Source organism: Streptopelia decaocto, assembly GCF_964273445.1.
Source record: "Streptopelia decaocto genome assembly, chromosome: 2".
NCBI classification, from domain to species: domain Eukaryota; kingdom Metazoa; phylum Chordata; class Aves; order Columbiformes; family Columbidae; genus Streptopelia; species Streptopelia decaocto.
In genome coordinates this window covers 5,984,615-6,539,780 of record NC_138655.1, presented here as the reverse complement: position 1 = coordinate 6,539,780, position 555,166 = coordinate 5,984,615, and the positions used below count along the sequence as shown (strand labels likewise).

The following is a 555,166-nucleotide window of genomic DNA, read 5'->3' as shown; positions in this document are numbered from 1 at the left end:
TTTGAAACATTACAGCCATTTGCGGATGATATCTCCTATGTTCATTAAGTAACAGAATAATTTAAGTTGGAAGGGATCTCAGGATACTTTACTCAAGGAAGCTTTGGGAAAGTAAGTTTAATACAACAGTGTAAAGCCTTAATATTTACCTAATAGCAGCACAGGCAATCCAAGGGCTTTTACAAATTTTGGATGAATTTTGAATTTTCTATTTACCCTTTCCTCCTTTTCTCCCTGCAAGTCTACTTCTGGCAATCTGCAAGCTGTCTAGAAATTGTCTATAGAATTGAGAAGATAGAGATCAGATTTGTTCAATTAACACATTCATAAGCATCATTTTGGTAGCTGTTTGACAGCAGCCAAATACAATCTAATCTCTGAGGAAGATTCATGTCAGGGCTATTAATAATTCCCTTGTCTGAGGCATAAGGGGCTTTAAGGGGACATCCAATTCATACTGCAAAGTGGAGAATTTCTCCATATGTACTAACAAGTAGTTTCCACGTCACTCAGAGATTTGACCATTGCCTACAATGAAGTGAGAATAAAGAGGAGTTTGATACATTAAGTTCTCAGAGAAGCAGAAGGTTGTAGTTTTCTGATAAGTCTCAATGCTCACTATTTATTAATAATTTTCCAATGGACTGGCTTATTATATTGGTTAATTTAAACTATGCTTTATTTCTGGTTATGCTCTCAAGAACTACCATTTCTCAAAAAGAGCTCCTTCCAAAGTTAAGAGGTTATTGGGTTTTCATTCACTCTCCTCAAAAACAAACATTGCAGATGTTGAGTCTGGAATGAAAAGAATGGAACATAAAATGTATGCAATATATGTAATAGATGTCAGTAACTGAGAAGGACAATTGCTAAACTACTCATCCGATATGGATCTCTACATTAACTGGTCTCAGGACATAATTTAGGAGCAGTGAAGGTAAACTCAAACATTATCACTTGACAAAGTACTGGTTTTTATTTTTAATGTTTTTTTTTTTCCTTCAATTTGAACAGGAATCAGACTAATGTTTTCTTATTTCGCCTTTTCACACAAAGGATTTGTATACTGTTTATGAGGCATGTATATCACATATCCACCTGGTTATGTGTGTGATAGTCTTGTCTGAGCACACAGCATCAAAACAAAGCAGACAATGTGTGGGAAGCCAAGAGAAAACCACACAATATAACAAAGTGATACTTTGACAAGGTATTTAGCCTTGAGGAGAGTGCTAATTGGAAGAATTGCCTCTGGATAAACCTGCATGTTGTGCTGATTCATATTTCCCTAGACCGAAAGCTCAGGATCAAAGGAAACTCCATGCTTTTGAAGACACCAGTTTAAAGAGGAGAGGTGTGAATGGATGGCCATCCAGTTCAGACCAGTACCAATATTGTCCAAGATACAAAGAATGACATGAAGCTAAGGTAAGCTAGAGTGAATCAAAAATTAAATACATGGAAATACAAACACACATCTTCATTCTATTTACATTTTATTTTGCATGCTTTGTACCTTTTCAAAACAAATGCAGAAGAATCATCCTAAAAAAACAACCAACCAACCAAAACCAACAAAACACCTGATAAGTTTTGAAAGTGACCTCTGGCACACCTTAGCACCATGGGACTTAGCAAGTTCAAAGCAAAGTTGCTCAGAGACAGAAGCATCATGCTTCAATGAAAGAAGCTATGAAATTCAACAAAACAGATGCAAGAACCCCTAGATCAAGAAAATATAAGTGCTTAAAATGATGCACTAAATATTTGATGCTGTACCAGCTTCCTCCTTAAAGGAATCTGATCACAGTCCTTCAAAATCCAGGGCTGGTGAATGACTTCTGGCTACCCCTTACTCACTACTAATGACTGTGGAGGACAACCTTGGGCTATAAATAGAGGAATAGTCAGTAAAAATAACAATGAAGTGAAAGATGCCATTACATCAGCATTGTAAACACAACAAGGAATGTTGCCAGTACTAAAGTATCATCAATTTCTCTAATAAGCAGTTTAAAGAAAAATGTAGAAATGTTTTTTGAGAAGGCTTTAGTACATGTTGTTTTTCTAAGATATCTGGTTTTAAGTCAAAGCCCTTGTATTTTCCAGAAGAGGACTGAAGATAACACTAGTAAATATCCATGGCAAGCTACTAAAGCAACGTGGGAAGTGTTGTGGTGAAATACTTTTGTAAAAGCAGTGTCCACGCTCATTTTCATCACTTCCAAAGCACTGGATTGCTTCATAAGGTACTGCCACTCTCCCTGTTCATGCTGTGCTGTCCTGCACTCACTGATGTTATGAGTCAGATCACCATTTTGACAGTTTGTCCTTCCAGCTAGACTTGGTGTCCTAGGAAGAGACAGCCTATTTCCATTGTCATTTTACTTTTAGCAAGGAGACACTAACTGAAAATCATAATATTTTATACAAAGAAAGCCCCATAAAAATCTATAAGTTTAAAGACTGGAGACTGTCTGGCTTGTATTTTTAAAGGAAGGCTTGTTTTTACTCCCCACATCTCCATTGTTGTCAGTGGAGATAATTTCTTCGCTGGAGATTGTTCAACATATGATACTGGCCAAACTTCTGTAGCTTTGCTCGTCTTTACCTCCATTTGTCTCTTCAATCTCTTTGACTCACAGTATTTGTGCTGATGACATTTTAGAGATACAGTCAACCGACCAAGCCCTGACAGCAAGTGATTAGTTGATTATGTACCATACACACACACCTTGAGGCTAAAAACCAAGTCTGACTATTCCCTGCTCAGAAAGCATCAGCATCAGCCCAAGCTAAGGGAGTAGAGGAAGGTGAGATGGGGACAGAGCAGGGTGGCTATTCAGTGCTTTCACCATTCTTGTCCATCTCTATCACAGAAGCCAGAGGAAAAACAAACAAACAAGGACAAAAGAACAAAACACCGTGTGATAAAGGGCAATGATTCATAAACCTAGAAACATTCATTTAGGAAAATAAAGCTGCCTCTTGGGAAACACAGCACATACTGTCTCTACGATAGCACCACTGTCCTTACTGCTTTTAAAGCAGTTTTTATTTTATTGTGAATTTCTTCAGAAGCTGGTGTTTGTTGCTACCTGGGCATTTTAATCTCTTTATTTATTTGATAATAATTCCTTGGTTAAGCTGGTTAAGCATGTAGAATAAAGTTACAGTGACAGAACGTTATTCTTCTCTTCACAAATGCCTTCACCTACTGTAAAATTCTAAGGAACAGAAGAACAAAGTAGAAGAAGGAGTATAAACATACACAAATATGCTCTGAGATTAAAGCATTAAGAGAAGAAGCACACTATTACACCAAGTCTCTTTTATGTTGTTGTTTTTGTTTGTTTTTCTTTATCAATTAAATTGTTCCAGTGTTCACTTCCATGTGTCTGAATTGGATCCCAGTTCTTATGGCAGTGATTGCATTTCAATAGCTTATTCTGAGCACACATTAGTTGCTTGAGTCAAAGCAGTCACAAATGTCAGTAAATCCTTTCACTGCAACATTGTCATTAACCATTCTCCAGCTTACAGAATCTCTCATTTTTTTCTGCCAGCACATCAGAAAAATAGGAGAGATGAGGTCTTAAACAAAACAAAAACAAAACAATGATTTCAAAACTCATTTTGTTAAAATAAATCAAGCCAGTAATTCTCTTCTAAGATTTTGGGTCATAACAAGATATCTACTTTACACTTTCAAAAGGAGACAATCTAAATGCAATAAAGGGCTTGTTTAGGATAATAATAATAATAATAATAATAATAGTTACAATATTTTATATTTTACCCTTTCTCATTATAAATTACAAATATAACAGGGCCTAGATCTCTTATGAGTAATAAATTTTTAGACTATTCTAGGGTAGAATTTTATTCAGAATACCTCTTCTTTTCCTTAGACGGTTTTATTTGTTTCCCCAACACTGCTGAGACTAAAGAATTACCGGAATATATTTTTATTCCTTGAATTCTTATAAAACTTTCTTTTTCCTGAGATGTGTGTCAACCCTGGGGAAAAAAACAAACCCAAAAACCATGGGTTTGGTTCAGTGAAGTGATTCAATCATGGGTTTATGTCTCTTTGACTTGTTGAATTAAATCTTTCATCTTATTATAGCACAGTCAACAAGCTAGAGCATTTATCTTGAATCATGGAAAGCCATTGAAGTATGTAATCCCTCAAGACTTGCCTTTTGCCACAGCTTTAACAGTAACAAAAAAAAACACTGCCTGGTATTTGGTTTCTCACTTTCAAGTCACAAAAACTTCAACAGATTGATAAATCAAAATATCTACACCCAGTGGAAAACAGGTATCATCTAACTCAAGTGTTTGACCTCACACAACAGTATGTAAAGAAGTTGAAAGCAAGGAATACATGCAATTAAATTTGCAAAGGTGGTGCACATACACAGTTTTGATCAGAAGGCTTGTTAGTTTGAGTCCTAAATGCACTTACAAACTCTACACCTTTTGGATCTATGCTTGTTTGTTATTTTTTTCTGTTTATTTTAATATGTATTACCATTTAAGACTTAAGTCTCAAATCTTCTTTAGAAATCATGTCATTCTTAGACATGAGAAATCTTCTAACACTCTGTTTAGTCATGGAAGTATCAGGGATTACTTTGTAAAATCTCAGTGTTTACAATTACCTAATGTTACCTAGTATAGTTTACAGAATGTGATAGTATCACGGTACAAGATAGCAATAATCACTTGCAGTTATTTTGGTGAGGTTTTTAGGTTTCCACTCTGTTGTAATCCCTTGATTTTTTTGTTGAATATGTAAGCCAAAATAAGGACTTGTGATACAGGTAAAAACAAATGCAAGGAACATAGTTTTATTTAATCACATGTATCAAACATGTTGGGTTTGGGGTTCTTGTCTGGTTGGTTTTGTTTTTCATTGTATAAGCATTTGCCCATGTTCAAAATGTTAAAACTAATTTGGGGTTGTTTTGTACTCTGAAGAGCTAACTCAATTTGGATGGATGCCCTGAAAATAATCTTCTAATATTAAGAGAAAAAAATGCTGTTTAATATTATTGGTAAAAAGGATGACCACAATTTTGTGGGATGCATTAGGCGTATGTTCATAGAGAGTGCAGCACCATGAATCACTTTTCTCAAGGTTTGCTGTTTGCTGCTGCCAAAATGTTATGTGTTAGAGACACAGAAGACAAATAATAAATGATTCTTAAAAAAATTACTCACAACCAAAAGAATATTCAGAGTGGAGCAAATAAGAAAGGAGATCGTTTATTTTATGTTCATTTTTTTGTACTTTCAAACTCCACTGTGATTTGTCTTCTGCCAACACAATTGGAATTCACAAAGTGCCAGTGGTACCTAGTTCTCTAGGGGCAGATACCCATTCAGCCTTCAACAAAATTAGTGTTGTGAGTAAAGACACTTACATATCACAGTTGAGAACCTTAACTCTAGATCAATAGCTTCAAATGTATGGTCCAAATAGTCATGAGTGGAAACAGTGTACCTAAAGTATCCAAAGAAAGTCACTTAGGAAAACAAGTCAACTTCAGTTCCTCTTGCGTTCTGTTTGTGGGACCAAACTATACTGGTGAATTTGTACAGGTCACCCAATCCAAGAAGGCTGAAAACAAGCAGTCTAGATTATACCCTTCACAGACTGGTCATTTCAAGGGTATTTAAATGGAGGAATAAATCTGCTAGGGAAAAAAACACAAATACTAGGTTGTGCCAAAGGATTTGTAGGGCAGAACTGACGGAGGGCCAGAATAAATGTCAGGTGCCAGTAGGCTGTTCTTATGAGATATAAAGCTTTTGAGCTATTAGGCAGGATTAAATGTGAACACAGCTGTGCAAATTTAGGTCAGATCACTTGAAAAAAAAAAAAAAAAAGAGTGAAGAGCAACCTCGATTTGTCCTCTGTTAGCACATGCCTACCAGGAAACCGGTTCTGAGTTCAGCTCAGCGCAAATCACTGTCTGCTTACACCAGTTAATAATAACCTGCTGATGGTATTGTGCATGAAATGAAACATCAGGGAAAATTTAAACAGGAGGGAGAGCAAAACAGAAGGAAAAAGGAGATAACTTCCACCTGGACTAGCTTCCCACTGCTACCTAATCCTCTCTTCTTCACAACTTCCCTACCTCTTATTTCCCCAACTTGTATTTCTTCTTTATAACCTTCAAAAGAAAAAGAGGTTTTAAAGTTTAATGAACAACTGAGAGCTAAAACTCCAGACTCCCAAGAACATAATCATCTTCAATGTTCAGCAGTTTTGTGTCTTATCCCCACTGTTCACCTGAATCTTTTTTTCTGATATTCCCATTGTCAGTCATGGAAACACAAAATGCATCAAAAAGCAGCAACTTATTTGAAGTTTATTTAGGACAGTCAAATAGAATTATGCATCATTCTTACATTTGACTGTGCTCACCTCACCAATAAAAGGAGCTATATTTTTCCCAGTCTGAACTTTCTTGTTGTTATTGGTTTTACACATAAAATCAGAGCTCTTTAGACCATGGACTATATATTATTTTCCTGTACTTATAAAAAATCCCTACTATTTATTTATTTATTTATTTATTTATTTATTTATTTATTTATTTAGAGTTCTACTCAAGTTCATACATGACTGATCTCCAAACCGCATGGACGTAGGTCCATACTAAGTCCTTGGGAGTATATTAGGATGTTCGACCTCATTCAAATCTTTAGCAACACCTAAAGGTCAATTCTGTCTGTTTTCTGCATGGGCCACATACGGACATGACAGCAAGTTGACTGAGGTCCTTCTTGGAAAGACATCAGCATCAGACTCTATAGGGCTGGAAAGGCGATGTAAGAAGATGGATGAGATGCATCCTCTTGTAGGAGCCATGTGTAAGAGCCATGAGTAAAGGAGCTATCTGCTTTACAGCACAAACTGTCGTGTCAATAGAGACATCACTAAAGAATCCAAGTAGATAACAGAGGGATTTCAACATTACCATGATGCTACTAACTAGCGACAGCTAATGAAGCGGTGACAGCTAAAACAGTGAGAAGATGAGAGATGATTATATATATTTTTTGGCACTGTTCTGACTTCATTTCCATTTCTGTTCACAAAAAGCTTCATTGTATTTTCTAAATGCACTGTAAACTCAGATGTCCTTGTCAAATTTAAAATGCTTATATTGCATTTTGCCTGATCAAATTCACTACAGTTTCACTTGAACAAGTTATAGTCTCCTTCAGATGTTGTGAGGACATTCTAAGTAGGCACATTCTTTATATTAATCTCACTGATTATCCTTGCTTGTGAAAAATATAAAACACAGCACTTGCTCATGAGATTCATCTCACTAACTAGAAATGCCTTCATATGTATGAGGTGTTCAGTTACACTATAGTCAACAGAGATCTAGCATATACACTCAACAAGATTCATGTGACCATTGATGCAAACTTCTGTGCTGACCACCAAGGAAGCTCTTGTTTGGGTGTAGACATATGAGCCAAGTCCACATCTAATTAGATGACCGCCATTCGCAGCAAAATTGCACATATAAACAGGAATTTTAATGTGTCTGCAGAATCACACATGAAAAGAGCGAGAGAGGGAGAATATGTGTGTCTGTATAGACACCATTGCCTTATATGTATTTAAAACAAAGGAGGAAAAATAAAAAAAAAAAAAGAAAACAAAAACAAAAACAACAAACCAACCAACCAAAAAAAAACCCACCAACAAGCAAATCCTCAAAACTTAATGATACAACAGTTTGCCTTTTTTTTTCTCCTGAAACATGTTGCTTTTTATGATACAGATGTAGATGTCTAGCTGTAACAGAGCATCAATTGACTGAAAAGTGTTCAACACCTAGAAGATGGAAAATGCGAAAGGTAAGTTTTGAGTCTCCGTTCTCTCCTTAATGTGCACACATCTTGTTATGATCAGAGACCAATCCACAAAACCTTTTCTGCTTCTTGCTGTGCTCAGAACAGATAAGTTCCTGGAACTGGAATCTGGACTTCTTAGAAGAGTCTCTTCCATTTCTCAGATTTCAGAAGATGTGTTACAAGGGAGATAAGAGATCGCAGGAAAAAAGAGATAACTCTGCTAGTTCAAGAAAATATGCATATATTTAGCAAGTCAGGTTTTCTGATGTCTTGATTGCTTGATCCAAGTTTTGAGCAAGTTAAAGGCTCTTAACATAGCCCTTTTTATTTAATAAGATTCTCTGAAATTGCTAACAAAGTAAACATTTTCAGCATCTGCCTTAAGGTTTCATGTGGCATCAGTGAAGCTACTGATGCTTGTAAGGAGCTGATGAATTGTGTGTTTCTAGTGTCAAACCAAAAGAGAACAGCGCAGCAAGCAGTGTCATACTCACACACTGAGCAAGACAAGAGCTCAGAGCACTGAAAGCCTGACAAGCAGTTGTGAGTTCGATTATTATCACCAAAATACTCACAGTCTGGGACGGTATGGGAAGAAGATAACAATGTTGGCAAGAGAACTTGACAGAGAGAGATGGTCAGAGCAGCATCAGCGGAACTAGGGTCTGGGTACTACTGGAAGAGGGAATATTTGCAATACTGAAATCAATACAGCTTGATGTTTTACTTTAAGGTTCACAATTTTTTTTTTTTAATAGCCATCCTCAGCTGTAAAATATTTAACAAATTGCAAACAAACTTCGAAACAAATGTTTATTCCAAGGGACATTGAATGTAAACAGTCTGTGGACTATTTTCTATCATGATGGCTCTTTGGACAGGCAGGAACTGTTAAACTCAAATGCAGCAACAGAGGAACAGGTGCCAGTTTAGAGCAGCATGATTTAAATATAGTCAATAAAATATGCAGAGCCATAATCAGAATGTTGACTTGTTTTCAGTGCTTGGGCCCATGTTGATATAAATAACTGCACCAGGTTTTGCTGTAGAGCAAGATCTAAATTAAGTGGTTTACAAACAGAGGAAAAGGCTGACTTATTTGTCATGGCATTGCTTGATCTGTGACGAAATAAAATAGGGCCAAGTGAGCCACTGCTAGACATGGAACTAACACAACAGGGCCTGAGGTACAGCTTCTGAATAAAACAAGGCTAGCAGAGTCTATCAAAACAACAGGGTAAACATTTTCCTCTCAAATTCAGGCCAGCATCCTTCACCAGAAGGATGTCTTTGCACGGCTAGAAAGTTTGACTCACAGAAGGGCTGTAATTTTTCCTGAAGGCCTTGGCACTTACTCCAGCCTCAGAACAGATATCCTTCAAGCTCTGCTTGAAAACCTGTCATCATGTCACAAGCATGCTGCTCAGTTATCTCATGGAGCTAATGACCCTTCTCAAACCAGCAAGGACTTGCAGGATGCATGTTGAGCTCTTGAGGTTCAGCTGGACAGGGAACTGGAGTTTCTTTTGGAGAGCTTGGGGCACTGGCAACTGATCACATGACACAAATTACTGATTCTCCAAAGCATCTAAGTGTTGGCTTTGGTGTTGTCCTTAACACACTTAGTTGAGTTGCAAAGCAAACAGTTTCTGAAGAGGAAGGAGATATGCTAACAAGATAAAGATATCCAGCTGGAGGTTATTTCCTTAAAATCCTCTTTGCTTGTGCCCAAACAATCCCAGCCAAGCAAACTTGGGCAATACAACCAGGGAGCTTTCAAGAAAGGCAGTTTCTGAGGCACTAATACTACCATCCTGGATGCCACCTCCATGTCCCTTGAAGTTCTGCTTTCCTAGCACTGATTAAGTGTGAGCAGACTTGATGTCCGTGGCATGCTGCAGATGTACATAAACCAGCAATAAACTGCACATTTCTGATGCAGATAATGGTCTAGTGGTAGCAGCACGGTATGCACAGCAGGAAAACTCACTCTTGTGCAGGCATTTTGTAGTCTGTAATGAATTACATATTGCCACAACTTAGACTGGTACCAGAGTCCAAACAGGCTGGTTTAATGCAAGGAGGGTATGCATACCCTGAAATTATAGACACCACTACTTAGACATAGCCATCAGTTTGTAAGGTCTAAGAAGATGGTAGCAAGAGGTGTTTTGTGCCAAAATAAGACAGAACTGCATTGCTAACATAGGGTGTTAGCTCAAGAGTTGTAGAACAATGACCCAGGTTGCCCAGAGAGGTGGGAGATGCTCCATCCCTGGTAACATTCAAGACCAGGCTGGACGGGGCTCTGAATGAACTGATGTAGTTGAAGATGTCCCTGCTCATGGCACGGGGGTTGGACTAGATGAGCTTTGAAAGTTCCTTCCAACCCAAACTGTTCTATGATTCTACATCCAGGAGAGATTCACCTGCTGAGATGTGGGCAGTGAGTAAACTTTCCCCATTCAAAAGGGGCTTTCGAGGCCACACCACTTTCTAACAGAGTTTGGCTGCACTCGCGGCTGACTCCTCATGGAGACCAGAGTTGTTATTCTGCTATTGTAAGCACAGATCATGTTTTGAAGTCTTATAAGCCCTGTCCTCCTTCATGGTTTCTAGTAGAGTTAATAAAGAAGGAATGGGAGGAATTTGATTTTGGATCAAATGGTTACTGGGCCCTTTGTGGGAGCTGGTCATCTTTACAACTAATGGAAAGGACTGTTACGTACAAACTTTCTCCTTCCAACGATAACTGAGTACTTTATGAACAAAGTGTTAAAGGCTCCTTCAGTATTTCCTTGTTCTAGGTAGGTGTCTAAGCTCTCTCCTACCTCTTCTGTTTCACAGACGGGACCATGCACAGAACAATCCTGTCAGAAAATGTCAAGAGCAAAAATGGAAGCTGTAAGCAGAAGGCTTTTATACTCATGATCACCCCAAAAGCTGAGACAGAGAAGAATTACATCAAAAGCTTTATAGTCTTTCAATTATAACATCAATATAAATGTAAATGTTTGGGGCAGCAATTCCTATGAGTCATCAGAGAATTAAGGTAATACAGAAACATACATAGCAAAACCATACTTGTTTGTCCTTGCTTAGTATCCTATCTCTAGCAACTCACAAAAGAAAGGGAAAGAATATAGTCGGTGGAAGAAATTTTATATGGTCGTTCACATGAGAAACCCCATCAGGTACAGAAATCTGGAGGCTTTGTGAGGATGAGGCTGTAAGGAGATCACATATTCAAGACACTGCAGTGAATTTCTCCCTCCACTCAGCGATCTTCCTTAATTTTATTGTCAGACAAGGGAGGTGTACATTTTATACCTCTTTTTTTGTTTATATGTTTTTTAAAAATCCTTTGTCAAAGCTCTGTCTCCACATGGACACCGTATGGCATATTGCAGAAATACTGAGAAAAAACAGGGAACATTTCATTGCTGTTCTTGATTGCTGACATATAGCAGAACTAAGTGTGTTTTGGGTACAGGGTATTTTAAGATGCATCAGTGACGACTACATTTACAAGTTTGCCATGGTTTACAGATAGTTGCCTGAGAGGTCTATTTAATTCTTGTTGGTTTAGGTAATGCAGACACACAATTTCAATTGGAAGCCAGAACCAGATTGTGAACACACTAAATATTGTAGTTTTGTGGAAATTCTAACACTTCACATATAAATACTGATACTCAAATAACTATAACATGGGAAAAGATTCCAGGAAACCACATAGGAACTCTTTCCAATAAAAATGTTGCAAATTTGGAAATTATGGGAGAATTCTCCCAGCTACATGGCTTTCCCACTCTGAAGTCCTGCATTGTTGTTTCAGTTAGGACAGAAAGTTTACTACCACTCTTTCTCATGTCTCTAGTACATTAGATTTGCATCCAGTAAAAATACACCTTAGGAAGATACTATCTGGTAACTTTGGTCCAGCTGCATATTTTCATAAATTTTCAAAATAAATAGATGAAAAGGTGTAACTGTCTCTGAAAAAAAAACATGAAAGTGAAATCATAGAATCATAAAATCATTTAGGCTGGAAAAGACCTTTAAGATGTTCAAGTCCAACTGTTAACCTAACATAGACAAGTCCACAATTAAATCATGTCCCCAACAGCCATTTCTTCCCGTTTTTTAAACACCTCCACGGATGGTGACTCAACCACTGCCCTGGGCAGCCTGTTTCAAAGCATTAGAACCATTTTGGTGAAGATTTTTTTTCCTAATATCCAATCTAAACTTCCTCTGGCATAACTTGAGGCCATTTCCTCTCATCCTATCACTTGTTACCTGGGAAAAGAGACCAACACCCAGCGTACTATAATTTCCTCTCAGGAGGTTGTAGAGAACTAAAAGGTCTCCCCTCAGTCTGCTTTTCTCCAGCCTAAACAATCCCTGTTCCCTCAGTCAATCCTCATAAGGCTTGTGCAGTGTTTCCTTCTAGGCCTTTTCATATTATGTCAGATCGTTTTAGCAAAATGAAGCAATGCACCCAACACTATATACTCACTGTGACCAGATTGCAGCCATAGTGTCATTTCCATTATTTTAATTCCGTTTCACTTATAGAATGCAATCCCAGGAACAAGAATATCTTGATGAAAATATATATAAACACAAATATCTTGAACAACTACTGCAATTGCACAATCCCACATCAAGTTTCTGAGCTAACAACCAAAACAAAACAACTTAATGTACTCCACTCCAGGAATTCAGCAGAAATAAAACCGGAGAAGTTATGAATGAGCAGAAGAAATTTCATTGCCCAAGCAGAAACTAGGACAGCATTTTGGATTAATCAGTTCTTATTATGAGCAGGAATCTTCATCAAACAAGGATGAGACACAACCCGATTTTTGAGTGTAATGCCAACCAGAAAGGAAACACTATTCTGATTTCCACTGACACAGTGGGTCATTTGCTTCTTACTAGTTTGAAATAAAGTGTCATCCCCAAAATTATTAACATTATTTCCTAAGCCTAGAGAACTAGCCTCCAAATCCTGACCCTGCAGAACTTTTGAGTTCCTTGTGTTTACATACTTCACAGGGAACATTCAAGGTCTTTTAAGAATGAAGAGTAGGCTTAGAAGAATCACTAACAGCTTCTGGAGAAAGAAGTGACATGACTGTCGGGCTCAGATCAGTCATCTATATTAAAACAAGCAGAAGGTTTTTCCTCAGTCTCCAAACAAGAAAGTGAGGTGTGCATGAAACTGAAGTCAAGAGAAGGTGATTAACCATAAATTTACAAGCAAAAATAGGTACATGAATACCTAAATAAAAGTCCCCATCATGTGAACATCCCTGTTCAAAGCAGGCATATTTAGCACAAATGTTCCTGTGGGGTTTTCATAGCCTGATTGTTGGTAGCAGATGAATCATTCCTGGTGTCCCACAATAAAATGCTTATCCCCTATTATTTTTTCACTTTTTTGTAGAAATAAAGTAATCAGGAGAAGTTACAATGTACTCAGAGCTCTATGCAGCTGAACAGCACATGAGCAAAGCGTAGCAAATTTATTGGATTTCTTACGACCTCATTTTACCTTGTTGCATAGAGTCTAGCTGATTTAAAAATTCTGCATAGCTTTTGTCAGAAGTATAATTTTGTTCCCAGACCTTATAATAGAAGTGATGATGGACCTGCAGGGCTGAAAGCAGCTTCATGTTTGTATCTCACTCTGAATTTTAGACACAAGCAAATACCTAAAATTTCATCTGCAATCAACAAGATACAATGAACAGAGAGCCTCTAAGATCAGTTTATTACCTTCCTAGAAGCAATGGCATTTTTGCCACTTATTTTGACCCCTGAAAATATTTATATCTATGTAAGGTACTTTGGGAAAAGGGTAATTTTGGACATCTCGCAGACTCAAATGTGCTGTCAGAATGCCAAACAACTACTATTTTCACCCATGACACTAGATACAAACATATTAAAGCTCTACGTTCAACAGCAATTAGACACCTAGGGAAAAATTCCAATGCCTAAACATAGAGATCTAGTGCCATTTTATACCTCCTAAGGTACAAAATAAGACTTCTGTTCACAAATAGCAGTTTACCCACGACATAGGGGAATCCTGTTTCCTTTGAAACAGCAGCTGAATACCAGATGAGACATCCTAAAGCATCTCAAATGGCATCACTCACTTATGGTAAGGCAACTGAATATTGCCTCTAAAGTCTACAAACAAATCAAGCCTAGAAAGTGATTTAACTTAGTCTGAAACAATCACCCAACTAAAATAATTCAGCCTCTGGTGGTTGCATCTCTGTTGTCTGTAATAGAAGCTTAAACACTTGGGTTTTTACACAAAGTGTGCACTAACAACTAAATGTATGTGCCTCAATGCGGGAATGCATCCCATTCTAAAACTGAAATTAATCTCACTTCTTTTAGGTATATACATTGTCTGTCTCCACATATGGGCTGCTTGTCTAGCAAAGAAAAAAAATAATAGACACCTTTAGAAAGATATTCCTCTGACCCATTTTTCTACATCTATTTTACACTGAAATGAGTCACACCCTTTCTCATCACAGATTAGCAGGGAAACCTTGGTGCTTATCTCTGGCATACTCTTCTTACAGACAGATTAAAAATCGCACTTCTGAAAAAGTGGGTATTGATCAAGAACTAGATGCCTGCCTCTCAGAAATATTACTAGACATCCACAAGTATCTTTGGACATCTAAGGTGCATTTGAAACTCTAAATTTTAAATGGCTAGATTTCACTGCCCTCCAAAATACAACTCAAAAGAAATCCCTTAAAGGAAACAGATTTTTCAGTTATATACATGTCTGACAAAAAACTATTACTAGGGATCTAAATGAAACTTTAACAGAATGCATACCTCAAAAAGAAAAATAAATCACAAGATTTAAAAATTCATCTAAAACTTTGATATGTGGACTCTGTATATGAACATCAGAATAATCACTCTCAGTAATTTTAAATAGAATTTTGATTAACTCACCATATAGGCTATTACATTTTCTGGCTAATAAATTTTCCACTAGCATATTGTCTATATCACACCTGTTTCCAGTTTTGATGCTATAAGACAGCTGCTTTCTTCAGCTTATGGAAAGAAATGAAATATATGTATGCTGGGGAGCACTTTGGTGCTCCTCTGTGTTGAAGAAATGTGAATTATTGTTAGAATAAAGTAACAAAGCAGCAAGCCACTTCTTCCCCAGGAGTGATAGCCTGTCATTTTGGGCAAGAAGATATAAAGGCTTATTTTCTCCAACTCATCATCATCAGTTTTTAATGCCTCAGAAGGTCCCTCCATAAAAATAAAATAAAATCAAATAAAATAATCAAATCAAATCAAATCAAATCAAATCAAATCAAATAAAATAAAATAAAATAAAATAAAATAAAGTTTAAAATCTGAAAAACGCGGGATATCAAGGGGCAAAGTCTTGCAGTTTTAATCATAATCTTGAACTTGCTGTATTGAATAAACATTCACTGTGGATTTCTGATTTCATCCTCCTATTAGCAGCCAGACACCCATGAAATGTAATTCTCACGCAGTACTGAAAATCAGGAAAAAAATACAGAACACACAACTATGGCAGGCACATGATTTCATCAGGCCATAAATAGCAAGCTGTGAAATGTTCTGTTCTTCTGAATTTGAATAAATGTCACTATGAAGCAGATGAAGACAGGCGACCCAAGCTATTTACAACTTCTGTCATAAGGAAAAAAAGCAGTTGTGTTTCCTTTATATCCTGATAGCAGAGACTTAAGATGGAAAAGCATTTCCCTGGTGTGCATTTCATGCTTTATGGCAGCTAAGCAACATATGGGCTTCCAGTAATAAAATCAGTTCTGGTCCAGATTATACATTTCACCTGGTTTAGAATCTCACTCTGATCCTGCAAAGGAGAGTCAGTGTTGGCTTAGTCACTGAGTCCTGTTTGCAGGACCCAACTCTTGCAGGTTGAGCACATTTTAGGCTGCTCCAGCACTTTTTACTTTGTATTTATATGCAGAAATACACCATCTGTGTGTCTTCTGAGAGAAAATCTTGGCAGCAAAGACAACATCATACACTGAGTAATAGCCCAGTGATTCCTGGAATATACTGATTGCAATAAGAGTAGTGATGTTGGGTGTAACTCTGGTCACACTAGTGTCAACAGAATAGCTCTGCACTCTATCTGTAAGTGTTAAACACCTCTTTGGGGATATCAGAAAAATAAAAAAATAGGAAACACTGTATTCATCTTCTTACTCCAAAGTTGCATCTGAGGTCACTATTAAGACTTCATCAATGGCAACACTGTTTACATTAGAGAACGTAAAAGGCTATTATTTTAGTGATGCTAATTCTCACACAAATGTGACGTTGAGCATCTGAAACTACAAGTCAACTTTGATACTAAGTATGTTAAATTCAAAGGCAACTTCAGTATTGTAGAAGTAAAATCTCTGCAGGCTAAATAACACATTTAACACTGTGCAACCTTCTGGCACAGTGTAGACTTTGACATTTGCCCCTTTTTCCAGATATCTCTCCTTTAGATAGAACAACTTAAAATAACTTGTTTGGCAATTGGTTTTTTGTTTGTTTGTTTTTCAGGACAGTGAAAGAACCTTATTTCTGCTTGCATGGTCAAAGGATACACTAAGCCATAAGATGTAATTCTACTGAGATCCACTCATTACACATAATCTTATTTCATGCACATGTTAAGCCAGAAAAAAAGAAGTCTGTGTCTGTAGAAGTAAAAAAATACCTTAAACTCTGCAGCTTATTTATGAAACATTCAAAATGTGATCATCGAGAAAACTTTCTCCAGAAAAGGTCCTGCTCCCATCCAAAGCAGTAAAATGGCTATTTTCAAATTTTTTTCCATATGACTAAATGCCACTTTTAAGATCAGGAGACAGAAACGATTCTGAAAATTACAAAAAAGCATTCTCACTAATCTGTCAAGCTGAATGGGATTGTGGGTTGATAATGTACAAAGAACATTAAATATCAAACAACATGGAATCTGAACAACATGATATCTGGACAATTTCTCATCATAGTCAGGTGCTCAGCCAGTGAATATCAGTATAGTTTGACTGAGTTCAAGAGGGTTTTTTGGTCTACTTATATTGTGGGAGGATATATCCCACTATATGTTTAAAATATCTTGCCCTCTTCTGTTCTTGTATAATAAGCCATTATTTCTGCAGCCAAGGCTTCTGAAAAAGATGATTTCTGTGTCAGAGGGATAAAAATATCCCTGACATAATGTTGCATTTCATTTAGAAAAGCATCATAAGATTCACAGTTTGAGCTGGAATTTATTATTGAACCTTTCAGCTCCAGGAAAATTTGGAATTGTGCTCTGAAACAGAGCATACACTCTCCTTAGTCAAATCTTTAGAGCAGCATTAAGAAGAAAAAAGATGAAAACAGTTATAAAATTAACTACTAGATTTTAAACTATTTTATGGATTCATTATTAGACATCTAAATAAAGAAAACGGCAGAAATCACTTTTGGATAAGAATTTTTAAACTTCCACTTTCTTCTTTTTGTTTTGTATTTCTGTGATAAGATTGTAATTTGCATTCCAAGAGCACCAGGCTGAGATGAGACACTCATTGTAATAAGCCCCACAGACAGAGTAACAATATGTAAATAACCCTTGGAACTTAGTAAAACATTGATTTAAATTTGAAACAACCTCTTTTGAAGAAAAATCAACCTCATTCAACTTCTTTTCCATTCAGATTGCTGCGCCCATAGAATCTTCTGCATAAAAACTTAAGTCCAATTTGATTTTTATGTTTGGTTTGTTTTTTTTAGGCATAACAAAATGCCTGAATTTTTCAAACATTTAAAATCCACAAGCACAAAAGGGCTTGGGTATTTATAGTCCTATTACACCAAAACTGAGGTCAGGAACCCGTCTTCTAGCTGTTCTTCTTCCACCCTATCCAGAGCTTTATCTGAGTTTTTGCCAGCAATTGGTATCCGCAATTCTGTATAAGGCCCAACTGACATAATTTTGGCTGGGTTGAGCAGCTTCATTCTCATTTCCCAACTGGACAGGACAGGGTAGCTTCATGTACATCTTTTTGATGAGGTTCCTTGAGCAGCTCAGTAGAGAAGGCATCTTCAGGACATGCTTAAAGCACATGGTAAAGAGTAAACTGCACCCCAAATGCAGTGTTTAGGAGTGTGTTGACCCCAAACTCAAAATGCTGGTTTCAAAGGCTGTGAAAGGAGAAGTTTTGGGGACTGAAGGAAGCACTCTAAGGATCAGAAAGAAGATATATGGCTTAAACATAGTCAGCACTCATTTACTATTCTATGTCCCCATCTTATGCCTTGCCTGGGAACTCCTACGTTTAAATCCCTAGCTTGGGTTTGACAATTTTAGTCTTGATGCTCAAATCACTCCTTGTCTATCACTCCCAGCCTTCCACCAGAAGTTTGCCTGCTGTAGCACAAGCTGCAGAAAGTACGTGTGCTGTGAGTTTCCAACACAGTTATTTAGCAAGAGATCACTTTCATCAATATTTCATCAATAAACTGAACTCTGAAGTGAACCTCAGCTACCTCCCACCTCTACTCTCCTTGGCTGGTGTGGCAAAAAATTCCCAGGGAGGGACAGAGGAAACAGGAGTTTGACCATCCCTAACCTTCAGAGATCTAACTACAGTCATTCATCTGTCAGGGACCTCATCATCTGAAACTCCATCACTTTAGAAGCTAAAGAAAATCCTAGCTGGTGCCCTTTATTTTCAAGCTTTATAAAATTTGAGTATTTTAAAAGAAAAACCATAAATGTGGAGAGAGTAGGACTTTCATGGGGAGTATCATTTTTAGCAGCGGGTACAGCTAGCAAGCTGCAGCTGGAACTTTCAATCTTTGAACAACTCATTTACGACACGGTCTTTCTCTGCAATAAGCTTTTAGTGATGTTACAGCTGTTAAGGTTGCAATTCTACAGAACCAGCACATCAAAGACTCCCTCTGAAATCACCAGCTATTTCAGAGTTATAAAAGAACACATTGGATTTCAGTGGGAATTCAGTACACTGAAAAGTTTGTGAGGAAGCCTGCTTTTTAACAAGCAGGATTTCAAAGAGTCAGTTTTTACAAGGCTAGCTTGTGAACTGCTGGCTAAGCAGCCAGGTGGTTGAGCTGATTCCAGATATAGCAGGTCTTCAAAATTACAACAGTGCTGTATAAAAATAAGATAGGGAAAGTATAAACTCTGAAGAGGATAAAAATTTGTTTCCATGCTTCAGAAAATTTTGGGATTCAGCTAAAAGGATTCAGGGATGTGTCAGTAGCAACTGACCATGTGTGACCTCTTCTGAGCAAACCTATGAACATTCAAGCATAAAGACTCTGGTATGAAACACTGTATTTCATTACTATTCTTAATAGTAAGGAAAAAAACTCAGTGGTAAAATTTAGTAGTTCTACAAAACCCATCATATGGGAACTTCAGCAGTGCTTCATCTCTACATTCCCTTGGGAAGTAAACTTACATTATCATCCTTATTCATTAACTATGTGTAGGCAGTGAAATGTTTGCTAAGAGCAGATCAGGACAAAGTGCTGAACAGAGAATGCCATAAACACATTCATAAACGATGAAACTAAAGATCTCTCTAGGCCTGTAACGTATTTTTAGAGCCCAAGAAAGGCAGAAGAAGCAAGGAGCCATCCTCTTTACAGATCTTTCCAGCCCAGTCTCTTTGCCTCTTTCATTATAGAAACTCTTCTGTGTTTGTGATTGCTTGTGCTGTACTGTGTGTTTTCACAAAGACAAAAATATAAATGATTTAAGTACGTACTCAGTCTTGATGGCATACAATACAATGACATAGCAAATTTCTGAGCTTGTTTACTACTAGTTTCCTACTGCTTCTTACCTCTGCTTTGCCCTTCTGATTGCTCAGTATTTAACTGCTTGCCAGAATTTTTCCCAATTCTTTCCAATATCTCTTTGTGTTCCAAGGAACTACTTTAGAGCCTTAGTTTCATTTAACTACTGAAGATTTGAGGATTTTCTTCCCTGGGTATTTTTCCTCACCAACTGACATGGAAATACTGCTTCTATAGAAAAGTTCATCAGGGCTTGACTTGACATAAACTGAAATCAAGAACAGGTTAAACTTTAAACACAGCTTGTGTTCTGATGGTTAACACGTCAAAACAGGTGCCAGAAGAAGGGAAAATCCTTCTCTTATACCACAAGGAAGATGACAGAGAAGCTGGGATGTTCCTATCAGGCAGAGGGGGATACTACATCGATATCAACATCAATAACAAAGTGTAGTCATCTTTTTGAGTCTGAAGGTAAGTACCTTTTTAAGAGCTATTTAGTGGATTGTCCTAAAATATACAATATCAACATGTAGGTCAGTTAATCCAGGGTAGGGGAAAGTTCCCAGGCAAAAAAAAAAAAAAAAAAAAAAAAAAAAAAAAAAAAGAATAAGAACAACCAATAAAAGGGGAAAAAAGGAGACTAACAGAGAACTGTAGAGGAAAGTGTGAGTACATAAACACACACAGGAACATGCATTTCCTCTCTGCTCACAGAGCAAAATTACTTCACCTCTCACCTTATTTGAACCAATAAAAGCAAATCTGATCTGAGAAGCATTCTGCAGTAGAAGTATAAAAATGGTAATTGAAAGTTTATTACTTAATGCTTGGCAAAGCTATTTCCCATGGCAATTTGATAAATACCTTGACTTTTCTGCCCGTCATAACCTCAGACATTTATTGCCTCATTTGCTATAACAAATGTTCAGTTATCTCCCAACTACCCAGCCAGTATTTAACAGACTGTGCAGCAGGAACGGTACCACAGTAGAAAAAAGCCAAGAGGTGAGACTGGAAGTTCAGTAGTGGGAGAAACAACAGCTCTCCAGAGAACTGCACCCAGCTTAGACAAGAAAAACTGCTTAATTTAAGCAGAAATCCTGTTTCAATGGGTTTGGAGAAGCCAAGTGTCCTTTCTGCTCTCCTCGCTCTTTCCAGCTACAGGGAGAGCAGAGACCCACATCTCCACAAAATACCATAGGACAGGCAGAAGAAATCATCATGGGGCACGTCACTTGGATTGCTGAGATGAAGTTTTTATTGTTTTATTTACTGCAAGCCAGTTCTTCCTTAGACAAAATGATCTTAGCAGAGCTTTGCCATCCAAACAGAATGGGGGAGGTGAGAATCCAGTATCGGAGTGGATTGTAAACCTCCACAGCAGTGGGATTTTTATAGTCAAAAGGATAAACAGAGCTCTTGTAGCAACTCACTGCACATTCTCCCTTTGCTTAATGCAGGTTGACACTGCTGCCAGTTTGAGCTTTCTCTGCTGCAACTAATTGCTTGGAAGAGCAAGTCTATGGGGAGTGATGCCATGGTGGAGCAGGATAGGGTTCTCCTCTTCCTTGTGGGGCACTGAGCCAAGGGTATCCTCAGCCAGCAATGCAAAATGTGTACTGCAACACTGAGGACATTTTGGAAAAAGAGATGGAAAGATATCACAGAATCATTTTGTCTGGAAAAGACCCTCGAGATCAGAGTCCAACTGTTAATCTAACACCGGCACTCAACCATGTCCCTAGGAGCCTCATCTACTTGTCTTTTAAATACCTCCAAGGATGGTGACTCCACCACTGCCCTGGGCAGCCTGTTCCAATATCTGACAACCCTTTCAGTGAAGAAATGTTTCCTAATATCCAATCTAAACGTCCCCTGGCACAACTTGATGCCATTTCCTCTTATCATATCACGTGCTACTTATGAGAAGAGACCTACCTCCAACCTCCCTTCAGGCAGTTCAGAGATCAGAAGGTCTCCCATCAGCTCCTGTTCTCCAGGCTGAACCCCCCAGGTCCCTCAGCCACTCCCATCACACTTGTGCTCAAGACACTTCACCAGCTGCGTCTGTGTGTGCAAATCTGTCCCAAGTCATCTCCCAGTGACACTAAGTGACACCCGTGGCACTCATCTGGGTGCATCTTCCACATCTGGAGAGGTTTGAGCTTTTGTATAAGGAAGCAAAATGGAACAAATTTCCAAACTAATAAAAAAAGAATATGAAACTTCCAATGGAAAGTACATAATATTCATGAAGGCAGGGGGAGTGGGGGGTGGATACACAGAAGATGAGTGCAATGTAAAACTTCAGTCCTGTTGTTTTCAGTGCCTCCTTTGGTGTTTGGATACCAGCAGCTGAGGAAAGATCAAAGCACCCCAAATAGACCAATGGATTATAATGCCCTATGGAGCCAGTATTAGAAGTTTATTCTTTGGTCTGCATTTCTCTGATATTATTCTAATTAGTTGTATTATGATGGTGGTGCCTAGAGGCTCAATTATTTAATTTCACTAGGGATAGATGCTGCATTAATTTTTAAACAGTACACTTTAAATATTTACCAAAGTTGTTAAGAAGCTGCAATGAGATGCCAAGAGATGCCAAGGCCCTTCCTTCCAATAGTAGGGATTCAACTGTTTTTAGCAAAGTTCTGCTTTTTTTATCATTCAGACAAACTCCAAAACTTAAACAGAAATATTAACCTGTCTTGCTTTTCAGTAACTCTCCAACCTGAAAGAATTAGTGATGTGTTTTCTTTGCATTTATTTTATTTACACACTTAACCTGGACATATTTTCTGCAGAAGACTTAATTATTTCAGTGATAAATTACACACCCTGGATTAAGAGAAGAGAGAAGACAAAGGAAAAAAAAAAAATGGTGAAAATGTTTCCAAATATTTTGCTCTTTTCTTGAAATTCCAGAGACAATTGGATACAGAAATATATATCTTCTGTTACACAAAGGCAAAATAGGAAAAAAACAGTAGTCAAATAATTATAAGAAAATTATGAAAAGTACAGCTTTAATTCTGAAGCTCATAAACAAGTAAACAAATAACAGAAATATTTATATAATTCTGAAGCTCATAAACAAGTAAAGAAATAACAAAAATATTGATATACGTATATGTATTTAATTTGATCAAACATTTGAACAGGTGCCAAGAGAGGCTGTGAGATCTCCATCTGTGGAGATACTCGAAGTTCATCTGGACAAGGAACAACCCGACCTAACTTTAAAGGTGGCTCTGCTTTAAGCAGGGCTTTTGTCTAGGTGATACATAGAAGTCATCTTAAATCCATCTATTATTCTTTGTATAAACAATAAATTATTTTGGAGGACCTTCAATGACATCGCAAAGCATGGAGTAAATCCCCAGGAAGGAGACACATTTGGTCAGTCCTTCCTGCAGACACAATTTTCTCTGTAAATTTAGAGCTGCAAGCAGAGAAAGTAACAGATGAAACACATGGTTGAATGAGGACCCTAAGCGGTTGCTCTGACCACCCTTTTCATAGACCAGATCCCAAACAAAGCAATTTAGCTACTTCTTCAGAGTTAAAGGTTGGATTTTGAATCAGAACCAACACTGAATTTTGAAGTTTCCCATGGCAGCCTCTCAGTGGAACAATCTTGGGAGAGAGATTCTTTCCTTCTTCTTTTTTGTGTTGTTGCTCTCTCTCTTCTTCTTTCATCTTCTTCCGCTTCTTTTTATTCCTCTTTTTTTTGAGACTTACAGAATATTTGTTGTTGCTGATGTTTTGGACTGAAAATAAACTTCTAACACCCAACTTTTTTTTTGAAACAGATGATTTTGGCATTGCTGATGTTTTTCAGTATGTTTCAGTTTTGTTGTTTATTTTTCGCCCCTCAAAATAAAATTTCATCACAATAAACACATCCATGTAAAATTACTACCCTTTTTGATAAAAGCAACATTATCTGATAAGAAAATGTTCCATCATTTTTTTTTTTTTTCTCTAGCTTGATCTGTGATATTTGTTTAGCACATTCTATTCCCTGCACAGTAACTGTGATATCACTGTGTCACGGACACAAAATAAAAATGAAAATAAACTAAGGACAAAATGCTCATCTAGACTGAAGAAGTGGAGATGGAGGGAAGTCAATATAGTTATCTTCAGTTACACATTTGAAGGGCCAAACCTGCAACATAATGTTCAAGATTTGTAGAAACACCTCAAAACCAGTCTTTTTTATCTGTTAAAGGACTCCCACCTTGACTGCGGGGAAGTCTTCTCATCTTCTCACTCAGCTCTGCAGTCATTCCTCGCTTATTTCTGTCTCTGCTTATCTGAGTAGGTGGGTCTGGTAGGACTGAACATGCAGCAGTTGAAGTGATTCTTCATGGTGCTAACCTCTGTGTTGTCCTGATTGACACGGGCAAAGCCAAGGACCTGCACCTGCTGCTGGAAGCTATGGATGCAGTGCAATTTTAGCCTAACAAAGGTGTCACTCAGAGCACTCAGGACTTACACAGAAGGCAGGTCAAATCCCTGGCATCAAAGTTCTGTTCTCTTTTTTTGCAATAAGGAACGTCAATATCCACTGAGAAATGTGCATAAATAAACAAGGGTACATGACAGAGTTGATTACATCAGCCAAAATATTTAACTTAGATGATGATGGGCATAAGTAGCAGCAAATGAAATTACGATCACAGGTAAGGGAAATATTTTTTCACTCTGTAGGTTGTTGCACACCAGGAACTTGCCCGGAGAGGTGATGGAATCTTCATCCCTGCAGATATTAAAAACTGAACCAGATATGACCCTCTGCAACCTAGTAAACCTTCAGAGGTGCCCCTGCTTTAGGCAGGGGATGGACCAGATCATCTCCAGACATCCTTTCCAACCCAAATTAGTCTTTAATTATATGACCAAGTTTTGCAGTCCTTTGCAGCTCTGCCATGTTGACAGGCAGCTTAATCTGACTGACTGTAAATCTACAGCATAAGGATGATCCCTTCTAAAGAGGAAGAGCTAAATCAAGACATTTGAGACTACATATCTTTGCTGTTACAACAGGAAGGATAAAAGGGGAAAGGGTACCATGAAGTGCCATATTTGCTGGCATGTGTAAAGAAATGTCATCAACTGTAGAAAAACTCATCAGCTGTAGAGAAAGTCATCAACAGAGCTATTGTGGCACATTCTTGAGAGCAAAAATTAAATACCTAACTCAGCAGTCGTAACTGTAAGAAAAAAAAACTTCAAGTGTTACACAAAGGCTATCATGTCCACCTCCTTGTTGTCCTTATACCCCAGGACTCTGCAATGTTGAGGTTACAACCTGAGAACAATCAGACGAACATGAGAGTCTGGAGGTACTGTCTCAAGAGGGAAGTAGGTGGAAGCTCTGCAGTTCTCTGAGCTTTCATAGCAGGCCCCTGGCAAACACCTACACAGAGCTGCTCATGACTGTGCGACTCACAGCTTGTACCAACCTACCCAAATCTCTCTGTAGTTAGCAGTTCTACAGACCTGGGCGCAGAAGGGTAACTGAAGCAGTAAACATGCAGAGAGAAGAGGAAAGAGGGGACGGGAGCCCAGGATGGACATGAACACTGTAGGTTGGTGGTACAAGAAGCACAGGGGTCTTTGGGGGTCCAAGGGTCAAGACACAAAAGTGATGGATTGGAGGATACCCAAGCCAAGGTACCATTCTCATTCCTTGCCTCATATTGCCCATGTTAACCATGTTATGAAGTTGGGTGTATAAGTAGTAGTGGAAGAAGTGAAACTGAAAGATCTGATGACATTGGTATGAGGCAGACTAGAGAAAAAGTCTGTCAGGGTTGTAAACTTAAATACATACCTGTTCTCATACACTGTACCCATATGTGGAACAACTAATAGTCAGACAGGGTCATCCCTGTCTGAAAAGCTTATCCAGAGTCTTAAATAATTTTCTGATTTTACATTTTGTGTCTAATTTAAAGAACATTGAGAAAAGGTGAAACCTGAAAATACTGACTAGTAGCTGTCATCTCCTTACTTAGCAGACCATTGTACTGTAATAGAGCGTTAGCTCTGAAACAAAAACAAAGAGTAAATGTGTTAATTGTAAATTTACTGTTTTCTCAACTGCTCACATCCATAGGCTGGCCTTTGCATCAGAAAGTTCAAAACTTTTTCCTGGGTTCTCCCTAATGTTTGTGTTGTGAAAGAGATGAACAAGGAGAAAGAATCTAAAGAAGGGTGAATGAGATGACTGGAAAAGGATGTAAGTTTGCTGGCTGGGTAATATAAAGATCAACCCAAACAAAAATGTTGGTTTTTTTTATCACTCTATCCTTTTCCACTCTAAATGCATATAAGAATATATATAAAACATATCAATATTTTAAAAATACTAGGGGATTATTTTTTTTTCCTCTTCTCAAGGGCAGTTTTATTGAAAGCAAGAGCCTTATTGCATAAAAAAGGAAAAGAAAATTAGATCAATGTCAGTCTTCATCCCGGGGTCTAGGTCACTCCCAAGATGCAGAGTGCTGACCTTTATATACTCCATCTTCCCAAACCAGAATGGCAAGCCTGGTACTCACCAGACTCACAGTCCTGTAATCAGGGAGAAATTCTAGGGTGCTTCATCTTGATTTTTGCCCAGTGGATGTGTTCCAATACGTACAAATAATTAAGAACAAGATTGGTCAGAGAAAATTTGTCTTTAAGTGGAGGTTAAAGAATTTGGAGAGGGTGCAAGGGACACCAATTCCAGCCACATTGTTATTAATGTTTAATTTTTGAAATACAAAATAGGACAACTTAAATCAAGAAAGACCCATTCTAAAACTGAAAAACCCTCAACAACACTAGCAAAGCTCTTTCCTGGGAAACAGGAGATTCATTTCTGATAGTCTTCTCCAGTCTTCAGATAGTCTTCTCCAGTGATCAAACCACACAAATAGAGGAATTAAACGTTCAAAATCTCATGAGTGGCACTTGAGCTTCGATGTTACTTAACTCTAAAGGTGAGGGGAGGTGTGGGGGCTGCAGCTGCAGCGTCTCTGCAGGCAAATCAGAGTTTTTCCGAAGTCTCTTTGCTCACCTCTCCTTTAAAGAGCTTTGAACACCTGCAGCTCACAGTAACTGCAATTTGTGAAAGCCCAGCTAGTCTGGAAATCAGCCCCTATGCCCACACCAGAGAATACATTAAAATGAAGCACACTGGTACTTAAGCACCAGCAAGTCACTAACAATCTAAGTAACTAATAATTACTGAAATCCACCTGTATAGAGTCTGCCTGAAAGTCTTCTTTTACTGAAGTATGCATGTGCCAAGCAAGCAAATGCCTAATCCTTCCAGCATCTCATTTAGCTCAATACACTATCTGCACATCTGCTTTTTCAAATAGCTATTAAACAAATTATACTGTGGTACATCCTTTTTTTCTTTTTTGAAACAACCCACCAATTCAGAACTCACTCCCATCCCGCTGTATAATTTTTGTGCCAGGAAAATATTGTAATACCAATATAGCCATTTTAGGAGCCATTCACTGTTGCTAAGAGGACATCAACACAACTGTTAGCCAGCAGCAGCCATGGTAGAAATTAACGTTTCAATGGATTTTCGTCTAGCTTCATAGTCTAAATGAGGGAACAATAGAAGCTATTTTCTTTTATTGTAAAAATCTCCCACTAGTAATTCAAAGTCATTTAGTCAGTTGAATTGGCGTTTGCTATAAACACGTCCATGAATTAGCTGTTTTAGTGCAGTCAATGTATCACCATTAATCTCATTTAGGAAATAAAATATGATTTTCAAAACAGAACACAGCAAATTATGTTCATTATAACAGGAATGTATCTACCTGCCTAACGTATGTGTGGTCACATAAACTCTAACATATACAAGATGACTATGTGTGCAGAGTAACATAATGGGGCATAAATTTCCATTCCAACTAGTATGTACATGCACATGACAAATTTTCAGAATTTCATCATATGCATTTACTAGTATGTTTCCGCAGTTGTTAAGGTCATTCAGCAATGTGTTTTGTTACTACTTTAAGGAGAATACTCTGCAACTTCAGATTTCTACAATAAAGCATTTATTCATTTACCTGAGTTGAAAGTACCTGTGATTTGGTCAGGAGGTAATAATATTCCACCAGGATTTTTAAGTGTACTGATGTTGTCCTATCAACAGTAATCACTGGACATTAGAGTGCTAAGAACTGTAAACGGCAGAGCAAAATGTTGAACTTGCCTTTTCTTGTACAAAGTTAACATCATTTGGCTTGCCAATAGGTGAAATCTTTTCTTTCAATATAGTCATGACCTGTGATATAAAAATTTTCTGCTTAGTAAATAACTTACATTGTACCCTAGTTGGGCAGCATTTATTTAAACACAATTATTTTATTTTATTTTTTAGAAAAGAAAAAGGACAAAGAAAAATGTCTTTATTTTATTAGAAGTGGAGAAAGACAAGGATAAAATTGAAAATGCACAAGGTGTCATCTGACATTTGCATGATTCTCCTATGAATGAACTTGGATCTATAATCTACAGCCACCCATTCAATAATATCACCACTGAGCTCAAATCGGAGCAATGCAAGTCAGAGCAAGCTATGAGGCTGGGAATGTACGAAGACTCAAAGTCTTCTATTATAAGAAAATGACTACAAGCAGGATTGCAGGACACCTTTTTGTTTCCTTGTTCTGAGGTGTTGGATTGGTTGTTATTATTGTTTGTTTATTTTTTAATTGTCATCTGCAGATTTAACAAACAAACATTAGGCTTAATGGGAAACAAAAAAGAAGTAAAAATTTTAAAAAGGAAAAGGAAATCTCTTCATGGTGAATTCCATATCTGGCAAAATTCTTCTAATTTTGAATGCTTTCCAATAGAAGCCTTTAAATTTTTAAGTCCTATTTAATTTTATCCTGTTGCTGCATGAAAGATTGCAATAGGCAACAACTTCACTGAATATAAACACAAAATACTAAAAAGGTATGTTCAAAAGTACATTACCTGATCAAACTTCAAGAAAATGATTTTTCTTCCCCTCTTGACTTTCAGCTCAGAACTCCTCTCTACTTTTCTCACCACCATGACAGAAATACATAACTTCAGAGGGCAAGGACAGTGCCAGGACAAGAGAAACAGAAGGCCACACATCCAGCCAAGACAAACTGGTGTCACACAATAAAGCTACTGTTCCAAAATTAAAGAATTTAGAGGGACTGGCTCAAGTCCTTTCAACCTTTCCCTTACATATGAACACAATTTTTTAAATGACAGAAAAATTGTTAGTAAATCATTCCAAAATCCCAAGACAAACCAGCCATGATAGCCAGGTACTGGATATGTGAACATTATCCCAGTCTGAGCTGCAGGAAAAAGAAATGAAAGAAATCATCCTCCTCCAACTCTGGTGCACCTGAAAATTGACCTTTTTTGTTGGCCTGCATACATATGGCACAACCTGCATGAACAGGATTCTTCACAGGATGAGAAACCAGTTGTTTTTTTCCCTTCTTTCCCCATGTCTTAATCCTCTCTCCACCCTGGTGAAATCACAGAATGGTTGGGGTTGGAAGGGATCTCTGGAGATCATCTAGAACAACACACCTGCTAAAGCAGGTTCACCAGAGCAGATCACACAGGAATGTGTCCAGGTGGGTTTTGAATGTCTCCAGAGGAGACTCCACAAGATATCTGGGCAGCCTGTTCCAGAGCTATGTCACCCTCCAAAGAAAAGAATTTTCTTCTCATGCTGCCTCTTGGTTTGATCAGTCAGAAAAAAAAATAAAATAAAATAAAATAAAAAAATAATGTGTATTCTTCACTTCCAGTTTATTATTTTGGTTGCAAGAACTCCATATTCAGTCATGGACTGCATCTGATCTATCAGCCTCAAACCCATTAATCCACTATTGATGCTTCAATCAAGACTTCCGTAAAGAAAGCTCAGGTTTAGCTCAGATGTTAGATACCGTGTCAACCTAGCATACAAATATGGTAATATAGATCTACACATTTCACCAGCAAAGATGAGAGCTGAAATACCAGGGAACTGCCTTGAATTTGAAGTACCAAATATAATTCAATTTTAGGTAAACTCATAATTAAATTCTTAATCTTGCTATACCCAGTCAACAGCTGAAAACAATGAAGTAATTCCCATTCCTTCTTCCCAGGGATTTTCACTCTAAAATATACGAAGTTCTTAAATTTTGAAACACATAAAATTCCAGCTGAGTGGAGTGGATTGTTACACTTTACTGCAGCAAGAATTGCGCACAGGAGGTTTTACATGCTATACGTTGGGAAGCCTGTCTTCATTCCTCTCTGCCTGTCGACAGCCCAGAACATTTTGTCACCACAAAAAGGTGGCTAAACGATTTAATAAGAAACAGTATTTTCTTTTTCAGTCCTCAGGAGGGAGAGGGAATAGCTGGGTATTTAAAGACTGAAAGTAAGATATGAAGATATATTACTATTGAAGGAATTCCTTAGTCAACAGAGCATAGATACTGGAAGATAAGAAACCCCATGGCTGAGGCTGGCACTTATTCAAAATATGTTCATTACAGACTGAAGGAAGACATATAATTCCTAACATGTGCATGCATACTCAAAGACACAAGTACAAAATTATACATACACATTGTGTTATACAATGTGAATGCAGGACAATTCTTTGTATCATTTCCATGCTTGTTGCTTGGATTATGATATGTAATGAGGAAAAAACTAAGCATCTAGAACACCATATTTCTCTTGTTTGCAAGTGTGGAAAGCAATCCCTGCACCGGGTCTGATAATAGTAGGGTGTTGTTCCACATCTGAGCACACCCTTTGCTACAGTGTCTGAAAATATCCTGACCACCAACTCGAAGCATAAGGAAATGGTAAATGAAGACTTGTACAAATATGCCAAGTGTTTGTCAACACTGAAAAGCAGACCCTGTGGTTTTAAGAGTGTGGAGGGTTTTTTTTGTCATTTGTGTTGAAAATGCTTCAAACTGCAACCAGTCACTATCCTGTTGTCTCATCTCTCTCTTTGTCAAGCTTCAGTACTTGCTGCAAAGGGAGCACCCTTTTCAGTTGCTGGCTGAAACCCAACACCAAAAAGGGCACCCTCAAATTTTATGATCCTGGCAAAAATGAACAATGTTGAAATAAGTTACAGAAGTGAAACCAGTGAGAAAACAATGTACATAGAATCACAGAATAGTTGGGGTTGAAAGAGATCTTCAAAGGTCATCTAGTCCAACCCCTCTGCAATGAGCAGGGACACCTTCCACTAGATCAGGTTGCTACATCTCTACTAAAGTCTGGCCTTTTGCAGCAAGCCTAGCCCTGTTCTGATTCACTACCTTTCTCTTACAAGAATTGCTCAAAACCAGCAGAAAACTCATAACAATTGTGATTACTGTCCAGAATCATAAAGTAATTTTCTGGCTTTCGACTTCTTTTATTTTTTTTCTTTAGTTTAGTTGCTGTTAATTGACATTCATGTCACTATCTAAATTAGAGAAAGAACATTAAAAGAAAATATTTATTACAGACAGAACAGTGAGACATGCCAGCCCTTTGCTGCTTCTGGAAGGTCACTTAGTGATTTTCCACTGAAAAAATTCCTCTCTTACACACATAAGAGCTTTTATTCCATAGAGTTCAAACAGATCAGAAGAATAGCCTAACAGTGTTTTTCATCATCATTAGATGATCTCCAAGGTGTTGTGTAGTTGTCTGATGCTATTGAAGAATAAAATGTTTCAGCAATTCTTGAACACAAGATAAAATATATGTGTGTGACATTAGTTGCCTGATGTCTCTGAACTTGTATGTTTCACATTATGCATTACTTGGACTTTCTAAGGTTTATGTACAAAAAATATCACACTTACATAACTCAGCTGAGAAGAAATTAAATCAATATCTGTCCATCACCTGCCAGTATAGAGTGGATTTTCAGATCCAGGGCATTCCTGGATGTTGCTAAGAACTCAGGAGGCATCAAGTAGTCAAATTCCCAACCAAATAAAATTACATAAAGTCTTAAAACTCTTATAAACTCTAAAAGAATTTTCCTTGTCTTTGAATTTTGCCTCTGATTTCCTCATAGTCACTTCAGTCAGTGTAACAAGTCAAGAGACAGAGAGTCACTATAAGCATAATTTTTATTCAGTAAACATTAGTGAGTGTTTATTGATGAAACATTTTGATGAAATTACCCAATCTAGTTAACTCTTGGAACTCTCCACCATTTGTTTCTTGGCTGGATCCACAACAAACATGACCAGCTCTTCAAATCTGTGCTTGCTGTGGTTCCTGTATCCTTTCCAAAACTTCATTTCACAGTCCCACTCTTGAATAGATATTTGTTCACTGCAAAATAACCTGGCACCCTGCTCTCATCTCAAGGTGGAAGAATAATTCAATGAGCACTGTGCAACACTGTGATACAAGAAAACTGAATTTGTTCCTGTGTTGTGACACATTTTATACCTGACTTTGGATGAGTCATTTAATTTCCTTATGTTTCTACTCTGTTTATGAAAACAAAACAAAACAAAGCCACACACATACATACACACAAAAGACCCCCAAACCTATAGAATATATAGCACTCAGTTCAAAAAATGAAATTTTCAGGCATAAGAGCTATACATCCCAGGAAAGTACTTCAGATAATGTTTTTCTCATGCTATTCCAAATACTTTCTTCTTCCTCCAGCACACCAGGCACACCAGGCAATTTGTGCTCCAGCAGTTACTAGTATTGAACTGCTTTCCACAAATACTCATCAACCATTCCTACTTCATGCCATAAGTGTTTTCTTTAGCTCATATTTACTAAGACAGGTTTGGAATTGGCAAAGTAGAAACTTGGCTGAAGAGCTTGGGCAACCCACATTTATGCCTACTGCAGTCTCATGTGTTTTGTGTTTTTTTTTTCTAGATCTTGAATATCTCCTTGAATACTTTTAAAACTCATTTTCATAACACTGATATGAGTCTTTCAAAATCTTTAATGCATCAATCAAGTATCATCTCTTTTTTAATCCTTGATGAAAACATACAAAACATGGCACACAGCTTGACTGTTTATGACAGCAACTAGGACCTGGTCTATCACCTCAGAAACAGATCTACACTTGGACCTTCATGCTATCTTCTGCTAAAATTGTAACTTTTAAATAGTTTATGTCTGACAGAACATCCAAACAACAAAGTGTTTTACCAAAAAAAAAAAAAAGGTTCAAAATGTTCTAAATAAAACAGTGGAAGGTCATTTTAAAGGTTAATTGTGGTAAACTTTAATCAAGAATGATCAGCACAGAATGGATTAATTCTGTGCTGGATTATATGCATACAACCTGACCAACTCTAGAAGGAAGGGCCAAAGAGCAGAATTTGATTTTTTTTAAAGATAGAGAACTGAGAGTTTCCTATGAAGAAGGCAGGTTCCACCAAGGTCAGCGTCTCTGGTAACAATACACAATGAATTTGAGCAGTAGTAGCTTTGAATGGTCACAATCTGCACTCCTATTAAGTGATTTCAGCTATAAAAAAGCATTAGCCTCTTAAAAAATAAGTACTCCCTTGATGTACATCCAGTTCATCTGAGGACTTCAAGAACTTGCTTTATTTATAACATGAGTGTCACAGATCAAGGAGGTTTTGATAGACAGAGAGTCATAGGAATGTTCCTGGGCTTCGGATCAAGTTATGCAAGACATAGGTACTACAGATTGGCAACACTGCTGAAAAACAGCAACAAAATGGTTCATGGAGATGGAGGACGAAGTAGTCATGATGTGACTGTTGATCACACCATAGTACTAACATTACATGGAATACCCACCAAATGGTGTTGAAAGGGAACGTGGAAGATGCACTCAATAACAACATTGAGACAATGAGCAAGAGCTGACTATCAAGCACATACTACCATGCAATGATGGAGAATATATAAAAAACCTCTTCATAAAGAATCTGACTCCATATTCAGTCATACAAATTTTGGTGTCTACATGTGCACCCAGGTACTCTCTCTCTCCATTGCACTCAATAGAAATGGTGGACCCTAGAGAATTTCCAATGCACTTTAACATAAGAAACTCAGAGTTGCAGCTGGTCACCTGACTAGACTGTTTCTAAGTCTCTCACTATTACCAAGAACCTTAATAATTTTGAAACTCTTTTTAAACCCCTTAATTCTTCCAGTAACCTATTTGAAATCAGAATAAAGTATTCCAGTGGTAGTCACTGAGCCTCAGTAAAGACTTAATACTTCCTTTTCATTGGTCCCCTTCACACAAACTCCAACAGAATACAAAGCCAGTTATTAAGACCTGGATCTTTAAATTCATGTGTGAAAATATTTGGCTTTTTAAAAAATTATTATTATTAACTTCTTTCCTGAATGCATTCAAATATCACATCAAAAGAGTTAGCAGGTGAAGTGCTTTTAAAGTTATATAAATTACAAATCATATTTGTTAACTTAGCTGACCCTAATATGGTAATTAACATCGAATTAATCTCTCTTGAGGAGATATAAAACATATAAAATCAAGACAGTCTGGAATCCAGCCCAGTAAAAGGGTTATATAAAGAGGATGTACTGAACCATCTAGTCAACAACTTTGCACTAATCTTTTAAAAGAAGGTTCTAAATGCTAAATTTTAAAGTGCTAGAATAAACTAAAAACCTGAGGACATAATTTCTAACTCCATGAAACAGAATTGTAATTACATATTCAGAATGAAATCATTTCATATGCATAAACATTAGTCCTGGGTTAACCATCCTTTTTAACAGAGGGTTTCATCAGCTAGGAGAGTTCATTCCTCTACATAAATAAAGAAATAAACAAAGAAAGTAAAACAACAACAACAACAAAACACCAGACACAAGGTGTCAGTCTTATTGTAATGACAAGGAAAACATGTGGCAAGAGCATCCAGTGGTGAAATCATTGACTCAGTCTCTAGCAAAAAACTCCAGCTAAAAGTTGGAGAACAGAGACCTGGCATTGGAAAAAGAGGTGCAGAATGTGGTTTTAAAACTCAAAACAACAAAAATGTTCCAAGGAGGGGGAATAAATTAATTAAGGAGTGAGAACAATGGAGAAAAGAAGAGGGGCTGAGGAGGGACTTTTACAGGAAAACTCATAATCTCACACAGAGAGTGATCCTAAAAGTGGTGAAAACCAAGCAGATATTTGTAAGTCTCCACCTTCCATAACTTTCACGTACGTTTCTGTCAGGGAAGAGGGCTCACTCTTAGTTCCTTTGCAAAATTGTGATCTTCAGTTTCCTTCAAGCTTCAAAGATATTGAAATGTGATCCTGAGATGAACACAAATAAACTATAAAGGAAACTCAAGTGAAGCTGAAGTCTGGTGGTACCGTGCTGCAGGCCTGTACACCCAGGAAGAATGCAACTGTCAAACTGGCAGGGCACCATCCAAACCTACTTATCTTAGGTCCCTTTGTAATTCAAAGCTATGAATCACACAGCACACTGGCAATGGTTCAAAAACATGTGAGGGCAATTTTCAAACAGGAATGTATTGATTTCTCCTAGTGCCTATGAGGTCAAATGGACATAAAGGAAGTGTATTTCTTACAAGAGATGTATGGTTGTATCCTTCACAAGGCAATCCATGATTTCTAATCCCCTCATTTTATTAAGCTAAATCAGCATGGACCCATGAGACAATGCAGGAAGGAAGCATAAGAAAACTATGAGACAGAGAACCTGCCTTTTCATGCCAACAGTCTAAATATCCTCCCATCGTCACTAACAAAGGTTAAACACATGCCTCAGTCTCAAAAAAATCTAAACAAATTTATCAGGGGAAGCCCTAAAGATGCCTAAATACAATAAATAAATTTAAATAGGCACATCTGCATTTTAAAACTTGCAGCACTTTAAGGGAGGCACAGGAATTGGAGATTTATTAAGCACTGAACAATTCCCATGTCATTTAGATCTCTTCTTTGCCCACAGCAAGCAACTCTTCCCCTTGTCTGTTTGTACAGCCTTGCACTAGGGGTCCATCATTCCCAGCATTTAGCTCTTGAGGCTCTGACAGCTGAACATATTTAGTCTTATAAATAGAAAAACATTTGCGTCAGCCACTACACTATGTTAATTCCCTAAATTGCCATATTTTCATTACTCGTTATAAAACATCCTCTTTTTTCCCCTCATCGGGGAATGATCTCTTGTGTAAAGGAGATAAATGTGGTTAGCAGTCTAATTAATCCTCACATTAGATCATATTTTCTTAGAAGGAAATACTTAAATTTGTAGAAGGTAAAGAAAAAACATCAAAGAAATGGAAGATCCCTTTTCCCAAAAAGACAGTTTACATTTTCTGTACACTTATAGTTCCTCTAATTGCAATACTTCAGACATTATTCATTTCATCCATCTCATTTCCATCCCCATTTCTCAGGAGGAGCTTGCAAAGATGATAGTCCTCTGCCTGTGAAGCCACATTCCCATCACAGTGGGTTGCCATATCAACAGAATAAGCTTCTTTGATCCCACAACTTGACAAACTTCCCTTTGCTCTTCCTGTTCTCCTCAGGTCATCTGCCACAATACTGGAATTATACTGTAGCACTGAATAATCTTTGTAATAAAAGTATGCATAATGGGTGGTCTCAGTGTCCCCACTTAGCAAAAATGTCTTTAAATTTTCTACTATACTTGACATAGTCTTACAACCAGGATGGTTATTCTCATCTACTGGAGGACCAGATAATCAGATAACTCTCAGGATATTTCACAGGGCAATGAAGCAGCAATTGATTTGTTAATAATTATGTAGTGCTTTGAAGAGTTAAATAGCTGGAAGCACTGGGTAGTATAATTAAGAAATTGCTAGATGCAGAGAGATTGAAAAACAAAATTTTATATCTGAACTTGCTACAGATCTATTCACTCTCCATCTCTAGATACTGTTCTTGCAGTGGTTATTGATTGCACAGCAGTAAGCTTAAGAAGTCTTAATTCTGAAAAACTAACAGGTAAATTCTGGTCTTATTCAAGTTAATAAAAACCTTGCCCTGATTTCAGAGGGTCCCTATCTTGAGAAACTAACTTTCATGGTGATATTTTTTCTAGTTTGAGCACCAGCAAGTCATTCTAAGTATGCAGATTTATTTCTCAAGAAGCCACCTTAACGTGCATGCAATGATTGACTGGATCATTGGCTGTGTCCCTCTCAGGTGCTTTAACAATACTTCAGGGGGAAGGCAGGTTTAAAGATAAAGCTTCTCTGCTTCCATGCCTGGAGATCAATTTCAATAGCTTAAAATAGTGGAATTAGTGGATACTCTTTAAATATATTCATTTCACAAACCATACTTCATGTTTGTTTCAAAGCATGCCCTGAACTCTTTGCTTTGTCTCATATTCACCATTATCATTAGAGTCACTTAGACAATTAATTGGCCACAAAGTGCTGCCACCTTGTTCTGCATCCATCAAAAGAGGACAGTGACCTGCAGCAAGGAGTGACTGGCTCACCAGAGTCTTTAATGATTTGAATCATTGATGGAGGAAGAACAGTGTGTTACTTTAGCTCAGAAACTGTAAAAAAGGTGTAAGGGAATTATCTATTGTGGTCTACTGGGTTGAGAAAGGCCAAATAATTTTGCTTTTTCTTTGCACCAAATCAGAAAGCTCAGCTGAAATTCTATCTGTATAGATAAGAAATCAAGTAAAAACATCCTTTGACTAATGAAAAAAATACTGAATTAAAGGCAATATGACTTGCCTTATATGTGTTTTTCCAGTACAATGTGCAAAAACTGACTCATTGGTTGCGTATGGATGATTTGTGCATGGTACTTGTTTGCAACATCTAAGAAAAGAAAATCTACTTTTCCAGACAAAACTGGATACTGAGGTCAACCTGGATGCATAGCACCTCGATTCCACTTGCAGTTTAGCCTGATTTTGAAGGCACAACACCGAGGGTAGAAAGAGTGAAAATTAATAAGTGCAAACCAGTGCCTAAAACCAGGCAAGCAAATCCTCAGGGAATTAGACTTTCCTACCCACAATTTACTCCAAATCATTCTGCTTTGTTTCTTGATATTTTTTTCATGTTGTCAGTCAAATACTGAGTTGGCACCACTGAATTGATTGTTCCCAAAACACGTTTCCTCACATTTCTAGTACAATTAAACAAATTTAAGCAACAGCTCAGTTTGCTTTCAAAAATGTACACAGATCTATGAGTTTATTTAATTTTTGGCAGGCAAAAAAGACCTGCAGCCTCTCCTCAACCCCCAAAATAAATCATTGAGTTTAAAAAAGCATTTGAAGCATTGTGGGTAAATAGCCACTTCTGTTAATGCAAGTATGTGGAGGACAACCACAGAGCTTTGGTACCGGGAAACCCAAAACTCTCAATAGCTCATTGCAAGTGTAGGGAGTTCATAGAAGTAAGAAACAGCTTCCAGCTTGCATGCAGTTAGGTAGGAAAATATAGAACTGGTTTGCTTAGCACAAGCTTTCTTTGTGGTGGGAGAAAACCACTAACATCTAGGATAATGAAATAAAAAAACCCAATCCTCTGCATGCAGATGTTCAGCTACATGACACTGAAGAAACACTCAGAAATACAAAAGAAAATTAACCGTTTCTCATTTTTTGGTCAGCTATCATGTGATTAAATCGACTATCCTGAACAGAGTCAGATGAGTCAGTGTCCCAAGAAAACAGAAGTCAAACCTACATCACAATGTTTTCAGAAACACAGAGTGCCAAGGTCTTGATTCTGCAGGAAAACAACAGCATGAAGAAGCCATTTTTTACATCACAGATGTCCAAATAAAATACAAGAAACCAGACTATACAGGTTCCCCACAGCTTTACGAAGACATCTGAAGTATACCTATCAGCAGGATTTTTTTAATCAGTCTCATCCTGCTAAATATGTCCTATGTTTCTTTTTCAGTTCTATACTGGAAGTTTCTTGCCTCAGTGCACTACAAAGTCAGTAGACTGTTTTAAGTCTACATATGTTCGTGTTCATGTTGTCGTTCCAAGACAGAATTATCATCATCTTCACTTGTTAAAGGTTGCTACCATTTCTTAACCAGTATAATTAAGGCTGCTTTTTCCTGAATGGAAAGATCACAGTAAAAGAATAAACTTTTAGCACCTCACCTCCCAAATTTTTCAAAGTTTTGAGGAACACAAAATGCTGTGTAACAGTTAATGTATTTGGACAACTTGAGGGGATTGCAGGTGAAATATTGGCTGAAGAACAATCAAAGATGAGAAGTCTGAGAATTTATTTATGTTTACAAATATCTCAAGAGTGGGTGTCAAGAGGATGAGACCAGTTTCCTTTCAGTGGTGCCCAACGAGAGGATGAGGGGCAACAGGCACAGACTGAAACACAGGAGGTTCCATCTGAATATGAGGAGAAACTTCTTTCCTTTGAGAGTGCCAGAACCCTGGAACAGACTGCCCAGAGAGGTTGTGGAGTCTCCTTCTCTGGAGACATTCAGACCCACCTTGGACACATTCCTGTGTGATCTGCTCTGGTGATGTTGCTTTAGCAGATGGGTTGGACTGGATGATCTCCAGAGGTTCCTTCCAATCCAAACCTATCTGTGATTCTGTGATAAACTATCTACCTGCAGCCCTAGGTATTGCCACCACAATATATAAATATAGAAATAAAACTGAACATGGGTTCAGGTTGACTCTTCACCAGAGATTCACTGCTACAAAACATAGCAAAGTATTGTGTCCATCTTTCCTCCTCTGAAACTCTTACCACCATATTTCCAAGTATTCAAAGACAAACCTGCAAATCTAAGAATAAACAGATCCAAGACAGTGAATAACTGATTCCTCTTCTCCATTCGACACAATGGTAGTAATGACACCTGCCTTGAAAAATAAAAAAGCTACATAATTAGTCTGCTATCCATAGTCTCTTATATTCCTCATTTCAAGGAACACCCATCACCCGCATCCCACATTATTTCCATTCCACTCAGGCACAGCTTCCTTCCTAGTGCTATCACAGAGCATTAATTCTGTTAGAAATGCAAAGTGATACAGAATATTGTTTACAATAGTGTAAGGAATCCCATAATGTTTTATATTTCCTGGCTAAATTATAGATATGTTTCAGATTCACAATTGAGTCTTGGCAGGCTCAGAATTATGCTTAGCACTTCAGTTCAGAAATCAGCTCACACTCTCATGAGATACTCATATAACTCCAAATGAACCCGTCAGGTGTTGGAAGATACCTTTCGGATCACTAAAGTACAAGTAAAGGAACATAGCACACTTTGTAAAAGCTGACTATTAAAGGATATCGAAGAGGAAAGAAAAGATCTAATCTCAAAGCTTAAGGGAATGCACACCATTTAGATATCACCATCTCCTGGCTGGCTTGCTGATTGATGACAAGAGCTACAGATGGAAAAGGTGGAAGGGAAATGGAAAGCTGTCCAGCACTTACACTTTCCAGACTGTCAACAGCTCTTCACTGTTACTTTTTTATGAAGTTGTCTTTTGTTGTGTTTGTTTGTTTGTTTTTTGTTTCATTTTGTTTGTTTTGGTGGTGGTTGTTGTTGTTGTTTTTCAGTTTTCCTAGGAAGATTTGTTCATAGCTTTAATTTCTAAGAAACAACATTGAAACAGAAAACAAAGACAAAGGAGTTCTTCTCTGCTCCTGAATTCAGTAAGGACGGTGTCATTGACTCCCATCAGCTTCACAGGGACCCTCAGAGAACAATTGCAGCAGGTCAGTACAATTAAGAGACAGCTTCTTTCCAGGCTCTGCTGTCCAAAGTTCAATTATGAACCAGAAGGGCCCGTCTTTTTACAAGATCCACACACTTCCAGATTGATGCCTTTTTCTCTTAGCTCCTCCAGTGACGTTTGGTCCCATGCTGAAACTCAGTAATTCCCTCAGATCAGCTTGTACAACTGGGCAAATCACACTAGAGCTAGGTTTTTAAATACAATATTGTTTTTCTTCCTTACCCGTTCCCCTCCTATCTTCAACAGCCAGTTATGTGCAAACCGAACTTCAAAGAGAGTAAAAAGGTTTGACAGAGATCTGAAGCCTAACATAATATCTCACCAAGGCATTAAGTCTCTCGAGCCTTTTGTAATAAATAAATGGCATACTGTAAAACACAAATGAGCATCACTGCAGCAGTGATTTCATTGTCCCGATGGGGGACCTATGCCTGGCACAAGGCCAGCTAGGTAATTCAATACTGAGAGAGAGCACACAAATGGACCTCGGGAAGAGGATCAATTTTAATGTAATCCCATCTACTAATCAAAAGAGACTCAGGGATTAACATTCAGTAGGAAATGTCTGCTCAGAGTTGTCATAGTTTATTGATAAAGATAGCTTTGTTTTAATTAAGAAACAAAATGCCAGTTCCAGGTCTAATTTTAGCTGCAAATAATCAGCTATTGATGATGTGTCTGGCTGAATTGTTTCAATCTGCCCTAAAATGTTGTTTTTTTAACTAGATCAGTCAGTGTGGGTTGTTCTTTTCGTACTGCAAGGAGAGCCCATTCTCATATTGTCTTCATCCTCTAGGCATGAGTTGCCCATAGTTTCCCATTTTCCCAATTTGGAACACATTGCTGGCCCAATGTTAAACCTGACTCATGACTCTCCATCCACCACTACCTAACCACCTGCAAGACAGTATCCCGCTTTGTCTATCCTCTGTCATGCTGAAAGCAGCAAGCTGATATGCACACCTCAAAAGGCCAGATAACATCTCAAAAGCCCAAGCAATATGTGCCCATTAACGTTATCTCCTCAGAGAGAGCAGAAAACACCATACCTGGTCTAGGCTGGGTCACTTTTCCAAGAGAAGCAGAACTGGCTTGCTTATTCACTGTCTTGTCTGCGCTTATCTTTCAAAAAATACAGATCATGCAAACAGCCATTTTCAGTGGATCACAGCAACCTGACACACACTTTCATGACCCACAAGAAGCTTCATCCATCAGTGGGACAGTGCTTGGAGAATATGTGGCCCACACAGGTTGTACTTGCCCCTGAGTCTTCAAAAGCAACTACAGGCCAATGCTTGGTTTTCTAGGGTGGACAAACCTCTTCTGATCTAGTGTTGTAACACACAAACAACAGTTAGGCTGAGAAGCAATATGTGGAAAGGCAGGGTGTTTTGCTGCAGTGGGGTCTACAAAATTATTTTGCCAGTTTCCTTTGTTCTGGGTTTTCCTATCTCAAAAAAAAAAAGCTGCAGAGTTTTGCTGCACACCAAACACAATGAATCCTAGCCTCTGCAAGATCTTGGGGACAGATGAAGACTTTCTGAGATAATTTCACCAAATCTTGGGCTCAGACCCAGGTTCAGAACTGATTTTTGCATCTGGAGTGTCTGTCTGTAACAGGCCACAGATGCAGATAGTTTTCTCACATTAATCTTAAACACTGAAACTTGAATGTTTGACTCAGATCACAGTGTGTTCCTATTCCAAATGTTGCTGTTCAACAAGCTACATACGAGTAGTCAGACCAAGGTGCAGGGACTAAATCCTACACTGTACTCAGCCAAAACACATAGCATCACAGCCAGACCGATCCTCAGCTGGTCTCCCAGTTCCACTGTTCGGACAGGTTGCTTTCAAGGTGTGATTTAATTTAAAGGCTCAGGCTTTATTTTTTTGACAAACATTTGTTTGCCTCCATCTCCCTGCTGCAGAACTGTCATTCCAAACTTACCCCTGCTCATTTCCCAGGCCTGCTGATAGCTCTTTATTCATAATTTGCCAGTAGAAAGTACAGGGCCTATTCCCCTCCCACCCACTTATTTGCAATCAGCGGGTGCAACTATGACTCATCCATTGCTAATATAGACTTCAGAGACCCATTCAAGGAGTTTATTAGCTGATCTCACAGTAGCTGTAGCCTTCATGTTTAGTTGCAACTATTTAGAGAGAAACAATTTTAAAGGTTGCCATTTTCTTTCTGTTCTTTCCCTGGGTTAGAAGAGGTTGGAGTCCTTCCAGAAGACAGATGGCAGGGAGATAAGAATATGGTCCTACCTGGCAAAACTGGTCCCCTCCTCATTAAAGGAGGTCTGGATGGCTAGAACCCTATAAGAGAAGAAAGAAAGAGATTGGAAAGAAAGTCCTATTTCTATGTAAAGATGCTGAGATATTGGAGAAACAGAGATTGGTTACAGGTTGGAATGAAAGAGAATGAAAATATGAAGAGGAAAGACAGTGAGTGAAAGGAAGACCATGAATGATCCAGCTTCTTTTACCAGAAAATACAGCAAATTCAAGTTCACCTAAGATGAAGGGGGTATGGATATCAGTACAAATATGATATCTATTTCTGCATCACTCCAATTTCTTTCAGGTCCCTGTTCAATACTCAGATCTGAACAAGCTTCCAGGATGCTCCCATACTGCTTCCCAGAGACAGAGTCATGAAGCCAAAGGAGGGAAGGAGTTGAGCATCTTTTATGAGACAAGCATAAGGATAGACCCACCTCAATATCATCCCTCCCAAAATGGATGAAAGGGGAGAACTAAGAGATTTAATTCTGAGGGTAAAGGAAGGAGGACAGACAGGAGTTACCCTCCAAAACCAGAGGAGGCAGGTCAGCACAGCTTTTTATCTTGGTTAATGAGGAGAAGAAGTAAAAGGAAAGCAAATACCTGGGAGCCATAGCAGTCAGAATGATGGTTTGTTGGGCTTAAGACTGAGATGAAACAGAAATGTGGCAGGTTCCCATGCAGGGACAACAGAGACAAGGAGAGAGGAGCCTCCTCAGCAGGGAGTGATAGAGCATGTCCATGGAACTGAAGATGAGGTCAACTCTATGATGTGCTGAAGCACCACTGAAGTCAGGACCTGTTCCATTCAGGGATTTGTGCCTGGGCAGATTAGCACAAAGTGGTAATGGCACAATTCAATTGCATGGAGGTGGCTATGGAACTACTTCTCTTGTTTCTGTGGCAATTTGTGGTATGGGGGCATGGAGATGAAAATTGGCCCAAAGATTTCAAGAAGTCCATTATGTTGAGTCATTTTACATAACTCTAATTCTATCCTACATGTGAACTAGGAGGAGTCAAAGAAGATGCTGGCAAAGAAGAAAAATGAGGGGGGACAAGCTGTGAAGGGACATTTCTAAGCTGGGAGGGGGAAAAAAAAAAAAAAAAGAAAAAAGAAAAAAGAAAAAAAAATGCCTATTGGAGTTTGCTACCTTTAGCCTTCCTGTTTTAAACTTGCCATTTTAGCAGTGGGCTTTTACAGTCACAGCTACATGGTAACAGCAAATATTAAATCCTACTATGGCACAATAGAGATTTTTTCTTGAGAAACCACTGAATGTTTTAATCTACTGTGGTAAAGCAGATGGGTCTCCTTCAAGCGCTGAAGAAGAGACTGCTAATAATCAGTTTATGACAGGACAACTTCACTATGCAGGTGGAAGAGAAAAATATGTTTTCAGCTTTGTTTTCTGTTGTCACAAACATCTTATTTCTCTATGTATGTACTGAGCCCCAGCATTCTGCAGTGCCTTTACGTTTCCTCCCCTCCATTTTCAATATGGAATTCACTGTTCTTATTTCCTACACATTGTACAAAAGGAATTATCACTTGTACAAAAAAAAAAAAAAAAAAAAAGTCTGAGGAAGTTAATTAACAGGTTGTTTCTCTAAAAAAAAAATCTTGCATAACACAGTATGCAACACCAAAATCAGGCTTTCTGGATGCTTTTAGTAAGGAAAGCACTGTGACATTTAAAAAGCGAATCAAAATACAGATAACATTCTATCTACTAAAGTCAAATGTTGTCTGTACTATGACCTAACAATTTCAGCATTGAAAAAAAAACAAAAACCCACAAATATCTCTACATAAAAATAGGAGTCTATGAACCAAGAAATAAATGTCAGAGTTCATCTTTTGACTTCAGAGTACTGGAGACAAATACGGCACTCAGATATGCGATAGCAAGACCAATGACAGAGGTTTCAATGAAAAGTAAAATTAATCCTAAAATGACTAACTAGACAAACTGTATTTCTGAGACAAACCGAGAAGGTATAGACTGGATGGGTGGTCTGCAAAATGGGTGGGAAACTGGCTCACAGGCCACACTCAGAAGGTGGCGGTCAATGGTTTTTACTCAGGCTGGCAGCCTGTAACAAGTGCAGTCCCCCCAGGATTACTAGTGGGCCCAACACTGTTTAGCATCTCCATAAATAATCTAGATGACCAGACTGACATTACCCACACCAAGTTTGCTGATGACAGTAAACTGGGTGGTGAGGTGGACACATCAGAAGGGGAGGCATCCAACAGAAAGATCTGGAGAGGCTGAAAGAGTGGGCAGGCAACAACCGTGTGAAGGTTAACAGACAAGTGACAAGTCTTGCAGCTGGGTTGACATAACCAAAGATCCCAGTACAGGCTGGGACCTGTGTGGCTGGGCAGCGGCTTTACTGAAAGGAACCTGGAGGTTCTAGTGGACAAGAAGCTAAACATACATCTACAGGGGCATTACTAGCAGATCATCCCACTACTCAGCATTTCTCAGGCCACATTTGGAGTACTGTGTCCAGTTCAGGTCCCCACAACTAAAGCAAGGCATGGACATATTGGAGAGAGTCATCCAAAGAAGAGCCACAGAGATGATCAAAGCAGATCTGGAGAACCTGCCCAATGAGGTAAGACTGAAGGAGACTTTCTGACTGAAAGTCTCTTCTCCCTCAAGAAGAGCAGGGTCAGGGGGAACCTCATCACAATATTCCAGTACTTAAAGGATAGCTACAAATACGACAGAGGCTCACAGGGAGCCCACATGGAGTAGACAAGGGACAACTTTTGTGATTTGCACTGGGAGAGGTTTCATCTCTGTATAAGAAAGATATTTTTTACTGTAAGAACCATCAATCACTGCAACAACCTCCACAGGCAAGTGGTAGAGTCCCCACCACTGGAGGTTTTCAAGATACAACTGAGCAGTCTGCTACATGATCTCATTTCAGCTCCATTTCCCACAAAAGGTTGGACTGGATGATCTTGTGAGGTCACTTCCAATTTGGGCTATTCTCTGATTCTGTGGTAATGAAAAGTTATAGAATGGCTGGTTCTGTCATAATTTCCCTCAGATATCATGTGATGCAAAACTCAATCTGATGGGAATCTCATTTTTTTTCAACCTTTGTGTCAGCACCCGTGAGATTTTAAGATCATCCTATAGCTGCAGATATTTTCATTGGCTCTTTCTCTCTTTTTCTTTCTTTAAATTCACCTAAGCCTTGGTCTCTGCTTTTTGTTAGCTTTGCTGGTTGTTTGGTTTTTTCTTGCTTTTTTTTTTCATTGTTTTTTGGTTTGTTTGTGGTTTTTTTTTTTCCAAGCTTCATGATTTAAGAGTATGTTTTTAATCTACATTCAATGTATTGCCTTTCACAGAATGCTATCTTCCTTTCACATTTTGGAAAGAAATAAAAAGAGACAAATGTGAATCCCCTTATTATCCCAGCTACTCAACAGTTAGCTCTGCAGAGCACTACTGCTCCCAGCCTGGCATATCAACTACCTTGCTAATACCAAAACCAGTGATGAAAACCCTTCCCCATGCAAGGGGACACTTTTCAATTAATTTTGTAAGAGCTGAGAACACTATTACCTGGCCCATTCACAGCTGAAATAACATATTCCTTCTACTCAAATTCAAGGCATAGAAAAGTGTTCCTATCGCTAATCATTTTGGTCATTTGTTTGTGAAGCCCGCTATTTATGATGTGGAGTCCATAAAAGACAAAGACCAGATTAAAGTGCACAGTTTGGGAGATGCCATGCTTCTGGTAAGACACAATAATGTTTTAGAGAGCACGCCCATGGGATCTATAGAGAGCAATTCTCCAACTGTGAGTGGGTGGGTATTTGTGTTTAGACTCAAAATGAAAACCCTATATTTCCCAGAAAATAACATTTTTTGACAGAAATAAAAATATTGTTATGGATCTGAAACACTGTTTTTCAGTGAATCAGCACATTTCATTTTGAGGTTTTGGGTTTTTTTAAATTTAGGGTTTTTCCTAAAATAATTGCAATTTGAAATTAAAAAAAAAAAAAATGTTTCAAAACAAAACAAACCCTGAGCTTTCCAACAGGATTACAGGACACTTAATTTCCAGCTTTTTCCCAGTTTTAGAATACAAATACTTCCCACAGGTTGATGTTAATTTAATGAAAACATTTTTAATTGAAAAATACTTCACTGTGAGGAAAACAAAACAAAAACCAACCAATCAAACAAAATTAAACAAATAGAAAACCAAAAAAAAGCCACCAAATATGATTAATTCTTGTATTCAGAAATAATCCTCATTCCAGTTCTTATGCAGCAAATATCCTATTTACTTCAGAGGAATTTGTTTCCTGAGATAACCATACATGTATAAAGGTTTTCTGAAGGATCTCCCCTCAAGTGGTGAGAATTTCTTTAGAACCCAGCTAGGGCTATGAATCATCCAAGGTACTTCTCTCCATTGTACATTATTTTGTATTTATCAACAGATAATTTCATTTTCTTTCATACAGCTTTGTTATGTTTCCACAAGCCTTGCCTAACTGTAATACTTCTGCATTTCCTATCATTTTTATTACTTTGTTGATCATTAAATCAATGATCTGGAAAAAAAGGATGCATTCAACACTGATTTGGAGCTTACAGTAGATTTGCTGTGACTTGACAAAGATTCATAAACACAAGAAGATAAATAGTGTACTTAAAAGAAAGGAGTTTGGACTCTGTCTCAGCAGTTCCATTGCTCCAGACTGGAAGAGAAATAATTTTTAAATGAATAGTTTTGGTTCCTCGTGACAACCCATCCACCTAACCTGCAAATCCTACTGAAACAATCACAGAAGTCAAGTGAACAGGAGTCATGCAAGATCTTGTACTACGTTGCACAACAGTGGAGGAAGAAGAAAATAAGCGTCTTCTCAACATATTGTCAGCAATGTCTGGGACACAAATTTCACCAGCAGCTACAACCACTTATATCAGCAGCTGCAGCAGCAAAGCATCTCAGCCTCACGCTTGCATTTTGAGCCACAGTGGGTGAGGACACCACAGGTTGGGCCATCACAGCAGGTCCCCCAGCCAGAGAGTGGCTGCCATGAGAGACACTGGTGTACAAAGTGTGGTCCTTGGAAACAGAGGCACATTGGCTGTATCCAGATTGAGAGGTCTGTGAATGGGGTGGAGGAAGATAGGCATGGATCTGGAAACTAGTTTATCATCGTCTGGATTTTTCAATTTTTTTTTCTCAATTCTACACGCCTCAGATTTAAGGTACTCATCCGGCATCATACTGCTACTCTCCTTGACTTCAACCAGAGTCAGAAAGACTTGTAGTGAACAAGTCAGGAAAAGGTTACAACAACATTAGAAGTTTAGGCTCCAGAGTGACTGAAGGAAAAGTCCAGGTTGAAGTCCTGGAAAAGCCAACAAGGGCCAAGCATCAGCATGGCTCATTGTCACTCTAGTGGCAGTTGGAGGAAAAAGGCCTTAAGATGCACTTCATTTTATATGGTTGTTGTTTTCCTTACTAGCAGACATACTTCATCCCTCTGGGAATCAAGTTCCAAATCCTTCTCTCTCCCCACACAGAAAAAGCCATTACGGTACAAATATGATATTCATAAATAAAAGTGTTTCTGCAAGAAACTGCTGGTGAATAGTGGAAATTTCCTCCACCAAAATGTCTTATTTTTATTTTTTTTCCTCCTAATGTGTAGCCATAACATCTGCAAACATCAGAAACATGTATATTTTTTTTAAGAGAAGCTGTGTGTTCCCGTAAGTGCACCCACACAAAGCACTAAATTACTCCTCCAAACCAAGGGTACCGCATATCTGAACCACTGCAGAGGTGCACTTAATCTATTCCTGAACAAGCTCTCTCACAGGCAAGGGAAGGATGACTTTCTGCTTGGGCTAAAGGGCCCTACCCAACAGGACTGAATGTCAGGGATGTCCTGGTGCAGTTGGGCACATATCTAAGGCGGCGATAGTTCCTCTGTTGTCCAAGGTGGCTCATTGGGTTTGCATCCTCAAAGTCCAAAGGCATTTCCCAAACATGCCACATTTTTGTCAAATATGCTGATTATTCCATGACTACATCTTACCACTAAAATCCTTCACTACACATACTCTGAAGTAACGCTAGTGGCTGCTTCACCATTCTGCCACTGTGGTAGTGCAGCAAGCAGTCAGGAGTCCTAAGTAGGACATCATACAGAGGAACACGATAGCAGATCAGAGGAAAGGTGGTCTTGCCTTGTGAAACACCAGGATGGACTGGAAACCTAAATGACAAAGACAAGTCACCATCCCTGGAGGTATTTAAGGCATGTAGATGAGGTGCTTGGGGACACGGTTTAGAGGTGGACTTGGCAGTGCTAGGTTAACGGTTGGACTTTATGAACTAAAAGGTCTTTTCCAACCAAAATGATTCTATGATTCTATATGTGCCCTGCTACAAAGAAGATTGCTCTGCCACACATCTTGGGAAACCTACAAACAAGTGACAACAGTGCCTGGAGAAGAGGGATAAGGTTCAGGATGTCCATGGACTGTTCCATATTTTAGCAGGAAATAAGATTGGATACACTTGGTAAAATGACAGACATCTACAGTGTAAATGGCTGTTCCTCAATTACTTGTCCAGTTTCTTGTTTATACATCAGAAATGAAGTTTGAGAATGATCTTTCTATCCTAAAGTAGGCATTTTTAAAAAGTTGTCTGTGTAGTGCCTTAGAAATACCTGTTTCTCTGCCCTGTCCACAAAAAAAGAAAGCTGTTAGCTACTATGGATGAAGTTGATTCACTGCAGATCACTAAATTAAATTCCACCCATAACCAGGGTTTCATATAAAATGCAAAGACTCATGGGTCTGCATCTTCTCATACATGAACTAGCAATAGCATTTCTGCCTGGAATCCTTGCATAAAAAGGTGGGTGTATGGGGGCGTGGGGGCAATAAGGCTTTATTGCAGTTCCTAGATTGCGTGACTTGTCCCCAAAATCAAAGGGAGAGACATGGCATTAATCCTTACTCCAGTGATCTGGCTGCATAAACTAATGTCTTACAGAATTAACTAGACCCATATCCCTCCAATTTTGTACTTGTGCAACTGTAAGAGGAAATATTCTCACCCAATGCAAGTCTGTACTCCACAGTGGAAGTAAATGGAGCTGCATTACCTCCAGAGAGTTTAATGCCAAAGGTTGGATTAAGACAGAAGAAGATTTCTGATAATAAGACCATCATCCTCAACACAAAGCACCTGCATTTATAAAATGTATCAGAATAGAAACTATTCATAACGAAGATTCACTCCACCACTCACACTGCAGAGCTAGTGTTATATACCAATTTTAGATCTTAAGACTAAGAAATACTGTTCTTTCTAGCCAGAATAGGCTGTAGAGATTCTGTTGCCAACCATAACATATAAAAGAACCTATAAAATTACAGTCACACACTAAGGCTTATGTTTCACATTTAACTTAATGTTTATCTTGTCAGGAAATCCAGCTAGACCATGCCAACTTTTTGTTTCATTCATGCTGTCTTCAAAATCATCTGCTGTTGAGGGAGGAAAAGGAAGGGGAGAGAAAAGAAAATGCAAGAGAATTATCCAAATATATATTAAAAAAAAAAAAAGATAAAATTCAAATTAATCTCACAAATCAGTCTCAAAAATGAAAGCTTTGTACAAAAGACTCCATCAGGAACAGCATCCACCTTTGCTCCTCTCCCATGGATTGAAGTCATCATCTCCAGCTTCATCTGGAATATAAACAATTATTCTAAAATCTGCCCTTTGCACATCTACAATAGGAAGCGGACACTGTGACTTCTGATAAGCCTTGTTCTGCTGAAAGGCTTTGTGATTTTTGCTGCTGATGAAGTCACCTTGACATGCTACAGACCTGGTATCAGCCACACTCATGACAAAAACCAGCTGCAACTTGGGCAAAAGTGAAACAGTGAAATGTCAGCTGCTTCTTTCAAAATTACCTAAAATATCTTCATTTCCTTCACATTAAGAAAAGCATTTCCTTACGTAAAACACAGCCTACATGTCTAAATAATTCATTGTGATGAATTATTTACAGAGAAGTGGACCCAGTATGTTTACTGCTCCCAAGTTGTTTTACAAAAGAGGAAACATTTATATAATTGGTCCTCAAACTCTTTTTTAAATGTTCTTATGATGAGAGGTTTCTGAATATCAGTGGCACTGGTCCTGAAAGCAAAGCTTTTATAAACTGAGCTTTTGGTTGGAAGATGGGATGAGGAAATGACTAAGGTGATCTTTTCTTGGTAATTGGTGATTATTGCTGCCGAACAGATGATTCTTCCAAAAGTCATCCTGTAAGCCTTGGATTATCTCAGGTATGGTAAAAGACATAATTAAATCAGTGACCTGAGGCATTATCTCCCAGAACAGTCATCTTCCATGTACAGAAGCAGGACAAGCCAGACCCATTTCACTATAAACGTCAGTGCCTTCCCCCAGCAAAGCGTATTCCAGAAGTCCCCAGAGGAAGCCATGCGTGCCTGGGAATAAACCTGCCCTTGACAGCTTTTGACAAGTTCATCTTCACCTCTGTCATGCTTTGCATTCTGTTCTTCTTTCAGAGACTCTGCCAGCTTCCTCTGGGTGTCTCCACAGCCAGAAGTCCTCATGGAAATTCTCTTTGCATGTGCTGTCAGATCACCTCTGTTTCTCAAAAACAATCTCTCTCTGAAAGCTCCTCCTGACCCTAGTCCTGACCATTCAAAATCTTTTATGGACCACCCATAGATGGGTAGAAACCTGGACTGGATAAAAACCTGAGAAAGCTGGTCTGATCCCACAGGTGATCCTGATTTGAACAGGTGATTGGAAGAGAGGTCCCTTTCAACCTGGCTTATGCCATGAACCTATCCCTTGAACAAAAATGGCTTTTTGACATTCACTTCTCAAAAGAGTTAATCAAATAGCAGTCTCAGAAAGAAGCTCCCTTTATCTAGAGTCTACACAAAAGGCACCTATCACAGGAGAAACAACCTCTGCATTTTTCCTGACCTCTCTGCAGCTTATCCCCATGACTCCAAAAAGCCTCAGAAGAGACACAAGGGAGAGTGATGACCTCAGAATATAATACAGAAGGAAAACAGGCAGAAGAAAAGTTCTGGTGCACTGAGGAAAAGGATTTGCTCTAGGTTGAATCTTTTAAAAACAGTTCTGTTAGCTACACTTCTTCATACAATATGGTGCCATCTTCTGCTCTGAGGGAAACACTTGTGCTGGTATGGTGAGCAGACACCTGACTTTGGGAGGGGAAACAAGGCAGAAGTGCTGATGCAGCCACCTGTATTCTTCCTGCTTGCAGGTGACCAAAGTAGCTCCAGGCATGTCCTTGCCCACTTCTATCCCAGCCACAGTTGTCTCTGTATTCAAACTAGCCAAGGATTTCCACCACAGACAGGGTTTCATTACACGTGATGCAGAAATTCCCAGTTAGTGCATTCACCCCTTGCTTCTTGTCTTCACTCGTCCAGCACTATGTTGTGTTTGTGTCCTTTATCCAGGGACAATGTTTCATCACTTGTGCCCAATACAGGGAGTTAACTCCCTCTTTTCATTGAGCACCTTTCTTTTTCTGCAGTGTGTTCCTCATCTTTGATCTGCCACCTGACAGTGCAGCAGGTATTCTATGTTGCAGTGCTGATTCTGGCATTAGATGTGTCCTACTTTGATTTAACTAACCTATTTCAGGGTCCCACATCACCACTATATCTGGGCAACTCTTAGTGTATCATCATGGAGACTTAAAGATCATAGCAACAAAAATATGTACATGATAAATCAAATTTCACCTTCATCAAGCCCAAGTTGAGAGGTTGGTCATGACCTGAGGGGTTGTAGAGAAAAATGGATAAATCTCTTTGGACACAAACAACCCTTACACAGCAATAGAACCAAGGCTTATAATTTAGCAGTGATCTTGACATCTGCTGTTTATGCCCAAGTAGGAGCATAGAGCAGGGGAACAGAGTAGCCATGGTTACATCCCTGTCCCTGCTGCAGGTCAGTCCCGCTTCGTTGGTTGCTACCATGATCACATAGTCCCACCCTAGGACAAACTGGCTTCCCAAGTCATTCTACATAGCCTGTTTCACCCTGTGCAGTCTGTTTATGGCTCTGGAGAATTATTAACTTGGCGAGGATACTAATTAACTTGCTACAAGAGGCCTTGAACATCTGAGGTAGAGTTTGGCGCTCACACACGTGGGTCACCACAAAGCATTGCTGTTCTAGCAGCTGCCAAAAACAAAGGAAAGCCATTCCCCCACCGCCAGAGCCCAATGTGTGTTCAGCATGTGCTGCTGTAGGCAAGAGGGTTATGCCATTGTGTATTTTTAGTTCAACTAGCAGTGACTATTTCTGCATTCCAATTTCTGATGCTGAGTTATCCCACCTTCTGTTTCTCGATTAAGGTATTATTATCAGCTACACTAAATCCATGAGCTTCTCAGCACGGCAAGTTTAATAAAGCATTAATGTCATCCACTACCAACGCAAGTCACCTAAGAAAACAAGGCCTAATTTACAGTGCTACTAAAAATTAGCAAGAATCTGCTGATCATTCCATCATTCCTCACTATGTTTTTTTTTTTCCTTTTTTTTTTTTTCTGAACAATCTTTCTTCCCTCTGCAGACAAAGGACTGATGCAATCTAAAATCTATTCCTCTCATTCGCACCATAAAAGACAGAACACATCTAAGGGTTTTTCACATTACATTTTTAAATTATTATTCCTCTTCATTTTGGGCCAACCTGCAGATGTTGACTGCTTGCAAAAAAGTGTAACCTTGTTGGAATAATGTCTCTCTACCTTGTCCCTCTTTTGCCTCTGAATGTACCTGACTTTGCTGCTTGGTTTCTCACACAAAGACAAATAATGTTCTGGTGGTAGTGATGTCCCAGGCTGAAACAGCAGCATTACTTTGATCCATCTATGACAGCAAACAAAAGCTTTTTGGCTGACCGGGTTCAGACTTCCACGCTTTTGTCAAACAACCATCTCTTCACAGCCTTGTGCATTGTCTTTCCTTCTGAAAAGACTTTTGAGCATTGGGATGAATCCTGCTGTTTCTGAGGTCAGTGGCAAGCATCCTATAGCCTCCAGCAGTGAAAGGGCTGAGCGGCTCCAGAGCAAAGCACTCTAGAACATAACACAATGCAACTTTATTTTTTCTAACATCTAACCTGGCAAACTGTACCCTCACACAGTTCAGCTCAAACACAAATGCAAAGAGAGAAGGAAACAGAGATAAAACAGTGAGGAGACACAAACAGAAAAGAGAATTTTTCAGCTGAGATTTTAAACCCATGCAGGCAGGCAAAGAAAATAAATAGGGATGTGCCGTTGCACTGTGTAGAATAGATTTATGCAGTGTAGTGTACTGTAAGAAGAATCACTTGCAGCAGCAGACACTGCTCAGGTCTGGTGAAATCCATCTGCCTTGTCCCAAAGAGATCCTCATTTCTTAAGATAGGGGATAGTTGGGTCTTAATAGCACAGAAGAGCTGTGCAGGTGTAAGCCAGTACCTGCTGAATGCAGTTACTCCATCACACAGAGGGTGAGCAGTCGCTACAGGTACTGGCAGCTAACAAGCCTGCATCACAGGCTCAGAACCTGTGGCTCAGAGTCTCAGTCCTCTGCAAAAGCCAAAATAACTGTAAGAACTCAGATTTTGTTAGATTGCACAAATCCAAATAAGTGGCATAAAATAGTGTGTTTCCCCATCGCCACTAAAACACATGGGAAGCTTTCTTATGCAAAGAAAATAATGTCATCAGTTGTTTCATCCAGACATCCTCAAAGCTGACACCCACAAGCCAAGGGCATGTTTAACTAGATCACAAGCTTACACCATCTACAAGCATTCTCTGCCCACAATAAGGTCAAGCCAGAGCCACTGAGAAGAATGAGAGATTATCAGTGGAAAGGAGAAGAGAATACAACAAGGATGGAAATTTTCATACTGAAATACTCCATTAGTAGAGGACTCAGGGGAGGGAAATACTGGTTCTTTTGCTCTGTTCTCTACAAAATCATCCTCAGAAAATAGGATTGCTTTCCCTACTGCCACAGTGATTTTGGCAGCATGGGCTGACAAGTTGACACAGATACAAACAATGTTTCACTCAAGCCACAAACTCCAAGTAATACTCATGGGGTTTTTTGGGCCATAAAATAATGGAACACTGCTTTCTAGCCTCAGAAATAAATACAATGTTAGCAACATGTTAGGAGCTGAAATTACACGTTAGAAGATGCTGGCAGAGCCAGACTCATTTCCAGTTGCCCAGATCTGGATAGTAATAAACCGGGAGAGATTTGTTTACTTAACTAGCTGGACAAAGAAAACACCTGCTGTTTTCCAGGCTGCTAAATGGTGGCATCAGGGTCCTAATAGCACGAATAGTCCCTACCAAGCAGTTATATTAAAAAAGTCCCACTTGTCATTGTGGTGCATTCTGTGAATCATTAAAAGCCACACTGTTACCAGGAGGTCAGAATTTTAAATTTCCATGCAAAAGTGACAGCTAGCAACTTCTATGATAGCACTGCTATGCATTATCAATACAGGTTTGTGGTATAGAGTCATATCTGCAATTCCTTCTTTAAAGTCCAATAGGATGTGTAAGGTTTGATCTATCTATATAAGAATAAATAAGAATAAATAAGAACAACTGTAGATAAACATATCTACCAGACACAGATCAGAAAGTACAAAAGCAAACATTTTGTAAATATGTATGCCAGCAGTAGGTCATACTGCTGCTTCGCATGTCTTACATCTCTGGTCCTAAGGATAAGAAAACACAACAGATATCAAGGATGTGTTGGGATATTGCATCTACCTACAGTGCTTCATGTGAAGTAAGAGAAGTAAACTCTGTGGATTCTTCTGTGTCCATGGAAGACGAACTTAGATTTCTCTGTAGATGCCAGTAAAACCAGAATCACTCTTTATCGGACAGAGCCATAAAAATGGATTGGTTTGTTACTGAAACATAGTCACATCTGAGGTGTGGGGGCTCCAGACAGAAAGAAACCACATCTGCACCTGAGACAAAAGCAGAAATGCTATCAGATTTCTTGCAGATTTGTAGGAGGACCAGAGAGAGCATCCACCTCCCTCCAGGGGATTATCTTGTGATCTGCAACAACACATAGGTGGTGGCAACATTTGAATGTAGAAAATTAATAAATTCTCACTTTTACACTTTGTTTGGACTCTCCATCTGCTGAAGTGAAACAGGAAAGTGGTAAAACTGCTGAATAACAGAGTTCTTGACATTACAGGCACTAATAATAGCATTAGAGTGAGAATAAAAGAATGTCTTCTTGGATTTGGAAGATTTGGAAGAAATCAGCTTCTGGCTCACTAGCACAACAAGTTGATATCAGGCATGTCATGCTGTTGGCCTTCTGAAGAGGGCTCAGATCAGCCAAGCAGCCACAACTGCTCCTGGTTGTTTCAGCTCATTACCTCCTGGAGCAATGTTAGCAAAGGTCATGCTACATCACAGGCCTGGGGCGTTTTGCAGCATGTCAGACATTGCCAGTGTGCAAGGAAGGGAACTGGGTACAGAGAAGATCAGAAGAAATACACACGAAGAGAGATACCTGCACTCTTCATGCTGTTAGACACAATTCCTCAATGCCTTGTAGCTGTGCTGCTGGGAAGCACAGACTCATAGTCTGTTCACCAAGCTGGAGCGGAGGGTTTAACCCATGAATGTGGAAGCTGATGGCTTCAGAAGATGCTGAACAAAGAGATGAAGAGCTGCCACTACCAAAACAAATAGATTAGAAAGGAGTCGCAGTCTTCCAAGTGCTAGTGAGGGTGTCTGCTAGGTGGACAAAGGTCCATGTTACATGAGCACAGGTATGATTCAGACTTGAGGAGAACCTGACAAGGCCAGACTGACCCATCAAGTAGGTGAGTGTTGGCAAGAAAAAAGGTTATTTCCTTATCAGGTAATGATGGACCACAACTCCTGCTAATTTCAAGGGGACCAGATAGGGAGTGTCCAGTTCCGTAAGTAAAGATCTCACCCTTCCCCTGTTCACTGAGAAAACTTTTATTTTCCATGATTACATGTCTGTCTCATTAAGGATCTTATCTAGCCAATCACCATGCAGTGTAAAGGGAAAAAATTACACCATTGCAACAGAGGAAATCACAGACTGTGGTTATTGAAAGGAGTAATAAACAGCAGTTTAAGCGTAGCCTCAAAATAAAATTAATAGCATTGTTAAACAAAACATAAGGTACAACATTCGTCATTAAATCATCTCTTTCCTCAGGTTACTACAAAGTAGGATCTGGAAAACCGCAGCTTCCTTATTAAAACAAACAAACAAAAAAAAAGCCTTGGGTTCAGCATTTCAGAAATCCCTGTCTCAACCTGTTGGCGAATGCTGACTTTTGAACAGCAACTATTGTATAAGTCTTCTTTTGTTCTGAGCTCCAAGACACACAGTGACTGGCTAATGAAAATAAGGATCGGGATTTTAAAAGATACTTAGTAATATCATTAGATACAAAAATAGCATTTTTTTCCTTAGAACAGTGCTAGTGAACAGCACTAAGTCAGCATCAGGAGAGCAGCTGTTAACAGCCGTGCACAGAGCAAAAAGAAAGACTGTGTTTCCTTCCATTACTAAACAAATAAAATACAACAAGCCATAAGGTAAAATGAAAAAAATCTCTCCGAAGTTTTCCAGTTTAAGCAAGGGAGAGAGCTGTGGGGGTGGGGGGCACTGAGCACTATAAATTGGTTATCTGGGGTGGGGAACATCTTTGCTGTTGGCACTGAGACCAGATTCTGTGCCCCGACTTTCCATAAACAACCAGCCCTCCACTGAGGGTTTTTATGGCAAAGTAGTGCTCACAGAAACATCGGCCTTTCTCAGAGCCATTTCTAAGAGAAGTTTTGCTGTCCCATAATAATCAAAAGTCTATGTATGAGTTCTGGATTCCTCACAATCATCTGCCCACAGCTAGCAGCAAAGTAAGACTTGCAGAGTGGTAATATGTAACCCCCTTTGACCTTCAGTCATTTGCTTGTGCTGAAGACAGGATCACTGCCTGATGCTTTACTGAGGTTCCCCTTGATTATACATTTTACATCTCAGCATCACATATAAATAGGATTTTGATTTTGCCTCTGACGTCTTGGTGCCAGCAGTATGATCAGATTTGTGCTCTATTTACAGGTATTTTTATTCCCTCTCTGTTGTTAAGAAAGTTGTAAGATTTAAATATTCTCTAGATTTCAAGTAAACACCAAATCTCAAGCAGAAATACACTCTGTAAATGTGTCCAGGCTTATCTAGTGTCCTCACGACTACAGCCCTACAGTGCCTTAGTTTAATTAACAGAAGTATCCAAAATCATCATCATCAGCTGAACTTAGTGTCTGTAAGCACTGTTATTAATACAGATCAAACAGCCCCTTGTATAGAAGACCTGTTGTGATGTTAAGGTCAGGTTCCTAAGGAAATTATTTTGCAAATCAAAGCACCAGTTCCAAATACTTCTTTATGTTTTCTTTTTCCCTTTCTCATCCTATCAAGTTCCCTTGGGATAGGCTGTAATTACCAGGTAATTTTTACAGTACCTCTGCATAAGAACTGAGCATGAGGTTCTGCCTACCCAAATTCCTTGTTTTCTCATAGCTTGCAGGAGGAGGATATTTATAATCAGAGAGAAATATGGGCCCAATTCTGCCTTCTGTTCTATACCTATAATCTCAATTATCTTACAGCTCCTGATGATTTTAGGAGGATATGCAGTCAAATAGCCAAACACAGGATTGGGACCAAAAAGCCCTGCAATTTTCAAATCAGGTTTAATCTGAAAGACAGGTGCCTTTTAGCTTTGACTGTATTACTTAGTATTGGGTCATAACAAGATTGTCCCCACAGTATAAATAAGAAGCAGAATTATAACTATATTGTATTATGGGACAGGTTCAAAAGCCTTATTTTAAAATACTCATCAACATTAAAACCAGCAACATTTCCAGCCGCAGAGACAAGGAAGATTTGGGGAGGAGAAGGGAAGATTGGGTCACCAGACAGGCAGAACAGGGGCTGAGAGAGGAGATAGAGGCAGCAGCAGCAGCCCTCTGTCTCCTTACTGCTGACTAAATAAATAAAGAAATGCACAGAAATAGTTACGTGGAAGTGGAAAGAGCTCTCTGCAGTCATTACATAGCAAACACTTACCGCTTGGCTCAAACTTACTTCTTATTCTCTCCCCCTTCATGCTCCTCAGGCATGTACGCACTCATCCACATATATTTGCCTGCACAAGGACGCTCCGTGGCTTTGGATTTCTTCTGTTTTTAAAATGACAAGGACTGTCCTCATATGCCTTTGGATTAGAGCTTTTCTTTCTACCTTTTTAAATCTACCCAGTACATGCTTTCTCACATACATATTAAACAAGCGTCTCTTACTGCCTGACCACATCCACATCTTTATGAAGATTTCATATTTTTTTTTCTTCTTAAAAAGTGCAAAGGTTTAAGACCAGTATTTTCACAAATATATGTATATGTATACACATATATTTACAGGTATGATTGTATTAGGACTGTAATTACTTAATCTGGCTTTAAAGCACTTAAGGTAAAGGTGCCAGTTGTGGACTACAGTGAGGTTTCTAGTCTTGGCTTTTCATACTCCTTTCTGGTTTATAGCTCTGCTGAATATGAGAGAGATTTATTTGTAGAATGATCAGAGACAGAAGTGTGTGACCTTTTTTTTTTTTTTAAGGGTTATTAATGACCATGTCGACCTTTGCACTGCTGCTGCTGCCCACTTTTATTTCAAAAGCACAGCCGTTCAACACGGTTCCCCAGGCACCCCATTTTCTACCGACCTTTTGAATATTATTTATTATTCCTTATGTATCTGGGTAGAGGAGAGGGAGAGGGACAGTATGGCAGAGACGTGAAACACGAGCCAGAAAACATGCTTGCCTTGAATTGTCATCACACCACCGTTGGAAGGAGCGAGCCAGAAAAACTAGCAACAAACACTCGCACGCAAACACACGCCAGGCACACACCACATCGGTCACGGGGAGTTTGCGAGCAGCCCCGCAGCTCTTACCTGGGTTGTCTGGGATCCCTCTGCAGTCAGTGCACCACCCTCAGCTCCCTCTCCCCTATTTTTCCCCCCCGTGGGGAGCAGCGGGGCCGGTGCAGGTGCTGTGGCAGGGTGACAGTGCAGGTAGGGGACAGCAGGCAGCTGGCTGCAGCCTCGGCTGCCGGGCTCTGGCTCTTGCCAGGGCTGCTGCTGATGATGATGATGCCGAGGAGGAGGAGAGCCGAGTGAGGAGGAGGAGGATGCTGGCGGTGATGCTGTTGCCATGGTTACTCAACTCAGCGGCAGCAGCGGCGCCGCTCAGCGCAACAGCTGCCCCAGCGCCCAGATCTCCCCAGCACCCATCACAGCCAAACAGCTCTCGATATACAGACACAGGTATCAATATTTCACCCCAGAGCCCTTGCTGGAGCACAGCAATGGTGAGGAGGACAGAGGTCACTCCCTGGTGCGGTGCCGGGTCTCAGGGAAAACATATGGAGCGACGCATCCGAAATGTTTGCATTCTGTACTTGTGGCTGAAGAGCTCGCTGCCCTACAAAGGTCAAACAGCAGCTTCCAGGAAGGAGGCCTGGGTTTTGTTTTTTGGGGGTGCTTTGCATTTTTATAAGGAATCAAAGAAAATAGGAAAACCAAGGAGGGGAATAATTTTCAAAGTTCCTGTTTTGACGCAATTTAGAACTTTTTCTCTTTTAAACTGAAGGTCAACCCTTTTTCTTTAAAACATGACTTAAAAGTGGGATTTTACTGCCTTTTTGTGTAAAGGTGTTTTTTGCATAGAGAAATCCCCTTATAAGCCAGTTCTTTGTGAGAAAGAGAATTGCCGCTTACCACAAAACAGTGAGAAAAACCTTCCTGAAAGGAACCCTTTTACAAAGCCCAGAACACTAATACTTTCACGCCTAATTGCATTAAGTAAACAAGCTGAACTTTGCCTTTCTCTAGGGATCTGAAAAACAAGAAAGGAAAAAGACCTCAGGTGGACAGGCTGCCACATCATCAAAACGGAGTCCTAACTGAGAGAGACATGTGAAATCAAGGCATTTGGTTGCCATTTATCTATCAAATACGCAGGTCAGGAGGCTTGCATTTTGCTCTGGAACATCACAAGACACAGCAAGGTCACAACGCTCAAATGTCACTTCCATCCAAAAATGTCAGTGCAAAGCTGCATAACGCTCATGAGCCATGACAGTTCTTTCAAGTGCTGGTACCGTTTGCAGGACATTGCAAAACACTGTATAAAACCTACTGAAAAACTGAAAAATCACTTGTGGAATCTTTCTAAAGGGATTTGCTTCCTACTGACAGAGCTCTGCTTGCAGCCTGGATGCTGCAGAGGATATCACTCTATGAGCCTGAGGCACCAAGAAGGCACACTGGGTGGTGTTCCCTATGAAAGTATCAGACCTGGAGAAATAGTTATAGGAGATGTGGTGGCAGCACTGCTTCTCAAGGTATTCTAGAAGACAATGTCTCCACACTATGTTCATTTGAAGTGTCATAATATGGTTCATATCAAGGCATTTTTCTGTGTGTCTCATTACTATAGGAGAACCTGAAGCCACCTACCCAAGTTGCATTTTGCTCCAGCCAGCTTACACTGTTAGACTTCCTTGGAGTAGCCTCCAATTTCCCAGTCTCTATGTATCTTATAAAACTAGTCATCATATAAATCATTTTCCCCATAAGTTTTTTAATTAGTATCCTTTTAGGCAACAATTCTGATGTTCACTCAGAGACTACATGGAATAGTTGATTCAAAGGGCCTTTGTACCACTCAAAAAAGATATAAGAAACATGCTATCTATTTTAGTCTTTAAAAATGTCATGCATGTAAAATTAGACAGTCCTCCAAACCCTTTCTTAAGAGCTAAGAAATAATATTTGGTGCATGCATGGACCAGGGTATTCCCTGCTGTAATTTTGGGTGCGGGGGGAGAAGATTGCATTCCATTAATGATTATAAGGAAATCCACATCACCCACTCCATAACTAACTAGCTGACAGCAAACCCCGTGGTTATTCTGAATAGATCACTGAAACCACAGACAGATCTTATTTCTGCTAAATCAGGGAGCCTAATGCTAAATGTATCTGCTGAGGTATGTGTTATCAGTCTGGAAGTTTATATTTTCCATCTTTGCTTATTAGGGCTATTTTTTGAGAGCTGCATCTCTGATTTCAAGAACACACATAAGAATAGCAGGAGATAGTTGGCCCCCTTGGCTTCAGGTGCTTCAGTTCAGAAGGGCTGCATTACATCACTGAGGATCTACCCACCTTAATATTGTTGTTGGTGTAGCCTGCAACACTGAGGAAAAATTCAACCCTTAAGGGCATGCAGAGCCCACTAAAACCAATGACTCTTATAGCTCACTGTCCGGACCCTGCAGAACTCACATATTCAACTGTGCCAAGGGAGTACAAAGTGGATATAAAGCTCTGACAAAACAAAACCTAAACAAAACAAAACAAACAAAAAAAAAAAGCTGAAAAAAATTCATTTGACCTCAGTCAAGCAAGGAGGTCCTGCGTGGTGGGATCAATGACTTGCACCAGTTCACTAGGGAGATAAGTCATAGAATAACAGAAGTGTTTAAGTTGGAAAAGACATTTAAGATCATCGAGTCCAGTTGTTACCCTAACAATGCCAAGTTCACCACTAAACCCTGAGCACCACACCTACACATCTTTTAAATACCTCCAGGGATGGTGACTCAACGACTTCCCTGGACAGCCTGTTCCAATGCCTGACAACCCTTGTGGTGAAGTAACAAACCTTTTGGCTACAATCCTATGACAATGTGTAAAGCAAGTTGATTTCATAAGTAGATATGTTTCTATGAAGAAAGGACACCTCACACTCGCATTTGACAGAGCCTAGAGGAAAGGCTGCATTTTCAGTAATAGCTTTCATTTCTAAGAGTAGAACCTATGTCATATCTTTCAGCCCCACTTAGGAATTACAGACCCCTTAGGGCACCTCAGATGGTACTAGACCTATGTTTAGTCATGTCTAGATTATTTTCTTCCTTAAATACTGAAGAGAGGTAAATCAACTTAGCTTGACACAGACTTCTAAAACAAATCAGTTAAATTTTCTCTTGTGTCCTTTTCTCTGCCCTGTTGTTAGGAAGACACCAAGGCTGTCTAACTTATACTTATCTACAACACCCTGAAGTAAAGGCAAATCCCATCCCTAACTCTTGTTTGGAAGAGCTATCCCAGCAAATCAAACATTTGAGCTCTGATGCCCATCAATGAAGATTAAAACTGAAATGTACCTTCTGGGAACACCTTCATAGCTGCCACCTTAGCCCCCCAGGAACTTGATGTTTCATCAGTGAAGATGTTTGTGTGCCTGTTTAGTTGCTGAATGCTCCCTCAACAGCATAGATGTCCTTGGACATATTTGGTGTCCCAGTGTCCACCATAGGCAGCAAATGTCATATTCGGAAACAGAATCATAGAATGGTTTGAGTTGGGAGCAACCTACAAAATCATCTAGTTGCAAGCCTCCTGCCATGGGCACATTCCACTTAGGCCAGGTTGCTCAAGGTCCCATCCAACCTGGACTTGAACACTTCCAGGGATGGGACATCCACAACTTCTCTGTGCAGCCTGTTCCAGTGCCTCACCTCATACATGGTGAATAATTTCTTCCTTGCATCTAATATCTTCTATATTCCTAGGGTCATTTAATAATCTGGAGCAGATATTCCCATTAGGTAGCAGAATACCTAACAAATATTCAGTGGAGCAGTCCATCCTACAGGGCCCACATTGGGTTGTGAATCATTTCTAGAGGCTGTAGACTCCTTTTCACTCTGCTACTCTACAATACTTGAGCTGTAGTATAATAGTCAGTCTACCAATTCCACTAGGAGCAGGATAAAAAAAAAAAAAAAAAAAAAAAAAAGAAGAAGCAGCAGTCTAAAATTAATTGAAATAAGCTCAGAACTGCAAACTTCCCTAGGTACCTGAAGGTCAGCACATAAAACCTTAAAAAATGAGACACAGATATGTGAATTAAAGATGTGTAGAGGACAAGGAAGAGAGTGTGTCTCAAGCAAGCTGTCTCATGGCAGGGGAGGACGACACCACTAAACTTCTACCTGGAGCAACCAATGAGTGGTCATAGGTGGAGACCACCCTGACTCAAACAGTTTTCTTCAAGCTCTGGGACACATGAAAACCCTGTGACACTGCAGTCTGGATGTCACAATGTCACATTACAACGTGTCAACAACAGGGCTATGGAGCAGAAGGTAGGGCTAAATGTGTGCTTCAGGCTAGCAGCAGGAGATTCAACAGCTCTTTAGTTAATGGACACAGAAATTTAACCTTCTCTTTTGATTAACTGAAAATCTGAATTTACCTCTTGGTTGCAATGCAGAGTTTCCAGGGAGTGTTTCTTTCTAATCAGTCTTTATATTTCAGGGAAAGGTAAGATCCAAATGGAAAAAGTCTGCCCCACAAGAACAGTCAGCACTTTCAGTCTTGGGGCTTTGATTTCTTCTGGATACCCTATACCTTCTAGGAGCATTCAGATGACCAAGATCCTTTCAGGAAGCATTGCACCATATTGCTATAGCAGGGTTTGAAACATCCTTTGATGCAACAGGCAACACAGTCTCACATAATCCAGTTTCATGCTATGCAACAAAGGAGCAGCAAAGAAAAGGAAGAAGAAGAACAGTAAAGGGGATGAGAGGATGTCTTTCATGAGGCTATTTGGTAAAGAACAGCTAACTAAAATATATCTGTTTTGATGTAGCTGCTGAGAGTCAGAGCTCCATCATTCCTGCATCACCATTGAAAGTGATCAAGGTCAGGCTGATGGGGCTTTGAGCAACTTGATCCAGAGGAAGATGTCCAAGCCCATGGCAGGGGTGTTGATCTGTAAAAGGTCCCTTCTAACACAAACAATTATTTAATTCCATGATTCTAATAAGTATAACAGATTCTTGGGGAGTACAACAGTACAAACAAGTCTATAAAATCATGTAGCACTTTTAAAAACATGCAGCATTTAAAATCATTCATAATTTTTTATGTATCATACAGGAGAATTAAAGGTAAAGACTGCAGCACTAGAAAAAGAATAATCCCATGTGATATAAAGTATAATGCATCATTTTACTAAGTATATATTTCACAGTAAAACCACATAGCATAATATATACAAGGATCAAAAAGACTTGATTTGCTCGTAATAATTGTGTCCAAGAAAAGCTTCAAGGACATGAGCTTAGACTTTTCCTTACAAGTTCTTACACTTATCCCATCCTCCAGGGACAGAGTCCTCATTCAGCTGCTATCCTTTCAATATTTTGTTTCATTCTGCCATTCAATTTGTAGTCTAGCATCTCACTTGTTACAGCCAACCTGCCAAGTAAACAGTCTTATTTTAAACAAGAAAAAGCTACTTTTACCCATTTACCTACCAGTTCTTCCCTTACCTGGAAGGCAGCTGGAAATCTCAAGATACAGTCTTCTCATTCACAACTCTGGAAGATTTCATGCAAGGCAGAAAACCCAGAGTAAATAAACTAAGCACATTTCAAATGCTTAAAATAATACAAGCATCTGATAGGACTTGAAATAACTACAGCAGTATTAGGAGTTTAGAAACAGTTTTTGAAGTGTCTTTATGTGCCATAGAACAAAGTTCTGGAAAATAACAGATCTACTGGCAGTGAGCTATAGGAATGAGGGATAAACACATTCTGGACATCTTTAAAGAGTGACCAGTATCAGATATCTAATTAAGTAAATCTTTCTAGGGTCATCTGCAAAATGCAGTAGTTTGATTTGGAGGTATGTTTTTTATCTTACCAATGGCTGAAATAATAAGTGAACCCCAGCATGCAAGATTATTATCCTCCATCTTCAGCTTTGTGCCCACATGGAGAGGGAAAGGAAGGGAAGGAGGATTTTGTGAATAACCCAGCCCAGGCTGAAAGATTATGTTACAGCCAGCCTCAGGATCTGCAGAGCACTTTCTTCACTATTGCAGTAGCCCATAGAATCACAAACAATCTATTTTTTTTTTTTTTTCTCAACATACCTGTGGAAAAAGGCCTGTCATTGCCATTTATTTTGTGCTTGAAAAACAAGGCATGGACTTTCCTAGAGACACTCATGCAAGTAGCTGAGATTTTCTGAAGGTCAGTAATGAACTCTCTGAACACTGGAACAGATTACCCAGGCAGGTTGTGGAGTGTCTATAATTCGAAATATTCAAAACTTGATTGAACATTGTTCTGGGTGACCTGCTTTAGCTGACCCTGCTTTGAGCAGGGCAGTGGACAACATGATCTTAAGAGGTGCCTTCCCACACCAACCATTCTTTGAAATCATGAAAGAGTCCCATACCCTGTTGCTCCCAGCTCACATTGCACAGATTCCCAATCTCTGCCACCTTAGTTCACTCACTGCTGACTTCTCCCTTAGTTTTACACATAGCCTCATTATTCCTCCACACGCACATATTGCCAGACACATATAGTCACACCTTACACACACATCCATCCCAGTTAACCTACAATATCCTAAACCCAAATCACTTGCTCTCTTCCTTGCTCTGTTGTTACCTCCTAGACCTCTCTCTGCCAATTTTGTGCTGTAAATCAAAAGGGAAACTTGCTCCTCTGTTTAGCTTAGGTACAGTGCAGGGAGCATTCCTCTCACCTTGGGTGTCCCACCTCCCACCTGTTGTCCCACTTTGATCCAGTCAAACCTATAGCATCCCAGAAAAGAGAAGACAAGTTGCAGAGAAATTCTCATCTGACGCAGGCTGGAAAACATCCAGTGCAGTCAGCATGTCGAGGGAACTCAGCTGTCTGCATCTATCGTTGCTGCTGAACACCAGAAAATTGCGTTTATTCAAAGGTTTATAGGCTGCCTTAAGATAGATGTTCTGAGTGATGGATGCAACAGAAAGACCATTGCTGCTTCTGTTCTCTCTTTGAAGTATCTGGTCCCAAGCCTATGAGTGTGAGTCTTCCAAAGAAAAGCATACAATCCATTTCTAATATAGACAAAGCTGATTATTTCTCCTAGATACTTTTATGGAAAGAACTAAACTATTTTGGCTGCAGTTTTCAAAAATTAATTGAGTGCAAGGCAGATGCCCCTGCATAAAGACTTTCAGCCCAAGCAATTAAGATGCAGCAAAATTACAAGCTATAAAAGCTAGAATATTACTATAAGAAATGGTGGACAACCTTAACAACACTCATTGGTATCATGCCCACCTAAAATACATATAATTCACTATACAGCCAGATGTCTTGTTTGTTTAAGACTCTTCCATATATATATTATAATGCAAAATACCAATTAGCAGGCAGTAGTAGTTGTACTTTGCTATCAACTGGAGTTTGCATGTAAAGAATAAAAAAACAAACCAAACCAAACCAAAACCCAAAAACTAAATACTTGTCTAACATTACTTCCAATAAGCTTCATATTGCAGCCTTGTAAGAAGAGGAGAAACCTCATCCTCATTTGTGTCTAGGTAAACCATGGTACATATAAGCTAAATGTGCTTGAGAAAACTTATATTTCATTTAGAAAATGGACAGGGTAGCAAAGAGCTTACTCAGATATGCTTACACGCAATGTGTTATTCAGCCACTGGATGGCAATCTGTTGTACAAAACCCAAGGAAGTGGTGAACCAGCACTTTCAGCAGTGGTGGAGGTTAACATTTGAGATCTGAACACCTGGTTTAAGTTGTTTTAAGTGCTGATCTATTAACTTCCAACAACCATATTGTCTTCAAGGTCAATAACACTCCAAAGTCCATTTAAACAGTGGTAAGATGGAAACCGCTAAAGACATTATTGTATTCCTTGGCTCAAGTTGGAAATGCAATGGTACGAAGGAGCAAGATTAAGGAAAAGTCTCGGGAAAACCATTTAAGATGTCATTATCCAGACTGATGAGTCCCACCTTTCTACCACAGCTCTACAGACTCCATTGCAAAAAAAAACCAGAACAGGATATTTTTCAGTGTCCGAACCACCCTTGTTAATGACAGAAGTTGGTAGTTGGTAGTGGACACTTCCTTAACTCCCATTCAAAATGGCTTTCAGCAAATGGGTCATTCATAACATCAGAAGAAGCAGCTCAATGTAGCAACGTTTGAGACACACCTACATTGCAGACTGCTTCGGAAAGATTTGCAGAGCTATTGGATGGAGTATAAATGCAACGGTACATTGCTTAAGTGAATCTATTATAAGTGGAGATAGATACACACTGATTCCCTCTCTCACCTTGTGTCCGTTTTCATCTCTTGAATTATGAGTCAGATCCTCCTCATCACAGTAAGCCAAGTTAGCAAGTTCGTAATGGCTACAATAAAGTAATACAGGAGATGGTGGAAAGGAGCAATGAACCTATAATCAAAAGGCCATGAACATGAGACCACAAAGCTGAGATCTTGTGTCCTGGCAAGTCAGCAGACCAGGCTAGAAGCACAGATCAGAGTAAACCCATCCACAGACTTTAGTGATTAAGAGACTATGATTTCTTTCATTCTGTAAATGGATAAAATTTCATGAGGTTTCACTTTAAAAAATAAAAATAACAGAGGATTTCTGGTGTTAAAGTAAGTCCTATTTCTGCTCTTCCTGTTCATGGATGAACTCAGAGAAGTGTCCATCCCATGGTTACCCTGCCACAGCCTTAGCAATACAACTATTGTGCAATTGTTGTGCATTATATCAAGCACATGCCTAAGGGATAATCATATGTTGGGGACAAGATTACAGGAACCTTCTCTGATTATTTTGTAGACCAGCCACTGGCTCATTTCAGGGGAGCTTTTCCTCTGATGCCTGCTTTCATTTTATTTATTTTCAAGGAAAGAATGAACTGGAAAATCAAGAAAAATACTGGGATGTTTAGGGTGCAGAGAAAAAATACAGTTCATGTAGAAAGCTGGGTGTTCAGTGTGCCTGGACTTCTTTAAGCGCCTTAAAATTTTTGAGTTTGCCTATATAATTTGAAGATTGGAGGCAGAAAATTGCTTGCCTTTCAGAGAATTGTGTCTGAGTCCCAATCTTACGAACCTCTGAAATCCCATAGACTATGGCTACATAGTGCTAAAGGACCACTTCTCACCTCTCTTCTAGGTGGCTGGAAAAATTAATTGAAAGAAACTAAACCTACCTACTTTGTAGAGCTAATGTTGAAAAAAAAACTTGTCTCTCTGCATGCATGGCCAAACGGTGCTTATGAAACACATATGTGTGGTAACTTTAAGAGAAGCTGAATATTAACGGTTTGCTTAAAGGAGACTATGTAAGCTCTATCACACTCTTGAGTTCGTGGTAGTTCAAATAAAGGCAAAAGATATCTTGCCATAGAAGTCACAGAACCATGCTGTAATATCTGTGTAGATATCTGCTGCTCTTCTTATAGCTTATTATTTATTTAAGAGGGAATGAGAACTATTGCAAGTCTAAAGCAAGAGGTAAAGCACAGGTGCAGAGAGTAACTGGAGGTCTTCAGGGATTTGCTGTAGCATAAGATCACTCTTGAAATCGACAGGTACACAATTCAAGCATATTTCCTCCTCTTAGTTTGTCAGTATGCTTCTACTGAGCATACGAAAACAAGAGCAGTGATAATACATGTCACCAAATGGTTTATCTCAATGGGAAGGACAAGGACTGAGTAGATGTGGAGAAAGAGCTAATCTGGTATGATGACAACATAGTACCCTCTGACTGCATGTCCCAGCCATGTAATTATATCTTTATCACCGAGACCATAGAACCTGGATATTGATACCTGAAGATATTTGAATGACTACAGACAGAAGGACTTAGGCATTTGTGTTTGCTAACTTCTCAGCTTGGGGCTTGACGTTAACTGGGAGTGATATGGTATTCCAGTAAACTGAATCCCCCAGTAGAACTCACATTCAACATTCAATCAAAGCAGAATATCCTGCTTCATGCTGTTACAGAAAATACTGATTAAGAAAAGACATTATTGATCTCCAAATGAAGAAAAAATAAAATTGTTGAGGATTTTCCCTGCAGATTGCCGTGGTTACTCTCAAGGAACAGCTGCAGTACACCTTCTACAGTTTAGTGTGGTCAGAGGCCAGAGGGTGACTGCAAAGGCTGGACACACATGTGACAGAAGGAAATTCACTTTTTCTTCTTTGCATCTCAGATCTGAGGGAAGAAAAACATGTTTTTGTTCCCCCTGTCCCATTCTACCCCTGCAGGAAAAATCCCCACCTGCACTAACAGCAACACAGCCTTAATCAGAGCCAAAGCCCCGGGCAAAGCTCCGTCATCAGAGTGTATTTTATGGTCTTCCCTGCCACGTAAGTGCAAGTAGGAAATTCTGTGTGCACACACCACAGCAGATGGTGTAGGTGGGAGGGTGAGGCACCTGGCACTACTCTGCCCACAGCAACACCATGGCATAACATCAAGAATATTGTTATATATAGATCCAGCAACCAATAAGGAGAACTGCAAAACACAGCTCTTACAAACACTGTTGTATCCTTGGAATCACTGATTCCAAGTGAATCACAGTGTAGGGGATTGGGAAGGAACAAACACTGGAAACAACTGAGGCTGTGTCTGATGGACTGCAGAAAAGGCTCAGAGGGTCCTGGTGGACAATGAGCTGAATGTGAGCCTTGACAGCAAAGATCAACAGCCTCCTGGGCTGTAACAACAGAGTCACAGCCTGTAGATCAAGGGAAGGGATTATCCCTCCCCAGCACTCTTCAGACCACCTAAATACTATGCCCAGTTGTGGTCCCCCTACTGCAAGAACATAGATAAACCAGAGCAAGTTCAGCAAAGGGCCACTAGGATGGTAGGATCTGAAGCACTTGTCCAGTAAATAGAGGGTGAGGGATCAGGGATTCTTCTGCCTAGATAAGAGATTGTCTTGGAGGTACTATTGAAAGGTCTGCAGCATGCCACTACCTGTGAGGAAAGGTCATCAAGAAGACAGAAAAAAGGTTCTTCACAGCGGTGCATGGCAGGAGGACAAGAGAAAACAGGCATAAACTTAAAAGATATTCAAACCTTTTCCCCGTTAGGACAGTCAAGCAGTGAAACACAGTGTGGTCATTATCTGTGGAATTTTTCAAGACCAAACTGGATAAAGCCCTCAGAAATCTTAACTGGCCCCACAGCTGACTCTTTGAGCTGCCTTGAGCAGAGAGCTGAGCTAAAGACCTCCTGAATTTTGCTATACCTATGACCTGGCTCATTGCAGAAGTCACTTTCCCAGTTTTGCAAATCTTCCCTTAGTAGCCTGACTTGCACTCAGTCTGTGAAAGGAAAAGCAGATTGTATGCATGCGTACTTCTCTGTGACGACATTCTGGCTAACAGATTGGCACAGCAGGTATATGTCAAACCAATAAATAGGAAAACTAAAGAAGGCTGAAGATAATAACTGAATTTATCAGAGCATTACGTCACATTCCTTTTATTTTCCTTTCTTCTCTAGTCACAAACACAGCAACAGCATTGGCTTCATTACCCAGCTCTGAAATTAAATGGGGCAAGAGAGAGAGACTCAATCTTTTCAACACAAAGTGAAAAGTAAACATTTCCTTCTGCCTTGAAAGCTTGCCTGACCCAGTTCCCTGCCAACACCCAGATACGAAAAAGATACGAAAGAGAAAAGGTGGGATAGATCAAGGTGAAAAGCAATAGAGGCTGTTCTCATAGCCTGCCTGTTGAGGAGTGATGAACCCTTATCTATTCTTTTGTCCAGTTCCCATGCCCTTGTTTGACCTGATGCATGGGACAAGGGATGGTAACAGCCTTTCTATGCTTAAATTAGGTGTTAGCATCATCTCCTGCAACCTACATAAACAGCTCAAAATGTTTGAATTTTAACAGGGCAAAACAGGGTCCTTATGCTTGAGCAGTGACAGCACAAACCCATGACAAGCACTATCTCCTAACAGAAATCACAATATATTGCACTTTGTATGTCCTTGGTCATAAGGTGGCAGGAACCCTGAGAGAGCTTATTTCAACCCTGACTGTCTAGCTATGAACTCCACAGTCTCCTCCAGGATCCAAGTGCTCAGAATCCAGCTCTACCTTTCCCTTCTAGGTAAAAGCAGTCTCGTTTATGTGGCCAGATATTTCACACCTATACTTTTGTTCAAAATGGAGACAAAAAGTGGTACAGTTTTTGTTCTGCTCTGTTCTGTTAACTACATAGCGTCATTATTCACTTCAGGGTAAACTTTCATAAATCCTCTGCTGAGCTACAGCTGTGACATAAGGAACAAACAGGGTCAGAGTGGGTGCAGAATAATGATATTGTCACCCAACAAGCAGTTGGAAGTGATTCTGCACAGGGCATAGAGAAATTGAAATGACACAGTTGTCAAACCTGCCCTGGGAAAGAGGACTATGTGCTTTGGCTAACCCTGCTATGGGAACTTCACTGCAGCCCTGGGGAAGGAAAATCTGAATGGGATAATTCAGTCTGATTGGGTAGGAGATCTCTTTCTTCTGCAGAGACCTGGATCTCCAGAAAGACATTCAAAGGACACCCATTTGAGCTTATCTCCAGCTTACCCTCAGCAGTAGCTAGGAAATGTATTCAGAATCAAGCTATCAATCATTCTGATATTGTGTTATTTGGAACACTTTGATATTTGGAACAGGCTCTCCAGGGCAGTGGTTGAGTCACCATCCCTGGAGGGATTTAAAAGGCGTTTAGATTAGGTTCTTAGGGACATGGTTTAGTGCTAGTGTTAGGATAACGGCTGGATCTGATGATCTTGAGAGTCTTTTCCAACCAAAATGATTCTATGAGCATATCTTTAGGGAGCCAGAAGACTGAATTCTCCCTGAGCAGGCTTGAAATTTCCAGGAGATTTGCCTGGACACCAGAACCAGTCTTTACCCAATCTGGTGATTACTCTGCCCATTCAGTGAAGGTGGACCAGCCTGAAGGCAAGAAGCCTCCAAAATGTCTCCACTGGGACAGCATGAAGACTGTTGCTCATCTCTGCCTCCAGGGCCTCTAAGAGTCAAAGTTCTTAAGTATTGTTTAAGTACCATAGTAGGAAACTCAGCCAGTGTTCTAAAGTATGAGGCTAAGAACCTTGTTCCAGATCCTTCAGAATACATAAAAACAATTCTGAAGTCCCAGTTTTCTATTTTTTCATCTTTTAATGATCTAGAATCATGCATGCATATATATAAATAAATGAATGTATACAAATATATTCATACATATATCCACACATACACTCTGTAAATATATATATGAATTTATATAAATACACACAGACATTACACACAAAAGTATACACACACGATGTGATCTATTCCATAATCACATCTTGACAAGAAATTACGTGTGTATGTGTGCTTTTGTACACACACATGCAAACACAAATTTGAATCTTGAAGAACTAAGCTCATTATGCATCATTTTAGCGCATATTTGGCATAAATACAGTTTCAATCAGTGCTTCTAGAATGAGCTAATACTTTTTAATGCAAAACCTCATCAATCTAATTTAAAATTTTAAAAATATTTGGAGAAGATGACTAATACAATGCTGATTCTAAAGGATAAACTAAGTTTCAAAACTTTTTTTTCTAAAATATTATAATATTTGTATTTCTCAAGTTCCAAATTACCATAAATTTACATTTTTAAAGTACCTAAAATGTATTTCTGGGAAAGTTCAATAAATTTACTTCAATCCCAAGGAAAATAATGTTTGAACATATCAGTCTTTCCATAATTTTACAGATATGCAAAGACTTTGTCAGCTTAATCGTTTAAAAGACTAGGAAATTTGAGACTGGAGTTGTTGATCAGTTTTGCAATACAATTTTTGTCCTGTTCCTCTGATATGACAAATCAATGAAATACACTGTATCCTTTGATCTCTGTGAACAACATTAGAAAGCTGGTTTTTGTTTTTGTTTTTTTTTTCATTATTTCACTCATTATTCCATTTCCTTTTTTTCTGCACTTCCCCTGTTCATTTCCTGCACTCACGTCCTTGGACATGAGCACACACCAGAGGATAAGGTGTCCTGAACACTAGATGGCAGATGAGAAACAAACCATCATGTTTATCGCTCATCCTTCAGCCACTGAATTAAAAATAAATATTCCAGTAATTTTTACTCTTTCTTTCTGCATTTCACAAAAACATGGGTTTATTTTAACTTCAGAAATCTATGCATAGCATTTTATTTTAAGTGTTCCTTGTGAACCAAAGCAAGAGACTTCATGAGAAAAGAATCTCGTTCAGATTTCCAGGTTGAAGGATAGTTGCTTACATGTTTCCTGCAGCTGCTGGGCGATAACTCATGGCAATAAGACTATACATTGACCAAGCTGTAGTGCAAAGCAAGTTAGAAAGATCCTTCATACATTTGTGTACATACTGGTACTGAAACACATCTGAGTAATAGTGACTAACTAATTGTTTACACATTATAAATGAGATTCACTTGCTTGGCACTTATTTTACTGCATGCTTCCCCGCTTCAGTCTGGCTCTTCATTTCTTACACCCCTGTAAACGCTGATATGCAATTATGTGTCCCACCTCGTGTAACCTCATACACTGAGTTCCTGCATTTGGGTGACAAAGGTGACATTTCTATCACTCCCAGCCATTGGTGGTCTCTGGTAGAGAGGCAGTGACATGCACAGTAGAAGTGACATGCACATTTATGCATATTAGAGGGTTTATTTCCCTCATGCTGCCAGAAGCAACTAGCCCATAAACATTTGAGATAACTCACATTGTATCTCAGGACAGCTTGAGCAAATATATATATATATTTTTTAAGTCAGTCACGGCCTCACAGAAGCACACCTGGGGTGAAGCAATCATGCTTAACTCTTTTGCACATCCTCAGCCTGTCTCTTCTCACCACCAGGAACCTAGCAGGCTGCTGTAATTCAGAGGGATATCAATACTATTTACAAACACATTTCCTTGTGCAGCTTTGCTCTCTCAGCATAAATGCAAATACAGACTGCAGTACCTCATGCACATAACATTTAGTGCTATGCAGATCATGCCTAGATGCTTTGGGAAGCTGCTTTCTTCTTAATGCTGAAATAAATTTAAAAATCTGCTGTTCTTCAAGCCATGATTTTTCCTGACGAACCTCAGTGCAGGGTCACTCAGAATATATCTTGTGGATTTATGCAGGCAAAGGAAACAAAAATAGCCAGATTCTGCTGGCTGAGTGTATAGGCAGAGACACGCAGCTTTATTAGTGTGGCTCAAAGCCTGAACTAATATTTCTCAAGGTCTCTCAGAAAGACTTACTAACTTGAGTACATACACATGTGTCCACCTTACATGACCTCTGGCTTAGAACGGGCTCTCACAAGCATGGAAACATGCAGCCCAGAGCCTTCATGTTTCCATGGGCCAGCAAGAAGACCCAAGACCCTTCTCTCAGCCGTTCAAAAATGGAGAATAACTGAAACATGAGCATGATAAACCCTCAGGCAGGATGAAACGGGCACATCAACAGATACAACAACAGATGCCATTTTCCCCCTTGGTAAAACACAAGGGACATGGAGATTCTTTAAAAATCACTCAGAGAATCCTTATAGGAACCAGATAATATGGTCATTCCTGCATTTTTCTCTTGAGAGTTTGCCTTAGCTAAGGGCCAAACTCCCACCCCGTTGCTTAATCACTCCCACTCCTCAGCAGGTCAGGGTGAGGAAATAGCATGAAAAATCTCATGGGTTGACACAAAGACAGGGAGATCACTTACCAGTTACTGTCATGGGCAAATGGGACTTGACTTGGTGAAATTAAGTTTGTTTATTGACAATTAAAATAGATTCTGTTAGAAACAAACATTAAATACCTGTCATTCTTCTATTCTCTTTTCCCCAGGCCCAGCTTCACCCCTTCCCTCCCGATTCCTCTCCCCAAGGGGCACAGGAGTGTGACTGGGCTTGTGGTCAGTCCTCCTCTGGCCTTGGGCTCCATCCACTGCTGCTCCCTCCTTGGCTTCCTCCTCCCCTGCATTGGCCCTTTTGGAAACCTGTTTCCCCCCAGTGCCCCCAGTTTGGCTGAGGGGCTCAACTGTGTCCTGCGGTGGGGCCATTGAGTTTCCAAAGTAGGTTCATTTCCTTTGTGATGTACTACAGCCCTTACTGCCACACATCCAACAAATTACATCTTTGTTAGTCTCCAAGTAACTTCCCTTCTGTGCATGTAAGAGCTCATACCCAGGAGCAGGTTCGTCACAACAAGGACAAAGCCAACACAGTACTGGTACCAATGGCAAAGTATTCTGAATTTGGTTTAGTACAGCTAGGTAATTACCCATACAGTGATAAAAAAGCCTAGTGTGGCCCAAGTTGGAAGTGTATTTACATTTTTAAGCACCTGTTTTCAAGAGAAAAAATGTAAACAGAAAGAGGAACAAAAAAGGTCAACTAAGATCATTGTTGAAGGACAAGGATACATAAAAAACTCGACTTGGCACAGGAATACAAACACTAAGGGAGAATATGGTGACTCACACTTGGATGAATGTCAGGATAGTGGAATAGTTAGCTAACTTTGATACTGGCACAAGATCAATTTCATATACAATATTTAGAGATATAAACTTAGGTTGGAAAGTTACAAGATGATTTCTAACAGTCCAAGAACAGTGGTCTTGCCCAGGCAAGATTGATAGGTTTTGTCATGGACTGAAGAGAGAAAAAAAAATTGCTTCTCTTGATAACCACTAGACATTGTCATCTTCCTCAGATCTCAGAGAGGATTTGTTAGATTGAATTTCTACTGCTGCATGAAGGTAGGAAAAGTGCTAACAGCCATGTCTCCTACTTCTTGAGGAATCATATCATAGCAGCTCTAGGTTTTGCACTTCATGTGGGGAGCTTAGTATTATTTATCAAGTATCAAATGATTCCAGTGGTTGTGCTAAAAAAAAAATGATTTATTTTGGAATGGGTATCAGCAAACTTGAGGGTATGATTATTTTTAGGTGTCGCTGTCAGCCAGTTTTTTGTCTGTCAATTTGGCACGTTCATTTTCAGTTTCATTTAAATGGAAGTGAGGCAACCAAACACCCTGGTAAAACTGGCCCTAGATTTTTTTCATACTTAAATCCCTGGTCAATAAATAAAACATAGAAAATCTGTGCTGCTCTTCTTCAGCCTTTCTCTAGACTCAGTTGTGAGCTCTACGGTTCACTAAAGATACCTTAGTTTTAGTATGCGCTTGCACAAGTCAGTCTGGTGGAGCACCTTGTTGTTATTGTGAGATAAATAACAACAGGAGCTGGGAATGCATAGGTAATTTATATGTGCCAGTAAGTATGAACCCTCAGCCTTTTAACTAAAGAATACTCTGCAAACATACCTTTAAACCTCTGTAAGAAACTAAATGGAGAAGAAAAAAAAAAAAAAACAACATTCCAGTACATTCGTTTTTCCTGGTTTTGTAAAATTCAGGCAGATTTTGTCCATCTATTAATTTTGCATGCATTACACACTCAGGCTACGTACTAACTGCACATTTGTACTTATCTAGAAGAAAGAAGGTCAATGCTGGAAGTGTCCTGGATGGCAAACTGCTTCACTTTCAACTTAACAGAATAATGAAAGAATTAAAAGTAATAATGAACCTAGAATACAGCAATGAAATGTAATGTAATCAGCCCCATTCATTTAAATGGATCTTAAATTCCTGCTTATTTAACATCCTAAGCCTCCCCTGTTGAATAATATATAGTCTATTGAACGATTTAACTCAGAACACAGACCTGAATGGTACATATTAATTATTAAGTTTATAGCAAGGAAAACAGTTGTGTTCCTTAAGGGCATAGAACTCTGGGCTGCTGGCTTAGAGGTTCAGAGGGAAGCAGGAGGGCATAGTCCCCATGTGGGCAGTTCTGGTGGAAAATAAGTATGGGAGGAAGCAAAGGGAAGATTTCTGTGACTGACAGACTTTTCCCACAAATTTAATGAATCTACGTTGATGTGTGTCGCAAAAAATAAAACTTACTTAAAAAATCGTCTTTCCCACTCTACAGAATATTTTTTACGGAACAGTTCCTTTGGCAGCAAAAGGAGTTGTAAATAACTGATAAATCACATCAGCCACACTGATTGCATAATGTTAGAGTGTAGTGCAGTATTTCTTATTTATTTCATTATTTATTTAACCTTTTCAATGGAAAAAAAAGGGTATTTTTATAGACTGTTATCCCTTGAAATGCAAGTTGAAAGGAGTCTGATGAGACAGACTAAATAGAATTGATCCAATTATTTTGGTACAAAAAGTTATTTGACTATGTTCACCTCCTCTGACCCTCTAAGCAAGCAACTGCAGCAGCAAAAGGTGTCCAAGAACACAGCACACTTTGAAAATTTGTGAACTACTCAAAACAATCAAATAAACCGGGCAGTATAACAGGTATTATAAACAAAGGAAGTCTCACTGAAGTAAAAAGCTAAAAATGGTACATGTTTGAATATCAAACTCATATCAGGGTCTTTCAGTGAGAAGTTTGAAAACTTGTTATATAGTTTGTTCTTTTAAATGTTTTTGATCAGTGTTTAAATGCTTAACAGGGTGCACAGAGTACCTGGTGTGGTCTAGGTGGACAATTTCGATTAGTTGTTCCAAACACGCTGGTCATCTATACTGGAAAAAGTTGGCTAATACCTGGAGACAGGGCAGAAATACATCTTTCTAAAAGCCAGACAACTGTAAATCTCATATCTCAGTGTAAATGCAGTTGAAATTTCAGTTAGCTTTAAGACTAAGCACAGGTTGAAACTTAACAGTTGTACTAAAAAGTACAAGGATATATTCTGGCTTTAACTTCCTCAAACTGGAATTGCACTGCTTGCTTTCTATTAAATAAATGTGACCTGCAGTTACATTAACAGGGAAATACAATGGATGTTTGCCTGGAAAATGCAAGAAACAAAGGCCCTTGTTCTTTTACCTGAAGAAACTGCTTTTTCTTACATAAACCTAACTATTATTCTCTGTAGCTATTATTTTTATTGAGTTATTCAGCAAGATTTACATCCTGGAAAAAGCTGAAACAACACTACTACCATTCCCTTTATGAATCCATTAAAAGGGAGCATACACCTCACTCACAAAACACATCAAGGAATTCTTCTTGTCCACAATATTCACTTGAACTTTAAATGAAACAATAAAATATCAAAGAAAGGCATTGTCCATCTAGAAATATACTTTCAACAGCACAACACCTCTTATATCTTACCTCCTCTTTATATTTACCTAAAGAAAGGATATAGGTGTACTTGTACGCTGTTTGGCCTGTGACTGTGTTTCATTAAATGCTGTATGAACAGGAAAATAAACCCTATGTCTCAATCATATTAACCAAGTGCAGAGTTTAAACTATTCTTTACTGTTCCATAGAATCCACAAAATACAAACCACAAGGAGCCCATTAGGTTAATTGGACAAGGAGCCCACTAGGTTCATTGGCAACCTGAGCTCTCTCATTGATCATTGATGTTTTCATAAAGACAATGCACACAGAAATAGAGGTGGGTCAGGATTAATGAAAGTAAATTAGACAAACATACACACACACAAAAATTAGATTGGGTTACCGAGATATGAGGTTTTTAATTCCAACTTGAAAGAGCAACAAGTATTCACAGGTCACTTGAAATTTTTGCTTTGGTACAGATATATGCTTATGTTGCTCAGCAACTTGTGCAGCATTGTAACAAACAAACCAACAACAACAAAAAAAGCATACTGACAGCAAACAGAGATGTTAAGATTGAGAGGCCATTACAGCAGTGAAAATGTTTTGCTAAACAGAAGAAATTTGAGGCCTGCCAGCGATATTCTGTAAAGTATTAGGGCTGAAAACAGACTGGATAAAAAACAAACAAACAAACAAACAAAACTTTAAATATTCAGTGGAAAACTTCAATTCATTTGTACAGTGTTCTTCTGTAGCTTTTTATGAAGATGAAGATTTTCTTGTCAGTAAACATATTCTTATACAACAACACATTTAGAAAATTGTTTAATTTCAAGTACATATTTAATTCCCATGGTTTGCTGAAGCACATTCAAGCTCTCAGCTAAAAGCCTGAGGCACTTTTGCCTGGTATCCCAGATTACCACTCCGGATCAGAGAAATCATCCATTTATTACAATATGTTGTATCTCCCTGGTACTAGAGGCTTCAAGGGCTGACACACTTAAAACCCACAAGGGGGGAATTTGATCCATCTCACCTGATCTTTATCAGTCTTCTGGATGTCACAGCACAAGATTTATGATCCACTCCAAAACATTTACAACCAACATCACTGAGTCTCTTGTTATCCATGTACAAACAGCTAATCCCTTTCTAATTCACTTTCACTGCTGTTCTCAGGAGTTTGCACATCTTAACACAAACTGTGCAGAAAGGAACATTTTTGTTGGTTGAATTTAAACTTTTTTGCTATTTAGTTTCATTGACGGCTTTGGTCCAAACCTTCAGATATATGGAAAGCACAGAAGCTATTTATCTACTTCCTCTAGAGTATTAAATTTGTTGTTGTTGTTGTTGTTTTATAGTGTTAAGCTTCATAACTTTATTTCAGAGGAGACCACTGCTGGGAGTCCTTTAGAGTTATCACCCTTCTTTGCATTCATTTCATGTCTGAAATATCTTTTTTGAGATAAAGTATCACTTCTGCACATCATACCTCAAGTAAAGATGCACTTTTTTCTCAGTAGCCTTCAGCACAGTCCTTATATGACACAATGTATTTTTTGTTTTTCTGTAGATGACAAAACCAGAATTAGTTGAGCTTTTTGGTTCAATGGACTCTGTCTGAAAAAGTTTAAATTATAAAAGTAATCACATTTTTCTCTCCAAACAGTGATGGTTTCATGGTGAACTTGGCAGTGTTAGGTTAGTGATGATCTTAAAGGTCCAACCAAAACAATTCTATCATTCTATGATTCTGTTCTGTAATTTGGAACTGAAATCAAAGGACAGAAACAAATGCAAGTGGGGGAGTTATACAAAATCAGTCACCACTCCAAGAACATTTAAAAAACTGCAGGTTCGATATACCAGTTGGGGATATTATTGCCATAAGACCACACAAGAGTAATGATCCACAGCATGCAGACACTCACTCAAAGAGAACAGTCTCTCACTCAAGGGTACCCAAAAGAAATAATCACTTGCCTGGGGTGGAAACAAGGGCTCAGTCAAGGATGTATCTGGAAGAAATAATCACTCACCAAGGAGAAGGTGAGGGCACTCAATGTCAGGTCTAGATGTCTCTGTAGAGCCTTCCTATCCTCAAGCAGATCAATGCTCCCACCCAATTTGGTGACATGTGCAAACTTATTGAGGGTTCACTCAATCCCCTCATCCAGATCATTGATGAAGATATTAAACAGAAGTGGCCCCAATACTGAGCCCTGGGGAACACCACTCGTGACCAGTCACCTCGTGGATGTGACTCCATTCACCACAACACTCTGGGCCCAGCCTTCCACCCAGTTTTTTTACCCAGCGATGAATATGCCCATCAAAGCCATGAGTTGCCAGGTTCTTCAGGAGAATACCATGGGAAACAGGGTCAGAGGCTTTACTGAAGTCTGAGTACACAACATCCACAGCCTTTCCCCCATCCACTAAGCAGGTCATCTTGTCATTAATTGAGCTTTGGCCCAAAAGAGGGAAAGTGTTCCTGATCATTGCTTAACTGATGGTAGACCTGAGAGCATGAAGAATGGTTCTTGTCATTTCGGACTCTACTGTAATATAGACAAAGAAGCAACTACATGAGATGCTGGTGAAAAGGAACAAAGTTAGACTTCTCTTTATCTTTCCATGGCTGGAAAGCGGCTTTGAGCTTGTTTCTTGCTTACTTCAGAATATCCTGGTCCCTCTTCTACATCTTCTCCTAAGTGCTTTTGTTCTACCTGTCTGTATATGGCAGATTACTTATTGCTTTTTTTTCTGTGGTATGTGGTTGCTGTCTTTTGCTTCAGACAGTATCATGTGGCTTTTGCTAGCTTCCACTTCGGGTACCTCCTTGAGTTCATTGTGGCATCTTTATTTTCATATCTGTTAATGAAATATGTTGCCTCGAAAGCTCCTTAGGGAGTTTTCTGTGATCTCCCCCTCATCTCATTTTTTATTGATGTTTTATATTCCCAATTATCTTTGATGATACCTAAGGATTTCTCATTGTCTGTGTTAATTTATTGTCTGCCAGCCCTGAGCATCCTAATAGAATCGCATGCCATATTAGCAACTTTCAGAGACCTTGGATTTAAACTAGAATTCTGTGAATTTGCACGAGTGTTTTGTTGTATTATTATCTAACAAGAGGGTGAACAAATATTTTAATTTTTAGCAAGACCATAATGATGATCAGTTTTGTTCTGCAGTTCCTGAAGGGTTAGGATAACAGTGGTACTGTGTAGCTTTCCAAAGACAGTCTGGCTTGCAGGCCATATTTGCAATAGGAATGTAGCTGCCATTTGACCAGGATGATTAAAAAAAAGTAATAAATATATAAAAAGAGAGAGAGACAGAAGCAGAGATTAAATTTTCATTTTCTTTTGTATGAAAATTAATTTCTCTTGGTTCTTTTTTGGTGATTAGAAGTGTAAGATTCTGTGCAGTTATATAGCGGGACTTCCATAGTTACAATTTAGCTCTTCTGTCTTACATTAAAAACTATCCAACCCTCTCCTGTCCCTTAATATTGCCTTCTGGTAGGCTCACAACCCTGTTGGAAGGTTTATCATCTCTCATGTGGAAAAATTCAGCTGACCATAAGTTGAAACTTTTTGCTTGTGCCCTGCTGCAGAGATTTTTGGCATTTCCCAGAGATCTAGTTGTTCAAGGAGTCTTCCATCAGATTTCAGTTGAAATTAGCAAAAGAGCAAAAAAATTTAATAAAATAAAATAAAAAAAGAAACAAGAAAATCCACTTTTTTTTTTTTTTTTTAATTTTGTAGTTGATGGAGATCTTTTGCCTTACTCTGAAGGAGATATGCCTGGATTCACAACTAAGCCAATTGCTCTTATCTCAAGTAGGAAGTGATAGGATAAGAGGAAATGGCCTCAAGTTGCACCAGGGGAGGTTTGGATTAGATCTTAGGAAAAATTTCTTCATAGAAAGGGTTGTCAGGCACTGGAACAGGCTGCCCAGGGAAGTGGTGGAGTCACCATTCCTGGAGCTGTTTAAAAGGCATTTAGATGAGTTTCTTAGGGACATGGGTTAGTGCCAGAGTTAGGTTAGGTTATGATTGGACTCGATCACAGTATCACAGTATCACAGTATGTTTGGGATTGGAAGAGACCTCAAAGATCATCTAGTCCAATCCCCCATGATCATGAAAGTCTTTTCCAACTGGAATGATTCTATGAAATAGAAACATGTAAATGTTTTCCTGAAAATGTTTGAAACCTGGAGGACTGACTTTCCACATACCAAGTGTGACGTGTTCGTCCTGAAGAGCCAGGACTAGGATCTTTGCTAACTTACACTACACAGGCAACTGGCTGCCTTTGTCCCATAAAATCTCTCTGCTTCTTCACAAGTCAATAGAGGTTTTCATCACATCACTGTCAATAAAACACTCATCACAGATAAGAAAAACAAAGTGGTTGTAAACATTCCCCAATACAAAAACCTGATTGTCCTGATCATCTGAGAGAGAAAAGCTGCTCTTTCAGGGGAATGACAGAGCATTTAACACTGCCAACTGCAGAGGAAACCGCTCAGTACAGATCAGGCCACAGCTAAATTGCAAAATGCGCCTTGTTCTAGCTGGGCTATGCCTGTTAGTTGCCTGAATACAATCCATTTGAGAGTTTGTGCCAGCCAGTGCACATGGGCTGTGATAAAAAAAGCTATTAAACACTTCTTGAGTTGCAGTTTCAACCCTTGGCTCCATCTTAAGGGACTCAACACAGCAATAATGTCTTGCCTGAAAATACATTCAAAATATCATTATGGGTATTTCACGTAGATATTTCAGCTAGCAGAGAAATGATATTTGGGAAGATCACCTTGGTTTTCTGTGAGTAGATGAGATCAGTACACGGAATTCTTTACAGTCCCACCACCATCACTTTAAATTTAATTTTTAGTTCTGTAACATGAAGTCTGGTTCCAATCGTTCTGATAGAAATGGAGGTATAAAGGTATCTTTACTTTCCTGAGATATTAAATGCTTCCATTGATTAGAAGATCCTGCATTCTCTGTAACATCTAGCTTTATGAAAGCTAACATTTTTTTCCTAATGCATGCTCCACACATATCTACTAACTTGATGCGAACTGTTAGGAAAAACAGCTATTGTAAAAGGCTGTGTTTGGTTATATAGGGATTTGGGGGTTTGTTTGGTTTTTACTGTTTTTATTCAGAAACATGTTTGATGGCATGAACATTTTTGTTTTCAACCTCCCTTCCAAAGATACTTTTTTGGAAAACAAGCAATCAAAAAAGTTTTCTGTATGCATTATTCAATATTAAATTAATAGTAGTGACAACACACACCATGAACAGCTCTAGAGCTTCTGCTGAGTTGTGGACACGTTCCCCCTAAAACATTGACCTCCAGTCACTTAGTGTCTTGATCACTATGGTTTTAATCATTATTTTGCCAGCAAAACAAGGTTTAATCTAGCAAGATCTTAAACTTAAATGAAAACATCCAGGTCCTTACTTTTGGGGTGTATGTTGGCAGTTTCATTCCACAGAAACTTTGTTATCTCTGCACATACCTAAATCCCACCCCTGGCTCTCCTTATCTCACTTTCTGACCAGTAACAGCCTTTTCCCTGGCCTTGATGGATGCAATCTTGCCTTGTTCATTGTCTACTTAACATGATGTTTCAAGGCTATTTTCTAGCCTGCTGGGGGTTTATTTTCTGTTCCAATAACCCTTTACCTGTCCTCCATCACCAAAGCAGTTTGAATACTAACCTTTCACCTCATTTTTTCTACTTTCCTCTCTTTATCCATAATTTGGCACTAGTGACAACCACAGCTCACTAAAGTTTTCATATGTTTTCTCTTATTGCACTGGTGCTAGTGGCTTCAGGCAACCTTTGAGAAACAAGCAGTGGGCTTCCTTATTATTCTCCTTCAAATATGTCCTTTGCCATGATGCACTTCACAAACATGGTTTAAAAGAAAAAAATGTAGAAACTACTGACACTCAGATCCTAGATGTAAGACTTGATATCTTAAAGAAAGATATTCTCTAAAACAAATAAAGTACAAAATTATTCTATCTGCCTTTTGGGAGGGCTTGGTTTGAACTTTTTCAGCCTTAGTGTTCATAAATCAGAGCCTGTACATCTCCCCACCTCTCTTCCTTCCTAGGCCAAAGAAAACACAAGAGCAATCCACTTTGTCCTCATGACAGTCTTTACCCTTACAAGTCTATCTTACATAGACTACGGACAAACTTCATACTTTGCCAATTACCTGTGAAGTTTTTCCCTCCAGATAAAATTCCTGTTTTTCATGACTTTTCAAAACATCTGAATTTCTTGGTAAATAGCAGTCCTGGAATAAGTGAGGATGGCTCTATAGAGAATTCCCTTTTAGCCATTTGGAAAACAAAAGAGAGGAACTAAAGAGAACAGCTGTATCCACAAATATCATGAATTATGTTCAAAACAAAGGAATGTGTGGTAGTATAATACATCATCTTGTTTTAGTTCCAAGTACGACCAAGCCCCCTATTTTCAGGCATGCTGGTTCAGCCTAAACATTTGTAGGCATTCTTCAGGAGGTCAGGTTTTCATCTCACTGGGAAAAGCTAACCACATCTATTGTTCCAGGTAAGACAAACCATGGATGCAGAATCCTAATTCCACACTTTCTGCTCTGAAATAATTTTGACCATTGATCACTGGAGAAATAAAATAAGCAGAGGGTTTATATATAGTCCTTTTATGTCCAAGGGGGCAGACAAATTAACTGGATATTCGTCCCACGACATTTTCCAGGATAGCAAAGCTTGTGTTGATCTGTAGTCAACACTTCCTAACATTTTACTTAAACATTGAATCAAACAAGGATGGAATTAAGTCATGCATTTTCACTTCTTCACCCACTAAATATACTTTCATATACAGAATCCTTCCAAGTATATCACTGAGAGCCAGTCATCATCTACCCCACACTGAATCTGTGTAATCAAGTCTCCATTGAAAATACAAATATAGAGCTGGCTGAGTGACTGATAGGCAAATGAGTTCCCGAGCTAAGCCCTGCAGGATAGGCTTGGCAAAGTGAGAGAGTATTTGCTGTCTTCTAGGAAGCCAAAGAAAAAAAACACGGAAAGCTCTCAGTTCAGGAATTACAGCTTCATACTAGTCTTTAGTAAATACAGATGCTAGAAATAGAAGCTTGCTTTTGGTGTCTCTGCCAGAGAAGGCAAGAAGCCATATTCATTATTTTGAAAGAGAAAGACTACAGCTTTTTTTTTGCACAGAGGGTCTTCATTGTGCTTTCATAGAGCTAGGACAAATTCCAGACTATTTCACTTACTGAAAGTGTATTACTCTCAAAATTTTTGAAGAACCAGATGTCCAACAACCCTATAGATATCTGCAGGTCTCATCAGCTCTTATTGAATTCATCCTCAGTACCTTTGTCTCACTGTCAAGGCTGACAAGTTATTTCAGGACCTGCTTCTGAAAGTATGCTGAATATAGAACTATAGTTCACATACCTCTAGTTAGAAAATTATAATTAAGCAACACCTCCATCAAATACTTTTTATGAACAGGTATGTCATTGCTATCAATTCTGTCCTCAATTAAGTAAAGCAGGTAGGAGAGGAATTAAAATTCACTATGCGATTGGACACCTAGATGGATGGGCACAAGAGATGTATTGGTTCGTTCAATATGGTAGACACCTCCGAGGTCAGAAGAGAACAAAACATAATGTTCAGTAGCTTCCTGTAGACAGCAACTATCACTAATAATAACCACTAACTATCAATATACTTTCTTCCCCTAAATGTAACTGAGGAGAGAGAAGGAAGTTCAGGAGTAGGAAAGGAAATACCCGTTTCCCTCTAAGGTGGTATGAGCTCTATTGCTCTTTCCAGGTGTGTGTATCATTACTCAAAAAGGTTCCCATGAATCCTGAATGCATCAGATAAATAAGGAACAGTGGCAAAATGGTACACTAAGATTTCATTATTGCCTTTGTTGGTCTCTTCTCTGTATTACCTTTCACAGTTATCCTAAACAAAACTCACTCAGGAAGTCTCATCAATACTCAAATGTGCAAATAAAACACAAACAAACAAACAACAAAACAACAACAACAAGAGAGAAACAAATGCTAACACCACAGTATAAAAGAGATGGTAAGGCTGGAAAAGGTGCAAAGCAGGCAGAAAACATCTAAACACAAGATGGAGTGAAACCAGCTTATATAGCTGTTTTTGTTTTGGGACAGTACCACAGGATTCCAAGTGCCAGAGACTTAACTTTAGAAATCTGGCAAGAGGCAAGAGCAAAGCACTCAAGAGAGCAGAAGTGAAGCAGCTGTTGAAATCTGAGTGAAATTATTTTTAAACTCCTAAGCTTTTGAAACAAAATAGAGACGCATTTTAGAGGCATTTTATGTTGTTTCAGCCCATTTAATTACTTGATGTTTTAGTTAAGGACTCACCAATATAATAATCTCTTCCACTGTAATCAAGTTTTTCAGCCAAAAATTGGCATGGAACTGATCAGAACTTAGCAATGCCTCTTTCTCATTCATAGTATTTGTGGGGTTTTTTATTTCATTGCTGTTGTGTTTGGGTTATTTTTTGTTTGGTTGTGGGTTTTATATAATGCTCAATAAGTATCAGAATTGTTGGTACATTCCTAGTTAGTATATGTGGGAGGTTAGTACAGATCTACAGCTTTCTTCAGGAACCATCAAAATAGTAAAACTTGAAAGAAAAGGCACAATTTCTTCTCTGTTTCTAGAAAAAGAAATCTGCTACTGTCACAGTTCTTCACCAGTGGAGAATTTTTATCCTGTCTTCCTGGGTATCTTCAGCCATACAAGACACTAAATACAAAGGGGAAGGTCAAAGCTTCACCAGCCATTGCTCTCTTGGCATGTGTCTGAGTGGAGCCTTTTCTGTGCTCTCTCTGAAAGAAATGAGGGGATTTTTTTCTTCGTACTCCTTGCTATTTTCAAAAGCAACCCAATCGGGAGAGGTAAATTAACTGCTCTCTTTTTTGACCCCATCAGCCTGGCCACCATCTGGCCTTTGTTTCCAAGGGACAAGTGTGAGAAAAAAAAAAAAAAAAGGCATACAGCATCAATAGACATTCTATATTTTGTAATATATTACTTCCTACCCCTTAAATATACAGCTCCTGAAAGGTGTCAAGGTGTCGATTTTAAATACCTACAGCTCTAAATATTTCTCTTTCCATGAAATAACCTTCCTGGGTTGCAACAATCTAGGGTTTTCTAGACTTGAGTTAGGAAATGTTGTTTTGTTTTACATGTGTAAAGAACTGTGGGTTTGGGGTTCATATTTTTGGTCTGTTGTTTTTTGGGGAATTGGTTTGGGGTTTTGGCTTGTGGTGGGGTTTTTTTGGTGAGAGGGTGTTGAATCAGGTCTAAACAGGGCCATCAGCCACTGCAGAGACATGATGAGTAATTTCGAGCGCACAACTCTACATGGTATCAAGGTGAGATGAGACAAGTTCAGTGAAAATAAATCCACTGGGGAGCCATAGCAACCAGTTTTGGCTCAGGAATTCTCCAAAGGTGATACCTGAGGGAAAAACATCATGAGGATAGTCACTAATTTTTACTCCCCTTTGGATATCCACTTCAAACCCAGGGCCAAGAAGACTTTTGGTCTTGCAGTTTGGCTATGAATGTCTAGTTAATGGTCCATAGTTCAACACATGGAATGAAAAAACAAGGTTGTTGAATGCCATATGACATCTACTGGAAAATCTTCCCTGAAATTTCTCCTGAGCCAACTGATAGTGCAAGGATGTCTTTTGGAATAAAAGGATTTTTCCCTTTTTGGTCTGTGGTAGTATTCACTGATCTGATCTTCTAGGGCTTACAGTACTTTTCTCAATGAGGTGTTAAACAAACATAAGCAGATTGTACGGTGCATGGCTGGGTCAACGCCAGAGTACATACTCTGGCAAGCCAAAGTTGCCCCTGTGAAACAATCTTTGCAATAGCTCCAAAACAAAACTTCCAGTGTCCAGGAAAACACAAGACCTAATATCTTCCACCAGCTGCTGTCAATATCTCTCTCCATTTCACAAACAATCAAGAAAAGCTCTCTTAATGGATGAGCTTCCTACAGGCACAGAATTAAAGCCAAGATCTGGATAGTTATGATTATAAATTAAAGAAAGTCAGGCTATATATACACTATGTTTTATGTATTAGAAAAAAAAGTAATTAAGTATTGAAACAATTAACTTGGGTATATTTGTCATCAAATGCAGAAATTAAACGAATTATCAGATGCTTTTCCCTAACATAGCAGAAATAATTGGACAAGCTTGGAAGTCCTTTGGTTTACTTCATAAGAACATTTCAGTTCCTTCTTATTTTCAGACTCTGTGTCTCTGGGGAAATTATTTGTCTGTATATCAGTCCCTTTATTATGAAGAGATTATAAATTCTTTAATAATGTGTTTTCCTGGCTGGCATAGCATTTACCTTCTTCTTAGCAGCTTGTATGGTGCTGTGTTTTAGATTTGTAACCAAAACAATACTGGTAACACATTAATGTTTTAGCTGTTGCTTAACAGTATTTACATAGCATCAAGGCTTTCTCTGTTTCTCTCTCTGCCCACCTCCTCTGCAGGAACAGATTGGAGGGTGTGCAAGAGGAGGTGACACAAGCAGGTATATGACCTTAACTAACCAATGAGATATTCCATACCATAAAAAAAACATGGTCAGCAAAAAAAGGGGGAAAGAGTGGGTTTTATGTTAGTTAGCCATCTTTTGCTTGGGAGGTGAATACACACTGTTTGACCCAAAGTGGTGAGTAATTACCTTTGAATAGATTGTTTAGTCAATTTCTTTCTGTCTTATCCTACTTATTCTTCACTAATAAAACTTCTTTTTTTTTTTCAAAATGGGTTTGTGGCAACACGTGAGATCAGTATTAGATTCATATCAAGAAGAGTTAATTGTAAAAAACCGTGCACGAAAGTCTTAGACTTGTAACTTGCGCAAAATGGGCAGTAACCCTTGGTTTTCCACTACAGGCCTGTGAAAAGGTAAGAAACTTGAGAGCAGGAAGGTCCTTCAGAGATATGGACTGGCTGGAATTATGTGCTGAGGCTAATTGTAGGAGGTTCAACGAGACCAAGTGCTGCATGCTGCACTTGGGTCATAACAACCCCATGCAATGCTACAGGCTTGGGGAAGAGTGGCTACTCTGAATAAAAACAGAAAGGTAAATGACTTTCAGGAGACAGGACAGACCCTGATAGAGAAGGGACATAAGATGGTGGGAAGGAGGGTTTCTTCTTCATGGAATATTTAGTAATCATGGGAAGGGTAGGATACTACAAGTTCCTGTCTGGACAGCCTGGTCCTAAACAAGTCCAGTCTAAAGGTGAGTAAAGATGACTGATAGACTGAGCTCCTTCAGTGTTACTAGCAAAGCCTTAACACAACACTTGTATGGGAGAGGCAACTGAATTTTTCATAAGAAGCACAGCTCCCTGCATCCCTCATTTTCCTCTCAAACAGTTCACTGGTAGGCATTTCATGGTCAGATTCAGAGGCTGAAAACCAGGCAGCCATGAGATAAAGTGGGAACAGTGAAAGCAGGAAGAGCAAGTGCAGGAAGACAGGACTTCATAGTTCTCCACTATCATCACTATACCAGGAGCTGAAAGTTGAATACAAAATGAGACAAGTGTTGTAGATGTTATTACAATTGTTAGGAAATCATGAACCCCTTTTCCAAGGGGTGGGCGATGACCTAAAGACATACCTAATAGTCCTAGCTTAGCTGTAGATAGCCTCAACTTCATGTTAAAATGAGTCCATTGTCCCATTCAGCTCTATCTGCCCACTCGTATTCTCACAGCTAGGCAGGAAGCTCTTTGGGAAATCTATATGTTTAGTCACTTTTTAAAAGGATTTCTGTGTCTGGAAGGTTGTCTGTCTTGGTAAGTCTATTAAGAGACACCACCTCTCCTTACAGACCTTGCTTTACATATAGCCTTAGGTCCTCAAAATACAATACTAATACTGATTCATACCTCTCCCTTTTTATATAAAACATTCTTCAACCCTGGAGAGGAGTTTACTTAGCAGAAGCCATAATACAAATGAATAACCTCAATGTAATGATCACTCTTCACAAATGAACATAGTTCATTCCTAGCTACGAAACAAAAGAACTGTCATTCTCTGTTGTGACACTAGAATTTTTGTGTTTCATTTATGTTGCTTAATGTTTGGTTTCTGGATGGGTAACAAGCACATTTGCCATTAGAAATCAAACCTCTGAAGTTGTGTTTGAACAATCCCTTGTCAATGGTTTTAGCTCTGAATACTTTCTTTTAACATGAACACTTTAATATAATCTCTTTCTGTTGTTGTCTTCTGGCTGAGCTTCAAGAAGAGTGGGGCAGCCACTTAGCAAATGAGACATTTCTAAATAGAATGAGAGAGGGAACAAGAAATCTGTTATCCGAGACAGCCCTGCATTGCCTTGGCGATTAAAAAACTAATGACCCCATAGCTGGAGCCAAAAGACTTTCTTGTTCTCTCTTACTATAAATCAGACAAGCTGAATTCATTCCACCTAATTATTATGCCCACAACCTACAGCAGAGAGTGGCTTATGAAATTACTGGCCATAAAAGAGATCTGTCACTCTTTGGAGCCTCACATGGGAGATTGAAGATGGACTTTGCAAAGCTTCCTTTCAACCGTGGTAGATTATGAACCTATAGATCTGGGCTAGTAGGCAGGACCTGGATAAAGTTTGGTGTCATCATGGAAGGGTTAGAAAGCAAGAACAGGTTCAACAGTGGACATAAACTGCAAAATCATGTTAGGAGTGCAGACAGCAACAGGCAGAGAAATCAGAGGAATATTTGCTGAGACTGTCTACAGAGTTATTTAAGCCTTCATCCTGAATTGTCCACTCTTTACCAACCATACCAACTCTTGGTATTACTCAACCAATTTACTCTCAGCCACCTATTTAGCCATTCTGCAGTGCTGCTATCTTATTCTATTCAGTGACACATGCCAACTGAAACCACGCTCAACCAATCTTACATCAGTTAAAAACACATTTGTAAGGTTCACCCCTTCTGAGAAAGCCCAGCCAGCTCTGCTTCAGCCTTTCTGATGTGGCATTGCCCACAGAGCTTCCTTGTCGTGGATATCATACTTTGACCCTGTGTGAATGGCATTCAAATGGACAGTCTCACTGTACACTGCAACTCTTCCTAAGGAGTGAATTTTTCCGTTAAAATCCTTTGCAATCCCATTCAACAGACATACATCTATTAATCAAAATAAGAATCTTCACATCTTTGTAAAAATCTGTCTCTCCCACAAATAAATAATTGCCGAAGCCAAATATCAGTATTTTCCCCTAGGGTCTTTTCAGTTTTTTATTTTTTAAATCAAGTTTATGAAAGTCAGTTGTGGCAGCTTTATCAAGAGGGAAGGGTGAGACGTGCAGAAAAAAAGGAGACATTTGCTGCCAACATCCCTTCAGTCCATTCCTGTAAGATCTCTGCTATCACAGAGCACTCTCTAGGGGAACACCTCCTGAGAAAGTGGACTTCCATGGGTTCAGGAAAGTGCATCTGAGTGGAAAACACATTTTGTAGTGACCTACACAGCCATGCCAAATGCACCAGTCTTGAGCTTAATGAGCTGCTGTAAAAGTCCCCTAAAGACTGCCCTGGACACAATGTTCAGAGTTCCAATTTCAGAAAAAAACAACCGTGTCTCACTCATAGCCTTAATCTCAACTTCAGCTAAAAGATGAGGGTGAGAGACGACAATCTCTGCTTCCTTCACACCACAACCTCCAGGAGTGACCCTATGGTCACCTCTAACCCTCCTTGAATTTGCAAGCAACTCATCCTCTATATTCCCATCCTCCATTTGATGTTTCAGAGTGACCCAGAGAAAGAAATAAGCTGCACATTAATTAAATCCACATCTGAAACACTAAATATTGCTGCTGCCAGCACTGCAGAGAAATGGACCCCAAGCCATTAGAGAGAAATTAATTTGATTTCCTTCCAGGACTGCTGACTCAGAGCTGTCTCCCTTGCTCTTGATCTCTATCTCTTTGACTTGCCCTTTTGACCCCCCATCACTCCAGGGTTTCTGATTGGCTTATTTTCAGCCTAATTCCCACCTCCTTATTCAATGTCTGTCATATTCATGCCTGTCTCCCAAGTAGAGAAGGAACATACCTTTCACCCCCCAACTTTGAACTCATGGGTCCCTGTCCTTTCAATCAAACTTTGATGGCAAATTCTGTTTCTCATTTTTAATGGCTTCGGCACCTTGTTTCCTTGGTTGAGAGATGTGTTAATACATAAAAACAGGGCCATGGCACAGACTTAAACTTTATCTGCAATCATTCATGGCTTTTAATTGTTAGCACACTCTTGCTCTGGTGTAATTAGAATGTCAATTAGCAGCCTTTCAGGCAGGTTTAAGAAGAGCACTTGTCAGGGACCATTCCCTGAAGGCAACGTGGGCTGAGGGAAGGCAAGGAGAGGCAGTTCCCTTGTGTGGATATAAATAATGCCTTGCCATTTGACCTCTGGGCTGGACACCAACATCTAGCCTGTTTTATTTAGCAAGGTGGCAGAACACTTGCAAGTCTAGTTTCTTGTATTCCCATTGAAAACCATCTTGGTGTCTTTACCATGGATCCATTTGCTACAGGATGTGGTCTTAATCGACTGTTGTGACAAAGTATCCCCTCTTCTTTCTGCTATTGCATTAAGCCCACATTCAGTTGTTTTGTGTAGTAGCTCTTAGATCTTCTTGAATGCTTCATCACTAGTCATGTCTCTCCAGGACTCATTCCCAGTTCACCCCTTTGACATGTGTGGGCTTTACTCAGTACTTGTTTCTGTCTTCCAAACCTGGCAATTCCCAAAAGCTCATTGTCTATGTCTAATTTTGTATTCACATGTCCATGCAGGTTGTCCACCAGCCAACTCTAACAAGATGTTCACATCCTTTGTGTCTGGCAGATTCATTTCCAACCTTGTGTGGCAAGGTCAGGCAACTCAAATACAATTTTCAGTAGGATTTTCTAACAAGATTTTAACAGAACAAAACAAATAATCAGGTCTCAATTGTTTTCTCCATCTTCTTTTCGCCATCAGTTGACATCTCCATATAAGATGTGTACTGCAGCTCAGAAAGGAACTGGAGACAGCAGTGGTTGATCAGAATCAAGAGCAGCTCTATGCATGAAGTTAACATTGGCACCTTAATGAACTTTTCCTCCCTTAAAAATATCTATTAATTTATTATCCTTTTTCTTCCACAGCCACAGTGGAACACCCTTTCTATTGCTTTATAAGTATCTGAGGCATACCTAAACTCTTTCATTTCTTCTTTTGCATCATCTAGTAACATGGATCACCCATCTCAAACATTTGGCCAGCTTTCTCTGTCATTGTAACCACTGCAGCCTTTGCTTCTTTCTGAAGTCTTCATTTTCTTCTCATTATATTTGGAATAATTATTTAAGAAAGAAACATCTCTCTTGCCCAAAGCTTAATATTGGTCACCCAAAATCTTTAGTGACTTTTATTGTCTTTCTTTTGCTTGCATCACACATTTATCCCTTTTGCTCCCACAGACCTGACCCTGCCTTTCTTCTCTGCTCTTTTCTGAATCGTTCTCAGCATATCACACTCCTTGCTTTCCCACAGGAACTTTCTGGCAGCATATACCTATCTATCTTCATCAAAAACATTTAAAAAATCATGGAAACACACATTTCATAAACATTATTATGTTATAATCTGAACCTGAGTCAGTTGAAAATCAAATCCAGACACACTGCAGACTTTACGACTTTGTGTCAAATGAGGCTTATGTTTCATTTTTAAATAACTGTGTTTATATTTCTAAGTAAACACCCTAAAATTCCCGGTATTTTGACCTTCAGAGAGGTGTCTCATCTGTATTAGCAACAAACTCATATTTAAACATTTTCTAGGCTCTTTTTAAAATGAGAACACAGGCTTTTATTTTTCCTGTATTGCTACTTATATCTCATAAGCTGCACACCCTGACTTTTCATGTTATGTGCCTGTTTGTTTTCATTTCATATCATACTGGTAATTTATGTGACACTGCAAGGATTCTTTCTGAAAACACAGAGTTACTAAGATAAAGTTATTTTCTGTATTAACTACATCAAAGTATTTAATGATGCTCCGTGTATTAAATGACAAAGGTAAGCCATCTGTTGGTGTTTTGTTTCAGAAACAGAGGTATAGTAGGCAATATGAAGACTAATACACTCACAACAACTCAGAAGTCTTACATAATTTTTATTCTTCCTAGCATTGTTCTTGTCCTTCGTGGAAGTGAAAGATTTTTCTATCATAAATTCACCATTAAGTTTACATTCTGCTGCTGCTTAATTATATTCAAACATTAATTAAAGAAGAGGTTAGTTATACTGGCAGTGGTAACTACAGAAGGTATGTTTGTCTTGGTATTGATGTCATTTCAGTTTCCTGAGCTTATCTGTCTATAAAAAAGGGACATAAAATAACACATGGGATATTTCAATTCTAATACGTATGTATAAGTCTGATTATCAGAAAAGGTAAGCAATTATTCTATCAAAAATCAACTGCTAAACCATTGCAAAGCCTCTGCTCTTCTGTCCAGCATTTACTTTACCTTAGACATCCTACCTTTGAAGCAATATCTGCAACAATACATGCCCCCTTTACCTGTTTAAGCAGTAGTCAGCATCATTATCATCATTATACATGATATGTATTTAAAAAAAAAGAAAAAAAGAATAATCTATGGCCTCATGCAGCAAAGCTGTTTTAGAGAGTTCAGCTAAAAAGAAGATGGGTCAATGCATCAAGGTTATTTTCATTTTCGGGACCTGTAGGAAGTGTTTGTACCCAAACTAAATGTTAAAATACCTTGCAGAACCCTGGAGGATACAGCATGGATTACAGCACACAATAGACTGCAACTGGAGACACATCTACATGTACATCTGCAAAACAGCACCAAAGGAATCACCCTTTAAAAGTGTCTGCAAATCTGCATGCCTGCAGCACGTAACACCATCTGACCAGAGCCATCTTCTCTTAGCCTTTAAGATGTTCTAGCCATCTCTTGAAAACACAGTTATTCTCCAGGTTTTCTACCTATTTTCAATCTTTGTGGGTGACAGTGGTGCAGTAACATCTTCAGCAGGGACAACCTGTCAGGCACACACCCACAACCATTCTAATTTGAGTGTCATGAAGAGCTGCATCAAATTCTGTGCCTATTTTAAGGATGTACAGACCCCTCCACCCCTCCTAGACACATCCATTCTTCATGCCCAAACTCCTGCTGCGATCAAGTTCTTTAATAGATATACAGCACAACCCAGTGAGGTCTGTCTGACGCTGTGATGCTTCTCTCCTCCAAATCAGTGTTATTCAATAAGTACATCATGCTGATTTAAACGTTGCTTAAAACTGAACAATAAATAAATAGATAAGTAAATAAAAATCCTCAGATGCCCCTGCTCTCCAATAAGTAAGCCTGCTCCACAAACATAGCGTAGAAACAACTCGGGGACAGGCACATCTAGCCTGTAATGCTGCAAAGAGACCGACAGTAATGAAGTTGGACGTTCCCTTTGAACAAAACTTGGCTCCTGGCATGAAATCTGTTTTGAGACAGTACCAAGAGGACAGCTCTGAAAAATGCCTTGAAATTCAGTGCCTGTGGCCCTGGCCTTGCTGTGCTGCAGTGTGTAGTAGAGAACAGTGACAGTTCAAAAGGCTGGCTGGCAGATACATTCGCAATACATTAACGTTTTGCTAGAATCCTGCCAAGTGTCTCTCTGGTCTCAGTGGGAACCAACCAACTGCTTCAGCTACATTTGGATGGTACAGCTGCTTCATCAAAATATCCCATCTGTGGATGGTTTTGCAGGGCACACAACATTAGTAATAGCCTCCTTTACCCCTTTCCAAATGTATCTTTCATGTTACAAAAGTCTCATTTAGCCTGCTTTTGTCCAGTCCACAAGCATTTTGTTAATATAAACCAAAGATTCTCATTTTCCCAAGGTGCAACACAGAAATCATCTGTTCATCGGTCTTAAGGCAGTACTATCAGGAGCTGGATCACGCATTTGTTCTGCCTTCAGAAATATGTAAGGATTTTGCTAATGGAAGGTCAAATTCACTTGACACATCTGAGGGTATCAATCCAGCCACCACTGTGCATCCTAGCAGAACCTGTGACGCATCCCCTGAATTACTCGAAGGTGAATTATCTCAACTTGATTAGGTTCACAGAAGGTTTCTAGTTGTGGAAAGGCTCCCCCTTGCCTACAGGGAGCTCCTGACATGTTCTCAGAAGTGTGTGAAGTCAAACAAGGAGAGAAAGCAGGAAAGTCAGGAAGAGCTTCAGTGAGAAAGTACTTCTTCCTGACTCCTTGGAAAAATAACATGACCTGGATGTATATTGATTTATCTACTCCCTACTCTGCTATAGAGAAACTCTACTTCCCATTCCACTTCCACTCCTGTTAAATCCTTTTTGACCCAGGGCATTGATGAAAAAGAGTTGAATTTTAGCCCAGCCTGGTAGCGTTAAGCATCTTGTCAACTAACCAGGCTGGTGCAAAGCCACAAAACTTGATGCTCAACTCGGACAAGCAGAAAAAGAATTACAGGTAATGAAACATCTGTTTCCTACTCTGCAAAAGGTATGTCATTGTCTGCTTTGGAGCTGATACAAGCTGCTCTGTGGAAGCCAAGCATTTCACTGTTAGAGCACTGTAGCAATCCTGTTCTCTATCTCACACTACGCTGGGCATAGTTTTCTAGACTGAAATAGTCATAGGAAGAGACAAGAATCAAGAGGTACCTTGCTGTTAACTTTGGGGTCTGGGGACCAGAGATGAAGTTAAAAGAAGGTTAAGATTATGAAGAAAAAAACAAAAAACAAAAAACAACAAAATTAAGAAACAAACAAACAAAACAGGTTGCAGTTTGACTGCTCTTTTACCAGACAGTGTATCGACATTGTTGCTTAATGCCTTGCAGTGTGAACCCCTTCCTACCTAATGCACATTAAACTGAAAATGCTGAGAGGAAGAGGAGGGAAGCACACAATCAGAGATCAGCTTTCAGATGGACACAAGCTCTGTTTGGGTTTTGTACAGTATAATTTCAGAGAACAAACCAGCTGTCATCTTAAACAATCATTACAATAACTCCAAGCGTAAATGTCTCTGACTCAATGTGCAAGTGGAGACCAGTGACAAGTGGTGTTCCTCTGGGTTCGTTATTGGGACTAGCGCTGTTTAACATATTTGTTTGTTATGTGGACAGTGAGACTGAGTGCACCCTCAGCAAGTTTGCTGACAACACCAAGCTGAGTGCTGCAGTCAACACATTAGAGGTTAGGGATGTCATCCAGAGGATCATTGACGTTCTTGAGAGGTGGGCCTGTGCAAACCTCATGGAGTTCAACAAGACCAAGTACAAGGTCCTGCACATGCATCAGAGCGATCCCAAGTACCATATAGCCTGGGCAGAGAATGAATTGAGAACAGCCCTGAGGAGAAGGACTTGGGGGTGTTGGTTGATGAGAAGTTCAACTTGACCCAGCAATGAGGTCTTGCAGGCCAGAAAGCCATCCATACCCTGTGCTGCATCAAAAGAAATGTGACCAGCAGGTCAAGGGAGGCGATTTTCCTGCTCTACTCTGCACTAGCGAAACCCCACCTGTAGTACTGTGTTCAGGTCTGGGGCCTCCCACATAAGAGGGATGTGGACCTGTTGGAGTGAGTCCAGAAGATGGTCACGAAGATGTTCAGAGACGAGACCACCTCTCCTATGAGGACAGGCTGAGTGAGTTGGGGTTGTTAAGCCTAGAAAAGAGAAGTCTGTTGAGAGACCTTATAGCAGCCTTCCAGTACCTAAAGGGGATTAAAAGAAAGCTAGAGAGAGAGTTTTCACAAGGACATCTAATGTTAGGACAAGGGGTAATGGCTTTAAATTGAAAAAGAGGAGATCTAGATTAGATATAAGGAATAAATTTTTCACCATGAGAGTGGTGAGGCACTGGAACAGGCTGTCCAGAGAAGCTGTGAGTTCCTCATCCCTGGAAGTGTTCAAGGCCAGGTTGGATGGGTCTTTGAACAATGTGGTCTAGTGGAAGGTGTCCCTGCCCATGGCAAGGGTTTGAAACTAGATGATATTTAAGGTGTCTTCCAACCCAAATCATTCAATGATTCTATGAAATCCAAGTCAGCAAAGTAGCAATTTATGTACACAGCTATCAGCCATAGTGTTTACTCCAAGTGTGATGCAAAGAGCATTTTAACTTGCAGTCAAGAAGAGGGACAGTATAGGAGAAAGGAGCAAGTTGAACATTACCTTTTCAGTGGGAAACTAATTCTGAACCCCTTCGAGTCTGATTCCAAAGAGTACTGAATTGAACAGAAGAAGCTCAAATGGATCACAGAGTATTACAGGTACAGCCCTAAATCAGCCTCCTACCAAACTGGCAAATTGATCATGGTAGGAATGGTCCATGAGGCAGGCTATATATACAAAACGATAAAATCAATTAGACTTCACTGACCAGACATTGTCTTCCCCACCTCCAGGAACTGCAGCCTATAAATCTGTTCATAACCTATTCTTAAATGCTTCAATGTAAAACCTGCTACAGCCTAGAGATAGATCCAGCAGAGGCTTATCCATTATGTATTGTAAGTGCCCAGTATTTTTGTTATTTCCTGATGGCTCTGATTGCTGTTGGCTGAAGGACTCAGCTGTTTGTGAACCAAAACCCAGCTTGGTGAAGAACAGCTGCCTAACCCTGATGCTGTTTTTTTAATAAGATTGTTGTTGAGAGGTGGTGTTGAACATGTATATCTTCATGGTGAGGACAACCAGGAGTTAAAGCTGTGCAAGACCAGAAAACACAGGCAGAAAAGTAAGAGCAGAGATGTATTAGCTGGCAGTTCCAGCATTCAAGAGGCAAAAAATACTGACAGGAAAAAGGTATAAGGCCTTAATTAAAAAAAAAAAAAAAAACAGGCAATCAGAAGATGGCAGCTCAGCAGCATCAGGGATCAGCCTGTTCCAAGGAGCAATGAAGATGAGCCCTTCCTCGTCTGATTGATGAGTGCCTTGCCAACAGAAACACTGTGGTGAGCATATATAATTCTTGATCTGCTAGCTCATTAAACCTAGCTATCTACTGTGTGTACTAGCCAGTAAAGAACTGCTGTGTACAAGTTGTCTACATCCTACTTGGAGACTCTCTGTGTGCCAGTGAAGTTTCCTGAGTCAAGTATGCTGGGAGAGTTACAGTTCACCCAGAAAACTGTCCACACAACTATGTTTTGTAGCAGGACAAGAAGCTTTCTCCTTTCTGATTCTTCTCCTACTTGCAATCACCTTTTTCTATGCTCTGATCAAGCGGCAGGCTGACCAAAATCCTGGCTCTGAAGTAAACTAAAAGGAGGAGTGGGTTAAGGCAGCAATGATCACTCCTGCTATATTTCTTCCTTCCATCACAGCTCTCATGCTACTATTCAGGTATAGTTTAAAAGGGGCAGATGTTCCCTGAGTCCAAAAGATCACTGAGCAGTAAATCATATTCCTTGGTTGTGACACAACTAGACACCCTCAAGCAGCTTGCAGGAGAATTTCATTTTTTCTATTGGGGTCAAATCTAATAAAATTCATTGCTGTGTGTCTCAAAAATCTGAGGAAAAAGAAAAAATGCACAAATCAGGCAGTTTCAGAAAACCATTCACTATTATGAAAACTGAGGCAAGGTTTATACAATGTGTCACTGAGTATTCAGTATCTGCTTTCAAATGTTTGAATGAAAGAAATATACAGTAACAGCAAGAAAACCCAAAGTGAGAAAAAATCTAAAAAGCACATACCTAAATAAAAGGTGCTGAGGTGTTAAATGGCTTGAACACTACTGTAAAATTAATAGTATTGAAACATGGCTAGCACAAATTATGAAAAATACCGCCCATATTTCTTTTTATTTTTGTACTGAAATGAAAGTGCTAAAGCTGGAAACAAAGAAAAAGAATCTTTAAAATCGTGATTTATAGATTATCATGGGGCTTCTAATTTATCTCCATTCTGTAATTAACAGGCTGTGTCACTGGAAGAGAAGAAAATTAATGGCACAAGACAACAGTGTCATCTCCTACTACAGAGTAAATCTTGAAGGAAAAAAAAAATATCAAAGCAGTTGTTTAAAATAAATCAACAGCTTTGGCCGAGTTGGCTGTCTGCATGGCAAATATTTATTGCCTCACACAATCTTTACAGAAGGACAATATCTGGTACAAACTGGTTAAAAATAAATTAAGAAAATTACTTCTAGCAAAAGAAATAAATACTACCGTTGGATATTTTCTTTCTGGTTAAAGTAGAAACAGTCTCTTGAGCAGAGGGAACAAAAAATGAAGACGGGTTTAAATCACAGTGCTCAGTCACAAATTCTACCCTCAGCTAATTCTAGTGCCAATTTAAAAATATATATTTCTATTTCATTTTTATTTCATTACATATTGTGTTTTATTCAGGAAACACACTATAATTTTTAAGGGCCAGCCATCTTGGAAGCCGCCTTCTTCAGGCACAGAGTGCTCAGCTCTTTCGGGGCTCCAGTTTTAGCCACTTAAGGTGTGAATCCACAGTCACAATGACCACTACAAAGCAAAAGGCAGTGGCAATATTTCTGCACATATGCCAAAGTTTTTCTGATGGGGCAAAGCAGCATTTTGGGATACCTCTCAGCTCCTGTTCTTTCCCAAAGAAAGCACTGCACTCTCAGCAAGCTCAGACATTTTCCACCTTAGGGAAAAGTGGCTCATGCTGCAGGTATCATCCCCTAATCCAGACCTGCTGGCACACATGCATTTTTAGTGCTTGGCACACAAGCTCTGTAGAGAGTCCAAAGTCAACTGTCATCCAAATATTCACATATACTTTTAAAGTTCAGTGTGCTTGGACAAACACTAACTGCATTTTTAACCTTTACATCAGTAAATAAAAGAAACCTGCAATCTGTTCTGCTGAAAATGTAATTTCCATTGACACAGACTCTTTTGTTTTTGTGGGCAATTAAGTGCAATATTAATAAATATTGCAGAGTAGCTGCTCTCAGACTAAAGCTAAGAGAGAGTTGCAAAGTTTAGCAAATGTCACAGACCTCCCACTGCAGACATTTGTGGTTTCCAAGGTAAGACAGGAGGAACAATGCAATCATCTATTCTGAGCTCCTCTGTGACGTTAGACCTTTTTAGTCAGTACAGCAGGGACAACCCTTCTTCCTGAGTGTGTTCCTACCTTTGAGTTCTTTAAACTGTGGTTAAAGCAGCTCAAATATTTTCTATGACATATGACACTGACCCTATTTAAGATCGCGTTTGAGCCAGCTGAGACACATATTTGTTGTGGGGAAGTGAGGCAGGAAGAGGTAGGGATGGCTTCTGGGAGAAGACACAAGAAGTTGCCCCTGTGTCAGTCAGAGCCAGTTCCAGCTGGCTCCAGGACAAAGGCGGTGCTGGCCAAAGCTGAGCCCATCAGTGACACTGGTGACACCCCTGTGATGACATATGTAAGAAAGGGTAAAAACTGTTGTGGAGAAGCTGGGAAGGAAGAGTGAGGATACAGCCCTACGGACACCAAGGTCAACGAAAGGGGACAGGAGGAGGTGCTCCAGGTGCTGGAGCAGAGATTCCCCTGCAGACCATGGTGAAGCCGAATGACCCCTGCACCCATGGACATCCATGGCAGAGCAGATGGACGTGTCCTGAAAGAAGCTGCAGCCTGTGAAAAGCCCATGTTGAAGCAGGCTCCTGAAAGACCTGTGACCTCATGGAAAAGTGCCCACACTGGAACAGGTTTTCTTGGCAAGGCCTGTGACGCATGGAGAGAAGTCAACACTGAAGCAGTCGTTCTTGAAGGACCCCTACTGGAGCAGTTCTTGAAGAACTGCATGCCACGGAAACTACTTGTGTTGAAGAAATTTGCAGAGGACTGTCTCCTGTGGGAGGGTCCATATGCTGGAGCAGGGGAAGAGTGTGAGGAGGAAGGAGCGACAGAGACAAAGTGTAACGAACTGATCAGAACCCCATTACCCATCCCCTTGCACTGTGTTGTGAGGAGGAGGTAAAAGAGTTGAAGCTGAGCCTCAGAAGAAGGGAGGGGAAGGGAAAGGTGCTTAGAGTTTTGCTTTGATTTTTTCACTATCCCCCCTATTATTAATTGGCAATAACTAAATATAAGCTTCCTGGTTTTGCCTGTGATGGTAATTGTTGAGTGATCTCCCTGTCCTTACTTTAACTCATGAGCTTTCATTTTATTTTCTCTCCCTGTCCTGCTGAGGGGAGGCTCACTAGTTATCTGGTGGCCAGCCAAAATTAACCTACCAAAGTAGGTTTATACAATATGTCACTGAGTATTCAGTACCTGCTTTCGAATGCTTGAATGAAGGGATGCACACAGGCAAAAAACCCTGAAGAACGAGGGGCTCACCCAACACAACTGGGCCACAGAATGGAGGATATAGGAGAGGTACTAGGTTGAGCAACATGACAGCATGGTGCCATCTACCACGTCTCACACCAGATCTACCCCAAGACACTTGCATAGAATGAAATATAAATCAAACCCATAGCATAACTGATATATGGAATTTAAGTAAATGTTTAGCAGACAGATTAAATAGTTCAAATAAATGTGTAGCGAACAAAAGCAACCAATCAGAAAATACGTAATATAATGTACAGGGACGTTTTCAAATGCACGTGACAGGAACCTGCACTATATTACTCCTCTGGCAGCTGCTGGGAAGTTATATCTCACAGTGTCCCAGTTAACCATGGATACCAAGGCTTGCTATTGACTGAATAACCAAACCTGTGTTACAAATCTGCTGCTGAAATCTATTCTGTGGTTAATGGTAACTAAGTCAGGATGCCTAGAGAGAGGCCCCAGGTGACAAGCCAGAGGTCATAAAGGAAGCTCCTAGTGCAGAAAGGAGTCCAATACCTGTTTCCTGAGTGCATAAGATTTTCCACACAGCACTTCCTCTGAAACTCTATAGAAGGTATAAAAATCAGCAGTGGACATGAGAACAAACAGAATTTAATTTGATTGTGAAGCTGGCAAGCAGTATTACAACTGAAATCCCTACATTTTCTTTTTCTTTCTAGCTTTGTATTTCTTTTGTTCACTCTCTTTTTATGTGCATTATTGCAGAGGAACTGCTGACAGTCGCTACTTCAGATGTGGGACTTTATCACAGCAGGATTAACTAAATCACAAAGGCAGAGTCCATACAGCATCAACCCATTTCCTTTTAACAACCCGGAGGCAGATGGCAATAAGAAATGAATTTTCTCATACTGTCAAAGCTCATGCTTTTTCACCCACAAGAAGGATTTTTGCTTTGATTGAAGGAGGAAACTAATTTTACAGTTAGAATGGAAAAGATGAAGAGGTTCTACATCAAGGTTACTAATTAGTCCTGTAAGTTTGTGAAGACGAGGTTTGTTTTTCTTTTTTAATTCTTGTTTTTTTTTTTTTTTTTTTTTAATTAAAGTTGTCAAGAACTGGTTTGGCTTTGCATATACCCTTGTGCCAAGGCACATGAAGATTACTAGCATAAATTCTTGCAACACAAACGTGATGATACAATCCCTCGTTGGAGATTTTTTTTATCCCACACACAGACTAGGACCTCCCATGATCTTGGGATATGTTTGACTGGTGTGTGACACAATTCTGAATTTCAGGCTATAACAGGATTATTGCCTGTGGCAAAGCACTGAACATGGTGCAGCCAGAACTAACTTTCTCAAGATCATTGAGATACAGATGAAATGGGAATCCTGCCAGAACAACACAACAGAAGAATTGTGCAAGCACAAATTTGAGATATGAATCCTTTTACAAGTTTTTCCTCTGCAAAGATACTTCTTTAGGGTGACATGCAAGCTATTAGTCTGAGGATGAGGGTAAGAACCCAGTTATTTCACTACAGATACATTCTACAGCTGAATGATATCAAACCACACACACACACAAAAAAAAAAAAAAAAAAAAAAAGAAGAAAAAACAATTTTAGTTCAATGGAAATAGAAACAAATAAGGTTCTTCCTGCTTTCAGATGCAGTGGAATAAATAGCCATGGAAAACTGTGTCCTGCCTGTGGTTGCTATAGCAAAAACAAATTTCTCCCAGAAAAACTACTTTCATCCTGGGCAGCTCCTGGGCTGTATAGGAAAGCTGTTGCAAGTTGAACCCCCGTATGGACAGCCAATACATCACTTCCAGACCCCTCTTGTGATGCTCATCCTGCTACACGTGACATTTTGAGGCTCCTCCAAGTTTGGTCCCAAACAGACATATGTTAACTAATACAAAAACACTGTTCTGAAGAAGCTACACAAGGAAAACCATTCCAGGCAACTTCCTAAGACAGGTAAGCTCTTAAAAAGCCATTTAGTCAGCATTTTCCTTAGTCTTTGAGCTTTGCATGATACTATTATTGTGACTGCAACAGTAACTTCCAAAAAACTATTCAGAAAAACAAGAGGATGAAATTTTGAGGGCTTTTTCTGATACTTTCTGGAACTGAACTATGAACCACACCTTTCCTCCTCACAGACATAAGACAATAAAATCTTTTCCTCACTCATAAATGAGACTGGATTTGAGTTGTGAATGACTGACAACGGCTATTAAGTCTCCCAAGCCATTCTGTTTTTTCTCCCCTCCCCTGTTCATTTTTCTCTAGAGAAACTCTGAAAGATACCCCACATGATTCATTAGAGTTTAAACACACAAAATAAATGGCCAAAAAAAATCTCCATCTTTCTAGCTATTTTTTTTTCATTAACATATTGGTTAATAATTGGTTTTCTTTTACCGTACATCGTATTGATTATGCATTAGATCTTCATAGCATTAATGGGAATGAGAACATCAGCTTTCATTATTGAGACGTTTAGTATAAAAGGATGTCTGGAACAGATTAGGTGGCTACATCAAACTACTATGAAGCTGAAAGTATTAAAAAAGCACTATTGTTTAAGTCAGGCATGGGTGGTTTGTTTTGGTTTTGTTTGCTTGTTTGTGTTTTTTTGTGTGTGTGGATTTGTTTGTTTGTTTGTTTTTATTTTAATTTTTATTAAAGTCTGTACTGGTGCCTTTATCACAATGACAAATTTTGTGTAGAAGACTGTCTACCTCATGGTAACTTTTTCACATAGCCATATGTATAACCAAGGCTTAAGCTTTTGACCTGCTTTCCTACTATGATAAATTTATAGTAACTTATTGCTCTTTAAATGAGGGTTGAGCTTCCTTCCACTCACCACAGCCCCAACATATGTGTTGGTCTTTATTATGAAGTAATTTTGAACTTCCGTCCAGCTGATCTCCGGGTCATGTGGCTGCATATGCCATTACTTTGAGAACCATTCCTCTACTCTCTGCTCTCTGATGCATCCTGTGTTTACCTAACTGTTAGAGCTGTGATTGTGCAGATCCAGAGCCCACTGATCAGTAATGATTGAGCCTAGATGTTCACTCCAAAGCTCACAGATTAAAATTGCCAAGGTACAGAAGATGGAGAGCTTAGAACTTAAATTGCTAGACACCTGATGCACTTTTACACAATATGCAAGTCAGCCTTAAGCTTCACAATAAAGTAATCCTTTTATGACACTGTCTCATTGCCTTTTTTCTTTTTTTAAGCTCTATTTAGCAATTGTTTTCTTAAAATCTAAAAGAACTTTGCAGCATTACCATTACTCACTTGCTATTTTCTTTTGAGGCCTGACAACCTTTGTTGTTTTTCTTAAATTACCTCACTGCAGAAACAGAAGTCTGAAGTGAAAAATTCAGTTTTCAAGTAGCATATTTAATCCTTATTGTTAGAGAAGAATCCTTCAAATGTAATCCCTAAAAAGTCAAATTTGAGATAGAAAAAGAACCCATTATAATTTAGCTTTATTAATTTTTAGCACTTCAAATTGACAGATCTGAAATGAGAGCATTTTATTGAAGTTGCTTCTAAAAAAATTTCCCACAGACAAACATAGGTATCTCTGCTTTCACCAATTTCTATTATTTTTCAATATGCCTGTGTTCATCTTTCACTGGTTGATCTCTGTTACTAATGAACTCTCAAGATTCAGTGAACTCCCAGGAACAACTCTCAGGTTGTTCTTAAAATGGTTTAAGGAGTTCAGTCCCAAATTCAGGATGCACAGCAGACCACGAAAAGCATTTTTACAGGATCCATCTCTTTACAAAACTTTCTGCAGTTAGTGTATTAGCAGGCTGATTTGAACACAGAGACAAGAAGGAGATTTAGAAAAAAAACAAACAAACAAACAAACAAAACAATAAAGTGAAGGAGTCAAAAAGCTTTAAAATTTGGTTTTCTTCATCTGTCACAGAACACTGCAAACACTTGGACCAGGAGAAAAAGAAGTCTACCTATGCATTTCCATGTCCTATAACCAAACATGGTGCACACCACTAAAATATTTCTACATCCCAGATGGAAAAAAAAAAATAACAGTTGAGTGATTCCCAGTTTTTTTAAGAGCAAACCTTCAGAATACTACACTATTGCCATCAGTCTGAGGTCTGTCCATCTCAACTCCACCCACCATCTCTGCTTCAGCAGGTCCATCTCTTGACCTGTTTCTAAGTGCTCTCCCCAGAACGTCAACTGTCCTCACAGTTTGCTGTCTTCTTACTTCCAAAACACGTAGGAGACACTGGAAATCAATAGAGAACAGGGTAGAGGAACAGAAAGCACTGAGCTACAACTACCAGTAATTCACCTAATTAACTAGAGTATGAGTAACTTCAGATCAATTTGTGCTGATGAACTGTGGAGTGGGTAACTGGCCAAGCAGAGGTGAGAGGCTGTGTGAGGGCACACGGCACAGATGCCAATTCCAGCTCATTCCCAGTCCCAGCTCCTTCTTGGAGAACAGAAGGCAATAGTAGTGGTAGAACGGAAACAGAAAACAGGAAGGAATAAGTAGAACTATTGACCCACACCAGCCTATGTTTTACCTGCAAGATTTCTTGCCTTAATGATTGGGTACACTGGATTAGCCACACACACTAGTGAAGAAAGAGGAAAATTAAGTCCAAGGTAGAAGCATAAATCACCATGACTCCAAATGCTTCCAAAAGCACAAATGCTTTTAACACCTGTTGAAATGAATCATAATCTTTTTATCTGAGTAACAGCTAAGAGCGCTGCTGTAAGTGCTTATTAAGATACTTTGACCGTACTGAAAATATTTACAGCTTCTGCATTAGTGTGTATATATTAATTGCCCTTGTAATTTTACTGTCCTATAAAAGTGTTGAGGAGTGACAGAGATGGCAGGTTGTTTCAAAATTCTAATTAAACTAAATCAGAATTAATTCAGTAAACTCAGTCTTCAGTAAACATCAGGAAGCTTCCCCATTTAAATCAAGTCTCCTTCAGGAAGGTTATGCTGGACAAACAGGAGCTGCAACATCATTGATCACTGCTTACATGTCAGATCTTAAAAGTTTTTCTGCCTCTACCAACTGGTCCAAGTCCAATTGCCTCTAACAGACCCCAACATTTAGCCATTACTTCTTCCCACTGTTGCTCTAACTACTTCTGTCTTCCAGCATCACTTTCATCTTCTACACTGCTGCCTGCCAGCTCTGCAATAACTTGCTGAAAATGTGCACCGTATAGTTTCTCCTGGAGAGGAAAATGGGAGTATTTTCCTAGGAAAATATTTTATACACTTGATGTTGCTGTTAATTCCTTCTGAGCAATATGAACCTGTTGTCTTCCATACCAAGGTGTTGAAGACCAAAACAAGCTCTACTGTCCCAGTGAGAGAACATGAGATATGTCTGAAATCTTCCTCAATTTTTCTGCCCTGATGTTCTATCATGATGTTTGTAATCTATTCTCAGATAGCACTGTGACTAATAGTGCCACATATGGTACTAATTCCAGATTGGTGCTAATAAAAACAAGAGTGGTAAGAATATCTAGAGTTTTCCCACTAGCTGTGATTGTGCTGGAGTACAAATGAAGCCTGGAGACTGTGCAGATATTATTTTCTTCTTGCAGATGATTCACATCATCATCTTTTGCCTTCAGGATTGCTCCCCTCTAGTGACAGCAAAGACAAATGTAGCTGATTTCCTTTATGGCTGCCACTTAGTGACACATAAGTGCTAGTTGCTTTTCCCAGGGAAGGATATTAAAAAAACACAAAACAACAACAACAACAAAAAAACACAAAACAAAACCCCAAACAAATAAAAAACCACACCACAACACAACCAAAACACCACACAAGAACCAAACACCACTATCCAAACAGCATACTCATGTTCTGGGGGACAGTTTCTGTGAAAATCATTTTCAGAGTCTTTGGTTGGAATAAGATTAGTTTCATGGTCTCAGTGAGACCAAAGTTTAATCTTAATCAGAGATATTTTTGACTTATCGCAGCACTTCAGATACACTACAGAGTGATAGACCCATCATGACTATATGCAGGATTTCCTTATGACAATGTTCATTTCCAAAAGAATTCTAGAGCCTGTTGGCTGACAGGATTCACATTTTGAGACACAGACTATTTAGATGTATACAGTGTAGATATACCAATTTAACAAAAAGCCTAAACCTTTCTAGGGAAAATTCTAGGGCACAGCTCGGGGGTTGGACTAGCTATGATTCTATAATAGTGTTCCAAAGAAAGAGACAAAACGAGGTTCAGGTACTATGTCAAAAAATCTCCTTTACCTCCCCTGGCTACAGAGAGAGGTTAAATGAATAGATCAGATCTTGACTACAACAAGGTAAGCATTCAAAACAAACAAACAAACAAACAAACAAACAAAATCAGGCAGAGTTAATCTCACTTTCTGGCTCTCTATCTATACACTCTCAATTTGCTTGTTTTACATGAGACATCATCTTACGTCAGCCAAGGATCTGTCTTTGAGGAATATCTCTTAAAGTTCATTAGTTACTCAGTGCTTGCAGAGTGCACTAGAAAGTGACTATAATAGACACTCCTACTTTTTTTCCCAATGTAGACACCTGGTTTCCCAGATTACATAGACTTTTTATTTGTAATGTTTTTTCTTCTGTAGCACCTAGTGTCTCAGCATGGCAGAATACTTTGCAAACATTTAGTTAAGCCTCATGATGATCCACTGAGATTGGCAGGCAAGTGTTTCATAATGGCATCAGATATTTAAAATGACATACGTACAGAGACACACAAAAACTGATCATTAGGTTATGGGCAGAACTGTGACCACAATAAGAAAATTTCCATCCTGACTACACGAGAACTCTCTGACTTTGTAGGGCCTTGGGTGTACAGTGCTATGTCAGGCAGCAGTAAAGCTGGCGGACAGAAAGGAAGGTGAAACAGAGTGTTTCATGGCAATCTTCCCAGGATTTCAAGTGACAGAAGTCAGAGTGTCTAGCCGTTGGCTTCATTCACAGATGGACAGAAGGGTATAAGATTATTCTCCACCTCTGAAAAAGCTATGGACAACAGCAGTGCCTGAGTGCAATGTGTTCTGTTCTGGCAGCCAAAATTGCATCCCAAAACAGAGGAGCAAGGTCAAACCCTTGCCCACACGAGCTGGCTGTGTAGCTGCAAGCTGGCATATTATAATACATGCAATTCTCAGACTGCCCCGGGCTCTGGTAATCTATGGTCACAACACCTGTCTTACTAAATTACAGAGATATGTGCATCCTTGGGCAAGAGAAAGGAGGCAATAAAAGCAAAGAAGTTGACACTGAGATCATATGATGCTGTATAGAGAGGTCCCAGCCTACTAGCTAAGGAAATCAAAACTCATGTGGTGATTCAACTACAAGTCCCATTCATCATAATCTTCATGTTTAAAGCTAACTCTTAACATGCTACTTGAATCTATCCTTTTTCTTCTGCTTCAGAAGATTTCTGGTAACCCACTAATTTGCAGGGGTGGCTTAAGAGAGACAGGACTTGTGTCTGCTCACAGTGGGTTTCTAAACATCTTTACCTTTGTTTGTCATATTCCAATAACACAAAGACAGAGCGGGCAGTTTCATGGATGGCAGAGAGTCTTCTGTTTGCTGCTGAAGTCCTAGCTCTGAATCTCAGCCCAGGCCAGACCAGACTTCAATCATATGAGCCAAGTCACTTCACCATTGCATGCTATGGCTCCCAAACTTTAAAAATGTGGCAACAGAACTTCCCTGCCTGTTAGACATGCTCTAAAGTGGGACATGCATCAAATTAATAACATTTTGCACAGGTATTGATGAGCTAAGTGTTATCTAAAGCCGTATCAAGACAAATAAAAACCCAAGTGTGAGGCAATTCTTTAATTTCCATGGTCTTACTTCCTCCATCTCAGTTTTCCTATCTAACAAGGCATGCGGCAGTATCTGAAAGAAAGGTCAGATGTTCAGGGGTCCTTGGGCATCATCCACACTGCTGTGCTGGTACAGACTACTTAAGCATCTTACCAATTTCTTCTATTTTTCTCCATAAGCCTTGATTGAGTAACAGCACAGGGAACAACAAGTCCAAAGGACAAAGAGGAAAGGAACACCAACCAGATAAATATAACTGGTACATACACATCTATCTGAGGTAAGGAACACAAGCAATTAAATAAATCATTCAATCCATCCCTTCCAAGCTCTCTGTATGCAAATGCAATTGGGACGTTGTAGTCAATCATTACATACAATAGATTTGAAGGTCTCTTGAAGAAAGAGATTACTGCAGGATTTTATACATCTTAAGGGGTTTTAATCTCTGCTTGTAGAATAAGGGGATATGAAATATCTCTACCTATTCCATAAGCATTCTGCATTACTAGGATGCACTGCAAGTAATTTTGCTAATGTGCTGCATTTTGAGACACCAATAAGAGCCAGGTAAAGAGCCACAAGAATTAGTTCTGTCACTTCTTAAAAGCTCCAGTCTTCTTCATCAAGTCCATATTTTACAAATGTGTATGTTGTCATTTCTAAATAAGATTTATGGTGGCTTGCTAAATGCAGAAGATTGCTTAAAACAATTGTCAAGCACTTAGCCCAGTCTAGCTTTCCTGAGACCTAGAGGCTTTTTAGTGGGACTAAGGACCTACAACACATTTAAAATTCAAAGCATTTAAAATTGGGATATGTTTTTCAACAGTATCATGTTAAAAGGCTTTAAATAACCTGCCTAGGATCTTGCACTGAGACCATAAACAGGCCTCTTCTGTTACTGCATATCTGATTCTAATTCTTTCAATGGCTATGGGAAAATCATGACCTTAATAGACATGTCACTGATCAACAAAGCAGTAACTGAAACTCTTTCTGCTGGAAAAGCATCAAAAATTAAAGGCATAAAATGTCCACTTTTAGAAAGGTTTTACATCCTACTGAGAGAACATATAGCACCTCTCTGTTGGGTTACCCTTGAGAAGCAATGCAGGGACCCATACCCTGTAGGGAGTCTCAGTACTGCAGACTACAGCACACTCACAGGTGAGGACGGACATCAGATAGTTCCCTTCCTGCCTCATTTTATTTCTTGAAACTAAACACTGATATAAAGATTAATTGGATGGGGCTGTTCAGCAGAACACATCATTCTCTGGAAACTATTTACAGGAAATGTAGATTGACAGGTATCCACTGACTTAAGCTGGAACTAGAAGAGAAGCCAAGATGCTCTACAAAAGCAATCAGTTTGACAATTTAGACATGACTCTCCTTTCCATGGATGTGAGCTTCTCTAGGAATTTGGGGCTGTGTCAAACCTTTGGGAAACTATGTGTGAGAATACCAGTAGCAGGTCCCGGAAGACTTAAGAGCAATTTGTCAGTTCTTGTGAGATTCTCAGTTTACTTTTCCAGATCTAAAAGACTCAAGAATGGGAGGTTCTTCCTAGATGCATATGTTAAGGAAGATGTTTTCCTCAGCATTTCTGATACATTCAGATGAAACTCAGAAGGAGCTACATGGAGACTGACAAAATGTGTCATATCTCTAGCAGGCAAATTTGCCCTTATGTCCAACAGAAGCTCTGGCTAGTGAAGCTTTGGGTGTTACTCCAACCACAGCAGTCACTAGCTACTAACCAACCGTCCCCTGTGCGTCTGGGACACCATGCATAGCCACTATGTTTTGAGCATGAACAGTAGATACTGCAAAGCTGCTATGCCTCATCACTCCCAAGTTTGGGCATTCTATATGGAGGTAACAGAGATCAGTTTGTCCTGCAACAGTTCTGAACCCCACCACATAATTCACCCTGGGGCAAGCAGTGGCCTTGCTGCCATCCTGCCTTGCTGCTCTGCTACTGGGGCACCCACCATCTGTACATTGGGTGGGAGATGGTGCATCTGGGGTGCTGGGCCATCAAAAGGCAGATTGGATCATTTGGACACATGTTTGAAAAAGGAGTTTAGAAAGCAAAAAAAGGAAGAGAAGACCCTTTGGGCACTGGAGAATCTTTATCTACCATCAGTCACAATTTTTCTGTTTTTTCACCACCTCCAAATCTTTTAACATGGAAGAAAACATCATTCAGAAAGGTAAACCACATATTTTTCACCAAGCAGCTAAACCCTGAAGCGTAACCTCCTTGCTCCCTGAAACAGGAGGGTGTCATATCCCAGAGTCCTGAGATCAGTTTATATGGAAAGATATTATCAGAATGTACACTGACAATTTGCAGTCACACAAAGACATTTTTATTTGCCTCTAGTTGAGGACAAGCAGGGGAAAAAAAAAAAAAAAAAGAGTCATAGGGACAAACAGTCCTTTCAGGACATGAGCCTGAAATAGGTTTCACGTAATCTTTATATCCTGCAAAGGTGAAATAAATCTGAAGGACAGAGAGGACACAGCAACCCAGCCTGCCATAGGTTCATTTTCTTTATACATTGCCTGAAATAGCCTTGCGAGTACTTTGTGTCATATGTCAGCTCCATCTACACACACCTCCTGGGGATGGGCCCAAACAGAGATTTGCATCCCTGTAAATTCTTTAGAAATGCCTGATGCTGGCAGCATCAGGTAACCTCCTTGGTGCCACACAGAAGGGACACTGACAGGCAGAGCAGATAAGGAGCAGCAGGAGCATCATGAAGGTCTGAGGGCACACAAAGCTGGGGCAGGAAAAGCAGAGGATGAGGTGAAGGAGGATTTATGAATTCCCTAAGAAGAAGGTAGGGGTTGATGTCAGGGTAAAAGTTGAGAGATAAGTCAGAGCAAAAAATAATGTTTGGAAACTACTTGCAATAGTTGTGTTGATTTTCTCTTAAACCCTTTTAGATGGGCAGCTGCCTGAGAACAACCCTGCAGACAGCAGGAGTAAGATCCGTTTTGCTGCACAAATGTGGGGCAAATCCCATCTGAAGGACACATAGGCACCTGTGTGCATTTACAACCATTGGCCCTGGAGGTCTAAACTTTCCTAATGTTAGGCAATGTGCTAAGCAATTTCATCTCTGTATTGCAAGTCTTTGAGAGCAGAGAAAACCTAACACACACGAACCATTTTACAACTAAATGCATTCAAACCCAGCATTTCTCATGTCAGCTGGGACTCCAGATCTGAATCTGGATTCACGACAGAGAAGAATAATGGTGTTATTCAGGTTTTATCTTAGACATCTCATACACAAGGACTAGAAGGTTTTTCTCCAGGCAGTCAGCGCCACATGACAGAGCAAACAGTAAATGAGGTTTCTGGTGACGGCGGCACAGATTTCTTCCCTTCATGAAACTGAAGCCGTTCTGCACGTATTTCTCAGCCTGGTCATAAATCCCTCTTCACACTATTTTTTTTTTTTTTTTTTACACTGTGCCCTGTGAATTCACATGAAGACAGCTTCATAAAAGAACATGCAACCACCCCTATGCTCCGCAACAGTATAAAAAAGACTTAGTGTAAACAAGAATGAGGACTGAAGAGATAATTCCAGTGGGAAGTCAGGTCTTGTGACTAAATTAATACGACAGCCACTCTGAAATTTGTCTTTTCTAGCAAAATGATGAGGCACCCTGAAAGTCTCCATGACAACACAGTCCAGCCTTGTGTTACAAGGTGCTTATGCAAGAAAACATCAAAAAGTACAGTGCCTAGGGAAGTCTTTCAAACAACAACAAAGAAACACACCGTATTTCAGCTGCTGCTCTTGCTTTATTCAGTTTATTTTCCATGGGTTTTTCTCTTTTATTTTCTGAAACTTCAGATATTCAGTAAAAAAGAAATTTTTACATAGCGTTCCCTGATTATATTTCTACCTGTTATTTTCAATTAAGATGAGATGCACAGATATATCAAATAACATGGACATCTGACAGATTTCTCTTTAGTCAGAGTACTAAAACCTTGTGGCATAATAGAGTTTTGTGTTTCCAGAAGAGTTGTGTTCGTTGTTAATCACTGTAACAGTGAAAAGCAGTGCCAGACATCAAAACCACTTTTCTCCACAGTGTATGCTACATAAAATATAAGCTATCAAATTCAGATAGAATATGCTATAATACAAGATTCTTCTACGGCAAAAGAGGATATGCTTTTACATCAGACAGGTTCTGACCCATGTGGGATTCAGCTAAATAATATCTCAGATACCATCTGAGGTGCCCCAGGCTTCCCTGCTAGCTTCCAGCTGCTACTGCAGAAGACACCAGGTCTCCTACAGGTATTGTGTCACATTGTGTGAATAACTCAGACACCAGAGCATTTAACACCCAAGCTAGGAACTTGAGAGGAACTGGTATCTGGTGCTATCAGAGTCAATAAATAATCTTCAGACACCATTTTTTCATCCTGTAAGTCTTATCTAGTGCGTATTCAGAGTAAAAAATACCATTTGAAAAAGTAATCAAATGCATAGTTTGGACCCCATCTGTAGAAAGAGCCTGGATCTTTCTAATTTGGGGGTCCATTCCACTGATTTCAGTGCTGCTGTGAAGTTGCAGAAAGTCTGAAACAAGTGTAAAAATTGTGGCCTCAAAGGCATCCCCTTGCCTACCAGCTGGCCAAGATTCCCAGCAAAGCTTTCCATTAGAATCACAGTAACACAGATAGAGCAGAATACTAAAAGACATCTTATTAAGTTAACATGGTTGGAGAATTAACCTGCAAACAAATAAGCAAGACAGGGATTATATAAGCTTTAAGACAATCTTTTATCAGAGCTGAGGAGTCCTTAATTAAGCTAACTATCAAAAATAGTACTTAATGACTCTGTAAGTAAACACCAGCAGGAGGGCAAGCAGATCTAAAAAATACCTACCAGGGAAAATCTGGTCTCCAGAGGAGAGGTAAAAAGAACAAAGCAATATCAGAACTGCTAGAACACCCCAGTCCACCTCAGTAATGGGCATCTGAGAGGAGAAATGCACAAACACCCAGGAAAACACGCAGAACCTGCTGCCTTCCTGCACTACCACACACCTTCATCTCTGGTAATTTCAGTGGAGTGTAACATCACTAAACATTCAAAACACCCATCAGTTTAAATGTCCTTTGAAGTCTTTCCTTTCACACATTATATTACACTGTGTTTAAACCACTGCTGACACTCTAGCAAGTTCTACCTGGCATTGCCTTTGATTAGAAGGGCGTGTGCAATATCTTGCCAAGTCCAGAAAACAACAAAGTTCCACATTTAAGGGTCTATGGAAAAAGTTACCTCAGTTCACAACAGAAAGAAGGTCACCCAGAATGAGTGAACCACTAAATTCCAGTCAGGCTGGATAAATGACATGCAAAAGCTTCATGGAGGCCAAGACTTCAGGTGAGTCAAGCAGGATGCAAAGTTTAATCATTCTGCTCCAGGGGAAGGTAGGCAGCTGTTTTCCGTGGGACCAATGCTGCTCAATGTACTCTTGTGGAACACCCTTCCACAATGAAAACACAGTATTTTAATGGTCTGTTGTGGGTGCCATTCATCCCTCTGCCCACATCCTGTTGCTTTGTGAGCTCTGCTGAGACAACCAGCCTGTACAACAATCAAAGTGGGTGTCCACAAGTGCTATTCCCTCTGAAAATGATCCTGCCTTTCTTCCAGGACAATATGCCACATGGTTCTCCCAGCATCCCTCCAGGAAATTCAAATAAGATACAAAAAAAGCCCAACTGCCAAAACAAACAACCCACTTTTCCACAGACACCCATGTATGTTTAGTCTTCCCTTGGGTCTTCAGTAGTTCTCAGCATGTTGACAACTAGTACTCTGCTTGGAGGATTTCCTTCAGCCCTCCTTGGTGGTTTTCAAAAAGCTGGTGTACAACTAATTTAATTCAATTTTAGCTGGTCTGCAATGCTGTTGCACAAAACTTTCTGCAGCAGGACTGTGCACTGTAGTTGCACCGTTCAGGAACCACTTGCGAGCACAGTGTCCCCTATCACTTAAACCTTTCCAAATAGACTCTATAGACTCTTTCTCCTCCAACGATGGCCCTCCTTTCCCAAAGAATTCGAGCTCAACAATAATTATTTCCAGCTTGCTCTTCTTTCTTTTTTTTTTTTTTATTTTTTTATTTTTTTTCCTTAAAAGAAAATCACATTTCTAGATTTTCTCATCCTTACAAGTCAAACTCAACTGAGCAGCTGAACCTATTAGGTGATCCAAAACAGTCAATCCCAAATGGAGAAGACTGTCTCATGTCTCGAAGTCACTATCACCACAACAATATACCACTACAGCATTCCTCCTTTCCCAGCTACTCCTGGTGACAGCTTCTGCTGCTCTCAGCTGTCTAGCTGACATATAGATGGTTTACCCCAAGAAGGTTAAAAAAAAAGTCAGAAATCCTAATTTCATTTCTATGATTAGCCTAATACAACTGTGTACATTTCCATAACTTACAGGAGAACTTTACACAAGCCACTGAGCTGGAAAGTCAAACTGGGGATCAGCAAATAAACAAACAGATTACGCTTTCTATTTTGTTTGAATAATTTGCTTCAACAAGGTTTTTATTACATTACGCTTCATTACAGATACTAGTTTACCAAGATCCTCAAGGAAAGCTCATAGACTAGCATCCAAATTTCCACATGCAACACAGAAGAAATAACTTTTGGAAGCTCCATACAACATAATTTCCCTCATTTTTATCAGTAAATATCTTAAACTGTTACCTTTGCCTCAACTGAATAACTAAAACAATATGATAGCAAGAACAGAATGCCATCAGCAAGGGGAATGCAACACTATTAATGAAGTTACAGATTAAACAGTATTTCACCTCCTTTACTGCTGTTTTTTGACAGCTGATCTTGACACCTCATTCAAACACAAGACTTCAATGAATTTCGATTAAAGGAAGAAAATAACCAAAAATTTCGCACAATAATGAACCAACATCAAGACTGACAGGCAATTAGGAGATTTGAAACATCTCCTTGCACAGAGAACAATATTGATCTGCAACATCTATTTCCAACCCTAACTTTACCCCTTTATCCTATTCCAATGAAAAATAACTCATTCTTTCTTTCTAAATCTGTTTTTCTCTCTCTTTATCCTTAGTTGAAATAACTTACCAGCTTCAGTGAGCTTGCTCTTCTGTGTGATGTCTTTTAAAAATAAAGATACGTGCCCTAGAAGGCAGAGTGTTTTCAGAAGCAGCTCCACCACAGCTTAGATTATGTTAAGTGGTGGGAAGGACTAAGATCCCAAACATGTGCACACTTATTTATCTACACCCACAGCATCACTGACAACATCAGCTGAGCTTGTCTTGCTGCAAGTCGTGGCTCATGTCAAAGCATATAGTTTATATGTATGATATTGAAGCTTGGTTTTGTTTTGCTTCTTCTGGAAGCAAGTGTGTTGGTATAAGGAGGAGCAACCCCTTTAGAGACATATGCATTTAACCCAGTGGTGTTTGCAACAAGAGGACAATGGAGACAGCAGCTGAATAAAATTTTACTTGAGTGACGCAGGTAACTACATTCTGCAATAATGAGATTCTGATATAACATATAGCTGACCATTGTCAGCCTGAGTTAGACCTGGAAAAATGACATTCAAGAGATTTTTTTCCCCACTTTCTTTGTCTGAAACAGAACTATTTCATTTTAAGTTTGTATTTCAGGACTGATGTTTGAGAAACTGAGAGTCTAACAACTGAAGCTGGAATTATAAGTGATTCATTCCTCTGGAAATAAAAGAAGCCAAACAACACTACAAGTTTTTTGCATGTTTCACAATGTTGTGTGCATTTTAACATGCCCCGTGCAGCTGTACTGGTGAATAAAACAAGCATAAGGTTTGCTTGTTGCATCTGAATATAGTCCAGAGAGCTGCTGTGAGTCTTTCTTAAAAGCAAAGGAATGTGCTATTTTTTGCCAGATTAAGTACTTTCCAACTCAAAAATCTCCTGTTTATGGATAAAAATAACTCTGTGGTGACAGGGCTGCATTCAGCCCTGAAACAAGACAGCACCTGGCAAAACCTGCTGATGTTAATGAGGTGATGTGCAAACACCGATGGTATCAGCTGCTCTATTCCCGTGCAGTGTGACTATTCCCGATGCACCCTCTTGCCCTCTATGTGTATAACTATGCAAGTTCCACAAGTAAGGACTTGCTGTTTGTTGTATTTCTCCTGCATTTTTTTGTTTTCAGGTGCTGAGCTTTTCCTTTCTGCTCTCTGCTGTGAGGCAGGTCAGGTTTCCAAAGAATCACATTTCAAGCTTTTTTTTAAACCTGTAGCTCTCTCTTTTTTTTTTTTTTTTTTTTTCTATTTTTGCTCCTGAAACGATTTCCAGGTGTTCCAGTCCCCTCCCCTTTATCCCTGTCCTAACTTTTCAATTTTAAGTCACACAGAAGATTGGTTTGGGGTTTTTTTTTTTTCCTTCAGGAGCAGAAGGATGAGCATCCAAGATTAACCCATTCGTTTTATCTCCCTGCTGGATTAAATTTAATTTTTTATCCTCTTCTAGGTCATTTCAAAGGTGTTTATCAATATGGACTTTCGCTGGTTAAAAAAAAAAAAAAAATACATCCTTCTAACGTTCAACATTTATTTACTAAAGTCTATTATTATTCAGCTTAAATGCTTTGGTTCCCTCCGTGGTCCTACTTTTCTTTTCTTCCAAGTATATTTATAGGCAGTGATCTCTACCTTAATTTCATTAAGCAAGGTCCCAGACTCCCAATTACCTTAGCATATCTGCACATCCTGTCCTTCATATCTACATAATTGAGGGCTGAAGCATGAAGTCTTTATCTTACATGAGACACAGAAAGAGGATGGAAGAGCTCTCCATGTTTTTTGCGAGCAACCATGCATGACTCTCAAGTTTTAGATCCCTCAGCAGGCACAGCCCAGACCCATGTCTGCTTTCAGAGGAAAGAGTATCACATATCACTAATTCTCTGTATCCCATAGTTGCAGGAGTACAGTAATTCCACTATCCAATGGTCCCAAATCAGCTGGTAGCAGCTCACCACTCCAGCTAAGAGGAGCACCTTTTTATTGGGGATACACCAACATAGTTTCAAACCTTCGCCTACATAAAAGAAGAGCTTTAATGAGGTAATGGATCTTACACTTCCTCTGAATTAATTCCTGGGTCATGGGCTTTAGTTAAGTGTTTCCCAGTCATATGAGAGCAGAGTCAGCAAGAAAGGAAACAGTTAAATAATTTGACCTAAGATTATTTTTTTTTTTCTGGTTGGTTGGTTTTGGTGGGGCACTGGTACGGAATGGAGGTTTGTGTCAGGGGAGAAGGCCACCACACACATAAACAGATAATCAGGACCCTCAAATTTCTGTGCTTGAGAAATCTGAGGTATGAAAAATTGTAGTGGACAGATTAGGCAAGATTAATCAGGCAATAAGAACCAACATCTATATTGAGGGAGAATCTCAGCTTCGGTGTTGCTGTAAGTCACCATACCTATATCCCTTTCAATTAAATGACACAGATGAGTGGAAAACATTAAGATAATAAAGTAAGGTAGCATTCAAATATGACTAGTAGCTCACTGCTGAATGTAGCGTATCAGGAGTTGCTGTTCATGGAAAAAAGAGTTTCCAAGTGAGAGTGACCCATTTTTCAAAGGGCATTGTAGACTACTCTAAATTCTGAGGTTAGAAAAACTGCAATTACGTATTTTAGAAAGCAGATGGCTAGGACTGTATGTGGTAAAAGAATGCAAGATAATGAGTGCTCTGGAGAAGAATCTTTCTTTCTCATGAGCCCAGATAGATGTTCAAGGAAATTAGGAGGTGAGGAATGAAAGGCAGATCAAAGGAATGTCATTTCTAACTCACCATGTGATTAAACTGTAATTAATTGCTGTAGGATGGGGATGAGGCCAAAAAAATGGTAGGATTCTAAATGGGATAGAACATCTACTTAGCTATCTGGAGTACCCACAGTTATTTTTATTGATGATTAAATTTTTTAATTAAAATAATTCACCCTATCAAAATATTAAGAAGGGATGTTAAATCTCATGCTGTAGGGCTTAAGTGAATCTCTAAATATTAAGGGCTCCGGATGAGTCCCAGCTTGCAGAACCGATTATTCACATCTTCGAATTGTTAATTCTGACACTTCAATCCTACCCTATGGTTTAAGATGAATGGGGTTGGGGCTCTGCTTCTCTTGGGCTAACTGGAATTTCTCAGCCCTAAACTATTCTCTCCTTGCCCGGAGTATCTGAGAACTGCAGGTCCTGAAGGACAAATTGCTCCCCTTTACTTCAAAACATATTTCCATGAGCAATTGTGTATGACTACTTATCATCCCAAAGTACAGAGTAGATCAATTATATCCAATTATCTCCTCTTGTCCTTTTTAATATTTTTAACTTCTTTCAAAACTTATAACCTTTGTTGTTTGCCATTAGCTTGCTACTGTCTTGTTAAAAATAAATAAATAAATAAATAAATAAATAAATAAATAAATAAAACAATCAATCAATCAGAGTGGCTTACCATGGAGACATAACTTCTTTTAAATAAAGTGTGGTATGTGGAAACCAATGACTGAAAGCAGAGCTTTTATCTTGTATTGGATCAATTCATAGGAACTCCAGAAATGGTTTCCATCACACAGTGTCTTTGACCTGGTGATGCTAACTTAAATGCACTTCATGCCCTCTGTTAAGTGTTGAGGCTAATGGCTTTAACATTCAGATCAATAATCCCTTGAAACAGATTGAAGTGAATTTAGGACAGAAGAAACTGTAATACACTGAATTCCTGGGGACACACCTTGTATCTCTTCGAAAAAGTTAAGGCATAGGCACGGTAAAATCTTTCTTGACCGTACTGCTCCACCAGCATGGTCCAGTATTATTCTGGAGAAACTGCTTCCAGGGATGATGGAATAAGTTTTCTCCCTCTTTAATTTTACTGCTTAAGGGTGCCAATTAACACAGGTTGATAGGAACTCCAATATGATGAGAAATCAATCATATGCCCAAAGGCAGAGCAAAATCTCATTTCCCCTTGGAGAAAAAAATTGTGCAACTAGGTTATTGCAAAACTCAGAAACTCAAGTGAAATGTACAGACTTTAACACAGTTAACTAGTTCTTAAACTTTAAGAAGATTCCTTTTCCAGCTGCTATCATATCAAACTTTATAAAGATCAAATTTTATTTTAAAGTTGCATGTTTTGCTGGTAGGTCTGGTTGGTTAATTTTATCAGATTTCAGTCAAGTCTCCTGTGTATTTAGTGGGTTTGAACCTAGAGCAAAAGCAAGTAAGAGAGAGCTAAAAGCATGTATGTATCAGTAACACTGCAGCGTAGGGGAGTGCAGCATGTTACACTACAGAAGTCAAAGTGTGATGTTTTCCCTCCACTCCAGAATGACTTTCAGACCACACATGGCTTTCTTTTGTTTGTCATTTTTTTATTTTTAAAAATGTTCCCTGCAGTTGATTCACTCACCATAAGGTAGATAGAATTCATCTTGGCATTTGCTTTGTAGAATGGGACTCAGATTTCTTTTGACTTTCTTTTCAGAGGGAAAAAATGTTTCAAATCTGAGGTAGGCCAGCATGCTTCCATGTATCCTGCAGTTGTGATCTATGACCCTCAGAGAAGAGTAGATCCTTTACATTCATTGACCTCTTTGTGTATCTGGGATAGAGACCTCCTTGGCTGTAGATCAGAGATGCTGATCTGTGTTCATCTTTTGATGGCTAAAATATGTCTAACCAGACTCATAATTAACAAGAAGCTGTTAGGCTCATCCAGTTGTATTGTCCAAAAACTAATTCCCGCCTACTTCAGGAACTCAAGGTACCAAAAATATCCCTTACCACTTTTTTTTTTTTTCACACAAATTCTTCAGGCATTAATACCTTTATGGTTGTGCCAGGGGAGGCTTAGATTGGATATTAGGAAAAAAATTCTTCATGGAAAAGGTTGTCAAATGTTGGAACAAGGTGCCCAGGGCAGTGGTAGAGTCACCATCCCTGCAATTGTTTAAAAGGCATTTAGACGAGCTTCTTAGGGACATGGTTTAGTGCTAGAGTTAGGTTAATGGTTGGACTTGATGATCCTGAGGGTCTCTTCCAACTGAAATGATTCTATGATCTATTTTGCAGATGCAATCACATGTATTTACACATGCATGTATCAGAGCAACTACATATATAGAATCATAGAATCATGAGAATTACATATATGCAACAAACCTTCTATAGACTCAGTTAAAGGCAGCATTGATTTGATCTTTCCTGGCATTCACAGAGTGTTGGCTTGCACTGAATGGCCGAGATGTTTTCTTCCAACTAACTGCACACTCTTGTATTTTGTTGGACAAAAAAATACATTTAATTACCATCTGTATGCACAGTGTTTACATATGCACTGCTGTGAGTCAACAAGATTTTAGGATGAGAACCCTCAAGATTGGGAGCTGCAAAATCCTTCTTTACCTCCTGTTTTACCCGTGATGCACCAGAAATACCAGCAGTTGTTGCAGAGAGTTGCTGCATACAGCTTATCCAGTGTACATAGTTTTGCTCTGAGAGGTCAGAGCAGCTGAAGGTCTAGATCATATCTAACCCAGGGAGGACCCATAAAATCGCAATTTGCATGGGAAAAGCACAAGGGAAATATAAACACTCCATAACTGTATTTTCTGTACCCAGGCTCATCACAAAACACAGAGCAGGCACAGCTGTGTCTTTCATCCAAAAATTCAATGAATAAACTACATACATTCACATGGTAGACTCTCAAGACCAGCTCCCTTGCTCTGCTTGTGTTGATCTTAATCCATATCTCCTCCTCTCAATCTGCCCAAAGGGTTTGATTCTGTGAAATTCCAAGAGTTGTTTTGAAACTAGTGTGCATCTCATGTTGAAGCTGGACTATTTGGGCATTGAGAGTGAAAAAAAGATTATGTGAACCCATTGACTACACAGAGCTTCTCCTTGTCTGTCCCCAACATTTCATTAGTTTGTATTTCCTTCATCAAGAGGCTTGGTGAAGCAAAGACTGAAAAAGTTTTCCCCTTTATTGATTCTAAAGGGAGACATATCATCAAGCAAAACAATCACATATACACTCTCTCTTCCCACTAGCTTATAGAATATATCACTATTTAAATCAAAGTGAAACCACTTCAATAAACTAGAGGGAAGTACTGCCTAGTGCTTTTGTCAGCATCCTAAAACCAAGCATTTAAAGTCTTTGCCTTAGATTCGGACTTGTGGTTCTATGTTTCCTTAAGTAGAAAAAGGAGTCAAATGTCCCAAAGCTCCCTGAGTGCTCTAACTACTGATCTGTTGGATTAAAGGGTGCCATAGTATCTTTCTATGCCCTGCTCAAGGCCAGATCTGTAAGGGATACTCCAAGCCTGGTAAATGATCATCACAAGAGATTCTTGATCTGGATACACATATGAGCAACAGAGAACTTCCAAAACAGAAGAACTTCTAAACACATCCAAGAACAGAGTGATAAGCATCTGAGGAATTTACTTCAGTGTCTGCAACCTTGGTACTTCCAGAGTAAGGCAGTTGAGCAGAGATTTACTGAGCACCCATACCAAAATAAGCACTTCACAAGATTTACTTACCAAAATCCTTCTTTCCTCTTTTCTCTGTTCATCAATGACTTTTCCAGAGCTGGTCCCTCTACCTACAAGGTTTATTCCAAGTAGCCATATGCTATTAACAGAAATATGTCTCTTTACTAGTTGACTTATATCTGAGGAGAGTGAAATTCTGGTTCTGTCATTCCTAATGGCTCTTATTAAGAGCAGCTTGTCCTACTCCCCATTTGACATGGTGTTTACTGGCTTGTTAATTATTTCATGTGACCATCCTGTGAAAGTGGGAATGAAAGCAACTTGTCAGCTGGGCACCAGAAAAGCTGGAGATGGTGCTAGGAAGCATGCTTTATCAAGGTTTTATCCCATGAGGCTGATTAACATTCCTTTCACGGAGTTCTCCCAGCTAGACTCATGATCTTGTGTTGATCAGATCATCCTTTCCATCCTGCCTCAGCTGCTGAACTACACGCAGTTGGTTGTTACTTAGGGCTGTTGCCTTTTAGTTTTAGCCAGGATAGAAATTTCTCCCTTCTATATATTTTGAGTATCTTCTTTAACAAAACCTCCTCAAATGGTATTTTCTCTCCTTCAGCTGTACACTCTGATAAAACCTTCTCCTTTGTTCATGTCCTTTCTGCTCTTTGGCTACCACAGCTTTCCCTTTGCTCATTCATCCGGCTCTATTTAAGCTGGGTATGTTACTCCCAGTAAGCTCCCTTTGATCATTTCATTTCTTCTGCACATCAGAAACATTCTCCTTTAAGATGTTTCATAATTTAACCCCCATCTCATTTAGCTGACTCATTAGTACCTCAAAACAAAATCGATTTCTGCTGTCCTACCACCAGCCTTAACATTAATGAAACACAGTATTGCTCTCAGCTTTTCTTCAAGTGATGACATCCACCTCTTGCTCCTACATGAAGTCAAAATTCTGCCAGAGTAAGGACCCAGCTCTACAAAGTGCCTACTGGGAACACACTGGGACTCTGCTGGTGCTAACCGGTGCTGTGTCCAGCTGCCCTCACTCTGGGTCAGGAATTCCTCTGCAAATTTCCATTCAAAATCTCACCAAGTGCTGCTGGTTCTTAACCCCTACAGACACCTGCAGAGTCATAATTACATGGCAGTTCATAATGCCTACTTGTCTAATTCACCCATACATCAAGCCCAGCAGACAAACCAAAATGTTTTATTTGAGAGACAGTCAATCTCATTGTCAAAATTAATTGTTTTATTTTCTTTATACGTTGCATTAGGAAACATGTAATTCTAAGAATCTGACAATATATATACTTGTTGCTTGAGCTGCCTGTATATCAAGACTTAAAATAAAGAAACATCACTTACTTTATCAGATGCATATTTTTAGTTCAAAGCAGTTATACTTATATATGGGATCACTATGTGAACTCTGAAAAAACAGTATCCAGAGTAACATTAAGGACCAGACTCAGTCCATCAAGTAGAAAAACATTCATCCATCCTCTCTCTAAGAAGCCTGTGTAGCCACTGAGGAGAGCCAGAATCCTCCAGACAGGGACTCAGACCTCAGGATCAGATAAATTCCTTTGAAGAAGTCTTTCCCTTTCTATAGAAGAAATATTTGTCAAATAGACACGTGCAGTGGTTTCTGTTAAATCTCTGAAACCTAGGGGTATGAATCTGGACTTTTAATAAAGTAATTATTTTTTACAGTTGGCAATGAGATTTAAGCATACAAACCTCTGAAAATTCATGAATACGCAACAAAACTCTATTTTTGTGGATAAAACCATTTCTGATTGTTTCCTTTCCTCTGCAGTAAGCTTTTATAATGAAATGTCTGCATAACCGTTTTTTTCCTCTCTTTTTACATTTATGCATTTCTGCTTCAAGTATCATGAGCAAGCTTTGAATTAATTCATTTTTCCATACTTTTGCTTTAAAATCCATTTTCTATGCAGTGCACGTTCTTTGAAATGTACTTCAGGGATAACTACTTGCTTTTTTGTTATGCCTTTACAATGTTGTAAAAATCAATAAGAATTTTATTTGTTGTTTTTAATGTTACATTTCCTGCATGATTACACCTAAAATGGAAATAAATTCTTCCAGAGCAAAAATATGCTATGGCCCCGCAAGGCCTGGATTTACAGCTGAGATTTCTTTCTAGGTCTAGTACTTTCTGTTTGTAGGCCAATAATTTACATGGAAAAAGCAGATATAAACAATCAATGTGAAGAAAAAGCACATGGATCATTTTCCTCGCTCCAGTGCATCCTACTGAGATAGAATTTAATGAATGAGTGCGGTCATGGTTTAAATATGGTTCAGGTTAGCCATGTGCTAAATCTGTTCCTAATAAAAACTTCCCAGTGGCCTGTGTAAAAGATACATGATGCTCACCCAGACCTCCCAAATAGGCCTAATTATCACCTTTCCTGCTCTTCAGCATAAATTCCCTTTGTCGTGACAGCTGACATGCTGTAACTGCCCTATGACCAAGCAGCATTGCATCTTGTCATCACTTCTCAGGAACACAAACTCCTTACAAAAACTTAATGCAAAAGACCACAAAATATAGTGGTTAGCTTTGACTGAAACTCAAATAACAGCATCTTTTTCCATCATAGACAATCTTGAAATATTTTATTCAGAGTTGCCTTCCTGGCCAAAGCAAAAATCATTACTTTCTAGGGTTTTTATTCTCTCTTCTCCGATTCTTCTTCCTTACTATCCTCCTTGATACGTGTGCAACTTTTGGCAGGGGGCTGGAACTGGGGAAAGAGTAACTGGATACTCATTTTCTCAGGTCCACTCTCTCCGATACCACCTTATTCACTGGGCTAGGTAATATCTTCCACTGAGTGCTACATACTTGAGCAATCTGGCCTTCTATGTTACAAAAAAATTCAAAGCAGAAGAAGTGAAGGCGGTGCAACTACTCTAATTAAGAGAACAGTGAGAAAAACTGTCCTACAATGGCCAAACACAGGGGAGGATGAGCAGAGAGATGGACAGATTGCGAAAGCGCTCCTTCAACCAAACAGTCTCAGCTCACAACCTAGAAGAAGCAAGCTCTATACAGGGAAAAAGAAGTTGAAAATTAGAAGAGGTCTTCCTATTGACAACGTGGTGAAGTATTAAATCATCCTTTTGAGCAAGCAATATGGGAAATATTTCCATATGGATGCCAACAGCACAGGTTGGTTTCTATCACTTAGAAGGTTCTTTACAGTCTCAGATCCCAGCTTCTTTCTCCAGGAGGTATTTAAATGCCACTGCATCCTTGACAGCTCTTGCTGCCCAAGCAGTCCAGGTGGGCTAAGGTAGGCTAGGCCCCACCACAATATCTTAAATTGTAGATAGTATTAAAAATAAAACAAACAAACAAACAAACAACTGAACCTAATTCAGAAGTTGGCTCTAAAATCCAAACTCAGCCAGAAGAAACATGTGCCCTAGGGAATCAGTCTTTCAACCTGTATTAGACTCTTGTCCTACCATGGGATATTTTATCCTCTGGAGCTATCACTTTCTCTCTGCAAACTACTGATAGATTCTAGAAACTTAGATTAGATTCATGAATTTTAGATGGCTAAAGATAAGGGAGATGGATCTGAGAGTGACACGCACGTCAGTTTTGAATATGTGCTGCATTGGCTAATTCTTCCTCCTGTGGTAGGCTAGAGTGACCTTTTTTGTGATACTGTTTCACAAAATCTTCAGCAAAAGTCATAGAAGTAAAAAGACTATAAAAAGAAAGATAAGTGACACTACACAGGTGGTCATCTCATCAGATCTCATCTAACAGGTATGTGTGGTCAGCTCTGGAGTGAGTGGCCTCTACACAATAGTGAAGTATCACAAACTAATTCCAGGAGAACTGTGCTGCTTGAGGACAGTGGGGCAGCACATGTTAGAGGTTTCTGGATAGTGAATGATCGATTATATTTTAATTTGGTACTATTACTCTGTGCCTTTTGAGGTTTATAACATCTCTAGTGGCAACACCATGTTCATACTTCAGTAAGTCATCTGAATACAAGTGGCTGTATTACGCATGTATTGACTCTATCTCAGATATTTTTCTTTCAGTCTTGAGATGTCCTGTTTTCAGCTAGGATAGAGTTAATTTTCTTCCTGGATTTAGCATGAGAATAACGTTGATTATACACTGATATTATAGTTGTTGCTAAGCAGTGTTTACACCAAGTCAAGGATTTTTCAGCTTCTCATGCTGCCCCACCAGCAAGGAGGCTGACGAGGCACAAGAAGCTTAAAGGGCACACAGCCAGAACAGCTGACCTAAACTGGCCAAAGGGATATTCCGTATCACAGGATATCATGCTGAATATAAAACCAGGGGAAAAGTTTTCCAGGGGTCAACTGTTCAGGAGCTGGCTGGGCATCAGTCAACAGTTGGTGAGGAATTGCATTGTGCACCACTTGTTTTGTATATTAATTATTGTTATTATTATTTTGTCCCCTTCATTTCCTATGCTATTAAACTCTTTATCCCAACCCACAAATTTTACTTGTTTTTTTATTTTTTCTGAATCTCTCCCCCACGCCACTGGGAGGGGGTGAGTGAGCAAATGGCTATGTGGTGTTTAGCTGCCTGCTGTGTTGAACCACATCAGATGTACATTAAATTCAGTGGAGCAACTCCAGATAGACACAGATGTTTTAATCAGGCTGCCACACTGTGTCCTATTCAGTACAGGTTCCCATTTCTAGCCAGGTAGGAACACCTAAGCTGTTCCACTCAGCTGAAAGCTGATGTTTGAGTATTGTCCATCTTCATCTTAATTCTGCTCACAGCTGTCATTAGCATCTCCAGGCTTACGGACAGCATGCCCATAGTCTCTACTTGTGAAACTAGTAATAAGATACTCATTACTGTTCTGTGCAGCTTCGTTGTTTAGCATGCCTGGCAGGCTGTGTGTTTGAAAAAGCAACATGTTAGAGAAAGAAATCCATCTTCCATACCTTCCTCTTATGACCTTCAAGTGGTACCTATTTTGAAGAATGTAGGGAGCTGAATATTTCTGTCTAACATCTCCTTATGAAAGGATAGTTTTGATCTAATCCTGCTAATGATGTCTGTCATGCCAGTATTTTGCTCAGTGTCATAGAAATTGAAATTGTGAAGTTTTAAAATAGCCTGAAACAAAGCAGCATAGTACAGGTAGTAAAAGGCCTGCAAGGGCTGAAATGGAAAAGATGTATAAAGAGGCTTAGCTCACCCAGTTTAAATGAAGGGAAGGTGAGGTGAAGGGAAAATTAAAACCTGTTACTATTTTTCAAGTGAAAATTAGATAAGGGCAAGAAAAAACTATTCTAGGCTGCCCTGAAATATATTCCAAAATACGTTTGACTTATATTTGAGATGAGACAAAGCTTCGATAGAAAGGATGATTTTCCACTGACAGCGTTAAGTCATTTAATCCTCAAAAAGGTTTCCAAAGACATTCCTGAGTTGCTCTTCGTACTGAGTGAGCTGCTCTTATTGCTGAGTATTCGAAGAGATTTTAGTAAATGTCATAAACAGAATTATATAGGTTCAAAAATACCCTCAAGGAAGTAGGTGCTTATAATGTGAATGAAAACTCAGGGTGATTCTCACCCTCTTAGTCAATTCCAAGGGTTTCTCTGGCCTTCCACAGCTGGAAGCATGGAAACCTCCTCAATTCGAAGGTGAAGGCTTTGGACCAGTGATAAACACATGTCCTTCAATATCGAGACCAAAGGCATATATAAACCATAAAAGGAGTCATCTTCAGACATGATGATCCATGTGAGAAGGAGAGCAGGGTGAAAAAACACCTTCAGAGCCAGAAAACAAAGTAGTTTTAGGAGGCTGTACTTGGTGAAATGGAAGAAGTCCTCCAGTTTTAGCTACTAACACTGTTAATGAAGATTTCCCTTGGAAACACTTATTTACTTATATTTACAGAAAACAGGGATCTCAGATGGTTTAAGAAGGCCTAAAGCCGTCACAGGCAGAAAACTTGCTGCATCCTGCCCATTGAGGCAGATCAAAGTATCAGTATCTGACAACAGGAGTGCCTGAGAGATGCCACTCTCCTTTTCTCAGGTTTCCTAGATTTTTGCTCCACAAAATGTGATTGCCTGTGTAGTAGAGGCCTAAGTCTCCCCTAAATAATTAGTCAGAAATAGGAAATAAATAACAATGTGATGCCCGGCCCCTGCATTAATGGATGCAGCTGAGCTGTAGCACAGGACATAGAGAACTTGGTGTTCTCAGGGAGGGAACAATAAATGCTTCCTCTGTAAATTTTTCTAATTATGCCCTGATTACTGTACCTGGAGGAAATCCTTCAGATGCTCTGTGCTGAGATCTCACCTTTAAATTTTGACAAACAGCTGCAAATTGCTGTCAAAGTCATTAACCTACTGGTGAGAAGGTCCCCAGCTTGCTTGGTATCATAACTTTAACACACCCTCAGTTTCCTTATCCACTTTTTTTTGTTCCGTATCTTACATGCAACCCAGGCATAGGATTATATTACCATCTCCCTCTGAAAGAAAAGGTGGTGTCAGACCAAGGTGCTTCATACAGTGATCTTCAAATCAGGCCCAAAACCCCAAGTCACAGTCTTATAACAGCTTAATATGTTACCATCTATAAATATCATGAATTCGAGCCCTCAGCTGTCACCGTTTGTATATTGGAAAATAAACTTAAATAGATGACAGCTTAATTTAATGGGCTCAGTGAGGACATTGCATACTCTGTCATCTTGTATTAAGATGCAGAGCAGACAAGTAGAAACTATAAAGTTAGTGTCCAGCATGAATCTTGAGTCCTCTGCCATTAAAGTTTTGTTGTTCCATTTTTACTCACATTAACATGACTACAAGATACTGAATATGTGAAGCGTATTTCAGTTCTAGGTAGGACATCCTCTTGAGAAATCTTAATGATTGATTGCAAAGCCTGAACCAGGCAGTTCCTCACCCATTTTGCTGCCATGTGTTCAGAAGACTGAAAGCCACAGTGGAGCTTATTGCATCATTGCAGTACATGATATTCTACTTTTGTCTAAGAAAAGGAGGAGCTAGAATGAAGATGCATCCTTGAGGTCATACTGTAGTGTTGATGGTACCTAGAGCCAGTTCTAAAACAAGCCTCCAATCCTTGATCTAACCACTGGATATTATTTGATAAAATCATTTAGCTGTGAAAAAAAATAATAATGAGTTTTCAGAAGTGTCAAATGCTGGTTCTCATGCTGCTGTGAGGTCTGTGTCTGATAAGCCGCCAATTTGCTATTTGCATGGCAAAGAGACATAGCACATATGTGGGTGGAATATTCATGCATGTTCTGGCTTTTCAGGAAAATGTTTGTGATCTCGTTTTTGGAAGACCTGGTATCGCTCATGTTAAATCACAAGGATTCCAGTGCTCCAGGACAGTCTGTACGATACTAACAGCCATATGTAGAAGGCCTGCACCATGCTGAGCATGGTCTACACCTCTCTTTTACACAGAGACAGCATAACTCTGTCACATTTATATAAAAGCACATATGAAATCAGAAAGACCTGGGAAGTGAGGACAGAGCACAAAGCAGAAAGAGAGAGAACAGTAATAATTGGTTTAATCCACCCAAGCAACAGGCTGCCAGTTGGCACTGCTGGCATTTATTGTATTAACTGTCAGCATCTGATGGATTAAATGGCAGAGCTCAGTGATATGTTTCTGCTGTAGGAGGCATTTCTGTGCTGGTGAAGGACATTCAGTTTGAAGGAAAAAAACTTACTCTGTACTGTACTCTTGCTTTACCTTGAAATAACAACAAAGTGGCCTTAGATATACACCACAGTAGCTGACAACAAGATTTGACCTTACATCAATAAGACTACATTCTATTAAAGGGGAAGAGATGCTATCCGCAAGGATGGAGAGTTCATTGTGTTTGTGTTTGTACAGCTGCTAATGCAAGAGGGTTCTTGATCCATGACCAGGGCTCCTGGGCATTACAAAATACTAATTATAAAATCCATCTATGTGACAACACAAGTCTATAAACAGAAGCTGAAACACTTCCCAGTGACTGTCTTACATTTAGGATGAAACACAGACAGTCTGAAACACTGAAATACAAGGACCCTGCAAAGCAATCCAAAGTTAAACTTCAGGTAAGCACTACAGGGCTTCCAGAAATGATAGATGAGATTTTCTGTAATTCAGCAAAATACTTATACCGTACTATGTTGGAAGAGTTAGATAGTAATTTGATTACTAGCTAATCAAATTAATTGGTTTCTTTTTGAAAGAATTAGAAAGAAATATAGGTGCACCAAAGATTTACTCTGGGTGTAAACACGATAGAGAGATAAGTGGATGAGGTGCTCAGTTCTGTGTCTTTTCCCAGCCTGTGACCCAGCCTGTGACCCAAACTTCAGCTGTATATGTGAGCTAGCACAGATTCATTCAAATGATCCCTGTACAAGGTCATTGCCAGTTGACAGCACCAGCCAACATGCATATTGTGTGGCAATGGAGAGTGAGCAAGATGTTTTGTTAAGATCGTTTTTTAATGTTGTTGTTGATTATGTTTTTTTGTTTCTAACCACCACAATTCTGAAAGTTATTTTCTCCCCCATCTGTCCCTTATTTTCTAAAGAAATGAGGTTATGACATAGATATTCTCAAGCCAAGGAATTTGATTCTGCTGTGTGTTATACAAGAGCACACTTTGAATCTTATTTTGTTTTTCTTGTGGAAAAAAGTTGTTCACATCCTCCTATCCAGGAAATAGTTGCCTGAAATCAAGAAAAATCCTCCACTACTGGATATATTTTAATCTGCTTTGTCCCTTGCCCACTCCAGATGGCTTTTCTTTCCACCCCTCTTTGCCCAGGTTTTTCTTCATAGTTCAGTTTCCTGTCTCCTTGTACCTGTGTTCCTTGGACTTTGCTCTCAGGTATGCTGGCCTGCAAGTCCACACTGTCAGCTTTAGCCAGAATCTCTTCTGTTTAATCATGGTCCCTGCACAAGAGACAAGTGTGAAAACAAATGATAGGCTTTCTGCTGTCAACACTCATTCTCTGTCAACACCCTCTACTGTCAACACCTTTTATCTCCAGTTTACTAGAGGTGGGAGGGATTGGATTCAACTCTAAATTCAAGTACCTACATATAGATGTCTACATGTAGGTGTCCAAGCTCCCATTAAGTCAACAAAGATTTGGTTAATCAGCCGATAAAGCCTAAAGTTCATCTCTCCTCACCATTGGATAGCTCTGCTCTCCTCTAAGTTTCTCTGGAGCCTATTATATATATTAACACTTGTGTGAACGTTCACATAACTAATGTGCATGTTGACACTCAGAATGACCATAGGTCTTGTGATAATATAAAATCAATGAAGAGAAGGTCCTACACAAATAGTGGAAGGTGTGGGTGACACCACTGCATATGGGCATGATGTAAAGTGCAGGAGCATTCTCTAGAGCACCCATGTCTTGAGAGCTTTTTGCTTCTACTATATTTTTCAGAAGATTTACAAACTTCTATACCTGTGAGCTAGCAGCAAAAGACACACCTCTAACATAAGATATCAACAGCTGGACTTTCAGCTGCTCTGTGCATTAAAGACTCTTGAGAAGACAAATTAAAAAAGGCTAGTGTTTTTTCCTTCACATCCAAAAAAATATGTATTTCTTCAGTTCTCAGTCTTCAGAATCACTGGAACAGTGCAACACAGAGAGACACATACACACCCTTCAGTCTTAAGCACACACCCAGCAAGAAAAATTACAGCCAGGATAATTAAAGATTGGCAAAGTTACAAGTAACAGAAATGAGGGCAGGTCTTGCATAATCTTAACCTAGTTTGGCTCCACTAGTTCAGTTTACGATAATAAAACCTTTCCTTCAACCAACACCACATAAATCTTTGCCCTCCCCTCCGTTTTCACTGACTTCTCGAAGAGACGCCTATTCTCTGTTCTTATTTTTTATTGGTAAAAGCACAAAATTGCTTTTCTTCCCTAAACAAGTAAAAAGTCAGTTCTTACAGTGTACTGACACTTATTTCATCTGATGCCCTCTCTGGTTACCCCTGTGTCACCTAAATGGACTGCTTCTCAAACCCTTGTGTCTTTCAAAGATTTCCTTGTGATCTACCTTGTCATTTTTTCCCCTTATACTTCTCCATCACCTGTACATACCTAGATTTTTTTCTTGTTCTACACTGATAGTTTCTTTTCAGGTCAGAGATCACTGTTCTGTTTCCACAGCTTTCCAATGCAATCCTGGCACAACGCTCATCTTCTTAATACCAATGCACAGATGCAGATGAAAGACATGAAAGAAATGTACAACTAATGGCTACAAGCAGATCTTAGTAAATGTTTCAGCTAACACCTTCCGCTCAACAAAAATGTGTTATTTTTCTTATCGCTATGTCAAAGCATAGTTTTCTAACCTTTTCAATTAAAATGCAGCAAGCCCTGATAATGAATCATTGAATCTCTCTACAGAAACTAATCACTTCTCACAGAGCATCTCTTCTTATTGACATTCCCCTTGGCTCCAGAGTGACTCACCAGCTGCTGAGCTATGAACTCTGAAATGTTTACTTTCACACTACACGGTTTGGCCTCCGTTGCTAATGAAGAGTGAGGACAAGGCAGGGACACCAACCACTCCATGCCAGAAATGTCTCACCCTCAATCATCACAATGATCTGACATTTAAAAAAATTCCAAAGTTTGTACACGGTACATTGAAAGCCATTATTAATTAATCATTTTCAAGACTCCCATAGGTGGAAATAAAGAGATGCTATGCTGCCCTGCCTACAGAAGCTTATAGTCAAAGTCAAAATCAGCAGATATTTCTGGTTTTGCCTCAGTCTCTGCCCTCCAAGTGGGTATGTGGCAGGACCTCCTCTGGGCTCAATGTCACAACGACGAGTGTACTATGGTCAGAGACCTCAGTTCTGTACCTGAAAACACAGCTTGTTGGGAAAAATAGTAGCTGTCATAATTTGTCTCTCTAATAACTAAAATGAGAAAAAGGGAAAAAAAGATACTGGAGGTAAGAAGAGTAAGGACTGTTTGCTCTTGAGTGATCTCTGATGGGCTTATGAAAGTACAACATTTAAGCAGGTTTTGAGATCACAGTATCACAGTATCACAGTATCACAGTATGTTTGGGACTGGAAGGGACCTCAAAAGATCATCTAGTCCAATCCCCCTGCTGGAGCAGGAACACCTAGGTGAGGTTGTACAGGAACATGTCCAGGGGGGTTTTGAATATCTCCAGTGAAGGAGACTCCACAACCCCCCTGGGCAGCATGTTCCAGTGCTCTGTCACCCTCACTGAGAAGTTTCTTCTCAAATTTCAGTAGAACCTCTTGTGTTCCAGCTTGATCCCATTACCCCTTGTCCTATCATTGTTTGCCACCGAGAAGAGCCTGGCTCCATCCTCATGGCACTCACCCTTTATATATTTATAAACATTATTAAGGTCACCCCTCAGTCTCCTCTTCTCCAAACTAAAGAGACCCAGCTCCCTCAGCCTTTCTTCATAAGGGAGATGCTCCACTCCCTTAATCATCTTCGTTGCCCTATGCTGGACCCTCTCGATGAAAGGGTAGAAGTGGAGGCACTTCATTATTAAGACATAGGCAGAAATTTCAAAAACAGTATCACCTGAATCCAGTGATGCCATCTGGAGACAGCAATTTAAGACTGCTTAAATAAGCTGAATGAAAACACTTCTCATCTAGTGATCTATATATTTCTTTTTTTTATTATTATAATCCTGTTGTAGGCAAAAAAACAGCTAAAATTGAGAAAGCCAACAGATGCAGATAATTGGGTGCATGTTTGTTTGAGGGAAATATCTGAAAATGGACTTCTCAACTCTAGAAGCCTGCTGCTTGCTAGCTGCAACTGGTAGAGGCTGATTGTAAAGTTTAATAATTTCTGGTCTAAACACAAATGGCACATCCTGATTCCTCCTGTCAGTAAACAGACATGAAAAAAGGACCACCAGATAGGAGCTGATCACTTACTGTGCTTCTGTATGTAGACCTTTCAGACTGGGAAAACTATGGGATATTGGTCTGGAAAGAAGAGAAGACACATGCGTCCTTGAAAAGAAGAAGTGATATTGAGAAGAAACATGGAGCCTGGAAAGAAGAAGGAGAAAGTCCTGGCTGGAGAAAAGATCCTGAAAGTGTGGGGAGTTCCAGGAGATGAGGCAGATGAACAGAATCAAGTCCATGGGGACACCCAGGGACCTTACCAGTAACATTCAAGAGTTGTAACTACGAGCATCAGCAGAGCACAGACCAACACAACTTTATTTTGCAAGCAAAAACCTGCCTGCAGGGAATGGAAGACGCATCCTGATGAATACAAACAGTGTATGACAGAGTGTATGCATGAGTCTCAAATAATCAAGTAGGGTAAAAACTCCTATCTCCTTGGTTCTTAAATAAAATGCAGTATCCAGATACTCTACAGGTTGGTGTACACTTTATTTTGCCCCTGGCAAACTGTCACAAGCTTTATGTATCTGCCCATAAAACAGTTTCCTCCAATTATGCCTCTATATTTGTTTAATTTCAACATGAATAAACAGCCCTATGTTTCCCAAACAAGTGGGCATATTAGAGTGCAAGGTATGTGCAAGATATACATTTCAAATACTGTCATGGTTCTCCTTATTTTCCCTTATCATCTCTACTCTGAAAGGATCTTGTAATCCACATCAGACACGTACAGACTCCCGTTGGATGTCAGTGACACTCTCTGTGGTAGATCGTTCAAATTCCCTCCTGCATTTACTTTACACTCCCAACGTGTGCTTTCCTGGGGTACAAAGGATCAATCTGCAGTAACACATCCAAGATCTAATGCGACAGTTCCCATATAGTAAATGATGGGCTGATCTAAATGACAGAAGATGCTAAGGCAGCTTAACCTCTTTGGGAAAAGCTGATATTCACTGAACTATTAAGGACAGGATGAAAATCCCTACAATTTCCAAATGAGAACCATTAAAATCTCACATTCTTGTTCTCATCCCAGTTTTAAAAATGATATCATCCATATTGTTCCACATTATTCCACATTGCTTAAGTTTTAAGGTTCACTTTTTGTATTTTGTTTTTCTAACAGTTTGGCTGGCACACAAGCGCAGCATCGCTTGGCATCCAAGGAGTCACACAATGTTGCAATGTCATTGTTCTCCAGATCTGTTCAATAATATCTTGGTACTCAAGGTATCCCACAGGGCAAAGCACAAAGGTAGCTGCATCTTCAGCAGTGATTACAGTCAGGAAGTGCCCACAGTTCGAGGTGCAGACTGTTGATTTTCTGCTTGGCCTCTCTTTCCTCATCATTATCATTGAATACATTAAATGAATTTGCACCTTTTGGGTATCTTACCTCTCTATTTTTTTTTTTTTTAATTATTATTATTCATTGGCAAACCAAGTTATTAAGCTTTACTTTTTAAGGCATTATGCAATTTTTCCTTCATTATTGGACCTTGTGGCTGCCAGGTCTGTTCTTGAGATGAATGTAACTGCTGCATCCTCTATTGCTCCTTCCAGCAAAGAAACTTCACATACAAACTACTTCAGTGTTATAACTGGCTTAAGCTTGAGTCATGATACCAAAGCCTACAGAGCACTCATAAACCTGCACCGTGGAAATATTTGCCAACTATAAATAGAAGACTGCCAACCGAATAAAAGCAATCTTTTTCTGAAAACACTTTTTGGTGCTCCCGAACAACTTCCACAGCTGTTACATAAAAAATGGATAGAAACTACTGCTGCTAACTCTAAGGATTTAAGGTTCTTCAATAACTTGCACACAATCTTATTGACTTTACTCCTTTTTTTTTTTTTTTTTTCCTGAGATCTTGATAAAAACAGTCAGCAGCCAGAAAAATCTATATACAACGAGATGTTACTGGGCCAGCATACTGAATCTAGTCCAGCCTAAGATACCTTTGATAGGTGAGTGAGCAGCAGCTAAATCAAGCAGTCTGTGTAACATCAGCTTTGTCTTTCTCTGTCTCTGATTCAGCACGTCACTCCTCTCCCTCAGTAAAGACAAATGTCGTGTGACACTTGCTGTGCTGGACTGTTTCTTCACCACACTACCTGATGGCTTTTCAAGCCTCGGGCCAGTAAGCAGAGACTGAACAGCAATCCCACCTGTACAATTCGATGTCTTTTCTCCACTTAATGTTTTCTCAAATCCATTACCATTAGCCCAGGCAGACAAGTATGAATGTGAACGGTCATCAACCACAGTCTTGTAGCAAGCTGATTTTAATTTCTGGAGGCAAGAGGTGTGCTTATCTCTTCAGCTATTGAACCAGATACATAATGGCCTAGGATACTTACTGTTGTGATAATTCCAGCCTGGTTTTTAATAACTTCACAATAAAGGCAGAAAAAAGTACTTTAGTAGGCATTTTGTTTTCCACATGTGAATGAATGAATGAAGTCTGGGCCAAATAAGTTTATCAGTGACTATAATTTTATCTTCCTTCTGTTCTGTTAACATGGCATGGAGAAAGCTTGTGACAGGTCTGAAAGCTAAGGAGGCCATAATGTATCCATGCCCTGCATTTTCATGGCACTTTGCATTTATAAAACTTCTCCCCAAACAAAATACTGTAGCTCTTGATCCCTGCTGCTATCTCTACCACCATTATCTGCAGCAAGCTTACACATCAACGTATATTTTATTCCAAAAACTACACAAAATTCAGTTGCATCAAGGGAAAAAAATACAGATGCATAAACATGCCTGGTCTTGTGAAATCTCAGTTTTCAATTTGGACACTATTTTTGACAAGCTATTCATGTATAAAAGTTATCATGCTTCAACAGATGCTACAAAGTCCAGTTTAAAACTCTGCTGCCTAGGTTAGTAATGGTTTCATTTGGCTTCATGGACTACTTTAGCAGTCAAATAGGCAAGAAAATAGGAATGAAAGACAAGACCAAAAGCAATAATGAAAAGAAAGTATATGCACTTGTGATTAATCAGTAAATATAATTCAACAGCGAGTGGGAGGATTAAAGAGAAAGCCTGAGTTCTTAATTAATAATGAGAGATGTTATTTGGTAGGAAAGATCAGTATTGGTGATACAAAATGGCCAGTATCTTAGACTGACTTCTGGAATTGCCTACTTAACTACATGAATGCAACTCAGCCTCTTAAAAACCTGGATGCTACTTTTGAGAAGGTTCTTCAACAAAATTTATCCTTTTCCCCCCATTTCCACCATCATCCTCTAGTTCTGAAACATCGCTTGAAATAATGCACATGCATCTTTGCAGGACTGTCTTAGTGAAATTTCCAGTATTTGAGATTCCTATGATGGTTTATGGAAAACTGTAAGACCTGTCTTTTGTAGACATTTTATTGTACTCTAATACAATGATGAACATGCAAAGCTCATGTCTTGAAGCTCTAGAAATGCAGTTCCCATTCTGTCTAAAAAATAGTAGAAATAGAGCTGGAAGGTTGTATGCAGATATCTGGTTATGTATATACAAGTTCTAGAATAAAACAAAGATGACAAGAATTGAATCAATGTTCTTCTCATCCATTACCGAAAGAATTTTGAGTTCCAGAACAGCCATTAGAAAATACTATTTGATGGCTTCACATATAGCCAGCAGCACTCCCCAGTGAACACTGCAGAAAATATCAGTTTATTTGCTGCAGAACATATGGTGAGTTTATGATGGGACTCCTGTAGAGGTAATTTCATGTAAAATTTAGAACTGGTTCCTAAGTTATACCAAAGACAAAACACTAACCTCCAGGATAGAAAGACTTCCATGTACCTTAACAAGCTTCATAAAGTTTCCCCTAAAGAATAGATTTGTGCTGATTATCAGTATCATTCTTGAAGGACTTCAAGGAAGAATTTGAAGACAGGAGTATGTGGGCTTGTGATGTCAAGATGTAGCGTGTTCAATGGCAGGCTCTCTCTTCCTAAGAGATCATTGAGCAAAGAATCGAGTTTCTGAATTCTGACTGTGTATGAAATAAATTATTCCGGAAACAATCTGGAAAAGTAGTCAGTATTACTTATCTGCCTCATAGATTTCTTGCAAACAGAGCAGAATAGCAAACATTTCCTTTCTAAATCTCATGCTAAAGGTCAACTGCGGTAAATTGCTGCAGTTGTACAGAAGTGAGTGAAACTAAAGCAGCCTTTACTATAGATCTGGCTTGTACTTTCATACTAGGTGACTCTGCACCTTTTCTTTTTAGTATTAGTGGAATGTTCTTTATTCCACAGAGACATTACAATTCAGCCCCAAACCTGTTTAGTTTTAATTAAAATATTTGCTCAAAAAAGGTCCTTGTTCTATTTTAATTGAAAAAGAAGTGCCATTTTTTGAGGAAAAAAAAACTACTGGAGTGGAGGGGGCTGGGAAAGAAAAATAAAAAATCCTTAAACCACAATAAAAAACACAGTGAGACCAGTCATATGTGTTTCATATGTTGTTCATGTGTTTTCCTTTCAAATGCTCTGGCTTAGTAGCCAGAATGAAGGCTGTTTTCCTTTTGCTGGGGATGCAACAACCTGGCCAGGCAAAACCATCAAGAAGCAACAAGTATGTGCCTTCCTTAGAATAACTAAACACACCTGGAAGAGAAAAGCTTTCAAGATTACTTCTGAAATGGGTAGAGAAGAAACATGGACAGGAGGGAGGCTGCATGGGCAGGAGTTAAGAGGTCCCCATGTCTTATAAGCAGCAAAAAGAAAGTGGACGGACTGTCCAGAGTACCATGAAGTGAGGCCAGTGGAGGTCTCAAAATAAGGTGATTCTTTATGAAATGTGCTGTAGAGATGGGAGACTCCTTGCCAAAGATGATGTGGATCCAAGAAGCTTGAGTGGGTTCAAAGCAGACTGGACTAGCACTTGAAAGAGATATTGCAGGATTATCTCCTAAACAGTGAAGCTTCATCGGGTTAAGGTCTCTCCTGAACCTTGCACACTCAGAAACTGGCAAAGCATTAGAGAGTAGTATTAAATGTTTTTTCCTTGTTCTCATTTTTCCTCAGGCTACTTTTAATGGCCCTAATTAGAGAGAGAATACTGCACAGATGGTCCAGGATAACCCTTGATCTGAACCAGCACGGCTCTTCCAGAGACAGGCAGCCAGGACTAATAAGGGATGAATAAGAAACTACTGCAAAGGGTACCATGTGCAGCACTTTGCAATCCCAGAAGCTACTGAAAGATTACTGGAGAGGCACAAATCTCAAATAAAGGACCCCATTGCCAGCACAGAGACGTGTTTATAAAACAGTTTTCATTTGTTCTCTCCCCCTCTGAGATTTCTCAGGCTTGAAATTATTAGTGCCCTAGTTCCTGTCGTAAAACAATCCGGCTTTTGAGGCTTTAAGTTCTGTTGGGTATTTTGAGGGTGGGGAAGTCTCACTTTCACAAAAAGATATAGGCAAATCCATCTGTAAACTCCAACCTGCATGCTCAGGGTGCATACCACAAACTGGTGCTACAAGAATGGTGCTTCCAGGCACCATTTCCAGGAAGTTAAATCATCCAGGTTTTTTTGTTTGTTTGTTTTTGGGTTTTTTTGTTTTTTTTTTTTTTATTTTATTTTTTTTGTTGTTGTTTTTGTTTTTTTTTTTTTCCCAAGTGTGTAGCCAGGAGAGAACAACTAGTTCAGCCACATTCACCCACCAGAGTATCAAAGCCATGAACTGTCATATACAGAAATGGCCACTGAGCACCGCAGTGTGCAATTGACACTACCCTATCACCTCCAAAACTTTATTTGACCTTGATGTTTGAAGGCTTGGTTTAGACCTCTCTCACTGTAGATTCAAGTGAACAGCAGGGATCATAGATTCATAGAATCCTTTCAGTTGGAAGAGACCCTCAGGATCATCAAGTCCAACCATGACCTAACTACTACTAAACCATGTCCTTAAGAATCTCATCTAAACAGCTTGGATGATCCATAGCTGAGATGGTAGATTCCTCTGTGGCAGGTATTAAATTTGTCACTGCAACAGTTCTGTGGGGTCAAGCCAGGACTCATTTGTTAGGAGATGCCTACAGAAGACTGCTGGCAAGTGTGTTCAGAAATACATAAGCAACTCTACCCAGGGAGAAGTTTGTATCTTAGAGCATCATATTCAGGAAAACACCTGTCAGATTTAGCAAGCTGGGCCTGCAGGGAATCCCTCTGGAGCAGAGTAAATGGCTTTGCTCTGGGTCCCTCTGCTCCTCCTGCCTACTCCAAGAAGCATCAACAAGACTGGAAATACGCAGCACTACTGTCACATGAGAAAGTCCTCAGTGGCAATCAGTTTGAGACCCTTTACCTAAGAAGCTCTTTGCAATCAGTGCCAGAGACTAATGAGTGCAATCCATCCTGGAGATAAGAGGCAGTCAGTCTTCACCAGCTTCTGCAGCTCTGCAGCTCCAGCTCTGAAAATGTCAACTTTTTGCCTGTAGCCACCCTCATTTTATCCAAGAGATAAGATTAAAAAAAGAAAAAATCTTCAGGTTTTTCTCCAACATCATCTGTATTTGCCAATTTATGATACATGCAGTGTTCACAGAAAGAAAAAACAAATAAGAGGCAGATGTGTTGCTATTGTCTGCAGTAAGAAAAGTGAAAGGCAAACTTTTGATACTTCTGAAATAAAACACTGTTCTTATTTATTTTTTTGGGGAGGAGGCATGAAGGGCTTGTGGAACTGAAGCACATTTCATTTTGAAAAATAAGATGTTTCTAGTGACAATCTACCTAGGGCGAATGAAGCAAATGCTAGATTTTTCTGTACATTGTTAGTCCATTGTTATCCTTCCTTTCTGAAGAAACATCTGAAGGTCTGGCATGAACACAATGACATCCAGAAGAGTCTGTGAAGTGCTTTGAATATTAAAACAGGGCAAGGAACTGGGATCCGTTCAGAGTATCTGCCTAATGACTGCTAAACGAACATGCAACATCCACATGCACCCATACCCATGGCATCATGTAACTTATTTCATTTTCTTTTTTACTTTTATTCAGTCATATAATCAAAAGTGTTCTAGGAAGCAAAAAAAAAATCCCAATGTATTTGACTGTGCAGAATGTATCAGAACTCTGCTGAACTGGTGTCAGCTTGTACAATACGAACAAAAGTGCAAAAAGCCAAAGGAAAATAACCTTAACATTTCAAATAGAAACAATCTAAATATGCAGAACATCAGTTTAGTGTGTTCTCAACAAGAAATGCCATCTAACAAGCAAAGAGACAACTAAGAGCACAGAACTAGAAAGAACAAGCAGGGCTATCAAATGTTCTAGGAATGGCAGGTAGCTTTTTGATAGACATTAGGCCAAAAAGGGTCTACAGAGGAGCTCTGCCTCTTAGTCCCATATACCATAGACTGTGCGACTCTTCCCTCTTGTGCCAACCTTGATACCACCAAACACTAGAAGAGGGAATCAAGGGCATGACCAAAGTGTTTGAACCTCACACTAAAAAAAAAATTTAATTAATTAATTTATTAATTAAAAAAGGAATACTGAATAATTTAGGTTTATTAGTGCTCCAGGAACAAATCACAGTTATTCAGTCAGGATAAGGCCTGCTTTACAACTGAAAAGCAAACTTTGCAAATAGTAACCAAACACAGAACTACACTGTTATCACTGTGTGGATGTTTGGAAACAGCTGAAGTGCCACACTACCTACAGTATCTTATGTGTGAAAACTATGCAGAACCGATCAGTCTGGCAGGTATTCAGCCTGTGTGAGCTAACTTCTTTTTCCTATTCTTTCTGTGAATGTACAGACCCAATTCAAAGGGTGAACCTCCTAACTGACAGTGGCAGTCTTAAGAACAAAAAGGAATCATCCTTTCATCTAGATCAAAAGAAGATGTCTGGGCTGATCTGAAACACCCTTTTTACAAGTTGAAGGGTGTAGATATCCTCTAGTTGAAATAGCTGCCCAGGGAACACACACCAACGCACACTCTGAGGTACTGAACCTGGTTCTTGCAGGATCAAAACTCTTAGTTTCCTGCTGTCTTCTTAGAAATTGCATATGACTCATGTCTATTCTGAGCCTGAGAAATAGGATTAAGAACATTTGTTTGATTATAGGACACAGCCAGGGAGAGCTCCCAGGTGATAAGACAGTGCCAAAATGGTTGGGTACCTCAAGACCTGTGTCTTCTCCCCCTCCCTGTGGCTGCCTCTTCCCTGAACCATGACCAGGCTGAAGTCCTCTGCACAGTAACCAAGAAGGGAAATAGAAGTTAATGTTTTCCCACAGGTTTCTGAGCTGTATTTCACAAACTGCAAGAGGAGTGTAGCCCTCCACTACCACCATGGGGTCATCCATAGCACATCAGGACTGTCCATGACATGGTACAGAATCCATCAAATCCTTCCAGCCTGGATGTGCTTGTGCTCTAACGAGCTCTACTGGAGTCCTGGTCCCTGACCAGCCCTGTATCTTCCTCCTGAGACTGAAGCACCAAGTCACTGTCTCATTAAAGCCAGCTTCTTCACACAGCACTAGGCTTGCACAAGGCTGAAAAGTCATGCTAGCTTTAAGCAATATATATAGTCTAAGCTAAAAGACTTTATTTTTCTTCTTTTTTTTTTTTTTGTTTGTTTGTTTGTTTCTTGTTTTTGTTGGGGAAGAGGCATGAGAAACAATCCTCACCTGTCTTCAAGACTTGCAAAAATTCTGGAACAAACACAAATTTCATAAACACCTGCAAGACAAAAAGTCACAGCAGCAGGTGCTTCATGCAGCAGCAAGGACAAGAAGCCCGTGCGGATTTGCCAAGAATAAATTGTGTTGAACTGATCTAATCTCCACTTTTAGCAATGTAACAGGCTTTAAGAATAAAGGAAAAGTAACTGTCACAAATCTTACCGTTACTAAGGTTTTCAAAATGGTTGCGTGTGACATTCTCATAAGTAAGCTGCAGCAGCATGGTCTGGATGAGACAATGATTGATTGGGTGCAAAGCTGGTTTGATAACATATCAGAAAGATTATTGGCAGTGCTTTGTCAGAGTGGAAGGATGCAGAAAGTGGAGTTCAGCCAGGTCTGTTCTGTATCCAGTCCTGGCATGTGTTTTCATTAATGAATTAGACAGTAGAAAAGAGAATATGGTTATTAAATTTTCAGAAGGCATAAATCTTGGAGGCATTGTAAGCATGGAAGAACAGGATTTGAATTCAGAATGATTTTGAAGAATTGCATAACCTGTCTGGGGTGGGAGAGGGGAAGCTGAAACTCAGCAGGGACCAGTGCAAGGTTACAAACTTCAGCTTATACAAATACACCAATAACAAAATTTGCCAATAGCAACCCTGTAGCAAAGTGTGGCATCACAGTAGATGGCAAGCTGAATTGCTTGTAAAAAAAGAGAAATCATGACCATACAGGAGTGAACAAACAGGGTTATAACTTTCAATATGTGCAGTAGTCCTTCCTGTGGCATTAGAAAGATTTCAGATGCCATGTTGTATTCAGTTTTTAATGTGACTGCTCAGTAAAGTTGTGTAGCCATAGTCTGGAGGACATGAGCACTATCAGAAATGTGGAAAACATGGCATGAGCAAAAAGACTGACAGGCTCAGTGCTTGCTTAACTTTCATAATTTTCATAATATGCTCTTCAACAAGCTTTATTTACATAAAAATCTTGTTGCTAACAGGAATATAATAATCCATTTTCTAAGTCTCCAGGGAATGAAAAGAAGTTTCAGTTTGAACTTTTCAATAGAGACGCTCACAAGTACTGGAAATATTGCTCTTTAGATATAACTTTGTGACCCTGGCCGAGCCAATACCTTTGATGTGTCACTGGATCCTACTGAATGCAAGTTCCTCGTAAAGTTCATGCACCAAATGACTGGACATGGGATCATTTTGTGAGTCTTGGCAGCAGTGAGCTCTAGGCTGGCTCTGTCAGATGCTTAAGTCTGGCAAAACCCAACAAGCTTCAGTACAAAGACTCCATGTGGGCTATTCCATCTGGGCTTTGCTCGTGGCATCAGTGTCTCCCCCTCTTGCTGTTTTCTTGCTGGCTGAACTGTTCAAGGAAAGTGTGTTTGCATAGCAGTGAGAATGGCAACACATTTTATAATTTCCCTAGGACAGAAAAATAAAAAGCTTCTTGATGGCTCCTGAGATCTTTAACAAACATAAGAAATCCACGGCTTGGATGTAGCATTTATTTAAATACAATTTACTACCTCTCTCTTGGTTCATGGGCAGAATACTCCGGGGACTTAAAACTTTTATTTGTATGGCTTAGAGTGATCTTCATTAGACATATTACTTAGGCTTTCATTGCAATTTGGTGGGCTGAACAAGACGGCACTTGCTTATGATGGATTGTTTTGTTTCTGCTGTGGTACCAATGCCCATGTGTAGGGAAGTATGTTCCATTGAATCTGGCGTCTGTGACAGTGCCTGATTGTATGCAATCAATTATACTTAAACCTATTGATCCCATGGATTCATGTCAGACCTGAACATCTTGAGCTTGTTCAGTGTTGCGTCACCAGAAAATTGGTATTTCTGAGGTTGGACTGTCAAGTTCTGAGATGAGGCAACAGAGCACAGAGGAAGACAGAAAGGCAGGACACATTGGGGTCCATCCAACCAGCAGGAATAGTGGTGTCTCTCAGTGATGATGGTCTTTTGGATATTTACCCTCCTGGACTAGGGAACCCATAGAAAACCTCTGGGAACAGATCCTCAATAACTGCATGTTCAGAAGCTAGCACTCAGATATCAAATACATTTGCATTGTATGTAGGACACTACCTGCAGTGTCTTTTGTTTTCTGGGAGTCTGCAAAGTTGTGCTTCCTTTGATGTCTGCTAATAGGCAATATATTTGATTGATCAATTGCAAGACTTTTCAAAGACCTTGAAAATTGGTGTGTGCTAAATTCTATTTAAAGTGAATTCAGGACTAGTATTCCATTATTGAGTGTAGAAATCTGCTACTATCTCCAAAAGGCATGAGGAGAACAACAACTGCCCCTTGATTTTTGTTTTGCTAACTGAGATACTCCACCACTGAACACAAGAGCCCTCTGATCAGTGTCCCTGGCTGGGTGACTTTCAGTTCTTTAAGCACTGCTCATAGCTATTGAAAATTAAAAAGCTGAGGTTCATGCAGAGGTAAATTGAGGGAGAAGTAAGTAAATACTGGGATCTAATCTTTTAGATTTATGGTAGCCATGGATTTTAGCCATATACTTTAAAGACAGAAGGAGCCTTTGTAACTTACACTGCATAAAACAGGGTGGACTGTTACAATCATACTTTTGGGTGCACTAGACTTTGCATTTCACAGACTTCAGGTAGTGGAGAAACTGCCATATCCTCATGTGAACTCTCCAGCATTAAAAATATGCAGCTTATCTGTAGTCAGAACTTGTCCAGCTTGAGCTACCGGCTTGTGAAGTGTTATGCATTTGTATGTTAAATTAAAGAGCCCTCTGCCCTTATATATATTATTATTCTGAATTTCTATTTAGAACTTTTTTCACTCTCTGCTTTTACATTTCATTACTGTTCTGCTGCAAGAGCTTAAAGTTTTCAAATTAAAGTCCTATGCGATTCCCCTATGCCAGTCTCTTTGCAGTACAGTATGGGGTGAAGGGAAACACATGAACAAATCCCATGAATGCCGAATGTCAGCTTTGACAATTCTCCCCTCTCCCTTCTCTCCCTCATCACCTGAGTGTGGATTATATCTAAGTCTTTTCACCAGAGGCCTATATCCTAGCAGTTTGCCATTCCCTGATATTAACACTAGAAGTTTTAATGAACACAGGCAAAGGAGGGTGCTTAGCAGCAATACAGATAGTATAACAAATACAGGATAAGCAGTTTGAGATTAGATTTTAATGCCATCTTAATGACAACACCAAGATCTAGTTATTGCTCTGCATAACTATGCCACTAACACAGATGCCAGAATACTGCAGCGCATATGTACTGTGGGGGTTTCTACTTTGGGAAGTGGGATTTTGGAATCAGCCAGGACAAAGGGAGAAGAAGAAGTGACAGACAGCATGATGTCAGGACAGAATGTCCCTAGCAGCTTGATAGTATGGTCAAAGTGCCCCCACTTGCATTAATTTCTCAGAATTTCTCTCGATCCCAAGAGACTGAAGAATTGCAGCAAAGGTATTGTCACTATTTATTAAATATTACAGGCTTTAACCCCTTGTTAGCTCCATTCAGTCCCAGGAATGACAGATATATTATTAACAGGCTTCAGAAATCATGCCTGTGGGTTTTTCAGATAGGCTAAATTAAACTAAGTGTGTGAAACCTGATCAGCCAAAACCAAAAGTGAAAGCTGTGAGATGCAATAAACTCCCCAAATAAGCTAAAGTTGGCAAGAAGCAGAAGGGAAAGGTAGTCAAAACTGGAAATGGATCCTCCAGCTCAAACCCTTTGCAACGTAGACATAAAACAGTGAGACAAGATCTGACGAGTTTGACATGGGACATTGTCCCTTTTACCACTTTTCTAAGATGATGTCCTGGAAGGCTTTGGTGCACTAGGCACAAACCTCTAAAAAAGACCACAGTTACTAGATTTTTGTTCTTGCACATGTCCCAGAACAGAGGAATAACCTCGTATTTATTTGCATTTACTAGACAAGTTTTAGAAAGGCTGGATGACTGCACATATTGAATAAGATGGAAGAAATGGCAGTAAAAGACAATAGATCTGTTTGAGTCCAGAGAGTGGATCAGTGGCAGAAACAGGAACAAAACCCTAGTTCTTCAACATCTTTAACTTTGCCACCTTGATACACCCTCTGTCTGATCCAGCATCAGCTTCAGGACCTACTTCACACACAGTTCCTTATGTTGCAAATCTCCTCTGAAAAACAACCAAGTGTCCTGCTTCTTCATTTTTCATTCTCCATGCTGCCACAGAAAGAGCCAAGTCACCATGATCTCTTTACTCCTTTAATTCCTATATCACACATCTTAAAAATAATCAGCTGCAGGAAAACCAAACAAACTAGTGTGACGTTGTTTCATGCCCATTGTTGCCATGCATTGAATTATCATTGTGTGATATATTGCTTCTATTCTGAACCGGGTTACTGTACCACCAAAAAGTGACAGCTGGTTTGGAAGCCTGATGGAGGTCAGGGGCAAGCTCAGGGGCAAATCCATTTAAAAATCGGTTTGTGCTAAGAGGATCGAGAGTTGTGCTTTTGTCACCCAGTAAAATTTCATCACTGATTCAGGTCTCTTATTCTCCTTGTGCTGATCTCTGCTACAAGGAGAAGAAAATGACTGAACAAGAGACTTAATGGTCTGTGTGTTGATGTCTCAAGCCCTTTTTCTCTCCCTTACTCTGCCAACCCTGGAAGAACATGTTCAGCTCCCAGCAGGCCTGAGTCAGCCCTTCTTCTTTCCAGGAAAAACACAAAGCTGCAGTTTTCTGTATGTTGGCCAAAGGAGAAATAGGAAACAAAGGAGACAAAGGGCAAAGAAAAGTCTTTATAAGGGAATGAGAGGCTTTTGATGAGAATATAATGAAACACAAAGGTAATGTCAGAGGGAGTAGCCACAGAGAAAACACCCACAAACAGCAAAGTTAAGGAGAGGTGGGAACAAAATGCTGATGACAGGCTAAGGGGAAGAGAGAGCAAAATGAAACAGAAAGGAGTGTCAGCAAATTTCCATAATGTAGCTCTGATGAAGCCTTTTATGATTACAGACAGGGATTCTCAGAAATGTTCCTTTGCAGGAGGTTCTCATACTCATATTTTAATACCCATGAGCACTTTCCCAGCCTTGATAGAAGTGTAAACTTTTTTTTGCTAGTGCCGCATGTTCTAAATCTGGGCTACCCCTGTGCATCACCAAGATCCATGGAGGGATATCACTGAGCTCTGCTCTGGATGGACTGGAACATTAGCTCCAGGTCCATGCCACCTCCAGAGAGTGTGACAGCCCTGCACTGAAACTGCTCTTCAGGAGAAGCACAGTAAGAAATACGCCAGAAATACACCAGAAATACTGCCAAAGCAATGGAGACATTGTTTGTGTGATACATTGTGGGACCCGGACACAGGTTGGTTCTTATCCAGGGCCAAACACAAGCCTGAGCTGATTTAACCTGTGTGTCAGATATAAAATACCATGGAAAGTAATGAGATTCCGGGTTGCATGAGACAAAACCAAATCCAGAAGTCAGTATGACCCTAAACACTTCCAGAAATCTCAGCCTGCATTTACTTCAAGTCCAGACTCAAGTGTTGACCCAGTGTGCAAACAAACAGTACGGATTATTACTATTTACATACCAGTAATTGTTTACCTGAATCTATCCTATCAGACTCTGTTGTTCATTTTCTCAGTCTGGTTGTTTGGCTGCAGCATTTCCTGACATAGGTCTACACAACTGTAAATGACAAAAAGATTTTGGTTGTCCCTGAATAAATTTTTGAAAGGTATACACCACTATTAAATACTAGTGTTGAAAGAAAAGACTGCCAGAGAAATCACCTTACAGTAGAGATGAAGCTTTTGAGCTCCACAGAGTAATTTCACCAGACTTTTCCATCTGAAACACATTTCCTTGTACAGCTGATTTGCACAGAATAAATCCATCTCAGTTACTTCAAGAGCACCGACATCAGTTGTCTAGTCTCTTTGAGTCCTATGGAATGACAAGAAATAGTTTTTGATCTCTTTAGGGCCTCTGCTGCAGACTTCAGGAGGAGGAATTTCCAGAGGATTCCCCTCAAAATTGCATGAACAATAGTTGTATCCCCAGTCCAGGTTCACCAGCTCCCCAAAGGTTGCTGGAAGGGACCGTAGATGGTTGTTTCCCAACCAAAGTGTGCGCAGATTCCTTAAAAGACAGACATCCTTGGGCAGGCTCTCTAGTGAGTTGAAGAGCAATAGCAACGTTTCCAGTTTCTCCAGATGCCGAATGCTGGAGGGGATTGTGCCAATTTTGTTGTCACTCACATCCAGAAAGGTGAGGCTCCTCAGCTGGCAGAGGGGTGCAGGCAGCTCAGTGAGGTTGTTGTTGGCCAGGTGGAGGCTGTGCAGCCTCTGAAGTGCCCCCATTTCTGGGGGCAGTGATCTCAGGCTGTTGTTGCTCAGAGTGAGCCTCTCCAAATGACTCAAAGTGCCAATTTCGGCAGGGATTTTCTTCAAGTTGTTGGAGTCCACGTAGAGGCAGGTTAGGTTCCTCAGGTGGCTGATCTCTTGGGGGAGCAGCTCCATCTGGTACCTCAGGCAGCTCTCTCGTTCTGGGCTCATCTCCAGGACCTGCAGCTGGTCCAAGCTGAAGACCTGCACGGGAACAGATGCCAGGTCTCTGCCTGAGATCTTGAGTTTCTTCTTCCCTTCATACTTTGGATCGTGCTCTGTAAGGTATCTCCAGAGTGGATCAGGGCCTCTATAGGCACATCCAAAAGAGGGGGCTGCATCCATTGCCCCAGGAGAACTGTGCCTGGTCGAACTAAGACAGTCACTGATGATATGTTTCACACTCCACAGGCAAGGTCTGAGGTTTTTGGTAGATCAAGGCCCTCAGTCAGCTTTCCTCTCTGCCAGGCTCGTTACCAACACATATACAGAGTGTTTGAGTTGCTCAGATACATCCTACTGAGTAAACACTTGGTGTTCTCACTTGATCAGGTGTTTCACTTCCAGCTCTGTACTGTACACAAAACCCAGCTCCTGGGCTATGACGTTGCCTCTCGTGGTTGCAGCCAGTGAGCTGGTGGTAAATACCTGTCAGTGTTCAGAAAGTGAAACAGCAGCGCTGTGCCTCTGCTTTTCAGCAGATTGCTTCAAATCTTAGTTTCAGGGTAGCTTTCCTCTTCTGGGAGCACCCAAGGGTGCCATTGTCTGAGGAATTCACTTCAGTCAGTCCTAAGGGATTGCAGCAGAAGCATCAAGCCTGGGTAGATAAAGCACACTGTAAATGGGACAAGATAAAACACATGGTAAACAGGACAAGAAGAAGACAGACTCATATCTGGTGGGTTGAAAGTGGAGAATCATGAACACATCCTGTTCTCAGATCAGTTTGTGCCTGTAATATTCAGCAAACACAATAAACAATCAGTTTTGAAATCTGGAAGTCCTTCTCCCTCCTGCTGAGTGTATGAACCCCTGCACCACAGAGATACCATCTTTATTGTGCTGCACTTGCCCTGGCATATTTAAAAACAAATTTTTATTCCTCACTGATGTAGCTTTTGTAGGAGACATGTAAAATGCCTTGTTTATCCCAAGCCACTTGGCATAGTATGAAATGTGGAGAGCAGGGAATTTTCCTAGAAGGAGAAAATTGTGAGTTTGAAGCCTCAGGCTTAGAAAGTGCACATCTTTTACTTCATCCTCTATACTTAAAGCTTTTAGCTAAAAAATGCTTAGGACAACCATTTCAAATGCTTTTCAAGGAAAGAGGTCTCCATGGCACCCCACAGGCTATTAAAGGTAGAAGACAAGGTGTTAAAGGTATGGTCTAAGCAGGTCTACCAAGTCAGGTCTTGTGAAGGGGGACCATAACAGCTTTACTTTCCCACCCTGCTAAGTTCTGATCTCCTCAGCACAGGATGGTCCTGAGCTTGCTGGACCCTGAGTCCAAGCACCAGGGGAGTGTGTGGCCACACAGATGGGTGGCAAGTACTGGGATATCTCTAGTCAGACAATGTTGACAAGAGGATTTCAGGATCATTATTCAACCCTCTGAAATTATACTCCTGGTTCTGCCAGTTTTTAATTAGGTTTCATCCTGAAATACAGATTTTCAGGGCCGTTGTATACCAGCTGTTACCCTTGACATGGATTCAGAGTGCAAATACCATACCCTATTGAAACCAAGCCCTGAATTTCCTCCAGATTAATTTTCAGCATCTATAAGAGAAAAATGTATCATTTGCTTAGTATCCAGCAGTGTTGTCAGGCTGCTTTGGCATTATAAGCTCCTGGGATGCTGGTGGCTGGTGACAGAAGTGCTGGGTTTCCCGATAGGGACTGTGCAAGCTATTGAGCTGGGTCTGTCACAGCTGAGTATGCAATGGCTTGAGCAGATCCTGGGGACACTGAAAGTGGTTACTCTTGTTCTTTAGGGCCATTGTCAATGTCAATGGGTTCTGAAGGCTGCGCTAACTTCATCAAGAAAAGATGGACATCTCATAGCAAAAAGATTCAGCACAACTTGGGAAGGATTAATAGTTGTTCATAAGTAAAAATGAGTACAATAAATTGGAAATATACTTAGATCAGAGATGAATACAGCAGCCAAGGAGAAGCGAGATTTTCACTTGCAGGGCAAAGTTGCTTACCAGAAATTACAGACCTCACAGTTAACCATAAAAACAAGACTGATAGTTAAATTCAACTCACATCAAGAAAGGGCTGAAGAAGTTATTGCAATGACAGTCATTTCAGTCTTGTATGAAAACCATCTCCTACATTAATAAGGGGGGAAAATTTTTTCTAAGAACACGTTGTCAAATATCTGTTCTGTGAAATAAGCCAAACTGCCATGTGTGCTGTCTTGTGCTTAAAAATGCTTCTCTGTTTAAATCAAGCCTGAGTCTTTCAGACAGCACATCGTGCAGACCCAAAGCTGTGGTCAGAGAGAGGATTTTGTGATGTTGGGTGCTGTTCTCCTGTTGCACTTTTTCACACCTGGAGTTTGATCCTGGGTCTTCTTTTACCAAGGAGGCAGGTTCTTTTCTGCTTCATCCTGCAGGGCATCCTTCTTCCTGATGCTGATGGCTGGCTCATTGGGAACATCAGTGTATGATGAATGTTCCTCTGTCAAATTGTTCCCTTGTGCTTTCTACATAAGGTTCATGAACCAAAATATGAAATAACAATAAAGAGCCCATATTTTCAACACATGATCCTGCTAGTGACCCAGCATGATGTTCTCATCCTCAGTTCAGACATCTCCAACAAGAATATTGCCAGCATCAATATTCTTGAGTAAAGGTATGTAAGCTATTCAGAAGTTAGCTTGTACAGCAAAAATCTGCTTTTTAAAGCAGCTCTGAAAAACAGTCTCCTGTTCATTATGTCTTTATGTTTTTCTAATCATTTGTTCCTGTTTGTCACGGAGGCACCCCGAAGGTGGTCCAAACCAAACTTTTATTCTGGTCAAAAAGGTGCAGCAGATTAATGGGTAAAGAACGGGGTTTTAGCACTCCAATAACATAAATACAGGTTCGAATATCAGTTGAGGAAATTATTGAGGTGCAGCAAATAATAACAATGGAGATCCACAGTGTGCATACAGGTGGCTCACAAAAACAATGTCAGAGCCGTCCCTGACTCCATGAAACAAATACACATGCTCATATTTAGGCACGGAATATCCTCACTTTACCCAAGTGAGGAAAAACAACGCCCGCAATCTTGCGAGGAAATGCTAAGAAGTTTATCAGTCACCCACATGGTTCGGTGAGGCAATCTCAGTCCCGGGAGTTTACCTTAGGCAGCCATCTGCCTAAGGGGAAGGCTCTCAGCAGCATTTGGCCAGAGCTCCAAGAGGACAGGCCAAGCACATGCCTCGGTGGAGGGGTCCTGTTTATATACCTGAGCCAGATCTGACTGTGGGCATTCCAGAAGCTTCTCTTCACCCCCACTCTGGCTGTGGGTGCCCAGCAGCTCCTTGGCGCCTCTGCACCCCCCCCTCCTCTCTCTTAACAGCCCTGGCCAACGGGCTCTGGGGTTAAACAAAAGAAGCTGTTACCCCCATTGCAGGAGGTGGGGGGGGAGAGAGGATGTGTTGAGGGAGAGGAGGATGTGCCTGCACCTTCCATATCCAAGGAAGGAGCGGGGGGAGGTGTGCATCTGCCACACTGTTTCATGAGCCAGAAGACAAATATCTGTGTTTGTGACTTCCAGGTTTAAACCAAATCAATGAATCTAAGAAGGATTTCTTAATTCAGCTTTACCATTTACAAAGGTATTGAAAGAAAAATCCACACTCCTATGGACTCTTATTACACTAAGGTGGTCAGGTGCTGAAATTGGGACATAGGAGGCAATTGGATGGCTGATGCAGAGAATCTTCCTCCAGCAGCCCTGGTTTTGAAGAGACAGCAGCAAGGACATCTCCTCATGGTCTCTGTTGGATGTCCACCCCTGTACAGTGCTGCAGATTGGGGCAGGGGTCTGCCTTCTCCCCCAGACTGGCTCTGTTCCTGTGCTCCCCTTCCTTCCCATGCCATGGAGCAGCAACCTTAACCCTCAGCAGCTCTGGACTCCAGCTCGCAGAGGCTGAAATAGGTAGTAGTGGAATTTTTTTGCAGTCCGTGTTGTTACTGTTGAGTTAGTTCAGCCATTTTAAGAAGATTTTCCAGTTATTCCCTGACACAAGGACAGTACAGGTTAATGAAGGTTAATGATATAAGCCTGTCCCTCTCTCTCTGAGCTGCCTGGCTGCTACTCACATTGCACTCAACATCTTATCACCTGTTACATATATCCCCACACCAACTCAGTGGGAACATGAGTCAGTAATGGTGGAAGATAAAGACAGCTACCAGAAGGTCTTTTTTCCACTAAGACCTAGTTAATGGAGGCGACACAGCCCAGAGTGCTACAGCTGGGTACTTTAGGATGAGCTGAATCTCCAGGCCTCACAGATCACATCGGAGCCACCAAAGTGCAGGTGCCACAGCTCGACTCTGAATCCCTCTGTGAGAGACCTGAGCATGGCATTCAGGTACCCAGACATTAGCATCTTACATCATTTGATGTGGTACACAATCTCCACCAGGGTGACCCACTGTAGGTCTGGAAAGGTTCCCCTAGGTCCTGCATCATATCTGCCAGTCCCCTGGAGGTGCCAAGACATTGCTGGATGGTGATACCCAACGATGCCTAGGCAGCAAATCCTGCTCCAGAAGCTGACAAAATGCAATCTGTAGCAGGGCAGAACTTGATCAGTTTGCACATTTAAAGACTGAGCCTTCAGTAAACTCCATTTAAAAAAAAAAAAAATTTTAATTATATATACTTTTTTGATTGCCCAGAATGTAAAAGCCATGCTTATGTCCCAGCCAGTTCTGTGGTTTGAGCACAGAGCTTGAGCTTAGCTGCTACAGCATTTTTATTGACTCTCTGGGGAAAAAAGCACACACATTTGGTTTAGTCCACAACAGAGTAGTCTTGCTTTGATAACTCATTTTGAAATAAATATGTAAAATAGATTCAAGCCTTACACAGTTTACTTATCCCATATTAATAATAAAAGGTGGTAAAAACAATATTCAGGAAAACTGCAAAACAAAGCTGTACCGAGAAGATCAAGTGGCAAGAAGGAAAATAATCCATTCCCTGCTGCAGATTCCAAGAAGCAGCTAATTCAAAACTGTATAGATGACAAGTATAAATTGATAAATAATTTAACAGAAAAAAAAATGTTTTCCCCAATTTATTCTATTGTTTTGTTTGGGATTTTAATTTATTTATTTGACAGGCAAAAATTTAAATTGAATAATGGTCTGTTTGTTATAATTGCTATAATTTACACATACAGACTTGGTTTAAAAAGAAAGAAATAACAACTCACAGCGATGCCATAAAACCTATGTATAGTAGCACCTTTTAATATATGTAAGCACCTTTTAAATATGTAAGCACCTTTAAAATATGTAAGTAATATATATTGTCTGGCTCTCTAATGCAATTTTAGCAGTATAACCCTTCCTAGCACAGGACCAGCCAAAACAAAATCCAACAAAAACATTATAGTATTGCTGTGATTAAACCTCAGACTCAGAGAACTGAGATGCAAAAGCTACCACGCTCCCTTATTCGAGAGTGGCTAGAGAGGCCATCGGAAATGTCCCTGTCCTACCTGCCACCTCCTGTCTCCATGGTCACCTTGCAAGATGCTGGACAGACAATACACGTCTGTTTGTCACCTTTCAGCACACACCGTCACCTGCTCAAGCACAGAAGTATCTGTATTTTCTGGAAAGCAGCTTCTGACCATGCCCAGGGCTGTAATTCTAGGTTTACTGCCTGCCCAGATAGCAGACCTTGTTTAGAAAGTAACCTCAGGCCACCTTTCCAGAGACTGCAAAACTGCATAAACAGACTGAGGCAAAGGCTGTTGCAGTTTTTGAAACCCTGCAAGTACACCCTCCTTTCTTACCTTTTATTGTGGGTGACTTTTAGGCACAGTCACATAAGGCTTTCTTCTGTAAGAGGTGGCAGCTACAGGAACCTCCCTTTGATGACGCTACTCATAGAAACTGGGTGGCTATAAACACAGGTCTTAATCTAGGTCTGCAGTATGTCTCGTACTCCTCTCACTAGTGACAGATTATGCTTGCTAAATGTCATTTAACTGGCTGGAGAGAAAACGAGATTTAAGAAAAAGCAGGGAAATGGCACCCACTGAATTCAGGGCACAGAGGCAGTCTGGATGTCTCCAGGAACAGAACCATATGCTTGGGAATACGCGGTAGCAAAGGGAACGAAGCTGTGTCCCCTCTTCTGGGTGGAGAAGTTGCAGAAACATAGTCTGTGGCTAACCCACGCAGATCTTTTAATTTCTATTAAAGATAGAGGCATGTTCTTCATGTTTCTAACACACACTTTTGGTGGTGGCTCCAACATACATTCAAATGAAAATGGTTATCCAAAAAAACACCCTAGATCTCCTTCAACTAGATACCACTGCACCATCTCACCCGCTAGGGGTTGGACTAGATGACCTTTAAAGGTCACTTCCAACACAAACTATGCTATGATACAATGATCTCATAGGGGTGAAAGACCCCGAAATTTGTTGAACAGAACATCAATCTGTATCTACCCATCCCATGGTGTACCAGAATGTACTGAAGTCTATGCCATGCATGGTACATGTAGACATGCATGATGACAGACAATCTGCTGAGGCTGAGGAGTCACCATCATGACAGGAATTCAATGTCACATTAACATAGCCCAGGTGTCATGTTTGACCTCCAAAAAGCCTGTCACATATATCCAAAATGATGTCTCGTACCCTGGTGGGAGGTATCTCTTCAGTAGGAACCCTGCTCTGCCTCACCACCGGAGGGATGAAATCTCACTCAGCCTCAGAGAAATGGTGCTGTAAAACATAATGTGATCAACATGCTTAATACTGAAATATAGTATGCTGTCGGAAGCTGCAGTACAGTAACAGGTGTACCACTGAGAGTTACTTAAAAGCAGTAAGCTTTTCACTTTGTGATATTTTTCACCTTGATTGGTCTTTCCATAGCAAGAAACACAGTAAAATCAAATCAAAGAGTTTATTTGCAAAATAGCACCACTGAAAGCAAAACAGTAAAGACTTTGTTTAACCCTGGCATGTGAACATGTTTTTTAATTTCATGTTTCAGTAAAACAGAGGCAAATTTTATTTGCTACCAGTTGAGAAAAAGTCTCCAAGGCTGGCAAACAGTTATCTCCAGGCTTTAGCATCACGATCTGACTCTGGGGTGGTTATAGACAGCTGTGGCTTCTGCTTGGCTTGGCCAGCTTGGAAGCACCATGCCATATGGTGAACATGCCAGCAGGGCAGGGTGTCTCTTTTCCATCTCCAAAAGACCTGATGTGATTTCCAAACACATTGAGCACTTAGTGCCTGTGTCAGGTTGATTACTCTGATCTCTCACTACAAAATGCTTTGTGCAGAAGAGTTTCGCAAATGCAGCTGCTTTGCTGGCTGGAACATATATCTGAGGCCTGACCACCTTTCACATCACCACCTTTGTGGGTGGACATGTCTTGTTCAGAGGGTTAAACTCACAAATGACCTGTTGTGGAGATCTTTTCAGACTCCATTCCCTCGTATTTTTTGCATTCTCAGGTTGTTTTCAGCAGTTAGCTGATAGGGAAAAAGGACCAGTGTCTGACTTTTTGTTTTCTCCCTCAAACACAATTTCCTCCAGGTTTCTGAACACTTTTTTGCTCTGACTCTTTCATCAGAGATCAACCTCCTCAGAGACCAGCTTACAACCTCTCACCTACCCTCTAAAATGCAACCTTGCCAAGTTGTTGTCATAGTGGATCCTCCAAAATTATGACGTTAGGTCACACTTGACTTCCTGAGATTTTTAATACCAAGGGATTTTCTATGCTGCTCTGGTTTGTTTTTGGGTGAAGCACTGGCAGGGATCTGTGAGTCTGTTGACAATGAGCAGGGGATTTGACATTTCTGAGGTGACAGAGGACAGAATCAAAGGTTTTTGCAGAGGTATCTCCCTGACAGAAGGAAGAAAAGCTCCATCTGGTAGAATGAAACCCCCTGAGTACTGAAGTTCTTGCACAGGGTGAAGTGAGGAGGTTTAGATCATCTCGGTGGTTCCTCCAAGCCTTACTGTGAAAATACCAAATGGTCCCATAAAAAGTAGGTCCAATAGGATACAGACTCACTTATAGGCAGAAGAATGTTAAATTTAACAGGGGTCTTCTGGAAAACACACACCGGCTGTTCATAACTGTCTGTCCATTGTGAGTTGAATGTATTGGAGACCTTTCCATCTTTGGCATGGCTTTGCCTTCCTCCCCTCCGTGTGGATGGCAGATAGCACCAACAATCCTGTGATCAGCCTTTGTCTCACAGTTAATGCCCTGGGCTGCAGGATTTGATTTCAGCTTCAAGGGTGAGGGGTAAAGCTTTGGAAAGAATTAACCGGATAACAGACAAAAATTTTGGCATTGGAACGGTTATGCATAAGAAGCTACACAATTAATTGATATTATATGCTCTTCAAAAGAGAAAAAAACCCACTTATTTTTAATGTTTTAATATGCCCTGATGTTAGAGAAAACAAAAACAAATTCACATATCACATCAAAGATAATAATAATAATAATAATTATATTTCATAAAAATAATCTGACCGACCGGCAGCATTTATTCGCTTTAGAAGGCCTCCCATGAAAGAAACACAGTTGAAGACATCTGAGAGCTCTTGGCAGGCGTGATGAATTCAAGTTTTAAAAACGAGTCTGGGGATACTCCCTGCGTGCTAGGGCCCTTTGACGTTGGTGGGTCTGGCAGCCAGGCTTGCATAGTAAGCGCACTGAGTCAGGTCACACTGTCCATTGGCTCCTGGAGGCCCCTGCGGGCCGGCGAGACCAGGTAGCCCAGCTTCACCTTGAGGGCCAGGTGGTCCTGGCAGCCCATCTTTGGCATAGCCAGGCTCCCCTGGGAGGCCTAAAATAAGAACCAAAACATCCTTGGTGAGTGGCATTGCCAGGGTTCGGCACTTGGCATTGCAACATCATGGGAGATGGCTTTGCTGCCAACCTGGGTGCAAACATCAGCTTCCACAGATTGTGGTCTGTCTGGCACGTGTCTACAGGGATGTGGCAAGTGTATCTCATTGGAATGCAAGATTTTCAGCCCCTAGAGCATCATTGGGTTGCACAACCGTGCTCTTGCTGTTCTTCTGTCACCAGGCTGTTGAAGCTGTGCAGCTGCACAAGCCAACTAATGACATATGGTCATCATAGGCAGGAGGTGAGGATGGGAAAGCTTGTGGCATGATCTGACTTTGGGAGATAACTCATTTGTACAAAGCATATCGGGTTAGCACTGTTATTTTAAGGCAACACAGGGTCAGTATGCCAAATTCAACCCACAGACTTCTGAAAGCTTCCCACAGTTTCCTCCCCCAACAAAGCAGATTAAAGGCAAAACTGGTCAATGGCTCCTAATTGCGAATTAGAAACAAAATAAATTTGCTGCTTCTTTGTCAGCAAAGGTAAAGCAGAAGCTGTATGCCTGAGGCACAGGTGATGGATATGACCTTTTATAACATCTGAAACTACTCAGAACTCTGGGTTCAGCTTGGTCACAACAACATTCTGGCAAGTGCAGATAAGACACTTCATTATATACCTAGTGATTAAAGCTTCATTTTAAATTTGTCCCAAAGGTCAGCTAACCTAGCTGTTACTGAGATAGATCATTATACTTGTCAGTCAAGCTGAGGAAACAAAGGTAGCCAGATATGATGCCAGAGATATATTTCTTGCCTTTGGGCCACTTTCTACAGAAATTGTGTATGCCATATTTGTGTTATCCTGATCATCTATCTAACATGGCAGAGACCTGTGTCCTTGTAGTGGTTCTAAGTGATGTGTTTTGTGGGGTGTTCTGAATAAACACACCTGGAATTCCTGGAGGACCTATTTCCCCTCGTTGGCCAACACCAGTGTCTCCTTTCTCACCCTTTGCTCCCCTTTCTCCTGTAGAGATGGAAAGAAAAATAATGAACTGATTAGCATGATGTACAGAACTAAAGAATACTGCCATACATCTTCCATCCACACTGAAGCTAATATATTTGTTAAAAATAGTTCCTAATTGTGGCTAGTCCTCTGAGATAAGGTGTTCGGTGGGAATGGAAATTCACTCCAGTTCTGGATAGAGGTGAAAAACACCAGCTGATCACATTCACCACTTTTGGTTCCACAGGCTGAGGCTGCTTCTAACACGTGTATTTTGAGAACCACTTAAATGCTACTAAAAGGAGAAGTGGACATCAAAGTGCAGAGGACACATCCCTTTATTGAACTTCCCAAACACACCAAGTTTCACTCACCTTTGGGACCAATCGGTCCAGGTGGCCCTTCAGACCCAGTCTGTCCAGGCCGGCCAGGCTCTCCCGGAGGGCCAGTTCTTCCTGGAAGTCCTTCCTTCCCAGGAGGACCAGGAGGTCCTGGTCTGCCATGGGATGCTTTTACCTGTGCAGGTTGTATTTGAGCCAGGAGATAGGCTAACTTTGCTGTGAAGAGAAGGAAACGTGTTTGTTAGACTAGAAGATCAGTGCTTTAAAACATGGAGAGCCAGAAACAGTGGCCTAGTAAAGCCTAAGTATTGTCACAGATCAATTTTTCAGGGTCACCCATTTGCATCACAAAAGCATTCTACAGAATGGAGAGAGAAGGGTTGTCTATTTTCTCTTCATTGATCCAAAGTCTTGAATGCTTTTAGATTGGCATGGAATTTGAAGTCTGAGAGAGTGCAAATAAAATTCTTCAATTAAATCACTCCACTGAACCATGATATTTAGCTTCAGGAAAATGTCCATGGCTTTGTTTCTACTGTTCCAAAAGCTGTGTGATGAGAAGCACTACAGCTCAACTTTTCACTGTAGATGGGGTCAGTAGTGGTCTGCAATTCACGTACTTTGAGAGAAGCAGCAGTCAACAGCCACTCCACCCCATCTTCTCATACTGATGAGTGTCAAAATGTCACAGACAGAAATCAGGAATATTTCTCTTTCAGCTGTGACCTCAAAAGCAAATTTACATCCTACGCTGACTACTTTATTTTCCAGGAACCCCAATTTGTATCTGTTTTAATTTAAATCTTCTCTTGTCCTACCATCTCAGCCCAGGCATCTGCAGGAATGAATCTGCAGCAAAGCTGTTTTGGTATCAAAAAGCCATGAGGTGATTAACAAAGGCAATGGCCTTGGGTTGAAGAAGGGAGAAAGCCCCTGCACTATTGATGAGAACATCAGTCCTCGGGAACAGTAAAGCTCATTAAGCACATTTCATTTTACACACTCCTCTTTCCAGGCAGGTTTGTCACATCATTACTTTCTGTAAACAGGAGAGGTCAGGTGCCAGTTACACCACCACAACTACGGAAAGTATCTTTCATACTCTCAGATGTATCTACTGGCTTCCCAGAGCTGATTACTTACCATCTAGCTGCTTGTCTAACTCCTCTTGGATGAGCCTTCTCAAAGTCTCTAGAGATGGGGGTTCTCCCTAGAGAATAATAATCACAGTAATAACAAGACATAATAATCACAGCCAGGGGATCTGCAAATGAAACCCTCCACGAAGGATTTGTTAGATTGAATTTCATCACCCACACAGGGCTGCAGGGACTGTCTGAAAGGAGAATGAAAAGGGAGACAAAACATCCCAACCTGTTGGCAAGCCATGGGCTCAACAGTGTAAGCAGGGAGCCTGGTCAGAAGGCATAGTTGGTACATTGTCCCTGTCTCTTTTCCAGAGGAAATCTCCCTCCAGTACACTCATAGGAGAAGCAATAAAATAAAATCAGAAGAGACCCTCTGCTCTATGAGATCACAGCGGAAAGTCAACCTCCCTCTTCAGCGCCACACATCTCCTTGCAGAGAGAAGCACTCGTGCCCCTTGAGTGCTTAAGGTGGGTATCTAATGAGGCAACGGGGTCACTGGCAGCCAAGAGGGACCCATGTCCTGGGTGCACCCAGCACAGCATGGCCAGCTGAGCAGGGAGGGGATTGTCCCGTTCTGCTCTGCACTGGTGCGGCCTCACCTGGAGGTGCAGTCTCACCTGGAGGTGCAGGTCTGGGCACCACAGAATAAAAAAAGATATAAAGCTACTAGAGAGTGTCCAGAAGAAGACTATGAAGTTGGTTAAGGGTTTGGAGAGGAAGCCATATGAAGAGCGGCTGAAGTCACTTGATTTGTTCAGCCTGGAGAGGAGGAGACTGAGGGGAGAGCTCATGGTGGTTACAGCTTCCCCACAAGGGGAGGAGGAGGAGCAGATGCTGAACTCCTCTCTTTAGTGACCAACAACAGAGCCCAAGGGAATGGCAGGAAGATGTGCCAGGGGAGGTTCAGGTTGGACATTAGGAAAAGGTTCTTCACCCAGAGGGTGCTGGACACTGAACAGGCTCCCCAGGGAGGTGTCACGGCCCCAAGCCTGACAGTGTTCAAGAATAGCCTGGACAACGTCCTCAGACACACGGTGTGAACTGTGGGGTTGTCCTGTGCAGGGACAGGAGTTGGATTCGATGATCCTTGTGGGTCCGTTCCAACTCGGGATATTCTATGATTCTCTGAATCTAAGCATGCTGTAAACACTCATACTGGACACATCGCCTGCCAACAGGCCTTATCTCAGGGAACAGAAGCCATTTTATGCATATGATACCCATTCTTCCAAGCGAGTACAAAATTCTGCCTGATTTCACACAGTTGAAGGGAGACACTGATGTGGCTGCCTGGCCTTTGTCCCCTACCCAGCCTCCAAGGGACAACATCTTTTATCTCCTCTCACAGCTCTTTTGTGTGACGTTGCTGTTGAACAACTGTAATAGCTGTCAAAACTCAAAGAGATGTGAACAACAAGTTTGGATGATGCAAATGAAGAAATTATTAAAGCATTTTTAGTAGGTGGAAGGAGGATTTTTTTAGGTTGTGGCTTTCCAAAAAAATTTTAAGAAGACAGTGGTTTTAGGGTAACCAGACTCTGGTGTTTGCATACACCCAGAAGAAAAAATGTAAGTATATTTAAAAAATAAATCATTTTGAACCAGAAAGATGAAAAGTTTTACTTTGTAAATCATTTAAATCTTTCACTTGAAAAGCCATTTTAGTTTTTTGTTTAATATTATTCTTTGAATATCTTCCAGTTTTGAAAATACTTCTGGGCAACCTAAGGACTGCATTATTTTGTGTATCAGCTATATTCATGAAAGCGTTGCTTTTCTCTCACACTTATCCTTTTAACTTATAAGGGTGGAATCTGTGTCCTCTATTTTTATAGAAACCTTGTGAGGTCTTCTGAATCAGAAGTTACTCTTCATTAAGAAAATATAGATTTTGTTAAATAGCTAAGAGACATTTCAATTTTAAGCAATAACATTGCTGCTAATTACAGAGTTGGTCTATTTATTGCCTTCTTCCCAACACAATTTTTGCATGAGAAAAAGATGTGGTTTTTTGAGACAAAAGAAGCAATTTTGTCATTAAGTACTAACTATTTGTGATGGCTCTCAGTGAATATCGCAGTAAGTAAACATGATTGTGGAACATACTATGAAGGCTTACTAAGTAACTTTCCAAGTTTTAACCCTATTAGTTGCATTAAGTCTCCATAATCATCACTGGATTTCATCAAATCTCTGTGTTGCTGAGACACAGAAAGAAATGCTTTGTCTAAAATTTACCCAGCTTTTACATCAGAGATTATTTCACTATTTATTCCCCTCTGAATTAATCTCAAATTCATCCTCAGGATGTGTATAGTGGCTTCACTAGTGTTGGTAGTTTTTCTCATTCTTCTACATACATTACCCTTAGTTGCTCTCAATATAGAGATTGTTTCCCATTTGGGAGAAAAAAAAAAAAAAAAGAAAGGACAATATTAACCAAAATAGGATTTCATTAAATCTAATGAGCTGACTCCAAGATTTCCAGGATTAGAGCAGTGACCTTTCCACAGCTCAGCATTTTGTCATAACAACCAGCAGCAGTGGAAGGCATAAGACGTCCACATGAAATGCTGCACGTTAACATCCTTATAGAAAGAAGCTTTTTCAGACCCAAGACCCATGGCCATAGTCGCATGACCCTGATTTAGGCTTTTAGCAGTGCGAAGGGTCAGGGACTGACTGCTCTGGCTGTAGGTCTCGATTGTTCAGATCTCCTGAAGTTCAATCCACACCCCCACAACACATCCCTGAGATGTGCTCTCCTCCTCTCCTTTTTATGTATCAAGAGATAGAAACACTCATCCACGTTATAACACACACCTGCTCTGGTTTCTACCAGCCTCACTTAGGTACTTTGCTGATCATACACACTGTGGCACTAAAATTACTGTACAAAACCCTTCTCTGGCAGTCTTACCCTTGGTCCTGGAAATCCTGGTTGTCCTGGAGGACCAGGAGGTCCAACTTGCCCAGTGTCTCCTGGGGGTCCATGGGGACCCATCAGTCCTGGATGGCCTTTATGACCAGGTATCCCGGGATCACCTGGAGGCCCTTTTTCTCCTTGAGGGCCTTTTTCACCTTTGATGCCAGGCTCTCCCTAAGTGGAAAAAAACCCCATAAGTTACCATCACAAAATGAGAGGCAAATTTCTCATTTCCAAGCACAGCAAAACACAAACAGCTGAGCTGGCAAAGTTACTGAATACAACATCTGGTGAATTACAAATGATCCTCAAATTATTACTGACAGAGAATGATTAAAGAGAAGGCTGGGGGGGTAAGAAGCACGGCAGATCTCTACAGCCCGTGCTTCACTCTTGAATGACCCCTTCCCCCAGCGCCTAACTCAAAATAGCTCTTTATTTCAATGGAATGAAATAACTAATAATTTCCAACCTACCCTTTCTCCTTTGGAGCCAATTTCACCTGGTTTCCCTGGGGTACCCTGCAACAAAATAAGGGTAAACGTAAAAGAGCTATCCATAATAACAGTCGATAATAAAGCACATGCCTTTGCAATGATTCTTGTGAACTGGGGAAAATTTATTTCCCTATCGGTCCCACAGATTCCTGAGAGCTCCTTGTTTGCTCTCAAATATCAACAATTCAAGAAAAAAAAAAAATCAATTTGTTGCAACCCAGGTAGCATCTTTTATGTTTTGTTTTTGTTTGTTTGGTCTTTTTGTTGATGTTTTCTTTGTTTGTTTGTTTTCCCCAAGACACCAGTCGTACTTTGAAACAACTGGGAATTTAACTTACCTGCTTTCCAGGAGGACCCTTCTCTCCTGGTTCTCCCTGAGAGATAAAAGAGTGAATTTAGCACCACACTGCAAGGAGCTGGAAAAAAGACCTTATCGAATAACCACAAGTCTTGCTTTCTGTTTAAAGCCTGAGATTTCTTGAGTTATAGAAGTAGGATGAGGACAAATCACCCAAACCCACTGTTGGGTTTGGGTGATTTGTCCTCATCCTACTTCTATAACTCATTCCTGGAAAGACACATTCTACAATTTAGAAAGCATTTTTTAGTAAAGATACATATTGTGTAAGTGTTTGCAAATAAAACTCATTAGCTGGTTTGCAAATAAAACTCATTACCTGGTTCATTTCTACTGAACCAGCTAAGATCAGGACAGATGTTTAATTGAAAGTGTGTTCCTGCTTTCAATACATTTTATTCCTTTTTCTTACAGACACTTCACAAATCTTCATACACTTTACTTGGGCTGGTTTAACTTAAATAGTGCCAATGTTATAGCCATAACAGTCTAAAGATGTAATGGAAATAAACCTTGTAAGTAGAGGTACCTTTTTGTATTATGCCAGCTGAGCTAATGAATACAGAGCCAGTGATAAATCAAGTTTGAGTCTGAAAGCTTGCCTGTGTTTCAGAACTATATCATAGAATCATGGGATCATAGAATGATAGAATGGTTTGGGTGGGAAGGGACCTTTATAGGTCATCTTGTCCAATCTCCAATATCAAATAACCTCGATTTATACAAGCACTTTATCAGGCTTTTCTTTTTTTTTTTATGCTCTGCATTTATAATGTGATAATTAGGCAATACAATCTTTGCATTTTAGCATTTCAGTGAAAAAAAGTCACTTCAGTCCTGAAGTAGAAGGGTAAAGCAAAGCAAACTTTACACTAGTTATTGCTAAAATTCTACCCAATTTCCCACATCATGAATGGAAAGATTATTCTTTATAGGCCATTTAAAATCCACACACATGACCATATGTACAATGAGTGCATGCAGGTAGTGTTTTTCTCTACAAACTGGAAACACATATAACAACTAAGACAGTACTAGGGTACCTCTATGTGTGCATGAGCAATGTAACTAATCATAGATGTGTGATCACATCAGCTTCAAATTAGGCAGCATCAAATTCACTCAAGTATTCCTTAAGGCCACTTCAGTTTTAAATGACCATCACATTTGCTACTTTAAATGAATTTTCTAAAGAAATATTTCTTTCTCCTCTTTTCATCATGAAACTCCCTTTCCAATAATGTAAAATAGATAAATAAATAAATCAAAGAATCATCCTGTGGAAGATTCAGCTCTTCCAGACTCCCATGAAAACATTTACATTCCATTTTAAGTCACAATAGACCTAGAAACAAAAATATTTACCTAATATTCACCATTCCATCCTCCTAGGAAAATGTAACATATTTGACTGTCCTTGGAATGGCTAAAGATATTGGATTTCAAGGCTGTGATATTTTCATGTGTATAGGTATTATTTTAGATCACTTTGGGAGATATATGAATGCTTTAATTGCAATGTACCTCTGTTGCTGTTAGCAAATGAATTTTCCTTGGAACAGCATATATCAGAAATACCTATACTATTATTAGCATTTAAAATTTCCCTGTTTAGCCCTTCTGGGGTTCATGCTGAGATATAGTCTGAGTAACTTAAATACCCTATACCTGTATTAAAAAAACTATTGAACAAGCATAATTAATGCACACATTATCAGGGCTGACTGACAGGTACCAGCTCAGTAAATGAGATTATGGATGTTCATCCACAACAAAAAATGCTATTTTTGCAGTACAGTTTCCTTTGGAAGTGTATGGCTTCTGGATCTGTCAGATCTCCTGCTTATGTTTTCTTTTTCTACCAGATTAAAGATGATCGTGTCCCATCTGCATCTGTCCAATATTTAAAAGCAGCTAATTAGTGGGTCTAATCCATCCCCAGACATACTTACAGGTGGTCCTCGGGGTCCTATGAAGCCAGGGAGTCCTGGGCTGCCATTTTCTCCTTTATTTCCTTTAGGACCCTTAGGACAGAAATGAGATAGACACTAGCAGCTCTTTTCCAACATCTTTTTTCCAGATCATGCATTTACAGACACATTGGAACTGGGAAATTTCCCTGTAGCAGCAGGACTTGCAAAACTGACAACGAAAGACAGAAAAAAGTCACTTAGAAAACCAGATTGCAAACACCATGTTTGCATTATTAATAAGCTATGTGGGGTCCTTTCATCAAAAAGAGGTGACAGTTATGGAAGTGACAGGAGGTGTCACGTTCAGCGGCTATTCTGGCGCTGCATCGTTTATAAGGCGGTGCTGGAGAGTGGAAGCGCTGTGATGTGCGATGACAGGGAAATGGCGCAGATGGTCACACTGCTCAAATCTGAGAATACAATGAACAGACAGCTACTCAGATCCTCTTTTGCCTTTATTTCCAGATTCAATTTTAAAAATCTCTGTCTTTTACTTATCTCTCATTAAATTCTGCCAAACTATTCCTTTTTTACAGATCAGGGCAGCTTAGATGGCAGGTCATGATACAAAGCCATTTCACGTACACGTCTCCTTCTTTTTTTTACTCTTATTTTTAACCTTTTATTTCAGAAATTTATCCCCTACCTTCTAATTAAGAACATATCCCTTTTTCTTCTTAAAGTGAAACTTGTCTTCATTTTAAGCCCATCTTGTGCAACGGGAGAACCAACAAACCTGACAGACACAAAGCTCATGGCTTTTGGGTATGAAATCAACACTGGAGATTTCAGGGGCTGGGCTGAATTGCTGCGTGCAAGCTTAAGCAATAAGCACGGTGAAGTGGGATGGGCACTGTCAAACAGATGCAAAAGGAAAAGGCTCCTTGCGCATTTTACCTTGAGATTACGGGTCAGCAATGGCGAAGGTAGAAAAGAAACCCTTATTGACATGATAACCTTCCTCGCTTCTCCTCTTTTTCAAAATAGAAATATAGTATATTGGCTTGCCACACCACATTGTGAAGGAAATTAGTGCATTTCCAGACAAGGCTGGAAATAAATGGATTTGTGTACAGCACAAGGAAATACTTCCTCTAATAACCTTTGTGAAAGGGAGAGGATTCATTTTAATGACAGAGAAGCAAACTGATGAGATGACTGTCTGTTCTGCTGACCAATACTGTCTCATTGCTTCCTCTTTCTCATCCATCTGACTTTTCAATCTCCTGTGTTATTTTTGGACTGTAAATCCTCTGCAGCAGAGATTACTGTAGTTCTGTGTTTGTGCATGAAGCTGCCTGGTGAGTCCCTGGGTCACTAGATGACTGTCTAGGTAATAAGATAACAGAATAATTAAAAAATTAACGTCATTTGGCACTCAGGGCATCCCAAAGCCACAGTGGCCTGGTGAAGGCACAGAAAGCCAAAAAGAAGCAGTAACAGGAATTGGGAACAGGAGTCAGCATGATGAGAAGCAAAAATGAAGGTTGAAAAGGCAACAGCAGGGATCCATGGGGTAAGAAGCAACGGCAGTGGTTCCAGGATGGTAAGAAGTAGTTGTGTCAAGGAGAAAAAAGCAGTGGCACTAATTCTTGGCTTCAGAAAGGCTGTGAAATTGCACCACTCCTACCCCACCTGTAACCTGTGAGTTATCTCCTCCTCATGCAGAAAGGTCTTACTTACTTCACTGAGACCACCTAGGATGAGACATCTCTGCAGCAAAGCAAAACCTGCTTGGGGCACAAGTCTGTGGCGAGGCTGGAGTTGCTTTATGGCATTGCGAGGGCCACAAAAAGTGCAGTCCTGCTGCAATTTTTCAAATTCTCCTGCTGTGCCTTTATTTCTATCTGAATCTAACAGCCCAGCAAGCTGTAACGTCTAGGTGGACAAACAGAGGGGAGAGCCCTGAATTGGAATAGATGCTACTGGACACAAAGGCACTATTGCATGGATTTGATGAATCCTGAACATTTTTCAGCTGCAGAATAGAGGAAAAACAAACCAAACCAACCAAACAAAACAAACCAACAACAGAAAAACCCAAACAAAACAAACAAAAAACCCCAAACAAAACCACAAAAAACAAACCAACAAACGAATTTAAAAAAACCCAACAACAACAACAAAATAAAACCCACCAAAAAATACTACAAAAAAACCCAAAACAACAAACTCCTCACTGTCCTCCTTGCAGATCTTCATTACCATGCTATTCTGCTACATAGGATGTCTCCAGGGGGGCTTCATTCTGCTTCGTGGTCTTGGTTTATTGCCCACTGTCTGCTCTTTCCTCAAGTGCCTGGGGAGGATTTTTCTGCGGCTGCTGTTTCTCAGTGGCAGTCTGCCAGCTCCCCGAGGCCCTTTCCTTCCCTGTGACAGCTCTCTGATGGCCGCACAGTCTCTGCTTGGCAAAATTAAGTCTACTGGTGAAGATAAGGCATGCCAATCTTTTTTTCCATAGCGAGTAATCAATCATTTCCTTTTTCTGTTAACACTTAACTTTTGCTGGGAAAAATGATGACCCAGCTAGCAGCTCAATTCCAGGAATGCAGCCAAATTCCCTCCAATGCCGTGGCCAGCCAGTGATTTTCAGATCACTGATCTTCAGACGTGGTATCATAAAGGATGGCAAACAGCTATACATAATCCACTTGATCTATACTTCATCCGTCACCTGTCCTTTGCATAACTTCTTGCTGCATGAGTTTCCCTTGGTGGTACTTACTGGGTTACCTGCTGGGCCAGGTTCTCCTGCAGATCCAGGTGATCCATTCTTGCCCTATGTCAAAAAGAAAAACTTTAATGAAGTATCGTACACTACAATTAAATATATCCACCTACTGCTGCACCAGCAGGGATTTCTTTAGCATTGGCCAACCTCCTCTCCTGGCAGACTACAGAGTAAGGATTTCTTATTTTCAATTGACCCCCAAACTTCTGCATTCCAGATTGCATGGCTGACACCACCACAGGACAAAAAGTGAGAGATGTGGACCCAAATCCTCTAATCTGAAGAGAACCTGACCAGTCCTTCTCCTCCTTCATTTCTTCACCCTTATCCCTACCATATGCAACATCCTCCTGTGAGGATGGAGCCACCTGCTATGGTAGCTCCAAGTTACCAGTGTTCAGACAAGCCCCTTTAGTCCTTGTTTGAAGCACCTCTTGGCAACTCACTGAACAACATTAAAATGCTCTGCACTAGCTCACAGATATCCCCAGATCCTCACATCTTCCTGTTTTAGAAAACTACTTCTCTCCAGCAGCTGAGGTAGGTCCTGCAAATTACTGCCCTGCCATCCTCTTTGCAGGGTTGCCATCTGAATCAGGGGCCAGAGGCCAGATATGTATTTTTTAATCATCTCTGGATTCCTGTTTTTTGGTGACTAAAGTTTAGTAATACGAAATTCTACAGCCTGCTTCTCTCTCCTTCCAAATTCGTCATGCAGAGATGTTTTTTCCCTGCATCAAAGTTGACCATAAAGACAACCCCTTTATAAAGCAAATATTCAAAATCATACCTCATGTTCCTTATTAACAAGTAAACAAAGCAGAGGAAGAACAAGAGAAACTGATACTTCGTCCTTCAACATACAAAGCCTCAAGTTTCTCTCCTCCAAGAAGAATATGGCCTGGAGTTATGATAATTTCTGTCTCCTCAAATATTTTCATTCATTGCTAGTGCTGTGCAGGGGCATGACATGTTGGTGATTGATGCCAGCAGTACAGGAATAATGAGGTAAATTACAAGGTAGACACAGGAGCTCTCCGTATGTTCCTACAGTCTAATTTAAACCCCTAACCTCCCACCCCAGAGGGACCTGCTGCTCCAGCTCCTGGCATTGCTGGCTGAATAAGTATTTTGCCCTGATTATGGGACAGGTTGTAGAAACTATTTCACTAACAAGTCTTCCGAGAAGGGAAAGAAATCACTCATGGCAACATATTAAAGACATGCCTAGGCTCAGCAACAGAGACCTGCATTCAAATTTGAAAGGGTTGATTTTCAAGAAAGAATTGAAAAACTCATTGAAAAGTAATTTCTCAGCCATCCCAGATGACAATTTATAAGATGTCTAACTAAATCACCATTTCTCTACTGAAGGTGTAATAAAGCTCTATAAGTGTTCAATTAAACAACTTTTTTCCTAAAACTATGTGGGTTTTTTTTTTTCAGAAAACAATAAAGACAGCATGACAAAAATGAAAAGTATCACAACTGGACCCCACATATCTTAAACTGGGCAGCCACAATTACTGTCTGTCTTTGAAAACTGAGGCTGTGTGAGAAGCGAGTGCGCTGCCAGAGGCAGGACTGGAATATGAGCCCTCTGACACTGCAGTCCTGATAGAATCCATTAAACTATCCCTCCCAGCAAGTCAGCAACCATCACTCTATTGCACTATTATAAGTTTTCATCAGTTTCTAGCAATATCATTCTGATTTGTTGTTCTCAAGGTAGGCAAAGTGTTTTAATCAACATCATCTGAATCTTAAGACTCTTCTTCCAAACCAGAATTCTGGACTGCAGGACATTCCCACTATATACAATGTACCTCCAGAAATGGTTTATCATGAGAGAAAACTCACCGGCAGCCCTCTGAGTCCTCGAGGGCCTTGTGGTCCTATGGGGCCAGTATCACCCTGAAATGAAGAAAAGTATCCTGGTGAGAAAGAAAGATCTGACATGAAGGCAAGTAAACAGGCATTTAAAAGCATTCCTACTAAATTACGCTGTTCACGTATTAGAGAGAAACAGCATTAAAGTGTCGCTACCCCCTTTCAGTTATGTATGAGGAAGGCCAGCCTTTTGAATTTTAAACATCTATCACTAAATGCAGCCTGATTACAAGCAGAAATCATTATTATCAGGTTATCCGAGAGCTGGATTTATCAGGGACAGAAATTTTCCAGTGTTTCTCAAGAACTGACAACTTTGTACTCTCTTGAGGGGGGCTTAAGACATGCTTCTCTCTTCTCTGAGTGGTTCCCCTAGGTCTGTCTTCCATTTTACTTTGCAGAGTACCACTTACAGCACAACTGTTTTCCAGTGATACAAGGGGTTGCAAATGAGAAGCCACTTCCCCAGGTCCCATGACAACAACACATCAGCCCCTCGGTATCTTGCTCAGTAGCTGCTGCAGGATCTCACGTCAGCTGCTGTCTCCCAGGATTTTGTTCTGTGACTGCGTTTGACACTAATAATGTCAGAGGATCTGTTTGTACCATTTCACTTTCCTTTGAGCAGCGTCTTCTTATTCCATAGGTATTTCACAGATTTTGGTGGAGCTATGCACGCAGTAAGGTACAGCTTTCGCAGGAGAAGCGTGACAGAACCTGCCCCAGTGGGACCAGTGGAAAGAAGCACTGCTCAGAAAGGGGTGGCAGAAAGCAGCAGGTCCATGGGTACGCAGCACAGCCTGGGATTCAAACAATGCAGCTTCTTCTGTTCTTCCAAAGATAAATCTGATGTTTAAGTGTCAGTAGCTGAGCAGTGACAAAGGCTCTCAAATTCTTTCCTACCCTAATGATCTTTGCACAAATCATTCCCTGCAGTAATTCACCTTTCATTGCAGTTTCTGCAGCTGTTTTGGGTCAGGGTCACTGTATATTAAAATCTTCATTTGTCAGGGAGAAGGACATTAGTTTTTGCACAAAATGTTGCACTTACATCTTTCCCTGGTGGCCCCTCACGACCAGCAGGACCTGTCACACCTGGTTCCCCCTGCAATTCAGCAAAAAAAAGGAAAGAGATATAAGACTAAGGTCAAAGACCTACCAGTAACACCACTATAAGTGACATGAGCATTCTACAGTATTGCACTGGGCTGAGTGAAAGCTTTTTTAAATCCCACAAGAGCCTCGTTCATCACATGTGACATGCAGGCTATGAAAACCATTCAGAAGCATCTTCTGTAAGTGATGCACAAGGCAATGCACTGCTTTCCAGCAGTATTTGCTACTGATAGTGCAGTCACTGAAAACCACCAACCTATTCATGGTACAGAAACTAATGTAATGGGGAAGAGATGAGGAACCCCAGCATTGCATTTTTTCAACTAAGCTCCTGCAAGCAGAGTGTTTTATTTTCCTGTAAAAAATGAGAACCAGGCAGAAGGACATTGAGTTTTGTATTGTACTTCCTACACTGTGGATGTTTTTGACGGTATTGCTCAGAACAGAGAAGAGACCAGCTTTTCAGGCAGGACTTGAGTTTTGGGTTTTATGATCCACAGGCAACTAAGTCAAAGGGTTAGAGACATTTCTATTCTCATTTCTGTAAGTTTTTTTCCTGAACTTATTTTGCGCTTCTTAAGCATATTTGGAGGAGAGCTGACACTTGTCCAACAAATGCAGTCATCTTGTATGTCAGCATTTGTACCAGAGGAATGTGTTATGGAGACATCCTTGAAAGTTCCTCACAAAGGGCTGTCTCAGAGGGAGCATCAGGGGACTCATCTCTACCAGCTGCCTCACCTTACCTGGAATCAAAACTTCAGCAGAGGGAAGGAAGACAGCTGCTGTGATTTCATGCCACAGGTATGGCCCATGGAATTGTAGTGGAAAACAGCCATGTTGAACACATACCTGCCATCAGTTTTACCTATTGGCTCAGAAATTTCAATTCACACAATATTTCTCCAAAGGAACATGTATGAGGTACATGTTACTTACCCGGGGGCCTGGGGGACCTATATCTCCTCTCTGTCCTTTGAAACCCTACAAAAGAGGATGAAATCAGTAACTATCCATCACCCTGATGCATGAAACACTAAGAAAACTCTAGTGTGAATGTTTACTTAATAACCTTCCCAATTTTCCTTTAGAATACTGGGGACGGGTCAGCATGGAGCTGCCACGCTCCAGGAACTGATTAGGAAGGGCTACCTCACAGAAAGAATTTTCCATGGCTCCTTTGTCTGCAAGACCAAGACTGTAGTGTGTGTATTCTTGGTGTGACCAGCCATTAGACTGTTTAAATTTCATTGTCCCTGTCCTTTCACAGGACACCTAAGAGAACACAAGGTCTACAGCTGTGACTATGCCTTCTGGTAAAAGTGGTGCCATGAGGTTTCGTGTCTTATCTTCTAGGTAGGGGACCTACACTTGTCCAAGTGTGAGGGATTTGGAAATACCTGTGTTTGATTTTTGACGATTATTTATTTATTTATTTAGGCACAATTCCATGACTGTTCTCATCCATGCCAGCCCTTTGGTTATATGTTTGCATCAATAAAAAACCTCATCTGCCCAAAAAAGCTTCCCAGCTACAGTACAGAAGAGTGACTTGATTGAACCCTTCACAGCAGTACCTACCGGTAAGCCTCTGGCACCCTCCTGGCCTGGGAGCCCTGGTTCTCCAGGCTTTCCCTGTGGGAAACAATCATCTTAATTTTAAAGCTTCAGGTCCACCTCTCTGGTGTTGAAAACTTACCACTCTTCTCCCTTAGATGTAACAACACTAAGAACTGTGGTTGCCCAGAGTTTCTCTAGTCTGAGCATACAAGGAGGACAGTAGCGACACCCATTCCCATACATACCCCTGCCTGTTCCATCATGAATGCAGCCTTTGAGTTTCAAAGGCAGATTACACCTTTGGATTAGTGCACCTTTACAGTGTTTTAACCTCTAATTCTGGACAAGAGAACTGTCACAGAGCAATCCAGAAAAGGCTTCTTTAAAGACACCTCCTCTAAACTTTTTGTGCCTGATAATCTTCCACCTACAAAATGGTTGACTGGGTTTAATGTTACAAGACAACCTTCTTTCTCTGCAATATTTACTGTTGCTGTAAAAGTGGAAACACTAAGTTTTAGTGAATTTATGGTAGCTGTGAAAGTTAAAGAACCAAGTTTATTTTCAAGATTGCTAGTGTGTGACTTAATTGCTCAAGATGATATAGTTCTTCTGGTGTTAAAAAAAAGATGTATAAACATGCTCTCTGCCCCCACTAAGTAGTCCATAGATAGGCAGCTCCAAAACCAAAATGTGGGTGCAGGCTCTGATTGCCTGAGCAAAACAATTTTAAATTACGTTACCGGTTCCCCAAGAGATCCTGGCTTGCCATCTTTGCCGTCATTCCCAGCAATTCCCTGTAAATGAAATGCAAAATAGAGTATAAGAATGGAGTCCATCATATCATACCTAAGTTGGTATAACCCTCCAAAAACTACCTTATTTCTACAGCTCAGCCATAAACCTCTCCTTGCTACACCGCTATAACAGCATAAACTGTCTCCCTGTCCACTATGTCAAGTCTAAGTTTCAGCAAGGTGAGCGCTCCAACTAATCTTAAAATAAGATTCTAAAAACAGCTGTTTTAAATCATTACAATACTATTATCTTCATTTAGCTAGGCTATTTTATATTAGAAATAGCTCTGGTCCTGTCTCTATGACAGATTTAAAAAACCTAAAATGTTGTACTAATACATTTTCCAGAAGAGAAGAGCCTATGCCCAAGATGCACCTCAACTTGGGTCAATGCAAAGGAATTATTTTGGCTGTGGATTCAGATAAAAACAGTATTCTAGTCTATGAACTTTTGTGCCCTTACACTGGAGCTACTTGATTTTTGTGCTTTGCACAATGAGAGTCAGATAAACAACAGATCTGATCCACCTTGATAATTAACACTTAGCTTTCAAGTGATCAAATACAGCATTCACACTGTCCTGTACCGCGGACACGGCATCAACATGGCAGATACAATTACAGATTATGTGTAGCTTTCAAAGCACCTCGAAAATGTCACCTCTTTTACACACCTATGTGTTTATGAACAGTTTAATGTATTAAATTACAAGGAGCTGAATTGCACTCACTGGAAGACCAGGCAACCCTGGTGGGCCCTGTGGACCTGGAGGGCCATCTTTACCCTGGAAAGAAAGCAGAAACACTGTGGTGATGAAAATTTATCAAATGTAGAGTTTGACAAGAGACAGCTGTGAGAAGCTGGTGTCATAGCCTGTGTCACACCGGGTACAAGGTTTCCTTCAATTAGAGTTTAAACTGGAGGGTTTTCTTTTCACAAGAAATATCCAGTATCAGTTATAAGTTGTTACAGATGGAAAAACCACGGAAATCACTAGTAATTTTTTTTCTGAAGCTTAATTATATTTAATATTTAGTCCTCCTTAACTTCCTGAATTAGGTGTCTCACAAAGAAGATTATTTGTATTTTACACCTATAAAATTAGTAGTTATGGGAAGAGCCTTGCTGACAAGGCACTTCTTTCAGGGAAGACCTCGCTGTCTACAGCTACCTGAAAGGAGGCTGGAACACGGAGTGGGTTGGTCTCTTCTCTCAAGTAGCAAGTGATAAGACAAGAGGAAATGGCTTCAGGTTGTGCCAGGGGAGGTTCAGATTGGACGTTAGGAAAAAATTCTTCATGGAAAGGGTTGTCAGGCATTGGAACAGGCTGCCCAGGGAAGTGGTGGAGTCAGTATCCCTGGAGGTGTTTAAAAGGTGTTTAGATGAGGTTCTTAGGGACATGGTTTAGTGCTAGAGCTAGGTTAGGTTTGGTTGGACTCGATGATCCTGAGGGTCTCTTCCAACTGAAATGATTCTATGATTCTTTGGCTCTATGACAGTCCCAAGGAATCCCCTTACTCTTCAGGATGGGACATTATCATCCCAGGTCTTTCACAGTGCCTCAACCTTGATCATCCATCTGAAAGGGAATTTCAGCCAGTCTATCCTTGTAGTCTCTGGCCTCTCTGCTGAGAGTCCTCACTGATTTTTTAACAGTCATCAGAAAGACCAACACTGTTCATTTATGGTGAAGCTCAGGTTGAAATGGATCTGCAAGAGGCACCTTGCTCATTAGGAAACACTGCTCTAGAAATTAAGCATAGAATTATACAGTCTTAAACTGTTTCAGCTCAACAACATGCATTACCCAGGAAGGTTCATTTTTTAACTTTTCAACCTGAAGTTAGCATCAATCAGATTACCTGTCTCTCCAGGGTTTTCTGATGCGTTACCATAAATTAGCATCTGAACACCCTTCAAATGAAACAGCAGTAGCAAAGTTCTTCATGGACTTCTCGAAGGTTACATCTGTACTATTAATAGTATTTTCAGTGGTGCGAGGGAACGGTCTCAGGCCCTGGCATCTGAGCAGTCTGTGCTGTGACAGCCTTCAAAAGGTTGCTGGTTTCATTTTGACAAACCACACACACAGTTCAAGTGTTAGCCTGGGTCATGAAGCATCCTAATAGATTCAGTTAGCCTGTTCTGGAGGCTAAGAGATGTTAACAGCAAGGACAGACAGGTAAGAGGTACAAAAACCTCCTTAGAGGTCCCATGAACCGGCTTATGCTCTGGCTAATTCAGAGTTTCATTTGGTGAGTAAAAAAACCTGCAAGAACAGTTTAATCTGTGGTTATTTGTGGAGGTCCTTCTTGCAGGTGTAGAGCTGATTCAGGCTGAATATTTTGGAGAGGTTTCAAAGGGCACTACATGGGTTCCAGCTCAGTTTTATTTCACAGATCTAAATATAGTTGAAGCTGGTGGTGAAACACACAGCTTAGAGCTTACTATCTCTCCTGGGTTTCCTGCTGGTCCCATTGGTCCTGGTGGCCCATCTGGTCCCTAAACAAAATAAAGCAGAAACAATGTGAGTGATTAACACATTTTGTACACTTGTCAACATACTCCCTACCAAAGCTGGCAACACTGAAGTTTTCTTCAGTCACTCAGTTCAGCATTCATTCCATCATCACTTCATTCATCACAGAAAAGCAGTGCCAACCTCTTCATTCAATCAGCCTCCAAAGCCAGAAATAGTCAGATATTTGTGTTTTGTCCTGGTCCTTCCTTCTGAAAATAGGGGGCAAATAGGAAAGAAAGCCAATCTTGTGACAAAAATAACTCTGAAGAACAGAAATTATGGGAGCAGTTTGAAGCACACTCTTTGGCAGGCAAACTCCTGGAGCCACAAGTCAATGCAGACAGAGGAAAAAGTCAGCAATATTTGAAAAAAAAAAAAAAAAATATATATATATATGAGAATATTCTATTTTACTTTCCTTTGACAGGCTCAGTTTCACTTTGCACATTTCCTTTGACTGGGAGTCTATTCAGAGGGTCTCACAGGACAATTTTAGGAGTTTTAATCCTACTGGAATAACCCTGTGGCTGTGGCAGTATGAGGTTAATACTGACACAATAAATGTGTCTGTGTTATTAGCTTCTCCTAAAATAATGCTCACAGGAGCAACAAATGACCCACAAAGCAGGCCCACGTGTTGTCCCAGTGGCAAAGCATTCAGCATGCTTTAGGCACTGCTACCATCTGAAAACAGAATATTAATCTAATCCTCTTTTCTGGTACTTCCTGTCATTTAGTCAGTACAATTCAGTAAATTCAGCTTTGAAGAGACTGTGCTGATCCCCAGAAGAGACAAAAACTGTGCACCCTCAGCATGGCAGAATCGAATTGCACCATAAGCAGCACTATGAGTAGTGATGACTGTGGGCAAAGAAAGGTGATTTGGAAAGAAAAGTCCTTCAGTCAGGAAAAGTCCTAATTCTTGGAGGGTGTAAGCAGTGATATCACAAGCAGAAGAGCCAAGTTATTTCATCCCTGCTTCTGCACTGTCACCCCCTTTTAAAAACAAAGAAGCATTATTGCATCCATGGAAAGAGGAAAGCTAGGAATGAGAAGGACTGTGATGGATAGGGACACATGTAAAAGGCCTCTTAATTCAAAAGTAACCCACAAGATCTGAAAACTGGAGAAAATCCAAGCTCATACCACTGTGTAAAGTTGAGAACTAAAATATTCTTAGATCTGCTGGTTCTAAACTGACCATTTATTCCATGTGATAAGAAAACACTTATGTATGTTACTAAGTAGTGTCTGTGGAAGAGTTTCATCATCATTGTCTTGTATAAAGTGAGCGGCTGAAGCTTAGCGTCAATACACAGAGTGAGTTGAAACAACCAGTGAAAAGTGACGGCTGTATTAAATAGCAATTATTGTGACTGGGAACTCTATGACACTCAGGGGGCCATTAGGAACTCACTGGAAAATGCAAATGCAATGCACAGACAGATTGGAACAGTCCTTTCTTCCACAGGTAGCTTGCAACAGCCTTTATTAGTAAGGAAAATATGGGACTATCTTTGCAAAAGAGGAACTTACAGGTGGGCCAGGGTTTCCAGGAGCGCCAGAGAAGCCGGGCATTCCAGGGTGGCCCTGCAGAATGAAAAGAGGGACTTTATGCATTATTCATATGCCTAGTTGTATAAAAGTTAACTGGTGACAGAAAATTACAAAGTAACATCAAAATGAGACAATACACGAAGAGTTGCTTATAAGGAAAGAAAGAAACATGGCTTTTTAAAGTGAAACCTTGGTTTCAAAGCATGCACTTCAGGAATAAATATAGTTAAACATAAGGTGTTCTTTTTCTAATGTGTACTTCAGTCTATCACAATGGAAGAGGAAAACGGATACTGTGGAATTGCACAAGGCAGGAGATCAGGCCAGAAACCAAACCTGTTTAAAATACCCTACAAATCTCATTGAAGAGGTGCTGATTTGCACCTTAAGCTATTGACTCAGCCCTTGGCAAAATTAACTATGAAACTTTGCTCTAATTTAGATCACTGTCCTCTTTCTTGTGGCATCTCAGTCCTTGCTAAAAGAGACCGTTTTCATTCATCTTCCTGGACAAATTGAAACACTGGCTCTTTCAACCCAGAGACACCTGACCTCCCAGAACAACCCTTGGCATTATCTGGGGAAATAACTAAAGGTTAGGTGATGTAGAGAACTGAATGCATCCAATCTAGAGGTGAGGAAACAGATCATACAGGAACGTTTTTATTGGAGATGGAAGCCTGTGGAGGACGGCTACAGTTTCACTCTTCAGCATAGCCCAGTTGAGGTTTATCAGTGATAAAGAGCTCCCATGTTTCTCCTCTGCCTCTGAGAAGGGTATTGCTCTACAGACATCATAGGAGTTGTTGATGAAGGAACAATCACAGCTATGGCACTGTTGGAAAGCACACTCTGTTTTTACCTGTTCACCTTTTTCTCCTGCATCCCCAGTCATACCACGATCTCCTTTAGCACCCTGATAATAAAAAATAAAAGCCATTGAAAGTCACTTAGATTCAGTATCCTATAAGCTTTTTGACCTTTTTCATATAGCACTTGGACATTTGAGCACAAACCTTAAATTAGGACTGAGTCCTGCTTGCCCTCCTCTTAAATTCTTCCCTAAACTTTCATAACCAATGTTGGAGTCAAGAATATATGTGAAGAATGGCTTTTGAGCAGACCCAGCATAGTGCTTTTTTATGTTGTAGTCTCATGGAGACGAAGAAGATTTACACATCCTTAGAAAGCAGACAGGTTGTTAGGAACTCCACTAAATCAGATCTTGGTAAGGAATCATCTGACCCAACAAAGGCACCCACAGTATGAGCTAGTAATCTTCTCTTCCTTCAGGGACAGGAGCAATAAAAATGGCGTTTCTAAGGTGCAGTCAGAAAATTCATATCCAGAAAATGCCCTCCCTTTTCTCTCTCTCTCTTTCTGTCCTAGTGAGAACAGAACAGAGGCATCTAACTCAAATGTAAATATCTATGTTATCAAGACCTAAAGTAAGGTGAGCCTCACACAGTGAAAAACACTGGGGTGATGGAGAACAAATTATGAACAATGCATAGAACTCTAATTAATTGCTGGCTGTGGAAATAATATCACAGTATCACAGTATCACAGTATGTTTGGGATTGGAAGGGACCTCAAAAGATCATCTAGTCCGATCCCCCTGCTGGAGCAGGAACGCCTGGGTGAGGTCGCACAGGAACATGTCCAGGCGGGTTTTGAATGTCTCCAGAGAAGGAGACTCCACAACTCCCCTGGGCAGCCTGTTCCAGTGCTCTGTCACCCTTATTGAGAAGAAATTTTTCCTCAAATTTAAGTGGAACCTCTTGCGTTCCAGCTTGATCCCATTACCCCTTGTCCTATCATTGCTTGCCACCGAGAAGAGCCTGGCTCCATCCTCGTGGTACTCACCCTTTATATATTTATAAACATTAATAAGGTCACCCCTCAGTCTCCTCTTCTCCAAACTAAAGAGACCCAGCTCCCTCAGCCTTTCTTTATAAGGGAGGTGCTCCACTCCCTTCATCATCTTCGTTGCCCTACGCTGGACCCTCTCCAGCAGTTCCCTGTCCTTCTGGAACTGAGGGGCCCAGAACTGGACACAGTATTCGAGATGTGGTCTCACCAGGGCGGAGTAGAGGGGAAGGAGGACCTCTCTCGATCTACTAACCACCCCCCTTCTAATACACCCCAGGATGCCATTGGCCTTCCTGGCCACAAGGGCACAGTGCTGGCTCATGGTCATCCTGTTGTCCACCAGGACCCCCAGGTCCCTTTCCCCTACACTGCTCTCTAATATGGAATTTCCCAACCTATACTGGAACCTGGGGTTGTTCCTGCCCAGATGCAGGACTCTACACTTTCCCTTGTTAAATTTCATTAGGTTATTCCCCTCCCAACTCTCCAGCTTGTCCAGGTCCCGCTGGATGGCAGCACAGCCTTCTGGCGTGTCAGCCACTCCTCCCAGCTTGGTGTCATCAGCAAACTTGCTGATAGTACACTCAATTCCCTCGTCCAAATCATTAATGAATATATTGAATAATACTGGCCCCAGTACTGACCCCTGAGGCACTCCACTATATACTGGCCTCCAACTAGACTCCGCACCATTGACTACCACTCTCTGGCTTCTCTCCCTAAGCCAGTTTGCAACCCACCTCACTACTCTATTGTCTAGACCACACCTCCTCAACTTAGCTGTGAGGATGCTGTGGGAGACTGTGTCAAAGGCTTTACTGAAGTCAAGGTAGACCACATCCACCGCTCTGCCATCATCCATCCACCTTGTTACATTCTCATAAAAGGCTATGAGGTTGGTCAAGCATGACTTACCCTTGGTAAAGCCATGCTGACTGCCCCTAATAACCCTCTTATCCTTGATATGCGTTGAGATGGCACCAAGGACAAGCTGTTCCATTACTTTCCCAGGGACAGAGGTGAGGCTGACCGGTCTATAATTACCCGGGTCCTCCTTCTTGCCCTTTTTGAAGACTGGAGTGACATTTGTTTTCCTCCAATCCTCGGGCACCTCTCCCGTTTCCCAAGACTTGGCAAAGATGATGGAGAGTGGTCCAGCAATAACTTCAGCCAGCTCCCTCAGCACCCACGGATGCATCCCATCTGGACCCATGGATTTATGGATGTCCAGACTATTTAATTGCTCCCTAACCCAGTCCTCATCAACCAAAGCAAGCTCCTCCATTGGCCTGGCTTCATCCGGGGTCTCAGGGGTACAGGACTCCCCAGGACAGCCTCCAGCAGAGTAGACAGAGACAAAGAAGGCATTCAGTAATTCTGCCTTCTCTGTATCTTCTGCCACCAGGGTACCCACCCAGTGGGCCTACATTGCCTCTGGTATTAGTTTTATCTGCTCTAGTTTACTCCTTGAGAGCTCAGAAATAAGTGGGGAAGGGAGGGCTGCTATCAATTAATTTAAAGATGCCTAATTCTTATAGCCAGAAGGCATGAAGCTGCTCATATGCAAAGATCTGCAGTTGTACTGCTCCATTTCAGAAAGAGACCTAATACTAGTCCGGATAGTGTTGGTAAGGACAACGTACCACATCTTCAAAAGTGCAGAACTCTTTGGGTCTTTCATTGCAAGGACCTTCTAACGTATTTAGAAAGAAGTCAAAAAGACTGTGTTTGCACCTTCCTAGGGGGTCTTACAATTTTTTCTTTTAACATTTGCGAATTCTGTGAATCTGCTTTTTTACTGAATGCAAGTTAGACTATTTATCAAACTCTTGATTTTATTTTATCCACATATACAGTTTAAAATTGGTCCTGTTATTTCACCTAAACATTCAGTTTTTCATCCCAAATCTCTGCTTTCTCCTGGCATACAAAAAAGCAGCAGACATGATATGTCTCAGACTTCTTGGCTTTTCTGCCAGTTATTGTCTTTATGGGTTACTAATTCTTTTGCAAATTTTACGCTGGAACAGACTTTCATTTTGATCAACCCTGTATTTACTTTTGAGACTCTGCTGCTCTCCCTACCACACTTTTAATTGCACGATATAAAATTAATTCATGAATCTCTATTAGCTTGTCCTGCAGCCTAATAAGTGCAAATACGAAGATGTTAAAATAGCAGTGGCTGTTTTAGACAGTAGATCAGTAATGCAAGGAAGTCTGGAGGAAACTGTGGTCCACCATGGAATCACTTTTTGTGTCCCTCCATTGATTTGTTTTGGTTTATTTCACATTAGGCAGTTGAAAAGGTTTTGATTGTGACCATTGTGAGCAGAAGGGTAACAGACCTCTTCATGGGAAATGCCTGAAATGCGACATTACTGGAATTCTTCAGACATTGGAAGTTTTATATTTGCATCTGTCCATTAGACAAAAGCATACAGCTGAAACAAGCAGTTCTTCCTATAGCATGTTTCAGGAAACACTCAGAGTCTGTGGATAAAACCACCATGGTAGATCATATATATGAAGTCCAGCAGCCCACTGTGTCACCCTTAATTTATGTGATGCAAGCATACAGGATCTAAAGAAAAGAGAAACATGCAGGGTGTCTACCACTGAGGCTTTAATTTCTTCCTTACCCGATTTGAACTGAAACTTACTGTCAAGTCCTCGTCTGTCTCAAAACACCAATGTAATGAAATTCAGTATCAAGAATCAGGCCCTCCACTTGTGTATGTGTGTCTGGGTGTGAACAAAGGGACAGTAGAAGACACTATTTAAGTGAAGGGTGTTCATGGGGGAGCTATGCAGTCCTGTGCCCATGTGGCATGCCGGTGCATTGCCAGTACAGAGCCCACCCAACTACCCCTTTACACAGAGACGGATGACACCAAGTTCCTGCTTTAGACTCCGTACTAAGTAGTCACAAACAATTTTTCATTAGACAACTGAAGAAAACCAACCAACCTTGGGGCCATCCAGCCCGGGTGGGCCTGCAGGACCCCTGGGTCCAGCATCTCCCTGAAATGCAGAAGAGGTAGAGGTAAACAGAAGTTTAGTCTGTGGACTCCACAGACATCTAAAGCAGATTCACTAGGTTGTTGATTGAAAAACAAAACAAAAGAACAACAACAAAATCAACCGTCTAAAAATAATCTAAGAAAAACAAGTTTATACAACATCCGAGGTGTTTTCACTTCCCCAGCTCTCTTACCATTTTCCCATCCTGGCCATCTCTACCTGGTGGTCCTCGGAGACCTTTATCACCTTTGAAACCTGGGATGCCTGGCAATCCTGGTGGGCCAGGAGGACACTCAGTGCACACGTCCTAGGAGAGAACATGGAGAAAAATTGGCAATAGACTGAAGGTGCCTAGCAGACCTTGCAGAGACCGACTACAAAAGCCACAGTGTGGTGCCAGTATAATGCATAGGCCTTTGCAGTTTGACCACGTTGGGGAGTATCTGGGTTAGTTTGCCTTACAGAACTGAAGTGACAGCAGTGTGGAGCAGAGTGAGGGTCAGCAGCTGAGCTCACACATGCCCCTATGGGGTATTTTCTATCAATTCTGGTTGGACAGGTCCCAACTGATCATCCATGATCAAGAAACAAAGGGAAAGCTCTTCCTACTGTGGAGCTCAGAGAGATGCAAAGCAAGACCACAAAGAACAACCTTGTTTTGAAGCTACAATAATACTGGTTTATACACTGGTCTGAAAGAGCTGGGTAACTGCTCAAAGAGCAGATTGCTAGAGAAAACTTAGGTGCAGCACAATGTCAGAAAGGGTGTTCTCCAAGGGAAACTGTGTTCATCAGCTAGCATGGCCAAGGAGAACATCCAATGGAGTTCGTGAAGACCAAGTGAATGTCACAGTGTCCTGGACAAATTCTGTCTTGGAGAATTACCATCACCCTCTTTCAAAAACTCTTTGAAGAATCATCTCAGTAGTCTTTACTTTTCTGCTATCCTCAGGAAATGAAATACCATGGGCATGACATTTCCATTTCAAAAGTAAAGTCCCTTCAGCAAAAAGGGAGTTAATCCTGCCTATAAGAGTCAGTCTAGCACAACAGACAAATCTTTAGGCTGAGAGTTAGAAGACCTTGTTCCAATAGCCAACTCTGCCAATGATCCATTGCAAAATTGTGGGGTAAATTGTCTTTCTAAGTCTCAGTTCCTACATGCTTATCTATCTATCTATCTATCTATCTATCTATCTATCTATCTATCTATCTATCTATCTACCTACCTACCTACCTATCTTATCTATCTATATGCTTATATATGTATCTAGTGCTTGAAAAACACCAAGAACAACAAAGCCTTAATTTCACCTGGGATTTCAAGGTCCTGCTTTATATAGATGTGTACCAAGTGTGGAGTGAAAAAATGCCAAACATAAAGAAAATGTAAGGTATATGTGTGTGTTTAACCATAACATAATCAAAGGAAGGAAACAAAGGAACATCAAAATGACATCCTGTACTCAAGAATCAGTCTCTTGCTGTTGCTCTGATCAGAAATCACAAGCAATTCCATGCAGTGAAATATCCAGAAAAATACTTGGCTCCGTAAGAAAGAAAGCACTTCAATGAAGGCATTTCACAGTAGCAATCTTGAAAGGGTATTTTTGTTAATGAGGTTCGTAATAAAAGCTAATTTTTTAGTTTCTTTTAATCAATAAGAAAGGATTTCTTGCCATGTCCCAAGACTTCTGAAAAAATCTCCCAACTCAGCCCATGTAAATCTGTAAAGATTTTGCAGTCAACACCTATTATATGCTGACTTATTTCCCAGACAACTTACTACATGGAAAGTAAAAGCAGACAGACAGATCATCACTTTTGAAACAGGTGTACATCTGGGGTTAATCACCTGCATCCTTTTAGAAACACTATGGAAATTGACTTTGCAGCCACAGTTCAAACCTACTCCAGTCACTGTTGAAGGTACATGTAAAATATCAGATATTTTATTTAAATGCTTTCCATTTTCTGGTTTAGGTGTTACAGCTGGACAATGTTTATTTCTCCTTGGGAATGCATGCCTCAGAAAGAGCTGAAAAAGTCTCAGAGCTTTCATAACATACACCATAGTACAAAGATCTTTGCAGGTCATTTCACTGCTGTGGATGATCAAAAGGCATTGGATTTTGATCTCCAGCATGTGGTCTAGTGTCCCAGTATCAGTGCAATTAGGAAACCTGCAAATTTCAAGTTCTGACAGAGTGTTTAAAGGCACCTGTTGCACTTGTAGCTCAGATACTTTCCCATCTCAGAAAGTTAGTCAGGTCTGAATCAAATATACAGATAAACTCCCTCCATGATCAAAGGTTGATTACCTTTACTAAGAGATTGATGTCCTCTGGAGACAGCAGGGGTGGGGAACCCTGTGGAATGAGAAAATTCATTGTCTCAGGTAATTTTAAAAGGCATCAATGTATATTAAATTCTCCTGAACAGACTTAGGAATTCTCATTGATTTTCCTTGCCCTGCCTAGGGCTCATTACACCAAACACATATATGTCCTGTCCTACATTATCAATGCAATTCAGCACACCTGAGGTGAGGTCTTGCTGAGGGCAGTGCCTTCAAAATTTTGGCTTTTATTTACATGCAGGATATCCATTTATTTTCATATTGTTATATTCATATTTCTATCATAACTCCTTAGTGGGGGCTAGGAAGAGCAGCAGTGGAAATTCACTTAAGTTCTGAGGTGAATTGTACAGGTGGAAACTGAGTTAAAATGAAGATGTAACAAAGAAGTGAAGTTACATACTGGTTTTCCAGGAGGTCCTCTTTCCCCTGGATTTCCAGGCAGACCCTACAGAACAAGAGAAAGAAAAAACTGTGAAATTATCATACAATAACCCCCTTGTTTCTTCCATGCTCTGCTGACTGCTCTGGACTAGCACAAATTTTACTTTCTGTCACCAAGCACCACTGTTCCTTGCATGTAACAAACAGTAAACTCTTTTAAATACCCGCAACTTTAAAAGTTACCCCTGTCATTTTTTGGTCTTCTCTTAATGACTCCCTCTCAACCCCTCCTAAATCTCACTTATCTACTGTATGACCTTTTTAAATTCATTTGAGTCGTGCAAAGATGGAAATTGCTTTAGCTTGTCTCCTGGTCACAGGAAACACAATGAACTCCAATAGTGTGAAGGATGGAGATTCAAATCCCTGAAGACATAACACAAAATATTAAAACCTTGCTTTGTGTAAGCCTTACAAACAGGTCCCTTGCACCTGAAACAGCAATGAGCCTTTTTGTTTGTTTGTAAGGGTGTATTGGTATCAGTTTTCATGAGATGAAGGCATAGAAATTACCAGCATCCTTAGAATTTAAGGCCCATGAAGTCATGGTTTGGAAAACACACCTCCCTGGAATGGGCATCTCTTACATGTCATTAGTAAGTTATTAGTTTGTTAAAAAAACAGTCGGTCACTGTCCACATAATGACAGAAACCTCTGCATTGCAACCATCCTTGGAGTAGTGTATTAAGATGGACTGGGTGAGATTCCCCCAAATAATCATTCAAGCATAAATGTTGTACCCCTGTTGAGTATCTTAAAGTACATACAAAATATTTATCTATCTTAACCACATACAAAAGACTGTCTTACTGATGATTTTTGCATTGGCAGGAATAGTTTCCACTGACTATTTAAAAGCACCTGTGTTCAGTTTGGTTGATTCTGCAGCAGGACCCATCCAGGGAGTTCCCTGGGATGGTGTCAGCTTCCCCATCCAGGATGTTAATCAACACACTGAAGATACAAGTAGTGGATTTCAATCAGCCTAGACTCAGGAGGGGCTCTCTAGGGCACTCTCTGAGATTACCCAAAATTTACACCTGGAAAGCTAATTTAAAAATTTGTCAAATGCTTTGTCAAGAAGGGGACTAGGCATTCTGTCAGCCGCCTTGTCTCAGGTTAGTCCGTTGTCTCCAGTCAACCAGTTCATCATATTATTTATGCAGATAACCAGATGGGGAGTTACTTTGCTACCTGGGGACTAATGATTTAAGTTCACTGTGTGTGCACACAAGCAAAGTCATGGTACCCTGCTACGCCATAATTATAGCTATAGAGCAAACTTGAATTTCATCTGTGTGTCTCACTTCTAACTTAAATTCTGTACCTATTGCTAGAGAAGAGAGAAAATGGAAAAATACATTGATTGTTCTTTTTTTTATATCCATAGTAAACACTTCTGGGTGAACAACAATCCTTCAATTACCTTGCCTTTCTAAGACACAAACTGAAGTGGAGCTAGTGGAACCAAAGCACACGGAAGTACGTGGATAAAACCTTGTTTCCTGAGACACTAAACCTTCTTCAGGTGAGAACCAAGAGAAGATAAGGTGTGAAGGAGATTCTTAGCTCATAATTCCCCTCAGATGTCATTCTGGGGAACTGAGTAAACATAAGGAAATATTATAACCATTAATAGTTTTGCTTCTTCCAAACAGCAGCAATGTGGTTGTTAGGAGATTGTGGGATGTTCCCAAAGTCTCTTCTCTTTTGCTGATGTTAATCAGCAGGTCATGCTTTTGGCATCATCTCCACTGTAGTTCTCAACCACTTCTGCAAGTGGGAAGAGGGTTGTCTAAATAAGGATTATATTGATCTTGTATCCCTGGACCTGCTTTGTTCAGGAAGACTCACACAGCACTTGCTTGAAGGAGTGTGATGCAAACAAGGACTTGAGCCATGAGAAACATCATGGATCAGAAAGCAACACAGAAAAGACATTGCAGAAATATCTTTAATGCTAACTATTAACATAGCTATAAATAAGCTATTCTACCACAAGGCTTGTTGACAGTCTCTTGTATGGGGATCTGAAACACAATGTGGTACCAGAGGTGGAATTTGAGCAGTTAAAGAAGAATATAGGAAAATACTTCTTGGTTATGAGAAAAGACAGGCAAGAAGGGAGTGTCTAAAATTGAAATCCTGGCAAAGATTTAATCATGGCTGTGATATCCACACGCCTTGTCACAAAAAGGGATTGACCTGTTTTGTATGATGTCTTTTAACAGGATGCAAATAAGCGAGGATAAGAGATTAAGCTATGTGTCTTGGCTGACAAATGTGAAAACCAGTACATACCCAGGAAAACTTAATAATTTGAATGGTGCAAGACTGAAAAAAGAGAGTGGCCTTTGAAGAATGCTTGTCTGAGCTGAAAGGAACAAACCAAATGTAGGATGATGGCACTTCAACATGTTGCATTATCAGAGAACAGGCAACTGTAGCAGGGTCCAAAAAAAGACTGCTGGACTATAGAAGCTTGGAGTTAGAAAAGACTGACAATAAGGGTCAAGCTGCAAACATTGGTCAGAAACCTTAAATATAAGCTTAAACATAAGTCCTAGGGAAAAAAAAAGAAAAGCCAATGGGAGGTTTAATAAGTGTACTCTGGTTTGGGGTGTATGCACCCTAAAACAAACACAAAAGCTCATTGGAACTGTCCTTCTAACTGAATGGGAAAATCAATCCCAGAACAGAAAACTCTGCTTTTCAGATCCTAAGCAGTAATATATGCATCTACAAAGTTTTTGTAATTATAAAAATAAATGCAGGGGAAGATTAACTTCCATGTAATATTGGAACTTGCTTATCATAAATAATTAATAGAATTAAAAAGTGATCAATGTTTATGTTAATTAAAATTATCATAATCAAAATAGAGAAAGAGCTTATTAAATAGGTGTCCTCAGTGCTAAGAGTAGGAAAAGATAATGTCTCGTTCAGATTGTTTTCTAATCTAAGGGAACTAAGTAGGTATGTTGAACAGAAACATTTTATCTCCCAGCAGACAGAAGAGAATGGATGCTTCCCAAAGAATGTGTGGTGTAAGGGCATTTGGCCAGAGAGTTTCTGCTCCTTTAGGGGTATCCGGTCAATGATGTTTTAAATGCAACAAGAGAAAATAACGAAAAGCCATAAATAAGAACATACAGGAGGCAGTAATGGGAACCAAACCTGGACAGTCACACTAATTGATGAAGGCATGTGGAAGTGCAAGAAGGTTTATTCCACAAAGGTTATCTGATCTGGAACCTTTTCAATTTGGAAACTAAGGGAAAAGGAGGAAATCCAGAAACAAAATACATCAAGACACAGACTTATCAATAAACAAACCTCACCACTCACACTACTTGATGGTCTATCAAAAAACCACAGGCAGCACTTCCAGGATGATCAACCTGAATGCTGTGAGTGATAAGACTGTAAACCAGGGGGAGCCTGAACTGGGAGGGGTGTGGGAATTTATAGAGATTTGGAGATGCACAAGGGGCCATGCAGGGGAAGGGGGAGCAGAGAGGAACAGGGGTATAAAAGGGCCTGGTTGTGTAAAACAGGGCTGGTCACTGCACTGTCTGGCTGAGCCCTGAACTTGATCACCATGGTTTGTGCTATCATTTTGTATCTTCTTACTAAACCTTTTCTTAACTATCTCTCTGCATAATGTGTATGTGCACTGCAAGGACCAGGTGCCAGCTACTGGTGAGACCTGGATGTGCATGTGAGTGAAAACTGCTGGAGTCAGAGAGGGGGTGTAGGCTCCCCAGCCTCTGCTGTCAACTAATGGAGTGAGTGTTGGGGTCTTTAACCTCCAGCCACTGGAGTGGGAATGGTGTGCGTTTCCCAAAACACCTATTTTGGGGTCCAGCATGAGTAAGGGGAGTGAGGGGCTCCATGACAGTGGCTGGTGTAGGAACATAGATCACAACCCATGTGCCTGGTTCCAGCTGGGATGGGAGCAAGTGTCTGTATCTTCTGCAGTCCTGGGATGTGTGTGTAGGAGTGTGTTTTGGTCAGAAAACTGCAACCTGGACCAGCTGGCAAGTAGGGGAACTTGGGTCCAGGCCAGGGTATCAGGTGGGTGAGGAGGTCCATGCTGGTACGCCCATGGAAAGCATGGAGCATGCAAGAGACAAGCAATGTCTCTTGCAATGAACATCAGGCTGGACTAGAAGGCAAGTAGGGGACCCATGAGCCATGTAAGGGGGTCTGGGATATGAGAAGAGGTGCCAGTACAGAGGAGTTGTGTTAACACTCAAAGAATCTGCAAATATGCATGTGCTTGTGAAGCTAGAGAATGATGTGTGTGTGTGTGCTAATACCAGTGACCTCCTGTCTCTGCCAGCTGAAGAGAAGGGACGTAGTTCTCTGTGCTTATGTTATATGTGAGTCCTGTATGCAGGTGCTGTTGAAGGCAGCACCTTGTCTGTGACAATCTGTGTGATCAGCCATGTCAGCATCCTCTGTGTCTTTGTTGTCCATGTCTGTACCTCTGGGATTCATGTGCAGCTTTGTTACTGGCTGAACATTTGTTACTGGTTGGGTATAAACTGGAACATAGGAGTTTCCATTTAAGTTTGAGAAGAAACTTCTCGGTGAGGGTGATGGAGCCTGGAACAGGCTGCCCAGGGGGGTTGTGGAGTCTCCTTCTCTGGAGACATTCAAATCTACCCGGACACCTTCCTGTGTAACCTCATCTGGGTGTTCCTGCTCCGGTGGGGGGATTGGACTGAATGATCTTTCAAGGTCCCTTCCAATCCCTGACACTCTGTGATTCTGTGAACCCGCAAATGGGAAAGCAGCAGCCGCATCGTTCCAGCTGAGCAGAGACCCCGAGTCCTGGGCAGCAGGGGCCAGGCAGGAGGGACCTGATCTGGAGCAGCTCAAGGAGGCAGCCATGTACATGACATCACTTAATGCGTAGAAATATTTTTTGTAACTCTCAGAATATGAGACTAGCCAATTTCTCTGAAAGAAGGTACTTAAGGCCATGCTCAATGCACAGTACAGGAATACTGCCAGTTAAAATGTGATCTGCATTATTTTTTTTCCAAAAGTAAGTGTAAGGAATACTTGAAATGATTGAGGGCATGGAAGCAGGCACAATATGTAATAGTCCTGTTATGGAACAAATCAGTCCTCCTATAGGGAAAAACAAAGACCACAAAAAAAAAGGCTTGAGAAAGCACTTTTCAGGCTGTAAGAATTGGAGCTTTAGTTAACCAGATAAAAAAATGCAAGTTTAAAGAGAAGAAAATAATGTATATGGGACAAGACAATATGCCCAGTTTTCTCCCAGCAGAAGGGAAACTGTAGTTATGGACATAGTGAACTCAAGAGGAAAAATAAACACCAAGCCTTTTGCTAAGAGGAACTGAAAAAAGTCAAACAAGCATGACTGTATTGTAAACCTGGGCAAGAATTTTCAAAACCTGAATTTTAATAAAACAAGATATTGTCCTGAGAAATCTTGATATTTGATCAAGTTGCCAACAGATGTGACCTTGGGCAGAGCTATTGCAAAAAATATGGCACGTGTTTTTAGGGCACTAGAAAGAAGCTAGAATGTATTCATGTAAACCTGTTCACCTGTGGGAGATAATTCTGGCCAAAGCTATTCCAAAAGAACTATTGACTATTCCACCTCCCCAAATACAACTGTAAATCTGACTTGCAGTATCAGGGATACAGCAACTTATAGCAGACACTTCCAAGAGCATCTGATGAGTCCACGACTGGAAAAATAATGCAGAGAGTAACCTAATGTGTGTAAATGTGATTTAAAAGAATTATTCAGTCTTAGGAAAAAAAAAAAAGAAAAAAAAAAACAAAAGAAAACAAAACACAACATGGAATATATTTGCAATAGCCACAGCAAAAAAGAAGATATTGAGGCAAGTCATTAAGGCTATTGCCACTGAATGGCTTGGGAGTTGCATGGTAAATTCATATTTGCAATTCAAATTAGAGCTTTCCTAACTGATGACATACTATTTAAACCTGACAGAGTACAAAAATGGGCATGCTTCAGAGAATACAGCAATGCTACACTGATATATGAGAGTGAAAGAGCAGAACAAAAAAATTCTTTGTACTAGTCATAAGTGAAAGTGGAGATCAAGAAACAGCAAATGCATGATCTTGCCAAAATAGGTATCCCTGCTGTTATACCAAGAAATGTTGGAATGTGTCCTGTAGTTACATTTACACTTCCTGAAACACAGGTAGAATTGCTTAACAGGTGATCAACCAGAATACAGAGAGCTCCTAAAAGACATATTGAGTGCAATTAAAACAGTGTAATAGAGGGTATGTTTTACAAGTACTATACCATAAGAAATGTTTGGGTAATTTTCCACAGAGAAAAGGAAAGATGTAAAGACTGAAGTACTGCCTCTCTAAGGGCTGAGCTTTCAACGCTGATCTGAGTAGAGCCAGGAACAAACTCAGAAAAGCTTCCTCTGGCACTCTCATCACACAATACAGTTGTAATAAACCATCTGTTGAATCTCCTGTTAAAAATCTCATACATCTCTAAACAAGGTGAGGAGATCTAAAGGCAGTCAGCAGGACACAATTCTGAATCTGTGGCAGCTTAGGGACACAGGGTGATGGAGGAAAGGACCATTTCTACTATCATGGGCTGACCATAATAATTTGTCTTGTGACAAAGTAGATGGGAAGAAGACTAGGCCTTCTTCTCCAAACACTGCAAGAGGACAGGAGATCAAACCCATAGAAAATTACACCCTTTAGGCCAATTGATGTATGTCAATAAAGCCACATCAGGGTTGAAAATCACTTGCCATGGACTTAGTGAAAACTGGTAGCCTTTTCGGACATGACAGCATCACAAAGCAGTGCTGAGAAGGAGAGATATAGAAGGGCACCACCCTCTCCCTACAGCATTCCCTCAACAAGCACAAATCCAAAGCTCAAGCCTTTCAAAATCTTCAGAGCCTCCTTGCTGGTTTTCCTCCACATCACAGAGCTGGCTGACCAGCAGAGAAAAAATAAACAAATGCTCCTTTTTCTGATTCAACACTGCGACAAAGCCGGGCAGCAAGAGGGGTCAGTTTTCCAGCTGGGATTCTGCCACGTTTTCCTTTGTACCTCAGCTCCATGACTCACCCTTTGAGATGGCAGGAGTGAAAAAAAGTGCACCAAGAGGTTAAAATGTCATCTCTCATGCACAGCAGCAGCAAAATGTACTCACAAAGAGATTTTTAACACCTGTGGCCTTGTTTTCATAGAAATATTACGGTTTACTTACCTCGGTGGTTTCTAAGAAGTTCCTAGACAACTTAATAATCATCCTTTTCCAGTGTGGGATCATTCCCCAGTCTATGCTGTCAATGTACTTCTCCAGTATAGTTTTTAAATGGTTCAGTGGTGGAGTCCACCACTTTCCCTGAGACAACCCTCCTCAGCCTGTTTTCTCTCTGACATTTTAACTTGTAAGTGTTCCACTTCTGCAAATCATCTCGCTTGGACCATCCTAGTAATGCTCAATGACTGTGGTTGAGTATGAGCACAATGTTTGGGGAAATTAGATTTGATCACTGAGACATTTCTTGAGCACTTTTATTTTACTCACATCATGGCCAGGAGGGCCCTGTGGTCCAGGGATACCAGGTACACCACGGGGACCCTGGAAAAGAGAGAACAAACTCAATAACATGAACAGTACTTACGAGGTGCTTCTTAGCTGAAGAGAATAAATCTTCAACCCAGTACCCAGTAGTTATTGTGGGGAAAAAGGGTAACTAGCAGTTAAACAACTATGAGAGAGTATAAAAATATATATTATCACAGTATCAGTAATTTCTGTGCCTCAAGGGACTTTACGTGCATCAGTAAAGTCAAGCCTCACATACCTTGACTAGAAAGCTAATAATGACTCTTTACAGGAAGCAAGTTTATGAACAGGGAGAAAATATAACTGAGCACAGGATGGAAGAGGAGAAAAAATGGTCCAGCTCCTCAGTATGAGCTAGTACACTGGATAGGACTGGCTTTCGTGCTTGAAATTCATGGCAGCGTGTACTAAACCATGGTACACAGCTATTTGTTTCACACCAACGGATTGCATGTTTGTAAAACTGCATGTTGAGGAACTAGGCATGTTTGGTGACTACTAAAATGCAAAGGTTTCTGTAAGATTTAAGTAAGAAAAACGCTTAAAAATGCCTTGGCTATAGGGCATAGCAGTGCGCATTGAATCACATGCCTTGAAATACTTTTTTTGAATGAAGGGTTAAACAAGTGATTCATTCTTTCTTTTGTAGGACTATTGACAGGTAAGGAAAAGTTGTCATCATGCCAAGTCTCAATCAGCTTAGTATAGCAGACAATATCAATGCACAAGAGAAGTCCCCTTTGGAGGGTCAGCCACCCTGTGACCCTAACAACCCTGGGAAAAAACAAATTAAACACGTCTTCATGAAATCATTGGTAGAAACACAATTAATGTGATTTCCCCCTCCCCGTAAAATCCAGGTGTAGTTAGAAAGACATACTGTACCAATGACCCTTTGTCTCCTGGGGGTCCAACAGGGCCCTGAAAACAGAAAAGATACAGCAATAAAAACACTTAAAATTAACATCCCCCCTTGGCTGATCAGACTGTCCTGGAGCATCACAGTAACAAACATTGGAGAAGGAAGGTTAAGAAAAGGAGTAAGTCTGACCGTCTGCTCACAAACATTGTTGGAGTGTGCAATACTCACAACAGGAGGTTTAAGGGAAGGATCAAAGGCAAAATAAGGAAGAAATTGAGGTAGATCATGGAGGAAAAATTGTGAGAAAAAATTGAGAGAAAAAGATACCAGAGGGGTCAGCTGTATGCTAACACAATGTTTGTCTGACTGAGCCCTGCACATGTATACATTCCAACAGTGCTCTTCAAATCTTATCAGCCAGAGAGGAGGAGTGGGATCAAGACATTCTTGCCAATGTTTCTGGGAGTGCTGTTTAGGATAGAGAGCAGCCCTACAGAGAAGGACTTGGGGCTATTGGTGGGTGAAAGGTTGGACATGAGCCAGCAATGTGTGCTTGCAGCCCAGAAGCCAATTGTATCCTGAGCTGCATCACCAGGAGTGTGGGCAGCAGGTCAGAGAGGTGATTCTGCCCCTCTGCTCTGCTCTGGTGAGACCCCCCTGCAGTGCTGGTCCAGCTTTGGGGTCCTCAGCACAGGACACACATGGACCTGCTGGAGAGGCGCCAGAGGAGCCACAGAAATCACCTGAGGCTGGAACAGCTCTACTGGGAGGACAGATTGGGAGTTGGAGGTGTTCAGCCTGGAGAAGAGAAGGCTCCAGGGAGACTTTATTGAGGTCTTTCTCTACTTAAAAGGGGCCTATAAGAAAGATGGGGACAGACTTTTTAGAAAGGCCTGTTACAACAGGATGAAGGGTTTTAATGGTTTACAGGACAAAATGGTTTTAAACTAAAAGAAGGGACATTCAGGCTAGACACGAAGAATAAATTTTTTACAATGAGGGTGGTAAAATACTGGAGCATGTTGCCAAGAGAGGTGGTAAATTCCCTGTCCCTGGAGACATTCAAGGCCAGGCTGAATGGGGCTCTGAGCAACCTGAGGTAGTTGAAGATGTCCCTGCTCATTGCAGGGGAGTCAGACAAGATGACCTTTAAAGGTCCCTTCCAACCCAAACTGTTCTATGATTCTATGAGTTTATGAATGTTGATAGAGGCATTATTCCCTGCATTGGTATACATGGCACAGGCATTTGTGTGTGTGCAATATGTATGCATATGATCATTGGCAATATGTGCTCAGCCTCATTACCGGTTGGAACTGGGGACAGAACTACAGCACTCTTATATCTGTTGGGCTGAGACAGGACAATTCCCCCATATCCTGAAGATCACTGTATTCAGCTACCTCTAACACAAGGAAAAGCATCCCATGGGACCTGTGTGCTTTTTAAATGAGGTCAAAGCAGGAAATCCAGTGGGCTTGCATATTCTGTTCATTTTGGAATACAACTTTAAAAGGTGCAACTGAGTAGAACGAGCCACTAGAAGGTATCCACATCTATAGGAACCCCACAGAAGGCATGCAGTACGCATACCATGCATGGATGAGTCAATCTGGCATTGCAAACACACCCGAAACAAGGCTCAAACTCACATCTCTGGGGCTGTGTTTGAATAAATTGGCTCACACTATGACTCCTCTCCCTTTGATTTCTATTTCAGGCACATTAATTCACTAATCCTCATACAGTCCTCCATGCAAGACGCCTTAATGCTCTGCTCAAGCAAAAGCTAAATACATAATTCTGAACCCATAGTAATATGAAAAGGACAAGGCAGAGCAAGAGCAAAACAATTCTACTTATGCAGAACATACGTCCATTAGGCAACTTCAGCATAAGCATGTGAATTCACCCCATTTCTCCAAGCATCCCCCCTTCTGCTTATGGTTCAGTTGGGAAAGAACACACTCAAATAATATTCAGTTTATGTCTCAGTATTATGTAAATAGTAAATCAACATTTTACCAGACAAAGTAAAAAAAAAAAAAAAATAAAAAATCCTTATTTATATATATCTTTTATATCAGGAGCAAAGCCCAAGAGAGGTTAAGGGCATAGGAGAAAACAGGGTGAGGACTCCAATTAAAAAAAGGTGCTTTTAGCTCTGAAGCTGAAAGTATTTTGTACACACTTTTGTTACATCACCAAAAAGTCTATAGGCTGACACCTTTAATTCAGTGTGTAATATGCACTGAAGTAGCCCCCTGACTTCTATTATTTTTTTTTTTCTGTGGGACTCAGCCTTTGTGAAAGCCTGATGGGTTCAACATTATACAGTGTTGTTCAAATTCCAGAATTTTTGCACCGGAACTGAGGTTGCAATGAATCTCCGGTGGAGAAAACCATCATAACAGTAAAAAACAAACAAACAAAGTTATTTAGCGGAGCAGATTAAATAAATAAAAACAAATCAATCAGGTATTGTGTGGTGTGTAGGTGGCTACTCAACCCAACATTGATCAAGCAATGACACAGGAAAAAAGTAATCCCCTGGTGTAAAGCAAGTGACATTTGGAGTCAAGTTCTTAGTAATTTGCATTCATGGCTATACTAAAGCCTCAATGAAGAACTTTGTTGCCTGGTGTATATCAGGATGCAGAAGTGAACTCACCTACTGCTGTACTGAATCTAAAAATCAGCAATTAAAAACTTGCCATAGACCAATGACTTTCAAACAAGCCAGATGCTCATTTGCAAATTTAATTTTAATATTAATGACTGAACATTAAGAAACGGAAGAACATCACTGATCCTTAGATAAATCAAAACAAATAATAGCCAGCACATATTCAAGCATCAATAACCCTTTAAGGACCATGAAGGCCATGACACAGTCACAGTGCGAAACATGACTGACTCAGTCTGCATTGACATATATAGTATTCAGCAAGGTAAAAGCAAATATTAAGTGGAGATACACCTCAGAAAGCTAGATTTGTCAACTAGTATTACACAGCAATATCACTTATCATATCAAGGTAATTTCCTGTACTAATTGGGAAACATATCCAGATAACCAGAGCATTAAAAAAATGACTGTGATTTGTATAGTATCATGGCATGTACAAGGGTTGAAAAATAATGCAAGGTCTCAGATGTCCTCCAGCAATTACATCTAGGAACACTGTTTGCATCCTCCTAAAGATATTTCTCTTGCATATTCAGTGCATATCTGGAGAACTCTGAGCAGGACTACAGTCAGAGCACCCCCAAATCCCCTGATCTCAAGAGCAATTGTACACGCCAAATACTGGAATGATCAAACCACAGCGATATGAAAATCCAAACATTCCAGAGCAGACTCTCAAATATACCTTGTGGCCTACTTATAAGGGTAAAACTTTAATACCGATGGCAGGAGGTGAGGGCAGAGCTGGATGAGGTGCAACTAAACCTTTGTAGGAAATTATGCACATTATGGCTCTCTTGGAATACAGCAATTTAAGTAATCTGATTTTCTGTTTCCCTATCAGACTGCTGACTGTGTCACAGATCTGGACATGTGTGTCACACTTGTCCCTTCTAATGGGGTGACAACAGGGTTACATCTCCCCAGCAGACCAGTCCTGCTGGCTGAGCCCAGACCTTAAGTCACATTCATAGCTGACGTGTCAAGATGATGCAGAAGAGTCAGAAGTAATAGCCAGTGATATCGATCACTCCTATAGCACTTCTCTGCCTTTCACTTTCAACTAAAACCAAATTCATCCCTCACAACAAGATCCTTCACAACAGATGTGTAGACATATGAGTCACAAATGGCAGCCTCTAGACTAGTCTGCAGTTTGCATCTTCAGAAGGTAAATCATCCCACAGGCTCTTAGAATCTTAGAATGTCCCGAGTTGGAAGGGACCCACAAGAGTCATCGAGTCCAACTCCTGTCCCTGCACAGGACACCCCACAGTTCACACCGTGTGTCTGAGGAAGTTGTCCAGTCTCTTATTGAACATTGTCAGGCTGGGGGCTGTGACACCTCCCTGGGGAGCCTGTTCAGTGTCCAGCACACTCTGGGTGAAGAACCTTTTTCTAATGTCCAACCTGAACCTCCCCTGGCACATCTTCCTGCCATTGCCTTGTGTCCCTCATGGCACAGTTGAGCGCAGACAACACATTACCCAGATGGTGCTGGGCAAGTTTTCACTTCATTCCAGGTTGCAGCAGGACCTGTTACTTACAGGGGGTCCAGCAAGCCCGATTCCTGGCACGCCTCTGTCTCCTGGCTGCCCAGGGAGACCAGGAGGTCCCCTCTCCCCCTGAAACAAAGGAAGAAGTTAAAGGATTTGTGCAGTATTGAGAAAATATGCTGAAATGCAACCAGGTTTTACAACAGAACATCACACTGATGCATCCTGACCTGATCCTGCCCAGAGAGGAACAGTGTCAGGATGAGGCAGGGTGGGGAAATGGCACAGGTACTGCCACATCATGCCAAGAAAACTGTCCCTCTCCTTCACACGAGTCCCAGGCCACCTCTGTGGGCACTGACACAATGTCAACGTGTGCCACACCACATAAATGAGAAGGAACACAGCCTCTACAAGTACTTTAATTTATTCTAGCGCACAGCATAGAATTTCCAGCAGTTGCAATTGTCTGTAGGGTATTAGGCACTCTTCTTGGCTCGGGGAAACACTAAGCACCATAATGCACTTTTCTTTGTGCTTCTGTGGTAGATGGCTAGCCTGCAAACATTGTTAAATACAGATTATTTATCTGGGGAAGAAAGAATTAGAGGTGTTTGGTTACATCTTAATGTTCTCCTTTCCTTTACCAACATAAGACTACATGCAGAAGTGCATGAATAAAAAACCCAATTCAACAGTTCTATCGCTCTCTCTAGAGGACTGTGCTAAAAAAGGAGATACGTCCCTTCTAGAAAACAGGATTTTCTATAGTAAAACCTGCAGACCACAGAAAACTACTTGAAACTGTTTAATGGATACTGTAGAGACAGGGCTGAGAAATAATTCAGCTGAAAGACTGAAATTTAATGTCTGTTGTCTTGTTACGGGGAGAAATCAAACAAGATTTTTATGGATTGTATTGCAGCTGTGAGATTTGGTCTCACACTGGAAGTAGACTTATAACAATGAATCTTATTGATGCTATTTCTTATTACACTATGTCCAGCTATATAGAAGCATGATAGAAAAATTGTTACCCATGGATTCTGTCCACCCCAAATTTGGTCTGCAATATCTCCTATTTTTTTTCCCTTCCTTCTTTTCTTCCTTTCTTTCTCTTTTGTTCTTTCTTTTTCTTTCTTCCTTTCTTTCTTTCTCTCACTCTCTTTTTTTTCTTTCTCTCTCTCTATCTTTCTCTCCATTTGTCTCTTCAGCTAATGTTATATCACAAAGAAAATATCCTGCAAGGACAGTGAGAGAAAGTGTATTCTGATTAGTTCAAACACTCCTGCAGATCTCTTATCTGTTATTTTATTCAAGAACATAATTTCAATATGAAAAGTTCAATAGTATTTTCCCATGCACAATTAAGATCCCTACCATCTTGTGTTGACATTGAATAGAATATTTCGTGAGATTTATTTTAGGTTTGTTGGGTTTTTTTATATCAATTATTTTATTATTGAGTGTGTGTTCTGAACTGTCAAATATATATACAAGGGAGTACAATGCATTTATACAGAATGCAGCAAAGCCAAAAGAAAACACTTCATGACAATTTGGTTATTTCAAAACTATGGGATCTAGATGTATCTAGTCTCATACGCCTATATTCCTACCTTTATCATTTAAAGAATGTGTTTAAACATCCTAGTCTTCTTCTAATCCAGTTCAGGACACAGTCATTTCAAAGAGGAGAAATTCTGGTATACCTGATTGCAGACTCAAGCAAAATCCAGGTGCTCTCAAAAGCAAATGTTTTTGCTGTTTTATTGCTTTCTCTATTAATTGTGTATTTATAAGAGAATAAATATTAATTTCAGCTGACATTAATGTCATTAACTTAACCAACTAGCTATTCTTAGCCTGAACTACAAAATAGGAGGACAAACCAGGACTATCTGGTCCCATTAGAAAATAATTTATATCCACCTTGAGAAGTGAAGGAAATTAGTGCTATGACTGCTCTTTCAGGGGCTGACAGGTGGTCTCCAGAGCAGGTTGTCTTTTAGCTATGCAATGTCTCTCTTGCTGTATGGGTTAAAAGTCCCAGTCACAGTTTCCTTGAAAAAGTGGGCATATAGTCCTTAGTCTGTGCTGAATTCACAGAATGCTGGAAGAAATTTTCAACGTGGAAAGTGAACACATCTAATTCATATCTTAATATTTACATCTACAGAGATATTGGAATAGTAAAAAAGGAACATCCTAGAAGTGCATTTTTGAGTAAAACCTTCACAAACTCTATTTTCCAGTGAAAAACAGACCGTGCTTTCACCACATCTTTTTCTCCAGTTCCAGTGATGGAGAGAAGCAGTCCATAATGAAGCTCATGCTCACCTTATGTCCAAAGGGTCCTGGCAAGCCTGGTGGGCCCCTTTGCCCCTAAAGTAACAGAAACAAAACCAGAAAACCGTTACCATGCAGCCCAACAGCAGTTTGGACTTTAAGACAGTCAAGGTAGCAAACGTCCCCACCACCTTAGAATTATAGAATAGTTTGGGTTAGAAGAGGCCTTTACAACTCATCTTTTAGTGATAACATGTAAGCAAATTAAATAATTTGCTAATTTGGTTAGAATTAAATGCTTATAGGGAACTACCATCAATATAAGCATTTTTGTGCTGGTCACAAGGACAACGGTCACTCCTTGTGGATGTCTCCATTTTTGATGGCCAGCAGGCAGAAAGGACTGAAGGGAGTTAAGTGTTCAGAAATACACCTTCAGTTCTCTCTGCCTTTTTGGATGCAGCACTGTGATCTGGAGAATTTTGCACAATCAGGCCTTCTGGGTCTTCAGTAGACAGCCTGTGAGCACTTGTGACAATGCAGCCTACCTACCAAAAATCCACCGTTCTTCTGCAGAAGTCATGCTTGTCTATTTCATGTTGAACTACTCAAGTGCAGAGTTTGCCAGCAGGACTTACCGGTTCTCCGTCTTTACCCTTACCAGGCAAACCCGGCTCTCCAGCAGGACCTGGCTCACCAGTTGGCCCAGGCAAACCCACTTTTCCTTCTTTTCCAGGATCACCCTGTAAGAGACAATCCAGCAAAACTCTTAGCAGCATACTGAAGACCATTCCTGGATCAGGTGTTTCATTGTGACTGAAAGACGTGTTTTTTCTAGCCTTCTCATCTGAATTTGTCTTGGTATCACAGGAAAGTCTCTTTAAAGAGGAGACTTTTTCCTTCAGTCATCTCAAGGCATTTGTAATTTTCCTTAAAGAAAGTAAAATGAGACTTTGAAATGATTTGATGGAAGGATCTACTCCTGGAAGCAAAGATCAGCATTCCAGCATGCTGGGCACTGTGCAATGCATGAACAAATTATTATACAAACCCTTGACCTCAGAGAGCCCACAGACATAACAGTCAGGCAAGGCAGGCAAAAGGTAAGCAAGAATGCACTGGAAAGCTGAACTAATGGTCCAATTACAACAGATTATCATAAAAGCAGAAATCTCAGTTTCCTAGCCATGAAAGCCAGTTTTTCTTCCAGTTCTGGATTTACAGTAGTCAACAGGGGGTACTTAAAACAGGCAGTGAGGACAGTAGAAAATCATCATTGCAGTGACTTCATTGTATCCAGTTGTATCTCAGTGATTGTATTAGGTAAATTATAACGCCGCAACAGGGTGAAAATCTTACAGCAGGTGTAATGGAGAAGGTCAGACAAGATGATCTAATGAGCCCATGTGTCTTAATCACCCATGATCCTATGAAATAATTTTCCAGTTCAGACTCCTTCTGTCTCCGGTTACTCAAAATGCCAGAAAGAAGAGGAAGAGAGGGAAGGGGAAGGGGAAGGGGAAGGGGAAGGGGAAGGGGAAGGGGAAGGGGAAGGGGAAGGGGAAGGGGAAGGGGAAGGGGAAGGGGAAGGGGAAGGGGAAGGGGAAGGGGAAGGGGAAGGGGAAGGGGAAGGGGAAGGGGAAGGGGATAATTGATAAAAGAATATACTCACCTTTTCCCCTTTTTCTCCCTCTTTTCCTGGTAGTCCGGGGCCTCCAGGTACACCCTGGAGAGAGAAGAACTTTAAAGCTTAGAAGTTTTTTTTTAGGCAGTATTTGATCCTGAAGAAAATGGATAGACCAGTGGCTTCAGTACAATCTATCTCAAGGATTAGTATCAGATTTAAATTTCCCAGTACAGACAACCTGTAATCCAGAGAACACCACAGAAGAGTTGTGTACCAAGTGCTTAAAGGAGTTGTTTTGGTTTTATTATTTTTTTTTTCAATATAAAAAAAAGTTGAACAACAAAAGCGAAAATTGAGCTAATCCCAGATTTGCGCATTCTCTCTCTACCATTAACTATTCTATTTGTTCTGTGAAATCATCAACATTTCCTAATCCATTACCAACCGAGCCTCAAATCATCACCTCTGTATCAGAGAATCCAAAAGTCTCACAATCTTATTTTTTCATGGCTACTGCTCTCCAAAACTATACATTGAAAAACATAGCTATGTGCATTTTACCCTCTATCTCAGTTTTCAATCATTTTCATGTCCTGGCATATCTCAAAGGGTTCCTTGTCAAAATATAGATGATTTAGAGCTCCAAATTAAATACCGTAATTTTCTAATTCACCAAAACACATTATGAAGTGGCACTCCACTTTAAGATGTGAAATGATGTCTTGGCACCAGTAAGACTGGATTGACCTCTTCACAGGGTGGTTGTAATAATTATTTTCCTTTTTACACCAATAAAAATTATTTCCAACAGTATTAATTTTTATAGGTAATATATTGGTATTACTGGCACAGAAGTTTGCTTAAAGGAATATGAAATTGGAAAAGGTCTTAATTTTCAATATCACTTTCAGTTTGAAATTAAATTGCTACATTAATACAATTAAAATAAATGTGTCTTAACAATTAGTAGAAAGACAATTTAAGGTTGCCCAGGTAATAAACTCTGCCTTAATGAGCCCTCTGTGCTAAACCACCATGTCTGAACACATTATAACATGGGATTTATCTGCTGTTTTCCACTTAATTCAGAGTAAACCCAGCTAAAACCCAGGCACTAGAAAGAAAATTACAGTGGTTGGGCAGGAAGCAGAGTTGGAGCTTTTTATGCTTGCAAAAAAGTCTTTGGGCTATCATGCACAACATATTAATGGTGATGAACATCTACCAAGGCAAGGAGGACACTGCATTGCTTTCAAAGCCCTGATTGTAGGATCAAATACTTAGATGTTTCCATAATAAAAATAGGAGAATACCATGGAATTTTTATGTCAAGAAGTCATGTTTTCAAAAGGAAATGACAAATAAGAATGAGGCAATAGAAATAAAACCAAAGAGACAATAAACATTGCAATTTTCCTCTAGAAGAGCTGGCAGTAAAAATTGCTTTTGACAATTTGGTGAGGAATGAAAAAACTCCATGCCTCTCTCTTGCTACAAATGAATGTGAGAATATGCTTCATGGATACACCATTTCCAGGTGCTTCCAGATATTTAAATTCAACCATTAAAAAAGTGTAATGAAACACAACCTCTTGAACCTGATAGCAAACATTGTGGAAGGGAAAACTAAACATATCAAAGAAATCAGGACACAGATAGGAAAACAAATCCACTGGTGCACACATACCACATTTCCTGGCAAGCCTCTTGGACCTGGAGGCCCTGCTGGTCCAGTCACACCCTGTTTCAAGAAAATGAAGAGTGTGTGCATGTGCATTTCACAGCTTGTACCACCATAGGAACACGATGTTCCAAGTGAGGCTGGAGTTTGTATCAGACAGTGTTATTCAACAAAGCAAAAAATAGCATTTTTGTGAAACACTTGTTGTGAAAAGAAGCATGAAACAATACAAAACGAATGAAGACTCTCTTTGGGAGCTTAAAATTACTTCCATCAATATAAATCCTAAATCTAGTTGAGATATAGGAAGAAAAGTCTAGGCCTGAAACATCAAAAGAACAGAGGAAAGTATGTTGATTTATCATAAAATAAATATCAAGGTCAACAAAATATGTTTTGTTGACAATTCTACCTTTCTCTACTCTGGGGAACAAAACCTGAAAACACTCATTTACATTAAATAGACGAACAGCACAAACCATTCAGAGTGTTATAGTTCTGAATTGCGGGTCTTTGCTGTCTGCAAGTAAAAGCTTTTTAGGGCGGAAAATCCCATATGTGTACCCAGAAAATGTATGGGGGATGAGAGGACATATATTTGGGGATTTACATCCCCATAGAGATGTATGGTTTGGGTTACCAGGCAGTATTTAGACATATTTCTTTATACTTAAACATATCCGGGGGATTCTGTGAAGCTGCTACCTCTGGAGTTTCTCGTCACTGGCCATGGTTCACTTGTCATCAGAATTTTGCAACAAAAAGGATTTCTTTTAGCATGCTTAATCCATTTAGGGCTAAATGAGCCAGACTGTCTAAAAACATCTGCATCAGCAGACTGAAATAATCTATCTAACTTGGAGCAGAGTATAGATAAATCCCTTCTACTGGAAGCGCTGGGCAGTAATATCTTGCAGAAGGACAATGCAAACAGTTGGGAGATGATGAAAATCTTCCAAAGCACAGCTCTTCACAAAGTGAGTGTCTATCTGTTGCCTTTGGCTCACTAAAATGGAATTAAAGGTTTCCTCATTTCTGTGTTATTTACAGTCACTGGTCTACGAGCCAATCGAAACATTTGGAGCAGTGGCAGCCTGTGAAAAGATGGGAAAAAAAAAAAAAAAAAGGTGCCAGCATATGGCTGCATTTCCATATCATTAACAACCTCTAAGGCACCAGGCTATACAAAGAAATAAAACCAATGGCGAGTTTGGTGGGAGGGGGACATTTCCTAACTTTTCTTTTTCTTCCCAAAAAGATTGAGGAATCCTTCAGCCAGGAGTGAAAGAGAGCAGGGGACAGGCAGCTCAGAGTCTAGGTCAAAGCACTGCTGGGAACAACATCTAAGCACAAGCCCAAGAAGGAAAACCATGAACACAAAGGTGGAAGAAGAAATTTTAGTTACTAGGATGCTTAATTTGGATTTCCTATTCCCTCCTTCTCCCAGATATAAACATCCTCTCTCTCAGTCATTATTTTGAATAGTTTTTCAGTCTTCCTTCTCTTCTTGCAGAGAAAGTATGTGGCCTTTGATTCAGCCATGAAGGGCTTATATGCTCTAACAATAATAAATTTGGACTTGAATCCTTTGCTGTTCTTTAGCACACAGTCAGAAAATAGCAGCCCTCCCTACAACACATGCCTCAAAAAAGTGTTATGTGACAATTCCTCTGGTGATGAGCCTGTATTAAAGAAAACAGAATTGACTAAGAAGCCTAAAACCAACGATGATCAAAAACTAATTGAGGCTGCTGATGAGAAGCGAGCTCCCTGCACCAGCTGGCTGCCCGGGCTTGGCTGATATCGCAGTGCAGTAACAAGCTCTGCCTGCATCTCACCCAGAAAAGAGGGAATTTTGTTAGAGAAGAAGAGACTTGGCCAGCAAAAGATGCACAATTTAGAGCTGGGCTGACTGGGGCATTGATCTGTTTGGTGCAGCTGCGCCTGTTTGCCCACAAGCAGCGACTCTTCCAGCTGCAGTTTAGGATGTGCCACAAGCCCCAGCAGCCTGGGATTGTGAATCTGCAAGGCATTGAATTCAGAGTCCCTTCAGGGAAAAATGCTGCAAGGGAAGCAGTTACTCACAGGCTCTCCAGGGGCTCCAGCTTCGCCTTGAGCTCCTTTCTGTCCCTTTGTGCCCTGTGCGGAAAGAAGAGAGATACCAGCCGATTAGAGATGGGACAAGACTGCCTGCCAGACAAAAAAACTTCAAGATGCTTGAACGTGCACACTGGGAAAGGGCTTTCGTTAGTCAAGTCACAGAGCAGTTTAATGGCTGAGGAAATGGCTCCCGGTTCTCTGTGCAGTGAGAAAATGAAATATAAAAATAAACCCTGGAGACATAAGAAGAATTACTAATGACTGATCAGCTCAGAGGCTGTTTCTCAGCACAAGATGCTGAAGGTTGCAGGCATTAATCGGGGTGAAAATTCCTTCCTATCCTTAGGCCTACCAGTTACTTCATTTTCAGCTCAACTCTGATGGTCTCCCTGCACAGAGGAAATTTTGCCTGCAGTTTTCAAATACAAACAGCAGTCATATAGAAATGGTCAAAACAAATCATAGTGCAGAGGGTTCATCCCAGTCCTACTTACCATGTAGCCCTTTCTGAAGGATTTTGGCAGGACAGGGTCCACTCACTGGACAGTCCCTCATTTAGCAGATGTCAGTTAAAAGTTGCATGTTACTACTATTTATTTCATAATGCTAAAACTGTGGTTAAGCTGTTTAAACTGTTGATGCCCAAGTAATAGCTTGGGCACAGCACAGATGATGGCAGGGTGAACATCCTCCCATGTTGACATGAAAACGTACCTTGGTCATGACTGTAAATAATATGCATGAGCCAAGAAATTTTCAGAAGATAATTGAGACTATAAAACCATTTTATGTGAGCCATAGTGCATTCAAGGTCAAAAGGACTGGGGCTGAATCTGAATGCTCTGCTATGTTTTGCCAAAGTGCTGCCATAACTTATCCGTGCAACTTGTGGTTTAGTAACATCAATACAAGATGCCCTCCTGAAGGATCCTGAAGTTGGAAGGAGTCTCTCAGACAACACTGATCATCCTGCAGAGATACCATGTTTCTGCTGTAATTTTTCTCATGTTTTTCTGATGTCTAATATAAATAAATACATCTGCAGAAGTCCCTGGACTTAAAACAATGAAGACAGGGAAATGGGCTGTTGGTGTATAGGGGAAGAATTATTTACAGTGATATGGACCTTGAAAACACCACTCTCCGGTCATGTCAAACATATTCTTCAAGGCTGAGCCCTCTTACCTGTACTCCTGCAGGTCCTGGGACACCTTGTTCCCCTGGGACCCCAGGCAATCCCTGAAAAAACAAAGGGAAATGTGAAGGACCTGAAGGAAACTCTTCCTTTCTTCTCCTGAGCAGAAGGAGATGTTTCTCCTTCCTCCCACTGAGATACAAAAGGGTGTTTTTCACAGGGCCTGTGACTGCACAGGATTCTGCCTCTCCTAGGGGCTCCACCCAGAACAAGAGCGGTCCAGAATACAAATGAAGTAGCCAAATTCACAATTTATCTGGGCCACATCACTTCAAAAGTCCTTAATAAAACAGGTACAACCTCATTGTCAGCCATGTTCTGTATAGTAAACTCCGTAGCCCTCTGTTCAGCCACTAAGGCCCAAAGCTATAAATTAAGTGCTTAAATTCATGTAGTCATGTAGCTTCCCCCTACAGTCACTATAAAGCCAAGCACCACTATGGCCATTTCTGACGAGAGAACCATCTCAGCTGCAGAAGGATCTTGTCCCAACTTCTCCCTCCAAAACAGGCAGCTCTCATGTCCTGTCCCCGCTAAAGTTCAAAACAACTGAACCAATGCTTGGCTGTGCTTACAGGTTCCCCACTTGTTCCTTGATCTCCTTTCTCCCCTTTCGGTCCAGGTTCACCCTGAAAAACAACAACAAAGAGAGAAATAAAAGCTATTTATGTGGCTGCATGTCACACCAGTCCTGTTTCCTAAAAGGGTTCTTTCAATCAGATATCCATTTCTAAGGTAGAGTAGCTTCCTCAAAGGATTTTAAGGTCAATGAATCAAAATTATAATATCACACAGTAAAATTTGGAGATCTTTGTGTAGACTTCTTGGACTGTTATGATAATAATTGCAAAAATGTTCAGTTTTTAAAACAAACAGATTTTTTTTCATAGAGAACAGCAGTTAAAGGATTTATCATTCAAAAAATTAACTAATTCAGCTCTAATGTATTGAAAGGTCAGATGATATGACCAAGAGCAAAAACACCAGCACCACTACACTGCCTCTTTGTAGGACCACAGACCTAATGTCACCCTACAGTTGGGGAAATTATCGCACATGCAGACAATTCCAATTATGTTTATAAGAGGAGCGTTCAGGGTCTCATCTCAACACCTTCAGTGATGTGTACTGAGCAGCTTTTCCTGATCTCTAGCTCTGTTAACATCTCCATACATCCATGCAACTTCCCCTCCCTCCTGCAATGTCAGTACATTATTTCATGCACCACCACCACTGACTAATAGGATTAATTTATTCCTGTTCTTCCTCCTTACAGTAAATTGAAGACGCTTTCAGAAAGAAATTCATCAGCTTTGTTCTGAGCTCTAGAACAATAATCAATATGTCCATATTTCTGATTTTTATATAGCAAAAAGGAACAGCACACAATTATGGAAATAGCTGGAATAAACCAGGCAGTACATGAATACTCATATTGGAATACTTATATGAACATACGTATTCAGGCAACAGCAATCATTACTTATTCATTGTTTATCATACGAGGTGTTTCAATTATGCAATCAAGGAAAAGTAAGAACATCAGTGATTTAAGCTACAGACACAAGGAATACTGATCAGTCAAAATGCAAAGCCCCAGACAAATCAGCTTGAATTTATTTGCATCAGCTATTTGCCAATCATTTCTGCAACACCTGGGAATTCAAAGTCCATTTGCAAATGATTCTTTAACAGACAAAATAAATGTAACTGCATAAATATTACTTAATATCTGTATTTATTATGCATTATGGATACATATAATCATCTGCGATAAATAATAGGAGGAATTTTATTCTACAGGTAGCACCTCGTTAGATCAGCTTTTAATCAGGTAGTCCCTTATGCCATCTAGTGGCCTTTAGTAAGATAACGGGACCTCCTAAGCAAATGGTCCTATGCAACAAACCTGGAAGAGGTTTTCACAGAATCTCAGATGGTCAGGGATTGGAAGGGACCTCGAAAACTCATCCAGTGCAATCCCCCCGCCGGAACAGGAACACCCAGATGAGGTTACACAGGAAGGTGTCCAGGCAGGTTGGAATGTCTGCAGAGAAGGAGACTCCACAACCTCCCTGGGCAGCCTGGGCCAGGCTCTGCCACCCTCACCACGAAGAAGTTTCTTCTCAAATTTAAGTGGAACCTCTTGTGTTCCAATTTGAACCCATTACCCCTTGTCCTATCATTGGTTGTCACCGAGAAGAGCCTGGCTTCATCCTCCTGACACTCACCCTTTATATATCTGTAAACACTAATAAGGTCACCCCTCAGTCTCCTCTTCTCCAGCTTCAGAGCCCCAGCTCCCTCAGCCTTTCCTCACACGGGAGATGCTCCACTCCCTTCAGCATCTTTGTTGCCCTGCGCTGGACTCTCTCCAGCAGTTCCCTGTCCTGCTGGAACTGAGGGGCCACAACTGGACACAATATTCCAGGTGTGGTCTCCCCAGGGCAGAGTAGAGGGGCAGGAGAACCTCTCTGACCTACTGACCACCCCCTTCTAACCCACCCCAGGTACCATTGGCCTTCCTGGCCACAAGGGCCCAGTGCTGGCTCATGGTCATCCTGCTGTCCCCAGGACCCCCAGGTCCCTTTCCCCTACACTGCTCTCTAATAGGTCATTCCCCAATTTATAATGGAAGCTGGGGTTGTTCCTGCCCAGATGCAAGACTCTACACTTTCCGTTGTTATATTTCATTAAATTTTTCCCCGTTTAATGCTTAATGACATCTAAAGCTCTGAAACCTTTTGAGAGAGTGGAGCAACAAAACACAGACATACAGCAATAAATCTGCAGTCAGGGATGGTGTTACTAAGTGGAAACAAAGGCACATATTACCAGGTAAAACAAGATTGAAAAGGGAAGAACTTACTCAACAGGCAAAGGGATGAAGTTTTTCTAATATTCTCCATTCTCCCAGGTTTTACTTGACACATAACTTGCATGTTGACGCAAAATAGGCAAAATTACAGTCTAATGTCCTTGCACTGGCACAAACATGGGTAGAGGCAGCATTTCTTAACTCAACCCACCAGCAAATCTGCTTGCAAGTCCTTCCAAATTTTCCAGACCCACAACTGTCTGCTGAAACTGTTAACAGCCTGCCAGCGCTGCCTCTTGTGGAGACCTCTGCCCCCAGCAGATGGACTTAATCCACTGCCACCCACTCCTTTCCTACAGCTCAAGGGACAGAAATGATGTGGTGACAGCCAACAGCTGCCACCAACCTGAGCCAGATCAGTGCTTACAGCTGCTTTGACCTGCTCTCAGCAGCATCCTCCTGTAGCCTCAATTAACATGTTAGTCTTTCCTGTGCTACTTAAAGAAGAGAAAACGCAGTGGGGCCTCAGCTGTCCCCAGGTAAAAGGCCAAGTGAGGAGCCATCTCCTGCTTTGTTGCTTTTGCCTCCTTTCAGCCATCACATTTAACAAGTACTTTGGTTCTCACACACCCCATCTCCAAGAAAATGTAACTGAAAAAGTTCCCTGCACCCCATGGAAGGAACTGACCCCTCTTCTGCTACTGCCCTGGTGCATCAGGGAGTTTCTGCAGAGCTCACAGCACAGGCTGCACCCAAAACACACAGTGAAGCTGCAGTGGTGGGTAAACGGGAGCTCAGACTCATTTGGTCAGAAATTTCCCATTTCTGACGATTACCAAAGTGTGTTTTAAATGAGACTGATTTTAACTGATAGTAAGTGAACAGAGTAATGGTACTGCTGCCTTCTACCCAGGCTTTGTTTTGTGTCTCTGCTTGTGTAAGTTGCTCTCTGTTACTGTACACCATATAGTCATAGAAAGCAATGGTAAATACTGTCTTTTGAAAAGTACATGACAAATTTCAGCACCCTGCTGGTCCTGCATCCTTTATAACATGACACATGACACTCTCCTAAGGCTTATCGCTACCCTCTGACACCTTCATTTGTAGACCTGTAAACCAAGGGTAACTCTTTACCTCCCCTTCCCCTCTCAAAGCTTGTAACACTATGTGCAGACCTGTGCTACAGTAAGTAACATCACATTCATCTTGCACATGGAGAAATCCCAGAGACCTGACCTGCCAACACACTTCAAGCCTTTTATTTTTTACTGACTTGCAGCTCATTTACAAAAGTAACATGTTCAAAGACAAAGAGAGAACTCCTTCTGTGTCTGTGGAGTACGAAGACAACACAAGATGTCATTGTTCTGCATATTTCCTTAGTATATATTATATACTAGCAAACTAAAAGCCAGGGGAAAAGTGAACCAAATAAATCTTGTCTCTATTCCCAGTATTACCCTCATATTCCTACTTCTTTCCTCAGCCTCTGAAGAACCTGGCACATGTACTTATTTTTTTCTAATGGCACTTTTACAGCCTACCTCTGCCATTTATACTTACCGTAAAGCCTCCTGATCCTTAACAAGGTTACTCACACAATAATGGTGTGATCCTATATAATGCCACATATTAATATTTTCCACTATGTGCTGCAAGTGGGAAATTAAATTTCATTTTAAGCTTCATTTAAGAGTTTGGGAGAGCATACAGCTGTGTCCCAACCACAGTTGTTTTGGGTGCTGCTGATACCAGGACAGCTGTGGACTTTTCATCATGGCTGGTTACAGTGATGAAGTTGCCCAGAACCAGACTTAAGTTATTTACTGAAGGCATTTAAATAACATAGAAAATACTAAGGTGCCGTGTGTCTATCAGATACAAAAGGCAATAAGCCAGAGGCCGTGTTTATTAAAGGTGTTACTTACAGGAATCCTGGGGTGTGGGGTGAAGAAGGCTGTCTGGAAGAAAAACCAGAATGTTAAAAGAAATGCTTTTTATCTTCCTTGAAGTGCACTAACTAATGTATTCTCTTTGTCATTACAGATTACACATTCCATATATTCATCAGTAGGTTTATAAATGAGCAGCTTATTGTAACATCTGGCTATTTGGAAACAAGCTCATAAGTATCAGACATTTTCTACAGTATTTCAAATAAACTCAAAAACATCCTGTACATCCCATTGCTATGAAAAATCCATCTTTAACCTTGCAAGAAAGTTTACTGTTAGCTCACTCAAGTTTACTCAGCTCTCTTTTCCACTTGGAACCATCTTTAGTATTATTAAATTTCCTGATTTCATGGCTGAACTTGGTGTATTCTCTCTTTGCTTTGCACCATGTACAAGACATTTACATCTCAACATGGTTGTCTTAGGGATCACATAGTCATCTTGAAGGACTAGCTACAAAAAAAAATGATAGAGTTTTGCAGAGAGAAGCAGCATCTTTTATCAAAACTGATAAAATTAGAAAGAAAAATTTAGTCCTTGATGAAACGAGGATATGACAAAATCATCACTTTTATTTCTCCCTACAGAAGAAAAAGAAATTATTTCTCCCTACAAACACATGAAGCTTGAGCAGTCATGTTTATTTTCTCTCTGTCTAGCTGTGTTGTACTGTGTTTGTAAGCTGCCTTCTCCGCCGTTACTAAGACAGATTTATACTTGGTGTTGTGACTGGGTCATTCTTGTCTGATACACATGGAGCCTTCCCTACTCAATACCATGAAGCACCCTTTGGCACAGATTAAAGATGCACAAATAATGGCATGGAATAAATTATAAGACCTCTTCCATTGCTGCATGAAGGTCTTTAGGCACTTGATTTTCACCAACAGATCTTGAATCAAATTTTCTCCATAACTTGACTGTGGCAGCTGTAACCAGGGGTGGTGAGCAAAGACGAAAAGTGGGTATCTGCCATTTTTTGGAGGATCTGTGACTGGGATCAGCCCTTCTGTTGCAGTGACAGACCTGTTCCTAGTGCTTACTCCAAGCTGCTTACTAAGATTCTGTGTGGTTTATTTGTTTACATTCAATAGATGCTGGTTTAATCCCCTGTAGTGAACTTCATTGTAATTATGTTCATGCTCCCAAATGTAATTTGGAGGGTCATTTTTAAAAGAATAAATTGTTTTATATGTCATTTTTTTTTTTTAATTAGCAGAAGGGATATATGCAAATATGTATGACTGTTTTGTGTGTTGGATCCAGTGCTGAACCCAGAATGAACTCTGGGATGAGAGGATCTTTCTGGGCTTAAAACACAGCATGGAACTGTATGCAATGGAGGCTCTAGGGGGCTACAGCATTGCTGGAGCTGAATCTTCCACCCCGTAAGTTCATGTCAATGAGAAGTGGAACCCTTTGCTCTTCCTGGAAGAAGGTGAATTGTTTCCCAAGAAGATCAGCTGTTGTTCACTGGTATCAGTTTAGAGCCAGTCTTATCCTGAGATCTCAGCTGGAAAAATCAAGTTAACCCTGGAAATTCTGTATGAACAGACTCCCCGTTTTCAGCTGTGACCCTCTTCAGAGAGCTCTCAGAGTTGCTAAACAAATCACAAATTCAATTTAAGTGCTACCACAAGGCAAGGACATATAAAAATGTTTACAAAGAAGCAGAGGAGGGCACAACCTCCCCCCAAAATAAAAAGATCAAATATACCTTGATATTGCTTCTCTGAAGGAAAGAGATGTAATCTCAGAGTAAATGGGTCCTAAAGTTTCTGCAGAGAGGTAGGGATCTCGAAAAGCTTTGTTTCTGAGGAATTAGTGTATATTAAGTGTGATGATGGCTTACATATTGTTACAGCATGGAACACAAATTACTTACTGTTCCAGGTAAACCTGGTGGTCCGGGGGAACCTGTGTCACCCTAGAGAGAGGAGAAAAATATGACTAAGGATATAAAAAGATGCACAAATAAAACTCAACATTATCAGCAAGAAGATGCAACATTACCAGTCAAGCTGTAACCCAATGACAACCTGTCAGCTCAGTGACGCTGAAAATCCTATAGCACTTCTCTGATGGGTGGGATTTACCCCATTGCTCCGGCCTAAAATCCTGCTGTCCTCCCTTTGTTGCATACAGATCCCTCACTTTTTCATCTTTATCACTTTATGACTTTAACATTGATCTGACTTCACAGATTAACAAAATTCTACTGTCACCCCAACCAGTGTAGGAGTGATATGGAGTTTAATTTACATTTTAAGTTAAAATTGACCAAAATTCTTCATCGAAAAATATATTATACCCGAGCTTCTCTTGTAGATGAAAAAAAAAAAAAAAATCAGTTTTTCATAAAAAATATAAGTTTCTAAATCCGTTTCTTGCCTTCCATAGATGGTGAAAGTCATTGCTAAACTGAGGGCCAATGTATCCTAGGAAAAAGAACAAAGTGGTACCCACTCCAAGATGTCTATTGCCACTATAATGAGGGCAAATTTTTGATTATACAACCATAGGCATCTGCAAGGTCAGTGCTTTTTCTTCATCTTCACAGTCACAGTGGTGGAACGTAAATTTTGGTGGACATCACCCTTGTCTAGTTCTCTCATTTTCACTAAAATTGATAGTATTATGGTGGCAGAAGCCCAGTCCATTCTTTAAATTATTGTTCCAGAACATCACAGGCAGGCACAGAAAAAGTATTTTGAATTTAATTCCAGGCTCATTTTGATTAGACAATTTTAACACAAATAAAAGTTTATTTAAATTTAAAAAGCTGTCCTTAGATTTCAGCAACTGCTTACTATTTCTTGCATTGCTCAAGTAATGGTTATCTCTGTCTCACATGCAGCTTTCTCTGCTGCTCCTTAATAAGCTTCAGCTAACAGATTTCTAATGTTTCTAATCTTCTCAGATATTCTCATCTATTTCTTGTCTCTGTGCCTTTGTTTCTTTTCTTCTTTTATCTAAGGAAAAGAATGTTCATTTAATACTGACCTTTTCTCCTCTTTCACCTTTGAATCCTGGGAGACCGTCTTTTCCTTTTTCTCCCTAAAAGCGGGAAAAAGAAAGCAGGAAATATGCATGTTTTGATTTGTTTTCAGTCTCACTAGACTATTCTATACTTTCAGCTGATCTTACCTGTGCTCCAAGATGTAATGCAAGCAATTAAAAATGTAACATTTTGGAGATGGCTTCATAAAATCCACACTATTTTCAAAAGCCAAAAAACAGCAATTAAGTTCATGGAATGGAAAGCACCAATCCTAAATCAACTTGCATATAGAAGGTCCTATAGCCTGATGCAGTTGTAAAAAACAGATTTTTACTAGTTGGACAAGAGAGACACCAGAACAGGAGTTGAGACCCAAAGTGGACATTCATACTACCATTTTTGTTTATGTTAAAGATTTCTGAATCATCTGGTGCCTGCCTCTCTATTTTGCCCAGGTATCCTGGTCATCTGAATGGGAGATGCTTAACAAGGATGCCATGAATACCCCTCAAAGTGCATATGCAAAATGTATTGAACTTTCATTCAAACAGGACCTATCTTACCTACATTTCTATGATTTTACATAGAGAATATATTCTATATCCTATGCTCTACTGTACATAAAATACAGCAAACTGTAAGACCTCGGTTGATTTTAGATACTTCTTGCCCACATTCAAACATGAAGTCCGTTATCAGGAGTACAAACCTCATTTACATGACTAAATTTGCTCTCAGGCTCCTGATCGAACAATTTCCTGGTACGTCAATGGATCTGGAGGTCTGAAGCTAGCAGGGGAAGCAGTAGACACCAGGCCTTGGATGGAAGTTGGTCCATTGGAAAATGATCCATCTATCTGGAGCCTTCTTCAGGGCTCAATGACAAGGGGGATACGTAATTTTATTCTTGTAATTAATTTTTTTAGTGTTCTTAAGTCAGGTATTTCTGAAAGTAAGGTCTAAAGACTACTTTACCTCTTCTACTTCATGAGTCATAACTTGCTGCATTTAGGATAGACACCGTTCATTAGCATCTCTGTTGCAACTAGGCATGGAATGGATACTTGGTGACCTTGCTGGATGCCAAACAGCCACTCACCACAGCAATTGCACCAAGAGAGAACATCGTCTAGGGACACTCGAGATAAGACCTCCTGGCATCAAATGGCCAAAAAAAAAAAAAATCAAGCTATGGCTCAAAGTCACTCACCTGGTCCCCTTTTTCTCCTCTCAATCCAGGTAAACCCTGAGGACCAGGAAGACCTGCTTCACCCTGAAAGACAAAGAAGTGTGTGAAATCCAGGAAGAGGCATCAAGCATGGATTGTATTAATAAAACCCATTATTCTCAAATATAATGAAAAATGAAAAGGCAGAATGGTGGTCCAAAGTCGTCTTTCACTCATGTTATTTAAAAATGCATCAAGTCTGCTCCTAAGGGTAGGCTAATCTAGCCAGCTGGGAAGGATGAAACCTTGATTTAGCTGTCTATCTCTTCATGTGTCTGATATTAAGACTGTGAGTTGTACGGAACTCATAATGACTGCAGATGGTTTCTTCTTGATACCCAATGACACTATGATACATGTGGTCTATGATGTAGGCCAGAGCCTGCCCCAGTTTTTTCATAGGATAGAATATAATAGTAGTTTGCTGAGAAAGAATGGCCTTAGTTGGATTATCAAATAATTCATCGGTTTTGTAAAACTGGAAAATTTTTATTTATAACACAAGCTGTGGCAGTTGCACACCCCCTCTCCTTCAATGGGGCAGTTAATGACTCTTTTGTGGGACCCAGAGTTGGTTGACAGGGTCGTTAGCAGAGGAGGGGGGAGCAGAGAAACCAAGAAGCTTCTGGAATGTCCACAGCCAGATCTGATGAGACTATAAAACAGGGTTCCCACTGAAGATTCTCTTTGTGTGGCCTTCTCGGAGCAACGGGTCTGTGCCGGAGGCCTCCCCTTAGGTGGGAACACCATCTAAGGAAACTTTCTGGGATTGGAAGCACCTCATCTCCTCATTTTGGTGAGTGATAATTTAAGTCCTTGCCGACCCAGCAAGTGTAGTCCTTGCCTAGCCAGGCCAGTGTAGTCCTTGCTGAACCAGGCGAGTGTAGTATCCAGGGTAGAGGGCTCTGGCTTTGTTCCCTGTGAGTGCATGCATGCACACTGTGGATCCTCATTATTCTCATTTGCTGCACCCCAATAATGTCCTCGATTGATATCTGAACCTTTATCTTATGTTATTGGAGTGCTAACTAATTGTATAAACCCTGTTTTGGTCAGTTCATTGGCTGTACTTTTCTGGCCAGAATAAAGTCTGGTTTGGAACTTGTTTTGCCTCCTAAAACTGACTTTGGGATCTCTCTGTGACAGTGTGACAGCAGCTAAGACCTGTTGTGTTTTTTTGTTTTGGTTGGTTTGGTTGTGTTTTTTTGTTTGTTTCTTGTTTTTTGGGGTTTGTTTTGTTTTTGCTATTATGCTGGTAACTGGCACGATGGAAATCAGGAGCAAATAAAAGTGGCTAAAAAAAATTAAATCTAACTTTTCATTTTTAATGATCTGGTGTAGTCTGGAAATGCAAAAACTGCACTGTATTATCTGATTGGAATGGATGTTACCTGATAAGTGTATCTAGAATTTTCTGGATCCACCAGTGGATGTTTGTATTTCTTTCTGTTTGAATCTTACCTTTGAGTTTCTGCTTTATAATAGTTGATACTGGAGTAATTATGTTCTCTGTGTCATGTGCCTTGTTCTAAATATATCAAGTAATCTCAAATTTAGCTCCAGGTCGACCCAATTTGTCATCCTATGCTATCTGCATTTGTAGTGCAATATCACAAAGGATCTCAGCCATGGACATGCACTATTTGTTGTACAAATATAAAACTAAGAAAACATACTCTCTGCTTTAAGGAGATTACCTCTGAAGTACAGGAAGAGTCAAAACACTATCATGATATAGATGTAACAAGTCTGCAGAAGAAAGTAGGTGTGGAACAAGATGCTTTGGTGACTAAGTATTATTAGGAACATCAGGGTGATCTTTGGAGAATTCTGAAGAAAGTGACATTTGGTGAAGAGAGAGTGGTGCTTTATGAGAGCCACTGCAGGATCCTGGCTGACTATGACATCCCAGAGATCACGAGAGCAAAAAGAAGACTTAACATTAAACAAGAATAGAGGACAATTTGGAGAAAAAATAAAAACATATGGTGTGATTTTGGCCTCTGGAAGGTACTGAAGCAAAATGTCAATGAGTTTGTATGAGCTCAAGGGCAGAAAGATAATACAAAAGAGTTAATGTGTATTTGTTGAAAACTAATCATGTCAAACACATCCAGTTCCCTCCCTTGACACCATAACTAAGCAGAGAAGAAGGAAGCATTTGTGTGATGTCTCTTGACATTAGTAAAACATTTGATGCAGGCCAACATGATGCTTTCATTAGCAAACTACAGAAATATGGTGTAGAAGGAGAGTCTCTGGAGAATGGTGCACAACTGACGGAAGAAACTACATTCACATACTTATTATTAGCTATTTCTTGTCAAAAACAAAGGATATATGAAGTCCTCTAAGGGTCAGCACTATTCGACATTTTAATTTATGCCTGGGGTGACAGAAAAGGGAGCATATATGAAATAGGTGGAGAACACCCTGCTGTGGAGAGAGAAGCAAATGTTTTGGAAGATGGTATTAGAGTTCAAAACAGCCTTGTGTGGGGAGATGATCCAGACCAAGCGGCAGTGTTTTGGTTGGGAATCTGATCCTTCCTTGTGCTGAGCCCCAGTTTGCCCAGCAATTGCAAGCCCAGGAGTTCATTTGCCTGGCAATTGATAGCCCGGGAATTTGTTTACCCAGCAAGAGCAAAATGACACTGCTGGGTGACAGGAACCACTGAGGAAGGGTAGAGAAACCATCCCAAGAGCCTGATGCAAACGCTCCTGAGGAACAGCTGTCATGAACCTTGGTAATGTCCCTTTACTTGGGACACCAGGTAAGAACATTTTGCTGAGAACTGAGTGATACCTCCTAGGCAGATTATAATGAATTTTGGAATAGAAGCAGAATAGTCCCCACTTGTGGGCTCATGGAATTGTTAGCCACTTAGTAAGTGCTTTATCCCAATAAATCTCACTTTGTGCCTTGGACTCATAACCTTCTCCCTTCAAGGCGTAGATAGTGGAAGCAGTCTAATAAATAGGAAAAATGGTCAGCAATTCCTAAAAGTTAATGCTTATGGAGACACTGCCACAGGTTATGGAAAGCTGCTATATGAGGCTCCTAATGGACAACTTCTTCCCTTACTGTTTCTAAGTCCAATTTGTGGAATAGTTGATGCATGTTCTTCTTTATTGCATAAGACAACATGGGATCAGAGGTCATGACCACTCTCCCATTTCATTGTTACAGAAGAAGATTGGACTGAGACTGGTGGGAATTAGAGAAGACTGAGGCTGGAAGATTATTCCATTGCTGGTGTATGCCCTGTGTCCCAAAATCTGAAGATGTATGCCAAAAATACTCTGTTTTATGCAAACTTCTGTTTCTACAGATTTTCGTACTACAGTTGAAAGTTGGTGTGTGAATGACAATGTTAACAACTACGGTTAGTGGTCCTGACTGGGCTTTAGACAGCTGTGTGATTTAGGAAATCACAGAACACTTCACTGAGTTCAGCATTTGCCTTCTGAAACCCAAATCCCAGTGCAAAAAGACTAAGATAACTGTGTAACTTCTAACAGTCATCTGGGGTTATTTCCTAGCAAGCTTTTACAACCTAGAAATGACAGTATCACCCCTTGCATCAAATAGTCATAAGTTCCTCATCTTCTAGAACCAGCACCCTGGGTTAATATGAGGTGTGAGGGAAAACTAGCACACTTAAGCCACGCTGCCTGCCTTTTGTTCCCTATACATAGTAACATGATTGAATTTTCCAGGATGAAAAGTTGGCTTTAACATATTTTTATTCCGGAATTTTTGCATGACTCTGTCTAACCATGAGTCTCATCCACTCATCTGTTGTATCTTCAGTTGCAGATGCAAATAACATGCACAGACCTTGTTACTGGCAAATGGCTTCCATTATTGCAAGTGGTCACTTTTTATCACACTGACAGGTAGGCCTTTCCTGCTCACCTGCTCACCACGTTGGCCACGGCTCCCTGGTTCACCCTGGAAAAATAAAAGCAGGACTTTAACATTGCAAGCACCTGACCCTTTTGTAAGAACACTTTCTCATTAGTAAAGAGTGTCCCCTATGGTCCTGGCACATGCTCTTCTACCTGCTTCCCATATGGCACTGAAATTGCCTTCCTGACGGCTTGGGAACCCAGCCCACAAGAAGCCAACATAAGAGCCAGGTCAAATCTCCCTAACCATGTAGACTTGAAAGAGGAGTATCAAACAGGCCTTGCTATTATTTTGGAGTACCATGAACTCTGAAAGGCACTGAGCCACATCTGCTCATCTTACGCCTCTAACTTCAGAGGAATCTTAATCTCCTGACTTCAGTGTAATTCCAAAATCAGACCTTGACTGTCTCAATGGCTATCACAATTATGAAATAAAACTCCTTACCTTAGGGCCAGCTTTTCCAGGAAAGCCTTCCTCACCTTTTTCTCCTTGTTCACCCTGCAGGGAACACAAGTTAATATACAAACTTCTCTGGTAATAAAACATGTTTGTAGGTAACTGTGAGGAACATTTTTGACTCAGACCCCCAGTATCAGCCTGAGGACATAAATGGAGCTGTGTGAGGATATGTTTCCTGGAATATTTTTCCATTCTAGTGTGTTTGTAAACACATCTCCAGCACTAATCACCCTACCGGAATATTTCTGGAATAACACAAAGTCAAACACTGTTGCATTTAAAATGTCCATAGTGAATTTCCTGAACAACATAACCTCCATTCAGTTTTCTTAAATTGTCTGTGGTTAGAAATTCTACTTTATTTCTATCAAGAAGAATAAATAATGGTGGGATTCGGACCTTTGTCACCGAGCTTCTTAGATAAATTCTTTGAAACTGATTTTCAGGGTGGGCAGTGTCATCACAGAGAGCAGAGACTGCATTGGATTAGGAGCTGAAACATGCTACATAGCTGGGAAGTGCAGTAGATACTACGAGGGGCTGTGGATAAGGTCCAATGATTTATTTAGCCTCAGAACTTTCTTATAGGCTCCAAATTCCTCACCTTTATTCATCAATAAATGGAAGCTGGGGACTCTGCTAGACCTAGGCTCAAGCACTCAGTGCACTCAGGTGAGAGGCAAGTATAAATGGAGTGAGTTGCTGGAACAAGTAAGTGTCACAGTGCTCAAGTATCAGAGGCAGGAAGACCATTGCCAATAAAATCCATGGCAGTAGATGGTTAAGAGCTGTTGTCCTTATTCTAATGTCACCATGCATTGATCCTGTGATTTTTTAAGGAAAAAGTCTCATAAGACTGATTTGGGGATGTGGAACACAAGAAAAAGAACATTTAATAAATCCCTCTGGAAAGCAACAGATCTTTGTGGTTTTGGTGGACTACCATGGAAATTGTTTCAAATTGAATAGTAGTAGTACCTAATAGTGAATATATTGGTTCTGGTTCTAACACATATCCATCACTGGATTAAGATATGGAGATAGTTGTAGCTGTTACGGTGAGTTCTAACGATTCTGTGATCCCCAAAGCCTAGCTTGGCTTTCATAGCCAAAATATGGCACTTTGTTTCTTATTTACATAGTGATGACAACTCAACCAGAGTGTCTCCTACCTCTAAATCTTCTATCATCTCCCTTCTCCCATTGTGGACACAGCAGAGGTGACAACTCTTCCCAATCTGCCATTTGCAGAAGCTTTCAAATGGGGCATACGGAGTAGGAAATAATGAAGAACCATTTTTCTGCCACACAGACCTACAGAAGCCTTAGGGGGGTGGTGTTTCTTCTTTGCAGCCCTTTAGTAAGGAAAGAAAGGATTGTCTCTGGAGCCTGCCACACTTCATTTTTCTTCTTCTTCGTGCCTTGGATATATGCCTTGACTTGCCAATGTCAATGGCTTTCCTGAGTGACAGCAAATGCTTCTCTGTTTGCAAAGCTCAACTGTGTTTGCTGAATAGGATACCATGGTTGAGGAAAAGACAACTTCCTCTCATCCTTGCCATATTTATAACCAGTTCCATCTTCATAAGGACTCAGTACAGTGCAATCCCACCAGCTGACTTAGACCTGGAGCTTCAGTGGTGGATGAGTGATGTGGGATTGGTGAAGTTTGGCTCTGGACATCTGCTCCCCTTCCTGCCTGCACCTGCTAGATCACCTGAATAAGCTACCCAGGTACGTAGCATCACTTGCCTTTTGACCCGGAAGACCAGGAAGCCCATTTAATCCATCTTTGCCAGGCAACCCCTAAACAAGAGAAAATAATCAGTTGTGTCTGTTCTTTAAGTCATTAACAGCAAGCTCAGCATAATCATGCTCAGATCATCTCTCTTGCCACTGACCTAAGTTTAAGAAGAGAATAACCATCACATGCATTTTGTTCTGAATTTTTTCCTACCATGACTCCAATAAAACTAGATATATTTCTTCTCTGCCCTTTTTCCAGTATCCCGATTTTGGTGAATGACCACTGGATGTCAGTGTTGTTACAGAGAACCAGTAATATAGGGCTTCTATGCACTGTGGATTCTTAGATAACTTTAAAAATTACATTTTGCTCTATGAGTCTCTTTTATATATAGCTATAAAGGGGTTTTAATGTCTATTTCTCCCTATAAAGGGGTTTTAATGTCTATTTCTCCTTTTAAATATCAGTAATTTCTCACACAATACATAGACTCCTAAAATTAAATTATGCAATACATAAAGACAGAATCGTTCAGCGGAATAAGAATTCAAATTACTTCCTGCAATGTATTTTAAATGGTGAGAAAAAGTTTTGTCAGTCTCCAAATACTGCAGTCTGTAGGTGGCACTTCTTAATACAAAGTATTTCATAATTCACCTTTCTTGGGTTAACAGCCAACAGAAATTGCTATACTCTGTGAAATCTGAGATTTTGAGTTCTTTGGTCCCATTCAGAAAACTCCAGGATTGGAAGAACAAGATCTTGCCTAATACAAAATGACTATTGAAAGGTATCATATAAAGAAAACATCACGGTCCCAGTGTGTAGGAATAATGGAGCTGCATCTGGTAAAATCCTTGTTCACAAAAGGCATCAGATATTAACATTTGCATTAAAGGTGACAATGTTGGAGCACATGTTAAAACCTTGCATGCAGACAAGCAGTGGGAAAGGAGTCAAAGACTTGAGAATCAAAGTATCTGAAGACATGGAGCAAAGGGAAGCAGTTCCTCAACACTTACAGCTGGTCCCAGTGGTCCAGTTTTACCAGAAACTCCAATTTCCCCTGGCAGTCCCTGAAAAATGAAACCAGCACAAAAAAAAATATATAAATCAGAATTTCTGTCCTTTGCAGCTACTTCACTGGAGGTTGCTGCTTTTAATTTAAATGAGATTTTCCCTTCCACAGCAGTCAGGTGTCTGCTGTGGGGTGTCTTGCAGACATTGACTTATCCTCAGGTAGTATCAATGTGTTTCCAAAATTCAGCACAGAGAAGCTGTCCTCTAGGAGCAGCTGTAGCTTTTCAGCGATAAAATATAAGTTAAAACACATTGCCAGAGGCCATGACTCAATTCCCACTGAAACCCATGACCTAAACTTCTTCCTGCTGTTTTTTCCTCTCCTTTATATAAAACAAAAAAACCCCCAAGCATGTTTTCTTACTGGTGCTCCAGGTGGTCCTGGGGGTCCAGCAATGCCTGGGGGCCCTGGAGGTCCCTGTAAAAGAGGAAGCAAAACCAGTTTATCATCAAACTCCCTGTTAGTGGCTGAAAGCCCCAAGTCCTTCCCTACACAGTCAAAACAGCAAAAGCACTCGATTTTATTTCATTAACTTCTACCAAAAAAATGTGAGATGCCAAACTGAGCTCCAAGGGAACCAGACTCAGCAGCAGAACAAGATCACCCACTTAGTCGCTAATTACTGTTGCTACCAGGTGAGCTCCATCCTCCAATCCAGTACAAGAGATGGAGGAGCTGAAGACCATCAACAATAATACACAACCCTTGTAGCATCCAGCTTAATTTGGTCTTGATTAATGTTGTTTCAAAGTGAACAATTTACCTCTGCAAAAAGATCTCTGAGGTAACTAACTGATGGAACAGGCTCATGGTTTGGGCTTTTTTTGGGGGGGTGGACGTAAAAATATGAAACCAAGAGGATGGAGAAAGAATGCAGTGGATCAGGTGTTTTAAACCAAAAGCACCACCACTTCAGTGCTCTGCATTAACCTTGTTGATATCAAAGGTCCTCACAAATGCTTTAATGACCACATTCAGCTGGAAATGTCCTAATAGTCTTTCTTACTCATCTCCCCACAATAGCTGTTTCTCTTAGAGAAAATATTCTCTCAATAGCCATCCAATTTTCAGAGGAATTTATTTCTGTGTATTGAGCGAATTGTTAAATTTGGCTTCCTAGCTGCGAGATTTGTTTCCATACTTGACAGATTCTAACAGGTGTTTGTAACTTCCAGCTTCCACTGTAGACAAGACAGGATTGCTCCTGTGCTCAGAACGAAGCATGTGTTTGTGTATTTTTTGGATCAAGTCCTAAGCAAAAAATGGTAGGATGGGTGTGAAAAATGGATATACGACTAAGTTGAAATTTTACCCTGGCTGTCTCTCTCTGTCTTTCTAACATGAAGATTTCATTCATTTTCAGTTTTCAGCGTTGAGGGAGTTCTGCTGTGTTTGTACTTAAATAAATAAAATAAAATTAAAAATAAAATAAAATAAAATAAAATAAAATAAAATAAAATAAAATAAAATAAAATAAAATAAAATAAATAACAACAACCAGGCCCCTCTCCCCCCACACAAACCCTGTGTAAAGAATTGAAACTGAACATCTGATGCATGATAGTAAATGGTCAGCCAGCATTTTCCCTGCTAGACCTGTGTCACCATTCAATATCACAAAGCAAGCTTTTGTGATTAAGGTATTATGAGTCATGAATCAATATCAGCATCTCACATTTAAAGAAAAATGTAACTGAAGAAAGTGGTGTAGAAAAGTGAGGACATAGAGAGACAGTAAGATAAGCAGTCTTTTTACAATATACTTGTAAAATTCAGCCAGATGAGAAGATAGCCTCTCACCAATAGATGGTGCAAAGCAACAAGAAAAGGGACCTGTAGATGCACTTGGTTCCCACAATCTGTTTTCCTTGCAACTCCAGACATGGAGTCATCCCATCACCAACATTAGCATTTGTGAAGTGCTTCAAATGTGAGCACAACTAAAAAATTCCCAGAAATATATGCCTTGGGATGCACTGATGCTGCTGACATAATTCCTGGGGAGCCCCACATCAGCTTCTGGGGATGCTGGTCCAGCTGCTACTGCAGGAAGGTCCTGCAGACAAGGAGCTCTTATCAGGAGACACCTGGCTGAGACCATCTGTCACTTACTAAAGTTTCCATCATTCAAAGAACAGTCCAAATTAGCCCAACGCAAGAGAAAATACTACACTGTGGACACAATTAGATGGAGTGACCTCAGACATCAGGTACCTTGAAGTTCTGCTTGGCCCTACTCCACCTCTACAAGGATGACATTGCTGAGAGGCCCTGCAGAAGGTATGGGCTCCAAGAAGGGGCTTCCATGAAGAGTGGATGAGGTACCAGGAAAGAAGGCAAGGATACTTTTAGAAAAACAACAGCAAACTGATTCAGCAGCATAGTGGACTATGCATAAGTGCAGGAAAGAAACTGCAAAATTTACCTTTGCAGACTTGTTGCAAATTCCTTTTGTTCCTCCCTAATAGCCTAATTTTGCTCACTCTCTGCCAATAACTGAACCACTTCCCACCATCAAACACATATGCTCCATGGCCCTACCTCAGGAAGTGTCTACCAAGAGGTGAAAAATGCCAGCCAGGATTGTGCCTCAGCCAAAGAATCCCCAAGTATGATGAAAGTTACCCCACACAGCACACACAGCAGTTAATCTGACCTTCTGACCTAAAAGCAAAGTCTTGCTCAAACATCTGTCAGCAACTGGTGTAATCCCTGAAACATAAGGTCCTACATCCTCCTTATCCCAACCATTTCTCCTAGTAACTCTTGATACTCTCACTAGCCAAGACAATTTCTAATTATTCTCTCAAACTTTCTATATTCTGGACCACAATAACCGTATGCAACAATAAATCTTGAAATAGAAGCACACTGATCCTTACCCTAACTTGCCACGAATAACTCAGTTTCATTGCTCTCCATCATCTGGGACATCATGCCCAAGACTGCCTTACTCAGGTAGTGTCACCACATGTTGCTTCAATGAATGTTACAGCCACTAATGGAAAGCTCTTGTGATAAAACCCTCTCTGAGAGGGATGTAGAAAGTTTTACATAATGACCACCCAGGAGATGCTTCAGCTGACTGTGTGCACCAGTATATCTACTGTCATATTGAATTTCTTGCTTTCTGCAACTTGGGCTATAGAAAGTGACTGGCACACAGAGAAATAAAATGGCACAATCACAAGGAAGCTGCAGAAATATATCATTTTCCTGTATAGAGCCCTCCCTTTTGCTACTGTCCAGAGCAAATCAGCTTCACTTGTGTATAAATTTCTGTTATTGTAGCCATTCTCCTGATTTCTGAGTGTACTTCAGAGCAAGGACTATTATTCATAAGCATTTGGAAAAGACCAAATTGACAACATTTATTTGTGATTTAAAAAACAAAAAAAATCCATAAAACAGCTACAGCAGGACAGCCTCTAATGTTTAACCCCAAAATCTCAACATCATTGTTTATTTGCTTCCCTTTTGTAACTGAATCCAGATTCAAGTACTCAATTTTACTCATCACCTTTTTTAGTGATCATTTGATGAATTATACAGATGAGAGACCCTGTCACAAATCCAGTCCCCAGTGTTGTCCCTTTAAAGCTCTGATCTATACAAAAAATTAATCATGGAGTGTTTCTTTTTCTGGCTGGTGAAGACTGATGTGTGCTTCCTACATGCTGAAGAAAAAAACTGATATATGAAAACTTTATTCTAAAGCAGAACTCCACCAACTCAGTTTGAAAAACAAATGCAAAACGTGGCTCTTTTATCAAAATGTTTAAACCAAAGTATTTTCAAACTGTTGTTTTGAAACGGAAGTATTCCAAATGTTCATTAAAGTCCAAATACTGTGTAGAGGTGTGTGTGTGTCGTGGAGTGGGACATCTTCATAAACATTGGGGGAGTGTGTGGATTTTTCTGGCTTGTGTTTCAGCCATCTCCATTCCTTAGACAATGTAATGCAGGGACACTTCTCAAGACAGAAATCTGACACTTTACATATTGGAGGACCAGCTGTGTCTGTCCTCCAGCATCGACTAAAGGGTGTTCTCTTCTAGTGTATACCTTGCTGAAAGACAAGCTGGGAAAGGAAAGGTAGAGTTATTAAGATTTGGGTTCTGCACTCCCTAAGGAAGCTCTGAAAAGGAACAAAAACCTTTGGCTGTGATTACATCAGTAGGCTGCTCGGCCTAAATCTCTTTTCCATGAAAGAACGGATGGATGTGTTTTAGAGGGAGGTGAACAAATTCCATTCCAAGATGGAAACTGAAGTCTGATGGCATTTCCAGATATCTGTCTCTGGAGGCAAGGCTTGCACAGACATATTTTCTGTGTATCATTCCGTGTCAATGACTGGATTCTCTTGCATAATGAGAAAGGCTTAGATAAGCCCTTAACCCATGTCAAAACAGACTGTGGTCTGGGCAGCATGCCAGCTTTATGAATGAGAAGAACCTCTGGAACATGCAGGAGCATCCTGTCTGCTGCCACAATGACAGCGAATTGCACGACAGCCTTTTCTCCACCAGTGTCTGTGCTCGTTTCTCCTTCAAACCCAATTACTCCCTGCAATTTCACCTCTCAGAAAGCTCCCACAAACTCCTACTGTTGACTTTGTGCTGTCTTCCCTTTATTTCCACTTCTCTCCCATCAAAAATGTTGCCGTTACAGGTAGGTTTGTGGAGCCGTCCATGTGTCTCACCATGTCACTTTCTACTCCAACTCTCCATTTTTCCTCTGCTGGATCTGAGCGGTCACTGGTACCAGGTGCTCAAATCTGCTCTTAATTTCTCACCCCAGGCACTACAGTATCCACCAGCACAACTCCTGTGAATTATTTTCAGTAATTCTGTATTAGAGCACCATATTGTTCTCTTTGCTTAAATCCTGCCTTACAAACCAGGACAAAGATTAGAGGATATAGGAAAACGTTGGTGCTGATGACACCAAAAAACAAAAGCCTGAAGAGCCATCGGATGTGAGCATTTACTTATGATGCATACTCTTTAATCATGGTTCAGTGATGGTGTCATAATTCATGAGCAGATGAGGTCTCAAGTTATTTCACCAGGTGGCATTGTAATGGTCATACCAACATTATTTTTTAAAATAAAGTTTTTTTCAAAAAAAATTCTCTGAACTGTCTTTCCAGCTCTGTAAAAGTACTGAATAAAGTTGACTTTGTACAAAGCAGTCTCTCCACGAGAATTTACTGCTTCCAGTGAAAGGTAGTATTTTTTTAATTTCATTACTTTAAGTGTAAGATATAGACATGATCTCTTCTGTCTATAGAGGAAGATTTATTTCCTTATGTGGTTGCTTTAAGTTGGTTTACTGAGTCAGTGCAGCAAATGAGAAAAACAACAAAAAAACTTCCCTTATGGTCTTTCATTTCAGTGTTATTAGTGATCTGCACCGGTGTAGACTTTTTTTTCTTTATTTTTGTTAAAGGTATAGATCTTGTTAAAGATAACTCTGAGCAATATCTTCCAATTTCAAGCAGCACTGACATAGTTTGAATTCAATTTGAGCTTTGCAGCTGGGGCCTGTGTCCTTTTTTTACATTTCGCTGTATTTAACTTGCATTATAAAAAGGACGTTAAGGACACCGTGCATTTCAGAGGATATAATTTGTTTCCTGAATTACTTAAGAAAAGCTGGGCTTGAGCTCACGCCCTATAGACAAGTCTATACTAATTAAATCACTGCCAGCAAAGACCACAAAAGGTACAGCTTGTACTGGTCTTAGTTACACCACCAGGTTATCTAGCGTAAGGCAAACCTCAGTAACAGCCCAAATGTATTGCAAGGGTGAGATATGGCATTTTAGCTTAAAACTCAAAGAGTTTTGACTTGTTTTGCTGTCTCACACATGGAAAGTATGTACCTGCTCAGCTTGGAGAATCCAGAGAGTGGGTCAGTGGACCATTGGTAGGTACCTGATTTAGCAGAGCTTCAGGCTCCACTGATGATATTAAGTGGACCTTCACAAACAGGAGCCCAGACACATGCAACACCATCCTTAGTCCAACAAGTCCTTGTATTTGGGGCTGAATCCCAGCTCTGGTAATTCAGGGATACAGCTCAGGGTGTCTGAACCCTCAGTTAGCATTGGGGCGTCAATTCCTCTCTCTGCTGAGTCTCATGGCTCACTTGGCATAAACTACCTAACTGCATATCTGCTTTCTTCTAATGCCTAGAAAAACATTTTCAAAGGTGTTTCATCAATACCCTTCATCCCCTTCTCTGAACTGTTCCTATCAACGGGTGATGGGATAGATCAGGCACAACAAGATCTCAGGTGAACATGTAGAAATGCACAGCCTTGTTGTTTCCCATGCTTGGTATTCATCCAACTATTTCAACTGAAATCACTTTACACAAATGCTCATTTTTCAGTCTGCATTTGAACAGCCTGCTGCAATAGAAGTTTGGCTGATGATTACGGTTCCTGGAAACCAAAATAGTACAAATAAATAATAACAATATAAACACATTATGAGTTCAGATGTCTGTGTCCTTGCTGCAGGAAAATCATTCATATCCAGAGGGGAAGTAAAACCCAGAGTGTCTACTCCATGGCTTAATGATGTTGCAAGATGCACCGTTTTTAAAGGTCACTGGAAAATAAATGTTTGTTTTTGGGGGTGCTGACTGGACAACACAGAGCAAATAAGCACATGGACTGGTTCACCACCACAGCTAATTTAGAAGGAAAAAAAACCAAAACAAAACAAAAAAAAAATCTAAAAATCTTTTCTGGACAAAAATCTAGTTTGAGTTGGTGTGTACAAGAAGAGAGGCAAAACTGGAGCTATCCTACTGCCACAAAACATCCCCAGGCCAGTTGAGAAGTTGCCTCCTAGCTGCTGCTTCGGGATTTGACACTTAAATTATTGATAACTCAAAAGTGACCACAGCCAGTCATTGGTCCTTGAGAATCAGACTGATATCATCTCGACTGCAGTTCATCACTGCATCTGTTGACTCTGCTCCAGAGCAGCCCTCAGGATGGTTCCCTCACACAGCTTCTTCATCCTTCTGTGGCTTCTCAATCAGACTGAGGATGGCAGCAATTATTTTTCTTGACAAAGCCCAACCATAACTTCAGGTGGTCCTTTCTATGTCTTTCAGCAACAATGTGCCTTCTACAGCTCCTATAACTACTCCTACCTTTCTCCCACACAGCTATCGATGGGAGGAACCAGCTCAGAAAACAAAACAACACTTAAATTTAAAATAGCAGAGGAAAGGCAGCTTATTTTAGAGTCCAAATCTAGCTTATATATGGCCAACATAACTCAGTTGGCCCTCAGCACTATGGATATAGCACAGGAACAGGTGACACAGACTTCCATATGTGACTTGGAAGAATATCCATGCAACTACAGCATAAGGAAGGCACTTTTCTTCTTGGATATTCTTAGGGAAATAGGCTGATTAAGATAAAAAAATGCTGATAGAGTGCTTAAGAAACCAAATGTCACAAAAAGTGCTGTTAAGCTGGAAAGTAGTTTTGTCACAAACTGAATGTAAGCACTTTCCCCAAACAGAAATATGGAAATCTGCAGTAATATGTCCAGAACAGAGTTCTATTGCAGAAATAGGAGCAATATTTTTTTCCATTCTTACAGTTAGCGGGAGGAACAGTCAATTTAAGCATCCCTCAATGAGGCTCGCACTGTACATGATTTTAATTAACATGAATTTTGCTAACTTTATTTAGCCTGTGTGGAAAGGAAAATTACTTAATGCCTTGTCAGCAATTTTCTCAGACACATTTATAAAATCGCTAACACATGCATATATATTTTTTAAATTTATAGAGAACTTGAGCTGAGCAAGTTTGGATGGATAGTCAGGGTATCTCAGAAATACTGAACGGAGAAAAACCTTCCTCCAAAAGCAAGGAAAAACCTCTCCCAATGGTTAAGAAGGCTTGAGGGGGGACCTTTTAATGTTATCCAATGGAAAACAAACAAAAGAACAAAACAAAACAACAACAACAAACGCACTAAAAAAATCATAACACACACACACACACACCCCAAAATCTTTTAAATCCATTAGAAATACTGTCTTCATTCCTTTTGAAGGCTGCTGATGAAATACATGCAAACTAGATACTCTACCAAAAGAAAAAGTCTTAAAAATACATTAACTCATATCAAGTGTTGTTTCGTGGGGTAAGGTTCCCAGCTGGACACAAGGGCCCTCACCTGCACAGCATCACAAGCTCCTGGATTGTCTCTCTTTACAGCCTCCACAGACATGTGAACGGCCTGTTACAAAACTTCTGCCAGAAAACCCATTTCTGGATCATGTTTCGTGGTTACAAGGGCATAGCTTGCCAGAGGAAACAAATGAAAAATCCGTATCTGCTGTCTAGCAGTGTGGCGTTTATTGCAATACATCACCAACAGCTGTGGTAACAGGAGCTCTTCATTACAGTCCAAAACTTAACTGGTTCTTGAAATAAAATCCCAAAGCCAAAGACCCAGTTTCTTAATTTATTATTGTAAAGTGAAGGAAGGAAAGGCTTGGTTTCATCCTGCGTGGTCAGCTTAAAGTGAGGTTGCATCTTTCCCGTTCAAGGACATTCCCACAGATATATTTCTTATTGAAGGGGTGACCCTACAAAGTGAATCGAGTCAGCTGAATTTGGCTACGAAGTTAGCAAGAAACCAAGCCAGAGGCAAGTGCCAGTGCTATTACAATACAGGGCAGAACGGGCTGATCCAAGGTCATGCCAAATCCTCTCTGACAATTTTTGACATACACAGCACTATTTTGCCCTGACAATGTTACCAATGGTGCAATTTGGAGCACTATCTTGCCAAAAGCTTTAAAAAAAAAAGGAGCTAAGGGGTCATTAACTTAAGACATTCTTCCTCACAGGGAGAATAAACATTTCGTTTTAAGCTCCTGTCTCTACCTTCCTCAATAAGCCAACAACTATTCCTCTATAACAAGTAGAAATGTGAGTATCAAAGCCACAGAAAGAGTCTTGTGCTCTAAGAAGTGTGTTTTCTGAATAGCAAATACCTTTTAAACTGCTTCTTCCCTCAATACAGTAGCACAGGAGGTATATCTGCAATTGCCAATTCACACAGCCAACAATTAGCTGAGACACTGGCCTAAATATTACAAAACACAAATCACTGCTTTCCCTCCGGAATGATAGTGCTCTGTGCACAAACAGTGGGGAGATCATATACAAAACATCTCTTTATGCCCCTATTTAAAGATACTGAAAAACTGTGAAAGGTGAAAGTGATTGCTGCCAGACAGGCAGACTTCTCTCAGTCACAACAGGACAATTTAATTTGGCTATTAAAGGAGAAATACCTATTTCAAAGATGGTGCAGATGAGAAGAGAACTAGCTCACGGCATGCTGCATTGTTGTTCCGAGCAACCTGTTGCCACAAAATATGGTTTTCCACATATTACATAAAAATGGAGAAATTATCACTTACCTGAGGGCCGATCAGACCATTGATTCCTGGGAATCCTGGTTCTCCCTTTTTGCCCTGTATGTTCAACAGAGGAGCAAATATTAGAAACGGGGGCAAAGACTGCTACTGACTTTCCAAAGCCTTTCACCTCAAAACTCATAAATCACTCTAATATGAGTACACAAAACACACCAGCTAGAAATGAAGGCAGCAGACACTATTTGGATAAGAAAATCCAGTTGTCTTTGACAGGTCTGTATCTCCCAGATGGTGACAATAGCCCCTACAGATGAGGGTTGGTCTCATGCACGTCTTGGCTTCTCTCACACTCTGCAGTCCCACCTGGGTGCTGCCCACGGAGGGTCAGAGAAGTCACAGTGCTGAGATGCAGCCAAAGGAGGTACCACGTGTAGACACATGCTGAGAGGCACTTTCCTTGCTGCAGTCTAGCCCTTCACCCCTCCTCAGCAAAGCCAAGCAGTGTTCCTTGTGTTTCTGGCAATGTCTCATATATTAAGAAATAATTAAGAACCCTGGCTGATAATGAATATAAAAGATTCACTATCTCTAAGCCAGAAAACAGGAATCCATGATGCATTTCTAACTGGGGTTGGCATTACCATCAAGGAATCGTGGAATCACAAAATCATAGTATAATTTGGATTGGAAGGGACCTTCAAAGCTCATATAGTCCAACCCCTGCCATAAGCAGGGACATCTTCAACTAGATCATGTTGCTCAGAGCCCCATCCAGCCTGGCCTGGGATGTCTCCAGGGATAGGGCACATCTACCACCTCTCTAAGAAAACTCTTCCTGTGCTTTACCACCATTACTGTAGAAAAATTCAGAGTTCACTGACTCCTCTGCAAGCAAAAAAAAAGATTTCTCCAGAGAAACCAGAGAGCTTTGCTGCTGCAAGGGAAGGACAAGCCAGGACCTGGAGTCTAGCCTTGAGACAAATGCACCTATATGGATGCTGCAGCACCTCTGTTGCCCATGGATTTGACATCAAATACTTCACAATAAGAAGACCTACATGAGGAAAAAGAGGAAGAAAGGATGGAGTAAGGATGCATGGACACTGGAGTTCAGGCAGAGCCTGAATTTGTTTGTCAACCCAACAGCTGACTTGCTGTGCCACTTTGGGCAAGTCAGCTTTCTTGTGAAACTAATCTGTTGTTCCCTGACATGTAGCAGACACTGAATCATTAATACTTCTGAGGTCATTAGTAATATACGACAAGGGTAAAAGAGGAGTCACGTAAATATCTGAGAGACATGGAAAAGTGATTTCACTCCCCTCATTCCTACTTCTCACCAAAACTGATTTTCTTTTTAGATGGACACTACAAAAATCTAAGCAAGGTTCATGTCACTGTTGATGTGATTGGTCATACAGAAATGTTATAAGATATATATATAATTTTCCCATGGTTTTTTCTTCACTGAAATGTGTCCAGACACAATTTGTATAATTCCTGCTGAGTTAAATGAGTGAAAAAACTAAAATATTACAAACAACCCAAGGTTTCATCATAGTTTTGTCTGAGTTTCACTAACTGATGTGTCAGAATCTGTTATTTTCCTTATTTTTCACATTAATATATATATAAATATATATAAAAAAATATATATATACATATATTTTAAAGGAGTATAGTAATTTCCAGGACCTCAATACTGATAAAAATATGCATTATATACTCAAGTACATGAGTGATCTTTCTGCTTTTTCAACATCCATCACTTCTTCACTTGTCAAAGTCAGAAAGAGCCCATTTTTAAGGGCACATGTCCCCACATGATTCAACATATATTCTCTAGTTAAAGATGCCCCTTTTGCCAACTGCCAGGGTGACCATGCAAAGGACACTGTTAAAGTACTAATTTAAATAAATAGATAAGCTTATGAATAGAGCACACAGAATGAGGTGTGTGGGTCCAGACATGGGAGATGACTTCATGCCATCTCCAGCTTCCTATCAACATGGCAGCCATGCATGAAGGTGTCTGGTTCCACAGTTACAACTCTGAGGCCAGCATAACAACATGGTGTAACTTATTCCTTCATGTCCCACCAATCTCATTGGTCACCGAGAATATTTATGAGCCAACTTGTACCTCCCCTCACGTTTGTACATCTCCTTAGACTCTAATTCAGAGACTACCTTAGAGGCAGGAACCTGATATAAACACCACTGATAACCCTTTGAAGGAGCAAAATGGAATAAGCTCCCTAAGTAGTCACCCAGATATCACAAGCTGGAGAGTGTGAATACACCCTGTTTTTTACTCTATACAGAACCACAATGGGTGATATGTACACTAGTGTTCAGGCCAATAAAATCCCAATGAGCATTATAACCTTGCAAGTGAAGAGATGCAAGTATTACATGTAGACCTTATTTTGGAGGCCCATAGAATGGGGCTTTAGCAGCTCTGTAGCTTATGGGCTTTACTTGGTTCCAGTTTGCTAAACCTGCTGCATTTTGGAAACTTGTATCACCTGAAAAATATTATTTGGGTAACCTGAGGATGGATGTAGCAGCATCGCCTTCTACCCAAACCCATCTCAAAAGCTGAGAAGAGAGAGGAAGGACATAACTCCTGTGACAAGTACACAGGTTATTCTGTTTCCACACTGATGGCCAGGCACATTAATCTGTAGCAGCAATGAGAGATGTGAAAGGAGCCTACACTTTCCTTGGGTATAACACTGAGAAACTTTGGTGCTTTTCAAAACCCTGAGAAACCCCTTAAAGCAGTATATAATTATACCAACAGAGAGTCTGGGAGCGTAATTTCCTATTGTGAAGGGGACATTTTGGCCACTCAGAAGTTAGCCAAAATAAAACTACAACAGATTTGCTCCGTAACATTACAGCCAGTCTACAAAGTATAGAAATACTTGCTGGGATAAATTATACCTATGAGAGCAAAGTTCAGTAAAATGTCGCATCACCAAATAATATGACAGAGAAAACCAGCAATTATGCTCTGTTACTTACAGTAAGAATCAGCTAAGTGTGTAAGAATGTGTACTCTTCGACTATATGAAATATATGTTATTTGCCTTCATCAGCTATTTGAACAATAGCACAATTAAAAATGTGTGGTTTAGTTGAAATGGATATATTCACCTCACTGAAAATTACAGTTTCACTTTGGATTTAATCAACACCATAAACCCCTTTTTCCTTCTTTTTGTTAACTGCTTACATTTCTATATTTGCACTGCTGAACTTTGCAAGGGCAGGCAACGTTGTCTGAACATTTCAAACACCCATGACTACTGATAATATGAACACAACCATCCATTGGGAAGACCTTTGCCATACAGAAGATGAGAAACCAAGGGAAAATGTTGACTCCACTCTGCCAGAGGGGAAATTTTGAAAGGTATCATAGCTCAGGACTCTTTCTTACCTTGCTGTCCAACAGCCAGAATTGCCATATATTTTCATGGCATGGTTTTCCAGGGGGTTTGGCACAGGAACAGAGGTGAGTTTGGTACCAAGTGCATAGGAAGCATTCTTAATTGTGAAAGACTGCTAGCATCAATGCCAACTATTTCCTTTGTAAGCTAGATGGGGTGCTAGGACTACCCCTTTCAGCTCTGTCCTTCTAACTCTACATTACTAGAGGACCCAGAAGAAATCTAACACTTTTAATCAATGTTTGGACTCCCTGAAGGCATTAGAGCCTTTTACAATCTCCGTATGTATTAGACAATGACAATAAATTAAGAAGAAAATTAATTTGGAACAGGCTGCCCAGAGAGATTATGCAATCTCCTTCTCTATAGACATTCAAAACCCCCTGGACACATTCCTGTGCAATGTGCTCTGGTGAACCTGCTTTGGCAGGTAGATTGGACTAGATGATCTCAAGAGGTCCCTTCCAATCCCAACCATTCTGTGATCCTGTGATTCTGTGAAGTGAGAACCTCTCTCTAGCTTGAGGATGCAAACACCATCAGTGCTGGACAGCTAATCAGTGATCATGTGGGCTGTAATGACAAATAAAAATATGGGCTATGGGGACTTCTGGACATTGAGAGAAATTGTATGTTGGGACTGGCTCTTTCCAAAAAGTCTACAGAGTGTGCTGGGCAAACTCATTCTCCTCTGTTTCCTGGGTTATTTGCACATCTCTCCCTGAGCACACTAATCAACTTTCTCCTTCCCTTGGTGGTTCAAATCAAAGGGAGTTCACACACCAAGAAATAAGCATTCAAATAGTGTTGATTGCCCATTTCAAGTTGTGACTGGCCAGGACTGGAATATCATATGCAACAACCCACTTAGGAGAGAGTTTAGTCAAGAAGAGGAAAGTCAAATATATGTATTTCTGTCCCACCGTCAAACACACAAAGAAAAGCTCAGCAGACCTCCAGGTAGCTGACAAATTTATCTCCCCTGTGACAGCTAAAAGGGGAAAATCTTTCATGTATTAGCAAGTTCTTTTCTGGGTGGAGGGTGTGCCTTAAACCCAGTAGCCCTCAGTTTTAACAAGACCCTTTAGGCTCTATTGTAAAACGAAAGTGTAGCTTTTACTAAGAGTCACAGCCTTGTAATCTAGTTGTAAAGAGTCAAGAATGGTCTGTTAAGCTTTTTGTGCTGCTCTGACTTCAGGGATAAACGTTCAGGGGACCTGGACACATGAGCATGAAAACCTGCTGAAACATGACAGCTGAGTTCAAGATGCAGAAGACACCTCTTTGTAACTGCTGGAGCTGCATCTCGTCCTTGCACCTCCAACCTGACAGACCGCAACACCAAACTTCGCAATTAGATCTCAATAAAAAGGGTCTTGCAGTAAATTTTTTCTATGCTATCTGTTTCTACATCCAACTCACTCTCATTCACATAAATTATTTTGTGCATGAACTAACTTGAAAAAAGGGGAATTATTACTACTTATCTGTCTGACTAATGTACATTGGAGTTTCAATCATAGAGAATGACATTCATTAAAGGCTACTATTTAAAAAAAAATATTTTTCTTTTTTTTTTTTCCATATGAGAAAATTCTTACTATCCTATGAGACTCCTGATTTTTTTTTTTATTTGCACTGATTGTTCTTTGAGCATGGGAATATTTTGACAATGCCAATTTAGAAAGCCAAGCTGCAGTACAGTATATCAAATACAAAATGGATCTAGTTAGTTGATACCTCATGCCTATGTGGAAAATACTACTATAGGATAAATAGATGTTTTCTTTCAGTTTCCTTCTGAAATTTCGATCACTTAAATGAACTTGTATCATTTCAATAAGAGGTAAGTTCTTGAAGTACAGGTTATTTGGAGCATACTTCAGAAGAACTCTGTGTTTAGGCTGGATTACTCAAAGATCTGCATGCTTTCCAGAAGCAAGTCAGACATCCACACATTTTGTGTTTATCAAGTAAAAAATGTTGTGTTTATTTCCGAAAAATATTTCAGTAGATCAGGTGTCAAAAATCTTAAGAGGAGAATCAAGGCACTTCAATTCCTTTCAATTTCACAGAATAAAAAAGACAGAAAGAGGAAAAAAAAAAAAAAAAAGACAAAAAAAAAATCAGCAAAACCAAAACTAAGATGGAAAGAGACTCTCAGAGTTCTGTTTCTTTTTCAGGTAGTTTGAGTAAAATCAAAGACACAGTATTGTCTATCACTGAAAGGTCTTATAAGACAGATGGGAACAGCAAAGCTTCTTTCTTCCCACTGTGTGCTCTTGATATGAGGGTATCATTGTCAAAAAATAGATGTCAGGTTCCAGGAACTGAGAAGCAGCTGACTAATAAAATGAACAAAACCCATTTTCCTGTTTCAGGTTGGAATTGTTATCTCCTGCCCCAAGACAGGATCAAAGGGCGGATGTGAATTGTCAGAGGTGAGGCCTCACCAGTGCCAAGTACAGTGGAACAACCCCCTCTCTAGTCCTGCTGGCCACACTATTTCTGACACAAGCCAGGATGCTGGTGGCTTTTTTGGCCACCTGGGCACAGACTGGCTCATGTTCGGCCGCTGTCACCAACACCCCCAGGTCCTTTTCCCCCAGGCACTTTCCAGCCGCTCTTCCCCGAGCCTGTAGTGCTGCCTGGGGTTGTTGTGACCCAAGTGAGGACCCAGCACTTGGCCTTGTTCAACCTCAGACAATTGGCCTCAGCCCATCGATCCAGCTGGTCCAGATCCCTCTGTATGGCCTTCCTGCCCTCCAGCAGATCAACACTCCCACCCACCTTGGTGTCATCTGCAAACTTACTGAGGGCACACTCAATCACCTCATCCAGATCGTTGATAAGGACATTAAACAGAACTGGCCCCAATACTGAGCCCTGGTTCTTGATCTTAAGCAATCTGTAAGATGGTCTTAATACAAAGGCCAGAAGAAGCCTTAGGTCATCGGAAGCCCTGATGACAGGGCTTCTTAATGACACTTGATTACTCAGCCATACTTATACCGCACATTAGGAGAAGACTCTGCAACTGCTCCAAGAACAGTTGATATATACAGGCTTTCAGTAGCCATCTTAAGAAATGAAACTGACACTTTCTTTACTATAACACAAATTGTGATTCTATAAAGAATACGCCTTTTTATTGGCAACTGTAGCCCGTGTATTCTTTTATTTCTTCAGCAACAGCAGAAAAAGTGATTTGAGGCTAAAAGAATATAATGTTTCCTCTTTTCCTAGAAATCTTCCAAAAATAAATGACCCTTTACCTGTCAGACAAACTGTCACAAGGGTGTTTGGCACAATATGTCATCTTCTATGAAATCTACACACTGTGTAGGTGGCTGTTGTATCGTATTTCTAACACCAGCCTACATTGCCTCTGTCCTTGCACAGCTCAGGATCCTTCACTTCCAGCAGACTGTTATGAGACATTAATTCCTATATGAAATTGTTCCAAACACATCTTTACTCCATTAGTAGTTTGTGCCAGTTGCATTATGGCTAACTAAAGTACTGGAGGATTCTAAGAACTCCAACAAATGGTCATATCTGCAGTCCTGTGTTAGGACAGGGGCTCTGTGCATGTGCCAACTTCATTTACATCTTGGTTGAGGACTATAAAGCAAAACTGAGGTTGAATCACATTGCAAAACAGTAATCACTTTACATCAACCCCTTTGCAGTGCACTACTTGAGAAGGTCCTGAAATCAATCTTGCATTGAAATCTGTCCCTTACATTACAAGATATCAGTATAGTATAGTTATAAAGTACTTCAAGAACCAAATTTTCAGGAGATATAAGTTGTTGTAGCATCACGTCTAGAAACACCCTCTGCATAAAACAGCAGAGGAATTAGCCAAACAGATGGTTAGTGATATTCAGCTGTTCTGCACAGGTTTGCTAACAATACTGAAAAGTAGTCCCGAATTTGTCTCCAGCTATGCCTGGTTTTTCTGTTCTCACCACAGGGAAGAAGGCTACGTCTGTGCTAAATACAATGGGCCAGGGTTTCATGTGCAAAGAGCACAGAAGCTTGGGTTCATACAGCTAAAATCTCCTTTTCACAAAGGAAGAGAACCTTTGTAATCCAGCCTGCCGGGTACAGTCACCCTGCAGAGCAGGGTCATTTGTGACTGATGACTACTTGGCATGACCCAAAGGTGTGCTCAGTGATAGACAAACCCATGCTCACAACTGCTCTGGCTGTTTGGTTTGCTTGTACAACTTTACACACCTACCCCTATTTACAGGGAGAGCAGAAGGAAGAGATGTGCAGTTCTTCGAATAGAATCATAGAATAATTTAGGTTGGAAAAAGACCCTTAAGATCGAGTTCAACCATAAACCCAGCACTGTCAAGTCCACCACTAAACCATGTCCTTTGGTGCCATTTCTATATGTCTTTTAAATACCTCCAAGGATGGTCACTCAGCCCCTTCCCTAGGCAGCCTGTTCCAATGCCTGACAATCCTTTTAGTGAATATTTTTTTCCTAATACCCAATCAACAAGCCCAGTCTTACAAGAAGACAGGACTGGACCCACAATGACACTGAGGTATCATGACCACACTGATGTCCTGATCGCTGTTGGAGAGCCTTCTTCTTGTTCAGGGGTGTGCAAGAGGGCTCACCATATCTCTGAGTTGTGGCTTTAGAGCCTCCCCTCACTTCACATCCAGTCATTTAAACCCAGACTCAAACAAATATTTGAGGAGATTTCTGCTCTTGGCATTTTAACTTCTAAGTCTGTCTAGATAAATGCTTTCTGCCAACAAATTTACATAGAATGGTAATCAATGACTGGATTTATATTTGTGCTCTGTCAAGAATTGTACTAATGGTGAATCAGTAGTATCTGCTAATCTGTTGTCTCTCCCACATATGGGTTTTCCATGTAGATCCAGGACTTTGATTCATCTCTAGTATTCACTAATTGAATAATGGTCTTTAATTAAAAAAATATATCTATCCACCTAAGATGTCTGATGACTAATAAAGACCCTTAGGAGAAGAAATCTAACTAGCTAGACACAACAGAGTCTAGGGAAACTTTCAAAGACACTATGGATCAAATGACATATTTAATCAAATGATCATTAGCAGGAGCATTTTCTGTCGTGTTGCAGATCCTGACAGATCACTGTCCTTTCCCCAGTTAACACGCTCTATTAATCTTATACAAGAAACAATTTTTCACAGCAGGCTTTGGAAACAGGACAATTCAGAACTTGTTAACTCATAACTGAAGCACAGCACAGTTATTTGCTAAAGTGTTTAGGTGATATTTTCTGAGGACTGGAAAAGTACATGAAAGCAAGTAAATGCCCTTTTCAACTGTGGCATTAACACCAGACTGAATGTCGCATCCTCCGAAGGAGAAGATTCTTAAAAGTCATACTTACAGCTCAATTTAACAGCATGCAATTCAATGGAAAGTCTGTAGAAAACCACCAACCAAAGAATGCATTTCTTCCCTGTATTGTTCTCTGCCCACAACCTTCCCATGCCCACAAGTAGCTCTTGCACGCCCACTCTTTGACAGCACTGGTGTTGACTCAAGTGCAAAGCTTCCCATGCAACACCCACAATCTTATCTATGGATGAAGCTTGATTTATGGGTCAAGTCTCTGTGTCTACCTGAAAAAATAACCCATTAAACAGCAGTACTGAGACCAAAGTGGCTGCCTCCACAAAGGTTAAAGGGATCTCTCAGTCCCACCCTTATCTATTGCCTAGAGAAATGTTCTTCATACAAATGGGCTGAAGCAAGGAAAGGCAGATTCAGAGCATTCACATGGTGTGATGAGACCCACTGTGAAATTTACTTTTTATCGGTACTTGAATATTTCAAAACATAACTCTGAGTTGGAGAAAAAACAATATATATGTATTTTTTTTTTAACTAAAGTATCTAAGTTCCTGGTAGAGAATGGTATACCAGCTCCCATTTGTGCGAACTTCTGTTTGAGTACATTTCAAACAGATTAGAAAGTAATAAGCATTGCTAGTGTCTTCACATTTATCTGACTTCCAAGACAACAGCATTTCTCTGAACTTTCAACACCTCCATCTTACCAGTGGCTCTACACACTCAGAATCATAACAAGTGTCCTCTTGACAACAAGGAGGAGACACAAAGACAGGAGCACAAGTGACAAAAAGAAAACTTTCCTAGGGTCCCACAGGGCACTGCATAAAATAAAAGAGGTACTGAAAGTCCCTGGACCATAAAGAAGGACTAGAGAAAAGGACTGGGGCCTCCAGGATCCTTAAATAAGTAGAAAAGTATATGTAAAGTTGGTCAAGTCTTATTGAGCAAAGCTGTTCTCAGATTCTTGAGATTTACACTAAATAAAAACAGAAACTCACCCTTTGACCTGGTAAACCAGGGACTCCAGGTTTTCCTTCCAGACCAGGCTCTCCCTTTAAAAGTGAAAAGTTTTAGAAAGTTAACTGAGTAAGAAAAACAAATGAATTACATAACCACTCCCTAGCTGTATTGTGCTATCGTTACTGCACGGCTACCTAGACAACTCTTACCTGATAATTATGTTGTCCTGTGAGCAGAAAAGAATAAGAAAACAGGATAGAGAAAAGTGACAATGCCCTGATTAAACACAGAGCACATAACTATATTTAAATTATACAATTAAAACCAGATTTACCTAAGTGATGCACCTTCACAATGCCATCAGTTTTACAAAACCCAATCAACAATGAAACACAACAAACAATTCAGAAGTGAGAAAATGCAAAGTATTTGCAAATGAGGCAGCAATGACAGTCTGAACTGAGCTACCCTGCAGACCTGTGTTATAAAATATTACTGGAAGCAGCTAAATTAAGTCAGAAGTAAGAGTGCTGGCATGTCTAAATTGTTGCAAAAATTGTGTTGAAGCACAAACACACATACCTAACTCTTGCTTTTCATATACAAAATATTTTAGGCAGGACCCTGTGGCATGAAGCCAACTCCTTCTACAGAAAGGGTTTTCTGACCTTCATTATGTGATAGCTTTCAAGTTACTAGTGAGTGCCTCTCTGAGATGTGCTGAATGCCCATACAGCTCTTTAGGACATTAGAAATAGGAAAACAATCAGGTTCTTCATGACAACAGCCTTGAGGCAAAGTCTGTCTCTGTGTGATGACTGCCCATGTCCTGGATACTGCCTCCAGATGTTCAGAGCGGCCATCCACAGCAGGACACTTTCAGCAGTGAAGAAAACAGGAGCCTGGGGCCACTGTTTAAGATCTTAGTTCCTGAATAATGTACAAGATTTACATGTATTCCTCACACCAATCTGAGTTTCAGTTTCTGGCGTTTTCAAGCAGTTAGAGAAACAACTTACTGGAGGTCCAGGAAGTCCAGGTTGGCCTTGTGGTCCTCGTGGCCCAGGTTCTCCCTACAGAAATGGTTTTATTTTTTAAATGTTAAAGTATCTGTATGAAAAATTATATGAGCACATTACTCATATTGGCAATGTGCACAGGATCTATACTACCCCTTTCCTCATAGATCCCAAAGAACCAGTGTAGAGACCAGCTGGTTTTCTCCTTAATCCTTCAGCTACTTGAATTATTTGCACGCATCAGACTGCACACAGACTGATCCACCCACACTCAGTAGGCATTTATCCATTACTGGCTTTTTGTTTCTCAAAGGCACTAACTCTACCAAAGACAATGGGTTATCCTGGATATTCTAATAAAACATTAGGGATTGTGGTTTGGTGGTAGAGAAAAGCAATTCTTGCAAGAACAGCCTCCACTGGCATTTCCCCTGAGCCAGCACAGCTGTAAAGGGTTTTAAAGTATCAATTAGATGATGCATATAATTATATTAAATAACAGTTAAAAACAAATCATGCATCCACCAACACAAAATCAACATTTAAATACATTTTATCCATAGGTAGGATTAACAGATGGAAGCAACGGGTATCTTTCCCTTATTTAAGTGTCCAAGTTCAGAGACAAACTCAAATACAGTTTGACTTTCATATTAACACTTTCCTGGACCTAAAGAATTGCATAGCTGACACTGCAATTCATACTTTTCGTTCTTTCTGCGAATTCATATTAAATTCACTGCACCTGAAAAGGACATTGCCATTTTTCCGTTCTTATTTGCTTTAAAAAATGCGTCAAAATTAAGGTGGATAGAAGCATTGTCATGCCATCAAGAAACACGTTTTCCTATTTAGAGTATAGAAAACAAAGTCTAATCTAACAAGAAATTGAAATACATAAAAGTATCCTTGTAACGGAAGAATAGATATCGAATCTCTCTTACTTGCTCTCCTTTCAGGCCTTCAGTATGCACCTGCAATAGAAATGCAGAGTTATAAAGGAGAAAAAGAGGAAAGACAACAGAGGAGGTGCCAGGGGTGTGTTGGTCTCCCACACTATGTTTCTGTCCCCTCGCCATTCCCTGGAGCCAAGTGCTGCAGCTCCTCAAATCCTGCTGCAGCCTGGGGGATGCTTTCTACTTAAACAGCTCAGACTGACACAAGGTTTGCTCTCTCAGTTACCTAAGAAGTGATTTGTGTGGCTGTATGAACAGCGAGAACTTAATCAATTATCTCATGGGTATAAAAAAGTTAGTAAATCCCCTGGATCTTGTCTTATTTTAAATTACAAAGTCATACGGAATGAAGAAGACACCATATAAATAGCAGGCTGACTTTCAATATGTGCATGATTCAGACCTTTCTTCAGCTCCTCTATGCAAGACACCGTGGCTGTGAGTGACAACTGTCAGTCTTCTCAGCCTCTTCTCCACCCACCTTCTGGAACTTTAGGCTCATTTTCAGGTTTTATACATATTTTTCGAAATCTCTTGGCAACTACTGCCATGTCACTAATTTCACATTTAAGCAGGACAGTAAAAGGCTCTTTTCTCAGCCCTTTCTCTCCTTCCTTTGCTTTCTACCACATTCTGGGTAAGGAAATTGCCTGCTACCTTCCTCATGATGACCAGGGAGCTTCTCATACTTGTCTTTAGCACCGTGTCCTTCTTTGGCACAGTGCTACAGTTAAACGTTACTGCTGTCAGTGGTCTTTTGATGCTTTCCATTTCCAAGAGTGCTGTTTTCTAATTTTTATCCTATTTTTTGGAAAGTAAAAGGGATACTCCCAAAGTGCTTTGTTACCAGCCCCTGCAAAACTCAGTTCTAATCCTCTCCTCTGCATAACATTGAGGTAAATCTTCTTTTTCCATCCACTTGGAGAAGACTTCTTCATACAGAAAATACTAACCTCTGGATGGCCTTATGTCTCTGCTAGTGACACCTCTAGGGTCACTGAAGGAATTGCCGAAGGCAGAGGGATGCACAAAGGCATGTAAATCTAGTGCCACAGGAATTATGACCTCCCCTCTTCTGTCTTCTAGGTTTGCTTTTTTTATCATTGCTTTCCTGATTTCAGCCCATGAGCTCTTTGTTGTCTCATATTTCACCAGGACTTTTTCAGATATGATACAAGGAAAGATCATTTCCCCTCCTCAGAAACTGCCTTTCTCTTCCTCCCCTCCCAGCTCTCACATCCAGTCCATGACAAAGGCACCCAGCAACTCAATTCAATTCTGAACTTTCATGTGCTTTGATAACTTTCATCGGCTTTATTTTCAAAAGACCACTGGGCACTGACTCAACAACAGTCCTGTCATAGTATTGCTTTCTCTGATGCTCCTGAGGCAATGCTTTCATTGCCCCTTCACCTAATCTTCACATTCCAAAAGCTCCCACAATTGTGGCAGAGTATCTCTTTGCTGGAACCCATCACTCATCTTCTTCAAAAATCTTCACTGTCTTAAACTTCACTTTTAAAAAAACAAAAACAAAAACTAAAACACATTTAAGAACATTTCTCATTTAGCAAATTCCTCCCACCTACAGCTTTCACTTTCTCTTCTCATGCAATAATGCCTACAATGTTTGAGAAAGCTAAAAACAATTCTTACTAGAGAGCCAGGCAATCCTGGAAGTCCTGGTTCACCCTGCAGGGAAATGCAAAATAAATGAAAAAGCATAACACAGCACAGAGTACAACATAACACAATACATAGCATAAAACAAAACAAAAGCAAAACTTCGAACATGTTTTCCAGCTGCTGTTGTACATTCTTATTTTCAATACCATCCCATAATTAATAGATATTAACATATAATTCCAATTAACTCTGTTCTTTCTGCCTGCAGAAACTGGTTGTGTTCTGTTTCACTGTGATGCTACACATTGATTTTAATGACATTTAGTGACTTAGAGTGCACCACAACACTAAATTTGAGCTTCAAAAATCTCGTAACTGGCATACACGTACTAGACAAATAAACCTGTTTTATGCTCAGATCCATCTGCAGGATGGGTATTTAGGGGCCAAAATGCTTTTGTTTGTGAAAGAGCAAAAAATTTTTGGAAAAAGAAAAGGAAGTAAGAAATAGTACCTTTTCCCCCAAGTCATTTCATAGAGCAGAATCACGCTATAGTGTTTGCAGGACACTGAGATGCTACACCCTCAGTAGATGATTTATTGCTATCTAGACTACCAATTTATTCCAGTACATTTTTTTTTTCCAGCAGTGTCCACTATTTATTACGTTTTAAGACTAAGCCTTCAGAAGGTCTCTCCTTTACTTTAGATACAGACTAATGCAAAAATTATTATATAGCTTCCTTTCACAGTCTATTTATTCATTACTTATGAATAAAGGCCTCTGAATGACCCAACATATATCTTTCATGCTATTTACTCTTAAGGCAACTTTAATTACTATTTGTTATTTATTATAAAGAGAGGCAGAAGGACTGAAGAGACACACATCAGTTGCACTGAATGTAATGGAGTAAGGAGGTAAACATCTTGTGGGAGCACAAACAGTTCCATTTCAAAAGGAATCCATAGCTTCAGAGATATGGATGAAGTGATATGAACTGAAGACTGCTCTCTATTGTGCATGTGGTGGAGCAAAATGATCTTGTTGTTTATCACCACAGTGGATGTTCCCTGCTTGTAGGTGCTTCTGAACACTACCCCACTCCCCAGAAAAAGCTGTTGAATCTAAATGGGAAAGTAAGGGGAAATAGATTAGCTTCTGAATTCTGCATTCTTGGACAAGGCTCACTGCCTTATCTGGAGGAGAAAAGGAGAAAGAAAATCCAGAATTGGGCATGCCTTTCCACTTACGACAAAGAACTAGGTAGGAAATACTAAAACCACAATGTCATCTCTAGCAGAGTGATAAACATAAGGCTGCCCTGGAAACTCTAACAACTCCGTAAAATAATGAGTTCAAAATTGCTGCTGAGGGCAGTGAATAATTGTTTTGCAGGTAGGAGGGCTGAACTTGTTTCTTTGACACTTTCTGAACTGATATCTTCTGGGTCAGAAAACAGGCATCTACACAAACATACTGACACTTCTACTCACTTTCTAAAGTGATGAAGATTTCCTGAGCTGGACTATTTTCTACTCCTTCTACTCTCACTAAGAGGATTAAAGCAAGAGTAGAGGAGCTATAACCAGACCCAATTTACCTCTCACTTATATCTGTTTCAGACTGAAGAAATGTCAGAAAAAGAGAAACATCTAAATGCATATAAGCTTCACTTATACACAAATGAGAGAAATCTTAAGCCAATAGCACTGATATTTCCAGCACTGGGGGCCCAAGAAGGAATTAATAAATGTGTGTCCAAAACCCTCCCATGCATCCCATCCCAACTCACCTTTTCTCCTTTGGTCCCACTGGCACCTGGAGGGCCCGGGCTGCCAGCAGGGCCCTATTAAAGGTAGAATGGAGAGAAAAATCTTCGTTTTACATACTGCAGGTTATCAGTTGCAATTCCCCTTGACGCACAGGACAAACGCGAGGCTGCAGGTTTGGGTATGAGCAGCACTAAGAGTTACGTCCCATTGTACTGCATTAGGAGTTAATATGACACATAAGGCTGCTTTGGTCCTGCTGCATAGAGAGAAAAAGGAATAAGGATGGAGATGCCACAACAGCCACAATAACAGCAATCCAATTTCAGCTGGTTCAGAAGGATTGCAGTTCAGGGAGTACATCAGTGTCAAACACAAAATTTAGGATAAAATTCAGGCATGAGAATTTGCCCACTGCTAGGTGTCTAGACATGAAAAAGTCAAAAAAGCTTCAGAAAAACCCAACTTCTGTAATAGGGTGTCACTTGGAGAAATAGTTCCTTAGAAGTAGTAAACAATCAGCGTCCACCACGTCCCTCTGCAATTTCTCACTTCATCCACATTTACTGCAAGTATAAACCAGTCTTGTAAACAACGTAATGGGCATAGTGAACATAGTTCATTGTGATTCCAGTGCCGCATCTAGGGTTGGAAAATACTTCCATGTCAAAAGGATATCAATAAACACTAACTGGTCAAGTACTTCTCAGTATAGGGTGAACAGTGACTGAGGAACAGAGCAGAAAGAAAGCGATGATTAACTGTCAAATCCCCCATTGAGAAGCAAAAGAACCCTTAGTGGAATAATCTCTATCATCTCACAGAGAGGAAGGTGTAGATTTAACAAAGCTTAAGAATGCTAATGATATTATACCTTGACATCTCAATACAAAAGATATGTCCCGTATGGAAACAAAATACTTCCCAACAAAACCAAGTTGAAACTGTGGCTGCTAAAAGAGTGAGAGCAAGAGATCTGGGCAGCACGTGGCTGCTATGCTGGTAAAGCATGTTTAGGTCAGACCTCAGCAGCTGTTTTGTCTGTGTGAGCAGCAGGATCAACCACCTGAAGATGAACTATCCTAAGGTTTCAACATACAGCTCCTCCACCTCTGCAACTGCAAAAACGTGCCTCCAAATGATCATTTCCAGCAAAGGCAAGTGAATGGGATGCAGATGCAGCATGTTGGAGGCTTCAGGCTCAAGGGTGCAATGATTAGCTCCATGGCTTTTGGAAAATCACTTTTTAGCCTCTGCTTCTAATTCTGTCCTTTAATACTTAGACCAGAAGATCCTTGGCAGCAAAGGATGCCTCTTATTAGTTATCATACCCTAAGTAATGAAACCGTCTTGTGGGATCTACAGATAGCAGTTTCAGATAACATGTTATCTGTCTAATCAACGGAAACGTACTGATCTTTTAGACCATTTTCTGGTTTCATCCTGCTTTACAAATGTAAATAGTCCCAAGCCTTTCTTATTGAAAACAAACCAAATATATTAAATCCAGTTCTCCCCCTTTCATGTTGTGAGAGGGAAAAAGAAAAGTTTATAAAAATCAGACTTAAAGAACTGAATTTTTATGTGTTCTTCCTTATGTCTTTAATAAAAATTAAGACAAATATCTAACCTATCATCTTTAAAGGACTGGTGTTTCCTTTAAGTGTATACTGCATTACAATTCGATTCTAAAACCAAACAAAAGAGAAAACTGTGCCAACAAAGATTCTTAGAATAATGAGTACAAAAACTGCTGATGCAGGAGGACCCTGCTATGACTCAATAGCCACCCAAGTCAAGTCTCAGTTTGAATCATCTTCGACTTCTTCCAAAGAAAACATAGCAGTTGTTGAGTATGTGTAACTTACCTGCTTCCCCTCCACACCTGGCTTTCCAGGGAACCCATCTAGGCCTCGTTCTCCCTGGAGAAAGAAGAGAAAGAACCTCTATAACTCAAATCTCTGCTATTCAAGTCACCATTCTGCAAGAAATCTCCATGTCATCTGCTCCAAGAGTAAGGAATAAGGAGAGAAATTCAATCCAACGCAGTAGAGAAAATGGCTGAAGTCCCCACATCTGTACTACAACAAGTTTCTGGGAGTCTCCATCCAGTAACAAGGTAAAACAAATGCAATGAGTAGGAAACTTCCATTCTTTCCAACTTTGCTAACTGTTGGCACTTGTCTACCTACAAAACATAGCACCAAATACTTGGGATGTGAATTTAGACACAAGAAGTGGTTGTGAGCTAGCTTTCCATGTGGAAATCATTCCTCTATCTGCTGAGGTGCGTTCCTATAAACTGGACAATGTGCACCAGGGAAACATCAGCCTGAAGTAGCCTCTTACAAAAGCAATGAATCCACAATCCAACAACAGCTCATTTTTACCCAGTTAACAAAAACTTTTTTTATTTTTTACCTTTGCTTTCTGTAACCTGGAGGAACAAGTAATCCATTCCTATACGTCTTCAGAGTTAACAGTCTATAAAGTCCACAGGCAATCTAGTCCACTGCTTTTAATACCTGAAGATATGTTTTTTCTCTTGTACTGAAACCTGAATTTTTCTTGCTACATTTCAGACTAGTATGTCTTTCTATAACCCCCCACAGAGAACAGACTGGTCCCTTCACCTTTACAATGGGCTTTTATGTGTTTGAAGACTCACAAAACTTCCCCTTCACACTTCAATAGACTAAACAACCTCAATACTTTCAACTTTTTTTCATGTGCATCTTTTTCAGATCTTTGATCTTTTTTGTTGTTCTCATTTGTGCGCTGCCCAATTTTTGCACATCTTCACTGTAGCTAGGTACCTCAAGCTGGACACAGCTGAGGCTAACTTTGAGCAGAAAGAGTATTTTGTGGTTTAGAGAGTATTCTTCTGTATAAATCCCAGGATAATGTTGGCTTTACTGCAAACTCGCTCCTGCAAGACAGCTCCTGATTCAGTTGTTGCCAGTCTGTAGGAGTGTGCAATTTGTGTCTTACATATATTAAGCATTCTGCAGTTGCCTCTTCTCAGTGTCGTCCTCTGCTTTGTACTTCCACACTCAATGTTAAAATATTCCATACGTTTTAATCCAGGTCCTTCCATGACAGAGACGATGACCAAACCAATGACACACTCCTGCTGAACTTTACTTTTCTCATACAGATTGTGGCCATTGCTCATTTCAGCCTCTTTAGTTTAAAACTCTTTGAAATAGGGACTTTATTTTACTGTGTAAACACTGAAACCTCTGTAAAATGAAAGGCTGATTTTGTTTGGATCCTGCACACACAGCTGAATACAAATTACTAAATACACACACAGTGCCACTGTTAACATAAATGAGCATGAAAAAACAAATTCTACAAGTACAAGGAGTGACAGGAAAATATTAGTTTTACTCTATTTATTTAAATGTTTCAGACATTTCAATTCTGATTACTATCCCACAGGATCCCTGTTAGACCTCTGTTATTATCTGCAAACCCACACTTATGGCACTGGATTTAATTAGCTGCTTTTGAAAACTATATTGATTCAGCAAGTCAGAAATGGATTTGCAGATCAATTTATTTCTTGTCTCCCTTTAGGAAGTCAATCAGTCTTGTAATAAAAATAGCATTTTAAAACTATGCATCCCAGGAATGAAATTAGAGACCTGTACCCTACAAAAAGCAGCTGAAAACCAGCATCAGATGTTCAGATTTACTTGCTTTTGGGGTGATAGTTTCCACATTCATGGTTTCCTTTGCATTGACTGAGCTACGAGTATCCTGAATTTGACACTTTCAGTAAGCTACAGTCTGGTGGATTGTTGATAAAATGCACAGTGTATTCTCAGGAGAATTTTTAACATCCATACACTGCAGCAACAAGTACTTCACACATGTTGTTTTAGCTGGCAAAACAGAAAAGTGTCAATGTTCTTACTGCTAGTAATGGGGGCTAGGAGAGCCAAATGTACTATTTATACAAATATATACAATAAACTTGTTTGAAAACAACCCAAACAAATTGTGCTTTCCATTGTTTCTCCAGAAAACTCCGTCATTATATTTTTTTCTATTCTTTACAAAAAGACTAGGGAAAGGTTTGTTGTTGTTTTCCCAAAAGAAATTAAAAAAACACAATAAAAATTTCATTCCCAGATTTTCACTTCAAGACTCCCTTTCCATTCCCTCTGCTCTACTGGGTTTTCTTCTTTTAACCAGTGGAACAAAATGGTGAAGAGTTGTAAGCAACAGGGGGAAAACCTGATTCCACACAAATTTTAGTGCTGTTTTCTGACCTCTACCAGTTAGATAATGGCAAAATAAAGATATGATCTGCAAAATAAAGATGGTCTGCAGGGCTACAAAGATGCTGAGGGGTCTGGAGCGTCTTTCTTATGAGGAGAGACTGAGGGAGCTGGGTCTGTTCAGCCTGGAGAAGAGAAGCTGAGAGAGGATCTCATCAATGTTTATAAATATCTCCAGGGTGGGTGTCAAGAGGTTGGGACCACACTCTTCAGTGACGCCCAATGATAGGAAGAGGGGGCAACAGGCACAGACTGAAGCACAGGAGGTTCCATCTGAATATGAGGAGAAACTTCTTTCCTTTGAGGTGCCAGAGCCTGGAACAGGCTGCCCAGAGAGGTTGTGGAGTCTCCTTCTCTGAAGACATTCAAACCCACCTCGACACCTTCCTGTGTGATCTGCTCTGGTGAACCTGCTTTAGCAGGTGGGTTGGACTGGATGATCTCCAGAGGTCCCTTCCAACCCCAAACATTCTGTGAAACACACTGCACAGAGGGACCTGGCAGCAGCAGACCAGCACCTCAGCCTCCTTAGATGAGCTTTTCTCCAACACAACAGACATGGATCTATTGGATGGGTACATGTGTATGCAGCAAAAGTAATGCCCCATGTCATGCTGAACATGCTTAAATTAACATGCCAAGTATCACGTATGGCTTATGTTGGTACAGAAGTACATCAAACTTATCTCTGCAGAGTTTGCCCTGGGGTCTACAGTGAGCCTATTGGGTGCAAAAGGACACGACCCACCACTCACACTGTGCAGAGGCTGCCCTGAAGTGCTGATGTAATTGATAATACTGGATTTAGACACCTCACTATTTATATCTGGAGTTCTGGAATATAGAAGCAAGATGTATTAAGCCTTTTTACATACTAGGGTGTATATTCAATAGACTGATACACAGTACATGGGCTAGTGCTCTCATCTGGTATAATAAACACTTTTCTCCTCAGGCACAAAGAAACACAGGTTGTGTAGGTGTCAGTATTCAAGTTACAGACTAAAGAGCAGACAAGGAAATATTTGGCCCATTGAATTTACACCCACAGTTTTCACACTAGTAATGACTGGTAAAAGTTTGGATACTCTGAGACCAGCATGGAAAAAAACAAAGTACAATTGTTACAGCAGAGATCTGGCTGCTCCAGGAAATAAAAAAAAAAAAAAGAGGAGCTCTAATTGTGCATATCCTTCTAATCCTTCTAATGAAACAGAACCTAATTCACTTCTTCCCCACTTTAATCTTCCTCTAGCTTAGTCAGCTGCCTGCCCACACACAGCTCCAGCTTTGTCTCCCATCACGGTGATGTCAGAAAGATGGATTTTCTTCCAGGAGCCAAATATTCCAGCAGATTAGACAACTTCGCCTCCAGAAAAGCAGCAGAGGCACTGGCTAGACACAACACGCTGAGCCAGTCCTGCAAAAGGCTGAGGCAAAAGCATGAGGAAGATGAAGTATGATCCAGCCGTTTGCTCCTGCTGCAGCAGTGAGGACAGATAGGATGAAACATGGTCGTGGCTACTTCATCATAAAGAACAAAATGGACACAGGGAACAGACACCTTAGCACATGGTAAAGCAAAGCACAATATCTTAAACTGAGGGTTTGATCATTTTTTCATAGTAGCCTGGTGTAAATCTCTGGGTTTCTTCTCCAGAGGAGATGGAGAGTGAAAAATGGGAACAAGGTCGTGCTGCAAGCTAATAACTCCCTTCTTTGCACACACACAGCCAGATATCACTAAAGGTAATTTGAACACAGGCAAGGCTGCCAGATCAGCACCGAGATATTCCTGTCTCAGGACCAGCTTGAGAGCAAGACAGGACATTGCTAAGGGCTGAAAGCTGCCCAAAGCTAGCAAGAAAGGCCCTGCTGCCCGTTTTGTTCGCATGAGAAAAAGGGCAGCTCCTGTCAGACTGAGGGCCTGGTGACCCCCCATCTCCTGATGCTTGTCAGGGCAGGAGTGGACCAGCACCTGCTTCTCCTGGCAAGGAGAGCAAAATGCATTTTTTGAGGCATCTCTGTGGAGCCTTGAGCACTGTCTTGCAGGTCTGCAGCAGAAGCGCCTGCATGCATATCTGAGGTCTCTCCCAAGACAATGAACAAACTGAAATAATACTTGATGTCTGTCCAGTTCTCCTTTTAAATGTTTATTCCAGGTATAATAGGCACTTGGTCTTTTTGTTGAACCATAAACACGGTTCAAATCCCAGTGTCCTGTGCTCTGTAAAACAGCAATTCCCAGACAGGCAAGAGTAGAGAACTGGGCAGGAGAACCAGGTGGATGAAGCCTTTAACAGAGAAACTACATGGTACTCATTAAAAACAGAACTTATGGTGTTGGAGGAAGACAGACACATAGGAAGCTGGATCATCTGCGCAGCTGCAGTGAGAGGAGGAAATACTGGATGTAGATGCTGTCAGCAGCATTCAGTTGTCATTCACAACTCTCAGGGGGTGCACATAGTGTGGACACCCTGCTAGATCTCCCCAGTGGCACACCTTCACTCCATTCCTCCTCTCTCTCCGCCATCCCCAGCTACACACAGACAAGAAGTCCCTAAATGTGTGATTAGTAGACAGCAGAGATCCATAAAGCCCTCCTGCGCTCCCATGGGAGGTCATTCCCAGATAGCACTGGGACGTGCAGTGCGGTGAGGAAAATCCATCATCAATTACCCTCCAGAGCTGCTGGCCTGGAAGCCCACCCCACCTAAGGCAAATAACAGCCTGGCTTTTCCTAACATGCAGCAGGAATACCTTGTCTCCTCGTGTTCCCTTTTCTCCTCTTTCTCCTTGTAGGCCCTAAAAATAAAGAGAAAAAAAGATATAAAACTCAGTCCAAGTTGAGGCATAGTTATCTCCTCTAATTAGTCAGAGGAAATGGCTTCAAATTGCATCAGGGAAGGTTCAGTTTGGATATTAGGAAAAATTTCTTCATGGAAAAGGTTGTCAGGCATTGGAACAGGTTGCCCATGGAAGTGGTGGAGTCACCATCCCTGGAGGGGTTTAAAAGATGTATAGATGAGGTTCTTAGGGACACAGTTTAGTACTAGATTTAGGACACGGTTGGACTTGATCTTAAGGGTGTCTTCCAACCAAAATGATTCTATGATTCTGTTCTATGATTCTAAGCCACTGTGCATGTCTGCACAATCTATTCAAGTGAACCTCAAGGACATTTTCCATATTACCAACCTTCAAAGTTGGCCACAAGCATGGTCTAAGCAGACTTACAGAGCAGGAATGACCTGTGAGCCCAAGAACATCTGTAATATCATATTGCCCGCAGACACACAACCATCCTGCCAACAATAGTGTGGAGGGACAGGGAACACACCACAGCTGCAGATGGTCTGGAAAACAACCAGTGCTCTGCATTTTTCGTGTTGCTCGTAAACAATGAGGACTTAGGCAGAGGACAATATTGATGGAAAAACCTATTGCATAAACAAGCAAGAATGTCCATTCCTGGTGGTTTTGGATGCGACAACTAGGCAGACAGCAGGTACCTCTGAGAACTGGCAAATGCCAAATAATCCCTGTCCTGGAAGTCCAATCACATTTTTGTGCTGTGAATCCAATGCCAACATTCATCTGGACTGCATAATTCATCTCCTCCCAGGTACACCAGAGGTGTTTTTGGGGGCTTAGTCTGATGAAAGACAGCAACACTAATACAGGCAACCGAGTCAACGGGCAGGAACAGATTCCACCTCCCGTTGGCACAGGAAGCACCTTGTATTTTATCTTTATTGTAGCAATTGAGCAACCAGCTAATGGCTACAGGCAGACAAATATGCTCAGTCAGTAGTGACGTCTCTAAACCTGCCAAAGCTTAAAATGCTTCTTATTCTAATAATACATTTGTATTTAAACTCCAATTTGCTTTACACTATAGAGGAGGCTTACTTCCAGGCTCGTGAGAGCTGCATGTCTGGGTTTATTTGGTTTATAGGATCTTCAGATTTAAGACCATGGCTGACTGTAAGCAAACTCTGCACAGCCATGTCCATTTCTAACAACCCAAACTGAGCCTGCACATCTTCCCACGCTGCAAAGAAATAACCCTACTATTTCCAAAGGCCAAATGGCAGGAGGTTTAAAAATATGACTCCTTTAATGGGCTAGTAACCTCATGTAGACTGAATAGATGATTATTGCCTTGCTCCTCCTCAGCAGCCAAAGACAAACATCAAAATATCAGTCCTATGACAGAAAAGGGTAGGACCTTCAAAGACCATGAACCACAAGCATGGTATGCTTCTCACACAGAAAGGTGACTCAAGAACAGGAATGAAGCGTTCTCATAGCTTTGTCAATTTATTTCATTAATATTGCAGGAGTCTATTACATGGCGTGGTAGTGCCAATCCCATATTCATTTTACCCCCATATCATCTTCAAGTCTAATACAATTCAACCTTAGACCATACAGGGAAACAGCATGAACCTGGGCCAAGACAAAAGTGCTCAAGCTCTTTAGAACACATTGGACCCCTTTGTAGCACTTTACAAAGCAAGTCCTCACTGGTATAGGGAAATCTTCCAGTGCATATGCATGACTGCTATGCTGCTAAAGCGCACTGATATACAGTCAGGTCGTTAAACCTCAGAAAAATCCAGTCAGCCTTTACAACATCACCTTAGAGGCTGCCTCCACAATTACCAAGTTAAGATCACAAGACAGAGATGCTAACTTGATAGAACCTGACTTATTTTGGTCTTGCTGTCCATTCAGTCAAGCAGGCTTGTGCCCCGAGCCCAAAGGCTATTCCCTGACAGTTTTGAAACTATGATTGGAAACTTACTGAGAGTTGGTATTTTTACTTGGAGTTATGATGAAGTTTTCGAGCACTATATAAATGGCGCATCAACACAGATCAAAGCAACTGCATTACAGTGGGAGCATTGCAAAATCACTAGTTGTTATCTTGTTAATCAAGTCATTTCTACTGACATCTCTCTAGTGGCTACAGATCTCTTCTCTTTTAAATAAGTCAGAAGGAATTCAAGTCAAGTCAAGAAAATGTCACTATTTGGACATAGTACAAGTAAGTGGTCAGACATACCATATACTCTTAATAATAGAAAAATTCTAACAACATGGGTGGACAGAACATACAGAAAAATTGGAGAAAGTTTCTAAAGTGTCAAAAAATTAATAATAGCCATGACTTACCGGTGCTCCTACGTAGCCTTTAATTCCTGGAAGACCCTGTTTTCCCTCAGACCCCTGGCAAGAAATTGAAATATAGTGAAACACCAGAAACTGTTTCACATAAAAGACCAAGAATAAAATCAGTTATTCAGAACAGCAGCTTGCAATCCTGGGCTCACAGGGAGCTGTTGAGGCTACTTGACTGTGTCAGTGTTAATACAAAGAGCAGTGTCTGACTTTCCAGCTGCTTACCCAAAGTGTCACCCCAATACTTTCCTCTGCCCCCAGTGCTCATATATTAGCAAATTTTATTCTTCTGCTTTCAGTCTTGCCCTGCAAAGGCAAACTCTCCTGCACATGTTTCTCTACAGGTTATTTCAGTTTTGGCAAGGTCAGTCATTGCCTGCCTGTTGTGTGTTAGGTGACAGAGCTCTGTCTTGGCTGCTGAACACAGCATTGATGGAACATAACACAAGGGTACACTGCTCTAAATGCTGCAGCAAAGGCTATATCCCAGCATTTATAAATAACAAACTTCAAAATGTTATATAGATTGAAGAGTAAATGAATAGACACAGATCAGAACAATATTCTCCATTATTTATTTTCAGCATAAATGGGAGGAACGCAAGAGGGTGAGGTACATTTCAGCAGTCCATCAGCTATTTGCACACTGACTCTCTCCCTTGAGAAGGCAAAATTGAATGCAGAGCACTCTCACTGTCTGATTTTATGTGCCTTACAATGTCTTCAAATGGCCTTGATCCTCAGCTGAACTGGCTCAGCCCTCAGAGCCATCCTATGGAGATAGTTTGGGCCTGACAAGTCAATCATGAGAACTGGTTTTGGTATCTTATATCACTTGTTTGATTATTTTGTTACTTATCTCACTTCGCTTTCCCCACTCCCATCTCATCTGGTTAACTCCTGTATTGGGTGGCTATAGTGGATAAGGCTTCAAAACAGATCAAGATCGTATTTTTATATCATTGCTACGTTTCATATTAATAGATGTTTCTTATGAGGAAAAAAAAAAAAAAAAGCAAGATCTGCTTGTAATAAATTATTAGCAGAACTGCAGAACTGAGGCTTTTTTGTCCCAGTACATGTGCCTAGGAGGCTGGCCATGTCACACTACTGTTTACACTTGCCTTAGCCCAAATGACAATCTCATTTGGAGCAGTCATTAAGCACAGACCTGGCAGGCTGGCTAGACTGTACTTGGCTACTGTTTCACCACTGCTTTAAGGAATGCATTGCCAAAACTGTCCCCTTCCTCTGCCAGAGAGGACATGACTTGCTAAAGCAGATGAAGCTGTGCCCTAAAGCTTGTGAGCAGTTCATCAACCCAGATGTAAAGTGGTTGGACCCCTGTAAATTATGGAAGTGAACCACATATCAAACTTGGGGGTCAGATTCATAAACAGATTAATAAGAGCCGGGCTGAGGCACAAGCAAAGGTGGCTCTGGGATCTCTACAACATCAGACACCTGAGGATCTCTGCAAGGTCAGGAAGTGGTGCAAGTCCTCTAAGGGCAGAGGGAGAGCAGCAGGCATGAACTCAATCTCTGCCTTCACCTTACAGAAGAATATTACTGTTAAAGTCTAGGCAAAAGCCATACAGAAATAAAGGCCTGTTCCAAGTTGTCCTAATTGTCAAAGTCCAACTCAGTACTGTTACATAAAATGTGGTTATAACACTCAGAAAAAGTTATAAATAGAGAAACTGGGTTTGTCTAGATAAGAAGGACTTGCTGATCCCACTCAAGGCCTGAGCTGACATCATGTCTAGTAAACCAGAGAAGCGTGAGACCTTCAGCAGTTGAAGTGAACAAGAAGGAAATTTGTCAAAATGAAACTCTCAGTTAATACTTTCTATTTCAAAGGCTTGATTTTTTTTCCTCCCTCCCTCTGTTTTTGCTATCAAGTGCAGATAACTGTCAGCTCAGATGGGAATGCTATAGCTATATGTTGATGCTGTAACAATTACAGCCACACAAAACCTCTTTAACCTTTCAGTAAAAATACAGAAAAACAAAGAACAAAAAGGTTGAATATTTGCTGCAAGATTTTACAGGCTAAAGGGACTGGTCTCAAAAATTGAAGCTTTGTTTCACTGCTATAATATACAGCGAGTGACTTGTGCTATAGCTTTTTCTCTCTGCACTCACTTCTTTAAATTAACCTGCCAGGTTCTACATATTTATGTGGGAGCTTTCTCCACTGACCAGAGGATATTTCTTGCCATCTCAGACCACCATCGCATTTTCTATAACCAGAAGTTCCAACACTGATTAGCACAAGGCTGACTTTGAGAGCTCTTAATTGCTTCCACTGACTTGTAACCAGCAAGATCATACATCCTTCTTGGTGAGCAATGAAGTTTAACACCAAGTTTGATTAAAACAAAAACAAAAAGAAAAAACAATAACCAAAAAAAACACCAAATACCCCATATATCTTTACAATGAAGGCACTGAGCTGGGAAAAATCTCCCCTGAGGACTTTGCTGAGCAGCAAAAGCAGTGAAATCAGAGATGACAGACCGAGGTCATTTCATTCCTGTAACCCATCCATGTACCCTAATGGGCTCATCATCCATTACCGTACCTCTGTGGATTGAAGTCCTATTACCAGCAGCCTGCAGGACCTTTATCTCTGCTACTGGAAGCTTCACACAATTAATGAGGTATGTAAAAGTTCCTTAAAAGAAAGAAAGTGCTGGCAATTCCCACTGAGGCAAAAGACTAGAAATCCCTCAGCCAAGTAGATAACGAAGGGGTTGAATTTCCTGGGGTGCATGTAGAGCTGCTGAGCATGAGCTGCACTTTCCTGGTTTGATGCAAATGAAGATGGATTGAACGTAGAAGAATCGCATCCCAACCAACCAGAGAAACTGCAAAGTAGCACTCCATGGTGCCTGAGGTAGAGCCCAGAGCTACTGTATTGGTGCTGATAATTTTAAATAGAAATAAGTGATCTGGCACAATACAATAATTACAACAGTAACTGAAGATGTGACCTTCCTGATTGCCCAATCCACCTATCTTTACACACCCTGTTCCACACCAGCAAGGTAGTTAGGCTTTACACCGAGGAGTAGAAGAGTGTGGATTCATGTTTTAGATTTTAAAACCCTGTCAGCAAAGCCAGGATTGTTTCTTAAAATAGCTCAGGCCAGAATCCAGCTCAAGGACACTGCATATAGCCAGAACGTCTGTTAAAGTAAATAAGTGCCACTGTGAAAGCACAGGATTGCTTTATATTCAGCCAATGTAGCTGAGAGGCTGGGGTTAGCCAAGCTCACCTCTTCCCTGGGAGCACTTGGCACTGTCTAGTCAGACGTCTTTAGGTCCAGCCCCACCAGCACTTATCCTGTCCAGCCCATAGTGCCGGACTTCTATTCAGTATTGCCTCATTTCTTGGCTGAACTGTATGAGCCTGATGATCCTGGTGGGAAATAGGGAGCATTTTCCAGGATCAAGCCCTTGTGGAAGTAGATGTAGGTGCCTCAGTTTAGCTTGGCTTGTAAAAGCTTTGCAAAGCCAGGGTGAGGAGCTTCACACCATAAGGAGCATCATACAGCCTACTGGTTTGTAATTCCACTATGGGAAATGTGCAGGACAGAGAGAAAATAAGTATTTATTTATACAATAAGAGAGATGCCACTGACAGGGGTTTATGGGTGGTGAATCCAATTCATTTCATTCACTCCCAAATCCTGCTGAAGGACAAAACAATATCCAGAGTGCCTCCACCTGGCTCAGCCCAGCCCTGCTTTCTAGCTGTCATTTGTCCCCTGCTGAACGTGTTGCCGTGCAGCTTCCATAGTCAACCTCTCTGTGTTGCTGAAGGCAACATGGTTCCTGCAGAGAACCATGGAATGGTTGCCAAGTATTTCCTCTAATCCACAAACACACCATTAGTTTTGATACTCTCCTGATGAGACTTTAGAAAATTATGAACATTTCCCTCTGTGAAAAAAAAAAAAAGAAGACATATGGAAAAAGCACCTCTCCATAGTTGAGGAACCCAGAAGGAACTATAAAAATGAACTGTTTCATAGAGTCCTCTCATCAGAGCCAAGTGACAATGAGGACTACATCTGGCAAGCTGTTCAGGTGCTTACATCCTGTTTGAGGACAAAGGCAACAGTGAATCCAATGGGAGGTTTACATGACCAGATATGGCTCTTCCAGAAAGATGAGTTGCTCAAATAATCCAGAACTGGATAAAATAAGCTTGAGCAATCAGTCTGTTGACCTTGCAGCACCTTTTACAGCCTGAAGTTGCTGTGCATGATGCCCCTGAAAACACACTTGTCAATCTAGTGCACCATCTATTTTTTGTGTTACAGCAACAAGACTAAAAACAGTAGATGCGTACTTATCCTTTCAGTAACCAGGGAACAAGGCAAGGACAGTGGAGACTTAGAAAGGAGGTCAAGGAATTGCTCATGAAAAGGGCTTCAAAATTTAGGCACATTTCTAATGCTCAGCCAAGTTTCAACAGATCCCCATTCAGAAGCACCTTGTTTGAAGAAAACCCAGTGATATAAGCATTGGCTGAAGCTCTGTATCACTTTGCCACTGTCTGATGGTGCAAAACTGAAGTTCCCAAAGTAGGCAATCATCCAGGCTAGGATTTCTCTGTGATTATTTTTCTTTCCAGTTGTAGAGTAGGGATAATAATTCTCACCTGCATCTTTGTGAGAGTCAGAAAGGCCTACTTAAGACATGAAGAAAGGTTTATGAGCCCCAAAACATGTTCTTTTCACCTTCTCTATCTATGCTATTGATTGAACGAAAAGTATTTCTTCTTTTACATCTTGCCTAATAGCTAATACTTTAGCAGAGTTGAGCAAGCAGAGTTGAGGTCTTTGCTTCTGCAACTGATGCATCTATTTCTTTCACCTCTCTCTGTTGTGGATGAAACTGAGCATTGTGATTTTCATCATTCACCAGTGAGAATATCAAAAGTCATAAACAAAAAGTAATTCAAGCAATCAACACATATAAAAAGTTAGTCCATGTAAAGAAGAAACAGAAGCTTACCTTTGGACCTGGTGGCCCAGGCAGTCCAAATGCTCCTGGCTGTCCCGGTTCACCCTGCAATCAGCAGCGATTTCAAAGGTAAATGTTAATCTTTTATTACATAAAGGCCAACAGAGCTCAAAGTAGTCACTACATACAGTTTTAGAAATTGAAGTTCTATCCAATATCTACAGACCTGTGTACCACTATCCAGAGATCTGAAAGTTTGCTTTATGCTTTCCTTGCAAAAATAAAAGCAGAAAGAGACAAACTGGAAACTGAAACAGCTAATCTTATGTTCTTCAAACTCAACTACCTAAGTAGCAAAAATATGAGTTCCTTACATTATAAACAGCTTGCACCAACTGCAATCTACACACGTGGATTCCTTGGAGACAGAATAATGCATTTGCTCTTGAATAGTGACCTTTAAGTGCAGTAAACATGTCCTGTAGGAAACTCTGCAAGTTCAAGTAAGTTACTGTCTGATCTCAGACTGAGCCACGTCTGATGTGATGAAGTTGCATCAGTTCTAGTAGCTGCATGGGAAATTATCACAGTTTTTCCAAAGTGAGACACTGTGGTACAAAGCATTAACATGATGTGTTGGGAAAAAAAGAGCTTGTCTGCTGTGTACCACTACTTTTGCATGTGCCTGACCTTCCAAAGAGTCCTTTCCGCAAGTCCTGCCAGTCGGTACCAACTGCAACAAAGTGACAGTGAATAATATGATAATCCACCATCAGGATGAAGACAATTCAAAGGGATGGTGATCAAACAAAGGGAAAGGAGGGAAATCTATAAAACACACTTATGTAAGTTTCTGGAAAATGTGTTTGTGGTTTTATACCTCAAATGTAGTCCTCTTAAAGGCAATATTTGGTGTGCTTCATCCTTCTTTGAGCTAACCTTGCACCTCTTTCTTTGCTCTTAGCTTTTAGCAGTGCACAAGCAGAGTTGAGGTCTTTGCTTCTGCGACTGATGCATCTATTTCTTTCACCTCTTTCTGTTGTGGAAGCACAAGATGGCCCCACTAGACGATGACTCTTTGCCAGACTTAAAACAAATGGCCAAGCTCTGCAGCTGCAGCTATTAACCAACAAAGCCGCAGCGTTGTGTCCCAAACCACAGGCTGCCATGACTGTCACCTTCCCCTTCTTAATGAATGCTCACAGAGCTGCTCTGGGAGCCTGTTACAGTGGCTAATCCATACGCCACTTGCCATCACTGCAAACATGCGAGGGAAAGTGCTGGGGCTATTAACCTCCTGCCATTTGTTTCTGCCGCTCCTCAAATGGACAAACAAATCCCCAAGACACGTTCCACTCAATATAGATTGATTTTCACTGCCTTCCTTGCACTGAAAGGCAAGGATTGTGTGGGAGGTACAAAAAGACTTACGGCTTCTCCTTTTGCTCCATCCTTCCCAGGGGGGCCAGGTGAGCCCAGGGAGCCCTGCAACAAAAATAGGATTGTCATCAGAACAGTATTAACACCCATTGCAAGTGCATCAAGGTAAGGCATCAAGACAAGAACAAGGGATGTGGAGAATCATTTCAATGAAGACATTTATTATTTAGTCTCTAAAGGAGCTGCTGATAACATTAACACACTATGGCAAATTGATGAGCTGCTGGCTGTGGCACTCTTGGCCAGTTAACTCATTTAAGAATAAATTAATATAAAAGCTCTGCAGCTAACTATACATGTAACCATTGAGCCCTCTTAATAACATCACCCCTCAGTCTCTGTCCAGCATTCTATTGTCTCAAAAACCTGCTGTTTTGTCACTAAATACTCATTCGGTTTTTAATATATTTTTTTTAAGTCCATGCTTGTACAGCATCCATCCCAAAGCTCAGAAGTCTCTAGGTACAGCTATAATGCATGTAAGTAACAAGCCTAAAAACAAACAGAAGCCTTGAAAAACTCAAGCAGCCCCCAGGAACTGCCCTGGCCACCAAGAAGCGAGTCTCAGAGCTGTGAATGTGCAAAGCCATAGAAAACAGACAAACAACAAAAAACAGGAACCGCTTTCTAAACCTTCCTATGCACCAGGACGAATGGGACTAAATACGTTGAGGCTGGCAGCACCACAGCTAACAGGAACTGCAGCAAATGCAGAGAAAAGGCAAGTTTTGCTGCATGCAGCTGGTGATTTAAAGAAGAAATGGGGAATGGAAAGATAACAGATGCAGAACAGGTAAGCTGATGCACATGGTGAGGAACCGGCTTGATGTTTTCACTTCAAGGCACTGCAGCAGTTTCTTTATGAGTGCACTGTAAAGTAAGTCTCACTTGAGAAACAGACATGGGCACAGCGAATTGCCATTCTAGGCTCTGATTAAACTGAGCTGGTTTGATGCGTATTACTTGTAGACGGTCTTGCCTTCCTATCCTGAACATTTTTTTTACTTTACAAGAGGTGGAAAAAAATTAAATTCCTAAAATCCCTCCTGCAAATGATGTTTAAGGCATTTCTGACAAACGTGTCCAAAGTAAATACTAGTCAACAGAGCAAGTTTAGTGCAGAATATTTTTTGTTAAGATGATGACACAGTAAAGCAGCTAAATGCTGCCTCAGTGTAAAAGTTATTTATGTTCAGTGCAAAAAAGGACATGATGATATTTGTCCTTTCATGTCTCATATTGAAGAAACTGCTTGTTTTGTATGTGGAGGCATTAGCACTGAGCTTCTATTTTGTTTCACTCTTCGATTCTGTTTCACAGTTTTACAAAGTTTAGACAAAGTTCATGCCTTTGAGATCTCCACATATTTGTCAAGTGTAGCTGAGCATCATCAAGTTGTTTACAGATTTTAAGGTGCACTTTGCCAAAAAATAGTGCAATACCATAATCTCCTTTCCTTAGCACCTTGCTAACACAACACAAGAAAACACAGAGGTATAACAAGACTCAGAAGATGACCCGTTTCCATTAGCATCCCACAACAGCTTTATAAACTCTGAAACTTTTCGGAATGTAATTAATAAAGACTTGGACTTACTTTTTCTCCTTTATCCCCTTTCAGTCCAGGAAAACCAGGGAGCCCTTCGTCACCCTACAACACCAGTGGAAAAAACAGGTCATATGAAATGTCATACCATCCAGTGGTATATTTGTGTATTTTAGACAGCATAGTTATCATCTGTTGAGATTTGCAGTTGACTTCTCCTCCTCACTGTAACGATGTTGTTCTTAGTCACCTGTAACCCGCCCATATTTGAACAGGTTCACTTTCAATTTTCCATTCGAGAGTCTTCCTCTGGCTGATCCCTTCCTGCCCCCACTTTTTGTACATACCATCCAGAACCAGTCTTTTCCAAGAGTAAGACTAGAAACCTAGTCAGGTTAAATAGAAGTATTTGAAGCACAAAAACAATTCACTAAGGAAACTTCCTGTTGCCACATTTCAAAGCATGGGGACTTGAAATTTGTCATAGCCAAATTTCCAGTGGTATGGAAATTTTGGGGAAAAATGTAACTCTGGAATCCACTCCACTTAGACTTTATCAATAAGTACTTCTCATAGTCAACAGAACTTCCCTAAAGATTCAGAGTAGGTTTCAGTCAGAGCTCTGTGAATGGATCAGGATTATGCTTGGTCATGATCCAGCAGCCTGACAATGCTTGTCCTGCATGTTCATGCTCCAACTGATGGCACCCAGGTTCCAGCCTTACTGGAATTTATAAGAGATGTTGGCACGAGTGCCTCTGCCACCCAAAACAGTGGACATCCATATGTGGGAAGTAAAGCCGCTAACACTGCTGGCAAATGACATGCCACAAAGCAGGGCTAAGCAACTTAGAGCTTTTTCCCCATCAGCTTTTGTAAGAAAACTAATAACATAGAAGAATCCTGCAGAAAGATAATTGAAGTTGCTAAGCAGTTGGTGCACATATCTCTAAGTTGCCTGTGTATATACATACGGACAACCTAAATATGCAGATAAATTCAGGCCAAATTCTGCCACACTCAGTTTTATATGTGTCCATTTTTTCCTGCATGAGTAGCCCAGCAGACTTAGATGGATGTATTCCCAGGGCAAGGTTCCAGTCAGTGTCAGACAAAATACAGTCTTATTTATTTATAGGTATATTTGGCACTTAAATGTTAATAAAAGATAGTATCTGGAAAGTATCTGTGCTGTATATGCAAATTAAAGTCATTAGATACTTTTATAATTACGTTTCTTGCTAACTGAACCTTCATGAAGCACTCTGTCTAGAATTTGCGATGCACCTCCCTAATGAGATAGAAAACCCATCAAATAGCAGATGTGATTTTTAAGGAAATCATTTGCTCTAAGAGGTCAATATAACCTGAAGGAACTGCTGTTCCATGGAAAAGTGTGCAGCATAGGTAGGAGAATTATTTCTATTTTTTCTATGCAAATAAAATGAAGTTAATTAGCTTTTTCTCTTGCCTTTTTCCTTTTTTTCTTTCTCCATAAGGTAACAACTCTTTGGAACAGCTGAATGAATTAATGCTAGAATCAGTTAATAAGTTTGATGCAGTGTTCATAGAGCCTTTCATGCTGGACAGGATCTCTAAGGTATCTAGCCTAACCTCCCACTAAATGCACCATCAACAGTGAATTCAGACCAAGTTCCTCAGGGTTTATCCGATTTGGTGTTAAAAACTTCCTCTTCCCACTTGCAAATGGAAACTTGCCTCCTAAGCCAATGGCATCCCAGGAAGAGAAAAAAGCTTTTCCTTTTGCATTTTTTATTTAACTAAATCAGTGTGATTTTGTCCTTTTAACAGATATCGAGCAGCTGCGCACAAAGATTTGAAGCCCAGAGCAGATCTGTTGACCCTTACAGCCAAGAGACTGAATGGATATTAGGAAAAAATTCTTCATGGAAAGGGTTGCTGAGCATTAGAACAGGCTGCCCAGGGAAGTAGTTGAGTCACCATCCCTGGAGGAGTTTAAAAGATGCATAGATAAGGTTCTTAGGGACACGGTTTAGTGACAGTGTTGGGTTAATGGTCAGACTAGGTGGTCTTGAGGGTCTTTTCCAACCAAAATGATTCTATGATTCTATGATATTTGCAAGAAAGCACTGTGGAGTCTCTCCCACTTGGTGACCATATATGCCAGACACAGTTGGTGCTAGGAACTGTAGAACTTGTTTAGAAACTGATTATATAGAATTTCCTTAGCATAAATCACTTAGCATAAGTAAGTTTGCTTAGGTCACAAGCTGTGAACTTTTGAACTTTCTGCCTCATTAAGCGAAGAAGAGCCGAGGGTCTGCTCAAGCAAGAAGATAAGAGAGCTTTTCATTGTCAGCAGGAGTTGTATGCCCAGATATAAATCAAGAAACAGAATGGCATGCCTAAAAGAAGATGGGAAACAGAACAATGTTTTGGTTATTGCCAAGGACTTATTTTTCCTCCCAGCTGCAGGTGCAAAATAGCAACTGTTGGACAGGACCTAGAACTGAAATCCAGCATGGTCGGTATAGTACATACAACCACCTATAGAGATAAGAAAAGGCCTGCATGGTGAAAATGAAGAGATCCAATGAAGAACAGGGAGACCCCAGACTCTAATTTTACAAATGGCCCAAATTGACACACAAGGGATGGGAAGCTTAGATTGTAAGGGTATAGTTGCCAAGGGTTTTCTTTGCTTGGGGTCACTCTTCCAGCACCACCCAGCTCAAGCCGCTCTCAACACTGTGCTTTACAAATATATTATTTGAGAAGAATTTCTGGAGTCCATGCCTGAGTCTCTGCTTAGAGAAAACTAGTGAAAAGAGAATTCCTTTAACAGCTGGTCAGCTTGAACTGCCACCTGCTGATCTGCTCCAAAGTCACCAAGCAGGGGACAGGGGTTTTGAGGCTATGCTGTGCTTTAGAAATATGTGAGCCAGCAAAGCCCAGCACTGCCACACATCAAACAGCCCATCAGAGAGCTGACTCTTCACTGGAAACAAAGCTAGAGAGTTTTAGCAGTTTGCAGTGGAAATGTTTGAGTATCCACCAGCTTTATCAGCTCCTCCCCAAGAAGAAAACCATGCAGAAGCAACCTAGATGGATTTAATGCCTCCTGGGGAACCTCCACTGAACTTCACCAGGATAGGGAATGGAAAGGAGTCCTACTTCTGCTCATTTCACTGACCACCCCATTAGCCCTGTCTTGCTGCTTTGTGTTCCTCACCTGCCAGGCTAAGGGTAAATTCAGGAGCTGTTTGAAGCTCAGTAAAATCACAAGGAGAGGTTGTCTTGCCTGTGTCAAAACTCTCACATTCCTGAAGTAAAATGCATAGCCTGCAGGAGTGGAAGAGAGCAGGAAAACAGAAAAGCATCCGTGCTGCTGTGATTGCACAGTGCCAAAGGAATGGTGACAGGCAGGGACAGGAAAGGAATCAACAGCTCGCACCCTTAACTCACAGCCAGCTGCCAGAACCCACACTGAGGATGCAGATAACTGGAATGGAGTCATGTTGCCAGAGCAATTTACTTCACTAAGCAACGTTTTTTTTCTAACCAACCAACTTCATGAACTGCATGGCGGAATGATCACTTCTTCATTTGTCCACCAGATTTTTTGAATCAGATAAAATCCTAAGCATTGCACTAGGAAAATGCTGCTGTAACCAAAAGGTGCCTGTTCCCTCCCCTCAGCCCCTCCAGTTGGGTATGTTGGGTTAGCAAAGCAGCTCACCTCTCTTTCTAGCACTTGCAGATAGAGGGGCTCTGCCAGCACATCTCTCCTGGAAACCACTTTATAAATCCAGGGGAAGTTGTGATTAGAAAATGACAAAATTAGATGAAGAGGAAATCAGAAATCACAGGAGCTTGAAATAACATTGTTCAAGAGGAGCATTTTCTGGGGAGGTCACAGCTTCAGCCACTGAGCTCAAAAGGAAGGCAGCAGATTTTCCTGACTACTTTCCCCTTTTCAGGCTCTTGGGTGTGCTGTCCTTTTCTTACCCACTGGAAATCCAGCCGCCTATGTTTAGTTTTATCCTCTGCTGCACAGCCAGTGGCCTTTGATAGAACATTTCCACCAAAGTTAGCAAGAGAATAAACACATTCATTAGCTCACCGTTGACAAAATATTTGTCAAAAGAGCCTAGATTTGGCAAGCTGCCATCTGATTTAAAGCAACCAGAGGACTTTTTTTTGATATAGCTGTGAAGCACAGTCAGTCACATGGAAGCAGATACTGCCAAACAAGAAAGGGCAGGCAGGTACTGCAAGCACTGAAGTGATTTACTGACAAAGACTGTGAGCATACAGAGGTAGCTGCATATTTCTACAAATGCTGTTTTTTGCTTTTCAGCTGTTATTCTACAATTATTTATTTGAATTACAGCAATGTTGCATTTGTTCCTTGCTTGGGTCACTTTGCAAGACACTGTATGAATAAGCATTAAATGACAGTTACTATATTCCAAATATCAGTTCAAAATTGCAGACAGTGTGTAAATACTACAAAGAAATAGTAGAGGCAGAGAGCACAGGCCAGTGAAATAGCTGCCAGGCAGACACAGTTTGCAGGACTCAATGATCTTGAGGGTGTCTTCCAACCAAAACGATTCTATGATAAGTGCACTGGGCTGAAGGATCCAGGCACCATAGTGGGAAAACGGGGAGGCTTCAGCAGCTGGGGTTAAGAGCTGGGGAAGAAAAGCCCATCACATTCCTTGCACCAAAGCCAAACCTGGTCATACCACTGAAAGTGATAAAAATAATACTGTGTACACACAGGCTGGCTGCATTCCCAGCTTCATCACAATGAGAATCTGGTGGTGACAAGTAAACCACACCTATCTTGTTTATTCCATGCATTTCTGCTGCCACCCATCTACTTTATGGATATCTGAACTTGGAAGGCTGTCCCTTTCTGGACCAGAATAGAAAAGTAACAAGGATCGGTAAAATGGGAAGAAGTAGTAAAATCAGAAGAGACTACTGATAACGAGGGGAACAGAGAATATCTGCTAAGGCAGCTTCTCTTAGGCTTAGCCTACATTATCTGGAGTAGTTTTACACTTTAGGTAGGGCAACTTATTGCTTCATTGGTCAATAGTTTTGTGGACAAAAACTTGTATGTGTAGTTAGTTGTACCTGCAAGGAAATGCATTAACAAATGTGACAGCTTGGCTTTACAAGTTCCCAAAATATTGAATAGTGCAAGCTCATAGGATGTAGTACTAGACAAATCCCTGTGAAAACTCCGTTTTTCCTTCCTCAAGGAATTGATATAAATTCTGCAACCAAATTAGAAAGGTTTTCTGAGCCATGCTAGAGCAACAAGTTTAGGCAGAATCCAGTAAATATGATAGAATTTCAAATTTGCTTGTATTTGCTTTTTGATGGAGGTGTTCAAACCAAATCAAAGGATATAGAGCAAGGTCTAAGCACTACCTCTGTCCTTCTTGGGGGATGTCAAAGCATGGCTTACATGAGCACATGGAGTACTGGGGTGATGAAGAACAAAGATGCACCCCTTGGCTTCAAGCATAGCATCCATTGAAAATACAGAGGTGAGCTGGGGAAGTATAGGCACACCCATATAGGTTCTTAAATTAGCTTGTGTATATCAGCATAGTTATCCTATGTCTACATTTGAGCAAAGATATCTTCCTAGTACAGTGGCATCACATAGATTTACCAGATCATGCCAGCTCTAGGTTAGTGATCCCTCTATGGTCATGAAGGTTTTTTTGTTTGTTGGGGTGAGGTTTTTTTTGTTGTTTGTTGGGTTTTTTTAAAATCTTCCATTACCTGTTCACCATATGCACATTTAGTTTAATTTGTTGCACATTATTCAATGATTCATCTCACTGGGGTTATATTGAGACTCACTACCCCAAATAGTTGCCTGAACATTATGCACATGGATCTGTGATCAAATTATATCTACATAACATGTAGATCCTCAGAATGCTGAATGGAGATAACTGTTGAATTTAAGAGCAGATAACCTAATTGTTAGATTATATGTTTTCTCAGATTGGGAACAACTAATACAGGGATTTTGCCATATCCAGCCTCCTAGCAGAATTTCTCTGAAAAAAAGACCTAAAATGGAGAAGGGATCTACAGATATATGAAAAGATACAGAGATAGAACAATCCAGTACTATAATACGTGAGCCTAGGGAGACATCAAAGGCACCAAAGGAATAATCCCTCAGTAATGCTTTTAAGCAATCTACACAAGTTTAACAGCTTTTCTTTCCTCCACTTGCAGCTCCTCAAGCAGCTGCCAAGTTTACAAATATTTCTTCCAACTCGAGAACAGCTGTGGCCTATAATCACATATTTTACTTCAAACTCTGGGTTGTGGCCTGCGTTAAAGGAAATGAGAGTGAACTAAACAAGAAAATAATGGGGGAAAATCACTCCAAAATACACAGCTAGATTCTCATTTGCCTGTCAAATTCAAGTAATTCACTGGACTTTTCCTTCAGCTTGCAGAGCAAATGCCAGAAGATAGATCATTCTAAGGTCGAATCTGTACATTTTCTTTATTTTTTCTTCCAAACTGGTCTACATCTAACACAAAAGTGCCACTTTTCTAGTCCTAACATGAAATAAAAATTTCTAACCCTGTTACAAAACATCAATAAAGGTGTCATTTGGAGACCTCCAAAAATCTGCCAAGCAGAATCCTATGAATCACACAGTCAACATATTGACAGCTGGGTGAACCAGGGCATCTGTATCCAAGGCAGGAGACAAAATAGCAAGAGCTGAAGAGAAACAGAACAAAAGTGGCAAGATGAAATGGAAACAAAATTGAACTGCACAGTGTTACCACTTCACCATTAACACACCCCTCTCTCCTTTGTTAATTAACTTCACAGCATCCCTGTGAAATGAGAAGAAAGGTATAGCAACTGTAATATTGCTTTCATCTCGTGAGGGTGATGAGTCAGATGTACAACTGAGCAGAAGACATATGGAAGGTCACAGAGTCTGGGACAAGGATGGAAAGTCATTCTTGTGTCCTAGGTCAGTGCCATAACCACAAGTTTATTCTTTCTCTCTCCTGTCTCTTTGGACTGCACTTAGCTTGGAAACCTGATTTTCACAAAGAATAAACTAGAAGACCATGAGAAAGCGGCATACTGCTGATCCGTGGTAGATGCTAAACTGTTTTCCCTGTTTGATGAGAAAAGAGGAGGACAGAAGAGATGTCACAAGTTGAGTGTGGTCTTCAAATGACTGAAAGCACTTCCAACAGACCACAAGAGACTGGCAGAATGTAGTATCTTTCTTTTTTAGTGTTTTGGTTTTTTATTTGTTTGTTTTTTTCCACTTAGGTGCTACCAGCTTGAGGAGGTTGAAGTGTAAGCGATTGTACAAGGTTGTCACTAGCAGCTGGACAAGATAAATTTTCCTTGAAAAATATTCTAATTTTTATGTCTTTTTTTTAGAGTGGTAAGCCAGAGATTTTAATAAAAAGGCAGGGATGATGTACAGATCAACTGAGAGGCAGTGGATATATGCCACCCCTTCATTTTTAAAAGCTGCTGACCAGACAGGTAGCACAAATGACTGCCGCTCTCCAATGCACAGATGCAGGATTCTATTAGCTTAATGATGCTAAAACTCTATTAATATCTTGGCAAATTTGACACCAAAACTGGCACTATCTTCTGCTTCCACAAGAAATAAGACATTCATCTCAACTTGGAGTTTACTTCAGTTCACTCAAAGATAAGAAGAAAATCTCTGCTGGCTCTGTATCACATTCAGATTCAACAAACAGAAAGCCCATGTGGACATGATTCACAGGGGCCAGTAGAAGTCATAGGTTTGGCTGGTCTATCAGGAGACCTAGTCCAGTACACGGGCAGCTGATTAAATAGTAGTTGTGGGCATTTTTTTATACTGCAAACACATTAAAGATTTTATTCAATGCATTGCATAGAAGTCAATTGTCTCCAAAATGTACTTTCCCAGGAGAAATTCAGGAGACCTTGTTTTTCAAGGGCCTCTGAACCCTTGAGTCTTATAGTGAACATTATGGGCCCTACCAGAAGAGCCCCTCCGACTCTTCGTCCTATGATTCTAGTCATTGAATGTTCTCCTGGGGAGAGCAAGTGTATCATTTTTGAGGAATATCAACAGATATCTTTCTTTGAAGAAACCTGATGCTACACCTTTGCATCAAAATATGCAAAACAATAGGTGTGTATCAGTTAATTTGACACATGGTCACCCACAAACTTGGCACTGCAGCACATAAGATGCATCAGAACCTATTGATTTGGAAACCAGCTATAACCTGATCAAGGTCGCTGTAGATTTCAGGATAGACTGGAGATGTCATAAAGAAATCAAAGCTGTAATTGGCACCCAAGATTCTGTTCATTAGCTTCCTATTATTTGCATCTCCATCGTGACACTCCCTAGTTAAAGAATTTCTGAAAAAACGGGGTGGTGAGACACTTTTTACAATGTTGACCTGCTGGTTCACCTATAATCAAGACTGCCTCAAGTGGAGTACTTGCTTTAAGAAACCATCTACCTCTGCAACAGAAGGAGAATGAGAGAGAACAGAGGGAAGCTGTAGTATTTGAAATACTTTTGTTCAACAGCTAGAATAGTTGTTCAATCAACTGATGAAATCTGTAAATTGAGAAACAGTCAAATTGTTTGCAGAGCAATTTATGATTGAACAAACTGAATAGGAAAAAGATGATAACTGGAATCAGTTGGTACCACTATCCCACTACAAAGAGGAATAACCTGAGAAATAAACTGGACTGCAATGGGTTGGATTCACAGAAGCAGGATCAACATTTACTGAAATTCCAGTTTTTCTTGGTTTTCTGGTAAGGGGCCAGAGGGTTCTCAATAAAAGACACATTTTTCAGATATTTTGAAATGTGGAAAACAAAACAGCTCTTCTCTGAAAACTTCCTTGTCTCAAAGTACAAGTTAATGCTCCTTCCTGGCATCTGCCACAGCTCAGGACCAGACAAACAGCTTGCTAAATGCTGGAGGGGTTGTGTTCACTGAAGCAGTCTTGTATCATGACACTGATTAATTGATGTCCTTACATCTGTAAATAACACACAGAAAATAGTTCTAGTCTTGTGGGTGATTTGCTACATACTAGGTTAATATTTTCCCTTGTGAGCAAAGTCTGTTAATTCCTTTTGCTCTGCTTCTGGGAAGTTCCTGGTCTTAGAATATTTTGGTTCAAAAAGACCTTTACGATCATCAAGTCCAACTGCTATCTTAGCACTGTCAAGTCTACCTCCAAACCACATCTCTAAGAACCTCATCTATGCATCTTTTAAAGCCCTTCAGGGATGGTGACTCCACCATTTCCTTGGACAGCCTGTTCCAATGCCTGACAACCTTTCCATGAAGAAATATTTCTAATGACCAACCTAAACCTCCCTTGGCACCACATGAGGCCATTTCCTTTCATCATATCACTTGTTATTTGGGAAATGATGCTTCAGACTGCCACACATCCCTCAAACATTTCAGTAGCTCTGAGAAGAGCACATTAGGCCAGAAGGGTACTGCCTCAGGATACTCCAAACTCCAGTGCTGATTTGCTCTTAAACATCTGCTGCTACTGATATTCCATATTCACCTTTTAGAATCTATTCCAGTGCCTCTCTGAAATATGTAGAAAGCTTTTGCTCAAGTTTAATCGCATCATCTAGTCCATGATTTCTTCCCTTCTTGCACACTCCATTCCTTGGTCTCTCCCTAATGGTTAAATTTGCAAAATCACTGATCGTTCTTCTCATTGCTCTCTGCCATGAGCAACATCTCTCCACATCTCTCTTTAAATGCCATGTCGAAAGTGGGGACAACATCCTACTTTAAGGCTTATCACCATCTACTTATAATTTGCAATGATACAGTTCTGCTGACTGTCAAACAGGCTGCTCAGTCAAGTATTTGCCAAAATTAAAAATCATTCTGGTGCAACCAGACATATTTGTTCACAAAATGATGATGATGGTTAAGTGTTTTAAAACCACATGATCTTTCTTCTCATTTTACTTGAACATTGAGGTACAAGAATCAGAAAAGCTAAGTCCACAATCTCCCATGTATGCAATGATACAGAATCAGAAACAGAAACTGAATCTCCAGAGACCCGAACCCGCTTACAACACCAAATGCATAAGATTCTGCTGAAAAAAAGCCAACCACTAATGGCCCATGCACTGTTTTGCCAGGAAAAATAAACATTTGCCATGAAAAAAAAACAGATTTTCATCACCTGGCACTCGCTACTGCATTCCTGTTCATTACCCAGCAGGTTCTTAGACACAAATCACCATCTTTCTGTCAGATCCAAAGACAATAGACCTTGTCAACTTTGGGAGATATAAAATCTCTAGGTAGTGCTTAAGAAAAAAGGTTGAGAGATCCAAAAGTGGAAATTAAAGATATCCAGGGTTGTACCTGGGCAAGTAAAGGTCTGCTGTCACCCCACACCTTCAGAGACCCCATGAACAAGGCACTTGCACCTTCTCAATCATGAACAATGAAACTCAGCCTGGCAACAGCTTTGATCAGAGGAAAGGGGAAAATCTGTCTTAACTAGATAAACTTGAAAATGTGTAGCAGGGAGAGGGGCAGGGAACACTTAAGGTGGATCTATATGATCCACTGAAAAATCACTCTCAGGAGCATCTTGCATTCAAACAGTTATCAATGACAGAATCAAGGAAACCTGTTTCCCCACCCCCAGTTCTTTCATTAGAAGAAGCACAAAGTTGGCAAATCTCTCTCCCGTTCTTCCTTTCCACACTGACAGCGGATCTTGGCAGTGAAATCCTCTAAAGAAACAAGTGCTGAGGACTTTGCAAGCTTCTGGTTGCCAGTAGATGTCATTATATACCAGCAATGTACCTGCTGGCCAGAAGCTAATGCTGAAAATAAATAAATGTTTTCAAGTTTATGGAAGAAAGAATAACAAAGTTACTAGTATTCTTGCACTGCTGAGAATTAAGCTGTCACAATGCACAATTAGTATGTGATCTGGCTTCGAGTTGTTTATTACAATCTGCAGCTGTTATTCTGGGTCACAGAAAACCACAGAATTTATCTAAAACCCTCTAATTATTGTTAAGAAAAAGAACTCCTCCAAACCATGGTTATTTAGCTGTGCAGAATTTACTTTAACTACAGTTAAGAGAACTCAAAAATACTCAACGTGCAGACCAAAATTGCTCACATACACAAGAGGATTCAAAATATATTTGGAGTAGTAGAGCAGACACTAACATTAATACACCTTGCCTTTTAATCACAAGATTCATAAAAGAAATCACAGATATGAATGACTCCAGTGAGCTGCATGACAGCCTGTTAGAGTAGATGAGATGCTATTATACAGATGTTTAAGTGCTGGACTGAGGGATCAGATGTTTAAGTGCTGAGGGACCTTAACCAGATTAAGTTAGTAGCTGAGAATGGTTCCCGAGATAAATGGTTCCCAGAACAAAAAAAAAAAATAAGAAAAATACCTGCAGATATTGCACTTTCACTTTTCATTGCTAGGTCAGTTTGAGCTATGCTCACATTATTTTTTGTTCTGCAATAAACTAAGATCTGAGTGCTAAGAACCAAACCCCTAGGAGGCCATGTTTCAACAGCCACTGTCTCCAAGGAACATCAACTACTGGATAGTTAGGGTTTTTTTTGTTTCTATTTCAAATATCAAGTTCAATAGTATCTCTAAACTTGGAGATGTTTTCCTGTCTTGTTACTGTCAAGATGTGGTGGCTGAAGGATCACTGCCCACTTTCCTGGATGCTGATGCACAAAGGCTCCTGGTGCTTACCTAGGCCCTCAGAGTCACCCTTCAGCTTGGCAACCCTGGGCAACATGGGTGGCATTTTAGAATTTTGAGAGTTGCTGGCAATGTCTGAACACCCCAGCAGCCCAAACAAGGCCTTGCTGGAGCACCTTCCCTGCACTGGGCTCAAGGTTTCAGCAGTGAAAAGGACACACACATTATCTCTTGGAGCGATACTTAGTTTTATTTGGAAGCTGCAGGCATAAGGACTAATTCTTAGCTCAGGCAAGCTCAGGCTCCTCATCATGTAAGTGCTCAGAGAGCACATCCTGCTTCCAGAAGTTCAGATGGTTGTTACCCCTCTTTGAAGTGAAGCTGTTTTTAAACTCTCACCTTTGGCCCTCATTGAACTCCACTGCAGCATCCTGGACATGTATCCTGCTAATCCTGACCATGACTTGCAGAATCACCTTCCTGGCTTGAACTTAGACTTGATTCATCACCACAGACCAGTCTGGTGATCTGGACCCTCAGGTGAACCTGTCTACCATCAGTGACCCATCATGCTCCCTCTGTGGGGTGTTCCAGGATAAACCCTGGCTGGTGAGGTCCCTGCCCTGCCAGCAATGGTATCACTCCCAGCTCCATCTCCCGTAGAGCACAACTGATCCTTGCTGCACCCTGACACTCAGGGACCTGACTCCCAAACACCTCTCCCATGAGGACAGGCTGAGAGTTGGGGTTGTTCAGCCTGGAGAAGATAAGGCTCCAGTAAGACCTTATTGTGGCCTTTCAGTTCTTAAAAGGGGCCTACAAGAAAAATGGGTACAGACTTTTTAGCAGAGCTGGTTGCTATAGGACAAAGGGTGATGGTTTTAAAGTAAAGGAGGGGAGTATCAGGCTAAACATAAGGAAGAAATTTTTTTACACTAAGGGTGGTAAAACACTGGCTCAGGTTGCCCAGAAAGTGGTAGATGCCCCATCACTGGAGACATTAAAGGCCAGGCTGGACAGGGCTCTGAGCAACCTGATCTGGGTAAAGAGCTAGATGAGCTTTGAAGGTCCTTTCCAACCCAAACCATTCTATGATTCTATGATTACCATAGTTCCGTGTGTCTAAAATACCGCTTCCAGCCTGAGTCTTATCTGCAACCAAGTCACCCACACAGCCCTCTGGTCCCAAAATGCATCCCTTAAAAATACTGCTGAACCTGCATGTAAAATCAGACTCCAGCTATACCCACGGCTTCTTTTGCAGGCAGATCGGCACTCATTTTTCTTGTACCGCAAGTTACTGGTTGCTAGCCAGCTCCAACCCAGAGGCACTCTACTTGTGCTGATTTGGTAAACCCAGCACTGGGGTAAAAAATGTTGCATGGCTTTCAGGTCAGAACTTTCTTATATTCAGCTGCCGTGGGGCAAAGACAGTACAGGGCTTTGTGTGGATAGACTATATGTAACAGGGTAGGTTTCCACAGCTTTTCCAGAAGCCCTAAAAATGGCAATGACTCCAATTTGGAAGAAAAGTGAGAGAAGGAAAAGCTATGCCTTTGTCTGATGGATCTAGCAGGCAAGATACACAAAGCTTGGAGGCAAAGAGGTTCTCCAGCTTCATTTTACAAGAACAAAGACAAGCTGCTTTGCTCAAGGTCAGCAAATCTGTTGGAGCCAAGTTTTAAGCCTAGCCCAGAACCTTAACTATCTGCCTGCTTTTCTTTTCTATGCTTGGTCTTGCAGTCACTGCATCTCTAATAAGCCAAGCCACTTCAGAGGTTTCATTCTTGTTAGAAATTCTATAACAATCCTTCTGCATTTTTATCAAAGCAAGTCATTACCATGAAAAAAACATTGTTAGGAGAATACAGATGTAATCTACTAAAGTTATTTCTCATATTCATTGCTGCATATGTGCTTATTAGCGTGATAGGAAACAGATAAAGCAGAAAGGGAAAGCTTGGATACTCTTGGAAACACATTAGTGAGGGAAGTCTCAGTGTAAACCATAATGAAACCTTCACCCACCACCTTTGCAGAAGGTGGGTGCTCCTGGTTAGAGTTTTTGCCTCTGAAAGATTGGTTTCCCATTGAAAAATCACAGTAATGATCACTTGACCCGACTGTTTCATAACACCTCTCTTATACTTCCTATGGTTCTTCAACAGCTATAGACAGTGTTAGCCCAAGCCCCGTGTAAACTATGGAAACTTCCATCCCCTCCTGGGCAATGAGGGTGTTAGGAATATTCAAGAATTATACAAAAGTCTAAGAATAGTTACCAGCAGTCAGGTCAAAGGTCCAACTAGCCCCTCTGCCATCTGCAACAGCAGCTTTATGGGAGACTTCTCCAGCCTAATGTCTTGCTTTCACCAGTCACAGTTTGCAGAGACTCACTGACATCCTGAAGCAGACAAATTGTCTTTGAATTGACTAGATGTTTACAGATATCTGTCTTTAATTAACTCATACGTACTTTTTTAAGAACACAATTTTAACCTCCAGAGCAGACCACAAAGAGGAGCTCCAATACCTACTGTAGGAAAAGCAACTTCATTTTGTTCATTTTAAACTTGCCATCAGTTAGTTTGATTTGCTTCCCCTTAGCTTTTACAACAGAAGAAACAGTGAAAAATAATTTCCTACTGATATCTCCATATCACTCAGAGTTCGAGAGATTTTCATCATATCCTCTCCAAAGTCATCACTTTTCCAAGCACCTTCCAATTTGCAGAGCCTTGTCACTACCATCAGCCTTTAGGATGCTAGAGGGGTAGCTCAGCACCATTGCATAATATTTTGTACTTTGCAAGACAAGGGTCTAAATTTTCTTAAAGCCTCTACATTAAACTTCATACGGGGGCATTAGAAGGGCAGGCTGGCTTACGATGTGGATGGCTGTGCCCCAGGAATGCAGACCTAATACTCTACAGAACCTCCCTTGTCAAACATGATTTCCCTGACTTTGATCAAGAGTCACTGAAACCCCGTCTTGCTTGAATCATCTTCAAAAATTCTCTACAGCTGTTCGTTCTGCCCTCTCTGCTCCCTTGCATCTACTTCTCTTGAATCGACAGAGATTTGAAGATTTATGTTAAAACCCTTGCAGGACCAGGCCATCTGGTCTAGCAAATACCCATTTGAATAATCTACAGAATAAACACAAAGCATTGCCTTTCATAGAATCATGGAATGGTTTCAGTTGGAAGAGACCCTCAGGATCATCAAGTCCAAACATAACCTAACCTAACTCTAGCACTAAACCATGTCCTTAAGAACCTTGTCTAAATGGTGATTATGTTATAGAGTTGAATATTTACCCAGGTATAATAATCAGTCTAATAACATAAGTGTGTGCAAAAAAGTAAAGTGAGACAGTTTTATAGTTTGACTCAATGATCTTGAGAGTCTCTTCCAACCAAAATGATTCTATGATTCTATTTATAAGCAGAAATATGATGGGCTACATCTAATGACACAGGGATTAAACACTCCAAATGCTGAAAGACGACAACCAACAGTGGAAATTTAAAACCAACATAGAGTAATGGCAGCTGAATCACACCGAGCCAGGAAATCCATCTGAGAGCAGTTTACGTGAGCACCTGTAGATGAACTATATTATTTTCTTTTTTTTTTAATCTATCCGAAATTACTTGGTCTGCACATGCATGTTTCTGTACATGAAAATCATCCTCTGAGATATTTAGGATCAGCAGAATGTGCTGGAATGTTGCTTGAGCCATCACAGTGAATTTCCTGGTTTTGAAAGTCACACAAGACCTCATATCAACAAGAATTAGGTTTGTAGCCACAGCCGCGATTATCTTTTGGTTTACCACTAATTATGTGCTTAGCATGTTATGTATTCTAATACAAGCATCATTTAGACTTTAACTTAGTGATATAATTGAGGTAATGGCCTGGAGAAGCAAAGCCAGTGCCTCTGCTGGCCCTCGTGGAGAAGACCAGGATTTCCCCTCTGACAAATGTCTCAGACCTCATATAATTGCCCTACACACAATACTTGGCAATAACATGATCGGGCAGGTGTTTGGCACTAGCACAGCTGGAGAGCAAAGCTACAATAAGGGGATGATTTTAATCTTGTCATCTCAGCTTTTCAAAGGTGAGATAACTTGATTCTATCAACACTTAGGATGTGAGCCTTGTCCTTATGGAGTCCACAGCAGTGATTGCGCAGACTACAGGTGTTTGAAGTCCAGCATCTCTGACCCAGTTTCCTAGCACTGGTCCATACGCATTAAAAAAATCAAGGAAACATAAGAATTTCACAGCCAGAGTGAAAACCAAGAATACATGTTCATGCAGCTATTGCAGTGCAGCAGGCAAACAGGAGCCATGTGAATCCTCTCCTTCCAGGTGTTCTCCTATCTGGGAAGGGTTTCATTTCATAGGATCTCTTCTTTTTTTCAGGAGTGTAGATGGCAACTAACATTGCAGGCACTTGCATCCCAGCTCCCTGTGGTGCTGGCTACTTCCCTCTCAGAGGCACTTCTGCTGCCAAGACACAGACATGGTACTCCATCCCCACATGCAGTAGCATATGCAGATCACCTGCATGGCTGATTCCCCCCACTTATAGTCCTATCCCTTTCTGCTGCTGAAGACTCACCTTTTCACATGAAGGCTGATCCTGAAGATGATCTCTTGTGTTAGGGACAAATTATACACAAAGACAAATCACCAAGGTGTTCAGCTCCATTTCCAGCATGACAGCCAGCAGCTCTAGCATCATACACAGGGGAGTTTCCCAAATCAGGAGAACCTCATGGGAGCAGAGAGACTTGCCAGGAGCCCACAGCTTGCATGACAGTAGCTGAGGAGCCCTATGAGCGGCCAGGGGCAACAGCACCTAAGCCCCTACAGCATAAAAGAAGCCCCTGTGGAGAACTGGTAAGCAGGCTGGACAAAGAGGATGCAGTGTGGCAGCAAGTTCATAGGACTCCAGAGAGGTCCCAGTACTCTGTAAGCTGGCAAATTTGTCCCAGTTTTCAAGAAGGAAGACCTTGCTAATTACAGGCATGCCAGTCTTAATTCAGTGCCCATAAAATTATGGAGAAGGCTCATCTGGAAGTTATTGAAAAACACTTGGGAGACAATGCAGTCATTGGTCACAGAGAGCAGGGTTTCATGAAGGGAAAGTCCTGCTTAGTCAACTTAATTTACTTTCATGACAAGGTCATCCACCTAATTGACGAAGGCAAGCCAGGAGATGTGGTTGGATTTGGGGTTTGGCTAAGGTTTTGATACTGCCTCTCACAGTACCCTTCTGGATAAAGTGTCCAGCACACAGCCAGACAAGACCATAATATGTTGTGTGAGCAACTGGCTGATGGGTCTGAGCTCAAAGGGTTACAGTAAATGAGGTTACATCAGGCCTGCTGGTCAGTCAACAGTGAGGTTCCCCAGTGCTCAATTTTAGGACCAATGCTCTTTAATGTTTTTATATATGATCTGGACACAGGAATCAAATATACATTAAGTAGGTTTGTTGATTTTATTAAACTAGGAAGAGCTGTGGACACCTTCAAGGGCAGAAATACCTTACAGAGAAATTTGGATAGACTAGAGAGCTGGGCGATCACCAGTTGTATGAAATTTAACAAGAGCAAGTGCAGGATTCTCCACCTGGGACAGGGTAATCCTGGCTACATGTACAAATTGGGGGATGAGAGGCTGGAGAGCAGCCCCATGGAAAGAGATCTGGGAGTCTGGGTTGGTGGCAATGGTATGCCCTGCCAGCCAAAAGGGCCAACCATGTCCTGGGCTGCATCAAGCACAGTATTCGAGCCAGCTGAGGAAGGTGATTGTCCCACCCTGCACTGGTGTGGCCCCATCTCAAGTACTCCATGCAGTTTTGGACTCCTCAATATAAGAAGGACATCAAACTACTAGAGTGTGTTCAGAGGAGAGCGACCAGATGGTGAGAGGCCTCAAAGCCAAGACTTAGAAGGAGTGGCTGATGCCACTTGGCTTGTCCAGATTGGAGAGGTCTGAGGGGGGACCTCATCACAGTCTACAACTTCCTCAAGTTGGGCCGCAGAGGAGGAGGTGCTGATCTCCTCTCTCTGGTGACCAGTGATAGGACCCAAGGAAATGGAACAAAGTCACATCAGAGGAGTTCAGGTTGGACAGGCTGCACAGAGCTTTGAGCCATCTGGTCTAGTGGAAGGTGTCTCTGCCCATAGCAGAGGACCTGGAATTAGATGATCTTTAAGGTCCCTTCCAGCCCAACCCATTCTGTGTTATTAGGGAAAATTTCTTCAGTGAGAAAGCGGTCGGTCATGGAACAGGCTCCCCAGGGAAGTGGTCATGCTACCAAGCCTGTCAGAGTTCAAGGAGCATCTGTATGATGTTCTCAGTCACACAATTTAGTTTTAGTTAATCCTGCAAGGACTTGATTTTCCCTTATCCCTTCCAACTTGAGATACTCTATGATTCTATTATATAGCCCCAGGCTCTGTTTTTAATCAAGCCAGCAATGTGTAGCTGATATATCTTTGCTCTCCATCAGCAACAGTACTGACACTCAGCCATTGGGCAGACATGGTGCACAAACACTGGGTACCAAACACACTTCCACCAGAGATGAAAACAAGCTGCCTTGGCTGGCAGGAGTACCAAATACACAAGCTGGCTATAAACTCAGGCATCTATGTGCCTACACATTCATTTGGGCCAGCCAATGTTGTTTGGCTATCCCAATCAAAGAAGTTCTGCATATACTGTTGGGTCTTTTTATTTTTTCCTCTCCAATCCAGACTTGCAGACCTATTTTTCTAGGCATGACAATAATACAGATGGAGTGATGTTTTCCGACACTTTTCTGCAGACAGCAAAACACAAGAAAACAAGATCTTGCTTCAACTGCAGCACAACTCACATTGTAAACATCATGTTTCCCATCAGACTGGTGACTCTCACCACCTGCCAACCACGAGCTGTTTTCCAAAGGCTGAATCCTGAGTCTCAAAGGCTAAATAGTGGCTGTCAGTGGGAGGACTGCAAGAAGATGGATGCAGAAATGTGTGCTTTATAGCCCCCATGTCTCTAGCCTGTCTTGATAATATTTCCTGCCATGAGAAACCCTCATTTAGATTGTAATTTCATATCGTACATTACCACTATATGCAATCAATATAGCATAATCATAGGAAGAACAAATGAGAAGATGCAATGGCCATAAATGACATGTTCTCTTCCTTTCACACCACAACCCAATATTATTTTAAATTCCCTGAGCGATTGAGTAGCCACAGACCACCTGGAAAACAGCCTCACAGATTCTTAATCTTATTTTTGGTATGAACCTTGACTTCTTTCCTAATACTTCTATCTATCTCCTATATCCTGCTGTCAATCTTTTTCTTTTTTTCCCCACAACTTGAAATTTCATTTTGGTGATGAAGAAAACACCCACAACTAGGTATGATACAAAGGTATCAAGAAAAAAATCTACTTTACTCCAGTCTAGCTCTGCAGCCTCATTTTGCTGGGGGGAATGGGGAGTTTGAGGCCAGAATTTAGTGGAAACCGACATAATTTTTAATGCAAATTAGTCCAGTCATGCTTCTCTTGTTTCCCATTGTTGATCACCATTGAACTTATTTTCCAAGACAGATAACTGAGCAATTTTCAGTAGTTATTCTGTATCTTCAGTTTTAACCTCAAAGTTTTAGCATCCTGTCCTGCCTAATATCTACAGTAAGAAGATACTCTGGCTTTTGTCTCTCTGGTTATTAATGAAAATATCCAATGAAAAGAAACACTGTGGCAGTCTTCTCATAACCCAAATTTAATCCTGTTGAAAATTCAATAAAGTCAAAATTATACTTTCTCCTTATTTTTCATCCTTCCAGTCAGTTACTTTACTGCATTATCCTCCACAAACTCCCCGCTGCTTACACAAAGCAAAGATTATGATTTCAATTTGATAGCGTTTTGCATGGTCAATGCACAAAGGAAACTCAAAGAACAGAAGGGAAAAAGGAATGAACACTTAAAAGCTTCTCTGCAGAAGGCAGTGTAACATAATATAAAAGTTCTCTACAAAGATCCAACTGCATCACATCCCTTGCATCCTGTGCACCCCAATAGCAACCTCTGAGCTACAGAAGGCAACAGCAAGTTACTCTGATTTAATTAGTTCAATGAAGGATTAGATCTTACCTTTTCTCCTTTTTCTCCCCTGCCATAGGCTCTGCCCTAGAAACAAAACAAAAAAAGCAAAAGGTACATTTGATAGCAAGGATGTCAAATGATACTATAATTATATATTTAGTGTTTTCCTGACACACAGGTCATAGGACAACTACTATAGGGAACGGGGTTTTTTTTGAGCATAATTCCTTGAAAATAATTCTGTGACAAATTAAAATAGAAAACCTATCCCAAATTCTACTGCAGCCAGGAAAACATCTTATTTTCTGTTCTGGGCAGAGTCTGATATTACATTTCCACGATCAAAGATGCCAACAACCCTTATTAGAATTAATTTTACGAAGGGTTAAAAATATTCTTGCATAAATCTCAGTCTGGCATTTGCATTAATTGCAGCTAGAGAAAGCTGTATCTTGGTCATCTGAATTTAAAAGAGCTGGGAGATATTTGCATCTTCTTTGTGTTCAGTTGCCTCATGCTGTCTCCATTGGACGTGCAGCTGTGCTAAAATCAAGTACTCTCAAGTCACATATTTTAATTAGAAGGCCAATACTAAGGCAGTTATCAGGTGAATTCAGGGGTGAACCTATCCATTCCTTCCCACCAAAAACACACCGATGGGTGCCAAAAAAAACCCCAACTTTTCCTGGGACAAAGGCCCAGCAAAGGTAACATATTCAACAGGGCATTTTGACATTGAGAGCAAGTTCTCACCATAAAGTAGAAAACAGCTGCTTGTTTTTCCATCTCCTTACATAAAATCATTCTGATATTTCTTACTTACTGACTCTCCTTTTTCTCCTCTGAGTCCAGGAAGCCCTTGGCTGCCACTTTCTCCCTTGATAAAGAAAGGAGGTGTGTTAATACCGCTGTGTTAATTTATTCCTTTCATTTCAGACATAGAAATAACAGATGACATTTCCTCTTAGAGCTCCCTGTTGGACTGACCTCTGAAGGGTACCATATTAGTGTTTGTATTTTGTGATTGGCTTTCCATCGCTTTGACTTTTTGGGAAGTAATGCAACAAGGGTTTGCCTGAGACTGTGGACACTTCTGGTCCCACCAGTCTCTGCAGTCAAGATTTCAGGTTCTGCCATAGGACTGGGTGTACTTCATTGCATTTATACTGACTTGAATGTCCAAGGTCTCAGACTGATTTTATATTCTATTTTTCATATTAAAATACTGCTAGAAGTCTTAGGAGTGAACTGGCAAGGCAGAGAGCTTCCTCTTGTGAGGTACTTCAAAAATCCTTATTTTCTATTAAGCCAGAAAGGACTTGGAAAGCTGGTTTACATAAGACCTAGAGGGAGCACAGCTAAAATATGGAAAAAATAAACTTGTTAATCCTGTCCAAGACTTTAGAACTGTTTAAAGAAAAAAAAAAATCAACCCCCATATTTTCATTCACACTAAATTTTCATTATCATCTAACTCCTCCCTTCCCTCACAGAAATGTGCAACACACACAGGAGTCACTTTCCCTGCTTGCTTCAATGGAAGAGAGGGAAGGGAACACAGAAAAAAAAAAAAAGACAGTTGAAAATACACAGATTATGATGAGTAGAGGAATTAAAACTGGAGAATTTAATACATAGGGAGGAAAAGAGAAAAATGCTCGATCAAAAACCAAGCTAAACTTTTTCTTCACTTGTCTTTTAAAAAGGACATGGGTGAAAGGGATAAAGAATCTAATTTCAGCAAGCATCATTTCATAAATATTAACTAGAAACAGAAGTAAAAGCAGTGCAAAAAACAAGTGTGGAAAAAAATACCTGCAAAACATTTTTCACATGCCACTCTGCAGCCATAGGACTGGAATAAGGACTAGCTGAGGATATACCCGTTACTAAGACTAGTTTAAGGATATAGGAGGTTCTGCCAGCAGAGTTCAATTCCTCTAGCATCAGGAGCTGCCAGAAAGCAGAAGGCTCTGCCCACACACCTCTACCTGGCTCCTGCCTGATTCTCACCCTAAAGGCACATACCAGAAATATGCTGTGCTGAGCTCCCCATCCATCACTAACAAATACAACGTCCTTTCCTATTTATTCCTCCTATTGTCTTTTGTTTGTAGGGAGTTTAGGCACTTTGGACTCAGTGTAGACATCAAGCTGAAAAAGTCTCAGATGTAGAGCAGGACCCTCCAGTGCCGCAGCAGCAATAAGTCAAATGACCCCAGCACACGCCAAATCTTCCCACAGGGACCGCAATAAGAATTAATTTTGTGGCTCCATTCAATTTGTCCTGATCTATGCCCCCAAAATGTGCTTAGCTGTACCAGACACTGAAATATTTGTTGGGATCCTGCTTTCTTTCCCTCAGAAAAAGACAGGCTTATGAAAGAACAAGAAATATGAAAGTTTCTTTGTTTAACCTTTATGAGCTTTTTGCCAAAAGAGAGAAATCTCACAGAGCAAGTAGTGTATACGCAAAACCAATGTCACGGTCAATTCAAGTAACCTATGGCAAAATTAGCAAAAGTTTTTTATGCAACCATCTCTTCTAATTCACTTAAAGCATATCAAAACTCCTTTCTAATTTAGAGAAAAAAAGGCATCCCGCTATAACATGTCTAACACACTGGACTTCACAAACCTCCCAAAGGCAGGTAAGCAATGTCATTACTATCATGTGGACAAAAATGGATCTCTCAGAGAAGTAATTTACTCAAAACCTGAATCAATGGCAGTGCTGGAAGAGAGCAGAATCCTCTTAACCATCAGCCCAGTGCCCCAGCAAGCCAGCCTGGCTGCCTGAAAACAATACAGCATGCAGAGCTGTTATTCGTGTCTGTAATTTATCAACAGGACCCCAATTCAGGCATGTTAGTCAATTTTTCCATAGTTGTTTCCCATCTCACTATTCTCCAATACCATCTCTTACTGTATCTCCTTCTAAAACATGCACATTGTGTCTCTCTGCATTACCCAGAGTTTGGTAGCATAGACAACTGAGGCAGAGGTGCTCATCTCTGAAGGATTTTATTTTCACTTTTTCTAATAACTGCAAGTACTCCTGCTTTGTCCTGCCTTTAGAGACTTAAATTAGAGAGAAACAGAAACTTGTTATCTTCCCATACTAGTTATACACTTCAAATATTTCCACTGGTCAGATGGTATTGTAAGAAAAGCCTGTCCAAACCTCCTCCTCTAAAAGAAGGAATATGCTGTGGGAGCTCAGGATGGCAAAGCCTGAACACCAGTCTCTCTGTCTTCAACCCAGATAGGTAAAATCTACATTCACTTAACAGACCTTCCAACTAAACATCTTTTTTTAAGAAAACAGAAAGAACCATGTAGCCATTATTCTTTCTTTGAATAAAGAATGAAAAAGCCTCCAGCAACTACTGGTCTATGGTAAACAAAATAAAACCAAACCCAAAACTGTCTTAGCTTAGAGAAGGAGCTTCACAGTCCTCCTGCCTTTGTGAACCTCCTGAAAGATCCCTGTTTGGGGGAAAAGGGTTTGTTTTGTTATTTTAACACTGACTTATTTCCCTATCTGTATCCCCTGGTGGGACTCATTTCTCACGTGACACCCACCAGCTGTGTGTTGTTTTTCTGATACGGCTGAACCAGCTGCTTTCTTGAATTCTTATATGAACGTATAGTCTCACACAATGCATTTCTCACTATCAGCCTGTAAAATAATTTCAGATAATGCTCAAGTACCTCAGCCTACCTAAACATCACTTGGGCTCCAGTTATTTAGGGGTAGATTTCAGCTTTGCAATTCATGACAAATAAAAGATGCTCAGCAGTGATGACGTCTATAGAGAAAAATTAACTTTGACTTAGAGTCCTGATGCCATTCTGTTTCCACATTTTTCTGATAATTTCTTTCTTTGTTCATTTGTTTACTCTCACCTGCTGTTAGTCAATTAATGCCTGGTCTTTTCTTATGCTGTACTTGCTTGCTAGTTTGTTTTAATTAAGAATACAGTGGAGATCTTATGATGTATTTTTAAGTGTTTCTTGAAGTCCCGGCTCTTGGATTCAGGTAACAAATGGAAAACTTTGATATTTGTTACCTTAATAAAGCTTTAAAGCCCTCCTCATTACAAGAACGAAGCTTTAAAACACAACCCTTGCAACTTAGAAATGAGGAAACAAGTTGAATGATCCTAAAATATATTATAAACACAACCACATAATGCAGAAGCCACTTTTATATTTGTGGGGCCTTAGTCTTTCCTTAATAAAGTACCAGGTGGTAATACTGGGGAGTTGCAAAGAGCATACACTTTCTTCATCATGGCCAGCATTTTAGCCTGGGTAGCTCGATAATGTTGCAGAGAGAGAGGAGAGAGTTATTAGTTCCTGCACATAGAGCAGAGACTGTGACAAGCTGGTCCTTGGCAATAGCAATGCAGGAACTGCTGTCAAGGGTGTTACATGTTATTTAATCACAACTTTTTTGCAAGTCAGGAGCAAAATCTATTACTTGCCTTATTTAACAGATAGAGAAGCTAAGTCATTTGTCTCAAATCATCACATTTGTACCAAATTATCATCAGAGCCTGGATTTAAATGGCATCATCCCCAGCTCGCTGATACTGTGACCTGCCTCAGCTGTGTACAAATCTCAGACCACTGCAGCCAGGGAAAAGCCACACACAGCTGCAGAGCTCTTCAGCAACCCACCTGCACGAGTGGGACAGCCATTTCAGGATCTGTTAGGAAAACCTGCTGATGCTGTGCTTGGGTATATGCTATTTTGTACTCAACTACTATCTCCTGCAACCCAGCAACATGCAATGTTACACTGTACAGACATCCTCACCAACACATAGACCTTGTCAAAGCAGCGAAAGACAATGGGATGTTGCTGCAGGGTGTTTTTATTATTATCATCGTCATCCTTCTGCAACTTCATGGCTCTGCCATTCTTCAAAGCGCCCCATCATTATTTAAGCTGTCACATATTAAAATAGAAAGTTGCTATTTATATATGTGTGGAAGCATAAGGAAACATTTTCTGCAGTTTCAGTCAGGCACATCTGAGCATTAACAAGCCCATGTTCTTTCATGCCAGCAGAAAACATACCCCAAAACTTCTCCCTGCATACAGCAGACCAAGTCTTGCCAAAAAACCCACAACACACTGCTGAGGATGTCTCAACACATTGCTGATGTCTCTTCTAAGAGCCAGAGATTTCTCCTTTCCCCTCCCACAGTGTTTCTTAATAAATGAGCAACCTTTAGTGGAACACAACTAGTTTATTCACCAACAGGTATAAATTCAGTGACTGAATTTGCAGACGTTATTCAGATGAAAATAGGTTTGAATAAAAATTGTTCCCAAGCATAGAATAGAATCATAGAATCATTTAGGTTGGAAAAGACCTTTAAGAACATCAAGTCCAACCATTAGCCTAACACTGCAAAGTCCACCACTAGACCATGTCCCTAAGCACCTTATCTACACGTCTTTCAAACCCCTCCAGGGATGGTGACTCCACCACTGCCCTGGGCAGCCTGTTCCAATGCCTGACAACCATTTCCAAGAAGAATTTTTTCATAATATCCAGTCCGAACCTTCCCTGGTGCAACTTGAGACCATTTCTTCTCATCCTGTCACTTGATACTTGGGAGATGAAACCAACCCCCTCCATACTTCATCTCCTTTCAGGCAGTTCAGAGATCAGAAGGTCTCCCCTCAGCTCCTGTTCTCCAGCTGAACCCCCCAGGTCCCTCAGCCGCTCCCATCACACTTGTGCTCCAGCCCCTTCCCCAGCTCTGTTCCCTTCTCTCAACTCGCTCCAGCACCTCCAGGGCTTTGTTGTTGTGAGGGGCCCAAAACTGACCCCAAGATTCAAGGTTTGGCCTCCCAGTGCCCAGGCCAGGGGGACGGTCACTACCCTGGTCCTGCTGTCCATATTAGTGCTGACAAAAGCCAGGATGCTGATGGCTTTCTTGGCCACCTGGGCACACACTGGCTCATGTTCAGCTGCTGTTGACCAACACCCCCAGGTCCTTTTTCCATCAGGCAGCTTTGCAGATACTCTTCCCCAAACCTTTTCAATCACACACATGGTGAAACTGGGAACCATCAGCAGCACCAGCTTTCACCTCTTCAGTGATGTTGTGAATCTTTGTTTTGTTTGTGTACAAGTGCTCACTCTAAGTCGATTGTCTCAGAGCTCTATTCGTAACCAAGCAGAGAAGGAAAATGTGTATGTTGAATTCACAAAAATGCAAATCGAAGAAGCTTCAAGAATATGCAGAGTAATACAGAGGTTGCACTGCGAAATTTGGAGCAGACATCACAACCACAATCCTACCCTGCTATCTAGGAAGAAGAATACTAAGGAAAGTGGCCTATATTTAATACCATGACTCAGACAATCTTACTAAGGATAACAGATTGCAGCTAATCCTTTAGCTTAGTCTCAGGAAATTTTATAGACTGTGACTGGGAGGCTGCTACCTAACCTATGGATATTGGTGCCGATAAGCAAGGCACAGCACAGAAGCAGCACATGATTTTCCAGGAGACTCCTAAAAGTTGTGCCTGACCTGGTGAATAACACTAACTTGCAAAAACACCAATTTAGAAGCTACTGGAAAAGATTGTGGAACAAGCTTATATTAAGAATGATGTAAAGCAGGAACAGAGAAGCTCAAATGCCAGCCTAGAGCAAAGATACAAGATGGCCAGAGTCTCCTGCAGTCCCAGGCTCATCCAAAACTATCTGAACTCAGTCATGTGCCAAACTGATCCTTCTCAAAATCTTCAACTCCTGAAGTTACTCTGAAACTTGTTGTTGTTTTTATTAAACAAATGAGCTAGCACATATTGCTGACCTTTTGACCTTTAGGACCTTCAGGACCAATTGGACCTCTTTCCCCCTAAGACAAAAAAAACAAACAAACATGATTAGTCAGACTGATCTTCTCATTATATAGCAAAGCAGAGGGGTCAGTCCTACAACAACTGAGGACAACAAAAGCATTTTTAGGTTTTAGTGGAAAACAGACTAAAATTGACATGCTCTGCAGAGCAACAATAATGAAACTGGTTTCTCAGAGGTCCCAGTCACAGCCAATATAAGCAAGCACACTGCTTTTAAAAGCTATGAGATTTTTTCAGATGGCTATATTTACCTCCAGAATCTCTTCCTTTTTATTTGAAGAAGGATGCACATAACTGGGCTGGATAAGAATAACCACTTTGTTTTCAAGGTTGTTACTAGGACTACCAGCATGGTCAAAATCACTGAATCAGGTAAAGAGAAAACACTTTTCCAAAGTGCTTTCCACCGCTGGGTCTTTAAGTGCTTCACAAAAAAATACAGCCCTTTAACTCACTTCCACAGTGTCATACCCCTATTTCCAAACCTATCCAGCACGCCTCAGGTGAAACACGCTCATCTCAACACTCACCTTTTGTCCAGCAGGACAGGAGCAGTTGAAAGTCTTGAGGTGGCCAACTTGCTCGTTGCCAACAGTGGGTCTCACTTCCAGGGGAGGTGCTTCCGTCAGGACTGTCACCTGGCACTACACCCAAACACCCAAGGTCATGACAAAGCTTTTGATGCTAGAAAGCTTATTCTTTCACTCGCTCTAGAGAAACCGCATAGGCATTACTGGATAACGCACAGCTAAACGAGTCTTAGTGAGGAACAAAATCCCGCAAAAGCCGTTCATTCAAACAACAGAGGAAAATGTGGCAAAATGAACGATGAATCTCTTTAACGAGGATCGAGGGGAGAAGAGTGAAAGCAGAGTGGAAGTTTCTAATGAAAGCTGGGCACAGGAAAATAAGCAGCAACTGGTACTGTTTCAGCTCTTCCCAAATAAAACCAGTGGGAAACATGTTGAATATTTCATGTTGAATTTCTGTTGTTCCATCATTACTTCAGGGTTATGTTTTCCCTGACAGTTTGACAAGGAAAGAGCAACTTGGAAACTTCAAATTCCTCTTACTCATCCCTCTGCAGTGGTCCTCTTCTGGTGCTGCTACATTACCAATTATACAGTTAGGTTTTATTCACTATCATTAAAAAATGATAATGTCACACTGTCATGTATTCCCTGGTTTATGTAATAGATTTCAATGAAGAGTGTTCATGTGAAAATGAAGAAATGACAAAAAGAAGCTTACTGGTCCAGAGGGAATGTCACAGCAGGTCTCCAGCTCAGCATGCCGAGAATCACAGTAAATAACCATCCGCTGAAGATCAAACTAGAAGACAAAGTGAGACAATAGTCTCAGAGACAGTAAATTATTAAAAACTGTGTGTCCTTTTGCTTGGATACAAACAGTGCAGATGAATACAAACAAAAACAGATGGAGCTAACTTCATAGTGATTCTGTGGATCCTGTAGTCAATATCTGCCTCTCTTTATCAATAATGGACCAATATCTCAGTATGCTCCAAGAGTGCTGAACTAATGAGACCCTGAATATGCCTATTGAAATTCTGGTGCAGGTTGTCAAGTAAATAAGGAGGCATATTAATTCCCATTTCCTGGCCAAATTCCTGTCTGAGAAGACATATTCTGATGACCTCCATCCTTCCTAGAATTTTGTCTAGACATATTTTTTTTTTCCTGTTATGCCTTGCATCTTCAGACCACTTACCCCTGCATAAGAAATGCTATTAGCACTTTCAACATGCGCATTCCATCCATTGCGCATGTCTCAAAACACCAATCACACACAGATTATACTGGGTTAACACTTCTACTGGACAATCAGGTCCAATCTGCAGGTCTCAACTTCAGTTCAACTGGAGCATGAGTCATTTTATACCAAGTATCTTCTCCAAGGAACTGAGAATATATCATGACTATTCTGAGTTAACAAGCTTTTTTTTTCCCCTGTCTCTTCCCGTCACAGATGGAAACATTCATAATGCCAAGATCAGACAGAAAAAGACCTTTGCATGTGTAGTTCAGTACCCAGTTTGATGGTATTTGTGGATGATTTTGTCTCTGATTTTAACTATGGCACATTTTGGGACTAGACAGAAAGATGAAATGAATTTCTCATTTTTAATCCCTATTACAGAGATACCGACAGTCTCACATAAAAAGACAGCAAGCCTTGTACATGATGAGAAGTAACATTTATGTGATGCTGCTTCAGGAAAAGGGTCAATTACAACATAACCCCCCCAAAAAACATTTGCACTGTGCAATACAATGTTGAACGTTACCCCAGCTCTAATTGGCACACATGGTACTTACATCAATAGGGACACTGTCGTACAAGCGTTTGCCAATCACAGTCTTCCCTTGAATGTCAATATTTTCCCTGTCTTCAATAGGCAGCATCTGCACCAGTCTGCAGTCTATGTAAAGCGAGACAGCCTTTGACTGAATGCTGAGGGCAATTTTGTGCCAGCTACGGTCAAAAAGATCACCGACTCGTGCATTTCGGAAGACAACTCTCACAGCGTCCTTGGTGAGCCCAATGGCATTGTACTCCAAAGCTTTGTTCTCTCCATCCAGTCTGATTGAAACCTGCAAGAAGACAGAAGTAGTTTGCTAATAAAGTACAAAGCCTTCTCCTTCCTCCTTTGCTTGCTTTCCATCGTGACTGACACCCCAAAGTCAGGGATGGTACAGCATGTGGTCAGAAGCCCAAACAAAGAGCAGGGGACAGAGTTTTATGTGCGGTATGAAGTTGAACAGGGAACCTACACCAGTTCTAGTAAATAAGACAGGGCAGAGCACGTGCTTGGATGCAGACCCATGACCATCTAAAGCCTTCTCTTGCGAGTACAATCTTTGACATGGTTTCAGCATACGCCACCTTGATGCCTCCCAGGCAATGCCTGGGCATCTCCCCAAAGGCAGATGGGCAAAACTGAACAGGTTTTGGATCTCTCTGGCCTGTGCTCTTCACTATTTCCCAGCAGGCTCTGTGTTCTTTAGTCCCATCATATGTCCTCAACTGTTCCATGGGGCAAATGTCTCATTGCATGGTATGAAAAACAGTCTGCTGAGCTGTAGCACTGCCCACACCTTATTTCAGTTGCTTTGAACATAAAACTACAGCTACACCACCCCACACTGTGTTGCAAGCTATGGACCAGGCTTCTGAAGTCATTATACGTTTAGTTCATTTACAAATTGATTGCCTCTTTTACCAAAGTCAGGCAGCTACCAACCAGAAGGCAGCAGAGAATGGAACAAAGTGCAGAGCCAGGGGAGCAAACAGTGCGTCTGCAAGCTGCAGGGCTGGCAAGGAGCTTGGCCACATTGGCAGCAAGCTGTGTCTGATGTAAGACCCAGAGTAGGCTGACTCCAGGTCTGACCCAACATCTCCAAGCAGCTGAGCACCGTGCTGGCTGGAGATGCCAGCTCAGATCAGCTTTAGCTCAGAGGTGTCTGCAGTCTGTGAGCTGAGCAGGTCTGCAGTGTAGTGGTCAAACTACTACTGACTGCATGAAACAAGGCTCATGAGGATCTAAGGAGCTTCTGGCACCACAGTTTAAGGAACTTTTGAAAACATTGATGAGACTCTCTGAGTGCTTTTTGCTCTCCATGCCTAAGCAGTTCAGATTTTCAGCTGTCTCCAAGAAATGTTGAGTGATATGCATATTCTCACTCTGCAGGGAGCAGGAATACATGTTAGCACAGTATTTCATTTAACAAAGTGCAGCTGATAATAACTTTCATGGTAACCTTTCCCCATCATCTGAAACTCAGCTAAGTCCTCAAGCTGCACCTATCTTTCACTGTGCGTTCCCAAAATCCTTTTGAATACCAGTCCCAAAGCAGCAATACTGCATTACCTGGACCTGTCAGCTCATGCTAACAGCCCAGTTTAGAGTCACGGGTAATGTCATCAGCACCATGTTTGTACTGAGCAGAAAAACATACAGCCCGTTCAAACTACTCCTTTCTCAAGAACATTAAAACCCCAAAACTACAGCATGTTGCTAAGAACATGCTGTATAGGAACTGACAGCCCTTTTTTACACCCCAGTGGTATTTTTCTTCTCAGAACCTGAGACTACTTGACAAAAAACAGTAGATCAAATTCTGCAGCAGCCAGGACTCAGTATTATGGAGCAACATTAGGTATTACATCCAAGTCATAAGTAGGCAAACTATGATGCTTATATCTGGAAATCTGTGCAAAAACTTGATGCTACTCTGTAGCACATCTGCATGTCTATGTTTTTCCAAACAGACAAAATATTTTCCCTAAACAGAACCACCTCAACAAAACAACCAAAAACTCAAAAGTGGTTTCAAGAGCAAACATGGTATATTTTCTTCCCACTTTCCAACTAACACATCTATCTGCATGCTAACAAGAACCAAGGTCTATGGAAACCTTCCTCCAGGGTTTGAATTAAAGGTAAAGGATTTTCAACAAAATTAACTTAAAGACAAGCAAAGGGATTTTTCCTAGTCCACAAGGAAAGAGGAGTGGGAGTTTGCAGCAAGAAAGCTGGTCCATGCAGCAAAAGAGAATCAAGGCTGTTCTTGCTGGCTGCAAAGGGCCTCGTACCTGTGGTATGCCATACTTGTCAATAATCTGCCAAATATACCAGTCTTCTTTCCTGGAAGCCTTTCGGAATTTGAAGGTAGTTACAAAGGCATATTCGTCAGGCAGACCCTGTGGAAATACATCCCTGGCAAGGGGAGGGGAAAAGAAAGCAAAGGTATCAGGCTTAGCAGTGAAGAACAGAAATTCTAAAACTTTCTGCATGTCCCAGCAGTGCTTCCCAAAAGTATCATATTGTTCCTACAAAATCTGCTGTATTTGGCAGCCTGCAGAGAAATGAACATGAGCTTGTGCCCTCCAGGTAGTTTTGTCCTTAAGGAGCCCTCTTATGTTCCAACGGTGAAGCTCTCAAATTAAATAAGAAATAGTGAAAAACTGCAGTCTAGTATCCATCATGTCAAAGCAATTGGTTTTCACCTGATGCTTCAGTTCTTGCAATCTGTAAATCATTCAGTTCTTCTCTAGATGCACTGGAGGCCTGTGACATCTGACAATGGGCAGGCACACCTGAAACCCTCCATAAATGTACCAAACAACACTGTGCAACAAATGTTGTGATATTTGCCCCAAAACTGTTACTATATCTCATGCTTGCTGAAGGCACGCATTCTTTGGCTGATGGTGTGGAAGAGCAAAAGAACCTTCTCAAATCACACATTACAAACACATTACAAATGCATTAGGCAGAAATTTACTCCATGTTACACCGTGATCCACATGAAGTCTGATGTAACCAAAACCAGCACTGTTTGACTCAGCCCCAACATAAGAAAATACCATAACATGAGCATGCAGGGCTGGAAAGAGGGAATAACTAACTCAGTGTCACTATTTTGTTGTCACTAGTTATTACTGCATGCCTAAGAATGAGAACAAACAGAACAAATATATACCTCCTACCTCCAACTCTTTGGGATTCAGAGGTCAAATTCAGAGACAACTACAGTTTCTACATTAACTAACTTTTTATGGATTTATCTTGTATGGCTTTCTCCAGTCTCCACTTGAACTCAGGTAAAACTATTATATCCACAACATCCTCCTCCTGTTTGTTTAGGACATAGCTCAGTTCTTGTCAGGGACAACACAATTAACCTATTATTTTTTCTATTTTTTATGCCATTCATGATTTTGCAAACTTTGCTTATAATGCCTCTAAACCATCTCTTTTCCCATCCAAAGAGTCCCAGTTAACTTCATTGTTTTTCATGTCCAAGACATGTTTTTCATGTCCAAAACAAAACAAAACAAAACAAAACTACAATGGCAGCAATTAATGAGTAGCGAAACAATGAAGACCTCTTAAGGAAAATTTGATACAGTCCATTACTATGCAGAAACTGTTACAGTGAAAGGCAAAAAAAAATAGCTTTTAATAGTCCTTAAAGCAAAAATCCTCAAAATTTCCAAAATACTTTGTTTTGCAATTACAGCAAAGGTTGAAAACCAGTCTTTCTCAATGCCAAAATATTCAGTCATCTTTAAATTTGTGCTTTGAATTTACTATCTTTTCAGCCAAGTTAAAAATTCAGAAAACTGTGGTTTCACCCACTACTGTGGCTTTTGCTATATAAAATGCCCATGCAGTCTATGCACCATTATAAGCTGGTCTTCAAGCTGAGGACACAAGCATTCTCGGAAGTCTTCCAAAACAAGAGAAAACTGAACCAGGCTCCCACTAGTTCCTTTACAAAATCCTTTCCTTAGAAGAGTAGACAATGCTTTCTTACATCTTGGTACTAGCTATTCACCAACTAGCCCTCCCTGGTCACATATCCATCTCACCCCAGCATCCATTTGTCCCATGGCACACAAAATAGCCAGACGTTCCCTTCCTTCATTACAAAACAATAAGTGTGTTGATTGTCACTCTTGTGGCAGAGTTGCCATAGAGAATACAGCTGGCAAGACTGTGGCACTGAAAGACACCAAGAAAGTCTACAGGATGTTTGGCAAAAGAGAGTTGAGTAAGCCACATCAGCCCTCCCAAAAGGGCAGCCTGCCAGGTCTCCATCATTGACATGCCTTAACACAAATTTCATGTCAAAATGGCTTTGTACACTCCTTGTGTCCAAGTTTGTCAGAGAAGAAGATGCATGTCTCATCTTTTAACATCACTGACAGTTTTGGCTGTTTTCCTCCACCCTTTCAGGAAACTTCAGCAAAGTGGCAATGTTGACAGTTGAAAAGGCCTTGCTTTCTGCTCCATCCTCTTGAACAAAAAACACAGACATTTCTACATGAGAGTTCTGCCAGTGGGGACATTTCCCTATGGCTCAGCTCTCCAAACTCTATCATTTCAGCACACATGCCTAGTGCATTTACCTTCACTTACTTCTCACCATCCGACTTTACCATCATAAATGGGTTTAATGAGTTCCCTCTCTGTCCTGCCCTTTAAGATTCTGATTCGCATTTTAGGCACAGACAGCCCTATTGAACTACTCTCCAAAGTAGAGCCCACCACCAAGTCCAACCTCTTACTGAATGAAAAGCAAGCAGAGAAATGGTTCCTTTTAACCCAGTGGTGGTACAAGGTAGTGGAGTTAGAGCTCTGGGGTTCCTTTGCTCTCTTAATTATCCATCATACTTTTTCCATTGTCATATCAACAGCAGCAGGGCACATGCTTTCAATGCTGCCTTTCTCTAATGTCTTTTAAGGTCTGTATATGTAGGTGTGATTGGTTCCAAGTACAAATCAAAGGCAGTGGCTGTAACTGTGGAATCACCGCTTTGCTGAGCAGGGAGGTATAGGAGCATGTGGTTGAAATTACTCCTCTAAGATACCACATTGAGCCTTGGGCCTGAAAACCTACAACCAAATCTGGAAAAGCCAACTGCTGGCCTCTCTGCTAAGAGAGTTTTTCTGGATATGTCTGAGCTGGGAACAGGAGCATCACCATGTGAGCTTAAATTCAGAAAGCATTTTCAGATGCTCAGTGCCCATAGAAATGACTGAGAGTTAGGCACCTAAATATCTTCTTGAGTCTGGCCACATCACACAGAGGCTGAAAAATGGCCCATCAGGTAGATTTAAACTGATAGAAAGCTATAATGACCTATTACCTGTCACACTCAACTGATTTTTAAAGGTGCCAAAGAACTGGCTGCAAGTCCCCAAAAGAGAAAGGCTTCATGCCAAAAGGAAATCTAAAGACACTCTTGTTGCTCTGAAGCTATGGTGAAAGCTGCTTCTGGAGTCCTTGGTTCCTGCATCTTTTACAGAGATGCCTTACTACATAAATAACAAAATTCTGTTTATGAGTTTTCATTTATTTCCTCACTAAAAAGTGATCTCCACCTAGAAACTCAGCTTTACTTAGGAATCCAAGGGCAGGAACTGCTGTCCTCAGAAATGTTTTATTTCCTTCTTTCAGCCAAGGCTGAATTGAACTGATGATCCATATTATGGAGCTTTGCTGGATGCCTGGTACCTACAGGGAGCACTCTGCCAGCTCCTTGGTCTATAATTCTGACAACAGGATGGATTGCAGAAGATGCTGCTATAAAACTCCAAGACAAGAGAATCCCCAAGTGTTGCAGGTTAGTGTAAGAGTTAATTAACCCAGCTACAAGGTTAGGTGAATCACAACTTCTACAAAGAAAACATTATAATAACCAGACAGAAGACTCTTTTAGCCGTTGCCCATTTTCAATATATAGACTCTTTCTTACATGCTTTTGTTTCACATACATCTGTGACAATAAGCATGAGATCCCACATCTGTAATAATAACACAATGAAGAAAAATAGGATTATTATTTCTCATTAAAGACACTGAATGTAACAACAATCACTGAGGTGCCTGCATTTGATGAGGAAGGGAATAATTAATGATTTGGAGAATTTTGATCACTTTTAGAGCAGCTAAAAACTGCTAATATTCAGTTTAACTCCTTGACTATTAGTGGTTGTCATGTCCGAAACAAGGCTGGGGAAAGTCAGTTCATATCCATATGCATCACATCACCAGAGGCTCTTAGAATGACAAGCGCGGGGAAAAAAAGTAAAAGGAAAATAAAAGGCTATAGAAAGATTGTCACAATGCAGAATCAATCCCACCCATACAGCCCTGGCAAATATTTCTTTGGCTTCTCTTTCAGTACTTCAGAAACCTCAATGATGGAATAGATACAACCTCCTTACATAATTCCTTTCTGTGCTTCACTATCCTACATGCTACAAAAAAGGTCTATCCTAAATCTCATTTGCAGTGGTCTAATCTTCCTGAAACAACTTTTTTTTTTTTTTCACAAAGGAATCTGAGCAGACAGAAAGTCATCATAGCTGGATAGTCAGGCTTCACTCTGTCTTTCTGGGAAAAAAACAACAGAAACAACAATAAAGTACTTTGACTCTTAATTTGAAAAAGGAATGCAAATGGACAGCTCTCTGTAATCTGTGTGAACATATTCCAGTGGTTAATTAGATTAATCATTGAAAGCATGCCTTTCTTCCATGCTGGTTTTTGATGTCATTAATGGATACCCACTGACTTTTAGTCTGCCACTACCCTTAGCACCAAAGACCTTTTACACAGCTCCGGTTCTCCAGAGGTTCTTGTAGAGTGCAACAGCCTCATTTGCTAAGCACTTCTTAATTTTACCTAACTACACTGCACTTCTTGAATTTCTCACTGTTAGACTTGTTTCTCAGTTATTTACATTTTCATTCACTCCATTGCTATCTACTGAATTATGGAAACAAGGATTGGCCATAGCATCCCAGCAGTGGTGATTGAGTTGCCTGATGTGGAGATAGTCAGCTCATACTTGACAGTCCTGCTTCTACACCCTAGGATTGCACTAGTCCTATTTGCCACCCAGAGCTCAGATACAGTAGGTCATCATTCCTAGAGTTTCTTAAGTGCAAACTGGACTTCTTCACTTCAAGGTCTTCTTGCTATGAAGTCTTGGTAGTAATGCTTTACAGTGATAAAGCATACTACTACTAGCTGCTACAAGCCGCAGCAATAAGAGGTTCTACCCAGAGACTGCTGCGAGCCAAACAAAATAGGTTTATTCCCTTCCCCACGCACACCAGTTATCTATATGCTACTTATCAAGATCAAGGTGTCTTTAGTTGGCTGTTTTTCTCCCTGAACATGAATTTACTTACCCTGAGACTTGACATCATTTATGGACTTTAAAACAAACAGTTTTCCTTTCAGTACATCATATTTGCACTTTTTTGTTTTGTTTTGTTTTTTAAAAAGACTGTGTGTTTATATGGAGAAAGAGGAAGAGAGGACAAGGGCAAATAAATCCAGGTTGGCTCCAGAATGAAAAAATATTGTGAAATCAAGCAAATGTACATCACAGGACAAACCCAAAGTTGCAGTGAGCTGAGCAAAAGAGCTAAAACAGAATAAAAAAAATAACAACCCTCATCCATAAGAAAGGAAAATAATTACTATTGATTTTTTAAGCTGGAGTTCAAACCAGCACAGAGAAATTTACTGCGAAATTGTTAATGATGACAATTCGATCTATGGCTCATTGTTACTCAGTGAAATTATGCACTTGCTCTTTTCAAGGCTAATGCTAGCGGAACTCAAGTGACAACCCAAGGAGAAACTGCTCTGATAGACTATGACACAACTGGCAGCCTTAGGTCACAAAAGGTTCCAAGGAGTGAATCCGTGTTGACACAGGATTAGAAATTGCTCATTCTTTTAGGAGGCCAAAACCCATATTAGCTAAATGATAACAATATCTACTAGGAACTGGTCTCTTGTGATTAGCAAATATATATCTCAGTGAAACTGCTACCAAATATTCCTTTTAGAAGCTATTTAATAAACTTTAAGTTCTTTTGTGGATTTCTTGATACTGCTCCTCACAATCATCAAGATAGACTGAAAACAGTTTACACTCTGCCAGGATGGGGCCGATAGTTGGTGCATAGAGTGGTATATAAATTCTGTGCCAGCAGAACTGAAAGAGCTGATCAAAGCAGCAGTATATGTGTAGGTACTAGATAACTACTACAAGGTTAACCTGGAGAAACCAAGTAATGTAAAGCAGAGGCTCAGATGAAAATGAAGTGAAAAAACAGGCTACTCACTCAGTTTTCTGAACAACAGGGAAGCTTCCAAGTCGCACATAAGCACTCTGAATTCCATTTTCTTTCATTCCAAAAATCTGTTTCACACTGAATGATTCCATCAGGTCAAATCCTGTCCATAACAGAAGTGTAAATACAAGACATTGATCAGGCAACGGGGCAAATCTTCAGCTGTACTTAGGTATTTATCTTAGCCCACAAACACAGCACTTCAGAAATTAACTTTGCTCTTGCTGGGAAAAGCCAGAACAAAATTCTGACCTGGTCTAATCTGCTTAGACCAAAAACTCAAAATCAAACTTAACTTCAAACTGCGACAAGTCCTGGAGAGATTAAAACAGAGTTCTCCGGAAATCAATACTTACTGTTTGCATTGACACAACATCTCGAAAATGTTGTATAATTCGTTAATCGCTATGCAGAAAAAATGCACAGCTACAGTCCGAAACACTTATTCATAGAACCATAGAACCGTAGAACTGTAGAAACATAGGATGGTTTGGGTTGGAAAGGGTCTTCAAAGATCATCTAACGAAACCCCCCTGCCATGGACAGTGGCATCTTTCACTAGATCAGGTTGCTCAAAGTCCCATCCAACCTGATCTTCAACACTTCCAATGATGAGGCATCCACAGCTTCTCTGGGCAATCTGTTCCAACATCTCACTACCTTCATCATAGACTTCTTATTCCTTATCTCCAGCCTAAATCTACTCTCAGTTTAAAACTGTTGCCCTTTGTCCTGTCACTACAGGCCTTGGTAAAAAGCCTCTCTCCATCTTTTTTATAAGCCCTTTTATATATTTTAAGTCTATGATAAAGTTTCCCCGGATAGCCCAGTACTCCAGGATGAACAACCCCCACTCTCTCAGCCTTTTCAAAGAAGAGCTGTTCCATCCCTCTGATCATTTTTGTGACCCTCCTCTGAATACACTCTATTAGGTCCATGCCTTTATTGAAAACCACTAGTCCAAGACACTTCACTACATAAAATTTTCCCATCATTTTAATATGACAACTCATCATTATCATGAGCTATTGATCTTGACTGCAGGCATTTGTGTAAAGCTTCTGACTTTGTTCTGACAAGGCTTATTAGCTCAAGTGTAAACCACACACGTGGGTCTACACAGCTCCATAGTCAATGTGGTCCCAGGCACAATGAACCCATGTTTTTGTGACATGAAGTCTCTACAGAGCTGGGGTACAACTGCACCATGATCCTGAATGTGTCCGGTTCCTGGAGGTGCAGTAGTATGTGAATACAACCATCCTGCTTTTAGCTCCAAACTGGCTCCACAGGATATGCATCCAAATTAAGAGCTGCTCCCATAACTAGACACACTGTAGAGCTAGAAGCAAAAACACTGCAAAAGTCAGATTCAGATTGAGACTGAGCAGAAAATCTGTTTTTTTCTTTCGCTTAGGTTATTCTAACCTCTTCTTCCTCTCACACTTGCACAATTAAACAAATAAACTCCTGTGGGTGTAATTCCAGCACACAAACCTAGTGATATTGTAGTAGCTTATTTTGATGAATTGATTTTAAACTCTGGCAGTGCTTTTAACTTTGTTCAGTTAGTGAGCTCATAAAACATTTATAAGAGAGATAAACATTTTTGTGTGGTGAACTTAAGCCTTAAGATCCTTGGGTTTCTTAAGTGCCCTCGTGAACCTTTCACTATCCACAGGCTGAAAGCTACTGCATGACTTGAAAACAGCTGCAACAGGAAAAGGCACCCACCAATTATATTATTCTTTAAAATTAAAGGAATAAATACGTGCAAAAAATCCTGTGTGGGCTGGTCCTGAGGAAAATCAAGATGTGACAGCGGAGAACAAATAAAACATCAAGCTTCCATCATGCAGTTTTTCCAAAAGAAATAGCTTTTTCTGAGGAAATATAATCTTAATTGTTTGCAAAGACAGAAATGGTTGCTTGGTTCCAAGCTGAGGCCTTTTCTATTACAGTAACTTTCCTGGCTGTCAACAGCTTTTCCCTCCTGTCCACTCTATTTCCAGCCATTATTGGACATTCAGAAGGGCAAATAAGGCAGTTAAGATGCTCCAGGGCCTCATGGCTCAACCTTATAATCACCTCTGCAACACCTCTAGTGATACAGCCTTCTGACATACTGTAATCAGCCATGATTGCAACTATAAATCGTAGCAAATAGACCCTACCAGAACATGAGAGCTCCCTTCTGGCTATCACATAAAAAACAGTATGGCCCGTCTGTCTAAACCCTCCCACAGCTCATTTCACCATGCAGTACATATCCTTCATCCACGCCAAACACAGAAATGTGAGGGAGGCTGTTTAGTGCTTCTTGTAAGAAGAGAGCATGTTGACTGGCAAGGGAAATTGTTAACAATTCACAGAGGCAGAGCTGTGAACGGTAAAGGCTGAAATGCTGCCCAAGTGACATTGTAATGTCAAGTCACCGGAGTTCTCAAGTGGTGGAGTATTGCTCATCTCATGGAGCTCACAAAACTCCATTGCTCAAAATACACCAGTGCAAGATACAGTGACAAGAACTCCTTCCTAAGTTTTCCAATCATTAGCTCAGGTCCAAACTCACTCTCATCTTTCTCTGACACCTCAAGCTAACGTTCACATCATGAGGAACTCTGAAGGTGTGCAACTAGCATGCTTTTCCAATGGAACAGGTTAGGAGTCAGATTTAATCAATCTCTTTTTTTTTTTTTTTTCTGAAGTTTGCTAACAATATACAGCTTATTTAGCCTAAATAACACCATGAAACATATGCAAGGTTATTAAAACTATTTTGCAAACAGAACTTGCAGTAATGAATATAAGTCATGCTCATAACTTTGACTGTCTCATTTGCATTCAGGATCGAATGAAGCACACAGGTAAATTATAATAGGATTTTTCTTATTCAGGCTATGGATCACAAAATTGCAAATTTCTTTATATATTTTTAATTAAAGAATGAATGAGAGTTGTTCTTTGAATTTGAAAATGTCATGTAGCTCCACGGGAAAGTTAAGACCTGGATGTGTCAGAGTCCACACTCAAAACCAGCAAATGGTTTTGTTTTAATCACACCATTAATTTGTTCTGTGTCAAACTGAGATATTGCCTCCACTTTCCTTAGAGGGAGCTATGAAGCAAACTAATTCATGTTTACAGAGCACTTCGCAGAGGGTTCATCTGGCTAAATGTCAGCTCGAGAGAGGGTAATAACAGAAACTCTCATTCAGTTAGACAGAGAGAGTCAAATACAGGTGCTTCTAGGAAAAGATTAATCTCATACTAAAACAGATGTCAAAAGTGCATGTTTTCCTCCGTTGACATAAAAAGAGCTTTGGATGCTCAAGTTGCATGCTAAACACACCTAGTAAAGGTCTCAAGCTGGGGAGATAACCCCCACTGTTAGATACTCTTTTGCCAATCAAAGCCCATGAGGTAACGGACACTTCAGTTGCTGAAAGTTTTCAATAGCCTCACAGAAGATGTGGCATCAGGCCATACACTAAGAAAGAAAGAACTGTGCTGAGGATTAGACACATCTCTCCTAATTTTAGCTGTCTGAAAAGGAGACATCTGATGTACACAGGTTGTTTTGGTTCCCTTGTGGGTCAGTGGAGAAATATGGGGGTCTCTAGGAAGGCGACTCATCGCATCTGTCTCAGGCCTGTCTGCAGGCAGGCCAAATCACTATTTCACAGTGTCTAACTCCTTCTGCTCAGCAGAAAGGGAGCACATGCAGACAGACATTTTCAGACTGCTGAAGTTAGGTGAGATATATTCCATATTCCATTCCATATTGATAGGGAATGTTATTCATTTTGTGCACCAACTGAGGCAGAAGTAGAGGAAAAAAAAATAACTAATGACACATAATTTATATTTACACCATCTCATTTACATCCATGAATGAATAAAGGTTGCAATTTTTTAAATTCAGACCAGGAATATCACAGAATCACAGAATCCAGGAATGTCAGGGATTGGAAGGGACCTCAAAAGCTCATCCAGTCCAATCCCCCTGCCAGAGTAGGAACACCCAGATGAGGTTACACAGGAAGGTGTCCAGGTGGGTTTGAATGTCTCCAGAGTAGGAGACTCCACAACCTCCCTGGGCAGCCTGGTCCAGTGTTCTATTACCCTTACTGAGAAGAAGTTTCTTCTCAAATTTAAGTGGAACCTCTTGTGTTCCCATTTGAACCCATTACCCCTTGTCCTACCATTGGATGTCACCGAGAAGAGCGTCCATCCTCGTGACACGCACGCTTTACATATTTGTAAACATTAATAAGGTCACCCCTATCTTCAGTTTGCTCTCCTGACCATTTATTGTAAGTCTCCTTAAACAGATAACATTATATTTCTAAGCAGGAGAAGAAACAAGCAAACCCAAAATATAGTCATTTGAGATGAGAAATCAGTTAAGACAGATTCCTAGGGACTGGAAAGAAGACACCTAGGGAAACTTCCAAATGAACCTGTGTTTTGAAGTAACCTCTAAGATTATTTCAGCTGAAGGACAAGAAAATATATATATTTGTTGTTATTATTATTATTTTTACTTCCTGCGCTTGAAAGCACTTTGGATTGAGTATGTTCCCTTGTTGACCTTAGGACTGGAAGTGAGATTGTAAGTGAGACAGCATGATGCTTTTAATTTAGTCTTGAATGACAATGTTAATTTAAAAAAACAGGCGATGCTGCAATCATTTCTCCAGCTTGAACAAGATTTTTCACCTGGCCCTGTCTGGCTGCTACCTGCAGTGGAAACATCTCACTTAGATCTTTCTGCAAGCATTTAGTCTGTTGTACAGCATTTCTGGGCTGGAGTGACAGTAGAAATGTGAGCTCTACATTGTTTTTCCAACACCAAGGAGGGAACACTCTGTCAGTGCCATAGTGAAAATGAGATCCTACACGTAGTTTCCCATTCCTCTCCACAGTGAAATCGGATGGAATATACCTGCCTGAATGAGCAAGGACAAAACTACTGTTACCCATGTGCTGCACCATGCTTGAGGACAGGATGAAAGGGTGGGACTTTCCTGTTTCTCAGTTGCTTTGATTTAAAAAGAGGTTTTTGTGTACAAGGGCAGGTGTGGTTTCCCAGTCAGCTTATAAACTATTTAATCAGTAATGCCATAAATGTGGTGATTAATAAGATGAATAATGCTCTTTGATCATAAGCCTCCTACTTCATTATAGCTACTAAAACAATATGGGGCCACTGAAACCCTCTAACATGATTACATCTGCTGAAAAACAGCACACTCTAGTCCATTAAAATTAAAATAGTGACCTGAAAGAGAAACTTAGATTCCTAACAGCATACTTGGCTTGAAAAGCAATTTCTTATGCACTGCTCTGCTGATCAAATCAGCCGAATGTCTGTTTACTTGCAAATAATAACTGCCTTACAGGAAGCAGCCCGTTTTTCCAGAATCAGAAAACACACCCAGATCTGCCAGTTACAGGCAAAACTTAGGACTGGACAATGCAACCAGATTCTCTTTTACAGGAAAGATGTCCGTTCTGCACCAAACCACACCCTAAAGCATGACCAAAGGATGATCAAACAGCTTTGTACTTGTCCAGCGCTTCCATGACATCTGTTTCAAGATAATTTTTTCAAGGCCAGACTAACGGGGCCATGGTTGGTTGCCCTGAGTATGGGCTGGATTTCTGCCTGGCTCTATTAAGGATCTGATATGAACAGCAAGGTGGCAGCTAGTGTGCATGTTGAGATTTTCCTGTCTGTCTGGAATACTGCGTCCAGTTCTGGGCTCCCCAGTTTAAGAAGGATAAGGGATTACTGGAGGGAGTCCAGCAGCTGTGAAGATGATGAGGGGTCTGGAGCATCTTTCTTATGAGGAGAGACTGAGAGGGCTGGGGCTATTCAGCTTGGAGGAGCTGAAAGGAGATCTCATAAATGTTTATAAATATCTCAAGGGTGTCAAGAGGATAGACCAGACTCCTTCAGTGGTGCCCAGCAACAGGATGAGGGGCAATGGGCACAGACTGAAGCACAGGAGGTTCCATTCTTTACTTTGAGGTTGCCAGAGCCCTGGACCAGGCTGCACAGAGAGGTTGTGGAGTCTCCTTCTCTGGAGACATTCAAACCTGCCTGGACACATTCCTGTGTGATCTGCTCTGGTGAACCTGATTTAGCAGGTGTGTTGGATTAGATGATCTCCAGGGGTCCCTTCCAGCCCCAGCCATTCTGTGATTCTGTGTCCTATGATCAGGGGAAAAACAAAACAAAACCAAACAAACCAATGACACCATTATATATTAAAACAGCATCCAAATCCAGAAAAACAGAGTAAGTTTTAATAGCCAGAAAACACAGGAGTGCACAGATTTGTCAAGTCTTCTCAAAGTAGGACAGAGCCATTAACTTCCTTAGACTGAAGAAACCTGAGAAAACCCTCTTGCTTTGCATGCCCCAGGAGCCCAAGATAACACTCATAAGGGGCACCACTGGGCTACTTTTAATTGCAAAATTTTCTGGTGAGACAATGGCCTGGAGGGGCAAATGGAAAGCAGGTCAGAAAGGAATCACAAAAGGCACTGGACATCAAGTGCCTCAAGTGATGTGTCCAGGATATATTTATTATGGATGACTTCCAAACACAAGCACTAATATAAAACAAAGCAGCTTTTGCAGGAAATTCTCCATACCCTGTTCTTTCTTAAACTCTCAGCTGAATTATCAGCCTTGTCAACATATTGATAGACTATCACCAATAGCCAAGGTCAGGGAGGTTGTCATCAGCTACTGGTTCTCTGGCACTTCTGAAAATAGCAATCTGTATTGCCTGTGATAAAACAGCATCTGTTACTTTTACTAGAGGGAGGTCAATAGCAATAAACTTTATGGTAGACTAGAGGAGTGTATAAATTCCTAGGAAGGATAGTATCACTTGGGAGTCTTTCAGCAAATACAAGATCTTATCAATTTTCTTGCCTAATGTTTCTGCAGTCTTGAAAGTTAAGCTTTCATGTGTTGCCTGTGGTCACAAGGAAAAGCCTGAATGTTCACTACATCCTGAATATTCCTTTCAGTTCCTCCTATATTATATGCAAGGCTATTAACACTATAAGAAGCCTCTTTTTGTTATTAATACCTGTCTTAGTTACTTTCTGTGCTAATATATACTTTTAAAATATCAGAAAAAAAAATTATCATATATTCTAAACTTAAATAGTGCGTTTAACCAGCAATTAACTACCTGAAGTCAGAGTGTAAATGGGGGTATGATTTTTCTTCTGCCGTGTCTAAACCTTTAGCATCCTTAACTTCCACAATGCTTTAGGCTGAAAACAGCTGTTTCTGAGCAGCCAAGATGTGTCTCAGTCTAGAGCTGGGATAGCAATGTCCAAATCCTGAAAGGGAGACCTAGTCCTTTATTCACCATGTGTTGTTGTTATTATTAAAGCAGACATCATCTGCTACAGCATTTTTGCTGTTCCTGGCATTCCTTCCTCTACAGGAAAGGAAATCTGGTAAGAGTTGACAGAGCACCAGAATAATTACGGATATTTTTAAGTGCTCACTAAAGTCTCCCTCTCCAATGCTCTTCCACCACATTAAAATTACTTACATACATATCAGTATAACACTGCTCCAACCATAGGTTGCTCTTGGCAACAAGAAGCAGCATTTAGGGTGGGGTGAGGTGCACAGTGATGCTACCATCCTTCAGTGTCCTAAACTTTCTGGCCTGCTAGCAGGAGGAAAAAGAAGCCCTTTTCCTCTTCCTTAATGACCAGCTGCTTGTGTTGGTGACCTATCTCTCACTTTGACACTTGGGTCAAAGTTAAAGCCACGAGACACTGGATCTTCACATTGACCCAACATCCTTGTAGGGCACACAGGTGTCACTTGTTTGCTCATGGTAAGGTCAGAGTCCTGCAGCTCGGATAATGTTCAGAACTGTCTCATTGTGAATGATCATAAAAAAGGGTTTGAAAGGAAGTCTTTTGCTGGACATTTTTTTTTAGCTGTCTGTGGTTATTGCAAGAAGTGATTTCCAAAAACTTAAAATGGGTAAGGATTCTGTCTTCTTGCACTGTTTTAGTCCCCTTTAGTTCACCTCTCCAGCAAAGACAGAAAAAAGAAGCAGCTTATTTTTACATGGATAATTCATTCCACATCCAACACTCTCAGCTCAACAGTTTGATTCAGCATCATCAGCCAGTAACGGTTATCTGACTTATTCCCAAAGCATTAAGGACTGCACCTCTGAAGGAACAAACCACAGAGATTTACTGACTGCTGTCCAGCCCTGCATGCAGTACTGTAGTGACTAAAGGGGCCGTACAAGTCATTAAAAAAATTAATTTGCTATATTTTACAAGAAGCTTGCAAGTGAGTTTTGGAACTATGAAACTTTCTTAAGCTTATAGATTAAAGGGCCTCAAGAGTGCTTTAAAGATGTTCCTGCTCCTAACCCATTGCCTTTTCTTGTCATAGATGTTATGGTTGCGACTTAAGGAGCACTTCATGCTGGTCTGACTTTATTCTAACCAGATCCACCAGACTTCAGTGAGGAGAGCAGCTAGGAGCTTATGCTAGTAATGAGGCTCTGTTGAAGCACAAGGAATAGCTCTTACACCAGCATTAAGAAGGTGTAAGCCTACTACCTTCTAAGTGGTACTCATTTTCACCAGGAGCCACATAAGCCTGATGATTGCCTAAAAGGGTAGAATGTAATTTTAGGACTGTATAAATGTAGGAGTAGTTATATGAAAATAAGTTTGACACCCCTGCTTTAGATGGTCTGAGTTTTATAATAATAATAAACCCTATATAGGGATTAGTGCACTATATAGCACTTGGTACCCTTCAGGAAAGATAAAAGGGATATAAAACCAGTAAGAAAATTAGTCCAAAGAGACAGCATGAGGCAGAGAGAGAGACAGGTCAAAACCACAAACAAATAATTGAATACACAGCTATAGTCACCTCACCTGGTGGAAAGGGCTCTTGTAATCTAACCATCTAACCCTCAGCCTGCTGTAAAAACAGGAAATAAATACATGTCTACAGCGGTAGCCTCTGAGGCAGCACCTTTCAACACCTGGGCTCATGTTAATCACACACCGCTTTATTTGATGCATTGTTCTGTTTATCTACATCAGTTGACTCATTCTCTCTTGTCCATTTGCCTCTGTTTTTGGACAGTTGCTAGTGGCATATTGAACAACACTGAAAGCTGGGTTTGAGACTGAACTCTTTGCCTCATTACTGAAGGCTTTTCTGTGTTGAAGTCATTCTCCTTTTTCTCAGTGATGGACATTTGGCTTAGTGCCACAGGCCCTCTTTCAGTTCCTTTCCTGCTCCAGTGATTTACAAGATTAAACAGACGTTCATTATGCCTTTGATGTCCTTGTATGCCAGATAGGTTTGCACCAGCTGAACTTACCAGGACTATTTGTATTAGGTTCTGATTTTAATTAGTTCCTCTATTTTGAAGTTCTCTTTTGAGTTCCTCAAGCCCTTAAGGTGTTCTGTGTTCCTCTGGAAAGCCATAAAATGGCATAACTGCAAACTCATCACTTGGGATAGCAGTGGGGAGGGAAGGACTCTGCATTTCTCTGAATAAAGGTTTTGTTGGTAGCACCCAGGAGGACTCTATGCATATAGCTGAGAAAAATGACAATGGATAAGTGTTTATGAAAGCCGAGTGGCAGGACTGAGGAGTTCAACATAACTAGCAACAATTCTTACTGCTTGCTCATACAATTAATATTATTTTTAGAGTAAGAAAAGCTGTTTAGAGTAAGAAAAGCTTGCTAAGATATAACCTGCTAGGTTCTCCTTGTAATGTCATTTGGGCTATAGGAAAACCCTACCAAGATGTTATTCATGAAAATAAAAATAATCCCATTAATTTTAAGTACAGGCCTAATATAAAAGCAGGTAAGGATTGCTCTCTAAGAGACTGTGGTGATTGCTTTATGCCTGATGATCATCAGATTACACCCACAGGTACGCCAAAACCTGGCCACATTTGTCATCAGAGACCATTCACATCAGACAGACTGATTTAACTGCAAGTGTCAGGAGGACTTTATTAAAATGGTATATGCTCATTCTTCCCATCATATGTGCACAATGGCCAGAAGGTCCTATCCCCATTGTCTTTGTCACTGAAAAATGTGAAAGCAAAGTGACAGTGCTGTGGCACAGCAAACCTTCATTCTTCTGTCTCATGTCCATCCATGTCACAGGTGCATCCAGTCCTGCCTACACAGGTATAACACTGAGGATGGAGAGTGTTTGGTGTCTGCACAAATAACCAGCTTCACCTTTACTGCATGTGTGCAGCCTTTGCTAGTGACCACCGTGTCCATGCACCTACTCTCCAAAGACAGTGATCCGTTTCAAATCTCTGCAGCTATTCATAGACTTCCCACTTGCCTCTCAGGGGCTTCCCAAGGAGACTATGAGAGGTACAAAGTGCAAAGGGAGGGCAAAATGCCCGTCACACAGGCACCACAAAAACACTTTTGTCCCCCGGAGGACATCGGTCTAATGTGCTCATTCTGCAGGTTCAACAGCCTGGACACTCCAATTTCCTCCTGCTACCACGTGTTTTAGTGGGCAAATATAAATAGTCCCAGGGATATTATAATTAGCTGGTGAGTCACCGGCATCTCCGGAATGCGAACCCTGTGCTGCAAACCACAGGACTCTGGCGACATGCTGACAGTTAAACCCAGCCGCTGTAGTCTATAATTGTAGGGTGCTGGTTTTACAACCAGTGCCTCTACTGTAAAATGTTCAGACTTCCTTTATAGAGCTACAGAAAAACACGGAGGTCATAAATATGCTGGAATTTTGCTCATTTGCACATGGAGGTTTCCAAGATGGAGAAGAAAGTTGTTTTCTCAAGGCTGAGTTCAACCTGTGGTACAACCCATAAGGAAATTTCACCTGTTCTTGGTACACACAGCCTTTACGACTAATTAGGAGTTAAAAGTCAGGGCTTTTATGTTCCCTCCTTGCCCCATTAGCACCATTCAGTGTGGGATGTATAATGTGATGTAGTAGTTGGAAGTATCACTCCCTAGGGTTAATTTCTCTTAGCACTTTATGGAAATCTTTTCAGGCCATTCTTTACTTCTGTGGCAGATTGCCCCTGAAAACAGCAGTCGATATCTGTTGCAGAGTGTTAACTCTTCTGGCAGATAATGTTGAGGATTAAAGCTCAGCCCATTTTTAATTCTAGGGATCATCCAGATTTCTGCAAACAAATCCCATGTCCTGCAGGTCTAGATTAAAATACGAACCATTCAAATGTGAAGTTTTAAAACCTTGAAAAGTATAATTCATTTTCAATAAGTTTCGTGTATTGTTTTGGTGCAACATAATGATTCATAAAAATACACAAAGAGCACACCTTCAGGGTACAAAATGTTATCATTGTGTTTTCCTGCCTGGTCATGATTAATAGCAAGCCATGATCCTTTGTTAAATGCTGATGAAACCAAAATGACAGTTCAGCAATATAAGAGGTATTAAGTATTACAACTGAGGTTTTATTTTGAATGCTTCAGGGCAGATGAGTTAAACCCTCCTTTGTCTTCATTTCTCTACTTGATAAAAAACAAGCAAACAAAAAAAAACTACAAAAAACCTACAAAGATGGTACCCACAAGGATGCTTAAGAACTTTGTTTAAACAGTCATTAAGCATTGCTTCAAGATATCAAACTTTCTAGAAGAGAAACAGTGTTTATCCTGGTACTCTAACCAGATTTCTTGCTTTCTTTCAAAATTCTGTGTGTGATTTATAATGCATGCAGCAACATTTATATTCTCAATTTACATGTTATGAACCATTAAGCAGATGCTGCTTCACTTTACTGCCAGAATTTGCATCAGTAGTAAAGCTGCCTATATATTCTTAACTCATGTGATCCTGTTTCACTGTGGTAGCCCTTACTGAATGCTACAGCTAGTGATTTTTTATTAAAATGCTATAAAACCAGAGGCTTACAGAGTACAATCCTCTGCTATGAGAGCACTCATGATTATCCATCGCTGTTAATTTGTCTCCATTACTACTAGTTCACCACTTGTTCCAGTGCTTGATATCTCTGCCAATTTGAAACCTTCTTCTGATGTCTTGAATGTATCTCTTAAACAGTTGATACCCATTTGTTATTGTACTCTTTGTCCTTTAGCTTGAGTGATTCCCCTATCTCCGTTCTGCTATTTCCCTCCTCTATTTGCAGAAATAAATAGTATGCCCCCTTTCCACCTACACACTGCAAGATTAACCAAACACAGTTTTTAAATCTCCTGTTTGAAAATATTGTCTCTGGCTCCTGAATGCAATAGTAGCTCCTCAAGCCTGAATCCATCTTACCTGAGCTAAGGAGGTCTAAGCATACTTTTCCAGATAAGCTGTAACCAAAGCCATGTCCACTCTCATGAATTCTTCCCTATCTCTACGAGACCTATTTTACCCTGTCCAAAATTGTCCTTTGCCTTTTCCCCAGCTGTACAGCACCGTGTACACAAAGTACTGTTATTGATCCATAAGTATCATAACAGGCCTTTTAAACTAATAGTCTCAAGTCAGTCGGAAAAATTACCAGTTTCTTGAGGCCAACCAGTTCCTCCTTCAAGGATATTCCAATCCCAATCTATCTAGTGGTAACTCACAGAGAAGATCAGACCTAAATCTGGATTAGACCTAAAGCTGAGGACTTCCATCACTGTCTGCCCTCTGGTTTGTTATTCTCCCTCCTAGAAACATCATCATTATCTTCCTGCTAACGAGTGTCTAGCTCATATTACAACTTTCATTAATCAATATACTTTTTCACTGCGGCAATGATTTTCAATACAGTACCCAACAAATGCTTGCTGAAGTCCAGATACATGAGATTTGCTTAGTTCTCTTTGTCTAAAGAAAAAAAGAAGCAAACAAACAAAAGGCAAAAGAACAACAACAAAAAATATTTAGCTTTTTTTCTTACCTCTACTAGAGTAACCCAAGTCATATTCACTTAACTCCAGACACAGGCTTAAAGGTAGCAGGTCATGCTGTAACTCGTATGCAGGTAGCATATACAAGAAAGGGCTGGCATTGGTTATGTTCTGTGTAAAGGAATTGCCTGTGACATCCGCTGGTGTATTTCACAGAATAAAAATATAAGAAAAAGAATCCCCAGAAAGACTTTTGTCCCTCTTACTTTCAGTTCTGATGTTGTGTCCCTGTCTGAGAAAGGGAAGAGGTGTTTAATCTGAGAAGCCTTTTAATACTGTAGTCCCTGTCCCCAAAATGAAATTTACTGCAAATTGGACTTTACAGGGCTGCACTTTGCATCTGTCTAGAAACAAGCTTGTACAAGATGTACCCATGAAGTTCTGTGTTAGGAGCCTGCTGGGCAAGGATCACTTTTGGTTGTCATTAGGCTTCCAGTGGAGCACAAAATACAGGTGTTAGCTTAAAATCGTTGAACGTATAAGGACCTGGGTAGCAGAGGAACAGCCCCCCCCAGTGCTGTCACTGGTAAATCCGCAAAAATTCCAGAGCTGAACGGCTCTGACAAGTGTGAGGGAGCAGGAGGCAGGCGGCTTCTCAAAACTGAAATGCAGTCCTCTTCAGGACAGAATGGAAAAGCCTTTCAGCAACAACTAACAGCAAAACACATGCTTTTGGATGAGGAAACACAGCATACTAAGCCAACAGAAATTTTCCAGTTACTTTAACTGGAAGAGGGCAATGATTTTTCTGTTGGATTTGTATTCAGGGTCCCATAGTCTTCAAAAAGTGCTATAGGGTATGTAAGGAGTACCTAAGGAGTATAACAGCATTTTAGTCCTATAATGACCCATCTCCAGCAGCATAATGTTCTTGAGCAAACCCAGAATTTCCATTCAACTTTTACCAGAGAAGAGACAAATATTTTCCTAATCAACAAGAACAGGAAAAGAAAGAAATCATTGTCACACCATGTAAGACTAGTCAGGGGCCTTCTATAAATCCTCTTATATTGGTGAAGAAGGACAAGGCACACCACTTCAATCAAAGGTGCTAAATACGAAGCCCATCTACAAGAAGAGATGGAACGAGGATCTGGGGAACTACAGACCTGTCAGTCTAACCCCTGTGTCAGGGAATGTCATGGAGCAGATCATCCTGAGTGACATCACATGACATATACAAGAAAACTAAGTGATCTGGCCCAGTCAACATGGGTTTATGAAAAGCAAGTCCTGTTTGACCAACCTGATCTCCTTCTACAACAAGGTGACCCACCTAGTAGAAGAGGGAAAGGCGGTGGATGTTGTGTATTTTGACTTCAGTAAGGCCTTCGACAACATTTCCCACAGCATTCTCCTGAAGAAGCTGCAGCTCATGGCCTGGATGGTTGTTCTCTGTGATGGATAAAGAACTGGCTGGAGGGCCGGGCTCAAAGAGCCAAACAGAGCCAAATCCAGTTGGTGGCCAGTCATGAGTGGTGTTCCCCAGGGCTCAGTATTGAGGCCAGTTCCGTTTAATCTCTATATCAATGATCTGGATGAGGGGATTGAGTGCACCCTTAGTAAGTTTGCAGATGACACCAAGCTGGGTGGGCATGTTGATCTGCTGGAGGGTAGAAAAGCTCTACAGGGGGATCTGGACCAGCTGGATCATTGGGCTGAGGCCAGTTGTCTGAGGTTCAACAAGGCCAAGTGCCAGGTCCAGCACTTGGGTCACAACAACCCGAGGCAGCACTGCAGGCTCGGGGAAGTGTGTCTGGAAAGCTGCATGGCAGAGAGGGATCTGGGACTGTTGACTGACAGTGGCTGAACATGAGCCAGCAGTGTGCCCAGGTGGCCAAAAAGGCCAACAGCATCCTGGCTTGTATCAGAAATAGTCTGGCCAACAGGACTAGAAAAGTGATTGTGCCACTGTACTCAGCACCAGTGAGGCCTCACCTTGAATCCTGTGTTCATTTTGGGGCCCCTCATCATAAGGACATTGAAATACTAGAGAGAGTGAAGTTGAGGGTGACGAAGCTGGTGAGAGACCTGGAGCACAAGTCTGATGAGGAGCAGTTGAGGGAACTGGGGCTGTTTAGCCTGGAGAAAAGGAGGCTGAGGGGAGACCTTATTGCTGAAAGGAGGTTGTAGCATGGAGGGGGTTGGTCTCTTCTCCCAAGTAGCAAGTGATAGGACAAGAGGAAATGGTCTCAAGTTGTGCCAGGGGAGGTTCAGATTGGATATTAGGAAAAACTTCTTCACAGAAAGGGTTGTCAGGCACTGAAACAGGCTGCCCAGGGCAGTGGTGGAGTCACCATCCCTGGAGGGGTTTAATAGGTGTATAGATGATGTCCTTAGGGACATGGTTTAGTGCTAGACTTAGGTTAATGGTTGGACTTGATGATCCTGAGGATATCTTCCAACGAAAATGATTCTATGATTCTAAATAATAGAAAATATTGTTATTTAGTCTCTGCATGGAATGGTGAATGTTTAGACCTTACAGTGAACAGAGGTTCCCTGGGTCAGACATATGCTATCCGTTTAACCAGGGTAAAGATTTGTTGCAATAAAGGAAATTCCGATTAGGTACTGGGAAGAAAAAAACAATCAGTGTGATAGTGACCAAACTGGAACAGGTACTCAGAGGACTTGTGGAAAGCACATCTTTGAAGGTACTCAAAACTCAACTGTACAAGGCCCAGAACAACCTATTTTAATTTCAAAGTGGACCTGCCTTTGAAGTAGGCCTTGCTTTAAGTACACAGTTAGACCAGTTGTTTTCCATAGGTCCCTTCCAACCTGGAATATTCTACAGATCTAAGACTGCAAAGACATTTTTGAAGTTAAAATGCTGAATATTGATTTTCTGTCTAGGAGGGAAGTGGGATTTGAAGTTAAAAGGAAAAATAAGTCAAAAACTTAAGATGAGTGCTAAAGTATATACATATATAAATATGTATTTGCATATATCTACACCTCACTCTTCTCAAAACTTTTGCACCAGGCCTGAAGTGTGATGTTTGTGCTTTACACTGCTCAACAGAATATATATTTTGAAGTCAGATAAAATAATAGAGACAATTAATTAACACAGGACTTAAAATTCTACTCAGATAAACACAGATGAGACATAGACAGCCATTTGCAACATCTTCTAGAAAGGATCACAGGTTGTCATCTAAGGAGGGACACAATCTTCCTATTGATTTTGAGCCGTAGGTTCCCCTGCAAATAGTTTCATTCAGAATCAGTAGGGCTATTTGCTGAATACAGCCCAGTGATGGGAGGACTGTCAGAACAGGTTGATGAAAATGGGTGTTTGGTGATTACAAGTTTGGGTCTAATGACCAGAAAATATGTTGCCACCCAGCATTATTACAAGCTTAGTTGTAATCAGACGGCAGCCAAAATAAGCTGTGCAGTTGGAACTGATATTTTGTGCAGGCAGTGAAAATCCCCCAATGGAAAAAAAAAACACCAAAACTCTGAGCAAGTAGCAGAGCTGTCAAACCTTGACCGTTTCTACTCATAATTGAGGTGCAGAAGAGCCTCCAGCCTCCCACTGCAGTGACTTGTGTTCTTGGGTCAGTCACAGATATTCCCAGTACATCCTTGATGGGCAGGTTTTCTCTGCCAACATCTCAAACAATCTCGGGGGGCTAGAAAAGAGGTGTAGCCCACTCACATATCTGACAGATTAAGTCCTTCAGCTGGCGGCAAAGATACATTAGAACTCACAGAAAAGCAGAAGTATTATCAGACTGAGTTTCCTCTTGATTTTTCACCAGCGTTTCAGAAAAGATGGTTCTTCTTGGTACTTCTTACATTTTCTTTTTTCTTTTCTTTTTTTTTTTTTTTTCAAATATACACATATATAAGCACTTATTCAATGGTAATTACCATTGTCCTTGGAGGTCCCACAGCAATCACAGATTAAATAAAAGGAAATCAAAACTGACCGAATGTGGAGTGGTTAAAAAAAAAAAAAAAGTCATTTCCAAGCCTTATTGCATTCCTCTATCTACCACACTAAGCTCTATTGGCTTTTTAATTTGCTGTCATATCAAAAGAAAGCTCATGATTAATTTGCTATCAACTGTCAACAGATAACTTTTTTTGAGCCCTGCAGTTTCTAATGTACTTTCTTACCACTGAATATGTGTTGGATTAAGAAAATGCCAACTAGGTGTAGTGAACCAGAACATCATACTAGAAAAGTACAGTTATACTATTTCAGTTCCCAGATATACAACAGAAATGTCTTTTTACCTGGAATCTCATCAGTCCCTCCATTTGTGTGTTTGAATCGATCTCCTTCCACGTGGACATTTGGACACAGAACGTCTGGAAAGCAGAAGAACCGGTATAAAATTATCACAGGTAAACACATCATTTTGGATGCTACAGTACTAATAAAAACAGGTCTCTTGGGTTTTGTCCAACATTTGCACAGGATCTCACAGCAATAACTCTGGTTACTTCTCTATGCATGCCTTAAACACCCTTCCCCTACCCTATCCCCTAATCACAAGCTGGGCAAGGGACCCAATACACTGTGTCTAGTTTTGAACCACTTTTTGCTGCCTGGCCAGGCAAGAAACAAAACAGAACAGATGGTTTGAGCCTTTCCCTTAGCTAGGACATCACTCTGGGTATTTCACTAGTCTGTAAATCTACACAAAAGACATAAAAACTTAAGAAAATTGAAAATACGATTCCACTCCCAGATTTGTTGGAATTTCTGAAGGCCCAGCTGACATAGATTTGTCACCTAAACTTTTCAGAAAGGGCAGCTCCTACTCAGAAAAACCTCAAACCAGAAGTGTTAAGACAGGAAAGGGAATCCAGAGCATAGAACAATGAAGTGACTTTAGTCACACCAAGGTCCCATCCCAGACCAGTGTCAGACACAAAAGGTGAAGTCCACTCTCCTGTCTCATACTGTATTACATGTGATTCTCCTGTTAACACTCCTCCAGGACCATGACTATTTCTGTGTCTGCTCCTTGAGTCTGTTCAAGCAGAAAGCAGCGTTAAATATCACTAAAACTTTGAAGAATATTCACCCCTACACACAGGTTTCAAAAAAAGTCATTAAAATACCCAGCCTTGTCAGCTGTTTCTCATGCTCCCAATTAGTGTCAACACAATCACAGGTAAATGCTTTTCTGCAAAGAACTGTCTACTTATCCACTTCTTTCCTGCCATATCTCTGAAATAACATTTATTCATGTTTTGTTTTCCCAGATTGATAAGTAATTGCATACTTGTTAACAACGGGGACAGGTAGTTCAAGGAATCCATTTAATGAGAATATAAAAATGAGCCCCTGACTTTTTGCCACTTGCACAGCCTCAAATTTATGTCCTTTATTTGATTTAAAGAACAGTCAGGTGAAGATAGCCAAGAAGAACACATGCAAATACCCATATCCTCTGCATTTGCAATACTTATCTTGACATCTTCTTTGCTTTCATCTTTATTGCTAAGACCAGCCCTGAGGAATCCCACTGAGGAATCCCAGACCTTGGAGGTAAGAGAGAAAGTCTGGAAGAAGCAAGACTTTCCTTTGGTTGAGGAGGATCAGGTTAGAGATCAATTAGGTAAACTGGACATCCACAAATCCAGGGGACTCAATGGGATGCACCCACGTGTGCTGAAAGAGCTGGCAGATGTTATTGCTCAGCCACTCTCCATCCTCTTTGAAAGGTCCTAGAGAACAGGAGAGGAGCCTGAGGACTGGAATAAAGCCAATGACACTCAAGTCTTCAAAAAGAGCAAGAAGGACAACCCAGGAAATGATAGGCCAATCAGCCTCACCTCCATCCCTGGAAAGTGCAGGAAAAAAAGGTTATCAGGAGTAGTCAACATGGATTCACCAAGGGGAAATAATGTTTGACCAACCTGATAGCCTTCTGTGATTATATGACTGGCTGGGTAGATGAGGAAGACCAGTGGATGTTGTCTACCTTGACTTCAGCAAGGCTTTTGACACTGTCTCTCACAACATCCTCATCGATAAGCTCAGAAAGTGTGGGCTGGATGAGTACACAGTGAGATGGATTGAGAACTGGCTGGATGGCAGAGCTCAGAGGGTTGTGATCAATAGTATAGAGTCTGTTTGGAGGCCTGTAGTTAGTGTGGTTCCTCAGGGGTCAGTATGGGGTCCAGTCTTGTTTAACCTACACATCAGTGACCTGGATGAAGAGACCAAGTTCACCCTCAACAAGTTTGTTGATGATACCACACTGGGAGGAAGGGCTGATAACACCAGGAGGCTGTGTTAACATCCAGTGAGACCTGTACAGGCAGGAGAACTCGGCAGAGGAGAACATGATCAAGTTCAACAAGGGCAAGTGTAGGGTCCTGCATCTGAGGAGGAACAACCCCAGGCACCAATCCAAGTTAGTGGTTGGCCTGCTGGAAAGCAGGTCTGCAGAGAAGTACTTGAGGGTCCTGGTGGACAACAGGTTGACCACGAGCCAGCAGTGTGACCTTGTGAGAAAGAAGGCCAATGGTATCCTGGGGCGCTTTAGGAAAAGTGTGACTAGCAAGTCTGAGGGAGGTTGTCCTCCCCCTCTACTCTGCCCTGGTGAGTCCACATCTGGAGAACTGCATCCAGTTCTGGGCTCCCCTGTTTAAGAATGACAAGGAATTACGGGAGGGAGTCCAGCAGCTACAAAGATGATGAGAGGTCTGGAGCATCTTTCTTATGAGGAGAGACTGAGAGAGCTGGGGCTGTTCAGCCTGGAGAAGAGAAGCTGAGAGGTTATCTTACCAATATTTATAAATATCTCAAGTGTGGGTGTCAAGAGGATGAGACCAGACTCTTTTTGAGTGGTGTCCAACAATAGGTTGAGGGGCAATGGGCACAAACTGAAGCACAGAAGGTTCTATCTAAACATGAAGAGAAACTTCTTTCCTTTGAGGTGCCAGAGCCCTGGACCAGGCTGCCCAGAGAGGTTGTGAGTCTCCTTCTGTGGAGACATTCAAAACCCACCTAGATGCATGCTTATGCTATCTGCCCTGGTGAACCTGCTTTAGCAGGTGGGTTGGACTAGATGTTCCTGCTCTGGCAGGGGGATTGGATTGGATGATCTTTCGAGGTCCCTTCTAATCCCTAACATTCTGTGATTCTGTGATCTCCAGGGGTTCCCTTCCAACCCCAGCCATTCTGTGATATGGTATTTAGTATCATTTCCACCTAATGTTTAGTATGTTATTCCTTCAGTATCATTAATTGTTGTGCTTCTCAAGGAGCAACAATGGCCAGCTGCTCCCTAAGGGATGAGAAGTCAGGAACTGAGGGTGACCCAAGCCCAGGCAATGCCCTCACCAACGAGGCACAATCTCACAGGGCTCTCTGAAGACTTTCTAGAGCAGGTCTACCTTGAATTGTGCATGAAGCTTCATACAAAATCTTGAGATAAAAAATACTTTTCTCAGGAGATTGCTAGCAGGCTCTATATCTCTCCTCCTGGTTCCTGACTCTCAGTAAAAAAAAAACAAATAAGTAAATAAATAATTCATAATGTTTGGTTAAACCTAGCACTGTAATCAGATTTTTTTTTCCTGTTTTACTGTGCTAATGAATTTATGGTCTGGATTATCAGCTGCAGATGAGGCACTCTCAGCTCAGTGGAAAGAAAGGGGACTGTAAAAGCCATTTCCAGAAGCCTCAACAGTCAATGCAGCAACCCAAAGCAGGTGAACACATTTATCCACCCCTTTGCCGCAGCACCGAGGGAAGCCAGAGAGAGGTTGCTCATGCAAGTTTGTGTTACCCAGGACATTTCAGACTTACTTTGGAGCAACTTTAAGGCTACCACTTCTACAGATAATATTCAGAGTAGTCAATTTTATTTATTTTTTTTTTACCACACTAGGAACCAATACTGATTGATGCACAGGGTCACTTGTGCTCCCTGATGCCTGTTGGTTTGAAAGCCAGGATACTTCACTCAAACCTGTTTATGCCTTGACATTAGAAGTTGAAACCGTGTTGTAGGTTCTCCTCTGTCATTTGGACTTGATGATAGAGGAGATCTTTTCCAACCAAAATGATGCTATTATTCAATGATCAAAGGTCTGCACAACTTCCGGACATATATGCTTTTAAATACATATTGTTTAAAATTACTTCCTTGTCCTTTACGTAATATCCTGTCAATCCTTTGCTTTAACTCCAAATTTTATCAGCAAAGATTTTGCATTTATGTCCATGTGCTTCATGGAAAATTTTAATAGCATCAGAAATGGTATATATCCCTTTTACATTTGCACTAGAAATGATGACTTTCCACTGACACCTGCTACATGAGATCAGTCAGCTATTAATCCATTGTAGAGTGTTACTTTTTAATGCAAATGTCATTCAATAGACAATAATGATGCCTAAGAACAAATGTATTATATCTAGGTAGTTACCATAACAACGAAACTGTAACTCTCAACAGAAAGAATTTTGTTTTGTTAGAGATTACCTATTTCTCATATAGTTAAAATCCTTGAATAGGAATATCTAATAATTCTCATTCTGTAATACTTTGTTCACTGGCTTCGACGTCAATTATTATTTTTTGTCAGTGAGATTAGGCAAACTGGTCTATAGCTGTACATATGAATCATTTTTCATTTTTTAATAGTGATATATTATCATCATTTCAAAGTCCCATAACTAGTGTTGAACAAGGGAGTTATGTATTTTCCCAGGTATCTTTCTTCTCTTTTACTATTGTTATGCTCTGGTAGTCTAAACTTGCTGAAGACGACTATGTTTTGTTAGGATGGCTGGTGGCTTTGTCTTGGAGTCACTTGCTTCATACAACCAGAAAGTCTATCCAGGGTTGTCACCTGAAACCTCATTTCCTTCCTCTAGAAATGGACTCCTCAGCAGATAACTTGCTCAATATAGGATAACCAATTCATTAATGTAGCCTCCTTTTTTTGCAGATTTCCAAGTTGTTCAGAACTGTTTGTGGTTCCCACATCACTAAGAAAACAGAAAATCCACTTCAGCCTACAGAAGCTTTGGTGCTGACTCGAGGACAACAGTTTTTTACCTGCCTTGCTCCTGGATTGATCTTTACTGATAACCACAGGCACATAGAACTGACAAGAGTCACATCCACTACTCTGTTTTCCACACTGCTCCCTGTTCTCCCTCACTCCAGCTTTACAAGGTCCTCTGGAACAGAGGGACATTTAATAAGACATTTGCTGCAGGAGCTGCTTAAGTAAAAATGACTAACACAGAAAATATTGTGAAATAGTATTGTAGTCCATATCACTGAATCTGTAAAAGAAATAGACACTGTATCTCTTTCAAAGAGGCATTCACTCATTTCCAAGAACTAGAGACATTGCTTATGGAATATTTATCCTGAATGCTGAGGAGAAGAACTTGAGGGTGTTGGTTCATGAGAAGCTCAGCTGACTCAGCAATATGCACTTTCAGCCCAGAAGTGGTGATTTAGACAAGAAACATAGACAGAAACACTTTACCCCAAAGGGCTTTGTGTTCTCCAGCAAGAATGCCTTTTCAGGAGATGCCCTTAGCCACAGTTCGATTGTGATCTTTTGAACACATCTTTTCAAAGGGAACACACCTAGAACTGATGCAACACCTTGGTCACTGAGAAATTCTTACCTAATCTGAGCTATCTTAACACCGTCTACCAGTGTCTTGCACACTAGTTTTAGGATGGGATGCACCAGCCTTTGGAGATGTGCATCAGATACTGACAGAGCTTTGCAATGGTTATGTTTCTTTAAAGCAGGCAAATTTGAATATGACAATTCCCATCATAAAAATGCTTAAGAACCTGGAGGAAATGGGGCTCTCTGTCCTGCTTCATATGACCCTGACCGCCTGCTCTGAATCCTGCTCATCACTGAATAGGCAAGTTGGTACGTTTGAGCTTCTTGGTTCAAGAAAGCACAATGTAGTTTTCTGAAAGTGATCTAACCACAAATAATATATTTTTCCCTAAGCAAATCACACTGAGATCAGTGTGATGATAATGAGTGATTCAAGCCTCTCTTTTACACATCATCCTTTAGACTATTCCCTACTAAAAAATCCTGAAGCTGTCAAACATTTTAAAGTTAAAAGAGACAGTACATCTTACAGAGTATATGCACTGTAAGAGAATGTCCTCAGAACATGTCAGATCAGGAACTTTCACTAGCATTAAATTAACAATAATAACATATTGACATGAAACTGTAATAATAAGGCTGCAGTTTTGGAAAACAACAATGTGAATGATCCGATCTTTTATGTCTTTTGCTCCCAAGCCGTTTCAAAGGCAAGTGAAGGAAAAGATACAGAAAAAAAGGAAAGTGATAGAGAAAGGGAAAAGAGGAAAAGAGGGAGGAGAGGGAGAGGGAGATGAAAAGAGAAGGAAGGAGGGAAGGAGGGAAGGAGAGAGAAAGAGAGAGAGAAAGAGAGAGAGAGAAAGAGAGAGAGAGAAAGAGAGAGAGAGAAAGAGAGAGAGAGAAAGAGAGAGAGAGAGAGAAAGAGAGAGAGAAAGAGAGAGAGAAAGAGAGAGAGAGAAAGAGAGAGAGAGAAAGAGAAAGAGAAAAAGAGAAAGAGAAAGAGAAAGAGAAAGAGAAAGAGAAAGAGAAAGAGAAAGAGAAAGAGAAAGAGAGAGAGAGAAAGAGAGAGAGAAAGAGAGAGAGAAGGAGAGAGAGAAGGAGAGAGAGAAGGAGAGAGAGAAAGAGAGAGAGAAAGAGAGAGAGAAAGAGAGAGAGAAAGAGAGAGAGAAAGAGAGAGAAAGAGAGAGAAAGAGAGAGAGAAAGAGAGAGAGAAAGAGAGAGAGAAAGAAAGAGAGAGAGAGAGAGAAAGAGAGAAAGAGAGAAAGAGAGAAAGAGAGAAAGAGAGAAAGAGAGAAAGAGAGAAAGAGAGAAAGAGAGAAAGAGAGAAAGAGAGAAAGAGAGAAAGAGAGAAAGAGAGAAAGAGAGAAAGAGAGAAAGAAAAGAGGCAGACAAGGAAAAGAAAGTGAGAAGATAGAGAAATGGGAAGGAGGAGAGGGAAAGGGTTATGTTGACACAGAAGGGTTCATTCATTTAGGGTCTATAAACATACAAATGGAGAAATGATTTTGTACTGTAGTGGGCCATTAAATGTGAAACTTCCTTGAAACTGAAGCAAAAGAGATTGAAACAATAAGGCACCTTTCCCTTTCTGACATCACCTGTGGACTAGCTTATACGAGGAGCACACGAGGCACCTCCAGCCTGTGTGTGTGTCTGCCTGGGGACCAAGCAGTAATTCGGACCCAACGGGCAGGTAAGACATGGGGGACCTGCAGAAAGCCCACACTGATGGGCTTTGGTGTCCTCCCTCACCCCATGAGTTTATGAATCTCCTGTTCTATTTGTACCATAGGAAGAGCATAATTATGGGAAGAAGTGTCTTCTCCATGAGCCCAATCTCTGCAACTATTTCCTAAAACACCCTTTTGAAGGCAAATCCCTCACTTGGAAAGTTTGCTTAAAGTCACAGTGTGATCCTACTACGTCTTAGGGCTTTCTCTGGAGAAAATTTCCCTGTAAAGTGCTAAACACAAACCCCAGTTGCCAATGCTCCATCCTTTGGTCCTTAGGACTCTGCTTATACAGCTTCTTCATTTTCATTTTTAGTCTTTCAAGAAGAAGTAAGCCCTCAGCTGCCAAGGGCTCCTCCAGGAACTTGTGTATAATGAATGCTGAACACGTGCAGCTGTCAAGTTACACAAGAATAAAGTAGAGAGGTGAGAACAGAAACGCAAGAAGGTTAACGCAAACACTATTACCATGTTTCTTTTTTTTTTTTTTCCCCAAACTGAGAATTTTAGGATTCCAGAATCTCATCAGCACCCAGTGCATTGCCAGAGATTCAGCTACTCTCCCTGCAACAGAAAGTCTCCACTTTATCTTCAAATGTATGATATTCCCAACCTAAACATTTGCATTTTCTCATCCCCTGACGCTTGTCCTTAGCCCACCATAAACTCTACCCATGGATAAGGAAACAACTTGGCAAATTCAAGCCTCGTTAAAAGCTGTCTCCCAAAACTTTAGACCAGATTTCAAAATATTTGCCAGGAATTCTTTAGGCACTGTCCAAAGATGATCTCCGACTCTTACATGCTTTTCAGAGCTAAACAACTACAATCTTGCAAGAAAGAGATATTTGGGGGATTTGGGGGTGAGGGTGGAGGAGCACATGCATAGAGTAAGCTTCATTTTTTGGTATAGTCAATATTGCTTTTTTTTTTTTTCCTACATTAAAGCAAATATTCCCACCAAAGTCTAAACTTTAGAGGAAGGTCCTGGTGAATAAATTTTTCTTCAGAAGGTTTCATGAAACCAGTTCCTCAGAGGAGCTTTCCCAGACCCCATTAGCTCTGCTGTTCAATTATTTTGGTGTTTTGCTGTGCAGCAGTTCCTCCAGCACACTTAACTCCCTGCAGTCAGTTTATGATTAAAGTGACTCCTATATATAGAACTACCTTCATTTTATTCTCTTTTTTTTTTTGTTTTCCATAAAACATTGTGCATTGACTATTACAAAGTCTCGATATTCTAGGGTTTGGGATTTTTTATTCCCACTCTTTAAAAAATATTACTTATTTTAAAAGAATACCTCCATGTTCTTGCCCATATTCACTAAATAGTTTTTGCAAATGTCATTGTCAGGTATTATTTCCCAGAAAATGAACCGATCCTTGAGGTGCCACCCACCTTTGGAAACAAATTCAGAAGGGAAAAAAGCTGGCATATCTTTCAACTACAGTGGTGGCACTGACAGTGTAATGATACTGCAATTGCTTCTATACGAACATTATAATTTGTAACAAGATGTAGGTAAAACAGAGTATCACAGCAATTATATGATTCCACCTTGCAGTTTAATGCCTTATGCAATTTTCACTTCCTTTCTGAAATCACACTATATCTCACGCCATGAAGCTTAAAGTCCATCAGTGCCAAGAAAATCACCTGTTCGTGGCCGCTGCAGCCAAGGTGGTTTCTGCCTTTTTCTCTTGAAATAATGCCTACACTGTTTCTGGATGAGGGTCCCATATTTGCACACCAAGGCACTCTGCAACCACAGTCCCAGCTTATAGGCTGAGGAAACACAGTTGCAGTCCACCCTGCTTCTCATACTATCCGGAGGCTGTGGCATTGTCACATTTTTCTGCTAAAACATTATTCTAAAAATGCACCAAATGCACTCTCCAGACTCCCCTGGCTGCTGAGTAGTTTGCAAGCGACTGCAGTGGGAGTGCAGAAATCTGCATTTCCAGGGTTTCCCCCTCTTTTATCAGCACAGCAGCCAGAAAACGTGATTCTTTGTGTAACCACACATTTACTGCCCTGCAGTGTTCAGTAGGTGTTATATTCTACACAGAGGGAAAGCAAAAGTACTACACCAGCATTAATGGAACATACATTTAAGGTCCCAGGCAAGAGGACATTCTTCTTTGGCTCCTTCTGCAGGAATGGAGAAGACAGGCTCCTTCAGAGGGCAATTCAGAGCAGAAACCTAATTTAGATGCCCTGATTTACCCCTGAAAAAGCTACTCTCTTCTTATTGGCCACAGGGGGAACCTAAGGACACACGGTTCCCAAGTTAGACAGCTATCAAAGGCACCACAGTTACATCCATCCAATTAAAACAAGCATGGTTGGGTGCATTGCTGGGCACTGAGGCCAGAGCATGTTCAAGCCCACATCTATGCTAGCAAATGGTCTTTGCCTCCAAAATAAGGTGCCTGCTGACCATGAACAGTCCCTGGCACATTTTACGTACCCATCTGGGCCCTAGAAATGCTCTGACAGTGTTAGCTCGCCTGGGCCAAAACGTGTCAGACACCGGTGCAGATGAGTGCGTTACATTGCCCCGGAATGTTTCTGGCCACGTTTACAGTTACTGGTTTAGATACAGCACATAAATATTATCCTTTGCTAAGAGCTCTGTAATAAGGATCAACAGGAGCCTCTTGGGAAAAATGGTAAATTCATTTTATGGTCACAGGTCACCAATTTTTAAATGCATTCGGTTCAAGCAAGAAAGTGGGAAAGAGGCTAAGCACACAGCCAAGAGTGTTGTATCCCATTTAACTATGGACAGAGGAAATGCAAGGAGATCTGGCATTTGCAAAACACTTGAAGTTTTTTTGAAGGCTAGCAAAGAAAAAAAAAAATTGTTAAATCCTTTTCCTACACTTGCTTCCTGTCCTGCCTTACTCACACTGGCACTGTTCACATAAATGTGAAAAACATTGTTTTCCCCATAATGTGGCAGGCTGTGCTGTGCATTTATGCCACCTTCTCACCCTGGATCTAAGCTTCTCTCTCTTCTCCTTTTGTCACTGTCCACTGTCTTTTTCATTTCTCATTTGTGTCTGTCCCATGCTCTGGATCTTGATTCCAAAGGGGGCCATCCTATTACAGGTACTCACACATGAAGTGACAACTACACAACCCCACCAACAGAGGGAATGCCAAACAGCTCAAGAGCCCTATCTCCAGGTTGAGCCCATACACGAACCTTTAGCCTCTCTTCAGATGTCCTTTAAATTTTCTTGGAGAACCTCCTGAATCTTGGTGAAGGCTCATCTTTCCAAGAGATACCTACACTACAGGACTCGCTGATGGTCTCTCGCTCCCTGACGCACCCACACAAATGCAAGAAACTTGTTGGATGGATGACAACAGACGTATATTGTTAAGAGGACTGATGTAATTAGCACCATTTAAGTGAGTAGCATACAGAATTAATTTGCACATGCTCCCACAGGGAACAAGTGGCATTATGGGATCTATGAATATAGCATCAGGCCTCGGCACTTCCAAGCTAATTCGCTTGTGTCTGCCCCTAAACAAATACACAGACTGTGTGCCAAGGAGCTTGTCAGCATACAGCACAAGGTTTTGAGGAAAGCAATTAGCAGCTGCAGCGCTTTCCACCCAGGCTGTGAGCTGATTGTTACTCTGGAACACAAGACCACCTTTTTCCCTCTGTTTTTCCCATCTTGGGAAAGAGGTGAAGCTTCACCTTGCAGAGTGTGTTTGATCCCAGTGAACCACAGGGTTTCTCCTGAACGGCTGGTCATTGACTTAGCAGGTAAGTTGACATGAAAACAGCTTTATGACCATGACCTGTAAAACATTCAACAGGATGACAGTATGGAGTCCAGTTGTAGCACAGCCTCCAGAAGCCAGCAGCCACAGAGACAAACCCTTACCAGTAGTCACTCTACGGGCACAAATGGACATAGAATCATAGAACGGTTTGGGTTGGAAGGGACCTTCAAAGCTCATCCAGTCCAACCCTTGCCATGAGCAGGGACATCTTCAACTAGATCACGTTGCTCAGAGCCCCATCCAGCCTGGCCTGGGATGTCTCCAGGGATGGGGCCTCTACCACCTATCTGGGTCCTTGGGACAGTGTTTTACCACCTTCATTGTAAAAAAATTTGTTCCTCATTTCCAGCCTGAATCTCCCCTCCTTCAGTTTAAAACTATTATCCCTTGTCCTATCATAAAAGGCCCTGCTAAGAAGTCTGCCCCCATCTTTCTTATAGGCCCCTTTTAAGTACTGAAAGGCTATGTCACTCCTGACCCAGCTACTGGGCTCCTCAGGGCAGTTTTAGCTGAGCTAACTGTCTGTATTTCATAGGCTGGAGAGAGCAGGGTGCTGCAAGACTGAGAACATTTCCTGCTTGCCCCTGTGTCCCAGATGGAGAACACAGATTATAGGTAATGTTCACCTGGCTGTGGGCAGATAAAGCTCCACTACCTACCAAAGTGAGGATCCTGTAAGTGAGGAAAGAAGAGCTCAGCACATAGTGCCTCTCTAGGGATGTAGATGAGGATGTGGATGGCAACAGATAGCGGTCCAGAGAAATTGTCTGATCTGCTGGCTTTCTCACAGCTGCAGAACTGCCAAGGATCCAAAAATTTTGTTGTTTCCTCTCCCCTTCTCACTCATGAAGTTTCATAAAATAAGGATTTTCTCTTCCTGGATTTTACATCATTAGCTATGGGTTAATTCTGATATCCATCAATGTAATGAGTGAATGAGACTTCTATGGTTTGTAAGAAAAGCTGAACTGAAACATCTGTGCTTTATACTCCTTTAAAAACTTATAAGGATCAATACTACATGTGCAAGTGTTGAATGTAGAAATAAGATGAAAAGCATCTCCACTAACAGAAGAGGATCTCTCTTGTCTTTTTTCCTGTGTTATTAAACAAGTAATATGGAAGCAAAATTTTGCCAGCAGCAAATTTCACAACAGGGAGAGGCAGCAACAATAGCAAAGAAACCCCGCTAATTCTCTTATAGCAATGACTGGATAGACTCAAATATTGTAAAACGCTATTGACACAACAATGAAGGCATTTTTGTTGCATTTGTTTTTTTAAAGCAGCAGTTCTGTGTTAGCCCTGTAATTGAAACAATTGAGATTAAAAATAAACTCAGTGCAAAGCTTCGGTAGGTTGGCTCTCACTGAATAGGAACATTACAATATTTCTGCTATAAAACCCCATCAATCTCACTTGCACTTGGCATTCATGAAAGGCACATTCCCCAGATGAGCCCAGCAGAGCGGTACAGCTACAGATCTGCAGAAAACATCGGTTCCCACTGCCGGCTGGAAGGACAAGCCAGTCTGACCATTATCCTCCCATGTGTCTCAATGAAGAGACAAGAGTATAGAGTCTCATAACCTGAGAACTGTCTAAACGGTGAGATGCCAAGTTAAGGTTTATAGCTGATTTTCAAAAAGCAAATCCTGAGAAGACTAAAAACATTCTTCTGTTTGTTAAATTGTTATAAAAATAATGATTTCTCCAGAATAATAACAAGAAATCCAGGTATGGCATTCTGTTACTTCACAGTAGTTCCAAAAGTGAACTAATTAGAAGCAACCCAGTTCAAAGCTGATGCCTTTTCAGCTGATCAATAAATATACACTAGTTGTTCTCAAACAACTTTCAAGAGAGAAATATAGCTCAAGGACATGCTTAAGAGGGACTCTGACTGACATTCCTCTTCCGGCATAATTATACAACTGCAAATTGAACAGTATCGTCTTCCACGTGGGTATTTTTGGGGGCTACTGCAACAGTGGCTTTCGGACTCAAAACAGCACCAGTATAATTATATCACAACAGCAGAGCAAGGAGATTCCTGTATAAAAACAAGGCTTAACTCCGGTGAAGAGTTTGGGTTTTGTGTTGTAAGGAATTGTAACATCACCATTGCAAAATGGGAGTTTTTAAGGTAAGTGACTATAATCTCCTCTTAGAAGAAGCCAGGATAAATTAATGTCCTCATAGAAGGGCCTGATGCACCTCAGGACACTCAGCAGTTTGCCTGTTTGCAGTCCACATCCTCCCACTACCTGAATTTGATCTTTCATGGGTGAGACACTGAACTGGCCGCAGGCAGGCAGAAGGTAGCAGGGGACATGTGCACGACCCCATCACCAACTAGAAAAAACAGTCTAATAGACCTTTGGTGGTGAAGCTCTTTAAAAGAGATCTTCTGAGAGCAAACCATTCCCTTGATAATCTTCATGAGGGCAAACCTTGGGTACGTCACTGGAAACAGCATAGGGATGAAGTGACTGATCATGGAAGAACAAGTGCTTGTCCCACATTGGGTACCACCACAAGCTGTCGGCTTGCAGAGCTCAGTACATTCTCTGATTCTGCCTTCTAGTCTAGATGGAAAAAAAGACATTATACAAAAAGACTGAAGTATGGCAGAATCAAGCCCAGTGACTGCTTCCTTACATGCAAAGAGTTTAAAAGTGTCATTGGCACTGACATTTGGCATTGTCAGATTTACAGACCTTCAAGGGACTGTTTGGGCTTACAGCTCTCAAACACATTTTTAAAAGCAAGACTAAGAGCACTTGATTCTTTTCTGACTTATGTTTTTAAATAGAACTTCAGTCCAATATTAATTTTATCTGAACAGCCTTATCCACCTGTCAGTTCCCACACATGCCACCAGAACCATACTTTCTAAGGAGGTTTCCATGGGATCTGGGCACTTTAGTCCCCTGGGCGCTTACAAGAATCCCTCCTCTGATGCCGAAAAGCAGCTGAAAGAAATGCAACTGAGTGGCAAGTGATTTTGAGGGCATCTGCTCCCTCCCTCTCTGCTACACAAAGGATGCTACAACTGGAGCCTGGAAAGTAAATGTTTGGGGCTATAAATCAAAGCAGGCACTAACTGAGCTCTGCTGCTCAAGCCAGGTGTACATAGTTCAAATTCATTCTTCTCCCTTTCCCTCCCCAGAGTTTTTCCTGCTCAGAAATGTCACTTTCTCATTTTTAAAGAGAAAAAATTAGGTCTGAAATGATGCTTCAGACAAGACAACTCTGCAAGAAGGAGAAAGGGAGAAAATCAACACAGAGTACAAAGAGGAAACAATTCAAGTGACAGAAAGCAGGCGAGTATCAATCAGCAGCTACAATCCTGGTACTTCTGGGTACTGAGGTCTTCACTCCCCACTAAGAGCCTATCTGTGCCAGAAACGCTGCCTTTTATCAAGGCCTGTGCCAACATACAGGGCTGCCGCACTGTGCAATGCACCTGTGCCATCTTATTCACCTATTTGGAATCAAAACGTGCTATTTTTCTGCTAGCCTGCCAGCAATGCAACCCAAACCTCCACACAGACCTGCCAAGATGAGTTAATGCTGTAAAAGATTCAGCTCTACAGCCACAAAATGTTCACCAGTGTGAGAGAATAGGTGTCTTCAGAGGACCTACAAGCTCGGTGCAATCGTATCCATCCCCATGGTTCCCTTCTAGGGAGCCAAGCATGCGGACTGTCTGAAGGGGAACACACTTTGAACTGTTTTTTAAAAATATATTAAGTAACTGACGTTTTTAACTAAAACCAGAACTTATTCCCTTGAAAAAAAAAAAAAAAATAAAAGACATTTTAAAAAATGTCAATACTTGTTTTTCCAGTCCCTCTCCATCACTAAAAACTCATCCAAATTGTTTTTCCCACAAAGCTTCAATCTTAATGAATTAGCATATTTTCCTACAACAAGTATTTAATTAAGAGGTGCCAAACTAATTCTAAGATGTTTCTTTTCCTACACAATGTAGTGTCCACGAGCCTACACACATAGGGCTAGGTGATGCAGGATGTGGATAATTTTATCTGCTGCCAATTAGGGAAGAGATCTGAAATTCATGTTTAAGTCAGAAATAAAATAATTGCAGGCAGAAGTACAGTATTTCAGCTTGAGAGCCTCTGATGAGTCCTGAAGGATAACTTTCAGCAATTGCTTGTCTTGCACGCTCCTCTCCAGTCTCTGAAGGAAAGCAGTTTCAGAAAAGCTCTTGTGGACTCAGGAAAGGACACGTTTGCCCTCAAATGTCACAGCAGGAGAACTGGTCTGTAGTGAAACCAATCTCCAGAAGGTGTCTTTGAAGAGTCACTGCACATTTTAAAGCACTAATTCCCAGAGGTTGTTGTGGGTTTTTTGTTGTTTTGTTTTCTGGGGTTTTTTTGTTTGTTTTTTATTTGCGCACCACTATTTCTTTTTCAAGGACCCCTGGAACCTGTATTTCAAATTTAGGCCTAAAAACAATTGCTTTTCTTCCTTTTGGACTTTTTTTTTCCTTTTCTAAGTGACACTTCTGCAGAGCATATCCTGGAAACCGCTGGCTTAGAGTATCATTAGGCAGGGCTATGTAGCTGTGAAGTGGGATTTCATAGTAAGCTCCCCATCCTTGGTCTGCGTTACCCAGAGAGGAGATCCAATGTGATCCTCTTCAGCACAACCCACCATGTCTTCCCCTGGGCCAGCTCACTTCCGTTGGCTCCAACACAGCACCAGGTAGACATGGTCATGTAGCCTCTGAACCCCCACAAGTCTATGCCTTTGGACAGTGCTAAAATGTAGGTGTTCTCCTTGCACCAAAAAGCCACACAGGCACTGAGAACTGGGCAGACTCTGCTGCTTTTATTTTTTTTTTTTTTTCTTATCACATCTATTATCTCAGATATTGCTCCCCCTTTCTGCATTAGCATTTAGGCATAGTACTATTAGTGCAGTTGATACCTGAAAAAAGGAAATTCTTGGAGGTGCTTAGTGCTTATTTCCTGTGATTTATACAGAATGTGTTGGGCACAAAGTAAAATAAAAGTGGAGAGGAGCAAGGACAGAGGTTGGCTGGGGTGTTCGTGTGTCTCTACAGATGAAGAGGGCACAACTAAAAGGGCTCACAAACACCTGGCAAAGGACAGGGCAACCAGCTTTGTTTTTTGTCTGCACTACAGAAAAGTATCCTTGCAGAAAGCTCCTTGAGGGTCATTCCCAGTTGCCCATAAGATCCAGAAACAAAGGGAAAGGTGGGTGCATGCTACAGAGAAGTTAGTCAGCTATGGAGTCAGCTACCAATCAATGCAAAGCTGATATCTTGGCTGGATGACAGCATCATGGACTATGGAAAAACAGTATCATAGCTTTACTTACTAAGGAAGTCGCCTATTCAGTGAGGTTTGTCTTGCAGTTATGAGTTACTGATGTAGAGGGAGAACTGGCAGAGGAGCTAATGTTATTGTAAGGACTGCAGTGCCTAAGGGAGTTACCAGCTGCGTTTTGCAGGATGGATTCCTCCCCTTTTAAAGAGACACTTTGTGCATATTTAGCTGACCCAGCTTGCAGAGGTACAGCCTTGGGGAGTGGATGTTTTATGTGCTGACCCAACAAAGAAATTGTTTCTGGTCAAGGATCACAGGAGAATGGGTTTGTGCTTGCAGAAGTGTATCAGGGCACTTATTGCTCCGGGTCTTTGTACGTGAAGGAACAGTGGTGAAGTCTGCTACAGGATTATGGCTAGACACATTAAAGCTTTTCATTAGCACTTTCTGATAAGATTATAAATATTCAGTACGATTATCATTAGCTAGAGTGGCCAAAAGCATGAAGTGGTAAAAAGTATAAGTTCGTTATAAAAATTATGCAGTACATACACAAGAAGGAAATGCAGAGGATATAGCTAAGGAAGTTAATCCATTCCCTAAAAATTTTTTTAGTAACTCAAAAGCACCCCGTAAGTCCCAGTGTGGACCAGTTGGCCCTTTGCCACCTTCTACTTCAGGGCAATGGATACAGGATCCATCAGCTCAGCAAATACCACCAGTGAACAAAGGCCTTGCTGCCAGGATTTGTTGGCACCGGCACCATTCCCACGCATCGCCCCACATCCCCTCCGGAGAGCAGCACCGCGTGTGACATGTTTAGTCCGAGTGTCCCTGCCTGGCACCAGCACCCGGAGCTTTGTCCTCTTCCCCTCCCCATTTCCCCCTGGGTCTTTTCGGAGGTCTGAGCTGCCTGAACCATCCAGGGGGTTCCCTCGCACACCGAGCCGACCTCATTGTGCTCTGCCCCAGTGAGCACAACTAATAACCGCAGCTCGCCTCCTTTAATTGAGGCTCTGAATAACCCAGAGCAAGTACCAAGCCCTCCAACAAAGGCAAAGCTACCCTCACCACAGAGCACAGCTGCCACTCACACAGGTCCGAGCTGCTGTTTCACAAAAGCTGGTTTATTCACATGGAAGGCGTCTATCACAAGAAAAACAGCTACGAGCAAACAGAGGTCAGCATGAGTACCGGGAAAGTCCCCGTGGCAGAGAGCAAGTCGAGCTTTTCGCACCCCGCACTTGCTGAGCGCCAGCAGCTTAGCTAAATTGTTTTGTCCTGCAACAGGATTTTCTAAGCAGCTGTGGAAGCCCAGACGAATGACATACATGCTGCTGACAAAAATTACTGCAAACCAGAGGCTGTTTTTGAGCTCAGAATACAAAACATATCGGCTTTTCTGCAGGTACTGGTAAGAAAAATACTAATTAGTACTAAGCATGGTGATAGGCCAACTCTCTTGCTTAGTTACTCATTCATTAAAGTGAAATTAATCTGGATTTAGATCAATGTAAATGATTGCAGAATGTAGCTGGGTTTTTTTTTTTTTGTTTTTTGTTTGGTTGGTTTTTGGGTTTTTGTTGTGTTTTTTTTTGCTGCAGTTGCTGATAGCAAAGAAACAAAGCCAAAAGCGAAGCATAGGACACCAAAAACTAAGCCCTGTCCCTAACAACTAAGGCCTGCTATGTGCCCTGTTATGGCTGCTGGCCCCCAAAACTCAATTTGAGGATGTGGAGACATTCAGGTGAATGGCGATTTATCTAGATAGGACTCACACAAAATTATTGGGGAGCAAAGGAAGGTGGAAGGAAAAGCAACATGCCTCAAGTTCTTTATGTGGAGAGGTCAAAGACAATCTTGGCCTGGGAAACACTGAGAAATCTTTATATACAATACATCAAACTCTTGACTTTGGCCTTGAGGTATCCAGAGCTGCTGTATTTCATTTGGCAACTTCTGTATTTCATCCCAGCAACATCTTAGATTAAACTTCACATTTCACTGTACAAAAACCCAGATTCACATAGAAGACACCATGAAGGATGTGTTGTGCATAAGGACTACTTATTAATACAAACCTTATAGCTGTGCTGCTGAAGGAAAGATGGTGACAACATTCAGGACTATCTGAGGGAAACCACATCCCAAAACAGTGTAGTATGGCCCCATGCTTCCACACTCAAATGTCCCATCTGCTTCACAGTGCTCAACACTTCTATATTTCTGTACAATCCAAATTTGTTCTTTCAACAGGAGGGTAAGAAGGCAGATCCAAACTAGTCTCCCTGGTCCCATCCACCCAAAAACAGGAGGCCACATTCTTGCTGCCTATTAGAGGAAGGTTCCTGGCGCAGGATTGTGTTATTCCCTGAACCATGTCTGGTCATTGTTTAGAAAGAGCTCATTAGCACAGAGTGAATCCATCCCATCAAGTGTCCCATAGGCTTTGGTGGGACAGTGCCAGGGCTCAGGCCTCTTATGGGCTGTTTTGTAGCTTCCAAGGGCCTGTGTTAACACAGCACATTCCTCTGGGTTGCATTTCTCCTTGCTCCACTGTGTGTGCACATGCAGAGTCAGGCTCTCCATCATTACTCCTTAGCATAGTCATCCCCGGAGAAGGATGACTTATTCAAAGTAACTGCCTCAACCCCAGAGCTATCTAGAACCAGCGGGGATGTGATTGAGTTACCCCAGCACTGAGGACAATAGAGCACAAAGGAGACAAGTAAATGTTAAATCCTTATGTACTAGTTAGTGGTAGCTACTACTGGGAGCTTAAGCTTCACCAGGATGTTGCCTTAAGCTACTAGTGGTAACTGTCCTGGTAGACAAGAGGAGACATAGGCAGCATGTGTTCCAGATGACAGTGACTCCATCCTGCAAAGGCCTACACAGAGGCACTTTTTTGGCCAGGACATATTTGTATATGACACATAGTGTTACAGAAAAAAAAAAATCATATAAGAAGATGATGCAGGGCTGAGTCCTTTCAAAGTTAAACTTGATCCATCTTAGATGTCATTTTTCCTAGACATCCACTAGCCATCACATCATTAGCTTCACAGCAGAACTTTAAAGTGATCAGTCCCAAATCCAGCTCCTCTTGCATTGTTCTACCACTGCATCTATGGGAAGTAGACAAGTCAGAGGATGAGATATGGACCCAGCAGTCCTGGTGAGAAAGTGGAAGCTGGTTCTCTGCAGTGATCACCAGTGTGAGCCTATGCCCTCTTTCCCTGCTAAGTGTTAGATATGTGGTGTTGTTTTCTGTGCTCATGACTGGCTCAGGATTAGTTACTGAGAAACATCTTGGCAGCCTTCCAGGCCACCACACAAGAAAACCACTCTATTGCCTTATGGACAAGGTCTTCAATTTGTCTCTAATCAACTCCATTAGAGCACAGTTAGCCTTCTAATCAAAGGACATGTTTCCCATTTGTTCCTTCTTCCCATCTTCCACCCACACCAGGGCCAAGATGCTGCAAACCACCCTACATATATAGACACTTGCAGATTTAAATGTCTCTCCCACAAGGGCCTGAAAGCTCAGTCTGAGAGATACTTTGGTAGCTCTTCTGCTGGGAGAAATCATAAGACAAATATATTGGTGATCTCACTACAAACAGTTTAGGTTTTTTTCATCTATCTCTGCCAGATTCACAGATTTTATGGCTACAGAAAATTAAGACCAGCATCAAGATCTCTTGCACAGGACATCAGACACCTCACGTCCCACAGTAATATCTGCTCATTTGGAAATGAATCTCTCCTTTCTCAGAAGAAACTGCTGATAAAACCAGCAGTCTGAGGCTGAACTGAGGAATACAACTCTTGCAAAGGCAACAACATGCATTTTAAAGAAGATGGAGGAACACCCTTTACCATCACCTTGGTGATCTTGTTCCAGTGATTAATTATCTTCAGTTAGAAAAAAAATTATCTTACATGCCCCATGAGAAGTAGCTTTTAGTTTCCACTTTTATCTTGCTGAAGGGATTCAGACCATCAGTGTGTCGTACTATTTTTCAAAGTATTCATGGTCTGGTTTGTAAAGCAACAGGTTTTAACATAGCTGATGGGCCCACTGTTTACATGTTTCCATACTTCTCCAAAGGCCTGATGGGCCCCGATGGTCATGTCTCCTAATATATTATTCCACAGGTGGTCTGGGAATTTTGACCATTAGCAATACTGGTGTTTAATGTGGCATGAATTTTCTAAGTCAGTGCAAGGGCATTTACAACTCCAAATAAAAGAGTAATTTAAAGGTAAGATTCAGATTGAGCCCAAAACAAAGAGTGATACACTAAAGACATGGGCAGCCTTGTAGTGAAAGTATATTTTCAAGTGTTTCCTTAGACGAAGATAACTGAAAAACCCACCATGTCTATTCTCTTAATCAGAATATATTCCTGAGATCATGTTTCTCCAAACATAATAAAGGTGAGAAGCTCCAGAGAGACTGTACTGTCCTTTTAGTCAACATTGAAAACATAAAGAGAGAATGGAAGTATAATTTCTGGGCAGTGAAGTTCTTCTGGTGAAAGCTCAGATTCATCCCCGGTCAGAAGCAAGTCTTACTTGATGCAAGTACTGAGCAGGAATGAATTTGGACTCATACACTGAAAACAGAGACACCAGACTAGACTACGGGCACAGCTTTTCTGCTGATCTGAAAGGAAGTATGTGCAAGCAACAGCTAAGGACACGACAATGTTTCAATGGGGTTATGTTGGAAGCAGCACCAGTACCAAGTCCACAGCACCATGACTCTCTTGTCATCTTGCACAAATACTGAGCAAGCCCAAGTTTTCATCACAAAGTATCTGCCCAGGCAAACACAAAGCATGTGTAGATTAAATCTATTATTTATATTAAGTACTTTATACATGTATACAAACTGCTAAATGCAATTGCTTTTGAATCCACGTTGCCATGCTGTACCTTACTAGAATCATTTCCTGAGCTGAGCCATTTTGACTGACAGAATATCCACCTCCCACAGTTGTATTTCATCTTATGCTTAATCTTCATTGAAAAGAGCTGCCATAGTAGAATGAGTGTATCCCGCAGGGAAGCTTAAATGCCCTGTGTTACATTTTTTCTTAGGTGAAAGATAACATCAAACACTTCTTCACACTGTCACCTTAGCACAGCTCCACCTAAGCTACAAACCCCAAAGTATAGGGAGAATCAAACTTGGCATCCAGCCTGACATTTCAGTCAGAAAGTGACATGAAAAAGTCAACGTAAGAGCAGGAAAACACACATATACTGGTTTCTCTTTACTGACTTCAGCTGCTTTTTCATAGTTTCTACTAATCCCAGGAACATCATTCAGAATGTGTAAAAAACAAAAACAAAACAAACTAACAAAACAACAACAACAAACCAAAATATCAAACAAACAAAAAAAAACCACAACAACAAAAAACAAGAAAAATACACCAAACCCCCTCCGAAAATACAGAAATGACTATACAATTATAGACACATTGCAGACACATCTGCATTCTCCATTTTCCCAGGCAAAATGATATAATTAAACATCTACCAATTTAATGGAAACTCAGTCTGTACTATTCTGAAATTAGGACACTCCACTCCCCCGTGGGAGCACAGATCCACCCAGCATGAATAGCATGTTTATCCACCATTGTGGTTTCTATTCCCAAATTTATTTGCATTTACTGAAAGAAAATCACTTGATTCCCTTACAGTTAAATATATATATAAGCATGTATATAGATTAAAAAAAAAAAAATAGTGGATGCTATAAAAAGAACTGAGTGCAGAAGTGGAGAAAAGAAGGGATGCTGGGTAGAGCCTGTACTCCAAAGAAAGCTAATTTCAAGGTAGGGTTGTGGAGAATGCTTGAGTCCATTGGGAGATGTGGAGTCCCCAACCAGTGACCCTATCCACAATCAGATGAGGAACTGGCACCTTCTATTTAGTAACTTGAGTGATAATTCGTCTCCTGCTCGGTTTATAACCACTCAGTTGCAGGAGGTGGGTCCCTGGGATGAGCAGATGAAGGGGTGAGCATCCTTGGTGAACTCAGTCTCGTTTTCTGGTGAAAACAGGTTCTTGGAAGCTTATGCTATAATGAAGGGGTGGGGGAAACCACAGACAAACCAACCTCAGTGACAATGAACCTGTTGGCACAAATGTATCTGCTATTCCTGACATTTGTCCCTCTCATTCCACCACAGCATAGAGTTATGGGTAGAAAACACTTTTCCTGAAAAGCTCTTTTTCTCCTGTACATTTGTGGTGAAACAAGACAATTATTGAGAAGAAAATGTAAAGAACAGAAGATGAAAGGGCCAGCCTTTCACAATTACAGCCTCAAGTGCCCCTGTACCACCCCTGAACTGCATTCACAATGCACCGTTGTGGCATGACACTGGTGACACCTGTCAATCAACTGTAGAAGAGACATGAGCAGAAACACCATCTAGCAACCTGCAGAGCCATGACAGGTCCACGTTGAGTACTGGACCATGGAAGCACATTAGGGAGATGTGAGGACATACCCTCCCCATACCACGTATACCCAGGAATGAGAAACAACCTTGTAAGAATAATTTCTAGATTTATTTCACATATCTTCCCTACTAGTGGGACATGATATTTTTATTTATTTATTTATTTATTTTAGGACTGAAGAGGCTAAATGCTAGACCAGGATCTCTCAGCCCCAACACGCATCATCTTTATGCTTGGGTGCACCAAAATTATCGTGGAAAATCCCCAGAGTTTCCCTTAGTTGAGCGAATTGCACCACATGTAAATCAGGTCAGCCAAGGTTTTTTTTTGTCTCGGGTCTTTTACTGCCCTGCTGTGTGAGCTTAAGAAAACCATTGGATTCACTCAGAATTGATGTAAATAATTAAAAAGTTGTGGCAAATCAGAGTCTAATACTTTCTCAGATGTTTGGTTCATTAAACAATTATTACATTGCTACATTACTAGTTCATGGAAAATAATTAGGAGTGAGATATTACTGAGCATAAACACAGATGAGTTAAACTACTCTGTGCTCTAGATGAGAGTCCCAAAATAAAACTTACTGCTTTAGTTATAATCTAAACTAAGACCATTAATAGTAAAAGAACACTAAAAAAAAAGGAAACAGATTCTAGTAGAATATGAAACAGAAAAACTTTCTTGCCCCAGACAGACTAAGAGATGGGTTTGGAAACTTCAGAAGGGTATAACATCTTATGATCAAGGCACATGCCCACGAAAATCAAAGAAAAAAGATGAGACTTTTCCTTATTACAGGCCCCTGCTCTAAAACATAGTAATATATCCATCTCCAAAGTCAAATTAACTGAGCAGTGTAATCAAATCAAAAATAGTTTGTAGAGCTGAATGTGATGCCAGGGTGTAGCACCTCATCCACTAATTCCATTTGTTTAGTGGTCCTATGCTGTATTGTTGTGCTGTCAGCAAGTACTCAGGACTATTTTTAACTGGATAATAATATGCAAAAGGATTTACAATGGAAAAAAAAATCCCACACTCTAGTATAAGCTGGTAATTATAGATGATAATACTCCTTGATTCTGAACCAGTCATGACTTAGAGATTCCTGTGTACCATCTTATATTGGGTGAATCCACTGTATCTCACGTCATATAAAACTGTGAGCATGTAAATATTCAGTTGGTGATAAATACATTATAAATATAATATTAGCCAAGGAAATTAATTTGTCAGGATTTTATCAAAACCACTATAGAGTCAAAGAACAGTTTATCAGATAAGTAAACAAGCCAAGCATCAGCCACTATGCTTGCTAACACAAATAGGAACAGCTAGTGGAAGTGATGTTGAATTTTTGAAAGATTTGTAGCTCTGCAAATTTCACACTAGTCCTTAAACAGATATTTTAAAAATCAACATGCATGACACTATTCCAGCACAAAGCTCTGATAGCTTGGAGGAATAGTTCACAGATACCTCCCTAAATATATTGATTTGTAACTAACCCAGTAAATATTCTAGGACATTTTGCCTTTTTACATGAAATGTTCTACACTTACAGTTCAAGTAAGTCTCATGGCCTATGTGATACAGATTAAGATAATGATTACTTCCTTCTGGTTTTATACTTTGTTAACCTTTTCATTGAAGCAGCAAGCTCTGAACTAATAGGTTCACAACTGCAGGTGGGGGGTCATTTCTCTGGAAGGGGAATCATGATTGCAGCTTATTGATACACTGAACTAGGGTAGGAGCATTATGCCCAGTGTTTGCACTCAAGCAGGACTCCTGAGGCTGGGCACTGACAATATATATAGGCAAATATAGTGCCAGGAATTGAAAAAAATGGATATCCAAGGTTCTTAGTCAAGACACCTAAGGGACTTTCCTTCTTAAAGTGCCAAGCAGACCTCTCTTACCCCTGCGCTGTAATGTGTTGTGCCATGAATAAGTTTTTCCTAACATCAAATCTGGACCTTCCCTGGCACAACTTGAGGCTTGTCCTATTGCTTGTGACTTGGTAGAATAGACCAACACCCTCCATGCTCCAACCTCCTTTCAGGTAATTGTAGAGAGAGCGCTGAGATTGTGTTTCAGGAACCTGAGGCTCAAAGCCCAGTCTTGATAATTTCAGTCTCCTGGGACTGTCTGCCCTGAGCACATCCCCTCTTTATCATGTTCCTTATTATGTGTGCAATGCTTATATAAGAGATTCAAAATATTTAAAACAAGCCATGCTGTCTTTCAGCAGAGCAGGGACTACTGCAGGGCCACCGCTCACATGGACACTTCTGCTAATGGCACCTGTAGGGAATTTGTCGAAAATTTGAATAAAGACTTTTTTTGTTACCTAAACCCATACTTAGGAACTCCACTTGTTCGAAGTAGCTTGCCAGCTTTCTAGTCCCATTCATAGCCCCAAATCCACAAGTTACACCAGCAATTCTTTCACTGACTGTGTTTCGCCAGGTCCTACAAGTGAATTCTTAGCTTGTCTGTATGGGAGGACAATCAGTCCGGACTAGTAACGCAGACCTGGTTAACACATGAGCTGGTCTGAGCTGGCATCCTTCCCATTTTGATTCCAACAGAGCACAGTTTGTTTTGGGGTTTGACTTTGTTACAGTGAAAACCAGAAATATCATTAAGCAAGAGTGAATTTGTGGGCCTGTGTCAGGATGCAACCTTCATGCTTCAATTAACAGAAAAAAAGGCTATTTGCAGCAAAGATGTCTTTCAACAACATTAATTAAAAAAGTTGTCACCTTCTCCATTACTCTTAATTGTATTTCAGCCATTAGTTGTTTTTTAAAGCATTATCTCCTTGCTATAATGACTCAACAGACTGCAGCAGGTAGTATCACAACACACTTCACTTCAAGTGTCAATTTATCACAACGTTTAGGACAAAGCCCAAGATAAGGGAGAAGAAACAATTCTTCTCACAGGAGTAGCCCCTTAGGAATGAAGTACAATTTTGCAGTACAATGTTTGACCCAAAACATATGGCAACACTTGACAATAGTTCTCTAAACTGGCATTGTCTCCTGCAACTGCACAAATGCTGCAGCGTCATGTAGCTGGGTGAGAAATGCAACACATGCATCTGAGCTTGCAACCACAATGACCTATCTACACATCACTAATGTAAATCCCAACGGACTGATTTACTGGCATAAGGAGCCAAATAGTATTGTATTCCCGGAACATGGCAGGGAAAGATTCAGCTCCTGCTTTTGGCTGTCGAAGTGAGGAATCTGGTGCGAACAAGCTATCCAAGCTGCTTCAGAAGTTAATGCAAAGAGGAAAGGCACTCAGAGGTTGAATCATGCCACCTGTCTTGGGTAGTCTTCTTCAAAAAGGATGAATCACTCTCTGGAGGTTTTTATTCATTTCTACTGAATCAAAATTACCTAGACAAATAACTTCCAGGCCAGTGCAGTTAGGTGATATGAATCCCACTGCAAATACTGGAATATAAAGATACTATCCTGTTTAATTCAGCTTATGGATCTCAGTTCTGATCCAACATCTGTTTTAAACTCAGAAACACCCCCAAGCTATTAGTCATTTGCCAGAAAGCGTTAGCACTAGTGACTGAAATTCTTTTGCACCATCCTACTAGTGTCATATTAGTGCTGCAGCCTCTCACAGAGATGTTATACTTTCACTGCCAAAACTGAGAGGTTTTTATAGTAGATAACTAATATATGCTATCCATCCCTCTATAAAACCCCAGGGGAACAAAGCACGGTAATTTCTACTGCAGTGTAGCTAAATGAAGTCTCACCCAGAGGTGGTGGATTGGGTTGATTGCGTGTAGTTACGCTGAAGTAAAAATGCCCTGTATTTCATCTTAACCACAGCTTTAATGTGTTATGGCTTTTTATCTACCTCACTGTGAAAAAAAAAAAAAAGACTGATGCTCCTGGCTGAAAGGATGGTTTTATTTTCCAGAGTTTTATATATATATATATAAAATATAAAAATGAATATACGTCTTATAGACACACAACTATATTGTATATATAAAATTTTTAATATCCTAGAGTACAGATAAAGTTATAGCCAAACTGACTCTAAATGTTGGCTACTAAGCTGTAATGAAATGAACAGAGTTTTGAAACCTGACATCACACAAGGCTGCTTTTCAAGAGTTTAGGACAGCAAGTGACAAAAAACAGAGTATCCAATTGAGGTACCTCCCTTGAAAAATACCCTCCTTACTTCTGGTCAACATTAGCTGTAGTACCCACCATTCCCAAAACGGAGAGTACGTCGAAAGGCATTTTATGCAAAATTCTGAGCTCTTCTCCATCATTTGTAACTACACTAATATAGCAGAGCCTGTTACAATCTCTTATTTGCATTTAAAAAAACCCTAATTACTCCATTATCAAAAAGCAGTTCTCCTAGGTGTTGGAAATGCTCCCACTGCTTTTGTTTGACATTGTAAACAAGATTACTGATTTGAAAAGAAATTTGGTCTTTGGGTGTAACTTCTAGGGAACTTGATGGGATTGAAGCACTAACCCTATAATTTACCAACAAAAATAGCCCACCAGCTAAACCACGCTTCAGCTCTACCACTGGGGAAGAAATATTCTCAGCAGACTAGTACATTACAATTCAATTTTGCCTGTTGGCTCAGTTCATTTAAAAACAAAATGAGAAGTTGAAACTTGGTGACAGCAAGGGCTGATAACCTTCACAAACTTCCACGGAAGAGAAGGATGAAAAAGGAAATTATTATGCTATTTCAGTTTGAATTCCAGTAATAACATGAAGATCTCTTTTGCACAGAGCCCACACAAGGTACACATGCATCAGAGACCTACCTACAGCTTCAAAATAAGCCCTTAGATATTTCAGTGATGAGCTTTGCTTCTGTTCTGTGCACAGGAATAAACAACATGGACTTCTAAAGACAGCTCAGCAAGACACAGAACTGGAAGCAACAGTTTCACCCCGGATCTTAAAAATAGATGGTCTTGCCCATTTTGTGTTAATGTGATGGCTTATCTAGGTCTGAGCATGGTTTTGTTTTTACAGTTCACTCCCATCAGTGAAATTGTTTCCAAAATCAGTTTAACTTTCAGGTGATGTGAAGACCTTAATACAACACTGTGAAAGGTCACGAATTTTCCAGTGAAGCTATTTGATGAGAAAGTAGCCATTTACCCAGGCTAGAAATTTTGTGCTAAACTTTTGCCCAAGTGTCACAAACAGCCTGTGACCAGTGGTGGCTGTGTCCCTTCTGCAAGACCTTGCACCCCTGTGGTACCTTCAAGCTCCTTCATTAGATTCTGCAGCTCTCATTGCAGTTATTCATCATAAGGCTTTGGGGCTTGAACATGCAAGCCAGGAGACCAAGCTCACCATTGCTATATGAGATTTACAGAAACATTAATTTCGTAAGAAGCTGCGGGGTTCAGGAAACCGGCCCAAGTCCAGGAAAAGTATAATATGATGGGACTTCTGATACATTGCATGAGGTTTTGCATGCCCTGACAAACATTCACACTTCCTTGTGATTTGCAGTAAATTCTACCAGCTCCATCAGCAGAACTGAGACTTATTCTCCATAGTGTTTTTCCAGACTTGGTTTTCCCTGTCCTAAATCAAAGTACATTGCCAAATCAAGGGTGAGAAGAGTAAATCTTTAACTTGCAAGTGTACCTAACTAGGGTAGGTGATAGTCCAGCTCCATTCACAGCCTGTGCTGAAAGATATAACTAGGTTTTTACAGGAATAGCTATATAAAGCTTAAAAAAAAATGGCAGGCCTTTCAGTTTAATGTCAGTTTAGGGCCAGTTAATGAAGGAGGAAGAAAATCCTGACGGCATAAGAGCTGCTGAGGTTTAAAACATTTTAGCTTTGTGGAGGACACATGGCATCTCTGTTTTCCTTGGACAGAGAAGCCTGTAACTAAACCTGAAACCTGGAATATTGTGTCCAGTTCTGGGCCCCTCAGTTCAAGAAGGACAGGGAACTGCTGGAGAGGGTCCAGCGTAGGGCAACCAAGATGATTAAGGGAATGGAGCACCTCCCTTATGAAGAAAGGCTGAGGGAGCTGGGTCTCTTTAGTTTGGAGAAGAGGAGACTAAGGGGGGACCTTATTAATGTTTATAAATATATAAAGGGTGAGTGCCATGGGGATGGAGCCAGGCTCTTCTCGGTGGCAAACAATGATAGGACAAGGGGTAATGGGATCAAGCTGGAACACAAGAGGTTCCACTTAAATTTGAGAAGAAACTTCTTCTCAGTGAGGGTGACAGACACTGGAACAGGCTGCCCAGGGAAGTGGTGGAGTCTCCTTCTCTGGAGACATTCAAAACCCGCCTGGACATGTTCCTGTGCGACCTCACCTAGGTGTTCCTGCTCCAGCAGGGGGATTGGACTAGATGATCTTTTGAGGTCCCTTCCAATCCCAAACATACTGTGATACTGTGTGATACTTAGAGGTTTTTGTGTGCCTTGCTCCAGCCTCCTGCTGAGCATCTACCCAGCCTCAGAGGTTGTTCTTTCTACTTGAACATTCCTTATAATTCCATCAGAAAGCAAACACCGAGATAGACGGTGCTGCCCCAAGGATGAGCCCTCTCTTTTATCCCGTCATTTGGACTCCATGGGAGCAGGCAGAAAACCTCCTTCTGACTGCAGCTGGATAAGTATTGGGCTCCACAGCCTAATTTTGAAAGTGGTGAGCACCCACAGCTCCTGCAAAATCAATGAGGGCTGCAGGTGTTGTTGAAAAACAAGCTACCAATAACTTTCAGCACATGACGATATGTTCCAGTTTCTTGCCTGTTCCTATTTCTGTACTTCTGTTCAATTCCTACACTATTTAGAAATGTCTCCCATAGCCATCATATTTTTCCTCTTTTTGTTTGCTAAACGGCACATTACTTTTTCATAAGACATAATTTCTCCTGCCACTGAGACCCGTATTTTTCCTGATTGTCTCAATATTTCTTTTGAATTTCTGGGAGTTACTTTTATTTATCATGAGTCTAATCTTCTCTCTGCCTTTACAATTAGTTTTACTGTACATCAAACGTTGTTCACACAGATTTCTTGTCTGAAATGCAAGAAAAACTATTACACGCTAGGAAGATGTTATCATTCAGCTAGATTCTGTGATTTCAGAGAAGAAATTGTTAGCCCAGAGATGTATTGCTTTATGAAAAGTGATTGTCTGTGGTTTATGATGCTACTATTTGTACATCACTGTTGAAGAAAGAAACCAGGGATAAGAAAGTCGAGGTTTAATTGGTCTCATTTAATTATACACCTGCCTTCAAAGCCCCTTATTAAGATTCTAAGCGATCTGAATGAAGCTGCAGGTTTGGAACAGCCTCCTTTTCTCAACTGTAAAAAAGAGTAGAAGGAACACCATTTTCTGTCACAGACTGACTTCTAAAATGTTGTTGTCTGGATGACTGTTGGATTTGTACCTTTGCTGCCTCAGCAAAAATTGGGCCACAGCTGCTGCAATGTTGAATTGTCTTCCTCACCTGAAGGCAATGCCTAAGTCATTGCTTTTTCCAAGGTACAAGGGAAGAAAAATAAATTGATAAATCATTTTCCAAAACTGTAACTGAGCTAACATCCATTTTGAGAGGAGAGAAGGTACCTGCTTGAAGGATCACAGAAATATCAAAGTGCTGCCCGTAGGGACGGACAGACAGTCTGCATCTAAATGAAGGTGGTGGTCAGCTTGTTCATCCCACCTACCAGCAACCCTGGCAAGATGCTCCCAACCAGACACAGTGTGTTTCCAAGAAGGGAGAGCTCTGTCATTGCAATTACCCCCCTGGGCAACCAGAAGTCAGTTGTGAAGCAGCAATAATTATGCATTCTGAAAAGCCTATTTAAGGAAATGGTACAGAATCATGAAGAGATCTGTCTGCAGTGGGATATTTTTGTTGAGCATGCTGTTTATTCAAGGCAAGCAAGCTGTGCTGAAGCCTAGAATTGGAGTTTGAATGGGAAGAACCTGCCTAGAAATCCATTTTATGCACACTTAAACCAGAGGAGAGGAGAGCACAGGCTCACATTCACAGTGGGTGCACATGGCAGATTTTCCTCAATTTTCTGAAGTCCTTGGCTAATGTTCATCAAGCTGAGATGAACCAGAATTAGATTAAAGGATGCTGTCCAGGTCTTCCTCATGCCCCTTGTTATTTGTTCTCACCTTGTGCCGGTTCCTCCCCTGGGACGGCAAATGTCCGTGTGGCTGCACGGTGAACTAAATCTGAGTAAAAACTAATCTGGGAAATAAATAAGATCATTCATTGGCTCCCTGCTGTAGTTCGTGGTGGGGACACATAAACGCCTGTGCTGGCAGATGGGAGAGGGAAGTTAGGAATACTATGACTTTCTATTTTAGCAGCAGTGCTGGTTTTAACTGGTCATAAAACAGCACTGTTGCTAATCTCAGAATAAACCTATTCATTCCAGAGTCCCAAGGAAAACAGGAATTTCTTTAAATGATACGGAGATTTCACAATGGCAGAACAAAACTGTAGTCATGATCTGGGTAAACAGTCAGTTCAGCATGATCTGTGGAGGAACTGAGGAGCGAGCAGCAGCTACTGCTCCCTCCCTGAGATCAAGGATTTCTGCCTGCCAGACACCAGCTCTGGAACTTCCATGCTCCAAGCTGGTGATGATTAGGCCAAGAAGAAAATCAGATCTGAGAGTTTTAGGAGTTTGATTTGAAAACAAAAAAATGCTGTAAGAGAAAAAGAATTTCTTTGCTGTGCTTCCTAGAGCCGTAATCCAAAATACCGGGCTGTCCTTCAACCCACCCACTGGCAGAAGAAGGTTGTATAATGTCATCACCACTAAACCCATCAAATATTTTATGTCCTCCCGGCATATCATCCATGAAAAGTGGTTCTTTTTTTCCTTCTCTTTCAACCAAAGATAAATCAGTTGTAAATTCTGTCACAGGCCTTTCATGCCTTCACAAGAAACGGCAGTTAGCCAGCAAATGTGGTGATGAAAGGACGTGCAATGCTGTCATCTGTGACATGAGAGATTGCTACAAGTTGGAGATGTTACAGAGCTTTAGAAAGACACCACTGCAGCTGGGGGAGAAGACCATCAAGAAGCAACAGGAGATATCAGAGGTGGCAGAAGCTGGGTCACTGCCTAGTTGCAATGTTTAAAACAGCAGCAGTTATCTGCTGAGCTTTTAGCAGACTTCCCAAACCATCTGGAAGCGACTAGGTTTTCAAGTGAGAATCACAATCATGCATGTTAGTAGCTGCACTTAGCCTGGACATACTATTAAGCAGCCAAATGTGGTATATCCCACTAAGAACACTGCCTGTGGCAGGTGTGGTGTATACATGGGTTAAAAGCACAAGAGTTAGCTAGATTATCTTCATGTAATATATTGTGCTAATCAGACTTTACCTAGTCTGTTAGACATGACTTATTTCTCCAAAACACCTCAATCTTCTCTGCGTTCAACATGGAGATGGGTGCCACAGTTTTTTCCAAGTAAATGTATAGATGCATTTCTGGCATGTACCAAGTTCTTCCAGATTACAGGAATTTGTAAGATGTCTCTACAAGCCATTTTAACAATGAACAAGAAAGAGCTCTCGTAATAAGACCGAGCAAGACCTGGAACTACTGCTGAGATGAACTTTTGAAGAACCCAAATAAAGTGAGATTCCAAATATGAAAGTAAAACCAATTTACAAATTCCCATGACTACAAATTCTTCTCAACAAACTAAAATAATTAAAACTACTACCATAATTGAGTTCATTAAATACTTTAGCATTCTCACTCCTGTCAGCTTGAGTTGTGCCTCCTTTCCTATTCCATTAGGTCTAATACAAAGATATCTAGAAATAAATGCTTTTAGAGTAAAATCTCAGAGCTCAATGAGAAGTATAAACTGGAAGTCAACAGTTAAGCAGATACTGTTAGGTGCTGATGTGTTCAGATATTTCAGTACTCATGGGAGATTTGACTATATTGTTAAGTCTCTTAGGAGCTGTCAGTCAAGATTCAGCAGCTCATATGCCAACCCTTTGTCATGATCTCTGTGCATGAGACTTTTAACATTGAATGCCAAGAAGAAACACGTTGCTGTTCTTCTGTGGACATACCATGAACCTGAGCAAAGCTGACTTAAAAAAAAAAAAAAAAAAAAAAAAAAGATGTATTTAAAGCTTTTAGATTACTATTTTGAATGGTGTTCAAGGTGTTGCTTGGAAGGCTGGAAGTCCTTTGCATCAGAAACAGAACAGTGGTTGCATAAGACTTTTTTATGCACTGCATACACAACCAAAACTCAACAAAGACATGTATGAATAGAAAAATAAATGTTATGAATCATCAGAATATGTGACTGCTTTTGGTATTTTATCACAGACCTCACTATATCAGCTAAAATCAACGACAAACCATTGGTACCAACCAATCATTGAAACATTTCAGATTGATTTCCTTGTGTTTGCAAAGCATTTGAAATTCATAAGATAACATAGTCGCTTGGTCTTCCACATATTTGTAGAGGAACTCACCATGGCAAGGAGCTCATCAAGCTGACAGACAACTAAAAACTGCTTGTAGAAAGGGCTACATTATACATGAAAGTCACTTACTGGACACAGACCAATGCCAAGCACAATTCATCTATAGTACTTCCTTAGAAAACATCTGCTTGTGTTTCTCCTATTACTAGCTGTAGGAAAAAAAAAAAAAATAAAAAGTATATATATATATCTTACCAGAGACTGTACCTCTAAAGCCAAATTTATTTTCAAGCTGTGAAATCTGGCTTTTGCAGTAGAGCAGAGTCTTAGTAATCTCACATTCATGCCATGTACTCCAAGGGTGCCAAGTCACACACTTCTGCTTTATGGAACCAGAAAATAGCCAGAATGCTTCTGGAGAATGTTTTTGCTCAGCTTTTAAAACTATCTTATCACCTGTCTGGCTTACCGGCAACAGGATAAACTCAAATATTACAGCATTCAAGGCACTGCAATCAGTTTTTTTAAGAAACAATTACCTCTGAGCAGGTACAGGTGTTTTAGATCATTAAAACATCTCCCCTCATTGAGGCTTAAATGTCACATGATAGTGTTAAAAATCAGGGCTACCAGTTTCAAGCCAGACTGACAACTTTGTACATGCATTAACTTACCAAATCCAGCTTTAAAGTAAATCTGTGTTGAAATCAAAGCAATTAGCTCTCTTTGACAAACACATTCCTCCTATTTACCTACCATAAGCAGATGCTAGTATATTTTTAAATATGTCACAGCTGCCTGTTGTTATCTCTATAGCATATAAGCAGAAACCCTATTTAAGAAGCATGTAGCATCTCCGGAATTTTTAACAGAATGTATCTCTCCAGCTTTCCTGTGAAAGCATCCCTCATTTTTGCCTGCTAACTATAGTCAAGAATGTAACGGAGATGTTTGGCAAAAATATCTCCCACTGCCACAATATCCCACTGAGCAGACATGTTATCTTTTGATTCTGCTATGCTTACTTCCACAAGATGAAATGAGAGCTAAAATGCTATTAATGCACTTAATGACATGTTCTTAGTGATAAAATCAGTCAAATATAGCAAGATGGAATGACTGAGTCTAGGACAGACGTCCAGTGAGACCTGAGGCAAGTGATACTGAACAGCTGTTGGCATGAAATCTGGTATTTGCAACACTGCATGACTGTTCACTTTTTGGTAGTACAGCAGTATAAGGACTGGAAGACTCATCACGCACTGGTCAGTACCACGAAAATCTTTCTCTCTGCCATTTCTGCTCTTTGGTTCATGTGTCTCTCAGGAGCTCACAAAGGATTATGTCTCTTAAAACCCTAACTTGTCTGTGGCAATATATGCTTGTATCTCAGAATGTGCACAAACTAAACAGCAGCCTGGTATGTGCCCCTTTCACGTCCTCCACCCACCCAGTAGTTTGTACGTTCCTGTTTTATGCAATGCCATCATTAAAACCACAGAAAGCTAATTACAACAGCTATTAGAAGTTCTACCTTCTTAATTTGTGCAAGGCATAGCCCTTACAGTGAACTCCTTTCCTGTTCCTACTGTGTTAATATGAAATTTAAAAGTGGAACACACACACAAGAAAACACTTGGTCTTGTTTTCCACCAGTCCTCTCTCGCTCCCCAAAACAGTTCTACCTCATGTATTCAGATAAAAAATAAAGTTACCTGATCTCTACATTAATAGTTCTGCTGATGGTGATGCTGTTGCCTCTGCTTCAGTGGCTGGCTTCAGTGACACTGAGAGTTTCTTCTTTGTTTATATATGATCTGAACATTATGCCCATTTGAAATATTTTGCATGCAAACTAACAAATTAAATTAATAAATATGAGAAGATTGACAAAGGGCATTTTCCTTGCTTAAAATCTAGAAATAAAAGACTTAGGGAGATACATAATGGCCTTCCAAGCAGAAAAGACTGATGTACAGAGGAAGAGCATTAACTCTTCTTGATATCCAATGAAAGCAGGACAAAACCAGGCACCTATTGCACTGAGAAGGACTTAGGCCAGACACTGAGAAGAAGGTGTCCCCCATCACGTCTGGAATGAAGGATCTAGGGATGTTACGGCATCTCATCAGAGTTCCTGGATCAGAATAACACCACCCAGAAATAGATATGGCAAACCTATCTACTATAACTTCTGTTTCTGTGAAAATCAGTCCATTGCACCTGTGTTTGCTGATTTATTTGATAACCCCTCTTTCTACCCTGTATCCACTTCTCCAAATCCACTTGCATTCACTATGTCGCATGTACCTGAATACTCACCCTTGTCACTGTTAATGTCCTTTACATCACTGCCTGGGTGATCCTTGATATGTGCACATCGTCTACTTGGTGTTTGTTCAGCTAATTCCCTCCTCTCTGCTCCCTTCCTTATTAATGTTCATTGATAACGATCTGATTCCCTTTTTCCTTACAATGTAACCAATAACTGTGGCAGCCTGTTTTCCCCTTAAAAGTTCCCTGTATCTAATAAAATTAAACCTTTCCCCTTCACTTACCCTTTTAGAGCCAAACCCACTATTGCACCATGAAGAGTGACTGGTGTCATTCTCAGAATGAAGGATGTGTTTAAGAAGCACTTGGACAATGTTATTAATAACATGCTTTAACTTTTAGTCAGCCCCGAATTGGTCAGGCAGTTGGACTAGATGTTTGTTGTGGGCCCCTTCCAACTGAAATTATTCTCTATTCTGTTCTATTCTATTCTATTCTATTCTATTCTATTCTATTCTATTCTATTCTATTCTATTCTATTCTATTCTACTTGAACACAAGTTTCTGGCCTGCAGAGCTGGTCAGTGTAACACTGCAATGTGTTATAGCATCACAAACGGAGACATCTGTTGTTTCTCAAGTTTAGACCTAGAAACCAGAGTGGTGTCTCATGATTTTAACCCAAAGAACTCACAGTTATCCCAACACACACAGAGAAAAGCAGCAAAACCAGGTAACGTTTATGTCATCACCAAGATCAGTGGTGGAAAGAGAAAAGGCTGTGTGATTGCCATTTCCTTTAAAGTATTGGGAGATAATAGCTATAAAGCCATTGCAGTTCTTTTCACCTGACAACCAAAGTTCATTTATTCAGTGTGAGTTTCACACACCAATCTCCATTAAAAGCCACTCAAATTATCACCAAGGTTCATGTGATTGATAGCCAGAGCACCAGTGAATGCCAGCTGTCAGTAGAGTTGGGATGCTGAAAGGTAGAACACTACAAGTACCCTTCTGCTTCTTAAAGGATCATTCATAGCAGCATCTAGAACACTCTTTTCACAGTATAATGACAGAAAATAACAGGGAAAACCTCAGTTCCTATTAAAAAAATGAACCAAATTCTGTGTATAACTAAGATGCCACGTTTCATATTCAGTAGTCAAAAATATTATAAAGTAACTGGACTATATCAGAACCAAAAGGGAATTTGCGTTTTGGTCCCTAGTTGACCACTAGAAGTTGACCTATATTGAGTGCTGACATGAACAGAAGAACCCAGAAGCAAGCACTTCATCATGCTCCACGTAGTAAAATGACTTCTTACAGAATGGAACGGAGTGTAAGACACTAAAATAAAGAATTATCAGCATAGGATCATAACCATTAGAGAAAGCAATCACAGCTTTTCATATGTACATGGTAATTGAACCTATTGTAACTGTGTAGAAGGACTTGGAGCTCTACTTACTTTCACAGAGACGCCTTCTTAGCTTCCCCCGAATTTTGTCAATGGCGTTGTAATCAGAGACATGAAACACATGAGCAGACTTTGGTTCTGAAGCAATCTCATCGAGTTCCTCTTTCAAGGCTTCGCCAACACCCACAGCAAAGATCCTAATCCCAGCCTGATGGGCTGCAGTGGCTGGATCCAAGACATAATCCTGGCTTCTTCCATCAGTCAGAAGGATAGCCACTTTTTTAACAGTCCGATCACTAAGCCTCCCACCAGCTTCTTTGGAAAAACTGTAAGTGTTGATATACCTGAGAGCATCTCCAGTGTTCGTATTACCCCCATAATACTTAATTTTTCGTGCAGCCTCTTTGATTTCCTCACGAGTTTTGTACTTTCCCAGGTCAAACTCTGTGGTTGGACGATCACTGTACCGCACCACACCTACACGGGTTTTGTCTGGGCCGATCTCAAAAGTTTCCACCAAATTAGACACCCACTGTCGAACTTTCTCAAAATCTTCTTTCCCGACACTGGAGGAGGCATCCAAGATGAAGACAAGGTCATAGTGAACATTCTTGCAACCTGCAAGTGTACCAGAAAATATAGCTAAGGGAAGATGAAAGAACAGTACCAGACACACCGAATATTCTCTAGGCATGGTTCCCTAGGGAGCAATTTGGAGGAGGCAGCAAACCCTCTCCCTGTCCTGCAGAGAAAGTGAAGATTCTCAGCCTTTCTTCCTTGCCATTCACCTCATCTGTTCCAGGACAACTATGGGACATCAGCACACACTTTGCTTTGAAATGCAAACCCCTTCTCTTCCTGCAGTACTAACAACCTCTTCTCAATCTTTCACCTACACCATCTGCATGCATATGAAGCTATTTTTCTCAAACTTCATTGCAGCGCTTTTGCTCAGGCAATCTCTAAAATGACCTTAGAGGATCAAGAGACCTGCCCTGACCTTGCCTATGCCAATTCCGATGGTGAGTAGTAAAGCTTTCATGTTCCCTCTTGCATTAACATTATGATTTATTTATGCTTAACTAAAAGCAGTTATTTTGTTCAGCATGATATCTTGGTGAAGCAAGTTTATAACAAGATTATTTTGATTTTGAGGCTCTCTGCCACTGACTATTGAATGTGATGACTCACTGAATACTGGGATGGCTTTCTTGGAAACAAAGGGCAGTTGCTTTGTAAGGGAAAATCTCAGCCCCACAAACAACCTTTTGGCTCTCATCATGATATTTGTAATCTGAGGTCTGTGTAATCCAAAAGGTAAATGTATTTTAATTGCAGCTTGCTTGCCCTATGAAGCCAGATTTGTCATATATATGTCAGCTGGTTGCCAAGAACGTAGATCTCCCAGGAGATGCTTTCTAGCTCTTTCTGAATATATGCAAGACAAGAGGCAGTAGCTTCATAAATGTCCCACAGATGCCAAAGATTTATCAACACAATGCCCAAGTCAGGCAAAATTTATATATATACAGATGTTTATTTAATTCTCTATTATAGACCACAGTCCCTAACAAATTATGAGTTTCAAGATTGAAAGCTGCTCTACACAGTTTGTCTATGGTCTCAGCCACCAACCATTGTTTCTCCAGAAGTTCTTGTCTCACATCATCCCACAAAGTACAACCGCTTGTTTGAACCAATGGTAAAATGCTAATTTGACCAACCATGTGGAGAACAAAACACATACGATACAAGACAAAGAGCTGGTCCGTACCAGTGCCTGTGCCACTTTATTTCTCTCAGAGTAACTGTCTCACTGAACTGGAGGTGTTATGTCTGTCCCCTAAACTATTAACAATTGCCTTTAAACCCTGATGCTTTACCACCATCTGAGCTGGTATCCCACATCTAACCAAATCCACTGTGAGTAAATCTGCTCTGTTGACTCCCATTTCACTGCAGAACCCTCATTCCCCCAACTTTTTTTACCACAACGATGTTAGTAGCCTCCTCTGAGCACTGTCTTGGAATGACCAACCTTCCTCTTTTGGTCTGAAATTCTGAGAGTACTTGTGAGAATGCACAACTCCAAAGTATGCCACTGAGGACAGTTTAGTTCTCCACACACGAAAAAGATACATTCCACTGCACAGTTTGTGTGTTTTCAAATCAGATTAGTTCCAGCCTGATCCCAGCAACTAAATGTCCACCAGTGACTTATACCTCAGAGCTGCCTCATCTCTGTGGACTTCCCTGGAGAATGCCCGACCCCAGCTACTGTCTTTAGTCCTGATCCACACCTTGATTTGCTGATTCATGTTTCTGGCTTCATCTTGGACCTGTTTCATCTCTGTGAGCTCGTCTGGGAATCTGGATTGTCCATTGAGCCTGTCTGCCATCCCCTAGCTTGCCCCGTTCCCTGTCTGGAAGTGGTGGGACAGGCTGTGGCTGCTGAGAGCCTCTCCTTCCAGCACAGGGACACCCCCAGCTCCTGGCTCCCTGTCCTTTAGGAAGTAGTCTGTCCTTGCTACACTCCTGACCAGGGCTAAAGCACTGGTGTAAATACATCCAATGTGGGTGTTAGCTGAGGACTAGGATTTTTTTTCCCCTAGAACAGACCAAGGAGTATGGAGGTACATACACAGTTCATCCAGTCAAGCACTTCTTTGACAGTGAACAGAAAAATGAATCATAGAATCATTTTGGTTGGAAGACACTCTCAAGATCATCAAGTCCACCCATAACCTAACTCTACCACTAAACCATATCCCTAAGAACGTTGTCTAAATGCCTTTTAAACACCTCCAGGGATGGTGACTCCATCACTTCCCTGGGCAGTCTGTTCCAATGCCTGACAACCCTTTCTGTGAAGAAATGTTTCCTAATACCCAATCTGAACCTTCCCTGGTGCAACTTCAGGCCATTTCCTCTTGTCCTATCACTTGCTATTCAGAAGATCAGCCCCCTCCATGCTACAACCTCCTTTCAGGTAGTTGTAGAGAGTGAGAAGGTCTCCCCTCAGCCTCCTTTTCTCCAGGAAAACAGCCTCAGGTCCTTCAGCTGCTCCCATCACACCTGTGCTCCAGACCCTTCACTGACCTTGTCGCCCTCCTCTGAACTCGTTCCAGCACTTCAAATATCTTTTGTACAGTGAAGGGCCCAAAACTGAACACAGTACTCGAGGTGTGGCCTCACAAGCACTGAGTACATAGTACCCGAAGATGGGCAGAACGATGACGTTGCTGTATTACCTCACTGGGTTCCAGCATTCAAGCCTATATGAAAGTCATAAAGTCTTCTCCCACAACCAAATTTGACCTTACAATTCATTACTTAGCTCTGGTGCTTTTGATCATCCTGAGGCTGTGCACTTGCTCTCAAGAGGACAGGAATCCCAGAACAGCCCACTGCACTGGAGAGTGTGGGTAGCTCAGCCACATGAAGAGGATTTGCCTCCAGATAAGGGTAAAAGCATCGTAGGAAGGCATTATAATGCTGAGGTCAGTGTTCATGGTATGTCATGGTGGCTGTGAGAGTGATTGAATACAGACCTGGTGTGTTGCAGGAGATGATGAAACATGAGCATGTCCTGTTGCTGTTATCTTCCACAGCAGGGTACATCCCATGTGCTGCTGTTCCTTCAGTATCTATGGGAACAATCTATGCACATGGGGCTGGGATCACAGCAGGAGCAACCCATCCACATGGGATCTTGTTGGAAACAACCTTTCCATGTGGGATCATGTTCTGTGATGGCGTTTTGCAAGACAGGGAATGCTTGTCCCTAGCCACAGTGCAAGAAAACTTTGGCTGGAAAAGCTCTCTCAAAGGTAATCAGAGTATGGAGATGACTGAATATATATTTTTATATTATGGGATGTAAGTTACATTACATCTGTGTATATTGGCTAGACTGCCAAGCGTAGTTCTGCTGGATTTTTGCAGAATGTAGAGGATATAATATATAACAAAAAAGTGTAAGCAAGAAATCTCGACTCTGCCCCTCCCAATTCATTATTGTACTAATCTATTCTGTCTAAAAGAATACTAATTGAGACTAACCAGAGAATATAAATGTTTAAGTATAAAACCCACAAGCTAGAGACCTTGCTATTGCTTATTTTAATGACTCTCAGCAGGTGAGACGACTGCAATTCAAAACCAAACAGAACAGATAAAATGAATCCTGTTGGTGTTTAAGGGCAATGAGCCTTAAAACAAGAGAGGTTTAAGGTTTAAAAAGTGATACCTATTTCAGGCAGTATTGCAGGGAAGAAAAAGATGGTCTTTCAGGATCATTTTCTTAGAGTCAGTGATTCTTTGCTTACAGAACTGATAGCAGTGAGATGAAGTGCTGCAGAAAAGCTTTTAGTAAATATTAATTTGCATTTTCAGCACAGTAATGTCCACTGCTGACAAAATTGATTGCTTTCCAAGAATGCTATAATAATATTGTTTACTGGCAGAAACAGTTCAAGTCGAGGGAATATGGGAGATAATTCATAGAAAGTGAACTTCCAGTTTTGTAATTACATGAATACTCTCTGGAAGGAAGCATAATTCCAGGAGCTGTATTCATCCAGTGAGACACTGAGTCAACTGTTTTGCAATACTGTTAATAAAAATAGTTGACAAACAAGCCATAAGTCCAAAATTATTTAAAGTAAGCACAGAATAAACGTATGAATGGTACCACCATTTCCTTTCTGTGACTGATCTATAGACAGCCAAAAAGATGAGTTTTCACTTTGTTTTGTTACTAAGTACTTATTCCTGTTAAATTTCACCCAAAACAGCCTTATATAGATCACATAACAAAACTATAAAGCCTTAGACTGAGAGAAGATCTAAAAAATCCTTTTCTTTCTTATAAAATACACAAGGCAACAGAACAGCATCTTTCCTAGAAAAAGAGACAGAAAGCATCCATCTCAAAGTACCTTTGCACTTTTATACCAATAAACTACAAGCATGTTCTGTCCCTAAGGTATAGCAGCATTCACAGCCAGACAACTAAACCCTTCCTGCTACCTCCCAAAAAACAACGTGTCCTTGTCAAGACTGACTATAGGAAGAGTCTCTCAGCTTCACCATCCCCTAATGCACTCAGTGACGTTTCGGGGAGCGTGCTCATCAGCATGGGCCAAAAGCCACAGAATCAGAGCCATAGAATCATTTTGGTTGGAAGAGGCTCTCAAGGTCATCAAGTCCAACCATTAACTCAATGGCACTAAACCATGTCCCAAAGAACCTCATCTACACGTCTTTTAAACACCTTCAGAGTTGGTAACTCAACCACTTCCCTGGTCAGGCTGTTCCATGCCAGGGACCATGCTAGCAGCTAAAGAGTATGACCCAAGAGAGGGTATAAACAGTGCCCTGGCACTGTTTATCTCACTAGGAAAGTCCCAGATAAAAGGAAAATTCATCATGTCTAATCCGAAACCCACTGAAGGCAACAGAAGAAGTGATGTCCATGCCAGGGCAGGGTAGATGAAGCATATCCAGAGTAAACTGTGTGCTCCTCCCCTTGCTTTGGGTACCTGAGCTAAACTTTCTAACACACAGCAGAACCAGAGACCCCAGTCAAATCATAATCTTGATCCCTGAGCTATCTCCATCCCTAAATTCTATTTTGTATCTTTTCAGCAGTAAATGTCTTGCTTGTTTGGTTGGTTTTTAATTATTATTTTCCTCCTAGCAATGACAGCTCCTCAGCCACATAAAAGCCCCAGCAGCCACTTAGCAGGAGGCAGTAAGCCGAACACCGCGTACCTGCTCTTTGTGCCTCAACTCTCGCCACGCTGAACACAAATGTGAGGAGAACCAGGAGATGGGGCACGCAGCAGCTTCTTGTAATGGACATATCTCCTTTCCCGCATCAGCTTGTCTTTCCTTCGTGGTCAGAAGCTCGCTGGAAATCCAATCCGCAGCCTAGAAAGGAAAATAAAGAGCAAGTGTTATCGCATTGAAACACAGACAGAAGTAATGATGCAAGTCACAGAAGCAAAGCTTTGGGGAGTTGTCTCTCCTGCCTGTCATTTTACTTGACTAGACACAAACTGCCCAGACAAAGAGGAGCGAGTTCACCTACTTTTCAAAACCTATAGTCTTTCACTGGCTCTATTCAGCGTGCAGCAGCCTGAATGGAAAAAGGAGAGAGATTACCAGATTATTATACTTTAATTGAGCTCACTGCCAGTCACACAATCAACGCATTGGAGTGGAAACCATTCCTGACCTGGCCCTCCCACGCAGTCGTCGTTAGGAGATAGACAACGCAGAGCCGAGATACTGGCTGCTGAAAATCGCACACAACCAGTTGCCTCTTCACCCATTGCCAGTTCCAGTTCCTGAGCCTCAGAAATGACAAGCGCTAAAGACACGTCTGTTTTCATACATGTATTTGTTGCTATCAGTCCTTCTCTATAGAAGTAAACTCAGCAAGTTCAAAACACATCCTTCGACTGTTAATTTAATGGATGATCTTCTTCTTTAAGGTCATCAGTTTGAGTTTACCTTGACTAAAAAGCCATCTGGTGTTGTGACAAGACAAAGTGGTCAGGCTATTAAAAGTTTGGTTATAAGATCATCTCATTTAAAAAAAAAAAAAAAGAAAAAAGAAAAAATAGTATTATTTAATTATTACTGTTTTATTAGACAGACCATAAAGTCATTCCAGTTCTACATTCTACATGCACACACACAGAGGAAAAGAGTTTCCACTCTGCAGCTCTTTACTGCTTAAGGAACCATTCTAGAAAGCTTTCTCCCAGCTCCAGAATCCTTCTCTTCCTCTTCAATGCACAGACTTCCTTGTTCATTTTCTTAGGGAATTTCTGTTTCCTCTGTCTTTTAACATACACATCAGCTTGTTGCTGCTGGTAGCTGGGTAAAAGAAGCGTGAAAAGGACACTGTATGTTGATCATTGCTGCAGGGTTCATTATGCATTCTGGATATTTATTTTCAAAGCAATAGGATTCTGTGGGAATCACAGACAAAAAGAATGGTGGTATCAGCATTTGTTAAAACCACTATCGATCAGTCAAATGTTGAGCCTATGTCTACCATGTATCTCAGAAATAAAGTGCACACCATTCTGGTTTAATAAATAAGAAACGTAGCTGTAGCTGTTGAGACTTAGCTGTACATACTTACTCCCAGGACAAAACACAGGCTCCTATATTTTCAAAAGTTTGTATCATATGCAGGCAAGGAGAAAGCAATATACCTAATAAACCAACAAACCCTGCACTCTGCAAATAAAAGTTGTAAATGTCTGCCAGGAGTGGAACATAAATGCAAGAAAGAATTTAAAATTAATTAATTAAATAAATAAATAAAATAAAAAAGCGGGCTTATTCAAGTGCCATCCCTAAATCCAAAGGGCACAAGCATGTGTTGTAGTTTGCACCTCAACCAGACGGTGTCCCTGTGAGATAGTGAGGTGCTCAGGTTTGAGCAAGATGGAAAAGGTTGCAAGGTAAAAAGGGCATGAAAATATCACCATGCCCTACAGTAGTCAGAATTTCCTTTTAAATAAGTACATTACTGAAATACCGATCAGACAGTCGCCTGCAGAGGGATCAGGACAAGCATTCCTTAAAATAGCTATGGAAGCCTTCAGCCCAAGGTATTTCTTCCCATGTATTTTTTAGGAAACATTGTTTTCTGGCACTGGTGATGGGCGAGCAGGTTAGTGGCAGCAGCAAGAGATGGGAAACCAGATCTGCCATGCAGTCAATGTTCTGCACTTCCAGTGTTGGGAGCCCAAAATGTCCTTTGTGTCTGGACTTGCACGGCTGCTAAGTTTTATAAATACATTATTAAAAACAGTCTTTGCCAGCTGCTGCCCTGCATGAGGCTGGGATAAAAGGAGGAGAACACCAGCCAGTGTCAGTCAGCAGAACAGCGACGGGATGGACCTGGATCACTTGAAGTCACACATACACGTGCTGCAAAACCTTATTCCCAGGACAAAATACAGGCTCCTATATTTCTAAAAGTCCATATCACGTCATACATACACGTGTGACTTCTGCCCCAATAGAGGAGGCCTGAGAGCTGTGTCTCTAAGGCGTCATTCTTCTCCAGTCTTTGCCAAAACACTTCAAGAGCTCATTGCTGAATTATAAATGCTGAAAGGAGTCTCAGAGCAGTCATTTAGGTTAAAAATAGCAGAAAAAAACCCAAAACCCAAATCAGAACATCTGCTTAAAATCTATAATCATAACCTGTGGTGGCTCTACTACACATTTGTGGTTCAATATTATTCTTACGTTCAGGCCAAAATACATACTTTTATTCATTTATGGCCATTTATAGCATAAAGAATTGAACCAAGTCTCTTAACTTGCAAGTACCTTATATATGGATATTTCAGTGAGAGAAAATTGCCCCATTCACATCAACAGCACTCACATCGTGACAAGGAAGTCTTCCAGAGTATTAGAAAAAAGGTTGGAGATAAAGCGTTTTTATTGATGGGTTTTCCACACTGGTTTCCTTCCCACCTCAATCCCTCATTGTGAGATGGAGCCCAGTTTGATGTTACAGATCGACATTTATTTCCCCTTCCACGAGAAAGGGTCAAAAAGGAGCCAAAAGTGGGACAATTTAGGCTTCAGAGTGATCCAAGACTAAGGAATTATGTTTAGTGGACCTATTTCCAAATGACCAACATGGATTATTTTTATTACTTTTATTTTTAGTTCAGCCTATCATGTGGGAATAATTTTCCTCAAAGTATCCTAAGTCAAAGTACATCCTTTAAAAATGCCTCCTTTTTCCTTTTAACCTCACAAACATCACTTTGAGATTCCTTCATGACACATTTAGATGTATTAAGTGATGTCGCAAAAAGAACTGACAAATCCCATCATGTCTGAGTTTGTAACCAAATTGTGGACTTCGTGTCTGAGGCTCTGTTTTTTATAGGTTAATGGGAAAAAAAGAGGTGAATAATTCTGGCTACATGCAAACATGATGTGAGAATGGCATCCAGGCTGAAAAGCGTGCTCGTAAATGCTGAAGTGAGCTCTCTACATGTAAAATATAGGCATAGTACTAAGCTATTCATACCGCCTCACAGCTGAACAAACAATATGCAAAAGATAGATAGAAGCTCTATATAACCTTCATCTTTGGTATTGCTTTTTCAGGGGGGTTGGTATAGAGTTTTAGGTCAGTGAGTATCCATGGTAAGGCCTCTTTACTTCTGAACAGTAAGCAAACACTCTTTGGGAAAATCTCATAAAAAGCAGTATTTAAAAAAATAGACCTGACGAAGAATTGAGTGTTCTCATCTCAAAAGTATTTCAATATTTTGCTCACTGTTGGGCTTCCCTTGCACTCCTGCATTTTAAGGGATGCTACTTTGTCATCTTTATCCCTTGAGGCTGGGAACAGAGCTCAGGCTCTGCCATCCAAAGAATCACATACATATCCAGAACTGAACAACATAGCTGGGCTGCATTTTGTCACGGGGTTTATTCCTAACTGAACCAACGTCAAAGAACATCCTGACATCAGTTTATTTGGAAAATGAAGCCCCTGTCCACCGCTAATAAGATTGTGGTATTTTCTATCCCACTTTCTCTTTGTCCTGCCAGAGCCTGATGGTGAAGGGACATACAGGGACTTTGTTCCAGTCCTGCTTCTCAGACAATGCTGTCACACCATCGTAATTCAGAGGACAAGGAGGACAAACTTGTGTGAAAGAAGAGAAGCAAAACTGTTTGCTTAGAAATAGCATCTTTGGAAAATGAAGGGAAAAGAAGGGGCAGATACAAAGAATGTGGCAGAGAAGAAAACTCCATGGCATTTCTAGGACAAGCAATTTAAGCACAAAGACTGGATACTCCCTATCTCAGCCTCTCCAGAGACTGCTCTTCTGTCTGGTTTCAGAGATGTCACCAACACCAAAACCCATGTGAGTTAGACATTAGAGTTAAAAATGGAAAAAAAACAAAACAAAACAAAACAAGGTGCTTTCTGTGATCTCTTTCATTCTTCAGAGTCACAAAATTATATTTATTATTCAGCCAAAAAAATATATTTATAAAACAAATCAAACAAAAACTGGACTCAATAGTAAAATGAGCATTTCAGCAGCATGATCTAATAAAACTGTTTCTACCTCATGCAAGTAAAAGTTCAAAGACCCTACAGAGATGGTAGACAATGATTCAAGGCTGAATGTAAAAAGCATGTCCAGTTATAGACTTCAGTCTGCTCATTAACATCTCTGAGCTTTTACTTACATTTTATTAAATTATACCACTGAACTCTTTATCCTGCTGTTAATGCCAAGGGGGACTGATATGAATATTGTGCTTAATTTCATCTGTTCACCTGCTGCCACTGAACATCACCGTACATCTTATAAATGTTCCAACTATGCTGGCGTTCATAATGTGATTTTAAATGTCTTTGGTATGGTTCTCTGCAGAAGGGGCTAGCCTGGGTTGAAAAGAGAGTGTCCAATTATACAGCTTTTGAAACACACACACACACACAAAAAGAAAAACAAACAAAAAACCCCAGAACACTAGTACATCTGACAGCTTAGTAGAGTCAGCTTGTTGATCATGCCTCTTCCAACTACTGAACTAAGCAATTTAATTATCTAAATTATTGCTGATATGAGCAGGAAGCCAACTATACAAAAGAGAGATGGGGCGCTCTTCCCCCCGATCAGCCCATGCAGTCGTATATCTTTGTTAGATGCTTTTTACAGAAACCATTCAATGCCATTTCTGGAAGATATGCATCTTCCTAGGTCTGATCCAAAGCCAACTGTAATTAATGAATAGAGGGCCATTGATTTCAGAGGGCATTATTTCAAAACCCATGCAAATAATAGAGCAGAAAATCCTCTGCTACCACCGGAGTTGTTCCTGAGGTACTTTGTATGACTAAAACTGATCCAAAGTCTGCTGAAATTAAGGACGAGACTGTCAGCAGCCCCACGGTATGTTGTATGGGGACACCTTGCTAGTGAGCAGCTCTCTGACATCTGCTTTAAGTGCCAGCGAGGCTGCAGGGGCTGAGACATTTCTTGTCTTCTTTTGCAATATCATATCTCAAGAGCAACTTCTACCCCAATCCCTAAAAAAATAGATCAAATTCAGAGAGATCGGTTAGCATGAATGCTAGCCAAAGCAATCTGTCAGCTTTGTAGGAGATGAAATGGTGTGGTGGGAAAAATCAGCAGAGAATCCAAACCCATTTATTGGTTTGTTTTAGCTGAATTCTATTACTGCCCTGAAGTAGTTGGTGCTGGAACTACCAGGGTCCATGAATGATTAATACCACTGCTTTTGGAAATAAGCTTGACTGTGCAAAAAAATGAAGTCCATACTGAACAATTAGGAGGGGAAAAATAATAAATAGCTGTTTCCTAAGTGACAGTTATCTGTCCAGGAGACAGAATGAGACAGGAATCAAAGGGAAAGGAGCATAATCCAGAGTGTTAGACGGCCATAAAGCATACTCAAAGTGGGACTGGATTAACTCAGCATGGGCGTTTCCTAATTTCTGCGTGCTCCACTTTGCAGCCTTAGAAACATACTTTTAACCTCTGTCATGTTGCACCCACATGAACAAGAGAACCTGAGAGAAGGTCAGAATTAGAATTCAGCCACTCCTGATTCTTCAACCTATGCTTGGATCACGCATCCCTCAAATTGACCCCTTTGTAAATGCATCTACCACAGACACTTTGAAACAAACTCTTACTGGTTGCCTGCCAAATTGCTGCCATTCTAAAATATCCTAAGTACTAGACGAGGACTTTGCAATGTATTTTTGCCTGCTTCAGCCATGCAGTGTCTGCAGGCTAAAGCCTTGATGCAATACACCCGACTATAACTTCCAGAGGAAGTAACTCCACATTTAAATTGTACTCTTGCATGTCAGAATCAGAAATCTTTCAGCTTGACTGGCTTAGAGAAACCAAAACTAACCTGCAATAAAAAGTCTGTATGACAGAATCTCCCAAATCCTGCAGTCTGTGGTTAGTGTACTACCAAATCCACACCACCATTCCCAAATTAATTTTGTTATGTCTCCTATAAGTATGTTGCACTCACACAGTGGGACCAGTTGTGTGCTGCTCCTGCATCCCAGCTCCCTGATGGGACAAGGTACAGGTGTGCTCTGTTCAGTGCCCCAGTTGCTGTGCCCAGGGCAGATGCCACAAAGGGATGCTCCAAACATTTTAGATATGGCCAAATGGGTAAACTAAGTCTTAAGGACATGTCACAGAACCCAACTGTCTCTTGGTGTCCCAACATAAGTTACTTGGAGCTAGAAAGAAGCTCCATCCCTTGCTAGTGTGGAAAAAAATAACACCTTCCCAAGCCATTTTTGATAAAGTTAACCCCAGCAGTTTTTTGGCTTTGGCATTATCAACCAGTCTGTAAGGAAAATACATACTGCATCATACGAACACATGTGCTTATCAACCAGGCAGGTGGTAACCCTGCCTCACTTCAGCTAATAAGGAATTGGAATTTCAAAAGAAATCCTGAACCTCAAAAGCTGGCTCTGTATAAAACACTATTCCACAATCATCTTAGTTAACCCGACTGAAATAATTACCAAGGTAAAGACTTGAGGGAAGTGACTCAGAGTGTATGTGGGGTCCAAGGGATTAGGAGAACAGATAAGGGGAAGTTTTGCCTATCTGATTTGACAAAGCAATGCCTGGAAAGCAGGGTTAGCCAAAGAACCAGGTGCAAGCACCTGTTCTTTCCCCATGTATTTTTTACTAGCTGGCAGAAACAGGAAGAATATCTTGAACTTGGAACTAAAACATCAGCTCAATACTTTAAATGCGCTTTTCTTTATAGTAAAGTAACATCTCAGTGCTGCATTTTGTTAGGATCAATTTTCCACCTTTAATTTTTATTTACTTTCATTTGGAAAGGAGTAGGCTGAACCTCTTTAGAAAAGACGGAGGAATTAGGAACAGAAAAGGAGACTCAGATGCCAGTTAACTTGTCATAATCTTATTTAGGAGACATCATCTCCCACCCCCCAAATATCCCCAAATATATAATCTGAGTCACGTAGATTGCAAGACATTTACACAGCACATTAGTACATGCTATGCCTCTGCAGTGGCTCATCCAGTGGGGCTTAAATGTATTTGAATCCTGAAGATATTAATACAATTAAATTACTAGATACATAATAATTTATGAATGGTGATGGACTTACTAGGGGGGAAAACACACTCCAAACTAAATGACTCAGTAATAGCAGCACAACTTACTCTTTCCATCAGTGACTCCATTGCATCCTGGCTAAGTTGTAAAACTTTGTCCATACTCCCTTGCCTGTTTCTTTTAAACTTAACACAACTCTGAACTGCCTCTCATGTTGTCACTGAATCAGGATTTGCAGCATCCACATCTAGAGGAACGGGAAAGCCCATCACCTACATGTACTGGTTATTTAGGGTAAGTAATAACATTATACACTGGCCTTCATGGGAAGAGGAATCCAATTAATAAATTTAAATTAACAGGCATGGCTGGCTGCAGGATATCCAGATTAATGAGGAGTGATGTAAGCAAGACAAAGATCAAAATTATGTCAGCAGAGGAAGCAAACTGTTCAAACTGTAGAAATAGTTTGCTGTAAAGTGCAAAATCCTGAGGTTTGTCCCCAGTACTACATGCTCAGACTGTCCTTACAGTTGCACATGTGGAGCACGTTGGTTTATTACACGGTCACAGAACACCAGTCCTCTGGCCTAAGCCCTATGACCCGTATGGGGAAAGTCCCACAAATCCCATTTCCTCCCAGGCAAACGCAGAGCTGTTCCAACCCAAATTCACTATGAGGAAGAAGCCTTTAACACTGAGTCCCTTGAGGCTATTCAATATGAGAGTGCTCTACTCTTACAGAGCCCATTTCCTGCTTTTTATATCCTCATGGAAGTTCTTCCAGCTCTTGGAATGAAACCTAATATTTTCTTTTTTAGTACAGTAGAGGATTATGTCAGTAAAAAGACCCATATGTCAGGGCTTTATATAGTCACCCAGCAGCGATGGAACAAGGAATTGAGATGGGGTAACAGCCTAAATCTGTTTGGAAAATAGACAACATACTTTCTAAAAAAGTGGAGCGTGGTGAATGCATTTCCCAAAACTCCTACTGGGACCAATGCAAGGAAGAACTGCTTTGGATTTCTTGCCCTATGCCTTATGACAATGGCATGGATAAGGATTTACAGAATCCCTACAAGCTCCAGAAATTAGCTCAGATCAATTGTCTGTCACTCTCCGGGTTATTAACAGGGCTAAGCTAATTGGAAATGTACCACACACTCACCCACCACTTCCCCAACTGTATAGACGAAAGAAAATTTCCTAAATACAGGAATATAAATGTCTCCTATTTGCACTGTGTGTGTGAATTTCTCCTCCATGTGTTCCAACAAGTTGATGGCCATCCAATTTCACGAAACTTTTTTCAGAAAAAAATATTATATTTTTTAAGTGATTTAGTATTGCAAAGCCTTTCTGTGATCTAATTTCCGTGGTCTTGACCTTCGTAATGAAACTCAGAACTCTACTGTGGGTACCAGTACACCAGCAAAACTGAAAGACGTGTGAACAAAGGCCATGAAAACAAGAGCCACCTGCTGTTACTCGGGGAGGTGCAGGTAGCAGTGTTACATCCTCAACCTTGTCACTTTCTGAAGCTTTCCCTCTTTACTCAGCACTTGCAGGAGACGTTGTTCCCTGTACAGTATCTACTACCCGAAATCCACCAAAGCTGCGTATCTCTATGTTCTTGTCTACTTAAAACAGGCATTGCTACTTCATTTTTAAAACACTAGAAACAAAAAGAACAGCTGAAGAGATATAGGCAGCTTGTAGGCAGCTCTTTCCATCAGATATTCTAGAAAAAGGCTGTTTTTTGACTCCTCGTTGCAGCAGGGCCCCAGGGTAAAAAGCAATTTTTGGTTAGTTGACATTTCAGCATGGCAGCAAAGCATTTTGGGAAGTAAACTGAAACACAAAGCAGGACTGGAAACCATGTAGGATTGCTGTTTTTACTTCTCATAATTGCATAATCCAAATTGTTTAAGGCAGAGGTAATTCTAGGAAGACTCAACAACAGAACTCTAAGGTTAGACACCTTGGTCAGTTTAGGTGTCTGAAGAGCGAAGAAGTTGTATGGAGGATTCGAGACTGAAAATCTTGGCAGTGAATGCCTCAAATATTATTTTTGGCTCTAACTTCAAATGCTTCTCTCTTCCACGAAAGGAGCAAGGGCTGGGAGGAGAGAGGAGGACTCACCTTCTCTGACCACAGAGGTCTTCATTGTCATCACCATAGAATCCTTTCAGTTAAGGAAAATAAGAGAAATAAGAAGCACAGCCTTAATGCAGCACTAGCTCTGAGTGAAGGCAAATTGGATAATATTTCCCTGACATCTCAGCCATCTCTGCCCAACACTGTGGCCACCATCAACATAGATCACACAAGAGTCAACCAGAAGCAGAGTTTATCTAGTGATCACAGTCTGAGACTGAGATGAAACACACTTGATTCAATCTTGTCTCTCTGGTGACCAATGATAGGATGCAAGGGAATGGCGGGAAGATGTGCCAGGGGAGGGTCAGGTTGGACATTAGGAAAAGGTTCTTCACCCAGAAGGTGCTGGACACTGAACAGGCTCCCCAGGGAGGTGTCACAGCCCCAACCTGACAGTTTTCAAAAAGAGACTGGACAATGTCCTCAGACACACGGTGTGAACTGTGGGGTTGTCCTGTGCAGGGACAGGAGTTGGACTCGGTGATCCCTGTGGGTCCCTTCCAACTCAGGACGTTCTACGAATCTATGATTCTAAGATTTATTCCTCTCAATTTCTGAGTGCAACAGACAGAAAATCACTGCCTATGAATCCTTCAATGATCTTGCCATGATCCTGTCAGTGGGAGACCTGCAGCAAAGTTATGTCCCAACCCTTTTATTGGCATTGCTGATTCCACGGCCATGAGTAAGAAGAAAAACAGGCAACTGGTGAAGAAGACAGTTAAAAGAAGTACAGTAAATAAGGGTCTGGAAGCTGTAAATGAAACAGGAAAAAAAACCCTGTAACTCCCATAGAAAGGATAACAAACCAGAAGTTGATAGTTGGAGGGAAGATATTTTCAAATGGATAAAGACTCAAAAATTTTCAAAGTACCCGTTACTACCAAAACTGGTGACAACCTCGCAGACTGAGATGTTATACTGGGGACAGGATACTGATCTTTGGGTATAGATCTTCTATGATACTATATCTCGGTCCATGTGCTCTGTTCGGGTAGATGGCCAAAGTTTGTGTGATGATACCAGGAAAGCAGTATGCCCTTGAAAATAGAGAGAGAACTGAAAAATGAGATAGGCAGGATCAGATGGCAGGACATACAGTAATCACCAGGAAAATAATTGCGAATGCAAAATTTGAAACTTTGGTGGAGGAGAAAGGACATGGAAAAACTGCAGAAATGGAAAAGAGATACCCACTTAGACAGCAGTGCTAGAATTTAAAACAAATTATATCTGTGCCTTTCTGGACTTCAAAGATTAATTTAAGGTAGTCTCTTATACTAGGCTATTTCCTAAGACATTTCAGAGCTTTGACTGGGATTTATCTCACTTAAGTTTAGATTGTATGTGTCTCACTAACATTTTATGTGGTTTTATACTTGAGCTCCTTGGGATGGGTCTCATTTCCACTTCACGGAGGAAATAAATAAGTAAATAAATAAATAAATAAATAAATAAATAAATATCCATAGCCAGATTGATTTTATCTCTTTGTAAGGAGGATGAGCAAAATAAATGAGCTGTACACAAGAAGCGCTTCTTTTCCCCAGATGCAATAAAGGGAGCCTAGACAAATAGCTAAGATTTAGATATTGATATTTCAACAAATACGGATATTTTAACAGATGTATATCTGGTCAAGGTAACATAAGAAAGTCAGACAAAACCAGAAACAACTAACAGATGGTAATGGTAATAATAGGAAACTTTAGCAAGTTCAGAGGCAGCAAGTGAAAAGACTTGAGTATAAAGTTTCTGTCTAATGGGGAACAGAAGAAGCACATACAGATTTCTAAACAGATACCCTTTCCTGAATGATGAAATTCTTAGAAAAGCAGGCTTGAGTTAAGAGACCAAAATGGAGCTTGGAAAAGCAGTCTGGTTTTTTGACTTTTACACCAGTTTCCACAAGGAGAGTTTAAAAACACCCTACTCAGGATTTAGTTCAGTTTCTGGCTGAATCAAAATGGATAGGGGAACTATGATCTATGATTCTGTGATTCTAAAATTATGGGGCATTCATGGAATCCTGCATTATCTAAAGACTTAAACTTCACTCTTAGTTTTCTGTATCCGTAAACTTCATAAGATGAAGTCAGTCCTGACGTTCAACTCTCTTAAATGCCAGTGAGTGACGTTTTGCTCTCACTGTATCTGCAAGGGGGATCAGGGACCTGGAGGCCTGAAGACAGTTCTCACCAATAAAATAAAGGTTACAAGAAGACAATGAGTACCTTGGCCTTTTCTACACCTTTTTTGTCCCTAGGTATCCTGTCCCACTGAGCAGCAAGCAGGTGTTTTGTTTTGCTTTCCTTTTGATGTCAAGGAAAATGCCAAAGTATTAATACACCTTTATGATGGGCAGAGATGCACATGAATTTACCCCATATGCAGATAAGCAAATATTTCATACACAGTTATGTTCTGAAGAGTAACTGTTTTAATCTACCTGCTGCCAACAACAACAACAACAAAAAAGATTGCGTTTATTTTACTGTTTTTCCTCTGTGTCAACAAGACTGACAGCCTATTCTGTGTTAGATAAAAACAAGTGTCATAACGCTAATTTTCTGTGGATACACAGAAGATTTAATGAACATTTTTCATATTCATCTTGATGTATTCAAGGAACAGCTCTTATTTATAGATTATTACAGATTAAAAGGATGATTATGTATAGTCTGACCTCCTGGCTTAAGTCTAAAATAATTCTTAATAATATCAGTATCTCATCTATATCCTATACAAAAGTTGTAGTACTTTTCCTGCTCTAGAGAGCCATCAGTCTTGATTTAGGAGACAGAATATTCCCACACCAGAACTAGAAAGTTGTTCAAGTCCTCAGTTACTATCGCCTCATGTACTTGATCTCTAGAATGAATGCATTCATTTTCTGTTTGCAGTGTCCTTATATCTCATCATGTTTTCATGTGAAACCTTTCCCTGGCTTCTGGGGCCCAGGACGAGTTGCTAGGTTGGTGGTTAATAATTAAAGAATCTGAATTTTTTCACCACAAAGGTAAAAAAACATGAAACCCCACAATGCTATTAGCTATTCCTTAACCTAAAAAGAACCTCAAGCAGATAGACAAAAAATAAATTACTTCACTTGTGCAGTGAAGAGAAAAAACAAATCTCAATATCAACATAGCACCGTGCCTTTTTCTACTCTCTCCAAAGACTCTAAACACTTCTGTTGCTTACCAGTGGCAGCTTAAATGCTTTAGGAGAGAATCCAAACAGAATATGATGCTGAATCGTCAGGCTAAGGAAAACTATGCATTTGTGCACAACTAAACAGTATCTGAAGAAGTTCTCCACAAAACCCTGCTAGTAGCTATAGCAACCGAATTCACTGTATTTTTACTAGGAAAGATTTTTTAAAGCTACTTAAGAAAGTACATTTTTCAGCCATTATCTAAACATCCAACTTTCAGGCCTTTTGATGCAACCCTGCTCTCCATTCAACTTCCACCCTCCCGCTCCCACTTGGCATGCATGGCATGTGGGTTGCTGGGGTGACCCCCAAATTCGGGGAAGGAATTTTCCCTCCAAAATTCAGCAGGCTTAAATCTAAGCTGCTGAACTGTGGCTTTCATTTCCAGTGAAATGCCATGCCGGCAGAAACACTTACATCTCTCAGGCAAATCGGACATCCGAGGAGAATTACATTTGAAGCAATAACTGAAGTAAACACTATGAAGGGGATGTGAAAATAATTAATCTTTAAGAACCCTAAATTGTTAGATCTGGAGAAATATTTGCTTTATCAGAATTCTGGTCTTTCTACACTTACTTACTAGCAAGTGCTGTAAAGCAGCAAAACTTCAACACTACTTGGGACATGAAAGCCATGGAGAGCCACTATACTCAGCTCATCTTATATAAATTACACCTTTCCATGGCATGGTCTTCTCTGTATGATTGGCACCATACAGTATGAGAGCCATATTTGATATTTATCTGTTGAAATGGATTTTTTGCCCCCTTGACATAGCTGTGTAAGTCTAGATGAGAGTTCTGCTGGTTTCCTGTGTTCCTCCAATCAACCACCTGAGCAGAAGATGGCTGTAGGCTTAACTCTTCTGTCTGGTGCTCCTACCTGCATGACCAATAGCTTTGACTCTCGAGTCTGAGAAAGAAATACACTAGCATTTCACATTTGGTCTTCCCTTTGAGAAGACAGAATTTTATTTCCCTCTGATGTGTAAGAGACAGATAAAAGATTGAAAGCAAAACGTAGGTCTTCAGTCTTGATGCAGACCTTCTATTTCTGAAATCTGTGGAAAAAATGTTTGTCGGAGCAAATTGCAAAGCATATTCACTCTCACATCCCCCGAGACTCTTCTCACTGACAATGGAGCACTTCTTGCTTTTCCACACAACTACATTAGTTTGACCTATCGATTCATTTATTCACATGTAGCAGCTTATCTAACTTGCCTGTGACTTCACTAATTATGAAGAATTCACCATGAAAAAAACCAAAAAATATCCTTCATAACATACTATTAGATTTCTTCTAAAATCTTTATTTTGGGATGCCTTTTATAAAAGCCAGTCCATTACTTTTATGAAGTATTCAGTTATATCCACAGAAATGTCACTGGATAGCCATAAGACTGATGTTTTCCCTGGTTTTGCATATTTGGTAGGTGAAGCCCCTGTAAGACTGAAAGCACTAAAGCACAAAAATAAAAAGGGTTAAAACCTTTATTACATGTTTCAGCATTAAGACATTTCTGTCCACAAAACTGCAATCCAGTGCAACAGAAACACTGATTCTGTCACACATTGCTGTGATGTTGTCACCAATGTTATTCAACATTCCAATATATTAAAACATTATGATACCTGGAAAATATTCACAAGTTGTCATCTTGTTCCTAATAACATCCTAGAGGGAAAAAAATTCTTCCCCACATACCAACATACAAGAGCGTAGCTTTATGACTCCTGCATATGAATTACACTGGGAGGACTCGGTTTCACTGGCAGCAATTCAAGAGCAGGAAAGTGAGGACAATGAAATGACTTCAAAGGAACATGAGTTATTGGAAAAATCATGCAAGAGCAGGTTAAGTATTCATCCTTAACACATTTCAGTTTCATCAGATTCCAAATAGCAGGATTCAATTATTTTCTTTCATAGCAACAAGCCTCTGGTATCTCAGAGCCTGGCTCCATCCTGATGTACAGCTGCAACTCTATATATTAGTGTAAATCAAAAAGAAAAAACCAAAACTAACAAGAAAAACCCAAGCCTCCATGGAATTACAAAAGTGCAAAGTACGAATGAAGCTGCATAGACCTTGATGCTGACCCACCTTTCTGCAAAGGACAAGCTCTTAAATATGTTATGAAAGCATTTAAATCCATTCCACAGTCACTCTAAGACGACTCTTCTACTTAATGAGAGCCTTCTCTTCAACCACAAGTTATAAATAGGAGCGTTGCTTTTGCATAGTGTGAATCTCACAGTGAGGGAGCATTTCTAAGGGAAAAGCAAAGATTTCGTCTCGGATCAGCTTATAATCTCCCATTTCTCATCTTAGGAAAAGCATGAGAGGAGGGAAACATTAAGACCTACCTTATTTCTGAGCTCTGTCCTGCAGCAGAGTCCCTTTCTTGCAGGCTACAGCCCTGCGAGTAAACAGGCAGGGACGGGCAGGATGTGGGCAGACCTTGGGATCTACTCTACCCCTCCCAGGGACCAAAGTAGCCTCACGGCCACCACAAACACAGAAGAGAAGGACGGTAACGAAGGGTTTTCCCCGCTATGGTGCCTCCCACGATTGCTGCTTGGGCAATATCTGCCCTTGCCTCCCGCCTGGCCCAGGACAACACACGGGCCCTGCTAAGACTCTTTTTTTGTCTGCAGACAGATGCACCAGTCTCTACACTGGTCCCAGTATTGGTACTTGTGTTCTGGAGAACACACCAGTATTTGCAGATACCTATTTAATTCAGATTACTGCCTGGCAATCACTGATTTCAAGCATTTCCTGATACAATTGCTTAGAAAGGATATTGCATGAAATGTTCTAGCTCACCTGCTTTTGCTGTAGAGACCATTATGAGTGCACCATTCTTTCATAAATTGTCATATACAACTTTTTAAAAATATTTGCCGTAATTTTCAACAAAAATATTTTGACAATTATTGAAAGCATTTTAAAACTTATGCATTTAAAAAGTTACGCGGTTTTAATACTTCAAGTGTACCTCGTGAACTCATCACACCAGTGGAAGCCAACACAATGATTTTTTTTTAAATATCGCACCCTGCATTATGTGATTCAAAAATGACTACAGTCTTTGATAACTCTGCTGATTTAGTAACACAGCTCACAAAAAAATCAATGTTCAGACAATCCCATTGGTGTCTCAGCATGCCTCTTAGCAGAGAAAGCACTCCATAAATTTTTATTGGAGTGACAGGTTGTGCCCCTAAATAAAGACACCATGGTAGAAGCCTCAATAAATTGGGAGCCATTTCCCACTTAAGTCTGTATAACTCCAAACACACTGTTAAAACCTTAAATCATGGATAACTATTGCTAGTGACAGAGCCCTTCTTAGACTTCATGGATTTATTCCCAAAAGACATTAAACCTAAGGGTAAGATTGCATTAATTTTCCTATCGCTATTTCCCATTCTATTCAGACGTCTTTTAAGCCACATCCCAAAGAATCAATTTTTACTGTTGAAGACAGCATTGGTGTGAACAAACTCAGAGGTTTTTCCCTGAATTGGGTGAAAGACCCTGGAGAAAGAGAAGTCTGTGCCTTAAATATAGAGTTGGATATAAAGTGATCTCCAAGTTCCTGTCCATCCAGTCTTCTTCTGTAATATTTAAAATCTGCTTATTGGCATCACCAACATTTCTCATTAAAAGTCCACGATTTGCGGGAATTAAGCTCAGTCCTTCCACCCAAAGGAAAGCCCTCCTGTCCCACACTATATCTCTGCTGGGACAGGAGCAGAGGGTGCCCTGTTTACCAGACATGATCCCTGTGCCAAAAGAGTTAATGATCTAATAGACAGAATTTCACAAATCCCGTTAGTACACAGCCATAAAGGATTCAAAGGGGATTAATAGCCTCTTCACCCTTCCCATTCTTACAGAGGGTATTTAAGGAGGAAAAACTCAGCTTTAGGCTTTGCTGCCATCCAATACAGCGTCATGTCACATAAAAGAGAAAGGATTAACACTTATCATCTGATCAGGCAAACAAGTTAGCTAAACAAGAAGAGCTGGTAATGAGGCAGAAAAGCTGTATGCACAATAGCATGAATCCCCCACCTAAGCATAGGTCAAGAATATTCATAATACTGTTATTTAACTGAGAGACTTCACATATAAGGACCAATTTGTGCAGACAGTGTGGGACTGACAATGGAAAAAATCCATGCTCTGTGGAGCCTCTTAATGACAAATCAGAATTAATAAACAGTATCCCAGTTATAACAGGAATAACTAAAATGACCATTTGCTTGTTTGTTTCACAGAAATTTGTCACCATGCTCTAACAGTAATTTTTGCTGCTTGGTTTCAGTGCAAGAAAAACACTGTCTTCATGTCAATATTGTCTTAAATTGGCTACAGGGGACAACTAAATCAACCCAAAGGCAGGTATTCCCCAAAGCCAACATAATCTCTTCTTCTGCACAGGCCCTGAAGGAGAGAAAGAAGAGTTTTCTTAACATAATGAGCAGTTCAACAGCCTAATACTTCCTATATCATCTATGCATGGTGGAGCACTTAGCTACATGACATCACTGTCACACCGCATATGTCCTGAAAGATCCTAACTCTGATATCTGGGATAAAATTATCGCATCACCCTGCTACAACTATTCCAGACTCTCTCACTCACCTAAACCGCTAGTTTTAATCAGTACAAAACTTTTCTGCAGTGCTAATTTATTGAGAGAGACATCACTGTGTGTTGGTCAACAGCCACAGGCCCCTGCAGCCAGTCTATGGGGAACGCAGTCCTTCTTAGCTCTGCTGAGTGATACACTGAGGCATTATTGAAATTACAGGGATTAATCTGACCAAATACAGAGATTTACAGTGTAGTTGCCTATATCTAAGTAAGCCACCTACCAGCCCTTCATAATCCATAGAGGGAAACAAACACTTCTAGGGAGTAATATATTTCAAACGGGTCAGATGAATCATCTTCCAAAAACTCCTATTTTTCTTTGCTGGCTCTGAAGGCAGCAAGGGTGTCTGGCTGAAGGGAAGAGTCTCCAACAGATATCTAAAACTACAATAGGTGAGGTGACCCATTGTGACACCACAAGGGCCCATGTGTGGACACACTTGGCCTCTCTGACCAAGGTACACAGACCCAAGAGAGGTTAAACATCACACAAACCAGTGGCACAGCCATGGCCCCAGGGCTCTGTGCATCCACACCACGTGGCATGGCAATTATTTAAGGGGATTCAACCTACGATATGATGAATCATAGAATAGTTTGGTTGGCAAGGGACTTTCAAAGCTCATCTAGTCCAACCCCCTGCCATGAGCATCTTCGCCCAGATCAGGTTCCTCAGAGCCCCGTCCAGCCTGGCCTTGAATGTCTCCGCGGATGGGACATCTGCCACCTCTCTGGGCAACCAGGGCCAGTGTTTTACCACCCTCATTGTAAAAAATTTCTTCCTCCTATCTAGACTGAATCTCACCTCTTTTGGCTGAAAACCATCACCCCTTGTCGTATAGCAACATAACCTGTTAAAAAGTCTGTCCCCATCTTTCTTACAGGCCCCTTTTTAAGCACTGAAAGGCAACAATAAGTTCTCCCAGAAGCCTCTTCCAGGCTCAACAACCCCAACTCTCTCAGCCTTTCCTCAAGCCCTCTGATCATTTTTGTGTCCCATTTTTCATTTTTTCCAGTAACTAATGAAGAGAAGGACAAAGGCATACAGCTAAGGGTGATGTGACACTGGTTCAAATAGAATTTTTCCTGCTTATTTTTGGTTTATTTTTTTTGTCGTTATGAATCTTGAAGACCTACAAAGCTACCAGCAACTCCTCCAAGTAGGGGAACAGACTCCCAAAACTCAGTGTACCTGAGAGCTCCCTCTCTGGCTTCCTCAGCTGCCTAGGTCCTGCCTTATGGGTTATTGCCTTCAAAAATACTTTCTGGGAGAGAGACAGGGAGCAAAGCCACAGACATGGAAATGAGGAGAAATTAAAGCAAGAGTAAATAGTTTTAAGTTGTTTATCATACCAGTGGAACCTGGCATAAGGCATCCTTTATCTGTTTTGCTGTGTGCTGTTACCAGTCTTAGCTCAGAAACTGCCTAAGGAAAGGTGATTTGTTTTTATGTTTGCATACAGCTTAATTCTGTGATGCCCTGGAAAGCAGCATTTCTCTGATTTCCCCATATCACTACATGTTAAATTAGCAACTTTATTTTATAGCCCACTCATAAATGCCACAGCCTTCCTGGGGTTGTGGCCCATAGCCTGGGGACAGCTGCTTAAGTGAAGTGAAAAGAACGCTAAGGGAAGAAAATATGATAATGGAGATAAATATTGAAAATGAAAAAAATGTTAAAGGCAGCAATAAAAAAGACAGAACACTGAATTAAAGAGGAAAAAAAGGAAGTATTCAGAAGTGCACAAATAACTTGAGTGAGAAAAGAACTGAAAATATACTTAGTAATAAAGCCAAGGTACAGCAAAGAAAGAAACTAAAATAAGTCCACTTGTAAACAGTCTTAATTTCAGGTATCAGTCATAAAAGTACTTACCCGTATAATTAAGAGAAGCCTCCAGAAAACATAAAAACCACCCTTAGAAATACTCTAGAGTCGGTACCATAATTAAACAGCAAAGGAGGTCAGGGGAAATTGGTTTGAAACAACTCAAGCACAAGGTGGTTTACGAAATGTCAGACTTGAACAAAGTTGTCAACCAGTCTCTTAGGAATGAGCAATTCACTCCTGCCTCAGCCTTCCAGAGCAGCTGAAAAGTTTTATTATATATGCTAAAGCATTGTCCTTTACAAAATGATTTTTTTTTTCTCCTGCTGCAGGAATGTGAAGAGATTGGCCATTGCAGAAGTAGATCATGAGGTCCCATGTCCAGATGAAGAGCATCCTGGGCTGTGATGGAGTAGATTGTATAAATGAGGCAGATTTGAGCTTTGCCAGCGCTCACACAGGACCAGCTGAATTTCAGGTGCTACAGAAGGGCTGTGCCTTGCTACCTCTTAGCAGGTACTGAATTAATTTCCCAATCAGGAGTTACATTCACTGCACCTGAACACCCCATCTAGATCTAGTCAATGGGGTTTGGTGAAGATTTTATGGTATATTTTGCAAAGATCGTCACTGAGCACCCTTCGCTTATCAAGCACTGCAATGGACTGAAAACCACACGTTTCTTTGCATTCCTACCTCATTTTTTTCATGAGGGATAGCCAGTACAAAAGCTGCTTTGAAATGGGTACCAGCTGTTGTTTCATTTCTGAGAACTGCAGCGATAACCAAGACAGTCCATGCAGATTATTTGCAGCCTTTATCTATTGATGAAATTGGAATTAGGGAAGTTCTGTCATACAAGTGGTAATTAGTTTTATACTAAATGTGGAGCCAACAGAAATCCCCCTGGTATGCCCAGCTCTAAATTTTCCAGCTCAAAAAAAAATCTTTACAATTGATATGCAGAATAATTTTTCTTATGATGATCAATATAAACCTGGTTTGTCTGTAAAGAAATAACTGGATTATGCCAATAGGCACATAATTCAACACAGTAAACAGCACTGCAAAAATTGCACTTGGGTAATAAGCAGTCAAACCACAACCAAGTGTTGGCTAAGCTTAGATCAAAGAGCATGAGTCCAAAAAGACTTAAAACTGTCAATGGTTTAAGCTTGGCCTCAAATGTGATGTGAAATATGGCAGTTTTGGCATCTCTTATTAAAATCATTTAAGAATCAATATTCAGGACATAACAATAATCAAATAAAGTTGTTCAAGCTGAACACAAGGGATCCTTCTATATTGCAAAGAATCAAAGATTAATTTCTAAGGAACTGAATCGATGCAAAGTAAATAGATTCTGATAAACTGGGAAAGGATATCTTACATCCACTGCATAGCAGATAAGCTCTGCGATAGCAGTAATCCCTGAGCAAGGGAAATCCAGACAACTGCATAATCAGGACTGACAGCACTTGCAAAATATGACCCATAACTCAATTTCACTCATTCCTAATGAATTGCTAAAGCTAATGTAGCTCAGAGAAGCTTTTTGACAGGTAATCAGATCAGGTCCAGGTTTTGCTCTTTTTGGCAGCCACATCCACCCTGGTGTGGGTTTTGAGACCCTGCAATGGGCTCTCAGGATGGGTGGCTTCACTATTTCTGTAGCTCAAGGGTTTGCAAGCAAGAGCCAGGCTCACAGGCACCTACCCTCTCTTTGCTGCTAAATTTCCTCCCTACCAGGGAAGAAATGGGAATCTACTAAAGAGTATTCATACTGTTTTATAGGAACAACTCTTTTAAAGTCAAAATACTTCCAGAAATATCAGGTTATTGCTTGCCACTGTACACAAATATATCAGGTATTTGCCATGAAACCTCCAATATATCAAAGAATGGCAACCCAGCTTGCTTAGTCCACCAAGCAAAGAAACTCTCTCTGTTTTAGGTTGTTTCTAGCTGCACAAAGAAACAAAAGCTATCTCACTACTTTGCATCACCTGTCATGTGAAATTAGTTTTCCACTAACCAGTAGGAAGTAACACATCTGCCGTACATCAATAATATTTATTATAGAGGTGGGTTTTTCTTTTTTTCCCCACTCCAGATTAAATCTCTAACCTATACCACAAATCCCTGGCAGGCGATATACTCACCATCTCCCCACCTACTGCTAATCCTGAAACAGTTTTCTCGAGGCAATATAAAGTGTGCATATTTTTCCCTTGCTAGGTGAATTTTCAGCTATTTAATCTTTATAGACCTTTATAGTGATGCTGAAAAATAAATACTAACAGCCCCATCCCACCCCTGTATTCAGACTAGGAATGAATAAGCACCAACAAGTGCAAAGGAGATCGTATAAAGGAAAGGAAAAGTCCTGAGGTGGAAAGAAGAAGGGTTGTAGCATTCTCAGTGTTGCATTACTATCCCTGAATAGAAGACCATGTCATTTTTTGTTCACATTTCTGAATAACTGGGGTACAGACACACTGCAAGAGCCATGGAAGTGGGCTGGAGGCTCAGTAAAGTAATTTTGTGCACTTGTCTCAGACACAAAAAAGAAGGTTTTCTTACTCTTCGTGGCTTCAGAACCACATCAGAGCAATTATGGGTTCCCAGGGTCTCATTCCCCCACATAAAACAGCTATGGCCAGATTTTTCCACCAGTGACATGCTCCAGGGCAGAAAGGGAGAGAGATTTTTAGAGGACAAGTCATTCCTTACTTCCCAAAAATTGGATCTAGCTACTCTTTCTCTGCAACTCGAATTCTGGAAATGTTGCTGATCATTAGAGAATATACTATTCAATTAATAAGAAAGCAGAATGCTTTGAACTAATAAAAATCTTCTGTTTTTTTTTTTTTAATTTTATTATTTTTTAGGATCTCGAGGTCACAGTTGATGCAAGACCTCCTTCAAATATTATCTGTCATTCACAGGTGGAGGAACTGACTGTGCACAGATTCAGTGACTTGCAAATCTGCCAGAGCAGCATCCTCTGTCCATGGCCCCTGACTACAGTCCACTGTTCTTTTTAGCTGTAATGTTAAGGCAAAAATCCTTAATTCCACCTGTAATTTGCTGACTTTTGATGTAATTTATAAATCAAGATCATTATGACTAGTACCTCCTCTGTCCTGAAACACCCCAAAACCTAGCAATGTTTTTAACACAATTTGAAACAGGAAACCATAAAATAAATGTTATGATTTATTACCTCACAAAATCTCATACTTGCCAAAGAGAATATAAGTCTGAGTGTGGCTTGAGCAGACCACCTCAAGGCTTAAGAGGTGTAAATCTCCCAAAAACACAATGGGAGATCTTTGCAGAAGCTTCTCTCCCTGAAAAATACACACATCTGTTTGGCTCCGCATGTTGATCTGGGACAGCCATCTCCTCCAAGCTTTGTGTCACCTTCAGAAGCCTGATGTGACTTCCATTGAATGGGATCACAAAACCTTCAGCAGCAAATGGAACAAACCATGAGGAAAACACCAAGCTAAATGAAGTACAGGATGTTCCAAAAAGATGGACCCAATTTGAAATGACATTGCTCTGAAATTGGGTCCGCCTCTTTGGAACACCCTGTATATGATAGAGGATATTAAAAGAGTGAGATTGTGCCCAAATATGACTAGACAATTTCTAATATGTTCATTTTTCTGCTCTTTACCTGTTCTACCTACATTTGCTACAAGAATTTCAAAGTATGTTCCAAATTCCTCAGTTACAGTTTAGTGTTTTCTGTAGATGCCCTTTCCTCATTCACAAAATTTGAGCTCTGAAGCTCTAAAATGTCTTCATGCTTGGCAGTGCCTAATACAAAGTGAGCATTATCTAATAAGGACCCAACATTCCTGTCTTTAGACTTGTTTGGCCAAAGAAAGACCTGCAGGAATGGCTCCTCTCTAAAAAACTTGTTGTAAAGTCAGAAATGCTCTACCACATGTTCCTTGCTAGGGACAACAGAGTTGGAAAGGCTGGAAGGGGTTATTTTGGTGCCATGGGTGACAATATATAATTAAGTTTACATAAGAAAGGTTGGAGAATTTGCCATTGCCTGAAGAGCTGAAATAGCCCGGTATCAACTGTATTATTCAGGTATGGTGGTACAGGCCAAGCGTTGATATAATGCGAGTTTTTCTTAAATGTTTTGCTCCTCATTATGAGAAGCGTTTAGGAATGGTTTTTAAAAAGGAGGAATTGCAATCCCACAGCAGCAATTACTCAAAACAGGTTTTAAAAGAAAATGTTGCAATATGACAAATATCCTTTGAAGCCAAGACAACTACTGAGCAAATCTCAGAAACTTATTTTAGCAAGAAAGTTATCATGTGTTGGAAACAAAAGCATTCTTTTATTCCTATTATTTTCAGCATCGTAATCTCCAGAACAAAAAGCTAGCTCCAGCATGTAGCAAAGGTCTTTGCTCTAAAACTATATAAAATATCAGCAGAAGTAAGAAAATACTTCTGTGTACGTATAGGTGCTATAGACACACTCGCCCACACATTGTCTGGGTCGCTGAGCTCAGAAAAACCTTCCCACGGAACACAGAAATGAATTAATTCTTCCACCCAATTCTTCCTCTGTTAGGTCCCCATTGGGGACCTTGTTTTTCCCCAATACTGACATGAGTCATATTAATGAATCATATTGATACTTCCCCCACAAAAAATCTTCCATCGGATGTACTTTTCTGAGCCAAAGCCTCTTCTCGTTCATGGCATAAGTCTGAGTCAAATTTGAGAGACAATCACTTGAATTTGAGAGAAAAACAAGAAAGATTTGGCCACAAACTGATCTTAGGAGAGAGTGGCATCTTCTCTTCTTGAAGCCAGAAGACCTGATTTCTTCCCTTCACTTTGTAATGTGTTGAGGATTGCCTTTCTGCAAGTTACTTGGAATAACTCTATCCAAAACCAGATGACATTCATCAGTTGGAAGGCGGCCCATTGCTAAATTCAGAATGGGACTCTTAACTTATCCAAGGCTCATTTTCACCAGAAAGGATCCCATAGCAGCACAGTGTCACTTATTAGAAGCCCCAGAAGCACAACACACTTATTAAAGATACATTCTGAATCTGCAGTACATATTTCAGAGCTTCCTTTTGTAATAATATTCCATAAACACTTAAGTGATGTAAATTCGAATATATATCCTCATGTGCTTGGTATGTCTTACTGGAAGCTACTTCAGAGCACCGTTCGAACTGTGGACAAAGACCGCAGTCTTTGTATATTCAGAATAGCAGCATCATGTTGGGAAATACATGACAGTCAGTAGAAGGATTGAAACTTCAGTAAAAACTACTAAGTACTCACTCTTAGAAAAAAAAGTCATGATGGAGCTTTTGAAGTGGAACAAACCTTCTAGTTGCCTGCCTTACCTGTTTGAGAAACTGCCCCTACTATCTTCTCAGTATTTATTCTTCAGTATTTATACAAACTCCTCCGAATCAGATGTCTAAACAGGCATTTGTAAAAGAAAAAGAGATTCAGGCATGCACCTAGAGCAATCCTGGGTTACACAGATTTTACAGGTGCATCTTCCTGAGAATGATTCCATCAGTGTCCACACTGCACAGATGGGATGTGTTATTTTAAGGCCTTAATCAAAATACGTGCAAACAGGCACAGCACTGTGTGCATACTAACGACTTTGAAGTGTCAGTTGTTAATCAGTCAGTACACTTTTTTAAGAACACAAGCTATTGTAAAAATACAGAAGAGAAAGAAAGAACTGATGAATGAGGCAACTTAGGGGAAGAGTTAGAGGCTACAGCTAGAAAGTGATGCACAGCACATTTGTATTGAACATGAAATGAAGAAAATAAGAAAACTTTATCCTGTTAACATGGCATAGTATTCCTGGATACTGATAGAAACTGAAGTGCCACACAGAAAGAATACAAGAAGGTGTCAGGTCATCAAAATCCCAAGATATATACGATTAGGAGAATCAACCCTGAAACAGTAATTATAATGTAATCTTGACATCCATAAACCTCCTGTCAGCTCTGAACTTTTTCAGTGGGTTTCCTCAATGAGGGCATTACCCATTCCTCAGTCTCTGCTTCATCACCTGCAGTGATGGCGCTTTGCATCCGCGAATCACAACCTGAGGGCTGAAACAGACCCAGGTTCAGAGGACACACTCACCTAGCAGTCTGTGGTCTGAAAACTTCGTTAACTAAAGAAAAGTAAACAAATCCAGCTTAAGAATAATGTAACACAGTTCCTTCCACATTTTCTTTTTAAAAGACAGATCCTGTTCTTGCATGTCTGTATATTAAAAAAAAAAAAATTATTCTGAATTTGAGCTGCCTCCCTGTACAAGGGAAAATGAAAAAGACAAAGCAAAGGTTGTGTTCAGAGCCACAGTGCCCCGGGTACCAGACGTGTAAACCCAAAAAGGTTCTCTTACCTGCACAAACACAGCACCACCCAAAGTGGTACCCGGTGCCCAGCTCCTGAGCTGCCCTCAGCCCACAGCCCCGTGTGCTTTACAGAGCTGTCAGCCCAGGAGGGGACGTGTGGTGGCAATGGGAGGGCAGGGGCAGGAGCATGCAGACAGATGGACACAGGCACACAGACAGACAGACACAGGCACACACCCCCAAACACCCTGTGCGCACACACGGGCTCACAGGGACATGTTGGTGGCAGAGCGGGGATGGGCAAAACACTGCATCCTATGCCCACACACCCATGCAACAGCGGGAAAAACAGGGGAGGGAAAGAACAGAGAGAGAGAGAGAGAAAGAAAGAAAGAAAAAGGAAGGAAGGAAGGAAGGAAGGAAGGAAGGAAGGAAGGAAGGAAGGAAGGAAGGAAGGAAGGAAGGAAGGAAGGAAGGAAGGAAGGAAGGAAGGAAGGAAGGAAGGAAGGAAGGAAGGAAGGAAGGAAGGAAGGAAGGAAGGAAGGAAGGAAGGAAGGAAGGAAGGAAGGAAGGAAGGAAGGAAGGAAGGAAGGAAGGAAGGAGAAGAAAGAGAAGAAAGAAAGAGAGAGAGAGAAAGAGAGAGAAAGAGAGAGAGAAAGAGAGAAAGAGAGAAAAAGAGAGAGAAAGAGAGAAAGAGAGAAACAGAGAAAGAGAGAAAGGGAGAAAGAGAGAAAGAAAGGGAGAAAGAGAGGGAGAAAGAAAGAGAGAAAGAGAGAAAGAGAGAAAGAGAGAAAGAGAGAAAGAGAGAAAGAGAGAAAGAAAGAGAGAGAGAAAGAGAGAAAGAGAAAGAGAGAAAGAGAGAGAGAAAGAGAGAGAGAAAGAGAGAAAGAAAGAAAGGGAAAGAGAGAAAAGGATGAAAGAAAGAAAAGGATGAGAGGGAGGGAAGGGACGGGGACCGAGCAGCGGACGGGCCGGGCCGGGCGGCAGCGGGACCTGGCGGAGGAGCCGGGCCGGGCCGGGCGCCGAGGCGGGAGAGGGGCCGGGCCGGGGCGGTGTCGGGGTTTAAGGAGCGAGGGGAGGGGAAGGGGCTGGACGGGGAGGGCTGCGGGGGAGCGGGGGGGCGGCCCGGGGATGCGAAGGTCCGGGGGCTGAGAGCCTGGGGCCGGTGGGGCTGAGCGACCCGGGGGTGAGAGGTGTGGGAAATTAGGGAGAAGCTTGCGGGAAGGAGGCTGAGGACCCGAGGGGCATGTGTGGCAACCTGAGCCCCTGCCCCCTAAGAGAAGGGGCAGAGAAATGTCACCCCGGATGGTACAGAGAACCGGAGTGAGCCCCCGAGCAGTGTCGGGGGGAAATGCCCTTTCTGGTTTAGCAAACAGGTGGCCTCTGCTTTTACCTCCTCCCTGAGCTCAGTGTCTAAATAAAAAGCCCTCAGCTGGGATATTTTTGCTTGAATTTCAACTCTGACACTTGTGTACTGGAGCCGCTTGTCCTCCACCCCTCCTCCAGACACATCCTTCCATCTCCTCCGCCGCCTCACGTACTGTAGCTTCTTCCCCTCAGAAAGCATTTCTATAGCTGTCCTGCTGTTCCATCAGGGGTGGATGTCCATCAGAGTGAGCTGTGAAGCTCAGAAATCAGCCCAGTCAGTCCCAAACTGGTGGTCTCAAACAGCAGCCAAAGGACAGCCAAAGGATGTCATGAGTCCCCTGTGTTTCCATGAGCTTATGTAGCCTCGCTGTGAGTGTGGTTACATCTAGCACGGGTCTGTGAGCCAGGATCTAGAGCAGGTTATGGAGACATTCCAGCATCTGCTAAAATTTACCAGCGCAGGTTTGAGGCTGCTCAGCTCTATCAGTGTCAACACAGCTTTGGTACCAGATTATTGTTTTATTTTATCTGCTCTGCCTGCTACGTGGTATCAACAGATGCAAAAACTGATTTCTGTTACATTGCAGCTGACCCTCACACTGAAGGAGCACTGCAGACACCTCTCCTCAAAGTTTTCAGCTTTCCAAAGGAAAAACATTGACCATATTCAGTTTGCCATGTTTCAAACTTTATTGGGGAGCACGTATTCACTTTATATATGTGCGTGTGTGTGTGCATAATTTCAATTTTTACAATGCATACATACAGTTGTTTGGGCAAAAAAAATAATGTATTGTTGAATGTAATTATTTTTATTTTTCAATAAATAAGTAAAAAAATAAGCCTTTGCAATAATTTGTTTTAGCATTCTGTAGCAGTCACTGGCAGACGGGAGACTGAACTAGATGCTGTTTTTTCATTTGGCCTCTCTCACCACGTTCCTGTCTATGTCTGGCAGGTGCTCGCTGTAAAGTAACACATAGGAGGAAGGTCCAGAGGCCCCTGTGACCAGGATCTGTGGAGCTTTCCTCCAGTGGGAAGGACACAGAGTTACACAGGGCAGATAATACAGTGCTCACAAACTACCCCCATGTCCTCCAGGGCATCCAGAGTGCATCCAATTGGCCCCTGTGTCTTAAAGGGGTTTCTCCATGCATGATACCTACAGCAAAATAAAGTTCCTCTACACAGTGCCACTTTCTCCATTTTATTCATTCAACTAAAAACCTTTTGACAGAAACAGCGATTATGTGGAGTCACTCCAGTTTATTCCAGGTGCCAAAGCCTGTGGTGCGTGCAGCTGAAACGTGCTTAAATTGAGAAGATTTCTCTCCTCTGAGATGGAGGTGGGGTTGCAGGTCTCAAGTGCTTTCTGTCAACCCTCTTGTCAGTGATAGATGCTATTTTCACTCATCCCAGCCTCCTCCTTGCTACTGCCAAGGAGACAAGGTGTAATAATGCTATCCTTTGCATTTTATTAAGACCAATTCACAGCCATACTGTGCATTTGTAAGAGACCTGTCTCATCTATCAGTTCATCCCTTCCTTGGGCAGAACACTTTATTTATCAATTCCTTATCATTTTCTAATGAAGAGGGTTCATCATTGCTGTTCCATTTCAGGTTTCCTGCAGAGATCATTACCTCAATACAAGTGAGAGCCTAATTCAGCAAAGCACTTCGGTACGTATTTACTAAATTGGGACTTGAAGTTAGTGTTCATAGTATGGCCGCTTAAAATGTCTTTGCAGCATTTCATTTTAAGCACAGGTTATTAGAAAATCTGCTCAGAGGCATGAAAGGAAGCATCTGTGAATGCAGGAAGGTGAGAGATTTCTTGAGGACTCACAACCTACTTTACCTCTGCCCAGCTTTTGGAGTGGTTGCACGGTTTATTTAGAGCTCTACTACCAGAATCAGCCTTTCATTAGTCTACAAAAAATAGATGCAGTCTCTAATTCTGCATATGCATCTATAAACCTGAAAAGGAATCGTCTATTCCTATTCCAGCCTTCACAAACTGCATCAAAAGAAACAGGAGGACAGGGGGTTGCCCGTCTCTTAACCAACGGACAAAATCAAATTTTTTACCATAATAGAGTGCTACGGTATCTATGCCAATTTTCTGCATACCTTCTTCTTCAGACTGATGTGTTTTTCAACCCAACACTTGATTAAATACTATCTTTACCTAATGTCCGAATGTTAAGCCTATGGGATGCTGTTGGTTTCCTCCCTAAAGCTTTACCTTCCCAAGAATTTAGTGACAGTTAAAGGAATTACATCTTTTCACCAGCATATTAGCTTGACCAGCTTGATCAAACCAAGTGACATATCAAAGATGAGTGCTGCATACAGTAAAGAAAACCTAATATCCTCACTTTGCCTTTAACAGTGGCCTAGTATGTATTTATATTTTGCAGCAGTTAGTATTTCAGCTACTACGTATAATAATGATCTGTCAACATACTTCATGAAAGTAAGCTCAGCTGTTAAAGCTGTTGCTTCTCTTCACATTCCTCCAAGGTGATTAATGGAAAGGAAATCATTCCTTTTTGTAGATATTTTACTACTAGTGATCTGCAGATAAATATATACTGTTTTAAGACTATGATCTACATGTTCTTAATTCAAGGTCCTGTCTTACTAGGATTTCTACTGGAAACCAGCAGCTCAGATGGCTGCAACCACATTGAGGCATGGATACACAACTCAATTTCTCCACATTTTGCAGTTCTTTCTGTTCTGATTGTGAGCCTTTTGTTTCCATTTTCACCCTGGGGTTAGGAATATAAGAGATGCCTGTCCTAGGTCAGGAAAAAGGTCTGAGAAGCTTGATATTCCACCCTCCGGAATGGATGCCTCAGCAGGTGTGTAGGAAAACAGCAATCATTCCACGATGCTTCCCCAGAATAGCTTCTCAGTCTGCAATGGTGGCGTGGGGGCTTCCTCACAAAGACCAGTCCTTTCTTCTCCAATAAACTTGGCCAACCACATTTGAACCCGTGTAAATATTGCTTCCAAAAGTTTTGTGGCAAGGTGTTCCACAATAGTTCACTCCCAGGAATTACACAGTCTGCAAATCACAGTGCCTTCACTCCTAGTTTGATCACAGATGTAACCATATCACCATAACCATCAGCCAGTTTTTCCTGCAGTAACTTTGCTGCAGTTGTGCAGTGCTTTGTCTCCTGACTGGTTAATGGTGTCTCAGGGCTCTGAGACCATTCTTTTACAAATTCCCTCAAAATTCTGGTGCTGGCAAGGCTCAGATCAGTAGCTGTGTGTTGGCAACTCATCAATTCCTAGGAAACAAGCAATTACATCACTAGGGAATACTCCTGTGCCTTTTATATTTTTATATATATTCTCTTTTACACATTATGTTTTATAGTCCCTAATGGCTTACATTTCAAGGCATGAAGCAGATTTAAATGGTCTCTCTTTAAAAAAAGTCTATCTAGCATAGACTAGGGGTGTTTTTCCTTTCCTGAAGTGTAGAATTTTCTATGCCAAAACCTATTAAAAACAATGCAAGAAAACCACTAAATTCTGCAGTAGAATACATGTGCTGTCTTGAATTGCATTATGCATTGTGTGCTCTATCATATTATTGTGCATCATGTCATGGTTTAGTTTGTTATAGGTTTTATATGATACGTGTATCACGACACCATGTTATTTTGGTATTTCTTCTTATTATCTAACTTCATTGTTGTTAATGAATGACAGGATTTGTGATTCCTAAATCCTGACTCATATATAATTTCTGTTTGAGCATCACTTTACCCGGTACTGAAAGTTACAAAGTCATGAATTAGGGAATCCTCACAGTTTAGTGCAAGGACTTGCAAAGTTGATCTAACCACAAATAAATTTTTTACTAATCCTATAGTGCTTTTTGGAAAAACAGCAACAACACAACTTAAAACAAAGAACACCATCATGAGAAAAGACTTTCCAAATTTCTGGTTGATCTTTAGAAAGATCATTCTTCAACTGACTGCTTGAGCCATATGTAATTAATTTCTGTATTGATAACCCCAGCTACATGTAAATATAATTTAATCTCCAACAGCTGTAAGAACAATAACTGATCCAAATCATTATTCTTGTTGTATTCTAAGTATTTCTTGTTTCCTGACTTATCGAATGGACTCATACTGCTCCGTCTTCCTGATGCACACTGTTTATGTTTGTCTATCTCCACAGTCACCAACTTCTGACCCTTAACTCACAAATCACCTCTATAAAAATGTGAACTTTAACTTAATATATGTATAATTAATGTGATTAATCACATGGTTCCCTCCACAAAAGTCTGCAAAAGCAATGCAAAAGCCAAACATATAATTTAGTTTTAGTTAGTTATTTAAATATCAAACAGGGCCAGCTATCATATAATTCACATAGGTCTGATGTAATTATTGTAAATTAATATTACTGGTAGATTTAGTAGCTTCTGTAAACCAGATAACTGATCATGAGTGACAGTACAGTTCTATATTAAACACTCTTTCTTCTTTCCATCTATAGGTGATAAACTTCTGTGGTGTTGAGTTCTGGATCAAGGTAATCAATCACATCACACTTGAAATCAGGACACCTTTAATGATATTGATACAGTGGAAGAGGTTCTTCTGAATATATCCATGATTCAGTGGCTCAGGTAGGCAATGAAATGCAAAATGGAGCTTGCCTGATGGAGTAGCATTGAACAGTTTTCTTCCTCTTTATTGAACAACATTTCAAGGATTTGCCTGGAGTGCACTTCAACTTCACATTTCCTTGTGATGTGGTAAATCAACATCGATGCCTCTTACTGGCATTTCAGCGGAGCCAGACAAAGTGCACATGGCTTTGGATGCTGAAAGTAAAACATAAATTCAATATTTCCATCTCCGTTAAGACAGTGGGACATCTCTCTTCCCATCACATCTCAGGATCCTGACAATCAGCAAAGAATCCGGAATTCCACAGTCCTAATTCATTTACAAACACCCTGCTCACCGAACTCAAAGGCATCACACATGCCCAGAGTAGAACTGTACGTTCAATATCACTAATACATTACTCTGTGTAGTTCACCTTTAAACATGGACAGAGGGTCTTTTTTCAGCCTTTGGAGAATGTAATGTAGATTGAGAGAAAGGGTACATGCTATGAACAGCCTTTGTAGGCTATTTTACTTTTGCTTATATTCTCTATTTCTTTAAAACTTCTGTGTCATTGAAATCAGATATTTTTTTTTAATAAAGACAAATACAACAGGAGCACAAAATAAAAATATTATTATGACTCCAGAGTTAAGGGTATCAATGTAGATATAAAATATTACAATCTATATTTCGAATGAAACAATTAACCAACTTCATGCCCTTGTGGTCACCCACGACCTTGTAACAATACGTATACGAAAATAAAATATTCTGACATCTTAGTCGGCACTGGGACCCTTATTTGTGCTGAGATATCCTTTACAAGCAATTGATCTGAAAAGATTTGTTCTCCAGCTTGTGCTGGTCGATATGTCCTGCAACAGGTCCACATCAGTAAAACGTTTTCATGCTCTGAGCATCCTCACTTAATTCTAGAAACACACTGGAGAATTTACAACTGAACTTACCAGCAGCGTGAAAGCAGTAAATCAGATGTAAGAGACTGTGCATGTTGTACATAAAGGAAATACATGAGGGTGAGTGGTACTGTGGGTGTAGAACCTTTCACAACGCACATTTGAGATGAGGCTGTTACTCATATATGAAGGAGTCGGGCATCCTAAGCAAGTGCTAATCAGACATTTCCTTTTTGCACTATATTATCCTGTCATCTAATATATTAAATCATTGGAGGCTGATGTTATTCATCCTATCAACCATAGGTTCCCATGCTTACACCACCCAGGTGTCCTTCTCTGTGAAGCCATTTTAGAAGCCTAGCAATATTTCTATAACATTTTTCTCCATACATTTTCAATGCAAAATAGCATTGTCAATGTAGAAATAACTTTCCAATGTGAATAATTTCATATCGTGGTACCTTCTGAGTCTATAAGTCATATTTTGTATCCCACTGGGAGGCAAAAATCTCATTTTAACCAAACGTAAAGTCAAATCTCTTCCCCCATGACTTCCAGAAAATAAAGTCCTATAGATTTTTATATACAGAAGACAAAAATAATGACTCAGGCTGAATATGGCTTATTCATGGCCTCGAGCCAAGACAAAGATAGAAAGAATTTTTAAGGAATAAATTCCAGAGATTAAGATTATATTCTTATATAGGATAACTTATTTTAAAGGGTAACTGCCTAATGTTTCTTCTAGGTTTGAAATATTTCAATTAGTCTGGGAAGAAAGGTTAGAGGGTATTGAACTGGCGAAGTGATCAAAGGGAAATAATATATGGATTTGTTATGTGGATATCTATAACTCATGTGAAGTATATTTACTAGAAAGACTTTTTTTTTATTTCCATTAGATTTCAACATACAGAGAAAAATCAGTGTCCGCAATAACAGACACCAAATGCAGCCAGCTGCTATGTATTTACAAACTCAGCAAGGTGGTGAAAATAAAACTATGAATATAAAATACATTTTCCAGTTGAAGAGTTGATTGCATGTTTTTTGGTCCTGTTAAATAAATATTAACATATTAACTGACATATTATTTGAGAAGAGTCACAAGAAAAAAAAATAAAGGATGAATTTTGAGAGATGAGAGAACTGAAGACAAGGTTTGTCCTATCAGACAGGTGGGATGAGTTGAGGTGAAAGTGGGGAGAAGGGCAACTTTGAAGATTATTCTGTGTGTATAATACAGTAGATGACTGGGTGATCCAGAGTCTATTGCTGAGTGCAAGGGGCTGCAAGTCTGGTCTTCAGACATAATGTAAAACATGAACAGATGGAAAATTTGGGAGGAGAAAACCTGAGAAGGAACACTAAAGAAGCTTGAACTTCACAAAGTGCACATCAGGCAGGTTAGGGCAGGATGATGGGGTGACTTCGCAGGGTGGCAAGCCAGAAAAATTATTTTACTGGTTGCATTTTGAAGACTGTGGGATATTGTCTGTGTTTTAGAAATGACAAGAACATAAGAAGAGCTGTACCAAGTCAGACCAAAGTTGCACTTAACCCCTAATCTTAGCTCCACTAATAGCCTAGCAAAAAACAGGGCGAACCTACAGTGAGGCTTTCCAAGAATAATCCCCTTTGCTCTAGTAATATGTAGTTTAGTTTGTTGCTAGATGAGAGGGTGCTAACAGCTTTCATTCTCCCTCATGAAATATACAATTCCTTTTTGAACCCATGCAAATTTATCCCACAGAAAGTTTCAAATCTTTACCAGATTGTGCAAACACCCAGCTCCCCATCTACTCATTTTATTTGATGGTCCTTAGTACCTTTATTAGACTAGAGTGAAATCATTCCTAGTTCAACGTCTCTATGTTATCCATGATTTAATAAGCCTCTATCATACTCCTCTTCAGCCTTCTTTTCTTGCAGAATGAAGAACTGTAGCTCTACAATCTCCATTGGCCTCCAGTTGTGCCAGGGGATGTTTAGTTTGGATAGCAGGAAAAGGTTGTCAAGCATTGGAACAGGCTGCCATCCCACAGATGTGGTGCTTAGGGACATGGTTTAGTGGTGGACTTGACAGTGTTAACGGTTGGACTCGATGATCTTAAGCGTCTTTGCCAAACAAAATGATTCTATGATTCTATTCTATGAATAATCGACTGTCCTGTCCATTAATACTTCCCATAATAAGAATTTCACCTTTCTGCAGTAGAATTCTGTTCCTTGTTGCAGGAAATCTATACCTGGGAGTTAACTATGATAAATCAGACATAGCATATACCATGGGAAGACCACAGAAAAGGAAGGCAGTTCATTGTATTAGGGACACAGTGCTGTACACAGCTGCATTGAAAGTCACCAGGAAACAAAATGTACAGTAAGACAAGCCCAAGAAATTCTGAAGTAGGATAAATAGCCAGACTATGGGAAAATAAGACAGCAATGGTTTTCTGGATCAGCCATTAGTGCTTTGTCCCACAGATGGGTGTGTGAGGAGATTCATTCAATTGTCCTAAGAAACAAAGATACAGAAATAATATTAATAAAGCAGGGAAAGAAAAACTGAGCACCAACATAAGGATAAAAACCTCACTAAAAATATTTCCTGTTGAAAATGACCTTGTTTCTTTCTAGAATTCCCAAAATCATTAATGTGAAAGTTTTGATTATCAGGTTTTTCCCTAAAGCTTATGTGGGGGTAAAACTTTGTGAAGCAATGTGACCTTTTTTTCAGACTCCTCAAAAACCACATTTTTTATCAAGTCTTCTTAACTACCCAATGCACAGAATAAATGTCTGACCTTCATGTGTGAGTTTCTCAGGAGAATGCATCCCTGCACACCCAGTTACAACACACATGAAGAAATGCACTGTACTTGGGCTGTAGCTTAGGCAAAACGAGACCCTTTTCTGGTAGCAACAAGCTTGGCAAGCACCAGACACAGCAATCAGTCATGATCAGTAACCGCAGCTAAGAAATGGGAAGACAGGTTCGACCTTTCCCACTTCTTTGCCCTCCCAAATGCCAGAGCAGTTAAGGAATTGCTCTTGTTTCATCAGATGGGACATTAATCTCTGTCTGGTCTTTTCAGCTTGTTATGTTCCTTTTGCTGGGATGAGGGTTATGTGAGTCTAGTGAAGAGCCCCATCACAACAGATTCTTCACGGGCTTTTTATAGATTTATCACCAGCGATTAAATATTACAAAGGAGCCAAAAACTGGCTCGGTGAATTTAGTGAAGCATTCAGCACAGTTTCAAAAATCTGTCCCTGTAGGATCTAACTCATAGTCTCAAAGGGAGCCTTAGAAAACATTTCCCTGCTTCTCTCAATGCTGAGTGCTCCTCTCCTAAGCTGAAAATCCTACTTAGGTGCTATAGCTTGTAATGACTGTAGGATATCTCACTCCCATCACAAACTAAGCAAAACATGAACAGTGAGCACAGCAGCAGAGTTATATTCTCTACAACACAGTCTTAGAAGTTGTCTGCAGTGTCATTTAAAAACTCAAAGGAGTGGTAATGCTACATGGTGTATCAGTGAGCTCCATTCCATGAGTGCTACCAAGTGTGTGTGGAATTTACCTCACTGTAAATGTGCGTATTGGGGCCAAAGAGCCTTAAAGGTCTTGAATCTTCCCTGTATTCCTTGTTCATTTCCATGTATTTTATCAGCCTGCTCAGCTCCACTAGAAGTTACAGTTTAAAATCACTTGTGAGATTACCTGTGATTTAATGTGACCATGTTTTGAGGCAAATAAACAGCTTCATGAAGTTCTTCCATCTAGCAGAAATTTGGGTGGCAAGGCAGCACAGACTGGCACCTGGTGGTCTGAGCACCAAACCTCGCTCACACAGATAAGCAAAATCGTGAACATTTAACTCTACAAGAGGTTTATTTCTGAACAAATTACTATACAGAAAGTCACAGTTCCTTTAGAATGATCTCTTTAGTCATTCCCATATCAGTGTCATCTGGCATATGATGCCTTCACAGGTGACTCCCAGTTTTGGAAGCTTCCTGGTGAGACTATCACTGCAATGTAAGTGACACTCTTAGAGAGTTATTCTCGATCGATAAATGTCTTTAACCTGCTCACATGGTGTTTAGTCCTCAAACACCTCTTCCAGTGTTCTGCAAGAGGAAAGCTGTGGACTAGATAGAAGTACCTCAAGGACTCGGTTTGCCATGTAGGCCACCAAATGAGCCTGATAACTTAGACCATCCCAGTGGAAGCCTGCCTAACCTGAGTAACAATGATTGCCCTCAGAAAGTACTGTTGTTTTCCTAATACTTGGCAGGTATTGGAGTTAGGAAGTTTTTCCTAAAAGTCCTTTGCTATGAACTCAGATGCATACTGCCTCTGCAGAATGAAATGGGAAAAGTTAATCATTACTTCTTTAAAACAGTAAATTATCCGATCAGACAGTTGAACAGTGCTACTGGGTTCGCCCTCAGCACTTTCTTTTCTAGTCTAAACAAGCGAGAATATTTCATATTCTCAAAAGCTTTTGCCAGCTTTGTTGCTTTTTGCTTGTATCTCTCTAATTAGCCTGTGTATTGAAGTCTATGTGAGTAACCGCACATACATAAACATGAATAAAGAGAAATAATTTAATCTCATATTTTTTCCGCTGTCATGGTGTTAGCTGTACCTTTACTAAAATTCACTCTCTTCCATCATCCAAGTCTTTAATGTAGATAGATCAGTAACCGTATATTCAGTATAGACTCTGGTAGAGCCTACTCAGCATCTCCACTCAAACTAACTGAATGCTTTTGGGAGTGATTTTGCAATTTGTCACTCACACGTCATCTTTTGCTCATTTTGTGTATCTGAAAATGTCACATCAGACCTTTACAAAAGCCAGCAGAAGTCATGAAGTACCATTATGTCACTTCCCCTGTATCTACTAATCCATTACTCCTTAAGGAAGGTTAATAAATTGGTTTAATGGGATGTGACAGATTGCTAGACCCAACAATTTAGCAGACTGAGAACTCGAACAAGCTTCATGAGTGAGGATTATACCAGGCTTTTAAAAGGGGACATACACTATCAGACTTAAACATTATCCAGTCTCTCACAGAATTCAAACACTTTTGCATGCCCACCACATCCCACAGTGATCACGTATGAGGCTAACGGTACCTTCTTTAAATATCAAAGATGACAACTGTCAGACAGAAAATACTGCCCTGGATGATCTATGGGTCTGTTTGTTTCTGTGATGCAGATAGGATGTGAAAGAGGACCTTTGAAATACCTTCCAAAGTATTTTTTTTTCAAAGTACTTTTATGGGTTCATTCACATTCCAAATATAAATTCCTATACAGTTACTTGGAATACAGGCAAATGCATTTAACCCCTTCACCTCTTCACCTTGAGAGGTCATAACGCTAACAAAAAAGAAAGGCACATGTTGAATTGACAACAGCCATACAGGCAGAACCTGTGCTTTCATTTGCAGACCAAAAGATGCTTATCCAACACTGTTAATCACTACCTTTTTTACAACACTCAGTGCCGTGCTGTGTTCTGTTTCAGGCCCTACATCACAAGAATGAAGTGACTGAACTGGACAGTATTCAGAGAGTGGGATGAATGCTCAAAAGTCAGGAAAACACGACCTAAGAAAACAAATTGAAAGGAATGGATTGTTTAGCCTAGCAAAGAGGAAATTGAGAGTGGACATGACAGAAATCCTGAAATATGTAGGAGGTTGCTGAAAGGAGAAAGGTAGTAGATTTTTCTGCATACCCATCTGGGTTAGGTCAACATGCAATGGACTGTATGTATGTATGTAAAGATAAATTGTCAGAAAAAAAGCAGACTATTCACAAGGTTACTGAAACAGACATGAAATCTTTATTCTTGGAAAGTATGGCCACTTGGAATGGTTGTTTAAAAAATAAAAATTCAAATAAACACTGTTAGGACAGATTTGTGTGGAATAAGACCATGGACTAGATAAGAGTCTCTGGAAGTCCCTTAAACCCTATTTTCTGGGATTCACTGTGCTACAGTATTCACTCAGAGCTGTGGCCATCTGGCCTTAACTTCATTCCTTTACTGAATGCAGTGGCAAACCTCAAATTTTCTGTCAAGTTAGCTATTGCAGAGACAGCAGTGACAGTACCAGTGTGCCAGCTCTGGACAAACATGTATGTCATTTATGACAAATAGACTTGGGACCCTTTTCCCCCCATTTTACTTTAATAGCGGGGAATAATTGGGATCTACCTACTTTTGCACACAAAGAGGCTGAAAACTGAAACATTTCAGGGCATGTTTCTGTCTGAAGTAACCTGAGTCCAACAGCTCCCCATTTTCGAAGATTTGTTTGCTTTGCTGCTGAGCACACTCACTTTAATTCACGGATCTGAATGTACAGGAACTCTTCATCTCACCCGTCCTCTCTTATTTCATCTTTCACTCTCCTACTGAAATAAATCAAATCTGTTTGCTTAAATACATCCAGCCCTTTCCTTTTGGTTCTAGGGAAGGGGAATAGCACTTATTTTAGCATGATGCAAAGACAATCCATCCAGAATAAAAGTGGTAAATACTTTAGCAGTACCAGTTTTTAAAAAGGAGAGTTTGAACCAGAAATGGAGTTTTGTGGCTTTTCTTTAGGGGATAGTGAATGTTTTCATGTCAGCAAGTTACTTTGCTTTGTCATATTTGTCTTCCTTGAACTGCACAGGGTTGTTTTTATTTCGAGTTTCATTATCGAGACCGAAGTAGAAAGAGAGCTGCCGTATTAATCAATAGCCAAAGGAAATAAATCTCTGCTCTTTCCTGCAAATGTGCTGCTGCATGATGTGCTTTCCTTGGGAGAGTTTTATTCATGACCGAAGCCAGCCATCTGCTGGAGTGCTGCTGCAATAACCCTTTTGAGGCCCGCAGGGCAGAGCCGCTTGCTGATGTTTGGAAAAATCCATATTTTTTCTGCAGACTTTATGAAAAATAAGCGCCTTGGAAAAGAAGGTGAGGAAACTATGCAGAGACCCCTTAAAAGCAGGCCATTAAATGCTGATGGAGGTGAACATGTCTGTGATGAGGGGAGATAGAGCACAAAAAGTTAAGCACAGATTCTCCATCTATCTGCATGGTGAAACCCAATCAGTGAAAACCAGAGCACTTAACCAGCTGCTCCTCAGACCTTCAGAGGAGAAGGAGAAGAACATTGTCCTGGTGTGGAACCCACCAGGAAGAGCCAAACCAAGTCACTCCTTCCCCACAAAGCCATGCCACCTGAACAGGGTTTTTTTGCCTAAAAGGGTACAGGACTTATTACAGGAAAAGCATTTTGGGATTGTGTAACATTTAGGATGGAAGGCTTTAAGTGGGTTATAGAAATGTGCAAAATGTATTATGGGATGCTTAGATGAAGAACCAAAGGTGAGGAAGGGGAGGGATTGAGGTGAATTGGGGAGAAACATGAATAGGGATAAAAAGGAGCTGGACCTGTGTTAGGATATTACTGGTGAGTATATTTCTCTCATTGTACAGACAGTGGTTGATCATTATAGTCTATCCTTTATCCTCTTGAAATCTTATTTACAGCTAAACTCTCTATTCTAACTGTGTCAATGCTATTAAGCTGAAAGGTGGGCTGGCTGTTGACTAGGATAAGAGGTCCAGGGAATGGGTACTGGGCAGACTAGGGATCCCAGGTGCTGGAGAGACCCACATCATGTGTGTATATTCCAATAGCAGCCTTCAACCTTGATCATCCAGAGGGGAGAAGACTGAGCCATCTTTTTTCCATGTTTCTGTAAGCATTGAGTTTATTCATGTGGATGTCAATTTTTTAAAAAAAGTAATGTCTGTCTGCATTGGTCTGTGTCTGGGCATGTGTGGAGTCTGGGGGATGTGTGTTTATTGCGAATTCATGCTCAGCCTCACTCCAGGATGGACCTGGGACACAGAATGGCAGCAGCCTCGCAGATAATTAGGCATAGAGATGAGGAAACCCTGAATCCCAGGAGGTTTTTCTACCTCTGACAAAATGGGAGTGAAATTCCAAGTCTGATCCTTTGCTGTCTAATGCCAGGGAAGCAATCATCAAAGGCACCGAAGTGACTCCACAGCATGTATTCAGTTCTCAAAAGTAACTGCAGGCAGAAGGAGGAGCTAGGGGGAATGAACTAACCATCATGTTTATCTAGGAAACTAGGACTGTGTTTTTATTATTTTCCTGATGGAACCTGTAGCTCCTGATTCCAAAGTTGTCTTTACTACTTGCCACTATGGCCAGGTGAAGAAGAGATTAGGTTATATTGTCCCTGAATGCTCTCCTCTTTGCTCCAAAGTTCAAGTTGCTTTTTAGTTATGATGCAGGAAACCAAATCTCAGAAGCAAAAGGCTGAATACACTGATTCAAGGCAAAGTTGATTAGCATCTTTACTTGGGTAGAGAGGTGTATCCTGTTAGCTAATGGGGCTGAAATAATAATGACTTGCTTAATAGTCTCTGGCAGCAACCTGGTGCAGCACCGCTTAGAAATGACAGCTTGATGATAGGACAAACTGGTTGATTTACCAAGTGAATTACTGCTGGAAGTGCACCCAGACCTCAAACTGTGATTTTTAACTTAAGACCAAAGTTTATTTCCCGCCCACGCAACCCTGGCTCGCTTACATTTTCATTACCTTCCACTGACACATCTCTAAAATGAGAAAATGATGAACAGAGGAAACCTGGTGATGGAAAAACATTAATTGAATTAAAGACATGAAAAAGGATGCTCACTTTCAAGAGAAAAAAAAATATAAAATCTTCCACACCTCTGCTCCTAATTCTACTGCCTGAGGATATAGAGATTGCATTGCTGATGAGGTGACTAGACCAGGGACTGTGACTTGGTTTCCCATCTATGAAGGAAAGACCCTTGGGTGAGGAGAAGGTGTTGTTTTAACCTTTTTGTCTTGTTTCTCACTATCAGAACTATTTTAATCAGAAAAAAAATAATAATAATAATAATAATTATTATCCCTGTTTCAAGTCTATTTTGCCCTTGACAGTAATTGGTAAGTGATCTTCCTTTCCTTATCTCAATGCACAAAGTGGAAATGGAAATATAAGGGGAAAAACTCTCCCCAAACTTTCATTTTGCAGAAAATTAATGACAGGAACTCCACAGTTCCTTCTCCACTAAGTGATCAGTAATCAAGCAACTACCAGAACACTGGAACAGGCTGCCCGGGGAGGCTGTGGACTCTCCTACTTTGGAGACATTCAAGACCTGCCTGGACACCTTCCTGTGTAACCTCATCTGGGTGTTCCTGCCTCGGCAGGGGGATTGGACTGGATGAGCTTTCGAGGTCCCTTCCAATCCCTGACATTCTGTGATTCTGTGATACCTTTTGACATTTTCCCCCCCACAGTCTCATGCTATGTCTGCACCTAAATCTTAAAATGTTCGGCCTGGATAAAACAAACATTACCTGAAGAGTCAGACGAGTCACCAGAAGTCAGCATTGCAGACAGGATGTAGCTTCCACTCAAGTGAATTTCACTTAGGACATTTTCGGTTTTGTTTTCGAGGTGTTTCTAATACCTCCAGTCGAGCTGTGCATTTGACTCACCTCTAACTTATGGCATAGAACTATTAGAATAAATCCCTGTTCAGGTGTCTGTCAGGAGCTGGATAGGTTTAGCTGCAGGAGGCCTATGAAAAAAAAGATTGCCTCTGAAATTCACTGGAGTCCTGCTGATAGATTCTCATTGACTACAAAACAAAATACAAAGTATTGGTCACACCAAGACCTCATATGCTTTTTGCTCATCTCGACTTTATTGGACTTTTTGGATCTTTCTTGCTCTGAAAACATGTCAGATGCATTCACAAGGTGCTTGCATGCTGCTTTCTGTTCCTTACAGGGCCAGCAACATTCAAAAGGCTTTACAGAATTTCTGTTCCTATTTCTAGCAGGAATTAGCAAGAAAATAAGCATGAGGAAGAAAAATGCACTATGTGTTTTGTACCTGTAACAGGCCATCCTTTGGGCTTGCTGCTGGGTTTAGTTGGAGGCTCCACACATCCTTTATTTTAACTGAACCCATTTCAACTTCCACCGCGACGATAAACTTGTGGAGACAGAATAAGTGTCAGCAGCCCGCCCAGAGTAGAAGCCAACGTACACAAGGAACAAAATTAAAAGTACTCTCTGCTAATGATTTTCCAGCACTGCTCCTTTTATTGACGTTTCTTCTGCAATTGCCTGAGAGCATGTCACCCTAGAGCCTCTGTGAATATTCAGAGGAAGCCATTATGTTTAAAATCATGTCTCCCACAAACTGAAAATTAAGGCAACCTGTTGGTACAAACAGCCTGAGAGCATTAGCACATTGATCCCAAAGGCAAATATGATGCCAGCTCATTTCTCGAAGTTCTAAGTTTGTTTTCCAAGAGTTTAATTTGCCCAGGTTACACGAACAGGAGAAACCAGAGCCAGCGTTTATGGTCTCCCAGCCTCACACTGACAACTGTAATAGAAATCCCAGTTTATAATAACAGTATTTTTCCCTACTGCTGTTAATTGCTGAGCTCTTCTGGAAAGAATTCTACTGCTGCTTAAATTCCCACTCAGACAGCACCAGTGGGATCATGGACTCCTTCTCCCTGTGATTCAGCCCAGAGAAGTGCATGGACAAGGTCCAGTGCAAAATATTTGATTCATTATTAGTGGGCCCAGCACAGGCTCCTCCAGACTTACACCAGCTGATGAACGGAGACTTTGACTGGCAAGTGTAGAGTCTTGCATTTGGGTAGGAACGACCCCAGGTTCCAGTATAAGTTGGGAAATGACCTGTTGGAGAGCAGTGTAGGAGAAAGGGACCTGGAGGTCCTGGGGACAGCAGGATGACCATGAGCCAGCACTGGGCCCTTGTGGCCAGGAAGGCCAATGGTACCTGGGGTGGATGAGAAGGGGGTGGTCAGTAGGTCAGAAAGGTTCTCCTGCCCCTCTACTCTGCCCTGGGGAGACCACACCTGGAATATTGTGTCCAGTTCTGGCCCCTCAGTTCCAGAAGGACAGGGAACTGCTGGAGAGAGTCCAGCGCAGAGCCACAGAGATGATTAAGGGAGCAGAGCATCTCCCGTGTGAGGAAAGGCTGAGGGAGCTGGGGCTCTGGAGCTGGACAAGAGGAGACTGAGGGGTGACCTTATTAATGTTTACAAATATATAAAGGGTGAGTATCAGGAGGATGGAGCCAGGCTCTTCTCGGTGACAATCAATGATAGGACAAGGGGCAATGGGTTCAAACTGGAACACAAAAGGTTCCACTTAAATTTGAGAAGAAACTTCTTCATAGCGAGGGTGCCAGAGCCTGGCCCAGGCTGCCCAGGGAGGCTGTGGAGTCTCTCTCTCTGGAGACATTCAAACCCGCCTGGACACGTTCCTGTGTAACCTCATCTGGGTGTTCCTGCTCTGCTGGAGGGATTGGACTAGATGATCTTTTGAGGTCCCTTCCAATCCCTGACATTCTGTGATTCTGTGATTCTGTGATTTTTAAAATTTCCAGTCTTCACATATTGAAGAGACAGGGGAAAGGTTACAGCAAGCAGGAACAGCAGTCGGAGTGAGTACAGTGTCTGGAGACCTTCTTGGGTCCATGTTTCTGCTTCTTATCTCTCCCTTCCTCTAGTCTGTTGATGACTGCATTTTGTTTCCTATATTTATTCACAAAATCCATATGGCAGTCACTGAGAGTGTAAGGGCAATTGCAAAGGGAATCTAATAATAAGTAATCACAAAGATAAAAGATCTTAGTCTGCTGTTCCAGGTCCTCGCTTTTTAAAGCTTTCCTGAATCTCTTCTCTCGTGTCTTGCCTTCCATCCAAGACTCTTTTCCTGCTGCAAGCTGAAAGGAGAAAGAAATTCAAACAAATACCCTGGCAGTGTCTCCAGGGATGCTTCTGCACATTGTAGGGGACAGCAGAGACATTTGGCTATTTCATAGTGTTCCCATCTGTTTCAAGATGTGACTGAGATCCAGTTATCTCTGGATAACTTCTTCACACTTCCAGTGAGCCACCATGTCTGGGTCTAGAGGTTGATGAATCAGTCAAGAATTTACCCTTTTTTCCTCATGCCAGGAAGTGTTATTTTGCTGTGCTGGGACGCCTGTAAAACTCTGTGAAGGTGGAACTTGCTATTTATGAAATATGCCGTTTTTCTAAAATAGAAAATTGTGCCACTAGTCTGCAACTTTTCTTCATGAGTCTAATTTGGAAAGGATATCACTATTTCACTTACTCTGTGTTTGCTGTGTCTGCCCACTGTCTATTTTACAATGAGGCTAAAAAATCTTTGGAGCAGAGAACATCTTTGTGTCCTGTTTTTCCACATACTAGGGGAAAGGGATTGAACTTACTTTTGCAATACAGAAATACCTCCTGGGTTTCTGACTTCCAAAAACATTGCAAGTAAAGGCAAAAAAAGTGGAATATGCAATGAAAGAGATTTTTCTTTTCGAACCACCTACTGAACAGATATATGGATATGAAAGCAGTGTTCATTCCTTTATGAAGTTTATTTACATAAGAATGGATTCTCCTCATTATTTAGTTGACAGATTTTTTCCCTTTATACTCAGTATGTGAAAATATTTTTACAGGTCAATTAAATCTCTGCTTCACTGATTGTGTCATCTCCAGTTCAAACATATTACTGAGTCAGACTTTTTCTGATCTCTGTCTGAAGCAATAGATTGCATAGAATCTTAGGATCATAGAATCATAGAATGGTTTGGGTTGGAAGGGACCTTCAAAGCTCACCTAGTCCAACCCCCCTGCAATGAGCAAGGACATCTTCAACTAGATCAGTTTGCTCAGAGCCCCATCCAGCCTGACTGGGGATGTCTCCAGTGATGGGACATCTAGATTTTTCAAGTATTTTTATCATTTCATGGAGTTCACTGTGTTCCTTGGCATTTTGATATGGTAGTTTATTGCTTTCAGAGTATAGTTTAGACACACTTTACCATGACAGAAGTACAGTCACCAAAATCAATGTATTCTTCCCTGTCCTTGCCTCCTTCATGCTGACATAAGCACTGCTGAAGCCATTCGATAAATCAAGACAGGGGACAGATCCCAGCTGAAAACTCATCTTTTGGGGCAATTCACTATGTTAAATTACCTGTTCCAGGTCACTGCACCACTGTTTGAAAAGCCATGCCAGCATAAAGGGGTGGTAGGAAGGTCTAGCCAGCACAAAGAGCCAGCACATCATGCATTTATATTGGATGAAAGAGACAGCAGCCTGAGTTAAAATGCTGTACTCATTCCTGTACGAATTCCTGAAGATTCAACTTCCACTAAATTTTTTATATGTTGTGGTTTTTTGTTTTTGTTTTTGGTTTTTTCAAGAACTTTGGATAAACTGCAGATCAAACTTCTTCCCATTCACATGGAAGATAAGTTTCCCTGAATTCAGATTAGCCTTCTAGCACTTTTCCAATAAGTGAACATGCTTTTTGAATCATGGGACGCAGAGCATGAAATTCCATGTAAACCTGGATCCTGGAGACACCATTTGAGAAATGACCTTGCTAATGCTGGAGGTGGAAAAGTTTTTCAGTCTCTTCCCCTAATCAAAAGTCTCCTGCCCATGAATCCAACAATTATTTGTCACTGCAGCCACAGAACAAAGTCTGGACTTCTAAGTCCTTTTCAATCTCACTGTTTTACATTTTTAAAGCAACACTTCATCATTTGTTCCTGGATCCATTATTTAATGCATTTAGTTGCATTAAAAGAGCTAAGAAAAGGAGTAGAGCAATTGCAAGGCATTCTGATATATGCAGTGACCTTCCCAAAGTTCAGACAATTTTAGGTTGTTCATTCCATCTGAGTTAATGCTGTATTTCCAAGACAGGTGTCTCAACCAGGTGGGTTCAAACACCCATTTGAGGAACCTTCTTACACATGGCCTAATGAAGGGCAACAGCTTCTCAGCTGAGCCAGGTCTAACTCAAGACTTCAGCTGCTCTCTCATGCTATCCCTCTTCTGCTGCAAACTGCAAATCTTAGTAGCATTTTCTTCGGAGATCACATTAATACTGTCTGGAATACTGTCTGGCTGGGAACTTGTGAGATGCCACAAAAACACATTGGGATTGCAGTTTAATGTTCTCAATTAAGTAGGTGCAGTGAGTTGGACACATGGTTGAGTTTACAAGTTAAATTACTATTTCTCCTTACTGCCCAGACAACACAAGGAGGACATACTTCTCACATTTTTTATTCCTGGCTTAGCATCTGATTTTAATTCCTTGCATTGTGTTGAGCTATTACAACAGTCCTTATTAAACCTGAATTATCTAGCCTGCATAGCTTTGAGCCCTCATTCCCTCACCATAAAAACTGACAGATAAAGCTGGTGGCAAGTCGCAGGGTGATTGATTTGTATAAGTAATGCTACTGTTTCTGTGATAAACCTGGGCATAGTTTCAGTCCTGGTAATGCCTCTTTTCTCTTCAGCAATAAATACTCAAGAATGAATTCCAGCAGAATCTCTAGATGCTGGCTTTTCTCTTACTAAGAGAACAATCAAGGAACTTGTCATTAAGAAAATAAAACTTTCACATTTTGTGATATTGTTGAAATACAGAAAAAGACTCAAACAGTTTTCATGACCTCATATGCACTGTCTTTGGCCGTCTTCATCATGTACATAGAAGAAAGCATAAACGGTAAGAGTTGGCTTACCTCTTTTCTATATTGAAGGTGCTTCCTTCTTCTTTTCTCCCACCAACCCTAGCATGTTTAAAGGCCACCTTCTGTTTTTCCAATGGCATCAATGTATTTTTGCCAATTCTTGTAATTTTATGGCAATCTCCCCATTTTCTTTTTCAAGTCCTAGCTTCTAAGGTCATTTGAGAAGCAGAAAAGACCACGTCTACTAATAAATAAATAAATAGAATATCAAGCAACCAAACAAGTGAACTACCAGAAAAGAGTGAACATCCTAATTTTTGCTCTGAAATCCATTTACAATGCAAATCTGATTACACGTTAACCTTATTAATATTTGCACTGCGATAGCATCTCTGGCAGTTTGTCATAATAGCTGTTTTAAAAAATAAAAAATAGTTCTTGATCATTAAAAAGATTTCTGGGACTAAGTTGTGACTGTGCATGCTTGCTTTATTTCATATTATACATAAAAATATTATTCAGTCTTCAAAAGATAACGATTTTAAAAGGTGACCAAAGGTTAACAGGTAAAAAGTGAAAGACAGGACTCTTGTTTGAGACATGAAAAAGAATATATGAGGATTATCTGTTCCTCCTTTTACCAAGAAATTGGGAAAGAACAAACAGAATTAGGTCTGAAGAGACCAAGGAGAAGCAGTCATCTATTAGATCTGAGGGATTCAGTGAATATCTTGACACTAGCTGTAAAATAGTGAAGAAGAATCAACTGAAAGTGAAAAGTTATTTTTATTGTACATTTTTGCACTACACGGCTTGGTTAGTTGCCCTGCAAGTGGACAACTGAAAAGATAGACCATACAATATAAGAAAATAGATGTTGAAGGACATTACGGATCATCTGGTCCTTGTTGTGACTGAATGCAGGATTAAGTCTTCTGAAATCATCCTTGGCAGGTGTTCATCTAATGTATTATTTAAGATTTCAATGACAGAGATTCCCACCTCTGTAAACAGTATCCTTCAGTGTTAATTGTGTTTAAAAGTGTTTCTCCTTTTCTAATTTAAATATCTCTTGCTAAATCTTAAGCTAATAACTTTTTGTTCTGCCAACAATAGATATGAAGAACCTTTTACTCTTTCCGAAACAAACTTGCACAGCTGAAAGTGGGGAGGCTGTACCCTCAGGAGCATATGATCTTCTTTCTTTCCATTTTGGTCCAGTCACAACATTTTCTAGGTTCCTGTTTTTCTCTTGGCCCCTCCACCCAGTCCACATTCAGACTTTTTCCTGCACGGTCCACATATGTCTTGAAAAGTTATACTCCACACTGGACTCAGCACTGTACCTGGGGCCTTTCTAGTGTTGAGCAGAGTAGGAGGATATTTGCCCTGTGACCCACTTGTCATCTCAGAGACGTGTCATCTCATGACAGAGGTGTTCAACGATTTATTTTCAATCTGTGATCTACCGATGGGAACTCTGCCAGGGGAAATTTAGGCTGGATATTAGAAAGAAATTCTTTACAGAGAGAGTGGTCAGGCATTGGAATGGCTGCCCAGGGAGGTGGTGGACTCGCCGTCCCTGGAGGTTTTTAAACTCAGATTGGACATGGCACTTAGTGCCATGATCTAATAAATGGACTAGAGTTGGACCAAAGGTTGGACTCGATGATCTCTGAGGTCTTTTCCAACCCAGTCGATTCTGTGATTCTGTGATGTCTCCAAGCTCTCTCCTGAAGACTTCTATCTAAGCAGCCAGTCTAAAACATTTTACTGGGTAGTTGTTGTGTCTAAATCTCCTGTGCATTACCTGGTGTGTGATATTCAGTCTTCATCCACCTGGATGATGTCTCCCAAGGCCATCCTTCGAATAGACTGCCTTCTTGCAAAAGAGGCTTCATCCATTTCCCCTTGCTTTGCTCCTCGTTCCTTCTGCTTTTTGGCCACATTCTCAATGAGCTTGCTTGCATCACTGAGGGTTTTTTGTGTTCGTTGACCTGCAGATTTCTGCTTGCCTTCTCCCATACTTGGATCCATTACCTTTAAGGGTTTGGCTTTCCCATGATCTTCCTGCTGCTCTTTTGTGTGCATTACTCTGAATCGGCGCCGAGAAACATTCTGGCAAGGATCAGGGATGCTGTCAGGGCTGTTAGACTCTTCATGCATGTCAGACACCTGGAGAGTGGGGATTAATGGTTTACGGAGTGTCTTGGGAGCCTCTTCAACACCTGGTTGTTTAGTCAACTTAGAGGTTTTCTCTGGAGGCAAAATAATTTGAATTTCTCCCAAGGGTTTGTTGCTTTTAGGGGGTAGGAGATCATCTTTATTCTCCAGGGCAGTCTTCTCACTCACCTTTGTCTTTTGAAGGTTTTCCAGCTCTCCCTGAGCCAGATTCTTCACCCTTTTCACATGGGGTTCATTGCTGATGGAGTTGATAACACTCAGCTTCTGAGCAGCCATTTGGGCTTCTCTCTGGATACTCATAATCTTTTGGAGCTGGGCTTCTTTTACTTCCACAGGGATCTCTAGAGGGGCCAATCTGACTGGCCTCTTCAAGGTGACATTCTCTGTGCTACCAAACTCATTTGCACGGTGCAGGCTGGGAGACAAAGCCGCCTCTTTTTTCGCCTTCTCTGGCCACAATTTTTTCTCTCCCTGGGACAGCCTCTTCTCTGAAATTCTTGGAGAAGGAGGATGGAAACCAAGGTTTCTATGTTCACTTCCTGGCTTCCGTCCTGGCAAGATGAGAGTGGGATTTTTCTCAGGCTGCAGGTTCACAATGGTGACTTCACTGACAGTAGAGTTATACTTGGTCTTTTCTTCAGCCATTGGGACACCCTTAAACAAAGCAAAGAGATGTGGGGGTCACTATCATACATTGTATTAATCATCACTGATAGGTTTTTATATGATGTTTGGGAGCTTGATGAGTGCAGGCTTGGTGTCCCTTGAAGCGTACTCCTCAAAACCGCAAGATGTAAGCACTGTGCTCTGTATTTTGGCTTACCTCAGGATAATCTAAAATAGATAGAAAATTAGTCTCTGTATCTGGAGACTAAATAAGCCTGACAACAGAGGAATAAGGGCTTGACTCACTGACTGTCACCAGTGCATCTCAAACAGCATTACCATCATTTCTCCCACTTGGTCCCAAATATTGAGCGTCCATTCTAAGCAGTGAGCAGCATCAGACTGTACACTGCAGTCACTAATTTAAAGGAAGGTTAGGACCTTTACAACACATGGAAAATACCAGAGAATTTATGTTAACTTGGGGAAGCTCCTAGCTGAGGCTCAGGTGTGTGTCGTTCTCTTTTCTGCTGACATGTTGTGTGATGGGCATTTCTTATGAGGGTGATCACCCAGCTCACTCATCAATAATATAATCATTTCTTTGTAAACAGGGCTTCGCTGTTCAACTATCTAGTTGAACATGTAGGCAATGATGACCCCATGGTTGACATCAGGAGATGGGCTTTGTCCCTGCTTCTGCCAAACAAGTAAGTCCTCTTCCCTAAGTGACTCTTCCATTCCTGCTCTCTGTTTCTTCTACAGAGTATACATTTTATGGGACAGTCAAAAGCAATATTATTGACTCCATCTTGGAATTCTAGACCTTATTATCATAAAGATATTTTCTTAAATGATACTATTAACTTGATTTTCCTCTGATGAACAAAGAACATGAGCTATTTTACTTCATAGCTCCCCTCATCTCATCTAATCAAATCTGCATTGGTAATTCCTGTTCACTGATATTGTTGGGATTTTTCTTTTTAAGTACCTGAGCTTAGTATCATTGTAAATAAGAATGATACTCCTCTTGCCCTTTCTGTGTCTGTCTGTGTTTCAGGGAAGGCTGCCTACAGCTCTGCAAATGGGAAGTGAAATAAAATAAGCATAAATAAAACCTTGTCCTAAAATGCAGGCACATAAAGCAATGAGACAGAATGAAAGCTCCAATGTAAAGTGAGATATGGGAATGAAAAGAAAGAAATGGTAAGCAATGTAATACCTAAAAATTATCATTTTTTTAAGATATTTTGGTTAAGAAGCCCTTTAGCTTCCTTGAAAAAAGCAGTAGTCAACTAAAAACCAGCCACCTATTCAAGCCTATAGAAAAACCTGCCTAGACAAATGTCGCTTTCCAGCTATGGCCATTCTTTGTTTTCATGCTAGTTTCAGACAAGAGTGATTATGTGATTGGATTATTCTCTGCTGCATTCTCATCTGAGGAAAATTCAGCCAAGTTAAGAAGGCTTGGAGAAATTTTACACACTGCCTAAATCCGATTGGAGTCCTAATGTTAATACACTTAAAACCCCTCCAAGGCTAATGTGCAAGATAAGCTGCATCCTCTGTTACCCTGCACACATTACTCAGTACCTTCTCAAAATGTCCATCTGTTATATATATATACTCCTACTTAAAATTTAATTAAGTAATTGGCCCAATCTTGTGTAGGTAATTGCTCTGTGCCCAAAACTCCCTTTGCAGTCAATGAGAGACCCATACAAAGAATGACTGAAGTATTATGATAATGGTATTATCAAAGCGACCACCAGTCTTTATTTAGAAACCACAACCTTCACATAATTTAAATACTTTCCTTCCTGGTCTTAGCTTGCTGATCCTACTGATATAAACTACACAGTAATGGAAGAGCAGAGACAAGTAGGGTCACGGTACATTGTTACTATTTTACTAAATCTATGGCATGCACTGTAGCACAGGGACATATTAGCATGGAGTGGCCTCAGATCTAGGAACCCTGGTGTCCCTCCCCATAAACAGGAATCCAATGACCCTCATCTTAGTGCCCAGACTGGATAGTCCTCAGAGAGATGTACTTCTGCTATTTTTACTTCACTTTGATTTCAGATGTCTGCTCATTGCGGGGCAAAAACCACTTCATTTATAGGCGGAAAGTGAGATTTGCCATAGAATCTTAGGGAAATCTGATGCTGTTTTGAAACCTTGTTCACTGGCTTGATGACTAAATCAGGAGAAGCGATTGAGCTGAGGTTTCTTTTCAGTCTTGGTTCTCAGCCTCTGACATTCTACAACTGATGAAACCAGACTGATTTAAAGCAGCCTCAGGAGCCCTGAGTTTTTCTTTTTGTATGTACATGGCAGAAATAGGAAACAGCAAAATGGGCCAAGCATATCACAGACAGGATGCACTTATATATCCTGATAGTGAGCTGGAATTTACTCAGAAAGTCATTCCTTCAGCAAGAGAAAGTAGGAGGTGGTTGTGGTATCACAAAGCTCTGCAAGGCTTGAGATACAAAATTCTATTTTGTGCAAATCAATTGCCTGTATGGTTCCCAAATTATCCCTAATTTCAGTCCTATTGCAAACATAACCACAAGGAGGCAATACTGGAATTATAGTGTACATGATTATACATACATCATTGTTGAAAGGAATGCTTTAAAAATCTCTGCTTCCTTTAAGAATGCCTGTTTTCTTAGTCATGCTTGTGAAGTTGCCTCTCCTTGCTCAATGAAACCAGATTTATGGTATATTACATTAAAAAAAAAAAAAAATCTACTAAAAACCAACCGTAAATCCCAAGGTCTTCCTACATAAAGAAAAGCTTTAATCTCATTGCTACAGGATAATCTGTGGTGATAAGCAGATGTTACACAACTCAGATGCTTTTCCTTCCCATCATCACGCGTATCAACTGATTGCTGCGGTTCAAAGGGGAGGACAGAAATATCCAAGAAAGGAAGTTCACAGATCAAATCCTCCAGCTTATCTGGTTGAAAGCTTGTCCCCAGAGTGAAGGTTTTTGAGTTCAGTTCCAAAATAAACATCAAGCCTTCAGTGTGCCTTAATTCTCCATGTGATGCCTGAAGCTCTGCTACTGAAAAGCCCTCTGGCACGTGGAGATCCATTACACATGCTGTCATTCAAGAGGGGAGAGAAATGATTCAGTTTAAACATCTAGGAATGAATGGCTTTGCTTCCTCTGCAGATTCTGCATGTACAGTAAATAGCTCAGGTCGTTGTGAATGGACAACGCAACAAACAAAGACAGCACCCAAATAACACCCAGAAAAGCCTTAAGTGTCCAGCCTCGCAGTACTCGGCTTTTGTCAGCTGGCATAAAGGTCACACCTGCAATGTCAGGGACTTATATCGTCATTTGCCGTAGTGGAAAAATTTAACAAAACAATACTGTCTGTGAAAGAGCAGGTCCTAGGAGGTCAGAAAGTCCACAGGGCTGGTAAAACTAAAACACAACAGTGTCCATAGTCAGCAGTACTGAAGAGAGCACTAAAATCACATCTATCTGTCTTTGATCCCCAAACAACCAGGTATCAAGGTGGAATGAGTGGAGGGACTTGACTCAAATCCCAGCTGAGCCTCCTTGGTGCAGGATCCAGAGATCATGTGTCATTCTGCCACAACTCCCTTTCCATTGCACTACTTGGGATCTTAAAACAACAATGAAAGCAGGTACAGTTTCAAAACTGAAGAAAGGAAAGAGAGTTGAGTGGTCTGAACACCAGCCTGGTATCAGGGATTCCACCTTAAATCCCTTTTTCACCACAAGATGCTCATGTGATGTCAGGGAAGATGTTTTGCACATCTATGACTGTTTTCTGTCTGTACACTTGTGCTGATTCTCTCTCCTAACCCACAGGAGCGTTTTGGTGGCAAGTAGACAGCCTAAAGTTACTCAGCAACAGGTGAAATTGAGTTATGTTAGTTCCCAAATTAGTTTCAATTCCAGATAACCTAATTTTCAGAAAACTAGTGCTCTACAGAAGGTGGTAGCAGCTGAATAATTGAAGACAAAAGCATGAAAACAATCTATAATGACTTGAAAATTATGTCAAGTAATGCTAAGCATGTATACAACATTTTTCTCAGTGCTGTTTTACCGATTTCTTTATACCTTGTATGATTTTACAGATCCTTACTACAAGTTTTGCTTGGCAGAGGACTTGCTTTTACATCATAGTTTGTTTTTCTTCAGGTGAGAGAAGGTTCGTTACTTAGTGTTTGCAATCATTAACCTAAAGAAATGTTTCATGAAAACACATTTGAGTCTTTTTTATAAAGTTTGGGGTATCTTAAGAGGAATTACACCATTTCATACAATTTGGCACGCTCTCATTCCTAATATTATCATTAGTTTAATGGGTCCTTCTGAGTCCATTTTGAGTTTTAGGAAACCTACAGCAGACTTGCCCTTGCAGGTACACCCAGTTTGCAAATTGTGCAATCTCCACACTTCCAACATGACTGCCAAGCTTTATTGAACAACGTAACTCTTGGGAAACCTCTTGTAGGGATTTGCAATATTGCAGGAAAGACGGGGATCTGCACAAGTCCTGGACTTCTTATTAGCACTCTGTGACAACAGTTAAATCATGTGATTCTAGTTAAGCTAACTTTTCCAACTTCCACATCTAAATAGGGATGTTGTTCCTTATTTAGACCAAGACAAAGATTTGTAAAAAAAATGAGCAACTAATATTAGATTTCTAAATCCAGACTTAAGATATAAATAAATGACCTGCTTTTTCAGCAGTAGGACTGGCTTTGCACTTCTTAAATTCAGCCAACTTGTTTAAGGGTCTAAATCATAATTCAAGATTCTAGCTTCAGCTTTCAAAATCTTAGTCTGAGCTGTCAGAATAAGGACCTTGTTTTCCCCAAATACTGAGCACCTGCAGGTCCTGGACATTTCAACAAGACTATATGAGAAGTAAAGGTCTATATCTGCAGTTGGACCCGGGCCGTCCAGACCTCCCAGGATGTGGACTGCGATGTGTATGTGTGTGTGACATTACAACACCAGCCTAAATCTTCTAACTGCTGTGAGCAGAATGAAGCAAAATTAAAAATGCAATATCCCCTTCTAACTACCAACTCCTTCTTACTTCACATGCCCACAAAGAAAGCAGCATGTGCAGAAATTGCAGAGACAAAGAAATTGAGCTCTCCTCTTGCCACGTTTTCTTAATTTAGAGCTTGGCACTGTAAAATCCAGAGAAATGGAGTTATCTGCTACAGTGGAAACTCATGTCTAGGAATTAATTTGGTACCCTGCACTATCCCACTGATAACAGAGGCCAGCACCTTGGAGGCAGAGAGAGCAACTCTGCAATCATTCAATCTGCCTGTTCTCTGGATGCCACTCATCCATTGCATTCAGAGGAGACAAGCACCTTTTCTCAGCTCTCCCTTGCAATATTTCACTCAGAATGGAAGAATGAGCATCCCTGCCTTCTAAAAAGGAGGTGTCAGCAGTGTCATTATCCTTTCTTAAAACACATAGGCTAGAAAATTCACTTCTTAGAAGAGAAACCTTCAGGCTCCCATATCCCATCCTCTCCACCACTTTGTGGAGTCATTACTCCTGCCAGAATTGTTCCTTTTTTGTTTTGTTAGACCAATTAGGTCAGAAGTGAAAAACTGGCTTGACTACACAGGTTGGCAGTAAGGGCACCTTCTGAGGTGCCCTTTGATAAGGACAGCTTAATATAAAGAGACTCTAGTACTAAAATCATCCTGAAAGAACAGCTACAAGGCTAAGAGCATCTCTCTCACTTTCTTACCCCTTGCGACAATATGTTTTCATGTCTGCAGATCCAACAGAAGGGACTGAGATTATTTCTAGGAGACGCTTGCCTCACATTTATTTAGAACATGCTCCCAATGGGTTGCTTCAGGCATATTCTCATCAGACTGAGGGTTCCCTATAGTAGGAAAGGCTTTGTGAACGTGTCTGTGAGATAATTGAAGGCTGCACACAATGGATAGGAGTCAACTCTGATCTTTTCAGCTGTTAGAGTCCAGTCTAAGATGGATGCCCAGGGCACCCTGAGCAGAAATGAAGAATGACCAGTTCATGCCCCCAGAAAACAGGTGCTTCTGACAGTACGTCAGATAGTGGGGTGACTCATCTTCAATGTCTTTGTGGCTACAATGGCTAAAGGTAAAGAATGGAAACTCAAACTAGGAAGCCAGCAGTGGACCAGAGCCTGTGAAGGAGACCACATCTCTTTAATGGCCAGGACAAACCCCAAATATTTGTTCTACCCTTTATGACAATTTTCTTATCCACATTCTATGGCTGTTACTCACGCCGTACTGTCACTCCATGACTACAATTTTCAAATGTTCTTATTAAGCTCTAGGCAGCACATAGTGTTATACTAGTATTGATGTTAAAGCAGAATTACCTGCTAGTCCTGTTAATCCACTGATGCTTTGACAGCAGGGATGTTACAAATAGAGCTTCTTTGTAAAAAATGATTAAACATGACCTGAAAGTCCACAGCTTTCTAATTCCCTGAAAACTTACAATTTCCTTGTTGAATGCTGTAGTGTTTAAGGCCAGAAGAGTCAACGACAGCCCATCCTCTGATCCACTAATGACATGGATGTTGAAAGTTTTTGATGTCACTTCTTTTATCCTCAAGCCTATTATCTGACTCTTCTCCCTTTCGCTCTTCAAACAGAGGCTGCTTTATAGAGCCATGCAGTGGGCAGGCAGGGGATGTTGGAACTATTACTACTTTTTCTATGGACTTGCTCCACAGCCATAGACGAGTCACTGAACATTTCTATGTCTTGCAATCAATGGATGCCCTTTAGACATTTTGCAAGAATTGAGAGTCTGTTAAATCTGCTGGGCTGCTCAAGAAAATCCCTATAATAGCCTCTTCCAACCTAAATTTACCTCTAGCTTCATCAGGACACTCTTTGCTTTATTCTGTTCTGCCCAATGGTCCTAAGGCTGTGCAGTGTTATTCAGCTACTGTGCTCTGCTCTGGGAAGGGCTACATTTCAATGACATGCGGATCCCTGCACCATTTGGAGACCGCTGTAGGACCTTCCAGATGGTAGGCAGAATACATTAATCTATGTCATGAAAATTTAATTCACATGAAGGTAATAAATTGTTTATGTATAAAATAGGCAGGACTAATACATTAGCATTCAGGGCTTAATCGCACCAGGATACAGGGACACACAGCTCACAGTGAACTCAGTTTTTTGGCTGTTATAACAAGAATCAATTGAACAGAATTATTAAGTGCAGATACTCTTTATTTGGATAGAATACGCCAACACACTAGCTATTGCACTATTAAAACAACCCGCCCCTCTCCATAGTAAATTTAACTCAATCTTAAGAAACGATCCATGATTTAAGAGAGAAAAAAACATAATAATAGAGCATGTAACAGAATGGGCTTGCTGCTGCATTTGCATTGACGTCAGAGCAAACAAAATTAAATGAAGGCAAGCACAGCTACAGAAATGTGATATTAAACACAGCCCCTAGAGTTGCAGATATTGCGAAAATCTTAGCTGTAACTCCACCTGGTTTGCTGATGTAGCCCCAGAGATAATGTCTTTAAGGAGCCAAAGATCCCTGTGGCAGCTGGAACAGTGAGAGCTTTGCTCACTTTTGAGAAAAGCGCAAATTGCCACAGCGAGGAATCAGGATGGGGTGGAAAGGATCCCATTTGCACGGTCCTCCACAAGGAACCATTGAGGCTGGTAGAACTTGCAGCAGCCTCTTAGCTGCTATAAGCTCTGCTGGGGCTGCTTTGACCTCTGTGTAGTCCAGGATTAGGCAAAAGATGAAAAAAGGCTTGATCTCATTTTCCAGGTCATTCACTCTGTTTCCCTTTCCTGGTGTAACCTTGATACTTTTGAGATCCAGTCTTGGAAAACCCAAGCCACACAGAAAGCCAGACCACTGGAAGCAATGGTTAATGACACCTTCAAAAAGCTAGGAACAATTACAGCTAAAAATCTGTTACCATAGGAGCAAAGCCCTACCCATTCAAATAAAGCATGATTACATGGTGACATTGCCAAAATCTGCACCACTATTCACTGAAGAAAAACGGAAAAAAGAGAACATCCCTTAAAAAAACTAAGCAGATAGATCCCAGTCTTCCCAGTCACTGTGACTTACAGTGAACAAACATGTTCCCTTTGACTTAAAGAATGTGATTACCTGCTCTGTATCATTTAAACCTCTCAAAAACAGGTTGAATTTGGGTATAAATGATGTAATGAGTTCACATAAAACTTAGCCAAATAACAGCATTACACTGGGGGCTCCTGTTACACTCACAGTATCAGGCCAAGCAGTGTGCTATGAGGAGCTAAAAGTCCTTTTAAAATTTTGTCCCTGTGACATAGAGTTCATGGGGGCTTAATGTCTTTCTGGTCTTGTTTCAGGCTCAACATTCAGCATCATTTTTGGGAGGGATGGTTTCAGACAAGGTTTCAGGATCTTGTATCACTTTCCTATCCAAGCATGAAGGTGGGGATTCTTTTTGGTTGGTTGGTTGTTCTGTTGGGTTTTTATTTGTTTGTTTCCCATGCAGATTTATGTGTGCAAATACTTCTGAAGAGGTATTTGGTTTTGATGGTGGTGGGTTTGCAAAAAAGCAACACACTTCTAATCAAACTGCACCAAGCAATTTTCCCCCATCCTTAGGAGCCCAGGAAGCTAAGCTGTATTATGCTACCTAGCTTAATACTATAAGGTCATTGAAGACTTAATGGATCTCTCACTATATTTCTTCTGTCCTCTCTTTGACATGTAGGACACAAAGGCTGTTGTTTCATTAATTTCAACAGGTCCTGCTTTGAAATCTTAGAATAATTATTTCATGCAGAACTTGCTGTTCCTGGCCACATGGATCACTGGTGCTGTCCTGGAGATGCCTAATGTAGCGCTGAATGTCCGTACAGCAGCAGTTTTCATTTCTTCTGAAACATGATGTATGAGATCTTAGCACTTTCAGTGACTTGTGCTTTTGAGCACGTTCTATTCCATCAATCAAGAGTCACTTTTTTGATTCAACAGTTAGCAGATGACTTTACTTAATCTTGAAATGTAGGTAGACGCTTTGCTTCATTCTGACTCTGTGCTCAACTCCTGAACAAAAGAACCAATTTCAAAACAGACAAAAGGTCAGTGCAACTACAGCACTGGCTCCACCCTTTGTCTCCTGACTTACAAGGCACCATGTACAGTTATTAGAACAAGGAGCACCTATTCTACCAAGCTGGAAGCATCTGGATTTTTTATGCATTAATGTCATTCCAGTGACTCTGCCAACAAAGCATACTACTTGCAGATAACCCCCATTAGTCCAAATATGCATGTAAGAGGGGGTTCCATTCATTTAATTGTGGACTTCCTGAATTCAGTCCTGCCAATTCCCTAGGATTTTTTATTACTTTACTCAAATTCTTCTATTTTCTTTATTTTTTCTTTTACTTGTTACCATCACTTTGTACTAAGGAGTTAGGAAGAAGAAGAAAATAGCTTTTCTCCTGAGAGGTAAGTATATTTCACTATGAAGAACAAACAAAGCCTGGAAAAAGAGCAGCTTTCCAGCACAATGGCAGAAATAAGGCAGTCCCATGCGCCTCAAAACAAGCTGCTTTCCCTTGAATTCACAAGGACCTCTTCTCCTGCTACAGGAGTAGCTGGGCATGGAAGCAACTCCAGCCCTTCTGTAGAGCATAGTCTAAAGCTAGAGTTAAGATGTCACAGTCTTCTCCAGTATGCTCCATGCCACCAGCCAAATTCATTATGTTATCCATGTGTTTTGAAGACCTTCCTAACAAATGGTTGTTGTTCTGCCCTCACACCTGTAGCACTGCACTCAGATATTCAGCTCTCAGTAGGATCTTTCCATTCACTTTGGTGGGTGTTAGAACAAAACCAACAAGGAGATCTTCAGTATCATTGAAAGTTGGATGCCTATGCTACAACAGAGAGGTACACCCTGGGTAATCCCCCCAGATCCTAAAATGTCTCGATCAATCAATGATGACTGTGCAATCAATGATGATATTGCCCTTGATTTCAAGAATCAAGATGGAGGCTTTCCAAATTCGCCATGTAGTTTTCACCTAATTTTATGTGTGGCTAAACAACAACAAAGCCTCCCACCCATATCCCTCTTGGACTTTATGTGTGTCCCTTAGCTGAGGATTCAGCGTAAACACCTATACATGAGTCACTATATACATGCAATCAGTCCCATCAAGCTCCCTTATAAGTAGAGAAAGGTTAATATGAAAGCTGCCCCCTTTCCAAATTCCATGTAAGGCCTCAGATTCAAGTGTTAGCAGAGTCTTGCCTCCTCCTGATCTTCTGGAAAAATATCAAGTTTTCCTTGCTAAGTAGCTATTGTGCGCTCATTAGTTTCCATAGGATGAGCCTTTTTGGCTCTGTTAAAAGTATCTTTGCCTATACCAACATTTTTCTGTTCTGCACAAAGAAGTCACCAATAATAGCACTATGTCACAAAGACCTCAAACTACACAGACGCTCACTCTTAGCTCCTATTAGCACCTTAGCTCTTGGACCTTCTGTCCATCTCCTCTGAATTGTGGCTGCCCTTGCTCTGTCTTACCATGGCTTCTGCTCCTGGTCCCTGCAATTCACTAATGAAGGAGGCAATTTCTCCCTGTAAGACTTAGAATTATTTTTGTTTTATTTTTCTCTGATGAGAGGTACAGTGGTCTACCTTAGCCATTAGATTGGTGTGTCTTAACGTCTTAACATACACACACACTCCCACACACACATCTTCTCTGTGCCCATGTTGCTTGTTCCAATTCAGCAGCCTACTGTCTTATCTTGTCACAGTGCTTTGGAAGGCAAATCCTATCAGAGCATAATAGGAAGGGAAGTTAAAACTATTAGTACATTGCACTTTCTTAAGAGGTCAGGGGACAGAAGAGGAGCTCTCTAATTAGCCTCAGATTGTTTTCTTTTATTTCTCATAGTCTCGAGTAATGACTAAATATCAGCTGCTCCAGATGGCTTTAGATGCTATTAACATATCCAATAAGTAACCCAGAAAGGTAGCTAAAAGGGCAAACACACGTGAAAGGCATTGCAGGGCACTGGCTGTGGAGGAGCAGTGGCTGCTCATTCTCCAGGAATATCTTTAGGGTAAGGGGTCCACAATATGTGCTGGCTGTGCTTCCTAACAATTTTGATTCTGGTAGAAAAGAACAGAGGCATGGAAAAACCTAGAGTGAGTCAGGAAGGCAGATGATACCTATGAAAACGAGGTCTCATCGAAACAAGGTCTTTTTCCTAACATTATTGTCTGATCAAGTAGCAGAAAGAAGAGTCCCGCTTCTATTCTCTCTCTCCTCCATGGCCCTGCACTGTACCCCTGGTTGGGTACTGCCATTAATTACATTAATATTCTGACTCCTTAAAGGCTCTATTGCAGATCCGAATTACTACTAATTTTTCATCTTGCCCAACCTGCTATACTGTCTACACATATCATCTGGCAGCTGGATGGCATGTGCATTGCTGCTTGGACGACATAGTTGGTATTATACTCTGTGTGTCTTATTACCCTCAATAAAGCCTCTGATCGGGGTTGTTTTTAAGCATTTCCTTCCCAGGAATGGTTGGAACAAGGGTGAAGGAATTAAAGGGAATCAGAGAAGGGTCATTAGCTTCATTCAAGATGAGCTTTAGCCATTTCAGAGCAATAAGCAACACCTTGTGTACTGGAGGTGTGTATGAACTGTATACTGAACACACAGGGGTTTTAGTGCATAGAATCATAGAATCATGGAATAGTTTGGGCTGGAAGGGACCTTCAAAGCTCATCCAGTGCCACCTCTGCCATGAGCAGGGACATCTTCACCCAGCTCAGGTTGCTCAGAGCCCCGTCCAGCCTGGCCTGGGTTGTCTCCAGGGATGGTTCATTCACCACCTCTCTGGGCAACCTGGGCCAGTGTTTCACCACCCTCAGCATAAAAAATTTCTTCCTCATGTCCAACTTGAATCTCCCCTCCTTCAGTTTAAAACCATCAACCCTTGTCGTATGGTAACAGGCCCTGCTAAAAAGTCTATCCCCATTTTTCTTGTAGGCCCCTTTTGAGTACAGAAAGGCCACAATAAGGTCTCCTCAGAGCCTTCTCTTCTCTAGGCTGAGCAACCCCAACTCTCTCAGCCAGTTCTTCCTGCCATAGCAGGCTGAATCTGGGCTTATGCTGCACATGCTGACTTGTTTTAAATAATGACAAATCAAGCCCTCTCATTGCCATGCAGGCTGTTTGGTCCAGTTCTTCACAGCAATTCACAAAAAAAGATGAGGAAATCAACAGAGATCTCAGGTGCTTAGACCCAGGAGCAAAAGTAAACCTAACCACTCTTAGAATCATAGAATCATTTCAGTTGTAAGAGACTCTCAGGATCATCGAGTTCAACCATAACCTCACCTAACTCTTGCACTAAACCATGTCCCTAAGAACCTCATCTAAATGCCCTTTAAACACTTCCAGGGATGGTGACTCCACCACTGCCCTGGACAGCCTGTTCCAATGCCTAACAACCCTTTCCATTAATAATTTCTTCCTAATATCCAATCTAAAATCTCTTGGTGTGGTTCCCATAGTGAAAGGGAAACAACACAGAGATTCACTCTCAGCACTGTATCTCAGGCCTTTCGCAGTTTGTTTGTGTACTCTTCCAGTTTTATAGTACTGATGTGCTAGGAAAGCAGCATGACTAGCACTGTTGAAACCAGAATAGAAATGCCGGGTCTTTCCCCATCCCTCCAATATGAACCTGAAGTGCTTTCTTCATTTGGAAAACTACCCAGTAGGGTACCAAGCTTACAAATTCCCTGTATCTAATACTCTTCTTGTGGGAATTTTCCCCCTTAGCTGCATTTTCTTATTGTAGAAGTAAGACTAGCATTCTCATCTGTTTCCCATTAATTTCCTCATTCACTTCTTGGATCTTTGAGATCTCCTTAAGGAAATTAGGCAAATCAGGCTTAGAATTCTCCTGAAACCTTTCCTCAGTAGTGAAAAACCTATAGCAGTTGTTACTGGTAGCTTGGCTTTAGAACTTCTTACGTGAGTGAATAAGCTAGTCTATTTTAGTAGTAGCAATTTTCTAATATATCAGAAGACACTGAGGATTTCAATAGAGAAGCAAAATAATTCATGAAAAGCTACACACATGCTTTTCTTATAGAAAAATCCCAAGAAATCTAGTAAGAGAAGATACAGAAAATTTGTACTTCTAACATTTTTTAAAAATACATCGATTTTAGTAGAGGTCTCCTGGATTTTGCACCCATCCTAGAGGACTGAATAGGAAGACTAGACATTGTTGAGGACGCAATGAAGTTGAGGGGAAACATCTTTCATTCACAGCTACAGACCTCTTCCTCTAAAGTTTACACCATGTGGTGCTTCAGAGAAAGATTCCAAAGACTGAACAACCGTATCGCGTAATGAGAGATGGTCCCTGCAGGTGAAGAAATTTGTAAAGTCTAGACATTCAGTTTCCAATTGTGTGAAATTGTCACTCCACTAGTAATAACTAGAAGAACTGAGATTGCAAGCTTATCTGGCATCTTTTGCCAGGATTACTTCCAATTTTTACATGCTCCAAAGATCACTGGTTCCTGTTCACAACCCTGTTAAATATCCTGAAATACATCACCTCTGAAAAATTGTTCTGTTATAGCTATTCTCTTAAATGTTTGCTTCCATGAGGAGGAATTTTCAGCCAGCTTTTGCTGTACAGTTCATTGTTTCTAATCTCTCCATTGCCATTACTATGGCAATCAAGTGCCTTTGCAACGCCCCAACCAGAAAATATCTTTTCTATTTGATTAGGTCCCAAGTTCAGTCTTATTACTTATTAATAACCTCATTCCATCCATGGTCTACATTGATCCTTCTTATCAGCACTAGTTCCTGCTTTGTTCTCAGCTTTCTCAGAGTAACGTTTCAAATGTAAAAAATTTCCAGCCATGTCTCTAAGCAAGGCTCCTGTAAAATCAATAAGAAACCAATTGCTCCCACACTTACCAGCTGGCCTGGCAGTTCTTGCTTTGCTCGTTGTTTTATCATTCCTGAGAAGCGTCTCCTCCTCCTGATGGGATCTATGTACTCTGTGGTATTCAAGCGACTATGGCAGGGTGCGCAGACACCAGGTACCTTGCTTTCTCAGGAGGACTGAAAGGCTTAGAAATCCTGCACAGGGATAAGAAGTGGGAGATTAGGATCAGCATTAGCATTGCTGAAGTCACTTAGGGACTGAACAGATTCTGTGTGACAAAAAAAAAAAGCCAATGTGAATGTGTTGTGTTCTTCTTGGTTCATTGAAGAGAGGAGTATTCCTACTTTCAGTACCCATTTCTAAAGAATACCCCTCCTCCACTTGTTTTTTGCCCATCATGAATCTTTTTCATCTGTTCATTCTCTTCTTCTTTCTCTTCTTCTCTTCTCTTCTCTTCTCTTCTCTTCTCTTCTCTTCTCTTCTCTTCTCTTCTCTTCTCTTCTCTTCTCTTCTCTTCTCTTCTTTCTCTTCTCTTCTCTTCTCTTCTCTTCTCTTCTCTTCTCTTCTCTTCTCTTCTCTTCTCTTCTCTTCTCTTCTCTTCTCCTCTCCTCTCCTCTCCTCTCCTCTCCTCTCCTCTCCTCTCCTCTCCTCTCCTCTCCTCTCCTCTCCTCTCCTCTTCTCTTCCTCTCTTCTGTGCCCTCCTTGTCCTTCATCTTGTCTTTGTCCTCTCTTAAGTGGTGAATGTGGTCCCAAAATCCTCAAATCATGCCTGCCATGCAATTGAGGTGTTCCTAAATTAATTTGTGTTTCAGCATCTGAGTAGAAATTGTCTATTTTTCGGCAGCATCAGTGACTGGGTTTCTGGGTACACTGGGTTCCTGAAAGCCGAGTCATTTATGTTATATCCAGATGCCAGTGCATGATGAGGTGCATAAGTCCAAGGAAGGCTGGTAGACTACAGCAAGGTATGTGGAGCAAGAGGTGTTTCAAGCCATGTCAAGCCCTTGGTGTTACCCACTCAGATACACTGACTTTCACAGCACAGAGTAGAAGAGCCTTCATAAGGTCATGATTAAAGTGCAACAAGTTTTAGTCCAGTCTTATCAGAGATTTTTAACAGTCCTAATCCTGGTCCATTGACAACACTTCCAGCTATATGCTGAAAGGGATCAAGGCAAAGTGACTGAGCAATGAAACCCAAGAGATAGTCTAGCCTACCAGATCTGACAGATTATGACTATGCAGATATGAGCAGTTCAGTTAGGAGAGACGCAGCAGGGAGAATGGACTCTGTGACCAACCATCAAACAACAGCAGGATTGGGTACCCTGGAGGTGAGGAGTGAAAAGCAGGGAGAGGAGAACAGATTTATACCGTGCCTCCACTGTGACACTGAAACTGCTGTGTCCAGCTAGGGACAGAGACCTCCTACTGCTTGGCTTACACAAACTGCATCCTAAGAGCTAATTGTCCCTGCCAGCAGCCCTTTTGGAAGCATCAGTTGAAGCCATGACATGTGAATCCCTGTTGTTACCTGACAGCAGGATGAGCATCTGAGTTCTTAAACCAGCAACAGTTTGCTGTATTGTTTGGTTGTGTTTGCCTGGAGCTGCTCAGCTATCCTGCAGTGTCATCTATTCCCAGCTCTTCTGCATTGTCCTCTACCTGTGTCCTGCCGCCTCCAGGTTTTGCTTTCCTACAATATAGTCCCATGATGAGACTGCCAGAATTACATGGATCTTCTGAGAGTACACAGATGCTTTGGTCTGTGCTTCCTCACGCCCATGAGTCTTTATAAAGAAAACCCTGATTTCCAGACTTTTTCATTTTTTCCACTGATTCTTGGTTTGGAGAAGATGCAGATGTTTCCCATTTGGCCAGTGCCTCCCTATATCCACTGGCAGATGCTTGGCAACATCAGTGCTTATTTGCAGCCTCTCATCAGATGTACTGATGAATGTCATGTTTGCAGCAGTGTTGTCTCTGAAGTTTTTCTAAGCCATTCTATTGCGGCAAGCAAATCTATTCACAATTTCTGTCAACCAGTGGCTGCACGGTAGCCATAGAGTGGTTCCTGAACCTATTTATTTTTCATTTCTGTCTTGAACAGCTGGGGAGCTTGAGCTTTTATAGGGACCAACAGGAATAGATCAATTCAGTTCCGGGGATCCAGCAAAGAAACATGAGAACTTTAGAAACGTTCTGAAATTTAATCAGGCTAAATCTATACAAATAAATTAAATATGCTTGGGTGAGTTTTTTCAAACTGAAGCCAGCATGCATGGTGCACTTCATGTCTGTGATTAAAAAGTGTACTACCCTGCCAAAGAGTGTGACTGCACTCAAACAGCCTCCTTTGCATGGTCCCTGGCAGGTCCTGAGTGCTAACCTGTGCCCAGGAATCGTTTGGGAGGATTTTGGTTGTCATAGATCAAAGGCATGTCAGAGAGCCCTCCAGCACTTCAACAGTACAGGTACCCCAGTGTCAGTGCCCCAAAATATTCCAACATTATTGGATTGACTAGAGCAAGTTGTACCCTCAGAAGGGTTGGGGATACAAATTATTCTGTCAACAGAGATGAAGGTTACGTCAGTGCTGAGCTTGGAAAGATAAGGATTAGAGCTCTGTGTTATTCAAATTGCAATCTGTCCAGTGTGGATTGCTGATCACAAAGGGATTGCACAAGGAGTGAATTCAGTTATACAATGAAGCATGATGGCTAGTGTCACTGGTGTCACTGGGGAGACCAGTGCCTTCTCTCTTCTGGTTTGAAGAAACCATGATCTTAATTTGCAGAGAGTTTTTTTGGTTTTGCAGGGGAGAGTTTTGCAAGGAGAAAAATTAGTATCTTATATTTTCCCTCTGTGATATTTATTCTGGAAGGTCAGTCTTCTGCCTTGTAAATAAATAGAGGGTATATCATTATTCCTGCCATTGTATCCACATTTTCCATCTATCACTGGGTAGCCAGATTGCTCTGCCATAGGGATGGAAGCCAGGAGAGCGGCAAGTACCTCTCAGTAGCAGCAGACAAGCATTGACTTTCAGCAATAACCACGATAAACCACATCCATTCAGATAATGTGGGACAGTGGAGACAGGAGCCTTAATATTCCTCAAATTATGCCTCTGCACAGGAACTTGCATGTTCCTTCTGTCTGCATATCAATATAGGAAAATCCAGACTAATGATACTGTTGTTCTTGGACATTGCATAGGATAAAATGGGAATGAAAAATTCACAGAATCACCAGTTCCTAAGGCCAACTTCAGTCAGTTCACACACCCCACACGAAGAGCAAGAACAGTTCCAGGACCCAAATATGCAGCGCGCGGCTCATGCAGGATCAGTCCGTGAAACACCAGACCTTTCTGTGGTCAAGCTGAACACCAGGACTGCCCAAAAGCTCCTGGGCCATGTTGTGCTGGGCACAGTCGAAATACCACTGAACAACAGTCCCTCAAATATTTACAACTCATAAAGATAATGCAGTGACTGGGGGAGGACATGGAAGCAGCAGAGGGAGGTGATATATTCCAGTCACAATAGGAGGTTAATTGTAGCCATTTGGGCAGCCCAGCTGATGCTGCCTTCCAGCTCCGTGGCTGTCAGGGCCTGTGTTTTTCTAACCTGTTTGGCTCTGCTTTTTTCTTGCCACCAAAGTATTTTGCTTGATTTTTTTTTAGCCTCGTTGACATGACTGGCTCATATTATCCTTGGAAAACATAATTCTGGGCCAGGCCTACCTCTAATAAGGAGCTGACGCATCTAAAGGCTCCCAAGGTTTCACCATCCCAGAAGGACCAGAATTAATATAAGTCTTAACTTTCCTAAGCAGGATAAGTCCTTCCAGACAGTGATGGTCAATAGACGGAAAGATTCAGTAGTTCTAGTGACAATTTAAAGAAGCAATAAAGACAGGAAATATGAGTTTTCCAAGAAAAAAAAGAAATAAATAAAAATACTGCATTTGGCTGTTAACAAGATTATTTGAGTTAAGCACAGCACTATGGGAACTAGTTTAAAAAGAGGGAATTAGCCTTCTGTTACAGGACTTGCTATTTGTTGTGCCAGGAACCTTTCCCTAGATAACACAGTCCATAGGACAAGTCCTTCAACCCCTGTGGAAATGGGCTATTGATTTATTTTTTTCATTTTAAATTCTGTCTTTTTTTTTTTATCCCTGATGTGTTTCGCTGCTGTTTGCCTGAAGTCCATTGAGTTGCACTGAAGTGAACAGACAAGAGAGATGTGCTTCCAGTTTGGCAGGGAGTTGCCAGGCTGGGAGTTTTCAATACCAAAAAGTTAGACGGAAATGCCTAAGTAGTTGTTTTAATCAATTGTTCTTTCTAATGAGAGCAGCTCATGGGGTGAAGAAAGTCAGTCAGCATTATATATTATTGTTTAAAATCCTCCTAAATCAGAGCTTGGAGTGGACTTTCCAGATAGGGGTCGAACAAAAACTGATACATGTCAATATATCACCATGGCCTTTTGGGAACTCAGCTTGTGTATATTAACATGAATTTTTTTAAAAAATATAAGCTTAAAAACAACTGAAAAGTATCGTGAAGATAGCAGTCAACATCTCTGAGGCAGTACATGGGGTTACTGAAGTATCCACCTGAGTTCTCTCAGCTGTTGCAAAAATGTCAGCAGTAAACCACTTCCCCCTGTATCTAGGCCTGTATTGAGGCCTGTGTCTAGTGCAGTGACTCAAGGGTCAGTATTGGGGCCTATATTGTTCAATATATTCATCAATGACTTGGATGAGGGAATAGAGTGACTGTCAGCAAGTTTGCTGATGACACCAAGCTGGGAGGAGTGGCTGACACGGCAGAGGCTGTGCTGCCATCAGAGACCTGGACAGGCTGGAGAGCTGGGCGGGAAAAAAATTAATGAAATATAACAAGGGCAAGTGTAGAGTCTTGTATCTGGGCAGGAACAACCCCAGGTTCCAGTGTAAGTTGGGGAACGACCTGTTGGAGAGCAGTGTAGGGGAAAGGGACCTGGGGGTCCTGGGGACAGCAGGGTGACCATGAGCCAGCACTGGGCCCTTGTGGCCAGGAAGGCCAATGGTACCTGGGGTGGATGAGAAGGGGGTGGTCAGTAGGTCAGAGAGGTTCTCCTGCCCCTCTACTCTGCCCTGGCAAGACCACACCTGGAATATTGTGTCCAGTTCTGGGCCCCTCAGTTCCAGCAGGACAGGGAACTGCTGGAGAGAGTCCAGCGCAGGGCAACAAAGATGCTGAAGGGAGTGGAGCATCTCCCGTGTGAGGAAAGGCTGAGGGAGCTGGGGCTCTGGCGCTTGGAGGAGACTGAGGGGTGCTTCATTAATGTTTACAGATATGTAAAGGGTGAGTGTCAAGAGGATGGAGCCAGGCTCTTCTCGGTGACAACCAATGATAGGACAAGGGGTAATGGGTTCAAACTGGAACACAAGAGGTTCCACTTAAATTTGAGAAGAAACTTCTTCTCAGTAAGGGTAACAGAACACTGGACCAGGCTGCCCAGGGAGGTTGTGGAGTCTCCTTCTCTGCAGACATTCAAACCCGCCTGGACACCTTCCTGTGTAACCTCATCTGGGTGTTCCTGCTCCAGTGGGGGGATTGGACTGGATGAGCTTTTGAGGTCCCTTCCAATCCCTGACATTCTGTGATTCTGTGATCCCCCACTAGAATATTGACCATCTCCTTGTGTACCATCTCCTTGTGTACCATAAATACACATTCTCTTTCTCACACGCTTTTGTATGCACACACACAGAGCAACAGTAGTCCAGCCATGTTTCAGGCTCTCATGCTAAAGCTCTGTCCTGTCTTTTCACTTGCCTTTGAAAACAAAATATTCAGAAATTGCTTCAGGCACAAGTGTGTATGGCTCTCGAAAGATTATGTGGGGAAAAAAAAGGCTTTTGCAAGAGAAGTTAAAAAGAAATAAAAAAAAAGAGGAAGATTTAAGTTTTTGAAAAGAAAAAAAATATGCACAGTCTTGTTCTAAAGTACATGTGAGGAATAAAGGATAACAAAAGGCAAATTACACCGAAGACTGAAATACAATGGAGATGGGGGTAATCAGCTTATGGGCTGCTGTCATACAATAAAGCAAATAATGCATAATTTTCAGATGCACCTTCAGATCTCATGGCCTTCAAACAACATCCCTTATGTAAGCAGACATTCATCAGAGAAGACCTGTGCTGTTTTCTGCTTTCTGTTTGCGCCATTGTAGACATCAGGGAGAAATTCTATCAGTCTTCTATTCTCATGAAAATAAGATATAATTTCATCTGCATCTATTGAATGCTACATGCTAAATTACAAGTCATGTTGCCTGTAGGAAAGAAGTCTAGGTGACCTCTTACACCTATATACAACAATTACATTAACAATTATGATATCTACAACAGTTTTCAAGTCCAGAACAGTTGTTTATGTCGCGTTTGTCTTCACTAACTGCTTGCAGAAGTAAGGGGGAATAATTCTGTTCTATTTTTAAATTTTAGCTCCTGTCTAAATGGCGCTGCATCCAGAAACTGGGAAGCTTGAAAGCAGACTTGGAGAAAAAAAGTAGAGCCAAGTGCATTCTCCTTTGCTACTGTTCATACTTTTATGGTAAATAATAAACGACACAAGAAGGTAGCCAGTCTCCACAGGTGAATTTTTGCTGGGCTTTTATGGTAAATAATAAATGACACGAGAAGGTAGCCAGTCTCCACAGGTGAATTTTTGCTGGCTAAGATTACAAGCAATATCTCCCCATTCCCCAGAGCACACAGATCACATTTAATCCCCTATACAGTCTCTATCCAGACCACTACTTATCTCACAAGTCTCATGCGTGAAGCTCAGTGAATTGGAAAAGCAGGAACCAGAATGCTAATTGGTGCTTCTTACAGATTTATAATGGACTCCTAAGCTGTCACTTTCAAATCTTGCTACGGGCAAGAATGGAGCATCCTCCACATGTATCCTGAGCTATATGAAGCTGCTGTTATTCCAGTTAAAGTTTTCATAACCTAATAGTCCAAATGATCTGTCTGGTCATAAGATTATACGTGCATAGTCAAAATTAATACAGAGAAGTCTCAATAATGCTGTTAAAATTGTAATTCAAGGAAAAAAAAAAAAAAGAAAAAAAAGAACCAACCAGCCAACCAACCAACCAAAAAAAACAAAACACCACAAAAAAACCCACATAAACTTTTCTATATCTACCCTCTTTTTTGGCACTATGCTCATTCTTCCAGTGCCTTTCTGGCTCCTATGGTTGACCATTTCAGCCTTACTGGGAAAGACTGGGAGGTGGGTTACGACATGTCAGTATTCGGAAATGTCTGCCACAAGTAGTATGATATTTTTGGTGGGTGTTTCTTCATCCTCTCTTACAGGAGGCATGTAATGTTGATGTTGATGCTTTGCTCTTCCTCAGTTTTGGGTCTGCTGGGATTTATTTTTATAAGTTTTCTTAATAAGTTATTTCTTCTGGTTGTGGTCATTATTCAGTTTTTCTGTTCTTGTTATTTCAAAAACTAGTTTTACCTGAGCAACATCAGGCTGCACTTCTACAGTGACAATTGACTGATCTTTAGGTTTGTGGGTTTTGAGTCTGGGACCTCTGGTATCATCCCACAGACTGTTCAATCTATACAGTAACTCTTTGCTATCACTGCAAACCAAAGCTGATCTAAAACATACACAGGCCATAGTTACATAACTGCTAGAAAATTGCTATCCTTAAAAACAAAACACAAACAAAAAAACCCCACCAAACAACCAACCAAACAAAAAACACGTTATAATCAGCTCAGCCTAGGCAAGGCAAGTCAAGCCAAGTGATCAGCCTGGACTGACTAAGCCTTGACTGTCAGGTCAACACAAAGCCTATGGCCTTTAACTTGTAATAGCAGAAATGATAGTTACTGGGCTGCAAAGCATCACTGCTATACATATGTCAAGTCTTGAATCCAAAACCCCTCTCAGACAGCTCTAGAAAGAGACACTTCTTGGGAACAGCTTGTCCTTGGTGCCATCTCAAGGCATATCAAGGATAAGAGGGTTATTAGGGGCAGTCAGCATGGCTTTACCAAGGGTAGGTCATGCTTGACCAACCTCATAGCCTTTTATGAGAATGTAACAAGGTGGATGGATGATGGCAGAGCAGTGGATGTGGTCTACCTTGACTTCAGTAAAGCCTTTGACACAGTCTCCCACAGCATCCTCACAGCTAAGTTGAGGAGGTGTGGTCTAGACAATAGAGTAGTGAGGTGGGTTGCAAACTGGCTTAGGGAGAGAAGCCAGAGAGTGATAGTCAATGGTGCGGAGTCTAGTTGGAGGCCAGTATCTAGTGGAGTGCCTCAGGGGTCAGTGCTGGGGCCAATATTATTCAATATATTCATTAACGACTTGGACGAGGGAATTGAGTGTACTATCAGCAAGTTTGCTGATGACACCAAGCTGGGAGGAGTGGCTGACACGCCAGAGGGCTGTGCTGCCATCCAGCGGGACCTGGACAGGCTGGAGAGTTGGGCGGGGAATAACCTAATGAAATTTAACAAGGGCAAGTGTAGAGTCCTGCATCTGGGCAGGAACAACCCCAGGTTCCAGTATAGGTTGGGAGATTACATATTAGAGAGCAGTGTAGGGGAAAGGGACCTGGGGGTCCTGGTGGACAACAGGATGACCATGAGCCAGCACTGTGCCCTTGTGGCCAGGAAGGCCAATGGCATCCTGGGGTGTATTACAAGGGGGGTGGTTAGTAGATCGAGAGAGGTCCTCCTTCCCCTCTACTCCACCCTGGTGAGACCACATCTGGAATATTGTGTCCAGTTCTGGGCCCCTCAGTTCAAGAAGGACAGGGAACTGCTGGAGAGGGTCCAGCGTAGGGCAACAAAGATTATTAAGGGAGTGGAGCACCTCCCTTATGAAGAAAGGCTGAGGGAGCTGGGTCTCTTTAGTTTGGAGAAGAGGAGACTAAGGGGGGACCTTATTAATGTTTATAAATATATAAAGGGTGAGTGCCATGGGGATGGAGCCAGGCTCTTCTCGGTGGCAAACAATGATAGGACAAGGGGTAATGGGATCAAGCTGGAACACAAGAGGTTCCACTTAAATTTGAGAAGAAACTTCTTCTCAGTGAGGGTGACAGAGCACTGGAACAGGCTGCCCAGGGAAGTTGTGGAGTCTCCTTCTCTGGAGACATTCAAAACCCGCCTGGACATGTTCCTGTGCGACCTCACCTAGGTGTTCCTGCTCCAGCAGGGGGATTGGACTAGATGATCTTTTGAGGTCCCTTCCAATCCCAAACATACTGTGATACTGTGATACTGTGACATTGCCACAGGCAGGTCCCAACTATCCAATAAGCCCTGATAACTCCTACCTGATGCATCAGGTGAGCTGCTGGACCAAACCATCCCTGGTTCGCATGACTGGTGGCTGCTTCTTGGTTGCTCTCTTGCTATGTGTGCCTAATGCTTTAGTGAGTAGCTCTCAGTCATTGGATCAGCATGAGGATTTTGAAATCTCTCCATGTTCTAAGTGTCTGTCCGTAGTCTTTAATCACTGCTAAATACCATCTCTAGCACCCTGGACTAATCATGAGGTTGGGAGTGCTCAAACTTTACTAGAATTTTATGCTACACTTCCATGCTTTCTGTCACTTTTGGCGTTGGTTTCAGCTTCCTTTGTAACAACCTTGCTTTGCATTTCACTACAATTCTGTGATTTGTCCTGCATTTCTGTGTATCAGTTAATGATCCCTTTCTGTGTATTTCAAACCAAATAAAAGAACACTTAACATCATAATCTAGCTAACATAGCTAACTCCTCCTTCTCTCTGTTTCTGCCTCACTACAGTACTCCAGTCTTTGTGTGAGTGCAGACGACCATGAAGAAGACATTGTGATTTTTCAGCAGTTGGTTTCATTTGTATTCACAAATTTGGAAGTGTTACACAGAAGAACAGCTCCCGAAGTCTTTGACCAAGCAACTTTTCACTGAACTGAAAGGTAGATTAAACCATGCATGCTTTAGCTCACTAAATGCATATGCATTAAGATGTAAAAAACAAGCAAACAAACAAACAAGCAAGCTTTGGTTTCCTGAACCTATTAAGTTCCTGCTATTTTTCTTCAGTTCATACCAAAGCAAATCCAAGCTGTAAAATAACATTCCTAAAAGAGGCTCCCCATTCCCCAGATAACACCACACAAACAAACAAACAAACAAACCCTAGCTGGTGATTTGGAAGCTTCCTTGGAATATAGATACCAAAATACCAAGAATCACAGAATCATTGACATTGACAGGACCTCTAGAGATCATCCTGTCCAACTTCCCTGCTCCAAGGAGGGTCATCCAGAGCAGGTTGCTCAGGGCTGTGTCCATGTCCCTGCCCTGTCTGACTCACAGCTCAGAGCAGTGGGTCACTGGTCAGGTTGATGTGCAGTTTGGCCACAGAAGCCCTTCCATATGACATTTCTTTGCATGCTTTTGAGAGACGTCAATGCTAATATTTAGTTTTGTTCCTGCATGGATATGTGCAGAATGAAGACTCACCAGCCCTATAAAACATAGAATCATAGAATAGTTTGGGTTGGAAGAGAACTTCAAAGGTCTCCTTTGTGATGAGCAGGGACATCTTCACCCAGATCAGGTTGCCCAGAGCCCCATCCAGCCTGGCCTGGGATGTCTCCAGGAATGGGGCATCTACCACCTCTCTGGACAACCTGGGACAGTGTTTCACCACCCTCGTAAAAAATTTCTTCCTCATGTCCAGCCTGAATCTCCCCTCCTTTAGTTTAAAACCATCAACCCCGTGTCCTGTTGCAACAGGCCCTGCTAAAAAGTCTGTTCCATCTTTCTTATTGGCCGCTTTTTACTGGAAGGCCACAATAAGGTCTCTCTGGAGCCTTCTCTTCTTCAGGCTGAACAACCCCAACTCTCTCATCCCTGGATGCCTTCACTCATCTTTGACGTGGGGCATGATCTTACTTTTTCCCTCTGTATCAGGACTGGCTGAGATGCTGCAATGCCAAGAGCTTTCTGACAAAATGTCATTCTGGTTTTCCTCTGTTGTGCTGTGATTTCTTATTGGTCTAATATTGCAGCTTGGTAACATAGCTCTGGATAGCTTTCTCCTTGCCCTAAAATAGTCTTAATGCCTGGAGGACTCTCTGATGCCTGGTACAGTTTATATCATATATTTGGAAGATAGGCTGATGTCCCTAGACTGTCATACTACTACGGTGCTACTCATAACTGTTAGAGTGACGTCTCATTTTAGATATGACAGTTTCTTCTTTAGGGTGCTCACTGGACCACATCGTATTCTGTGTTTTGATGAAGCAAAAGGCTGTAAAAATTGGGCCTTCTTCTGTTTGCCATGTTACTGTCTTTTGAAAATATCAAGTGATGTTAATTATTCATAGCACTAATATAACACAAGCATTTTATACTCAAGCTAAGTAATTAAGAAGGAGAAGAGTATATATGTGTCTATTAACTAAAACTCCTAACAAGCACAAGCATATGCTAACTTGTTCAAGCTTCCCACACATACAGAAGAACTCTGGGAGTGTACGAGCTGATGCAAAAAAACATGCCCCTCCAAATTCATTATTGCTGAATTTGCAAACAACAGTGAAATCACATAGAGACTTTAGTTGTGAGGGTGCTTGAAGACTTACAAAATTCCACGTTTTGATGTCTAAATGCTTTGCTCTTTCTTAGTACTCTCTTAAGCATACCTTCTGTGATAGCAGTTATCTGCTGGAGCTGCTTTCCTAATCTTATATGGAGGGTTTGACTAGTTGGACATCTTCAAGATACGTCTACATCTGTCTGATTTTTGTTCAGGTCTCAAAATGTAGCTGCTCATCAACAGTCACAAGCTTCTCTATGTTCTGTAAGCAAAAAGAGCATTTATTCTTCTTAAATGTACTGTAGTCCTGACAACCAGATTTCCATCTTCTGCATCTATATCCTTTTATTCCACTACAAGAGCTGGACTGACCTCTAGGTGAACAGGGGACAGCTTCTCTGCATGCATGTCAAAAGTCCTGAGAAGTGCTTATTGCAGCTATTCTCTCCCTGTGTCATCATCTGAAGCAGGGCTGTTTCATGCTTCTAGAACTTTACCTTGATGTGGTTGTTTTCACCTTTGCCTGACTAGCTTAAATAGCTTTTTTTGCCTACCTTTTCTCACATGATTTACATTCTTGGTCACTCTATTTCTTTTCATGTCTCCTCTGTTTCTTTCAGCCTGAGCCCTTGAATTCATTTCTCATTATGTGTTGTTTTTTGCATTGTTTAGACAAAAAGTCCAAGGTCTGATCCCTTGCCAACTCAATGCTGTTATCAGGACATTTACAGGAGGTTTCTGCGTAGGTTTCCAGGTGGTGTGAGTACATCAATGATTGATTCAGCTCTGATTGAATAGAAAGAGCTCTTGGCATCTCCATCTTTTCTTTTCCCTCCCCCCCTCCTGCTCCTTCCCTCTGCTCTTCTAATTCCAGCCAAATCTCTGCTGTCTCAGGAGATGTATGAAACTCCCTTCACAAACTTCTGCACTTTCTGTACAAAGAAATACACTTTATCTGCCTTTGAAATTGAAATTACAGATGAAAATCATTGTCCATTCCCATTGGGCTAATACAGGATTGATTGTTCCACAGAAAATATTATCCAATCTGATCATAAAGGGCACAAATAATGCCATGTCCTGATCAATGTCTTTGTAAGGAGTTTGTGCTGATAATAGGATTCATATTTTCAGTTTTAAGTTCAGCCTGTTATTCTGAGTTAGTTTCCATTGTAAGACCTTTAATCAATTCATCATTATTATTGTTGCTGTTTACATTAATGAAGTAAGCAGTGGAAATGCTTCGCTCCAGTATAATGTTTGCTGTTTTATATGTGTGTAATAAAATTCTCCCTTGCACTGAGAGTTTATAATCGCTTCATGATGCAAAATCTCTCTGCTGATGCAAACACTGAGGACTTAAAAGACAGGGTGATGGTATAACAAATTCATGTAACAAACTAAACTCAAAAAAAGACCATCTGTCTTTCTGAAAGCTGCTGTGTGTTACTTGATTATGAAAATATTTAAAAGCTTATTCAGGGCCGTAACTGCTGTCCTTTTGTATTTGTACATAGATGGCCTCTGCCCCAAGAAGCAGTCTAAGTAACAGGATTATCTAAGATATAGATAGACATGTACATCCCTGCCTCAAGCACTACTTTCCTAGATGATACCCATGCATCTTTCTGAAACAAATGAATTGGTCTTGAAATATCTTGATGAAGAATTCAATCCTGAGTCTAATAGGGTGACCCACATTGAAGCAAACACAACCATAGATTTCAAGTTATAACAATGCAAGATTAGGGAAACAGAGAGATGAAAGATCAATGTTTCTGTCTGGCTTGCTTGCATAAATAGAGTCCATTACGTGCAAACCCATGCTACTCCTATGTCATTCTATCAGTCTGAGCTCTTAGTTAAAGCTGTCCATGGATTTCTATGTCATGGTAAGCAGACGAAGGGCTCAACCCCTTCAGCTGCCCTCCTCCCTCACCATCAATGGCATTGCTTTTCTGGGTACCCTTCTGCAGCACAAAAGCTTCCTTGGAGCCTGAAAGTTCCTGTTTTATCTGCTTGCACAGGTCCATCAAACACCTGGACTCTACAAAATTACCTTATAGCTGCCTGTGGCTGCATACATCTGCAGTGACAAAAGCAACCTCCTTAAGCACAAAACATTATTTACTTATTCCTCTAAGGTACAAAGCTTTCAGAACAAATTCTAACAACCACACTCAGGCTAAATGCACGGATATGAAACGCATCTTCATAAATTTGCATCCCTTCATCCTTTAGAGTCAGAAACATCTCACTCTGTCTCCACATCTTTGTTTCTGCCTTTCTGTGAGACAGGCAGACTGTCAGCCTTTCACTAACTCGCATTAGCCTCACTTACTCAAACTCCTCCTTTCCTTTCAAGCACTGTTAAAATTTTAGCCCTCCCTTTGAGTTTTATGTCATTTTTAGCTTCAGAAGGGTGCCACTTTCTAGCTGAATGGAGCCATCTAGATTGTGGATAATTTCTCTCTGTAATTCACCCCCAGCTGTTGCTATGTGACTCCTAAACTATGTACCTGAAGTGCTTTATCTGTGTGATGTCTTTATTTTTCTTGCTTGGTACAGTGCCTTTTTGCTTCAACCAGACTGGAGGAAAAAAAAAAAAAAATTAACTACAACCAGATTATCAGCTTAATTGAAATTAATGATGCATAGAAAGAAGAGCAGGTCAGCAGAAGTTTAATAATATTTGGATCAGTTAGGTGCCTGCAAGCCAGTGGGGACTGATGAAATATGCTGTAGGGTATATCAGGAGCTACCAAAAGCAATCGTTGCATGATAACAGATTATCTTTAGGATCTCATGGAGGAAAAGTACCAGAAGAGAAAAGAAGGACAAACAGTACTATCAAAATAAGAAAGATGAAGGAGTCAGGCTAGCTGTGATACCTGGAAAGAAAATAGACCAAAATAATTAAACAGTTGATATATAAGCACCTAAAGGAAAGCAAAGTGATAACAAACAGCCAACACTGATTTATCAAAAACAGGTAGCTTTCATCCAGCTGAAGGCAATACAACTGATATAGTAAATAAGTGAAAGTACAAATCATTAACATTTCCCGCACCTGTACTCCACCATCATCATGGAAGTTGTACCTTCTCCAACTTCTCCCATTGGAGAAATGTGGTTCCATTACTTTCATTAATCTTCTCTGGGTAGACTGTGAATTTTTTATTTAGTTTAAATTTTAATGATTTTTTTTTTTCCTGTTAAAATTTCTAGCCTAATTTGCCAGTGTATTGCCATTCTGAGTTTATGTAATGGTGGTTAAAGTAGCAATGGTTCTTCCTTAAGATCTACCTGTTTACCCAGTTAGTGGTGCCAAGGGAACGAATACTGACTCAACATCATAAACAACCCTCTGGAACAGATGCGTTTCTTGGAAGGAGAACATTTCCTTGTGCACAAGCAAAAAGCATGCACATATTCCTGGATAGAAAAGCACCCAGAAGCAACTCAAGCCATGCTTAGCACCCACGTGTGGACAATGGAGCTGAACTATAAGTAGTTTGTGAAGAACCAATCAATGTAGTTGACAGAGCAAAGAGAGAACATCAAATAGGGGAAGAACTTCTTGCCCATGGACTTGCATATATATACCAATTAGGTGATGCCTCTGTAATCTGTAAGCCAACAACACCAGATGGCTTTACTTAGGTTCTTGAACCTTAACATATCACTGGAATAGCTAAATTAAAACACCCTGCTGATAGGCTGATGCTTGTTTGGAGGCCCAAAAAGGACTTCATCTGAGTAAAATTCCATCTTTGTTCACAATTTCAGGCTTGAAATGAAATAAGGGACTTGCACTTAACTCAAGCCTAGAGAGACCCCGGTGGGAACTGGTGTGGAGAAGCCAGAGCATCATATGCAGAAACAGATTTTACAGTGACTGTATTCTGTAGACAAAAGCTGTCATACTGCTGCAAACAAGGTACATGCCATTCCAGGACATTTTAAACACCATAATTTACTTAAGGTCCCAGAGGGAATTATTCACTGAACCTCTAGCAAGAGCACTGTGTCTGTAGCTCAGCATCACTCTATAGTGGAGAGGTCAACAAATTGGAGGCAGCCCAGAGTAGAGCAACAGGAGTGACACAGCTGCTGGAAAATAAGGCTAATGAGGAAAGAATTAAATTATCTGGTCTGTGCATATGTGGATACGTGATAATCACCTTCAAGTATCTAAAAGGTTGATATAAAGACAATTCTGATCCATTGCTGTCTGCGTCCATGGAGGGAAAAAAAATCCCCAAGCGTCTTAGTTTACAAAGAGAGACATATGTTAGGTAATAGGAAAGAGAAAACAGACAATAAACCTTCTAATAGGATGGATAGTGGAGCTCTTACACAGATTGCCTCGGAAGGTGGTGGATTACAAGCTAAGAAGCTTCTGAGATGTTACACAAACTTCTGCTAGTGGTGGCCAAGATTTATTTAATCCTGTTGCAGCACGGAAGGGTGACCTCTTCTCATCCCTTCTAGTCCTACACTTTTTTCCTTTTATAAATGTAATTCATGCCTACCATGCAATCATTTAAACCCCTTGAGTTAGGCAGATGAGAACTCAAGAACTGAACAAAAGAAATGGAGATGATCCTGTGCTTCATCCCAAGTAAGAAAATAATGTTTTCAGTTTAATGATCTTTCATACAGACTCTATCATCCTTACTATTATTTAATGAACTCCTGATGGCACTGATGGGATGACCATCTCTACAAAGCCTCCCTATAAACCCTCACAGGGAAGCTGCCTTTTGGCTTGGCTCTTCTCTACAGCACAGACAGGAGGATCAACATGGTAAGACATCAAGGAAATGCATGACCAGGAGAAGGAAGAAGAAGAAATAATAGAAAGTGAAACTGGGTAGAGAGGGAATCAGTGGAAGGAGAAGCAATGTGAAGATGCTGAGTAAACAATGCCATGCAAAAGGTAATAACAAGAAGAAACACTCTGTGGAGACAGAAAGTAAGGAGAAAGCAAAGAAAGCTGTATAACAAGCAGGTCAGTGATGTTGCATTAGCATAATTCAGTGTACTTCCCTTGACAGAGAGGAAAATGAGAAGTTAAGTACTTTTTCAATTTAGGAAGTTCAAGGGAAAATAGGTGTAATGTACCCAGCCATTCACTGCTTTTTCAAGCAAGGCCATGTCTGCAGATGAAATGCTATTGCTACCTCAAACAAGAGATGTGAGAGTAAAGGAGAGCATGGCAGGTTTTAACCACTAGATGAAGAAAGGAAGACAGAGGCGTGCCAAGGAGGGACTACAGCCCCCATGTGTGCCAGGTGTAAGAGGTGCCTGAGCTTGTTCCATGGCCCATATGAGTCTCACTGAAGCACAGGACCAGCCTGATCATCCACGGTGTATGTGTCAGCACAGGTCTGATGCTGAGCTCACACACCCATAGCAACAGAGGACCATTTTTTACTCATGTAACTGTTGAGAGGGGAGATTTATGTCTGTCAGGCTGAAACGGTTCATCTCAATTTGGTTTTGTATTTCGGGAAGCACCGCCTTTTTCCAGGGCCTAGACCCTCTAGCATGATTGCAGGGCTTACCATTCCCACGTGCTTTCCAGAAACACATCCATTTCCCCGGGAAAATGTGATGCCTGAAAACAAAGTCGATATGCTGCCTGGTGCAGAGCAGCAGCCAAAAGACAGATTGAAAAGGTGACTGGCAGAGAACAGTCTTCTTGGGCAGACAGCAGCACACTACACATTGGGCCGTTACCTTCAGTATATTCAGATCTGTTCCCTTCAGTATATTCAGATGTCATCTACAGGACAGAATGGTTTACAAGTCCCTCTCAAAAGCTAAGTTAAAAAAAAAAAAAAAAAGAAAATGGAAAAGGGAAACATAGCATGACAAAAAAAGAAAACTTCCAACTTGATATTCAGAGTTGGAGCAGCACGTAGGGGGATGGAGGGTCACGATCACCCTCCTCTGTACAACAGTCTTGAAAGCAGAAGAATCAGTACATTCAAAATTCAATAGCTTTATTAGGAACCATACACAAACACGATTTTTTCATTCTCAAACATTATCCTGTCGTGTGTGTATACTGATCTCCCACTCATCGCAGTATTTCTGTATCAGGCATATGGATAGTACCAGATCGTTCTCACTGACTCACTGTTTACGTGTAAAATGTCATGAACATCTGAGAGTGTTTTACACCTGGAACGCTATATTTGGCAGCACCAAGTGACTCAATTTTGCTAGCAGTGTTAGCAACAGTGCGAAAAATAAATATCAATTTTAATTACATTTTGCAGATATTTTACTGCAAGGATTTTTATTTTGGCAAATAGAGACATCTGGAGTCTAAATATTTTACCTTCTCTGCTCCCACTGCTTTAAGATGGCAGGGAAGGGACACTGTATATTACTATTCCCATGTGTATTTGCTGTGTTGTTCACAGAGGCACCAGGAGGGTATCTCAGACCAGCACTTTGGAGCAGAAATGACACCCCTGTACAGTAGTCACAGAAGCTAGGATCTGCTGAAGGTAGATGATATTGCAGAGGTGTGTTTCGAGGTGAAATTAAGCTGTGGGCAGAACAGAGAGCACTTGCCAATGGCACGTGTTCATTTCTGCCTTTGACAGTCTTCATAGCCTGGATGCCAGGCTTTGGGCCACAGGACCATTGCAAACACCAGCCATGCCCACACAGCACACAGGTTGGAAGGTTGCAGGTGAATAACACCCCAGGTCAAGCTCCTACAACAACAAAAGCTTCTTCAATTTAAGAAGGACGAGGAATTACTCAAGAGTCCAGCAGAGGGCTACAAAGATGATGAGGGGTCTGGAGCATCTTTCTTATGAGGAAAGGCTGAGAGAGCTGGGTCTGTTCAGCCTGGAGAAGAGAAGCTGAGAGGGGATCTCATCAATGCTCATAAATATCTCAAGGGTGGGTGTCAAGACGGTGGAGCAGACTCTTCAGTGGTGCCCAACAACAGGATGAGGGGCAACAGGCACAGACTGAAGCACAGGAGGTTCCACCTGAATATGAAGGGAAACTTTTTTACTTTGAGGTGCCAGAGCCTGGACCAGGCTGCCCAGAGAGGTTGTGGAGTCTCCTTCATTGGAGACATTCAAACCTACCTGGACAAATTCCTGTGTGATCTGCTCTGGTGAACCTGCTTTAGCAGGTGGGTTGGACTGGATGATCTCTGGAAGTCCCTTCCAACCCCAACCATTCTGTGATTTTGTGGGGTTTTTTAAACCTCATTCTTTCTAACAGAAGAGTTCACAATTTTGGTCTCTTTCATTGCTAAATATACTGAGTACTCAGAAAAAGTCATCACGTGCTGGAGAATATCCATAAGGGACATTACTTTAAATACTTTTTCTATTGTTGAAGTGAAGAAGTCATTAGATCCCACTGCAGAGCAATGAGGGATACCACCTCCTCTCCTGAATTTATGATCTGTGACCTAATGCTCTTTCTAATTGAAATGGCTAGTGACTAATGAAAAAATAAAGGATGCAGCCAAGCTTGGCTGTATTTTGGGAAGTTCATCAATACACATTTTCCCAGGACACTTAAGGATATTTCCCATAAGAAAGAAGGAATCAGGTTGTGAGATATGAAGGCATGAAGCACACATCTTTACCCCATTCAGCGTGAATACTCACCATCACAAAGTATCCCTGGACAGTCTAGAAACCGTAACTCATACTTTAAAGTCTGAACCTGGAATAAGTATTTCATCATCCTCCTAAAGCTCCTCATTCAGCTTCAGTGAACCTATGCTTTAAGATATGTTGTATCAGACTTCATGTGGGAAAAAAGCTTCTATTTGGAGATGTAGATGTGTAATATATGTGCATTTGCTTTTTAACTGTGGATGTGGGAACAAGTAGGTCTACTTACACAGAGTATTCCTTTGCAGCTACCTGTGAAATACAAAAGAGGTCATTTTGACATACACAACAAACACTGTGGCAAAGGAATAAATAAATAAATAAATAAATAAATAAATAAATGACATTTAAACTGCATTTATTTAACTAGAAATGGAGGAAGAGACAGACATGAATGGCAAAGTAACTAATTTACTCCCATTTGGCTGAGTCAAATCCCCAGCAGTATCTTATGTGTCATTTACCTGACATGGTGTTGCTAGGAAGTCTTTTGCTAATCCCAGTTTTTAGCTGAAAGATTTCTAAAGCACATTAGGTCATGTAAGAGACAGAACTCTGTTTGAGCTGGTGTAAGTAAAGTCCTTAGCTTGTTTAATTTAACCCTGGTTTAACTTTCTTTTAAACAAAAACAGTTCAACCAAACCAGGAACGTGTGACCTAGGAGTCACACATCTAAAAAAGAAGTAGCATAGAGCTGGGATTGCTTGCCTGTACACTCAAATTCTCCATGTCCAGCTTCAGACTCGTTGGCCAAACAGTTGTCCAGGCTTGGAGGATGCTTGTCACCACACAGCTGAATCCAAAGGTGCTTGGTATCTTCCATCTGGAGGTTCTGCATTTTTTCCCAAACACTACCAGAGGCAAATGCAAAAGCTCCTTCTCCAGGCTAAGTGTGAGGTGGAGGTGTATATATATTTGTCTTTTAAGTTGAAAGATGCATTTTCTTTGAATTTCATATATAGGACACTAAAGAGAAAAGAACCATCTAACATTTGCAGTGCTGAACTGAACAAGATTTTGGCACAGGCTTGAACGGTACGCATTGTTACTTACCTGTTACCATACTGTTCATCACAATTTTGGCAGCACTTTCCCAGTCAGAGCCTATGCTGACTTTGGAGATAGCATGAGCAAGGGATTCTTCCCAAAAAGCAGTTTGGACATGGCCACCCCACTCAGCTACATAAACTACGCTCATCCACTTGCCAGAAGACCAGAAAATATAGCCCTTAGCCCATTTTATTTGTTGACAGAGGTGGAGCTAAGGAGGATGACTGATTAGATCAGATAATCAGGACCTTATCCTTTTTATTCCTCAGTCTGGTAAACAGAAAACTAACTTGTGTCTGCTTTCCCACAGGATGCTGTCAGGATGCTGTATTTTCTTATTCCAAGCTATTTGATGCCTCAGCCTGCAGACTTCCTCCTGCCATGCTCCACTGCTACCTCTGTTTCTAACCCTGCTATCAGGGTATGCATTATCTTTGTAGTGACACACACAGTATCATAAACGAGGTCTCAGAGGGTGGAAAGAGGGAGGAAATTATTCTGATGTGACTGGACTGGACAGGAAATTTTGGTAAAGCAAAATCTAATCAAGTCTTCTGAAAAGTATAGTTGCAGGCAGAAGTAGGCTTAGAGCCAGCGTAGTGCCAAGCTGTGTATTTTCTCATGCCTTTACAAAAATACTTCCCAGAACTGCTCAGGGACTTCTTGCACTGACCTTGGCTTGAGGCACCCTGGTGCTACACAGACACAAAAAGCTGCGATGGGATTCAAGTTGCTTTGGGCTGTGTTTGTCCCAGCCTCTCCTCAAAGGATGTTTCTGTAGTGTGGATACAGTAATTCTAGTCACAAGAACTACAATGAAGTCAGAGTAGTCTGAACATTGAGAAATGCCACAAGTGCAGAAATATTCCTGGTTTTCCATGAAAAAAACCTGCTCTGCACAGTGCTCTGCACAGTGACTCTCCGTCATCTTCTAGAGTCACTTCCACTGTGCACAGAGAAGTGGAAGGAAATAAGAGATGAATCTTGTCAACCTCCAGAAACCCCACACTCCAGACCTTATAGCTGCTCCAAGGATCTGCTGCTGCTTTTTAACCTATTCAATAACGAAGATGTACAAGCTATTTTATCAAAAAGGAAGATTTAAATATATCTGTACACACACAGATGAACTCTTCACTGCATGTGCCATTAGCCCAGTGTGCCCCAGATGCATCAAAATGCAACACTGGACATGCAACTTGTTGGTCTCATTGAGCCCCTCAGCAGGATCCATCTGTGTGTCAGGAGCTTGTCCTTAGGACATAGACTCTGTCGAAATACCGATCGGCCAAAAATCAGGGAAAAGCAATCAGTTTTGCTAAGGTAATCCCTGTTAGTCCATCACATTTACACTGGGCACAGTATTGATTCAAGCCCATTATTTCAAGCATCATTTAGAGTGGAGAGTGATAAATTATTCTTTTAATGTGAACAGAATGACATAAAGACACTTTAATTTAGTAATTAGAACTTGAGCCTTGAGAGTGTGGAGTGTATTTTTCCCATAAAGTTCATGTGATGCCAATAGTAGTGAGGTTCAAGATGTGCCAAGGGGGGTTGACCGCTGCACAGAAAATAAAACCTGCATCGGTAAAGCTCATCTCTCAAACAGGCCATAGCTGCCTTGAAGATTTCTGCTTGATCACTGCATCAAGGAGCATGGGATTGCCCAGAAGTGAGAGCAGTGGGCAAGTTCTTGGTTATAGTGTTGGTTGAAGTGTTACTACCCATAACTAACTAACCCAAAAAGTGTCCCGTGTTATTTGCACAGTTCCCCTCCCCTATGTTGGCACAAGTAACGTGATGTCACAGAGGCACCCCGAAAGTCAATTAGGGAAGCAGCAAGCTCCAGACTTCATTCTAACCAGAACTGCTCAGCAGAAAACCAACTACAGATGGGGTTTATCCAAAAATTATTCAGCACTGCAACAAGATTATAAACTACAGGTTTGGATACCGGTGAGGAGTTAATTACTACACAGCCAACTCAAACTCAAGGGGATCAGATTCTAAAACTCCTGAGTGATGATTCAAAATGCACATCTTCCCACTTCTTACAAAGTGAGGACTCTCAAGGGTACCCAGATCGCTTACCACGTCAGCAAGGTCTTTCAGTCCCTGAGGAATGGTACTTACATGGCCACTCTAAGGAGAAGAGTCTTCAACTGCACTAACACCACTCCAAGGAAGACCAACTCAATGGTGGTTTCCAGCAGGCTCTATTTATACCCTAGTTGAATCTGAGCTATGGTCATTTATGGTAGTGGTCCGGAAACTTCTCTCAACCAAGACATTTCATTGGACAAGGGCCCTGTCTGTCAACCAAGGGGTATGTGCATGACTATAGTGATCCATCAGCCTAGAAGTTTATGTTGCTCTTGGGGGGACATGTGGGGAGTGCACATATCACACATGGGAACAAGTTTCTGCAATGGGTTGCCCAACCTTTAAACCCCACTCCCTGCCTAAACCAGAGCTGATTATTACAGCCTACTGAGCACAGGTTTGTTATAGGAAACCATGCTCTCATGTGTCTCAGTTTATCAAAAGCAACTGTCCAGGAGTTGGGACTCTCTAAAATCTTTCCATACATCACTCCCCTCCTCAGTCATACCAAGCCCAGTGTATTTCTGCACAAAAACTGCTCCTTGTGCTCCCTTGTTCCCATAAATCCTAGGGACGACCTGGCTATGGCTTCTCCCAAATGCCACAATGGGAGGTGGCAAGCATAGGGGAGACATCCTCATCAAAAGCCAGGCAGCTCTTCAATCCAATAGCTTTCAGGTTCTGGATGCTGTACTGGGAGAGAGGTAGTACCTGGGTAGCCAGAAACCAGGGTGCTTCGGTGACAGCATGCATCAATATGATAAAAAATAACCTCACCGCAATGAGGGTCTGAGTTCAAGTTGCTGGTGTCACCTAGTGCTCCTGCTGAAGAACCCCTGCTTTTCCATACCCTTAAATAGGAGTAGAGCATCAGTCAAGTCAGGGGTGGGAAAACATAAAGTCATTGCTCTAAGTTACTCCAGAGCAGAACAAAAGAGATGCTCAGGTAGAAGAAGCTGTTACAAAAAATGCAACGTTATTACAAAGGTCTAATTGTTTGGGCATGGGAATTCAGGACATCAAATTAACTCCCTCCTTTCTCTGCCCAAGTTATTGTAAACAGCCCACTGGATTTGACAAGGAATGGCTTCTGACTTTCAAATCTTCTAAAAAATTAACTGCTCCATTTGTTACAGAGTGATTTATAGAAGGGTTGGCTCATCTCATTGGTTTCTCACGATGATTAAAGACTAACGTAATGACCAATAACTCTGGGATTAAGTTTTAAATATCACTGCGTGGGAACCAAAGACAGGAAAAGGTAGCTGAATGGATCTACTTTAATACTGAAGTGTCATTCTAATGAAGATGAGGCAGTAGTGTCCAGGCAGTGATTAGGACAAGAAGAGGGGAGGGGTGAGTGTGTGGACTAGAGGGGAACATATACCAGGTAGCTTAAAATCAAGTCAAGGAAGGCTTGAGCTGCAATTTTCATTTCTCTAAGTCCAGAAACTAATTGGCTAAGGGAAAAGAGCTGAGGTTTCACTGAAGCTGGAATTTATTTTTTTGTCTGGAGAGTGACTCAAGCCTAACTCATGCAGCTCACCTTTGATAAGGCATTTAATCAGCAGCAAACCCATTTGAGAACCTACATAAAGAAGTTTCCCCACAGTTTAGGCAAAGTATAGCTATCTTGCGGTCTTACAGCCTTACAGATTACAAGAGCTGTTACTAAACAGCTGATTAGGAGCAGTAGGGCAGGTCTTGAAGTCCATACTTGGTCAGAGATTCACAAGATACCACTGTAATGTCCTTGCTCGTGCTTGGCCCCTGGATGGAGACCTCCAAGTTGGTTAGGGTCCAGAGCATCCCAAAACTTAGGCACAGTAAATCCTACATCTACATATTCTTAATGAATTTAATTTATAAGCAGCAATTTCTCAAGTGGGGGATTCAACCTGTCTTACAAATCTAGGAGGGTATTTACCCAAGGCTCCCTCTGGCCGCAATGGTAAGAGAAGGGATTCAGAGTTTAGGATGAGATTAATTACCCTCTGGAGGTCTCTGTACCTTCACACTAACTTCTTGCTTGGATGTTCACTTAGCTAAGGTTTCAGATGGCCCTTGCACTTAATGGAAAAAATGTGATGTTTTCTGCTCTCATACAGATTCCAACTATGGAGGCCAAAGGGAGCACCACTAATAAATTGAAAACCTGTAACCATATAATTATTGGTAGCCACCTTTCAAGCTTTCAAAAGCAAAATGGGAAGGAGATGGTCAAATTATGGTGGTTTGTGGAAAAATGACAGGGGAGAGGCATTTGCCATGTAGCACAGGCAAATTCAAAAGAACAAACCTGCTGCCATCCCATGTCTGCATTGCTCAGAGCCTGTCCAGGGCACTGCCAAACCATTAAGGGTCAGCTTTGTCAGCCATGAGGTGAAGTCCGAACCATCAGTGTTACAGCAGCACCTGCAGACTGCAATGCCACGTGCTATAAACCCTTTGGGGCAGAGGCTGTCTGATTTTTGCAAAGCCCAGAACAGGAGGGTCCTGGTTTGTGACTTTGGTTTTCACTTGTTATAGAGGTCCAGAAAACTCCCAGTGATGGTTTAAGCAACATGAGGCAGCAGAGAATGGTTAGTTTTAGTTCACAGGTTGTCCTGAAGTACATGAGTAGGTAGAGGTCCATAATACATAGGTTGTCCTCTTAAATAACCTTTTCACCAGAGGATAACACCTTCCCAGGCAGAGGGGAACTTCTCAGCCTTGCTGCTCGACCCTGTGCTTGGAGATGCTCTTTCTTGATAAGAAGGCAAATGAGTTGGGATACAGTTTTGCACTGATGAAAGCATATTCTCCTGGGCACATGACTATTAGGGAGTTCTTATTTGTTTGTCCTATCAAAAATCAAAATGCTGCTTCCTCAGATATATCTTTATTAGCCAGATATAAAATATCGTCTTTAGCAATGAGGGATGACAAATTAATTGCATTAATACCTGAAAAGTGCCTGAAAGATTTGAACAGCTCTGTATGCTCAAGTAAATTAATATTTATTATAATCTAGAAGAAGAGAGAAATGCCACCACAAGACAGGAGATGTTACACTCCCACACCTTCTTCACTGACAAACATGATCTTCACTTGAGCGGTGAATACCCAGCTGGATGTGTACACACTCCTCAGTTTGCTGGTAGTGTTAATCACTGGCAGTTTTCCTTCTGTACTAAATGGGATGGTTCCAGTTCCAAGGACAGAGAGATTTTAAGGAGAAACAGGGTTTGTTTTGGGGTGTTTGTTTGTTTTTCATTTGGTTTGAATTTGTTTGCTTAGTTGGTTTGGGTTTGGTTTGGTTTTCTGATTTTATTTTTTTAAAGTGTTTAATGCAGAAGGCCAATTTGAGATTTTGAAGGGGACAAGTGCAGGACAGGTGAATTTTGTACAGAAAACAGTATGATGGCTGGTACAGGTACTTTGGGGCTGGAAGAAGTGAGAGAGCCTGAGATCAGAAAGCCATTTTGAGATTTTGAAGGGGACAAGTGCAGGACAGGTGAATTTTGTACAGAAAACAGTATGATGGCTGGTACAGGTACTTTGGGGCTGGAAGAAGTGAGAGAGCCTGAGATCAGAAAGCCATTTTGAGATTTTGAAGGGGACAAGTGCAGGACAGGTGAATTTTGTACAGAAAATAGTATGATGGCTGGTACAGGTACTTTGGGGCTGGAAGAAGTGAGAGAGCCACAGAGGAAACAAAGACAATTCTACAATGGGGGGGCAAAGAACTGCACAGGGAATGGGTAGGTTTCAAGGTGGTTGGACAAAGCTGAGAGGAACTGGAATGTAGTGACAAACGTGTTTGATAGTGGAGGGGACAACAGATCCTTAGAGAGGAGCAAGAGCTGTGAGTACACACAGAGCAAGGCAAACAAGTCCTGCTCTTTTTTTCAGATACTAGCTGGCTGGAAAGCCCTTGACAGGAGGAAGACATGCGATCAGCCTTCCATTTCACCTCTGCAGACATTGTTTTTCCCATCTGCAACATGACAGAAATTAATATTTGCCTACGGCTGGGGAACTGAATTTTTGATTGCTGGATGATGCTACCGGAATGCAGAGTGGGTTGCTATGAACAAGGCGTGTGCGTCTATTTTGCTGCTGACGTAGTTTCCCAGGGCAAGGCAGAGGAGAGGGGGCTGGGTGAGATGTTGGATGCAGAGCACAGCAAACCCATTTTCACATCAGAGCAAGGCTGCTGCCACATTGTTCTGACTGCTGACCCCCAGAAGAGTGTTCCACATGCTCAGGGACATCAGGACGTAGCACCGTCCTTGCCCTACCCCAGGAGTGACCTACTCAAGTAATCCTGCACTTCCCAGGGATACCTGCCCTGGCTGCTCGATGACACACTGAGCTTGAAAAGAGAAATGATGGAGAATTCATAAATTGGGGTGGGGGGGTCAGAAGATTTTTCTTCCCTGCTAGGAAATCTTTTCAATAGCTCCATAAAATGTAGTTTGAAGAGACAGAGGGAGTGACCCTCTCCCAGGACTCTGCACTCAAAGGTGGCATCAAAGGGTTTGGTGCATCAGATACTTCTTTTGGCTCATAGTAGAACCATGTGGTGTACAATAGGAATAAACATTTAGGAAATTATAATATTGTGGTTTACACTGTGAGAGCATCGAAAAGACTGAGTCAGACTGTGGACACACATAGCCCCTGGGAAAGGATCCTCAATGGACCAGAAACTCCCGGTATCTTCTGTATAAGAGGGTCCAGCATCTCCTGTCCTGGACTGCAGTACTTCTAGAGTTTTCTGAGCCCAGCATCTCTGACCAGGGAAATTTTATGGCTTCTTGAGTGTTCCTTTCCATCCTCCTCTCATCCATGTATAGGGTACCACACTGTCGGACCAGGGTGCAATGGAGAGAAACCTCTGACCAGTTTGCACCCTCTTGGGCTGCCCAAGTACTTTCCAGTAGAGCAGAGAAGCTGCACTTATTTAGATTTATGTGGCATTAAGGAGAGTTCTGGGCACCTTTACCATCTATTAAAAACACAGATCAGACAGAGCGGAGCAGCCTCTGTGGTGTGGAAATGGCTTGATCAGCAGTCTGGGGACATGGGGACATGGACAGGGAGGGGGAGAAGCCAGATGAAAACCCATCTTACCAAAAGGTAAAAACCTGAATCAATAACCTTCCCTCCCGGCTCCCAATCAATACTTCCCTCCCTGAAGACATCACCTGACATTATTCAGCTTATTTTTCGAACTCTTCAGTGAATTCCCAGCTTCTGCCTGACTCTTAACAGGAATCTCGGCAGTTTTCAGACTCAAGGGGTTTCGCTTCATGGCAGGGAGTTGGCTCTGGAAGACAAGCTAATTCCCAATAGCACCTGCCGAAAGAGCATGTCGGCAACCATTACATTCTTCTTCAGCGAGCAATCAAGCCATGCTTTTGCTCCTGCCAAAAAGCTGCACACTCTGCTACACAAAGATTTATAGCAGGGCTGAGATAAATGGAGATGAGTGCTTTCATTATCTATATGAAACCATGCAAATGCAGACTGTGGGTTATGAGGTGGGGGAGAAAAGCCTCATTCAGCAAGACAGAAGAGCCAGTTTGGGAAGTAAATAAAGTGTTGGCACTTTCTCTTGTAGATGCAATGAAGGAGTGGGAGGACTATTTCCACCTGTGAACTTGGTTTCTAGGAGTGACAGTAGAAGACCCCAGGGAAATGTAATTACAGAAGTACAGTTAATGAGCAGAAGTCTCATCAAGAAAGAGTCTAAAGAAAAAGCTATGGGAAATGGCAGGACATAATTTAACATGTGGGGCCCCTCTGACTGTGGTTAAGTTTCTGTTGGAGTTAGGAAGTAAAGCGACCCATGTAGAAATAAAGATTTCTGCAAATTCCCTGCATTACTGATCTAGAAAGGGCAGGTAAGACCTATGCTTTTTGGAAGATATAGCACAATTTCAACACAATTTGCCCATGCAGGAAGGCCTGAGAACTGAAAAGTCTCAAGATCTCTGGCATGTTTGTCCCACATAAAACAAGTTCCCTAGCAGTCATTGGAGGATGCCAAGATGACCAGTGCTTCCTTTGAAGTCCAGGAGCAGGTTCCTTTATAGATGTAAGCCAACAACCCAAGAATGGGATTGCTATTTTGAAAACAGACTATGGAGGGAAAAATACTCAAAGTTTATTCACAGAAACAAGACTTCTATAATTCACCCAGTGACTTTAGTAGGACAGGTCATGTGAGTAATCGGTACTCATATGCACGGGTGTAAGCCCCTGTATGGATAAAAAGCAAGTCAAATATAGCATCCATGAGGGTAAAGAAATGGAGGTTAGTTTAATCTAAATTAATTTTGTATCCAGTTAAAGGGCAAGAAGACATCTCTTCTGGCAATTTCCCAAAAGCGTCATCAGCAGGGTAGTAGTTTAAGACATTCATATGATAATATCTTAAGACATAAATAAAATGTTTAAGGGTTTTAATGGAAATTAAGGTACGGCCAGGGATATGAATGAAGACTCTTGACTCTTCTTGACTTCAGTGAGTCACTAATGCTCAGCACACAGACCTTGGTGTGTGACAGGATTGCACCCTTCAAAGGCAAAAGCCAATAAGTAAATTGCCAACTGAGTAGACACACTAATGATTAACTCATATTAATGTAGTTAATAGTGAAGCTATTAGCAAAAATACTCAGAATCTCTTAGTATGGCACTTTTAAAGAGAATCCCTGGAGCCAAGTACCCAATAGCTTTGCAAATTAGAATGATTTGGCTCATAGAAAATAAAGCTAAACTTATACATAATCTATCCCCCCTCCTTAAGGCAGGATTAGGTACACTTAAGCCATTCCCACCTAGTATTTGTCCACCCTGTTCTTAAAAACTTGGTGATGGAACACCCATATCTTCCCCAGTTCTTCATCTTTACCGTTACAAAACGTTTCCCCACATTAAGTGCCCTATATTATTATTTAAGCCCTGTTGTGTTGACTCTGGCTGAGATGGAGTTAGTTTTCCCCACAGCAGCCTTCATAGTGCTGTGCTCTATACTAGTAGCTACAAAGGTGTTGATAACATGCCAGTGTTTTGGCTACTGGTGGGCAGTGCTCCCTCAACACTGAGGCTTTGGTTGTTTGGTCTACACTAACTTTAGAAAGCATCATCCAAGACAATTTATCACCTTGGGGCTCGCACTGGTGCATCCTGCCTCCACAGTAGGACTAACAGCTATGCAAAGGAGGTATTGACACCAAGGAATTTGTTTTCTTGTACAAGTTATTGTTATAAAGAGACTCCTACACTGTCGAGGACCTGAGATGAGAACCAGAAGCACAATGACAGCTTCTCTCTTGTTCCCTAAGGGTTACATGTCTGCATGCCTGGCGCTCACACTGCTGTTCCTGCAATGAAAGCACAACCGTGGATTGTTATTTGCCAGCAGCTGTCTTATATGGATATGCTTGGCTTGATCACTTGTACAGTCAACCTAAAAATAGCTTCCTCTCTAACATCTGATTTCTCTTAAAGGATAAAAATAAAACAATCAGAGCCTGGATATAAAAGAGCAAACTGCTGAACACTGCACTGCATGCATCTATGTTTAATGAAGGAAAATTTCACTTTACGAGGGACACAAGTTATTTGTGTCAGTCATATTTGGCCTCAAGATGAGTATCTAAGCTGCCACTTCTCGGTCTGACAACTAAATGACTTTTCACATTACAGAGTGCTTGAGCACTCTGATAATCCATGGTAATTCACCTTTATCATGACCTCAGTGAGTTTGCAACCCATGACGGGATCTAGAGCACAAGTCTTATGAAGAATGGCTGAGGGAACTGGGGCTGTTTAGCCTGGAGAAAAGGAGGTTGAGGGGAGATCTCGCTTTCTACAACTACCTGAAAGGAGGTTGTAGTGTGGAGGGTGTTGGTCTCTTCTTGCAAGTAGCAAGTGGTAGGATGAGAGAAAATGACCTCGAGTTGTGCCAGGAGAGTTTCAGAATGGATATTAGGAAAAATGTCTTCACAGAAAGGGTTGTCAGGCATTGGAACAGGTTGCCCAGGGCAGTGGTGGAGTCACCATCCCTGGAGATGTTTAAAAGATGTATAGATGAAGTTCTTAGGGACATGGTTTAGTGCCAGAGTTAGGTTATGGTTAGACTAGATTATCTTAAAGGTCTCTTCCAACCAAAATGATTCTATGATTGATTCTATTTTAACTCTCACAGTCAATGTCCAGGAAGGATGCAGGGACCATCACAGCCAGGATAATGCTTGTCTGTCTTTTTGAAGGCACGCAAGGAGCTCTGGACATGGGTTGTGCCACGCACTTGACCTCAGCAGCAAAGAACAGACCTGGGCTGGTGTTAGGTGTAGCTTGAGACTCCTGGGGCCATATCAGGCAGCCTAGGAAATGTGCTTTACTTGGACATACAAAAGTCATGATGTTTGTGTTCAGAGCAGTGTGGGCAGCCCAGTTTAGGCTTCCCAGTCTGAGTCTCTGCACTGTCAATGGAGACAAATAGTCACAATGCTTAGCCCAGTTGACTTGAATGTAGGCTATAAATAGCACTTGGTCCCTTTCCTTCTCCTGTCCCTATTTTCACTCTGCATTCAATAAGTGTTGTTTTCATATTGAATCCTCATAGGACATCTGTAGTACATGGCAGGACTTATAAAACAGATTTCTTTTTTTCCTTTTCAGAAACAAATAAACAAAATATCCTAAAAAAAACCAAACCAATGGGAAATCAAATATGATCAGCATTTTCCCCAAATAATCGAATTTAAAGATTCACTAACCAAAGAAGGAAATACTTAAATCAAGACAACTTTTAATTGTTTTTTGGGTTTTATTTAATTTGTTTGTTTGTTGGGTTTTGTGGTTTTTTGTTTGTTTGTTGTTGTTTTGTTGTTGTCAGTTTGGGTGGTTTTATTTTTGTTTTCTGTTTTGTTTTTGGTTTTTGTCATTGTTTTAGTTTGGGATTTTGTTGCTTTTTTTGTTTGTTTGTTTGTTTGGGGATTTTTGTCTGTTTGGGGTTGTTTTGTTCTGGTACATTTTCCACATACAACAGACCTGTGTCTGCAGTGCCAGACCACCTGTCACCTTAATAAGATATTTTTCCTGATTCAAAAATAGGATAGAGTGTGCTGAAGCCAGATTTAGCATGTTTGCTGAACAACACGATTAAAGCCAAACCTTCAACAGAAAAATCTGAGCGTTCAGAGCAGGGGATATCAGTGCCAGGTTCCTGACAAAAAACAATCCTGCAATGTACTCCATGGCAGAAATGACATCAGAAGTAGTTTAGAGCCCTGAAGGACAACCAGCAATGCAAGTCAGTGACGCAAGGCAGCCCAGCATCAGTTCAAACCATAATTTGATGAGACAGGTGGGTATATATATTTTTCTTCACATGTTAGGGGTGGGGAACATGATACTACAAGATCTGATGCTCAAGATTTCTTGTCAGCATGAAGAAGTCCTAACACTTCTGATATCCTGCAATCAAGCTACATCTAGCCCCATCAAACCACAAGAAATGCGTATCTCATCTTGTTGTCTCCTCAGGCTAGATCTTCTACACATTCAGCACAAACCTTTGATCAAAATCAACAAGACTGTCAGAGGGTGGGAGAAAGGAATTGTTGTCATCTCTGCTTCATGCCCAAGGCACTGAGCCAAACCTCACATGAAGGGTTTGTGGCAACACTGGGACCTGGGTGCACTCCTCCTGACTCCTAGTCTGATGCCCTCAATGAGTATCCGGTCATTTCCCTTGAAACGTCGTATCTGGCAGCATAGCTTAGCTTGATTTTGGCTGGTAATTCCTCCTCTGTTCTTTCTATCTCTCTCTCGCTCTTCTTAATTACATTTGATTTTTCTTCAGAAGATAATTCTTTTCTACGGTCATATTTTTATGGGAATTTTAATGAGTCACTTGGCATGACATTAATCACTGAAGATTTAAAGTGTCTTTAAATTGTGTTTTCCTTCCTCTTGAATGCCAGCCACACATATTTGTTGACAGTGAAATACTAGGAAAAAAAAATCCTTCAGCCTATTTTCTTCAGTGCTAATTGGGGGTTTATTAGTGCTTCATTTGCTTACAATTGAATCAAACAAAAACCTCCATCCCTTTTTCATGGTGCTGTTAATTGAATGGAGTGGGTTATAATGATATTACTGTATATACATAAATGAACATTTTTAAAATAAATAAATTAACATTAAAAATATGCCTCTAAGGACAGAGACTAAGTAGCTGACTGCATGTTTTTCTGAAGCAGACTTTATAGCTATTCTTAAATAAATATGCACAGTTCATTTCTGCACTCAGATTAGCACAGAAGGCAGCCAAAGAACACTACTGATGGAAAAATCAGAGGATGGGATTTTCCAGAGAACCAAGGAGGATGGAGTGTCTGTTTGCAAGGGAATTATGTTGGGATTTTGGCATGTAATTTCTATGAATCTCAGGGTCCCAGGGAACACTGCACCCAAGGAACACCTGGGTGCCTGCTGGATACAGCACTGCAGTTGAGATTACAGCTGGACCACAGGCTTTAGCTGACCAATACTTCCAATTAGTTATAAACTCTGGTTTTGGTTTGTGAAAATTTCTATTTAAAGCAACCAAGGTTGCCAAAACCCATTTGTGGTACTTGGTGATCATTTGTGATACTTATCAATGTAGCCCCAAAAAAGCATCTTTCTTCCTCATCTACATCAAGATTAACCATTGATGCTGATCTCCTAGGTCCCTCTTTAACATACTTCCTTTTTTAATTTTTATTTTACTCTGTATTTTTTTTCTTTCAGCTAATATGTTTTTAAATAAACCAATCTTTCCAAATTGATGACAATTACTTTTCTCTTATTTACTCCCTACTTAACTCTAGTGTTGATCAGATTATGTTACACAGAGTAGGCATTTCATAAAGAAAGACATCACCCCCTTATGAGTGAAAAACTGTGTCCATGTTCAGCTTTCCATTTTGTATAACACTTCTTGGAGTAAACTTATTTTGTTAACTGTAAGTGCACCTGTATCATCTCCTTTAACTCCAGGAATGGCAAGGGGAATATTTGATTTATACAAGCATACACGTTTGACGTGTGAGGAACCTGACACCTGAAGAGAAGTCAAGGGACTAAAAAATCATGGATAGGTTAGAGAAAATGAATTAGAAATATTTATTTTCTATTTCTCATCATACAAGCATTAAAAAGAGCAACTGAAATGCTCAGGCAGTAGATTTAAAGCAAACAAGTGAATCTGCTATTTCAGAAAGCTCATAACCAAACTGGCAACTTACTCCCACAGGACATAAGTGCACCTAAAGGTTCAAAACTGTCCATGTGGGGTTTACACACAGTTACAGAATATAGATGAATGTGCTAAGTACGATGGTCATGATTAATTCTTTGACTCAGCCAGGTTATTGACTTCTAGGCACAGAGAGGGAAAGAGTCCCTTGGCACTCAGTGTGTTTGAAATATCTGTTCTCTGAGCTTCCCTGGGGGCACAAAACAAGAAACCTACTGCTGTAGTGGCTCTTATGTGTGTTTTCATGTGTCTTTATCCTTAAACACAATAGATCAAGGGCACTCTTAAAGTTTGTTTTTGTTTTTGTTTTAATGCAGAGTTTCCAGGTCAGTGGCTATTTAATCCTGGCCTCATGAGACACTAAGTATTGGTTTGTTTTTTTGGTTGTTTGTTGTTTTTTTTGTGGTTTTTTTTTTTTTTTAATGATGTAGCATATTTGTCAAAATGCACCTTGAATATAAATAGAAAAAATCATGTTAAATAAATTACAAGACGATTAGCTTCATTGAGTCTGTTCGTAATTTATTATGGAATTGCTAGTAGAGCATATCTATTGGTGACACTTTATATATCACTGGAACAGCGATCTCAATAAGATGCAATACAGTACATTGAATTTTTATGTACTTACCTGCAGTTGCATAATAAAACATAACTTATGACACAAGTGTGCTTATGTACAGTAGTTGATAGTCACTCATGTCAATTTTAATAACGTGCTGCACAGAAAGATGCTGCTTGAGTGTTTTTAAAAATGAAGTATGTTTAACCCAATATTCATAAATTAATCCCCTAGAAGCTTGACACTAACTTATTACTAGCCCTTTTGCCTTGGGTACATACACAAATTATTGTTTAGTTATTGTAGGGCTGCTCATTTTAAGTGCCGTGTTGCAGGCATTAAGATTTTTTTATATATCTGTGGTGAAACATTTATTTAAAAGCAGTTATGCACATCTATATTTCAGAGCAGTTCTGAGACGAAATGCAGTTATATCACAGGATAAAGGCTGGAGTGTCCCTTGGTCCTGGTTTCATCCTATCTGACTGTGGGCACTTAAACATCCCTGCTTGGGGAGCAACTGTGCTGAGATCTTTCTCTTGTGAGTGTTAAGAGCTGGAGGTAGCAATGGACTCACACTTCACCCAAACTGAATTGCCCATGGAAAGTGCCTTGATGTACCTATTGACTGAGGAGACTAGGGAGGAGTAGATATGGGAACACTACACCCTCAAGGCTTTGCTTCTGACTGTATACACTGTTGTCGTAAACCTACTCCTGAAAGAGACCAGCAGAAGACCAGACCGCATGTGGAGCAACAGGCTTGTCAAAGTTTGGTTGTTTCACTCAGCAGTATTAATGTAAAGGCTTCTGTTTAAGGGCACTGCTAACTGGTCTGGCAATCACTAAAGAGCTAACCCAATGAGAACTAGGCTTTCTGCATGAGTCGCCACTGGACCATGTGGGCATATGTTGGATAATTAAGGTAAACCAGGACAGGATTTCTCTTTTTGCAATGTCCAGATCACTTCTGCAAGGCAAAGGAATAGGATCATCTGCATGAGCAGACATGACTGGAAAACCGTGGGCAGTAACTTTATTCAGCACAGTTTTTCAAAGGGCTGCTTTTCAAAGTAGAGTCACACTGTTAAAATCCCCTGTAATCCTGCAAAAATGAAACACATTTTCTATAAGTGAAAAAGACCTCCTGAGAAGGCCATAAGAATATCCCTTGTGGTAAAGGGCATAGTGAGGTATATCAACTGGGAGAAAGCCAATGAAGTTCAAACTGGAAGTATAATGCAAGGTCCAATGGTTCCATTAAGTATTTCAAGTAGTTAACTAGCATGCTGCCCAGCAGTAAATTAATTCTATGCCTTTTTGAAATTATGCATTGGGTTTAAACATCCGTTATAAGGATGAGATGGGGAAAGCACTGAGTAAGGATCTACGTGATCTTAAGAGACCCTCTTCTGGCCTTAGGTACAATTCATCCAGTTTAATGGCAAAACTCCTCATGACTTCATCAGGACTAAGTTTCCATGCTGCAAATCTGTTTTGCTGACCAGTCATGAGCCTTGACCAAAGCATAATCTTGTCTCCAGAGCCTACCAAGTCTGAACACAGCTATGAGTAAGTGCTCAAGGGCAGAAATTTAACATGTGATTAGCAAGCAACACTTACAGCCAGGACAGGTCCATCCCAGCTGCTGAGACCACTATTGCTTTGTGCTTCTTTTCATCAGACCGTTTTGTTTATTCCTAAGCATGATGAATATATAGCAAATGGCACATGCACAGCAAAGCCTTTACATTGCCCCTGCTTACTTTCATGGTAACTGTTTCACTTGGCAGATGAAAAAAGGCTTTTTGCACTTTTCTTCAAACAATGTGAAACTGGAGTTTCACAAAGCCCAAACACAGAGCTGGTGGCACAGGTGCTGCTGGCAGGAGGTCTCAGGCACCAACTGAGTGACACTTGCAGTATCGTTTTGAAGAAAAGATGCTCTCTCATTTATTTTCACCTCTCTTTACTGAGCTGAGTGGTTTGATTTTCAAAGATGCCAAGCCTCCCTGGCTCCCACTGACTTCAACTGTGATGACAACTTTGTCTCACTTCATGGCCAGGGGGTCACTTCGCCAAGCTACAAAACTAACTTCAGGCACCTGACTACACAGACTCTTTTCTCAGTCTCTCTCCAAATGAAAACATCAGGCCATAACTCCTTAGAGAGCTCCTTTCTTTCCCGTAAGTCATGCAAAATTAACTTGGGTACTAATCACCCCAGCCTCACCATTACAGAGCCCAACATAAACCCCCTCTGAACATGTGTTCCCTCAAGCATGCAGCTCCAAGACACTAAGCTGATCATTTGCTAAAACCTGTGGCCCAGCCAGGGGACCTGGGCACAGCCCCTGACTGTGTTATAGACATTTAGTGTGACCCGGAGTAAATCACAGTGAACAGACATGTCTTGCCAGCTAACTTGATTTCTACTTGGAAATGACTACATAAAAAAACACTGTCTATTCAGAGATCAGGATCTGCTCAGAGCCATTTCAGGTGGATGGCAGGATGATGTGTCAGCACCACTGGGCACCTCCTTTTTTTTCAGTTGTAATTCATAGCAGAAATCCATATCTTTGCAAGCTCCCAGGTACCAGACACCTGCATGCAGACATAGCTGCCTTCATTTCTTTAATCATTCACTAGCTGGAGAATCGTTCCTTCCATGGTGCACTGTAAACAGTATATGAGGTTCAATGTGATCTAATCAAGTCCCTCTGCTAAATAATGCTTCCAGAAAAACAATCCCCATGTCCCCGGGACCAAATTGAAGATGCCATTAGTATTATCAAAACTATAACCACCAGCTCACTGTGGCTTAGCAACTCGTAGAAGATAGATTAGGCGCTACATTTAAATACAAGAAGCTATATATAAATACAAGAAAATCATTAGTAGGCAAGGCAACTAATTGTTGCGATGGAAGGTGGGTTTTTTTTCATAACAAATACCAAAATAAGCTAAAGAAGGGAAGAGAAAAAACAAAGAAACAAAAACCAACCAACCAACCAAAAAAAGACCAAACAAACAAACAAAACCCAACAAACCAATAAAATACACTATTTAGTAAAAGATAGTATTTTAATAGTATTTGGGTTTAATAGTACTCGGAGTGTCACATTTCAAATTACACACAGAAAAACAAGCAAATCTAAGGATATATGGATATCCCACACTGTTCCTGACAAGGGCCCAGGCAGCAGTGGCAGGACAGACAGACCACAAAGTCTGTATGTCCAGATCATTCCCTGCCCATCACCATCCTGGCTTCCACCAGTTCCCTAATGTGGGGAGTTCATGTGCATAGAAAATTGTGCACATTAGTAGATGCTTAGAGAATAGTAAGAGCAAAGCAGGAATGTATATGCTGTCCCCTTAATACTCTAACAGTCTTTGATCCTTCTCAGCTCAATGATACCTCTTTTTGACCCTCTTAGGTGACAGGGTTAGCACTTGGCTATGGTGAATTAAAAAACCCCTCTGACTAATATGTCTTATCATGTGTTTGCCTTCCAATGGCCACATCAGACTGCTGACCAGTAGCCCAGCCTCACTAACCTGAGCTTTTTTCCCCTGAGCCAGCACTCTCACTGTCTGATTCCTTCATTTCTTGCTTCTACCCCTCACTTTTTCTCCTTAAAAACTATACCTCATCTATAAATGCAGCCTCAAAGGTGAACATGAAGCAAGCAAACCACAAGCAAAGCAAGTGCATTTCTATATATAGCAACGAACGTCTCTGTTGTGCTGCTGCAGAGTCTTTTGAAAGAGCTGCACCTTCAGAGCGGTCTTCACAGAGCCACTGAGCCAGAAAGTACTGAAGGGAGGTTGTCTACAATTCAGCGTTGTTAAGCTTATAACTCTAAGCTTATAGCTAGAAGCAGAGCAGAGGGACATTTGCATGGTTAACTCTGTTTCTTTTCTTCCTAGAAACTGAAGAGAAGGAACAGAGGGTGAAAAATTAATGCTAAAGCTAAAAAAAACAACCCCAGAGTCTGCCTGTAATAGCACTCTCTCTTTCCCATATAACAGACACATTGCGTGTCCATTGCAATGACTGATAATTTAAGACTCCTGAGCTTGTTGCTGTTGTTGTTTTTCCCAGAAGAGATGTGAATATCCATAACCACCTTACTTATTGCAATGTAACTGCATGCAATTGCATTCCTCTTGACTAAAACTGCCCCTGACACTTCTACTGGTTAGACCAGACTGCACATCCCTTCCTGATTGATTTAGCAGTGATAAATGAGCCCAGCCCAACACTCTCAGGGGAAGCTATAGATGTCAGAAGAAGTCTTCTTAGTCCATGACAGGACACTGTTCACTTCTGTTAAACCAGGGGTCTAAATCCTGCCCTTCACAGTTTATTAATTTCAATGTGGTTTATTGATTTTATGGTCATCTACAGGGTGGGCTCTGTGAAGGTATCTCATCTGATGTCAGTCTATGGAATTCTGGTTTCACTGTTCTGCAGAATATTTACAGGACCCTTTGAAACCAATATTAAAAATACACGTTTTTCTCAGCACTCTCCTCATTGCATAAGATGGAGTAAGAAACTGAGAACTACAAGTATTGTTAGTTCTAGAGAAAAGCATTCTGCAGGAGTTTTGAATTCTCTGATGATTTTTATGTAGATAAACATCTCTATGCTGCCAATTATTTGCATAATGGTTGTATGTGTGTGGCACAAGGAGCAGAAACAGACTATCAACACCCTCGGGAACATAAACCATTATATTCTGATTAATTAACAGTTAAAGAGGACAAAAAAAAATCAAGCAAACATTCCTTTAGAATTCTCTTAAAGACAGATATTTGTTCTTAAAGTATCAGTTGCATTTTCTTTTTTCTAATGTTATTCTGCCATTTGATATCTATGCCATTTTTATTCCTCTGCCTTTTGTCATCCTAAACGTGGCTGGATTTGAGCAGAATAAAGATATTTGTACATCTCATAACCCAGTGAAGTATCATCTTTGACTAAGTGGCCATTGATACCAATGAGACTTTTGCCTGGGTAAGAATCTCATGGGCATCCCAGGATTTGGTTCACAGGTGCCAGGGCAATCCTGGGTTTTTGCAGGAAAGATGCACTGCAACTGCAAAGCCAGAGTTGTTTGCTCAAACAACCCTTTCTCAAGGAAAAGTGTTTCCCTGGGGGTAAGAGCTTTGAGGACAGTTCAGGATTCTCTTTCTCATTTTTGATTTTTGCCATGGTTAAGGTAAGGAATGTACTACTGATTGTTTTCAACCTATTGCCACTCCTGCAACCGCAGCATGGGGCTGTCTGGAAGTAACAATGAGAATTCAGCTACCAGGAGCAGCCCTTTCCCAGAAGGAGAATGGCGTATTTTGGGGTGCAGATGCCAGCAAACTGACACAGCTGCACCGATACCCCAACCCATTTCCAGTTGCTTGTCAGCAGAGAGAGATGTGGCTATGGAGAATGGGGGCATATCAGCTGTGTAAATGACAAGGTGCTTGCTTTAAAGAAGTCCTATTAGACCCCAGGTATTTTTTATTTTTCTACCCTGTTTTGAGATGCAAGTCAATGGGCAAAGAATGCAGAAAGGGATTTCCATGTTGTCATATCTATGATTTCTGTCTCTTTCCTCTCAAAATCTAGATTTGACCCCTAGAACAGAGAGAAAATTAAGCTTGATGAGCAGATGCTCCAAGCTGTCATGTCATGTTGTTCAAAGATAGGAATTTGCTAGTACTTTCAAACACAGAAACATCTGCATTAGTGGGCGGAAGGGAAGTGCTTTGGGTTCACAGATAATTATTGGGATTGTTACATGATAGATGAGGTTGTTTTCTCAGTTCGTGCATGCAGTTCATACTGATTGCTGGTCAAACTAAGGGGCAGGAAGGAAATGCACAGGCAGTGGTAGCAGGGACAGGTATCCTGGGAAGAGTATAGGGACACTGCCCAGTTGTGCAGAGGTGGAAAACATCACACCCATCTTTAAAAAACGTAGAAAGGAGGAACCTGAGAACTACCAAACTGTCAGCGTCACATCCGACCGTGGGAAGATCACAAAATAGATCCTCCCAGAAACTATGCTAAGGCACATGGAGGACAGGGAGGTGATTTGAGACACCAACATGTCTTTGCCAAGGTCAAGTCCTGCCTGACCAACCTAGTGGCCTTCTACGATGTAGTGACTACATGAGTGAATAAAGGAAGGGTTACAGCTGTCATCTATCTGGACTTCTGTAGAGCCTTTGACATGGTCCCCCACAACATCTTTCTCTGAATTGGAGAGATGTAGATTCGATGGGTGGACTGTTTGGTGGATGAGGAGCTGGCTGGATGGTCACACACAGAGAGCAATGGTCAATGGCACAGTGTCTGGATGGACACCAGCAACGAATGGTGTCCCTCAGGGGTCCATACTGGGACCAGTACGGTTTAATATCTTCATTAATAACATAGACAGTACGATCGAGTGCACCCTTAGCAAGTTTGCAGATGACACCAAGTTGAATGGTGGAGTTGACACACCTGAGGGACAGGATGCCATCCAGAGGGACCTGGACAAGCTCGAGAAGCGGGCCCATGCGAACCTCATGTGGTTCCACAAGGCCAAGTGCAAGGTCCTGCACATGGGTTGGGGCAACCCCCAGTATCAATATGGGCTGCGGATGAAGAGATGGAGAGCAGCCCTGCGGAGAAGGTCTTGGAGGCACTGGTGGATGAAAGATTGGGCATGAGCCAGCAATGTGCACTTGCAGCCCAGAGGCAAATTTTATCTTTGGCTGCATCAAAAGGAGCATGGCCAGCAGGTCGAGACTTAAAATTCCTGGTTATAAGATAGAGTAAGTGCTGGAGAGGATTTAGGAGCCTACACACCTTTGTGACTCCAGTGTGCCACTCTTCACTTCAGTCCATACACATTTCAATTACAAGGAGGATTTTTTTCTTTTTTCCAGTCCTGTTGAATCTCAGATGCTGAATCTCAGATGTTTTAAAAAAATTATTAGACTGGAATATAAAATATTTTAATTGATTTGGTGCTAAATGGAAAGGCACACATATGCAGTGTTGTCCAAATCCATAACAAGGGAGGGAAAAACAGGGAGAATTTTTCCTCATCATATATCAGCATTTTGAGTTCGTTGCCCTTGACTTTGTTAAAACACTTTTGATGTTCTGTTACCTCACTTTTATGTTTGGAATGAGGCCATATTTCCGAAACTCATGCAGATAAAGTTATTGAGTATACTCAGTGTGAGTAGAGAGCATAACAGCAAACTATAAAGGGTCTGTTTATATGAGTTATGTCACTGTGCTCATTCTGGAGGATACTACCAGCTCTAGTGTATATTACACTACTGAATGCTCTTGGGCCCGCTCAAGGTTATAGAGTGCTTGTTATCCTCCATCTTGTGTTACTGCTCTGGGCGGTGGTTGTTCTACTCTGAAAGGGAACGTAGCTTTTCAGAGAATAGTCTTTAATGCACAAATATTCAAGCACATAAACATTTAAAACATATAAACAGTTGAGTACAAATTCATGTGTCTTACAACACAGATTTAGCAAGGTCAAATTGAACCAGACAAACCTGATCAACAATATTTTCTGTTGATGTGGAGACCTGGAATTTAGCAAAGGGTTCAGCACTGTTTTCTGTAGTTTATACCCAGACAAACTGGCAAGATACAGACTGGATAGGTGATCTCCAAGATAGGTAGGAAATCTGCTAACAGGCCACACTCAGAGCATGGTGATCAATGGTTTTTACTCAGGCTGGCAGTCTGTAACAAGTGGGGTCCCCCACAGATCAATACTGGGCCCCACACTGTTCAACATCACCATAAATTATCTGGATGATGGGATTGAAGACACTCTCACTAAGCCTGTGGATGACAGTAAACTAAGTGGTGAGGAGGACACATCAGAAGGGAGAGACATCTTACAGGGAGATTGAGACGGGTAAGCAACAACTGGATGAGGTTTAACAAAAATGTCAGGTCCTGCACCAGAAATGACATAAGCAAAAAGGTCCTGCACAAGCTGGGACCTGTGTGGCTGCAAAGGGACCTGGGGGTCCTGGTGGATAACGAGCTGAACAGGAGACAGCAGCGAGCTGCTGCAGCAATGAAGGCAAATCAGATCCTGGGCTGCATCTGCAGGGGCATTTGTAGCAGAGACAGTTGTGATCAGCCCTTGTCAGGCTGCACCTGGAGCTCTTTGTCCAGTTCTGGTCCCTGCAGTTCAAGAAAGGCAAACAGACTGGAGGGGTCTAAAGGAGGGACATGAAGATGGTCAAAGTGCTGGAGAACCTGCCCTAACAAAGACTAAAGGAGGTAGATCTACTTTCCCTGCAGAAGACCAGGCTCAGGAGGAACCTCATCACTTTATTCTAGTACTTAAAAGACAGCTACAAAGAGGACAGAGACTGTCTATTCACAAGAAGCCACATGGAGAAAACAAATAGCAAAGTGTACCAGTTGCATTGGGAAAGGCTTCATCTTCATATAAGACAGAGTCTTTTTACAGTGAGAACAGTAAGTCACTAGAACAACCACCCCAGGGTTGTGGTGGAGTCCCATCCCTAGAGATTTTCAAGATATGACTGGACAAGGTTCTAGATATTCTCGTCTAGGCTCCCTTTATCATGAAATGTTGGACCAGATAATCTTATGAGTTCCCTTCCACTCTGGGCTGTTCTATGTTCTATGATTCTTTGAAATTTAAGAGGAGGATAGAGTCTAGTATGTTAATAACAGCATTCATCAATTTAACAGAAAATTCATCTAAATTATCACAGTATCATAGTATGTTTGGGATTGGAAGGGACCTCAAAAGATCATCTAGTCCAATCCCCCTGCTGGAGCAGGAACACCTAGGTGAGGTCGCACAGGAACATGTCCAGGCGGGTTTTGAATGTCTCCAGAGAAGGAGACTCCACAACTTCCCTGGGCAGCCTGTTCCAGTGCTCTGTCACCCTTACTGAGAAGAAGTTTCTTCTCAAATTTAAGTGGAACCTCTTGTGTTCCAGCTTGATCCCATTACCCCTTGTCCTATCATTGTTTGCCACCGAGAAGAGCCTGGCTCCATCCCCATGGCACTCACCCTTTATATATTTATAAACATTAATAAGGTCCCCCCTTAGTCTCCTCTTCTCCAAACTAAAGAGACCCAGCTCCCTCAGCCTTTCTTCATAAGGGAGGTGCTCCACTCCCTTAATCATCTTGGTTGCCCTACGCTGGACCCTCTCCAGCAGTTCCCTGTCCTTCTTGAACTGAGGGGCCCAGAACTGGACACAATATTCCAGATGTGGTCTCACCAGGGTGGAGTAGAGGGGAAGGAGGACCTCTCCCGATCTACTAACCACCCCCCTTCTAATACACCCCATTATCAGATATTGCACCAAGTGTCATAATCATCTTAGATTCTTATACAGTGATTTTAATCTCCAGGTCATAAGTGATGTTAGAAACTGCTTTAGAACACCAAAGGCTCTTAGTACCTGTGCCCTAGCTTTCTACTTTTCCCATGTAAGTTACATAATTTTGACTAGGAACCAATTACATATAGCGCATAGAGATATAACATTGACAAGTAATCAGGCTGTTGGCACTGGACTCAAAATAAAACCAAACCTCTTGTGGGGCTTTAAGAAAATCACTTCTCCCCTATTTCTTCACTAAGCCTAGAAGGCTTTGCCTGATACTCTGTATTGCTGTAGCATCCAGTTCTGTTTTCAGATAGATTTTCTAGATGCTTTTGTAATGCAATCTTTCATATCATAATATCACTTGATCACCTTTCTTGCATTCTGAACAATTCTGAATCCATCCTCGGTTTGTGCAAATCCTCCCTTGCCCTTAGCAGTAGAGGAAGGAGTTGCATCAGTTTCTTGGAAAGGACATCCATCCGTCCAGCACAATGGGGCTGCCTCAACATAACCAAATATGCAATGAGTGCTGCTATATAAATTATTTTATTGAAGGTAAAACGCTGGGTGGTGGCTACTGATGTCTAACCTGGGACTTGAAAATGTTATCCACATATTTTGCATGGATATTATTGCAATTCTGCATGGGACTATTTGTCGATGTTGTCCACAATTTTTACAGCCTCTGGAAAGCCTTTTCAGCATACCTTGTAAATCATGACCATTTTCAAGTTATTACTGGACAGAAATGTCTCAGATTTGAAAAACTTTCATATGTTTCTTCCTGCAAGGGGACGCAACACATCGTTGTTTAAGGCACTGGGATGGATCAGGATCCTGGTGCAGTTTTGGCTTTGCCAGTGTGTAATTATCACTGCACCTTGGTTACTTCCACCCCTTCGAATAGATAAAAGAAACAAAGGAAACAGCTCATTTATAATTTATTGTGGTTCAGATCTGCCTTTACACAAAGTGACACAAAGAAAGATCTGGTTTATCTCACATTCAGGATTATCTCTTGCCTCTTAAGGTCCAGAAGAACTAGGTTTTTTATGCTTCCTCCCACTGTTATTGCTTAGGAATAACTCGCTGAAATTTAGCAGATCAGAGATACATTTGAAGGTTAAAGTCACTACACATTCAGTTATGATGTCCTTGAATGTACAGTTCCCAGCCTATTTTGCATTAAGTCCCCACCAGGATACCCATAAGTGCAAAATTGCCTTCTCCACTTTGGAAATTGAGTGTTTGGAATTAACTAAAGGCCAGATATAAGGAATTTACTAGGAATACTCATATGATTTAAATTCCTGTTTATATACAGATATGAATAAACCATAAATTTCTTATCAAAATAAGTCCTAAATGAAAGCACAATCTGCCTCTTTAAATCTATGGACATCCTTTTGGATCAGAGAAAATCTGCCTGCAGAAAAGTTTGTCTGCATGGCTCAAAAGCTCTTACTTGCTATGCACCTCATGCACAGAATTACCTTCTGCTGAGAAGTACAAGGAGCACAGACTGTATCTGTTTTTTAAATTGTTTGATATCACTTGCATTGTTCAAAAGGATTTTATGACATGTCCTTTTGCTCTGGTAATGATTTGTTGCTCTATTGTGTTTCATTAAGCTATTATTTGTAAAGTGGTTTGTGATGTACTGCATGAAAACTGCTATATAAGCATTTTATGGGCTAAAATGACAATTCAGGTATCAACAGGCAAGGATTAATGGTGTTAATTATTCAATAAAATTTTTCCTTTTTCAAGTCCTTGTTTAGAGGGAGGGGTGAATTAAAATGAATGAGTGGATGTTGTATATAATAGATGTAAGCATTTCTGCTGATGGAAGATACAAGAGGAGATTGAAGAACATGAAAAATAACTCCAAATATTATCTATTTGAATGTGGCTACTATATGTCATGTGAATTACTCAATAAAATAGGACTGTACAAGCTGCAGAGCACAACTAATAACGCTTCAAATAATCCATTTGCCAAATATGGGAAAAGAAAAAAAAGGTAAAGATGCATCCTTAATCATCTTCACCCACAACTCTAACCTGCAGCAGGTTTGCTGAAGTGGACTGTAGGAGGCACATCTCTATTGAACCCTGCTCTGTTCAGAGCAATCTGCTGGAAGGAGTATTGCCTCAGTGAAGAAAATATACCTATTGAATTAAAAATGCTCAAGAGGTTTCTTGTCTCCAAGACAGGGACAGTTTCTCCAGGACCAATCAGACATTTTAATCCATAATGCCAGACAATCCTCATGTTTCCCGCTTCACAGACTTGCTCATCTTGTCTTGGCTTCTGTAGCATCTGCCAGTTAGTCCAGATTTTAGGCCTCTTTCTAGGAGTCTCTGCGAATCCTGAGCAAGTGATCACTTACTGGCCTAAAACCAGCATGGTACCTCTATACTAAGTAACATCTATAATAATTGCAAGTATTAGGTGCTACTCAACTATAAAGTGAAGTATGTTTGGTTTTTTTTAATTCTGCTCTGTTTTGGGGTAAAGGATGCTCCAACCCCAATATGCTGTTGTTCATATTTGGTGGTAAAAGATTCAAAGTCTATCAGATAATCTCTTCCCAGAGAATATGATTTTTGAATGTTATTAATAATGGATGTATTAGTTTGTTTCATTGACTTGCTTTATGTGTGTGTACAGATGTTCTTGTTTCATACAAAAGAGTGCCCATCTAGCCACAGGCACCTGACAAAGCAAATGACTTCCACTTAACACATAAGAAACTATTTACAAGATTACATGTGAAATAAGCAGCCCTCCAGCAGCACTGGAATACCTTTTTACTGATTTTTTTGCTCTGTGATTTCCCCTAAGAAACTAAATACTCACTAAACTCATATCAGAGAAGCTCATGCACATTTCAGTGCAGAAAGAAAGTACACAAGATAAAACTTTTTCAGTATGAGGGGAGTCAAACACTGGACCAAGTTGCCTGGAGAGGTTGTGGAGCCTTCATCCCTGGAGATATTCAAAACCTGGCCAGACAGAGTCCTGGGCAACCTATTGTATCTGACCCTGCTTCAGCAGGGGAATTGGTCTAGAGGATCTCAAGAAGCCCCCTTCCAATCTCAACCATTCTGTGATTCTATGAAATATCACTTGAAGGATCATAGTCTTCAATGACCTGAAATCAGTGGTGGGCTGTGGGGTGCCCAGGATTCTCACAGGTCACACATTTAGATTACCTAATGTTGTGCTTCAACCCCAACAGATGGCTAAGCACCATATAATTGCTCACTCACCCTCTTACCTCACCCTCTTGGGGTGGGGGGGAGAATTGGAAGCATAAAAGTGTGAAAACACATGGGTTGACCTGAGGACAGTTAAATGTAAGGACATAACTTAAATAAATAAATAAATAAATACATAAATAAAAAAGAAGAGGGAAAAAAGAAGAGAATAGCAAAGAGGAAAACAAAACAAACCAACCAACCAAACAAACAAACACAAAAAACAACCAAACCAAACAAAACAAGAAAGTGATGCAAAAAGCACAGTTGTTTGCCACCAACCAACTGATGCCCAGACAGTCACTGAGCAAAGGCAGCCTTGGCTAACCTTCCCTCCCCAACCAGTTTTATTACTGAGAACAATGTGATACAGTATGGGACATCCCTATGGTCAGTTGGGGTCAGCTGTCCCAACTCTGTCCCCTGCCAGATCCTGGTGCACCCCAAGCCTACTCACTGGTGGGGCAATGTGAAGCACAAAAGACCTTGACTCCATGTAAGCACTGCTCAGCAATAACTGAAATACCAGTATATTATCAGCAAATCAAAAACATAGCCACATACAAGTTACTTTAAGAAATTTAGCTCTATCCCAGCCAAAACGAGTACAATAATGCAGATTTCTTTAAACATTTAGATGATGTAGATGTAGGATTCCAATATCTGGCACTTCATTTTAAAAATACTCATCAGGAAAGTTAACTTATTTTTTCCTCCTTTTCATCCTGGAATGAGCTTTATATATATTGTTTCTTTACATGAGAAAGTAAGCATGTCTCCCACACTGAGTCAACAACCTCCTTCATGTTCCCATTCCCCAATGGTAGGGTCTTCCCTGTGGCACTCTGTTTTAAGGCAGGTGAATCTACTCTATACCAGGATAGAGGACAAAATATTTTCAGAAACAAGCACGAGTCCCTACTACTGCTAGTGCATTACCTCACCCTACTGAGGTCCTCTGCAGAAGGGAAATGTTTGCCTAGAAGATCCTAGTTGTATTGACTGCTGTACCATGTCCCAGTCTGCCACGAGGACTGAGCAGGTGGAGAAAAACATGAAACAGTCTCTCTGTCAAAACACAGACTGTGGCTTTAGAAAGCCAAAAGCTGTGTAAAGTGAAGTGCAGTGAAGTGAAGTTGGACATTAGGAAAAAGTTCTTCACCCAGAGGGTGCTGGACACTGGAACAGGCTCCCCAGGGAGGTGTCACAGCCCCCAGCCTGACAGTGTTCAAGAAGAGACTGGACAACACCCTCAGACACACAGTGTGAACTGTGGGGTTGTCACATCCAGGGAGAGGAGTTGGACTCAATGATCCTTGTGGGTCCCTTCCAACCCAGGGCATTCTATGATTTTATGAGATTTTTCTTTAGTAGTAACTACAACTAGGAGCATCAGCCTGAAGGAAACCTCAGCCTTCTTTACATAAGAAAAAGCTTTCAGCAGAGATATATGTTTCCATACAGTTCGACTTCCAGTTTTGCCTGTTGTTTTCCCCCTGTTTCCTAAGCATGCATAAGAGTGTCTGTATTTCACTGCTGTCGCGAGAATGTTTTATTCGCATTGCAGTGCTAACTAAATCCTACATGAAACAGAACAACTCGTAGAACTGACAAATCCAGCAAGAACACAAAGCGAAACTTCTTCCTTTCTGTAGGCTTCAGACGAAGATGCTACTTGATAAGGTAACCAATCTAAAGCATGACCCCTGCATCTGTGAAGTTCCATGTTTCTTGCCTCCTTCTAGGGCAGAAAAATAATGGTTGAGCTGAGGGACGTACATAGGTATGACATTAGTGGTTAATCACCATCCCTGCTCTCCCCAGCAGCTGTGTGCTTGATTTGGATACCTCTGAAGCATTTGTGCTCTTTGGAAACTAAAGAAAGTCATATCTTCTGGCTGCAGGGCCATGGACAAAGTATGACCTGCTTACTAATAAAACCAGATAATTATTCCCTGATGGTTAATGTGTATTCATTAGAATGTGTATCTAATGCAAATTATTCATTTTAATTGTGTTCTCTCTTCCCTGCGCACACTTAACTCCCATTGACAGGGTGCTCAGAACAGACCCCCTCCGCTTTCACTTATTAGCAAGTGTTACAACGATTATTCTAGTCAGGGAAGGTTTTGGGTGCTCTGTGATGATATGTCTGACTCATCCCTATTGTAACAAGTAGGGAGGGTTATTTTCGCAGTGTTAATATGAAAAAGAATGTGGAAAATGTAATGCTTCACAGAGGTGTCTTCTGTGGAAAGTCATTGCTAATTAGGTGGTATGTGGGTGCCATCTGGGTCTCTGTAAACTATAGGTCATGACAATATTTGAATCCTCTGAGGATTTTAGCATAATTAGGGGAAAAAATTATCATTTCACCTTTCATGGGGAAATTGTGACTAACTATGACCTAACCCTTTTTAATGATTTTCGGGTTTTCCAGAATTGCTAAGTTCCTTGCTACTTTCAAAGCTGTCTGCCTAATGACAACTAGATGGCATGTGGAAGACTTATTGACTGTCACAAAGGGTCTTCATCTCTCTGATCCAGACAATTACTGCCATCACCTCTTTATGCTGAAGCATTGTTTTACCCACCTGAGATCTGGACCATGTTGTGCTACGTTCTTCATCTCAATAGACAAAGACACATGCCCTGTCTAACCTAAACAAAAACTGGGAAAGAAATCAGAAGTTTTAACTATTTTGTAAGGAGTCACTTCATATAATAAAGCAGACTCAGGACTTCAGGACTGAATCTACAAAGCTGACATCCCTACTTCTCCTGGACAGAAGTGTCAAAGGGATCTTACTCTCTTTCTGGTGGTCTTTAGAGTGATGAATACAAGGATGACACATGACTTCTTTCCAATGGAGATATCCAGTCCACACAGAAATGGTAAGTACAGCAGGAGACAGGTATGTGAGTAAGCTCTAAAACAGATATCTTAAGTATCATACTAATTACAGTGTAGTCATAACAAAATCTCCTCTGAAGACATCTTGTGCTAAGCTCCCTGATGCTTTTTAATTAAAAGCTGTTTAAGGTATGTGCTCAAGAGCTGCAGTCACACTTTTGATTGACATGAAGTCTTACCGTTAATAGTAAACATTTCTGTTCTTGCTATCGATCAGTTATGTGCAATATGAACCAATCTCAACAGCAATATTCTCTGAGTCTGCTAGTCCCTTGTGGTGGCATCTATCCCTCTGCTTGTGTTACAGCCACTGCTGTCTTGTGATCAGCTGTGGAATTCATGTATGGATTCAAAATTCCCCAGATTTGACGGATTTCCTCTTCCTGTGGGAAGAGTACAGAGTCAGATCATTTTCACAAGGTCTTCTTTTTTTTTTCCCTCCAGCCAAATGAACAGAAGTTCAACCTTGAAGAACACCTGTCAAGCCATGCAAGGAGGTCTGTCCAAGATCCAGGAATGAGTCCAGGACTTTCTTTTATCACTGATAGATCCTAGAATTTCAGTTCCATTAGATCCACAGGAGTAAATCCCCCCACATCTTCAATGGGATTCTTTTAACCTAGTTGAGAGTATCTTAATATATCTGAGAGTAAGCATGACCTTCTGGAGCTCCAAAGCATTGCTGTGCTGATGGCATGAATGCATTGTGGACCCATACAATAGTCCTCTTGCATCCTAAGGGGATAGAGAGTTTTGTCTTCTGATCCTATGTGTATAAGCTGACAGACCACCAGGAGGTATACCTATCCCAAAGTAGTATGCGAGCTGCTAGTTTTGTCATTCTGCAAGAAAATGACACTGTCCTGTCCATGCTGTATCATGGCTTTCCTCTTCTCAGCTTGTCCTGGTTTCGGCTGGAATAGAGTTGGATTTATTTATAGTACCTGTGTTTTGGATTTAACATGAGAAGAATGTTAATACACTGATGTTTTGGCTGTTGCCAGGTAGCCGAGGACCTTTTCAGTTTTCCATGCTCTACCAGGTGTACAAGAAGCTTGGAAGGGACAAAGCCAGGACAGCTGACCCAAGCTGGCCAAAGGGGTGTTCCTTACCATATGATGCCATGCTCAGCATGTAAACTGGAGATGGCCAGGGGGCAAATACCACTGCTCAGAATGAACAGGTTGTCACTGTCACAGGTGGTGAGCAATTGCATGGTGCATCACTTGGTTTGTATATTCTATTATTATTATTATTATTTTATCTTTCTTTCTGTCCTATTAAACTGTTCTTATATCAGCCTGCTAGGTCCTTTTTCCCCTTTCCTATTCTCTCACCCATCCCACTTCGGGGGAGGGGGGAGTAAGCAAGCACCTGCATGGTCCTAGTTGCCAGCTGAGGTTAAACCATGACACAGCTAGAGGTGGAAGTAAATACGTAATCTTCAAGTGTCATGTTTTCATTAGAAACATTTGCAACCTTGTTGCCAAAAGCCTTTGATGGAATAGTGTTAAGTAGGACAGAGAACAGCCTCCGTGTTTTCAATTCCCTGATGTCTCCACTGTTTTTCTGGCTGACTATGGGATGCCCTCTAAGGAGCGCTCCAAGACGCTTTGCTCTGTGGCATTTCAACTGCTGCCAGCCAGCAAATAAAACATGCCCTGAATCAAAGTGTGGGACCTGCAGCCATCTCCTGTCCAACTCTCTCTGCAGGTACTGTGGACCATATGTTGTCCCTGGGCAGGTTGCAACCAGCAATATTAAACATAGGAGCTGGCAGTGCTCCCCCTGTTCTCCCTGATACACCACAGATATCAGAGGAGTTGCCAGTCACTGACAGGCAGGAGGTTCGGCCAAGAGCCATCTGTCCACACTTACTCTCTGCCACTGCTGTTGCTGATGCCCGGCAAGTTCCCCCAAGCCTGCAGAATGAACTGAATTTGGCCTCATGTAGAAAACTGGTACGTGCCAAGAGGGAATTGTGACAGGAAGCCTGTAACTTTCACCTTTAAAAAAAGAGGTATGCATGCAAGAGGAAATTAGGGAGAAAAAGAAGAACAGCATGGCCACCTACCTTGCTGGAACAGACCGGTGTGTCACCATATGTGCATGCTTCAAGGCCTCAGGGATACTGTCCTTGGAGAAGAGGTGACATCTTCATGTGAAAAATTAATAATAGCACTGCAAATAAATACTATGGTTTAATTACTCACATTAAAGGCTGAGCAGAGAAGGCAAGTTGTGCAAGTGACGTGACAGATTCTGCTAGCCAACCCAGTTTAGACACAATATTGCCTAAAATACAGTCAACATTAGACTTCACAGCTATGTGAATTGTGCAACCATGTGCACACCACAGGCTGGGATAATGCTGTGGGAAGTTCGCAGGTTATGCTGGGGAGCAATAGACATCTTCCATATACTAAATCCTCCTCAAAGATACATGCATGCAGACAAGGGGGTGTCCCAGCAGCCTGAAGCCCTGCCTTCAATATCAGCTTGATGAAGCAACCGCAAATAGTAAGATTTAAGAGAGCAAAAATTTCAAAGGGGTGAGCACCATCAAATAAAACATGGAAGAGCAAAATTTACATGTGCTCCATGGTGGCAGGACAAACCAAATCACCCCCAAATGACAGAGAAGACATCAGTGATTGGAGACACAGAGGTGGCTGCTGTTCAGGCCAGCTCCATGGAGCATCCTTACAGAATCCATCTTCTTTCTTTCTTTCTTTCTTTCTTTCTTCTTAAAGCTTCTGTGTGTTTCCGAGGAAGCTTCTGAGCCATATGGGAGGAAAAGTGGGATATTGGGACCCAGCTATCTGTAATTGTTGCCCAGGGTCACTAGATGGAGAAATGCCTTTAGGGATAGAGAGTAGGTGAGAGGCTGTGTCACCAGTCTTACAGGAAAAAGACAAAGGGAGTAAGTGCCCTCAGCTCACTGTTATTGATGCTGTTGGCTTTAAGTTTTGCTTAAAAGCTTTCTGATTTTGGATCTCATTACAGCTCCATACAGGCCATTAGTTAATTAAGTTATGCCACCAGAGTCTGTCGAAGCTTGGATCTGTTCTTACTCTCTGCCAGATCTCTCAGGTCCTTGCTCACCTCCATCCCCTTCACCCATCACCACTGGTAGATTTGGAAAATACAGTAAAAAAACAAGACCCTGAGTGGATCAAATAAATTGTTTTATCCTGGATGAGGCTGAGACAACACAGCTTCCCTACACCAAGTACATCAAATGACTATTTCCACACAACTGTGCAACCACAGCCTTCAGATACCAAAAGCATCCCCAGAAGCCATAACTTTCTTTTTGTTCCTATGCCTTTTTTTCCTATGCCTTTGCCTCCCCCACAACACACCTCCTAGAAGATGGATTTTACCTATAAGAAGAGACACTCTCAATATGGAGCAGCCAAGCTATCTATGTCTTGTAGAGAAAGTCACTGTACCTCCTCCAAGACACACAGAAGAAGAAGCAAATGGTCAAAGCTAAAAAACTGACTGCCCCCACCCCTGTTTGTGCCAACTCTTGTGCCAACACCAATGGTTTCTGCTGGGAAACAACCTCCCATACTGCCCATTGCTATCACTTCTTGCTTGAGCTCTGGGGTATCTCACAGTGTCTGAGCTACCAGAGCTCACATTAACTCTGAAAATGGAAGCAGTGGACCCATATTGACAGTCTCTGCACTTACAGAGCACAGTATATTGGTGTAGTGTCATCCCAATATGGTTCCCAAAGACCTTTATCACATTTGTGTTCAACACTGTACTGTGTGGCTGCACCAGCCTGGCTCTACACTTGATTTCTGTACATCACAATACCCATCACAGCCCTGTATCAGCTTTATAGCCTTAAACAGCTTAATGCTGATGCTATAAACTACATTATCTTAACCAATTCTCCCTGTGACAGCCTCTTAATTAAAATTAATGTGTGAAAGAGAATTGTCTTTATGAGAGGGTATCTATATGTAAAACATGCAGATGGTACTGGAGGTGTCTGAAGACTCTCTGGATGCATCCCTCCAAACAAGGGACTCAAAGTGTTCTGATGCACTTCTTGCTACATACGAAAGAGTGATGGGCTGGAAGTTCAAGGCTTGGACAAAGAAATCAGGACTGATTATCACCATGAACTGCACTCAAATTGTTATTTTTTTTCTGGTAAGTCAGCTGCAGAGGGTTATGAAGATCAAATCAGTCCTAGAACAAGTTACTTTGAGCAAGTAACAGTTGTTACTACAGAGAAAAATGGAGACAGAGAAAATGATGAATCTCGTATCTGGCATAGTCAAAATTTGAGTTATAGTGTCCAGAGCTTGAGGGTTATCACAACATTTTTTCCAGTTCTTAAATAATCCTCTTCTGCCAAGAGCTCTGCCTGAGGATGGATACATTCAATGCTAATGCACTGAGTCTTATGCAAGATACAGAGTCCAGGTCCAGGTCCTGCACAAGTTCATTGAGTGAACTGGGTACATTCTCTGCTGCTTTTGTAATACCAGCTTTTTACCAAAAATGATTAGGATTCGGGGTGGAGAAAAAATGCCATTGATTGAGAGCAAAGTATAATAGAGAGTGAAACCATACAGATATTCACCTTGTTCTTGATAGCTGGAGATTTTACAAGCCTGGAACACAACTGATAAAACAGGTAAACTTGAAGCTGCTGTACTCTTCTTTTAGCAGGAGACTGTTTTATTCTTCAAAACAAAGGAAATGGGACAGTCATCACCAGATGATCTAGGTTGCATTTTACCCCATGCAAAAGCAGAACCCAAAGACTACTCAGCAAAGGGAAGAAGCAAACTGCTTTTGACAAGCAACGATGTGTTGTACTCAGGCTGCTTCTTATCAGAACATGTAACAATTTAGGAATTTGCTTCTTGCATTTTCCAAGAGTGTATTTTTAGCCTCACTGGCTAAATTAGCTACCTTTCCTCCTTTCTTAGTGTCGTTATTGCAAGCCACTGACAGCAAGGATGCAAAATAATCCAGCACTTTTTCCCTGTCAAATGCAACTCAGGGTTTTTGTCATCAAACATGATCTGAGGTGTGGAGGCTTTATCAGTAACTTGTGGCTGTAGTGCAGTTTTGCCTAAGGCCAAAAAAATACTGTGTGTGAGTGTGTTTGAGCAGAAAGAGAAAGTTGGGAACCTTGAGAGTCTAAGCCAAAATTTGTTTGCATATCTAAGATCTAAGAAGTTTTTTTAGTATCAGATATTGAGACTGTGTCAAGTAAGCTGAATCACAGGCATCAATGGAAAGGGTGTGAACTTAACTGAAAATATATAGAAGGCAATGAGAAGAAAACTGTATATGTCAATAGAGACTCTAAATCCAGCTTCATTAAAACTCAGGGGATGCTAGAGTTTGTATTCGCTGAGTGCTGTGTTCAAGGTCTCCCTGTAGTTTTCTTAAAAAAGCTAATCAGGCCTAATTTGTTGTTGCCTTTTCTTGTTGCATTGTCTTGCAACGTCAACTTCCTAGTGCAGAGTGCTTCAAGCTGCCTGACTTTTCTTCATCACAGAAGATGTAATTCCATCAGCATGACAAGATGTAGCAATGCAACCACACCATGGGCCTGAAAGGAGGGGAAGTGGGTGCTGATAACCCACCACTGGTTCTGGAGAGTGAGTTTAGGATGGCAGTCTCCACATCACAAATAAGAGCAAGGAAAACATGGCATCTTCAATCCAACTCTAAATTAATTTGCAGAAAATACTGGATCCAAGTGAAAACTGAACATAGCAGTGGAAAGTGGGGTGAGCCCTTATCTCAACATAAGTCTCAGCTCTCAGTCAATAAGCAGCTTCCAAACTGTGAAATCATTAGTGGCCAGACCCACAAAGAGACATAGGCACCTGAGTTTCCACTGAGCTGATGAAATTTAGCATTTAAGCATGATTGTGAATGCTAGCCCAGGTGTCTACTGATAACTCTTAAGTGTTGAGTGCATTCAGGATCCCATAGGACCCAGAAATTCCTCAAGAGCTGACCCTGAAGCTGAGAGCAGCCATTAATGCAGTCATAAATAGTTAACTGAATTAGTGCTACCTTGTGTTTAAAGAATTAGGGAAAAGTAGGACAGTTTGGAAGTGACTCTTGTATAAAGATCTAGTCCTTGCAATGCTTTAGACAGATTCCTCTTATAAGAAACTACTGAGCCTTACCAAGGTCTTTCTAGTTAGAAAATAGGGTCAAAATGCAGAAGGTCATGTAGTTTATGTCCCTGCCCCAAGACAGCATAAGCTCTGTCTGAAATAACATCAGACCACTTCTGAGATGGAAAGACCTGAAAAGCAAAGACTAAAACTGTCGAACCTGAGGGCTTGAAATCGGGCAATGCATTCAATACATTGACCCCATATCTGCACTTCAACTTACAACTTTTAGCACTGTCTGTTTGGAGATAAAGTGTTTGGACAAAATAGCCCCTGGCACGGACTCCATCCTCGATTCCTCATGGTGAGGAGCTGCAGCTCTAAGTGTGGGTTTTTCACCCTTGAGGGCAGGGGTCACCAGCTGAAATGGCAATGGGAAAAGTTTATGCACCAAGCAGGAATGCTCCATCAAGACACTTGTGCAACAGCACTGCACTGAAAACATGTCCAGAAAGAGCCAAATGGATGTGATTAAGCCCAAAGCACTGAACTTATAGCAAGAGAGAGTAGAAGCAGAAGCACCCAACTCCCAGTACCATGAACAGTAGCTTGCTCCCAGCAGTTCAGGAGATGTTCAGGACCACTGAGTATCCAATCTGTGTATTTTCTCTGCCTGTTAGTTTGTCCTCATTTATACTAATCTGAGTACAATCAGTCAGCTTTGTAGCACCAGCACAGCAATGAAGCTGCAGATGTGATGAGACCCATCCACTTGACCACACCAAGTCAGGCCCACTTCCCAGGCGTGGTTCACTGTGGTCCCTATATAGGCAGGGCACAAACTTCATGGATCAGTTTGGGATCATTTCTTCTGCCCCTCCACAGAAAGGATAATTGTATTTCTGGTCCTACAAGGTGGTGGCAGGATCCATTCATGAGTGGATCAATGTGACAGACTGGACTGAGAGGGAGGAGACTCGTCTTTTGTTTCTCACTCTGCCAGGAAATCAACTCAACCTCTGTTCCTCTATTTCTCTTTCCAATTTTTGTCAACTTAAAATGTTAATCTCCTGGAGCAGGAGCTGTTTTTCAGGACAGTGCCTCTAGTGCAATCTACTGCTCACCAGCTTCCAATGTGTCCACTTTTCTCCCTGCAAGGGACCACATCTCTCCTCTGGTATGTCCCCATTTTTGTGCTGATGCCATTCTTCAGCTGTGCCAGTACAGTAAAGGGGGAATGACAGAGCTAGGCTGTGACTAAATGTCTCTTCCTCTTTCCCTTTTGTTGGTGAACGGGTTTGGGCACCCTGTCATTGTGAAACCCTAAAAACAGCTGTAGGGAGCTGGGGAGGAGCAGAGAGGCAGGAGGAAGAGAGATAGCTGGGTGCAACCATGTCCTCATTGTATCTGCAGTGTCTGGTCCCAGGGCCAGGCTGTCTGATCTGGGACATCTGCTAATTATTCCCATGAAGTCATGGGCTATGACAGATAACAAGCCCGTGAGCACCTTGATGCTCAGCATGCAAAACCTGTCTCCATGAGCTGGGTTTTCTCAGGCCACTGTGCAAAGCCTGACTGATCTCAGAGCGTTCTGACATCACCCCAGCCAGCCTGACCCCAAATGATCACTAAACAAGGACCAAGTCCCCTATTTTGCATTGCCTGTAACAACCCAAAACAGTGTCTGACTTCTCAATTAGTTGGAGAGAGGACTGTAAACTTGAAATCCAAACTGATGGACTGTGAAATCCATATCACGTTGTCACCCAGAGCACACTCTCCCTGCTCTGCACTGAGCTATAAATAGATTTTCATTATTAGCAAGCAGACAAAGGCAGCCTTGAAGATGTTCCACACTGACACTACTCTTGGCTTACTGATTTCTTGTTTTCACCTTGATATAGGAGTGAAGATGGGGACAAGCAGGGAGGGGCTGTTCAACAGCAACAGACCTGAAATCACTTTTTCCCATAATCAGGATTATTTCTGGATTCTGTTTTAGGTTTTGGATGGTTTGGGCTGGTTTGTTTTTTTTTTTTACATTCTCTTCCCTGGAGCCAAGAGGCTCAGAACACATTACCCAGTGCAACAGAATGCATTATACCCACCTCCCCTGCTAGGTCATCTGTTTAAGCTCATGAAGTCTGGCTACCAACTCCCAAACAATGCAATCATTAGACCCCTAATGTTTTCTGTCTACCTGCTTCATTTATTATAAAGAAAAAGAATTAAAAAAGGAAGTTGATCTTTGTTTTAAACATTTAAATATCTTATGGGAGCTATCAACTTGGAAAAAATGGAAGGGATCTGAATCTTCTGGGAGGAGGCAAACCCTGACATTTCAGTCTCCTCTAAAAACTCTGTTTTTGCAAAGAATGAGCTTCTACCTTACTTTCTGTAAAAAAAATATAAAAAATCCACAACAGAAGTGACTTATCGCAGCAACTGATGAGACACAGAAGCTGTGACCCTGAAGCATAAACCTGAAGATTTGTGTCCTTTAAGCACAAGACACAGACACCCTTTGTACATCCTTTTGGGTTTTTTTTCAATGGTCATTTCACCCTTTAAAAAAGATAAACTCACATTAGGAGCTGAGATGAGCAAAATGGTTAATTTTCCTGTTCATTGATACTTCAAGTCTAAATGCCAGCTCTGCTTTTTCCATGCACTGGTCCCCTACGACATCCGAGAGCTATGTTTCTGCCTGGTTCCTTGACATTTACATCAAGGTCAATTAAATAAGACATTGGCTGGCCATTATTTGTACAGTAGGAGTTTATTCCTCAACTAACAGAAGTGAAATGGCTTGGCAGAAAACCCAGGAAGGTTTAGTTTTGGATCAAATAGCAGGCTGAAGTTTTAAGATAGCTGGTGATGTTCATTTGCTCTGCAAACTGCTCCTCTGTATCTCAGCTTTCTTTGAAAATGAAGCAAATCCTCAAATGCCCATAACTCATGCATGCTGTGAAGAAAACCTTACCCACAGAGCTGTGTCTGAAGGTGTTGTTCCATTACTGTTTCTTTCCCACAGCAGATAAATTCGCATTTTTCCAGCCCTTTTTTGAGCCCCACTGGACATTTCTTCCCCATGACAGTTTTCAACTCCACAGCTGCTGCTGAGCTGCTAAAATGGTTTGTGAGGCTTTACTGGCAACTGGATCTTTGGGCAAGGGAAGGAGTAAAGTATTTTGAACTCAAATCACTGTAACCTACATCTTAAATGTAAAATGATCCAGATTTTTAAAGCTTTTGTTTCACTGATACAGTCATGGCTCATAAATGGTGGCATAGATAAAGCAAAAGGACAATACATTGCAGCTCAGAAGTGGTGCAATGTATTTTGGGGGCTAAAGGGGTTGGAAATAAAATGTTAGGTATTGCTACAGCCACAGCCCTTCACAGGCTTGAAACAGCATCTTTGAGAGAAGTAACCTGTCCAGGTTACTTCAGTAACCTGAGTGGTTACTGAACATGTTATCGGGTTAACTCTTTGATTCTTCCTGCCAGAAATGAAACAGGAGGTCCTATACCCATGGGTGACATCTCCTGTGGGGTCCCTCAGTGAGCTGTGCAGGGAGATGCAGGTAGCAAAATACACACTCCTTCGAATGTTGCCCCACAAAATCTAAGTTCAAAGACCATAACAAAACACAGCACTATTCCATCTAAACCTACACTTCATTTTAGCTTATTTGTGGTTGGAACAGGGGCTGTATGTGGGTTTTTTCTCTGCTACTATCTCTGCTTACCCACAGGTAATGAAAAAAGATTTCCTAATTTCTGAAGATGTACAAAGCCACGATCAGCCATAACACTTTTCATTTACCTAACCCTTTCTAGAAAACCTCAAGACTAATTAAAGTTCATATGATGCAAGGACACTGTGGAACTCCATATGCACATTCACTGACTAATGAAATTAACATCAGGACGATAAGGAATATTACCAGAATAACAAATGCTCCTGAGTCTTAATAACAGCTGAAAAAAAGAGGCAGATACTAGGTGTTTTAAATCTATTAAGCGCTTCTGCTTTGTGTATTGACACAGGTAATGAGTTCTACGGAAGGAACGCTACACTTGAAAGCCTTTAACACTAAAAGCTTAATTTAGTGTACAATGAATAATACAGGGAGCCCATTCATGGGTCGATCAGAATGGGATGAGAGAGCACCAAAGGAGCAGACAGATCATGTTAATAGGAAGCTTGAGGCTTATTTAAAAATCTATACTGTAGTTAAAATTAGAACGCAAATTGGAACTTGGCATTCTGTTGCTCAGGAAATTGGTAATGGGATACTAAAACCTCGCATTTCTCTCTGTCTGGTCCTAGTTAGAAGAGGACAAAGGTGATGACAGTCACAATGTCGTATACCACAGGGAGCCATTAAAGAAAGTGATAACAAAAAAATAAACATTTTCCAGCTACTTATACAGTGTGATTTGTGCTGTATTCCTTCATTATTCTAAGTGTAGAAAAATATGGGTCAAAATGTAGAAGCAAACATTGCTATTATATTCTTCATTACTATTCTGATGGTAAATGATAATTTTGACTTTTCATCTTTAGATGTGAATTCACAAACACAGTTCAGCCTTCTGTGGCCAGTGGTATCATCTGGAACAGATACCATTGAATCTTCCGGATTAAACAGCTTTTAGCTGGGCATGATGATGTTCGTTGGCCCTACTGATCAGAGAAAAAGGTCTCAGAGGTTTTTGTCTCTTTACCAGAGGAAAACTGTTCTTATTTCAAAGTTCATTTGAGATAAGTAACAGTTATCAGGACAGATCCTGAAAGCAAAGGTGAAGGAGAGAGAAAACCACTATCTTTTAGAGGGATGATGCCTCTGATTTGGAGCAGAGCCACCTGCCAGGGAGAAATACCTGACTTCACTGTTATGGTTTTCACCATCTTCTAATCAGGCTCTGTGGCCCCAGTCCATTGCCACCTATTTCATTATAAACAAGTATGTTGCTACCTGTACCACAAGCTGGGAAAAAGAAATCAGGAAAAAACCCTGGAAAATCCAATGTTTAGAACAAAGGTACAAGGAATAGCTGTCCGTGTCCTGTTGTAAAGGAACCACAGCTGTTGGCTGACTTCTTTTTCTAGTAGAGACCTTTAATCACCTGACAGCCAGGAAAATGAGCCCATGGAAGAAATCAGAAGAAGCAGACCATCAGATGGGTTTAAATCCTCAAGGAAAAGGTTTCTGGAGGTTCTAGAAAACACCCCTGAAGCTCATTTTAGAAATAAACCACCATAAAAAAAATACCAATGATCCTTAGGATAATTGTTTCCCAGAGTCAAAGGAACAATAGAAAGCAGTTAAATAACTTTTTGTTATTTTAAAACATATAAAAAGTATTAAAAAAAATAAATTGTGTGTTCTGAGCAATGCCTTATGCAAACATAATGATTAAGATAAAAAAATTATAGGCTTAACTGGAGGAATAGTCACCATTTTTTTACCACTGTTTGATTCCAATTTTTTTTCTATTAAAGCCTGACATCCCTGGCTGACAGTTTAATTATTAGGGTATTGCGATGTACAAAGGGACTTGCTCTGTAGTGCCTCCCACTTACTAAACACTTGCTTGCAACTACAGCTGCAAAAAATGCCACAGTTCCTCAAAGCTAAGATAATAATTTCCTTGTTGTCAGTGCCCTTAACATTTACTATATGAACTCTTAAAGGAAAACTACCTTTTCATCACTGCGGGTAGCTTATGGAAGTCAGACCTCTATGAGGCTCCAGACCACATAGAAACAAACTCTTCTACTTCAGTGGGTTTATTTGAGGGCATCCAGAAAAGCACTATAAGAATTTTGAATGCAGGTGTACAGTGACTACAAAAACGCTCTGTTCCAAATCAATTTTCAGACTGTTTGATTAAAAATAAAATAAAATAAAATAAATCAATAGATATGAGAGTCCAGAATAACCACATAATCAATAGAGACAATATCTGACTAGAGGCAGAAAAGATTGAGTAATAGGGCAGAAAAGTTTGCAGCAGATATGATATTACATGCTGTCATAAAAGTTGCAAAACATTGCAGAATGGTCATCTGATGCTGGGAGAGAAATTGGCAAATAAAACTCCATGCCCATGAATTCAAATAACTGCATGGTGGGGCAAGAAAAAAACCTAAAACTTAGCTGTACCAACATAACAGTAGACTCTAATTTTTTAAATATACCCCCAGAAAGAGATGCTGATACGATTCACACAGCTGCATGGAAATGGCAACACAAAGTCAGCAGGAGGCCAGTAGTCAAACAGTGTTAGGAATTATTAGTAAAAGAAGAGAGACCAAGCCAGAGAATTTCCTTCCAGTCTGGTGTTTCCAGTGCAGCATGTGTATTTCTGGCTATCCCATTTAAGAAAGGTGCAGAAGAACTTGAAAGACTACAGTGAAGGACAAGAGAGGGGACCAGAGATAAAGAACAGCTCTGAGGAAGGACTCAGTCTTTAGACTTGAAAAGGAAGAGATGTGGAGAAGCTGTGACAAAATTTTGCACAGCATGGAGTCATTACACAAGAACTAGTGAGTACCAGATGAAATGATCAACTGGTAGATTTACACAAAGAAGTGCTTCTTCACCCAGTGCATAATTAAAACATGGAATTAATTGCAATAAGATGCTCTGGAAGTTATAAATAGGTTCAAAAGGCAATTAGGCGCTGCGTGGAAGAAAAGACTATCAGGGTCTGTTAAACTCAAAGCAGAGATACAACCTGCAGCATGGGAAAACCCCAAGCTGGAGTCTGCCTGGAGGTGGGACAGTGTGCTGCAGAATTGAGGGAGTATCACTGTACACCTGATCTATTAATATGTTGATATTCTTTTCTTAGGCATCTTCTATGACCGTGGACAGACAGAGGTTATTGAGCTGAAAGAACCATCATCTGATGTGGTATGACTCTTTTGTGTCTTAATTTGACCCCTGGAGCCTCGAATATGTCTGCATATGAAGTATGTGACAACCTTGAAGCACTTCCCCCATCTCAATTAAAACAAAGTATGTTGTTATGACTTAAACATCTATTTTTTGTTACTTTGGGTGGAATAGATGGCTGTGGAGGCAGACACATTGTCTTTTCTTTCCCAAGGTTTTGTGAAACGAAACTAGATTTTTAAGATAGAAGCAATTAACAGTGTTGCTGTGAAGACTTCATGGCCTAATTTGGATGATAGAGATGAACCATCTGTCAGAAAACCAATTACCAGAAGAAACCATGAACCAACAACTTCCCCTGACAGGCAAAACAATTAACTTCTGGTCAGTACTGTGAACTTTCCCATAGTTTGAAGACCCCAGACCCATTTCCAGAAGAGTCTTTATAATTAGCTTGAAGAGTGAACAGAGGGAGGAGATGAACCACCCGCATGTAAATTAACTGGGCATGACATGAAATGTGATGTGTACTGAAATCTTCAACGTGTCCACCCCCCTCCAGAAGATGCCACGGGACCGATCAACCTGCAGAGCGATTGTATCTTACACTCTCCCTCCCTCTCTCTGATATCTCAGTCTAACATATCTACTTCATTTTGCTCCTCTCTCTTTTCCTTCTTCTTGAACTTATAAAGGTAATATCATTGTAAGTTTTGTTGCTAAAGCCTTGTTAATTTTTGCACAATAGTTCCTAACTGTTGACAATCCACTGTTTTTAGAAGGTTTTTTGCTGTCAATGTACTGGTAAGTTTTGTGATACAATAATATACTTTTGTCATATAATAATATACAAATCACTAACCACTGTAATTTGTGTTCCACCAAGTGCTTTTAGTAAATTCATAACGGAATTGGACCCCCGCAGTGATTGTCTGTCATTTACTTTGTGTTACCGTGCAGAAATACTGAGTTAACTCACCCTGATCTCACCTGCTGGGACAGGACAAGGTGTTACCTCAAGAAACACTTCTTTCAGCCCTTTCACTATGGCTGAGTCAATCAGAACTGAGACCTGTGTGTGTCCAGACAGAGAAGCAAGCCCAAGCCTGTTCCTGCAGACTGGCAGTGTGGACACCCAACTTGATGTTGGTGTTTCCTCCCTGATCTTTCCAAACTTTATAGGCATGGCAATCATCATATTTAAATGAAAAAAATCATGAAGAAATCTTGAAGGAACCAAATCCTTCACATACCCTCCCATTGTGAGGGACTATTCCACCTTAACAGTGGGATAAGTGGGAAAATTGGAATATGTCTACAAGGGAGACAGCTTGTTCTGGAAGAACAGAATGGAAAGAAGGTGGTGTATTTTACATCAAGAGCATTTTCCATGAAGTTCAGAAGTGATGCAGGTTTGCTGCTTTCTCCATAAGAGTGTGAGAAGGAGTAATGGGAGTAAATGGGTCTTCTGTGGACAGTGGACACCAGAGGGATTGGTACTAGTGTCAGTAAGGAACAAGTGCCCAAATATTTGTTGGGAAAGCATGGTGGGTTCAAACTCTCTATTCAGTCTTTGGAACGAACAGGTGATTTATCAAACGGTGGAGGAAACTATGAGGAGAGAAAGCATTTTGTATCAGATTCTGTTTAATAGAGAGGAGCTGGTGAAGAATCTAAAAGGGGAAGGTGACAGGTGAAAGGACTGTGAATCATTATTCTAAGAAAAAGGAAAGAATCAAAGAAAAAAATAAAGTGAGGATAATGGACTTGCCCCCCAATTTTTATATATATATATATAATATAATAGAAAAAAAAAGCAGATTTCAGCAAACACAGGGAACTCATCTGTAAGGTCTCTTGGAAAGGTAATTTGAAGGATAAAGGAGGGCAGAAGAGATGGCTGTTACAGCAAGAGAGTGTAATAAAGGCACGGTAGCAACATGTCTTTATACAGGGGAAGGACAGAGAGCACAGTGAGAAGCCATTATGACTGCATCAGGAGCTTTTTAAGGGCCTGAAAATAAACTAAGAGAAAAAAATTACACAAAAGGCAAAAAAAAAAAAAGAGTGCATCATTAAGGATGAAGGATAAAATCTTTGGGGAGGGTTTGGGATAAAATAAGTTACAAGATGAAAAGAACATAAAGAGTGATAGGAAAAGGTTTTCTAAATGCATTAAAAGTAGGAAAAACATAGGAAAGTGTCGGTCCATTACTTAACAAGGAAGGAGAACAAATAGCACATGATCTAGAGAATACTGAAGTATTTAATAGTCTCTTTGCTGCAGACTGCGCTAAAAATTTAATTATGAACAGTTACTTAAGGCAATTAATTTTAACAAGAGGCCAAGAGGACCAGCTCAAACAGAAAATGAAAAGAATACGTTGATAAGATAGAGCTATTCAACTTTGTGAGGTATGAAAGAATTCACCGAAGGATTTTGAAGGGTTCACCAAGATATTCTATGAACCATTTGCAATTACCTCTGAGGACTAGTGGAAGACATGAGAGATGCTAGGGGACTGAAGGAGATAAAGGAGAGTATTTTAAGAAAGAGGGACTCAAAACCATGAGGCCAGTCAGCCTCACCTTTATCCCTGGGTTGCCTCTGGAAGCAATTTTTGAACAATCTATGGGCACAGTGGTAAAACGAGGTGAAAGGAAACAGCCAACTGTGATTTGCAAAGAATAAATCATGTCAGATTGACCAAATTTCCTCCTTGACAAAGTAGAACAAGTGTTAGGTGAGGAGGCAGTGATGAATGTGATTGAAGTTGACTTCACTGAGGCTTTATTACAGTCTTGTATAACATCCTATAAGCAGCTGAGAGGAAGACAGTATGGAAGATATTTCTAAAATGTGTGTTCATCATTGCAAACATATTTATTCACACATAGGATGCTACTTTATCTGCCCCGAGAAGACTGGACATTCAAATTGTGTTTAGCCGAACTATCTCAGCTACCTTGGTACAGCAGCCACGCATTAGCTGCTTCATAAGAACTAGCCTATGCAGCCCTTTTCCCATTGAGAAATGTGAGTCAGTTGCAGGTGCCTTGCTCCTCTATTAAAGAAGCATAATTTATCATGTTGTGCCTTGGATGCTAACATGTAACTTGTTTCTTCCCAACGACAACTCAGGAGAAAATAAACAACCTCCTTTGTCTGCCCCTCTGTATGAAGGAAGACTCCATTACCATGGTGAGGTCAATGAGTGGTGTCCATGCATTAAAACCTTTCTCTTTCATGTACCGTGTCCACAGGAGTGACGTTTAGATTACAGACATGTCTTGGATTCAGGTAAAATCCAGCATTTCAACACTTAACTGAAGCTTGCTATCCAACTCAGAGGGCATTACAAGTGGTCCTGTGAGGGTCTTTCTTTACAACCTTGCAGGATAGTATAGAAAAAGCCCACCATATTTGTTGATGAAGTCAACCTGAGAGGTGTTGCAGGGACCCCAGAGGACAGGTTCACAAACCAAAATGGTCTTGACATATTGAGGAGTTGCTCTGACAAAAACAAAATCAATAAATAAGTGTTCTGCTTACAAAGGAGAATTCTGATGGAAAATGCAAAATAATTGGCTAAGTAATAACACTGCAGAAAAGAAGTCAGGGTGAGAGCTGACCACTAAATAGAACTTAAAAATATGCTGCTGTTTCATAAAAGGCACCTCTCATGCCTGCCTGAGTTAACATATGGAAGACACAGGAGGTAATTAGAATTCTTCTCCTTTATCTTGGTGGTGAAACCTCAGCTGGAGCATTGTGTCTAGTGTTGGGCATCCCACTAAGATGTGGAAAGGCTGGAGAGAGTCCAGAGGAAAACAGTGAACATATCAGAATTAAAAATGGCCTGTGGGGAAACAGGCTTTGTTTTGTTCAGGAAATGATGATATGAGGAGGGATATATCAATGGACTTCCAGCCCACACGAAGTCTGTTATAAAAGAGGCCTACGGGGAAAGAGAAATTTGCAGGATAGATGGTTCACATTAGACTGTTAGAAGATGCTAATGATTAGAGCATGCTAATGAAGAAGGGCAGCAGAAAGCCCTCGGACAATTTTTGGGGCTCCTCTCACAGAACTTTTGAAGAACAGGTTAGACAGATACTCACCACTGAGGATTAAGTATATCCTTAATCATGTCCTGTGCAGCAATAAATATCCTCCCAGCCCCTCACACTTGGGTGAAGGAAAGTCCTTTCCCTTCCTTCTTCCTCAGGTCTGAAAACTATTTCTACACTTGGGAGGGGGCCCTGTAAAGAAAAGCAGAGAAGTCAGAAAGATCTCAGTTGGCTGGACGGACACAACGTGGAGTGGGGAAGGAGGTGTGATGGTTTCTAGGGACAGACAAAGGCTGGATTCAGAGGAAACAGAGTCACCTCTCTGCAGCTCTGAATCAAGCATCGGATCGCCAAGAAATTAACATCTCTCCCATATCATCTTCTGCTGGCTCGCTCTGGACAGCTGTGTGCTGAACACAGGGATGACAGACCCCTCTTCCCCCATCATGCTGCATGCTTAGGACACTTTTCTAATCTTTTGGATACCATATTGCATATCGCCCTGAGAAACTTGCTAGGGGGAAAGCAGGGAGTCAATGGCAAGGCCAAGTATAGGTAATTTCTGCTTCACACTCATCCTTTATTCTTAGAATTGATGTCTCGGCACTTTTTTCCTACCCTGTAGCTTAAAGGATTAGTAAAATGGGGAGAAATTAAGGAAGTTTCCACTCACAAAATTGTCAGGAAAATAAAAGAAACAAAAATAAACATTCAGGAGATATTATCTAGAAATGTCACTTTTACTCAAAAGTAAAGAATTGTTTATTTCTACATGTCTAGTAAACACATTTTTTATGAAGTTTGTCTGTCTTTGTCACCATCACTAGTGCTGCTCCTGTCAGATTCTCTCATCTCATAGTTCTCCCTCCAAAAAATTATCCACTTAAAGAGCAAGTAAAACCCATTCCCTAGTAGTTGTCGTCTTGTCAGCAGAATGGCATGATATAAATCATGTGCATGAATGGTTCTTGCAACACTTTAAAGCTGTCCCAGTTACTTTCTCCCAAGAATAAAGCAGAGATTATGATAGTATCTGCTTTCTGAGAAATTAGTGGCAGTTTCTGACTTGAAATGCCTGTTCTTGTGTCTTACCCAAGCAATGAGCATTCCAAAGACATATCTTAGGGCAAAATTTAGCTTTAAATGCATTTCTTCCTTGAAAAGCACATTTTTTCACTCTGGAGTATACTTAGAAATCTAAGCATAAGCAAAGAAAAGATGCCTTGAAAAGACTGTTCCAAACAAAAGTGCTTTACCAGAGTAGAATTCCCTCAAATTTCGCAGACCATGGGACATGTTGGTTTAGGAAAAGAAAAATGCTATTGTAACATCTAATGTAGCTCCTCTCCTGGGTAGGACAGTTCTTATTCTGTGTTTCATTGATGATGTCAGAAAGAGAGGGGGAGACTGACTAGAAGAATGATCCAAGACTCTTGTCTAGTATAGGTGCTCTTCATTGCTGCTATTGAATCAACACTTGCTTTGCAGCTTCATACTATGTGTTGTTGCTGCCACCACCAGTTGCTCAGCTGAGCACACAAGATTGTCATGAATCATAGAATCGTTTAGGTTGGAAAACACCTTTAAGAGCATGAAGTCCAACGGATAGCCTAACACTTCCAAGTTCACCACTAAACCATGTCCCCAAGTGCCACATTTACATGTCTTTTAAACACCTCCAGGGATGGTGTCTCCACCACTTCTCTGGGCAGCCTGTTCCAATGCCTGACAACCCTTTCCAGGAAGAAATTTTTCCCAATATCCAGTCTAAACTCCCCTGGCACAACTTGAGGCCATTTCCTCTTGTCCTATCACTTGTTACTTGCAAGAAGAGACCAACAACCTCCATGCTACAGCCTCCTTTCACATAGTTGTAGAGAGTAAGTCTCCCCTCAGCCTTCTTTCCTCCAGGCTAAACCCCCCCACCTCCCTCAGCTGTTCCTCATAAGACTCGTGGTCCAAACACCTCACCAGCTTCTTTGACCTGCTCTGAACTCACTCCAGCACCTCAAGGTCTTTCTTGTCTTGAGGGGCTCAAAACTGACCGAAAGATTCCAGGTTTGACCTCATTACTGCCCAGTACAGGGAGATGGTCACAGCCCTGGCCCTGCTGGCCACACTGTTCCTGACACAAGCCAGGATGCTGGTGGCTTTTTTGGCCACCTGGGCACACACTGGCTCATGTTCAGCCACTGTCACCAACACCCCCAGGCACTTTCCAGCCGCTCTTCCCTGAGCCTGTAGTGCTGCCTGGGGTTGTTGTGACCCAAGTGCAGGACCCGGCACTTGGCCTTGTTGAACCTCATATAATTGGCCCAATGATCCAGCCGGTCCAGATTCCTCTGTATGTCCTTCCTACCCTCCAACAGATCAACATTCCCACCCACCTTGGTGTCATCTGCAAACTTACTAAGGGTGCACTCAATCCCCTCATCCAGATGATTGATAAAGAGATTAAACAAAACTGGCCCCAATATGGAACCCTGGGGAACATCACTCGCGACTGGCTACCAACTGGATTTGACTCCATTCACCACAACTCTTTGGGCCCGGCCATCCAGCCATTTTTTTACACAGAGGAGACTACGCCTGTCTAAGCCATGAGCAGACAGTTTCTCCAGGATAATGCTGTGGGAAATCGTATAAAAGGCTTTACTAAGGTCTGGGGTACACAACATCCACTAAGTGGGTCACCTTGTCATAGAAGAAAATCAAGTTAGTCAGGAAGGACTTGCCTTTCATAAACACATGTTGACTGGGCCTGATCACCTGGTTGTCCTGCATGTGCCATGTGATGGCACTTGGAATGATCTGTTATCTGCTCCTGTTTTCCCGGGACTTCTGCAGCTGAGGCTAGAGTACTCCAGTGGCAGGGGAGCTCAGTGGGCCAGTAGATGTGAAATATCTGCCAACATCCAGAAATGTCTTGATCATTCAGAAATAGTGAGACACTTTGATCTCAATATCAAAGCTCATATGATCCAGAATAAGGCAAGGTATATGCCTACCATAGCTTCTCACTGACCTAGCCTGATTGTCCCATGAAGTACTCCTATGGGAATGCCCCAGGGTGCTCAGAAGCGACCTGGTCTGGATGTAGGATGGAGGCTAGTGCACTGTCCACTGCTCTATGACCATTCAGGTTTAGCCCTGGGACCACTGTAATGGTCAACTCTTCTGTAGTACTGAAGAGAGTGATCTAATAACAAAACCAGACAAAATAACTGAGATACGCATAGCAGACATATGAGTTGCACTGGAAAGAAAACAAAGCATTGATCGAAGTAATGAACTCTTCAGAAAACAATGCACAGTTCAAAGCAGTGGGTGGCAAGATTCACAATCAATGTGGAAGAAATAGTTGCATTTCCCAGTCAACAAATCCCTTCAATAAACTCTGGCAACCACATAGTTTACTCAGAGAGAGCAAGCAGATTCCAAAGAAACACTTGCTCAGGTAGAGTCAGGCCCCTGAGCTCACAGCAGGCAGAAAATACAAATAAATCAGAGGAGAGGAGCTGTTTCACTCCTTAGACATCACACCAGTGCAACAACGCTGCAGAAGCTGGGTAAGTGCATGTAGATGGGGAGATGAGCACACTGGGTTCATGAGTAAACAAATTCAGGGACTCTGAAGAAGGAATCCAGTCATAAATAATCAGTTCAGGGCTTCATTTTCCTTCGAAGCATGTTTTATATTAATAAGTTGGGTTTAGCGGGGTTTTGGTAAGATTAATTTATTGCCGTGACTGTGATTTGCAGTTCTATCCTCATTCTGCAAGGTATAATAACACACAAGGAAGAGACCAAACAAGGCTAAAGCATCAACCTGCCTGTAGTGGTTGTGCATCCCAGGGGAGCCCAGACTCATGAGCATCAGCAGAGCGCCGAGCTGGTGCAACCAGCAGCAGATCTGAGCCAGCTCAGGCAGGTCCAGCCCAAGTGGCATGCAGCCAGAGTAGGGTTAATCCATGCCCTGCATAATCCCTTCACAGATAATTAAGAATTGATGACATCCTGGAACTGCCTGAGGAAGGTGCATGGCACCCTGTTCAATGCACAGCTCACTCCTTTGAAAATTCAACCACAAACACCTAAACAACATCACTAAATGTGTTTCACCTGCGACCAGAACACGCAAAGAAAGGAGAGGGACGGGCACTCTCCAAAGCCAGAAAATTCTATTTTTGGTGGGGTAGTGGGTTAAAACGAGGTAGCAGACAGATCTTTAGAGTCCCTCCAATTTGTTTTTATTCAAATGTTCTGCACGGGAAATAAGAGGTGTATTAGTCAATTCTGCATGCTGTTTGGATGAATGCACTGCATTAAGTAAAAGATAAATCTGCATATATTTCTCACACAGCTGGACAACTTTCATAGCACATGATGGAGAAACTTCAATTAATATTTAATAAGGAATAAATCAGATCAATAGCTGTGTGAATTTTTGCTGGTGCATTTGCTGTTCGATGGATTAAACTTACACAGAAACAATATTACACAGAAACAATATTACAATACTTACGCAAGACCAGATGAATTATATAGAGATTTATATTCCCTGATCCAGTATTTTGAACTGCTTAAGTAACATTGATAACTTTACTGAGCAAAAACGTGCAGTTGCAAAGACAATGGCCTAAGAGTTCCAGAAATGACTACTATTTTCTCGCATACCAACTTCTGGATACTCAATTTGAAGTGTTTTGGAAAGGGTTTGACTTTCCCCAATATTCTGAGTCTTCTCACATCTGAGAACAAATTAGGACTCCCCACTTTAGACGTGGTCATAAACTCAGGCACCCAAATTCATAAACAATTTTAGAAATCATCTGGACCTAAACCAAACAGGCTTTATAATGGGAAGAGGAGAGTAAAACAAAAATGATCACCAAAACAAAAAAAAAGCCTGGTGAAGAAAGCTGCACTCAAGTGTTGTCTTTTTTCCAAGTGTGTGTCTGTGTGGAAGTTTCTCTTTGGAGATGGGAGGTTTTTTCTTCCTCTGATCTGATTCTCAGCACTTAGGAAAGCTGCCAGCAGCCGAGGAGCAGCCACGTTTCACATGCTTACCTTGAACTTTATTTGATAGAGCCTAAACCATTAGGTTATTTGATTAGATTAGGAGGAGTGCACTGCGGAATTGCATCACTACCTGGAATTAGTTGACCTCTGGGAAAAAGTACTTCTGACGTCTCCATCAATCCCACCTTGTGTTTTTAGCTCCAGCTGGAGAGATGCTGAGGGAAGATCCAGCACAGCAGCCCAAGCCAAGCTCCAGCACAGGATCCAATCCCTCAAGAGCTGACGGCCCAGGCACTGACCTGCTTGCGTGACTTCTTTCGCAGCCACTTGACTTTGTACAAGGTGACTGGCCCCAGCACGGGACAGGGGAGCTGAACCGGGAATAACGCAGCCAAGCAATGTGCTGAGAGGCACAGAAGGAGAGTGGAAGAGAGTGGCTGCTGATCTGTGAAGCAATTTTTCAAGCAGGTGAGAAGCCTTTTCTCTTCTTCTGCTTTTTTTTTTTTCCCTTACATTCTCAAACAGACTCCATTTATCAACGTATGAAGGAGATTGATTATATTAATAAGACAAATATCCGGTCTATAAGAAGATGGGGCTGAAGCCACTGCAGGCTCTCGAAACACGCAAAGACACCTTGGTTTTCCATAGCTTACAGCCTTCATCTCATGGTCAAGGACCTCAGAAAGAAGTGTTGATCCCTGCCTCTTCTGTGTAACCATACCAGCTTAGGGGTCTCAGCATGAGAGAAACCCGTTTGGATACAGATGGAGAGAGATAAAGCAATTGCTGGCTAAAGCTCCTGTCCTTTTCCCACAGATGTGAAATCAATCTCTGAATGTGGGTGAGGGGGTGAACTTGGTGCTAAATAAAGTCTTTGTCAATAAAAGATTTTGATTGTGGCTGAAGGGTTCTTGGGATAGACTTGTAGTTGAGTTTGGTTTGGGTTCCTCTTTCAAGATGGGTGTTGCGCCTTTTTTTTTTCCTCCTATGACTTAATTCTTTGCACTTGTTTTGTTGTCACAAGCTTTTTCTTTATTTAGGACAACAAGATCCCAGATTTCACAGGGAAGCGTGACTCAGTAGAGCAGTTGCAGTGTGCTGAGCACAGACAGAGCAAAGGATTGTTTCAGTTCCTCATTTTCTGAGGGTTGCTGTGGCATGGGAATGCCACAGTCATTCCTCTCCAGATCAAGACTTCAACTGTGCCAACCCCAGGACCTGCACAGGATGCACAACCTGAAAGAGCTACAATGCCAAGTTTCATAGCACCCCCAGTCCCACTGCAGATCAGAGCTCATACAACCAGCCTTGATCTGAAACTGGCTCCAAACCAGCCCTATCACAGGTGTTGGCACAGTCAGAGAAGAAGCCTAGAGCAATTACCCAAGAACCCTATAATGCTCATTTTGTTGTTAAATATTCCCTGAAGATTGCCTGTAAAGGGTTAATTTATAACTGATCATTTAATAAGAATTATGAAATTAGCTTTTAGAAAGACCACCAGCCCCATAGGTTGCCCACACCACAGTTTTTCACAATTAAAAATGCCTCTTATCCAAACGTTTGTGTCTTTAAGATGCTTATAGGAACAATTAATTATTTACTAAACCTTTAGCTGTTTATAATGAAAAATTCATAGGAAGTGTGACTATAAACAGACTAAGCAAGGAAATGCTTCAGCAGGTAAAGAAAAAAGAGAGCTAAAAGCATTTCATTTCAGACAGCATAAGAGCCTTTTCAGCCACCAGATCATGGTGCAGAAAGGAAAAGATCCTTTATCCTAGTACATAGGATGCTGTTTGCCATGGAAGAGAGAAGCACGCCATCTCTTTGACAGCACTTGCTTGCATTAGGTAACTTTGCAGGCAGCAGTCAGCTCTGGACAACATTTAAAACTATTTGCAAAGCTTTCCACACAGCCAGCAATATCCCAATACTGTGCTGTGCAAGAACCCAGGTAACTTCACTTTTGCAGGATGCAAAGCTGTTTCACTCCTCCCCTTTGACACCATCTAACCATCTGATTTTTGTAACTCCACAGCATTCCTGTGTAATAGGCTTAGAGGGATTGTTTTCTTGGGTATTGTATATTCAAAGTCAAAAGCAAGTATCAAATGCACAAAATCACTGGGTTTGACTACCTTTCATATTTTCCTGAGAAAAAGCCTCCTGTTAACTTAAAAAGTAGGTGTGCTATCAGTTCCTCTGTACCATAACCCAGAAATAACAAGCTACTGCTATATATTTTCTTGACTGCCTTCATCATCAAATCTCATTTTTATCACTGGCATTATCTGAAAAAAAAACAGCAACACCACATGGAGCAGCCCTGAATTAATAACCCAATGGAAGGCTGATGCGAGCATTATAAACCTGTTACTAGAAACAGTAAACAAAGGTGTAGGGTGTACATTTAAAAACAAAGGAAATCTCCTGGAAAACGTATTTTTCTACCCTGATCATCAGGCAAGAGGGATCCAATATGAACGTGGTCCAAGGCTTTGATAGGAAATGTGGAAATTTCTTTTTCTCATGTTCCTCAAAGCCTGCAAAATCAAAGATGACCTCACAACACTCATTCAGCATCTTCCAGTTTCACCCAGGAAAAGAAGGGGAGAGAAAAGCACAGGAATCTGACAGACGTCAAGGTACTAAAGGTACCTACAGCTGATGTCATCTATCTTGACCTCTTTAAAGTCTTTGACATGGTCCCACACAACATCTTTGTCTCCTAGTTGGAGAGATTTCGATTTGATGGGTGCCTTATTTTATGGATAAGGAACCAGTTGGATGGCTGCATCCAAACAGTTGTAGTCAATGGCCTAGTGTCCAAATGGAAATCTGTAACAAATAGTGTCCCTCAGGAGTGTGTACTGGGACAGGTACTGTTTGGTGTATTTCTTAATGGCATACTGGGACTGAATAAACCCTCAGCAAATTTAAGGATGACACCAAGCTGTGTGGTACAGCTGATACATTGGAGGGGATACATCATCCAGATGGACCTTGACAGGCTTGAGGAGCAGGCCTATGCAGACCATTCTGTGATTCTGTGATCTTCAAAGGCTCCTTCCAACCCAAAGCATTCTGTGTTTCTATGTTTCTAAAAGTCTGTGGCAAATATTTCCCATTCTTCCTCCTCTTGATATGATCAGCATGACCAGGTACAGGTGAGCTTCTCACTCCAGGCACCAAACCTATTCCCTGCACTCCTCCTCCTGCTGATCTTCCCCCACCTTTCTCTCTTCACTGCACAGATAATGTCATGGGAGCCTTTCGATATGGACAAAGATGTGTCCTTTCAATCAGCGTTTATAGTGAGGAAGTCCCCAGCAGAGGCTGGAGGAGATAATGGGATCATTGCAGCTGTACTGTCTAACACACTCTGTAAAGATCTTTCAGTGACTCATAATCCCAAAGAGCTGGCTTTCACAGCAATGGTGATATGACATCTGGTTTTCCTCTAAATGCTCATCAATTGCTGCATGTTCATATAAGGTTTACATGACCATATTGCTTTGGCTAACCTTCAAGTGAAAATTACTCGATTTGTTCCACTCTTTGGTTTATCTTTTACAAACACGTTACACAGTGCTCTAAGTAGTGTACCAAGGCACTGGGAGGTACAGCAGGCACATGAAACACCCATTTTAAAAGCAGTATCACTCTGACTCACTCATGTCACGCTATTTTGTTTCGCTTTTCAAACTGCAATTTTCATTTGTGACAAAGAGTCAATAGACAAAAGTTGCTGATATCCCTGCAGGTAGGGGATTGGAAAGTCTCCATCTATTGCGTTTTTCCTTCCTTTTTCTTAGAAATTCTCCTTTAGGAGTGAAAGACTTAAGTTCTGTGACAAAAAACAGCTCTTCACAGATATGTTCTTCTTTCCTATAGATGAGTAAATCTGTAGTTTAACCAATTTACACCCCAAGTGCAAATGAAAGACCTCAGCCCAAGAAAATTCTATACTCACGTGGCTACATTTTCCTAAGTGTTCAAAGCTCTGCTTCAAATGAAGCAGACAGAGCACTTGAAACTAGGCTTTTCACCTTCTTTGGAGATGCCCTTCTCAGTGTATTGTATGGTTATTTGGGACAGAGCCATTTCATTTACTTCTGTTGACACAGCTCTGCTTTGTATAGCTGAATTAAGACCTAATGAGCAAGAGAAAGTGGGATTTTCTCCATAATACAGTAGTTTGGGCATTCACCTGGGATGTAGGACACTTTCTCCTAGTTCCTGCTCCAATGAATAATTAATTATTTATGCTAAAATGGAACAGCTTCAATATGTGTAAATGAGAGAGACACATCTTCATTACTGGAGAGGCTGAAGTAGCTGCTGGTGAGGGCTGTAAGAAAATGCAAGAGAGTCACATTCACAGCAGTTTGCCAGGAATACGCAATAATCTGCCAGCTGCAGTTTGGCTGGATCTTCTTTTTCTGCTTTTGTTTTGGAGTTCAGTCCAAGAACTGTAACAACCAGAGGTGGGAGGACAACATCCCATCTCTAGACAAATTTCTAATGGTACTTTTTTTTTTTAGTTCCTTTAATGAATATTCACTCCATGCTTGATTCTTTCTCATTTTCTGTGACTTTAGTAACATTGTTTTTCTATGTCTCTTGGAAGATTATTGTACAAGGCAGAATTAAGAATTTGTTTGTTTCTGCATACCTGATTGTCAGCTTCCTTCTATATTAACAGCCAGTCCTAATTTATTTTCTTTTTACTCTTCTCCCTTTTCAGGGCTTTTCAGCCACCTTTCTTGCTTCAGAGTCCACCCTTCTTGTTATCCCCCTCAAGTGTCTTTTGTTCCATAGCCCTTCATTAGTGTCCCATCAGGCTTTATTTACCTTTTTCTTGGTGACATCTGTAATCCTGGCTCATGTTTCACACTGTTCTACCTCTTGGGCATGTCTTCTCTAACATGCTTAACCAGTCTGGTCATCAATGATGGTTAATTCAACATAATATATCACAACACTCCTTGGACCTTTCTTTGGACATCCATCCTTCTTTGAAGTTGGAAAACGTTTCTCTTTCTTTCTTTCTTTTCTGTCTAAAAACTTGGCATATTCTGAAGAGATGGCACTCGATTCCCAGGCAGCCAGGTTGGGCTCCACATCTTCACTGGAAAAAGTTTCCGGTCCTTCTCCACGCACTTTTCTATGATTCTATGAAAAATACTGTCCACTGGTGAGATAGACTTTGTTCTGCCTCTTTTCAGACTCCCTTCTCATTTGACTCTAAAACCCTCAGGACTTTGCACTCAGGTATTTCCTCCTATCTTAAAAGCTTTCTGTACCATACCCTTTCCCTCTCTTGACATTTTCTCTCTGCCATTCATTAAGAGTGGCAATAAAACCAAATGGAAACTCACAGCTCAGTTGGTTTTTGACAGTCAAATGTTTGCAGAAGACCAGATGAGGCACTTTCTGCAATCTGGTTCCCCATTCAAATTCAGGATTGTCTCTCCTTCCATGGCACTGAGCCGGTCTGCAGATGCTGCCTTTTATTCCTGATCTCCTTTGTGACTTTGAAACTCAGATCCCATGTTCTGGCATTTTTGTGCCCCTTATTCATGCAGCAATCTCATCTATAGGATCTAAAAATTATATTTCTTTCACATACCTTAACAATACCTGCTTCCCCCTGCTCCCAGTTTAAAAGAAAATCTAATGCTAAACACCTGTCTTGAAAGTCTCAAGAGTTTTGTTTGGGGTTTTAGATTTTTTTTCTATTTTTTTCTTTTATTTTTTTCCTATTTTTTTCTTGACTTTCCTTCTGGGCATGCTTCTGCTTCCTATTAATACTTTGCACGTCTCTGAAGATGAAAAATATTCAGCCATTGTTACAAGGTTCACTAAGGAAGATACTATTTAAAAATGAAAAGCAATAAAAATATTTAGAGATTTCAGAAAGAGAAAATCTGAGCATAACCAGCCATAAGCAGTACATTCATAACTGAAACATTAACCAGAAAAAAAAAAAAAAAAAAAAAAAACAAAACAGAGGACATAAATCCACTTTTCTCTTCCTTTATATTTTGTCTCCTTTTGACTACTTCCAGAAAATGCTTTTCTTACCATTTCCTCTTTCTATACTATGAAGAAAAAAATCACATAGGCTGGACTGCAGACCATGCTCTGCACCACAGTCTTCCACTGGTATCAGATAAAGATTGTTAGCAATCTATGTGTGAAGACGTAATTATGCATTCCTTTTCTCCTCATGTGAAGACAACTTGGCCAGTGTTGACCCACTCTAGATTTGAACAAGTGTTCTAGAAAATAAGAGGTGATAGAGCTTACAAGCCATGCTCTCAACCATTTGTCTTTGAAACTGGAAAGTTATTTAATTAGTTAGTTCCATTTTTGAGCCTGTTGTTTGCTTAAATCTTTGAGACTCTGGTTGAGGAAGGTGTATATAAGGACAAGCTAGAGCAATCCAGACACTACACACAAGTATATGGGACTGTACTTACCTTCTTGCCTCAGCCCTTACCTCACGACGTCTGTCAGAAACACACTATTCCTCAAGCATATCCTGACACAGTGAACGGACCAATACAAATTTGCATTTAGAAAGTGATTACTTGTTCTTCTCATCCTCTGATCAAAGGATGGAGTCAATACCGAGTACCCTGGGCAGATCCTGCTGAAATGGATATCTTGCTCCATACACATATGTTGACAGACAGTTGACATTCTGGCATTACCAACAGACAATACAAACTCAGAAGTTTTTTCATGATTGTGCTGCAGGTCAGAAAGCAGATCTGGAAACAAATCTTGGTTTTCTTCCTTCTAAATTGGTGCTTTCCACTTTGGCTGTTCTGAGGAAAAGAATTAACCTTCACAGGGCTGGCAATCGAGTCTGATGTACAACCCATATGTCACATGTTATACACAAATGTTAGCACCCACTATTGGGTTTTTTTTTGTATATATGTGTTGAAGTCCACACTCTCCATCTCTATACATGTGCATATACATCTTACTTTAAAAGACTCAGAGTTCTACAAAATCAAGTACTCTAAAATGAGCAAGTATCACAAGTGAGGGTTCTTATGCAACCATGAATTTCATAAAAAAACCCCACACAGATTAGCTAAAGATGGAAGGTGGAAGTAACCTCTGGGGATCACCTAATCCAACCAACCTGCTCACAGCAGGGATAGGTAGAGCAGGTTCCTCAGGGCTGTGTGGGATTTGAATATCTCAAGGATGGAGACTCAACAACCTCTTTGGGCAAACTGTCTCAGCACTTGACCACCCTCACAGTGAAGAGTTTCATTTTTCTCTCCTTTCTAGTTTCAGTGTTTTTCCTCCCATTCTCATCTATTTGCTTCTAAATACTTGAATTTTCTTGGTTTTACCAATTTATTCTATACCAGGCAGTTTAGTTCTCACAGTTGTTTTGCCAGCTTTCATAACCAGCATGAAGTTATTTCACCAGTATCACTAAATGACACCAACAACATTGCCTGTCATGTATCTGTGGAACAGATTAATACTGCTATCAAAACAATTTTTTTGCCTCTATGAACTCTGAGAAAAAAAATAATTAAGTTACCTTAATTCAGTAAAACTTAATTAAAAACTTGGGTGCTCATTGCCCAGAGCAAGTTAGCATGAAATTCAATTTGTGCTCATCTATTTAAGACTGACAGAGTGTAAGACAGTGCCTGAAATAGCCCATTTTACTGAAGTTTACTGGTGCATGCCATAGTTTGTATTATGGTTGGTTTTTGGTTTTTTTTTGTCCCAACAGCATCTGAAGATCCAGTGCCCCCATGTAATAATATGTATGTTCAGCACTTACCATAACATCAAAATAGGCAAGTGCTGGGGTTCTTGCTCTATCTGTGCTGAATGCTTGAAACCTTTTGCATCTACTCTGGCAATACCTCTGGGACACACAACTAACAGATGTCCAGGTGCAGATATGTCCCTTATCTCAGTAAAGTCTTCTCTGGCTTTGTCTAATACGACCTAAGCTGCACAGTGGCATTCAAGATGCTATTGCTGAAACATTATTCCTGCTCTGTGACACCTTTTTCCCTCCCTCCACAAGAAGGTAGGCCTGAGAAGAACCTCTTCAGCCTCTAGATCGACAAGAGCTCCTCCAGTAGGACATACACATCATCTAATCTATTCTGGAAATGGATCGAGTTCCCTTTTGAAACAAGTTATTTCTTCTTTTCGTGCAATCCTCATTTTGTGCCCAGTTTATCCAGTTCCTTGTACATTTTACAATGCGTGTGTTAATTATTAGAAAAGTTGACATGGCACCAATTCAATTACTCTACTGAAATCCAGAAGTAGGAAATATACTGTGTTTCTTTTATCAAGAAATTCGCCAGATGAGTCTGGCATGCTCTAGGTGCTGATAAAGCCACTTGGCAACCATATTTTTCACTGACATCCTTGTCTAATTGTTCTCTCCTTTGAATTTTAGAGTGTGATTAATCATGTAAAGAGTTATTCTTCCATTAGCGCCTTCATAGTCCATTCATCAAAACACCCAAGTACAGCCCATGCAACATGTTGAAAATTGCCAGAAATAGAAGAAAACAAAGATTTCAAGATAAAGAGACCAATTTTAGTGATGCTGAGAACATAAACGAATGAATGAAAAGATAAATAGATGAATGAGTGAATGACTACTGTAAGATGTTTAGGTAAAGTGCTGAGAGAAATGAAATAACTTTAAATTCATTAACTCTCCTCTTAACCAGCTCCTGCTCTACAGGATGACCAATTACAGTTGTTTCCCAGTTCTTAATAGATGATTAATTACATTTTAGTCTGCCTATGAAGCTATTATACCATTATAGACTCCCCTGGTATAACACAGTCATGCTCTTTAGCTGGCAAATGCAGCCTGAGGCAACAATTTCTAGCTGTGTTAGGTCTGATAGGCCTAAAATGTTATTGAAAAATAAGGTCATATAGTAAATAAAACACTGAATTGTGGAAGACAGTGTAACACTTTTCATTCTTATACTTCTATTTCAGCAATTCCATTACATGACAAATTATTTCAATAGGTGTGTCAAATAAAGACTTACACATCACCCTTTTAACTTTCATTATTTGAAATTACTCTTTTTATGTAACTTTACAGACCTGCTGGGGCAAAGAGCCCTATCAAGTATTACTGGGGCCAGCTGGGAGGTGCTGCAGTTAGTCATTCACAAAATGTATTAAGAATAAAAACATGACAGCTCTAATTATTATAAATGGGTCATTAAATCCCTTTAAATTGCAATGTGAAATACAATCTCTGAATAGCAAGCATCTCCTGGAGAAAAAATTGCTTCTCTAAAGTTAAAATAAAAGGTCTGTTCTGATCTGAATGTGATAGAAGGTGAAACGCATTTTCTTAATGAATGCCGGTGTTATCAAGACATTAATAGCTACTAATGGGGAGAGGTCTGGGCTGAGAGAAGTAATATTTACAGAAAAGGTAATCTGCAAAAAAGAAAGACAGCCTTGGATTGTCATATTTCAGACCTAGATTTTACAGCAGTAAAGCTCTTGTGGGAGAGGATGAATAAGGTGACCTTCAACAAATTTCCAGTGACTTTCTGAAAAATGACTGCTTGGAAAGATGGAGGACTGCTCTTATACATTGCCAAGGGAGATGGTGGAAGTCCCTTTCCTAGGGACACTTGAGAAGATGTGACACTGTGAGCACCCATCAGTTCTTCCAAAACAACAAACGAAAAACAGCACAAAAGGAAACCAGCCCAAAGGAAAGAACCAGAGACACAACAAGCAGTAATAATTCTCAAATTGCTATAATAGACCTTTAATTTCAGCTATTCTGTTCCCAGCTTCAAGCACTAGGCTGAGACTTCTTGCACAAGGGGATGGCAGAGAATGTGTACTGGGGGTGAGAGCACAGGACAGAGCTCCTGTTTTGGTTTGCAACTTACACAACACACCCAGGACAGCACACTTACTGTGGAATAAGGAATCAGTTATACAGTGGTTCACAAGAGCTAATAATACACAACATCATTAAATAGATTTTTCTGTAATAAGGAATATTTCAAGCCAAAATCTAGACCTCCTGGTCTATAACAGCAAGGTAAAATAAATTATCAAATTAAAGTGTAGACATCGGTGAGATGTAGAAAACAGAAACTTGTATCCAAACCATTTTGAATTCAGGCAGTGGAGGTGACAAGCCATTTTCATATAAAATCTATATCTGCATTAAACAACTTCCTTGGATTTACATGGGCCCATAAATACAGGGCTTTATTCTTCTTCCATGCATGTCTCTCTTCTGGACTGTTTGATTCACTTAATAGGGACCAAACATGAACAGAAGAACTGCAGATAATTAATTCAGAGTGAGATATATCGTAAAATGTTCCCTAAACATCTAAGTAGATGTCTGACACAACTATAAGTACAAGTTCCTAGTTCTGTTTACATGTATGCTCTTATAGTTATTGAATGCCTATGCCTGTGGTCTGTGGTGGTCAAATAAAGAAGGAGCTTTGCGGCACATACATTTGATATGATATTTGATGAAGAATAACACACGTGATACAAGCAGCCCCTGTGCCCAGTTCTACTTTCCTGAGAAAAGCCAAAGTCCTTCACTGCTGTCCTTGTGCTGACCTCTGTCTGCATCAGAAGCAGCACAACATGAATTAGGGGACTTGTCACCAAAAACAGTGGTTGAATCACGCCTTTCTTACCTTCTTTCCCATCAGAGATGATCACAGGTAATAAATCCACAACCAAGTCCAAGTCTATTCACAAGCACCTTTTAAAAAGACAAAGGGAGATATTCAAGAAATTGTGTGTACACTAATAAATAGGGAACTTTATGAGAACTCCCAGTCAGCCACTCTGCTGGCACAATGGAACATAGTGCACAGTTACCTGCCTATGTGAAATGATTTTTTTATTACCTTGGAATAAAACCAATGTCTTATGTCAGCAAGTACAACTCCCTTATATTCAGAGCTACAAGGTACCAACCTCATTAATACTATCATAGAATCACAGAATCATAGAATAGTTTGGGTTGGAAGAGACCTTCAAAGCTCATCTAGTCCAAGCCCCTGCAATGAACAGGGACATTTTCACCCAGATCAGGTCACTCAGAGCCCCACCCAGCCTGGCCTGGGTTGTCTCCAGGGATGGGGCATCCACCACCTCTCTGGGCAGCCTGGGCCAGTTCTTCCCCATTTCTCCTTCTGAAAAGCTTTAATACCTCTGGAAGAAACTTTCTGCTAGTTTCCAGCCCAAATGTATTTCTGGTCATTTTATAGCTGTTTGCTCTCTTGCCAACTTTGTTGCCTAAAAATACACCAGGAGGGTAAACACCAGGGTGGTAAAAGAACTGTTTAAGTTAAAAGAAAACCTCATCTCCAGCCAGATGGTGTTTTACTTGTCTCAGCAAGCCAAGCTCTTTCAGTCCCTCTAGTTAATAAAGACTATTCACTCTTACCAACACCGAAGTAACTCCTCTCTGTAAGTTCCAGGTGGAATCCATTTGCATCAAGATAAGATAATTTAAGTGCTTTCTGATTCCCTGTATCTACTAGACTAGCTCAACAGATACACCCTGAGACACATGTACCCTTTAATATCATTTTCATGGCTTTGCCACCTTGGTATTTCATTGTTAACCTGCAAACAACCAAGTCTTTCTTCTCCTCCATCATTTCCAGCTGATGAGCCAGAGTTGCCAGAGTTCCTGTCTTCAGTCCCATGTGATCAGTGCATCTTTCTGATTGTATTTGGTTTCATTTCTCATACTGCAGTGTTCTAAGTGATCCAACTCCTACCTCACTTGTGGTAAACCCAGCTCCCTTTGCATGGATGATGTGTCATTACTACCATAAGGTAAAGTTTTTCTCAAACCCCCAATTTTATGCCAAGTCATAAAACAAAATATTAAACATGACTAGTTTCAAAACTTATCTTAGGGGAACTCTGTTAGTAACACCTGGTGCTTCTATTGCATTGTTGTTGCAACCAGCTAGTTACTCCTCTGTAAGCTTTTTAAGTACTGAACTCATCTCCATTTCTCCAGTTAAAGTGCTAATTTACATTGAAGAAATTTAGAAAATACACTACACTGATGACATCTAGTGCTTTTCGTTACTGGTTACCAGTTGACCTAACTCAATCCTGACCATACACACTGCTTGTTTTTTACCCTTTTGTCTCTCTTTAGTCACCTTTCCTCTGAAATTTATTTAGAAATTGATATTCTATGAGATTAGACCATACTCCTCTTATTTTTTATCTTCTTTATTGCTGTTCTTCAGACACTTAATTCAAGAAGAAATGTATATTGTGAAGAAATAGGACAACTGTGAGTGCAAAACATGAAGTCTGCACTTCTTATTGCAAGAGAGCTTGAAATTATGATAGTGAATTCCGTCATTCAGATTACTAACAGGTACAGTACATGCAAGAAGAATAAAATTGTAAGGACTGGAAAAACTAGCGGGGTTTTCTTGCCATTTTCTGTCCTGTTTCTCTAGAAAGCAAGGCTGGAACCATTACACCATGTGAGTGACTAGGAGTATAAAATTATGTGTGTCTTAACTACCTACCTGCCTAGAAAGCATCTGGAGGAGAGAGACCTTATCAGTCAACCCAACCTGTCCTCACTCTGACTGAATGTTAGGGAACCTACTCCCCCTTACAAATCCAAACCTTATTTTTCAGCTGCTCCTGAAACTAGTTATTTTGAGAAGTGATGAAGTCACTGTACCACCACATTGCTGTGAGTGAGGTCACACTGAAAGATGCTCTGAAGCACCTCATTTAAGTGGAGAATGCTGTTCTTCAGCTAAACCTAAATTTACTCCTGAGGGTCTTTGAGCTATGAGTTCATACCTCAGTACTGTGAAGGAGATGAGAAAAAGTCAGGCTGGCAATTACTTCCAAAGGAATAATTTATTTAACAAATTTATATACTTCCCTTTTGTGAATTGTGCCCTGTGAGTACAGGAGAACACCAGCTTCTTTAATTTGTTACAGTAAAAACTCTGCTGAATATTTTCTGCAAACACTTTCTAGTGTGAAAAATGAGGACATTCTTTCAACAGTTCAGTAATCACAGCAACCACAATTATCTCATGATCACCAGGTAACATTCCTCCTCTCTTTGTTGTATCCTTCATTTGTTTTATTCCAACTCTGCAAAGAGCAGAGATCTTCCCTTGTTTTATTTTCATGCACAGTTTAACACAACGGGGCTAAGCACTCTACATCTCACTGTAATATGAATAATAATTCAGGCTATGATCTCTGTTGTCAACACACATCAATCTCAGCTATTGTACAGCTCCTCTAAGGCAGGCAGCAAAGCACCTCACAATATCCTAATAACACTTCCATTAGCCACAGGAATTCTAAAATCCCCACTTATTTCTGTGGAAGAAAGGGCCATGTATAGAGTGATTACTTTGGGCATGTGTTGTAATGCTTAAGAAGAGCAGCATGCTTCCAACCATCTAACTTTTGTAATCACCAAATCAGTGCAGGTCAATAAAAAGAATTTAATATCTCAGAAGGGCAGTTCAGAGTCGGCTACAGCACCCAGGTCTCTCCAGAGATGCTTTTGGGATGTTGCGTGCTGTCAGTAGGGTGATGTAACATTCAGCAGCTGTGGGATGAGGATACACAATTGTTCATTCCTCATGAAAAATATTCTCTCTCCTTCCTCCCTGCCACCATCCATGGAATTAAGAGGGATAAGGTGGGGAGAACAAATAAACTGAATACCCGTCACAGGAAACCTAACAGTAAATTAAAATGAAGGTGTAAATGCAGTAAGAAACTTAATTTTCCTGCACGCTTTGCTGTACATTTCACTACATCTAGCAGGCATGGTGGGTCAGGGATAGTACTTGTAATCTGTGAAGCCTCAAAAATCATAGGAGAGGAGGAAATGCATTTCTGGAAGTAAACTCTGAGTTGTTAAGAGTTATAGATCAAGATTCTACAGGAACACCCTCTGAAACGTTCCCAGTGCCAACCCCAAACTTGACTATAAGCAAGTCCTAATGCTTGGCTGGAAGAAGCTGTGGGAAGAAGGCTAGAGACTTACTAGGATCTGCAGGAAATCCTGGATGGGATGGAGAAAGCCCAACACCAAAACAGAGTCAACCTGCAGATACCATAGGGATATCTGGCATATAGGAATATAACCATACCACACCATAGGTCCTCACCTAGAGATGGGACAAAGCAAGAGGGACAAAAAACATGCAGCTGGAGATCATGAACCTTCACTTTGAAGAACAATTGAAGGCACGAACCCTCCCTTTCCTTAACAAGATATAGCATGGAAATGAATAAAATGTGGGTAGTAAGCAACAAAGATGAGACAACAAATACAGATGTCTTTAAGGAGCAGGTAGAAAAACTGACGTTCAGGCCCAGACTAAATATGTTTGTGGTTCTTTGCAAATGCTAGATATTTAACAAATAACTTAGAAGTACAATGTCTCCTTTAAATGCCAATATCAAGTTAAAAGGAACTTGGGGGAGAAATGTCATTGATGTTGCAATGTGGCAATATGCTTATTCACTAGAAGGTCTGCAAAAGCAAACATTAAAGGGGAACGTGAACACAGAGGAAGTGAGCATTTTTCTTTCTCAGTAAATGCATTGATCTCAGTTCCCACAAGTAGTTAGTAGTACTAATCCTTCTGAAGCTCCAACAGTGCCTCTGGAAAGATGTAAGAAGTTGCTAATGGAACATTCTCCTTGGTCTTCCTGCTACGAAAACATGGGAACTCATACTATATGTCCAAGGCCTGGCTGTTTTTTCCAGATATTCCCAAACCAATACTGTCTCCAGCACTCATAAGCTGTAGAGTACTAAGATGAAATTATTTCTTGCCAGCCAGATCATGTATAATTCTGCTTTCACCAGAAAGTACCAGATGAAGGCTCCAAAAAAAGTGAAATTTAGGGGGTTTGTAATTTACTTTTTAACATGGAATAAAGCCCTCTTTTTTCTTTTCCTGCAGAAAGAGTCATTTTGCTAGTTGGTCCTGGCAGCTCCATTCAGAACCACCTACATGACTCTCTTCTATCCCACATAATATGATGAGCCATCAACAAAGCGCTGCTCCTCATTTTGTATCAGCATAGCGAGAGTGCTAATTGCAGCCAGGCAGCCCAAACATTCTGCCACCACGGCATGGAGAAGTGTGCACAGAGGTTTGAGGATTGACTCAGAAAAGGGGGAACAGAGGCACTTCTCCTTTCCCTGGAGGAGGATTATTGTTGCAATCGGTTCCAACCCATAAGAATAGCTTCCCACTGCTTTGTGCAAGCCGGTGATCCTGCCAAAAGCTGCCTACGCTGCTAATGGCTACGTGAAGCACAACAGAGAGCCTAAAGACATGGTTGTTGTTATGCGAGTCCAAAGAGATCATCACGGCCATCCCTTCCCTGCATGATGAAAAGCAAGTTTGGGAACGGTCTTAGTCAACCTCAGCCCTCCTTCTTCCAAGCTTCCCATCCATTCTTCTGACCTTGGCTCTGTACCCAAACTCCCCTCAAGCTCTGTACACAGCTTGAGGTCCCACCCTAGGACAGGCAGATTGCATGAGTATAAAACCCACCTCACATTGATCTACAGGTTTGTTTTTTATTTGGGGGGGGGCTTGAGAGGGCTGTTTGTTTGTTTGTTTTGTTTTGTTTGTTTCTGTGTGAACAACACCGTGGTAAGAGAAAATACCAAAGTTCTACTTCCAGCTAATTCTGTACCAGACAGCAAACACTAAAAATGCAGTGTCTTCATCCTTTTGCATACAATAAATATTCAAGTCGCATGTCTTTAAGGCACTAGGTTAAGGTGCTTAACATTTGAGTACACATCATTGAAAAAGCAGGTTGGTATTTTAGTACTAAAGCAACTCTATTTTTAGTCTTAACACAGCTATAACATCCCCAGAAGCCTGACCACCCTGCTGTGATTAAATATCATACTTGTACAGTGAACCGCTGCCTAGAGTTTAGAGCAGGTATATTTATTTTAAATCTCTGATCAGCATAGTAAACCCTCAGTTTCAGCCTAGGCTATTAAATCAGAAGAGCCATTCTTCTCCTTTTTCATATTTAACCACACAAAGGAATTGTTAATGGTGATTTACATTTTTATTGGAATAGTGGAAGGACTTATAAAAAGTTAATTGGGAGTTTTCATGCCTGTCATATCACTGAAAGTTGCTGCGAAAATGAGGAAAAGTAGTTCTGAAGTCCTAAAATACTGTGAGAGGGCAAGGAGGAGTCTTTTAAAGATTTAAGATCTGAAATAGCCAGACACAACAGACAGGTCATAAGCACTGGAAAGGGAGCAAGGACTGGAAAAGGATGCTCATGGCACTACCTGGAGCAGTTTTATTTTTGATTATCTATATAAATATTTAAAGTATTAAAGTACTTCATTATTTGTATTACAGTAATTCATAAAAAACTCCATAGTACAAAGTTTCTTTGCAGACATACAGCAGGAGATGGGCTGGTCTGAAAGAACATAGTCCCAGTAGGCAGGATGGAACATAAGGAGAGAAAGAAGTATTGTTAAATACACTACACAAGTGGGGAAAACAAAGCAGGGAAAGACTGGATGGGCCAGACCTGGAGACTGAGGCTCTTAAATGGAGGTGTTAACATGCACGTTGCTAAATATCAGCAAAGTACTCAAGCTCCCATTCCAATTAATGGAGATCTAGACAATGCAGTTGGTGAGGACTAGATGCAATCCAGTATTGTAGCATCTACATGGTTGCTGTGTAAGTTGTGTTGACCAGATCTCACCCTGTTCTGTTGCCTAGGCACAGTAATCCAATTTAGTTGCTCTTAGTTATCCTGCTTGTTCTTCACTGTTCTCTTGAGAAGCTGAAAAACCTACTCCAGCCCCTCCATTATATCTGACAGCTGCATACAGATGCCTGAGATGCTCTTCAAAATGTGTCAGATAGTACCAGATAACTGTGCTTAGACAACTCAGTTCTATTTCTGTGACCATCAAGGAGATTTCAACAGACATGTCATCCATGTATAGATGTCTTAGTTGGGAAATAAATTCTACCATAAGAGTTCCATTTGCAGTTTTACATTTTGAAACTTGGTTTTTGTCACATTAAATATCATGATGTACAGACCACCTCCAGATTCATGTGTCCCACCATGTTCTGGCTGTTCTCTAACCATCACCAGGCAATCAAAAGTCTCCTATCTAACCTTCACCATATCAGCCAGCCCTGCACTGAAGTCTTACATGCTGTGGGGTGCTTCAAGCAGGCAAAGGTATTATTTTGTGACTAAAGTTCAGCTGCCCAAATGCAGCTTCTGGAGTCATTCTGGGTGTTGTGGGTTATCCTGCTCCAGAACAGTGCAGCTCCTCTGCCAGTAAGGCTTGGTACAACACAGGTTTCCTGCCTGTAATAAGTCATGTCACAGAATCACAGAATCACAGAATGTCAGGGATGGGAAGGAACCTCGAAAGCTCATCCAGTCCAATCCCCCTGCCAGAGCAGGAACACCCAGATGAGGTTACACAGGAAGGTGTCCAGGCGGCTTTGAATGTCTGCAGAGAAGGAGACTCCACAACCTCCCTGGGCAGCCTGTTCCAGGCTCTGCCACCCTCACTGGGAAGAAATTCCTTCTCATATTTAAGTGGAACCTCTTGAGTTCCAGTTTGAACCCATTACCCCTTGTCTTATCATTGGATGTCACCGAGAAGAGCCTGGCTCCATCCTCCTGACACTCACCCTTTACATATTGATAACCATGAATGAGGTCACCCCTCAGTCTCCTCTTCTCCAGCTCCAGAGCCCCAGCTCCCTCAGCCTTTCCTCACACAGGAGATGCTCCACTCCCTTCAGCATCTTTGTTGCCCTGCGCTGGACTCTCTCCAGCAGTTCCCTGTCCTTCTGGAACTGAGGGGCCACAACTGGACACAATATTCCAGGTGTGGTCTCACCAGGGCAGAGTAGAGGGGCAGGAGAACCTCTCTGACCTGCTGACCACCCTCCTTCTAATCCACCCCAGGTACCACTGGCCTTCCTGGCCACAAGGGCACAGTGCTGGCTCATGGTCAACCTGCTGTTCATCAGGACACCCAGGACCCCCAGGTCCCTTTCCCCTACACTGTTAGTATCCATAGTCATTTAACCAATCCTAAATTTCACCAAAGACAAAACACAATTAACTAAGAGGATGCGCACCAACAGCTACCACAGCTCCAATGACTTGCAATAATTTGTTATGCAGTGCTGAGTCTGACCCTCCCCATCTCCTCCGAAATGATGAAGTGGTCCAGCCCCAATGGCTGGATCTGCTCAGCCTCTGCACTGAGTCTGGCCCTTTCCGCTCTCCAGTTTGGCAGAATTCCTACAAAATGGCAAGCTCTGAGGAAAAGCTGTGTGTGGCTGGGAAAGTCATATCACAGGCTATCGCATCAGAGACAGTCTATGTAGTAGTTGGGATTGGGGCACATTCTGGTACCAATGGACTAAAAACTGAGCACACAGCTGGTGTGTATTATTGCAGCTTGTTACAGCCCAAAGCTTTTTCTTTTCTCTTCCATCTAGCTCTCTTGTTTGTGTCAGCTACTTTTTATGTTCGAACCATAGAGAAAAAGGCATCTCAGAGTAAGAACAACCACTTACTTTGTATTTTTACAATTGCCATTGCTGTAGATGAAATGTCTGAACACTAACTCTCCTTATATATCAGTTATCATTGATGGTTCCTCCAGGCACTGTCCAGCCACAAGTATCTATATATATTAATGCACACTGAGCAAAGTTTAAGAGCAGGAAAAAGGACAGCAGTTCTCCTTTCTTTTGTAGTTGCTGTGTCTAATCTCTCCTTCGCTCTGAAACTTTTCAAACACAAGGCAGACCCAGTGCTGGAGGGAGGGTCACCTGTGTGAACAGAACCCTCTCCCTTCCTCACTCTATTGCAGATGTTCAGGTCAAGTGTATAACCCAGCAATGTTAGGGGGAATTGGGAGACCGAAAACAATCCAAAAAGCAATAAAACCCTCTGATTTTTCAGTTGCAAGATAGCAGTCACAGTAAAATACTGGCCCAGTCATATTCACTTGGCAGAAGCTTTTCCCCTAGTGTGTCTGCATTACAAGCAAATGGTTGGTAATGATTTGTGTGCATGCAACACTTCTAAGTAATTAAAACAAACCTTGGTCTGCTGCAGAATGCAAATGTGCCAGCAAACTAACCCAACCAGGCCAACTTTGTCTAGGCTCGATAAATTCACTGCAGTGAATATTCCCTTGGAATGGCCAATTGCAAGGCAACAAGTGTAGGAAGCCAGCTGGACATTGACTTCTTTAAAGACAAGTAACTCTCCTGCTGATAGCACTGCATGTTGCCTACCCTACCTTGAGTGCTTGAAACATGGAGCATGCTAGCAAGTTTTATACTAATTTTATACATCAGCTATTGCTGGCAGTGGAAATGGAAATGGTGTCTGAGTCAATGTGGCAGCAGAAGTTCATGCATTGCTATACAACCTCTTTATCTCTAAAAAGATAAAAATCTCAAACTCTTCTCCACTGAAAGAAACACTGACACAATTGAGACATCACTAATGATGATCAGAACACAAAGCTTGTGATTTTTGACATTCTTGGTGAGATAAGCCTACTCCTACCACTCCTACCACTTCATCTGGGACTAGGTGTAGCTTGTGACAAGGCAAGGGCAACCATGGAAGGCAATGACAGATGTTTTCTTTTTTGGCTTCTGCCACCTGACACAAGACACAAACTACTGTTATTAATGTCTGCCTTGGACAGGATAACAGCTGATATCACCATTTCAGCCATTTCCTAGAAATATCAGTAGTCATCCCCTTTGAGAAGTTTGGATAAGGTCAATGTGGGAGGTACGAAGATGTGGTATTTCCCAGATGAGGAGTATGACCCCCAGAAGAAGTAAAAGGACCAAGGGTATGCATGTGTGTGCTCATCTGACAGGTATTTTCAAAGTAATCTTAAACTGGATTTTTAGACACAGCTAAGAAAAGAACCCCCACAGACGAGCAACTACCTACAGATACTAAGCAAAAAGCTTTCATCTCCATGGCATGGCAGGAACAATATGATGTTTAATGATCTTTGCTAAGAATTAGTTTCTTTACATAAGAAAGAGGAGTTTTACTTTTGCTTGGTATTTGCTATTGATCTTTCCCCTTGTCTTTTTCCCTAGTTTGGCATGAATTTGAAATTGTTCATTCATGTGTCTCACAAGTTTTGATGTCTGTATGGTTTTGAGGAAATTACAAAGTGCTGTTGTAAGTGCATTTTCTGTATTATGGTAATTGCTGATAATATACGGAATTGTGTGGAAGTCAGCACTCAGATTAGCATAAGGAAAAATGGTGTTCTCATAGTAAATGTGATAGAGAACAGCTTGTTGGTCCAAAAATTAATTTTTTAAAATATGTGTATAAACTTCTATTTCTCTTAAGATCAAATGTAATACAAAATTAGGGAGCAACAACTTTGTAACTTTAAGAAACATTAACGGAAAATGAGGACATAATTATTTTCTTAACCTTAGACGAAATATTCACCTTTCAACTCTTCCAACACACATCTATAGCAGGCATTCTCTGATGAACATGTTGTCGTTGTCAACTCACATCTATTGCCAAGGAAATCACTTGCAAAAGTAATTTAAATGCCAAATAGTTATCAAGGTTATTATAAAACTACAGGAATTAAGCTAAATCACTGACCTTATTTCCTTCTCTGTAGCAGAATTTCTCACATCTCTCTCTTTAGCTCCCCATTTATTCACACATTTTCCTTTAGATATGGCAAGATTTATTTCAACTAACCACAGCCATCAGAAAGCTAAGTTTGGCTTTCTAAGATTGCCTTTTAAGCTTAGAGAAGGACGTGAGAAAGGTAAGTCACTTCAGAAGGTAATTCAGCCACTGATTTTCTATATTTCTGTTTTGGTGAGATGAATTGCCCTTTGAGATTCCTGATTGCTCTGTGTTGTCTACAGTTGAACATAGAAGACTCTCCTAAACCACGTATATCTCCTAAATGGTTAAATGAATTGTATTCTCTGACTTTTTCTCTATTCAAGTCCCAACACTATGTGCTGTTTGGCTTATTCCCTCATCTCTCCACCAATTATCTATCCACTTAGGGACCAATCTCCTGGGTAATCCATCCTAGCCCTCAATCATCACAGGAAGTCACGTCATATCACCTCAGTCATGCATTTATCAAACCCCCTCTTAAAAGTAGTTATGTGATCTGTACTCACTGCTCCAAGCAAATGGCTGATCTGCATTAATCTTCTTCCTCTAAGGCTTCTTCTAATTCCCTGCCTAACCTTATTTATGATCAGTTTATACCCCATTTGTCCTTTAGCTTCTATCTCTTCCTGGAATTCACCTGCTTGTAGATATTTATAAGCAATAATTACATCCTCTGCTAGCGTTCATTTTGCTTGCCTGAAGTAACCAAGCTTTTCATTCTTTATTTATCTATTTAAAGATAGTTTCTCCATTCTTCCATTATATTAACTGTGTTCTAGTTTTATTACTTCTCTCTTGAATATCGTTGAGGAGAGGTGTACGTTGTATTCCAGGTTTGCTAGAAGGACATCAAAATTTCCCTCTCTGTATGGAGGTATCCCACCTAAAACATCCCAGTGTGCTTTCTCCTGACAGCCTTGCCCTGGTGGGTCACAGCTACCCTGTTTCCCCAAAAATAAACCCTACCTCAAAAATAAGCCCTACCTCAAAAATAAGCCCTAGCATGATTTTTCAGGATTTTTGAGGATGCTCAAAATATAAGCCCTACTCAAAAAATAAGCCCTAGTTACAGTTCATGAAAAAGGTCAATTTAAAAAAAAAAAAAAAAAAGTAATAAGTTTTGCAGCAAAAATTAATATAACACCCTGTTTTATTTTTTGGAGTATATTGAGCCAGCTAATATACCTGTATTTTTCCTCTCTTTAGTTTTCTGCTGAGAAAACCGCATCTTAAAACAGACCTCAAAATTTTCTAGACCTTCCTCTAAATCTCATCCTACAGTATTTTTTCACATCTTCCTGGCCAGAAATTATCTTTGTATGTTAATCCAACATTCCTCTACCTTAATAATTAATCCCAAATTTTTAGTCATCACTTACTTCTGCTGATATAGTTTTATTTTTATCCCAATATCCTTAGTGAAAACAACAGATGACATAAGCTGCAACAAATAGCTTTGGATAACTACTGAAATAATCTTTCTAACTGAATTATTCTCTTTTCATTGTAAACAGTTCTCAAATTCTGTTGCAGTAATTTCCTGGACTTTTTAGTTCCTTTACAAATCTCTATCTCCTCCATCTTCATAGTTTTCTATGCAGAATTATCAAATGTCTTACTGAGGGCTGAAGAGGTTCACTTTTGGAAAGAATGTGCCCTTTAAAAGTACCAAACCCTGTCTACTTTACATATAAGTTCATACAAAAGTTTTTGCAGAATTCTAAGTTAATTATACACTGAATTTTTATGACATAAACTTTAACGTGGAGTCTGTAGTCACTTAGAAAGGGTATCTGGGTTTTTTAAATTAAGTACTAGAGAAAAGAGTTCATATATACAACATATGTACTCTGATCTTTCCAGTATGTGACGCATTCAATTCATTTAGGTGAGAAGGTTTTTGTCAAAATGTTGCTGTGTTCTGGTGACTAGAACAAGACAGAAGAAATAATTTTTTCCACTAGTCACCTAAAAGATGTGTATCTTTTGGAGGCAACTAATAGCAGTCTGCTAACCTAGGTCACACACTTGCCCTCATAATTGCCTTAGTTTCACCGAAAGATTTCCTGAAAAATAACTACCTTCACTTTATTTATTCATAATCTTATTATTACCTCCCTTTATCATCAGTCAGTTGTTTCTGAATTGCCTTCATATATAGTATCTCTTGACCAATTTCAACCTCATAATTCTCTTATTAATTTTAAACTACAAGAAGTGAGATAATCCATCCAGATATTTCTATAGAAGAGCTGACTTCCTGCCTTTGCAATTTGAACAAATGTTGCCAAGTTCTTCCCTTTCAAAATAAACCATATAGCTAATCTAGTCTTGTTGACAGAAACTTTATACTAGCATTAGAACAACTTAGTACTAGCACTGAATCTGTCCCAGTTGGCCTACAGAAAAAAAAGTGTCACAGGATCACAGGATAATTTGGGCTGGAAATCCAACCTCCTGATCAAAGCTGGTCAGACTAGACCAGGTTGCTCAGGGCCATATCTAGTCAAGTTTTTAATGCCTCCAAGTATCTTTTACCTATTGTAGCCATGGAATCTCTGAGATGATCTGTTCACTGGATCTCAAATAAAAGCATTGCCATTATCTTAAAAAAACAACAGCAAGAACAACAGAAACATATTTGTAGAAATTTAAAGAATGCTAAGACAGAGAACGCTCTGTTTAGCTATCTGAATATGACAGATGAAATTATACACGTACATATCACACACATCATGTATATATGCATATAAAAATTTAAGAAAGAGAGAGAATTCAGTGCTAAACATGAAGAAGAAAAAACTGAATCAAGTGCTGCTCTGCATCTGAAACATATTTTGCAAACTTCAGTGAGTTAAAGTATATATGCCACAGAAAACCCTTCCTAAATGTGCACGCTCCGGAACCATGAATCTCTCTCCCTTGTGCTGCATTAAGTACGGGGTTTTTTTATGACCTATCATTTTTTTAAGTCTTCGTTTTACCTTTCATTAAACACTACAAAATGTGTCTCATCAAAAAGCATTGTTTTTTATGGCAACATTTCAAGCTCAGTAATGGCGGAGACTTTATTCTGCATCTGAATATGATCTCAATTTTTCTTTTAATGAACTATTTTTATAGTGCAAGTGCATAAACAAATAAGAAAGTGAGTGAGCAAAGATGCTTAAGGTGCTTTCATAGGAACTAGCTTAATTAATACCCAGCTTTCAAGAGGAGCAATTTAGAATCTGTATAACTGTTTTATTTGCAGACATTAAGAAGAAGCTATAGGGCAATTAGCAAGACCTTGGTTCTGGAAAGCTAGTTTGAAGTCTATTGCATCAGTTTGAAATTGAGTCTTCAATCAAATACTTCTTCCATGCAGCTGTTCAAGTGAAAGTTCATCAAAGTTTTAGCAGGAAGAGAAACTTGGGACAACTCAAGGCCGAAGATGAGTGGTTCACTAAACAGCTTTGAGTGACCCTTGGGAGTTATTAAACCATAGAATGTCTGAGTGTCAGACTTGGGATTTGAGTTTTAGTCTTATATCGGACAGTCATAACATTACCCAGTTTGGAACAATAACAACAATGAAAAAAAAAAATCAAAGCCACAAAATCTGTCTGTTTAGCTTAAATCTGATAATTTCACATACCCCTGCTATGTCTAGATATAATAACAGATCACAGAATCACAGAATGCCAGGGATTCACAGAATCACAGAATGTCAGGGATTGGAAGGGACCTGGAAAGCTCATCCAGTGCAATCCCCCCACCGGAGTAGGAACACCCAGGTGAGGTTACACAGGAAGGTGTCCAGGCGGGTTGGAATGTCTGCAGAGAAGGAGACTCCACAACCTCCCTGGGCAGCCTGGGCCAGGCTCTGGCGCCCTCACTATGAAGAAGTTTCTTCTCATATTCAAGTGGAACCTCCTGTGTTCCAGTTTGCACCCATTGCCCCTTGCCCTATCATTGGTTGTCACCAAGAAGAGCCTGGCTCCGTCCTCCTGACACTCACCTTTTGCGTATTTATAAACATTAACGAGGTCACCCCTCAGTCTCCTCTTCTCCAAGCTAAAGAGACCCGGCTCCCTCAGCCTTTACTCACATGGGAGATGCTCCACTCCCTTCAGCATCTTCGTGGTTCTGCACTGGACTCTCTCTAGCAGTTCCCTGTCCTTCTGGAACTGAGGGGCCCACAAATGGATACAATATTCCAGGAGTGGTCTCACCAGGGGAGAGGAGAGGGGCAGGAGAACCTTTCTTGACCTACTGACCACCCTCCTTCTAATCCACCTCAGGTATCATTGGCCTTCCTGGCCACAAGCGCCCAGTGCTGGCTCATGGTCATCCTTCTGTCCCCCAGGACCTCCAGGTCCCTTTCCCCTACACTGCTCTCCAACAGGTCGTTCCCCAACTTATACTGGAACCCATCTTTGAAGCGAGTGTCTCACCTTCCTCATATGAGCAGAGTAAGGGAGAGCGGATCTCCACTTTCTACCATCACTATAGTCCTGACTGAGACCAAGCTGAGTCCTGCTTTGGCTGACAAAACCTGCTGTGGCTTTCTCCTGGGTATCCCAACCTGTTTGTTAGCAACCCTACAGACCACATCTCTCTACTATGTAATTTCCAGTCCAAATAAACTAGTTTAAAAAGGATCCATTTCTTGGTTTGTGTTGCAGAATTTCTCTGCTGTCAACATCAGACTCAAATGTAACACGTTCCTCTCTGTTAACAGGAAAGGTTTCTTTAAGTAACTCTAAGCCCCATTTGTTTCATAATGCTACAGTGAGGAAGACTCATTAGTTTTTCAAAAAACATCTTTGACTGTGTTGTGGTCCTTAGCTTTTCTCTGCAAGCACTGCCCAGCATCAAGAACAATCATTCCACCGAATTATTATTCTGTTATACATAAGCTGCTTCTACTTGGAATCAGAATACCTATTTTTTTTCAGTAACTAAAAACTTAACTGATCAAATGGAAGTACAAAGACATTTCAATTATTTGATACCTATAAAGATGCCTATAAAATCTGGGCTGTACCAACCAAATAATGATGTATGATGACTTCAAAGATATGACCGCATTAGCTTATAAAGGAAGAAAATATTTTCAAGCTTAATTACTGATACTTTTTAACAAACCTGGCAATAAATCCAATTTTAACAATAACTAACTGCACAGTCATTAATCCTGGAACTTAAGCCAAATGTAGTGTTCCATACTGAGGACATCTGTGTCTCTTTGGAATTTGTTCTCCATGCATCTTATGTAAGTGTAGCAAATATCTTCCAACTCTGCTTCTTTTGTTTTATTTACAGTGCATGAGAAAGTAGGCTTGGAAACCTGTCAAATAAAATTTAGAGGGAGCAGAGAAGGGGAAAAATAAATTTTAAAAATAGTTCTGATTAATTTCTTTCACTGGGAAAAAAAATGGAAAAAAAAAATCATTGTGGTCTTCATTTGTACATGCATAAAAAAGAAGGCAGAAACATGCAGAATGTAGGTAGTAGAGCATGGATGCTCATGGTTGCTGAGGTTTGTTCAGATAAATGGGAGCCTCCACTCTCTGCTTCTTGCAATTAAAAGAAGCCCTGTCCCAAAATCCTGCTTCTTCTCAATATTCACACAAATCCTCTTCCACTTCCAAGGAAACCAGTCCCCAGCTCACACTCCCTTGAACACAACCCAGATCCTCAGTTATGTATGTCAGTACATACTGATCTATTTGGATATTTTAGTTCTGAAAAAGAACAGCATCCTCCGATTTCATGCTGGCTCACCTTGCCTTCATCACGCTTGGCTTAATGGTGAAGCAAAGGAATATTTTTAGGCACTGAGGATATGAATAGTGAAAGAATATGCAAGATTTCCACACTATTCCTTCCTGAGTTAATGCCTAAATGCTTCTCAGAAGCCTGCATAGATCATGGTTTTCCACTTGCACTTCTACTTTTATATCTTCTGTTTACTAGAGTATATATAGTTATTGCCACTGAAAAAAGCGCAAGGCATCTAACTTCAAACAGTACCCTTAAATGGTGCTGACAGTGTACTTTACTTGCAAAAGCCACAAAGCAGAACAAATAAAAAGAGCTGTTGTAAGACTAGCTAAAGAGGTTCAGGTACTTGCCATAATCATTTTGCGGCTGGAGCTAAGCCTGAAAGAACATTAAAGTTTCACAGCAGAGATGCGATGTGGAGTTGATCATGTCAAAGGGTAAAAACGTCAGGTTTTTTTTATTTTGCTTATGCTCCTGGAGAGAAGATTGTGAGATATTTATAAATCATTCATATTCTATTAAAATAGAGCTCTGATTCACTTTTTGAGTATTTCAACAGATTTCCATACCAAAGTACACTTTCCGTCCAGCTTTCAGTCTTCAACTATTCATCTTCTTTACTCTGTTTCATCCTCTACAATACAATCTCCACATTATTTTTGAAAGCTCAGCACTTTGCAGCTCTCATTCTCTGGCACTATCATTTCTTTCTTCTTTTCAAATAACTGTCAAAATATACTACTTCTCTTCTGAAAGCCTTTCCCTTTTTTTTTGTGATAAAAATTCTATACAAACTGGTGTTAGTAAAACAGTTCAAAAGTTCTGCATAAATTGGATTATTTTAATAATTTAATAATTTCAAAATTCTTCAAAAAATATATGTTTGTTTTTCCAGATTATAGGCACAATGAAATTATAATGTCAAAATTGTTTGTGTAATTTATCAATAAAAATAAACAAAATTAAATTACATCATGGTAAGCCTTAAAAAAATGATAATTTGGAATACTATAAAAACATATTTTAGATGAGAGATTGGGAATGAATAACTTTGGGAAGGTACCATTCTAAAGAAATTCTGAGCATGATGTTGGAAAGTCAGGAACCTCATTCTAATTCTGATATTTTGTGAAGCATTTCATGGGGAAAAATTTGATCTGGTGAGGCTAATCTTTACATTATGTTAAGCTTAAGTCATGCGATTAAAGATGTCCACGTGTTTTATTACTGTTGAACCCTGGGTCTTCAAGCACATAGTAAATTTCCGTGGTATCATGTATTACAGTAATGAAAAATGCTAGTATTGTACATAAGCATAATACAGATGCAGAGAGAAATTCTGTTGCATAAAGTGTCTGTCATTATTCATAGTGAACATTGAAGTTATTTCTAGTGTGAGTCAGGCCTACCTTTTTAAATATTTTACTGTGTATGTTTGACTAAGTAAAATATTCATGAATATATTTCAGAATAATCAAATCTAATTTAGATTCTAATTTAGAGTTTTTCTGTTCAACAGGTCACACTCTTCATATTCGGCATACTTGTGAATTGGAGAACTGTTTCCCACTCTGGAAAACATTTCTGAATGTTAAACAGATTGTACTGTAGAAATACTACTCATTATTTTCTTATGAATGTATCTCAGGCATCCAAGACACACCACATGAGCTGACATATGTGACGAATAGTGAAGATTTGAAATGAACAGTTTGCACATAGTGCACAGATTGAAAAGTTTTCATCAATGGTATTTAGCAAAAGCTTATAAAAACACAGCTATTAATGAAACTCAGGAAACATTTCTGAATGAAAATGAGACTTAAACACAAAAATATTTGGGGCTGAAATCTCTTTAACTGTTGGATCTCTGTTTCTTAAGATGGTACTTGGTGTAGTGACTAAATGTAATAAATCACAGAATCACAGAATGTCCTGAGTTGGAATAGACTCATGAAGATCATCAAGTTCAACTCCTGTCCCTGCACAGCACAACCCCACAGTTCACACCGTGTGTCTGAGGATGTTGTCCAGTTTCTTCTTGAACACTGTCAGGCTTGGGGCTGTGACACCTCCCTGGGGAGCCTGTTCCAGTGACCAGCACCCTCTGGGTGAAGAACCTTTTCCTAATGTCCAACCTGAACCTCCCCTGGCACATCTTCCTGCCATTCCCTTGGGTTCTGTAGTTGGTCGCTAAACACAAGAGTTTCATGCCTGCTCCTCCTCCTCCCCTTGTGGTGAAGCTGTAACCACCATGACCTCTCCCCTCAGTCTCCTCTTCTCCAGGCTGAATAAACCAAGTGACTTTAGCCACTCCTCATACAGCTTCCCCTCCAAACCCTTCAACAACTTCATAGACCTCTTTTGGACTCTCTCTAGCAGCTTAGTATCTTTTTTATCCTGTGTCCCCTGCCCTGCACACAGTGAATGCTCCAGGTGAGGCCGCACCAGTGCAGAGCAGAGCGGGACAATCCCCTCCCTGCCCGGCTGGCCATGCTGTGCTGGATGCACCAGGACACGGGTCCCTCTTGTCTGCCAGGGACACTGTTGGCTCATGTTCGACTTGCCGTCAAGCAGAACCTCCAGATCCTTCTCTGCAGAGCTGCTTTCCAGCATCTCATCCCCCAGTCTGTATGTACAGCCAGGGTTGCTGTGTCCCAGGTACAAAATCTGGCAAAGGATCTGCCAAAAGCTGAATTTCTTTTTATATATAATATGTGGGAAGCAAGAGTGATCATACAATGCAGGATCTAACCCCACATTTCTTACAGTGGAAAGCACATGGACTTTCTCAGCCCAACGAAGGTGCTGAGGAGGCAACATCAGGCCAATACGATGACTTTACCATCATGAACACATGCTGGGAAGCAATCAGCACTGTCCAAGAGCTGCAACAAACAGCTCATTTCAGCAGTTTGCCAGCTTGACTTTTATTTCAAGGTGAAAGAAATGAATCGGGCTCTGTCAGAACTGACTCTCGTTCCACAGTGATGTGGGAACTGATGTGGCAATGGGAAAACAAGCAGTAAAACTGGTAAAGCGTTCAAGGCCTTCCAAGGTAGTTGGAGTTGCATCTAGACCCCAAATTATTTTACTGTAAAGCTGATCAGAAAACCCTCCAGTTTTTACACAGACTTTTATGATATCACAGACTGTAAATGTATATTATCAGTTGTGCATATCTAAGCATTTATCATATTTCTTTTTTTTTTTTTTTTAAAGTCTGATTCATCTCTGAGGCTGACACAGTTTTCTAGTTGGATGAAATGAAAGAAGATATGAATAACCCCTCTGCCTTCTCTCATTGTACAAGTTCAGCAACTCTTTCTGCTGCTTCTCACTCAAATTATGCCAAGAAATGACAATTCAACTATCCATTCTCTGCAATGGGCATTTTGTAGAAATAGAAGACAGAGCTCTCCTCAGACATTACAGTAAAATAGATTGAATTGCCAATACATATGTCTCGAGTGGGAAGATCCTGTCAGCCACGAGGAAACCAAAATTATTTAGAATTTTAGCCATCCTAATATCCATAAATTTCTGTTACATTTTCACCATGATCAAATATTTGCTTATGCAATCTCTGCTATGTGAGAAGGAGATCAAAGAGCAAAGTCCCACCTCAAGGTTATGTCTCAAATCCAACCAGCAGGAAAGATTTTGATCTCACGTGTGATGAACAGTGCCATAACACTCATGAATTTCTTCACAAAGGTAGCACACCAACTCTAGAAAAGCTGAAAGTTTTAATCAATGTACATAATTTGCCTAAGACAACACAAGGAATTAGTGTCAAATCTGGGATAAGAGCAACAAAGCATATCTGTGAAGAAACAACTAGATTTATTTTTTTTTCTAAGACAGATTTGCCATAAAAGTCATCCAAGTACTCAACAGGAAACTTTGAATGGATTAATTTCTCTGCGGTCTGGGGCACAAATGGTACAACAAGTTTGCCATAAACTGGCCTTAATACATTCTATAGACCTAGTTGTGGTCATCTCTCTCTGCATGTGAGTAAGTTTATTTGCCTCAGGGATTCTTTTTATTACTGTTAGCCTCATGTTCTTGAGGTTTCAAATAGTTATTTATGAAACATTCTCCAATTTAAAATGAAAATTTGCAGAGCAAATCATACACTTAGATGAATACCTCCTGATTCCAAAATGTGTGCGTGTATATATATATATACACATAAATTTCCAGGTGGTAGGAATTAACCTGGCCTCTGCTAAACTGGTTAATTTAAAATGCATAAAACATCACAGGAACTCAGGAGAGAGCAAGTTAATGAATATGATGTTATATGCTCAGCTTCATTCTTCATCAATATTTATTTGCTTTCTCTACTCCGCCTTCTATGACTAAAAGACTTTTGAAAGTCTTTCCTCATTTTAAAGATGACTCTAAACCAAACTCCCACTCCAATTGAGTCTACACTTCTCTTTCCCACATCTACACACAGAGTGCAAAGTTGTTTGTGTCACTGCCCTTCATTGCATAGAGGCAACTCAGCAAAATGTCTGTTGGAGACCTTCTAGTAATTTAGTTGACACAGAATGGCTGGAACAAATAAAATCTTCATCTATGGTGTCAAAGGATCCATCAGGAATTGTTTCTTTAATCTGGTTGCTATGGCAATGCCTGAACTTCTCCCCCCTGAATGAGCAGACTTCGTACCCCCAGTCATTTCTTGTGTATGCAGAAGCTTCTGATCTTCAACATCAGCAACCTGACTAAACCTGCCCCCGTCCTCTCCTCATCTATTTGGGGCATGGCCACCTCTGCGTCTGTGTTTAGAAACAAAGCTTCCTTCGGGCTCAGAGGTTTGCATTGGTACAACTGCAATCAGATGCTGCAATTGCTGATGCTGTTTCAGGCTAGCCTAACTGAATTTTCCATTTTTGCCATTGCAAAAAGTTCTCCATGCATTTATGATGATAAACATATCCCTGGAGGGGCCTGTATGGCAACTCATAGTTCAATTATTGGCTTATTCTTTCAGCTCATTGAGACTGGTTTTTGAGATCCTGGGTGAAATTTCTTCTGACAGTTTCCCACCAAGATAGCTCAAGTTACAGGAGCACTTCTTATATGCTCAGTCCCATACGGGTTGTGGCATTTGCCAGACTGAAGCTTCAGTTACTGTCCCCACACACAGTTGCACCAGGGCTGGTTTCGGCCAACTTGGACTAACGTGCCCAAACTGCACCTATGGTCTTGGGCTTAATGCTTCCCATGGGCTGAATCCAGGCTTTCAGATACATCCAGCTGGTAGAAAACACTAAGCACAATGGCTTAAGGGGAACAGAAACCACTGAAAACATACCAGTACCTTTCCAGAGAGACATTGAGAGAACAGTATCTCTCGTTTCCTTACCCAGTGTCCAGGAAGGACCTTAACGTCCAGTGTCTTCTTCTGGGAGCACACCGGAAACTTCCTAAGCTGAGAAACTTGTAGCATAAGTCATGCTGCAAGCAGGGTGGCCACACAAAGAGACAAGGGCTTTTCAAAGCAGTAACTAAATAACACCTTTAGTCCACTAAATATCCTTGCTCTTTGATTTTGGTTATGTTGCACTCCATTTTTTTGCTGCTTACAGTTTTGGAATTGTAAAAAACTCTCTTCTCCCAGAAAAGGCTTCCCCCATAGAATGAAAAACAATTTTCAGATCACAGAATCACAGCATGTTAAGGATTGGAAGGGACCTGGAAAGCTCATCCAGTGCAATCCCCCTGCCGGAGCAGGAACACCCAGATGAGGTTACACAGGAAGGTGTCCAGGCGGGTTGGAATGTCTGCACAGAAGGAGACTCCACAACCTCCCTGGGCAGCCTGGGCCAGTGTTCTGTCACCCTCACCAGGAAGAAGTTTCATCTCATATTTAAGTGGAACCTCCTGTGTTCCAGTTTGTACCCATTGCCCCTTGTCGTATCATTGGTTCTCACCGAGAAGAGCCTGACACTCACCCTTTACATATTTATAACCATGAATGAGGTCACCCCTCAGTCTCCTCTCCTCCAAGCTAAAGAGCCCCGGCTCCCTCAGCCTTTCCTCACACGAGAGATGCTCCACTTCAGCATCTTTGTTGCCCTGCACTGGACTCTCTCCAGCAGTTCCCTGTCCTTCTGGAACTGAGGGGCCACAACTGGACACAATATTCCAGGTGTGGTCTCCCCAGGGCAGAGTAGAGGGGCAGGAGAACCTCTCTGACCTACTGACCACCCCCTTCTAATCCACCCCAGGTACCATTGACCTTCCTGGCCACAAGGGCCCAGTGCTGGCTCATGGTCATCCTGCTGTCCCCAGGACCCCCAGGTCCCTTTCCCCTACACTGCTCTCCAACAGGTCGTTCCCCAACTTACACTGGAACCTGGGGTTGTTCCTGCCCAGATACAAGACTCTACACTTGCCCTTGTTACATTTCACTAATTTTTTCCCTGCCCAGCTCCCCAGCCTGTCCAGGTCTCTGATGGCAGCACAGCCTCTGGCGTGTCAGCCACTCCTCCCAGTTTGATGTCATCAGCAACCTTGCTGACAGTCACTCTATTCCCTCATCCAAGTCATTTATGAATATATTGAATATTACTGGTCCCAGTACTGACCCTTGAGGGACTCCACTAGATACAGGCCTCCAACTAGACTGTCTCTCACTGACTACAACTCTCTGGCTCCTTTTCTTCAGCCAGTTCACAGTCCACCTCACTACCCAACCATCCAGTCCACATTTCCTCAGTTTAGCAGCGAGGATGCTGTGGGAGACTGTGTCAAATGCTTTAATGAAATCAAGATAAACCACATCCACTGCTTTGCTGTCATCTATCCACCTGGTTATGTCCTCATAAAAGGCTATGAGGTTGGTTAAGCATGACTTCCCCTTGGTGAAGCCATGTTGACTGCCCCTAATGACCCTCTTATCCTTATTATGCCTTGAGATGGCACCAAGGATAAGTTCCATCACCTTCCCAGGGATGGAGGTGAGGCTGACCGGTCTATAGTTACTTGGATCCTCCTTCCTGCCCTTTTTGATGACTGGAGTGACATTTGCTTTCCTCCAGTCCTCAGGCACCTCTCCCATGTCCCAAGACTTAGCAAAGATGACGGAGAGTGGTCCGGCAATGACTTCAGCCAGTTCCGTCAGCACCTACCGGTGCATCCCATCTGAACCCATGGACTTATGGATGTCAAGATTGCTTAATTGCTCCCTAATCCAGTCCTCATCAACTAAGGCAGGTGTACAGGCGCTTCAGAGAGTGAGCTGAGCACACTGATTTCACCCTAGGGGGATGGGAGATCTTTTCTCATTCAGTGATGCTGAGCATTCAGCAATGTTGAACATTAAAATTTGTCACCATTATCAGAAGATTTATTAATTGACTTCTCTGACAAGGTTACCTAGCAGTTCCAACAACCTTGTAATGAAGGTGTCAGTTCTCACGCTATGGAGAGTAATGATACACCCTTTTGAATGCCAGTTTTCGAATGAAGAAGGACAGTTTGACAGACTTTCACTCCAAGTAGTTTCAGGTTTATGAAAGGAGAGGTCATCCAAAATATGTCACAGAACCAGCTGATCTTAAAGTTCTGGGATGCTGTCACTGTGAATTAACCATGTTATCGCAAACAAAATCACAACATTTCCAGTGATACAAATCATGGAAAACAAAATAGTGATATTTCAACCCTGAAATAAACTGCAAAACTTTCCCTTGTTTTGTAGGTAACCTTTTTGGTTCCAAGTTTTTCACCTTGTGTCCATCTTCAGAGGAAACTTAACAAAAAATAAGTGTATGTTTATCACTAAAATAGAAGTTCTTTCCACTGTTAAAATATTAAAGACTTAACTGATGACTGAAAAAAAGACTAACTTCTCCCATAGTGGCTGCTGCACAGCGTTTCCTTTAAGCAGTTTCAAATACATCAAGAAAAAAAAAATAAAGAAATTGAAAATACTTTGAGTAAAAAAGTAAAATTATATTTTTCTAGCTCCCCTTTATTCGTCTGACATGCACGGAGATACTTCAGAGGGAAGTAGTTTGTGTAACAAGTCACTTTCTAGCAGCAGCAACCTCTCGTAAGGCAAGAGGAAAAAAAAATCAATCCACTCTAGGATTTTAGGTCAAGAGATTTCTTTTTAAAAATTACTTCTAGGAGTTCTTTTGATGAAAATAAAGGAACGAAAGGGGGGAAAATAAAAGAGAAGCCATGCAAACTTTTGTCTGATCCTCACCTTACCTGATGTCTGACTGCCGTGCCTTGATACCACTGCTCCTGCTGGCACTAGGCTGTTTGGTTCTAGGTAACTTCCTAAGCACACTGTGCCTGTTTTGTCATTGAATTGTACCATTTCCAAAGCCAGTTGAGATAGAGCCTGGAAACAGTCAGACACCTGTGAGACAGAGCCCTTCTCCATGGATTTTCTTTCAAGCTACTAAGTCAGACTGGTCAGACTCAGCTGTGCTAACTCCTCCGTCTGGGTTGTTTCTTGAGTGGGTCCAGAGCCCCTGGGTGATGTTTTACTCTTTCAAGGAGAAGGAAATTACTTCTCCTCTCCCAGCTGGGGCTCACAAATCTTCAGGCAATACTTAAAAGCACAAGAATGTCAATATGGTATGAGTTTCTCATATGTCTTTTGAAGGTCACAGTAGCACCTTGCTCTATCCGTGGTGTCACCAGGAACCCTAGAAGAAAACAATCATCTCAGGTATTCATGCTGGGAGGGTTATGCAGGAGTGTAAGTCCTCAAAGGAATTGAAATAGCTTCAGATCCTGTCATTGCAATGCTGCAGCTGCAGGAGGAATTCACAAATGTCCGTTCCTCATCAAAGCTGCTGTTGCAGCCCTAAACGGGGCTTCCCAATCAAGGGCTTTTTTATCTCTCCCAGATCCTGGTTGCATCCATCACCATCACGTTACAAGTGAAGAGGAGAGGCCAATGAGGCTGAGTGAGGAACCAAGTGGGGACATCCTCCCTTTTTCCTCTCATTGCTTCACCTGCACCTAAAGCCTGCACTGCCACATTACCCTTTAGCAGTTAGGAGTCCATCTCTATAACCTGCTCTATAACTTTTTTCCCCAAGAAAACATCACTGATTGTATTTCTAGACAGGATATTTCACTGGTGCTTGAACAAGCCCCAGGTGTTATTTTTATGGTACAGAGGTGGTACGATGGAGGAAGAAAAAAAAAATCTGAGCCATTGATAAGAGAGTTTTCTTCTTCCAAAGATGAAGCCTAGTGAGCATTCCTGTAACCGCCAGTAGGAGAGCTCTTCCTCCAATTTTCTGAAAAAGAGATAACTATGACATACTAGAGTCTGCATTTCCCTTCCAGCCCTGTAAAACAAGCCATTTATTCTTTAAGATCATCAAATTTTAGTTCTTTTAATAATCAAATTACCAGCAAAAGTAAATGTGACAGGTCCATTTCCAGCCCTTCTAATGATCCTCCCATTTTACCATCCTGAGTTGCCTGCCTTCATCACTTTCTCCCTTGTGCCTTGGCTCTGACACCTATGAGCCCCAAAGGCTTTATTTATGTTAATTAACAACGAAGTTTCCTTCCAAGTGAATAGCCAGATAGACTCTAGATTTAATGGCAGAGTCAGCTTTATATACCGTGATTTACTGTTAAAAGATATGGACCAAGAGAAAACTGGCCTTCTGAAGTGCTCAAGCAGGCAGCAGTGCCACTTGGAGTTTGGGTATTTTAGCTCTGGATGACATCCCATTCTTGAAGCAGGTACTGCAGTTTTGCAGTCACCCATTTACTTTTTCCATTTATTTGCAGATTTCACCCACAGCTCCCTGCACATGATTTCTCTCTTTGTGGCATTGCTCATTCCTTATCTGTGGGCAGCAACTTAAGGATGCAGCTTGCCCCAGAGACACTATGCAAAATGAAGCTGTGCTGCAGGTGGTGTGGTATGTTTGGAACAAAGACAGAAGGAGCAGGGAGCTTGACAAAGTCACTTAACACTGGATTTTAGAGAGGGAGATTTTACAGATTTAGCAAAGCTTGCCTCTCCCGTGGCCCAGGGTATTTGCTGGAGACACGTGCTGTCTGCATGCACGCTTCAGAGGACTAGAGATGGGAGGAGGGTCTGAACAGTCAAATGGGAGGCTCAGAAGTAGGTTGGAAGCTGAAGATACATATTTAAGGTCTCCATGAAGACTCAATATACACAAATACAGGCACTGCAATTACACCCATATGCACAGTTACTCATCTGTTAGTCACTCACTGGCTTCTCCAAAAATGTCATGGCTGGAAGTCCCTCCATTCCCTGTATATAGGAAACGACACATTATTGATGTATGTGCAAGGTTTTTCTGCTGCCTTCTACAGCTCAGTCACATTAAACAACTCACCACTGGCATCCTTTTCTTTAGGCAGGCCAGTGAAGGTAGAGGTCTTTATTTGGCTGGACCTGTTTTTAGGACATAAGACCTTTCTTATTCTGTGACACATGTGTAACCTTGACATTTGTTTCTCATCCCTCCATGTCCCTGGCATACCCAGCTGCTAGTCCTGAACAACAGGGCGTTGAATCACCTGTAGAAACAGCACCAATTAACATCAACAATTGGAAGTAAAGGTCTAGTGAATTAGGTAAGAACATTGTAAAGGTCAGTGTACGTGGCAACATGTGTGCTCACATACCTCATATTCCAGCCTAGAATCAAAGCTGTCTTGCTGAACCTCCAGCAAAGCATGAGAACTTGACAGCAGGGTTCTCTGATAGCAAACACTGGTCAGAGCTCTGACACGTTCATGACTGCTTTTCATGATGCTCTTTCAGACATTGTTCTTTTTTCCCTTTTTCCACTTGTATTCCTCCATACATACATTTGATTTCTATGAGGGGCAGATTTGGCATCACCATTGGTGGCAGGGAGTACAGAGACCATTACAATGGAGCACTTACCAGAGAAAGAGGGCTGCAAGAATACAGTATGTGCTCAGAAAATTCCAACACACACATCTGCAATGCATATTGGGAATGTGGGGACAAGATAAAACATCAGAGTTATGATAGTCCTGAACATTGCTTGCTTAACTAACAGCTAACATTACCTTCATCCATAACATCTGCCTAGCAACAACACAGCTTCCAGCTTCTCCTAGCGGTAAATCTCAGCGCAAGCTGTGCTTTTCTGGGTATCTCACAGAAAGGTCATTGCCAGCAGACACATTATGGGCATTAGTGATTCTGAACATTTTACCAACCTCTCTTAGAAGTGCTGCATAAGTCAAACAATGACCTGTTTAGCTGTGCTGTGCCCCTGAATAAGAAGAGCATCGACAAACCAAAGCGTCAGTGTCTGGAATAACAGAAAAACTTTTTAATGATTTATGATTTGAGCTGGTAAACTTGCTAGCTAGACGGATCTGCAATTGAACAAACCAAGGCTAACCTGAGGCTACAGAACCTCTGTCAGCACACTGCAGAGGTTTTACTGGAGATTGATTGTGTTATCTCATTGCCACATAATCACCAGGATAATTCTTAAGACTTTTTTTTTCTTTTAATTATTATCACTTAATCCAGACACTCTCTGTTCGCTTTCTCACCTGCTGCTGATATACCAGCTTTCGGAGTTCAAATCTTCTAATAACTTGCTGCAAGATATTAAGCTTTATTATGTATTTTTGCTTCTGAGAACAGCAGGTAGAATTTGCAAAGTCATGGGAGACAGATAGCAGACTGCAAAGACAAATGGGTAGCAATCTCCCTCACACCAAGTAGAATTGCACCCACATCTTAGCAGATATATCAGACGATTTCAAAATTGTTGTACCAACAGTTAATGGAGGAAGATCTATTTATGTTTATTTATACAGAGTAGTTATCTTACAATAGAATAGTAACCGGACTCTTTCTTGCAGAGATATTTCTAGCAAACAATTTTCTGTATTGAAAGAAAGAAACAAATTTTAGAATATTCACTTTTCCTTCTTTATTTTAATTTCTGAGACAGGATCTGAAGACAACCTCTTATAAAAGACATTATCTATCTAAGGTTGCATGTATGGGCTAAAGGGCTTATATGTTTCCTCATCAGTGTGTTACTTGTTAAATATGACTTTTTTTCTTGTGGCACCCTTCAAACTATTTTATTCCAGCATTACTCCATTTACTCTTACTCTGTTTATAAATTATATTCTTTCATGTCTATGTAATGAAAATTTCAAATGAGAAAGTATCAGATGATGAATGCAGTCCATTTTTCTGACTTTCTGGGCAAACATCCTGCTTTATTCACAAATCCTATTTTCTTTCACAAATATGGTCATCAAAATGAAGCCACTTTTAATCATTACTCAGTGATAATGTGTATTATAACACTGCGCCTTCAGGTAAACTGAGATTTACTGCAAAACTTGCAATCAGTTTTGCTGCCAGATTCAGGATACAGAATCCCTTCTGTCTGGTAACCACTGGACCACAAGGTGTCCACATCTTCTTGACTAGACATAGGCTAAGCTATAGACAAATAGACACATTTTCAGGAATTCCAGCAATTTCTCTGACTCCAGGTAGTCAGTTTTCATCTCCTAAAACTCTCTTACTTGGAAATCCTCACCAAGTAGGATTTCCTCCTACTTGTTTTTCATTCCCTAATGTCCATCTAAGTTATCCTTATCAAGGTCAGTTTTAATTAGTGAACTGAAGATTGAACATTTTCATTAATGATATAGAAGAGGGTGAAAACATCATATTAATGCAGTGGATTGATGATACTAGAATGGAAGAGAGACACCCAAGGGAGAAGGAGAATTCAATTATAAGGAGGACAAAGAAGTTATTTCTCTTCATTAAAAATATCCCTTTTTTTTTTTTTCCTAATCTTTCCTATCTTCTCTGTCTCTCAGTTTGATTTTCTAATTTGATAGCACCTTGTTAGGCATATGTCACACTTTATATTTTATCCTAAAATATAAATAATAAAATACAAAGTTGAAACCAAAGCTTTTTGAGCTTATCTTTTCTTTCCTTACCATGAACTCATTCATACAGTTTAAACTAGATGTAATATGTTATCACACTTGTTTATAGCTTTTCACATGGTCCTTACAGTGAAGAAGATGATGTGACAAACTAGAGAACAAAGACGAATGAAGTCCAGTGTACCTTGAATATCACCTGAAGATACAACCAACCTTCCCCATGCACACACACTTGGAATGAAAAAGTACATGGAAAATACTTTTGCTACAACATTTACTCCTGCCTTTATTGCTGCTTCAACACAAGGTTTCTGTTCATCTTTATCACAACTAATTCTGTTCTATCAAGCCAAACAGAAACAAATAAATTAACTCCCTACTCTTCAAAAGAGGGCATCTTTGAAGACCCTCTTTCTACACAACAGTGTACAGAGGAGGATGAAAGGAGTGCTTGACACTTATAAATCTATGTGCAAGAAGTGGTCAGGATTTTCTTAATGATATGCTTTGCATGGTTGGTATTCAATACGGTTTCCCAGGTCTCAGCTGTGAGTCAATGAGTAAACACAAAGGTATCATGTCAGGGTGCAAGTGAGACAGAAAGAAAACGTTACTCGATAGCTAATTGCCTGGTGGGTAGGATATTCACTGTAAATGTGTCTGAAGCTGCAATTTACTGCTGTATCTGGGCTGATATTCCAAGATGTATCTCTTTCATATGTTCCTTTGAGAAAAGTTTATAAAAGACTAGCTTGTAAAAGAATAACGAAAAGAAAGCCGAGAGATCCTTGACACATAGTGAAGCATGATTTTTATTTTACTGTCAGGCCTTCATTTTCCTCCTACCCCTCACATTACACGAGTTTCAAAGGGGTGTTTGAGACAATGTATGCTTCAAGAGAGGAACATATATGATACCAACCAGTGCCTCAGCTTCCTCACTCCTGGCTAATGTTAATAGCTTTGAGTTTGGAGATATGCAGGTTTTCCTTTCATCCTTTCAAAAGGCTCCTTTTTGTGTGAAAAACAGTGCATCTGGGTGCTACACTACTATGTTTTTCAGAAATCCATGAAACAAACACAACAGCCATATGACTGATGCTGTCCCACTTCTTCTTCCTCTCCATCCCTGGCCAGTGTAGTTGGAATGGCTTTCTGGTAGCAACAGCACCGAGTATTTCAGAGGACCCACAGTACTTCTACAGGATCTGCAGAAATATTCCCTTTCATGCCTAGCTCAGACTACCCAGACTACTCCTCCTGGGAGTACATCCATGTGTCTTGCTTCAGTAAAAGCTATTGCATAACTTGATAGTTTGAAAGATCTTTTCATTGATCTCAGATACTCTTTGCTTATCTAATTTCCTGCTCAACACCATGGCCATGGTGTGTACTCTGTCAGACTTCCTCTAATGAGACACCTAAGGATTTGTTGGGCCCTGCAGCACTCCCAGCTGGAGGTAAGTTTGGTCTGCAATGAAAGGCAATTAGTGAAGAGTGTTCCACCCAGCTTTACTATGGGGAGTTGGATAAGGAAAATAAACATGCTTCTCAAAAAGTAATTTTTGTTTGTATTTTACTGGTTCTCCACCTTAAACTCATTAAGGGGAGGTAGATGCTCATCTTAGAATCATAAAATCATAGAATCATGGAACAGTTTGGTTTGAAGGGACCTCCAAAGCTCATCCAGTCCCACCCTTGACATGAGCACGGACATCTTCACCAGCTCAGGTTTCTCAGAGCCCCATCCAGCCTGGCCTGGGATGTCTCCAGGAATGGGGCATCTACCACCTCTCTGGGCAACCTGGGCCAGTACTTCACCACCCTCATCATAAAAAATTTCTTCCTCATGTTTGACCTGAATCTCCCTCCTTTAGTTTAAAACCACCACCCCTTGTCCTGTCATAACACACCCTTCTAAAAGGTCTGTCCCCCATTTACACAAGCAATAACTGGCACAACACCACAGCCACCAGTGGGGTGGCTCATGCTCTGCCTGAGAGAGAAATCAGGCACAGAGAATCTGTCCCACTACAAGCAGCTTAGATAGCAATGCAGCAGAAATGCTTGAGATACAGTAACACGGTGTACTTCTCATAGAAATGTTAAAAAAATCTGTTAAGACAACTTCAACACACAATTCCTATACACATACACTCCCTCCCACCCCATTCTTCTCAACTGTGAGAAGTTTGGAATAAGTATTTACTGGGGTTTTTTTCCCTGTTGGTAGTGGGTTTATGTCCATACATCTTTGAAATTCTGGAACCTATGCTTACTCAATAAATACATGTGGCTGATGCCAGAAATGGGATAACAGAGCTTTCTGGAGAAATCCCAGGACCATGTGGTATCCTAATAGTACCCTCAAAATACAAAGGCCAAGATTCACATGTGGTTCCAGGAGCAGGAACAAATTTCTGTGATGCTCCTCCTGCCTCTGTGTTACAACCACCTCTTGTGTCTTGACTTACATCTGACTTGTGTGCTCTTGATGGTTCAACCATTCTGGTTGGTGATTGTACAGCACCCTCCTAATAGTGCCCTGATGTGACTGGAGCACCTAAGGACTAGCTCAGCATAACTATCTGCTCATTTATTTTCTAAGGTATAATATACATTTCATATTTGTACAGCTAATAGCAAAAGGAGTTCTAGATATGATGTTTCAGTTGTATTTTAACCCAGATCCATAGAATAGTTTTGCATGTGGCAGACCACCGAGCATACAATTTTGGTGGAGTGAAAATCAGAAAGGAATATGTATCCCAGCCTCACAAGGGACAGAGATGAACATCTAATGTCAAACATCAAAGGTTTATCCAGGGCTACACATGATTTACGGGGAATTTGAATTGACACTTTCATGGCATTTTACAAGTTTTGAAAACCCACATGCCTGAAGATGACATTTTTATTAATTACATGCTTTTGAGCATGATAAGATGCAATCTAGTCCTTAAAGCAAGATTTTGTATGATCTTTTAATTTGATATTGTTGATATATATTTTTTTTTCTGGATGTTAAAAAACTATATTCCTCTTTAAAATTATGATTTGCATTGGAAAGATTAAATATGAGTTTTGATCTACAACTGGGCAATATAGAGCCCCAACATTTTTTGCATTCTTAGGTAAGATAAGGTTGTGGTTTATCTCACATTTACTCTGCTTAGAAAGCACAACCTGGCAACTGAAGAACAGTCCTGGGTACCAGGAGGTAACCAGCTCTCCAAGACAGGCATGTGGGCTTCTCATCTTCCTAATGGCTATAAGTGGGTGTCAGTTTTTTCTATTCTGCCATCTTTTCCTGTTTCAAACTGTAATGCACAACTGACACAAAAGTAGAAGGAGGAGGATGCTTGTCCACTTACTATTTGCATTGTCTTGCTCTTGTCTCTTGGAAACACTAGGGTGCTCCACTGACAGAAGAAAACTGCTTAGAAACACGTCATGGTTTAACCCCAGCCAGCAACCAAGCACCATGCTCATTGCTCACTACACAGTGAGATGGGGAAAAGCATCAGAAGGGTAAAAGTGAGAAAACTCTTGGGTTGAGATGAAGACAGTTTAACAGGTAAAGCAGAAGTTGTGCACACAAGCAAAGCAGAACAAGGAATTCATTCGTTGCTTCCCATGGGAAGGCAGGTGTTCAGCCATCTCCAGGAAAGCCGGGCTTCATCATCTAATGGTGACTTGGGAAGACAAACACCATCACTCCAAACACCCCACTCTTCCTTCTTCTCCCCCCAGCTTTATACACTGAGCGTGACATCATATGGTGTGAAACATCCCCTTAGGTCAGTTGGGGTCAGCTGTGCCAGCTGTATCTCCTCTCAACTTCTGGTGCACCCCCAGCCAAAAAAATCTTGACTCTTTGTAATCACTGCTCAGCAGTGACTAAAATATCCCAAGCTACACTGAGACCCATAATTTTAGTACAGAAAGATTAGAATAGCAATTGCAGATTCTATAGCATTTACAGCCAAATCACAGCAAGCTGCAAACTATATCCTCTTGTTCTAACAGATAAAATCAGGGAGGTCCCCAGGTGTGTACTACGCAATATGTCAGACTATCTGACTATAGTGGTTCATTTGGATGTTTTAGTCCTGGAATCTGTGGGCCTCTAGTTGATATTGTATCTCCAACCATAAATTTAGATCCTTGCACAACTACAGTGCATGATTAAATCAGAAATTCCAGTTATACTGCATGTAGCTGTGGTACTGGAAGGGAAGAAAACGCAGCCTATGATGTCAGAAGCATTGTAAGAAAGATGAGATGTTCTCAGCTACCAGGAATATCAGTAACTAGAATTTACTCTGAATCTTTCATCAATTATTTGACAACTTGAATCACTTTTTCCAAGAACACAAGTATGAATGGGGGAAAATCATGTTAGGACTCCTCTAGAAGCAAAATATTGCCATGTTCTCTTTCCTTGGTAAATTGATCTGACTCCAATTTGCAGTTGCATATTTGATATTCCTTTCTGTCCTGAAAGAGAAAGATAAAGCTAGCCTGGATTTGACAGAATCACTACAACAGTGCCACAAATTTGCTTTCCCCAGAGTATGAGGGACTGAAAAAAACTGAGCTACCATTTACAGGAAGGATGATACTTTATTATAAACATAAGTTATTATAATTAGTTACACCATAATATTACTTCAGCAGCAACCCCTTGAAGGGCTAGAATTCCCTTTTTTCATGCAGTTTGATTAATTTGTTGGAAGAGGAGCTTCTAGGACACAAGCTTATAGAATTAATAACTGATAGATCTTGTTCAGAGGAAGAATTTTCACTTATGGTATTCTCCAGCCATTTCTAGGCAGGGCTTACTGACATGCTCCCATAAAGGACACAAAACTTCAGGTTGTATGAAGCTTCACTTCTCCAAAAGAAAATAATTTCATGAGATTGATGCCAGGGAGGTCTCCACAATTAGATTAAAATCCCCTCAGGCAGCACAAATAAATGGTTCCTCTAATAAATGCTTCGAAAGCACCACAGATGGTGACCTGTCCAACAGTGAACATAAGATGAACACCAAACAATTTATAGACACACTGAGCACTGTGCCTGACAGTCTTTGAGGTCATGTAGAGACAGTGGTTCTTCAGAAGATCAGCTATAGGTCCTCTTTAACTATGTTTTTCAATCACTGCCTAGTCATTTAGGAAGAGAAAAAAATTCTCATTAGTGACAAAAAACAAAGCGGGACAAGTGGCCTCTTTTTGACCTTTTTATGTCCTTACAAGCATAAGTGCCCCAAAAGGCTCCCAACTAGTTTCGTAATATTTGTGAACAACTATCCAAGAGTCTTCTTTTGCAATCTTTGAGTCCATGGAAAAATTAGCTATATCTGGACTTCAGTATCTTTATACTTGAAGCTTATGTGGTGTTATGAAGCTAAGACTCTTGTCAGCTTTGAGGAACTTCCACATGAGTAAGGGGTATCAACAAGTTCCTTTCCAAATGGCACATGTTGTGCTCTTTGGTTTTTGAATAGTTCTAAAAGACAAGAAGGGATTTTGTAGAGTGAGAAAGATATCTCTATAAAGTATTACTGGGTAGATGATGTGCAAATCATTAATATAAAAGATTACAGTTATAGGAATGTAAAGCCTTTCAACTAGGATATGAATAATTACCAGAGAGCAGGATAGAGTTACAGAAAATTTTCCATCATCAAAGAGAAGCTATTATAGGTAAAATGATACAAAATATTGTTTGGAATTACATTAAATTATACTGAAATCTTTAAATCACTTTCCTTTTACAATCACTTTATATCCTCTGCTTTCAAATATATAATTTTTGAAAGTACAGCTTTTTTGAAAAGAAGAAATTACAAACTGAACAGGACTAAATTTTAAAAGGCATGGTATGTGCAAATATTTCATTTTAACTGGTGTCAGCTGTTTAAGGAAGTGAAAGGCTGATCAACTCTGTAATGGAAATAAATCAGTCACTGAATATACCTCAGTGCCATGGCAGGAGGAGGAACAAAGCAAAAGTATCTAAGTTGAAGGAGCCTCAAGTGGTCCCTGCTGCAAACATGCAGTTAACCAAGCTGTGTGAAATGGTGAGCTTTTCACTCCTCTCATAATAGCAAGAGTTAAAGTGGACTTTAAGTGTGTTTATGTTTACAGAACGGTACCTTTCTCCTCCTGTAGAAATAATTGTTCTGGGTCCCCACTGAGCTGCCCTGCATCTGATCACTGTATTTTTTATTAGGACATAAGCCTGCTGTTTCTACCATACTTACGCATTTCTTGCTCCAGGGGTCAGGAAGGACCTGGTGTGAGCAAACTGTGGGAGGCCTCTTCTTCACACGAAGAAGGAGTGCCCAGAGGGCCCCACATAGCCATCCTTCTTCAGCCTGCTTTAACATCAATACACAAAACAAAGTTAGCAAAACTCCAGGCAAGAACCCAGTATGAAGCTTCCCACACAACAGATCTCACAGATAAAATGTAAACACTAAGGCGTTTACACTGAAGTCACTGGTAACTTTTGTGTGGACCTGAGTTCACTTTCAGTTAGGTTCTAATTGAAACATGAAATATTTAATCACAGTTCATTAAATGTCTTTGAAATGGTATTTGTCAGATATTCTAGTTTTCTGAATTTTCCACCTGTCATTGTTTAAAAATTTTCATTTCTTTTTTGCTTCTTTGCCAGAAAGAAAGATAATAAACCACTAGCCCTGGAGCAGGACCCAATAGTACGCTGCATGCTCCAGGGAGTATGGCAGACACAGTGAGCTGTAGAGCTTATTGATGGCATGCCTCTGCTTCCCCTTATGTATTCCCTGTATAGAGTTATCGACAGATATTTGGCACCCTCCACCACCCCCCTCCTTGCTCTGTACTAACAGACAGAGATGCTTGTCATGCTTGGCACCAGCTCCATACTGCCATGGACCAACCATATTTACTCATTTTGGAATCTAATGAAATCCCTTACTGCCTTATTGAATGAGTCATTTCGTTTTTAATGACTTCTCCTCAGTTTCCTGCAGCTCCTTTTAACCTGGAGAGAAAAGAAGGAAAAAAAAAAAAAAAAGGATGGAAACCAGAGTCCTGGTATTGGGGGACTTAAGCTTCACTTAAGCAAGTGTCTTGCAGTCTGACCTTGGGGACACAGTAAGAAACCTGCCATTCTCTCAGCCTTGTCCCCTGAACTAACAAAAGAGATGATCCCAAATCCCTTTTTAATGACTTCAAAGGCATGAGCTAAAAATCCACTGAACTGGTAGGAAGGTTCAAATTGATTTTTCATTGTTTTGGATTGGGCCCAAACACAGCATGGAACAGCTAGATGAAGATCAACCAAGAAAAATATCCCAATGATCTGACTACCTGACTAAGAGAATGGTAAAGTAGTTCCAGTACAATTCCCACTGAAGTCTTGAATTTTTGTTGCTATGAGAAAAATAAGACACAACCAGACACCTCAGAACAGCCCACCCCTCCTTGTAACCCTGTCAAGGTTTAATGCAAGGCGACAATAAACTGGCAGATGCTCTCTGTTACCTCTCACCCTCCCCCCACGCTCTCCTTTAGATAGGAATGACGATAAGGAAGATAAGGAGGAAGGGAGACTTCAAGTTAGAAGGGTTTTAAAGGTTTTACTAATGCTGCTAATAAATAGAGAGTATGATACAAAATATACAAAACCAATCTTGAATGTCCCAGGGTAGAGCAGCATTTAACCCTTCCTGCGGTGGGTGGAGCTGGCATGGATCCAGCAGCTGCAGGGCAGGCACCCATAAGTCACGGGTGGGACTTCACAGCAAACTGGAAACTGGATGCAGGGATTGCAGGACCTTGGGCCTAGCATCACAGGCATGGGTGACAGGGTCCTCTCTAGATGCCAGTCATGGTCAAAGAGCACGAGACCCTCATGATCTCCCTCTTACATAGAATGCATGACGATTGTGGGATGGAATACTCAGTTGGTCAGTTTTAGTCACCTGTTCCGTCCACCCCTCCTTCAAACATGCCCCTCTCTATTATGGGATGTGTGGAATCTTATCAGTCTTCTTGGCTATCATAACAATAAATCTAAACATGAGCTTCTTCAGCATTCCGTTGGTCATCTTATCAGCTCTAACAACAGTGTCCGAAAGAAAAATACGCAACTAACTTCAGGAAAGTGCTGTTACTTAGAAAAAATTAGCTGAAAGGAAAATTCACTAAAAGAGAAACTGGTCTTGTTTTTAACAAAACCAGGACGAACCCCCATGTAGATGATTTTTGGCAATGGCCAACTATGTTGAGTTGGTTTGGAGAATGGGCACAAAAAGTCTATAGGCAGACTAGTTCCATATCATCCAGAATTACTGTGGTGTTTGCAATGTCTACTCACATTCTGTAATTTTTAATCCTGTTTCTTTCCCAACTTCCAGGTCTAAAAATCTACCATCAGCTTTCATGCAATTTTCCTTGAAATGCACATTTTTATTTGAGCTTCATTTTTTGCTCTTTTTTCTTTGTTTTTACTTCATTGTACCTCTCCATACTGTATCATGAAGACCATCAGTATTCCTCTCCTAGAAAGTTACCTTAGACAATGTTTTCCTAACCTCCTCACAGTAGCTTTTCCTGTAACTGGACATTTCTATTTCAATCACTTAGTATTTAAAATCATTAATTCACTTGCTCCAGCAACCTTTTCACTCTGATCCTTTCCTCCTCACTACAGTTTTGACTTTTGGAATGCAGTAGCTCTTTCCATAGCATCAACCTGAACTCTCATTCTGTATAGGCCTCTACCCTGTGTCCTCCCTGAGTTCTCATTTCTAACCTCAGCTAGGAACACTTTCCACCACTACTCTAAACTGCCCTATATTTTACTTCTTTTTTTTTTTTTTAATACAAGTTGGCTTTCCTTTAAACCAATAAAGCATTATGGGATATCATTTGTATAAAAGATGATTGTTTCTTTAAAGTTATGAACAATTTTTGCTTGGTTCAAGATAGGGATATTTTATGCCCAGGAGCTCATGATCTGGGGATGGATGTAGTTTAAAGGAGAAAAAGAGAACCAGGCACACAGCCCATTTTAGCCTACTTTTGAGAGAAGGCAGCAGTACTTTATGCCAAGTTTTTGGACTAACTCCCCATCAAATATGAATAGGATCAGACTTTTCACTCTAACGAATTCAATGAGGTATATCTGCTATCGAATAATAAATACTTGCTGCACCTAATATCTGAATTGAAAATTATTCAGTTTATCAGCCTTCAAAGCCTCTGCCTAGGCAGAGTATATTCAAATTAATGCACTGTAAGTAATACAGCACAAAGGAGTGTTTAAGATGTGGGTAGACGTTAGGCCATTTTTATATGTAGTAGGGCTCATGGGCAGCAGTGGGAGTTGTTGATCAACAACCTGACAAAGCTGGAAGCAGTGGTAGAGTGAGAGCGGTCATGGGGGTGAGAAGGACTCAGAGTCCAGCAGTGGGGAAGAAGTAGGGGAGGGGAAAGTTATGCAGAGCTTTGGAGAGAGTGACAAGAAGGTTTAATGTGATGCACCGTTGAATCAGGAGCCAACAGCCATATTCTATTGAATGGGGTTGTATTGTACTTTCAGTTTTCAGCAACGATTGTCACAGCTTATGCCTGCCACTGCAGTGCTATAAAATGTTAAATATTGTTATCTAAACACAGAGGGAAGGAGGGAAGTCAAGACAGGTTTATAAAACCTGTTATAAAACCAGCAGAAACTGTGCTGGGGAGAAAGCCTACAAGGAAGATTGTTCCCAGCTCCCCAAAAGCCTCCACCTGTTTCATCCTGTTCCACCTGGAGCCTTTCCCTCCAGCTTAAACGGGCCTTTATAGGGTTATAAATCATCCCAATGCCTGCATCAAAAGGTTCATTTTGCTAATGTTGCATAATCATCCTCATGTCAGCTGTTTAGCAGCACAGAGTATCAGTCAGATACATCATTGCAAGGGTTACAATTTGAGGATAATGTATGTAATAGATAATACAATTGCAAAGCTGTTGGGGCTTAATTATGGGATGCAAGCAACCACTGCATCTGCACCACAACCACCTGGGAACACAGAGAAATGAATTATTTTCCGTGTGTACATCATATTGATGACTCTTTTCTATTGACACTCTTGATACTGGAAGTAAATTAGATTAGACAGAAGGGGACTTTTCCTATTTCAGTCCATGTTAACTGAAAGGTAATTTTAAGTCTCTGCATATTTACTGAGTAAACTTCAATCTGGCATCTTTGAAGAAAGAAGAGAGAGAAGAGGAGCAAAGGAGTTTTTAAATGCCACTGGATTCCTTGCACAACAGACTGTTAAATCCTATTAGCAAAGTGTCCTCAGGAGTAGATACAGTAAGTGAGGGATGTGGTACTCTCAATTGCTGTGATGCTTAAATATCCAGACATTTGGTTTGAGGACAATATTTTAACTTTTTTGGATAAAACCAGTGGTAAGACAAACTGCGCTGGCCTTGGAGCTTCTGAATCGACCAAGTCAGCCCAAAACCTTTAGGAGAGTTTGAGTGTTCTTGTGGTATCATTGTCTGATCCGAACTTCAGAGGTGTCAACACACGGCATCACTTGAGCAGGTTTTCAACAAGGATCTCCGCACCTGAGTTACCTCATTATTTAACTTGGAGAGGTGGCAAATCACTGGTACAGGGACACCAGTTAAAGGGAGACTCTCTTTGTACAAGGAATTATGATTCTAGTGTTGGTACACGAGCAAAGAGTATCTTGTCTCATTTCTGATTGCTTTTGCAGAGCTTGCATACACCTATATTTTTCAGAAGTTTGTGTTTTTTCATTTGGGTCCAAGCTGAAGTCATCTGTCTGCTTGTAAATTCCACTTATCTTAGGAGGGAGACGTTTATACAGAGTAAATAAGAGATAGCGCATTTCAGTCACTCTAAACACTAAACTGCAGTTCAGCATCATAGAGGCAATAACAGCTGATCTTGAATTTGAGATACTGAAGCAGCTCTTAATTTTCCTGAAACTAAAAAGACTCTTTTCTATAAAAATGAGCACAAAAGAAAGACAACAAGAAACTGAGCATGATTATTTTCCAATATATATTCATTCAAAAAAAGCATGACATCTAATGACATTGTCTTGGAAGAGCCAAACTAAATTAATTACTTGAAAAGATGAAGTGCTGCTTACTGAGTCAGGTTTTATTTGGTGGTCTCTCGTCTTGGGACTGATCTAGCTCAACCTTGCTTAGTTTAGAAAAGCTGCCAAAACTCACAGTTTGGCAGTGACATGACTCTGATAAATTATTCTTATTTTACCTTAGGCCTTCTGATGTCCATTGATTTTTTCTACCAGTGTGGCTATCTTAAAGATTAAGTATTTTCCAGTAATGCATGTGAAAGGAAAGAAAAGATCAAATACAGATTACTTGCAAATATAAAATAAACTGTAGTCAGGCAAAGGTCTGAGGCAGAAGAGAGAGCAACTGTTTTGATGTAGTAGAAGAAACTTATATAATTTACCCAAACTATATTTCATTTAATCATAGAATGCTTTGGGTTGGAAGGAACCTTTAAAGATCACCTAGTCCAACTCTGCTGCCATGAGCAGGGACATCTTCAACTCGATCAGGTTGCTCAAAGCCCCATCCAACCTGGCCTGGAATATTTCCAGGGATGGGGCATCCACAGCTTCTGTGGGCAACATGGTCCAGTGGCTCACCACCTTCATTGTGAAAAGTATCTTCCTTATCTCTAGCCTAAATCTAAACTCTTGTTTTCAAACTGTTGACCCTGTCCTGTCACTACAGATCTTGATAAAAAGTCTCTCTCTGTCTTTCTTACAGGCTCCCTTTATGTAATGAAATGCCAAAATAAGGTGTCCCCAGAGCCTTCTCTTCACCAGGCGGAACAACCTCAACTCTCTCAACCTTTCTTCTAGGGTGAGGTTCTCCATTCCTCTCATCATTTTTGTGGCCTCCTCTGGATCCATTCTAACAAGACTATTTCCTTCTTGTGCTGGGGGCTCCAGAGCTGGATGCAGTACTCCACATGGGATGTTACATGAGTGGAGTCTCCCTTTAACTGCTGGCCATACTTCTATTGGTGCAGCCCAGGAGACAACTGGTTTTCTTTGCAAGTTCACATTGCCGGATCATATCCAATTTTTAATCCACCAGTATCCCCAAGTCCTTCTCTGCAGAGCTGTTGTCAATACATTCAGCCTCCAGTCTGTATTGATATTTGGGATTGCCCCAACATAGGTGCAGGACCTTACACTTAGCCTTGTTGAACCTTAGGAGGT

At 40.7% G+C, this 555,166-nt stretch overlaps 1 protein-coding gene across 4 annotated transcripts; it reads right to left on the bottom strand.

Annotated features, from left to right (window-relative positions):
• Positions 1 to 159,813: 159,813 nt before the first annotated feature.
• Positions 159,814 to 392,897, bottom strand: COL22A1 (collagen type XXII alpha 1 chain). 4 transcript variants are annotated; one of them, XM_082043901.1, is made up of 66 exons: positions 382,283 to 382,375; positions 382,020 to 382,186; positions 367,132 to 367,290; positions 361,408 to 361,974; positions 324,476 to 324,550; positions 307,223 to 307,334; positions 301,159 to 301,282; positions 298,881 to 299,156; positions 297,793 to 297,873; positions 297,072 to 297,185; positions 296,493 to 296,537; positions 290,467 to 290,520; positions 289,692 to 289,727; positions 269,763 to 269,816; positions 268,157 to 268,210; positions 266,777 to 266,830; positions 261,743 to 261,796; positions 259,322 to 259,366; positions 254,138 to 254,191; positions 252,293 to 252,346; positions 250,527 to 250,562; positions 248,859 to 248,888; positions 247,915 to 247,968; positions 246,934 to 246,987; positions 237,139 to 237,192; positions 228,025 to 228,078; positions 227,603 to 227,656; positions 226,586 to 226,639; positions 224,819 to 224,872; positions 224,378 to 224,413; positions 220,442 to 220,504; positions 219,234 to 219,287; positions 218,116 to 218,157; positions 216,204 to 216,236; positions 212,030 to 212,083; positions 211,445 to 211,498; positions 210,245 to 210,298; positions 208,166 to 208,219; positions 206,524 to 206,577; positions 205,490 to 205,594; positions 204,903 to 204,947; positions 202,614 to 202,691; positions 198,401 to 198,436; positions 197,474 to 197,527; positions 189,835 to 189,879; positions 189,394 to 189,441; positions 187,266 to 187,379; positions 187,019 to 187,072; positions 183,039 to 183,092; positions 182,156 to 182,209; positions 180,547 to 180,600; positions 178,829 to 178,882; positions 178,044 to 178,097; positions 177,322 to 177,375; positions 176,680 to 176,724; positions 175,676 to 175,729; positions 174,595 to 174,648; positions 172,729 to 172,782; positions 169,983 to 170,054; positions 168,011 to 168,046; positions 167,652 to 167,696; positions 167,170 to 167,349; positions 164,244 to 164,310; positions 163,134 to 163,316; positions 162,700 to 162,777; positions 159,814 to 161,740 (listed from the first exon to the last, which is right to left on the bottom strand). In XM_082043901.1, exons 3-66 carry the CDS (start codon positions 367,220 to 367,222, stop codon positions 161,553 to 161,555), a joined length of 4,845 nt encoding a protein of 1,614 aa, XP_081900027.1. In that variant the 5' UTR covers positions 367,223 to 367,290; positions 382,020 to 382,186; positions 382,283 to 382,375; the 3' UTR covers positions 159,814 to 161,552. The 4 variants fall into 4 exon arrangements, with proteins under 4 accessions (XP_081900027.1, XP_081900029.1, XP_081900030.1 ...); XM_082043903.1 differs by lacking the exons at positions 382,020 to 382,186; positions 382,283 to 382,375 and adding an exon at positions 392,858 to 392,897; XM_082043904.1 differs by lacking the exon at positions 361,408 to 361,974.
• Positions 392,898 to 555,166: the final 162,269 nt, after the last annotated feature.

What these genes read in the sequence shown, in the direction of transcription:
- COL22A1 (XM_082043903.1), bottom strand. Translation starts at nt 367,222, where the DNA reads ATGTCCATTACAAGAAGCTGCTGCGTGCCCCATCTCCTGGTTCTCCTC. An exon ending in CTGGACTTCCTGGACCTCCA is followed by an intron (nt 246,988 to 247,914) that starts GTAAGTTGTTTC and finishes TCACTTTTAAAG; the next exon opens with GGAGAGCCTGGTCTGGAAGG. An exon ending in GAGGAGAAAAAGGGGACCAG is followed by an intron (nt 219,288 to 220,441) that starts GTGAGTGACTTT and finishes TCCCGCTTTTAG; the next exon opens with GGAGAAAAAGGAAAAGACGG.